Below are 487587 nucleotides of genomic sequence, written 5' to 3'. Positions count from 1 at the left end.
CGCCAATCTTTAGACCACCTGTTAAGTGAGAAGCTAGTGATAAGACTTCCATGTAAGCCCCTTTGAGCTTGAGTGTGCTGTTCCTTGAATCAGAAACTAGCCAGAGAATGACAAAGTGTAATTCTCTACTACTATTGTATTTTGTTAATCTGTTCTTTAAAGTTGGCTCTTTATAAATCATTTCAGTTACAAAATTAGAAACGTTAAAAAATGTATCCTTTACTGTTTGTCTGTAAGACACTGAAAGTAGTCTCTGCAGGGGGACAAGAAATATATAGAAATATAGATCCCTTCTACCTGTGAAGATGCGTTCATGTTGTGGGTGGCTAGACACACACCTGCAGTTGGAGGGGGGGCCCGGGGCGGGGGCTAGGAGAAGACTCCCCCTTTTCTGTTGACCATGGGGCTGTCAATGCTGCCAAATCACTCTCAGATTTCAGAGTTATCAGAGGAAAAATCATTTCAGCTTCTAGAGGGTAAAACTGATTTTCCTCGGCAGTATAGTTTAATAGTAAATTTCATCTTTTCTTGTCCAAGAAGAGAAACCTTTATTTTGAAAGGTTTAAAGTAGAAAGCAATTTATTGATGATATTGGCCATGAGGCCAGAGGAGACACGCACGCACACACAGCCCTGAACCTTGGCAGCTTGCCTCCAAACCCAGCCACCTCAAGAGGCCTGGAGCAGGGCCAAGAAGATGACTGGGATGCAGAACGTGGTGGCCAGGAGGCGACTTCGTTACCATAGGCATACTCATTCTGGGACAGTTAATGACCTCTCCTTAGAGCCAAATAAATTGAACACTTGGGTGAAGGATTGAGTCTTAAAAATAAGCCCTAGCCAGTAGTAAACCTAGTGAGAATGAGGCAAATGGGCTTACAGAAATAGTGTAGTAATTCTAAACGTGTGCCGCCTTCTACTGATTCTAAGCAACACTGAAAAATGAGTGAAAATCAACTTACTATAAAGAAAATCCCTTTCTATTGGTGTGTATCATTTCAAAGTTGACTTATCAGGCTAATTAATTTTCATGTGCTATTTGTTCCCAATCCTTTAAACACTTTACTTAAAAATTGTCTTTTCTCAAGACGCCTGGCTGGCTTAGTCTGTGGAGCATGTGACTTACGATCTTGAGTTTGTAGGTTCAAGCCCCACGTTGGGTGTAGAAATTACCTAAAAATAAAAATCTTTCAAAGGAATTTTCTCTTCCTAAACCACCGTGAATTTGCATTACGTTAAATTAGGGATTCACTCCATTCATTCATTCAACATAAATTTAAGGAGTACTTAACGGTGTGTCAAGCACCATGCTAGGTATCTAGGAAACAGAGGTGAAAAATAGATCATCCTTGTCTTTAGGAGGTGAACAGCCTTCTGAGGCTTCTGGTGTGTAAATCAACAATTGAAATAAGATGGGAGCAGCATTACTACAGAATCTTGGCCAAGGAATGAATTGAGTAACTGAGCTTCCTGACAGAAACATCCCAATCATCATAATGTTAATGATCTGATTTAAGGCTATACTTCTGCACACGCACAAATGTCATGCACATATAATACATGTCATATTTTTATAGCTTTCTGGAAATTGACTTATGGCTTAGGCAGGAACAACAGAAGGCATTCACTTGGGGCTAACTTGCTTGCATTTTAAGAAAGACTCTCCCTGCGTTCTCAGGCATGTTACCCTGAGTGCCACCCTGAGAAAGGCCGATGTTGAAAACAAGCCTGGAAGGCTAAGAGACTCAGAGACCAACCCGAGTCCGTACTAGGAGGGAAGAATGCACCAGAAGCTGTCAGGATGTGACAAGAGGGCATTTATTTTAAGGGTGTGGGGAGAAAAATAAATTAGGCTGCAACTGGATTCTTCAGTCAGGGGCAGGAGTTGAGAGGTGCACTGTTGCTTGTGTGAGGAATTTTTTTAAAGAACACCCAAGTGGAGAACAAGGAGATATAATTTTTCTTGACACGCCAGTGTACAATAAGAACATATATTTAGTAACATTCGCCTCCCTGCACCCTGAGCAGCTGTTCAGCTCCAGCAAATACTCCTCCTTCCAGGCTGGGAAGGGGAAGTGTGCTGCACGAAGTTTCTGGAGTTGCCAGAGAGCCGAGGCCATGGCTCTCTGGAGCTGCCCCCCCCCCCCCCCCCCCCCCGGCCTCCTCCAGGCAGCAAGAGGTCAAACACAGCCTTGGGTTAATTGAGGAGCAAGGAAAGTTGCTCCAAGGGAAGGATCAACTGAAGAGCCCGGTTTAACTTTGGTAGAGAGAGCAAGTCCACTTCAGTTCAGCCAGTCACTCTTGGGTCAGACTCTCAGATACCCTGTGAGATTAAAGTATACTCCTATCACTGTACTTTCTTAAAAGCCGGGATCAGGAAAGAGAATCTCTAAAAATCATCCCTCGTTGCTCCGTGAGACTGTAACCCAGTTGGCAAGGTTTTGGGCTGTTAGGGAAATGTTTTATATCCCTTGGTGGTAAGACTGTGGGAGTGGAAGACAGGATATTATCCACTTCAGGTCAGGCCATCCTTATCCAAGGAGTGACATTGTGGACATCTGGTTTCCTAGGTTCATAGTCAACTTGTTGATGCTTTTATCCCCCCACCCCCCCAGAGCCTGGGGGATACAGGTGGCAGTGAGGAGGGTACAGTTGGCAATGAGGACTGGCCATGATGACTAGAGGCCTTATATAAATGCACTATCAGGGATAGGTATTCATTGGTTTATTCATTCCCTCTCTCCCTCCTTCATCCCTTGCAGTATAGCATACTGGTGTTGCTCAAAGCATGGTCCTGTACTGGCTGCATCATCATCTCTTAAGAGCTTGGTAGAAACACAGATTCTTGGGTCACACCCTATACTACTGTGGTAGGCAATGTCTCGGATGAGGCAAAAGTGATGGGATGTCACTTCCTAGAGGAGGTTATAGAAGGACTTGGCTGCGGTCCTGGATGCGCTCTCACTCCTTCACTTTGAGAGAAGCCAGCTGTCGTGTTGTGAACAACTTTCTGGGGAGGCCTATGTGGCAAGGAACTGATGTCTTAGGCCAACAGCCAGTGAAGACCTGAGGTCCACCAACAGCTCTGTGAGTGAGCATGGAATTGGATCTTCCTCAGTCAAGCCTTGAAACGACAGCAGCCTCTGACATCCTGACTGAAGCCTTGTGAAAGGATTCGAGCCAGAGAACTCAGCTAAGCTGTGCCTGGATTACTGATTCACAGAAACTAGGAGATAATAAACATTTGCGGTTTTAAGCCTCTATTTTGGGTTAATTCGTTATGCAGCAGTAGATACTAACACAACTATTGAATCAGAAACTCTGTAAGTGGGGCCTTGGAATGTGTATTTTGACATGTTCTTCACTTAATTTCCACGTCCAGTAGTTTGAGAAGCACTGCTGTGACTCAGGAGCAACGGCTTTGGTCCCAGCCTGGCTAGGTTCAAATCCTAGCTTGACTACTTCCAGTTCTAAGAGCTCGTGTGGGTTACGTAACCTCTCCGTGCCTCCCATTTCTTCTTGCAAAATGTTGCTACCAATAGCACATATCTTTAGGTAATATAAAGAGGATTAGTTGAGTTAATATATTTAAAGCACTTAGCATATTGCCTGGCAACAGTGAGTACAATAACCTTAGTGAAGATTCATTCATTCAACAACCATGTAAAGGCGTCAAAATTCTAGATGCCATGTCTTATTACAAAGGTAGTAAGACATGGTCTGCTTCTCCTGGGACTATAGTCCTAGAAGGGAGAGAGGCATATAGAAGAATAAACACAATAATGGCTAAAAGATGCTGGGATTGACTGCTGGAACCCAGAAGATGACAGTTCTATCGTTGGTGAAGCCATTAAGGAGAGGCTTAATAAATGGGTTGGTTGGAGGGTTGGGAAAGAATTGAGGGTATGGGCTTCATTCTCCACAATGCCGCGCCTCAGTTTTTCTGAGTCTCCATAACTTCCTTTTTATATGGAAAACTGACAAAGCTGTCATCACAAACAGCTCCCTTTGACAGAAGCTGCTTGAATGCAGGACCCAGGTGTCTTATTCACAGAGGTCCAGCCACCTGGTTCTGTTTTCTGTCCTAGAACGGCAGCCTGGTTCATGTGGCCTTCAGATGTTGGCATCTGCCCTTTGTCTCTCAGAAGGCTTCTCTCCCTGCACTCCCTCCCTCCGTCCCCCCCCCAGTCCTTGCAAGTCCTTCATGTATCTGCTTAAACACCTCCTTGAGGAAGTTCTTCTGGTCACTCTATTTATTTATTTTTTTTAAGATTTTATTTATTTATTTATTCATGAGAGACACACAGAGAGAGGCAGAGACATGGGCAGAGGGAGAAGCAGGCTCCCCATGGGGGGGGGACTCAATCCCAGGACCCCGGGGTCATGACCTGAGCCAAAGCCAGATACTCAATTCAAGCTTCCTCTGATCACTGTTCAAATAACGCCTCCACTTCAGGGCACTTTTCATTTCCCAAGCAGCATGAGAATTTGGCCCTTGCTCAGTCTGTCTGGTTTCCTGCTCCCCATCTTCTCCCTGAGTAGACTTTACCCCGAGGGCTAACACATGGTCTGTTTTCCTCACCGGGTACATGCTGGTGCTCAGCGCCCTCCCTGGGACATAGTAGGCATTCAATAAATATTTATTGAGTGGATAAATGAATGAATGAACATGTCCTTTCCCAGCCACTGGAACACTTCAGCATGATTTGCTGAAATGTCAATCTTAATCATGAAGGACATTAATTCAAATTCTGAGAGACAAAACTGCTGAAAAAACAGAATGTGAAACCAAGTCACTTTTACTCTAAGGGGCTGCTAGGGAATTGGTAAGGGAGGGGGGAGAGGGGAAGGCCATTATCCTATTTAACATTTACTAAGTCCCTCCTCCTAGGTGCTGGGCACTGAATTAACTGTTTTATATGCATTCTTTCATATACATCTGAAGTAGTAATTATCATGGCGGGGGATGGGGTGGGGTGGAGGGTGGGGGGGTGGGCAGATGGGAAAATCGAGACTTTGAGCCCTTAATTAATTTGCCTAGAGTCATAGCCAGTCTGGTGTAGAACCGTGATTGAATCCAGGGGGTCAGACTCCAAAGCTCTTGTGCTCAACTCTTCTACTGTCCTGCGTCCAATGGAATGCAGCTCATTAAGTAAATATTCTGCACAAATAGAAGTCTATACAGTTCAGTGGCTCTAAGACTGACACTATAACACCAGAGCAGGAAGGGCAATATCAGGAAGGTTCTCAAGATCATAGCCAGGAGACAGTATCCATGAGCATGGGAACTGGGCTATGGCCAAGCGGTAGCTCATTCTCAGGGGCCCCTTCCCCCAGCCAGGGGTCCCCCATGTTGTTCGCAAGAAAGGGGGTCAGGACTACAGAGGAGTGTCCCACCACCTCCAATTGATGTAAGTGATCTCACCCTCAGAAACAGGTTTGGTGGTCTCTTCTTAGGTTCCAAGGGATTAGCATTCTCCTTGTCAAAGCAGCATGTAATTTATAGCAATTGGCAGTTCCTGTTGCAAGGAATTCCAAGATCAGACAAGCCAAGGGGGCTGACAGGTCAGATCTGAGCTTAGATGGAGAAGTGGTTGGGGGTGGGGTGGCGGCCAAGAAGTAATGGGGAGAGGAAGTTTTACAAAGCAGTGAGGCCCCTCTGCAATGTGCCTGGAGCAATCTTTGACTGGGGGTTCCCATTAGCGACAAGTCCCCACAGGCCTAAAAGAACAAGAAAGGAACCAGGCTTCTCTAGGCTTAAATGGGACTGCAGTCTGCATTTTCCCCACGTGATAAGGAGTTATTGGGCCAAGAGCTAGGGAAGGCTAACCCTGGCTTAGATCCCCAGTAGGGAAGAATAATTAGAGAAATCGTGAATTATGCTTCTGTGGGCAATTCCCTTCTCAAAGCTTACTTAAAGCCAGAATGTATATTTTTAGTCCGCTTTTGTGACATTTAAATATTCAGATTTTTCAGAGAGACAAAGCTTACACTGAAATTTACATATAAATATATAAAAATATATTTAAATACTAGTCTTCTTCATACCTTTTTCTTACAGTTCCTGAGCCATCTGCATCTCCATAATGTGATCAGTCTCTGGGAAATGAAAACTACAAGAGTGTGAAGAGACAAAAGTTGAAGTAGAATTGCTGGGAGGTTGGTGGCTTAGGGTGGACCTGAAGTTATGTAGAGTTTATAGTTAGAGAAATGGTTTTGTTTGTTTAGACTGCGAGTTTTCAGGAGTCCCCAGTCGTGCAGGGTTTTGTAGACATATGTATGCATTTCTACTTATTTAGAAAGGTGACAGTCTTCTTGGAGACTTCCCCTTAAGACCTCAAGAATCCAGGGTTTATAGGTATAGAAGGAATTGGATCAGACAAGCTTGGAGTATCCAAGGCACTGTTCAGACCACTACCTCTATAGTTCATCTAATCACCGTGCTGGTACCAAGTTACCCCATATACTACACATGGATCACCAACTTTAAATGATTTTTGACAATCACGAAATGCGCTTCAATCCCTGAAATAGGACTGGACATGATTTAACCTCCCTGCAGTGAGCTGGCAGTTACCTTAAGATCCTACAGGGTCTTACACTTACCATTGTGAGCATCAGTAATTCTTGTTCTGTAGTAACCTAGAAGCACCAGATGATTTAAAAAAAAAAAAAATTCTGCTGACAGGTTGTAAGACAAACTTGATTCTACTGAGTATCAGAAGTTAAAAAAGAAAAAAAAAAAGAGTCAAGGGAGCATTGACAGACGATTACATAATAAAACGCATTACAGTCTAATGGGAAAAATTGGCTCGAATCGTGGGTGACTTCCTGATTTCATCACCTTCCATAGTTGACATTTCCATCTCTCATTTGCTCTCGGTTACTCATCTATAAACGGATCCCCACACGTTAATAGGAACCCACACAAATTTAGCCACTTCTTCCTCCAGTGAATTACACCATGGAGCCGGTTTTCTTGTGATCATTTCTGTCCATGTCTGCTTTTCCGCCTGGACTTTCAGGGTCGGGCAGGGGCTGTGTGGAACATGCATTGCTAAAGGGATCAAAGTCTTTGGAGAAAACAGAAGCTACCAAGACAAGCTGGCAGGGCCGAATGTCTGTGTCTTCCACCAGGGGTCAGTAAAACTTATTATAAGATTCCTAGGATGGCATCCAAACTTCCCTAAGGGCAACATCTTGGTCTCTCATTGTCCCTCAGAAAACATTCACCAACAGGAGGGTGTCCTGTCACTGGGAATAGCAGTTCGCCCCCAGCTGTTAAACACATACAAAAGGCACAGCCAGATATAAATATATATGGCTTGGATTGTATCAAGCACTGCAGTTAACATCATAGAGAGAGACTATCAGTATATCAAGTACTGGAGTTAACATCATAAAGAGAATTCTCAATTTAAATGTGCTGTTTTGATAAATACTAAGGCAAGCTATCTTGCCTAATTAATGATCACAGGCTAATTAATTGTCCAGTGACTAGGGCTTACAAGCTTGACTCTGATTGTCATAGTTTCTGTATCGTGAAAACAGGACTTGAAGCTCTCCTTCCCTTCCTGGTTTGCTATCCTGGCTTTTCATAACAGCGGTTGTTTCTGTGAGGAATAAAGACTTTCAAAAATATGTACTGGATACTTCACCTTGACTCGCTGCTTCCACTTTTACCTTACTGTCAGCTAGAGGGAGCTGTGAAAAATGGAAATCACATCATATAATTTCCCTGCTAAAATCTTCTAAGGCCCACCCACCGCACAGAAAATAAAATCCCAGTACTCACCACCTGCAGGGCTGAGGCATGCTCAATTTCCTGCAACTTCTCTGATCTCGTCTCCTGACCCTTTCCCCTGCACTCGGCACACTCCAGAAACAGTAGCCTTTCTGCTGATGCTCTAACTCAGTGATTCTCAAAGTGTGGTCCCTGGATCTGCAGCATCAGCATCACCTGGGAAGCTGTTGGAAATGCAAATTCTTGGGTCACACCGCAGATCTACTGAATCAGAAACTCTAGGGGTGGGCCCCAGCCATCTGTGTTTTAACCAACCCATCTGGTGATTCTGATGACTGCTGAGGTTTGAAAACCACTTCTAATTTTTCAAACTCACTTCTGCCTCCAGACCTTTGTGCTATCCAGCCCCTTTACCTGGTGCACTCTTCCCAGGGCTCATTCTTTGCCATTGAGACAGCAGCTGAAATGTTAGCTCCTCAGAGAGACTTTCCCTAGTACCTATTCGAAGGGAGCCTCCCTGCCTTTCCTCATCCCACTCTATGCCATAATCCTTTGATTAGAGCTATCTGAAATTGGGGTGCTTGGGTGGCTCAGTCAGTTCAGTGTCTGCCTTTGGCTCAGGTCATGATCTCAGGGTCCTGGGATTGAGTCCCACATTGGGCTCCCTGCTCAGTGAGGAGTCTGCTTCTTCCTCTCCCTCTACCCCACCCCCCTTTGTGCTCTTTCACTTGCATGTTCTCTCTCTCTCAAATAAATAATTCTTTAAAAAAGAACTATCTGAAATTTTCTTGCTTATTTATTTATTTGCTATTTTATTATCTCCCCCATTAGAATGAGAGCAGACACCTTATCTGCTTTTTATACCCTGGATCTCAAGTGTCTAGAAGCGTGCCTTACACATACAAAGTTCTTAATAAAAGTTTCTTAATGTCTATGAGATTTTTTGATCAGGCTGTTTTGTAGAAAGGAGATAAATTAAATTCTCTAAAGGAAGCTGCAGTGTTGTGGCAAAGCCCAGGGATGGAGTCAGAAGATGAAAGTCAAACTCTAAATTCCCCACTCGAGAATCAGCCGACCTTGGGTAAGTCATTTAACTAGATTAGGTGATTTTTGCCTCCTATGGGCATTTAGCAATGTCTAGAGATGTTTTTGGTGTCAACTCAAGATGCAGGTGGGAGTGGGGTGTGCTGCTGGCACCTAATGGGTAGAGGCCAGGGATGTGACTAAACATCGTATAGTGCCCAGGCCAGCCCCCTGCAACACAGAATTATGCTGAGCACAATGTCAACCATGCCAAGGCCAGGGAAGATTGAACTACAACCTATGTAGCACCTTTTTCTTTCCTTCCTTCCTTTCTTTCTTCCTTCTTTCCTTCTTTTTTCTTTCTTTCTTCTTTCTTTCTTTCTTTCTTTCTTTCTTTCTTTCTTTCTTTCTTTCTTTCTTTCTTTCTTTCTTCTTTTTCTTTTTTTTTGTATCAAACCATTTTATTGTGGGGCTTCAGGGTAAAGGTGGAAGGGGACAAGGGCAGGAAGATCCGACGTCTTCGCCCCAGCCGGAACCTCACCAGTCCAGCATCACAGTCCCTGAAAGCTTTCCTTCTTTCTTTCTTTCTTTCTTTCTTTCTTTCTTTCTTTCTTTCTTTCTTTCTTTCTTTCTTTCTTTCTTTCTTTCTTTCTTTCTTTCTTTCTTTCTTTCTTTCTTTCTTTCTTTCTTTCTTTCTTTCTTTCTTTCTTCTTTCTTTCTTTCTTTTTGAGCAAAATGATAGGAATTTATTAAGCAGAGATAGAGAAAGTTCTCAAAAGTGAGAGGGGTTCTGGCAGGATTGCCCACACCTTTCTCACTAGTAAAACAGAGATCATGTTCTCTTTCTAATCCATGGGGTGCTCATGATGCTCAAGGAAAATTCTTCTCACGGAAGTGTTTTACAAATGACAAGGAACTATAGACAAATACCCTCAGTGTCTGGCACTATTTTTTTTTTTTTAAGATTTATTTATTTATTTATTTATTTATTTATTTATTTATTTATTTATTTATTTATGATAGACCTAGAGAGAGAGGCAGAGACACAGGAGGAGTGAGAAGCAGGCTCCATGCCAGGAGCCCGATGCGGGACTCGATCCCAGGACTCCAGAATCGTGCCCTGGGCCAAAGGCAGGTGGTAAACCACTGAGCCACCCAGGGATCCCCTGGCACTATTAATTATACAGAATAGATGCTCAAAAAATATTTGTTCAGTAAATGAATGAATGAATGAATGAATGAATTGCCAGGAGTCCCTTCCCAAGATTGAGCTTTTGTTTTCTCATTTGTGATGGAGGAAAAGGATAGTACCTGTGCTCAGGACCTTGTGAAGATTGCAGAGACAATATGTATTGGTCTACACAGGGCATCTTTGTTGCAGGTGGAAAGGTATCACTAAGTCCTATCCTGTGTTTTCTGGATGGAACTCTCAAAGTCTGGTCATCAGAAATAATAGGCTCCAAGTTTCTCCGAGTTACTGGCACCTCTTTCCTGGTTGAGCATCTCTCCACTCCTGCATGATGCCCCAAATCTTTTTGGCCTGCTTGTCTTTTCCACCTTCTGCAACCAATCAGCATATACCCAGTAGAGTTTCCAGCCTTTTTAGGAGCCAAAAATACTTCCTGTCAGAGACCCCATCACACATCACTAAAACATGAAAATATGCTGACATCAAAAAAAAAAAATAAAGTGTATAACTTTATGAAGATTAGATTGCCTTACCAGTCAACCCAAAATTACATTTTAGATAATTTAAACATTTATGAATTTCAATATTTTAGTTTGTTTCCCCATTTTGGAGTCAATTATTTTCTCTGATAGCAAATATAATTCTAGGCCCCTGAAAAGCATTTGTGTCTTTGGTGCTTCATATGTTGAAAAGGTCTTTGCTTTTTGTTCATTGGTGGGTTTTCCTTCTTCTCTTTTTCTGTTTGCTTACAATAGTCAATGACCATCCCAGAGTCTATAAAGCATTCGGAAACTGCTGTATGTTTGGTGGGTGATAGTTCATGCATTTAATCAGTCAACTTGCAAATGTGATCTCATGTACTTGTATCCATTTTTGTCCAAGAGTGTGATGACCAGATCTCACATTTGCTTTGTGGACTGTGGACTGCAATGGGTTTTCTCATTTGTTCTCATTTGATTCTCACAGTGGTCCAGTGAGCTGATCATGATATATATTACAGCTACTCCTGATTTTACCAAGGAGAATCCAAAGCTTAGGGAAGTGTAGGGACTCATTCAAGGTTATAGAGTAGGTGACAGAGCCAAGATGGGAATCCACATCTCCTGGAGTTTGTGTGTGCCATGTTGTTTTCAGGTCTTTAGTCAGCTGTGGGAAAGAATTATTCATGGAAAAGGAAATTATACAAGACATGAACATTGGGATAGCCTTAGGGGTGTGTGTGTGTGTGTGTGTGTGTGTGTGTGTTATAATAGAACTCTAGCTTTGAACATTCTCTATTTGCTTTACAGACAATGGGATCAAGTTAATTAGTTCAACAAGTACTTATTTAGTGATGGGCACTGCTGTGGGTGCTAGGATTATAGGAGATAACAAAAAGATCACATCTTTGCTTCATAGAGCTCATTTACAACAGATAAATGAAAAATTAACAACCAATCTGTAGTATGGTAGATGTTGATCACTGTTAAGGAAAAAAAAAAAAATAAAGCAGGGTAGAGGGTAGGAAAATGGGGGAGGGATTGCTGTTTTATTTAGGGAGGTCAAAGGTGGCCTCAACAGTAAAGCGAGTAAAGTGACATTTGAAAAGAGACTTAAAAGAAGTGAAGGAGTACATCATGTGGATACTGGGGTCATGCCAGTGGAGAGGAGGATGTGCAAAGGCCTTGAGGCAGCAACATGTTTGGTACATATGAGAAACAGCAAGAAAACCAACCTGGTTGGAGGAGAAAGAGTAGATTGGGATGGAGGGAGAATTATTGACAGGAAATGAGGTGAGAGGCATCATGGGGAGGAGATGGAAGACAGGGAAGATCCTGAAGGATCTTATAGGTCATTGTGAGGGCTTTGGCTCTTATTTTAAGAGAGACACAGAGGCCTTAAGGGCTTTGGCCAGAGGCACGACATCATCTGACATACAATGTTGGAGGATTTACGATGCACTGATTGGCCCTCTGTCAAGTTATCCCTGGTTTATAGTATTTCTATCTTGAACAAGGACTTAGTCCTGCCATGGTGCTTGGAGGAGGGATTTCTTTTCAAGCAGGCTCAAGTGTTGTGGTGAAGTTGAATTTTAGTAATTCATTCATCATTCAAATCAATGTTTGAGCTCCACTCGAGTGCCAGGAGCTCCCCTAGGCTTTGGGTGTTCAAGACACACAGAGCCCCTACTCTCAAGGAGCTTCTCTTACAGTGAAGAACTCCAGACAGTAAACAAGCAAACAAATAAAAGATTTCAGCTAATGAAAAGGGCTAGAAGAAAATAAAACAGAGGGAGATGTAATGATGATGCTCTTATAGGAATTACTTTAGATTTCAGTTGGATTTTGAAATGTGGAACTTAGGCAAAAAATATTACACTTGTGAAACAATTTACAGTTTACAAATTCTAAGAGGCTGGCAAAAAAAAAAAAAGTGTTAATTATTCTGACTTTTTAAATGAGAAGCTAAAGTTCAGTGAGATTAGGCCAACATGCCCAAGGCACTAGTAAATGGCAGATATGGGAACCTGAATCCAAGTGTTCTGTGATTTTCAGTACCAGCCCATTTCTCACAACGGGCACCACTCTGTAATCGACAGTAGGGCCGGGTAACCCTGGGATGTGGAACGAGGGAACGAGCAACGGTTAGGCAGGACAAGAAACATGTGCCAAGGCAGCAAGAGAATGCAAAAGAATAAGGATGGTAGCCGGCTCCCCCTAAGGTCACAGGGGACAACTGATAGGAAGGACCAAAATCCCCACGTGCCCAGCTTCTCATAGGACCCAGATCATCTGCATCCTGATCTCAAGAGAAAGATCCCTGCCTTGGATGGTGGCTCTCAGCAACCCCAGGCTGGGGAAGAGCCCAGGGTCACATGTGGTTTCAATCACCGCATTTATCTGCATCATTGTGATCATATTTGGAAGACGCCTGAAACCTCATTTCTGTCCCAGGCCTCTCCAGATTGTGCAGGGGGTCCAGATCAAATCTGGAAAAGCTACCTCATCTCTGGCAGCCCAGAAATAGGGAGAGGCTTCAGGAGTGTACAGTAACGTCCCACTCATGTCGCCCTCCGCTCCCCCTTTATTAAAACAAATCTGAAACAACAAATGTCTAAAACTTTCCACTGGATCATTTCACCCTGCCTTGTTATAACCATGCCCTCCGTCCACGCCCTGCTGGAGTTTTCTGCAGCCTGGGGGAAGTGGGGAAGTGTCTGTCCCCAGCTCTCCGTCACTCCCATAATAAACAATCACTAAACAGCTCGCTGCCCCAGGCAACTGTTTGTCCGGCTTGGCCAGACCCTGCGGACTTGAGCTAGGGAGGAGGGTGGGAGATGTTCTCTGTAAAGCAGGATTGGGGCTCTGAGGCCAGGGAGCTTGTTCAGGAGCTGGAGTATCTTTGTGGACCTGGAGGACCCCTTTAGAGAGAGGGCAGGTCTTTACCTGAGCTATCTGATGAAGTTCCCTGGAGGGTAGCTGGAGTTTGGGGCTGCCCTGTGGGAGGGCAGTCGCAGGAAGGACCAACCAACCATCTTGCACTAACTGGAAATAAGATCATTTCCTGCCTCAAGTTTGCCTTCTACAGCTGGGACAGTCTGGCAGTTCTACTAGGCATCCATTCCTAAGAGACCGCTCCTTGGAAACCAGCACCCCAGGGACGCCCGGCTGGCTCAGCGGTTGGGCGCTTGCCGTCGGCTCAGGGTGTGATCCCGGGATCCGGGATCCAGTTCCGCGTGGGGCTCCCTGCGAGGAGCCTGCTTCTCCCTCAGGCTGTGTCTCGCATGAATAAATAAATAAATCTAAGAAAAGTAAGGAAGGAAGAGAAGGAAGGAAGGAAGGAAGGAAGGAAGGAAGGAAGGAAGGAAGGAAGGAAGGAAGGAAGGAAAGGAAGGAAAGGAAAGGAAGGAAGGAAGGAAGGAAGGAAGGAAGAAAAGGGAGGAAAAGGAAGGAAGAAAAGGGAGGAAAAGGAAGGAAGGAAGAAAAGGGAGGAGGAAAAGGAAGGAAGAAAAGGAAGGAGGAAAAGGAAGGAAGGAAGAAAAGGAAGGAAGAGAAGGAAGGAAGGAAGGAAGGAAGGAAGAAAAGGAAGGAAGAAAAGGAAGAGAAGGAAGGAAGGGAAGGAAGGAAGAAAAGGGAGGAAAAGGAAGAAAAGGGAGGAGGAAAAGGAAGGAAGAAAAGGAAGGAGGAAAAGGAAGGAAGGAAGAAAAGGAAGGAAGGAGGAAAAGGAAGGAAGAGAAGGAAGAAAAGGAAGGAAGAAAAGGAAGGAAGGAAGAAAAGGAAGGAAGGAAGAAAAGAAACCACCCCACCACTGCTAAAAGGGAAGAACACCACTTTAGGGACTGGGACCAGCTTAGATTAACCTGTTTCTCTCCAGTCATTAGAAAATCTCCCCCCTGAGCCCTGGGTGTTATGCTATATGTTGGCAAATTGAACTCCAATAAAAAGAAAAATTAAAAAAAAAAAGAAAAGAGAATCTCCCCTCCTGCCCCCCCCCCCCCCCCCAGGAGTGGCTGACTTCGGGAGCTTTCTGCACGACAGACGAAGGGGCTGCAGGGAGCCAGGAGAGGGTGTGCGCGTGGCGCGGGAGGATTCGATTCCAGGTCCTCTCCCGGCACAGAGACAGACCCGAGGGATCGCCACTCGATCGTAGTATTTCCTCTTTATCTGGGGATGGGGGGGGGGGGCACTGGGGCGTGTCCTTGGGGGGAGGGCGGAGGAAAAAGAAGAAAAACAAGGCTGCGCTTTGCGGGGGGGAATACGGGACCTGTTTCAAGGCTCGGTGGGAAGCGAGAGCCCTGGTCCTGGGCGGGGCGGGGGCGGGGGCGGGGGCGGCCGGCTCGGGGTGTGCGGTCCGTGGTCCGCGCCGCCCTCCCGGGGAGCCCGCGCACGGCGGCGGCCGCGGAGCCGGGGTTGCCCTGGGAGCCCTCGCCTCTGGCTCCCGGCGCGGCGGCAGGCGGCAGGCGGCAGGCGGCCCGGGCCCGGGTCCGGGTCCGGGTCCCCGCCCGCCCCGGCTCCCCGCGCCCCGCGCCCCGCGCTCCGCCCGCCCGCGCCCCGCGCCCCGCGCCCCCCGCGCCCCCCGCGCCCCCGCGCCGGCGCCTGGGCCCGCGGCCGGGGGTTATGAATGGGCGCAGCGGAAGCACCGCCCCCCCCGGACGTGACGCTCAGCCAATGGCAGCGCGGGCTGCGTGGATGGATGAGGTCAGCGCTGTCGTGTCGGGAATGGAATGTGTAAGTGTAACATTCAGAACCGGGTAACACTCGGCGACCGAACGCGGCGGTCGGCGGCGATCGCGCGGGGGCCTGCGAAGCGCCGCTCGGGGCCGGCTCTGCCCGCGGGGAGGACGCGCCGCCGCCGCCGCCGCCGCCGCCGCCGCCGCCGCCGCCGCCGCCTCCGCCTCCTGCAGCCGGGCCGCCGCCGCCGCCGCGCGTCCCGGGGCCGGCCCCGCGAGCGCAGCAGCAGCCCGAGACCCCGCCGGAGCGCCGGAGCCGCTGCGGGAGCGGGCGGAGAGACATGCAGGGATTCGTGAGGTTACGGCGCCCCAGCTGCAGGAGGCACTAGCGGCCGAAGCCGGGCAGCGGCCGGCGGACTTGGCGCGCCCCGAGCGCTCTGCACGGGAGCGCGGAGGAGGAGGAGCCGGTGAAGTTGCTTTCCCGGGGCTCGTTTTGCAAGCCGCCGAGGGGAGCCCGCGGAGGCGAGGGCGAGGGCGAGGGCGAGGGGACCGCTTCGCCTCGCCATTGATTGGGCATCGGCAGCCTTTTTTTTTTTTTTTTTTTTTCTGCCTTTCTTTCTTTCTTTCTTTCTTTCCCCTTCCCCCCCCCCCCCTTTCTTTTCCTCCGTCTTGTTGCATGCAAGAAAATTACAGCCCGCTGCCCGCCCGGCCGCCCCGGGTGAGGGATCCCCGGCCCCGCTCCCTCGCGTCCATTGTGCAAGCCAAAGATGAGAGACCGAAGGGGAGAAAGTTGAAGAAATCGCCCACATGCGCTGGATCAGTCCACGGCTTGGGGAAAGGCATCCAGAGGAGGTGGGAGCGGAGAGTTTGAAGTCTTCACAGGCGGGAAGATGGCGGACTGGAGCTGAAAGTGTTGATTGGGAAACTTGGCTGATCCTCGCGTTTATTGACGACCCTCTTGACCCAGGCAGGACACATGCAGGCCAAAAAACGCTATTTCATCCTGCTCTCAGCTGGCTCTTGTCTCGCCCTTTTGTTTTACTTCGGAGGCTTGCAGTTTAGGGCATCGAGGAGCCACAGCCGGAGAGAGGAGCTCAGCGGTCGGAATGGCTTGCACCACCCGAGCCCGGATCGCTTCTGGCCCCGCTTCCCGGACGCCCTGCGCCCCTTCGTCCCTGGGGATCAGTTGGAAAACGAGGATTCCAGCGTGCACGCCTCCCCCCGGCAGAAGCGAGACGCCAACTCGAGCATCTACAAAGGCAAGAAGTGCCGCATGGAGTCCTGCTTCGATTTCACCCTTTGCAAGAAAAACGGCTTCAAAGTCTACGTGTACCCGCAGCAAAAAGGGGAGAAAATCGCCGAAAGTTACCAAAACATTCTAGCGGCCATCGAGGGCTCCAGGTTCTACACCTCGGACCCCAGCCAGGCGTGCCTCTTTGTCCTGAGTCTGGATACTTTAGACAGAGACCAGTTGTCACCTCAGTATGTGCACAATCTGAGATCCAAAGTGCAGAGTCTCCACTTGTGGAACAATGGTAGGAATCATTTAATTTTTAATTTATATTCCGGCACCTGGCCTGACTACACCGAGGACGTGGGGTTTGACATCGGCCAGGCGATGCTGGCCAAAGCCAGCATCAGTACTGAAAACTTCCGACCCAACTTTGATGTTTCCATTCCCCTCTTTTCTAAGGATCATCCCAGGACAGGAGGGGAGAGGGGGTTTTTGAAGTTTAACACCATCCCTCCTCTCAGGAAGTATATGCTGGTATTCAAGGGGAAGAGGTACCTGACAGGGATAGGGTCAGACACCAGGAATGCCTTATATCACGTCCATAACGGAGAGGACGTGGTGCTTCTCACCACCTGCAAGCATGGCAAAGACTGGCAAAAGCACAAGGATTCTCGCTGTGACAGAGACAACACCGAGTATGAGAAGTAAGTGGCTCGGCCTTCAGGCCGCTGCTGCCGGTCAGCCCCGGGCCCTGCCCACCTCAGCCAGGTGTGAGGTTGGGGTGGGGTGGGGTGGGGTGGGGTGGGGGTGGGGCACAGGGGCCCTCTGGCCTCTTCCCTCCTGCCCCCGGGGGCCTGGGACCCAGCAGCCTGGCTCAGTCAGGCAGGCGGCTGGGAGCTGGGGGCCGAGAGGTTGAGCTGCTCGGGCCGGCGGAGAAGCCCGGAGCACTTTCCCGGGCCAAGTAGGCGACAGTGTCTCTCTCTTGCTTGGAAACCCTGCAGGGCCATGTGTGTCTGTGAAAGGTGTGGCCTCGATCCAAGTTTGGGAGCTGTGCTTCACCAGCGGGTGCGGCAGGGTGTCTGCGAGGAGGTCCGGGGACCCCCGAGGGGGCTCTGAGTCCACCCACCGCCGCGCGCAGACCTTCCCCCCAAGGTTGATGCTTTCTTTGCCCTTCTCAGGAGCGGGGGTCCTGCTTTCCCGGGAATTCCCCAGGCTCCGATCGTCCGTTCCCGAACGCCTTCAATTTATGTTAGCGGTGCAAGTGCTTTAATTTAAGCTGCTAAACTTTCCTGTGCCTGTCTTCTCCCTACCCTCCGTGGCACTGACTTTTGCGAAGGGAGACCTCAAGCTGATGCGGGCCTGTGATCATTCATTCATTCATTCATTCATTCATTCATTCGTGTACGTGTGTTTGCACGTTTGTATCCTATCTCCTTCCTAGGGAGAAGCTGTTTTTAAAATCTGGGCCTCAGCCCCTCTGGCTGTAAACTCCAGTTGCTAATTTAGATTTTCCTTTCCCTTTTGTCTTTATCATTTGCATGTAAATCGGAGACTGTTACTCTCTGAATGGGCTGGAGATGCCTCCTTACCCTCCGTAGTGAGGCTAGTTTTGTCCAGTTGCTAAGTAACCGAGTCGGATACTTTGTAGCCTCTCTTTCTCTTCCTTTTCCTTCCAGGGACAGTAACCGACTCCCGGGATTTGGGGTCAAAGCCGGCTGCCACAAATCCGCCTTAGCCTGAGCTCGGGCGGGTCGGTTTCCGAGTGGCTGGGGTCGGAGCCCCAGACCCTCAACTTCTGTCTGGCTGTGAAAGAGTTAGTGAGCTCCTACGGTGCATTTCCACGTTACGCCAGTTAAGAAGCAGAGCAGCCTTGTGCTGCCCAGGGAAGGAAGGGGAACCTCGCAGCTGAGTACAAGAGGAACTGGCAGAGGTTGGCAGATTTTGCAATTGATTCATGAAATGCAGAATAGGGGAGACGCTTCGCAAACCTGATTGGCACAGGGAGGGCCGTGGTGGGGAAGGCAGCCCTGAAAATGAAAGGTTTGATTGTTGTCCGTGGATTTCCTCAGACACTCAGGCCTCTGTGGGAGGGACTGGAAGGGAAATTAAAGTCCTCCTGTACTCGATCATAGACACTAGAGCAGCGGGGCTCAGGCGCTCGGCTTCCCCAGCCCCCACACCTCTTGCCTTCCCAGCGCAGGAAGACCCGAGGCTGGGCTCAGTCGTGAATAATCTGTATTTTACTCTTCTTCGGGGGCAGTTAGGTGTGAATGCTGGGTTCATTTGCAGTGGATTAAAATTTTCTCACAAGAGACACAAATTGCGGTCAGTAAATAAACTGCTTTGTTTACACGACATTTACATTGCCCTGTTCCTGTGGGTGCCCGTAGGAAAAAAAAATGCTTATAGCCTTTCAGGAATTTCTTTGTCTGGCTTATGCTGGAGTAACTCGAGATGAAGTCTAACCTTTCCGTGTCTTCTAAAGCAGTCTCACCCGAATTTTGTGGAAGGTTTCCGGTGGTCCTCATTCTCCCAAAGGAGCTGGAGCTGAGTTCTGAGCTTAGGGAATTGGGCAATTATACATCTATTCGGGAAACGCGCCTCCATCCAATAAAACAATCGTCTTTTTTTTTTTTTTTTTTTTTTACCTCCTCCTTCCCCAGATAAATATTTCATCTCTGTATTCTCTGCCGAAGCATTTGCTAGAGCTTGGCAGTGAAAGGAGGAGGAGCTGGTTTCATAGAACCTCTAATTTTTGCCAATTAAATCTAACTAATTTTTGACCTCTTTGGGATGGGGGCCAGGAAATCTGACACCCGTACTCTTGTTTTGGGTGTGTGTTTAAAGACCACAAGGAGTCAGGCCCTCAGGATTGGGGCTCATCTGAAACGTGGCATTTTTGTCAGGAAAGCAAGTTTGCTCTTTCTTCCGAGCAGGGATTTCTTTAGCAGAGTCCCTCCTGGATGTTTTTCACGGTCCCCCTTTGCACACTTTTCAGCTCTAACCTTGTTCAGTAGGACGGGACAGTGCTGTGGAACGTTCATGCCCATTAGCCTGGTCTTCCTGGAGTTTTACCTCCTTCCTCTCATTGGGTTATCAGAACCCTTGATCATGGAGATATAGTGCTTGCAAACATTATTGCTTTTTTGCTGTTGACTTTTGAATTTCGAAACACATGACGATGAAGACTGAGCTCGGAAACACAGTGACAGTGCTCATGCCCAGCGAGTCACCGTGCGCTGTGCTGGAAACCAGCAGCAACCCCTTCACGCCCTGTTGTGTTCTGTAAGTCAGTCTGGCATATGTGAGATGCAGAGCTCCAGCCCACTGCTGATCTCTCTCCAGGGTCTTAGAGAAGGAAGTGATATTGAGGTTAGGTCTATACAAGTCATGTAAGTCTGACTTCTCATACTTGACCCATAGTGTGACTTTTGATTTATTACCTCGGGTGTCAGCTTATCCTTCTGTGGAATGGGTTTGCGGGTACTTCAGGGGCGCTGGACGCTTTCATTTGGAAATGGCTTATAAAGACGCGATCAGTTTTCCTCCACTTGTCTTCTTCATTAGCAGGTGCCTGTGGAACATCTTCAGTTTAATTTGCTGCCACCAGCAGCCTACATAGAAGTTTGCCCTGGACTTCTGAGGTCTGATAATTAGATTGAAAATTTATGGTGTCATGGCCTTGTAAGGATACTGCAGAAGTGTACCAACTTAAAAAAAGAAATAGTTGCTCTTTGTGGAACCTAGCCTTATGTGATGGCGAAGAAATAGTGCTAAGTGGTTGAGGACTTGCAGCTCATCTGCACTTTTGTGAAAATCAGACGTTCATTAATGAAAGTATCAAGGACCTGCACAGAATGAGCTTTTCTCTTGTAACAGCAATATTTTTGAGCCAGACTTCCAGGATTATATTAAAACATCCATTTTCACGACACCCATAATTAATTTTCACCAGTTACATATATTAACAGATGTAGGTGATACTGGCTAAAATAAGTTGCTGCAGTGATTACATGATTTGTAGTGAGGCTTTAGAGAAATTCTGTTTTATTCCTTTGAGCTTCTTATGCACCCTTAGAAAACTATGGTTTTTTTGCATGAACTTCATAGTTCAAATCCCTTCAAAGGGCATTATTGTGAAGCTTCAAATTTGGCTTTCTGAAATGGAAGAAAGAGAAGGAAATGAGAGGTGGCTTCTATCTTTGACCCCTCCAAGGAAAGCAGCGGTGAATATTTTAAGCAGCTCTTCTGGGAATAGGCAGGATTTTGTGCAGGCCTTTTTGCTATCTTTTCCTGTGTTTGCTGAAGCTGTAACTCACAATCTTGGTATTTTTAAGGGTCCTGGAGCTAAGTGATCATTCAGCTTCCAGTATCCTCATTTTACAGATGTGGAAATGGAAGGATAGAATGTCTAAGGGATTTGCTTAAGGTGGAAAAAAAAAAACAAAACTGGTTGTTGGTGGGGGTGGGGGTGGGTGGGTGGGTAGCCAGCCCTTGAATGCAGGCCTTCTGAATTTTCCCCCTTGACATACAGTGTTCCATTTTCAATTACAGATACACTTGAAAGCTTTCCAGCTGCTGGGAGATCCTTACTGATGCTCTTTCTTAGGGGATTTCTCTTGGAAACCTTTGGGGAGCTGATGAAGACCTTGGACAAACTTTGAAGGAAAAAATAATCACCCCTAAACCCCCATACGTGTACCATTTGTCATAGAATTTTAAGAGTTGATACACAGCCGCATCCTTAGACTTTCAAATTCTGGCTCTAGGGCTTACCTTCTGCTAACTAAGGTGTAGGTCCCTGAAGCTGTTTCGCCAAAGTAGAAGGTTTTTGGACCTTTCAATTTGGCCTCAAGGGATTGAGGGAATAGAGTATGAATTCACCGAATGATAAGGTGAATACAGATGTGTTCATAGGAAAAGAAAATGTGCACAAGTAATCATTTTAAATGATTACTTGTTTATTTCTCATCATCCCAAACTATATTAACAGACCCCTGGAGCAAGTTCATGATCCAGCCGTGAACCTTAGGTGAATGTTTTCCTCCTCTAAAATGAAAGGCGGAAATTGTGCTTCTTAGGTTTTTAAAATACGAGTGCCTCTCCCCCCAGAGTTGTATGATAGCACAAAAACATTTCTAAAATAAACCATACAAGCACAGTTTAAAAATAAAGATAGGGAACATTATGCAAAATTATGAAATTGGCAAGGGTGTCTTTTTGCACCAAGGTTCTAGGTCTCTCTGCTACCCTTAACCTCCACCTGAGCTTGTTTTCTGGAGAGGACCTGGGAGCCTCATTTACAAGGAATCCTCCAAATAGAGGTAGGCGTGCTGTGTGTTACCTCTGGGGGACATTTACGAATTGCTTGAGTCCAGTTCAACAACCACCTCGGTTTAGAGTAGAATCTGACCCACACCAGGAGCCTGCAGGATTGTGTCATACAGCGAGTGGCTTGGACAGGCCCTCCTGAGGGAAGGCCACCTTTGGTTCTCCTGAGTGTGCCAGTGACTTTAGCTAGCACAGACTTGCAGAGGGGGCGATTGTTGTCTTTGGCCTGTCCGAGGCCTGTAGCTCTGCCTCCCCAGAACACTGTGAGAAAATGACCTCGAGTATGCTAATATCACACCAAAGGTTGCACTTGATTCATTCTGGCTTCTTGGCTGCTTTGCTCCAACCACGTTGCACGGTGTCCTGCGAGGCCATTTTACAGGTGTGTACACTGAGATCAGCTGTGGGGAGTTGGTTGGTTTACTGAGGCACAGCTTTGTAAGTGGCTGACCCGAGGCCACAGGCCTAAGTGTTTTGGTTCCAGTTCTCTTGTTCTCACCAGGGCCTGCTGCCACCAGAGGGAAGCAGGTCAGGCCAAGTGATCACTGACCTCTGCGGTCTCCTGAGCATGTTCCATGTTCAAATGTGAACAGTGGGCTCACGTTTCCATGAGCTCAGTGATATTGCTTTTATTTAGAAGCTCTTCCACTTGTGACCAAATTCTTTGACTAACCAGGCCCTCCCTCAACACTGGAAGATCTGTTGAGCACCTGTTACTGGAATTCACCTTTATTAGCTCCTTTCAGCCTTTCGACAACAGTGTGAGGTGGGTTAAGTCCCCATTTTACAGATTCAGGTGCGGGCCTAAGAGCTTAAAGGAGCCCAGAGTCGCAAACCTGGTGAATAATAAATAATGGTGTCATAACTGGGGACCTTGGATTCCCACTTTGGTTCTTTTTCCCCTCCACACAATGTTACTGCCTTAAAGAATCTAATGAAGTCTCCACCTGTTCTGATGTTATTTATTAGTGAGTTTAGTGTCATTCAGGTGTTTGTATATCATATCTTTTTTTCCACTCCTTTTTTAAATATGCTTCCCAAGGAAAAAAATTGATCTCACAGTTATATCACCTAGGTGGCTCTTAATTTTGACATTTAAGCATTGAACTCCTTCACCTCTTCCCATCATAACTTTGTCTATGCAGATTCTGCTTTTAAGTCTCTCTCAGAGCTCTCCTAAGAAAAGGAAGGAGGAGGACTGTGTGACCTTTGCCCTCACCCATAGTGTGCAGGGTGTCCCGCTCTGGTTGCAGGTGAACTGCGAGACAGATGAGACAGGAGTGGCTGTTGCCCTGGGGAAGGAGGTGAACAGCATGTTCCGGTAGGAATGGGAGACCCAGTGGAAGTTTCCATTTCTGACAGAATGGCCCAGGTTTCTGGAACACCTCACACCACTGCTCCCAGGTCCTCAAGCTCCCTAAAGAAGAAGAGTGCTTAGAAAATTATAAAAGCTATACAGACAGTGCCTTTGTGGCAAATTGGGGGGAAATAGAGAAGGTATACATGTTAAAAAATAATTTTTTTCTCTAACCTCCTTGATAAGAGCTCCCCATTATAAGGACTAACCACTATGATTGAGCTTCGGTGTCATCGGCCTGTTATACATATATGCCTTTATGATTATATCATTCTATCTCTGTGGATCCAAGTACCTCGTAGAGATATGATAATTATCATTTAATTAATAGTAAGTAAATAATGCATTCAACACATTTTCCTTAAGTGCGTTGTTTGTGCCAGACTCACGGGCATTGGAGCTGGGGCTGCAGTAGTGAACACCACACACTTGACCCCTCTCACCATTCTAGTCTATCGGGTTTGCGGTCAGACTTCAGAGGTATTTTTGCATGTTGCTTTTTTTCTCAACATTACCCAAGAACATTTTCCACTCCTGCTAAATAGGAAAATCCTATTAAAATATTAAACTAGGATTTAAAAAAAATAAAATATTGAAATAGGATTTTAATGGCTACATGGTTTTTTTTTACTAACTCCTAGCTCATACGATAGTTTATTTAAACATTTGCGTTTTAAGAGATTTGTTGTTTATTGTTTTTCATTTCTATTATATAAGAGTTTTTTAGTGTTTTTATCATAAGTAAGTCTGTGATGATTATCACTTGAGTATGGAGCAGTTGTCTTTTTCATGGTCAGGTCTCTTGGAGAACAACACAGAACCCCTCCTTCCCCCCCCACCCTGCACCTACCCAACCCCATCTTTTTGAGAGGAACAGCTATTTTTGAGGTGAGGCTCAGCACCCGTTTGGTGAAGTAGCCATCATTAAAGACTGCTTAGATAAACATTTGTAGGTGTTAATTGGTCCTGCAGGGGGTCTTTGAAGCTCCCACAGCTTCTCTTCCCTTTGAAGTTTTGTTTTTGCCTGAGCCGAGAACCTCCGGGATCCCTTAGCAAGCAGGCCCCCTCTGCCTTGGCTCCTCACTGTGCGACCTTGCCTGGGCCTTGGGACCCGCAGCCTGCCCTGCTGGGTGCCGGCCCTCGGCCAGCGGCTCAGCACAGCCCCGGCTCTGTTCCCTGGGGTTGTTGACTCGTGGCGCACGGGGGTGAGTTGGGGCAAGTCTCTCCCCTGGGCATCCAGTTAAAGTCTGGACTCTAAGTGCCAATGAGACCACTCTTCTAAGTGATTGAAAAACTGAGACTGAGGGACGCCTGGGTGGCGTGATCCAGGGTCCTGGGATCGAGTCCTGCTTGGGGCTCCCTGCAGGGAGCCTGCTTCTCCCTCTGCCTGTGTCTCTGCCTCTCTCTGTGTGTCTCTCGTGAATAAATAAAATCTTAAAAAAAAAAGAAAGACACAAAATGAGACCAAAATCAAAAGCCAACCGACAGTTTATGGTCTTGTTACATTCAGGGCTTGTGTTGCATCTCATTGCTTTCAGCAGTAATGCGAGGCGTGGGGTTACCATCCTTGTTGTGTGTGCCCTCTGGTCTTCTTGGAGAACCTTTAGAAGGCAGCCTGTGAGCCCAGACCGAGGAAGGAAGTGACCCCCACAGATTCCTGGACGGGGTGCCTGACCCCTGCCTCAGTTTCCACACCTGCGAGTGGAGATCCTGACCTGTCCTGGAGGGGTCCTGGAGGGGTGCCGGTGAGGCCGAGGGGATGCACATTCCTTGTAAATGCTAATGCGTTCTGCAGGGTGGTGGTATTATTAAGAACCGGCTTCCTGCCCTTTTCTAATCAACCACAGTGGTTTGCTTAGTTTCATAACATGGCTCTTCTTAACTAAGCCACAGAAATAACTCTGTTCCTCTCTTCCTTGGTGCCTAATCCCCGGGAAATTGTGATTGATGCCCTGGAAGCACAGCTCTTGTGTCCGTGGGCTGTGGAAAGAGCTCCCTGCGGCCCTCCCGCTGGAGCAGGCAGGTGGCCTGGGCAGGAGAGGGTGGTCTCTGGGGCAGTCAGGCACTTCCTTGACCTCATATCCTCCAGGTTCCCTGGCTGGCTGCTCAATGAATGCAGGTGACTTTTTTTTTTTTTTTTCTTTTTTTCTTTTTTTTTTTTTTTTTGCGGTGGACTTGTGTGGTTGAGGGTGACATTTGGAGGCACTTGTCCTATGGAGCTCAGTTCCTCAGTAGCCTCCCTGGGCTCTTTCGGCAGGCCTGAAGTTCCCAAAAAGCAGAAGAGTACCCAGGCCACTTTAAGTCACTGGATTTATTTGAGGGGACGTGGAACAGACGCCGATCTGGAACTGCTCCAGTAGGTTCTCAGAACTCAGCACAATACCTGTCTTCCCATCGGGGCCTTCCTATCTCCCTTGGCTAGCACCACTGCCCCTGTGTGTGTGTGCCAGCTACTGCCCGGGCTTTTCTGGAAACTCTACCCGGGCCCAGGAGGAAGGTGGTCTGATTGGCTTTACTGTTCATCGTTTCTCCTTCTAGGGAGAGCCATTCACATGAGGCCACATCTGGGGTATGGTGGTGATCTCATCAGTTAAAAGACTGCCCTGCCACATTGCCACTCGTGATTTAATTGGCCATCCTTTTGCAAAGAACCAGCCTGAAGTTGTTTCCTGGAACAGGGGACTGTGGTTAGGGGAAGTTGGCTGTGGCAGGCACTGTTGAAGCCATATCCTGTTGGCATGACATATTTGAGCCCAGTTGATGATGATGATAATAGCAGTAGCAGCTAATATTTCTTGAGAGTGGGTACCTGGTAATGGGCAGTATCTTCTTCAGCCTTTATGTTTTTTTGTCTAAAATAACGTATTTTAGATGCAGAGGATCTTTATAAGTGACTTGCCTGAGAGCACAGAGCGGGGTTATGAGCTGGGCCCCTCTCGCTGCTGAACCTCCCTTCTTCCTTACGTGACCTGTCCTGCACAGCTGGAATGGAAGTCATCCACACACTCACGAACCATAGGGTCGTTGACTGAGCATCACTTGGACTTCTCCCCTAGTATTTATTTAATCTTACTGTAGAGGGACAGTTCTGACCAGTTCGGTGATCTCCTTTCCCAGCCCACAGTAGGTTAGAGGCAGTACGTTTTAAAACGAGAGGGATTCTTGCAGACAGATCTAGGAAGAAGGGACAGCTGGCAACCTGAATGTGAGGAAGTAGGCCAGGAAATTATCAAATGTAATGCCCAGAAGAAGTAAAGAAGCACTGCAATTTGAGAACAGCTGGCCCAGGGCCCGGGAGTGTGTCCTAAAGACTCTTGAGGAGTGTGCCTGCAAGCCCCACCACCTAGTGCCGTGCCTGTCACTGAGCAGAGCTCCTGTAAATATTTGATGAACTACATACACCACAGTGCAGTGTTGACCGTGAGCCATCATTTGTGTACACTGTCCTTTGTTAAAGAAAGTAGAGGAACAAGTAATGCATTTTAGAACTTCTTTAACCCTGATGGTTAAAACAAAAATATTACTCCAAAGAGTAAGTTCTCCATTTGAATGCTTGTCTACCAAGCCCAGCCAGTTCTCCAAGGGCCCTAGATACATGGGTCGTCCTCCGAGTTAGCATTGGATTTCTGGTGTTTGTTGCTAACTCAGATTTCTTGGGTTTTATGACACATATCAGTACTTTAAAGTTATGAGAAATGAAAAGTTTCCTGGTATTGCGGTGTGGGCCTGTGACGGTAGCTACTCTTGATTGACTGATACCCAGGATGACTTGGGCTGTGGGCTCAGGTGAGAGAGTGGCCCTGGGCTGGTGCTGGCCAGCTTGCCCCTCCCCAGGTCTCGTACCTAGAGGTTGGAGATTGGGGAAGGAAGGTGCCCTGGAGAGGGGAGGGGCATCAAGTCTGGTGCTTGTCCTGGCGGGCATGTTGGAGCAGAGAACCTCAGCTTGCTTTGCCTCTTCCACCCTCCTAGGGGTGCCCAGGATGGAACCAGTGGGTGGAGGTATAAAATGGATGTCACACTTCCTACATATGGTCTAGCACCTTGTCAGATTGGTGGAAATCATCGTAGCACCACTGACAAATGTCACCGTGCCACCACCCTAGCTGAACCTGGCCTGGAGGCTTCTTGACAGTTCGTTCACGTGATCATCAAGGTACAGGTGTTGCAGTCTGCGTACCTGGCCATCCCCAGCCCCGTGGCAGAGACCACTCCTCCTCCTTCGTCTCCCTACATACCCTCTTCTGTCTTTCTTGGAAAACTATCCCCCTGCTCCATTTTTCTTCTTCAAGAGTTACTTCCTGATGCCTCAGTGTTGGTCAGATCCCCCCAATAATGTGTTCAAATAGAACATCTAATACTTGGCTGCAGCTCTGGTTTTATATTCTTTTAACTCTTTATTTTTCTTTTTTGTTAGTAGATTGTACAGGCCCCATGGCAGGATTAGTGTTGACTTTTCGTTAATTTCCTCAACAGATAGGTACTGAGCACCTACTGTGTGCAGGCAGTGGGGATTCAGCAGTGAACAGAACATCCCTGCCCTCTAGATGCTCACCATCTGTCTGCTGGCCAGAGGCTGATACCTACCAGCGATGGCGTATATTAGAAGGTGCTAGATGCTGCGAAGAAAAGCAGCGCATGGAAAGGGGTAACGGCTGTGGATCTCAGCCTGGGGAGTTTCTGGAAATGGGGCTTGGACCCTACCTGTGGCCAGGCGACTCTCCGGGGTGAAGTTCCAGGTTTTTAAAAAGCTCACCCGGGTTTTGGGGGCACTGTGAGAGTAGGGGTGAGGAAGGGTTTTTGAGTGTTAAATATGGAGGGGAAGGAAAGCCTTGTTGGGAAGGTGATGTTGCGCTCTGTGGCCCTTGTATCTTCGTAGCTGGGCACCAGGCCTGACCCACCCATACCAGGCACTCAGTGTTGGATACATGAAAACAACTTCTATTTACTTAACTAATGGCAATGTTACCACTGCTGACCTTGTATTCAAAGTACCATTTATTCAAAGTACCGATTCTCTAGCTGAAATGCTCTGGTTTACAGCACAGGTCTCCCATGTGTCCTCTGGGTTCATTGGATCATTTGCTGATTCAACCTAGAGGTTTTTTTTTTTTTCTTTTCTAATTTTTAGAAAACAATATTTTAAGTAATCTCTAATGTCCCACGTGGGGCTTGAACTCACGATCTGGAGATTAAGAGTCTCATGCTTGGCCAAATAAGCCAGCCAGGTGTCCCTTTCATTTTCATTTTCTTCCAATAGACTCTGTAACCCCTAGGGTATTTTTTTCTTTAGTTTTTTTAAAAATATTTTTCTTCCTTCCCTCTCCTCTCCTCTCCTCTCCTCTCCTCTCCTCTCCTCTCCTCTCCTCTCCTCTCCTCTCCTCTCCTCTCCTCTCCTCTTTCTTTTCTTTTTTTCCTTTCTTTTCCTTTCTTTCTCTGTTCTGTTGGGTAAGAGTATCAGTGAAACTAAATTTTAGTATGTGTGCTGCCGAAGCAAGCACTCAGTAAAACCAAATTAAAATGAACTGAGGGAGTTTGCTGCATAATATGAACTCAAAAAGTTGATTGCTATAGGAGAAACCATTATGACCTTTCTATTATTTAATTTTAACAGTCTATAGATATTGGGACTTTCTGCCCCTCCTTCCTTGCAATTTTTCTCCCAGCTGGTCGGTGGAATATAACTTTTGGCATGCATTTTTTTGCTCAGGTTACATCCAAATTCTGTTAACCGCTATTGAAGCATTGCCCCAGAGTATGTAATAACATAGTGCTTAATTGAGCTATCAGGCTCCTAATGAATTCATACTGAGATTTATCATTTAATTAAAGAGCAGAGGGGGAAAAAAAGCAAAGGAAAGGTGTATGATTGTTTCTCTCACTGGCCTCCATTTCCTGTGTTTAAAATCTCCTGGTTTGTTTGTGTTAGCTCATCCAGGGGAGAGCGAGTACAAGTGCTCAAGGTATATGGATAAAATGGAGGATGCAGTATTTCACAATTATTTCTAATAGGTTTTAAAAATTGATTCAGATTTGGTGGCAATCATTACGGCACTTGATTAAATATGAATTATGTTATATATTTTTACAAAGCTCTCGATGAGGTCATTCTCCAAAATTATTTCTAGGTCTGTATATATAAGCCAATCTGAAAATCTAATCACGGGGAATCTGATACTGAAATGCTTTTGCTTTACTGAGAGGCAGAGAATAATTTTTTTCTTGAAAACACCATTTCTTATATCCTACGTGCTCCTTTAAAATTCACACTGCGTTAAAAAAGCTACCTTTAAGCAACACCTTTCATGGTAACTGCATTTTTAAGTACGCAAGTATAATGTTGCAAACCTGTAAATGTAGGGCAATCTTTTATTGATTCAAAGAGTCGAAATGTGGAATATTTTCTGTATTTAGGTTGTAGAGTTATATTACATGTTTTTTTTAAATGAACAGTATTTAATGTTAAGATAAAATTTCAGTACCTCAATGTTTAGTATAGTTAAAAGACAGAGTAGTATTTCCCTATACTTACTTTAGATTTAGCCATGTGTAAGAAGTAACCTAAGTGGGATAAAAGAGGCCAACAGGATTAAATATCAGAACAGATTCTTTTTAAAATTGAGGTGTAATTGACATTTAACACTGTATTCATTTTAGGTATATAGCTTAATGATTTGATGTATAGCAATTTTTTTCTTGTGATGAGAATTTTTAGGATCTTTCTTAGCAGCTTTTCAGTATACAATACAGTATCATTAATGACAGTCAAACATGCTATATATTGCATCCTCAGGACGTATTTGTCTTATAACTGGAAGTTTTTGCCTTTAGATTGCCCATTTTGCCCATCCCCCACCCACTGTCTTTGCTGACCACCAATCTGTTCTCTGTATCTATGTTTGGTTTTTTTCTAGATTCCACATATAAGTGAGATCACGTAATATTTGTCTTTCTCTGTCTCACTTCTTTTACTTAGCATAATGCTCCCAAGGTCCTTCTAAGTTGTTGCAAATGGCAGGATTTTCTTCTTTTTTTTTTGAGGCCAAATAATATTCCATTGTATATCCATACCGCATTTTCTGTATCCATTGATGTGTCAGTGGACACATAGGTTGTTTCCATGTCTTGACTCTTGTAAATAAGGTTATCAGAATAAATCCTAAGTTTCTATGAAAGTAAGCTAAGAAACGAGCATCCTTAAATCCACAGTACAAAGCAGATATTCTGTGGGGGATATTGGTGACTGTTTCAGTCTCCTTGAACCTGTTTCCCTCATCTGGTTTTCCTTCACAGAGACATAGGAGGTCATGGCTGATTGCGACTCCTGTGCACGTACGTTTGTCTGTGTGTTTGTCACATGTTTGTCTGAAGACACGAGCTTGGTGTTTAGTCATGGTATCTCAGATAGTTTTGTCTGGAGGGCAGAACAGTAAGATCATGGAAATGACCTTAAAGATTCAGCGTAACTCTTGCATTACATAGATAAGGAAATAGAGATCCAGGGAAGTTGGGCAATTTGCCCAAGGCCATGTAGCCAGTTGTGACAGAATCAAGAATGGAAGATACATTTCTTGACCTCCAGCCAAGTATCACATGCAGATTATTCAAGAAGGCTCTGGAGAGTACTAGTACTAGTAATAGTAATAGTCAACCATTTGACTTCCAAATGGTTGGCTCTGTCACTATGAAACCTTGGGTGACTTTCTTCTCTGCTTCCGTTTTTTCCCTGGTAAAATGGGAATAGTAATAATTCCCACCTCATAGTGTTGTTCCTATGAGGATATGAGTTACATTATACATAATGTGCTCAGAATGGTGCTTGGTACATGGTAAGCGTTCCATCAATAACCGCCGTTAACCATTGTCATTAATCTGATCCATTAAGACACATCAGACTTGTATCATCTCAGACTTAGCATTTGTGTGTCGTTGTTTTCATTTCTTTTATTTGCCCTATTTACAGCTCATTATAATTGCAGTGTGCCATATGATACAGTAGCTTGTCAGTCATAGAGATGCTCAAGGTGGTTTGGCAAGTGCCCAGGATTCCAGCCACCTGTTGTAATTGTTGCCAGCATACAGTAGATTTTCATTTCTGGGAAGGTGTTCAACCAAGAGTCCGACGCATTAATCTGACTTTGTGTCTTTAAAAAAATTCTTTTTCCTTTACCAAAGTATTCTGTTTTCCACCAGTTCTGTGAAGCTGAGCAATCACATGGGTCTTTTTGTCCCTGCCTTTTGAAAATGCATTAAAACAGTGGCAGATGTGCCAGCGAGATCACCTGAAATGACTTTCTGAGATGAACCTGTGTGAGCTGGAGAAGATAAAACTAGTTTTTCTTCTCCAGCAATTCAAGTAGCCAAAGGAGTGATTCCATCATGATGGGGTACTTAGCAAGTCAGGAAGCAATAGCGATGGATAACTTTCTACTTCTCACAATTTGCATGGCTATTAACAATTGATGACTTTTCCTTTAGGATGGCATTACCAGAAGCAGCAGTGCCTATCCTTGATGATAAACTTCTAAGGGCAGTCCAGGTGAATGTTAGGGAGGAAACTGTAGCCTGTGTTTTGAAGATCTGCGAGGGTTCAGACATGGTGTAACTTGCATTTTCATCCTTTCCCCCAGGGGACACAGCTGCAGTGATGCACAAACACATCATAAGAGCACTTCCATAATACCATTTTTGCCACCAAATCCAGATGTGATCTGATTCCTACTGGATTCCACACGGTAGCAGTCCTTGCTATGATTGGAATATGCTATGGGTGAAATCCTGTCCCTCAGAACTTCATCATATCAAAACAAACGAAAAAACAAACGTATTAGAATGGTATTATATTCTTGTCGAAAATCACAGAATCACAGAGAGGTCTCTGACAGCAGCTTTTGAAAAAAGGATTCTGGCGAATGGAATGGTTCACTAAGTATAAGTAAAGCGAAACCTTCCTGCCCTCAACCCCAATTTGATATTGTTTTAGTCCTGGACAAAGAACAGGCATATATTTTATGCACAGTGGTGACCATAGGCCTGTATTTGCATATGGAATAAATATTCAAAAATCCAATTTTTTTTTTCCTGGAAACATTCCTGCGTCAGGTGTTGGATATTATTTTCTGCCAAGAATTGAGGTGCTATTTTAAAAAATGCTACCTTTTTGGTACCCCTTTTCCTTGTCCTGGTGTCATCTTATCTCTTCTCCATAAAATAAAAATTGCCTTTCTTTCTCCCAGTAAACTGACTTGTAGATTCAGGTAGCAGAGAGATTAAAAAAAATAAAAATACTGTATTGTATTTCCAATTAGCTCATTTAATTAGATGAGGTGAATTAATTGGATTTTTTTGACATGTCTCAAAGTCTGAAACACTTGGTTTTAGAATTCCCAGGTACCGTGGCTTGGGCGCTTTGTCACCTCGCGCCTAAGCAGGAACTGGTGTAAGACCTATCATTTGAAGGCTGTCATTTGAGTTCCCCTTGGGGGTATAAAAATGGTCTAGTGATTTTTCAGATAACAGAGCATAAATCAGCAGGCTCTTTGGCCTGCCCTTCAGTCCAGGGCTTTCCCTGGTTATCACCAGCCTCATCAGCAGAAGGCTCGATTAAGCGTTTCTCTGTCCACACAGGGCAGGTGAGAAGATCATTGGAGGGACTCTCGGAAGCTTTTCTCCCCTCACTCTCACTCTCTCACCCTATGTAATTTTAGGGGTCGGGCAGGCAGGCTTTGGGGGTTCTTCTGTCTTGTCATGACAGGGCCTGGAGAAATTCTAGAACTTGGACTGGGGCAGTTTTAAACCTTAGGTCATCCTCCTTTGCAGTATTATTACTTAGTTGTGTTAAAAAAATTTTTTTTAAAGATTTTATTTATTTATTTTTGACAGAAAGAGAGAGTACAAATAGGGGAAGGGCAGAGGGAGAAGGAGAAGCAGACTCCTCACTTTTCAGGGAGCCTGACACGGGGCTCGATCCCAGGACCCTGAGATCATGACCTGAGCTGAAATCTAGAGTTGGCTGCTTAACTGACTGAGCCATGCAGATGCCCCTAATTACTTAATTTTTATCTCTCAAGTTTTATATACCTTATGGGGTAAAGCTGGCTCATTCTCCTCTCTACCCTAGAGTTCACCCCCTACAGCACCAGTTTGCTTGACAGTGCCTAGTAAATGTCATTGTATTTTATTTGATGAGCTTCAAAGACTTTCTTTAAGTCTAGAAATTACTGAACCAAGATGGATGGAAGAAAGACTATATATTCTGGAGTTCTTCATCTTCTTTTAAAATTTTCTTTAGCATTTACTTTTTACAAACACAAATCAAGAGGGCCAGACCAAAAAAAAAAAAAAAGGATCACCTCCATTCTTGATGGAGAAATGCATCCGGTAGGCTCTTTCTCTCTACCATTTATTTGCCTCCAAATAGCTTTTAATCACAAAGTTGGGATATTTCACACTTGATATTCTACTTGGACTCAAATTGGTAAGTCCATTGTAAGTCATAAGTTTGTAGTAGTCAGATATAAATCAGGTCATCATCCTGAATGTCAGCTCCAGGGAAACAGAGATGGTGTGTATTTCTTTTTAATCTGTTTCCCTGGCATCAGCACAGTGCTGATCATGTGGTAGATCCTCAAGAAATACTTGTAAATTGAGTGTCTTTGGATCTTGGTGGCCTGTTAGTGCAGAATAAAAGATCTGGAACTGACTTACTCGAATTCTTTAATTTTGTTTGGAATCAACAACCCACAGGGGATGTCTAGTAGGAAAATATGTTTAGAAGAATGTGTCCTTTCCACCTCCCACCTTGAGTTTCAGTCTAGTAGGAGTGAAATTCAAGATTCACCATCACATAATAATTTGCAGCTTTGAAATAACCCGTGTCTTTGTCATTTTAGCTATGAATAGGTTCCCAATCGTTGTATCCCTAAAAGCCTACTTTACGGAGCTTGAACCACACATTGTATTGTCTAGGATGGGCCTCGTTCTTGGCCAAGTATAGTTGCTGTTGCTTCAAAGCTTGCTGCCTTTGGGGGAGCTGGCTGAGAGAGTGAAGTCATTGCGGAGAATTGTGGTGCATCCAGGCAAATCCACAATGGAAGGACCATCCATCCGTTCATTCCTCAGTGCTTTGACTGCCCCCTGCCAAGGAGGGGACCAACCGTGCTGTTGGGAACAGAGCTGCAGTCCTGCTGTCTCCTGATGAACGAACGGTACACCAGCATGCCATGCTCAGCCAACCACTTGCAGTGCGATCATTTTTCCTGGACTCTAATTCCGTAGCATAAACCTGACCTAGAGGCACAGAAATGCAATTCTGTGGCATCCTCCACCAGGGACATGGCTTCCTACAAGCTGGCTTGAGTTTCCATGGTTCACATCTAGGCCACTTCATTCTTTTTTACAGACCTTCAGTTGACACTTTTCTAAAGAGCAGCACCTGGCATCTCCCACCACCACTCACAACGATGGATTTTTTTTTTACCACTCCTCTCTTCCCTTAGGTACTCTCTGGCTGTTATCAGGGAGCCATCAGAAGCACCTTGTGGCTCTTCTGAGATCCCTCCCCCCAGCCAGAGTCACCCCACCTATGTCGTGCTTCTTCCTTTTTGTTACTTTTATTTTCATAACAAACTCTTCCTCCCTCCTGTGAGGATTTGAGCTCATATGCGTGCCCAAGTGCATGTACAAACACATGTGCGTGTGCACACACACTTTCTTCCTGCCCCTTGGCTTTTCCTTACCCTCCTGCCATTCATGTCAAGCTGTTCTACCCTAAGAATTCTCATCTTGGAAACTCAATTTTACATTTAACTTTGAAGACTGAGCCTCCCCAAGGGTTACAGCATAAACCACTATCTGGTGATGTTTTGGAAAAACAAAACAAAACATTTCTTTTAAAATTCAGATTGCAGGTTGTGGAAGTAATACTTGAGCATTGTTCAAAGTTCAAACATTACAGAAAGTGAAATGTACCTATAATATGTCCCCCATTTGCTACCTTAATATTTATATATATAATTCTCTTTCCTAATTTCTCATTTTAATTACTTGTGTATTAAGCATAATTCCAGGTCCATACATATAGATCTCTCACTTTTATTTATTTATTATTTATTTATTTAATATTTATTTATCTATGATAGTCACACAGAGAGAGAGAGAGAGAGGCAGAGACATAGGCAGAGGGAGAAGCAGGCTCCATGCACCGGGAGCCAGACGTGGGACTCGATCCTGGGTATCCAGGACCATGACCTGGGCCAAAGGTAGGCGCCAAACCGCTGCGCCACCCAGGGATCCCAGATCTCTCACTTTTAACAGCTGAAGATATTCTGTTGGAAAACAGCCCTTTGATTGGATTATAATAGAGTGTAAAATGGATTTGACTACTGATCATAGTCTGTGTTCCTATATATTCACCCCCAATTTTTTGGTCAGAATGAGGGGTAGCCCAAGTTTCTGGTTTTGTTTTTTTTTTTTTAGCAGAATGAGGTTTTTTTTTGGAGGGGTAACTAGTTTAAATGCTTTGATTTCTCAGTTTTCCATACTTGTTTAAAAATCAATTTTAAGGGCTAAAAACAACTTAGGATTTTAATTGCTTTTTTAAACGTAAAAATCATATACAGTGTATTTTTTTCTAGTTAACCAAGAGACCCTAATAGTCTCCTGTAGAGGAAGAATTAGAAGCTGTGCCCCAATCAGGATGACTCTGAGATTCGAATCACAGGGGTGGAAGCTGGGGCATGACCCCTTCAGTAAGCGTGATTGGGAAAAGATTTGTCCATATTCCTTGTGGAAAGGTGGTAGCCGGATACAATTGCAAGCTGTTTCACATTACTTCACATAGTGCTTTCCAAGCATCTGTCCGTGGTCTCTCTTGGCTCTAGTGCGTGCAGGTCAGGACCGGCTGGGCGAGATTGAGTCCAGCATTGGGGCTGAGAGTGGATCTCACTCAGATTTCATCAAAAGCCAACAAGAAAACAAAAGCAAAGAGGGAGAGAAGTAAAAGAAGGACACCACATTTTCCTCATTGGGGGGCTAAAATCCTGGGTGCTGAATTTTCCTTTTCGGATTAGAACTGGGTTGAACAGATAGGATTTATTTCTGAGGTTGTGTGTCCATCGCTGCAAGAATAATCCAGACAGGAAGAAGCTGCCGGATTTTAGTGTGACTAAAACTGTGTCTCCTCCTGCTTTTTTTTTTTTAAGCCTGGCTGTATTCACCAGAGAACAGTCTGACATGTCCTTCTGTAGTGAGTGCTTGCAGATCAACTCTGCCAGAGATCACCATCCAGAAAGAACCATGCCAGAAATCACTTTGCATTTTTCTCATGTAGCAGAAATGAACCTGGTTCATTCCATCTCAACAGCTGTACCCAAAGGGCTCAGGGTGGACCAGACTGATTCATAAAGGAGGGCCAATGTAGGCTCTGGTTCAATATGGATGCTGTGAAGATGGGCAGATTTTTTTTTTTTTCTCACCTCCAGGTTTCATATTTCCATGAACACTGGCCTTCATTTTCCCCCAAACCAGTCTGTGAATGACCTCCTTTGAGTATCCTTGCTGATTTCACTCCAAAGTAATAGGCCTGGGAATGTCCTCTTTCTCAGCTCAGCAGGAGAAGGGGTAGGAGAAGGGGTATTCCACAATTGTGTTCGATGCATTTACTCTCTACCTGCTGGCTTCAAACAGTATTAATTTTTATGTGTTCATTGTGCATTGTGTTTAATTAAAAGCAGTTCTATTCGCAGAGGTACTTGTAGGATTTTTTTCCTCCTGAAATGAATAAAACAAATAGGCATCTGGTATTTGTTTTGTAGAACACAATCCCCATAAAATGAAGAGTAATAAAACATAATTATCTGTAAAGGCTTGTTTTATAAGCCTGAGAATGGGCTTGTTTCTACCAAGTTTTTAAATTCTACTCATATGATAAAGACTCTCTTTAACAACAAAAGCGTCCCGATTACATGTGTGAATTCAACTCATCTTTTATTAAACAAATGTTTTTTTTTCTGTTATAGTGTGCATGATAAGAGTTTGTCATCACATTTCTCCTACACACATTATGTTAAAGGAAGGTTCTGTTTTCTGTTCAATCGGTATAGCTTTAATTCTGATTTTTCCCCATACTTAAATAATTTCGTAGCCCCATATTGAATTTTTTAGGTCTCAGACCACTCTGTGGATTCTAAATCCTTTTGAAAAAGTACACACCAAATTTCTGCATATGTTTTTATAAAGTTTGTAGGTATTCTGATCTTTGGTTAAAGACCTCTGCCAGTGTCTGCTAATTATTTTGAAATGTGTGCTTATAATCTGAAGCTAAGATGTTAGCTTAAGTATATGAGTATCTGATGAGAGAAATCTGGTTTTGTAGCACTAGATTTAATTTCAGGGTTGGGCTACTTTCTAGGAATGGTGGAGTCCTCTCATCTGAGGAAAAAAAGAATCAGAATGTGGGAAATATAAAAATTATTAATTCAGAGGTGGATTTGCTATCAGATTAGATGGCAGTGTCTACATCCCTGGGGGCTCCTGTTCCCAAGACTGTTTTTATTGTTTCTATCCAGCACCAGGCACGAGCCTTGAAGTGGCAAATTCATCCTCTGAGGTTGTGTGTCCATTGCTGCAAGAATAAAAGAAGCAGTAACAAAATCATGCAGCGCAGTATTTCACAATGACAGTTTTATGTGGTTGTGTGATGTTGCAGAGTCTCGTATGTGATATCGACCCTTTTCTTTTGAATCAAAGCACAGAGTTTTACTGGAGAAGGGAGGCTTCAGAAATAACAGAGTCTAACACAAAATTAAGCCCCTACGTAATTATCCCATTTTGTCTAGTATACTAATTGCTTACAGGAAGTGGAAGTACATATATGTAATATTTACATCCAGTTTGAGTAGTGATTTCTAATTTTAGATTTCTCGCCCTTTTTTATATTATCCTTTTGCATTGGAATCACACTGAGACACTCGTATTATTATGAATGCACGCTGAATTAAATAGACATAGCTCCTTGATTTCTCCCTTCATGTTGTCATCTATTGGAGAATGAATAGCTTAAAATAAGAGCATCAATTCCTCATCCAAAGGGAGGCTGCATATTCCAATTCTAGATCAGTAGTCACTTTGTATGCTTTATTTGAAATACCATTTTTGAATATACTTGGCAATTTAAAGTGCCCGATTAAAAAGCACTGTAGAAAGAGGAAGTCTGTGGACGTGCAATTAGTCCTTAGGATTCAAAGCGTTTCCTTAATGTGTGGACAGCCATAATATGAAATCACTGGACACAATAGCTTTGTGCCAGGTGCTTAGAATAGAAGGCATTTTCAGGATGGATTATTTCTGTACCCTTGCTCCTAAAATGGTTTATCTAAAGAGACTCCCAACTCCATAAGAGTACTGGTGGTGTGAAAAAAATTCGGTGGTGTGCTTTCATAAAATTTTAAGCAGTTGATAACTACAGCTAGCCACATAAGTGACAGGTAATCTCTGTTATACAAGAGTGCTTAAGTTCTCGGACTCTATTTTATTTGATTGGCAACCTCCTCCCACCTTTTATTTTATTTTATGTTTTTCAAGAGATGAGGGTTGGGTGCCAGAGAATTTGCCAGATATTGTGCTGTTCCTTGCTAAAAAATGTAGCCTTCCTGGGTAGAGCCAGATGAGCTGTATATTCTGAGATTATTTATAGTGTTTATGATAGAAAGACCAAAAACACTAAGCACTTAATAGCTCTCCTTATTTACAAGTCAGATTCATCTAAGGGGTATTATTCTTTTATTTTTCTGGTGCTTGAAATGTTCCTTTAAAATAGATTATCGGGGAGGATACACGGTGACACAAGATTTGTTGGCTGTGAAAATGCAGAATGGATAAAGCTTACCTTTTTTAATGCTCTGCAACAACCAAAAGAAGGTCCATTTTATTTAAGTGGAAACACTGCTTTTTTGTCTAAGTGAAATCATTCTCTCTCACACACATGTAATATAGGATAGGTGAATGTACGTGAACATTTGGCTCTTATTTCCCAATTATATAATAGATGCATTCCATTAAAGTTTTCAGTAAAGTGGAATGTCTATTAAGTGAATTATTTTTCCCCAGCGACTTCTGTAAAAAATAGCGCTGTCTTCCACTAGGCTGTGAATGTAGTAAGTTCTCACGTTAGACTACCAAGAAAAAATAATAGAAAGGAAAAACCCATTCAATACCATAAGTCTCAAGAAAACACTCAGTTTCTGATGAGGCTTTTAATGACACCAAAATATTGCCTGTGGTGGTTAAGCTAGGGTACATGACTTCAGTAACACAATGGCAGTATGCAGTGGTGTCACAGCCCTGAAAGTGGTACTCCTTTTCCTCACCCTCCTTCCCATTGTTGTCATGGGATAGAGAACAGTCACCAAGCCTTTAGCAAGTAGGCTATTTTAATAGTCTCGGCATCCTTGTCTTCTCGCTGTATAAACTTGACATCCATGTTTTGTTTTGTTAACTGAAATATGTAGGTTGAAAATACTCTTTATAAACATTTTGTCCTAACTCCTCACCAATTTGTTAACAATAGCTTTGCACGAGGAGTGTTAGCCAGGATACTTAATGCTCAACAACTGAAACATCCACGCCCCTTTAGCAATAAAGTCTGCTCCCAGGGCCTTTCGATTGCCAGCTACTGGGAGGCAATATGGGTTTCCCCTGCCTGAGTGCCTGACGTCTATTAAAGCACCAACTGTGTATCAGGGAGGTGCTGTGCACGCCCTCTGTCCTCTCTTGCAAAAGCTCCACGTCTCCCATTTTATGGATTTGGACAGTGGAACTCAGACTTGTTAGATGACTTGCTGGAGTCACTCAAAGAGTAAGAGGCAGAGCTGGCATTTGTCCTCCACTCAGATTGGGCTCTGGAACCTGGGCACTTACCTAATACCATGGGCTCCACCATGGGCTGTGTTTCAGAGTCATCTGGGGACTTTTCAAAACTGATGAGTATAGACTCAGCATCTTGAGGAGCTGGGCCCTGGGCATGTGTCTTGAAGGTCTCACCAGCCACCCTGATGCTCTGTCCGGCATGCCCGACAATGACTGAATCCGGTCACATGTCTGGCTCAGTTTCTTGCTAGGTTGTTGAGCTGCTGAATGGTCTCGTCCTCACCCTCTTCGAGCCTGCACTGCAGTGAGGGAAGTACACGTGCACACACCCAGCCCTGAGCAAGATGCATTGTGACAGGTACTGTGGTAGTGTCTTAGTCTGTTCTGGCTGCTATAACAAAATGCCACAGACCAGTGGCTTCTAAACACCAGAAGTGAGTTTCTCACAGTTGTGGAGGCTGGCCGTCCAGGTTCGGGTGCCAGCACAATTGGGTTCTGGTGAAGGGCTGCTTTTGGGCTGCAGGCTGCTCACTTCTCCCCGTGTCCTCACATAGTAGAAGGGGAAACCTCTTTTATTAAGGCACTGACCCCATTCAGCAAAGTTCTGCTCTCATGCTTTCATCAGCTCCCAGAGGTCCCCACTTCCTAATTCCATCATCTTGGGGCTTAGGTTTCAGCATATGAATGGGGGAGGGGAGGGGGGTGGGGAGTGGGAATTGGACACAAACATTCAGACCATCGCAGGAAACAGAGACTGTGCTCTGTCGTAATTCTCACGAGAGGGCTTACAACAGAAGAGGTAGCATCTAGAACTTCCACGAGTGTGATTTATTCTAGCTCCAAAGAGGTGTTGCATCTTTACTCTGTAAGCTCTACAGTTAATTGCCAAGGGAGCCTTGGTCCGCGTTCTTGTGAAGGTCCCAGTCAGTGATCTTGACTCTCCCCCATTTAGTTTGCCTGGGACAGCTTGGGTGTTAAGACCAGTCATTTGTCTATTTCTTCAATTTCTTCCTCAAACTAATGGGTATATTCCTCAGGGTCCACCTTAATGGGATTGGTAGGTCAGGCATAAAGTTTCAGCTTGGAATAAGCAGGCTTGGTTGTGATGGTGTTCTCTTTCACCCTTTTCTTCTTGAGACCCATTGAGCAAAAGCTAATGCTTGATTCCTGAGTTTAGAAAACCTCTGTTGAGCTGGGCAATGAGGACACCAGTGTGAGCGTGGCATTCCGGAGCCAGTTAAACCTGTCTAGGTTCGGAAGACTGGTGTTGAGGTATCAGCTACGGCATAGGCAGATGAATAGGCAGATGACCTATCTGTCTAATGATACTGGGATTTAGTTCTTGAATTCTTTATGTTCAGAATGTGGATTAAGGCCAGGCTGGCTTTGACACCCAGGATCATTCAACACTTACCGTGACCTTTGGGTGATTGACCACAGTATAAGAGGATGTATCCTTAACGGCTAATAGGAGCAGCAGGGACCTGATGGAGGGTTTTAAATAGCACAGTGTTCTCCATAAGTGCCTTTTAATTGTAGAGAGGACTGTTCTGTAGATTCATTCATTTGTGCATTGAAGAATGTAAGAGTGAGTGAGGGAAACGGAAAGGAGGTTGGGAAGACCAGCAAAGACATCATTGGTGGTAGGGAAAAGGGTGACTTGTGACAAAGTTACCTGAAGTTGGATTTTTAAAAAATGTGGTCGACTCAGTATGTAATGACTTTTAGCCAGAAGTGGTGTTTTGGGTCACATTACCTGCGTTCAGAACTTTTTTGTTGTTGTAGAGAACACTGGCACCCTATGTTTTCTTAAATTGGCCCATCCTTTTCTTGCTAAAAGAAACTGCGGGCATCTGATAAAATATCCTTGTTTTAGGATAGTGGAGCTCACTGGCACTTTATAATGGCTTCATTTCTGGAGAGCTTTATTTGCATGAGTCTGAAAAAGAGCAAATGGATCTTATAGGAAAATAAATGTGGAACTTTCTGAATAATGTTGTCAGAAGGTTTCTAGTTGTAATCTTAAGATGCTCTCTTGGTGTCCAGTTTTGGAAACACATTTTGCCCCCAGGTGCGAGTAATAATGCTTCTTAGGACGATGGCGAGACTTACTACGTGAGAATTATCCTTCATGCGTTGTGTTATGGTGCATGATGTGGATGTTTGGAAATAGACACACCCCTGGACACAGCAGGGCCTTAGTTAAGACATCTACTATTTTTAAGACATTTGGCTATTTTTGGCCTGATGTGTTATCTTAGGGTGAGAAAAACCATCCACTTGCCTTAGTCTGAGGTCATATGCAGCCGTCAGTTCTCTGTAATGGACTGGATGATGTTATGGGTTTAAAATAACTGAAAATTAACATTTCTTGTCTGCACGATAGTGGTTGCAGCCCTCTATCATTTTTATGCTATTAATCACACTCCTTTTACGAGAACTCCAGCCCCCTCCCCCAGAAGTTAAAAGTCGTAATGTAATCCACCTTAAGTAATGCCTGGCTCAGATCCTGTAATATTTTGTTTTGTTCTCAGCTTTTGTGATGGTGTTAAGAGGAAGGCAAGTACTGTAGGGATTGGGTTGAAAGAGGAGAAAATGGAGCAGTTGCAACCCCCCCGGGGACAGGGTAGGAGATTGTTAATACATTAGTGATAGGAGGGCTTCTCCGGCAAATCTGATGGTCCAATTAAATGGAGGATATTAAAAGCATGTCACTGTCAATTCATTAAGTGACAATGGCAATTTCTTTGTGAGCCCCTTTGGTCTTTCTCCTCTTGTGACTCTATTTTCAAGGAGGAAAGCAGGAGCCCAAAGACCAGGAAGGCGGCTAGGGAAGTGCCACAGTTACTTAGATGCCCATTCTGTACCCCCTTCTTTTGGGGGCTGGTTCTCTGATGAAAAGATTTTATAGAAGACGCCCAAGTACCCGTTTGCATTTGTAGGCATTGGGAATGAAAACGGGGCCTCCAGGGGGGACAATCTGGTACCGCGTTCCCATGTCCTCCCAACTTTGTGAGCACGTACTGGGTGGGAGAAATCTGCTTGTGGGTCCCGCAAAGGGAGGCTCATGGAAGATTTTGGATTCGAACCTTTTTATTCTGCAAGAATACTGAATTCACACTTGGCAGTCTTGAGTAAAAGCCTGCAAAAATGTTTCCATTTAGGAAAACAATGTGTTTTAAAGATCACTTGGAATCTGATTGCCTGTGTGGCTTAGTGAGAACTTCAAGGCTTCTGTTGAGTGGTTAAGCGTGTTTGATGTCAAACCGTGTAGTGGGGAGTCTGTCCTGGCATCTCTGTCCCTGTCACTTAACTACATAAGCCTGTACTTCGTCATCAGGAAAATGAGGATTCTAGTAACCCCTTGACCCTCCTTGCTCTGTGGGAGTAAATGAAGTACTCCATGAAAAGCATTTAGCACAGGGCTTGCTTGGCACATGGGACCTGCCCCCAACATATTAACTAATTTTATTATCAATTTAATTTTGGGACCCCCAAACCCCCCCAAACTCCCAAAAAACATAACGATCTTCCTGTCTTTTGAAGGCCAAGACTATGAGGAAGCTGAGGCCCAGAGAAATGACATGTTAATTAGTAGTAGAGCCAGAATTAGGATCTGACTTTTCACTGGAGCGTGATGCTTCCCATAATAGGGGGTTGTTCTGCAACTGCATAGACGGTGTGCCCCCAAGAATTCTGCTTTGTTTTCCTGGGCATCACACAGCTCATTGGGGATCGTATGAACTTTTCCGTTTGGCCACAAGACCTTCTCCACCCCGGCTATTACATATGAGGTCTAATTTTTATATACTTAAAAATGAGTTTTTATATATTTAAGAACCTCCGTTGCCCTAGTTCTTTTGGTGGCAAAAATTTCTGCACTTTTTGCAGGCATTATCATTGTCTGAGTTTTAAAAGAACTACCTTCTGAGAGAAATTCACAGTTTTTGATAATGCCCGAGGACTGCAGAGCACCATTTGAACTACGAGTGATAAAGAAGGGCAAGTGTTTGATTAAAACGAATCTCCTTTAAACACTAATGTTTCAGGCTCCATCCGACCTTCTGCAAGGGAGCTTCGGTGTCTGCTGATGGTCAGGTCCAATTTGTCGGGAGGTGAAAGAAAAGGCAATCATTTTCTTAATTCATTTATTAGCTTCCAGACTTGATATTAGGGAACCTAAAAAATGGCGTTGGATAATAGAAGAAGTCTAAGCGTTTAAAAAATGCCTGATGTGTCTTATACTTGCAGGAAGCAGCTATGTGATCAGATTTAAGTATGGTACGAAGTTCTTATTGATAACAGGCAAGTGGCATTTATCAGCTGAGCTAACTCAGGAAGCGCAGATGATTCGAACTGGTGGAGACACATCCTCCTTACAATTTTCTGCATTGCTGATATGGTTATCTGGGTTCCCTACTAAACAGACAGGGACATTCATATTTCCCTTCAAACACCAAGGTTTGCTTTTTCCCGGGGCCTGGTGTATTGGGGCTGCCATGGGCCTCACCTCTCCTGACTTGGTTGCTCACTCTTCTCTCTTTCAAGACTCAGCTCCAGCACCACCCCTGAGAAAGTTGCTTCTTGCCTTCCTCTGTCCAACCTGGGCCGGGGACCCCGTCTCGTTGAGATTACATAGCATCCAGCTTTTGCCTCTTTTCCTGGCCCTCGTGGTGTTAACATTACAGTTGCATGGTCGTCCTCTGGGTAGTGGTCTCTCTTTCTGGTTACTCTGTGAGCTCTCTGGGGACAAGGACCCCTTTTGTCTTTTGGTGGAGGGCCCAGCAGGGTGCCTGGAGGCAGAAGTGAATGTTCCTTGAATGAATGAATGCATCACTTTCTGCCAAAACGTGGCTTCCCTGAGTTTGTATGCCCTGTAACCTCTTGTAAGTGAAACCATTTCTACATAATTAGCCATTTCTGTTCTTTGCTACCGAAGTAATTTTTTATTTTCCACGCAAATCTTATTGTACCCACTCCCCACTCCTCGCCCCCTACACCCAGTGTGACTCATGCTTTTTCCTTTCCTTAAAAAAAAATGTTTGGAGAGGTGTGAAGTACAAGATGGAATATAATGTGGGCTAAATCCAGGGCTATTCAACTTGACTAGACTCTTAGCCTTCCAGAATGTTGAGAAAGTAATTAGTGGGAAGGAAAGTGTTGGGAGAGATGGCTGCAGTTCTTTGTATGGGAAAGAATGTTTCTCCTTGGTGATGAGGTAGGCATTGTCACCCTTCTGAATAAATCTTAAGCAAAGTACAAAAACACCAGCAGGCGAGACAATGGCTGGCCGCTCTCCCTTTGGGATTGCAGTACCTTGTCTGAGTTAAGTTTAGAATTGGGTTTCCTGTTCAGGTTTTTGACGAGTCATAATGTTGAGTGGCAGGCTAACCTTTGAACTTTCTGTGTTTTTGACATCAAAAGGGATTCTCTGCTGTACCAAAAACGTTTTATGCATGGATTTAATACTCTTTAGGTACAGAGGAAAGAGCCTCAGTGAACTTGTGGAGTGTTGGTGGGAAAACCAGGATCTTTCATTTGCTTAGTTTATTTGGACTGTGGTTGTTTTTTTTGTTTTGTTTTGTTTTGTTTTGTTTTGTGTTAAAATGGCAAGGACTAGATTTCTTTAGTCCTTCAGTATGTTGCTTTTAATACCCTTGAAATTATTTCTCTTATGCAAAATTGAATTTGATGAGAGTTTTGTTTTGTTTTTAGTGACTTGAATATTCCCCTGATTCTCCAAAACATGTAACTGTGTTAATTTTACCCATGAAAAATCTTGCCTATGAAGGGCTTGTTTTTGATAACATTTTTATAGTATATGACACTTTTTATAGTAAAAACATGAATCTGTAAGTGTGTGCTTTTTGTATGACTTCTCTTTTAATGGAATTGAAAAATCTTGACTCATTTGGCAGCAAATTTTTGCTCATAGTAGGTTCTTAATATTCAATGGAATTCCCTATTCCTGGTATTCTCAAAGTCTAATGTGTTGTTTCATTTTAGACTCTGTGAGAGTTGTGGGGGTTTCTTTTTGTTTTTGTTTTTTGTTTTTTGTTTTCCCATGCACACGTAAATATATTATGTTTGGTTACCTTTTCTTATTTTTTTTGGACTAAATACATCCATTACTCAGTGTTTCCCTATTTACACAGAAGAGTGATTTAAATCTTTCCAACATGGCGTTATGTGTGTTGTAACTGGAGGCTGTGACTTGTTCACCTTTATTTCTTTATTCACTTTTCATTTTTAGAAAGATGACTTACATATTTATTATGTAAAATGTCTTTCATAATGACCTTTGGGCCTGAGATTTTTTTTCCCCTAAAATGGTCTTGACCTCAGAAGGCTGATTGTTAAAATTTTAAAATTAAAAATCTAGTCGAATGCCCCTCATTCTTTAACAGACAAATAGTAAGTTATGTAAGGAAAGGGTTGGAAAGGGAAACTGTTGAATCATGTGACATAAGGATATAACAAATTTTGTTTTAAAAAATGGGCAAGACTAAATCATAATGTCTACAGAGGCACACTTCAATGATAAAACTATATAAAAATGCAAAATATTACTATTAAAAGTTGTCTATAAATATGTTGTGATTATAGAATGATCACTTAATTTATAACAGAAGCATTTTGGTATTTGCAAGTGTTCTCCCTAATTTTTTAAAAAACTGCAAATGAACTCAGATTATAGGCTATAGGCACAGGTGTTAATTGTAGCTAATGTGAAAGTACTGAGTTATTAATAAAAATATAAGGAATATTTCCTGAAGTATGGGTCTAGAAGGAATACTAAGTAGAAAGGTGGCTCGTTTTTTTTTTTAACTGTGAAGTAAATTTATTATCATTGTATTCAATATTTATTACCAGAGTCCCTATGTTAATTCTGGTTTTATTGCTTTTCAGAATAATTAAGATCTAAATCATCTGCTGAATTCTGCTTGATTTTCTGACTTCTTTTGCTTTGTTCATTTATCCCACAAATATTATTCGTCACTTTCACTATGCCTTGCCTTGTGCTGAGGCTACAGTGAGTACATACCATAGAGTAACCCTGCTTTTAAGGATCTCCTAGGATAGGCCCTTGAATAGTAGGACTCATTATTTTTTGCTGTAAAAGTTTATTGGGGTCCCTCCTACAATGCCATTACTGCAGTATATGGCTTTTCTTTTTTGGTCAAAATACACATTTTGCCACATTTTGTGGGAATTTATTTGCTAAGGGTGGTCTCTGTTGAATCATCATTCCGGAAGCTTCTGAGCTGGGTCCTAGGGGATTATCCAAAGCCTAGTGGTGGTCTGGAAGGTTTGAGAATGCATGCAGCCAGAAGCTCACTGCTCATTGGTGACCTCCTCCATGTACAGCAGAAGCCTTGGCATTCCTAGTGTACTCCCTTGAAAGACGGTTCATTGCCTCCTAGGAATTCTGGACATTGTGGGAATCATTTGTGTCCATTATTTTTTTTTCAAAACAAAATGTAAAATGCACTTTTTGGAAGAAAAACGAACCTGTATTTCACTGCAACAGCTTGGACTTTTCCATGTGTTGTTTCCCTTAATTGAAAATTCTGTCTGGAAAATGATTTTTATCCTCCTTCCCTTCTCTCTAGTTTGTATTGGAACATTACTTTCTAAACATTTTAACAGAAATGACCCCCTCCCTCCAAGTAAAATCTATGTCAAATCTCTTATTATTTTCATTATTACTCTATTTTTATTTTCCTGTTAATACTTTTAGTTACTGCCTATATGAAGTCAAACAAAAATTACCGTGTAATTTCTGTGTGGTTACACAATTTTATAATCTGAGTATAAGATAAAAATGATTTCAGGAAATAATTGATTTTTCTAAAAGAAGTGTCTCTAGGGGCACCTGGGTGACTCAGTTGGTTAAGCATCTGCCTTTGGCTCCGGTCATGGTTCCAGGATCCTGGGATCAAGCCCCACTTTGGCTTCCCTGCCCAGCAGGGAGTCTACTTCTCCCTCTCCCTCTGCCTCCTCCCCTTGCTCCTTCTCTCTCTCTTTCCCTCTCTTAAATCAATCTTTTTAAAAAAGTATCTCTATCTCCACAAGTTCTATCGAATGTTCATTCAGCAGACACTTTTTTTTATAACAATAGCTCAGGTTTATTGAACATTTGCTCTGTGCGATGTGTGAGGCCTCCTGAGGAATCTTCAAGATGCCCACACTGTTCTTGAGCATGATGCTGAGTAAAACCCTTGATCTTCAGCAGGTCTAAGGTGGAGGGTGCACCATCGGGGAGGGACCAAGCCTGAGCCTCACAAGGGAGGAGTGGGAGGAAGTACACTCGCAGATGCTGAGAGCAAGAGAGATGGAGGCATTCTGAAAACTTCTTAGTGTTTATATTTGCAGTTAAAGCTCATGAAAAGCAGCGAGGCATATCTGTGATATCTACACCCTCAGGAATGACAGTACACAGAGATGATAATGGATAGTGTTCAAAACTCCACAGTTGACACCATTCCCTTTCCTTTGTAGGATGAGAATGTAAAGGGGAAAGTGAAATCTGTTCTGGAAACCTCATCAGAGAGGATAGCTTTTACATTTAAAAGCAGCCAAATTAAATAAATAAATAAATAAATAAATAAATAAATGCAGCCAAATTTGTGTTTTTTGCACTTTGAGATCAGATAATCCTCGTATTTATCAACGGGTGACTTTTCTGTAAAGATTTTTTGGATTTACTTTATGTTTGGTTTCAGGGATATGCACCCCTAAATTATAATACCGAGGACATTTAAATCTTCCCCCAACCAAAAGCATAACCTTGGTTGTATTTATTTTCTCTTTTCAGTATATTAAATGTAAAAGGAAACAGAATAAATCCCCCCTACGGTACAAATAACAGCTCCTTCCAAAGGAACTTATTTCTTTGTTTAAATAATGAGAAACTTGTGTCCTTAGTCACATTATTTAGTATACATTGTCCCCTTATTACAAACATTTCCAGTGCCTCGCAGTGTCCTCCTGACCGGTCCTTAAGATGGATAGATTAGCTTCTCTTCCATTTGTACAGCTGGAGTATGAGATGTGGAGACACCACATAACCAAGATTCCTAAAAGTACGGAGGCTTGGGTCAAGCCAGGCCTTGAGGTTAGAGTTCCCTGCCTCTGTCCTTCAGCTGCAAATGCTACACAGCCTGGTGTCTCAGAGCCCAAGACTTTGGGTGCTCTCCGAAAGATCTTCTTGAAGATACTACTGGAAAGATGTCTCAGATCAAAGATGATTGGATCTCCCATTTTCATCATCAAGATAGATGATCTGTGTCAAGAATTAGGACCCATATTTTCGCATGACTTTAAAACAATAACATCTGTCAAATGTTAACCCTGCCATAATATTTGAGGGGAAAAAGTTTTTATGAGAAAAATGTCCTTTAGGAGTGTGGGGTAATTGACAACCCTCTTTCTGAGTAGTGTTTTATGGTAGTCATTGGAAATGAATAGGATGGGTATCCACACCTACCGAAATGGGTCCAAATAAAACCCGTGGCCAGCTCTGCTCTCCTGGATCCCAGCCTCCTGTGGTCCAGATTTTCATATTCTTCTCAATTTGCCCCAGAGCGTGCTGTGACCCTCATCCATCTTTTTTGCATTTAACAAAGTTGTAAAGGGATTTATATGCTTTCCATTAGCCTTAGCAAAGCTGCTGTCATGAATATTTAATGGTGAGCACAGTTTGTTTTCTTTTTCCTTTCTTTCCCAGCCTGCCCCCCGCCCCTTGGGCAGCGAAGAGAAATGTAAATATCTCAGCCCCACACCCCTGGCTGGTCCCAAAGCCGCGCTGGGCTCTCTCAATTCAAAGCCTTGACCCCGGAAAGCAAGGGTTTTTTGGTTTTTGGTTTTTCTTTTTTCCTTTCTCTGTCCTGTTCCCCCCCACCCCCCTTTTCGGTGCAGGAGTGGTGGCCCCCGGTGCGGGGGCCCGCGGGGGGCCTGTGGCCGAGCCCTGCGCCCCGAGCCGCAGCCCCGCCAGCCCGGGCAGCCCGGGCCGTCCTTTCCTTTGAACTTCACTGGAGCACAATAGCTGCCCTGCAACTTCGCTGGGGCTCCCTCGGAGGCATTCCTGACACTTCACGGGTCGCTGGTCCCTTTCTCTTTGCAACAGCAAAAAGGGTGAATGTCTGGGACCGAAAATGACTTTTGAAGACACTGAAAGATTTACCGTGTCTAGAGCAACCTCTGAACTTTTGTGGGGGTTGTCTCAGAAAAATGCACTTTTCCCATTGGTGGCTTAGATGCCCCCTTCCTCCCTCCGGGCCTCCCCTTCTGCCTGCCTTTACTGTGCAATTTCTCCTCCTCTGTCCCACCTCGCCCCACCTCCCATCCCTGCTCCCCCTTTCTCCTTTCTGTCTGGTCGATGCCTGGGCCCAAGGGGAGGGGAGGGAGGATAGTACAGGTGAGCCTGGGAGGGGCCCTCCTGCCTAATCCTTCACTGAAGGTCTAGCGGTCAAGCCTCCCTCCCCATGGAAGTCAGACTTGTTTGAATGCCTGACCCCCAGGTACCTGCCCTGAAGGATTCTTGGAAAGAGGAACCAAGAAATCCTAACAAAATGTTTAACCCGGTATTTGGATCTAGTAATTGCTCAGTAAGTGTTAGTATATGTTATCATTAATACTATACACATTTACTCCTTTTCCTGAAATTCCTCAGTGTGGTCTTCAAAATTCATATGGGTTCTAAGTCTTCCCCATTTATGAAGTGTAGAGTGGCATATATGTTAGAGCAAGGGAGCTGGGTTCTATTTTTTATGTGTACAAACAGCTTTCTTTTTTTGCGCAGTTAAATACAAAGCTAAGGAGCATGCACTTGGATTTTTCTTTGTTGGCTTCAGACTTTCCCTTTCTCCACATATCCTTGACCTCTCTTTTGCTTCCTTCTATCTATTGGATCAGACTTTAACCTTAGTTCCTTTTGGTGTGATTTTACCCACTAAGCACATTTTATAAAACCTCAAAAGTAATATCTGTTCCTGATCCAGAATGCAAGGTATTGTGTTGGCACTCCTGCCGTCGTCCCCCATCCCTCTCCCACTTCCTCTGCTTAAAACAGTAAAAATGCACTGCATCTCCTCCTACCTTTAATTGCAGACACTATTAAAAGATGTTGTAACATCACAGAAAACACCATGTCCCAAGTGATATCTAATCCTATTAGACTTCCCGGTGAAACTTATTGTAAATCTAGTAGTGAGCCAGGCCTGTGTGTTAAGATTTATTTTGAGATATCAAGCGGTTATTTCTTATAGGAAAGAGTGGGGAAAAAAATGCCGAAGCTTAGGGAAAAATCACCAAACAAATTTTATAGGTGTCTGCGTTAGCCTGCCCTTAGGCTTCTGTGGTTGAATCATTCTGTTTGCCTGCCAGCGAGATACTAGTCGTTAGCCTGATGAGTTCAGTGCTCTAACCAGAGGAACGCACATGGCTGTTGTAGGAACTGAATGGGAATGTGAGTAACATTTATCTCCTGAGAGCCTATTCATCTGCAAATCCATAAAAAACATATGACAGGCCTTGGAAGTGAATGGGTCCCTCTCTCTGAACGAATTATTTTTACTAGATCCTTAAGTGCTTATCTATCTCTGATGAACGCCTACCGCTGTGTGCTTAATTGATGGGAGGGTTGTTTCATTTCTCTTTGGGTTACCTAAAATTAATTAGTTAGCGTGTGGGTAACCTTATCTCACTAATTCGTAGTGTAGTTAGAATCAATGAAAATCTCTGAAAGATTTCTACATGGGCTACTAATTAAGCATCTCTTCCTCTATCCTGTTAGGTAGGCTTAACCACAACCTTTGCATATTTCTACATAACATTTCTTCTTCTTCTTTTTTTTTTTTTTTAGATTTTATTTATTTGAGAGAGCAAAAGAGTGAGAGTGTGCACGCACAAGCAAGGGTGAGGAGGGGGTGAGGAGCCGGGAGAGGGAGAGGAAGAGGAAGAGGAAGAAGGAGACTCCCAACTGGACTCAGGGCTCTGCCCTAGGACCCTGGGATCATGACCTGAGCCAAAAGCAGATGCTTAACCAAATGAGCCACCCAGGTGTCCCTGTGTTAAATTTCTTGGTAATGTATTTGGCCTCAAATTCCAGGTGATGAGATAGCTTTGGATTTTGCCCTTGAAATCTGTCCAGTCACTCTGTCAGCTTCAGGCTTCCCTTGGATTTGGTAAGCATGCCCCCAGTGCCTGCGATGGTTTTGTTGACAGACCAGTAGCAGGAAGGGACCCTTGGACGCATCTCTGTGGACCTGCTTGACTTGAGTTGACTTAGACACATTAGTAGGTCCCTTTGGGTCAGAGTTCCTACTGACAGTGTTTTCCTCTCCATTTCTTTATCGTGCTCTGAGGCTGCCTGGAAAGATCTTGTCAAATGTCTTGCTAAAATCCTGACATACTTGTGAACAGATGTTGGTATGATTAGGCTGCTTGAACAGAAAACACATATAGCCGGATCCGTTTCTCGAATAAACCAATTACTACCTTGATTTTGATCTCATTCCATCATGTTTCCTGTAAGTAAGACTTTCGGTGCAAATATTAATTGATGTTAAGTCAACAAGTGCTGAGGGTCTGGTCACAGGGGAGTAGGAAAGATGGAGAGAAACAGGGGGGCTGTTCCCTGGGGGTAAGCTAGAGCCTTGCTGGGTCAGATAATTATGTAACAATGTAAGGTAATCTATAATTAAATGCTAAGTGACGTGGAGCAGATTATAGATATTATGAAATGGGAAAAATGATTCTTCCATTTCTTATATCTTAAACAGCTTTCAAAATTGTTACAGGCAAATCTCTCCTCTGTTCTGAGGCTGTGCTCTGTCATTGAGACCTCTGTTTCTTGAAGCAGTGACAATTGTTAATATTTTCTGAGTACCTACTATTTGTCAGGGGGCTAGGAATTACACTGGTGTCGACTAATTTGACACTCACCACCTCTGAGGTGGATATGATTTTTTTTCTTCATTTTACAGTTGAGGAAATTAAGGTGGGGTGGCCAGTTCTCCCTCAAAGTCAGCTCCGATTAAATTCCTTCCTTTCTTTGCTGCGGTGAGGGGGGCCAAGGAGAGGCAGGTGTTGCGTTCTGTGAAGAGAGCCTGAATTTTAATCCTGGCTCCTTTTTACCTGCTTACCTCTGTAGGGAGGACGTCGGGCAGGCTGCTTAACCTGCCAGAGCTTCTCAACTGTACAATGGAGCAGGAGCGTTTTAAGGATTTCAGTGCCTCCTATGCAATAGGTGCTCAGTGAGTGGGAAATGTTGTTGATTAAAAGTAATGATAAGAATACCATTATGACTTTCTCCACCAAAGAGACCTGTTAGGATCTTACAGAAAAGGGACAAGTCGGTCTTGACAAGTTTTTAAACACCAGGACCAAGTACAGCATTAGTCCTTTGTAGAACATTTGTGGAAGGGATGGATGGAAAGAGAATAGGACAGGGACCAGGAGAGTTCCTGTAGCAAACAGAAGGACCATCCTTTTCCTGTGGGGTTATTCTCTTCCTTACTTGTTATTTGTTAATCAAAACAATCCATCTCTTAGCCTTACCCTCTACCATTTTGTGATGGTAATGGTCACTTCCGACTTCTTTTCTTTGGAAAACACAGGCAGACAAAACTGTCTCTTTCTGTCATGGAGATCTCAATGGTAAATACCCACTGGATCATTACTCCTGCCTTGTATTCCGGAGAATAGTATAGGATGTTGTGCCATCACAGTGTCAACACAAACAAAGAACTATGTAATTTCCCCCCATATTAATATATTGTCGCGTAGCAGGTACTATTATTAGCAATCTATAAAAATGGCTCCTGAGATCAAGCACAGGCACAATTATTTATTCTTCAATTATTTATTCAGTCCCAAGGAAGGGAATGCTGACAGTCACTGCAAAATCCACTACCTACCAATTTACAATAATTGAATGACGGAATCATTTGCAGACTGAAGTAGCTTTTTATTGACACTATTTTTATTTACTTAAATTCCTACTTTCACAGCTTAACTATGTTTACTACACCCACTTAGACGACCGAAATGAGAGCCTGTTCTTTCATAAAAGCTACTTCAAAACAAATAAATTAGAATTTAGTCTGAAAGGGTCAGATCATAAATGGAGGCTTTAAAACAGTCTCAGGAACATTCAAATCACAGTCTTAATATTTTGTATGGTTTTGTACTTAGATTGGATATTTTATGTAAAGTCTTTTTTCCCTTTTGAGTGCTTGCACCTCTTGAGATCCCTTTTCTAACCAGGCTGCAGAGAAAGTTATGCTAGGCTCCATTTGCAGTAAGTAATTTCAATTCAGTTTATTCAGGGGAGAGTACCAGAAAGTTCCCGCCCTTGTCTCTTTCTTCTGCATTTAACTGTATTGGTAGGTGACGTTCTAGTGATTCCAGTATGTTATTTGCGTGTGATAAAATACAAGTCACAAGAATTTGCACATAACAGTTATTAAAGCATTAAAGTTTGGACTTAACTCCTGAAGTTTCAGAGATTTATTTATATTTATATTGATACTGGAATCCAAAAATTGAATCTTTTCCCAGATGGTGTGGCTTTCTTCAGAGATCAATTTCAGTTTTTCTTAATTCAGTTATTTTCAGTTTTGATTTTTCAAACTTTTGGGTAATCCTCAGTTAATCCCACCACGTGAGATTTCTGAAAGAAAAGGAACTTTCATTTACATTAATTTAAAAAATCCTTGTGCTAGACTCTAATTGATTTGAGGGGATTGACAAACCAAAATCCTATGCGAGAGAAAGCACTTCCAGTGTTTCAGAGGTATTTTTTGAAATAGCCATCATGCTTATTCTATTTGTATGTGTGTGCATGCATTCATTTAATGATACACACAAACATGTATACAGAAATTTTTGATGTGCTCTTAGAATCTTGGGTCTGCCAGAAAAAAATAGTAAAGTAAATAAAATAAAAATTTTTGAAAATATATTCCTAGAGTAAAAGTATATCATCAGTGTTACATTTCTATATAAATCAAGTTTACTGAAATTTAGGGATCCCTGGGTGGCGCAGCGGTTTGGCGCCTGCCTTTGGCCCAGGGCGCGATCCTGGAGACCCGGGATCGAATCCCACGTCGGGCTCCCGGTGCATGGAGCCTGCTTCTCCCTCTGCCTGTGTCTCTGCCTCTCTCTCTCTCTGTGACTATCATAAATAAATAAAAATTAAAAAATTTAAAAAAAAAAAGTTTACTGAAATTTAAAAACAATCCACATTTTTTATTTTTATTTTAAACTTGGACATAACCAAATACATCTACTGTTGACAATAGTCACAATATAAAAGTGATCACATTTTTTGCTTGAAGCCTCATTCTTATGGGTAATATGGGTATTCAGGGATATCGTCTGGTTTGTGAGTTTCCTGTCAGAATTAAATGAGCAAATATAGCACAAACCTTTGTAGTGGGCCTGGATGATAGGTAACCTGTACAGAAGGATCATCATATTATTCCATTACTAGAAGTAGTAGTATTACAATATCAGAGGTATTATTACATTACTAGAAAAATTTATGATCATGAATCATTTTATAGTACTGTGCACGGTACAAAGTGGCAGATTAAAAAACCCTTGCAAATGCCCATGACATTGCTACAAAGTATCTTTCAACCCTTCTTGGGAAGCTGTTTCCTGGAGGTAAAGTTGGTCATACAGATGACCTGTCTTGGTGTTCACTTAATTTCTGCAACACCTCTCAGCCTGTCTTTCTCCACTTACTCCAAATCTGTACTCCTGCCAAATACACACATGGCCATTTGCCAAAACACTTTTTGCTTTATTTTCACCTAGATGGGAGAATTCTATGATTTGTAAGAGGGAGACGATGCTAGGTTTGCAATATTGGCCTCCAGCAGGAGTTCTGAGACAGGCAGCCTAGAGAGGAAGAGGACATGGACTCAGAATAACCAAACAGGAGCAGACATGGCACCTGCTGTAGATCATGTGGGCAGGCAGCTGTTTATGATTGACACCACCAGAGAGCCAGGTATGAGGCTACCCTTTGGTTTTGTGTGAAGAAACCGTAAGCTAAAAATGACAGATTATTGCCTCTCTGTTAAAGTGTTGCAGGTGGGAAGTTGACCTCTGCCACATAATACCAACAAAGACAAGTCCTGGGCAAATAGAAAGATCTAAGTGGCTAATTTTCAGCCTCCTGGGTCCTTTCTCATTGTCTTGGCTTATCTCATGCTACTTGCCTTCTCCAGCTGGTCCAAGCTCTGTTTATCCAAGTGAGACCTGCCATTGACTGAACACATGCTATGAGCTGGGCGCTGTGCTGTGGCGGAGGGCAGGTATTCAGGGGAAGACCTCCTTAGTGGGTTTGGGTTAGCTTGGCCTCCTTCACCTGACCCTGTGTTCCAACATGGCAGCAGTGGAGACTGCAGGGCTTCTGAACAAATCACAACGGCAGCAAAACAACAGGAAAAGTAATAATATAAACAGCTCTTCTAGGAAGTTTGAAACCCATCTCTTGTTCACTGAACATCAGAAATATTTACCCTTGAAGATCATTTTCAAAAATTATTTTGAGTGTTATTTATCAGGCACGTGCGCTTGGGATACTGTGTTCTTGTCACATGTTCAGCCACCTCCAGAGAGGCAGTATTTAATCCAACACAGGTGTCATGCAACATTATCACTTTTAGTGTTTATTTATCTGTAATGTTATTGCATTAGCCAGTCACGTTACCACATTAGCCATGTGGATAAAAAAACCAACCAACGTTGGGCAGCCCCGGTGGCTCAGTGGTTTAGTGCCGCCTTTGGCCTAGGGCATGATCCTGGAGACCTGGGATCGAGTCCCACGTCGGGCTCCCTGCGTGGAGCCTGTTTCTCCCTCTGCCTGTGTCTCTGCCTCTCTCTCTCTGTGTCTCTCATGAATAAATAAATAAAATCTTAAAAAAAAAAAAAACGTGGTTTCTTCAAGACAAGATTTTGGAAGTGTATCTACATTTTTGAGTTCTCTTTCAAGATGCCAAGAAGAGGCTAACCACTTTGTTTTAAGACCTGTTAAGAACTCAGACTTTGGGAGCACCTGGGTGGCTCAATGGTTGTGTATCTGCCTTTGGCTCAGGTCATGATCCCTGGGTCCCAGGATCGAGTCCCGCATCAGACTCCCCATGGGGAGCCTGCTTTTCCCTCTGCCTATCTCTTTCTCTCTCTCTGGTTTCTCATGAATAAATAAATACAATCTTAAAAAAAAAAAAAAAAAGAACTCTGACTTTGGGAGTCCGCCAGACCTGCTGTCCCGACCCCCAAGTCTGGTATATGTAAGTTCTGCAGCCACATGACCTTGGTGCACCAATTTACTGAGCCACAAAATGAGAATAATAGTATCTCCATATAGAGAAGAAATGAGAGTATTTCTTAAGATCTGAAGATGTTGCCCTGAGGGTCTCTCTCAGGTAGTCAGAAATTGTAGTTGCTAGTGTTAGAGCAAATGCTCTGAAACCAGGCATTGGTGGCTACTTCTTATAGATGGTGACATAAGCTCACCTTCCATGGTGTAGAAATAAATGACTTCCTTCCCTTCCATAGCAGTCACGTGGTTGCCCCAGCCTTGCGACACTTACAGCATAGGCCTATGAATCATGGATCAGCACAAATGTCAGCAAGCTAGGAGAGGGTTTAGCAGAAGTAGGCCTGGCTCAAGATAAGGTCCCTGACTTAATATGCAATTTCTAAAAACCAGCCAGCATTTAGCTGGCCTTATCCCTGCTCGGATACAATCTCTGGGTAGTTGCTTTGCAATTTTAGTCATTGGGGAAGGATAACTTCCAATTAGTATTGACCTGACTGCTGCTTTGGGACGAAGCCCCTTCGTAGCCATCTGATTTCCTCAGCTGTGGCGTGCTTCATCCACACCTAAAACTGGACTCAGTTTTGAGCTCTGTTCAAACTGGAAACACAGCACCAGTCAGCCAGTGAACACCGCCGAGCCCACCTCCATCTTGCTAGGTGGCCTTTCCCATGCTTGTGTTACTTCGCACTACTTGTCTCTTCCAGCTGTTGTGTGCTGTGCTTGTCCAAGTAAGAACTGCCACTTAGTGAACACTTGCTAGGAGCCAGACACTCTGACAGGCTAGCTTAGACCTGTTCATGTGACAGCAGTGGCCCAAGAAGGCAGTAAGTGGAAACAGCTGGGCTTCTCACAGTTTAGGCTTGAAAGCCTTGCATTGTCATTTCCGCCACATTGTTTTGGTCAAAGCAGGCCCCTTGACTAAACCCAGAGTCTATGAGGGAGGGAACTGGTCAGTGTCATGCATCTAGGGAGAGGATTGCCACGGGTCCATTGCAGATAACCTACCAGAGACTTAGAGATGGCATCTGTCTTTTTCCCGTTTGGCTTCATCACTTATGAGCAAATGTCTGTCAAATACTGGATAGCAGAGTGTCTTGGTCTTAGGTTTTAAGTGTTTTGTTTTTTTTCTTTAGAAAGTTTAACTCCATCTGCAAGTAATTGATTATCTAGCACATCTATAAAATCTACATTTCAAACAGTTGCGGTGGCTAAGCAAGACGAACTTTTAAGACTGTTCAGGTCAGTAGCCTTATTAGAACTAGCATGTTCTTTAGACTCTTGAGTTTAGTTTCTTCTCATCTCCTTCTCATGAGCTCCCTTTTTTTTTTTTACCAAATGTGACAGCGGAGACCAGGAGCAACTTGAGACCTATGGCCACGGTCAGGCAGGTATTTAGTGACAGAGCAAGGATCTCACCCCTTTCTGCAGCCCCACTGCCCCGTTGCAAGAACTGGGACAAGAAGAGATTTAAAACATGTTCACTCACTACATTTTGTCTTTCAACCCCCCCCCCCCCCCCCCATATATATGCTCATTCTTAAAAACTCATCTTTGGTTGTACTTGGTTTGCAGAATGTGTGATTAGAGCCATCCTTTCTTTAGTGAATTCTCAAGGTGTAAGTTCAAATGCAGAGGGTTTTTTTTCTTCTCCTGTGAATGCTTCAGTAGTATACAACTTTACAACACATATAAGATTCTTTTTTTTTTTTTTTAATTTTTTTTTTAAATTTATTTATGATAGTCACAGAGAGAGAGAGAGAGGCAGAGACATAGGCAGAGGGAGAAGCAGGCTCCATGCACCGGGAGCCCGATGTGGGATTCGATCCTGAGTCTCCAGGATCGCGCCCTGGGCCAAAGGCAGGCGCCAAACCGCTGCGCCACCCAGGGATCCCATACATATAAGATTCTTAGATTCATTTGGTGAAGCCTCTGATTTAAAACCCTGAAGGGTTTTCAGATTTGAAGCTAGAGAAGAAATAGAGAATTGACACATATATTTGGACATAGCTTTGTGAAATTATGGTGTTCCTGGTCTTTCCGGTCTGTTTGTTGCTACCATTTTGTTCCCCACTTGATCTGTCTTTGTGTTTACTTTAGAGAGCTTCTGGAATGTAATCCATTGGCTTCTGGGGAATTGAGTCTTTTCAAAGACTCCATCTGGAGGCATATTTAAAAGCGTATAGTTCCAGTCTCACTAAGTGTATGATGTTCGTCTCTGTGTAAATAACAGTAATGTAAGAACTGATAAGTTATTACTTCAAGTAAACCCTTCAGTCCTCTGAATTAGCTTGTGAGTGCCCAGGTGAGTCCAGTTGCAAACTCAAGGTCAGATCTCACAAGGAATATTGCAGCGTAATTTGTAAGAGGGTTTTTGGTCTGTCATGGTTAAACAGACTCCTCCTCATTCCCACTGAGAAGTAAAGCAATTTGTTTCCAAGGCTCCAGAGAACAAAACATCTGCATGTGGTGGGAATATCTGCAAATTGAGTGAACTCAGTGGTCACATCAGTTGCCATGTTTCAGCTCCGTCCAAACTGTGATCCTGTGATGAGGGCTTCAGCAAAGCTTAAGAAAATGCCTCAGCTGCTTTTGTGAGAGGTAGAAAAATTACTAAGTAGCTGCTTTCGGTGAACATTGCCCGCCTTGTTGAAGTGTACACCTTTCATACAAAAACCTCTAGATGAACTGAAGTGGAAAGTGCGGGTTTGTGATAATTTTGAATGATGTGTGATTGCCTTGATTAGCACTATAGTTACTAAGCAGATATGTGCTTCTTTGTTTTAAAAGGGAACTTGGATTTTTTTTTACTGTAACTGCCAGTTGCTTCATCTCTACCATCTTTAATATGTTCAAAAAAATTTTTTACCCACCTCATCTGTGCTTGTCAGTGATGTCAAGTTTTAAAAGTAACTCAAGCTAAAAAAAAAAAAAAAAAAAAAAAAAGCTATATAGAAGCCATCATCTGTCAGAAAGTTTGCATTTAATTTTTCCTTTTAGGTAGAGAAGAGACATGTTTTTGCTTCTTTTTTCCACATTTGTACCTTTGAGTTTCCAGAGCTTGGCATCCATATTACTTTGACTTTATGAATTCATAATGAGTCTACTAATAGTTAAGAGATGGTCGAGGGTGGAGGAAATGGGTAAGCACTGGAAGAATGTTAAGCAGAATAAATTTGTCCATTCTTATCTTTGACGGTAATCTAGCATGCAGTTCCGTGCTTTCTTTAATCCACATCTAGAACCTCACTTTCTGAAACACTGATCCAGTTTGGCCAATTTCTTGTTTAAAAGCTTTTTATATCTGTCCCTTTGTTGTGGGCAAAACACTCAAGCTCTGAGACATAGTTCTTCCTCAATTGGCCCTAATCATTCTTCCCAGCTCATCCTTATTTCTGTTACTCATGAATGTCTCACATCCCTGCGTTGATAACATGCTAATCCTTCTGCTTTGTATACCTGGAAAACCCCCTCCTTCTACCAGCTGGTAATATTCCCTTGATTTACATGGATCAGTTCTGTCTACAGCTCTGTCTCCCTCAACTGGGCTTATTCACCTTTGGACTTCTAAACTAACAGGGGCTTGACAGGTCGTAGACCTCTGTGTAAATATTGAGCAAATCCGTGAATGAACCTTCATTGTAGGTTAGCAGGCACTGCATGATCCTTTCATAGAATCTGTATCAATCGGGTAATGATTGTTGAGATGCAGAGCTCTTCTTAATGATCCAGAAGCTAGGCAAGAAGTCATTGAATGTGTGATGTCCCTTCAGTTAACCTCTAAAAATGAATGAATGCTACCGGACAAGGATGGCTTTTTTACAAAAAAGTTTTGTTAATGAAGCCCCACCGCTACAAATCATCCCCTCCCCCCACCATTTCTTGTGGAATCTCCTTCCTTATCAAGGTAATAATACCTTGGAGTTTTGAAATTTATGAATCTAATCAAAGCATTTTTTTCACTTTGCTGAGTTACTCAGATTCTTGTCCTGTAAAGTGGGGATAATGTGCTTGCTATTACTTTATCTTATGGGGGACAGGATGGAAATATACATCTCTGGAGGTGAACAACTCTTACTTTATTAGTCTCTATACCAGAAACCAGCCCGGGCTTTTAAAAATCTTGAAATGCTACTTGGCTAACTGGCTAAACATGTAAGTATTTTACCTAGCTTGCCCCCCTTCAGGTGACCTGTGGTTGAATCTTGGGGTTCACGTTGAACAAAATGCTTTTCAGATTTCCCCAGCCACTTAGCTAATCCTGCTTCTCACCCCTGGGTGTGCTGAGCCAGCCACGGGGGACTTTATATTCTTTTCTGTTTGAACATTTGGGTAGAAAGTTTAGTGTATTAAACCTTGTGGGTTATGAAATGGTTTTAGGTGTCTAATGAGCCACACCATGTTTCTACACAGATGAACAGTTTTATGACCACATTTTCTAGCAAATGTATTTGCTGGTTACTGTTGAACCAAACCAAACACAAACAGTCTCCAAACTGCGTCCTTAACAGCCCCCAACGTAAAGACTCTTGATTTATAGCCACTAGAGCGGCTGCCAGAGGCATCCCCTTCCTTGCCTTGGTTGAATGTGCTTTTAATTTTGGTGTGAATTGTCTTTGTTGATAATAATAAAACAATAACGGTAATTTGAGCCTTCATCTAATGTGTGTGCCAGCCCCTCTGCCAAGTGCTTTGCATGCAGCGTTTACTTCTTTCTCCCCACATTGCTCTTCTGATGACTGATTTTAGATAAGAAAACCAGGGCAGGGAGGAGGGAAGTCGCCTACCCCAGGTGCCTGGCCACAATTTGCAGAAACGGACTTTTCGCAATGTTTTTGCATGTCTTTTCTGATGCTCCGGCTTTCTTCTTTCAGCCTTGGGGCATCTGGCCTCAAAGCACTTTCACTTGAGAACAGCCCTTGTGCAGCCGTTTCTGCTTTTCCTTTCGCTATCTCATGATGTAAGGAAAGGGAAAACAATATTGGCCAGTATTTTTAATAATAGAAGGCAGATATGCATATATCTGTATCTTCCCTAAATTGCTCTCCATGGTGGCAAGGAACAGACGTGCTCCACAGGCTCTGACGGTGTGATTTTTACCCAGAGCTGCCGAGCTGGGTGTTGTTACAGCTTGCTCTTGGACATGTTGGCACAGCCCCGTCATTGCTTAAGGTAAGCGCCTCTTCTTCATCACCTCTAATAGAAGAGCTTGCTACACTGTGACCTGGAAAAATGTAGGCATTTTCTAGCAACCCCAAATGTAAATGGCCCTCACTGGCAGGGACTACTGAAAACCACAAGTCACCAGCTGAGAAATGTTCTAAGAGAGAACAGTTGAGGAACTGAGGTACCATGCAAGGCTACATCTATTGAGCCTTGGGGGCCCCTGAGTATGGATTTCCTAAGAATGAATAGAAGTTGGTGGTTGCAACCTTGAATGTTCTTAGGACCTAAGCAGGTAGTGCATGGGGTACACAATGGAAACTGAGATGGTTGCCATGTAGGAAAGTGGGGCCAGGGCAGGAAGGGGGCGGAATTGTCTGGTCTTTCAGGAGAGGTTGGAAATGTGGAATCTTAGGGGAAATTTCCCAATTTTTCAAAAACTGGAACCGATTTGAATGTATGAAAGAGTCTGCGGGCCACACCAAACATGCCTGTGGGCCAGAATCAGCTTTCAGGAACCCAGTTGGTGACCACTGGTTTAATGTGTGTTGATAAATGAATTTATTGGTACTTGGCTAAATGGAATCTAGGAAGATTTATCTCTTGGGTAAGTTCACAGGAAGGAAGTCATTTATTCATCATTACTCAAGAGTTATTCATTCAACTAGCAAAGTATTGGAAACTTAGCTGTTTGGGGTACTTGGGGCACAGTTGAGAGCTGTCCGCCATGATGTGATGGTCAGATTTGGCAAGAAGACCTGCAGGGGTTCGGTGTGGTTCTGGTGTGCAGATGGGTCGTATGTGTGGGACTCTAGAAGCGTGTCTGTTGGTGAGAGGTTTTGGGGGGCTTAGGTCTATTTGCATGAGGTTCCAAGGGATTTTGCAAGTGGACCAGTAGTATACATGGGGGAAGTGGACTGGGATCTTTTCTCTGTATTACCCTATTTATCAGCCAGGTTTCAAAGAAGCAGAGCCATGGTGAATGTTACGAGATTGAGGGATTTATAGAAATTGGCCTTTTCTCAAATATGAGAGGATCTGGGCAAGTGAAAGTCTTGGTGTAGTGGGGTGTGTCAGAGGGTTAGAGAAAGTTCCACCTGGAGGACACCCAGATGGGACCATGAAAGGAAGCACATGAGAGGTGTCTGAAGGCCATTGCCTCTGTGTGTGTGTGTGTGTAGTTCTTGCCTCTGCTATCTATAGCCAAGTGTCTAGTGGTGGGCTGGGACCATTGCTGGTAGGCAGGGCCATTATTGAGAAGACAAGGGAGTGAGAGCGGAGGGAGAGCGGAGGGAGAGCGGAGGGAGACATAGATACATGAGAAGCTTTACAATGGAAAATTTGATGGGTTTTTAACCTCTTATTTTAAAAGCATACTGTATCAGGTAAATACAGTGATCCTCTTTAGAAAGAAATTTCAATTCTAGAAATTCTCACACAAAACAAACCAATCCGAGATGTCTGCTCTTCCCAACTATGTAGTGAGATAATTGACGTCTCTTCCTATGAAGAGATGCTAGGATCAGTAAGAACTCCTGCTCACAAATTTGTCCACCCTCTGCCTGACTCCAGAATTGTTCTCGGAGAGTTCAGTCTTGGTAGTGAAGGGAAACATCATCAGTTTATGGTTGAAGATGGCAGTTTTTGCCAAAGTATGAACTGCTTTTGAGTGATACTTCAACTTTTTATTGAAATATTGGCTCCTGTACTTCTTGACTGGTAGGTAGCATGACTGCTGACAAGAGAAGGTAAATTATTTTCAAACTTCAGAGCATTACTTTGGACGTCCTAGAGCACAGAATCTGGTTTCCCCCCTTATTGCTTTTTGTGGCAACTGAACTCTTTCTTATCACCTACTCCTAATTTGGCAGATGTTTCTTAGTAAGTTTTCCTTGCCACAAAAATGACCAACCTCCATTTTTCCTGCTCATGTTGTATGTTTTTGGTGTGCATTTATGTCTCTGTATGTGTGTGGTGGGGAGAGTTACATGGTGCAGAGGTTTTGAGGGAGATGTCATCGAGGAATATTCTCCTGAAGTAACTAAACATTCTGAGTAGAGATAATCTTTTTTTTTTGAGATAATATTTTTTTAAGGTTTTATTTATTTATTTGAGAGAGATAGGGAGAGCATGTGAGCATGAGTGGGAGAAGGGGCAGAGGGAGAGGGAGAAGCAGACTCCCCACTGAGCAGGGAACCAGATGTAGGACTTGATCCCAGGACCCTGAAATCATGAGCTGAAATCAGAGCCTTAACTGACTGAGCCACCCAGGCACCCCTAGAGATAGCATTTTGCTTACGTGCAGATCATTTTAGATTTTTTTAAGAGAACAGACATTTATTGAATTGAGTGCCAGGCACTGCCCTGGATGGTTGGTCATCGTATGTACTGAGTATGAAGATTGCCTACTAGTCATGTCCAGGTGCAGAACCAAAGAATGGAAACTAAACTTTCGTGAATTCAACACATTACATTAATTAATTTAGCATGTATTTATTGAGCACCTAATATGTGCCTCAGGCATTGGGCTGAGTGCCACGGATATGAGTGGTGAGCAGAAAGAGCCCTGTTAGAGCTTGCAGTGTAGCTGCCGAACAGATAGTAATCAAATGATTATACAAGTAAGTGTATACACTCATCACAATGGTAGATGTCTGAGGGGATCTAAAAGCTGTGATGGGAAGGTGAATTGGGGACCTAGTCACGTGGAAGGTTAGGAAAGGCTGTCAAGAGAAGGCAGGGATTTGAGCAGCAGATGTACTGGGAGGAGAGACTGGCCTTTCCACCATGTCTGCATGAAGCTATCCTGCAGCCCTCTGCATACTGTAATCGGAAAGAAGAGTATCTGAGAGGATGTTCCTGCTCTGCCTCCTGAGTTGTGGGAAACTAAGTCACACCCCCAGGGCTGTTTGGTAACAGCGCATAGCTGGCTCTCGCCCCGAGGAGCCATTCTCCAGGCTCACCCAGTCGCCTCCTGAGCTCCCCAGTGACATCTGCCAAGGCCACTGGGTGCTTCGTTCCCAGCCAGGGTCGGGAACTCACACAACGTTCCCCTCCAGGCTCTCTCCTCTAGAATTCCTTGACACTTTGCCCTGTCCTGCCATTCTTCCGATTACATCAGTGTCTGTGTTGTGTGCCCATCATCTCTTTGTGGGAAGCTTACTGTTCGTCTAGCCCAGACCACCCAGGGCAGGATCCCTTCCTGGCCGTCCTCACAGATGGTCACCTGGGCTTCAATTACAGAGCACCTTTCTTCTCCACCCGGGGCTGGTTACTTGCCTTCCAAACACTCTCCTTTCAGACTTGCCCGCACACGTGCAGGGAGGTGCAAGAGGTGGATGCTAGTGGGCAAGCTGATGGGGGGCGGGGTGGGGTAAGTAAACTAGTGCGCAAGAATTATTTATCACAGTCTTCCTGGAAACTAGGAACCATTTCACCGAATCCATTCATTTCTTTCTCGCTGATGAATGAATAATCAGGTGACTCACAGTGAGCTGCTAGTTAGAAGGTTGCAACATGCCCTCACTAGTTCTGTCCTATGAGACCTGGGGAAAAGCTTATATTTAATGTGTTTTTCAGCACAATGTGTCAATTCTTCTGAGGTTTCTGTTAAAAGCTTTTTTTTTCCCCCCTCAGAGGAGGCATGGTTTAGAAAAAATTTATTAAGAAGCAGTGTATTAGATCGTCTTTTGTTTGCTGTCTGATTTCAAAGTGGTAGTATGATTACTTTTAGGTAAAATCACTATAAATGAATTTGGCAGAAATAATAGGAATTTTTGTTTGAAGGCATAATGAAACTTAGTCATTTTTTGCCATAGGTATTCATATTAGCAGTAATCATATCCCATAGTTATTGATCACTTACCATACACTGGGCAGTGGGTTATGATTGTGTATGGGTTATCATCATCATTTAATCTTTACAACAGCCCTGTGAAGGAGGTTCTGTTATCTTGATTTTACACATAAGGAAAGTGAAGTAAGGTTAAATTATTACTAAGGGAAGAGTCCAAATTACAAGACAAGCCATCTGTCCTGGAAGAACATGCTCCTAGCCATTTCTGCAACATGCACTCAGTAAGAGAGCAAGCTTGATGCTGGGAAAAGGGTTCAAATTTAACACAATTTTATGATCTGGCAAAATTTTTCTTTGGATGTGGCCGAATTTAAGAGAATGGAGACTTGTACGTGAATGGTCATAGCAACTTGTAATATCCCTAAACTGGACACAACACATATGTTCCTCACCATTTGGATGGCTAGACTGTGGCATATCCTTATAATGGAAAAGTATCCAGCAGTAAGAGAGAATGAGCCATTGAAACACTCTAACATGGATGAGTCTCAGAATATTATGTTGAGTGAAAGCCAAAGAAAAAAAAAAGAGTATGTGCTATATGATGCCATTTATGTAAAAATCTGAGAAATACAAATTAATTTACAATGACAAAAAGATTAGCGGTTTCCTGGGTATAGTTGGGGGTAGGTGGGGGTAGTGCCAAGGAGGTGACTGTGAAGAAACTTCTAAGGGTGATGGGTGTATCATTAACTTGATCTTGGAGATGGTTTCATGATCATGTATATATGTCAGACTTACCAAAGTGCACCTTTTAAATATGTGCTGTTTATGGTATGTCAATTATACCTTCATAAAGCTGTTATATATATACAGTAGGGGAAAGCAAGGGAATGATATATTTATGTGTGAGGGTAATAAAAGAGAAATTTGTATGGTAGGAACCTTATTCGCAGAGTGATCTTTGAACCCTGGAGAGGTTGTTACTGTGAGATCAATCTATCAGTGGGTATTTACCGAGCACTCTGCCCAAGGTACTTTGGGAGAATCAGAGGTTTGTTGGAGACACGAGCTTTCCTGTGCCTGGCTGTGGAACCCTGTCAGAAAGACCCTGAGCTTCGTAGTCAGCTGGATGCAGACTTGAATCCTGGCTCTCCCACTTGTCAGTCTGAAGCCTTTGAATTCCCTTAACTTCTCTGAGTTTCAGATTTGTTGTGGGGAAAATGGAGAGAACAGTATCTTTATTTCAGGTTGTCTTGAGGATATAAATATATATCAAATGCTTGGCCAGAGTCTGGAGCACATGGTGGGAATGCAGTGGCAGTGACCACAATTATCAAACGTGTGAGCCAGTGGTGCATTTTAACTGGCAGACTGGAGATACATGTTCTGGGGGAGGAAATACTTGCTGTAGGCTGGTCTTCTCAGGCAAAACTTCACTTGAAATCGCTTTTAGAGCCTGTACAAAAGTTGGATGATGTAGAATGAGCTGAGTACAAGTGAAGGGATAGGACTACATGTCATTTTGAGAGGTGTGTGCAGAGAGGAGGTCAGGTAGAGGAAGAACAAGAAAGCCAACATCAAGATAGTTGGTCTCCTTAATAGTTTTGAGTGCAAATAGTCAGTAGACTTGAAGACAGTGGTGGAGAAAAGGAATGGAGGGAAGATCTTTGTCCTGAGAGGACTTAAGTGATTATTTGTCATTATTGACATTTTGTTCCAGACAGTTCTTTATTGCAGGGGGCTGCCCGGTACATTGTAGAATGTTGAGCAGCATCTCTGGCATCTTCCCATTCGATGACAGCAGCACCCCATCCCCCACCCTATCTAGTCCATCAAAAATATCTCCAGACTGCCCGGTGTCTCCTGGGGGGCCACTGAGGACCACTGCTCTGGTGGTTAAACCAGGCTTCACTGAAAATGATAGTTTCTTTTCCACATTGGAAGGGAGACAGGATTGAAGCTCGTACAATGATGGAATAAACCGTTCTGGTTGTAGGGGTTTAGCAGAAGTAGAGTGGTTTTCAGCATTGATCAGGAGTCAGAACTGATTCACATCCCAGTCCCGCCAATTACAAACATGGCCTTTGGCAGACAACCTATTCGTATGTCAGTTCACTTGTCTGTAAAATGGGGGGGGGGGGAGGGCAGGGGATTATAGTACCTACCAATAGGGTGGTTGTGAGAATAAATACATTGTGGCTGAAACCATTAATTATTTACTTCAGGAAAGCAGCCTACCGTTGGTTCCTTTATTCAGAAGACTTTGAAAGCCCCATCTGGGAAGACAAGGAAGTCTTTCAATCTCTAGCCATCTTCAGTTGATTTTTAAAATGCCATCTCTTGAACAGACATGTTAAAAAATTAGCCTGAAATGAAGGTATTGAAAGATAAGTGTGGAAAATGGTACTTTGTCTGCAAGCGATTCTTCTTCCGTGGACCCACTGAGAGCTCCTTGTGTTATTATGTAAGAGCCAGGTATCCTTGAGCAGAGCAGAAAATGATATATAGGGCATGAAGTGGCTGTCATTGAAGCGAGTGGCTGTCATTGAAGTGAGTGGCTGTGTGCTGTAAAGGAACTTCTCAGAGTAGCCTTGGCCCCAGGGAGGCTCCATCTTCTCGGCACTGGAGGAGGAGCATTCCGGACACAAAAAAGCAGACCACGAAAGGGCCTTCATTCCAATGAGACTTTTCAGGCGCCACTGGAGACCTTGCGTGGTAGCCAGATTGTCTTCTTTGACCATTTCCAACTGAAGCCTTCTGTTGCTTTTACAACACACTCGTTTCCGAGGCCGCTCAGGAAATGCTATTAGGGATGTGTCAGGCTCCAACAAATGAGAATTTCCTCCCCGCCACCCCAGCTACAGCGGTGCAGTGTAGAGCCTGGCAGGATGACGGATGCAGTGGCTTATCAAGGTCAGGAGTGGCAGCTGGCCCCATTGTCCCCCATTCAAAGAAGGATTCCCCAGCTCTGCAACACTCTAGGATTCTCACCCAAATTCCTCAGATTCCACACACACAAAGGAGGTGCCCTAAGGCTGGAGCAATCATCCTGGGGAAGGCAGATTATTTTAAGTCCTGTGTTGCTTTCACTACAGAAAGATGGGCTTCATCTGTCCTAAATAAAGGGTATTATAATACTTGGTTCTTCCCATGGACTTTCTTTCCTCCCCTAATTTCATGAATCTAGACTGCTCTGGAACATCATCTGAAATGTTCCAAAACAAAGTGCAAATCATTTGGTCCCAACCCTTCCTTTGCAGAAGGTGACTGTTAAAAGGGTTTAAAGATTTTTTTTTTTCACTTTAAGGAGCTGAAGCTTGTTCTGTGGCCTCACATATATGATTCTGTGAGTACGATGCTTATACTAGCCCAGGTATCTTTAAAAGTATGGGAAATAAAAATAATAATAATAATAATAATAATAAAATAAAGTATGGAAAATCCTTCTAATAATTTAGATTCATTTGACATGCTTGCTAACTTTATTAGGGCTAGAGCTGATTCAGATGTGAAAAACAATAGAAATTCGAGTAACCCCAAACAAAAAAGCTAGTAAAGCAGACAGTGAAATAAAAGCAAAATGTTTGTCCGTGTCTTGTCAGACCTACTGATTGAGAAAAGAAAGTGCACAGATTTAAAAACTTAGAATGCAAATATCAGGAGGAAATGCTCTGAAGATTTTTTTGGACATTCTTTTCTAAACACTTCAAGCTGATTGAGAGAAGAACCCATCCTATTACCCACGGAACAGTGTCTTGTAGTACCTTAGTCTCTGAATTTTAGGGAGTAGCCTTGGTCACGTTCACTCATAAGTCTCTTTACCATTGCTCAAGATTGGACAATGGTAAGGGTTAGTGGACATGATTCACATATGACTTTGCTGCAGAAAGGCATTGTGAGGGCAATAAGTCTAGTCTGCTTATCCTAAGTCTAGTCTGCTTATTCCCCTCGAGGGAACCAGTGCTGTTTCTGACACTTAGGAACGCTCTCACCCCCAAGCATACATTTACTTTTCGGGATGCATGTGGTGTGTTAACCCCCTTTCTTTTTATTTTTTATTTTATTTTATTTTATTTTATTTTATTTATTTATTTATTTACCCCCTTTCTGAAGCCCAGTGGCCAGGCCATTTCTGCTTTCAGAACGTGGTTACACTTTATGTTGGGAATGCAGAGCAGAAAATAGCAGGCCAGCCATGTGAAGAAGCAAAGCCAGAAGAGACAGTAAATTTTCAGGAGCAATTTAGTGCATGATTGATCTTACTGATACTGCTAGTGTAGTGGTTGTAGCTGACTGGGTTTACCCAACTGGCCAGTACTCTGTGTTTGCAAAAAATCCTGGGAGAAAAGACATTGATTAGATGATAAGTTAACTCCACACTAATGTTAGGAAATCAGCCTGTCATTGCTAACCGGGAAAGATGTTCGAAGTATCATATGTCTTACTAATCTCTGGCCAGGGTTGCCTTCTCTTTAATTTGCGTGTCCAATCATATCATCTCCACTTCTTTGATTTTCAAATGGTTGCATTTAGACTTCTTTTCCCTCCAGAATACCTGAGGGACAATTGCTCCCAGGAAGCAAACTGATGCTTTAGGGTTTTTTTTTGTTTTTAAAAGGACGAGTTTCAAAATTGTATGCTGATGTGTGAACTGTGTTCATTTTAATGAAACATCACTGTATCTGTACATACAGATTATTTTTTCTCTGCTAGTGTCAATGGCAGAGATTTTTTTTTTTTCATATTGTGTGGTGTGATGGAGAAGACACTTGGCCTGTCGTGAAAGGGGAATGAGGTCTTGGGCATTAAGCAACACAGGACACCATCCTCTGATTCTCCCATCTAATTCTTAGGACAGTGTAATCTCCCATCCTCTCCCTCACCCCCAGATTAATCAAGATCTTACCTATGAATGCTGTAGAGCAGGGCTAGCCAACTATGGCCTACGAGCTAAGAATGGCTTTCACATTATTTAATGGTTAAAATAATCCAGAGAAGAAAAATGTTTTGTGATGTGAAAATTATATGAAATTCAAATACCAGCATCCATAAATAAAGTTTTATTAAAACCCAGTCCTGCTCATTCATTTACTGACTCCCCCAGTAGTGGAAGAGTTGAGTCATTACAACAGTGACCTTATAGTCAACAGAGCCAAGAGTGTTTACTCTCTGGCTCTTCACAGAAAAGTCTACCCACTCCTGGCTTGGAAGCAGATGGAAAATTGAGAGCCATCAGCAAGAGGAAGAGCACAGGCTTTAGAGTCAAGTGGTATGGAGCCCATGCCTTGGTTTCCTCAAAATGGCTACAGATTGTTCTACTTCTGAAGGTTTTGGAAGGAATGATGTGAGATAGTGAATGTAATGTAAATGTATACACACACACATACACATACACATATGCGCACACACATGTAGCTGGCTCTTGAACAACATGGGTTTGAAGTGTGTGGATGCACTTACACGGATCTTTTTTTTGGATAAATACAGTCCAATAGTGTCCATGCATTTTCCCTTCCTTGTGATTTTCTTAATAATAGTTTCTTTTCTCTAGCTGACTTGATTGTGAGGATTCCATATGTAGTTTGTATACAAAATATGTGTTAATTGACAGTTTATATGATTGGTAAGGCTTCCAGTTACAGTAGGCTTTAGTAGTTAAGTTTTTGGGGAGTCAAAGTTGTACATGGATTTTCAACTGAGTCGGGTGCACTAACCCCTGTAACGTTCAAGGGTCAACTGTGTGTGTGTGTGTGTGTGTGTGTGTGTGTACGTACACAGTGGAAAAATCTGTAATTATCTATATTATACACACACATACACCCTCACGGGCACTCAATGTATGTGTCTTTCCTCATCAGGGTCACCAATATTTCTTTTTGTTTTTGTTTTTAAAGATTTTATTTATTTATTCATGAGAGACGCACAGGGAGAGGCAGAGACACAGGCAGAGGGAGAAGCAGGCTCCCCGGGGGGAGAGCCCGACGCAGGACTCGATCCCAGGACCCCGGGATCACACCCTGGGCCAAAGGCAGACGCTCAGCCACCGAGCCACCCAGGCGTCCCAGGGTTACCAGTGTTTCCAGTTCGTTTCCTTACCTTCTGTCGCCTGTTCAAACAGAGCTTTAGCAGAAAATACCTTTCCTAAGTAGCTGGAGAGTTAGAAGCTCCTCTTGCCCTCGCAGCCTCTCCTTTTCCTTTATTCGGTGCCTTTCTTTCCTCCACAAAGCTGCCAGCGCTCAGCCCGGGAGAGGGCCGCCAAGTGTCGCTTTGCCTTGAGGTGACCGGGCGTACCGACCTCGCCGGAGGGAGCCTCCAGTCAGTGGCCCTTCAGGCCAGCCGCCTGGGCCTCTGGGGGAGAGTCTCACACGTGACGCCCTGAGCCCGGTGCCCAGGGGTCTCCCGGGGAGGACGGGGGGGCAGGGGGGAGCCCCTGGGGTCACATGCCACCTCCACCCACGGAGCCCCGTGCTTTCCCCTGACACGCTTCCTGTCAGGCCCGCAGGAGGGAAAGCTGCTCGGCGTGAGGGTGAAGCCCCCGTGGCGGATCTTGCTCGGCGTCCTCGGGCCCACAGCCAACAGAGGACTCCCTTCTTTCTGACTTAAGTCACACATATTTTTTTCCTTTTTTTTTTTTTAACTTTCTAAGCTGGCAGCCTCCTAAGAGCAGCATTGAGGCAGACCGAGCCAAGGATGCGGGGCGTCCCGAAAGGAGCGTTTCTTGTCCTCCGGGCCCCCTGTCCTAGGGGCCGCCTCGACCCTGGGGCCCGGGCCCTGCCGACAGCCGGCTCCCGGGGCGCGGGGTGCTGTCTGAATCTGCTGCTCGGCCGGCAAGGTGGGCTCGTTTCTACCATCTGTAGGGAAGAAAGTCTAATCAGAGTGTATCAGACTCATTGGGCTTATTGGCACATGTGGTTAAGTCACTTCGGCAAACTGGGAGTGAGGCCTGCTGCTGCGTGCTCAGGACAGTTTGGGTTTTCATATGAATTGTGCTCAAATTGATGAATGGTGTGTCCATTTGGCCTTTTCCTTCTCTTGCTTGTTGAAGAACAACAGCAAACTTCTCCCTGTCTTTCTCCTCTTTTACCAATTTTTCCCTGTGACCTACCAGCCCCAGTTGGTGGTCTGTGATGTTGGAGTGGGAGAGTCCTTTCCAATCTTTTATAACTTGGGAGTTGTCTGGTGGGGGGAGTGAATAGCAGAGCTGCTTTCGTTCTTGTTATTGGCTTATGATGATAGTCTGGAATTATTTTATAGATTGTGTTTAGCTGCCAGCATGGTGCTTGGGTGTGATTAATTTGTGCAGCTTGCCATTGGATAAATAATATTCATTCCTTGGATCCTTGTTCAGAAGGGATTAGCCAAGTGAACTGGAAAACATGCCTTTGCAGGAGAGCTTTTGCTGTTTGTGATAATCAATGAACAATCTAGTGGCTGATTTAATTCAATTCTTACAGAACTAGCTGACTCATTGGCTCTTAATGCTTCTTAACTTCTTGGGCAGTGTTTTAATCTTCAGTTTCTTACACATCTACCAGTATTACGGTGGACATAGTTCAGAACTTAACATTTCCCCAGGGACTTTGCTCTGCGAATTAAAAAAAAAAAAAAAAAAAACCTTGTGAAATGGGTTTCAAGAAAATTGTTTTTTCTGATGGGTCCGTTTTTTCTGTCTTCTAGTGGAAAAAAAAAATTGCTTCAAAAAGTAAAATAAACAGCTTTTTTTTTTCTTCTTTTTTGGTAAAGGGAGGATTAAAACAAAATAAAACGTAAAGCACATGACACCTGAGAGACCTCTATGGCAGAGAACTCTCAGAGCCCATAACAGGGTTTGGGTTTGGGTCTTGCATCATTTATAGGGCTAAATAATTGATACTGAAGCTTTTGCCCTGTGGGGCGGGCAGCATGTTCCACCAGGAGGCAAGGGTTTCTGTTCAAATTTACAGTACGCTTGATTTATGTATCAGATGAGTGACTACAAAATAGAGGGGGTCGGTTGAGGAAAGCTTTCTTCTTTGTGCCTGCCTTTGCCTTTGAATGGTTTCCTCGTGTGTTTTGTTCATCTGAACACTGCACTGACTTGCCCTGTGTAGAGGAGCTGGCTAGTTGCTTATAATTGTAGTAACATGTCTTTTGGCTACCTGGGAGTGAAGCAGTAAAGGGCCCAGGTACTGATTTTTGGGGTGTGTGGGGGTGCCTCTATGGACCAGACTGTTTCTCTACCTCAATTTCAGCCTAAGCTTAAAGGACGGGTGAATGTAAGGTTGTAAGATTGAATGAACAAACAAACGTACAGGGTGGCTAGGTTAGTTTGAATTTCGGTTTTACACAGCGAATAATCTTTAAATATGGAATATGCCCCTGTATATTACCTGGCAGCTTGAAGGAGGTGTTGGGGCAGTAGGTTTTCTGAGGGCCTTCAGGTTAGATCAGGTGCCCAGAGATAGATCATTGATGAGTGGGATGTAAGAATGGGGAAAATGAGGCAGTTGACTGGCTCAGTTGGAGGAGTGTGTGACTCCTAACCTTGGGGTCGTGAGTTTGAGCCCCATGTTGAGTATAGAGATTACTTAAAATAAAACTTAAAAAAAAATGGGTAAAGTGAGTGCCATTTATTAGGCACTTTTTACATCAAGTCCTACGAAGTGAGTCCTCAGCTTGTGAGATGGGTGTTAAAAACCCTTTATGCCTCTGAGGAGGGTGATAGCTAACATTAATTGAGTGCCTTCAAGAACCTCAATGTATCCCCAATGAGGGCTCAAAATCACCCTGCGAGGTTAAGTACTATTAGGATTCCCACTGGACAAAGAGGATGCTGGACTGAGGGCTCGTGACTAGTCAGGGACTGCTTGCGGTTGAAGGAAGGGGAGGCACAAGGGGTGTCTTGCTCAGGGTCACACAGTGATTAGTGGAGCCGGGATTCCAGTGCCAGGACACTTGGTTCCAACAGTTTTACTTTGGCTGCATGTTGGAATCCCTGGGGCGGGGGGCATTGCATGGGGTGGGGGGCGGGGTGCGGATAGGGGAATGGGGAGAGGACGGTGTATGGGGACACAATCAGAAGCCACAGATACCTGGGCCCACCTCCAGAGCTGGATTTACTTGGTCTAAGACTGGCCTGGCTCTCAGGATTTTTAAAACTTCCCAGGGCAATTTTCATGTGCAGCCAGGGTTGAGACCAGCTGCTCTACCCCATTTTTGGAGTAAAATGAATTACCCTCCTTAGGAAATCTAGTCGTTCTATGTGGCCATTCCTATAGCTCCTGCCCCTCCTCCACAGAAACTCCCCATTCCAAATCTGGCAGCTAATTTTTCATGGTCTTTGTTTCCTCAAAATTATTTTCAGGAAGTCCTGGTGAATATATGTTGGGGTATAAACAAACCACAAAGAAAGACCTCTTGGGGGTATTCTGTTGATGGATTTTTCTGAGCGTTCTTTTCTTTATTTCATGCCCCCCCCCCCCCCCCCCCCCGCCGCTCCCGTTATACTTCCTGGAGGAGGGAATATCCCTTTGTTCTTCATTTAGCTCCAGCTGGGTACCAGGCTGGCTACTTGAGGAGGTTTACAGATTAATAAAACTAGACCACTACCCTCCAGGAGTTTTCAATTTTGGAAGGGACGTATATAAATGTAATTCTAGGTTTAATTTTTGGAAAGTCGCTTCCGAGGAGTACAGAGTAGGAGGGAATTCAGAGGTGGCATAGGCGAGGGGGAAGGGGTGTGCAGAGTGGCCTCTGCTGCCCTCAGCCCTGGTGTGAGTCTTGCTTCGCCCTCTCCGTCTCCACGCTCTCGTGGGGACAGTGGTGGACACGCTGGTCCTCTGATGGGAAGGGGGACTCAGTGCCCATTGCCAAGGCCCCAGGGTGAAGGTGCAGTCCCTGGGAGCTGCCAGTCTCTATGCTGTAAGCTTTCCAGTGGGCCTTAGCTTAGGCTGCCCGGCCAAAGCATGGATCGTGGGTTTCTAAGCTTTGTCCATTGTTCCTTGAATTCATAAGGCCAAGAATTTTCCTTAATTTGGTAGCTGGTGAGGAGTCAGGAAGGTGCCTGGATGGGAAACTGGGCCTACTTCTGGAGGATAACCTATGACCCAGTGGAAACTGGAGTGGGATGGGAGGGGACCCCGAGACTCTAGGTTAGCTTAAAAAAAAAAAAAAAAAAGATTCCTTTTTTTAAAAAAATTATTTAATTATTTTATTTTTATTTTTTATTTTTAAAGATTCTTAAGCCAGAGTGAATAAAGGCCATAACTAGCCTGAACACAGAAATAGGAAGGGGGAAGGCTTTTGGTACAAGGACACAGAAACATATTACATATGGTGAGTGGGGGAGAGGGGGTGACAGCTTTCAGCCTTGATGGTGACATTCACAGACAACACAGGAGGAGATGCTGAGTCTTAAAGGGAAAAGGATGATGAATTAGGATCTGGGCAAGGCTCTGTTGCAACCTTCATCACAGGCCAAGCAGTGCCATATTCCACATTATGGTGTACATGCCATTTTTGCACATTTGGGGATAATATAGCATCTCTTTAACTTATGCTGGTTTAGGAGCTTGAATGAAGAAAGGTCCACACCACGGTTACATCCCATCTGTCCTTCATGTTGAACCTGGGCTTTCTTGCCCTGGTTTGTGTAGGTCCAAGTGTAATACTTTGCATAGCGAATCGATCAATCTTCTATTGCTGTTTGACGGTTGGGGAAGTTTCTTTATTACCAGTCAGTTCTGCAAGCAGTAAATACTTCTGGTATGCCAAGTATACTTATTTCTAAAGGGGAGTTAGAGTAATGAGACATTTACTAATGCCAGGCTCAACTTATAATTCAGAAACAGAAGGCAGATGACTCGGAAAGACTGCTCCCACTCAAGATTTTTAAGGTCATTGGAAAGCTTCCGTTTTTGTTGCAAGCTCTGTACTTTGTGTATGATATGTTGAGCCTTTTAAAAGATTGTTAACACTTAAACATTTTATCTTTGCCAGTATAGCCTGGACCAGGGGGTTGGCAAACTTTTTCTGTAATGTGCCAGACAGCAAATATTTTAGGCTTTGTGGGCCACACGGTCTCTGCGGAGACTACTCAGCTCTGCTGTGGTAACATGAACGCAGTCAGAGACGATATGCAAACAAATGAGGTCTGCTGTGTTTCAATAAAGCTTTGTTTATAAAAACGTGTGGTAGGCTGGCTTTGGCCCTCAGGCTGCAGTTTTCTGACTTCTGGGATAGCATATATGGGCATGAGGGCAGACCTTTTGATCTGATCTGCAGGTTCTTAGCTGTGTGACTAACCCTCCATTGTATCAGCTGTAAAATGGGATCAGTAGAAGAACCAACCTCACAGGGGTTATTACGATATTAAATGAGATCACACGAGTAGGTTTGCCTAGTGGCCAGAACTTAGGAAGGGCACAGAAAAGTTAGCTAAAGGGGGGGATCCCTGGGTGGCACAGCGGTTTGGCGCCTGCCTTTGGCCCAGGGCGCGATCCTGGAGACCCGGGATCGCGTCCCACGTCGGGCTCCCGGTGCATGGAGCCTGCTTCTCCTTCTGCCTGTGTCTCTGCCTCTCTCTCTCTCTCTGTGACTATCATAAATAAAAAATAAAATAAAATAAAATAAAGAAAAGTTAGCTAAAGGGAAAAGAAATCATTTCATTTCAGACCTCATCATACACAACCCTGATGTTTGATTGCAGTCATCGAAGGTAAGATGGAGAGAATGTGAAGCAACGTTTTTTGTTTTTTTCTTTTAAGATTTATTTATTCATGAGAGACACACAGAGAGGCAGAGACACAGGCAGAGGGAGAAGCAGGTTCCTCGCAGGAAGCCCGATGCGGCACTCCATCCCAGGACCCCGGGATCAGTCCTTGAGCAGAAGGCAGACACTCAACTGCTGAACCACCCAAGGCATCCCACGAAGCAAAGTTTTTAAAGGACCATTTAAGACCCCAGCTCTGGACAATAAACATATAAACTAGTTATATTATTGGCTTTTAATAGACCAGAAAAAGTCCATGAGATCATGGAAGCTCCACATGGCCAGTATTGTTTATTCTTTGGATGGTTTTTCTTGGAAATTCTGTGTCATTTTCTTTCTGGGAGTGAGTTAGACTTTGACCTATTTTTTTGGCGTAGGTTCAGGCTTCCCTCCCACCCCCACAACAGCACAGGTGTAAGGAATAATTTCTGGAAGTAAAACTAACAAGCACTTATTGGGTGCCTGCTGTACATTCACACTGAGTGTGGTGTTTTCAGTTATGCTGGGGCTTGCAGTGGAGTCGGAGGAGAAATATGTAATATGTGAGACAGCTGCGCACAATTGTTTATATATTGTTATATCAGCCCTCACCCATTTATATTATGTTAGTATATAAATGAGTGAGGGCTCCTGTGACACGGGGGTGTGTCTAAAGGTGTGGGAGGAGATTCAGCCTGGAAGAAAAGTCAAATCAGATGGTGTTAGCCCCAGTGGACATTTCTTGGAGAAAATCCAGTTGGGGCCCTGTGAGTGCTGCATAGATATCTTTCCTAACAAATAATTCAGCTTTGTTCCTCACAGGCATCCACGTTGAGTTTTGGTGGATAAAGCATCTCCTCATTTTAAAAATGTCACCGAATCACCAATGTGGTGACATAGGGGGTGGAACTTTGCGGTGACAGCCCATGGGGACTGTAATGGCTTTAGACACTTGGTTTTCCTTCACACTTCAAAGAACCCAAAAGTGAGGGTGATTTTATTTATTCAAGAAAACATGCCACACACAACCACTCCTTGCACCTGGAATTCTTGTTGTGGGTGGTCAGGCTGATCTGGTGAGCACAGTGGTGAGAGGATAGGTGAGAAGTCCCCCACAAGGATGGCAACTGCCCAGAACAGACGTTTGGGGCTGTTGGGCTCACTGCCATACACCCAGCATATCGAGACAGAGTGGGCCATAGAGTTGGAGCTCGATATTTTCTGAATAAGTGAGCAAAAGAAATAATTGAGGTCCTTGCCTGTTGTGCTAAATTTGGCGTGGGGCATCCAAGCAGAGTAGTCTAATGACAGAATGGTCATAAAACAAGGGAGAAATATTCCAGAGATGAGAGCTGTGATAAGCATTTGAGTGGCCAGAGGTGAGAGCACTGATGTCCATCGCAGAGTTCAGAAGGGCTTCCATCATGGTATTGTATGAACTTGATCTATTTTTTTCTAAGATTTTCTTTATTTATTCATGAGAGACATACAGAGCGAGGCAGAGACCTAGGCAGAGGGAGAAGAAGGCTCCTTGTAGGGAGCCTGATGGACTCAATCCCCAGACTGGGATCACTCCCTGAGCTGAAGGCAGATATTCAACCCCTGAGCCACCCAGGCATCCCTGAACTTGATCTTTAAAGGATGGGTGCAATGATACCAGGCATACCAGGGCAAGGAGAACAGGGAAGAAGGGCATGCCTAGCAGGGGAATGGCTGGGCAGAGACCTAGTGAAATTAAAAATGGGTTTGAGGAATACCCCCAAGCCCTCTGTGTCTGGAGGGAAAGACTCCAGAGAAGAGTCATTGATGCACATACCTGGAGCCCCATTGCAGCTGACTCCTTGACATTTGTCGATGCAAGGGCCAGAGCTAGATGTCTTGGGGTCCCTCCTTGTGTCCTAAGTACCAAAGACCTTATGGGTATGCCCACCCTTACAGTGGGAAGTATCTTCTTCAGCAGGGCAAACATAGGAGAGAGTAGAGAGGAGGTGCCTCATCCATGCAGTTGGCCAGGTCACCTCATCCAACCCTGGGCTCAGTGGGGTGACAAACGTGATATTCAGCCAATGTAGGCTTCCTCTTTTTTAAAAAAAATCTGTCCTGTGTACTTCTTCCTCCAGCTTGTTGGAAGTGACATTTCCTCCTTTAAATAATAGTTGCCATTTATTGAGGAGCATGATTCATGTGCCAGATACTGTTGGAATGGCTTTATGAGATGGGTACTGTTAGCCTGCTGCTGTTGCTTTGAGGCAGAGACCTTATCTGTTTTGTTCCCTGCTCTACCACTCATGCTTAGAAAATTGCCTGGCACATAGTAGGTGCTGGATTTTGAAAGAATTAGTGAAATGCAGACATAATCGAATCAAGCCCTACTGGTTCCCTGTGGCATTTGAAGACCAGGAATGTATGATTTCAAAGTGTGGATTCTTCACTCTGTACCCTATCACCTCCCTGATACCTACAGGGGGAGATCCTCCCGTATTTTGGACTTGAGGACTCATTTTTAATGTTCCAGTTGTGGAACATCCCACAGAGGTACTTCTGGTCATTCTGTAATTTGTTATAGATAACAAATTTACAATAAATGAGGTGGTGATTAGAAACAGCTTTGTATTTCCTATATTAGCAGCAACGTGTGTGTATACTTGTCCTAATCTCATCGTCTGACAGTGCTTCCTTTGTGCAAGAATTGGGTCCCCTGCAGCCCAACTCCAAAACCGACAGATTGGGGCATGGTGGCTTAGATAAAGCATGAACTCTGGCTCCTGGCATCTGGGTTGGGCCTGAGACTGGCCTGACCCTGGAGCTAGAAATTTAGTGGCTCTGCTGACAGAGCCCCTGAGAACATTTAGCTGGTGCCCCTGATCAAACAAGGAGTCCATTCCCTACACAGACTGTTTCTAAGGCCTGGGTCTCCCATACTGGGAGGAATAGGAAAGCTCTTTGCCCCAGGGAGCTTTAGTCTGCTGGAGGAGATAAAAATGGAAATGGGGCAGACAGTGGCAGGTGAGAAGAGAAGAACATTGGAGACTGTCTCACAATGTTCTCTGTGGTCCTTGGATCTAGATGAACACCACGATTTTCTGTCTTGCTCCAGTTGTAGCATGGGCGTTCCTGAAGGAAACATAAAGGAAACTTCCATTAATAGAGCTGAGGATGGCACTGGTTCAGTAGGCTTGCTCTCCTGCTTATGGAAGCAAAGCCAAAGCAGAGACAAAGGGAAGGAGGAAATGAAGGGGGAAGATGTTTGAACTCAACAGGAACCCAAACAACTATGTCCAGCATCTTCTACGCTTATCTCTCAAGGTAACCAAAAGGTAGCTTCATCAAGATAGTTCTCTGTAACCTTCCATCACTTTGATGACACTTGGGATTCCCATCTCTGGGGAAAAAGACTCTCTCGGGAAGAGAGTTGCTATAGGGGTTAGCGGGAATCTGTAGTTTAAGGACTGGGAATTAGGCCAGATTTTTTTTTTTTTTTTTGAACAATAGAGCAATTTGTTAAAAACAATGTTTAAAAAAAATACATCAAAATCTTGTTCCTCACCATAATGAGAAAGAAGGTAACAGAGGTCAAACATTGGCTGTTTCTACTTCTCATTTGAAATTTTTATGCACCAGAAAGCTTCTTTATTAAACAACAATTTTAACAGTGCAGGACTATATGTTTTGGGGGCTGTTGTGCTTTCATAGGATTTTTGAAATGTAGCCACACTTCAGGGTGAAAATGCTAACATGGACATAGGAGATATGCTTTTGTCTGCCTTCCTAGCTTAGTGGATTTGTTTTGTTTGTGTGTTCATTTATTTTTGGAAAAAACCATCAGCCTGCTCAGTCCCTGATCTTACCAGCCCAATGAAGGCAGACCCTTTCGGACTCTATTGCTCTCACTCATAATTTATATAAACTTTGGTGCCTGTTTGGGTGTTCCAGGAAAACAGTTCATCATCATCTTCAAAAAAAAAATTCTTATTTTTCTGTCATTTTCATTTGGTTTTACCAGATGGCGGTCTTCCCTTTATGCTTCCTGGTTGTTAATGTTGAAACAGAATATAGACTTAACCTTGGAGTAAAAGAAACAATTAACAAATAAATTATCTGGGCCTATGTAGCCCAACATACATTTTTTTTTTTAATGAACTTCTGTTTAGTGGAATTAGACAAGGCCACAAAAGCTGTTGAGTTAGTCATTCATCCCTCCAAATATTTATTGAGCTCAGTGTTCCAGATGGCTAGCTACGGGGGAGTCAACGAGAAACTCAAAATCACTGCCCTAAAGGGGCCTACATTATTCTTCTTGGAGTATGTATGGCGAGAGAAGATAGACACTTTAATAAATTAATGAGATTGTTTGAGAATATTTAGTAAGTTCTGTGAAAGAAGTAAATGGTCCATGTGAAAGGGAAGAGGATAAGGAGGAAACTCATGGTCAGCGTTCAAAGGATCCTTTTCTGAAATGGATGGAGGCAGTGAGTGAGCAGGTTTATTAGGATCTTTTTGGTATAGTTTAATGAGGGATACTGATAAACTGAATATTTGTGTTGTGCCCTGCCCCTCCCCCCCCATTCATGCTGAAACCTAATCCTCAGTGCTATGGTATTTGGAGGTGAAGCCTTTGCAGCGTGCTTAGGTCATGAGGGTGGAGCCCTTATGAATGGGATTCGTGCCCTTATAAAAGAGACCCCCCGGAGAGCTCCCTTGTCCCTTTACAGCCTGTGAGGACCCAGAGAAAACAACATAGAGGAACCACAGAGTGAACCAGATCCTGAACCCTGCCAGAACTTTGGTTTTGGACTCTTCAGGCTCCAGAACTATGGCACATAAATTTTAGTTGTTATAAGCCACCCAATCTATGGCATTCTGTTACAGCAGCCGGGGGGGGGCGGGGGGGGGGGACGAAAGTCAAAGAGTAATGGCTTAAAATGAGACAGCGTTGACTTTAAATCTCAGCTTTACCTTCTTGGATTTCCTCTCAGCAGATAGAAGTCGTTGTCTGCGGGGGCTGGTAAAAGGACCAAAGACAAACAGGGTGTCCCAGGGCACAGTCCATGCTCGGTAAACAGGAAGGGCTGTTATTAGCATTAGCTGTCCTATTTACAGGTCCTCAGTGAATAACAAATTTGGGAGAAAGGGACATGGCTGATGGGAACTGTTTTTAAATTGAAATTAAAACCACTGGATTTAATTGGGCGGTCAGCAAAGGCAAGCCGTGGAGGCTGTGTTGAAACAGAGTCAAACACAGAGAAGGTGGCTGACCTTGGTGACTTCTAAAGTCTCTTCCCTCCTGCTCCGTATGCTGATTCGACCCCTGCCAGGGTATTTTGCAAAGTCCCTGGTGCGCAGCAAGAATGGCACTGTACAAAATGCAGACCACTGTTGACTTCCATTGAGTTTATATTTAATCCATTACGGGGGTAAATAAGCAGCCAATGTAAGTGCTTCTTTTTAGAAGAAAAAAAGTTCTTAGCATGTTCTTTTTTCATATGTTACATGTCTTTTTTTAAAAATAGATTTTTTTTATTTATTCATGAGAGACACACACACACACACACACAGAGAGAGGCAGAGACACAGGCAGAGGGAGAAGCAGGCTCCATGCAGGAAGCCCGAAGTGGGACTCAACCCCGGGTCTCCAGGATCACTCCCTGGGCTGAAGGTGGTGCTAAACCACTGAGCCACCCGGGCTGCCCTGTTTTGTTTTGTTTTAAAGATGTTATTTATTTGTCAGAAAGAGAGAGCACAAGCAGGGAGAGCAGCAGGCAGAGGGAAAAAGCAGGCTCCCTGCTGAGCATGGAGCCCAGTGTGGGTCTCCATCCCAGGACCCCGAGACTATGACCTGAGACGAAGGCAGATGCCTAACACGACTGAGCCACCCAGGTGCCCCCACATTATTACATGTTTTAAATACAGTTAGGATGTCTCTCCCTCTCCTGCTTCAGATACTTTTGGGACCCGGCACTCTCCTGCTTATTCTCCAGGTTATTTTTACTTCTTTTAAAATCTCTTTCTGATACAAGGAGAGATCTAGGATTGTTTCATAGGAGGAAAATTGTAAAACTGACAACTAACTCATCTAAGGATATTTAGCCGATTGGTAATAGAGAAAAGAAGAGATTTTGAATCTTTCAGTTTTCCGTGGATAAATCATATTTGACTTTAATATGAAAACTGGTAGAACCACTCAATATTGTATGTGCACGCTGCCTAGAAGCAGTCAAATCATGAAATACGTGTGTGTATGTGTGTAAGAGAGAATAAACACGAATTTCCCTTTTATGGCTTGTCCAAAGAGGGTAATGCTTTCAAGAATGTTATCACCTGAAAATTGTAAGGTGCATCAGGGCAAACCTCAGTGTCTTTTGATATGTGTGCATTCATGTGTGTAAGCCCGTGCAAGCTCATGTCCCACATCTCTTGCCTTTACATACTGCACACTTGTAACTTTCCAAGGTCAGTGCGGGCTAGTGTATTTGACATAGACATTTTACTCAGGTTATCCTGGAGAAAATTCTGAAGAGTCCTATGCATTAATCATGAAATTAGAAAATGTGACTTGTAAAAGGATGCCAAAATAGGGATTTAAATTTCCTCTCCCTCTTTCCCTCGAGCACGTTTAAGGCCGGTGTTTCCTATCTTGCTCAGACCACAAGGAGCCTGGGGAGCAAAATTTGGTTTGTAAGGTTTTTCCCCTCGAGATGCTGGTTGACTTGGTCTGCTGTGTACCACTGGCCCCTGGTGATTGTCATGGTAAGGCAGATTTGGAACACACAGGAAGATGAGAAAGGGGGAATAAGTTCATTTGGAAGGGTACTGTAGGAATAAGAACAGAGCTGGCAAAGTCTTGTAGGTTCAGAGTGTCGAAGAAAGGGGAGGGGTCCTCAGTGCCTTGGGTGTAGGTGGAGGGGGTGGGAAGATAAAAGCCTATGAAGACTTTGACAGACACTGGATGAAGGGCCTTGTGTTTAAGGCTAAAGCGTTTTAGCTTCATTGTGGGCCCAGTGCCGTGACCTCATTCACTGTGTATATTTCTTGTCCTTATTGACGATCACAAAAGTGATGTTTGTTTATTAAATTGAAGTATTTTAGAACTAAGTTGACCCCTAAAGAGAAATTTTCCCATATTTGTAACCTGTCCAACTCAAATGAAATTACCACCGTAAACTGGTGAGTCAGATGATGAGTGATTGGTGGTGGGTAAGATGGGATGTAGAGGAAACAGAAATCATCCACAATTTCAGCGTCCTAGGTAGGTGGTGAACGAGGCTGTGAATGAAGGCATGAGAGGATGCAGAGCAGAGGAGCAGCTGGGAGACGCTGGCACATCAGGAGCAGAAAAGGTGGAGGGAATCTGAGGGACCGCTCAGGTTTCTGGCTCCAAGTTAACTGGCTGGATAGTGGTGTCATTAAACACACATAGGAGTCTAGAGGAAGGTATATGGTTGGGGACATGTCAACTTTGAAGTGTGTGTGTATGAAGATGTCTGTTAGCCGGCTGGAAATATAGAAGTGCAACCTAGGAGTGAGTTATTTAGAAATATGGATTTGGAAGCCACGGAAACATGGGAAAAAATGAGATATAGAGAAGTGGAAGCAGCAGAAACAATAGTAAAATGGGCCATGACTGCCCAAGTATTTTTGTTTGCAAGGCTTCATGAGATAAGGGCCCACACATAGATTGCGGTCATAGAAGAGAAAAGAACAAGGTATCTGCACAGGTCAAAGAGCTTCTAAAGGCTGTTCCCGGATGAATTCACAAAATGTTAACTTCTCATGCTGGAAATTCCTAAAGGAGCCATCATGTCATTTTTTTTTTTTTTTTAACTTGAGAGGAGTCCAAATACAGAATATTTACAAATTTAGAGAAACATTCAATTTAGATTCCAAGATGTTGTCATTCCCATAGCTCTGTGGTGGGAGAAATCTGTTTCTGAGGATACATTTTTAAATGTCCCACCGAAAAACCGTGACTATGATTAGTTTTGGATTTTCGATATTGGATGTGTGTGTGTATTTGAATTGAGCTCATCGAAGTTGCATTTGAAATCATTCGTCTTCTGGGGTAAATTTTGTTAAAATTATCAAATAAGTATGTAAATTGTTTTTCTAATTTATTTCTCTATTTCAGATTAGGAAGAATTGACAAGGATTATATTTTAGCTTAAAAGGTTTGAACTTAAAACAGGCAAATAAATAAATTTATTTTAAAAATTTAAAATAACTCCTGGCATGGTGAGGATTTCTGTTTCTATTTCTGCTCTTCTGGTGTTGTATGTATGTGCATTTGTGGCGGATTCTAACAGTGAGGGTCTGCAAAGTGGCTTCGGACCTGTCTGCTTCCTAGCACTGCCACTCACCACTCTGGAGGTTACTCAGTGCCTCTGAGCTTCAGCCTCCTGTTTGCATGTGAGGATAGCGACCAGCATTGCGCAGGGTAGTTTGAGGAGTAAGTGACACTCTGGATGAAAAGCTCAAGAACAGTTGAAACCTGCCCCGGGTGGGTATTCAAAAAATGTCCATTGCCTTGCCTCTCTGTCTCTGTCTGTCTCTCTCTCCCCTCTCTCTCCCTCCCTCCCTTCCTTCCTTCCTTCCTTCCTTCCTTCCTTCCTTCCTTCCTTCCTTTATTTATTTATTTATTTATTTTTTAAGAGAGGGAGAGAATCAGAGGGAGGCTCTCCAGCAGACTCCACATCCAGTTGCAGAGCCTGATGAGGGGTTCGATCCCATGACCCTGAGATCATGACCTGAGCTGAAATAATGAATCAGAGGCTTCACCCACTGAGCCACCCAGGCACCCCACTATTCTCTCCTTCCTGAAAAAAAAATCATTCTCTGTTTCTGTTAAGACACTTGTAACACTATTTTAACACGATACTTAAGGTACTGTCAGAAACCATGCTTCCCAATGTGTCTAGTGCACTTTATAATTTCTAATTTGGATTTTTCATTAAATATTTAAAGCTTTTCCATTTCATAAACTCCTCATTTGCTGCTGACACCTGGCAAGGTGGAGATTTCTATTTCTGCTTTTCTGGTAGCAGCTGAGTCCCCACTGTCCAGTAATGAACTGAGCCCCTGTGTCCAAGTACAACACAATGAGTACTGTGTTTTGGCCATTGGAGGAATGATTTCTCCTGCTTCTGAGGCAAGGGTAGACTTGGAGAGACCCCTATTTGAACCGGTAGTCCTACTGAATATCACAGCAGCTCAGAAACATAAACCACATCAGGAAAGTAGCGAGCAAGAATCTTATCCGGTGCTACTCCATTCAGGTATGCTGTAGGTCATCGGGAGCTCTGTTGACTTCGCCTGTGTGCACGAGGCCGAGGCACTGTCACATTAATCTAATGGGTGATCTAATGCCAGTTTGCTTTTCCATCATTGTCGGGGCTGCTGTTGTTTCTGTGTCTAAAAATGTACCCTCAAATAAACAGCCCATAGTCCACAACTCAGAGATGTTATCAGCCTTTATCACTTTTCTCTTTGAGGAGAAGGTAGCCTCGGCTCAGGTTTCAGCAATGTTGTCTTAAGATAGCTGGAAGGAAGTGTTTGAAATGGCACATGTGCTTGTGATTCTGGTAACCAAGGAAACATGCCCCATCCAAAGCTTCCTTAGGGGGAAAAAAATGATAGTACCTTTTGGGGTTTGTCTCAGAATCACCCACAAGATTCCAAAGGAATTTGAAATTAAACTAGGTCACTTTCAGAAACTATGAAGAATTAACAGGGACACCTGGGTGGCTTAGTTGGTTAAGCGTCTGCCTTCGGCTCAGGTCATGATCCCAGGGTCCTGGGATCCAGTCCCACATTGGGCTCCCTGCTCAGCAGGGAATTTTGCTTTTTCCTCTGCCTCTGCCTGCCACTCCCCCTGCCCATGCGTGAGCGCTCTCTCTCTCTCAAATGAATAAATAAAATCTTAAAATAAAAGAATTAACAAAAAGTGTACGAGGAAGCACCTCTTTAAAAATGCGCTGATTGCAAGAGCAACCCAGCACGTATGGATATAATATCCTACCATCTAAATAATCTGAATCTTGTATCCACTGTAATGGATGTTGAATAAATCATATCCAGAGTAAACTTTCCTCTGCCCTTGCCTATTACTTGCATTATTATTATTATTATTATTATTATTATTATTAGTTTGCCTCCAATTCCCAATGGATTGTTAGATTCTTCCCACCCCTTTTGTAACAGTGATTAAAATTATATAGTGATGGTTCAGCTCAACAGCTCCCCAGCTTGCATATGGATTTTGCTAATACATGCATCTTGTGTACAATCATACAAATTGGAGTTGATTTTGAAGATAATCATATACAAAGTTTTCTTTCAATAGATGAGAAACGGAGTCTTTAGAAAGAGTTACTTACAGGCAGAGGCCGTGCCTTGAATTTGAATGTACACATTTTGGTAATGTTCTTGACAGAAAGACCTGGGCATTGGTATAGATGGTGTCATATGATTACCGACACCATTTCAATATTTCTTTATGTTAACAAAAGATTTCTGAGCCCTGGACAGCAGGAAAGAAATACTGAATTCACAAACAGCAAAAGGATGAGGAGGACAGTCTTTCTGAATGCAAGGGTCGCAGTCTCATAGGCCACAGTGGTCAGACAGGCTTTACCGTGATGCAGACTGGTGTAGTGTAAGAGGACAGAGGGTGGGCAGGTATGTGGTGAGTTGCAGTGGGCAGAAATACCTAAAGTCACATAACCTCCGGAAGGACTCTTGACAGCCAGGTGGGTAGCAGCCCCTGCCTTAGACTTTCTTACAGTAAGCTGTAACCTGAAATCGTGCTGCATTTTTCTAAGGAGTATGTTTCACAATTAAAGAGGGTGAAGTGGGGAAAAAGTGCACATAGAATTTTCACTTGAGAGCATATTTTAAACCTGATGCCTGATTATTATTATTTTTTAAAGATTTTATTTATTTATTCATAGACACAGAGAGAGAGAGGCAGAGACACAGACAGAGGGAGAAGCAGGCTCCATGCAGGGAGCCCGATGTGGGACTCGATCCTGGGTCTCCAAGATCACACCCCAGGCTGCAGGCGGCGCCAAACCGCTGTGCCACCGGGGCTGCCCTGATGCCTGATTCTTAATTAAATTATATTCCTGGGATTTCAGCTTAGCTTGAAAGTTACATCCTCACTCTCTGGGAAAGACACCAGAGAGCCTTGATGGGATTTTAGATTACAGATTATTAGAGTCATGAAAATTTACACCGGCCTTGAAACAAATCTGTGTTGTCCCAAAGCACTGATTCTCAGAGTTCAGTGTACACCAGCAGCACCTGGAGGGCTTCTCACTGCAGGCTGCTCGCCCGTCAACCCCAGATTTCTGATTCACTGAGTCTGAGAAAGCCTGAGAATGTGCATTTTCTAACAAGGTCCCGGAAGATGTTGCTGCTGAGGCTGCCATTCCAGAGACTGCACTTTGAGGACCACTGAATTAAAGGAAACCCAATTATTTACTTAATTTAATAGAACAATTCTAATTATTTATTTCGAGCTAACATTTATTGAACACTTGTTATGTGTCAGCATTTGTACAGAAGTATACCATTTTATTTGGCACTTTTTTACCCTTAACCTAGTTGCTTAGCCAGTCACCTAAAGGCCATTGCGTCTCAGCTGGAACATCATAAGCAGTGGTGTGCTGGTAAATATTTAATAATTGACTCAATGCATGAGGAGGAGACCTAATCTTAGTGTTGCTAAGTTTCCGTGGTGTAAATACTCCCATCATGGCCAATTTAAAGCTACCTGGTATCATATCCACCATGTTGTATAAAATTCCTGAAATTTAACCATCATCTGTCTTCATATCACTGAATCATAAGGAAGTATCAAAGATCACGTTGAAATTTAACCTTAAGAAAAGGAAACCCTTGTGGTAGTACACGCGCTGCTGATGGGAATGTAAGGTGCAGCCATTATGGAAAATAGTATGAAGGGTCCTAAAAAGAATGAAAACTAGAAATACCATATGATCCATCAATCCTACTTCTGGGTATATATCCAAAGGAAATGAAATCAGGTTCTCAAAGAGATATCTGCACTCCTGTGTTTATCCAGTCATGTTTCACAATAACCAAGATATAGAAACAACCTCAGTGTCTGTCAGTGGATGAAAGGATAAAGAAAATGTGGTATGTATATACAGTGTATGTACATACATTATATGTATATACAATGGAATATTATTCAGCCATAAGAAAAGAAGGAAATCTTATAATTTGCAGGCACTTGGATGAAACCTGAAGATATTATGCTAAGATTTTACTTACAGAGAAAGACGAATACTGCATCACTTATATATGGAATCTAAAGAAGTCATTGTTTCCCTCTTTTGTGCAGCTTCATTTTTTTCCATACGTTTATCTTTTATGCCACTTCTCATTCCTCTGCTTCTTCCCTCCTTGTGGTCATTATATCCAGTCATTTTCGAATCTCTGTTAAAGAAGTCGTACTCCTAGAAACAGAAAATAGGACTGTGGTTGTCCTGCCCTGGGAGATGGGGATAAGGGGTTGGTCAAAGGATATAAGCTTTCAGTTATAAGATGAGTAAATTCTGGGGATCTCATGTATAGCATGGTGACTATAATTTATAATACTGCATTGCATACTTGGAATTTGCTAAGAGAGTAGATCTTGAGTGTAACCCCCCCCCCCCCCAAAGTATGTGAAGAAAGAAAAACTAATCTAATTTAATCTTGCGAGACAGACTCTTACCATCTCTTTGAGATTCAGGTATGGAGAAGGATGGAAAATAAAATCTTGTTTACACCTGGGGGATCAGATGGAGATGAGTATACTCAAGGCACAGTAGATACTGCATTTCCAAACTCAAAGAATGGCTCCCCACAGAAGTGTTTTATTGGCTCAGAAGCTTTTTAGTTTTGAATTAGTGGCTGACTTTTAGATTTTTCACTTTAAAAAAGACCCTTACATTTCTATCTTTCATTGAGTGAAACATTAGAAGTGTGGCAACTCAAGGCCCAGACTCTTTTTCAACAACTATTGGCTGGAGCTGAGTACCAACCACTTCCTCCTCCACCCATACCTGGTTCCAACTGGACAGGTCCTTTCCAGGTTTTCCCCAGGCCCCCAGCCATGCCTTGTCAGGACCTGCTTCTTTCATTTAGCTAGCTCTACTGACTGGTACCAGCTCCTTTGCTGTCTGCATCATTTGAGGATGCAAATGCAGGGGAATATGCATTCTCTTTTCTGGGTGTGGATTCCAGTGGGGTGGGGGAAGGGAAGCATTTCATCACCTTGGAGGACCTTTAAAAATTTTAACAGTGAAAAGTCAGGTATTTCTATTTGTTCCTTCTTCAGTGTTGTCACTATACCATGCCCTCCCCTCCCCAGCCACCAACTTTACTTGGGGAGCGGGAAAGAAAAAAAGAGGAATTACCCTTTCGAGAAACAGAAGCCAAGATCCAGGGAACCCGCGTATTTCTTCTTCTAAACTGTAGACCTGGGATCTAGATGAGGTTATTCCCGATAAGCGAACGCATGCTCCTTGGTGGTTTAATTACTGTTTATATAGTATAAACACTTTTCAGAATCCTGTTATTTATTTGTCACTCCACTGATTCTTTCCCCATTTTACTGTCAGCATCTTGAGTCTGCCCTGCCCAAGTTGGCTTTTATACCCATAGCTTTTGTTAGTATGGGAAAGCCCAGGTCAAAAGAAAATTCTCACAAAATCTTTTACCTGCCTGAACCGCTCTCTGTGGTTATTTTATTTGAGGGTGGTGCAATGAGGGAGAAGACAGTAGAAGATTCTCAGAGAGAAAACCATGGATTTAAATCTGATCATTATCAGATTGAGAGCTAAATATTTTGGCAACTTTCATGAGGAAATATGCTTGGGAATTTTCTGGATAAATATCATTCTTAAGTTTTGACAGCATGCAGAATTTAGGCCACCCACATTGTATGGGGGCATAGAACTTTTCAGTGAAGTTTAAATGATGTGTTTCAAGAGTTCGGTTGAGCTTGTAATTTAACCTGGGGGAGAGCAAACAAATACTTGTGGGAAAATATTTGTGCTCGGAATCAATAAGGAATGTCCAAGTAAGTTGCCTCCACTCGGAACGCTGGTTTGCAGTTGAGATTTCTGTTGGCTGGCATTCGTTAGTCACAAGCAGAGAAGAGCAAAGATGTGGACTCTTGGTTAGGCACATTGACTTGCTGAGAAACACTGTTACTGGCTACTTAGCTTATCATGTAAAAATCAAGTTTTTTTTTCACAGATGAATGATCAGTAAGATTTGTTAAGCATTTTCTTTGTGCCCCAAGGTACAACACAGGAGTTTAGCACCATCATACTGTCAAGATCCTCACTTCTGAGATGAGGGAGCTAGGGAAACTGAGAGTTGGTTACTCTATTGTGGTTTCATACACATGTGGAGAGGAGCTAGGATTTGGATCTAGCTCAACCTGATTCCACATTTTGAATCACATGTTATGCATGTCATGTTCCTTAAAAGAGGATTTCTTGTAAATTTTATTTTTATGTTCATAAATATTGAATCTGCAAATTCATCTCTATAAGTGTTTTTTTTAAAGATTTTATTTATTTATTCATTCATTCATGAGAGGCACAGAGAGAGAGAGAGAGAGAGAGAGGCAGAGACACAGGCAGAGGGAGAAGCAGGCTCCATGCAGGGAGCCCAACATGGGACTCGATCCCGGGACTCCAGGATCATGCCCTGGGCTAAAGGTGGCGCTAAACTACTGAGCCACTCGGGCTGCCCTCTATAAGTGTTTCTTGTTTTAAACTCCGACATGTAGTTTGTATACTGCTTAGCATATACAAGCTGTCTATCCAAGTAGGCATGAACATATTTCATTTTTTTAAGATTTATTAAAGATCTTTTTTAAAAGACTTATTAATTTACTTGAGAGAGAGAGAGAGCACGAGCATGTGCACAAGGAGGGTTGTTTTGAGAGAGTCTCAAACAGATTCCATGCTGAGCATAGAGCTGGACAGAGTGTGATCCCATGACCCTAAGATCATGACCTGAACTGAAACCAAGAGCCAGTGTTTAACCAACTGCGCCACCCAGGTGCCCTGAACATATTTTAATTTTTAATTTTTAAATTTATTATTGCAGAGTAGTTGACATCAGTGTTACATTTCAGGTGTACAACATAGTGATTTGACAAATTTGTGCATTACTCATTGCTCACCATGATCAGTGTAGTCACCATCTGTCACTGTACACTGTTATTACAGTATTTTTTATTATATTCCCCATGTGATACTTTTCATCTCCATGACTTGTTTTATAACTGAAAGTTTATATCTCTTAATATCCTTTACCTATTTTGCCCATCCTCCCACTCACATCCCCTCTTTCAAAAATGTCTGTTTGTTTTGTTTGTTCATTTTGGTTTTCAGATTCCATATATGGGTGAAATCATATGGTATTTTTCTCTGTCTGCCTTATTTCACTTAGTATCATACCTTCTAATTCCATCCATGTTGTTGAAAATAACAAGACCTTATTCTTTTTTATGGCCAAATAATATTTCCTGGTATATAAACTGCATCTTCTTTATCCATTCATTTGTTGATGGATGCTTTGGGTGCTTCGATATCTTGGTTATTATGAATAGAGCTGCAGTAAACATAGGGGTGTATATCTCTTTTTGAATTAGTGTTTCTGTTTTCTTTGGGTAAGTGCCCAATAATGGAATTACTGGATCATATGGTGTTTCTCTTTTTTTGAGCAACCTCCATAGTGTTTTCCACAGTGGTTACACCCATTTGGATTCCCACCAACAGTGCCTGAGGGTTCTCTTTTCTCTGTATTCTCTGTAAAACTTATTATTTCTCTCTCTTTGGTACTAGATACTTTGTCTTTAATTGTTTTATATGAATACATCATTTATTTACTTTTCTGTTGGTGGACATTTGGGTTGTTTGCAGTGTTTTGCTTTTCCAAGCAGTGTTGCTAAGAACTTTTGCATATCAGCTTCTACCCATCTTCTGAAGCACAATTACAAGATTTCTAGTGTATAACTAGGGGGGAATTAATAATCAGTAAGGTATTAATATCTTCGACATTTATAGGTCATATTCCTTGAAAAGCTGTTGAAGGGATGAAAGGCTTGTATTCAGAGTGCTTCACAAAGCTCAACATCACAGAAGTGTGAAGGATAGAATGCAAGGGAAGACCTTAAGGAAGAAATTCCTCACTGCTGGGCAGTGAAGAAATTCTTAAAACCGGTCCACTGTAAGACAGGGACCCTGAACATGAAGGCCGCACTAGGCGGTGTCAGTGAATATGGGAGAGGAAGAGGTGGATGTTAAGAGACCCTCTAATAGGATAACTAAGACTTAGTAATTTACCATATTATGAAGCAGATGACTTTGAGGCACAATTCATTCATTCAGAAGTATATTATGGGCCAGATTTTCTGCTGGGCTTTGGTGGCAAGTGCACAAAACAGAGACAAACACTCCATCCCTTCATGAAACTGATGCACACAAGGAGAGTAGGACTGGAGGGGGATACAGATCAGTCAAGAGGCAATTATGTCACAGGATTCTCTATGGGATAAGAGATGGCCAAGTTGTTACGGAGCACCTGAGAGGGATGTCTAGCCAGAGGAGTAAAGAAAAAGAAAATTATTCCAGGGATTAAAATACTTGGTACCTTTTAGAAGTCCACGTAGTTCAGTGTGGCTGGACCAGTCTTTTGAAGGATGATAGTCATTTTGACTCTGTGAGGTGGTATCTCAGTGTGGTTTTGATTTACATTTCCCCTTATGATTAGGGATGTTGGGCATCGTTTGATGTGTCTGAACAGATTTTGATTTTTAATGAATATTTATGTACGTATGTATATATGATAATGAGTACATCTTACTGGATAACACATTGCTTTATGCCTTACCTTTCTTTTTATTTTTTTTTTCTTCTTATTGTGGATTTAGCCACCAGCCAGCCATTATATAAAGAAATACATATTTTAATCTCCTCTCTTTCATTTAGTAACGTTGGGAGACACCAGGTTTTCACACACCCACCTAAATAAAGTAGACAGATTTTAATATTCTGTAAAAAAGCACAGCATCTGGTGAATGGAGCATGTTGGAATTTCCATTGAGAAATCTGGCACGCATCAATTTTCTGGTGATATCTGGTGCTCTCCCTACTGACCTGGAAGTGTGTGTTTCTAAAGAATTTCTTTTTCCTTGAGGCCAGATGTGTCCTTGCCCTTTCTCTGACATGGCTCCAGGCCACCAGTGGAGTGTTGTGAGCTCTGGGAAGAGAGCGACTGCTTCAGGGGCCCTAGCAGTGGGGCCTTCGCCATCTGTCCAGTGTCATAGTCTTTCATGGCTTTAGATGTTGTCCTCACCACAAGGGCCTTTGAGGGTTGGGGACACAACTCTCCCTCAGACTCTTCTGTTACAGCTGCATAATTGGTTGTAAAACTTTCACTGGAGGTGAAAACTCATCTTGGCAACCATTAATTCCCAATGTAATTCATTTAAAAACTGCAGCGTTTTTATTAATGGAAAAGTAAGCTCATGCATCAAACAACCTGGCTCATATGTGTTGATAATTGCATATTGTTGATGACCATAAACTCCTGGATTACACCTGTAAAAGGTAATAATTCCCAAGACAACCAGTAAAGGCACTGGGGAGTGAATGCAAATTCAGCCCTTGCCCTTTTGCCATTTGTTTAGCTATGTTTGTTTTTTTTAAATGCGTTATTTATTTGAGAGAGAGGGAGAGTGCACATGAGTGGGGAGGAGAGGCAGAGGGAGAAGCAGGCTCCCTGCTCAGGGAGGTATTAATTCCAGGCTCAGTCCCAGGACCCTGAGATCAGGACATGAGCCGAAGGAAGACACTTAACTAACTGAGCCACCCAGAAGCCCCTGTTCAGCTCCATTCAAATTAGTGGGAACTGATCACTAAATGCTGGTAACATATCGGGAAGTTGGAGAGGAGTACTAAAAAGGGTAACTGGAGATTGAAGACGTTGTGTCCATATAGGGACATGAGATATAGCCACTGATCAGGCAGATGACTTCTTGAGATCATTGCTAAGAGTTCAGAGCGCAGTGGCAAGCGCTTCCCATAAGACTGCAGTTCAGCAGAACCCTTGTATGGTCAAAAAGGAATCTGCTCACCTTTTGGATCCACACATCACATAAGCTGATACTCTGAGCAAGCAAATGAAGGGGATGAGGATCATCAGAAGGAGGGGACTGGGGGCTGGTTCTGTCCCTTAGCTGAATGCCCCTGAGCCACAGCCCGTCAATTTAGTGACCTCAGTGTCTTCCACATGTGTAGAGTGTAGCTGTTGCTTTAGAGGCACTGTGAGCATTTAGTGAGATCATGTATATATGGGAAACTCCTTTGCAAACTTGAAAGTGCTCTTTAAACACGAAGAACCTGGAGACCTGCCCTTTTCTTCATCTCCTGATGAGACAAATGGACCCAGGGGAAGCATCACTGTAAAACTGTTCTCTGTACTGGAGCTTCTTTCAAAACACCAACCCTGAGTAGTGCTTGTAGTTTGTCTCTTTGAAAAAAAAATTTTTTTTTATTTTTTTTATTAAAAAGTCAGTTCATGACTCATTCCCTGGGGCTGGAGGTACCTTTTTTGGTAACCCTGATTCCTGTGGCTGCGCATTGAGTCATTAGTTTGGACAATCTGTTGCCCGAGAAGATCCTGTTCTCTGTGTTCCAAATGAACCCTCTTGGGTTTAAAGACAGCACTGTCCAGAATGTGTGACTAATGGATCATTGAAGGTGTTAGACGTGGCTCAAACAACCCAGTGAATCAGTGAGTAACTGTTGTCTACAGTAGCCAGTGCCAGGTTTGTTCCCAAAGATAAAAGACCCAAGAAATAATTAAGTTGACTATAACAGCATTTGTGGCAGAGCTGGAAATCAAATGAAAATCAGCCTTTTGTCCTCAGGGGATTTTTTTCCCTAGTGGCTTAATATGGGTCATGCTCAAGAGGAGGAAGATGGTGAATATATTGATTATCGCAAGGAGAGAGCTAGAAGTTTGTTTTACCCTTTTGAAAATTTGACAGTTTACATCAAAAGCTTGTAAGTAGAAGGTAGGTTTATGTTTAGTTAAAATAAAAGAAATAAAAGTAGAGGAGCTGAAAGAGAAAGGAGTCTAGAGATTGTTACCTTTTAGATCGTTATCAAGATTATGCCACGGATAATTTACTCTGAGTAAACAAAAGATATTAACCCAAACTTTTCATATTGAGAATCTGATGGATGGGGTGGTGAGTGTTTTCTGTGAACTAGATGCTGGAATTCTCTTAGAGCCAACACAGATCCCAAGAAGATAGTAGGGCTTGGCAATGGCCCCTGCTGTCTTGTGCAGGGGGAAACCTCCCTGTATTTTCATTATAGTGGTGGTGGTGGGTGGTACCTCCTACCATAACCTCTGCATAACAAAAGAGAACCATCCTTTGCCACCTGGCATGTGGCACCCCTTTCCTGCCTGAGCCTTTGTCTCTCATTTTTGCTGTCTGCAAACCCTCCTCCAAAGATTGATGTGCCTGGATGATTTATGGCAGTGATTGTCAGGGATTTTTGAAGCCCATCCAATTTCAAGATTCAGGTTCTCATTTCTTGTCATTTATGGCACATTTGATGAATTCTCACCATCAGCTGACATGTTTCATAATTGTCAAAACTTTGATTGAAGTGGTAGTTCTGGAAAAAAAAAAATATGGAAGGGAAAAAAACCCAACAACAACAAAGCTCCTTCACCACATTTTTCCCCCTGTGCCCAAAAATGCTTTGCCTGAGGTTCCCAGCCCCATCATTTAGCCACTCGGTGACCTGCTGACCTTGCAAACGACTCCTCATTCTCCGTTTACAGTCTTAATCCTACATTGGCTGGGCCTTGTATTTTGCTTGTTGGGGCCTTTTCTAGTCCAGATGGTAAAAGCTGTTGAAAGTGGCACTTGGGGAAAGTTTTGAAGCTTTCTTTAAGAGTCTTTCAAGGTTAAAAAAAAAAAAAAGAGCCTTTCAAGGTACATCTGAGTGGAGCCTGCCTAGATAGTATCAAGCTCTTTCCGTTATCTTAAACGTGATGTGGTTTGTTGTGTTTTTGTTTTTATTCCATAAGCCAACATTCTTTGGCTGGAATGCAGGCTCTCCAGGTCTTCGGCTGCTTTCACAACCTAGAAAACTGTTCCTGCACTTTGGAGTTTTCCCTATGGTGAAGCCAGCAAAGATCAGTCAGGAATGGACCTGGCTCTTTAATATGTAGAGTGATTTGTTGTTGTTAATGCATTTCTTCTAATTTTGCTCACCTCAAATCCTTCCTAATTCAGTGACAAGTTTTGTTGTTTATAGCAACTGACTCCTTTTCCTTCCCCCTCTGTCCCCAGGGTACAGTGACAATGAAGCCTCATTTCTACTTCTAATTTGTAGTTTCTTGGTTTCCTCCCCCAGAAGGAACGAATATCAGTTCTTTTTGTATCCTTCTAGAAATATTTCATGACATGTAAGGATTCACTCACACACTCACCCAGAAACACGAATGCATACAACATCCAAGATAGGATTTGAACTCATAAATCTGGACTTCTGACTCTTCTGTTTAAAACACATTAATAGGGCAGCCCTGATGGCGCAGCGGTTTAGCACCACCTGCAGCCTAGGGCATGTTCCTGGAGACCCTGGATGGAGTCCCACGTGAGTCCCACGTGAGGCTGTCTGCGTGGTGCCTGCTTCTTCCTCTGCCTGTGTCTCTGCCTCTCTCTTTCTCTGTGTGTGTGTCTATGAATGAATGAATGAATGAATGAATGAATAAATAAATAAATAAATAAATAAATAAATAAATAAATCCTTAAAAAAATAAAACACATTAATATCTAGGGCACCTGGGTGGTGGCTCAGTAGGTTAAGTGCCTTGGCTCGGCTTGTGATCCTGGAGTCCTGAGATCCTGGAGTCCTGAGATCGTGCCCCACATCCAGCTTCCTGCTCAGTGAGGAGTCTGCTTCACCCCCTCCCTCTGTCCCTGTGCCCCCCTAACCTGGCTTATGTGCATGTTTTCTCTCTCTCTCTCTCTCTCTCTCTCTCTCAAATAAATAAGTAAAATCTTAAAATGCACACACACATCAACATCTAGCATCTCCTTCCTGCTTTTTGGATAAAAGACCACCTCATTAAGTCCTGCAGTGCTGATGGCTTCTCCAGCCTCATCTAGTGCCTGAGTTCCCTTGCCTGTCCTCTCTTCTGGTTGTTTCTCAAACAGAAGTCTTCCCTGGTTCCTCATACTACCCCACTTACCCTGCTGTGTGCTGCATAGTTTCCTAGACTGTTCGTTTATAGCACTTGTCACAGTTTGTAAATTCTATATTTGTGCGACTATTCTGATAGCACTTCCTCCCTTGTGTTAGACTATAAGTTCCAGGAAGACAGGAACTTTTTCCTTTCCTCTCCTCTCTTTTCCTTTCCTTTCTTACCCTTTTGCCCCTAGAGCCCATGCATTGCCTGTAATATAGCAGGTTCTTCATAGATAATAGTTGAATGATGGATGAGTGAATAAAAAACAAATGGGGAGCTGGATGGATGGATGAATACATGAGGTAGAAGCTTCTTTTGGGTAGGAAGAAAATGCTGTCTTTAGGAAATAGTTGTGCTTCAGTATCCAAACACATTTTTTATCTCTAGGTTCTAGACATTTCTTGTTGTTGTTTTTAACCAATTCCTAAGAAGTCAGCCATCCTGGAAAGGTTGATCATAAAGCACTGTCAAGAAAAACCTTGGCAGTTATATTGGGTATTAACTCACAGTGCTTATTATACTCGCTCACCTTTCTTGATCTATTTTGTTTCAACTGTGGTTTATTTTTCCAAACATGAGTACCCCCTATTTTATTTTGAAATTTCTCCCACATTGTCATCTTTCAGTAAGGCATCTATGATCTAAAAGGGCAAGATTAGAGATAAGAGGAAGGGGAAAGTGAGTGACTGCCAGCGAGACTTACAGTCCGGTGAAGGCAAGATCCACATCAGATCTGTGTTCCCAGCATCTGGTGCAAATTAAGTGCCTACTGCGAGGTGTGGAGCAGAAGCATGACAATGAACAAATATGCAGGAGGAAAAGAAGAAACGGCATTGCTAATTCTGGAGCTGACATTACCATTAATGAGCAGCTCTGTTTCTTTGCTCAAGTCTTGCTCCTAATAAGCTTCTAGAGATGTGGGTTTCTTACTGCCGTGGTCACTTTTTCCTCCAAATTGACCATTGCTTTTTTCCCATTTGTTTTTTTTTTTTTTTTTTTTTCCATCTAACTCTTCTGTGTTCTTCTTTGGTCTCTAAAAAAGAAGGAAAATATAGGGAGAGTTTGGGGCTGGGGGAGGACACTGAATTGGAAGGGTTGAGTCTGGACATGGTGCTCATTCAGTCCTGAAAGCTGAGGACTAGCTGATGATCACCACATTTTCCTTGTAGCCTGGGAGTCAGTTGACATTTCCATCAGCCTGTTTCTTGCATCTAAACTGACCTAGGGAGGAGAGCCTTTCCTGCTTTGAAGCTCCCCCTCTGCTGACAGAGCTTTCTTCTCAGCAGGGGCAGGAGTATTCTTAGCTCTTTCCCTTTATCTTGAGTGGGGCAGCTCCATGCTTAATTGCCAGTGGTCAGGGACATTCCTTCTTAATAAGAATTCTTGACTTTTTTATTATTAGCCCATTGTTTGTATACCAGTAATGTTACTGCATTTGAAGTGCTTGAAAATAGTTTAATCTCTCTTCAGCCAGTGATTTCTGCTTGTTTTCCTGATTCTCTGCAAACTTCCCTTCTCCTCAGCTAATAGGTAGGTCAGCTCTACCCTAATCCGTCCCAAGTAATGAAATTGTTTTGCTCTTTTATGGAACATTTTGAGTACTTGTATAACATTTGATTATCTTCCAGGAAATAATGGGACCTTGCCTTGAAATTTTGTGTGCTTTATGACTTGGTTTATGACACCAGACAGAAGCGACAGACTTAAATCCTCTAGCCACCTGGCCTTCTTTCCTACCCTTCACTTGTTGAGCTTTTGACTTTTGATAAAGTTCTCACACATGCAAATATGCCTGGGTGCCAGGCCTTATGCTGTGTACGTTACAGGGTTTCAAATATTTGACCCTCACTGGTTTCCTCAGACTTTTACCTCCATCAGTGATAGGACACACTTTCTTTTTATCATAAAAAGTAATTGGTTGTTTCTTTTAATCTGCTCAGCTGCATACCAGAAAGTAATAAATCTTTGAAATTATTGAAATAATGAGCAACAATTATAGACATTGCGAGGTTAACCTTGGGAATTAATCCTAAGGGAAATTGAGAATTTATCCTTTTTTATATACCCCATTCCTCTTTTTTTTTGGTTTCTCTTATTATAGATTCATATATATCCACTTCACAGATAACCAAATGGGTTATTGCGCTTAGGTAACATAACCTGTACCTAATATGAAAGCTGTGCCCGAGGTTTCACTGATGGGTCAGTTTACCTGGAATTTTACGAGACGGGAGGCTTACTGAAATTCTTGGTTTTCAGCCAAGTTTCTATTTCACTGCAGGTGGAAAACCTGGATCTGGCTCTACATTCACTAAAATAGGTTGATTGGGGGAACCAAAATGATTGAGAGGATAGCGTGGGTTCCAGAAAGCAAAGAGCAAAAAGAATAGGACTCCAGGGTTGTAGGATGAAGGTGGAAAACATGTAGGATCTGGGCAGATGGAAGGTGGAGCTGTTCACCAAACCCCAGGGTGCTAGCACAAAAGAGCACCTCTCTGAGCTAGAAGGAGGTAGTTTTAGTTCAAATAAAGGGAGATGGAAGGTCTTTGCTTAGAAGATAGCAAACATATCGAGCTCATTATCCCAAGCACCTGTGCAGTCTGGCATGCCAGGGCTGTGTATTTGAAAATGATTGAGATAAAACACAATGATGGCTTCTCGACATCCAGGCAACATCCAGGCGACACTTCTAACCTCTGAGTGCACCATCACATAGCCAGATGATTCTGTTGTACAGATTATGTTTTGATGCCCTTGTCAAACATAAAGTCTGGTGGAAAGTAGGCTTCTGGTCTAGCCCAGAGTGACAATTTTTATGTTCTTAATATTGGCCATCTTCCAGAAGTCTCCATTTTACAGTGCTTATATCTCAGTACCTGAACTTCTGCAGAGAATTTTTATTTGAGTCATAAATTTTTAATGTCAAAACCTTCCTGACAATTATTAGCTAAATGTTTAGTCCAAAAGAGAGATTAAATACATATATCTTATAACTTAGCTACCAAATGACTTAGCCCAGTGAGGATTTTCAGATTAGAAGTAGTTTCATAAGACTTTGGGGAGAGACACCTAAAGATCTCATATTTTAGTGTTCATAGCAAAACCTGTGTAATACATTATCAGCTGCCTGCCAAATGAAAAATACGTTCATAGAAGCAACCCAAAGTGTATAGTTAGGCAGTTCTTACCAATTAAAACTTCCCTCTTTAAAAAAAATTTTTTTTAATAAAAGTTCATATTTGCACAATAAATGATTTATAGAGAAATTTTAATGTGTAAGCTTTCCACCGAGTCTAACTGAAATTAGAAAGCTTTGAAATGAACTCATAAATATTGTGGTAACATACAAAATATACTGGAAGCCGTAAAATGTACAGCAGTTTGTCACTGAAAAGTTAAGCTACATTAAAGGATGTAGATTTGCCTTAACTCTGTCTTCCCCACATGGCTCACTAATAACTTTGTATGATGCTGAACAATCTGCAAAGTACCTTTTATATATATATATATATCGTTTTATTTGATCTGTGTAACCAACCCTGTAAAGTCAGGAGGGTAGGTATTACCATCCTGGTTTTATACCCGAGGGAGCTATGGTCACAAGAGGCTAAGTGACTTGTTGGAGGGTCACCGAGTAGCTAAGTGAGGGCTGAAGAACACACAGACTCCGTGGCTCACAAATCCAGGCCTCTTTCCCTTCAGCCATGCTAACCCATAATATAATACCACTCAATCAGGCGCAGTCCTGAAATAACCTCAGACAGTGCTTAACGCCGAAGGGCATATGCTGTGTTTTAATCAAAGAAGACTATGACAGCAAGGATTAGCTGCGCTGTCCCTGTGTCTAATGCTGGGTAGTTGCATATCTGAAAAAGCTCTATATTTGCATCTTTGGTCAGATAATACACTAAGCATTGTTTTATAGAGGATTACCATAGCATCTGTGGCATGTTCTAGATAACACAATTAAAATAGTTCTTGTTTTATGTGATGCCTTTAAAACCACCTCTAACCTGGTACACATACATCAATAAGTAGATTTGGACTGAAGCGTAGTTCCAATGTTACAAGGAAAGGTGTGTAGAGGAAAGACCACGAGCTGTCTTCGATTCTAGCAAGGGGGGAAATTTGTAAATAGAATCTCTAATGTCAGAGTGAACTCTAAGAGTGTCAGAGTGAACTGTTTGCATTTTATGTTGCTGTAGGAACTGAGACCAGATGGGTCCATTGCATCTGTCGATCATTTCCAAATGAAATTTCATTAAAATTCTCTCCAGACAAGTGTTTTTTATAAGGATTACCAGTGAAACCTGAAATGCAGATTTCAGGTTCCCTTTCTTTTATAAAAACAAAACCAAGGTCCCCCCCTCCAAAAAACAAATTGTTGGAAGAACATTAAAATGATAATGCCAATAAAGGTGGAAGAGAAGCAGAGACTATGAATAATTGGTAAGTAGGACTCACTGAGTGGCCAATGTTGCTGGGAGCACTCTGACACACTGGAATAGGCAGGGTTCTGGACATGAGACTAAAGAACCATTCCTCTTGGCTATTGCTTCTGGTTACTTAACCACCATTTCTTAAAAAGCAGCGGTGGTTGTGGTTAAAAAAAAAAAGCAGAATCTGAAACCTGGATTCCAAATTGCAGGTGGCTTCAAATCTTGACTCTGCCACTTAACCAAAGGAGTAAGTAACTTGGGGCAGTTGTTAAACTTTTGCAACCTATAAAAAGTGATGCTGACAATAATCCACATCAAGTATTTAAAGTAGTTTGTCCCACAGAAATCCCCATTCTGTTCAGATCACCAGGTTAGAATGGTTGGGGATGCTGGATAAAGAGAGAGACAAAGATGCTAGCTACTTTAAGGCGTGTTCGAAGACCATTCCTATGAAGTGTAAGGGATTGCTTTTCTGGGTCCAGGTGAGATGGGATGAATAGTCATGGGAAATGAGTCTTTCCTTCAGTAGAGCCGGAACCCACGATTTACCTGAGGCTCTGCTAACAATTTAATGCTGGATTACTCATTATTAATCATTATTCCTGTTCTGACAAGCAGGTGTCTGATTCACAAGTACACACTGTGAATCTCTCTCTCTCTCTGCACATGCACACACATGCACATGTTTGCATGCACACATACTTCTTTATGGTGTAACAGATCAGAGGACTGCTTAGGGTTATATGAGCTGGAGACTTGAGTCTTCTTCTGTATGAAAGTTTGAGTCTTTCTCCGTGTCCACCTCCTTTTTTGTACTGCTCTGCCTTAACTGTTTCTTAAGCGAAGAGGAAGGGACTCAACTAAAGGGAGAGGAATCAAAGGTTTCAGAAGTGAAGAACTGTGGCCTTCTAAAGCCACTCACATAGTGCCAAGTTATTTTGTGTATATTTCTTTAAGTTCTCTTCCCCCCTCTCTGCCTCTGGAGCTACCGTAGGCACATTGATCACTTTTTACAGCTTTTTCATGATAGGTGCAGTAGTTGCTTTTTTATTGAACCAGAGATTGCAGCATTATAAAACACACTCATTCAGAGGAGTAATGAAGGCCATTTTTAATTGCACTTGGGAAGCGGGGCACTATTATTAAATTATACCTGCATCTGTATTGGAAAGGAGAGAGAGAGAAAACCAGATCATGTTTCTCTCTGGGATTTGAGGTTTCCCAGAGCTGAAGTGAATTCAGGGCTGTAAGACAAAATTTGGAACTTCAGCCTTTTGGGATTGTGAGTCAGCATTTCCCAGGTCCTGTGATTAACCTCACATATGCACGACTCTTGCAAATCTAACAACCAAGAGGTTAGTGATCTAAGGTTATTCACTGGTGGGTAACTGACTGCGTACAAATAGGACACCGCGGCCCACAAGCCTTTTAGTTAAAAATTTTTGATTTAGTTTATCAACTTGATGGCTTAAACAACACAAACCTCTCGGTTCTGGAAGCTAGAGGTCTGAGATCAAGGCGTCAACAGGCTTCCTTCTGTGGGCTGTTCGAGACAATCAGTTCCATGCTTCTCCCATAGCTGGTGGTTTACTTACTGGCAGTCTTTGGTGTATTTGCGCTTATAGAAAGAAGGCCCCAAACTCTGCCTTTATCTTTACATGGTCCCCCCTTTCTCTCTCTCTTTCTCTATCTCTCCAAATTTCCCCTTTTTATAAGGTTACCTTTCATTGGATTAGGGGCCCGTCCTGTTCCAAAATGACCTCATTTTAACTAGTTACATCTGCAATAATCCTATTTCCAAATAAGATCCCATTCCGAGGTACTTGGATTGGAACTTCAAAACATGAATTTGGGAGAGGGTGGCATAATTCAACCCATAGCATACACCTGTAGATTTGTCTCTACTGGCCTGTGTGTGTATCACAATGTTCCGCTGTCGACTGTTGAGAATTTCTAAGAAGTGTGGGAATTAGCTGCAAGAAAAAAAAATTCTGTGCAATGAACAGCACTAATTTCCTTCTTGACATTTCAGGGAAACATTCTGGAAAGTGAAATTGCTCTGAGCCAATGCATGGAAAATCCTGTGCGAGAGCTCATTCCTTTTGTTGCATTCTTCCAGAGATTCTTTTGGCAGCCCTGTGTTCAGTCCAGATGCCTTCCACGTCCGGTGGTTTAGGCATGTGTATACACGATGGTGTGCAGGGTTGTGCGAAGCCAATTACGGTTAGAAACAGTTGCTTAGCCAGCAATTAGGCTCCTTGCAGTCTTGAATTACACTGCTTTGCATTAAGATTGTGCAGATTTGAGTTGCTTTGGTAATTTGCAAAAGCCATTTTGGGGTTATAACTAGAAATATAATCTTGCAATTAGGAGGTTTTCTATCCGATACCTGTTTTGTTCATCAGACTGCAGGCCCATTTTAAGTATTTTTCAAAACCAAGAGCAGGGGTGTTTGCATGCCAACCAGAGGAGTTGAGGATACAGAAACAGAATCCTGAATCTGGGTCTGGTCCTCAACCCCAGATTTTTTGAGGACCCAATTGTGGCTTTACTGTTGTTTACTTTAGCAACCCGACTGTAAACAAGCATCAAGGAACTCTTCTTTTGCCTATAAAACCTGAGATTTGGCAATAGAGAAAACCTTTCAAAAGTGAGATCTGTTATTTAAATATGAAGTAGTATTCTATTATTAAGCCAGGCCACACAAGACTCGCTCTTTAATTAACATACAAAAGAGAGGATAATGCATGAGGAGAATGAGGTAGACTTTACTTAGTGATGTTTTGGAATTTTAAAATTCCTCCTAAGGTGATCAGATTCGGATCCAAGAAAAAAAAAATGGATAGAAGTATTTTAATATCCAGATGACGGACATCTGCTTAGAAATATGATCATACCAGTCCGTCTGGGGTAACGAGAGGCCAAGTGTTGCATTTTTTCCCCTCTTTCAGTGGAAATTTTATGAACATCCCACGCAGACAGAGAAGTTCACAAGTCACAGGACTCAGCTGGATGCTTTTTCACAACATGAACTCCCCTGTGTCGCCAGCACGCAGATCAAGAAGCAGAGCCTCCCGGAGGCTGCTTGTGTCTGTCTTCTGGTCTCTCTTCTGGTCACTAACTCAGAGTTTTGATTGCGTTGAAAATGTGGTTGGTTTTCTACCAGCAGTAAATACTGATGGGTTTTGAGAACAGGCTGCCAGCACGGTGTTGCTTTAGTTGTTGGTTGATTTTGACTGGGAGCCTCTTCGTGCATCTTGCTCACCCTGCTGGAGGTGGGGTTTCGCCCCTCGGAGTTGAGGCCTCTGGCTGGCATGACAGGGAGCCGAAGATGGTGGTGGGGACAGGGCCACCTTCACTGGCTGCGCACCCATGCCAGGATCTCATCCCCACTGCCAAGTGCCATCGTGTTAGTTCAAGGGCTGCAGTCACCAACCACCACAAGCTGGTGGCTTTAAACCACAGAAGTTTGTTCTCTCACAGATCTGGGAGGCTAGAAGCCCAAGATGAAGGTGTTGCCAGGGCCATACTCTCTCCCAAGGCCCCAGACTTTTGCCATGCCTCCTCCAGCTTCCTGTAGCCTCAGTTGTCCCTTGGTTTGTGGCAGGAGAGCTCCCGTCTCTGCTTCCACCCTCACGTGGCTGTCGTCCCTGTGTCTCGGTGTGTGTGTCCCACTTCACAGAGCGTTCGCCTCTGTCTCTTTGCTTCTCTTTGTAAGGACTCCAGTCATATGGGATGGAGGACCTGGCCTGCTCTAGCATGACTTCATCCGCACAAATTCTATTTTCCACAAGCCTTATTTGAAATAAGCTTCCATTCTGAAGTACTGGGCTGTGGCGTCAGCACAGGCTTGGGGGACACAGGTCAAGCCATCACATCTAGTTTTTACTCATTCCTGGTTTAGACGTCACCTTCTCTGGGAAGTCTTATGTGACATTCCTTTCTCCAACCTCTGGCCTTTGGTCACCAGAACTTCCTCACTGTAACACTGTTTTAGCATGGTTCGTCATTGATTCTGTGTTTTTATTCTCTGTTAGACTCAAAGCACTCTGATGTCAGAGATTAGTTAGGGTATTTGAGAAATATATTTTTTTTTTACAATCTTGGAAGTGTTACATTATAGAAGTATGGAGACTTTTATGCATTTTGATGTAACTGAAGATCTTGGTAACAGAGTCACCTTTATCATCTCTCTTCTGTGGAGAAGAAGTGATACTGACCAGCAAAAGTAAAACCCTGGGTGAAACGTTAACTCCTCTCCTGAGTTTTTGTCAGTGTAGACAAATGCAGCTTCTAAATCCTTGGCTGGAGATCATACGGTTGTGGAACAGATGTGGCATCCAGCGCTCTTGAGGACCGTAAGCAGCTTACTGATCCAGCAGTTTAAAGACTGTTTACTGGCCGTGGTAACATTACTTCTGGTTGCCTGTCTTAATTCATTTTAGATTAATCTGTCTTGTAGTTCGAAGGAAAATGAATTGAGTCAGTAACTTCAAGAGTTATGTAAAATCTGTACAGTGCTAAATAATTGAATGGGGTTTTATGTACGGTCTTGAAATTGGAATGTCAATTTGACACAAATGCTCCAAAACAGAGTGTTAGATGAGCTGATCTGTTCCTCATATAAAAGCTTTGAAACTTCCATTCCTGTATCACGCTGGAACTTGCCATTCCCCTACCTCATAGCATAGTTTAGAGTGTATTCATTTTCCTTGAGGATGTTAAATTTAGGAAAGGCGAGTCTGCCAATGTGGCTGCTGGGCCTGGATTTGAGAGTTTGGGGTGATGGTGTCCAAACTTTAGTGTGCTGATAAGTCACCCAGGGAGTTTGTTAGAAGGGACACTTTCTGTGCCCCACTCCAGAAACTCTGATTCAGCAGGACTGTGGTCGAGGCCAGGAAAGTCCTTTGGAACCACTGGTAGTTCCACTATCAACATCCTTGGACCACGTGTAAAAGAAACACTGGTTCACAGACTTAGGGGGTTTGAGGGGGAACAGTATGTGAACTCTTGAGGGGGAACTCGATTGATTTCCATTAAATATATCTACCACAACTAGGTGGACCAAATACCAAATAGTACCTTTTTTTTTTTTATACCTTTGCCAACCAAAAAATAAATAAATTCTGGAGATTTCCCCAGAGATCTGTAGGAGGAAGGCTAGTAGGTTTCACGTTGTAGGGTTATCTCTTCCTAACTTCTGACTCCAAGTCCATTCCCTTCTTTCTAAGTGCCACATTCCATCCTACTATCTCGTGTTCTTTCCTCTCCCCTTCGGGGCTAAAATGAATGGCCTATCTGCTCTGGTCCTCTGTCCGTAGGTAGGTAAATCCTAGCTTAGGTAAGAATGGGATCTGTCTCAAGTCAGTGAATACTGGACCTAGCTCACATTGTCTTTACCCATAGCGTGGGTATTTTCATTTGCTTAATTTTAGAGATAAGAGCAAGAGCCAGAGTCGGGTACTTTCTTAGGGATAATAGAAAGAATCAGGCCACCACTTAGCCACAATAAATTTAGTTAATAATTTGGTTAATGTTAGATTCACTGCCTGATAATAATTACCTTCCAGTTAATGTTAGATTGAGTGCGTGTCCTGTGCCAGGAAGTTTACATACCTCATTCTCACGGGCTGCCCTGTGAGGCAGTCACTGTTAGCCCCATATTAAAGATGTGGAAGCTGATAAGTGATGTGTGTGGCCCCAGGTTTAATGGCAGTGACGTGCAGTCTCAACCAGGTGTCTCTCCCACAACCCTGTTCTTCATTGACCCTTCCACCACCAGTGCTATAAAGCCCGCTAGCCAGGCACAGTCCCATGACCACAGACTGTCCTGTTACATGGCCTGGTAGTAACCTGTGCTCTGGCACCAGAGACCCGCAGCCCAGGAGGGTTTTGTGAGCTCTGCCCCAGCGGCCTAGTGGGGAAAGTGGGACCGTGCATGCAGACTCCCTGCACTTGTACACGTAGGAACAGGGCCACACCAGGAGTGTCCCGTTATGCCTGTGGCAAACTGAGAAGCCACAGTGACTTCTTCAGGAATTAGATGTTGGCCCAGGGGAAATCCCATCAGATGTGTCCTATGTGTGGCGGAAGCTTCCAGCAAGCTTCTTAACTCTTGATGATTGCAGAATTGCTTTGGACTTAAGACTGGCTTCTGGCACACAGTTAAACAAAGCTTCCGTGCTTTTGACGGAGGCTTTTGAAAGCCTAACATCTATGAATTTCTCTTTATTAGTAAATGGTAACGAAGCACTTTCAAGAAAAGAAACGCATTCATGGTAGTAGTTCATGCTGTTGTGAAGAAAAGCATCAAGACGGAGACCAGGACTTGAGATGTGCCCTGGCCTTGGCCTCCTGCTCTGCAGGTGTGAGCATCCCCCTTTGGACCAGGGCCGGCTCCTTCTGATGTTTTCTGGTCTTCTCTGGTCCTTTCCAGTCCTCTGACGGCAGCAAAAGTCCTCCCTCTCGAGCACCATTGAGAAAAGCAGACTCTTTCCATTTCTAAGCAATTAAAAGGCTTCCTTGAAATGGATCAAAGATGCAATTGGGGATTTGTTTTTAAGGTGATATTAACTGTGGGTTGGAGGCCTGGTAGAGGCGAAACCGGCTCCTTGAAAACTCTACCGAAAGCCTTCCGAACCAGGAGAGGGGGGAAGTGCAAAGAATTTTGGAGTCAGACAAACCAGAAATGACCACCTTTCACATCTGTGATTTGGGCTCAGTTATCTTAGCTTCGCAGGACCTCACTTTTCCTAATCTGAGATAACATGGGGAATGCTGACCTCCGAGAGCCCTAACAATTAAGCTGAACATTATATCCAAAATATCAGGCACAGGGACTTGGACCTAGGATTTGCTCAATATGCGTTTCCTTCTCCACATCCTAATACGGTCATGGGAAATGGATATTGGTTTGTAGAAACCTCATTTTATAGGCTTTATTTATTTATGTATTTATTTTTATAGATTTTATTTATTTATTTATTCATGAGAGACACACAGAGAGCGGCAGAGATGTAGGCAGAGGGGGAAGCAGGCTCCCTCTGGGGAGCCCAATGTGGGACTCGATCCTGGGATCATGACCTGAACCAAAGGCAGATACTCAACCGTTGAGCCATCCAGGGGCCCTATAGGTGTAATTAATTAAGAAAATAGCTATTGTGTAATTCCAGGCGTTCACTCGTTGGTGTTTATAGTAGAAATATTTTGTCAAAGCCTACTGTGCACCAGGTACTCCTCAAGCCACTTGGGGATAGACTATTAGTGGGGTGACTCCAGCTTCCATTCTAGGTAGGAAGATGGTTAACAGACGAGTCAGCAGATGGAGTGTCCTTTTGATGGCAGGTATCGTTGTGAGGGAGTGGGATCCGAGGGCTTCCCTGGGGAGATGGCTGCTTCCCCAGGGCTGACGACCAACCGTGGCTGCCGGACACACCTTTCCCTCACGGAGACTTAAGTTTGCTTTTGTGCGTCTCTCTGGCTCTCACTTTCCTCTCCCCTATTCTCTCCTTTACGGCTGCCCTCCTAGCGTCATGTTACCAGACAGGATAGAATGACCCACAGAAAGCTTTCGTGAATGTTGTTCTCCCGTCACAGTATTAACCAGAAACCTTGGCACCACGAGAGCCTACCACCAAAGTAGCTTCTTGCAAAAGGAGAAACTCAAGCCTGAGATGGGATAGAGTGAGAAAACGGGACATGCCAGCTGACAGAGTTCTTGAAACTTTCATGAGGTTCTGGAGACCCATGACAACACTCGGAGGCCCACTCTGTTGCTCGAGAGAATTGATGCCTTGAGCCAAGCTAATGGAAGGCTCCCTGCAAGCTGAGGTGCTCTGTAAATACCTTCCTTGGTGGTCCTGAAAGCTAATAGCCGCACCAACTGCCCTACAGCTTCTCCTTTTAAACAGGTGTGATGGATTTCAGGAGGTTGGTGTAACACATGCAAGTAAAATTGATGCTGTTTTCTCTGTAAAGAGCCACAGTTGGAAGTCTCCCCAGCTGGTGGTCAAAGTGCTGTTTTCTTCTTGTGATTTTGCAGAGATTTGGGGAGAGGGTGAGGTAGAGGTGGGGGTGGGCAGCGAATAAGCCAACAAGCGTGAAAATATACACAGATCCTGCCAACTCTGAGTCCCAGCATCCATCTTTTTGAAGGCAAATAAAGACACGGGGGGTGGGGGGTAAAGGCTGCTCTACTTTGCCATCTCTCTTATACATGCCGTAGTGCCTTGCTGTGGATTTGCCCTCCCTGGTTCTTAGGGAGGATTTGCCCTATCCCTAACTCTTTTTTTTTTTTTTTAAGATTTTATTTATTTATTCATGAGAGACACAGAGCAAGGGGCAGAGGGAGAGAGAGAGAGAGAGAGAGAGAAAGAGAGAGAGAGGCAGAGGGAGAAGCAGGCTCCATGCAGGGAGCCTGATGTGGGACTTGATCCTGGGCCTCCAGGGACCACAACCTGGGCCAAAGGTGGCGCTAAACCGCTGAGCCGCCCGGGCTGACCCTATCCCTGACTCTTGACCGCCTCCTACATCTCCATACGCTTGCCGGCCTCTCCCCGGCTGTTTTGTACTGGATGCTTCCGGGGCAGACAGTAACGGCGGCGTTGTGTGGTGTGCCTGTGGCTCCTTGCAGACATTGGCCAGTATCCGGTCACTGCTTGCTCTAACCTATTCTCTTTCTCCACACCCTTTCCTCAAGCCGCCCCACTGTGGACCAGAGCCATGAATCACCTAAGGCCTCATTCTCCAGTACTGAAAATAGGGACATGCGATCTTGGCCAAGTTTTTGATGTTTCTTCCAGGATTGAGAGGTAATCTGGGAAATGTAGCTTGGCTGCCAAGAATTTGGCATTTATTGCCAGGACGCTTTGGTGGTTCCTCAGAACCGCAGAGGAGGGTATGAGGCTCTGGGAGGTGCGCTAATGTTCCCCAAAGCAGCTCAGAAGCCACTGTCACCAGAAAGGACTTGCAAAGGTTGCTATTGTGCTGTGGCCTTTGGGGCACCTCTATCCCCTGAGACTGAAGCTGCCGGCCACCTCATTTCACATGTTGACTTCCCCAGCCCTGTGGGATTTCCACCTCTAAAACCCCTTTCTACTTCCTTCTACATGTCCTGGCAGTTCTACCACTAGGAATTTATCCTACAGATACGCTTACATAGGTAGGAGATGACCTACCTATGTAGGTGATTAATAATAATCACACCTAACACTTGCTAAGCACTTACCTAGTTTTTAGGAACTAAGGATTTAACAGCTCTGAGAGATAGGACTAATCATGTCTTTCCTTCCAGATAAGGTGATCGGAGGAGGAAGAAGGAGTTAAGTAACTTCACTACTTTTTTTTTTTTTTTAACGACACTTTTGCTTTTAATAATGGGATTGGAAACAACCTATTCAGTGTTTGTCTAATTATTCTTTTTTAAAGATTTTATTTATTTATTTGACAGAGAGCATGCGTGCGTGCATGCGTGCATGCAGAAGGACGGGAGGGGGTAGAGGGAGAGGGACAAGTAGACTCCTCACTGAGCAGGGAGCCCGATGTGGGACTTGATCCTGGGATCCTGGGATCAGGACCTGAGCTGAAGCCAGACGCTTAACTCACTGAGCCACCCAGGTGCCCTGTGTGTGCCTAATTAAATATAAGGTGCTTCATTCATGCCATGGGATACTGTGTAGCCAAAGAAAAATGGTATTAAATATCTTCATGTATTAATATGTAAAAATCTCCGTGCTATAGTAAGTGAAAACAAGTGAGTCTGTGTATAGGATATAATGTGCTATAATTGTCTGTGGGGCTGGTTGGAGGGAAGATGATACATTTTTTTTTTTTTATAATATCCAAGAGACAAATGGTAACGATTATGGTAGGAAGGGATCAGACTGGCAGATGAGAGACATAGGGAAAAGGAAAGTTTTTTTTCACCGTACTTTGATTTTTCTTTTTGAACTTTCTGAATATATTATCTCTCCATGATTACCTAAATAAGTGTAAAATAATAATGATAAAAATCTCTGCAGCACTAACTATTATGGACAAAACATAAATGAACTAGCTGACTTTGTAGTTAAAATTACAACAGCAAAATGATAGGTACCGTAAATGTTTATTGACCCAGGCACTTTCCATACATGATTTAATTCCAACACTCCTTGCATGATATATATTATTAGCACTGTTCACAGACTGAAGACTGAGGCTCATGGGAAACAGACAGGTAAAGGTCCCAGCTCTGTCCAGGAGGCCTGGCTAATTCTGAAGCCCATTGCAGTATGATTATTCCATCTTTGTGGATCCTTTGCATCTATTTGAAAGTGAACCTGGGCAAAGTAAGTTCGACTAATTTGATCAAATTACGAAACCACCTTTTACTAGGTTAATTTGAGGACTCAGTGATGAGTTGGTTATGCTTTAAAATGTCAATTTCACAATATGAGACCCTTGATAATGTTTTTCTAAAATGAATGCTTCTCTATAATTATTTTATTCTTTATTCCTTTGAGATCTTATTTTTAAGGATAAGACTGGGGAAGTCATTTTGTCTGGCTTTCCTTCTCTGGGTTATTTTGGCAAGATTCAGAATCCTGGGAAAAATGATATCCTAAGGGGAGGGAGGTGGCGTGGGGAATGGATGGACTTTCAAGGATTTGTTCCTCTTCGTGAGACTCTTGGCAAATTTTTGTGTGGATTGATTTGCATGGGGACAATTTTTTTGGGTGAGGGGTAGTTTTATTCCAAGTTAACAGATGTTTAGGTTTCCCTGCAGTTGCTTAGGGCAGCTATAACTTCATCATTACCTTCAGAGGGCATAGTGATTCCTATGTGACGTGTCCACAGACATGTTTTCTGTGGCCATCATATGGTTAAAAGAAACATAACTCTTTACCAACTCCAACAATTGGGAAGTTTCACATAAATGGCTGGATTCAGGGCTTAGGTAGAAAAATCGAAAGTCCTGACAGCACTTGATTTGCATTTCTACTTGGCACCAGTCTTCTGGAGCCACATGAGGAGTCGTGTTCTCAAGTTTGCATTGGATCACACTCCATGTGAGTCAAAGGCCAGCTCTAATCTAAATGGCATTGGCTTGGCCTGAGGAGAAAGGGGTTCTAGTTTCTTTTCTCCCTAAAGCAACTCTTATAATGATATGCATCATTTTTTGCTGATGATGGAAATGAGACTCTGAGATATTAAATGACATCAGCCCATGTCACACAGTGAAATAGGTTAGGATAACACGAAACTTTTTTTTTTTTTATAATATGAAACTTAAACTCAGATCATCTGACTTTAACTATTTTCTGTAGTTAACTACGGTTGTCTCCCATTATTTTATTTGACCTTCATGACATTACTAGATATAGGTAATATCTTATACCCATTTTTCAAATGATTGAACCAAAACTTGGCGCAGCTCTGAAAAAGGAAGGTGGCAAACCAAAAGGGCAGCTCTGGCATCCAGTCCCAGGTGTCCTGAATCCAGACATCGTACCCTTTTAGTCGTACCCACAAACTACATAGATCTGTGTGAATTCCAAGGTTCTTTGCAGTTGAGACATTTATGATTCTAACATATTTGATTCCAAACAGAACCAGGAAAGGTGGAGGGAGCCTCATCGTTGATGCTCTTTTAGAACGAATGGGAAGTTCTTGGGGTCAATTAGACAACTTGTAGGAGGCTCATTCCTTGCAAGGCACTAACTGGTCTGGTTGCTGTAGAACATGGCTAAAAAGTAGGAGAGATGTAAAGAGGCATAACAGATTGTTTTCTAGAGCCCTGAAACTTTGGTGGGGTTTAAGTTTTAAACCCTACACCTGGAAGGGTTTAAGTACCTTTATAAAGACTACACTTCAGTAAGCACGTGTTAACGTTATTTAACTGTGTTCTTACTTATAGATGTTGTGCCATATAATATCAGTTAGAGAAGGCTGCTTGATGGAGAGTCCTTATAAGCGCCTGTATAGTGATATTTGAACCACATTAATTAATGCATGTACCAGCCACTAAGTTTGTAAGGTGGAGGTTCTCTGCCAAGAATGAAGAAACATGGGGCCATGTGCTATTTACCTGGATGAGTGAGGTTGCCCATTGAAGAGCTGACACAGGCAGCCTAAAGTCTTCACTTATACATAATGGGGAAGAAAAGGTGTAGAGAGGGGGCCCAGTATTACAAAGCCAGTAGGTATCATGCTGAGGATCCTGGACTCAGAACCATCCTGCCCCGGTGTAAATCCTGGCTCTGTCAGTTACCAGTTGTGTGACCTTAGATCATTCATTTATTTGACTGTTTATTGCCTCCTATTTCTCTTCTGTAAAACCAAGAAAATAAAAACTTCATAGGCCATCGAGTTGTTGTGAAATTCGATGAGTTACATGTGAAAAATACTGAGGGCAGAGCCTGGCACACACTAAATAGTGCATAGGTATCCTGCTGCTGCTGGTTTTTTTTTTTTTTTTAATCATTGTTGATGTACCTGTTTCAGAATTGCTCTGTTGTAGCAGACAGAGTTTGGGATGTAGAGCCAAGAAAGTGGTGGGCACAGACAACCCAAATGGGCCAGTCTGGGGCTTCCTCCCCTAAGCCTTAATGTGAGGACATTAGACTAATCCCCTGTAGTCTCTCTAGCTGCAAACTAGCCTGGGATGCACTCCTGTGACAGGAAGCATTATTAAGTGCTTGATGATCTGTGGGGTTGGGAGAGCCCCTTGCATTCAAACCCCTGGCTGTCAAAAGACAGATAATCTTGAGGGAGGAGCATGAGGTTTGACCTTGAGTTCCAACCCTGCCACCCTCCAGCTCTAGGATCTCATGCAACTCACTTTTATTTCGGGGCTTTGTCTCCCTCACCCCCCATCTAATAGTGGAATAAAAATATCATCTATCAGGACCTGTGTGGGGAATAAATAGATAATGTTTGGTAAATGCCCAGAGAGTGTGGTGGCCTTGTAGATGCTCAGTAAGTGGCAGTGGTTCTGTGTTATTATCAATGAAAAAAATCTGGTCTCAGATCCCGGAAATAAAAAATACTTTACCACAAGTCTTTAGGCAATTTTTTCCCCCTAAAATCATACAGATTGCGTATTACTTAGAGAATGTTGAGTAAAAGAATTGCAGCCAGGCCGAATGGCGGGGGCGAGGTGGTGGTGGTGACTTGCTTAAGATTAAATCAAAAAGAATTTCCTGGGCTTGTGAAATGAGGGAAGTTCACAGTGACAGTGGTGGTTAGGATACAGAGGATCTGAAACCCCATGTGTGAGACCAAGGATAATGATTGCAAGCAGTTGCAAAAGTAATAGAAAGGTTGAGCAATGGACTGAGTTTAGTTGGACATCTACCCTGTGCTCCAGGTCCAGTTTCTTCTTTTTAATGGCTTAAAGATTTGGGCTGTCCACCCTCTTCCTCCCCAGCCAAAAAGAGTTTCATCCCCCCCCCCCCCCCCCGTATTTCATCCACACTCTCTTGCCTGTGTTTGCTGATTCATTAAAAAAATGTTTAGCTTCAGGAGCACCTGGCTGGCTGAATCAGGAGAGCCTGCGACTCTTGATCTCGTTTGTGGGTTCGAGCCCCACATTGGGTATAGAGATTACTTAAAACTAAAATATATATTTTTTTAATTTTTAAAAAACATTTTATTTCTTTATTCATGAGAGACAGGGGGAGAGAGAGAGAGAGAGGCAGAGACACAGGCAGAGGAAGAAGCAGGCTCCATGCAGGAGGAAGCCCAACGTGGGACTCGATCCTGGGACCCCAGGATCATGCCCTGGGCTGAAGGCAGGGGCTAAACCGCTGAGCCACCCAGGGATCCCCAAAACTAAAATATTTAAAAATATAAATATATATTTGGCTTCTACTATGTGCCAGGTCATGGATGTGCAACAGTAAACCACATGCTCACTCACACACACATATATGTACATATATGCGCATACATACAAGTGCAGACACACACGTGAATCCCTTCCTTTATAGAGTTTACTTTCTAGTTGAGGAGGATAGAAAGTTTTTTTTTTTTTTTCAAGAATTCAGTGATACACAAGGTTTATTTTCCTCAGAATTGTTGTAGGTTTCTCCACATTTTTTTCCCCTGTGTTATTTGGGAGGTTGTGTGTTCTACTTCTCTTCTTTGAAGGACTTCTAGTCTATGTAAAGTTCAGAAAACTTCTTCATAGTGTTCCTTCTGGAGCCCTAAAGGATTTCAGGTAGCCATGAATTGCTCCACAATTCATTCAAACTTTTGTTAGCATATTAGAATGTGGTGGTAATCTTGCTTTTCTGTGTGTTATGCTAAAAGCAAAAGTATAGTTAAGCACAGAAAACATGAAAATATACCTGCTTGAAGTCAATAAATATGAAAATGAAGTATATTATTAAGCTATGCTGGAGGTCAATTTCAGGTGTATTCTGCTTTCCTATGGGATTTTTCTTCAGAAAGCTAGTAACTAGTGGGTTGGTATGTTGAGCAATGTTTAAATTGTAATCAAAATAGAGTAAGTCTGTTTTGACCAGAACATGTATGTCTGATTATGGGGAAATAAAATATGCTGACAATGAAATTAAACTTCAGTTTGAGCTTGTAGATATAATCAGCAAAATCTCTGAGCTTACCCTACATCTGGCTGGCCCATAAGGGAGTTTAACTAATGGTTTTCTTTTCCATTTCTTTGTTTTTAGCTTTTTGACTTTGAACTTGAGGAGTCCAAATTCCTATAAATGTTATGTAGAAAGGTCTCAGGGTGCCTGGGAACTAGAAAAATCTCATTCTTTAGTGGCTGGTTGGAACTTTAGAAAACATGCAAACACAGGTTTAGTTGAGTCTCTTTTTAATGTGAAGATAACAGTTAAGAGTGTAAGAAAGGGGATCCCTGGGTGGCTCAGCGGTTTGGCGCCTGCCTTTGGCCCAGGGTGCGATCCTGGAGTACTGGGATTGAGTCCCAAGTCAGGCTCCTGGCATGGAGCCTACTTCTCCCTCTGGCTGTGTCTCGCCTCTCTCTCTCTCTCTCTCTCTCTCTCATGAATAAATAAAAAAAATTTTTTAAAAAAAAGAGTGTAAGAAAAATGTCATTTTTTGAATGGAATTCATGTTAAGGAAAAATGATTTTGAAAATAGTTTATGGACATATTTCCATTGTTAGATTTTACTGCTATAAAGAACGGAGGCCCACCCCCTCAAAGCTTTCCTGTCTTCTCATTTTAGAATATTAGAAAATGACTATTTTTGTCTAAAAATCTCCCAGCAAGAATATCAGTGGTTTTCTTTTTAAAATTCATTTGTTAAAAATCTAATTTCTTTTGGTAAGTTTTCAAGAACATTAGGAAAGTCAACAGTATATTAGTGAATTTCAGTAGGCGCTTTTCTATGAACTTGCTGAGTAGGATTTATCATCTCAGTCATGGTTACTTGAGTGTAGCACCAAATGCACTTCTTCTATTTAGATTTACTTTTCTTTGGTAGCTTTTTTTTTCTCTTCTGAGTGGGGAGGCCTAAGGAGGTCCAGAAGGGCAGAGGGAGAAAGAGAATCCCAAGCAGGTTCTGTGCTCAGCATGGAGCCCGACATGGGGGCAGAGGGGCAGGGGTGCTCGATCTCACAACCCTGAGATCGTAACCTGAGCTGAAATCAGGTAGAATGCTTAACTGACTGAGCCACTCAGGTGCCCCTCTTTGATAGCTTTCTTATTGCAGCGATAACTTCATTAATCTCAAGAGTTGGGGGAAAACTTTGCATTTCAAACCTGATCTTTGAATGATTGGCTTATAAAATATAAACAGTGTAAAAATAATGCAGCATGTTCTATCACTTGTAGTTTTCACTGAATTTTTTCTTACTGTTAATAAATAAAACTTATTTTAAAATATTGCATCTTAATTTTTTTTTTGTACATTTCATAATAACTACTTTTATTGATAGAGTAGAACACATATATTACCTAAAAATAAACCAGTATATAGGGGCTGCATGCTCAATTTTTTTTTTTTTTAAATGAGAGGTGGGTGTATAGTAGGGAATTAAGGAAACTAGTGTATGAAATGATATCCTATTAATGCTAAAGGGTTGATAATACTTAACTGTCGGGTGTGTTATTCACCTGGCAGGGACCTCCCAGGAACAGGCTCATTGTATGTTTTATTGTAGGTATTTTATGAATGACATGCATTTTTATTATCGAGTGAAGAAAACATACAGGATTATGGGGAATGATTTCTCCCTTCTTAATCCATCTTTTCAAATCCCTTTCTCTAGGTATGTTGAACTCCCAGTTTTAATTATGTAGACTGGGAGATTTTGCTATATATGGGTCAGATTACCTTCTTAGAGCACGTAGAACCCTCCCTCCCTCCCTCCCTCCCTTTCTCCCTTCCTCCCTACCTCTTTCCCCCTCCCTTGGTCCCTCCCTTCTCCCCACCTTTAGTGGAAATAATAATGTAACTCCAAGATCCATGATATGATGATTTCCAAGTGCTCTATTTCTAGTTACAGTTCCTAAGGAATTGTAAGAAGGCATTGGGAAGTGGCACTTGGCCTCTGCTTAGCTTTATTCAGATTGGCTCCTTTCCAAGGACCCATAAGATCAATGATGCGTGTAGTGCCAAAGGGCAGCTGCAGGGTCAGGGCATATTTATTGCTTGCTGGGGCATGTTATTGACCAATAAGAAGTTAAACAGTGCCTTCTAACACTGGCTAAGACATTGCTTTGGAGCCAGGAAGACAAGAGATCACCTCAGGCCACTTCCATTTACATGAACAGGTGTGCAAATGGAAACAAGGCTTACAGCTCTAGGCATCCCATGTGTCTGTCAGAATTTCAGCTTATTTGGTCATGGTGGAAAGGTTTGCAGACACGTCTATGATGCTATGTGTTTTTTGACTCAGCCTTCCTCAAGGTTGACAGGGATTGTTCATTTTGAAACCTGTGTAGCTACGCACAAGTTCACTGCAAGGTTTTGCTTGGGTGAGATGTGCTGGTTCATGTTTCCTAATGCTGATCCATCTACCTACCTACCACCTATCATCTTTATACACACAAATCTATTTGTAACTTTATTTCCTTTGAAAGTATAGTTAACATTAAAGGAAGGAGGGATAGGAGAGATTATGATAACATTTGCTGAAATACAAGCACCCTTTGCCTGTGCTTCAACGAATAAAAAATCTCAGAGGTACATTAATCAAGAAAAAGTCAAACCATAATAATATAATAGAAGTATAATGCATATTACACAACAATAACAACGTATAATTATATGTTAAATATAACATGTTATAAAATATAACATTTTATATCATATCTAACATTTTATATTATATTTAACAAATATAAAAATATAACATGTTATATACTTAACATTTATATATTGTTATGATATAATATATGACATAAGAATATATATGTATTTCTTAAATACGTAGTGAAAATCTTCTTTTAGCTTTATGTTGTGTTCTGAAGACCAACTCAAGGTTTATGTTCTGGCTATGAAAAAAATAAATGTTTATGAGATTTTCAAAGAATATTTCTTCTCAAAAAAAAAAGAATATTTCTTCTCTCTTTTTTAAATGGAAAAAAAGTACTATTTGTGAATTATCAATGGAGGAAGGAGAGGGAGCAGGGAAAACATAGGAATCCAGACTCCCAGACCCCAAGGAGTAGAAACTAGTGTTTCTTACCTCATCCCCCGACTCTCAAAGTAAGATAATAATTTCATTTTGGTTCCTGGTATTGAAATAGCATTGAGGATTAGGTTTGTGTAAGCCATGCAATCGTTTACAATTCATGGGTTTTTCTAACCACATCCTTATAGTGGAAATTTTGGACATGTTAAGGCTCTATGTTGTGGGAAGTGGGGAGGATTGGTGAGAGTGGCATTAGGACTGAAAAAAGAGTATCTAATAGCACAGATATATTTTATATTCTATTGTTTAATCACATTTAACAAATATGCAAAGATGATGAATGGTGTGTGTCTGATTTAGGAAGGAGGAGTTCAGGTGGGGACATGAATCTTTGTGACCACCCATACTTTCTGTAATTGTAATCTCTATATGATCAAAGTATAGGAGTTCAATTATGGAACATTTCATATCCATTTAACAAGAGTCATCCTCCTTTAAAATTGCAATTAGATATTGACTTGATTGTTAGTTGGGCATTCTTTGGTCAAATTTTCATTGTTTCACATAACAAGGGGGTGTTTTATGCAGAATCTGGTTGTTTTTCATCTAAAGTTAGGCATTGTATTAGTTATAAATAATTCTGTCAAACGCTAAATTAGAATAGCCAGTTTTTTAAGTGATGGTACTGTTAGCTACTTTTGGTTTCTTCTCTGTGCCAGCCTCTCATCCTTAATTTCTGAGAGGATGAAAAGAAAGTGAATGAGCATTTCCCCAGGGCCTGGTTGGTCCGGAGCATTGTGTTATACAAGACATATGTTCTCTCCTTTCTCAGAACCCTGGGATGTTAGAGATATCCCCTTCGTTTCACAAGTGAGGAAAGGTTGATTTATCTGGACAGCCCACCTAGTTAGGGAGTAGTCAGGCTGGGATTGGAAGGCAGTGTCTGACTTCAGTGCCTAGAATCATTCTGCTGCAGTTTCATGAAAATGGGCCCATTTGGACTCATCCAGGGTTTTACCAGTTAGTTTTTGGTACCAAAGGCCTTCAAGCCTTCACCCGTGTTCGACTCTCTTGTATCTGTGTGATAGGCACAGACCACTTTCATGTTTATGCTTTCTTGTTTGCAAGATCAGCAGGAAACAAACTCCCTCTCTCAAAACATGCAGAATTTACCCATATGCATGAATGACAGTGGGTTCCCTCTTTCAAAGAAGATGCTTTGCAAAATCATAACACTGCCAATCACAGAGGATACTGCAGGGAATGGCTGCATAATCAGCGTGACTTTTCTGGGGACAAGGGGTCATGGGAGCTCTTTGGGGAGCAGAGGTAACCCCAAGCAGAGGTGAAGCAGCTGAAGCTGTAGGGCAAGGGGATAGGAGATATGGAGGGAGTAAACAGCAAGCATCCTGGGCAATGGATGCTCATTAGCTTGCTAAGAGACTTGCTTATTATCTCGTGTTAAGAGATATTTGAGGAGGCCAATTTCAGTAAAATAAAGGGCATGCTTTACCAAGGAGGACATCTCAGGACTTCATGTGGGTGTCATTTGAAGAGCCTTCTGGAAGAGCTCTCCCTTGACAGCGTGTAGATGGCCTGTGGAAGCCTTCATAGGGAAAACCGGCATGGGAGGTCAGATTCTGTGGCACTTGGCAAGAGTCACTGATGAGAGCGTACATTGTGTGGAGTTTCTTAGGAGGAAGGAGGAAGAACCATCGTTACTGATTTTTTTTTTTTTTTTTTCAGTGTAAGTTTGAGGTCTCGAGACCAGAGTCATCTGTGGAGGGCATGAACTCTAGTGTGGGAAAAAACTAGAGAAGTGTGTGAGCTTCTCAGTTCTTCCTGAACAGTTGCTTTGTGACTTTAGATCCTGTGTGATCATGCAGACCACTACGATGTCATGGAAACAGCATCAGGCTGGGATGGCTCTCTTCACAGATGGGCCAGTGTGTACCTCAGGGCTTAAAAAAAAAAAAAAAAAAAAATGTATTCCTGGTTTTGTCATCTGTAAAGTGAGGATGTAAAGTGTCAAAATGCTCACCCAACCCTGAGGTTGTGTAATCTGTTGGGTTTGTCTCTAATAAGAAGAGAGCAGTCCGGACAGTTGATTAATCCAGGAACCATCCAAGCAAACTAGCTCCCTTTGTACGTACTTGCCATATGAGGGGAAAGGGTTTTACAATTTTGTGGCTTCATGTGCATGAAGCTATTAATGGAATAGAAGCTGTGCTTATTAACTTAGGACAAATAATCAGGATAAGCTGAATCTGTGGTCATGCTTTCAGGCAAAGGCCCAAGTAGGCTGTTCCTTATTCCTTGCCTCTACTGAGTGATAGAAAAGGTGTATATCAGGTCAGCCAGTTCAGTTTTTCTCGACCTCTTTGCTAAAGCAGTTTCTGTTTGAGTTCATGGCATTTAACCCCTTGTCTTTCATCCTGCATAAGAGGATTGGCAAACTGTGGCCCAAGCTCTTGACGGAAAAAGTTTGTTAAGCTTGACCTGTGTTAACGATTTTGGCTTGTTCTTACCTGTGCATTTATTGTGAGCAAGTGCTGCAAACCCTCCCTGACCATAGGTGGGGTAGACTATATATATATATCAGTGTGTTCCAATTGGTCATATTGAAAGTTGGGAATCATCCTTCCCGATGTGTTAATAGTGATTTGGAGAAAAACACAAAATGACTACCAAAACACAGAGAAGGCCAATGCCCAACTTCTAGGATCACCACTTAACTCACACAGACAAGCAGAAAGGAACTCTGCCTCTCTCCTAACTACAGAGTTGCGTGGCAGTGGAGGATTTTGAGAGGGAGCATCATGTTCTTCAGAAGGCCTTCCATCTTGCAAGACTGCCACTGTAAGAGGCATTGTGGGTAGGAAAGTGGTGAGGGAACTAACAGCATTTTGGCATCTTATCTCTCAGTGTGTGCAAGGGCAGGATGAGACCATGGAGCAGTGTTCCAGAGTGAAAGAGGTATTCCACTGGCCTGCACTCAGAAAAGCTACCGGTAGAAATTTTAGCTGCTTCTCCTCTAAAATATTGACCCTCAGCCCATTCTGGGTACAGCAGGTAGTGACAGATCCTGAGTGTTCAGCTGTTACAATGAGCCATCTCAACAATGACAGTTGACCGTCTGCCTATTGCTCTTCTCTTCCTTTTTTCCAATCCTGCCTTAAGGAATGTAAGGAGGAATGTAGTTTTGCAAAGGGTCTTGGAAATTGTAATGCAAAAGATTGTTTTTCCAGTTACTAGGACTGTATCACAAATTACTCTGAAATTTACTGGCATAAACAGCCATTTATTATATTGACGGATTCAGTGGGTCAAGCATTACGACGGGGCAGAGCAGAGATGACTTGTCTTTGCGCTGTGATGTATGGGGCCTCAGCTAAAGAGTTCAAAGGCTGGGGTTGGAATCATTTGAAACTGCATTGTCTAATAAAACTTTCTGTGATGATGGAAATATTCTATATCTGCACTATTCAATATGGCAGGCACTAACCACATGTGGCTACTAAGCAATTGAAGTATGAAATATGGCTAGTATAGTTAGGGAACTGAATTTTTACTTTAATTAATTCAGGTTTAAATAACTGCTAGTGACTACCATATTGGACAGTACAAATCTGAAGGCTTCTTCACTTAGCTAAATCCAGATTTGCACTGTCTGATACTAGTTGAGTATTTAATTTGGGCTGTCTCCATTGGAACACCTCTATGCAACCTCTCCATGTGGCCTGCTCCTCCTATTCGTGCAGTGGTGAATTCCCAGGGTGAGCTTCTTGAGAGAAGGAGCTAAGGAACCTAGCAGTAGAGTAGACAATATTCCTTCTACCATATTATATTCATTAAAGAATTTATAAATTCCCATCCAGGTTTAAGAGGAAGAGCAATAGATTCCATTTTTTGATAACAAGAGGGCAAGTGGGAAGGTTCTGGAAGAATATTAGCACTGGAAATACTGCTCTAGTGATTTCTGGAAAATATAATCTGCCCCAGCTGTTCAGGTAACCAGTTCATTCATTCATTTATTCATTCTGCAGACACTAAGTGTCTACTCCGTGGCTGGCATCAAGTTATTTAGGGGATGACGGTTGAAAGAAATGAAACATAAAGTAGAAAGGGTGAGTGGGGAGGGCACACGTAAGTATTTCCAAGGTAGTGTGGTATGTTCCCTGATGATATGTAGAAAGTGGAGAAGAGGTGAGTAGCTCAGATGCATAGGGATCTTTTTGAAGAAGCAGCATGAAAACTGGATCTTAAAGTCAGATTAGACTGGCTGAAGAGTTTACCAGAAAGAGATAAGTAAGTTAGGCAAGGTTGAATGTATTCCAGAGGAGGGAAGGTACAAAGTTAAGCTTTTCCTGGGGATGCCTCAGTTCTACAGTGCTTGTTCAAGAAATAAGACTATACGATTACCCTGCCAACCACATCCTTCATCTTGAGCATGTGTGCCCACCCACACCATGCATATTGAGCACCAGCTGCATACCTAGCAGGTTGCCAATCCAGAAAAATCCATAGCCCAAGGGGATATCATTGATGAATTACAGACAAGTTGCCTGTCAGCAGGAAACATGGATTGGATTAGAGAATCCTCACACCATGCTGGCTTTTCTAAAGAAGGTCTGGCTCTGAGAGAGGAACAAAGATGCCTGAACACACATGGTCAGCATTGAAAACAAATATTGATTGGCCCCTGCTAGGGAGCTGAGCTAGAGTGGGTTAGAGTCCGATGTCAGAAAGTGCTGGGGTGTGGAAAACCATTAACTGTGCTGATTGACCAGAATAAAAGCTCCATCTATTTTTAAGGTCTCAAAAATAAGGATGAAATATTCAAACAAAAGAGTGAAGGGGATGGTGAGACCCCACAGCAGGGCAAAGGCCCTCTCTCCTCGTTGGCCTCTGTTACTCTGGCTTCTGGACTTGGACCACACTTCTCTATCTCCTGTTCTAGCATTTTCTGGACTTCTATTTCTTAACACTGGGTGAAATCCACTTAATTGAACACGAACGTCCAAACAGCTGATGTTCAGTAGTGTTCAGATTTAGGATTCAGACTGTCTGCTGGCTTCTTAATAAACTGGTAGAAAAATGCTCTGACTCTATCTGATTGCATCTGACTGTCAACTGAGTTAGAAATATCTCCTTCACTGCCAGATGTACAAGATACTGTAAAAGGAGCATTTTCTCTAGCAAATTAGACTTGCTAGCTCCATGGATCTAGATTGACTGAAACAGCTTGTTATTCAAGGGATAAGTCTGGATTTGGTTCAGTCATTTCTTTTAAATACAGGACTTCAGAAGTCTGATCTAGAGTCCTTGCAATGAAGATTTTTAGATTCTGCTCCTTTACTTTGAAACCTGTGATTTGTTTGCTCTTCTAGAGCTGTATTCTCAATAGAACTTTCTGCAGTGATGAAAGATTCTAAACATTCAGGATAATCATTAACTGCACGTAGATACAGGGTACTTGAAATGTGGCTAGCGCAACTGAGGTGTTCGGAGTTTAAAATTTTATTTCATTTAGATTTAGTGACACGGCGCTAGCGACTATCTCATTGGGCAACACGGTTCTAGGATCTGTTTTTAGAAATATTTACTCAGGTGACCACTCACTAACATATTTTTAAAGTTTGTTTGTTTTTTGTTTATTTTTAATAATCTCTACACCCACCACGGGGCTTGAACTTATGACTCTGACATCAAGAGTCATGTGTTCTTCCAACTGGCTAACTCTAACTTCTTAGCAGTATCTTAATTCAAGAGTCATTTCTGTCCTGCAGCAGCCATCTCTGGAAGAAGCATGGCTGAGGGTGCCATTGCCAGACTCAGGGTTGGGATGGGGGTGAAATGGGACAGGGTTGAGAAAGGACCACCAGGCCAGCCATGGTACTTGTTTTTCCTATAGCATTCTCTGCAAGATAACCAGGGTACTGCTAGTAGGTTCCTAGCCAAAAAAGTTTGGGGAAGGCCCAGTTAATTGCAATTACGTAGGTTTCCTTTCTGAAGCTTTTCTCAGCCTTCAATATGCCAATATGGCATGTGAAGCTCCAGAGGGAACCAACTATGTCAGTACCAAATGTATTTGATCGGAACAGACCCCTTTTCTCTCGTGCTATTCTATAAAACGTGCTTTGGGAAATACAATTTGAGCAATGACCGCCACAATAGATGATAAAACTTAAGGTGTGTTAGAGTTGATAAATCTGCCCTCCTTTGGATCTCTGCAGAGTTTAAAATCAACTTTTATGTTTTGAGTCGAATCATTCCTTCGCTGTGTTTGCATTGTTGGTCGACTCTTCCGGTCCATAATTACACAGGCTGGCCTGGCTCCATTGCATACCCTGGAAGGCCAGGGACACAAGTGGATTTTTTGTATAGTCTTATCCCTTCAACCCAAGGGCTGAAACAACCAGCATTGGCACAAAACGCCTGAAGGTGTCGGGGAGCAAGGCTGTCCTGTTCCCTCAAAGTCCTTCAGAGGGACTAAGAGGCAAATTGACATGAGAAAGAGTTATAGGAAAAAAATCTAATTTCATATGTACAGGGTATCTACCCAGACAAACACATTCCAATGATAATGACGCAAAATGAGATTCTATCTATCTGTCTGTCTATCTATCATTCTGAATTAAAGGGAAGGGCTTGGGAATGTAATTCACAGGAAGATGAAAAAGAGTAAATGTTTGGTAAACAAATATTTGCTGGTCCACTCAGAAACAATGGGACATAGAGGACTTTGATCAGACAGGCCTTGCTAGGTTCCTTTCTGTCTGCATACTTAGTTAGTTAACGATGCCGATAGCACTTCTCCTGGAGCAGGTCCTCTATCTAAATTCTTTTTAGGCCATTGAGGGGAGAGTACAGAGCTTTTCCTGAATCTGCTGGGTTTTGATTACTTTTTGACTCCAAATCATCTTCACTCCCCAGTAGCCCATCTTGGGATGGCCTGCTTTTGGCCCCTACGTAGGAAAGCGTGGGACTTCGTACCTCTACTACTTCTGTGCCTTTGCTGTTGACTTTCTCAATGGCTGAGTTAGTTCTTGTACTAGAGAGATGCTGGTATCTCCTCCATCTGTAATTACTCGCTCACTCTTTTTTCTTGATCCTCATATAAGCATGTGTATGAATGCATGCTTCCTTCTCCAACTTTTTTTTTTTTTTTAATAACTTGATGAGCCAGCAGAAGACAAACACAGCAGAGCATAGCTCCCTATTCCTTTAATCAAGTGAGTCACTAAAGGTGGGGAAAAGAAAGAAATGCGAAACTGAAAGAGAAATATTTTCCCCTTGTCCTACTCTTTCTTCTTCCTCCCTCCCTTCCCCCCCTTCTTAAAAATTGTTCAAAAAGTTATCTGCAGAAAACATCTGTCTCCCAAAGAATCCATGTAATTTGGTTTCTGAACTCGGCATGTCCCCCTCTGGTTGGAAGGAAGAATTTCTGCCACATGACAGAAGTGAAAGCAGCCAGATGCTGTCTGTGAAGTTGAAATATTGAGCTTGATGAGATGACAATAAAGTGACAAGAAGTGGTATTTTTCTGCTTGACGGTGTCACCGTCGCCGGGTAAGAAAGAATTCCAGAAAGAAGAGACTCAGAGACAGGAGGTCTACAGCTGTCTGTTCCCATGTCCTCGTTACTGCGGGCCCACTGCCATGGAGCTAGAGCCCTCTGTCTTCCCTCTGCCTCCGTACTTATCCGGCTTGTGCTGATTATCTTGTCAGGAGACAAAGGGTCTGCAAAGTAGGTGCCTGTGAGGAGTGTCAACAGCAGCTCTGCGGGGAGCTCCACTCGGAAGGCCTGGGGAGCAAATGCAGGCCTAATGTATGAGGCCTGGAAGCTTCTTCTTTGTTAAGAAGATTCATGGGTCTCTGAGGAGTGGAGTAATCAGGGCAAGGGGAAGATTTGGGGCCAAGTCTTTGTATCCTGTATCCATCTGCTTAAAAAAATTTTTTTATACCTAGTCGTAAAGAGGAGGTCCCATTGAGGCCTATTTGAACAAATATTTGCTCTCCCTAATTATGTACCCAGAGCAGCTCTCCTGAATGTTTAATGCAAACCTTAATATTTACAATAGCATAAGGAAGAGTTTATAATGTGTTTGGAAGGCTTCTGAAGTCGGGGCAGTAATTCTTCTTTGCACTTGTATAAGACTTCTCTTCCTAAGAGACCTCTGCCATATTTACTTTAGCCACTGTTCACAGAAGTGAAGTAGGGAGATGAAACCCCAGAGAAGGGTTAGGCACCCCCCTGGGCAGCTGCATGTTTTATAGGTGGCAAGACACTGGTCTTTGCCCAAAGTTTCCTGCCAGTCACGAACCTTTACTTCTGAGCAAGAATAATAGACAAGCTTGGGGTTGCAGGTGCCTCCGTTATGAATGGTGAGTGTCACATGGCAGGGTCAGACGGGGCTGTTGACCTTGATCGTGGTCTTGTGGCTGTGTTCCTTCCCTGTGACAAGCCTTACCCATCTCTTCTTTTATTCTCAAGATTTAGTGAGTTTGAATAGGATACTGTCTGAAGAACTCCACTGGGGACATGTGGGTCTAGAAGACTGAATTTGAAACCTTCCATCCTGTGTACGGACCTTAGGAAGGTTGTTTAGCTTCCTGGTACCTGTCTTCCCATCTGTGAAGTAGGCACAATAGATGCTCTTTGGTCTGAAGATTAGAAGGAGTTCGAGCCCAGCTCCTGGCCCCAGATGGACCCTTGTGCCGGAATGATGGTTATCATTGCTGTCATCACCTAAAAAGCCTTTTGACACCTGAGGGCCACCTTCATTTTGCAGGTTAAATAAAAAGGGCTTCTGAAGTGACTTCCAAAGTTTTTTTTTTTTTTTTTTTTAAAGATTTTATTTATTTATTCATGAGAGACACAGAGAGAGGAAGAGACACAGGCAGAGGGAGAAGCAGGCTGCCTGCAAGGAGCCCGCTGTGGGACTCGATCCGGGAACTCTGGGATCATGACCTGAGCTGAAGGCAGACACTCAACCACTGAGTCACCCAGGTTTTCCCAAAGTTCTTCCTCCATGTGATTCATGGCGTCCAGCACAACACAAGCTGGATGGTTACTTGGGAGTCCCATCTCCCTGTAAAAGAAGAGATGAAAATAGGACAGGTTCTGCATAATGCAAGTAGGGTGATGAGGCCATGAACTTGCCCACGGCTTTGGAAATCTCTAGGAAATCAGGTTGTGGGCTGCGAAGACAGTCTAAAATGCATCTATTTTTTAGTTATTTTAAGTAGTTCTATGAGACCAAGCTGGTTTTCAGGGGACAGCCCCTGCCCGATCTCTGCATGGCCGCTTGCCTGGCTCTGAGTTGGACTGGCAGGAATTTGTGCAGCTTTGTCCACAGGGTGTGGGTTGGCCTTTGGCATTAGGAGGCAGCAGCTCCTCGCACTGCCCGGTCTGCAGCAGGGAAGAGGCAGATGCTGCTCTGTTGTTCCTGCTGCTGCCCCTGCAGGGCTGTGCTCCTTACAGCACGGGGCAGGGGGTGGGGGCGGCGGGGGGTGGGGAACTGGTGGGGAGCACTTGAGGTTGGGAGGAGGGCAGCTGCCCACCTGCACCGCGGCCCGCGGCCCTCCTCCTGGTGGTCCGTCCTGCCAGGGTCTTCACTGACGGCGGGGGAGTGCTCACCCCGGAAAGCAGCGGTGCTCACCCTGTGGTTTGTGTTCCCGCTGCAGCGGAACCCCGGGAGGAAGTTGTTCAACCTGCAGGCTCTCAGCCTCACCCCCTGACTTCCCCAGTAGTCCTCACTGAGGCTGGACCCCAGAATCTGCATTTTCTGATGAGCTATCTGTGCGAGCCTTGTGCACTCTAAATTTGGGGAACCTCTGCATTCAGGAAATTTGATTTTGTTTTTGCAGTAAGAAGGATCACCAATATTTGTCATCGGTTTATTGTATGACGCTACTTAGTGTTTTGCCTGCCATAACCATGTGAGACAGATCCTAATAGCACACTTGTCTTATCGGTGGGTAAACTGAGGCATAAAGGATTGAAACAGGTTGCTCCAACAGGGATTAAAGAGACAGTACTTGGGACACCTGGGTGGCTCAGTGGTTGAGTGTCTGCCTTCGGCTCAGGTTGTGATCCTGGGGTCCTGGGATCCAGTCCCGCACTGGGCTCCCTGCAGGGAGCCTGCTTCTCCCTCTGCCTATGTCTCTACCTCTCTTGGCGTCTCTCATGAATAAATAAATTTAAAAAAAAATCTTTAAAAAAATAAAGAGCCAGTATTTAAGCCCAGATCCCTGGCCCTGGTCCTCCCCCCTTTCTCTTCCACCTCCCTTAGGTGGGGATATTACATGAATGAATCGTCCCAAGTTTACACTGAGTACAGGGTGATCTCTTGCTAACACATTAATCACAGGATATTTTAAATTTGAGCCTAACTTCTGCTAAAGCCTGGCATGTGGCTGGGGTTTTGACTTGAAGTATGCATCCCGAAGCAATTGCTTTTAAGGAATATTCTCCTTTGTTCACTTTGGCACATCCGACCCTGCTGTGTGCCTGTGCTGCTTGGTGGGCACCAAGATGCTCCCACTGTCCTGGGTGGCCCCAGGAGTGCTATCTATAAGGGGCTGCTCCAGTGTGGGCTCACCCCCCATGCCCCCTCCCCCTCCCAGTTATTCTGCTGCCTGGGAGGCCGTGGGGAGAGACCAAGACTCGGGGGCCACTGAAAGTATTTCTTTTTCTTTTTCGTGATTCCAGGTTAATGTCTGAGAAAAGTTGGCCATCCACATAGGACCAGCCCAAGCAGGTTTGAAGATAAAAATCAATCATTCCATTCATAGTACTTTCTTCAGATTCCTGTTGCTTCCAATTCCAGGGAGGAATTTACTACATAAACGACCTCACACATAACTTAAGGTGGAGAGAGATTTTCAATATGTATGGACCTGAGGTTTACTTGAGAATATTATTTAGGGGTGGGTGGTGGTGGGGAGGTTCTACTAACCACATTGAAAATCCAAAGTCTAATCTTTATTTAACAGTAATTTTAGGGGCACCTGGGTGGCTCAGTCAGTTAAGCATCCGGCTCTTGATTTCGGTTCAGATCATGATTGCAGGGTCGGGAGATTGAGCCCCGCTTCAGGCTCCATGCCCAGGGCTTAAGATTCTCTCTCTCTCTCCCTCTCATTCTGCACCTCTCTACTCAATGCATTCATGCTCTCTCTCTGTTTTTCTTCCTCTCAAATAAGTAAGAATAATTTTAAAATGAGTGGTCTTTCACCCTAAATATTTGCAAGTTAAGTTTGTTTGTGGCAACATGAAGATTTAAGACTAACTGTCCCATTAACCACTTGCCAGATGTCCCCTGTGTCTTGGTATGCATCTTACAAGTTGTTTATAACAAGAACTCTTTAAAAAAAAAAGAAAAAAAGAACTCTTCACATTTTCTGTTGTGTTTTTGGAAAATGAACCTATGATCAATGTACAATTTTCTCTAGGGCTTGTCTCTCATTGTTATTTTGAGTTTTCTCCCTTTGTTTAAAGGGCTGGATATTGAACACACACACTGGAGAGATGTGCCATGTGGAGACTTCATTTCCATTGTGTTCTGGATTAATGGGTTTTGGTCTTATTTTTAGTCTTAAAGTTATTCTCTTTTTTTTTTTTAATTTTTATTTATTTATGATAGTCACAGAGAGAGAGAGAGAGAGAGGCAGAGACACAGGCAGAGGGAGAAGCAGGCTCCATGCACTGGGAGCCTGACGTGGGATTCGATCCCGGGTCTCCAGGATCGCGCCCTGGGTCAAAGGCAGGCGCCAAACCGCTGCGCCACCCAGGGATCCCTTAAAGTTATTCTCTATGAAAGGAAGAGGTAAATAAAGGCATTTTTGAGGTAAGACAAGGATACCAGAAGGTTTGAACTTTGTAGAAGAGGAGTGAGGCCAAAGAGAAAGGCTGGTTTCTAGCTTTCTAAATTTATTTATTTTTTTAAGTTTTTTTATTTATTTATGATAGTCACAGAGAGAGAGAGGCAGAGACACAGGCAGAGGGAGAAGCAGGCTTCATGCACCGGGAGCCTGATGTGGGATTCGATCCCGGGTCTCCAGGATCGCGCCCTGGGCCAAAGGCAGGCGCCAAACCGCTGCGCCACCCAGGGATCCCTCTAGCTTTCTATAAAGAGCAAAAAGAGGAGGCTTTGAGCAAAGCGTGTGTGTGTGTGTGTGTGTGTGTGTGTGGTGTGGTGTGCACACACATGTATACATACCTGTATATCTAATTGTAGGATTCATCTTAGACATCATAGAAAGACCTTGACACCCTTTTATTTCTGGAGTGGATGTAGGATGTTGACTGTGAATTGGTTCCTTTGTATTTTAACTCCGAATACGTAGGGTCACACACATGATAAAATACTTAGTACCTCTCTGAAAGGAATAGCTCAACACTCAGGAGTCACCACTTTCCTTTTTCAACAAGATATGAGTGTAGTAGGCTTCTGTCAAAAAAGCTTTACTCCACCTGGTCCAAATCACTGAAGTGAGGATGCAACATCATATTTTATTGTTTGAGCTGAAGAAGCCTTGGAGGGTGGACACCCAGAGCCGTCCTTTATTCCAGCATTATAGAAAAGTGATCAGTGAGTTGATTGTAACATTTTAGAATTGTTTAAATCATCAAAATGGTAAATTAGCCAAGGAACCAACAGTTGATCTCACCTCACGTTCTCATAAATTTTGACTAAAATAATACAGCTGTAATCAAGGTGGCCACATACCCGTCACTTCATCTATATCTACATATCTATATTTATATCTATAGTTTATAAAGTTAGAAAAAGTAGCTCAAATGAACAGTTTATTTCTTTAAATTTTCAGCTGAAGTATTCCTAATTTTTTAAATAAAGGCTTTATTTATTTATTTGAGAGAGAGAGAGAACACAAATGGGGAGCAGCAGAGGGAGAAGCAGGCAACCCGCTAATTGGGGAGACCCTGAGACCATGACCTGAGCCAAAGGCAAATGCTCAGCCGACTGAGCCACCCAGGCCCCCCCTAATATTTTTCTTCAAATGACCTCTTAATTTATTTCCCATTTTCTCATTTCATCGAAGGCATAGGATCTCTTTGTACTTAGAGCACCCTGAATGTGCAGACTCAAAGGCATCTTTTCTTTGAGCTTTCTACTCCCGCCAGGGAGACTTTCTACTCCCAGGGGTCCCATTCTAAAGCTCTCCATGAATAGGGAAATCCACAAACATTGTGCTGTGTGACAGGAGGTCTCCCTCACTGAGGGCCTGGGTTACAGGTGTTCACGAACGAGATCAGTGCTCACTAGTGGCTTTCTCCCTGGTGCCATGGCCGGGAAGTTAGGAAGAGGGATACATGGCTGGTGCCTTTGAGAGCTGGCAGGTTGAGTGAGCACAGGCTTGGTGAATATTCCATAATTGTGAGACCAACTCCTTGTCCCCCAGAGGTTTGATCTGGTACACGTGGGTTCTTTTTATTAACTCCTTCATTCAGTGCTTCCATGCTCCAGAGTTCCAAAGAGTGGTTAACAAACAGACTTTCTTCCTGAGACAAGCAGGCACCTCCTTGTCTTAAGTAACCATCTTGAGGGCGTCTCTTTGAGATCACAAGTGGGGAGTAAGAGCTTTGCTGACTTGCCCACTCCTAGTGTTCTCAGTGTGTTACAACTTCTCTGGTAGCTTTTCTCCACCTGTTCCAGGCTTTTCTGGTTCTTGGGCATTTTTGAGGTGGTAGGAGTTGAAACAAACTTTTTTTTTTTTCTTTCGATTGCAGAAGAGAGTCACTCAGCCAGTTTTTGATCTGCTCTGTGTGTCCTTCAAAGCCTTACCAATACCCTCTTTCAAATCCTGTCTGGCCTCCCTTCTTGCATCCTGTCAGAATGTTCTTTTGTGTGTTAAGCCAGATGATGGCGTTCATCTGGTTAGAACACCTCAGTGGCTTCTCATCTACAGGATGTAGTTTCCACCACTCAGGCCTTCCTCCCACTGGTGCTGCTCGCCTAGATCATCTACCTCAGTCACCCAGGAGCTTTCAGCTTCCTGTAGACCCTGTTCCAACGGTCCAGCCTCAGGGCTTCCACCTGGACCATTCTTCCCCAAGATATCTACATCTTTCTTCACGCCTTCCCTTTGTGCTCCGTCACCTGGTGGCATTCCTTGATGGCCACATCTAAAAGTATCTGCAGCCCCTGCTGCCACCACCCTGCCTTATTTTTCCTAATTGCCACTTGCTTATTTGTCTTTTCCCCTGGAATAAAGTAGGGTGCCATGAAAGCAGGGAAGTTCTCTGTTTTGTTAATTAATCTCTCCTTAGCACCTGGAATTTGTAGGGGCTCAGGAAGTATTTATTGTGTGGTGAATAGTGTTTTTGTTTTGTTTTCTTTTCCATTTCTCAATTACGTATTCTCTGAAAATTACAATAGGAGGAGGAGCCAGAGAAGACAGAAACCATAAACAAGAAAAAGGCAAGATAGATAAATTCAGAGTATGAAGGACCAGGCAGGATGCATAATCATGATTAAGAAAAGTACCTCTGCTTAAATATTATTGTTAGATCTAAAAACAATAATACATCTCTTTGGGTAGCCCTTTTGCAAAACACACGCACATATATTAAATTGTTGGATGGATTCCCCTAAAAGGCCCTATTAAAATAGTATTATGTTTTTTTTGGTAATGCCTATAATGTTGACCTTGTTTGAAGTAGGACTGCCTCTAGTTTTTTGAGGTCAAGGGAGAATATTGTAACTGCTGGTAGTCATTTAGAATATGCATGTGAAGTCGGGGTTACCATTCCTGAGTCTTGCATGTTGAGTTTATTTTTTTATTATAATACTTAAGGCTGATATTCATTACTCCTTCTCCCTTGCCCTGCCTGCTGTTAACTTATGTGGGAGAAAAAAGAGACGGACCTTATTAGCTACCTTCAAGGAAGCTACAAATCTTGGTGTGATGGGGGTGTCTTAAAGTAAAACTATTTAATATGGGCCTTAATGAAGTGTCAAGAACACTCAGGTCAAGAGCAGGAGACTAATGCTGGATGGGGAGCACATTTATTTTTATTTTATTTTATTTTTTTAAAAGATTTTAGTTATTCATGAGAGACACAGAGAAAGAGGAAGAGAGGCTGAGACACAGGCAGAGGGAGAAGCAGGCTCCATGCAGGAAGCCTGATGCGGGACTCGGTCCCAGGACCCCAGGATCACGCCCTGGGCTGAAGGCAGGGGCTAAACCTCTGAGCCACCCAGGGATCCCCCTGGGGAGCACATTTAAATGTGTTTTTTATCTTGTGAAAATATTAATTTTTTAATAACTGGGGGTAGGCAGGAAACTAAAATGACCCACAAGGTTTCCACACCCTGGTGTCTACACATCTTATCCTAGCTATCTAATCAAATGTTAATGTGGGTGTCACCCTGAAAAGACAATTGCAGACATAATTAAGGCCCTAAATAGTCAGCCTTAAGATAGGAAATTATCTCAAGTGGATCTGACCTAATCAGAGGAGCCTTTAAAAAGGGACTGGACACTTCCTTACGATAAGATGCCAGTAATGAGAGGAGTTCTACCTTAGGGAGCTTCTCCATCTCTGGCTTTGAAGTTTGGGGGTGTGAAGTGTGGGGGATGCGGCAAGACATGCGGGGCAGAGAGTGGCCCCAACGGATGGATGTCCAACAAAGAGATGTGCACCTCAGTCCTGCGACCACAAGGAACTGAATTTCACCACAGCCATATGTGCGTGGAAGAAACCCCAGGCTCTAGATGAGAATGTAAGTCTGACACTTTGTGAGATCCTGAGCAGAGAGAAACCAGTCATGCTGTGCCAGGGCTTCTGACCTACAGAACTATGCATTAATGAATTGGTGTTATTTCAAGCCACCGTGTTTATAGTAATTTATTACAACAGCAATAGAAAACAAATATAGAGGGAGATCTCATTCATGTTAAATCTGAAAAAAAATGAAAACAACCCTAAAATGTACGAAACAAAATGCAGTTTGCTTTCTGCAGGGAAGTACTTCTCTGAGGTACAAATAGCCCGCACGCACAGCCAGTGCAATCGCGCTCATGTCAATCGCCTTGTTCCTGGTTGAATGAAGAGATAAAACGTTTTTGTAATTAGTAGATCAACTGTTTATAAATTAATGGGTAGCCCCAAAGTACTAGTGTAGACCTAAAATAGTTTCTGCCAAGTATTTTATCCACTCTTGGAACAGCTTTATTCATGCATCGTAATTTAGCAGTTCTTCATGGACAGTGAAAGATTACTTTCGGCTCTCCTCCTGCCTGAATACTGTAGTTTCTGAATTAGTAGGGATGAAATTGATTGTCTTGGGGAAGGGGGTGTAAACAAAGCATTTAAAATCCCCAGTGTTGCTGGTCTCGCCTAGAGAGAGCCTCTGGTGACTATCGTGATGTTCACAGGTGTTTTGCCACAGAGGCAAATTTCAAAATGGGTTTGGATAAATGAGGCCCCTCTCCTTAGACTTGGGCGAAGCATCTTTCTGTAAGATGCTGTATCCCTGCAGGCAGAAAAGTCATGCAAATAGTCCTTTCGAAAGGAAGCCACGGATGCGATCGTGGGCTGGCTTTTCATGAATGACAGCACAGTAACAGGAAGGCCACAGCTGCTCACCCGGCCGCACACGCCACACGGGCCTGCCCTCCCAGCAGGAGTGTGTGTTTGTCCCGCCGGCTGGGGACTGTGGTTTGGCCTTTTTGTTTACAAGAGAGAGGACAGCAGCCTCTGTCCTCCGGCTGCCGTAACAACAGGGTTGGAAAACCAGAGCAAAGTTTCCACCCCAGAACTTATTACTCTGGAAAAACCTTGCCCGAACAAACAAACCTTTCTTAATGAAGGGCCGTCTGCATACAAGCACAGCCTCCCCGCCACTCCCCGGGTTAGAACCCAGGGGACAGGAAAAACGTCATGAGAACAGTGGTTCTAAAGCAAACTTTCTGAGTGGGATTTCCATATATTAAGTTGGCAGAGGGCCCAGTGGTGAGAAACCGGAAACCCACTGAAATACAGTTTGTAATGAAGATTTTAGCAGGGGGATTCATTGTGCGTGCTGGTGAAAGAAGCCCCATCTCTGAAGGTCTCCCCAAAGTGAAGTAGGCGCAGGGTGTCTGGCTTGGTTTGGCCTGAAACGTGGGTTGGGGGTTGGGGGGGGAAGGGGACTCACTGTCTCCCAGGAGCCAGGCTGAGGTCCTCCGGGGAGGACTGGTGAAAATATACCACGATCTCTTGTTTCTGGGAGCTTGTGCCCCCTGCCCCCTGAGGGGGGGGGGGATAGAAAATACCAATTATTTTAAATTGGAATTTAGATATCATAATTGCACAGTGTAACCTTATCATTAGAAATTTTGCTGTGAAATGGAAGAGACTCACAGAATGTAGTGCTGTACAATGTGCCGGGGCGGGCCGTGGGGGAGCACAGTGACAGGAAGACGCAGCCATCAGAGAAGGCAGGCCTCTTTAAGGAGGTGGCATTTAAGCAGAGACAGGCCTTCAGGATGAATCAGCCTGGAAGATTTAGGGAAGAATCCTCCAGATGGGGAGAAAACACAGCCGGAGGCTGGCTCAGGGAGGCAGTTGGTATAGTCAGAGAACTCCAAAGTGGCCGATGTGGCTGGGACAGTGAACGCTAGGAGGATGTCGCCAGATGGGGATGGAGAGGGTAAGCTGGGCTTCCTCACACCTGGGCTTCAAGGAGGTCTTGCTCTAGCATCAGAGTGCTGGGGAGCCATTGAAGGTTATACAGCAAGGGAGGGCCCTGCTCTGCTGTGCATTTCGAACCTCTCTACCTATTCCTTATGAAGAAGGGACCGTAGAGGGGAAGCAGGGAGGCAAGAAGCGAGGTGACAGTAGAGGCAGGTGGGGATGCATTGGAGCAATCCTTTGGCAGGAGGCTCAGCAGGACTTGGTGATGGATTGCTTGTGGGAGGTGGGGAGTGGGGGATGAAGGGGCAAAGGGCCAGGATGGTGCCCAGTTCATTTTCTTCCCTTTCGTCTCACCCCTGTCCTATCTATTATCATCTCAGGACAAATAAGAATGGGCTTATGAGATCATTGCTTTGATCAGTCAGTGCCAGATTCCAGTGATCTAGAATTCTGTGCGGAGCTTCTTAAGGCCTCTAGACATTGATGTAGAGCGCTGACCCACTATGAATTAATGACATATCCACACTATCGTAGACAGGCAACCACAGTCACTTAACACCCCGGGACTCTCTTCATTACAGCTTTGTTACCTTGTCCATCGTGTCTACAAGCTTCACATTAAAGACTTTGGTCCCAATGCATCACTGAAAACACCTGCAGTAACCCATGGGACTCTGGGGGAAATATTGGGATGCAGACATGTAATGAAACAATTTAGTTAAGTGGGAATTTACTTTTTCAGCTTTTGTATGTCACTCACTAAAGGTACAGTGGTCCACATAAAGGTTGTTTTGTATGTATGTTTCCCCATGGCACTCTGTTTTATTACAGAGCTTTGGAAAGATGAAAAGAGTCACTTTACTCATTCAAAGGTAGAAATTAGGGGTGGAAATGTGGAATGTTTTGTTGTGGAGATGATGTATTTGCTGTTAACTGTGTGTTGCCTGGTGTAGTTACTAAACTGTGGAGCGGAGCTGCCTTTGTCCTGTTTTTGTGTTATTCCTGTTTTCATTGTCTACCATAATACTCTAGTGTCTTCCATTGTCTAGAGTACATTTTTCTCCCGCTTTTCTTTTTCTTTTTTTTTTTTTTTTTGAGAGAGAGAGAGAGTATGTGCAAGCAGAGGGTGGGGTAAGGGTGGAGGGGGTCAGAGAAGGAGAAAGAATCTTAAGCAGGCTTCATGCCCAGCACAGATCCTGACACGGGGGTCGATCTCATGACCCTAAGATCATGACCTGAGCCAAAATCAATTAAGAACCAGACGCTTAACCAACTGAGCCACCCAGGCACCCCCATTTTACTCTCTTTTGATACTTTTCAGGCATCGGACTCAGTTTTAGAACTTTTGCTATCTGCTTTACCAGGACTGCCCTCCCGCCTTCCCAAATTATCATAAAAATATGCCTTTGGAATTAGCAAGGAAGGCAGAAATAAATGGAGGATGAGGATTGGAGATGAAGTCATCCTGTTTGGTTTTTAACCCATCATAGTAATCTCTTCCTTTTGGGACCAGGGCTTGGGAGAAAAGCATGTCTCTTGGAGTCATTTTCACAGAGTCCATGCTGAGCTGTGCTGGTTCCTAGCAGTGGGACCTAGCTTAAGTAACCATGGAGCTCGCTCTGTTTCCTCATGTGTAACGTGGTAGTAGCACCTGTCCTGCCTCCATCACAGGCTTGGGGTGAAAATCAAGTAGGAGGGAAGAGTCAAACACTGAGTTGGCTTGGTTGATGGTACAGACTCCATCAGCAACCGTGGTGGTTAGTGTCATTTGTCCACTAGTGGCAGGAATGTTAGGTCTTACCCCAAACCAAACCTAGCCTTTGCAAAGTCTGTCTTCTGGGGGTAATCACTACTTTCAAAGAAGCACCAAATGGCCAAAACCAAAAGTGGGAATAAATGTAGCTGCAGCACATTTGAAGGAAGATAAACCTTTCTGGACTGTCATGGGAATGTTTAGTTAATTGTTCATCTAGCTATGTCCTCTCGAGATTACTCCCCACTCCACCCCACCATAGCCTCATATAGAAATATCACCCACACTGGGTTTTTTTTTTTTCCCCTCACTAGTTTAGATAAATTGTGATTTTTTTGGGGGGGGGGGAGGGAGAGTATTTCTGATAAGAAGTACTTTTACGTGGTTGAATGTGACCTCTAGATTCTTTTATATCTCCTAGCATCTGCATTAAAATTCCAAAGGAGTGATCTACTGGCTGAGGAAGCTGACACAGAGAGATGGGAACAAGTCATTAACTCATTACTCAGTTTTTATTTTGTAACCACTTAGAATAAGTCTCTGTGTAAAACAGGAGTGTAACGATGTGGTTTTAGTTAGGGCCAGATGTGGTTGTTTGGAAATAAGTAAGCAAAAGGTTGCCAGACATTCACATTTCATTGCGCTTCCTGCATTGTTGTTGTTTACTAAATCTGGCAACACTACTGCCCTTGAAGCAAGGGATACTCTTTCCATTTATTCCATAGCACCTCCACTTTTCATCAGCAAAGAAGCGCCCACACATCATGGGACCCAGTGGATATTGAGAGGGCATGCATTCCACCACCTTTCTCCAAACAGATAAGGTCCTAGACACCAAGTTAAAGCAACTTCACTCTTAATTATTGGGGTTAGGATTTATTTTCCTTGAAATGAAACTCATCACTCTGCCTATTTCCCCATTTACGCTTCGCTAAATGCCTGGGTTGTGTGTAGTTCCTCCAAAGGAGCTCTCAGTGGGGAAAGAAAACTTAGTGGTAAGTTTGGGGTTTTATGTTTGTGTCCTTTCTTGTAAACCTGCCCAGCCACCGATCTTGGATACTGAGTCCAGAGATGTGCACACAGATCTCATACCCTCTCACCTGATCCTTCTATGACCAAGGCTAGGCTGTAATCAAGAAGACCCAAAAACTCAACTGAAGGACTAACCTGTGCTTCATTTCATGCAAGGATGTCTCTACCTTTTCTACCATCTGTGTCCCTTGCCCCTTTATATGTTCTTTGTATTAGGTTTACAGATTTAAGATGGATTGTGGTCCACACATCACCCTTGCCTCTCCAATTCATTCAAGGGTCCCACATCACCCTTGCCTTTCAAATTCATTAATTCATTCTAACATCATGATTCCTAGGCAATTCCTTTTCCTACAAGTACTTTCTCTTACTGCTTTGCCATACCACCTTGTGTCCCTACTGAAGAGGCACTTGGATGTATGAAAAATCTTAGGATTACAGATCCTTCTAAACCTTGATCCACTGTGTAATAGTGGACTCTCTGAGAGGTCAGTTCCCAAAGATATGCTCACTCTGTCTGGGGATGCAAACACTAGAACCTTAATATCCAGGGCCATCCCCTCCGGGGATCGCACCTGGGATACCAAATCCCTGACATCTTTTTTGCTATCGGCACTCAGCTCATCCAAAAAGTCCCTATTCCTCTCTCCCCCACATCAACTCCCTCTCCACCACCAGCCCTTCTGCTCCTACTGTGCTATTTCAGGATTAAATCTCCCATTTGGGTCGTTAAACAAATGTATACTTTTTAACTTTCATTGAAGTATAAACCTTATGAAATGTTGTGCATGTATGCACCCATGTAATTATCGCCAGGTTCAAGATACAGAACATTCTCAGCACACTGTAACATCCCCCATGCATTCTCTTGATACTTTCTTTTGCATGATTGTAGATGTCATACAAATGGAGCCATACTGTATGTACTTTTTTTGCTCTAACTGCTGTAATTCAGCATTATGTCTGGGAGATTACTCCATGAGGTTGTGTTTATCTTGGTTCATTCTTTGTTCTTGCAGTATTCCATTGTACGACTATGCCACAGTGTGTTTACCCATTCCTGTTATGGATGAACATACCACTTATTTCCAGTTTGGGGCTCGTTACAAATATAGCTTGTATAAACATTCTTCTACATTATCTTTTTGATGGAAACACTTTTTTTTTTTTTTCCTGTTGGTGGTATAGCCGCAAGTGGAATCGCTAAGCAGTAGGTTTTTCATATGAGATTTTTCATGGGAGATGTGGAATCTGATATTTGAGAATTATGCCTCATAGTAACTTTGTGGGGTATATTTTTCTGTGAGTTGGGAAACAGTTCTAATCAAGGTCTGAATACCTTTTGCTTGATACTGTTGGAGAAACTATTTCTCTTAAGTTACCATACCATTCTGAGCCCAATTTCAGGTCTGTTTGTTTTCCGGAAGTCTTAGCCCACTTCTTTTAGCTCACGTTACTATTTTCTGTATTAGCCTCCGTGCTCTTCCAGCATTCAGAGTCTTTTTGAAAAATAATAACATATGGGTCCAGGGTCAACATGTCAGAGTCTTTCATGTAAAATTACTCCTGGGTTGACATTGAACCACAGATGACAAGTTTGCCAAATTATATGAAGCAAAACTAAAACTAAAGTGAGGAGGTTAATTTTTCAAATGGATTTATTTGGGCAACAAGCATTTATGGAGCATTGTATGAAGCTATCACTCTGTCAAGTACCAGAAAATATAGCCATTATTTGTAAGGAGCTGCCAGTTTGTTAGTGGGAGGTGAGGGGGCGTGCAGAAAAGGAAACCAATGTTTTTAAGGTCCTTTACATACTGCCCTGCGTGTTAGAGGGGAGGGCAGGGGTGTGGGAGAGCACACATCAGGGCATCTGTTTCAGACTGGGGACTCAGAGACGGCTTCTTGGAGGAGATTTTGAAGGAAGAGAAGAATTTAGGTCTTTTGGAAGACAGGGTTGGGGGTTGAGGGACTTCTACTCCAGGCAAAGTGTCCAAACAGCATATTTAAAGGAATGGAGGCATGAAATAGTATTAGCCATCCGGTAGCCATTTTTAAAAACAGTTTTCATTCCACTGACAGTGTTATTGCTGTATACATTTCTGAAATACCTCTTTTGGAAAGACTTTCAGAGCTAATTTTCAAGCCACACCAGAAAATCATTCTTGATACTTTATAGCTTTGACCCAAATGGTATGCTCCAGCTGGATACTCACCAGAGTTGTCTCCTAAACGCTTTCGGCTCATTCCAAAGAGATGCAATCTGTCTTCAGAAGGTTTTAAAAACTCACCACTATTAAGAACATTCAAAAGCTTGTGTGTCTCAGGACTCGGGAATCAATTCTAAAATGCCACTTGTGTGCAGAAAGCACTTACCATTGGAATAAGTCTATAACCTCTTCAGTTTGAGGTTCAGTTTCCCAAAGACTTGGCTTTTAACCAAGTTTTATTTTAGAGATTTTTTTTGGGGGGGGGGTTCAAAATGGGATCATTTTATATGGCGAGAGACAGTGGATGTGCCTTATTGTAAGCCCAAGTGCCTTTTGAAGAATTTTATTCTAGTAACATCATAACTAGTTCTAGAATTGGTGAAACTGGCTTGTAACCTGTGGCAACAAGGGTCATCTGAGAGACAGCACTGAGAAGCAAGAGCAAACTCCAGGTGAAGGTCTTCGGTGGTATCAGCCTGATTTAGGCCAACAGTCAGATCCACAAAGCTGTGGAGCAGCAGGAGAAGGATGAGGGAGGATAAAGAGCAGAGAGGAGGGCCCCGGAGCCTGGTGAGTCATAGAAGCTGGCCCAGCTCAGCAGCAGCCACTTAAATGCCTTGCCTCTAGCTGTATATTTTGAGTTGACCTCTCCTTAGTTCATTGGCTCCTATCACATGTAAACAAAAATAAACCCAGAGCTTTCCTACTGTCAGTGTAAGTCTTACCTGTTATTTCCCATGTTTTTAATCAATCTGAGTTATTTTTGAAGATGGGAACTGTTTTATGACCCAGTGAGGTGAAAGGAGATGAGAAGAATGTTAAACTTTTCACCTGACGTAAAGGCTTTATTCAACGAGGGACTAAACATTGGAGCTGGTCTACACTGGTCTCCAAGCTATGTAGAGGCCTATTTGTCACTTATTTGTTTCCACTAATTCAAAAGTTTTACTCGAGTTGTTGTCTTTAACTTGCCTTAAACAAAAACACATACACCATGTACTGCCAAGTAATTAGGTTCCCAAATCAGTCTTTGCTAGCATCTTTCTTTCAGATGTATTTACAGACTTTTTCTATAAGGTGTAAAGGCCACATATTAAACTAGCATAACAACTGTTAATTTGCAAATAGCCAACAACACATTTGGGGATGGAGAGCCTGAAGGCTGCCAGAGTTTTCCTCTGTTCTTCACGCACATTACACATTCTCACGCAGTTTTGGTTAGCATGACCCTGAGGATGAACCAATGAATCTCAGCCAAGACGGTTTCCAGTAGAACAGTTGTAGCTGAAGGGGAGGGACTTACTGGCCATCTCTACTCTCCTGTCATTGCGTCTCCGTCCTTGCATCATGTGTGGCCATCTATATTCATTGTTTCATGAGATTGTCCACCTCAGATCACGGAGGAACACCAGTGCTTAATTTTTTATAAAAATACGATTTTTTTCTGTGGCTCTGCAAGTTCTCCTACCACCACCTCCCTGCAGTTTGTGTCTGAAAATGCTGTTAAGCCTGAAGGCAACTTCAAACTAGGGCCTCTCTTGGTTTTTGGGATCTTTCTTTGGCTTCCGGTGAAATGTATAAAAACTAGTGAAGAAAAGTTATTGATATTTGCCTTTGCATTTGCCACCATAATACGTGTGCATGTGTGTGTTATGTGAACATATGCCTTTTTTCTCCCTTGGAATATAAAGGAGGTGCTTGGAGTATAATGAAGTTGCTCTCCTGACAGCTCTTCACCTTGTCTACCATCTGAATGAGAGTGGTTTCATATTCTCTTCCCACAATTGACCTTTCCCAGGTCTACCAGTTACTTACGAATTTTAGTTGTGTCCAACACCCTTGCCACAAATTTGCTTTTCAAGTGGAAAACAGTAAATATTCCTCTACAATGTTCTATTGCTCTGCAAAATAAACAGGCAGAGGTTATAAAATAATGTGTACTGCACAATGGATTCTTCAGCTGCTCTCCAGAAATCCAGGAGCCTCTTTGAGTGCCAACCTTAATTTAATTTTTTCTGTTGTTCAGGTTGTCATGTGTTATGAATGGCCCTCTTGGTGATCCTGAACATGTTGGCAGAGACCTCAAGAATGTTCTTTTTGGAAAAGAATCAAGATGGGGTAGCATTTGCAGAAAGCCTTAACCCAGATGATCATCAGGCATCTATAATTTACATAACCATTCCTTCAGTGGTTTGGGGGGATAGAGGAGGAATGGTGAGCATTCTTTAGCTCTTCATCACTGACTTTAATTTCAATGGCTTCTTAACTTCCTCACAGTTAAATCATTAATAATCATGAAGAGTCTACAAACTTTGGATTTAATCTTCATTAGTAAGTGAAACTCAAAGAGTAATATGCTTTAGTATATTACTAAATAGTGTAGACTGTTTCTCTATTATCCTTATAACCACCTTTCAGTCTTCAGGTTTCGGTGGTCCCCTTAACTCCAAGAAGTAAGTCCCATGGAATGATTTTGATCAGGGAACATGTGTCAGTAACTATTTTGTGACTTTTAGCTCCAGCTATGTTTTGTGGGTTGGCCAGAGTTTATCACACAACTTCCACTCTGGGAAATCTGCCCATACTTAGGCTCTGGGGGATAGGGGAGAATGGAGTATGATTGTGGAAGGGGTAAAAGAGAGAGATTTTCCTTTGACTTTCTGTAGCGAGTTAAGTGGTTTGGTGTGAAGTAAGTGCAGGTGGCTACAGGCCACTCCCTATCCAAGCAGGACAAATGAAGGTCATTTTGCTCTTTCAGGGAGCTGAAGGCAAGCCTGCCATGGGTGGGAGGGGGGAGGCCACCTGGGGGCTGGGACTGGGGCCAGGAGAGGATGTCACAGGATTTGAAGACCTTCTCTGGATGAAGGATCACAATGGGTAATCCCTCAAGGTTTCATCTTTCCTAGAACCCTGTGAGGTAATTCTTACTGCCTTTATTTTTCCACATGGAAAAACTGAGATAACTCATGATTACACTGTCCAGAAGTAGCAGAAAGTGGCCTAATTAGAACCCTTGTTTTTCAAGGATAATCCACCGTGTGTGCATTCTCTCGCACATGCACTCTCGGTCCATTTCAATCAGATTTGCAAGGAATTTTGGTTTTATCTCAGTCAAGTTTATAATTGCTAAATCAAGATGTGAGCATCCAGATCACCGAGAATTTCAACTAACCCAGTTTCTCAAGTGGGGTTGTGGACTACTTACCTTGAAATCACTGCAGGGAGCTGGGGAGGTAGGGACTCATTGAAAATGCTGGTTCCTGAGCCCTGCCTCAGACCAGCTAGATCAGAAGTCCTGGGGTGGGGCCCAGGTATAAGCACTTGTGCACTAAAATGTGAGAGCCATGCAGTGCAACCATTTTTGTAGAGTCCCCTCCCCACCCCCCACCAAAGGCCTTGGGAATCAGGATAGCTAACCAAGTGTCTGCAAGCTGCCAGTGTATAAATTCTGCCTGAGGAGCATCTGGTTTTATCTCCACCTTTTACACAAAAGGAAGCTGTGGTTTGCAGGGTTTAAGCAACTTGTTAAAATTCTCATGGCTTATTTGTGGTAGAGTGGGGACTAGAACCAGTTTTCCTTTTTTTTTTTGCCCTGAAACTCTCTGCCTCCAGCCTTTTAAAAATCAGCTAATCAAGGAGACTTGGATCCATTTCAGTCCTGTCAGTGACCCTACACTCCACATAAAAGATGAGTCCTGTGAGAACCACCATTCTAATTCACACTCATTTGAATGTTGAAAAAAGTGCATTTCTTCAGAGTTCTCTGTAGGAGGTGGAAAGATTCAATAAGCTAGCTAAAAGGGGTTCCAGCTAACACACACACACACACACACACACACACACACACACACCACCCTACAGCTGGATCTATCACAACATGAAAGAAGGGACTGGCACATGCACCATCTATGCAAGACTTTCGTGAATTCTTCAGTTTTTGGAGATGGTTTCTTAAACTATACATTGAAACAGTTCCATGACGATTAAGCTGGAATGTCACCATGGCCTCAGAAGTAAGAGAATTTGCATCTCTGGGATCCATGTGCATGTTGTAACATAGGCATTTCACTTTTTTTACACCGAGGGTCTTACACTGCGGTTGACATTTTTTAGTTTATAGAACTGAACACATCGATTGCTGTATAGTACTGCAGGAACAACAGGAGGAAGAGACTGCTTGGGAGAACAGTTCAGCTAAGAAACAAATTCCCGTGCACAATTTATTTATTATTTATAATTTCTCATAGAGTGAATAGCATGAAAGATATTTCTTCGGTGGGGGGCCATGGGGAAGACACCAAATCCTGTTTGTTTGTGTTTTCACTCTGGATTCCAAATAATGGGACTTGTCATAGAAAGCTTGGACCCTAGGACGCCTGGGTGACTTAGCGATTGAGCGTCTGCCTTTGATTCAGGGTGTGATCCTGGGGTCCAGGATCGAGTCTGCATCTCCTGCAGGAAGCCTGCTTCTCCCTCTGCCTATGTCTGCCTCTCTCTGTGTCTCTCATGAATAAATAAATAAAATCTTAGAAAGAAAGAAAGAAAGAAAGAAAGAAAGAAAGAAAGAAAGAAAGAAAGAAAGAAAGAAGGAAAGAAAGAAAGAAGGAAAGAAAGAAGGAAAGAAAGAAAGAAGGAAAGAAAGAAAGAAAGAAAGAAAGAAGGAAAGAAAGAAAGAGCGAGCAAGCTTGGACTCTGCCTCCAGGCCTTCAGTAATAAATACAGGTACTTTGTTTTGTTCCGAATTGTTTCATCTCTCTCTCTTTTTTTTTTTTTTTTTAAATTGTTTCATCTCTTAAATCTTAACTTTACATTAGAGGTGGTAAACTCCTTTGGACTTTTTGCATTTCTTGTTTGTTTATACACCATCATAGAACCTATTTTTGCTTAATAAATAGTTTGGGGCACAAAAGGAGGTGCCTATTTGTTTTTTCTTTCAACATGGTATTTTTAAGTGCCTTCTGTGCTTAGTATTATACTCCATCCAGGTTACTGAAGGCAGCTGTATACAACAGGCAGTTTATATTTATTGCTTTGCATAAGGCGGAAGGAATGAGTAAGGTTTAATTAAGAACATGTGCTTGGGGATGAGGCAAGTTTTTTGATCCCCAGCAATGATTCTTATTGCCCCTTGTATGATCTTGGGCAAGTTGCTGAACACCACTTTGCCTTCGTTTTCCATGAGTTAATAGTAACCCGGCGGTGTTATGAAGATTAAGTAGAAGAATGCATGAGTAAGCACTCAATACATGATAAGTGCAATGGCCAGTATTATTATTTTTAGCAAGAACAATAACAATAGCAGTAGGTCCATTTTTGTTTTGCTGTTTAAATATATTTTTTATTAAAGTTTTCTCTATTTAAGTAATCTCTACACTTAATGTGGGTCTTGAACTCACAACCCTGAGATCAAGAGTCACGTGCTCTACTAGCCAGGAGCTCCAAGGGAGTACCCCATTTTTAAGGGGGTGATGGTGCTGAATTATCTAGGTGCTCATTTCTTTTGACTTTTGGCCTTTGGAAGGAACAGCCAGGCTTAATTTCTGGGTTCGTTTTTGTCATGTGTGTATATATGTTTGGTTTGTTCTTTTTTTCCAAAGTTGAGAGTGCTCCGTTTATATCCATATTTTATGGTGTTTCCATTTTAAACATACTCTCCCAAGTTAAACAAGCTGAACTTCTAAGCATGGAAGTCTGAAGATATCTGCTACTCTGAAAGAATTTTTTTGTTGTTTGTTGATTGTTTTTTTCTCAAGTTTTTGGTCTGAGGAAAGGACAGTAATTCCTTGGCTGTGGGCTGAAACAAAAAAATAATAATAGGAGCTAGTAACTGAAGAGAAATGGTGAGTGTGCGAGTGAAGAGTTGGTCATCTCGATGGCTCTCCTTTCTCAGACAGTCAGGTGCATTCTGGGAAAGTTAACTGGATTCAACACACTCACCTTGACAGGGTCACCTTTAAGTGCCAGGCGCAAAACTATAATGAGCTTCCTTTCTCATAATTCCTCTTTTCATGATTTTTCTCAGCTGGATTCTTCAAAGGATTATTTGTAAAGACCTTTATGGTGTGTTATGATTTAATCAGATGTAGCTGGAATTTCCCAAGATGTGTTAATTATGATCGCCACACAAGTGCAACAGAGGAAGCAAAATGTTTTTCATTTGGGCAGGTTGAGGGTTTGTTGAAAATGTACTTAGGGCCATTAGGATCAAATCAAAATATAGTGCATGGTAATTATGCATGAAATAAAAGATTACCTGCTGTTTAAGTAGCCAGTTTCCTGATAATATTGCAATAAAGTCTTGAGAGAAAATTGGTTTCCCAATAGCAGTAGAACACCTTATTTAAGGGACAGAGTGAACTGTATTAGATTGAAAAATGAAAAAGAGATAGGGAAAAGAAAAAGTTTTTTTTCATGCAAATTATCAGTGCATCTTTTCCTCAGTATTAAGGAAAAATTACTGGTTTAGTCTTTCCCTTGATCAAAATGGAGAATGATTTGTTTGCGTTTAGGCAGCAGTGAAGTTGATGTATTGCAGATTTGATTAAATCCAGGAAAGAATATATGTCTCACGTAAGAAAGGAAACGTATATGTTAGCTTTAGCAGGAGAGAGTAAAAGCCTGATTTCAGACCTACCCCAAAGTGGAAGCCTAGCTCCCATGCTTCCTCCTAGCTCCATGAGCTCCTGCCTCCATCTTCCTTAACCTCTGTCCTTCGGTTTCTCTCTTGGCAAAGTGGGGATGTCAGTACAAAGACCCTGCTGTAAAGATTAAATGAGATAAGATATATAAAGCACTTAGAGACATTTATTGTGTAGTAGTGATAAATTACTATGAGATGTTGTTATCATGCCAGCTAGGGCTGTGGCTGATTAAAAGTAGTCTGGAGAGCAAGGGTTTGGAACAGCTTAAACGTTGGAACCCTGGACAGTCAAATACACATAAGGGAGGGCTCCCCTTCTCTGTTGGAATTGGATGCTGCTTTGTGGACCTGTCATGATGAGCATGATACAGACTTTATAACTGTGCTGATGTGAAGAATTTTCCATATCACCCATTGGATAATGATGTGTTTTTTTGTTTTGTTCTTTACCTTTTAAGGAGAATTAAGTTATGAAATAGACCTAGTTGTGGTAATTTGGCTGGCAAAATAGGTGGTTTCTGTGAAGTGTTGTTTTGTTTTGTTTTTGTCACGGACCTGAACTTGATGAAGAAGAAATACTTTTCTTGGTTATTCCTCTAGTGCGAAATTTAGACATTGCCCCTCTGTTCATGATAGGAGGAGTTTCTATTAACCCCACAGGTCTGAACCTCTGTGTGAATAGTTAACACATACTTAGGGTTAAACATTAATTACAAAAAAGTCTTTTTTTTTTTTCCTGTTCAATTGCTGAAAATGTTACTTCTTATTGAGCAGAAGAAAATTTCAAGAAGAAGGAAAGATTCTTATTCCGTATGTATCAGGGAGGTACCCCCTAAGCCCTGAGGTTTGTATATGGTCTTCTCAGTTGCACCATGTCCATTGAAATTATGTAATCTGAGGCTTCTCACTCCCAAATGCCAGCATCATCTTTGGTGGACTCTGGAGCTAATTTCCCCTTGTTTTCTATGCAACCAATGAAAACCAAATGGAGATGCTTAGTGCTGTGCTGCTGGGGGAGTCTTCGAATTGGCAGCACTGATTTGGCTTCAGGTTGTTCATTGATGAGTAGTGATCAGCCCCTGTGATCTTTAATATTCTAATGCTGCTGATAGATGCCCCAGACACCAGACATTTTGTAATTGGATACGAAATCATTCTGTACTTTAAGACAGAAGAAAAACAACATATAAGTTGTTTTATCTTGTTTTATCTTCAAGTTCCCGTGTGTATGCTGGTTATATCTTTCCACGGTCAAGTTAACTCTCAGATACTCCATTATCTCAAGCACAACATGAAAGATACAGAGAGTAAATTATTATGAAATCGGGGCACCTGGGTGGCTTAGTCAGTTAAGTGTCTGCCTTCAGCTCAGGTCATGATCTCAGGGTCCTGGGATCAAGTCCCATGATAGGTCCCCTGCTCAGCGGGGAGCCTGCTTCCCCCTGTCCCGCTGCCCCTACCCCCTGCTCACTCGCTCTCTTTCTCTCTCTCTCACATTCTCTCTCTCTCTCTCAAATAAATAAATACAATCTTTTTTTTTAAAGTAAATTATTATGAATTCATTTATTTTCAACTCTACCTTTTGCTTCATTTGTTTAGCTGACATACAGAATGCTCCACTCCCTCTCCTAGGCATCTGGGATGCAAGAGTGAGTCAGACAACGGTTTCCATTTGTGTGAAATTCACACTTCTCCTGAATGGAAGTTGTTGGGATTCTTCAAGGTGTCCTTTGCCTCTGTGGTTATATGTGGAATGAAGAATTCAACCAGAAGGCAAAATACCCTACAAATCATATTTTGTTAAACAAATCTCCATTGCCCCTCCCCCCCATCACCACCACCACTACCACACTTATACACACACAAACCTTAGTGGGAGGAGGAAGGAAAGACAAGATAAAATATACCGTGCATGGCAGAGTTTGCTGTGATTGTACCAAAGGTCTCTATAACTCCAATCTCAATAATTGGTATTGTGTAGAATCAGCCATTGGCTTGCTTCTTGTTGCCCTCAGCAGATAGTTCCTCACTTTCCTGGTATCAAAAGTTCTATTTTCTCTATAAACTTATGATGATGGCTATTTTTATTTCTTTCTCTTTCACAAGCATTAAGTACCCTACAAGCCAGTATGATAGCTGACCTCAAGAGATCCTTATAAAAACTTTGCAGACAAGAATTGTAAAGCACTTCATTGGAATTCTACTAATTCTGGAGTTTGGATCAACTGAGAGGGTTGTCTAGACGGAAGCTTATCTTTGCTTTACATTGCTATCTTCAAAGATAATGTAAATTAAGAGGATAGGGGAAATATTTAAAGTATATAAGTAAACAAATGATAAAAAGCACTGTAATTCCCCAAAGCAGTTTCTTTGAGAACGCACAATGGTTTTGTACTTAAAATTAATATTCCATATTTTATAGCTTTCACCAGCTTTAATCAGCATAACTATTTAGTCAAAATTATTGAGAGTTTCATCAAATGAACCTGACTCCCCAGGGGTGGGTGGAGGAGGTGGGTTGCCTGTAAAAATCAATTTATATGTGGGGTAAACAGCCACACACATTATGCTCTTGGGAATAAAGCAGTTAGCAGAGGCTAAATTTGATTTGCCATATTTATAGCAGCAACCTAAGCAGTTTCTGCTTTTCCTAGCCTGGATTCCTAGAAAGAAGAGTATTCCACACGGATAATGGCTTTCTGTAGCCACTGTGTAGCCTGCGGTACATTCTTCTACCAGGAGGTGGCGGTTCTTTCAATTTCCGGAGGCTGATCCCCTGACCAAGATTGAGATTACCTGGTAACTGAATGAGGAGAAACGGGGGACCAGAACTGACAAATGAGCGCTCTATAAATGGACAATACTTGAGGCAACTAAAAGAAGGAATTGATTGCCTTGTTAGCTTTTTCCCCTGCATTGATCATGCTAATTACAATCTGAAGTCTCACAAAACAGATATTGAATCACTAATTTATGGAGGATACTGAGTGAAGAATTCATAGCTCACTCAGAGAGTTGGGGGATCTCTAAGACCCCTCTTTTTTTTAAAGACTTATTTATGTATTTATTCATGAGAGTCAGAGAGAGACAGAGACAAGCAGTAGGAGAAGCAGGCTCCCTGCAAGGAGCCTGATGTGGACTTGATCCCAGGAGCCCGGGTTCATGACCTGAGCCAACCTGAGTCAAAGGCAGATGCTCAACCACTGAGTCACTCAGGTGGCCCTGCACCCATTTGTAAGTAGGCTCTACACCCATTGTGGGACTCAAACTCATGACTCTGTGATCAAGTACCACATGTGCTACCAGCTGATCCAGCTGGGCTCTCCTCTAAGACACCTTTCAACTGTGAGATGAGATCTGTAGTTCCGTGCAAGGCAACCACAAGGAAAAGAGTTGTTTACACACTGTGTTTCAAGACCCCAGCAGCTCAGCCGGCCACATAAAGGTCGTGTTCCAGGAACATCTTGTTGTGGAGACCTGCAGTTTCTCTTGGATGCTCTCCTGAGAAAGACCTAGCTTTCAGGTGCAAGGGCAATGCTTATTTTCTGTGAGAATATTTGTCCTCAACCTGAATACAGTTGAATCTTACTTTATATGTAAGTTCTGAAATTAAGTGCTGTAAGTTTCATGTTTGCAAATAGCATCTAACTTGAAGAACTTAAAAGCTTTTAGAAATTCACATGTATACACTCATAAAATGTCAGCTCACCTCATAATAATTCTTTTGGTACATCCAGATTTTTGTATGCTGGGTTTGCTTAAATTCACTATAAATTTTAATTGCAAACCATATTCAAGTCAGTAATTAATGTCAGGGATACCTATTTATCCTCAGGCCTATACGCTAGGATTCCCCCCACCCCACCCCAATTCCATATGCTTCTCCCTTGACATCTGCTTCAAACTCAAGAAGTGCTTTGGACAAGCAAATGCCTTGATATTTCACCAGGGTTAGTTTGCTCAATACCAAAGCAAATGGTATTGAGGTTATTTTTCCACTGAAAAAAAAAAAAAAGTTTGCAATTATTAAGTAGCGTATTGTAGCTCGTTTGGTTTCCTTTTCTTGCAGCCAGAATCACAAGGGTAAGGGCGTAGCATAGACCATCTCAGGCATATTTCACCACTGTGGAATCCTTCCTGGTTATTATTTGAAAAACAAAGGATTCCTTGTAGCCCTTCAGTGCACTAACACTCCATGCTTTGCCCCAGGCTTCTCGTAAGTAGCAGTGTCCCAAATTAAATGTCTAATTTCACCGCTTAAACGTTTGTGGGGGGATCCCTGGGTGGCTCAGCGGTTTAGTGCCTACCTTTGGCCCAGGGTGCGATCCTGGAGTCCCGGGATCGAGTCCCACGTCGGGCTCCCTGCATGGGGCCTGCTTCTCCCTCTGCCTATGTTTCTGCCTCTCTCATGAATAAATAAATAAAATATTTAAAAAAGAATAGATATAAACAATATCAACAAATGTTTAAAGGATACACACCTGAAGATACGGCAGAAAATTTAGTCATGAGAGAATATTGTAAAAAAAAAAAAAAAAAAACTTTATAAAAAAAAAAAAAAACATTTGTCGGCACAGTATCCAGGATGCTCATTATCACTTCCCCAAGATGGCCGCTTTAGGCAGCTGATTTGGTCAAAACCAAATTCTAATTAAACTATTTTAGTTTGGGGGCACCTGGGTGGCTCAGTGGGTTGAGCATTCGACTCTTGATTTTAGCTCAGGTCATGATCCCAGGGGCATGGGATCTAGGCCCACGGCAGGCTCTGCCACTCAGCAGGGACTCCACTTGAGATTCTCTCTCCCTCTCCCCCTGCTTGTGTGTGCTCATTCGCCCTCTCAAATAAATCTTTAAAAAAAAAACAAAAACCCTTTTAGTTTTACACCCCTGTTTCACAATTTTCTCCATTTATCTTGCATGGTGAAATTCCTTGCACAGATTTGATTTATCTGCAATTTATCTTGCACAGATCTAGGTACTTATGTACAAAAGAAGTGAAACTGTTCCCTAGGATCCATTCATTTCCCTGATTTCCTTTTCTGTGTAATCTCAGTGAGTACCTCTAAGAGGAGGTAGTGGTAAATGATTTGTTTTGGGTTTCGGTGAATAGAAACTGGAAGAATCCATTAAGTTTGGAGCTTTTTGTAGGTTGTTGAAGAAAGCAAAGGCATAGTGGGGATAAATTGTGTATGTGGGGGATGCATTTACGTTACTTATACCAAATAGTATCAAGTTTTATCATGGAAAATACAAATTGCATTCAATTTACAGATAAGTCTACATTTTATATTGTATTAGTTATTTATTATGTGTACTCATTGTGCTAAATCTCATGTTCTAGTCACTGTTCATCATAGCCCGGTGAAGTCACATCGAAGCCTTGAGATTCTAAACAACTTAACTATGGTTATAGAGAAAGTAAGTGGCAAAATTGGGCAGCTAGGGCGGAAGTGGGATATGCTGTTAAACATCCAGCCTCCTTCAGTCTGGGCTCCTCACCTCCAACACCAGGTTCCAATGCCTGGTTCCACGTGGCTTGGACAACTGTATCATGAAGAAACATTACAATGCATTCACAGAAGCCTGGGCTCTGGAACCAGACAAACATGGGCTCAGTCTCATTGTTTCCTACTCTCTATGACCTCTAGTGTTCCCATCTGTGAAATGGGGACGATGGATATTTACCATGGAGGGTGACTGGGAGGTTAAGTAAGATGGTTGAAGGTGTGCATGCAGCCAGCCTGTGCATCAGGCAGGCAATGACAATGATGGTGGTGAAGGTGATGAGGATGTGGTAGGTTATATGTCCCCTCCTGACTGGGTAGTGCTCCCACCCCAGTGCTTACAGCTTGAGGGCACTTCTGACACTGAAGGGTGAAACATCTTAGGCTATGGGGAACCTGAGGCAGAGCAGCATGATGGCAGCACCAGTAATAAGGCAGCGAGGCCAGCGAGGGAGGCAGGAGGCCGGCAGGGCAGGCCCTGTGTCCCAGGCTATGAGAATCCTGTGTCTCCTACAGGAAAATGGCCTGTCCCCAGGCTAGCTTTCCCCAGACAATGCAACTCTGCCAGCTAGCCATTCTCAAGCCATTCTCATTCCCTCCCTCCAGGCACCAACCTGTTACAATTTTCCCAGGTGCGATGATGGCAGTTGGAGGAGGTGTCTAACATTAGACCCCAGAGTTCATCCCTGGGGCCCTTGAGCTGATAGACCCTAGCTGATTTTAGCAGGAACCAGAGCCTTTGTTAAAGGGTGGTCCCAGGAAATCGAACAGTGGAGATAAATCCACTCTACTCTGGTTCTCAGCGGCTTCCATGAAGAGACTTCCATGTGGAGTAAAACGCAAATGATTAGTAGAGAAGCTGGAGATGAGAAGTGTGAGACTTATGGATGGAAATGGTGTGTTCAGGGGGGAAAAAAGATCTTTGAATCTATTTTTGACTGAATAATCTAAACTTCAGTAAATCATTTACTTTTGACTGGGTGAATCGAGAAAAGGGTCCAGTTCTACTTGCAGGGAAGAAACCTGGTGCCTATGGGTCACCATTAAATGCTCAATACATATTTGCTAACCAGTGGGTCAGAGATTATTGTTTTGCTCTGCTACAAAAATTTTAGTTTTCCTTGATTATTGTTGCTGTTTTAGTTTGGAAAGCAAATAAGCTGCCAAATAATTATGTTAGAAGTAGCAATCCCAGTAGAAGGAAAGGTGAATTTTTGGTCTAGATTGGACTTAGAGAATATTTTGGTGACACAGGTTTTTGTCTTAGTTTATATATGAATTTAGCATCTCTGTCTCTCCATTCCCAAACAGTGGGGCAGGAGGAGTGGTGATTTGTGCTGACCCAAGTATGAGACACATACTTTTGACGCAGGTTTTGTTCTTCTTTGAATTCAAGTTCTTTTTAGGAGGGTTAGGGCCATCGGTGGAACCTGTCTCTGTAGGTTTCATCTCTCTGGGTCCTGTCCACACCCTGCCACTCTTTCTCACTTGGCCTCAACTTTTGTTCTCTCTTTATGCTTTAACATCTGGATGCTTTCCTGTGAGAATGAAATTCTGTTCACAAAGAACCCTGCACTTGAGAAAAGCCTTGAAGGATTCTTCTGCTTGGCCTTAGTCCCCAGTTCAGTAAGTCTCTAAACCTTTGAAAATAAAGCACACCTATTCAGAAGACTTGTCAGCAGGTACCTTGAGGTGGTATTTGGTTTTGTTATAGGAATTAGAAGCTGTCCTGTTCCCTCCCTTTCCAAAGTAACCAGAGTTCTGCTTTTACTAGTCTCAGTTTTAAAATGAGCTGATTGTAATGGCTCTGAAGATAAGATCAGTTTGATACCTACTGCTGATATTCTACGGAAGCCCCTTTCAACAGAAACATAGTTAAGTATCTTGAGCTGCACAGATACACTTTCAACTTTAAGCTGGAAATGAGCATTTTTGTCTTTTTTAGAGACTAGGCAAAGGGAGAAGGAAAAGAATGAACTTTTTATGCTCCTTCCACCCCAAACCCTCCATTAAAAAATAAAAAGCAAAAGCAAGTGGGGCACCTGGTGGCTCAGTGGGTTAAGCATCTGCTTTCAGCTCAGGTCATGATGCCAGGGTCCTGGGATTGAGTCCCACCGTGGTTGGGCTTCCTGCTCAGCGCGGAGTCTGCTTCTCCCTCTGCCCCTCCCTCTGCTCATGCATATGCCCCCCCCTTCTCTCTCTCTCTCACACATAAGCTGTCTCTCTCTCAAATAAATAAAATCTTTAAAAAAATAAAAGAAAAATAAAAAGCAAGTACAAATATGCCCACATTCCTTAAAAGTCTGCTTTGCACCATTAGAATGTCTTACACATTGGCTCTGAGTGTATAATATGCAGGACAGGGTGTAGTTTTTTAGAAAACCTAACCTAAGGGGACCTTGCGGAGTTTGCATATCTTTAACCACCCCCTTGCACACACACACAGATACACATGGAAAACTGTCTCGGTCAAATCCCTAATCCTTTCAGATGAGATTAGGATCTACAGGTACAATTTTACAATAAGACACAGTCCTGATTAAAACGTTGCATGCGTGGTACCTAGTAAGAACTTGCCTCCTCTACTCTTTCTTTCTTTTCTTGATTTTATTTATTTATTCATGAGAGACACAGGCAGAGGGAGAAGCAGGCTCCATGCAGGAAGCCTGATGACCCCAGGATCACAGCCTGGGCCAAAGGGAGGCACTCAACCGCTGAGCCACCCAGGCGTCCCCCTTAGTCTTTCAATAAAAGTTTGGATTTTCCACTCTACAACTTTGGTTATATTCCATTCCAGAGTCATGGATTGGTAAAAGTGTATCAGATTTCTGATCTCCTGGGCAAGGAAACGGAGGCCCAATGAGTAGCTGTGACTTCTTCGGGGCAAGGCCAGGACCATGCCAGGGCTTTCTGGGTTCCTATCTCAGAGTCTGTCTACTGTTTAAGGCCACGTAGGTAAGATCTGCATCTGATAAAGAGCAGCGGCCTTTCTCTTCTGGGCCGGGGCAGCACAAACTCATTGGCATTCAAGGAATTATTGGCTGTTTATCAGACGCCCTGGCATCTCTTTAGACAATTTAATTTAGTGGCACTGTTTTGCTGGTTGAATAGTTTGCGACTTTGTCAAAAGTAATGGATTTAACCAATTCCCTGCTTTTATCTTGGTGTCTTAGCAGTCTTCGAAGAACATCAGCTCTAATGAGGTGATACAGAATATTCTTAAAACACTTACACGTGGGATTTTCTGCTTTTCGTATTTGCTACGGTTCCTCTGCACCTACAAACCTCTTCCCGTCTGTTTGTGTATAACTCTTTGTGACTGCTAACACACAGTTGTCGCTGAGACACAAAGCAAGGAGAGCCACTCTTCCGGAACTGTCAGATGGTTCAGGTTACACAGGAAATCGTGACTGTGTTGTTACAGCCTGGGAAAAGTGAAACGGCCTGTTTCAAACTTGCCACTTCATGTATCAAGGTAGAAATTGCCTCGGCCACAGGACTGAATTCTGCAGAACACTTTGCATTTCCCGGCTGGCGGTGCCTTCCCCACAGAGGCAGGTATCTTGAACCCGCTTGCCCGTGTATTTATACTCTCCAGACTCTGCTCTTTGCCCGTGGGGAACATAGGCCTTTTGGTCAGGAACCCTAGCCTGGTCTGCTTATTGCTTCACATGGGAGAATCGTAAGCTGAGAAAGCAAAGATAGCTCTTTTCTCTGTTTTTTTTTTTTTTAAGATTTTATTTACTTATTCATGAGAGACACACAGAGAGGCAGAGACATAGGCAGAGGGAGAAGCAGGCTCCCTGTAGGGAGCCCAATGCAGGATTCAATCCCAGGACCCCAGGATCACATGCTGAGCTGAAGGCAGACGCTCAACCACTGAGCCACCCAAGTGCCCCTCTTTTCTCTGTTTTAAAATACTTTCTCGGAATCATTTGTGCCTGCCCCTAGAATGGTAGTTAGGGCCTTCCAGCAGTAGTAAGGAAATACTGTTTTTACTTTCCATTTTGCTATTTTAGAAACCCATACTTGGGACTCCCGGGTGGCTCAGCGGTTGAGTGCCTCCCTTCAGCCCAGGACGTGGTCCTGGAGTCCTGGGATCGAGTCCCACATCAGGCTCCCTGCGTGGAGCCTGCTTCTCCCTCTGCCTGTGACTCTGCCTCTCTCTCTCTCTCTCTCTCTCTCTATCTCTCTCTCTGTGTGTGTCTCTCATGAATAAATAAATAAAATCTTTAAAAAGCAAACAAACAAAACCCATACTTATAACTTCCGGACCTATTTCTACAGTATCATGATTTATTAAAAACCACACTGAAAAGAGAGCCGGGAGGTTCAGATTATCTGTAAACAGTAGATATTTTAAAATCATTTTGCTGTACCTTTTAAATTTGCTGCTTTTGTTGTTATTTAAAGATTCCATCTTCTTTGAATATTGTTCATCAGAATGAGAGGACTGGTAGTGCCCAGGGTACACTTGGGATGGAACATTGTTCTATGGGAGGCTAGGTTGGGTGGTGATATGCTCTTGGGAGCACATTTGTTTTAAATAATTCACAGATGCAAAGAGTTTGCAGAATGCAGATTTAAATTACAGCCCTGCTGGGCACTGGTGGTATTTGAAGTAAGGCTCCAGATTCAGGCCAGCATTTGAACCTCCGTTCCATTCGTTGTTTGTATCATTTAGCAAGGATGTAGGTTAATCTACCTGACAGGGAGCGCAGAGGTGGGTGGGGTGCTCCACAGTTGGTTCATTCCATGGCTCAGGCACATTCGTGGGATTCCAGGTACTTTGTACCTTTCCACTTTGCCAAGTCAGCACTCCAGTTGAGGTAACAAGCTGATTCTTCTCCTCCCCTGAGGGCATGGCAACTTCTAGAAGCAGTGCCTTCCTTGGTCTCCTGTTGGGAGTGGGGAGACCTTTCCTGGAACCCCTTAGCAAACTCCCTCTCCACCTCATCACTGGAGAGCTGAGGAGCAGCACTGTGACAGGCTGAATCAGCTGGAGCTGGGGTTAGCCTTCCCCCAAGCACATAGCCCCAGAAGGTAGTAGATAGGCAATGGGAATTCTTCTAGAAAGAAGAGTCCAGGACTGAAGTGGATGTTGGAGGGATAATCAAGTCGCCTATCACAGCCTCAATTTCTCCAGTGGTAAAATAAGGATAATAATTATACTTAATAGGATCATTGTGAGAATCCAGTGAGGTAGTACATATACAGCACCGGAAAGTGTGCCGGACATGTTAGAAGCATTCAATAAATGGGAGCTGTGATTATTACAATATTGAAGGCCTTATAATCAATCCCCTGGTCTCATAATAAATGTTACGCTAAAAAAAGGGAGAGGAATGAAACAGTTGTGGGAATACTCAGCTCCATGGCTGCGTAACAGACTACAGTCTGGACTAGAATCACAGGCATCATTTGGTCTTGAACATTTGGGGCTCATCATTTGACATATTGAGCCCTAAGTATTTGGGGCTTTCGGGAAGGCATTGTTGGAAGAAGTGTGGCACACTGGATGGACAGGAGCTGCAGGAGCAGGGCACAGCAAGTGAGCGGGAACTCAGGGCAGTGTTTAGGCTGCAAGCTTTGTGGGGGTTCCCAGGACAGGGGGAAAATCCATTTTCAGGATCATGGGAGCAGAATGAGTACTCCTCCCATAATCTGGGGACCCAAGCACAGTAACGCTAACTGGATGGTTTTATGAGGAAAGGTTAAAGCCCCAGTACATACATTTGTGTAGCTTGGCTAAGTGACAGCTGAGGAGCCAGCTGGGTTCGAGCTCAAACTAAGATAATAATCTACAAATCCCTGGAAGGCTTGAGAAACGAAAGAGGGAATTGTTATTTGGGGCACAGTGGGGAAAGTGGGTAAAAAGAAGAAAATCAAATTAATTAAAATGCACACATCCTTGCCAGTATTCAAAGCTATTACACATTGGGTTTTCTAACCATCTTATCCAGTCCTGTACTAAATATGGCTTGTAAATAGATCGGTCGACGAATAACATATTACTAGAAAGTTGATGAACCTCTTTGGTGCACACAGAGTCATCTTCCGTTTCTTCCGCCGATGGAGCACTGAAAGGGGTGGGGGAGTGGAAGGATCCTGAGGCTTCACTGGAAAATATCTTCTCACCAACATTTTTTTGAGAGTTTATTTTGTTTTCCTGCTAAATTATAGTTTCCTTCAAGAAACTATGTCCTCCTCAAATTTTCATCTGTGCTAGCAGAGTACCTGAGATGAAGTCCTTACTCCTTAAATGTTGGCTGAGGAGGCACTGAACAGGTGAACCAATGATCTTTTAAATATGACATGGATATTGTATTCAGATAATATTTTAATATTTTGCTATCATCTGTACTACTAATGTACGTGCTATTTAATAAAGACAATGTGGTGTTGTGTATTTAAAAAGAAAAAAAAAAGAATTCATTGTGACTGACTTGGGGCAGGTCCTAGGATTGTCCAAATGAGCATCAGAAGGATGATCACCAGATGAGCTTCAGAAGCCACTTAGAAGCCATGTTTTGTGTTTTCCAATGCTAATAATTTCTGATAGTGATTTCATTTACCCTTCAGTAAGATCCACACCTTCTCGACCCAGGGGTCAGCAAGCTTTTTTCTTTGATAAGCCAAATAGTAAATATCTCTGGTTTTGTGAGCCATCGGACTCTGTCATAACCATTCACTTGTGCCATTGTAGCGTGAAGATAGCCATAGATGATACCTAAGTGAAAGAGCATGGCTGTGTTCCAGTAAAACCATTTATCAACATTGAAATGTGAATTTCACATAGTTGACGTTTTTAAAAAAATTTTTTTATTTCCAACCATTTAAAAATGTGAAAAATCACTCTTAGTTTTGCAGGCTATAGCCAAGACAGGCAGCAGGCCAGATTGGGCCATGGGCTGTAGTTTGCAGACCCCTGAAGTAGACTGAAGTCATCTACTTAGGACTAGGTGTGCCCTCAGCAGAGGAAGCGGTCTCCATAAAAAAGCCTAATTCAAAAAATCGGAAGTAGACAGAAGAACGGCTTGTATGAAGCCATTTGCACCTACCCCTAGTACTGTCCTAATTCCACTGGTTCTTACTATCTGCCTTTTTCCTTAGGCAGCAGAATACCCCAGTGAGGCCAGAGTCCCGGTTCATTCTTCCCCATAGTCCAAGGGTCTAGTGCTGATGAGGGAATGAGCACAAGAATCAAAGAATCAGATTTGTGTATACAAGAGGTGCTTCTATTAACTGAGTTACCAAGCATGAAATTTCTTTGGAGGAAAAACAAAAACAGGAGATCCACTGCACTGCTGTCAGTTTGCCTGGAGACTTTGCACCTTCATAAATAGGCTTTGTAAGACATCAGGAAGAGTGACCAGGCAAGGGGTGGGGGGGTGGGGGGGTTGTTTCAGCTGGGAAGTATGCAAATCATTTAAAAAAGATTTCCATTCCTACAGACTCAGCGTTGACCAGGTATTTTGGTCCTTCCCCTAAAATGACCTGTCATTAATGATACTCTAAAATGTTACCTCTTCTCCAGCTTTCCACTTGAACAGAGGGACTGATTAACCAGCTCTCAGGGAAGGTTTCCATTAGTAAAAGATCTCAAATACAATTAAATTTTTTTTAACTAGGAACCATCCTTTTGTATGCATTGATATTCTTAGTTCTGACATTGATTTAATTAACCCTTATCTTAATTAGGGCCCAAAAGTTCAATACCACTCTCCCCTATAGACATTGCCCCATTTTGTTTAAAAATAAAGAAATGCATTTTTTTTTCTTTTTACATGTTTGTTTCTCCATGGATAGTGTAGAGAGTCAGTAAAATCCTCCTATTAAACATAGGATAAGGGGGATGTACTCAGTGTAGTTAAAGTTCTGGGCTGGTTTCCACTAAAACAATCAAGATGAATTTGAGTATTATCACAATTCATTTAATGGTCCAATATACAGATTTTTTTTTTTTTAACCTCCTTCAGTGCCCATCTTTTTGACCTGTTTTTTACCCTGAGGTGCTCATTATGGTTCTTTCAGGTCAGGATTATGTAAGCCCCAAAAGGGAAGATTCGGACCTGCCAGTGAAACTGGCCCAAAACAGCTTCCTTCTTCCTTTTGTGATCACTTCCATTTAGCGATCGTGTTGTCCTATTTTGACAAAGTAAAGATTCACTGTGGCAGGAGCTTAAATAGGAATTGGACTCATACCCCATTTCCAGGAAGAAATGGGAACAGCAAGCATTATCTGATGTAATTAAAGTGTGTTGAACCCTGAACAAAGTACCCAGTATAAATCCCCATTTGGCCCTTACAACCAGCAGGCTTAGAATCAGTGATATGAATTACCTGCTGGTTGGAAGGTCTGTGGCCTCTCCAAGGTCATGTTGTAGATTAGATAGCCAGCCTACTGCAGATTTCTAGGTAGTAATTTTAGAAGGGCACTCAAATGCCCCCTAGCCTCCCCTCTCTGAGCCCTAGTTATCTTGTCTACAGAATGGACATAATTTCATTTCCTATGTGGAATTGAGGTTGGGCTTAACAGAAGTGTTTTTAAGTATTTAGCACAGTTTCTCAGATTAGTATGTCCTCAAGAATGAGACTGTTACCTCTTCGCTTTCCTTTTCTGAACAACCCCCGAGAAAGTCTTCATTAGTAAAAGATCTCTTTTTTACCATGTTGAAATCTTTACCATATAACCTAGTTCCTTGGGGACTTTCTATCGTATTACTACTTATGTATGAAAGAGCTGAGTTCTCATTTCAATTCATTTACTTTGTTATGTTTCATAATTAACTCTCGAGGAAGCCGAGAGAGTAACTTTCGGATGTTTAGCCTTTTCTGCCTTGATATTTGTGTCAGATATTGACATTAAAAAATATAGGTATTTTCATTAGGTTTACCTGGAAATTATAAATGTAAGCTATCTCTCCAGTCCATTGTGATTTCTGTCTAATGCTCTCAAATATTTCAAAAGCCGTAAGTGTGTAGGCTTATGATGGATCCATTAACTTCACGTGGATATTTGTTATTCAGTCTAAATGCTCTTCAGCCAGTTCAACTGTCTTTTCTTTTATCCGACTTAATTTTTTCTTCTGAAAATGATCTTAAAGTGTTGACATATTTAAGATAACAAGGATTAGAAAATTGGGAATTTGCAAAATCATCTGGTTCTGAGGGTGAGAATGAGTGTTTGGGATGTTTGTCTCCCAAAGATACATTAACCTATCTCTTAAACTCACTTGACAAAGAATATTAGCATCATTAGACAACATTTAAAATTCAGGCCTATCCGCCCTTCCAGTTCCAAGTTGGAATAGAGTTGTCTTCCACTGGGGAATAATTTGTCTCCATTAATTGAGAACAAATGTGCATGGGTGTTTTAATTACACAGTAAATTAGGGGAATTTAAGATGCAGAATATGCGAAAGCCAAGAATTCAAAACCAACAACTCAAAAACATAAGTAGATAAACAGGGAAAATATCTCCACATACGAGTGCAAGCAGGTCCCAAGATAAAGAAAGAAAAAAAAAAAAAAACAAGATCAAGACAAATTACTAGGGTTTTACTAAAGCTCCTTTCAAGCGGAACGAGTCTGATTTATGATTATAAGCCATTGTTGGCTGTACATGGCAGGTGGAAAAAAACATACTCCTAGGGTTACCCCGCAGTAACTGGCTTCAATAAGTGGCCACGTAATTCAGTGAAGAATAAACATTGAGGATTTCCTATGTGAATTTAAACTTTACAGAGCATTCCCCAAGCAAATATACAACCTACCCCTATGGAACCCTAAGAGTATATGCAAAACTATATGATTATGAGCTGATGCGGGGACAGGGTCTAGAACTTTCCTTAAATTCTCCCTGGAATCCATGATCCTAAAACATAAGAGTCAAAGCTGATGAGCAATATGGCCACTTGTTAACTTTGTCATTTAGATTTTTTTAAAAAGATTTTATTTATTCATGAGAGACACAGAGAGGCAGACACAGGCAAAGGGAGAAGGAGGTGCTCTGCGGGGAGCCCAAGGACGCAGGACTCATCCCAGGACCCACAGGATCACAACCTGAGCCAAAGGAAGATGCTTAACCACTGAGCCACCCAGGTCCCTCTGTCATTTAAATTAACTAAAAGTTACCTTCTTATAAACTTGTAGCCTCTTTTCTTTAGCCAAGCAGAGTTAAATGACTCCTATGCTCCCTGCCCACCCCAACCCTGTTGTGACAGCTAGAATGCTTTCAACCAAATTTGGTACTTTCTAGCAAGACTGGCTACTTTGTTACTGGTTCAGAGCATCTTTCTCTCTCTCTTCTTACCATGTACATATGAAGGTATTTCACTTTATTCATTTTTTAATTGCTCTGGAATATGTGTATTTATTGTAAACTACTATAAATCTTTTCTGGAAGCAGGTGGAATATAAATAACAGGCTTCCCCAAGATTTCAGAGTGCTGATTGATTGATTACAGAGTAAGGAGGGTGGAGGCTGTTTTTCTGTCCCTCTTGATGGTCGAGGGAATACCTACATCCTCTAATTGTCCTACTGATGGCACCTGGGAAAAGTTCTTTCCGAATGAGAGGCCCAGGAAGGGAGGAATGGGGACTTTGGAGAAACGGGGACTTTGGCTGACCTTTGAAGTGCAACTATGATAATTTCTGCCTTCTTAGTACTACTTTAGGCTAATTATTCAAATATGCTTACTTCTACTCTTTTTTTATGCTTTCACTGGGGGCTGTGTTCTTGCTGTTGCTGGTTTATCTTGTGTCCACCAGTAAACTTTGAGCTCCTTACAATGAGGATTATCATGCCTATTTATCAGTTATTCTTTGGGCAGTATTTCCCATAAAGTAGACAATGTGATTTAAGTTAATGATCAGGACACTAATCTCTCACCAATGCAAGTTATCAGCTTTTGACTTTCCTTCATAGGAACCCAACTTTGTCTGCTCTGTGGAGGATGCTAATTTGAGCCCCCTTAGCTTATTTGTGGTTAAAGTGTCATCAACTTTCCCAGAAGTTTTAGAACCTAGTTATGATCTGTCCTTTTCCAAGACATTTTGCTGTGCCAGTGCTTGGGAAATGTTCCCTTTTAGATAGAGATGATCAAGTTTAACTCATAGCAGCTGATCCCTGAAAATTATAAGATGCTGTTGTGTCTTTCCCATGTAAACATTATTTCAAAGAAAAGCATGAATTTAGAAAAATGTCAGGTATAACTTCTGTGTTTGAGCCCTGAACTAAGAGCTAGGTCTTTGAGGCCACTGAAATGCAGAACGTTTTACCCCCTGCAACTGGGATGCAAGTGTATTTACCCACAAAAGTTTCTGCGTGTCCTAGTTTATGTGGATGAAGCACATCTGTGTATAATCATGCCTGCCCTTTCCTCTCCCTCAAATCCTAAGTGGAATTAATAACTTATTATGGTCCCTTTAAACAAGACAGAACAGATCTCCGCTTAAAGCTTAGGAGGTTCCTTTCTAATAGTTCTTGGCTCAAGTAGTCCATGCATTTCTCAAAAATATGTCCTGTAGACGTTATGAAATTGGCCGAAGAGCCCTCTATGGCTCCCTCCGTGAAATGCTGATGAAGCAGTAGTGGAAGAGGGAAGAAACATTTGCAAGGAGGAGCCAGAAGCCAATTCTTTTCTGTTTCCCCATGTAAGTTTCTCCTTCCCCCAAAGAGGTTGGTGGAAACTCCCTCAGGACAGTGCCAGGTGGCATAAGGGCCAGTGGTGAGGTCCACATGGGAGCACGAGAAGTTAATAATTAGGAAGTCGTGGGCCTCCCCGCCCCGGATCAGTGCCTGTTGTTTCCTGAAACTAGCTGCAAGTCCGCTCCTGGTCCTCATGCCAAAGCCCCGTTGTTGACGAAGCTTTTCGTCTGCTTTCTTATGATCCCAATCTACGTGCTGGCTCCTGTGGGTTGTTCATCCCTGGTTGTGTCTCAGCAGGCCTTGGCCTGTCTGTCCTTCTGTGTGATGGGCTCCAGGAACAGGCCCCGGAGGGTGCCAGGATTAAGCACCACACAGCACTTACGTAGAGCTTTCATGCATGCTGAATGCTTTGCGTTCCCCCTTACTGGTTCTCACTCAGAGCACTGATGTCAGGTGAAAAATCATTACTCAAGCTTTAACGCCGAAGGGGAAACTGAGATAGGCAAGTCAGATGTGCCTCACAAACAAGTCCTGGTTACCACGGGCACCCTCAAAATCCCAATCCTCCTTTTTTACATTCCATCCATCTCTTCGAATATAACACAATGTAGGAATCTTATACTGACACGTGTCAAATATTCCGTAACTCTAGAATCTCATGGTAAAGTCGTATCTAAAAGAGGAGAGTGGAGGCCTCCCAGACCCATTAAACTCAGCCCCCTCTATCCCGATGGCCTCCAAGGGGACTCTGTGGAGTGCAGCATGGCAAAACTCCAGGGCCACTCTGTGCTAAAATGGAGTGTCACAGTGCGGGAGCCTTAGGACACGATTGGGGAAAGGTAGGACACGGGGGACTGGGAGCTCTGATGCCAGTTCCCAGCTGTGCTAACGTGCGAATTGTATGCCCTTGGTTTCTTCACCTATTCAAGCCTGTTTCTTCAGCAATAAAGTGGGGACAGTATTATACCCCTGCGCATAGGCCTGATCCATAGAAGTGCTCCATGAGTTAGGGCAATAGTATTTCTGTTGTTATAAAAAATCAATAATTGTACTTTAATTTGGGAGAGTAGGTTTGAAAACAGAAACCATATCAGTAATAAAAATTGCCTGTCCTTGTAATAGGGGTATTCTTAGTCGGCATTCCAATCACAGTATGAGTTTTCCTAATTGAAAAGTCAAGAAGTGGTTCTGTGTCCTAAAACCTATCTTGTGTTTCTGAGTAAAGCCTGTGTTCACAGTTTAGTTGTAGCAGGGCAGATGAATTTTTACTTCTTCACATTCATCACATGGGAGAGAAATACCAAATCAATAGCTCTAAGGAGTAGCAGGAGAACAGTTAAAAAAAAAAGTAACTGAGCCCTGGGTTAACATCCAGCCTCAGGGGAATTATATTCCCTATACCCATTTCCTTTTCTGTGGTTAAAGGTAGAATTGGGGAAAGATCAACAGATAAAAGCCACCACACTCTCTGGATCTCCCTTAGGCCCATTTTACAGAAATATAGAGCATTTCTGAGAAATTGGAACTGAACAACCAGTAGTAGGTAAGGGGACAGTTATCCAGGGAACATAGTGGGGCGGTGGGTGAAGTCGTACACAGCTGCTTGGGAAAGTTTGCCAGGGGTGCCTGCAACCGGGGCAGGGATGACACCAGGAGTCGGGGTATCTCATAGGAGATGGGGATATCGTGCCCGAACACAGCACTGGCCCAAGATCAGGAGGTTATTTCACATAGTAAAACAGAAACAAAATCCACATGTTCATACACATGTAAAAAATGTCAGTGTTAAAAGTGACTCATAATTCCACCCCCAGTATTCCTGTGCATCGTGACCTGTATGCCCACACGCGGGTATGTACACTGCACACATGTGCACATACCTACATACGTACTTTATTTTGTAAGAATACCACTATTGCTTCTTGACATGCTTTTTCTGGGTTCTATTCTTTGCCTCGAGTGTCGCTTAAGTCTCTTCCCCCATGTATGAGGTCCTCACTTTATACAAAATGTTCTGATACCCAACATTAGTACATTTTGACCACTAGTCAGAGCCCTTAGAGATGTTTATTGGGGATCCCCAGCTTTCTTGTCTTTTTTATTGTGACCTTGTCAAAAGTCACCAATCCATGATAGTAGAACTTTCAGAATTATCCTACCAAGGCCTAGAAAAGTGAAATTCTCCTTTTCCTAGTATCCATCTTTTGAGCTTTCTAGAAGATTTTGGGTTAAGAAAACCATTTCAGATTTTACTCCTCTATCTTGCCTCCTGTATCCTCAAAACTAGAAAGACTTCCTGCTTCTATGTTTGTATTGCTCTCTGAATCTAAAACTAACTTTTCTCAGATGGATTAAAAAATGTTTAGGCAATAATCTCCATTAAAATCTTTGAAGGGAAAAAAAAAAGAACTCAAGCTTTATTAAAAAGTGAACCAGCAAGTTCACTATAGGCAGTTTTCCATTCTAGCAAATATTCCTCTATGAACAATTTTTTTCTAAGTGGCCGTGAAGCATTCTTTGGCATAGGTGGACTATAATTTATTTACTGAAGTACTTATTGTTGGTCATTTGGTTGTTTGCCATATGCATTGTTGTAATCAGTACTGTGATGATGATAAACATAGTTTTTTTTTTTTTTTTAACATGTCTCCTTAAGTATATTTCTGTAGGATAAATAGTCAAGTTGCCCTCCACAAAAGACCTCCCAGTTCACTTTCTTGCTAGAAGCTTCTAAGTGGCTCCTTGTTTCTCACCCTTTCTGGTATCAAGTAATTATCTTTAGAGAAGAAAAAAAAAAAATCTTGCCTATTTGTTAGACCAAAAAAGGTTTTTAATTTGTATATTTGGGATTACTGGCCAGCTTGCAAATCTCTTCATTTATGAGATTTTTCAGATTAGTTTTCTTTCTTTCTTTCTTTTCTTTCTTTCTTTCTTTCTTTCTTTCTTTCTTTCTTTCTTTCTTTCTTTCTTTCTTTTCTTTCTTTTCTTTTCTTTTCTCTCTTTCTTTCTTTCTTTCTTTCTTTCTTTCTTTCTTTCTTTCTTTCTTTCTTTCTTTCTTTCTTTCTTTCTTTTCTTTCTTTCTTTCTTTGATGTATTTATTGACCATATGCATTTTTTTTCCTTTTGTGAAGTGCCTGCTGATGCCGTTTGCCTAATTGTCTATTATGATGGCTCTCTTTTTGTTATTTTATAAGAACTGCTTATACATTTAATCTGTTATCTCATTGTTGGTCATAAATCCTAGCAAAATTTTCTCCTAACAAGGAGATGATCTTCGAGGAAAGGGAATATCCTGGGAACTGTAGGATCCTCTGTACGCAGGAGAAAAAGAAAACCCAAGTACTGCAGATTCCTTGTTTGTTCGCAAAATAGGAAGCCGTGCTTTGGAGACTGCTTAGGGATTGGCTGCCATAAAGAAGATATGCTTCTATAAGACTTAGGCATATGTACTCAGCTGATGGACTTGAGGCAAGACAGTCAGTGGCTACTCTATTATCAGACCATTAGGAGCAGCTAGTGATTCTCTACCTCTGCCTTGTAATAGAGATGGAGTAAGCGAAAGCTGTATCTGCAAAGCAGTTACGGTATAGTATTGAGAGATTCGCAGTTTAAATCTGGATGGTTCAGGTCAGAATATCATGTTTACGTTAAAGATTTTATAAAGCCACTTTTAAAATTTGCCTAAATAAATGTTTCCTTAAATACTCCGAAAAGAAGAAAGTCAGTTAGGCTTTTGGTTAAATGGCTTAGAGCTTCTACGTGAGTATTTTCCACAAATACACATTTAAGAGAGCTGCTAGAAAATTAGATATGGACTATCTTGTTTTAGTATAAATGTGTGAATCGATTAGATTGGAAGGTCTGTGTAGTCACTGGAGAGCCTCTAACCCAGTGGCCTCATGTTCCTCTGATCCACGGGCCTGGGGAAACTACATACTTTCCCATGATCGCTTGATTACTTGTGCCGTGCTAGGAGTTAGACCTCTAGGCTGTCTGACTTTTTATCAAATGTAATTCTTGTTATATGAGATTGTTTGGCAGAACTTGGTGGATTTTTGAGATTAGAGGTTTTCTTTTCTTTTCTTTTTTTTTTAGAGAGATGTATTTATTGGGGATGCCTGAGTGGCTCAGCAGTTGAGCATCTGCCTTCAGCTCAGCGCATGATCTTGGGGTCCCAGGATGGAGTCCCGTGTTGGGCTCCCTGCATGGGGCCAGGGTCTCCCTCTTCCTAATGTCTCTGCCTCTCTCTGTGTGTCTCTCATGAATAAATAAATAAAATCTTTAAATATATATGTATATATATATACATATATATTTATTTATTTATTTATTTATTTATTTATTTATTGGAGAGAGAGAGAAAGGGCACAAGCAGAGGGAGAAGGAGAGTCTGAGGCAGACTCCACGCTGAGCATGGAGCCTGATGCCAGGACTCAATCTCACAACCCTGAGAGCATGACCTGAACCAAAATCAAGAGTTGGACACTTAACCTTAAGACTGAGCCACCTAGGTGCCCCAAAATTCGACGTTTTCTTATCATGTCCTCAAACCAGCCTCTATGCTGGGCTCTGGGATATAAAAGACATGGGCTGAGTCTGCTCTGCCCTGTGCCATAATAGACTCCTAGGGGGAAGCCCGAGAAGAGCTGAGGTAAATAAATACTTCAAGAGTACAGGTGATAAGATTATGGTCTGTGCGCAAGGGTACAGAGGGGTCGCAGAAGTGTAGCTCATTGGGGGTAAAGTAATAGGAGTAAACCATGAGCTGAGTTTAAGGGGGTGCGGAATTGAGATTTAATCAATCGATGTGTCCTCCACCTTAACATTAATGAGTTTAGACATTAATGAGTTTGTGAGCTTTGGAGATAGTCCTAAATACATGAACGGTTAGGTCTGACCCCTTGAACACTTCCTCTTTTCTGTGAGCCTCAATTGTCCCATCTGGAAATAGGATGAGAATATGTAGTGAACGTGCAGAAATCGGATTGTGGGACGAGCCCAGGGTCTGGTAGTTAATGGCAAGCAGAAGTGGTGGAGAGTGACAGCGGTGGCGGCAACAACACCGAGTGACACGGCAGGAGAGGGGCGCGGATGCCCCACCTCTTACCTTTCTTACCGTGTCCTACATCGGATGGTTGTGATGTCTACCCTGTGGTTTCACGGCAAAATGACTGGTGGTGGTTTGAAGAGCAGGGACAGTGAGTTTTGTGGTTGGAGCTTTCAGAAGGACCTCTTGTGGGATAACGGAGGATTTAGTACGAGGGTGTGAACTGGGTTGGAACAGAGCCCTTGTGTGGCAGCCCTTTTAGGAGGCCTGCGTGGGGCTGGGCCGGGCAAGGCTCGTTTGCGACCGGCCCTTCCTACGCGGTGTGTGGCTGGCTGGGTCGCTGCTGCAGCAACAAGTGTGCAAAGCTTGTTTGTTGCTGTTTCTCGAGCTGCCCCTTCTGGATCGAGCCCCCCTTCCCAGTCCCATTGCCACAGCCCTAGACCCAGCCTACCTGGAGTTTGCCCAGACCACCAATTTTTTTAAATGACAAGCCTAGGCCAAGGTATTTCTTCCCTCCATAGATCAAAGCAGCCAAGTTGCAGCTTTCAGATTTTGCAAGTTAGAGACCCTGATGGTCTCTCCGCCTCTGAAACTGTCCGGTCGCTTTGCATTGCTTTCATAACAAAATGCCAAGCTTCTTACCATGGAGATTGACAGTGTGCAGTATTCATCAGGTGGCCGGCAGCCTGCCTGCACCCCTTGCCCATGACAGCTTCTCTCTCTTGGTTGCTGTTTCACCTCTTGCTCACTGTCATGGGTAGGGGGCCTTAGAAGCAGGGACTGAGATGAGGATTCTCCTGCAAAGTGATTAGGATTGAGATGTGTTTTTGTTTTTTTGAGAGTTTTCATCTATTTATTTTGAGAGAGAAAGCAGGGGCAGAGGAAGAGAGAGAATCTCAAACAGACTCCATGCTGAGCACTGAGCCAGACGTGGGTCTTGATCTCACTACTCTGAGACCACAATGTGAGCCCAAATCAAGAGTTGGACTCTGACCTGCCTGAGCTCCCCAGGCACTCTTGAGAATAGTATTCTTTATGGAAACCAGTAAAGGCACGAAGGAAACAGGATAGGGCAGGACAAGAAGGGAGGCAAAGATGTGGGTTCAGCTATAATCTGACTGCAGCCTGGGGACCTCTACAGCCTTTACATTCCCACATCAATAAAGTCACTGGCCCCAGGCTGCCCTCTGGGTGGGAGAGGTAAACACCCCAGCATTTCCCCTAGAGGCGATAAGACCAGATACTAGGACAGTTCTCTGAAAACAGTGACAGCCAACATGTGAGACCTCACTGGTCAAATAAAGGGGATCTGGGTAGGATGCCAGCAGCTTCCACTCTACGTACCATTCAAACTCCTACTGATCCATCAAGACCCAGGCGGATTCCACCTGTGTGAAGTTTTCCCCAGCCCCGAAATCCATTCTGAATTAATGATGGTTTGTCCCTGCTTTTGCTCATCAAGCCTTACTGTATGTCACTGTGGATTGGCTTAATGTCTGGCTCCCTGCTAGGCTAATGAATTTCTGGAGGCCATAGCATGTTTTAATTCACCTTTAAATAGATACTCTCCAGACCCCAGGACTGCTCCTATGTAGCTGTTTAGTAAAGATCCTTTGAATTTAAATGAGTTAGAACATTCTTCCAAGTTATATAGTGCTTTGGCTCCAAGGGAATATTCCTCCAAGCCTGTCCAATATGGGGTACATGGGTTTTTTTTTTTCCCAGTAATGCTAGCTCAGCTTGCTGTTCTTGACTCTGCAGAATTCCAGAGCCATTGAGATTATATAGCCCTATCTAAGTTTTCTTTCCGGGCTAGTATGTTCTTCTGCCTGCACCCTTGCATGTCACCCTACTGCAACACCAGGGAGCCCAGGCCGGTAGTTTGCTGTCATCTACTGGCTGCATGGGCTGGGCCCCAAGGGAGATGAGTTGAAACAAGCATCACTTCTTGGATGACACTCTGGCTGCCACTCAGAATCTGGCAGTTGGTAAATCCTGGCTTGTGTCATTGAATGTCATGGCTTACTGGTGAAACTGTGAAAATTGTTCAGAGGACAGTTGAGACCTCCTTGGCATACCCCTTTGGCAGTCCCCATTTCTGGCAATTGAAAAGGGCTACCACTTAGTGGTCTGTTCCAGGACTAGATTCTGAAAGATGCAGTCAGTAGTCAAATGGAAATATTTGTTCACTCATTCACTTACTCAATCTCTTATTCCTTGTTTTCTATTGTGTGCTGAGTGAGGGGAGAAATCAATAAAGTGTGATCCTTGCATTCAAGGAATTTCTTTTTTTTTTTTTTTTCATTCAAGGAATTTCTAATCCAAGAAAGAAGATGGGATTGAGACAGATAGGTACACAACTTGCAATAATCAAAGGAATACTGGGATATGCACCACAAGAAAAGAATCATATAAGACATTGGTTAAGAATTTAGTCTCTGAGGCTGGAGGGCCCTGAGGTCAAATCCCAGCTCTGTTATTTATTAGCTGTGGGACTTTGGGCAAGTAATTTTTCTAGGCTTCACTTTTTTCATTTGTCAAATGGAAATAACAGTAGTATCCACCTCACAGGGTTTGTGAGAATTAAATAAGATTATCTGTGTAAAGTATTTAGCTTGGCACAATTGATAAATGTTAGCTATTATTAAGAATGTTATTGGTGAGCCAACTCTCATGGAGAGGAGGGGTCCACAGAATAGGTGGTGTTTGATTGAAGTCTTGAATTTCCACAGGCGAGAGCCACTTCCAAGGAGAAGAACCACCCTGAAAAAAAAAAGTGAGGGAGTAATTTATTAGGGAATTAGCAAGTGGTCTGGACTATCTGGGATATACTGATGAATGCTTTATGGGTTTCTGTGGGTGCTGAACCTATAAAGATAGGCTGGGATCCAGTTCCTTCCAGGCAGTGAATACCCGATAAATATTTCCTCAATTTCTTTGATCTGTTAACCTTGAATTACTTTTTTTTTTCATTCATATGTTAACATTCATTTGTGTTAAAGAATGCTAGTGGCCATTGGGCCCACATTTGTCTTATTACAAAATGAAAATAGTTATGAGCATACCTCCTTTAACAGGTGGGGATTTTCTGAGTTTGGAGTGCTTCTTAATCTGGATTGTCTGGTGCACCAGCCATAAATCACATTAGGCCAGTAAGCACTCAAAATGTGGCTAATACGACAAGGAAACTGAATTTTAAATTTTATTTAATTCTAATGAAGTTAAACTTTTTTTTTTTTTTTTTTTTTCTAATGAAGTTAAACTTAAGTAGGCCCATGTGGCCAAGGACTACCACCGTCACAGCAAGCACCTCAGTGTAGAAATTATTTAGGGTACCCCACAGAGGGAATGTGCCAACGTGAAGCATTAGATTTGGACTGGTGTGGGATAAGGAAAAGTTTCCTGTAGAAGCTTCGGCTACTATAACTCTAAAAGGGAAGGGCTACAATACAAAGCCCAGCAGTTTATTTTGATCAGTATTGTTTCGGAGAATATTCGGGCAATCTATGACTAGGGTAAGCAGTGCTTCAGTGGAGTGCTTTGAGAAATACCAGGCTGATTAGAGAGCCACAGGAAGCAATTGTCATAATCAGGCCCTGTTAATAAACTGCAGACCACAAGCCAATGTGTGTTCTCCCCCTGCCCCCTCCTCTTCCTCTCTCTCTCTCTCTCTCTCTACCCTCTCCCTCTCCATCCAGGGCTCACTCTGCCCCATAGTGCACAAGAGTTATTTTTCTACCCAGCCTCAGCTTTTAAACAAATGGGAAAATGCTCTGAAACGCATTGAGTAGCATTGAGTACCAGGGAAAACCTTACGGCCTTTATTGTGCGTGAACAGCTAATGAGGAAACCGGTTGACAAGAGTTTGCTTTGTGTCCTGGCTTCTGGCCTCCAGCCAGTTTATTTGCTTGCTGGGACGGCTATATTCAGGCAGGCACAGCCTCGCCGCGGGGAGGGGGCAGTATGAAGAAACCCAGACTTCATAAATCAGCACGATTCAGCAAGATTCCATTTGAATTGAATCTGGGCCAGGGGCATGAGCACCATGGAGCGTCTGCATGGAAGCTGACATTTTAATGATTTGATTAGTTTAGGAAGAATATTTTTATGGGTTGTGTCGTCGATTATATTAAGTACTGAGTGAAGTTGTTGCATTATGATGAACTTCCATTACCTGCCTCGGCTGTGTTCAAGTCGTCTGTGCAATGATTTCAGCCCAAGACCCTAAGGGTAATCTCGTGCAATCCTCTTAAAGAAAGCACTGTTTAATGACTAAAGCTGTTAATCATATTAAATACACACAGCCGCTCTGGAAAAAAAATGCCAAATAAGCATAAAGTTAAAAAAAGGTTGTTTGAATTAGCTAAATGGGGTTTTGGGGGGGATACTGGGGGGGAGTGGATTGTAATGGGGGAAGGGGATGGATGAGGAGATGGAGGAAGACAGTAGGAATGGCTCCAGTAATGGCCCTGCCTACTGATCTCCCATGTGGCAGGCGCTGGGTTGAGCGAGTGTATCAGAACACTTTGGGCCACACTTAAGAGACGGTCCGATTCCAAGCAGTTTAAGAAATTTGGGGCACCTGGGTGGCTTAGTGGTTGAGCGTCTGCCTTCGGCTCAGGGTGTGATCCCAGGGTCCTGGGATCCAGTCCCACGTCAGGCTTCCTGCAAGCGGCCTGCTTCTCCCTCTGCCTGTGTCTCTGCCTCTCTCTGTGTGTCTCTCATGAATAAATAAAATCTTTAAAAAAAATAAAAGTAAGACATTTATTATCTCACCTAAAAAGAATTAAGAAGGTTAGTTCTAAAGTGGCGCTGCTCCATGTTGTGTTCTGTGTGTAAACCAGCAGTGCCTAATGTCAGTGTTCCACGTTGACATCTGTGTGATTCTCTTGGCTTTCTCTATGTGAGTCTCATGTGATAATATTTAAGTTGAGAAGTAAAAATAGCCCCTGCTTCCATACCTCTTGCCTGGTGCAGATGTCATTGACCAGTGAGGGGCCTGGGGTGCGAGAAATCCCACGTGGAGATCCCGCAAAGGTGTCTGAGCCCCAGGGATTTGGAGAGTCGAGACCCACACCCCCTGTTGGAGGCACTGATGGAGAACAGGCTTCAGCCCTCAGCTTGCCAGAAGCCAGGCAGGGAAATTCCAGTCTCAGAGGTTTTTGTTTGAGGAGAACATGAATATGGAGGTCATTCATTACCTTCTCCCAGCACCCACCTGTTCTGGTTTTTTTTTTTTTTTTTTTTTGCACAAGGCTCAGTGGGATTAAGTTGCCAAGTCAGACTGCCATTCTGCTTTTGAGTAAATATGGTGCCCAGTTTTCCAAATAAGGTTTTGTGGCGTGTTGGGCTGAATTGAAAAAGGAACAACCCCACTCTTTCCTTAGCCCTTCTGTTGACCAAGACAAGATTTTATAAAAAGCATCTTCATTCATTCCCCTCTTCCTAGTATTCTCCTGTAAACCAGAAGCAGGGAGCTTAGAACATAGCCCTGAACTGTAGAGGATGGTTTTCCATAAATATCATACCTGTCTTTAAGGTTCACAGTCTAGTGTTTTGACAAGCCAGGCTCTCTTTGTACTGAGTTTCTGTGTTGAGACTAGTACAGAGGTCCAAAAATTAAAAAAAAAAAAAGATTAGGCTATGAGTTATAGAATTACATATTTACATTGGGAAAAAGTCAAGAAAGTAGTTTGAATGGCTCAGGATTGTCAGTGTGATGACGTAACAGGATACCGTGCAGATAACACATCTGAGTTTGAGCAGATGAGTAGAAATGGGCAGCCCGATGGTGGCAATGACCGTGTTGGTCCCCTGCCCACTTCTTTAGCTTCCTTATCACTTCATTGTCACCACAGTCCTGGGAAGTTCGCACATCCTCATTTCAGAGATAAATTGAGGCAGAGAGTTTAGTAAGCAATAGTGGATTTTCAAGCCCAGGTCAGTTTTGATAACGAAACTCCTGTGCTTTCTCCCTGGCGGTGCTCTTCAGGCCGTGTTCTGCTGAATCCTAGAGACTGTCTAGCACAGATGGATGTCTGGGATCGATTCAGCGAGAAGAGACCAGAGTGGCTTTGAGACTCCCAACCTCTGCTCTTAATGGGTTTATATCTTGAATTTTGACATACCCACTTCTGGGGAGGGATAGATTCTGGGCTTTGATAAAGAAAGAAGGAAAGAACCAGGCACCAGGATGTCCTAAGCCACAAATCTTGTTTGAGGTGCCTGGTGGTGTTATGGAGGGAGCCCGAGGCTGGAGGGGTCCTGGCTGTTCTGAGGCCCAGCTGGGCTGGTTCCCTGTGAGGTCATTGCATTCCAGCTTGCTTTCCGTAGGAAGCTGAAAGGAAGGGGCCCTTTGAAGAGATACAGGAGAGCAAAGAAGGCCATCAAGATGAGAAGGAAGAGAAATGGAGTGTGACATTCCTCAGAGGGAATTTCCCCAGAGGCCACTGCCTCCAGAGCTTGCACACTAAAGCTTAATGGGAAATCGCTTTCCGGTCTCTGCTGATGCCCTGGGGGCCTCTTCCCACACCCTGCTGACTCCCCAGAGTCCTCAGTGTCTCCTTACCCGGAAGCCTGCCTGCCTCCCCGTTTTCTCACAGAGCCCGCTATGTCTCACTCTGTCCTCTTCCCGAAGGCAAGTAACAGGCCTTCTCTGTCATTTAGGACATTAAGCTCTGTGGGGAAACAGATGGAAGAGAACAAAACAAGCTCTTCTCAGCCCTGCTCCTCCTCATGTGTGTGTGCGTGGGTGTGGGTGTGTGTGGAGGGGGGTGTTGGTGAAAAATTACGGGTGTGTCCCAGACCAAAAGGGTTGCGAAACATGGTGCCCAGGCTGTGCCTGCTGGAGGAGGCACAGGCTGTTCCAGGGGGGAGGAAGACCTTTGTCCAGAGGACGTTTGGCCAGCAGGGCTGTGGCGAAGGCTCTCAGCCACGGGGCCAGGAAGGGGAGGGGGCAGCTTCAGGTGGGGCCTTGTGATCGTGATCGAGGCCTGCGAGCAAGTCTGGACTTGGTCATTTGAAAACAAAGCGAGCAGAGGAGTGTGATGTGATACACTGAGAATGGGGGGTAGTGGACAGAGTCAAATAGAGGGGCAGCTGCGTCCTCTTTCCATACCTTGTGCCGCACATTTCTGCCCTTCTTCATTTGTTCACTCAACAGGTGGTTATTGATTACTTCTAATGGAAAACGTGGCCCAGGCTCATGGGACACGACTAAGACCCAGAAGGACCCAGTTCTCATGGGGATTACATTCTGGCAGGCAAGAGAATAACCAAACTAGACAATGCTTATAATAAAATCATCCCCAGGTGGCAAAAGCTATGCAGAGAATTAAAATGGGTTTGAGGTAATGCTAGGAAGTGACTGATCTGCTAAGACCAGGAGGCCCGTCTGAGGGGGACTTTGAGGTAAAACATATAGGATCATGCCAGTCTTGTGAAGGTTGAGGAAGAACATATCAGGGAGTGAGAAGAGCCAGTGCAAAGGCCCTGAGGTAGACAAAAGAGTGGCGTGTGCCAGGAACAGCAAGAAGGCCAGTGTGGCTGGAGTTGAGTGAGCAAGGGGAAGAGTGTTGGGAGTTTTCGTTTTATATCCCTGCCGAGTGTCCTTGAGCAAATTAGTCCACCTCTCTATGCTGCTGCGCCCTTGCTGCCAGCTCTGGGCTCCACAAACTGGATCCGGAGTGTCCACACATGTGAACCCAAGTTCTCCTTCACCTTGTGTCATCATTTTGATCATAATCTTTAGAACAGTCATAAAAACATTTTCTGGGACATCTTGATGATCCTAGGTCTGAGCAGAACTGTATGTTTCATAACTGTGTTTGTTTTCATAATTGGCTTGTGCCAAAAGGAAGGCCCAGGAAGTTGGGACATGCTTCGTGCCGGAAGATTATCCCAGAAGTTCGACAAGAAAAAAAGGGGCAGGGCAAGGGAGCCACTCTTGATACTGAGGCGTATTCACGGTACACTCAAGAACCTGAGCCAGGCAGTCCATGCGTGTGTGCGCGGTGAGTGGGATTCCACTCTTACATATCAGCTTGCCATATTTGTTAGAAGCAGGCCTAGCAGCTGTGTGCTGTAGCTTCCCTGTCCCCACTCCCCGGCTCAGTAATTGGATTAGATACCATTTAACACAGCTTTCAATGCCTCGAAACTAGCCTTATCTTCATTCGAACAAAACACCTTTTCAGATTTACCCTAGTGACTGCTCAATAAAATCAGCATGAAAGGATTGCTGCCTTCTCTACATTAAGTTGAAGTCTGATTATCTTGAAAACCTGCAAACAAAACTTTGAAGTTCCTAATAACTTTTTGTTCAATCTGCTTATGTAAAAGACAGTTAAAGCACCAAAAAAACCCCCAAAAAACCAACCAACCAACCAACCAAACAAACAAAAAAAAAACCCTTAAATATGGAGCCCAACCGGAGCTCTATTTTTCTACGCTCAGACTCAATATGGGCCAGCGGGTTTTAGCAAAACAACGGCTTTCAGTGAAAATAATTTAAATTTCCCTGGTTTCTAAAATTTTCTATTTGTGCCTAGAGAGGAACGTTTTGATGAAAATAATTTAAGCAACTGCGTTTACTTAATGCATTCTCCATGTGGGCATTTTCTTCTTTAAATGGGGTCCACGGTTAGTGGGGATCCTTGGGTGGCTCAGCGGTTTAGCGCCTGCCTTCAGTCCAGGGCGTGGTCCTGGAGACCCGGGATTGGGTCCCGGGTCCTGTGTCAGGTTCCCTGCATGGAGCCTGCTTCTCCCTCTGCCTGTGCCCCTCTCTCTCTCTCTCTCTCTGTCTCTCATGAATAAATAAATAAAATCTTAGAGAGAGAGAGAGAGAGATTGATTCACTGCTCCGGTTTACAGACTAGCTGCAGAGCAGTTCAGGTGGTCAAACATCCAGGACCAGGATGGGATGAATGCAAAGCTTTGGGCTTGGACTCTAGTGCCTTGAGGGGTAAGTATAGTTACTGCTGTGATGTCCCAGTAAAGGAATGGATGTGGTCAAGGAATGGGATTTTGTAGCATGCAGCTGTTTTTCACTTGTGTTTCTGGAGTCGGGCCCCTTTGGAAACGTATTTTTGAAAATATCCATCTTCAGCCTCTCCATGCCTCTTAACTTGGTTTCTGAAATACCGATAAACTCTATAGAACAGTCACCTTGGTATCTCACTAATAACCACGCCTCTAAGTGTTTGGTTTTTCCTCTCCCCTTCCGATCCTAACCATGTCCCCTCTGTGGTGCATGTACAGGAAACGTATCTATGTATCTGTCTACTTGGCTGTTGGAGAAAACTTTGTCAACTTGTCATGTTGCTTCTATAAATATAGAAATATATATTTAAAACTCGATAGACATTTTGCCATCACATTCTCTTATTCTCTCCCACATCCTCTAGCCCAGTCCATTTTTAGAAATGATTTTTGGGGGTGGGGGAAAGACCAGATGTGGATATTCAGAGATAAGTCACTCAGTTTTCCAAATGAAGAAGTCTGTGTGGTCTTTGACACCTGGATTGTGTGTGTAACTGTTCTACTCTTTGCGATGTATGGATAAAAGAATTAATTTGCATTTAATTGCCTAAATCTGTCTTCATAGCCTGGGGAGAAATGACGGTTTGTCACTTGGTGTCACTCTTTCCCCCCCCCTTCCCCCTCAATCTCATTTGGTGCTTCATCTCTTCTTCTCAGCGTGTGAGCATCTTAAGAAAAATGTCGGCTGGCCCACTGATGGGGGTGACAGTGAGTGACAGGTATTCTCGTGCTCCTTGATTAATGACAAAGATCGCCCATTTGGCCAGCTCCTCCATGCTCCTATCAAACATGTATTAGGACAAGCATGTTAATGACCATGCAAGCCTTGCAGTTAGGAGTTGCTGGGAGAATCTTCATCTTTGGTGCATTGCTCTAACCTCACCCCTGTGACCCTAATAGGAGCTGTTCCAGGGACTCTGGCATGGTTACTTACCAGAAGAATCTATGGAGTCTACATCTGATTCTTTGTGTGTTGTTTTGGTTTTTTGTTTTTGTTTTTGTTTTTTGGTCATTAGTTCACCGGTTCTTCATACATTCAGTAAATACTAAGCTCTGACTCCCTGTCTGCTAACTGCATTTCTGGCTGGTCTGTGAGCATGACAGCAGGAAGGGCAATGTATACTGCTTGCCATTGTGTCCCCCATGTCTTTCACATCGCATAGCATGAAGTAGGTGCTCATAGTCATCTCTGTGCACCGAGTGACTGGGGAAGTGCTCAGAGAATGTGCTGCTCCCTGTCCCCTATACTTAGAGCCCCTGCCTGCAGATCATCTTTTCTGAGCATGTCCAGTGTCTTTACTACATGTGTGTTTCTTCACCTTCCTTGCATACGTCTCTCTTGAGGTCAGCCTCACACCCACTACTATACAGAACGCTACCTGGTCAGGCTTAACCCATAAACAGACCATACTTATCAAGCACCTACCGTATACCCAGCACTCATCCAGGCATTGCACATATAGGTCTGCACTGATTTCCTCCTCTCAGTGATTGAAGAGGTGTATGCCTCCATTAGTGCCCCAACTGGCAAAGCCAAGGATCAGAAAGGATTCAGACCTAGCTCACGTGACCTAACTGAAATAAAGGAGGCTTAATTAATCAACCAGCAGCTCAGTTATTTCCGTGTTTGTTTTGGCCTTGGGCTTTTGGGTTGTTTTAATGGGAGCGTAACTCAAAGTCTTTGGCCTTTTCATACCCACTTTAATCTGTGTCACAAGCTCCATAAAACATAGTCTCACTTTTACTTTAGTCTTTTAAAAAAAATTCCTACTCTGTAATGCGTTGGCTTAATCTTTGTGTGTCTGAATGTGACTGATGTGCCAAAAGACCCCATGGGCTCTGAGCACACACATCTCCAGTCTTGTCTAGTAGACACTCAGGCACTGCCCGAAGCTTCACATACTCAGGGGCTACCAGGTGGGGAGGGTTGGTATAGTTAATTTCTGTTGGATGTGAGGTCTGAGCCAGTTGCCAGCAGGGTGTCTCAGCGTCCCTCAACTGTCATGTTCTAAATAAATGTTATTGCTGTAATTATCTCATTATTATTTTGTGAACCCTGTTTGATATTTTTCCAGAGGGGCATTCCTTCTTTGAAAAACCAAAACAAACAAATAACAAAAACAAAACAAAACAAAAAAGAAGGTTTTTAAAATCAAGTTTAGGTAAACAAACCATCAGAATTTTTAGATTCTGTGCCTCGTGGGATACAATGGGATACAATTCATTTTATTACTTTTTTTGTTTGCTCATACATACATACATGCACGCATGCGTTCAACCCAATATTTATTTTCTACATAACAGCAATGTGCCAGGCACTGTGCCGAGGTTCTGATTTACAAGAAGGATCCAGCCAGACTCCTACCCTGGCCCATCGGGCTCATCAAATAGAACTTAAAATGATCAAAAGGGCAGTGGCCTTGGTTTTATGCTATCATCCAGGAACTGTTTTCTTCTTTGGTGAGTCACCCAAATGTCCAGGCTCTTCACCTGCCAAGTGTGGCTGTGGGTCGAGATGTTCTCTATCCGCTCCAAGGTCAGAGGGATTTATGATGAGGCATATGCCCACCCAGTAAAGATCAGCAGGCATCAGGCATCGTTCATATCAGGCATGTTCAGTGAGGAAGTTGCCCTGTCAGCTGGAGTGCTAGCCTAAACAAATAACATCGCCTGTTCTGCCTGGGGTAGGGTTTCTCATTTGACCATGGTGGCTAATATGAAAGGAAGCTGTTCATAAACCAGCGAGACTAATGTTTGCAGGTCTTAGCCTGCAAGCAGGACCAACTACATAATTTACAGAGTCTTGCACAAAAGAAAAATGTGGGCCCTTAAGAATGTCAAGACACCACAGAGCATTAAACCCAGCACAGGATTATTCTGAGAGTGCAGGGTTCCTGTGTCCTTGCATTGGCCATACACCCATGAAGCCACCCCTACCAGCACTTGAATCTAATTAAAGACAGAAGGATCTTCCTATTTTGGAAGCAGATTAAATGGGTATGTTATGGCTTTACAATGTGTTATTATTTTTATTCTTGCTAGGGTTATTTTAAATGACACCACCCCCATGCCTGTCTTCTCTTACAAGAATATAAACTCCTTGAGACAGGGTCTGCAGTTTACATAATTTATGATTTCCTCCAGCCAGATGACTGGCATGATGTGTATATTGAATGCAGTGACTGCAGTGTTCATTTGTTGTAAGGAGAAATTGTGATTTTTTTTTCCCCCAGAGACACCACCTCCACACACACACACCCCCCCCCCCCCACCACGGGTTTGAAAAACCTGGTGAAAAGAGTAACATTTAGTTACGTGTTTGTAGGAACTGAGATGGGCTCTTTTTGTGAAGTGCTCTGAAATCAAACCAGACCAGTACAGCGTAAAAGGGAAGAGTCCTATCACAATGAGTTGTTGTTTTTTGAAAAAGAAGAAAAAAAAAAAAACAACCTTTCAACACAACACAAATCAGTATTTCTGTTGCTAGTAGGGACTTTGTGAAAGATGGTAACCCGCTGAGGTAGAGCCGAGAAAATCAGTGAGCAAAATTTACAAGCTTGCCGTGTTCGTAATTCTGCATTTATTCTATGTGATCTTTTAAATAAATGGTTTTCTTATGTAGGGGATAGTTATTACCGCGTATATCCCACATAGCAGAGAACCCAAAAGAGGGCTCACTGAAGGAGCTATAAATTGCACATGTAAACGGCTGGACTTTTGAGTGCTGGTAAAGCCTCTAAGCAGAGATTGATGAAATACATTGTGACATTTGGGGCTTTAGTTGCTAGTTTTCTTTTAGAATTTTTGGCAGGTCTTTAACCAGGAGACATCAGCAGTGCAGTTATTTTCAATAACCTGGACTCTCCAGGAAAATTTAGAAATCCGTCCAAATAGAAGGTAAATAAAGACGTTTATAGGCAAAGGCTTTTCTGGAAAGCATTTTTGTTGGGTGTGGATCTTTACACCAACAGAGTTGGACTGTCCACTCTATTTTCCTTGTTCTTATTTGACCTTCTATTTTGTGGCTTTGGCTTCAGTGACCCTCTCCCCAGTTTCCTAGAAGCAAGTTGTCATTATGGACTAATGCATTTAGGTCCTTTGGATTTACTCAGTGATTTGCAATTAATGATTTTTTATGGACTACATCCCTGCACCTGGCTGTGACGATGTACATTAATGAGTGAGGGAACAGCATATACCAGAAAGTAGGGACCATGTCTGAGGAGTAGTCATTGAAGAGGAGGCTTGATCATGGGTTTTACTTTATCTGTTTCATCTTTTTTAATGATTTTTATTTTTTGAGTAATCTCTATACCCAGTATGGGGCTTGAACTTAGAACCGGGAGATCCAGAGTCACATACTCTATGTGAACCAGCCAGGCACTCTGCCTCGTACCTGGCCTGTCTTGAAAGGAACTCACTTGAGCCCTAATCCCAAGGATTACAGGCCATGAAGTGGTGGTCGTCCATTTGGGGACCAGTAAATCTTTCTTTCTTCTTCTTCCTTTTTTTTTTTTTAAGGTTTTATTTATTTGTTCATGAGACACACACACACACACACACACACACACACACACACACAGGCAGAGACACAGGCAGAGAGAGAAGCAGGCTCCCTGCAAGGCGTCCCGAACAGTAAATCTTTCTAAAATATTGTGACTATAGGGAAAAGAAAGGATAGAGAAATAGAGACGTTCTACCCAAGTGATCTAAAAAACAGTGTCAAAGTCTGCTTGTGACCTGCCCCCCCCCCACCTCCCCCCTACCGACTGAGGTTACAGACCTGTGTTCTTGTGAGAGGCTCCGGGTTCTTCCTTGCCTGAGTGAAAAGAAGGCCCGACTGAGCTGGGAGCTAACTGGCCTGGGTTCTAGGGCAGGCTCTTCATGCACACTTGAGGTAGATCGCTTAACCCTCTGGGCCCTGGATTCCTTAACTTTGAAAGGAAGCAAAGGAAGCAGCTCAAAGAGACTGCATGTGAAATGGCTGTTCCAAGATACTAGCAATAAAAGCAATTACATGTTGTTGTCAAGCAATCTCTCCGCCCAACGTGGGGCTTGAACTCGGGACCCCCAGATCAAGTGTCACATGTCCTACTGACTGAGCCAGCCAGGCGCTCCAGCAATTTCTTGTTTTTATGCCCAAACTACTGATACATTCTCATATACCCAGACTCCTGTGCTCTGCGTAACTGGAGAAGGCTTGGGGAATGCTGTGAGGTCACCGTACCATTTGCTTGCAGGCTTTTTGAGAGCAAGATGCTTCACAGATTTATACTCTGACTCTGGAATATGCTGCCGTGTTTACTCCTGGAATAATAAGTTTTGTTGTTGGTTGTTGCCATTGTTTTCTTTAATTGATCCATTCCTTCTTTCAACACTTTTGTGCCAAAGGCTATATTAAAAGCTGTGGCAAAAAAGACCAATGAGACAGACGCAGCTCTGGTCCAGATGGCCCTTACAGCCTTGTCCTGTCACATGAAGAAAGCCCTAGAATACAGCATGGGTGAGGGGGCGTGACAGGTACTGTAGGCCCCGCTTCTCTGCAGTTTCCATTTCCATGGATTCAGTCACCTGCAGCCAGCGGTGGGCCGGAAGCTGATGATTCTCCTTCTGACGCACCATCAGAAGGTCGGTGGCGGTCTAAGGCTATGTCACATGCCTTCGTCATTCCCCTCCCCTCTCATCATCCCATCACAGAGACATTTCATCATCTCCCCTTGTCACAAGACAAAGTGTGAGTACAGTACAGAAAGACGTTTTGAGAGGGAGACCATTCATTTGACTGTTACGGCAGTATCTTGTTAGAATTGTGTTTATTAGTAATTGTTAACCTCTTACTGTGCTTTATTTATAAATTAAACTTTATCATAGGTATGTAGGTATAGGAAAAACCATATTCCTGAACCCTATACACATCTGTGACTTCAGGTATCCACTGGGGGTCTTGGAATGTATCCCCTGTGGGGGATAAAGTGGGGGTGGGGAGAGCTCCTATATTTATAAATGTTTCAAAAGCATTCTTCTTTTTTTTTTTTTTAATTTTTTATTTATTTATGATAGTCACACACACAGAGAGAGAGGCAGAGACATAGACAGAGGGAGAAGCAGGCTCCATGCACCGGGAGCCTGACGTGGGATTCGATCCCGGATCTCCAGGATCGCGCCCTGGGCCAAAGGCAGGCGCCAAACCGCTGCGCCACCCAGGGATCCCAGCATTCTTCTTTTTAGCCTAAAGATATCTACCATGGAATTGGCGTGGCTTTAATATAGTCCCTAACTAACTGAAGGATTTCAAGTCTATCCCTTGGGATATTTACCCCCATGGAAACATGTCTACATTTATAATAAAAATCATTTAGAAGACAGAAGTAACAGACACATACTTAGGAGTTTTTAGATTATTAGGGGAATAGGTTGTATTTGGGGGGGGGATCCTGTAGTAAACCCATTCCATATAAAAATTATATATATTTCAAGGGCCATTTACTTAAATGCTTTATTAATATAAAATCAACTTTAAATCAGCAGACTCCAACATTGCAGAATAAGGGGATGCTAGGTTTGTCTAATCTTTATCAAACTTGGGTTAGGCTTTGTGTCTTTTCAAACCTTACTCAACCAGATATGTCATCCTACCTGCCTCAACCCCCCCCCCCCCCCCGGCCCCTACCCCCCGGTCCCTACCTTTGCCCTTCTTCTCTCTAAGCCTATTGTGTAGAAGGCAGTGTTTCCTTGGATTTCATACTTACTCTACCTGTTTTGGCCTGTAGTGATAATTGTTTTTCTCTAAAATGCATGATATAGGGCAGTCCGGGTGGCTCAGCGGTTTAGCACCTGCCTTCAGCCCAGGGCTTGATCCTGGAGACCCGGGATCGAGTCCCACGTCAGGCTTCCTGCATGGAGCCTGCTTCTCCCTCTGCCTGTGTCTCTGCCTCTCTCTCTCTCTCTCTGTCTCTCAAGAATAAATAAATAAAATATTTTTTAAAAAATGCATGATATAACCAAGGAGGCCAGTGTGAGGTCAGTAGTGTCCACATGGCACAGTAATTACTGGCAGCTGTTGATTTGGAAAGATGTTGCAAATGTATAAACAGATAACTTGCTTTTAGCTTCGGTTAGCAATACAACCTAAAGGGATTCCACTCATTTAGCATTGCCCCTGTTGGCTTTTATAGCAGCCAAAAATACCTCCCCCTCCACCACTACCCCCCGTCCCCGTGCTACTCTGAAGGGTAGCTGATGACATATAAAGTAAATCCTTTCATTGTGCGTTAGCTATAGATCAGATCAGTCAGTTCCTTGTAAATATTCCAATAGCTCTAGCCCAGTGCCACTCCCAGAGAGAGCATTTAATAAATACGTCACTAATAAAGTAGTAAAAAAGAAAAGAATTGTTTCTAAATCAGGCAGGGTTAGAGTTGGCTTTATAAATCATGTATTCAGTTCCTTAAAATACAGGCTGTGATTCAATAGATTTAAGATAGAGTCTAAAATTCTGCGTTTCCTACCTGCTACCATGTGATGTCAGGTCCTCTGATCTAGAGGCTTCCTTGAGTACAAGCTAGGCAGTGCTAGGACCAGAACCCAACTGTTTTAACTCCCAGTCTGCTAGTCCTTTCCCATATGTCATGGGATGGTGAATGCATGCCTTCTGTTTTCCCTCTTACATAGCCCTTAACCCTGATTGATTGATGAGCTCATTCCTACTGAGCTCCCAAGATGCAGCATCACAATCATTCTCAGTGAGGTGCTCCACGCCCCCAACTACAAGTTGAGTAGAGCTTTGTTCTAGATCGTACTTGGGGGAGGCGGCAAAGACGGTCATCCTATATCCTCTGTTTCTTCTGTAAGTCAGTTAAACATACCGACACTACACAGTCCCATCTAGCATTTGCATTAGAAAATGTTGCCTCCGTCCTATCATGAATCCGGTGAAGGTTCGTTGCAACAAACAATAGAAACTGACTCTGGCCGAATTCACCAGAAAAAGAAATTAGTGAGGAATATTGGACAGTTCACAGCATTGACAGGATGGTGAGAACTGGGTTAGAAATACGGATGAGAACCCTGACTGGGTCCTTCTTAGCAAATCCCAGATACACTGGATCCTGGGCAGTGCCACAGCTGGATCATAAATGTTCCGCCTGACTGGCTGCCTTAAGGCCCATGTCTCACCCTACCTGGGCCAGGAGAGAGGGAAGCTGGCCTTTTCCTGCTTCCATATCAAAAGGCAAACCCTGCCCCCTCCTAAAGCCTCTCACTGTGGAGAATTCATCGGCTGTTGTTAGGAAGTCAGAAAGATAGATGTCCACCATCACTTTTATGCTCATGGAAGGTTACTTAGCAGAAGTTTCTCAATATAACTAAAGTTGGCTACCAGGCAGCTCAAGTAGCACAGCAGCTTGCCCCTCTGTTCTTTCAAATTCTGACTTCTACTGATAGTTTCTTACTACGCTGGCCACCCGTTGGGAAAATACTCTGTATGTGTTAGAGCAAATTGCCAGGTTTCTTTTGCATTAGACCTTGTGAGATAAAATCAGTTGACCTCTTCAAATGGATGGAGGCGTGTCCCTTTCTTCTTTAGGAAAGGAGACCTTTGGGAATTGCGGGAAGGTGTCCTGGGCTAAGTGCTAAGGGCTGTGTAGTTCAGGTAGCCCACGACAGTTTTGAGAAGACATGTCTCCTTTCCAACAGCAGCCGCCTCTGAACCAAAGTGGATTATTTCCTCCAGCAGCAAATCCAATTGGCAATTGAACATTTGCAGTTCTTACAGGGATTTAACTGCAATTTTAAAGCGGCAATTTTTGTAACTGGGGTGAAGAAAAGAAAACAAATCTGAATAAGGCAAGATAATCCTATGCAGAGTTTGAGTGTACAGTCCTATTTCTTCTATCCTGAATGTTTTCCAGGCAGAGGGGGGAAAAATGTTGAATGTTGAATATATGCAAACATTACAATCAAGGATAATTGTTGTGTCTGTATGCTCTGACTCTGATTCTGCTTTTTTTCCTTTTCATCTCCTGTACCCTATAGGAATATGATCACAGACATAGAAATAGAATTTGCATTTATATAAATAATGCCCAAGCTGTTCAGAGGACAGGCTCCTTGTCTAGGGCAAAATACTTAAGAGATGGCATCTTCTGCTTCAGATCTAGGTTTGGCTTAGATCATAGAAATAAGGCGTCTTCTTTGTAGGGCATCAGAGTTTTCTCAGCACTGATCTTCACTCTAACCCTGTGAAGTCGGCTGGTCAGACGTTATTATTCTCATTTTGCCAATGAGGGAATGATGCTCAGAAGAAAGCATCCAGATGAGAGATTTCTAGGTAATGTTTATAACGACGTCCTCCAGTAAAATTGTTACTGTGTCTAAAGTATGAACTGCTTGCTTTTTTTCTCTCTCTGGTGAATGGAATGCCCTTTTATGTTTTGGTCGGGTCTGTGTCTGAGGAGCCTCATGAGACTTAATGAGTAGTATCTTGTAAGGTGCATCAGAATCCTCAGATAAGTAAGACGAACCCCTGTTAGTATTTATTATGAAAGAGCAGAGCATCTTGAGCCGCTGCCTTGTTGTTAATGATGCTGGCCAGAGGAACTGCAGGTGCCTGGGCTTTGCCTGAAGCCTTTACTAGTCATTACTATCAGGAAACGCACCCCTACCGGGATGTTACTTTATATGCTCTAAATGCATTTTTAAAACAGAAAGGAAAAATAGAATCATCTTTTTGATGTAAAATGATAAAGGACAGCCTGTTACTGTGATCCTGTTGTTCTGTGAATTTGGAGACCTGCGTTTGTTCTGAATTTTGCATCTCCTGGTGTCCTAGGGCCGAGAGGTGCCGATGGATCCATGAGATGGGTGGGGTTGTGCTAAATTTTTTAGAGGAGCAAACTGAGAGCCCCTGGGCTCCATTCTGAACCAGCCACTCCTATTATCCCAGGGCAGCCTGGATAAGTTACTTAAGGCCACAGGCCTGTTTCCTTCTCCCTCAAGTAATCCCTAAGATGATAATGCTGACCTACTTCCCCAGGCATTTGGAAAGAGTAACTGGGGAATAGTTGTAAAGGCATTTCGAATGTATAAAGGTACGCCGTAAATGCTAACTGCGATAGCTAATAAAGCAGCAGTCCCTCTTACTTCCCGGGAGAGTTTTCAGGATGTTGATTTTCCCTCGTGTTTTCTTTGCTAAGTGAAAATGCTGCCCATGCTTAGGAGATAATGCACAGAAAACACTCCAGACTAGGATCCAGGAATGTGTTACTAATTGGTAAATAATTTCTCTATTAAAAACCTCACTAAAAAAAAAAAAAAATAATAATAATAATAAAAATCTCACTAATACTGTTAAAAAATGGAATTTAATTTTTCTCTATTCTCTTCTTTCCATTCCTGTCTTCTTTCCCTCCCTCATCACCACCACATCAGCCGTCCATACCACAGACTGATCTTTGCCCCATATGAATCTGAGAAAAAGGAACCAGACTATAAAAACTCTTGACGCGTAGTAAATTAATTTTTTTACAACATTAATAGTTTATAAGATATAAAATTAGCCGACCTTCTAAATATCATAGACTAAGTCATTTTAGATAGTTCACTTAGGGGAAACTGATCCATGGATATTGTTTTCATCCTCTACTCCTACAGTGTGTCTAATGCATAATGTCAGTGATTATTCACATGAACTTAAAACAACAGGAACTTAAAACAACAATTTATAGCTTCTCAGAATCCTGTAGATTGACTGGGTTTTCTTTTCTTTTCTTTTTTTTAAAGATTTTGTTTATTCATCTATTCATGAGAGACACACAGAGAGAGGCAGAGACATTAGGCTGCGGGAGAAGCAGGCTCCCTGCAGGGAGCCCGATGCAGGACTCGATCCCAGGACCCTAGATCACACCCTGAGCTGAAGGCAGATGCCCAACCACTGAGCCACCCAGGGGTCCCTTGACTGGATTTTCTATCCACTCCATGTGGTGTCAGCTGGGGTCACTCTTGCAGCTGCGTTCAGCTGGTGGCTCAGCTGGGGCACCGTGGTTCACCTCCATGCAAACCTCTCTCCAGCAGGAGAACTTGGACTTACTTACAGCAGGTCTGGAGAGCAGATTCCTAGAGAGCAAAAGCAGAAATACTAGGCCGCTTAAGGGCCACACTCAAAATAGTGTCACATCTGCAGCAATTCTGCTGGTTAAAACAAGTCACAAAACCAGCCCAGAATCAGGAAGAGGGCAAACAGATTTCACTGCTAAATGGGAGAAGCAGCATACACATTCAGGGAGGGGAGGAATTGATGGAGGCCGTCAGTGGAGGCGAGCGCATGCATTACACCTGCATGGCATGGTCATCATTATGTACGCTGGACCTGGTTTCCAGGTGCCAGTGATAGATGGAGTTCCTTTGGGGCAGGAACCATAGTATTCTTCATGTAACTCATAGGACCTGGCACTGTGCCACTTGCAGGGCAGAAGCTCACTATTGTTGAATGAAAGAACATGCTGTGAAATGTTAGAAAGTTGAGTATAATATAAATCCTAAGAAGTAACGGTGCTGAGGAATAGGAAATACCAACTGCACATTTAGTGTAGCCATCTCTCTTGTTCTACTCTCATGCTGCTGAAAGCTGCATTACAGGAGTCTTTGAAGCCCAGAAAGGAAGTCATTTGGCAGACAGCAGTGCTAACTGGGGGTTTAAGTGGCATCCCTGGAAAGAACAGAGGACTCCCCACATTAACATTCACTCTGCAGGATCTTTGCTGCCAGCTTCCCAACAGTGGCCTGACCAGGCCTTGGTCATCTGTCTATCTCCAGAAAGGCACAGGACACACGTTAGGTACTTGATAAATGCTAAATTGTTGAGTGAAAAGAAAGGAGGGAGTGGAGGTCCTGTGTACCAGTACTGGCACCAGGGGGAGACTTCCAGAATGGAACGTATGACTGCTTGTCCAGGCACATCCTCATGTCCTGTTACATCTTCTCTACCAGCCGAGACCATTCTACCAGACAGACAGAAGGGACATTGTAGCATACGCTTATGAGAATGTATAACTGTGCTAATCCTGTCGGGTCTGAGGAGAGCTTGCAGGCAATCCCATTAGCTCTGTTAAATGGACATAAGACCATCCATCTCAAAACATCCAGGTGAGGATTTTATGGAAGCATATTAACAATGAAATCTTAAGAGAAGCATAAATGGGTTTTTAGATTTCCCTGTGAATATTAGGATGAAGATTTCTAAAAAGACCATAGCTACTGATGAAAAGATGTCATTTAGGTTGTGGTAGCTTCTGAAAATCCTTTTCTTCCTTTCCTCGTGTTTTCTTCTCATCAATACTATTATATTACTAAGGTTACCATTTCAGTACTGAGCAGAGAGAAGGAATTGATTCGGATAGGTGTTCTGGAATTAGGTGTATTCCTTCTTATTCATGATACTCTGAGATAGCGTTTTTCTTAATCATTATTGTTAATAACATTTGGACAGAAATCTGAATTCTTTGTTAAAAGTGCTAATTTCCTACTTTAATTCTCAGTCACTTTTGACTTTTCTACCTTCTCATGCCATTTTAATTACATACACATTGTCATTCCAAAAAAGGAAGTTTCAGGGCAAGTGAAGGCCTCCATCCTGATAATTCTAAACCTCTTAAAGAAAAAGAAGAAGTCTAGCTGGGTTTCCAAGAAATAGCTGTGCTGTGTGTGTGTGTGTTCACATGTTCACACAGGCCTGTGTGTGTGCATGCGTGCTTATGTTCTGGGCCCTGGGGACTGGTATCAGAATGACTTTGACCTAAAAATGCACTCTAGATTTTAACACACCTCCTGTAGGAGAGAGTAGAAAACATTTGCTACGTGGAAGTATCAGTCCCATTACCACCCAGGTGTCAAAGAAATGAAGCTTTTCTATTACAAGATTGCAGTAAATCACACAAGAGGATGACAGCCTCGTTAACATGGGTAAAGTTACTGTAATTTATGTATAAATAACTTTTCTGTGTCAAGACATAGTATCATTCAGTCCCTCCAGAATAACGTATCTTCCATGAAAGAAGTGAAATGCTAAAAAAAAAAGCAGTTTCTGTCAAAGAAATCCACAGAAGACAATGGTTTCCTGCTATAAATCTGGCTCTCACACAGCCCACAGCGACTCTGCTTTATAGTTTTAGGTTTTTGCATTTAGCATAAATGGAATACTTCAAGTCTTATCTCAAATGGTAATTTGCTATACTGTTGGCTTTGATATATAAATTGGTTAGGAACCAGTTTAGGGCCAGACCAGGTAAAGATCTCCTGGGTGTTCTCTGGAAAAGGGGCCACGTTGAGTGAAGAAACTCTCTACTCTTGATTTTATACCCAGCTCATGGTAATAGTTAAGAGGATCTTCCATGTGGCTTAAGAAGGGAAATTTTTGCCAAGTCCCTGGAATGGTTGAAACATCTAAGAGAGATCCATCATGAGCTGAGTCCCCATAGCTGGAAATGAGCCCAGTCATAGTTACTGAGACATTCCTGTGGTTTGAGGTCAACTCCTGGTGAGGAGACAGGCAAACAAGGGCGACCAGGACCCTTCCGTAGGCAGGGATTTCCTTGGACTGCCCAACACCTTCTAACAGATACTCAGTTCTCCTATCACCAGCTTGAGCTCAATCACTCACATTAGTATCTCCCTGTATTGGGCTGTAATAATCTGGGACCTACCACAATTTTTACATGAGAGCCTGCCCACTGTTGTTACCAACAGAGATACTGGTTTCCAGATATTTATCTAAATTCTGGGAGATTTTTATTAACTTTGGTCTTGACTTCGGTGCAATGTTTAATGATACACATTTCACTAGTTGGGGTCAGGGTCCAGTCTCAGTAGGATAAACTCATTGCACTTTCTTGCCCCACCTTGGCCTCTCCAACCCAGGGCTCTGAGTGTCAACATGGTCTGTGCAGGAAGCTCATAGAACCTTGAGGCCAGGGTTAGCAGGCCTGCATCCTGGCCGTCAAGTCCTTTTGCTTATGCCCCCAGTTTTTGCCTCAGTAAATGAGGCCAATTAAATTAATCATTTTCAAGACCTCTTCTAGCCCTGAAGGACAATTAATTTTTCTAATTATTTTTTTTTTAAGATTTTTATTTACTTATTCATGAGAGACACAGAGAGAGGCAGACATAGGCAGAAGGAGAAGCAGGCTCCCTGCGGTGATCCCAGTGTGGGACTCCATCCCAGGACCCAGGGATCACAACCTGAGCCAAAGGCAGACACTCAACCACTGAGCCACCCAGCCATCCCATTTCCAATTATTTTTTAAACACAAAACTAGTACTTGCTCATTGAAAGAAATTGAAACAAAAAGAATATAGAAGGAATCAAGTGAGAAGTGGAAGTTGCACCCTCTCATTAGGTCCCAAAATATAAAGGGGGAAATCAGCGGACTTGAAAATTCTTGAGGTCCTCTCTAACAATGGCATCGTGTAGCCCCGTCAGGTTTTTTAAGGTATCGTGTAGCATGCTCTGCCACAGGCAGAACCATTCCCAGGGTAGAGATCTTCATCTTGGTCGTTGTCTCTCCATTGCAACTGGTGCCACGAATGGCCAGCGACTGGTGTGTCTCTGTTTCTAACGTCTCGTCTCCAGTCATCTTTGATTCATGTTTAAAAAGGGGTCCTCTTATCTTCTTTCTCTCTCCTCCTCCTCCTTCATACTGCCTTCATAATTCTTCTCCTCTTTCATTTTTCTTTCCTCTTCTGCATTTCTAAAAGGATATCCTAGAAATAACTCATTTGTAGCTCCCTGTGAAAAAAAGAATGTTGGTATTGTAGGCTGTTGGGGTCTTAAAAAAATAAACTTAATTCCATTGGTCCAATCCACAAATATTCACCGAGCGCTCACTCTGGATAAGATGTCAAACTGAGTCCTAGAAAAAGGTGTGATGATGTAGTATTAAGCTCAAATTTGTGGCTGGCCAGCTCAGATGGAAATGAAAACTGAGGGAAGATTCTGGGTGTCCTGGAAGCCAGCACTCTTTGCTGAGTTGAGAAGAGGAGACAGATGTTAAAGATGATGATTCTTACCAGCTCCTCCAAAAGCGTATGGGCGATATAAAACTTGGATCCATCATTTGCCTTCTCCCCAGGCCAATTCCCTGAGAGGGTTTCCCCATTTGCTCTTGGCTCTTGATTTGCTTTCTGTTTGGCTATCGAGTGTTGTTCGCTTTTTTGTTGACCGTCAGTTGCAGACTTTTGCCCCTTGTCTTCATTTATGGTATTTAGTCTCGGCTACTTATTGGGTTGGGAGTGTGAGCATGCCATTCAGACTGAGTGGAATTCATCTCTTGGATTATTGCAGTTGGAGTAATTACATTTCAGTGTCTCTGCTTTCTTCTGATGGTTAGTGGAACATATTTTCCAGCTGCCCCACTGGAAACCAGGAGATAGGAAGCTTTCACCTGCATCTACAGCCTATTCGGGGATCATCTAATCTGTGATCCCCTCCTGCCATTGGTTTGATTACATAACTGGGGAAAATTAATCAGAGAAGAACTTAGGAATTCTAAAGAACTCACTGTGTGCCAGGCTCTGTACTGAGCACAGAGGTACTGCTTGTACCCAAGCTCTGTACTGAGTACAAAGGTACTGCTTGTACCCAGGGACAAGTACTATTATGCCTATTGTAGGGATAAGGAAGATGAAGCTTGGAGGGGACAAATGACTTGCCAGAGCCACTCAGCTAGTGAGTCTTAGGGTCAGAAATCAGCCTTGGGTATTTGACTCCAAAGTCCAAGCTCTCTGTTGCCTCTCAGCATCACCCATCCCCCTAGCCTGACACCTCACAGCTTTACAGCTCGTGGGCATGACTGTGGTTTCACTGCATACCAGTGGCACCGAACAGCAAAGCTATATCTCAGACACACACACACACACACACACACACACAAAGCACTAACTGTATTATTTCCCTAGTCCAGGTTCTTTGCGATCTTGTCACGATCTGGGAGAAAGGGTTCTCCAGGTAGAGTCAAAACAGTAGCATTACTAGACTTCTCTAAGCCTTGATCAGCTCATGGGTAAAATTGAGGACACTGACACCGGACAGGGTCGTGGTGGGGGTTGAAGCTGCATAACGTGTGAAGCAGAGACGGGCTCCCATGTCATTGCTTCTCCCCACAGATTCTTCGTCCTCCCTCCTTCTATTTCCTGATCTCTCTCTTGCTGTCATAATCATTCAGTGCACCTACTGCCAGGCTGTAGTTTCGAGTCATGAGAAAGCAGAACTGGCTGTGTTGACAGCCGTCGTGGGCTCCCAGGGAGAGAGGCGGTCGTGTGTTAGCTGTGGTCAGGCCCCACGCTGGGTGGCCCGGCTTGGCCGGAGCTCTGGAGAGCCAGAGCCTGCAGACAGACAAGTGCATCACAGGAGGAGGTGGCCCGCTAGGGGAACACGCCTGAGCTCTGATCTCTCTCTGCTGGGGGAGTGATTTTCATCTTCATCAGCAGTACATCTTGACCTCCGAAAGCTTGAGTCGTGTGGTCTAACAGGGGCTGGTAGAAATGTTGGTCCTTCTCTGTCTGGCAAGTCTGGCTGAGGCATTTAACCCACTATGGAGACCGCCTCCTAAGAGGCATTGGCATGCAGATTGCACTCATCCCAGGGAAAACCTATTAGGCCCCATCCTGGACATCCCATAAATGAATTCATTCATAAATTTTCTCCAGCAGGAGTTTCCAGGAAAGGACAATGATCTGAGAAATGGTGACAGGGCCTCTAACCAGCTACTGTGATTTTTTTTTCCTTTTGAAATTATTAACAGCATAAAGTTATAGACATAAGAAACAAAAATAGGAAGTTTCTAGGAGATATGCATCACCAGCAATTATATGCCACAAGTCAGCCTTCCCTGTTTTAACTTTTTATTCTTTTAGAAATAATGTTATACTTGCAGAAAAGTTTTGAAAGTGGTATAGAGAGTTCCTTCCTTCCCTTCACCCATCTTTTCCTAAAGTTCACATATTACATAACCGTAGTATAATTATCCAAACTAAGAAATTAGCATTGGTACAATACCATGAATTAAGATACAGACTTTATTTGGATTCAATCTGATTTTTCATGGCTTCTCTTTCTGTTCCAGGATCCAAGCCAGGATCCCACACTGCATTTAGTCCTCATGTCCCCTTCAGCTCCTCCAAGTCTGTGGCTGTCCCCAGTTGTATCTTTCATGACATTGACAGTCATTGATTCATTTTAATGCTCCTTTTCAGTTCTTATCTCCAGTCTGTTTTGTAATCAACATTATTGTGCTGTAGTTTTATTCTTTCCGTTTAGCATCCCAGTGTAAGAAACTTCCAGTGTGTGGCATGTTAAGTGGCTAGAATGTCTATCTGCAGTACATTTTAGGGTTTGGCCAGTGATTCATTTCTTACAGCCTAATAATCACAGAATGAGCAAGCAACAGGACTGGTAGCTTTTTCCAGCCACCCTCCCTGTCTTGTCCGCAAAGAAACTGAGGGTGGTGGAGTGAGGGGACATGCCAGGGATACACACAGATTTTGATGGTTAGTAGGGACTCTAGTCCCAGTTTGTTGGTATGTGGGAACCTTCTTTATCTGTCTGGGCATGATCACAAGCATGGCTCCCATTCCCAAAGCTGGAGATGGGCTCTAAAGATAGGAAGAAGAAAAAAATTTAAAAAAAATAAATAAATAAAGATAGGAAGACATGGCATTGTTCTTGTATTAAAAACCTTCCTTAAGACCTGCAAAGTTTTCCCCCTTGTACTTGGAATTAAATACAGTCCTGTTGTCTACAAGGTTCTCAGAGACTTGGCCATGGCTTGCCTCCTTGCCACATCTGTACTATTTCCTCACCTCCCTCATGAGTTTCTAGCCGCATGGGCTGTTTCTCTTCCTCAGACATTCCAAGCTTATTCTTACCTCCCACCACAGGGCCTTTGCACTTGTCATTCCCTCTACCAGCATAGCTCTCTGCCTTATCTTCACAGGGCTACTTCCATCCTTTTGCCCATTTTGGCCTCTCCAATATTCTAGGATAGTCTCTTCAGATAGGCTTTCCTTGGCCATCCTTTTTAATATGGGGTGCCCCCATATCACTTTCACTGCTGTATCCTGATTTATTTTCTTTCCTTCACCTTTTACTGTTGTAGATGACCTCCAGCTCATTTACTGTCTCTATCCCCCAGTCGAGCAGGAGCTCCATGAAAGTAGGAACCTCTTCATGCTCAAGATTATATCCCTGGGCATCTAAGAAGTAGCTTAGTAAATAAGTTGACCAAGCAAGTACATTTTTTGAGAGCAGGGGTTATAAGAAGAGGAACTCTGCCCTTACCTCTCCTCTGGAGCACTTGAGAAGTCTTTCCTGGGTCCTAGTCAACAAGAATTTATTGGAGGTCTCCGTACCTAGCAGCATAATAGCACTTTTGTTCAAGTTGCCCATCCTTTTTTTTTTTTTTTTTTCTTTCTGTTTAACTTGAAGAGAGAGCAAAAATGATGAGCATTTCAAAGGTATTTAAATTAATGTCAGCACTGCCCTAGGCCTTTGGTGTGTTCTTTTCATGGAGAAGCCTCCCCTTCCCTTAGAGGTGTTTTAGGACACCTCTTTCCCAAACATTTGGAGTAGAATTAGGGTCTTTAAAGGATAATAAAATGCCATGGTTTAAACACATTTCTATTACTTTTGACAGCTCACTTATTACTGCATTGTCATAGGAGTGGCAATCCAGGAGCCTTGAAAGGGCCTTTGCCAGCAGATCAAAAGAACAGAAGTGGGATTCACAGCCTGAAACAAAAGGGCAGTTCTTTTTTTCCTAGGCCCCTACCTCACCCTGGCTACACTTTGTATTGTTACTTCTGTAAGAGCTGGGCAGGCTTTTATTGTTTAATTTCTTTCTTTTTTTAATGACGTTTACTTCGCCAACTCACTTGGCTTGCTTTACTGGGGCTGCTGCAGGTAACCCCAACGCCCTGACTAGAAATGAACAACACACTGGTAATCGCAGCGATTCTACACTAAGAGTAAGACCTCAAGAAATGCCAAATGAGGCCATTCAGATGCAATTAGAAATGTGAGACTAGCCTTTTCACTTCCAAGGTAAAAATTTCATTTTAGCTAATGTTACCCATCCATTTTATGGATGAGGACTCTGGAGTTCCAAGAGATCAGATTATAATAGTAAGCAATGAAACGTGAACTGTCGTCTTTTTTTTTTTTAAGATTTTCTTTTTAAGTAACCTCTGTGCCCAACGTGGGGCTCGAACTCAACAATCCTGAGATCAAGAGTTGTATGCTCCACCGACTGAGCCAGTCAGGTGCCCCCTTTTAAAATTATAAACATCGATGTATTTGATCCTGTTCATGGACCAGCAGGCATTATAATTTGTTTATTTAGTGAGCAGTATGAACAATTAATACGTTCTAAAACAACTTTTTGGGTTTTGCTCCCATTTTGTTTCGTAATTATTTCAACTGCACAAAACCACTGAACTTAGGCTGAGCACGAGCTCCTTGAAAAGAAGGACCAGATAGGGACCCATGTACTGTCTGCTTCCCTTCCTCTCACTGACAAGGCCATTTGTTAGTGGAGGGCAGTAAGTGACTCTTTAGGCCACAGTGTCCTTTCACCTGGCTGGTTCTAAGTTTTGAATCATTGATCCTATTGTAAAATGAATTTCTTAGAGACTGATTTGTATGAGATGTACAGCAATTGTAAGTTTCACTTATCCCCCACCCCCATCCCAGGTTTGGAGCATAGTTCTCTTAGGAGAAAAAAAATACCATTCCCCCTTAATTCTGTATTATTGATAACATTTCTTTGTGTAAAAAGACTTTGTCTATACATGGTATTTAGGCACATTTGTGGATATCAAATAAACACTGCCTAAATTAATGGAAAAGTAATGTTGGCTAAAATGAGCCAAAATTTGTTTCTTTGAAGTTTATATCTTATTTGAGAAAAAGAAATGTAGTTCATCTTGATAGATTGTCCCTTGATGTTACAAATGATGAGGAAGCTGGTGTTTGACTTCTTCCAAAATGTTTTATAACATTCTCTCTTACTATCCAAGTATGTTTCAAAACAAACAAACCCCATATGGAGCTGGTGTGTTTTATAAGCATATAAATACCTGAATTCCCAAACAGGCTGATCAGCGAACTGTATAGATAGCTCTAAAAAGCGAGAACCTCAAAAAAAAAAAAAAAAAAAAAAAAAAAGAGAACTTCCTAACAGTGGATAAATACCTATAGGTTCCTTTGTTTAAAAAATATCAATTTAATCTGGAAGACCAAGTTAAGTGTAGTATGACGGTAAACCTCACAGCACATTTTATTAATTCATACATAATAATGACAGAACTAGTGGCTACTAAAAACAGCAAAGCAAGAAGATATTTCTCATTCCAAGTACCTCATTTTCCATTATTAATAATTAATAGAGCTTTTCATTTTTAAGTGTCAGTCCTGAAAGCACCAGGGTGCTCAGCAGTAAGCGATTACAGAGTGTTATTTTAAGGTAACGGTGTTGCCACTGTCAGAGGATGGGCAGAAAACACACTTGTTATCAGAAAGGGGCATCATCCTGAAGCAGACAGAGGCATTGTGGATTATTCCCCCACCATTTACACAGGACTCTGTTGGTAAGTACCTAGACTAAGCATTTTATAGGGGTTAAACGGCCTCTGAAAAATGGGGTTGAGAGTGGAACAGAATTGCTAATGGTGAAAATTGCTAGACCCTTAGATGGGCTGATGGTCTTAACTGTGAAAATACTGGCAATTCATTGTCACCTGTTTGTGTTTGGGCAAGAATCTGATATTGTTGGTTGACTTGCCAATGTGAAACATTTGCTTTGCTGCGGCAGCCTTGTTTGATCTGAGAATTGTTTGGGACAGAGGAGGAGGATGTTACAAAGGAGTTCTAGAATTCAGGGCTGGTTTTGGGTGGGCTGGTCTGGGCCATCCTGATGCCCAGGGATGAGGGAGATATGTTAAAACAAGCAATCTGTCTTGTCTTGTTTGTTTTCTGCACTTGAAATTCTTCAGATTTTGAATGACAGTTCCGTATCAGCCAAATAACATAGAATGGGTTTGTGGAGTAGGATAAGACCGTTATGTCATGACCTCTGCCTTCTCATCTCCTAGATCTCATACCTGCTAGTGCCACCCACCAGCATTCTCCTTAAAATAGATGTAAAACATACACTGTTCTTTCTCAAGTGTTTTCCCTACGGAATATTTTTCATTCATTAGTTTTTCAGGTGCCCATAGCACACCATCCTTTTGGTGTTTTGGTTTTGAGGTATACCAGTTCTGTGTAAGCAGTTTAACATACAAAATATGGATGTTTTGTACTTGTGGACATGCGTAGGAAATAGTGCACGTGTTAGGGCAGATTTTGGAAATGTGCTCTGAGGTTATAAAATCTTGGAGATATGTCATTTGGGAAGATATTTGTGGGGATAATTAATAAATTTCAACTGATGGCAACTCAGAAAAATTGGTAGTGGCTTTCTGGACTGCTGTGTTGAGAAGGATTCTGAGGGCTCCTGAATTCAATGGGAAATTCAATCTATTACTTACGGGCGTCAATCTTGTCCTGTGTTTCACCATTGTTGGTTTATATATTCTTCTTACATGAGACCTACTGAGCAGTGACTTCATCTAAACTAGTATTTAAAAGGCTTCTGTAGCAGTGTTCCAGGAATTAACTTTTTTTTTTCCAAGAATTAACTTAATGAAAGCTCATTATTTGTCAAGCTCTTTACCATGTGCTACTTACCATGAAGAAAACAAATATGCAAAGTTTAAGGCTGAAGCATTAGGCAAGATAGCAAATGGTGGGGAATGGTCGGACAACAACTGCTGTGGGAATTGGGAAGGCCAGTGTCAGGACAATCATGGAATCAGGGACACCAAGGAATGGCAAAGGGGAAGCCACTCCTACAGGGAGCAATGGTTTTATGTAAGCAGAGACAGCTAGCAAGAAGTACAGTCTTTTTTAGGGTAATGTGAGGACACCAGCCTATTTGAAGAGATTATTTGTGATTGGGAGAAAATGGGAGCCAGGAGCTAGTAGAGGGCCTCAGAAATGAATGGTTTTTATGGACTTCCTGTTGCTATTCTGTTCTAGATTATAGGTCCCTAGAAGGTTAAAAAAAAAAAAATTGGCTATCAGTCACCTTCTTTCATTTAGCAAAGGTTTACTGATCTGCTCACCATGTGCTATGTACCATATAAAGATGGTGGGACTACCTGGTATAGACTCTGACTTTGAGGATTTTTCAGAGTAGAGTAGGAATCACAAAGGAAATTACTACCCATTCATGCCTATATGTCTCTTTAAGAAAGTAATCCTTAGCTCCATTATACAGAAAGGAAAACCAAGGCCCCAAAATGTTAACTTGCCTAGGGTCAGCCAACAGAGATCAGAGTTAGATTTGAATTCTGGCTTCTTTACACAGGAATTTTTACAAGTACACTTGGATCAGGTGGTATATTTATGAGTCTTCTGGATTTAAATTCTCCTTTGTCCTGAGCTAGAGATAGAACGTTCTTGTGGTTCTTTTTGATAGACATTTAAAAGGAAGCATTTTTATTGAAGCATAATATACATACAAAAAGATCCACAAATCATAAGTCAACAACTTGACCAGTTTTCACAAAAGGAACACACCCTTCATAACCACTATCTAGAGGAATGTACTTTGATTTCATTTGGGGTGGAAACCATAGAATGATCCCCCCACCTCCACCCCTCCCCACCCCCATGCTTCTCTCTCTTTCTTTCTTGTCTTCCCCTTTCTTCCTCTTTCTCTCCCGGTCCCCTCTCTCCCACTGCTTCCCCCGCCTCTTGCCACCCAGTTCCTCCAGGCTGAAGTGTGACCCCTTGGGCTACTTGATCACAGAACTTTGTCCCAAGGACTTCCATAAAGCCACCTGAGGGAGTGGAGGGGACAATGCCCTGAGGGGCCCCTTGTCTGGGAATCACTTACTAGAGAATGAATATGAGAAGTAATACGAATCATGAGTACTGATTTAATTCTACTTGAAGCTACATTCTACTTTTATCGTATACCTGGAATATATTAAAGAATATAGTCATTTCACTCTTCACAAGTAGACCCATACAAAGAAACTGAAGTTCAAAGAGCTTAAGTGACTTATGCAAAGTTATATGCTACCTCGTAAATGGGAAATTTCTTTACACTCCTCCGTTTTTCCTTAAAATACACCATCACTGTCTGCTTTTACCTTCACTCTTCGCTAAACATAAGTTTGCATGCTTAAAAATAAAACTGAATTAACAAAGAAGAGCATAGACACCAGGTTTGTTATAGGACTTGCATTTTTTCTTCCCTTTCTTTTTTAGAATAAGAACTTGATTCCAGATAATTGCAGTCCTGGAAATAGGACTACGTCCCATATTTTAAGGAGCTGTTCTCACATTTCCAGATCTCTGTAAGAGTGGGTCTTTGCAGCCTTGTTTACTAGCATTGTTATCTTAAAGCTGTGGCAACTGATTTTCTTAGCAGAACCCGAAGTTCCTAAAGAGATACCAACAAGATAAATCCGATCTCTTTGCCTTCTAGTTAATTAAGAAAACAGATTTTAAGAACTTAAGTTCAAATACTATCCCTTGAGTAACCTAAGAAATATTTTACATGCCACCCCCCCTTTTTTTTAAAGATTTTATTTATTCATGAGAGAGAGGGGGGAGAGAGAGAGAGAGAGAGAGAGAGAGAGAGAGAGAGAGAGAGGCAGAGACACAGGCAGAGGGAGAAGCAGGCTCCATGCAGGGAGCCCAACATGGGACTCGATCCCGGGTCTCCAGGATCACACCCTGGGCTGAAGGCAGTGCTAAATTGCTGAGCCCCCAAGGCTGCCCACGCCCTTTGAATTGATACACATGAAGTACAAAAGAAGGGCATCTGAGAACGTGACTGTTTTGCACCTTCCTTCCACCTTCCATCATTATGACAATCTTACAGATTGAGTTTTGTGGGCTGAGAGTCTCCTTTATTAAAGATCTAGTTCTTTCTTGTGTCTTTGCAAAAACAAGAATACTAACCTGTTGGGACTGAGCCTGTTGTCCTTAGATTCTTGATTGTAGGCACTTGTAGGCACCATTTGATATTTTGATAAAGACTGTCTCAAGTTGTAAGACTAACTTCTCTGGATGAGCAAGAATCTGTGCAAGGAGAAGGAAATGGGAGATTCAGTACAGGTCATCAGAGATTCACAATAATTTTTAACACTGTCCAGGTCCTTTGAGAAATGGCATTTTGATTCATGTTTAGTTGAATCCCTGGTAAATCTACACATTTGTGGAATGTTTTTGTTGTTGTTGTTGTTGTTTTAAGATTTATTAGAGAGAGAGAGAGCGGGTGGGAAGGGCAGAGGGAGAAAGAGTCCTAACAGTCTGCATGCTGAGTGCAGAGGCCAACACAGGGCTCGATCTCTTGACCCTGAGATCACAACTTGAGCCGAACCCAAGAGTCAAACGCTTAACCTACTGTGCCATCCAGGCACCCCAACACATTAGTATTTTTTAAGAGTCAATAACTTGGGTGATCTGACACTTTGGGAAATCTATCTATTTATTTATTTTTAAAAGATTTTATTTATTTATTCATGAGAGAGACACACACACACAGAGGCAGAGACACAGGCAGAGGAAGAAGCAGGCTCCATGCAGGGAGCCCGATGTGGGACTCAATCCCGGGACTCCAGGGTCACACCCTGGGCCGAAGGCAGGTGCTAAACTGCTGAGCCACCCAAGGATCCCCACTTAGGGAAATATATAAAACACTGTAATATATTCATAATAAACATATAGTTTTTAAAGTGGGAAATGAGTATTTTCTTTCCCCCCTATCACTTATCAGGGAGTTTTGGCTCCTCAGTGGAGTGTGTTCTGCTGATATCTAGGGAATCCATGGAACTCAATAAACACCCCTCTCCTTCCCCTGTTCCTTTCCTTAATATCTTCTGGGAGTATTGAAGTTTTGCCTTGACAACTTCCTACTTCCTCTTCTTAAATTGAGTCTTCGAATGTAGCCGAACTTCACAGGCAAATAGGCAAATGCCACAGGGAAAAATACATGGCTTTATGCTTCCTTTGTGCTAGGCAGAGCTGTAGACAAACACAGTGTCACGTGCAGTAAGAGTTAAGTGCACACCCATCTTGGCATGCATGAATGACTGATCGATGACAGTGAAGATTGTGTAGTTCAGTGGTGATGTCCACAGATCCTGGTTTCGCTCTCAGTTGCGGAATAAAAAGAAACTCTTCCCTTTATAAAGTTAAGAGTTCTGATGGGGAAATCAAGGAACACCTTGGTGACTAAAGAAAGAAATTTCTTACACCCGGATTGTTGAACGTATTTGCAATAACCCTCCCATGGCTGACAATGACAGGGATTCTATTTAAGGGTATGTGAGCTAACTCAAGAACCTGAGCTGCTCCTTGGCCTTCATAGAGGAGAAAGGAAAAAATGAGCCAGAGAAGATAGTTAATATACTGTGTCACCACCCTCAGGAGCCTGCTCCCTTCCCGGCTGTGTACAGGGGTACTGGAGGCTGTAGCAGGGCATTGTGTCGTTCTCTTTCTATGTTTTGCCACGCACCTTGTTTGGCTGGGCTGCCCTGTAAGTGCTGGGGAGCTAATTATCAGAACAATGCATGGCCAAGCCCTGTAAATGCTCTGATCTTGCCAACTAGTGCCTTGGAAAATGCTGGACTCAACACTACTGGGTCTCATTTCTGGCAGATGAGGATTATAGCTTCACCAGGGCTTCTTACAGGGTCCTCTGCTGCCATATAGGACTGAGTCTTTGCAGAGTTTACTCAGTGTCTCCTTCAGTAGGAATCAGGAAACTCTTAATGGTTATGACAGGCTTTCAGATCGGACAGATGTGCGTGTGCCTGAACCACAGATGGTCCCGCTCATCGACTCCATGTCCCTGGGCACGTTCATCCTCTGAACTTCATCAGTGAATCCAGGGACGGCATTCCCTACTTCCAAAAGTAACGATGACATGAGGAAAAGTAACTACCAGTAATGGTAGCTCCTGGTTTATTGATACCAGCTTTCCTCTTTCCTCTGCTTTCCCTTACCCCTTGTTCCAGAAGCCATCTAATATCTTACTGCTGAAAGTGAATCCCATAAGGGTGTTGGGATCCCGGGCTCAGAGACAGTAGACTGTGTTGTGGAGGTCGGGTTTCCAGCTAATTCTGGGCTTCTGCTGACTCCAAGCCAAAGGAGTCGAGTTCACCCACCGTGGTGGCTGCGGCTCAGCAAGATGTAACAGTTTTTCCCTATTTGTCAGTAATGGGAGTGAGTCAAAGCAGAGTAGATTTCTGGTCTGGAATTAAACTCATGCTGAAAACTGGCCTCCAACACTGAATTCCATGGCATCGGTGCAGTACCCCAGCCATTCTCTGTCTTGAGCTGGAGTGAGCTCCGTGAGCAGCCCTGCGTAGGTATTCTCTGCCAGATGGTAAGAGTACAGCACAATGGTTTTCAGCTTGCTTTTAAAATAGAGAGGAGGGGGCACCTGGGTGGCTCAGTGGTAGAGTGTCTCCCTTCAGCTCAGGTTGTGATCCTGGGGTCCTGAGATCGAGTCCCACATAGGGCTCCCTGCAGGGAGCCTGCTTCTCCCTCTGCCTATGTCTCTGCCTCTGTGTGTCTCTCATGAATAAATGAATAAAATCTTAAAAAAAAAAAAAATGAGAGCTTCCTCCTGTTTCTGCATACATAGAAAGTATATAGCATTTATAAAATCCCACGTCATTGGAGAGTGACAGTGTCCTGCTGCCTTCGCCAGCATTACTGTTCTGCTTAGCTGAGCACCTCGAGACTGCACTCAACTCACACGTTCACCTCCAGGTAGGTCCTTCATCCTCCTCAAGCTTCCACTGAACATTCGTCTCCAAGCACCCACCACACTGTGTAGAAATGAACTGTTTGTGCGTTGGCTTAGCCTGCAAGACTCAAGCCCGTGAAGGCAAGAATCTTCCTCTAGTCCTTGGGGTAGGCCTTTCTCTCAGCCCAACACCTCATGTGAAGCAGGAGCTTGACCTGTTTTCCTGTGCTTGACCTACACTCCCTAGGACCTGAGAGGGCTCAGTTTCCCTTTGAATTTAGACCGATGCCTATGAGCCAGAGAGTGTGAGGTAAGACATTATAAGATATAGCATTCTTTGCTCAAATTGCCACATGTAGAGAACTATTTTCCTCAGACATATACTTTCCTGATTCTCCAACCCCAAGAGGTGGCATCAACTACAAAACCCCCAACAGCTGATAAGCCTTCATTTTACATTGGTTGCATGTATCTCGCTGCTCCTTCAGAACATGGACCTTCATTGCCTTTGAGACATCATCTTTGGTCTCCCCCATCCCTCTAGATTGGATTAATAGATTTATGTGGCTGTTGAACACAAGCTGTCTCAGAATGCTTGTGTTTTAACCCAGTAGGAACCCAGCTGATCCTTTCAAAAGCAACTTTTAAGAGAAACTGATGTCCTGTGAACACGTTAGCAAGCTGTCATTGTGACTTTGTCAGCGGGCTCATCTTCAGAGCAGCTGCAGACTCATTTTGAGATTGCCTAATTATTTATACACCCAGATTTCTCTCCTTTCCAGTGGTAGGCTGAGGCTGAGGCTGAGCTGGCTCTTAAGTACAGGAAGATATGCTGTGAATGCTTTGTCATTAAAATAGGTCACTTTTCTCTTACGTTTTCCAAAATCTTAAGGCTGCTATTGGAAAATTATATTTCTACCAGTTTCTGAAGTTGTAAAACTGTTCTTTAAAAGACTTGCCTTTCTAGTGTTCACAAATGTGAGACCAGCATGTTCCACTGCGCTTTAAAGTATGTGTATTTGTGTGTGTCTGCATTTAGACAGAAAATGTAAATTTATTTATTTGTTTGTTTGTTTATTTATTTATTTAAGATTTTATTTATTTATTCACGAGAGACACACACACAGAGAGAGAGAGGCAGAGACACAGGCAGAGGGAGAAGCAGGCTCCATGCAGGGAGCCTGACGTGGGATTTGATCCCGGGTCTCCAGGATCACACCCTGGGCTGAAGGCAACGCTAAACCGCTGAGCCACCCAGGCTGCCCAGAAGATGTAAATTTAATCCTAGTAAATGCCTATTCAGAAGACAGTCTTCTCTTCAGTGTAAATGCATATTTATCAGTATGGAATAAATGTATTCAAAAAATAGAGTAAATGGCCTTTTACTTGAATTGCATATATATATTTTTTAATAGCAAGCACTTTATTACCAATCACTTCATTTTCCTCCACCTACAGATTTGTAGGTTAGAGAAAGAAAGCATTTGGGGGCCATTTTTTTGGAATCAAAACAAATCAGGAATCGGCAAAACTATAGTTTCCTGACTATTTACTGACCTGATTGGTATCATTTTCTGAGCTTGGGAGAGCCGTGTTCATTCATTTTTATTTTTCTTCTGTAGACTGAGTTTAGTAGGTAAGGTTGAAACCATCTCCCTAAATAAATTGCTGCAAGATAACAAACAGAATTGGAATCTGTGCTTGCATTTGTCTGGTTTGTTTTGTTTTCTTTTCCTCCCTTATATCCAGCTCTTCCTGGAAAGGCCATTAGTGTGCTTTTTAGGATGTTGACCATTATAACTTACAAAGCTTCATGTGGCCCTCCGCTGTTCACAAATTTTACAGAACTTGCAAAGGTGGTAGTGGGGAAGGGAGTTAGAAGTCATCTTGTCACAGAGGTATACTTTAACAATAGCTGAATCAAAAAGATGTGACTAAAATCACACTTGAAAATGTGAGGAAAAAAAAAAAAAGAAATGTGAGGATACCATGATGCTGTTTAATGGACATTTCTGAGCTACCTCTATCTCATTCGGCATTTCCATGGCCAAAAGGCCCAATCTCATATATCCACCAAACTTGCAAGACTGAAACTAGGAAAAAAGAATGAATGTTTAGAACATCTTCAAAATGGCCATGTCTGAGATCCTACAGGGAGGCATTTCATCTGAAGAACTGGCTCCCCACACGATACCTCTGAGACAGAGAAAATCAACGCAGAGACCCCAGTGTAGGATTAGGGAAGACCCAAAAGCATTCATTCATAGCTAATTTGAAAGTTTGGTTGTAAAAGAGCCTAGATACCTCCAAACCTGGTGTTTCTCTAAAAAATCCATATAGTATGGATTCATGTGAAGATAATAAGTCGTTGTAGAATAAACCCATACTCTGGAGGTGAGGCAAATAAGGAGCCCATTCCTGGATTAGCACCCTGGATAAATGACTTGACTTTTCATCTATAAAATGGGTATTATAATCATAACCAGAACCGCCTAGAAACCATTTCCTATGTGCCAAGCCTTTGCTCAGTGTTATTCTTTCAACCACCTTATGAGGTAGGTTCCTACATTCAAAAAGGAGCAAACATGGAGGCTTGAAAATGCCAGGTGACCAGCCAAGCTGACACTCTTAGAAAGTGGTAGACATGGGAATGAAACCAAGGTGTGCTTTAGATCCAGAGCTCAGGGGTTTTTTGTTTCTCTGTTAGAGAGAGAAGGGGGTGGGGAGGGAGCATAAGCAGGGGCAGTGGGTGGTGCAGAGGGAGAAGGAGAGAGAGACTCTTAAGCAGGCTCCACACCCAGTGTAGAGCCCAATGCAGGGATCAGTCTCATAACCCTGAGATCATGACCCGAGCTGGAATCCAGAGTCAGATGCCTAACTAACTGAGCCACCCAGGTGCCCCTCCAGAGCTCAGGTTTTTAACCAATATGATATGACCTTACAGATTGTCACAAGTGTTTATTGACATAATATTTGAACAGTGCCTATATGCCAGGCATATTGTAGGCTTACAGTAGAGATGAACCTGGAGCTTCCATTCCTTCCAGAAAGCAGTCAGGCCCTTAATTTTACCGCCACACCCCATTATGAGACAATCAGACACTTTTGAAATCACCTCCACTCCAGTGGGCGATGTGCATGGTCTGTGTCCTGCTGGATACAGTTTAATATTCTCATTTATATATGGGAGGGGGGGTCAACAGGCCATACATTCTAGGTGAAAAAGCCACATGCAACTAGTTTTGTCCTGAATGGAGATAACAACTGGCTCTGGTTGAATTATTCCATTTTTAACCAGCTCCTGCTTTGGCATCATAGAAACACAGCCTTATTAGCCTTATAAAGTTGAAAAATAGCATGCAGTTGTACAGCAGAGAAATTCTATGGACATATAGCTGGCAAATTGGGGCACTTGGATTGGGGAGGATGCAGGACGCTGTCCTTAAAGATGATATGGGGACAGGAGCTACTGGGTTGAGGCCAGTGAAGGGAAGTTCAGCACAGAAGTTCACTGTTCTCCCTTGGGGATAAAACCTGTGAAAGTGAACCTTTGTTTAAGGGCAGTGAATTTAGAAGGCAGCTAGTCTGTCCCCTGTTCTCCCTAAATGTAATTAAGAAGACTTTGAAGAAGCAATATTGTGCTAAAGCCTAGATAAGAACCCGCTCTCCGTCTACTTCCCCAAATCCCTAAAGCCTCGTTTTATTTTAATATTGTTCTTTTAGATTCCACTTTGCTGCTGTGTTGAGGGGGGAGCAGGTGGGGAGGGTAGAGAGGAGGGTTCCTGGGGAAGCAGAAACCCTTGTGGAAACCCGTTTTTAATCTGGATGATGGCTTGGTAATGTAAGCAGTGAGTTGGCGGAGGAGCGAAAACTGTAGGATTAATGGTCTTGAGCCTAATTCCCAGATACCTTTTAAAAGGCCAGTTCACCAGCTGGCTTTGTCCTTTCGCTCCACATACGCTCCCTCCCATATCCCCGGTGTTCTTTTTTTAATGTTCTTTTTTTGGCTGATTTTTAACTCTTCTCTAAATCTGAATTTTAGCACCAAAGTGCATGTACGAGAGAGTTCTATGTATATATGATTATTTGCACCAAAGATGCTTAGGAGTTGATATACTAACAAGAAGACTTGGATAATAAAATATGTGAAGCTTATTTGTATTATAAAGTAATCTGTGGGGTTTGGAGATACACATTTTTGAAAAATATAAATTCTTGGGGTGCCTGGGTGGCTCAGTGGTTGAGCATCTGCCTTCGGCTCAGGTCATGATCCCGGGTCCTGGGATCGAATTCCGTGTCGGGCTCCCCACAGGGAGCCTGCTTCTGTCTCTGCCTATGTCTCTGCCTCTCTCTCTCTCTGTCTCTCATAAATAAATAAAATCTTTTTTTTTTAAGATTTTATTTATCCATTCATAGAGACACAGAGACAGAGAGGCAGAGACACAGGCAGAGGGAGAAGCAGGCTCCATGCAGGGAGCCCGACGTGGGACCCGATCCCAGGTCTCCAGGATCACGCCCTGGGCTGCAGACGGCGCCAAACCGCTGCACCACCGGGGCTGCCCCAATAAATAAAATCTTAAAAAAAAAAAAAAAAGAAATATAAACTCTTACTTATTGTGTGCTCATGTGCACATACATTCATGCATATGTGCACACAAACATGATTTTCTACGTTTATGCCTTTGCTGTCTGTATTTTCTGTGTACATAGAAATAAAACCCAACAAATGTCATCAAGTCTGGCAATGTTCCAGAGATAAAATATAAATACATAACCTTCTTCATATTTTAAAATCTTACTACTTTACTCGAGTGCCCATTTATATGTCTTTTAGAAAGCCACACAATCTTTAAGACAGAGAGGCCAGTATAGAAAGTGAACTGCTATGCTTTGGGATGTGTGGTGTGACCTCCTGAAAACACAAGAGTCCAGGTAACGAGCATGCCTTTGAGTGTGAATGGAGGCAGTAGGAAGGGAAAGGACTTACTCCAGCAAACAAGAATGTGATTAGTGTTTCCAGCTTGAAACCTTTGAAGTGGGTCAGCAGGAAAGGAAGGAAAAGCAAAAGCCAGTCAAATGTCAGAGAATAAGAATATTTGTTCTTGCCTGGCTTAGTCTGGTAAGCTTTGAAATACCAGTGCCTATTAGTTTGCTGGGTAAACATTCTCATTATTTTCCATAATTTGCATTATGATTGGGAGGTAATTAACGACATGAACGTTTTCATATAACACTTAGACCTGGATGGGTCTTAATGACTTCCCTTCAGTCTTGCGTGAAGTTGTTTACTGTTTGATTTTTGAGTGCTTGAAACTACTTATGGTTCTGGCTGAGAGTGGACTCTGCTGGGCATGCTGCATTTTACAATATGATTGCACTTGCCTTGCCACTCAGATGGTCTTCATCCTTTCTTTCTGCGCTGGCCTAAAGTCTGGCCCAGGTAGGCGCTCGATAAATGATAGCGGTTCTTACAATATTTGTTAACCAAAACGTGGGAGTCTTTTTATAACTCTTGTCATCATGACTGGTGTTTGTCTGTGGACACCTTGTGATATTTTTGGACTGTAGAGTGCTTTTCCCAAATCACAGATAAACCCCCATGTAGACTCTATTAGTGCTGAGCCCAAGCAAGCCAGGATGTTATCAAATCACTCTCTGTAACTTCACAGCCTTCCTTGGTTTACAACCATTTTCATCATGTCATCTAAGATTTCCCATTGACAGTGGATTAGTTCACCCATCCAGAGGTTTTTGCCAATTTGATACAGCAAGCGCACGAAGCTCACAGATCTTGTGTTCACCAGTTGATGTCTGATCCAATCAGCCTGTTTATATTCAGTTAAATGCACATCTACACATTTCCACGTTTATTTTTAGCTCCTTTATCACTTCCTGTCATTTTTCTCTGCTGCCCTCTCCCCTCCCCAGATGCGGTGCCAGGATTAAACCGGACATTCTGACGAAGGAGGCAGCATCATTGGGGCCCCGTTTCTTACACCATATTTAATTTGCCACCGAGGATCAACCGAGGTGTCTCTAAGTACAAGGGACAGAGGTGGCGGTCTTGGGTAGAGACACAGATACGGTCCATTCTCTGCTTTGAAACAGGGCCCTTGGATGAAGTGGGAAGGATGTAGCATAAGTAATTCATAGTCACTTTAAGTTCAGTGCCAGCAGGGACATGTTTCTTCTGTGTTACTTAAAAAGGAATTCAACGTGGGGGTTGGGGGAGCAAGCACTCTCAGGAACGTAAGTATAGAAAGGGTTGTTGTCTTTGTTCTTTTCTCTCTGGACCAATTCTGTTCATTTTAACAGCATTGTGTGATAAAGGTGGCACCAGGAACCTTGTGCCCGAAACCAGTCACTTCCTTCATCTCATCACCAGCCTCATTCATAACTCCCCAGGGCCACCATGGAGGGAAGTACCCCAAGGGGCATTGTCTGGTCTCAGCAGATGCAACCCGAAGCACAACAAGGGGCCAAGTGTTCCACCCATTCAAAGCGCAGTTAGTTGCATGCAGGGTGAGAGCAGAAGGCACCGGGGATTAGGCTCAGATGTTAGGCACCGCTTGGGGTTTACCGGCCTGCTTGAGTGCAAATATCTCGAATTTATGTGCGATACCCCACAGAGGTCAGCCTGGATGCTTCTTGCCTCACTGCCCAAATTCCATTTTCACCCAGCAATCCTCAGAGGATTCCAGAGACCTTTTGTTTCTTTGTGCCATTCTCCTGGTAAGCTTCCCATATGGCCTTGGCATAGAACAGGTTGATCTAACCCTGTGGTATTAGCAGCACGGCTTTGGCTGTTCTCAGAGACCTTTGGTTCTATCCAAAGGGCTTTTCTGTGTCTCAACCTCTTGAAAGATTAGAAAATACTGATAGTTTTTCCTTTACTTCATTATATTTATATTCTTATTTATTTAGTAGAAAGTTGAGATGGCTTATTATAGCCATTTTTGTTCTGAAACAAATGACCAGCTCGAGAAAAGAGGAAAGGAGAGCATGTCGTCCATCCATCATTCCATTCTTATTTTCAATATACATACACACGTGTATGCACATACACATAAATACACACATCTATTCATATACTCGCGTGTATACATATGCATGTGTGTATAAATGTGGTTATAATGTGTTAGATACTTTTTCAGGAATGTCCAGAAATGAAACAGTGAACACGGTTTTGAACATAGAAGATTGTAATACATTTTGGAATAAATGTCCAAAACCAAGTTCTTAATTTCTCCCTGTTCACCCTCCCAAATGTGCTGTATCTGTAGTCATCCCATCTCAGTGAAAAGCAAGTCCTTTCTCTCTCAGCTGCTCAGGGCAGGGCCTTGGTGTTGTCCTTGACTCCTTCCTTTCTCTCGTAAATCATGTCCAACTCACTGGAACATCCTGTTTATGATAGAATTTAACTGTTTACCATCTCCACGGCTCTCTTCTATGCCCACATTGTGGTCACCACACACCTGACTGTGGCAATAGTCTCTAAGTCCATGCATGCGGCAAAACACCACACATGGGGTCACTTATTAACAATTATTCCTCACAGTTCAGGAAACTGCAAGTCTGAGATCAAGATGCTAGCCTGGTCAGGCAGGAGCCCTCTTGTGGGTCACAGACTTCTCACGGTGTCCTCAGATGGTAGAGGGCTGGGGATCTCTCTGGGGTCTCTTTTATTTATTTATTTTTTAAAAGATTTTATTTATTCATTCATGAGAGACCCAGAGAGGCAGAGACACAGGCAGAGGGAGAAGCAGGCTCCATGCAGGGAGCCCAGTGCAGGACTTGATCCTGGGTCCCCGGGCCCACAACCTGAGCCAAAGGCAGACGCTCAACCACTGGGCCACCCAGGCGTCCTCTCTGGGGTCTCTTTTATAAGAACATTAATTTCATTCATGATCTGATCACCTCCCAAAGACCCCACCTCCTAATACTATCACAGTGGGCATGAAGATGTCGATAAGAGTTTTAGGAGAAAACAAACATTCAGACCATAGCATCTTCCTAATGGCCTTCCATGCTTCTGCTTCTCACCTTTGCCTCACTACAAATTCTTCTCCACACAGCAGTCACCGGAGAATTCTTTTAAAAAATAAGTTGGGGGGTGCCTGGGTGGCTGAGTTTATTAAGCACCCAACTGTTGATTTCAGCTCAGGTCATGATCTCAGGGTGGTGAGATGGAGCCCTGTGTTGGGCTCCATGCTTCGTGGGGAGTCTGCTTGGGATTCCCTGTCTCCTACCCTTACTCCACCCACTCCCTCCCCACCCCCACTCATGTGCACTCTCTTTCTCAAATAAATCTCTAAAATAATAATAATAAGTCGGTTCTCCTGCCTCCTCTGCTCACAATCCTCAGTGGTTTCCCGCCTCCCAGTAGGATCCGTCCCCCTTCCTGTGACCTGCAAGGTGCTGTAGTCTGAAGTCCTCTTCTGACACTTCTCTTCCCCACTGGTCTGCCAGTTGATGTGTATTCTTCAAACAGTAATATTAGTAGTCAGAGTGGTAGTGGGAAAAATTTTCTTACCAGATTTAAGCTGACTCTTGCTGGCTAGAATTCTCACATCAAAAATAGCCGTGTAAGATATTTGCTTTGGGCATTTTCTCACGTGGGTGCATCTGACACCTTGCTGACCAGTCCTGAGACAGCACCTAGCAGTGAGCTATGTAGTTTGAGGTGGCTGGAATCTTTCTTTGGCTGTCCGAAGCTCACAAGATGGTTAAATTAGAAGTAGCAGCCACTGTCAGGGGTCAGCCTCTGCCATCAGCAAACTTGTGCTAAGCAAGCATTTCCTGCTTAGGACAGCCCTGTCAGCCTATGTCCCCAGGTTGGGGAAAGCCCTTCTGAATCTTCTGTGTCTGGAGTAATAAAAAGCAAAATAAACCCTGTGGCATTTGGTGCGGCTACTACCTCCAAGAGTGAGCGCTCGGTGACTTCTTTTGACTTCCTATGAGAAGCATATTTAAATATATTGAATCCAGGGCCATGATGTTGATCACACCCACTCTGTCTTCCTGACTTGGAGCCTTTTTTTTCCTCAAGGGCATTTCCAACAAAGGAGTATAGCTTTCAGATTTGTAAACTGCCACCTTATTATCCTATTAGTCAATTATAGCTGCTGAAGAGCGGGGAAAGTGACAGTCTGGCAGATTACAGCAATTTATTTGCCGTTCTCATAGTCTCGTTCAGCATATCATCAGGCTGTTTAAATTTAATGATAAGACTTTCACATGTGTTTTAGAGCAGTTAAAGTTGTAATCAAAATGTTTAGGAAAACCCCCACTGACCCGCATGAGAGCTGCCTTTACTGTTGCTCGTAATGCCTTGTTGTAATCTTTATTAGCAAAGCTGCCTCTAATTAGGAAAGGCAGCTTACTTTCCACAGAAAGTAGGGCTTTTTGGTGTGCTTGTGCACAAAGCGCAGGAAAGATGGAGGTTGGCCCTTATGGGTAAATAAGCTGCACATGAATATGCTCCGTGTAACTCAGTCCCCCTGAGAAACTTCCTAGAGCCTGTGGGAATGGAACGGGTTGGGCCATGAGGTCAGGGCGGATCTGCAGCATGGCACCGGGAGTTACTTGGAGGAAGGGGAGCAGAGGGCAACAGAGGAAAAATAACTGCCCTCTCCTGGTTGGTTCTCTTTCAAGCTACAGGCAACAGTTTTTGTAGTAGGGGCTACATTGAAACAACAGGAGAATGTCTGCAAAAAAAAACAAAAAAGAATGCTTAGATGGAATCTTTGGATCTTATGCAACTAGATGAGATATTGAAGGCCTTGTTACCTTGAACTTGTTCACACCTTCAGCTAGTGGACAGGAGGAACTGTTACTAACTGAATAATCGGAAGACTCAAAATATACACTGTGAGGTAGAAAAAAAAAACGTGTACAATAGATTTGGCTCAGGGATACTCTGTTCTGTAGCTTGCTATTTGCATATTTTAATCCATAATCACTAGATCATAATTTCCTTAAAAGCTGGGGTTGTTTCTTATGTGATTTCACATCCCCGGAGAGCCCCATAAATCTTTGATGAATCTCAAAGGATGTGTATTTTATCTCCACAATGATATGCAAGTTCCTGAAAGTCAGCAGCCACTTTTAATCCCTAACTCCATGGCTGTACATAGGAAAGGTGCTTTCCTGTTTTCATATTGCTGACATATATTAGATGTGTTCCATCTCCCCTTCTAGCCCCATAAAAAAGTATGTAGAAATTACTGTGCATTCAGTGGCCCTTTATTATAGAAGGAACTCAATACGCCAAAGATATGAAATCATCATTAGGTCAAACTGCATGGGAAAGTTCAAACAACCCCATTGTGCTGCTTGACAGCTGCAGTTTTAATTAGGGTGATAAATAGCTTGGAATGACAGAAAACTCAAGGAAGCAGTGCCTCAAGCAAGATAGATGTTTGACTCTCAATCACCTAAATGTAGACAGCTCGGGGCTGGTAAGCCGGCTCCATAATCATTAGAGACCCAAGCTCCTGTTTTATTTCTCCACTTTATTCACTAAACACACAACTTTCACCTTGCATTCCAAAGTGGTTGCCCCAGCTCCAGCTATCACAATTGCATTCTATCTCCAGGAAAAGAAGGAAAGGGATCCAGAAGGGCCTGTCCCTTAACATTTCCTAGAAATTACACCTTCTACCTCTCTTGGGACTACTGGAGCTAGCTCCAGGCAAGCCACCTTCAAGGCTAGTAATGTGTTTGGATTGACCCAGTGAACATCAACAGATTAGGTTTTTGCCTCAGGGAAGAAGTTTCGTTCTTTAATAGTGGAAAGAATGGGTTTGGGCAGGCTGAAATTTGAATACAGTCTGCATTGCTTTCTAGTTAAGGGAGCAGAAAGTAAGTGCTGATTGACAACAGATGTTGCCAGAATTTAAACAAAATGTGAGATCAGGGGCCTTGGCAGTCAGGGAAGGCAAAGGTAACGAGGTGGGAGTCTTGATAGATAGAGTTTGGATAAGCAGACAAAGAGGGAACCCAGATGCTCCACTAAAAAGGCATACGCCAGCCTCTGGCTTCTTTGGAAACCATGGTTTAAGAGCATGTAGCAAAGACCCAAGAATAGAGAATGGGCTGGTACCTGGAGGTCCAGCAAGTATTCGTTTTTTTCTGGACCATTTACAAGACCCATAACCAACCCATATTGCCCTTCTTATATTGACTATATGTGGTGACAGCCTCCAGAATTTTGCAGAATGAGAAATATATTACTTGATTCAGCATATTTCTCAAGCTGTTAAGCAACCAATTTAGAAGGTCTGGGACTCCTGCTGTTTCCACGTACAAGGATCATGAATCTATATGAATGTAACTATATTATTTAATCTATTATTATATCATCTATTATTTTTATTATCACCATAATCGTGAGACAGTTCATTGCAGGATAAAATGATAACCTCCATATAAATGGCTTGACATGTATTTCTACCAGCTTCATATGTGTCTAGGTACCACAAGTCTGCAGAATTTTTTGCTTGTAATGTGTTCTTAAAAGTAAGTATTCGGGGAAGTGGCATTATGTTTAAAGAGAATAGTCTTATTGTTACCCATTTTTTGGACAATAATCCTTGAAACTGTGGATATTTGATAAAAAGAGAAGTCAGATAAGCAATGAGAAAAAGAAATTGTTGAATGAAAAGAATAAAGAAGAGTTTAGAGACATCCTGAAAACACGCTTCACTTGGTGCTAAGCCCTTAGACTATTTCTGGAAGACTATGGCATAGTCTGCATTAGAGAAAGAATGCGATATATCTGAGTCATATAAATATGCATCATTTCTGAGTGAGCCCCATAGATCTGTCTAATGAATTGATGGCAAGCAGATGTCTTAGAATGTTAAGATACAGCCTGGGAAATACAACAACATTTGTTACACCTCACAAAAGTAGGACAAGGGTGACCACTTTTCATGAAAAGGAAGCTTACTTGGCTGAACTGTAGAACAAAGATGGTGTTATGTCAATGGCGTGCTCTCCACGCCTTACTTCTTTCTTCATTCCTGTTCAACAGATGTGTAGTTGAGGCACAGAGAGATGCATTAACATGCCCAAAGTCACAAATGAGTCAGTTGCAGACCGGTTAAGCTTTCCAAGTAGGGAGATTAATTTTGCCCATTTACGCACCACCTCAGAGCAGGGAAGCTCACCTTCTGAAATGAATTAAGTGAGATAAACAGAATTGGCTCGGTTAACCTGAGCATGCAAAGAGAAGGCAAGGAGCAGAGCCGAGACCTAGGAGTTTCCACGCCGTCTTTCCTGGTGACTGGGAAAACCTCTAGTTTCTAACTCTTGACGTGTTACTTTCCTTTGGAATTTAACATTATTTGTGCTCAGCCAGCATGTAGGTGAATCAGTCACCTGTGCTGAGTAGTGCTGGCTGTTTGGTTTAGTAGATGTTTACTAAGTCAACAACCTAGCTACTTTGTCTTTGAGGGTAGGAATGTTCACACTCCTTTTTGTATGGAGGACACAATAGGTAGCTCTCAAATATTTGTGGAATCTGATTGACTGACAAGTTGCTTGGGTAACATTTCTATCGAGCTCGCTAGTGGGACCTGGGAAGCACCTAACCCAGAAGAACCCCTTGTGAATGCAGTGCAATACAAGGTGGTCCATTCTGTACTACACCCAAGAGGATTTAATTGCTGAAACACGAAAAGAACCTTATTCTGAGACAAGGTCACTTAAGAGGTATAATTTTACATTTAATGTAGTTGCCATTTGTTTTTCGTCTCTGTATTATGTGCCAGGTATCTAACAAATATATCATCTCATTCATGGCTAATAGCAACCTTCTGAGGTGTGTATTATTAGATCCATCATATAAGCACAAAAATGGAGACTCAGAGGTCACACAGTTGAATTTATATGCAGTCACACAATCTTTAGCTGGTATTTAAAACTGTGTCCAGTGGACTCCTAATTCATTCCGCCATTCCCTTGGTATCTCCCACTAGTGGTAGATTAAGGACCAAAAGGCCGGTGTCCTGAAGAAGGCAGTAGAAATTGCATCTTTCAGGGAGATTGTGGAGTTGGGAAGTCCCCAGGTATACATGGGATTAGAGAGAAGTGTGAGGCTGGTTTGGAAAAAAAAAAAAAGTGATTTTTTTTCATATTTTAGTCACTAAAGAGAAGCCCTGAATTTCTTGAATATGTGAATGGCTTTCAAAAACAGAGTCAAGACAGGAAGGAAAGTCTTGATGGTACCAGTTAGTTGGGAAAGAGTCCTGTCAAGAATTCCAGCACTACATTTATGCCAAGAGATGTATTGTTTTCTCTCTTCCTGGAGCATCATCCTTTTAAACCTGTAGGAGACACCGACATGCATCTTCCTAACTGTATGAATTGATAGTCTACATTTGTTTCTTCTGTTTTTCATTTTCAGAAAAAAATATTATGGGGTTCCTTTTCTCCACCAATAGTAATGTCAATATTGCTAGAACAACTTTAGATTATAGATATTAAGAGACACTGAGTTAATATAACAATTTGATTTTACTGTTTAATTCACATGTAAATCTCTAGGCGAGTTCTCATCATTTAATATTTACTTAAAATATTTACTTTTAGACATATACACACCACTTGGTAGGAATGCATTTGAAATGAGTATTGATTTATTTGGTTTGTTCTTTAGTAGATAATGCCATCTGTATCGAAATGAGTTAGAAGGGGGTCATTATATTAGCTCACTCTTCATCCTGAAGAGTATATTGATGCTGTACCTTGACATTTTCTGTACTTTGATAGCATATGGTAGGTGGATGTTATCAAAATAAATAATTACTTGTAGCTGGTTTTTTAGATTCATCTCTAATGGTAGCTCTCAGGGGTAAAAAAAAAAAACACACAAAAAACAAAACGCAAAAAACCCTCAGAAGACCTGTATTAACCGGGAAGCCACTTTTGTGTTGCATTTCAATCCATTTAAGCTAAAGCTGATTAGCACTTTTTGAAAAGTGAATCTCAATCGTTGTGCTAATCAAGGGAAATTGAGCCATGTTGTTACTCTGGAAGGCCAGAGAGAAGAACGGATATAATGTTAAGTTTCTTTTTTATTAATCATGCACATACAGCTTGGTTCCATGCCCACTCCCTTCCCCAACAAAGCCCTCTCCTAAGTGCTTGTTTAATAAAGTAACCCAGCAGGTGAATATTTAGGTGTTAGTGGGGATTCAGGTAGTTTCGTTTTAATGCAACAGGGAGAATAGAAACGAATGTGGGCAGGGGCTATTTCCAGCATGCTGTTAAAGGAAAGTGTGTGGACTGTTATACATTATACATTATTATACAGTTATACATTAAGGACACAATGGTAATACGAAGCAATGATGTGTTTGTGAATTTGGTGCATATGTTTACTGTAATTAGTGGCTGTTCATCCTTGGGTGCTGTTTTAAAATGCAGCTTACAGGATGATTCAGGTACAGTGGGGCCAAGAGATGATTGCAATTGCTTTTGAAAAGAGTTTGTTACTGACCATTCCCAGGAGGGGGGTAGGGCAGGCATGACCTGCCACTCAGGGCCACATGTGGAAGCTCCTGGTTTGGTCAGGGGGTAGAGGGAATAAGGGGAAAACCTGGACAGGGGTCTTTATTGTTGTCTCTGTTGGAATGAAAGGGTGAGACAGAGTAAATAGGTTTAGGATCTGCTAATTTGAATAATTTCAGATTCCGGAACACAGAGGCTACCACTAGTTGTCTAGTACCCCGCCCTGGGGTGATTTGGGCAAGGGAGTAGTGGCATCTATGGGGATAAGAGCCTGATAGTATTCCTAGCAGCAATGTCCACAATAGCCAGACTGTAGAAGGAGCCACAATGTCCTTCAACAGATGAATGGATTAAGAAGATGGGGTGTGTGTGTGTGTGTGTGTGTGTGTGTGTGTGTATATATATATATATATATATATATATTATACATATCATATATGTATATAATGGAATATTACTCAGCCATCAGAAAGGATGAATACCTACCCTTTCATCAACATGGATGGAATGGGGGGGGTGTTATGCTCAGTAAAATAAGTCAGTTGGAGAAAGACAATCATCATATAGTTTTATTCATGCAGAATATAAGAAATAGTGAAAGGGACCAGAAGGGAAAGGAGGGAAACTGAGTGAAGAAAAATTAGAGAGGAAGACAAACCATGAGAGACTCCTAACTCTGGGAAACAAACAAAGGCTTGCAGAAGGGGAGGAGCATGGGGGGATGGGGTGACTGGATGATGGACATTAAGGAGGCCACACAATGAAATGAGCACTGGGTGTTATATGTTGGCAAATTGGATTAAATAAAAAAAAGTGGGGATCCCTGGGTGGCTCAGCGGTTCAGCGCCTGCCTTTTTGGCCTGTGCATGATCCTGAGACCTGGGATTGAGTCCCACATCGGGCTCCCTGCATGGAGCCTGCTTCTCCTTCTGCCTGTGTCTCTGCCTCTCCCCCCCCCCCCCATGAATAAATAAATAAAATCTTTAAAATAAAGTAAAATAAAAGTGAAAATGAAAAAAAAAAAAAAAAGCCTGAGCAAGGAGGTGGTTGAGGGAATTGGCTCTGGACTGGTTACTTTGCATATGAAAGACACTCAACCTATTTCCTATCTCTAGAAATTCGCAGGGTACAAACCCTAGGAAGGAGCAGCCCTTCTAGTGTCTGTAGGACCCCAGATGTCAAAAGCATTAGAGTAAAACAACTTGCTCAATACAGGTGGTATGAAACTGACTGCCCACCTCATATATTTGGCATCAATGATCACATCTAGGAAAATCACTCATCTGCCTCTGCCACCTCCAAGTGGGTGCAAATGCCAACAGCTGGGCCGGTGGAGGTGAGGAGGCGGGGTGGTAAACTTGACTTGTGGCTTATTTCACTCTTCACCAAGCAGTGATAACCAAGGAAATATTTGATAATTCCTTTCTTTCTTAATTTGGGGGACAAGTGGTTGGGTGACTTGGGAATGCTAGACACTTCTGCCTTCCTGCTCTCTAGTATGGAGCAGCTGATGCCAGGGAATTGAGGTGGAGAAGTGAGAGGGACATATGATATTTACTTTTATTCTTTTCATGCCTAAACAGATATAAGGAATTTTCAGAACAGAATCTTGTTTAAAGTGTATGGCCATTTTTTCAGAGTCACTTACTAACCTCTACTTTCATAAACAGAAGTTCCTGTGTCTCTTTGGAGACACAGGGAAAAGACTTACCACCCATTCCAACCTTCTCCAGATCACCAGTGCTACTCAGAGCTGGTTGAGAGGGTTGAAAGCTCAGAGTTGTGAAGGTAGAAACAGATTGGCACCTCCATGGCATGAAAACTTTGTTGCCTTCTAACAGAGAAAGTACTGTGGGTAATCCAAACTTTTAAATTATATATTCAAGACTGACTGCAGGTTATCTGCTAATGCTGTCCCAGTGATGTCTGGCCTAGCTTCCACCTAATCTGTAGTCTCTGAAAAGGCAGCCACATAAAGCCTAGCCCTTCAAAATGCTACTCCAGGTTGCACTCCACTGTACCCATTGCTTAGCTAGGGGACTTTCCTAAGGATTCCTCTGGTTCGGGTTTGTCTAGTTGTATGCTGTGAAGGTAGCAGGGATCTAAGAAAGCCAGAAAGAGAAGTGGTATGGAGAGAAGTGCCTTTGGAAGAGAGCCTGAGTTGACTCAAGAATTAGCTCCAGTCTTTCAGAATTGCCAGTAGGTGTTTCATAGCTGTGATGATTTTGATGAGCTGCTATTGTTACTTTCACTGACAGAGCCATCCAAAGGCTATAAGAATATAAGCTCTATCTGGTGAAGAGTAGTTCCTGAAATTATTTGAAAGTGGGTTGTAATCTCAAGAATTGTAGCACAGAGTCCAGAAAGAAGTTTATAAAAGAAGTAGATGTTGACCAGATGATGCCAAACAAATGGAACCTTAAAAGTTGTTTTGTTTTGTCTTTTCAAATGCTGGGTGCCCAGGGCCACTTTTTAAATGTTCTAGTATTTAGGGCAGCCCCGGTGGCGCAGTGGTTTGGCGCTGCCTGCAGCCTGGGGTGTGATCCTGGAGACCCAGGATCTAGTCCCATGTCGGGCTCCCTGCATGGAGCCTGCTTCTCCCTCTGTCTATGTCTCTGCCTCTCTTTCTCTGTGTCTATGAATAAATAAATAAATAAAATCTTAAAAAAAAATAAATGTTCTAGTATTTAAAAGTCAAATACAAGACCATATCCCTGAATCCTTTTCTTACATGTGATTGAGGACAACCTGCATACCTCTAGGGTAGGCTAAGTGGATTAGAAGCCTTCACTGGAATTTGAGTGTTGCAGCATTTTGTTTTCGTTGCTTTTTTTTCTTTTCTCAATCCTCGATATATCATGGGTTTAGACCTCTCTTTCTTCCAGATTTTTATACCCAGAACACCTAGCACAGTGACAAAGGCAAAGGACTGATTACATGACCCTGCCTTGGAGGAAATGAGTCAGCTTACAGCACCTCTAAAGCTGCAAAGTAATGATCCCTGTCCCCAAAGATTTTCCTGAGGCCAGTTGGTAGAACTGAGTATTGATTGGGGGGGGGGGGAGGATCTTAATAGCAGTGACATTAATAGATGATAGGAAATTAAGATGGGTTGCTAGGCATCTCTCCCCCGTCCAGCAAACAAACACACCCACCACTTGCTACTTAAAATAGTAACAATAAAAATCCAACTCACTTGGTTTTGTCTGGTTACAGTTTCCTTATAGGTTTCAGTCTTGAGGTAAGTGTTAAATAGAAAAAAACAAAACAACAACAACAAAAAAAACACAACCCTATAAGATTTATCACTGTTTGCCTTTCCTAATTGTATTTCTCAAGAGAATAATGTTTGGGGAAGTTACTTTACACCAGGACAATCCTAGGGAACCTCTGGAAGAAGATGTGCATTTTGTTGTATGCAGCCGCAACTCTAGTTTGGGAGGAGCACTGGGCGTGGTTTTGTGGTTTCCTTCTTTTCAGGGCAGCTCATCACTTCAACCACAAAATCACTGCCAACCTTCAAAAGGGGAAAGAAATATTGGCCAACCTACATTTTCTTGCCTTTTTTTAAGGACAAACAGTGACTTTGGTTTTTAGAGACCAACCAGCTTAGTTATCTTTGGAGTTCCTCAGTATAGTGTTTGCAGAAATGTGGCTTCGTTTCCACATTGCTACAAACCAGTCGTCTGCACTAAGGTTGGCCCCTGTCCTGGAACCACAGAAGTGGTTTGCTCTACCAGTTGACTCATGCTGCCTAACTCCTGTGTCACCATAAAGAACCAGCACCTCTCACCAACTCATGCAGTTATAAAACAGTGAACATTGAAAGGGTAGACAGTGCTGGCCAGTCTGTGTTAAAAATCAAGAGTCATTCATTCATTCAACTAGTATTTATGGAGCCCTCCAAATTAGACAGGCATGGCTTGGGGAGCTGTGGACACCGTAATGAATTGGATGAGCAGTTGCAGACTTTTTCCTTCACGTGCCAGATGGTAAATGTTTTAGGCTTTACCATTTCTGTTGCAGTTACGCATTTCTGCTATGTTTTGCACAATAAGAGCCATAGCAGCATACAAATAAGTATTGGCTGTGAATTGTAGTGAAATTTGATTTATAAAAACAGCCAATGCATAGCCCATAGTTTACCACCCCTGAACTAGACCATAATATTTTTGCCCGACATTTGATTTCTACTAGGTGGTTATATTTTATAAGGAATATCTATTCCTAAATACCTCACCTATTTCAACACAAGAAAAATTCAAAACTTGATTCACAAGGTAAAGGATTCCTGGAAAGGTTACAATGTCAATAAAACCAACAAACAAAATGACTCACAAAAGAGTCAAAACAAAGCAATGATATTTTTTAAAATCCTGCTGACTCATTACTAGTTATGATTAAACAATTATGGAATATATTTCCCAGATATTAATCATTCATAAGAAAACTAAGTCATCTGTAGTTTCGGATGAATTGGCCATACCTTCAATGCAATGAAGACAAGAAGAGTTTGCACTCATCATTAACGTCAGAAGTTTAAAGTTTTTGACACTACTCCATCTAAACCCCATAAGTAATACTCTCCAGTTTCAGGCATGTCAAAGCAAATGGTAGATATTCATCCTTTCTGATGGCTGAGTAATATTCCATCGTATATATATTATGCTGAGCAAAATAAGTCAATCGGAGAAGGACAATCATCATATGGTTTCATTCATATGGGGAATATAAGAAATAGTGAAAGGGCTTACAAGGGAAAGGAAGGGAACTGAATGGGAAAATTAGAAAGGAAGACAAACCATGAGAGACTCCTAACTGGGAAACAAACAAAGGGTTGTGGAAAGGGAGACCGGCGGGGGTTGGGGTAACTGGGTGACGGGCACTGAGGAGGGTACTTGATGAGATGAGCACTGGGTGTTATACCATATGTTGGCAAATCGAACTTAAATTTAAAAAAATGAAAAAAAAAACCATAAGTAGCTTAAAGAAACAAGATGTTCACAAATTTGGTAAATTCAGCAAATGGGTTATTCAGCATGCTGTTTGGTGAAATGGCCGTTCATTGATTTGGTAGCTTGGCATGTTGACTTTGGGCCAATCAATCTTTGGCAAGTGAACCTAGAATGGATGAACATAGTTCTAGATACATGTAACTTAAAATGCTCTTTGGATTTATAAATCTATTATGAATACATGCATGCGACCAAACTTGCTAGTAGCATGGTTATTAGTTATTTAGGTTATAAGGTTTATCAAAAAGTCCTATCATGACAAGGAAATGTCATTCGTGAATATGTACAGAAAGTGTTGGCATCTGGAGTTCAAAGGCTGATTGACTTCTGGGCTTCTTATTTTCCCCCTAACATTTTATTTATAAACTTATCATGTCGGGGATCCCTGGGTGGCACAGCGGTTTGGTGCCAGCCTTTTTGCCCAGGGTGCGATCCTGGAGACCCGGGATCGAGTCCCACGTTGGGCTCCCGGTGCATGGAGCCTGCTTCTCCCTCTGCCTATGTCTCTGCCTCTCTCTCTGTGTGTGTGACTATCATAAATAAATAAAAATTAAAAAAAAATAAAAAATAAACTTATGTATAAATTCTCAAACATGTAGAAAAGTTGAAAGAATGGTTGTGAATTTACTTTTTTTTTCAGGGATTTTATTTTTAAGTATTCCTACACCCACCATGGGGCTCACACAACCCCAAGATCAAGAGTCACGTGCTCTACCAACTGAGCCAGCCGGGCATCCCATGCATTTTTAATCTGAAGGGATAGGCTCTCCGTTTCCAAAGTGGCTAAAAGAATTCCAAGTGCAGATCTTTTTTAGGACCAGATCTTTTCATGAGTGACCAGAGACCGGACTGCACAATGTCTGATTCTCCTTTGTGTTTCTTGGGAAAAAAACAAAAATATTCCTTCGCCTTAGGTTGCACTGGCTCACTCTCACTTGCAAAGAGTCTAAAAAACCTTGTGTCTGCTAGGTTTCCTTACGTGTCACAGAATCACCATTGCCAAGCCTTATAGTCACTGAAATCAGCACGGAAAGTTTTAATGCTGGGTTCGGCCCATGTGGCTGAACACTGAAGTTTATTCCTCAGCCCGTTACTAAGAAACCCAAAGGGCCAGGATGGCCTTTGAATTGTTAGGGTACATCTTTCCAGCATTACAATTCCATTTAATTGCTGCAGAATGAAAATTTTAGAGGTTCGTGTTACGCCAGCCCTGTCTCCTTTTACCTGGCCGTGTGAAGTGTCACATGGATCTCAGGAAGAATTTACTAGCTGCAAAGTAAAACGCAGTCTTCCACACTGTAATTTCTGGAGTTCCTTTTCCTTCATGTGGAAAGGAATGATTGAGGGGGGAAAGAAATTGTTTGACATCTCACCACAGAAGGAAAAATTAGTCTCCTCCAACTTCTCCGGGCTCTGTTTTTGTTTCATCCTACATCCTGTGTGCTTCTGGTCTGGTGAGGGATTACGATGTGAAAGGGAGTTATTTCCCTTCAGAAGATTCGGTCACAATTTAATAGTAATCACAAGTTTGGGAAAATTGAAGGGTTGGAAATGTTTTCTACATCTTTTTTGGTAGTTGGCTGCACTTCGATAAGTGCTACAACCTACCCATCATTGATTGTTTTGTTCGCCACTCCTGCCTGCAGGATAATAATATATTCTTGCCCTGTTGACCTCATACTGTGTTACCTGCTTGGGCCAATGAAATGTCACCTGTGCCACTTATGAGAAAAAGCTTTCAGAGCCATTGAATGGCTCTGCCAGTCTCTGTGTTCCTTCTGCCATGAAGGCAGTAATGTCCCGGCCTGGGTCCCATGGTGAAGATTGGAGCATAGCTCACAGCTCACCCACACTAGACATGGTGTAGTAAACCACTGATCAAGATACTGAGGTCATGTGTTACTGCAGGTGCAGAGCTTCACCGAGGCGCACTGGCATGCCACCACCCTTATACTGTAGAGCCTGTTCATACTTCTCTGGTTCTGGAATGGAGTCATGGAAAGATTATAAACCCAGACTTGTGTGATTTGGGGACAATGGGAGGGCTTTGAGCCAATTGCCTTTAGAACAATGGATATTTCCAGGTGCCATGATCAGTGATTTAAAAAATCATCTTTCTCTTTCCCTGATTCTCCTCAAATTTGCCTTGAAAGAGGTTAAAGTGAGTCACAAGCAACTTGGCCATCTTTATGCTAGGGTACCTAATTTCTAGAGGATTCTTTGTATATTTAAGGATGAGAATAAAAGCTCCATGTGGGCAAGAGTTTATTTTCAAGGATGGATCTCAAGTACCTGACATGCAATAGATGCTTATGAAACATTTGGTGAATTAAGGAACTTCATCATTTACTTCCAATGGGGTTCTCTTTTGATTTTAGTGAAGTATGCAATCAGAATAATCACATTCCTTAACTACACCTCTAATGGAAGATCAGATTCTGGTTAATAAGTTAAATATTTCTTTTTCTTTTTTTAAAGATTTTATTTTTATTTATGAGAGAGAGAGAGAGAGAGAGAGGCAGAGACACAGGCAGAGGGAGAAGCAGGCTCCACACAGGGAGCCTGACGTGGGACTTGATCCCGGGTCTCCAGGATCACTCCCTGGGCCAAAGGCAGGCACCAAACCGCTGAGCCACTCAGGGATCCCGAATATTTGTTTTTCTCAGTAAATTAATAGATACCTCAAAGTTAAGTCACCAAGATTATAACCGAGGTATCATCAATGGCTTCAAATATTGCCTATGCCTCATTTTGGTGAAAAAGTTTTTTAAAAAACCAAAAACCTGTTACTTTAAAGGAAAAGTTGATTCTGAATGAGTACCTTTCCAAAATAGGAGATTCTGGTTGACTTTGGTATTCTGATAACTGAGCTGGATCAGAAATGAAATCTATGTCATCAGATTGCATTCATGGCCTTCCTAAGCCATGCCTCCCTTCTGAGGGTGAGGGGCTGGTGTATTTCCGCAGACTTAGAGCACTCGCTCATTGCCTCCGCTTTGTCATCGTTAGGCTGGTTTCTAAGTAGTGTTACTGTAAAATTTCCCACTGAGAAATTTCAACACGAAGAGGTTTTCTGATCTCTTTAAAATAAAATGGTTAAAAATAGACCTTGTGGGAACAGTTTTCCACTTCAAGAACAAAATCCTGCAAAAATGTTTTAATGCAGATTTGGGACCTAATTATTTTTTCTCACCTCAGCTTAGCTGTGGTTGCGCTGCAGTGGGAACAACAAGTCTCAATTTTAGAGAATCTGGCCAGTGAGGCCTTCTACTTCCTGTGGTTTTTGTATTGAGTGGGCCATGACTTGCTTCCCCTTTCCTCCTTGGGGCTTTTCTTGGGGCAGTGGGTCCAACTCTGAAGCCCTACGTCGAGTTCCTCATTGATGCACTGACCTCCCCAGATGAGGCCTGCGAAGGCCTCGCCCCGTCGGCTACACTGGCCTTCGGTTATTGCCAGCGTTGACATGTGCGCTGGGCAAAGTTGAAGGACTAGAAGGAAAACAGCATGCAGAAGAGACTGTAATTAGTCTGCTCAGTCACGGGCGCTGGCTACATCAAGCCTCTGTGGTGGGGTGAGTTTGAGACACCTGCAGGGCCTCTCTGTGTAGAAGAGTAGACTCCTGACTGGCCGTATCATTTTCTTATTTTAGTGTCATCCCCTTAACCACAGCCCAGGAGCTCCGGTGCCTACGAATGCTTGCCTTACAGTTTTCCTTGTGTTATTGCTATGGCTCTACTACCTTAGAACAGTACCCAGGACTTAGTACATGCTCAATAAATAGGGGTTGAATGAAGAATGAATGACAGAAGGATAAATCAATCTAACTACTGGTGATTAGTCCCTGTTCTAGGCTTGTGTTCAGTACTCTGAGGGCTGTTTCCTGACCATATCAGGAAAAGGACTCGCATGGAAAGTTCGGACTATTCAGCTCTTTTGCAGTGAGATGCTTCACCATGACCCCCATTCCTCATCGTCCTCATCAGCAGCAGTTATTTACCCCATACCCTTGCTTCTAAACAGCAAAATCCTTTTTACATCCTTTTTAAAAAATGGCAAGTGATCCCAACTCTGTTTTAGTGACAAGGAGTGGAACACATTTCTCTAAACTTCCATTGGACCCCACACATGGGGCATTTTTCAAAAGCAGTTTTATCAGAATCCATCTTCAGCCTCTGAGTCTAGAGTCTGGTATCTTTTAAAATGAATTTGAATGTTGCTGAAATAAATCGCTCTCTGCGTCTGCCTGTTTCTGTTGCAAAGTTCTCACTTCTCTTGTGCTCTTTTGCATTCTCTCCTCTTGCACAAGTGTATTTCCTCCTTTCTCTGTCCTGATCTTCCTATCCTTTTAAGATTCATTTCAGGTGTCACTTTCTCTGCATCCACCCCCTGTGAATTAGATGCTTCTCAATCTCAATGTACCCTGATACACTGTGAGTACACTTCCAGCACATGGTATTTATCACCCCTTATTGTTGCTGTTTGATTAACAGTTAGATGGTCAAATTCTTAGCTCCTCTGGGTCAAGGCCTGAATATTATTCATCTCTGTATAGTGTGCATCTAGCATAGTACCTGGCACCTATTGGTGTTTGGAATACTTGTTGCATGAATTGAATTGTTTATGTTCTAAAGAAAGCCTCAGTTGGGTGCTTATCATTTTTAGCATCTGTCTTTATGTTAGGCAATTGCCTTCTTCACCGCCTGGGAGGTTTGAATTTAGGGCTTGATTGTACTCGCTGCTGCAGAGCCCACAGCCTCTGTCCACTGCTTGTGTGGGAGGAAGGGCCAGATAGGCATTTGTTGAACTGGAAGCCTGGAATCCTGGGTCCTGATACATGTTTGCTTGGTTTCCTACTGTATTTTTCACTTTTTTTCCCCCTCTTCCCATCAACTCCTCTCCCCTAAAGGTGGGGCTTGACAACTGATTGTTTTGCTCACTTAAATGTCATGGAAGTAGAGCAAATAAAAGAGTGACCCTGACCAGTCACTAAACACAGAACATTGCCTAAAACAGTTTTGCATGTGGAATTAGCAGCCAAGGCTCTGAAATCCCAGCTTTTGCTTTAGAAACAAGAAGCTGGAAAGGACACATATGGAAACTTTTTCCTTCTTCATCCTTTACCTTTAGCTGATCATCCTAGGCAGGTGATTCTCAGCCCAGATATCGAAGCATAGAGACGAGTACCACCATTTCTGTTGACAGTCTCCTTAAATGTCTCATCCACGGAAAACCTGACCAACATCTTAATATTTCCTCCTGAAGCTACAGTTTAAAATCTCTGCCTCTTCAGGTTCTGTATATAGAGGGGAGAATAGCTGCCTAACCCTGTGGTAGGATCTCCTAAAGGACCACTGGAGAGAACACATTCAGGAAATAAAGCCATGTTAGAAGCTGGATAAAGTAATTTCTCAAATGCAGTCAGTCACCTGTATCTGTGATTTGATGCTAAGGAAGATGGAAGAGAAATGTATTTACTAGTTGCTGTGATCATTAGTATTGGAATCCATTGGGATGAGAGACCTTTTGAGGTTCATGTTGTCAGTGAAGTGTTGCCTACATTTTTATGGACACATGAGTAAGAGTTAGGAGATTAGTTGGTGCAAATGTATGGTAGCTCATTTAACTCGTGACCCAGGATAATTGGAGGAAGGGGATAGGGTTTTTACTTTAAAGAGATGGAAAAATCATCAAACTTGTCGATATATATCCACTCACAGTTATGCATTATGAAATAGCCTACCAAAACTATTTTGCACTTCTGTGTTCATTTCTTTTAGAAATTAATGATGATTGAAAATCTGGGAATTATTCACAGAATAAATTGGACCAACTCATATCCAGATTTACTCAGCCACTGATTAACACACAAATTAATGCTGAGGTTAACAAGGGTGAAGAGGACTGAAGTGTCTGGAGCAAAGGAAGATACCTGGGAAGTTCATCCAGGCCATTGGTAACCTTACATTTTCTCCTACCTGTTGTTTCAAGAGGGAGGGAGACTGGTTTAGGGTGTTGTGCTGTCTTGGCATTCTAAACAAACAAAGCCGAAATGCAAACCAGAAATACCAAATGAATCCCTTGCAAATATTGATGAACTATTATCCATATATGGATCTCAAAAATCACTCTGATCCTATGGGGATGCACATCTATAGATACCTTGTTGGTTCTCTTTTTACAAGTGAGAGAGAGAGGTCAGTGTTGGTCGTAACTGTGCTTGCTCATTTTCCCTAGTTTCTTAACCTTTCCCAGTTTCAGTAGAAATGATAATTATCTTCAAAAAGAGTTCTGTGTTCAGAGATAGATTTCTCTTTTAGGGAGCTATTTTGAACTCACCAACCCATGTGTTTACCGTAACAATTCTAAAACCTTCTTTCTTTAACTTTTCCCTAGTCCTGGTACAAAATGCATAATCTATTATATAAAATTCCATCTTGGCTTCCTCAACCTTAAACTGGCTATTTCCTTTTAGTTTTTTCACTAAGTGCTTGACTTTAAGGGCTTAGAAATCTTAGAAACTGAGTGAATAGAAGTACGTATATCACAGAAATTAGATACCAAATTGCACAATTTATCTTTTGAATAAAATACCAATAACTAAAAAAAGTCAACTCTTTTTTTTTTTTTTTTTTTTTTACTTAATGCTACATAATTAGTAGCTATCCAAACATCTGATGGTAAACATATTAAAACCCACACTCAGTATTTTTAGGTAACAAAATGTGCATTGAGATACTCTTCATTTTGTAAATTAGTTAATCCCCATAACATTTGATAGTGTTATTCTCCATTCTTATCTGTAGCTATACAGTCATTGAGCTGAATAAAATGTTGCAATGTAGCAATTAAGAACATCCTATCTTTTTTTTTTTTTTCTCTTTAATCCACAAGTTCAGTAAATTACAACTTGATTGTCTGAGTAAACAATGTTGCCTGCTGTGGTTGCTTTGTGGTAGAACAGAGTTCTGCATGCAAATTAACAACAGTTAGTAATTCCCAGTATGACAGAGCATACTTTTTTTAATACCTTAAATTTCCCTTCTCCCATCCCAGGAAAACCGATTCAGACAATCACATGGTGATATGATCCTTTTTCTTGGCCACAGGCAACCACGCCCACCCCAGCACCACCCTGGGGGATACTGTGGAAACATTGTTAGGAAACATGCTTGAGTGTGCTCTATCTCCCCTCTGCTCTCTCAACTGCATTTAGCAGTGCTTCACCAAAGCATACACAACTTAATCAGGATGGAGGAAGTGCCAGCTTGTTTTCTCATTAGGTGCTAGAAATTTTTATGGACCAGAGTATGCATAGTCATTCTTGCATGGGGTAACCTGTGGTATTTCAGTGAGGTCCTGCTCTTGTGTACTGCATATGGTTCACTGTCAGATAATTTAACACCCAAGAAAATCTTCCTTGAATAAATTAGAATATATTTGCAAATTAATTGGTTAATTAGATTTTAGACATCTCTGGGGGACTGAGCTGAAGCAGATGTGTGCAAAAGCCCCTCACGGAGCAGGGGATGAGGGCTTCTTGCTGAGCTTTCTGAAGGATGAGTTCTCCTATCACCTGATCCTATTGTTGGTGCCAGAGTATTCCAATATATGCATTTATGCATAAAGCAGTAAACTACAATTCTGCCGTGGAGTTCATTGTTATAGGGACATGCTCAGAAGATACTATACTCTTCAACGACTGTACTGTAAGAGAAAGTATTAGTAGAGTTGATTTCTTTCTCTCTTTCTTTCTTTCTTTCTTTTTTTTTTTTTTTTTTGAGTTGGTTCTTGATTATGTCAGGAAACCATATGGGGATCCAGTTACAACTAAGGAAGGGCATCTTAGAGGATGCTTTTAAATAATTCTGTAAGACACAGGCAATGCATATGAAAATACCATTAAAAAACAAAAGCTTGAGCTCAGGCCTGGGAGTTGGAAATCAGCTAGTATTTGTCCTTTAACTTCATTTTTCCTCTCTATTAGTTTACTATGGAATGGAAACTCAGTTGGCATTCCTGGGAGCACTGTTTATAATATGTGATTTTTCTAACAGAATCATTAAAGTAAATTTCATTTCATTTCTTATTTGTTTTTCTCTTGAAGCATTTATGGTGCACCTATTGGGTGCTGAGAGGGATGCTGGGCACAAAGTAGAATGACACAGTCCTTACTTCCAATAGGCTCCCAATCTCTTGATGGAATGGTAAAAGTGGCTTATATTTTCTGGCACTTGGAGGGGGAAGAGGCAATCACTCTGGAGCAAGTTGCATAAGAGGGGGGAAAATGTATAGGTAAAGATTGTTTATAAATGAGCCACAGGTCCACAATTAGGAACTCAATGTTAGCAGAGCCACTTATGGGAACTAATTTAGACTATATACTCTAGACTACTACAGACTTGGGCAGTGTACTAGAAATTGGCAACAAATGATATATCCAAGATATAAACATCAACATTGGGCCTTTCCTTCCTCTTTCTATTTGGTACTCGCTTGTTCCATTGACTGTCAGCTCCCAGAGGACACCTTTGTGTCACCTGTGCCTAGGAAGGTCCCTAGCAAAGAACAGACTGTCAGCAAATGTTGAATATGAACAGATGCCCAGACATATAGCGATTCTCAGATGTTTGAATAAAGGAGACTCACATCTGAAAAATCATAGGGGAAAATTAGGAGTTGAGGATGGATTTTTAATGGGATGGCACATCCCATTTTTATCAAGATTTGAGAGATACATCATATTGTCATAGTTAATTGCTTCAATTTCAGTTTTGCTTATGTGTTAAGAAAAATGAGTCATCACAGAAATAATTTACAAATAATTGGGTCATCTTTAAACAAAGTTTTCCATTTCCTAAATCTGATTTTTATTTTATTTTTTTTAAGGTAAGAAGCATAGCCTTAAAAAAACACCAAAAGGGAGGCACCTGGGTCATTCAGTCAGTTAAATGTCTGATTCTTGGTTTCAGCTCAGGTCATGATCTCAGGGTTGTGAGATTAAGTGTCATCTCAGGCTCTGTGCTCAGAGATGAGTCTGCTTGGGATTCTCTGCCTCTCTCTTCCTCTGCCTCTCCCCATCAATAAATAAATAAATATCTTTAAAAACACAAAAATTATATTCTCATTTGAAATTAGTCATGCTTTAATTTGAGGCCATTGCTTCTTGTAATGGGTGTAATAATGTCACCTCATACTGTTTTCTTGCATTGTCTCCCTCGGTAACTAGTTTTTTCCCCTAAATCTTAGAAAATTAATTCATAGTCTAAAGTACTACTGTATATATATTTTTAATTTAAAAAAATTAGAATAATTTATATACCCAAATTGGGGCTTGAACTCATGACCCTGAGATCAAGAGTTGCATGCTCCACTGACTGAGGTAGCCATGCACCCCAAAAGTAGTTACATTTGATTCTGTTTTCTCAGAGTTGTATTATTTTTTTCTTTGAAGATTTTTATTTATTTGAGAGAGTGAAAGAGAGAGAGGCAATGATCAGGGAAAGAGGGAGAAACAGACTCCCCACCGAGCATGGAGCTTAATGTGGGGCTTGATCCTGTGGGGCTTTGACCTAAGCCGAAGGTAATGCTCAACTGGCTGAGCCACCTAGGGACCCCTCAGAGCTATATTATTAACAGCACTATTCACCTAGCATACTCTTCTTTCTTTCTTTCTTCTTAAAAAATTTTTATTTATTCATGAGAGACACAGATAGAGGCAGAAGTAGAAGCAGGCCACCTGATGCAGGACTTGATTCCAGGACCCTGGGGTCCTGATCTGAGCCAAAGGTAGACGCTCAACCATTGAGCCACCTTGGTGCCTGCATAACATTTCAAGCAGAAACATCTCAACATTCATATTATGTGTGTGTGTGTGTGTGTGTTTATATTTTAAATATGAGGGACAATAAATATTTATGGTAAAAGAATTTAAATTCCATTTTTCCTTTTCCAAACACAATCCATTAAAATGTAGTTTAATCAAATAAGATTATTTTAAAATCAGAAACCTATATGCTGGCGGTTTTTATATTTAACAGTATGATAGGAATACCATAAAATGAAATATTGTATTGAGAATGGACTTTGTTCCTGCTTTAGCCATCCTTCAGTAAGAGCCAGTATGGCCAGAAAAAAAGGAAATTTACTGAGATGTTTTATTTTAGTTTCCAGGCATGGTTTATGAGGGAAAGAGGTAGAGGTTTTGGAAGATTTCAGAATTTTCTGGTAATTGAATTCACTTGAGACCAGAACATTCCCATGTATCCTGTACTCTGGAATGAAAATTACCCTTTAGCCAATCCTGAATGAGTTGAAGAGATAAACTGGAATTTATGGACAAGATGGAATTTCTTTTTTTTTCCCCCTTTTTATTCTTTTTTTAATTTTTATTTATTTATGATAGTCACACAGAGAGAGAGAGAGAGGCAGAGACACAGGCAGAGGGAGAAGCAGGCTCCATGCACCGGGAGCCCGACGTGGGATTCGATCCCGGGTCTCCAGGATCGCGCCCTGGGCCAAAGGCAGGCGCCAAACCGCTGCACCACCCAGGGATCCCAAGATGGAATTTCTTTACCTATTGGAATTTCCATTAGAATACCATGGATTGGCAAATTGGCTTTCTTTCATTCAGTTCTTCCCCATTCTGGATGTGGAGGCAGGCATGTGATAGCATTCTGGATGTGGAAACAGGTGTGGACAGATTAGTTGAGGGTCACAGAGCAGACCAGAAGACCTGCACTTGAGGAGAAGAAGCCTTACCCCCTGGAGTGGGGCAGACGCAGGGTGGGAATCTACTGGTGCTGGCAGCAAGTCCAGCCCACCAAGCAGAACATAGACAGCAGGGAATGTGAAGTTGTGCAAAAAGTGAGATTTTTGGCAGGCACTTGGCACTGGGGAGGTCCTGAGAGCCCCAGGGCAGGTGAGCGGAGGACGTCTAGGAGCAGACGTATGGAGAGAACGCTTGGCTTCTTTCCATCAGCTTTAACGTGGTCTGACATCGGTATCAGGCCCTACTTCCTGGGCTAGGATTTTGGCAGGACTCCAGAGTTTGTTCTGAGACATGTTTTCATTGTAACATACCTCTTGATAATGAGGATGTGTGGAAGGATATATGTATAGTTTCTTCCTACACTATTGCAGATGCTACCAAGGACCAGACTGGGGGAAGCTGCCATGTTGGTGTAAAGGATTCCTAGCACCATACCTGGAGAGCCGTGCCCTGGGGAATGTGGTTTGGTGCTGGTGGCTTATCCTTAGATCGCATAAGGTTGTTCACCCTGGTGGAAGTTTTCATTTCCCTGAACCAGAAGTGTGGGCAAAGATGCTGTTGGCTAGTGGTGGGTGGTTTCTAGAGCGAATTTCTTGACTATAAAGTATGGACTTGGAGTCTGGAGCAAGGAGGGAAAGTCCAGTTGAGTCTCAACTCCAGAAGTTGAGACAAATAATTAAAAAGAGCTAATGGCATTGGTTGTGTGCTGAATCCCTCACTTGAACCCAGGTTTCTCAGGCCTCCTCTCTCAGAGAAAGGACTGGCTCTAGAACCATGGATTGAATTAAGTTGCAAATTTGGTGATCATGTGTTTCACTGTGGGATTTTATCCCCTACAAGGATAGGGGACAAGCCAACTTACATGCTAGAGCATACAAATTAATTATTACAGGTCTGGTGGATGGTAGGTATAGTTATGTTCAGAAGAACATACAGCCTCCCAATTAGCAGGAGAGCTTTTTATTTTATTTTATTTTATTTTATTTTATTATTTATTTATTTATTTATTTATTTATTTATTTATTTATTTATTATTTTAAAAAGATTTTATTTATTTATTCATGAGAGACACACAGAGAGAGGCAGGCTCCATGCAGGGAGCCTGATGCGGGACTCAATCCTGGGTCTCTAGGATCACACCCTGGGCCTAAGGCAGGTGCTAAACTGCTGAGCCACCCAGGGATCCCCCAGAGAGCTTTTTAAAAAATAAAAGCTGGGAAAGGAAAGGATATGGTTAGACAAAGGAGATAAGTTTGAAGGAATCAAAGTCTCTCTGATGACTGTTCCATCCAGCCTTTTTTACCTTGAAGCCTCCAATCCAGCCAGGGTATTGGTAACTGAAAATCATTATTTTATGACCATTTGCTGTTTGGTGAGGTGTTTGGAATAGCTAGCTAATCCCATTCCAGTTCATAACGGGCAGGTAGCCAATTCATACAAAACACCTTGACAATCCATACTAATTGGTTTGTCTCCATGGAGCAGCCAAAATTGAATTGCCTGTAGAGATGGATGTTTCCTTCCACCCACCCCCCTTCTTTCAACTCTCCTCCTTTCCCTGACCAGCACCCCCACCACACCACACACACATACACACACACACACACACGCATACATACAAAATCTGCTAGAGTGATTTTGCATTTAAATAGCATCATTTTTCCACCCATCTTCCTGGGCTATAAATTTCCCCAAGCTTTCTTTCTAAAAGAGGGAGTGGATTAGAGGTAAGAGAAGCAAACTGAATGTCCTTGGGCCATTTTCAGGGTCATTTGTATTGTCGGAGTTGGTTTCGTTGCCAAGGGTGGTAGAAGAGAAGTTATCTGTGAACAAAGCAGAATGCACTCTATGTTTTGGATGGCCAGGGAAACAAATTCCCAGACAAAGATTCATACAGCCTGGAAATAGTTTCAGAGAGATCTACCAGCCCACAAAAACTACCAGTCCACAGAATCATCTCCAAGGATGGCTAATCATGTAGTATTGAGAGATTCCCCCAAAAGTGTAGGCATGTAGGTTTATATAACTTTGATAGCTGGATCCTGAATAAATAATCATCCTTTACACTTGAAAGTTGGCTATATCAAGCACTGATTGCCTCTGGGCTCATTTGATTCCCCGGGCATTTCCGAGGGGCAGGCGGGATTGATAGCATACTCACCATTTTGTTAAATGATCTGTTCAGTTAGCTAGCCGGGAGAACAGGGGTACGTTGTACCAGGTAAGTTAGAGCTATGGAGCTGGGCTGAATCCTGGGGCTGCTCCTTGCAAACTGTGTGACCTTGGGCAACCACTTAACCTCCCTGTATTTTCAGTTTTGAGTTTTTTTTTTTTTTAATCAGCCATTCTTGAGTTATAGGGTCTCCGCTTAATTGAAAATTATATCTTATAATTAAATAACATCTTTTTAATAATCTTCAGTTTTAAATGGCTTAACTTTTTTATACATTTGGATTTTACGTAAAGATGGAAAACCTTCCTGTAAGGAGAAGCTGTAATACTTTCTTCCTTTATTAATGGGATATTGCCCACACCTTTCTCCCCCCTCCAACTGAGGGTAAATTAAAGCAGTATAACTCAGTGCAAACATTTGTCAGCCCAAATGCATTTCTAGATATTCGCTGTGTACAGATAACTGGTTATTTACACAATTTATACTGTGAGTGCCATCATCTCTAGGTAGGATGAATATCTATCGAATACCTGCTCCTAGTAAGCCTTGCTGTGAGTTTTGACAGTCAGAAGTACATAACCTTACCCATAATTATCTCTGTCTGTGGAGTGTGGCAGATAGGGAACAGTGGGTATGAAACACTCCAGTCCCCTAGGGTCCAAGAGAGATGAAGCAGGAAGTTTTTATAAAGTATAAGACAAAAGGAAGTCATTTCAAAGTAAGCCCACTTGATACTTTTCTCTAATCGGAAGGCCCACTTACATCTGAATGCAAGATGACCTGATAGGCTTGCCCTGTCGAGGAGATTTGATTTGAGCCTCCAGGCCTCCATGAAAAGTCAAATAGGAGGTGAAATTTATAAGGAATTCTAACAAAATCAACACATGTTTGCGAGGGGTTCACAGCACCTCTCAAACACTCCTTCTGGCCTGCAGATGTTCTTTGGGTTTCTGTCATAGTAATTCGTCTCTTATGCAGATGAATGAATACTAGAGGCATAAAATCCATAAACCCCAGCTTCTGCATTTTTTTTTTTTTAAGGTATGTATCTTGGGAGAGAAAGGAATAAGGGAGGAAATCTCTAGACTTCCCTAAAGAAAACCAGCAAGCCTTGGTAACCAAGCTCTGGGGTTTCTTATCATCCATTTGCATAAATCACTACATAATGTCAAGGATACTTATAATTTAGGGTGAAAGAAAAGTGGGTAGACGTGTTCCTTGGTCTGGGTAAGAATGGATTTTTTTTTTTTTTTTTTGGTAATTTCAGATTTTTGTGTTTTTTGCAGTTGGTTTAGAACCTGTACCTAAAAACTTTATTTTATTTTATTTTAAATGGTCACTCAGACATAAAATAGTTCTTTTAGTTTTAGTTTAGTTTTAGTTTTAGTTTAGCTTCTTTTTTTAATGGTTAAGAGAGTAAATTTTACTTAATTATTTCCAACATTATTGAGTTGTTATTGATATTTAATGTATGTAAGTTTAAGGTGTGCACCATGATGATTTAATACAAGTATGCATTGTAAAATGATTACCACAATAAACTTAGTTAACACTGCCATTTCCTCACATAGATACCATTTTGTGTTTGTGTATGGTTTTAACATTTAAGATCTACTTTCTTGGGGCACCTGGTTGAGCATCCAATTCTTGATTTCAGCTCAGGTCACGATCCCAGGGTTGTGAGATCGAGCCTGCATTGGGCTTCTTGCTCAGCAGCGACTCTACTTGAGATTCTCTCTTTCTCCCCTTGCTCCTCCCCTCCATACTTTGTCTCTCAATAAATAAATCTTAAAAAGATCTGCTTTCTTAACAGCTTTCAAAATATAATTCAAAACTCTTACTTATAGCCACCATACTGTTTCCTAGGGTCCCAGAACGTATTCATTTTGTAGCTGGAAGCTTGTACCCTATGACCAACATACTCCCATTACCTTCACCCCCTAATCTCTGGTAACCACCACTTTTTTCTGTTTCTGTGAATTTGGCTTTAAAAGATTATACATATGTGATACCATATACTGTTTGTCTTATACCTAAGAACTTTTAAAAAACACGTTGCTGTAATCCATTTTTCAGGATTATTCCTCACCCTTTTGAGAGGATGGGGTAGGTATGGAGTTGTCTTGCTGTTATGTCAGTGTAGGAAAATGCTATGCAACTTGTTGCTTCCTTAAGAGGTTGGAATACATTGCAGCAGACCCAGACTGACCTGTGGTAGAAACTTTCCCCAACACGTAAAAGAACTTCATCTTTGCATCCAGGTAGTGAAGGCCAACAGTGATTGATGCTGACTTGGCTCTCTGCTCCATATGTGCATATATGAAATACCACCAGGCTTCACGGGGTCGCCTAAAGGACTACGTGAGATCTGCTCGCTGCAGCCTTCTTCCTCAGCCTGCGTGGCTGACATGTCTGAAGTGTGATTTGAGGGTCTGCAGGAGCAAAGAGCCAGGATCTGGAGCCATCTGGAGCCTGGGAGAGTAAGCACAGGGTGAACATCTGTTTGAGACTTCGTGGAGATATGTAGCGCGTTGATTTACAGTCCTTTGGGGAGCCTGTGTACAGAACCCAGACTCATGGGGAAGCTGGCGTCTGGCAAGAGTCGGAGTACACAATTGTGCTTGATTATCAGGACATTTGATAAGTCTGTCTCGTCTTGTACTCAGTGCCAAATTGTAGATTTCTTATTTGGGGGCCGCATCGGTCCTCTGTGCCACCAAAAACAAAACGAAGATGCAAAGGGGAAAAAAAAAAAAAAAAACCCAGACTCATGCATCAGAATGTACACAGCAATATTGAAATAAAATGATGTTTCCCACAGTCTTTAGAATGTAGAAGTTAAGAGCATGCACCTTGGAGTCAGACCACGGGGCTTCCAATGCAGGCAGTTCACATGGATCTGTGTGACTGTGGGCAAGTCACTTAGCCTCTCTGTGCCCTAGTTTCCTCACTTGTAAAAAGGGGATTATAATAATAGCATGTGCCTTTTAGGGTTATTTTGAGAAGTCGATGAAGTTTATAGATGTAAGGAATTTAAAATAAACCTGAAGGGATCCCTAAGCGGCTCAGCAGGTTTAGTGCCTGCCTTCAGCCCGGAGCATGATCCTGGACTCCCAGGATCGAGTCCCACATCAGGCTCCCTACATGGAGCCTGCTTCTCCCTCTGCCTGTGTCTCTGCCTCTCTCGCTCTCTCTCTGTGTCTCTCATGAATAAATAAAATCTTTAAAAAAAAATAAATAAATAAAATAAAGCTGAAAAATAAAGCTCTATATAATTTTTTTCCCTGGAGGGCATGAGTGTGCATCAGAGTCTGGGACACCCACTGCCTTGTCAGACAAATGCCTGCCACCACCTCCGCCACCACCACCCAGACTGGCTTGGTTTCTTTCAACCTTGTTCCTTGAGCGTGTCGGGAATGTTCAAAAGTGGAGCTCTGTACAAATCCTCCCACTTGCTGAACTGTTCTTTCCACACACCGTTTAGGATGAGGGCTTCTCTCTAGCCTTGGTTTCAGTGTTGCTTCTTCAGAAAGGGCTTCCCTGATCAACTTCCATGTCCCTTCCAACCCATAACTGCTTTGATGCCCACCTGGTCTTTAGCATCTTTAGGATTTGTAGCTACCTGTCACCCACATGTGCGTTTTTAACAGGGTTTGTATCCCACAGTAGATGACGGAGCACACCCCATTTCTGTTGGAGTCCCCATTATAGATTTAGCATCCAACCCAGTGTAGTGCCAACATATCATAGGCACTCAGAAGATATTAGTCCAAAGTTAAAATAAGTAAGTGACGGAGTAACCGATGTGTTTTATAGAATATATGCACAGTGGTGTGTGCAGAGCATTTCTCCCTTCTGAGCTAGCCAATTCTCATTCCCCCCAGTCCGACCAGTCTTTACCCTGTTTTATGTACATTGTACTAGGAGTGAAAGAGAAGTCCAGGAAATAATCACGTCCTCTTCTAAAGATGAGGTCTGCCCCCCCCCCCCCCCCCCCCCATATAGTATATCGTTTTTTACTATTTGAGAGCTAAGGAAGAGGAAGCAGGGCCTGTTCTTTCTCACCAGCTGAGTTCAGTAGGGACACTTGCATGTGGCTGTGCCCCATCTACTGGTTGAATCAGGTGGCTGCATTCTTCGTGGATGGCATTACCCTGTGCAGTTAATGCTGGCCATCCAAGTCTTTAAAAGCCACCGGGACGGTGCTGGAGTTTCGGCCACACGTTCTTATCCTGCTGGCAACAGAATTAACAGTAAAGCATGGTTTGCTTCTGGAGCACATGTCCTGGCATCCCTAGGGCCTAGATTTTCATCAGAGTCGCACACCTTCTGTTGTGTGGGTTTTGCAAGTCTGAAGTCAGAGTTTCATGCTTGTGTCCACAGGCTGAAATCTGTTGTTTAACATCAGTATCCCTGCGTGTAGCATGGTGACCAGATTTGCAGCGTTTACGGAATGCCGTCTCTGCAGGAGAGCTCCAGGAGATAGGGTCATCACACATTTTTCAGTCTTCACGAGTTCACGAGCGAAAAGTTTCAGAGAGAAAACAGACTCTCCTCTTCCTGCACACGCACGCAAATAAGGACTTAAAATTGTTTATAAGACTTAATAAGTAAATTGGAAAAGGGTGAATTTGCCAGTTTGCTTAAAGAAACATAATTATTTTAAAATGACAAACCAGTCCCTTTGTCAATAAATGTTTTATGTCGTAGCTTGCGTGCCTGGGTACTGTGTGTAAATTATGAATTAGCTTATAAGTAGGCGCAGCAAAGGATGCCCGGCAGGTCTGCGGGCCGAAGGCTAAGTGGGTAGCATTTCTGACACTCCACTGCTGTTGTGTTGGGGACGCAGCTATGTGAACATGAACTCAGGTGGGTACTTTGTAGCTTTTTATAACTTGTGCTGCCTTACAAGGATTTAGCTAATATCCATCTAAGAGTATCTCACCTCACACCACAGCCTCCAGATTTCCACATCAAAGTAGCAAAAACGTAAAGCCAGCTTCATTTTAAGTTTTAAGGACACTCTAAATTATAGGGTCTTTTCCTTCTTTTAAAGATTATTAAATAGTTGTTAACTTATTCTTCCTCACTATTATTCTGTAGTCTCCTCTGAGTCCCCAAAGGGGAAGGTGTGGAATGGCAGATGGGTTTTGTGCCTGTGTGTTTCATCACTGAGTGATTTAGCATGGAAGGATTTTACAGTGTCAAGTAAACTGAACAGACCAATAGCTTACCTTGGTTTTTCTCGGTTCGGGATGATGTCAGACCCCCTGAGAGAGTACCTACCACCCTATCAGAGCAGGGATGTGAAAGAGAGAGAGGAAACCAGACAACAAATGCATTAACTTATCCAGAAGGCAGCAATCAGGAAAAACTTAGAAATAAGCCATTTTAATGTCAGCGTACATGTTAGGTCTGTATAGTATGGTTTGGTACTACTTTATTTGAATTACCTGTTGGAACAAGTGTCAAAATAGTTTCAGTGCTAATGCTTTGAAGGATCTCATCTGTGCCTCTTTCTTCTCAAGACATCAAATACTGCCAGCACAAAACACCGCTGAAGGTACAGCAGGTTCTCATACTCCAGATTTGGACAGACCATATTTGAATTCTAATTGCCTTTATATACTGGGTATATAATTTGGGGCAGATTATTGAACCTCTGACAGCCTCCGTGTTCAGTTATAAAATGGGGCTAATCATACTAACTTCAGATTGTGATACACCGTGCAGAGCAACGAGCACAGTGCTTTGTATAGCCGTGTGCTACCAATTGCAGCAGTTGCCCTGTGCTTAGCGTTATTGTTATTTCTGCGTGTGAATTTTATTTATTTATTTATTTATTTATTTATTTATTTATTTATTTATTTGATTTTTTTACTGGGAGCCTTTCGCTGGACTCTTATCATAAGCTTTCTTTTTCTAGGCAGGATTCTGACTTAAAGAATGGAAAATTTATTTTGTGATGTTGAAATACGGATATAGATTTTGCCCCAACCTTTTCTTCCGGTTTTTTCCCTAAGGGATTAGCAGCCTTAATGACCCAGTAGTGGCAGTGCGGTTTGCTCTGGTCTGACCTCACAATACGATCTTTATTTTACTGTGTCGGAGGTTCTTCGGGAGGTCCCATAATCCCTAAATGAGTCTAGGAGGCAGATGCATGAAAGCCATGTCCTTGTTGGGCGAAGCCCAGTTGTAGCTTTTATTTTTTTGTTCCCGGCTCCAATCCAAGCTAATGCTTTAATAACTGAAATTCCCTCTTTCACCCCCTCACCTTAAGGACTATTAAACCAGCAGGAAGGACACATCCCAGTGGCAGGGAGATGCCTTCATAGGGCCTCTCCCGGCCGCGGGCCCTGGGCCAGGCCCCACAGAGCCAGCACTCGAGGACGGGCCAAAGCCAGACCCCAGGGCCTGCTCCCGAGTGTGCCCGCCCAGCGGGAGCCCTGGCTTCTTTTTCCTCTCGACCCACTTCCACTGCACTGTGAGGCTGCCTCTCTCTGCCATTATGTCATCTCTGCCTCTTCTCTCATGATTTCCTTCACCCTAGAGATGTTCAACGTGAGGGCAAAATACAGGCATTCAAGCTGCTCGTAGCATTTAGGGAGTTGGGGAATTTGGCTTTTAATTACTGTGAAAATATGATTATTTAGGGACTCGGCACAATCTCTACAGAGCTTGTAGAATTTTGTGGCAACAGGAAAAGGGGCTCATAAATACGTGCTAAAATAAGGTGAGTTGGCAGGTCCTGGGGGAGGGGGGGGAGAACAGGTACAGTGAATGGAGTAGTCCGAAGTAGCTCTCACAAGCTCTCATCAGGATGGCAAGGCTCTTTCCTGCCGCAGCTTTCAGGCCTGTAACATGGGTTCAGACCCGCTGCCCAGTGCTACTGCTTATCAGGTGTGTAGAATCTAGAACATTCCATGCAGTTGACAAAAGTGCTTATCCGTCCAGACAGGCAGGCTTTCAACACACTCATGCTTCTGGGGAGCAAGAAGCCCATACCATTGATTTCTACAAATATTCCAAGAGTTTTGACTTGTTGAGATGGCTAGTTGTACATAGTGTGCGTATTTCACGTGCCCAAATGGATTTTATTTTATTTATTTATTTATTTATTTTTCCCAAACGGATTTTAAATTTCTCCATGGTCTTTGCACCCAGGCCATCTTGGGTTGCTGTCAACACCCAGTGCTTCCTCTTAGCCCCAGGCCTGCTTGACCCTTCAATCTCGACTCAGTCCCCTCATCCTGACAAGGTCACTGTCTTCTGTGTACTCTTGGAGTACCATTAGTCTCTCCTTTGAACTCTCATTAAAAATTATTTAGTATCAGTCTCCCCAACAAGCCTGGAAATTCTATAAAGTAAAGAAATGTAATGATGACGATGATGAATTTTTGTTCACCATGTATTCCTTGCTCCTAGTGATGGTATGCCTGGTTCCTATGGAGGTTCACAAAAAGTTATTATTACATTTTTTTAGAGTAGGGAAGAGAGAGAGAGAATCTCAGGCAGGCTCCATGCCCAGGCTCATTCTCACCACCCTGAGATCATGACCTGAGCTGAAATCATGATTTGGATGCTCAACCGACTGAGCCACCCAGGAGCCCCCACAATAAGTGTTATTGGTAGGTGGGTGGATAGGTGCATAAGTGATTGCACGAATGAGATGCCAGGGTCTCCTACAGTGTTTACTTTATGTCTCTTCCATCCTGTTCATACGGCCTTAGGGACCTGCACACATAGGAAGGGTTCCACACAGTTTTCCAGGTAACTAAAAAATGTGTTGTGGGTCTTGGTACCAAAGCCCTGTGGTGAATAGGGAATGTGAAATTATATAAATTCTTACAAAGAGGACTTGAGGTTTCTATATTCTAAAAGTGGTCCTATCTGGGATAAAATAGAGCACATGCACAGCCATTTGTTTCTTACCTGCTCTGTCTACCCCCCAGGATCTGGGAGTGATACTTCAGATTGGAGGTGACCCCAGGAAGTACAATTTCTCTAATTCAGAGCCAGATAAAAGAGCTGGTGCAGTGCCAGGCCTGTCTCCAGCCAGAAGACCGGGAATCAGTCCAGGAGATGCCAGAGCGGTTCTCATGATGACCCTCAAGACAGAGCTCACTTAGGTCGTCCATGGGACATCTCTTAAGAAGCATTCTAGAAGTGAGGCATTGTGCTACTACACAATAAGTTGGACCCTACAGTCAGAATGTCTGAGTTCAAATCCCACCTGCCTGCTTATTAAATGAATGTAGACAATTTAGATATAATCCTCAATTCTTTCTCCTATAGAGTAGGAGACATAATATTACCTACCCTGCCGGGTTGTTGGAAGATCAAATGGCCAAATATAATGTGCCTCGCAAAAGATTGGGCATGCAATAAGCTCACAGGAAGTGTTAGTTCTAATTGCTACCATCATTTTTATCAAAAACAAGAGTTTCCCTTGCAATTTCCAAGCTGGTCCCTGTGAATGCTTGTCCATCCTACCCCTTCAAGTCTACATGAGGACCCACATTTTCCCTGCCTGCCCTGCCTACATGTGTTGGGCTCGTATTTTACTAGGAGGACCCAAGCACATTGTCCAGGAATGGTACTGCATTTTTGCCTTACAATACCTTAACCATTACTATAAAGGCCACCTTGAACCATTGAAAATCCATACTGTACACCAATTTGTGGGGTGTGTACATTCAACACACAGGCATTAAATTAAATAGTGTGTGTGCCCCACCAGATCGCCCTGCTTTCTTAAATCATTTAAGCACACTTAATCTAATGGAATGTATTATGACTTCGGCAGCTTTTGAATAAAAGTAGGAGAAAAAAAATTTTAAACGTGGCTCCAACTAAAAACCCCCATACGGTTATTTAAGGCAGCTTCAGCACTTGCACAGAAACTGGGCTCTGTTGAAGAAATAGCCACTCCTCTTACGGAATGATTTTTTTCTTTTTTCCTTTTAAAAAATTCCTTCTTTTAGTTTTAGATTTTGGATGAGATTGGGACTCCAAATCTATTTTCAAGCCATCTCTTTCTTCTGCTGCTTGCTCAGAACTCACCTTTTTATCTTGCTTCTGCCCCTGGTGGTGGTATCTTGGGCAAGTTACTTGACCTCTCCTGGCTTTGCTGTTTTCATCTGGGATGTTGGGAGTGGACGATCTTTGTGGTGCCTTCCAGCTGTTAACTTCTTCTTTTTTTTTTTTTTTTTTGATTTCATGATTTTTCTCTCTCTTGTTATTATAGAAAGCACAAGTGTTGTGCCGTAAGCATGAGATAGGAAAGTATTCATTGATCAAGTTGAAAAACCTCCACGTTCCACATTCCAGGACTCTGAGTTTGGGCTCAGAGAGTTACAGTTGTTTTCAGGCAGTTGTTTGTGCTAAGAGTGGTTTGGGTTTCATTCCTGTTTTTCTGTGGACCTTATTGGACATGTGGCCATTTGATCTTGATAGAGAATACTCTGTCTTGACGTACACCAATGCCCTTACCCTTGGCCTGTTTTGGGAGCCCACAGGCAGGACCTCAAGGCTGCCCAAGTCACTGCTAATGAACCAAACTGCCTAAAATGCTCCAGTGGTTGCCTTTTGGCACTTGGCAGGAAAATCCTTTTCATGTTAGTTTCAAGGTTGTCAGATATCATTATCTCCAAGTATTAAAATTTTCAAAGAAAGGAGGCAGTGTGTTTGATTTATAGAATAATTATCTAGCTTTAGCTCTCCACTTGGCTTTGGCAGTGGTTTTGCAAGCACTCGAAAATTAAATCCATTTTTTATGGCGCTACAAGGTATTATCTCACAGCAAATGATAATTAAACACCTGTGAAATCAATTAGCCCTTTAAGCAGGAAAAAAAAGTTTTCCAATTATGTTTTCACACCTCCAAAACTTTTATAATTCCAAAACCAACACTCGTGGAGACGGATGTGGTCGATGGGTGTTGTGGGGTTAACTTTACATAAAGATGGTTCCTAAATGTTGCTTTGCCTTAACCCCGAGGAAGGCGGTTGGTGGCACCAGCCCCAACCAGAGAGGACGCAGTCGCCTTTGGAGCTGACTCTCAGCAGCTGTCTATCTGACACACAGCCGAGCTGTCAGCTCCTCTACAAAGGAAGTTACTCACTTTGTGTTTTGATGCCAAGTTTTACTTGACGGTTTATTTAAAAGCCAAGATACCTTGGTGGAAACCAAGCAACACGACGTTCCATGTGACATAACTGCTCTCTCTTTAAGGGCCCTGTAGCCAAGAGTTCTGAGCCATCTTCATTACAGATTCATACCCTGAAAGCAGACCGATTGGCTAATAGCTGAGAATGAACACAGTGGAGCCCTGGGGATCGTGGCTGGCTGTCCAGACCTTTCCAGGATTGTGTGTGTTTCATCATTGGCTTTGGTAACAAATTAGCTATTCCAGATGCTTCTTTTGGAAAATGGTCTGCACTTCTGAAGCATTGGATGGGTTTAGGGTAGAGGCCATAATAATTTGGAACTCAAAAAAGAGGACGAGAAACAAAACAATGCCAAGCCTTTGACATCCTCTACATCATGGCCTCCTCATAAACAAAGACCATTCCAAGAAAGTGCTTGCCTTGTGTTCCCTGGTACTCCCAGGCACTTTTTGTTTACATAAGGTTCTCAGGGGCACTTTAGTTTTACATGAAGTTCTCATGTACTCTGTCCTATTAGATCCTCGGTAGACCTTGTTAGGTAAGTTAGACTAGTATGAGTGGTCCATGGTATAAACAAGAATGGATTTAGAACAAAAGCTTGCTTAAAATCAAACAGCTAAAGACAAAGTCAAGACCAGAAGCTATAGTTTCTCATGTTTGTTCATGCAGGTTTCATCCTATCACTCTGCATAAACCTCTCTTAAAGGTATCCTTTAAAAAAAACTTTTTTTTTTCTCCAAAGACATTTTTAATGAGATTTTGCTTTCATAGCAGATGGCATTTAGAGCAGTTGATGAATCTTAACATTAACCAGAGAAATGAGGCTGGTATTGCACATACACACACACATAAAAAAAGACAGAAGAGAATTTCTCTGTGTTCTTCTGTGCTCTTTTGGAACGTTGTCCTAAGAGTTATCCTTGCACACGTGGCCAGCAACTTGGACACTTTGTGACCTCGTAGGTATTCCCTGAGCAATGAGAGGAGATCTGGTATTCATTCAACAATACTTATTTCTTAAGACTACCATGGCCCAGGCACATGGGCTCGCTTTGGCAGCACATATACCATGGTCCAGGCACAGGTCTAGGTGCTGAGGTCATAGTGGCGAATAAGAGCAGGTAAGCTCCTTTTCTCATGGTATATATATGATATCGAGGGAGAACGAGAGTGAGCTGGGAACACAGGCTGACGGGTGAATTCAGACGTGCTAAATCCTAGGACAGAGAGGAGACAGGGACAATGGGACAGTGCGTGCTGAGAACACAGGCTGGTCTGGGAAGGCCTCTCCAAGGAGGGCCTGTTTCTCTGAATGCTGATTTGCATCTTGGGGCAGATGGGGAGAGAATACTCAAGGCAGAGGGCAGAGCAAGTTCAAGCCCAGGAGATGGACTTGATGGTGAGGGGCAATCTGACCTGTGGACACAGGCCAGTTCTCATGGAATCCTGTTGGCCAGGGCAAGGGGTGTGAATATTATTCTAAGGCGCTGCAAGGAGCCGCTGGCGGTGGGGAGGGGGGGTTCAGCCTTGGAGTTAACATTTTCGGGGTATCTTTGGTTGCTCTGTGGAAAATGGATTGAACCTATAAGATTGATCTTATTCAGACCTGAAACTAATATGAACCAGAATGTGCTTCTTGTTACTCTGTTCTCGGGAAGACCCAAAGGAGTAGAATTAAGGAGATCTAAGAAAGAGGGGCGTGGGGAGACTGGGGTTCCAGTGTAATTACAAAAACCGTTGGGTGTTTGCATCTTTAGTTACCCTGTGTTCAGTGTGCTACCTGGCACGCAGGAGCTGCTTGGAATCCATTCGTCCAGTGAGCAAATACCAGAGCACGATGGCATCTTACGAGCCACCTGGTCTACCCCTCCCCTATTGGGACTTAACTTTTCTCTGTCCCACAGGCCCTTCTGAAAATGAGGCCACCTAGGAGGTGGCTAGGTCCTTAGCTGCTTCTGCAGGGGAACTGGGCTGAGCAGAGCCAGCTGGAGGAGAAGGAAGGGGGGACACTGAGCCTCAGACTCTCTCCCCCAGGGCATTGTTGTTCTTCTGAAGGAAATGGCAGAGTCTGGATTTATGGGCCTTTCTCATCTCCAGTGACCAAACCCTCACAAGAGGCTGAATCTGCTAAATAAACAATATCTGCTAAATAAACAATATGTGCCATCAGGTCGCTAACCATAACACAGATTTGTATGTCACACAGACACATTTGCACCTGTACATTGATATATTCATGTACCCAGAGGGGAAAGAATAAACTTTTCGTAGTCAGCTAGCCTCACACAGCTGCCATATTATGTTGGTGTCCTCATAATTTCTGGAGGATGCAGATCTTCACCTCCGCAGACTTCTGAGGCCTCATTTGCTGATTCAGCGCCAAGGGCCCAGAAGTGAGCTGGCCCTGACTGTCCAAGTCAGGAGGTAGGCCTCGGGAATGGCAAAAATAGGAGCAAGGTTAGGAAGGTGAGGTTAGCCGAGCCAGCTGTCATTTCATTAACTGTAATTGGATTCTCAAGGTATTTTATTAATCATTTAAGTGCAAGGACCAGACGAAAGGCTTATGCGCTGACAAAGAATGCAGGGCATGTCCTCTTCACCACTGGGCAGCCACTCTGCAGTACCTGCCCTGGTGATGAGAGCAGCCCAGCAGGAATTCCAGACATCCTCCTAATCCCAGGGCTGGCCAAGTCTGGCCAGGCGGGAAGGAATGTCTTGGCTCAAGAAGGGAAGTGGTCAGAGCCCTGGGTTGGGCCCAGTTTTCTTTGGGGGCTGGGGAGTCACCACCTTTGGACCAAGCAGTGTTTATCCTTATGAAGCCAGGAGGAGGTTGTACCGTTTGGTTTTTTTCTTTTTTTTTTTTTTTCTTGGTTTTTTGTTTTTTTCCTTCTTCAGCTCAGACGTGAAGGCAGGCCAGAAGAGGGTTCACTTTGAGTAGTACTGCCCATACGTTTGACTCGATGTGCAAATAATGCTATTTATCAGGGCCGGTAAAACAAATTTCCCACTCTCACCAGTGTGCAGAAAGAAAATGAAATTTTTAACACGTTGCCAGCCCTTTAGAAATAAAGACAGAGGGCCCCTGGGTTGCTCAGTGGTTGAGCATCTGCCTTTGGCTCAGGTCATGATCCCAGGGTCTTGGGGTCAAGTCCTGCATCGGGCTCCCCGCAGGGAGCCTGGTTCTCCCTCTGCCTATATCTCTGCCTCTGTGTGTCTCTCATGAATAAATAAATAAAATCTTAAAAAGAGAGAAAAGAAGGCATAGAAAATGTACAAAAGGGGCAGCCCGGGTGGCTCAGCGGTTTAGCACTGCCTTCAGCCCAGGGCGTGATCCTGTAGACAGGGAATCGAGTCCCATGTCAGGCTCCCTGCATGGGGCCTGCTACTCCCTCTGCCTGTGTCTCTGCCTCTCTCTCGCTCTGTGTCTCTCATGAACGAATGAATGAATTAATTAATTTAAAACATCTTAAAAAAATAAAAAATCTCTTTAAAAAAACAAAAAAAAAAGAAAATATACAAGAGGAAGACAAAAATAAAGCCCCTGCACACCTAACGGATGCTGAGCATCTGAGCATTTGCCATCCATTTACTATTTTTCGAGTGGCTGCTATAAACCAGGCCCTGGTGGGGGGGCGGGGGTGGGGGCTAGTTCAACAGAAAATAGGACCAGGGCCCTGTCTCCTGGAGCCCAGGGAAAGAAAACAAGAAAATGGGTGACTTAATACAGCATGAGCAATAGACAGGTCAGCCCGGGGGCGCTGTGTGAGCAGCAAGGGGGTCTCTGGCCAAGACTCGGGGCTCTGTGAGGCTTCCTCCAGGAGCGCAGGAAGGGCAGGGGAAGGAAGGGGGGGTGTGCTGAGACGTGCCCCTGCCACTGCCTGCTGCCCAGCCTCGGCCTGTCCCTGAGGGGGGGCTGCCCTTCAGGGCAGACGCTCCAGGCTGGTGCTGTCGGCCCCACTCCCCTTGGCCAGGCTCCTGGGCGCAGAGCCTGGTGAGAGCTAATGGTAAGATAATGACCTCGGGCTTCCCACTTGCCCTCGGGCCTGTCACAGACATTTAGCTCCTGCAGCCCAGACCTTGGTGTACCTCCAGCAGACCCGTTTCTCCACACGAGGTCATTGTTGCTGCTGGGTTTTTTCCCCTCCCTCCCTCTTCTGTCCCCCTGTACCCAGGTGACGCTTTATGCAGCATTTCCAGAAATGCTTTCTTTCTAACCAGAGAGTTGTTGAGACCCACGGGTCCTGGAGTTGCATTTGTCTTGGGGCGATCTGAAATTTGGTGTTGCTGAGCATAGAAGCTGGTGCTCCCATCACCTCCATCAGACAGCATCTGAGATCACCGGGCACAGTGTGGTAGAGGTCTTTCATTTTCACCTCCGCTGCTGTCACCGTGTCACTCCTTCCTTCTCAGCAGCTCTGGGAGGCAAGAGAGTATATTGTGGATTCTGTTCAATGTGATCTCTTGTATAAGCCTCGTAAAACCTTTGTTGCTCTACTTCACCTGTAAAATGGGGCGTTTCACATATTGTTGTACGGATAAAGTGCAATAATGAGGACAGGGTGTTGCCCTGCCTGCAGGAAACGTGTGATCAGTGTATGTGTGTGTGGAGGGGGTGGGGTGGGGGGGTAGAGGTATCATTATTAAAATTGTTACCTTTAGAGGCACCTGGGTGGCTCAGTCGATTAAGCCGGGTGCTCTTGATTTCAGCTCAAGTCACAATCCGAGGGTCATGGTATCAAGCCCCATTTCAGCTTCTGTGCGCAGTGCTTAGTGCAGAGTCGGCTTGGGATTCTCTCTCCCTCTCCTTTTTCACCTCTCCCGCCTCTCTCTCTCTCTCTCTCTCAAATAAGTAAATCTTTTTTTTTTTTTTAATAATTTTATTTATTTATGATAGTCACAGAGACAGACAGAGACAGAGAAGCAGAGACATAGGCAGAGGGAGAAGCAGGCTCCATGCACCGGGAGCCCGACGTGGGATTCGATCCCGGGTCTCCAGGATCGCACCCTGGGCCAAAGGCAGGCGCTAAACCGCTGCGCCACCCAGGGATCCCCTCAAATAAGTAAATCTTTAAAAAAATAATTGTTACCTCCAATGGCTGTCATATTTTATCACTTGCTTTTACATATTAGCCATTGAGCTGCTATTTAACTGAGGGGGAACCAAGTGGCTGCTATTTAACTGAGAAGGCCACCAAGTGGCCTTTTACCCGTGTTGAGGGAAGAGGTGCACCTGGCGCATGCTGTTTTCATTAGTTTATGTCGGTGGTGATGGCCATGCAGTCGAAGTTTAAAGTTCTGAGTTGTCCGTAGATGTTTTGGGTAGAGACAGGGTGGGGGAATTTTGACACAAAATGAGGTTATGATCCAGTGTATTCAGACAGCGTGTTTGCTTCCAAGTGTCTCTTGACTCTCTTCTTCCCTGTGGGAAGCTGGCATAACCACGGTGTGGCTGTGAGGTTTAAGTGAGATCATGTGTGTGCAAGAGTCCACGCTTCCATGGGGTCTCATGCCCCTAGCTAGAGCCCTGCAAAATGTTCCCTCCCTCCCTTCCCTACGTTGAAATCGATTACAAATGGACAATAAAAAGGGCATGATTTTCTGTGGATAGCCAAGAAATGTGAAAGGATGAATGTAGATACCCGTCCCTCATTGTAGCCAACCATCGCTCTCTGCCCGGGACCCACGGTTGCATTCTGAGGAGCATTATAAAAAAAATAAATTCCTAAGCTGTGGCATGACCAGGTGCCCCTGAGGTTCTAGCAGCAGGCAGTGCTCAAGCAAGACTTGCCAGCATGAGAAATCACACCATCTCCAAATAGCGAGTGCCTTCCGACCCCGGCCACTAAGCATCCCTGAGGCTGTAGGTGATGTGGTCCACTAGGTTCAGCACCACACCTGAGTGTAACTCATGGCACTTACCCAATGCTGGAGCTCATTCATGTGCACAAAAGTTACGTGAGTAGCTGGTGAGGAAACTGAGGCTTCGTGGGTCCCCTGAGTTCTCAAAGACCACAGGGGCCTGTACTTCTCTGTGTGTATGCTCACAGGGCATCAAAGAGCCATACTGTGGTGGCCGGCTGGACCCATTTTCTAAATAAAAGATATGTTTCTCAGTTCACATTTATGCCTTGGGTTATTACATGTTAGGGACTTTGGATTTTCTCAAAAACAATTGAAATTTTATGTGTTCAATCTGTAAAGGCCAAGAAAGCGTCTACAGCAACATGATTAATAAAAAACAGCACCATCTTGGACTGAACTGCTGGTGTGACGTGATGCAGAGTTTTGAGTAGAGGAGACCGGGTCTTCTTGGTGGTAGCCATCTGTTACTAGTGCTCAAAACTAGGTGAACTGCTTAGGACTTTGCTCCATAAGAAATGTATTTTCAGGGCTGCCTGGCTGGCTCAGTCGGTGGAGCGCGCAACTCTTGAACTTGCGGGTTGTGAGTTTGGGTGCTACATTGGGTGTAGGGATTACTTAAAAATAAAATCTTGAAAGAAAGAAATGTACTTTTAGTCTCTGCATTTATGTGAGCTGACCAAGGAGGCAGCGTGACGTGGTGGGTGGCAGATACTCTTACAACCAGAAAGTCTGGAGTTGGTGCCCTAATGGCTCTGTTGCTGTGACCTGCATCGTTAGCAAGGTTATCAGACTGAGCTAAGCACTCCCCTGTGAAGTTGTGTTCTATCAAATCCTAAGAATCCCATTGGGAACGTGTCATTCCTCTGCTAGGCCCTTCGGTGACTCGCAACCACTGCAGTGGATCATATCTGAGCTCCAGGAGACACCACACACAGCTGTTCCATTGGGACCCCACCTTTACCAGCAGTTTCATTCCCTCCTCTCCTCCCAACCCCTCCCCAACTGTGGTCGGTTCTCTCATCCTGATATCTGTTCTTGCCATGCGGTTTTTACCCCCCAAAATGCCCACTGCCTCCTTTCAGCCTCGCCATGCTGATCCTCCCTCTTCCATTAATAATTAGCTCATTTTCCCTTCGTCCTGGAGGCACTCGTGCTCCTCAAGTCTCCCCACCAAAGCCAGGTTGTCACTCTTGTTTTTCTCTGCGTCGTTATGCACCTTGCGCCTCCATCCTATTGCTAAATAACAATCATTGATCATCATATTCCCTCACCGAATAACAATAATGCATCTGCCTTTCACTGGACCATCAGTTCCTTGAGTAGTGCTTGACGGCAGGCATTCAACTAATTAATGTTTGTTGATCGAATAAAAGAAAGCACAGAGGAGATGCTGAGGAAGTTATTTTATTTCCCTTCTCCCCGTGTACTTGGTGGAACTACAGCATCATAAATTGTTTTTGTTTTCTTTCTTTTTCTCTTAAGGGATGTGATTCAAACCTGGGTGTAAGCAGAGAAGATTAAGTACTTATGAGGAGGCAGACTGGAGGGAACAGATAGCGTAGATGTTTGCTTACTTCACAAATAAATACTTGAGACAAACTGTAGCAACATGGGGAGACTAGAATTGTCTGGCTACAGGGATGAGAGGCTGGATCACTTGCTTCTTGCCTACCGTCTTTGATTAGCAAAAAGCAGGCTCTTGTGGCAATTGTGCATGCTACGGAGGAATTGTGGGAAGCGCAGGAGGACCAGTTGGCACCCTGCACCAGCAGCATCCTTGTCTCCATAGCTTTTGATAATAAGGCAGAATCCTTTCAATTAGAAGCTGCTGTTCTATTGTGATTCCCAGCTTCTGTTTGCATTCTGTTTTAAAGGGTCTGTCCTGCATTTCTCTCCGGCTCGGTCTTGGCGGATCTGTACTTTCTTTATTTCATTGTTACTTTAAAAATAAAATAGTTCTATTCCTCTCATCCTGAGGTCATTTACCACAGTAACTTGCAGGTGCACCTCACGTGGCAGTTTATAGGGTCTGGACATGATCTCCTTTGGCCTTCACAACTTTGAAGCACAGAGAACTCCGTTTGCACAGGACCTCATACAAAGCGGTAGATCCAGAACCCAAATTCCTCAAGCAGGGTCTTCTAACTGTTCAAGTGGGCTCTGTTTTCCATTATATTCTGAGCCATAAATGATAATAGCTACCATTTATGGGCTGTTTATGATATATGCCTGTGTTTGAGTTAAATGGTATCATCTGAGCCTCATGGTAGAAGTATCTCCACTTTGCCAACGAGGAGGCTAAGATTTAGACAAATAACTTCCCCAAGATCACTCAGCTTGTAAATAGCAAAGGTGAAATTTGAACCCAGGTTTGGCTATGTCTAAATCTGCTTATTCACTAAGCTTTGTATTCCTGACCTTTTAACTCACTTTTTTTTTTTTTTTTTTTGAGCTCTTAGTGTAAAATTTAGGATGCATCCTAATTACCTGGAAGGCTTGTTAAAACAGAATTCTGGGCCCTTCCCCTGGAGTTTCTACCTCAGTGGGTCTTGGCGAGGCCAAGAATTCCCAGTTCTACCAAGTTCCCAGGTGGTGCAGGTGATGCTCCCGGCTGGGAGAACATGTTTGAAGAACCCCTGCACTTGCCACACTGCACCCCCCCTCAGGTGCACTAAATTGCTGCCAGCAAAAATGTGTTTCATATGGAGGGGAAGGACTTCAATTATGCATTATTACATGGCCCATTTTAAATGGGGTGTATCCCATCCATTATTCAGTACAACTTTAAGGAGAAAATTATTATGGCCATAGAGTGGTTCCTGGTTTCTAGGTTAAATTCAGGTCGTGTCGTTTTATTGCATTTTCCTTTGCAGTCATTTATGAAAACTGTTCTAACTTCTATGTCACCACGTACAAATGGGGAGTTTAATACCCATCTGAAAAGGGTAACAAAACCATTTATTAATTAAAGCTGAACGTTCTCTGAAATGAGGTACATGCCTTATCTGCTTACCTTCTTGCTTAGGATATCGTGTGTTACTTTTTTTTTTTTTTTAAGATTTTATTTATTTATTCATGAGAGGCACAGAGAGAGAGAAAGGCAGAGACACAGGCAGAGGGAGAAGCAGGCTCTATGCTGGGAACCCAATGTGGGACTCGATCCTGAGTCTCCAAGATTACACACTGGGCAGAAGGCAGCGCTAAACCGCTGAGCCACCCAGGCTGCCCTACTTTTTGTTTTAAAGAAGTTTATCATTTTGATGTGATATACATTTTCTAAACTTAATTGGGGAGAGAGAATTAGTCCCTTTAAGAAGGCTATCTCTCCCTCACTCCACCCATCCTCTCCTTATCTTTCTTCCCCCGTCTCTAACCCCTGGTAACCGCTAATCTGTTACCTATCCCTACAATTGTTATTTCATGAATGCTATATAAATATTAGCAAAATGCTGTATATATCCTTTTGAGATCGACTTTTTCACTTAACATAATTTCCTTGAGGATGTTGTGTGTATCAAGAGTTCATTTCGTTTTATTGCTGAGAACTATTCTAGGCTATAGATGTGCCACAGTTTGTTGAATCATTCACCCATTGAAGGACATTTGGATAGTTTCCCATTTGGGGCTATTAAGGATAAAACTGCTGTGAACGTTCATGGACAAGTTTCTATGTGAAAATAAGTTTTCATTTTCTCTGGGATAAATGCCCAAGAGTGCAATTGTTGGGTCATATGCTAATCCCATTTTTAGTTTTAAACAAAACTGCCAAACTTTTCTCCAGTGTGACTGTACCCGTTTTACCTCCCTACCAGCAATATGTGAGGGTTCCAGTTTCTCTGCAGCCTTGTCAGCACCTGTTCTCCTGATGGTAGCCATCCTCGTGGGTGATTTGCATTTCCTTAATGGCTCATGATGTTGAGTATCTTTTTACGTGCTTGGCACTTCGTATATTTCCTTTGGAACAACATTTAGTCAATCCGTGGTATGTTTTCAAATTGGATTATTTGTCTCTTGATTGTTGAATGTTAGAATTCCTTACATATTTTGGATACAAGCCTCTTATTCGAAGATTTGCAATTCTTTTTTTTCTAAGGGTTGTCTTTTCACTTTCTTGACGGGAACTGGGAGGAGAGGGAGCCCAGTCTTCTTGACTGAACTTGCCTGAGATAGAGCTTCTAGAAGGCGGAGTTGGGAGGGGTTGGTAATGGAGCAGGTCATGGCTCAAATGCCACAGACGCTCACTGTTCTTGCCAAGATCTGGTAGGTTTTCTTGAACAAATGTTTTTCCATTTGTCATTATATCCTTAGGACAGTTTCCAGAAACTTTAAGTGAATGTTTTTATAATTTTTACCAGCTAAATTGTTGTTATGCTAGGGAGAGTGTCTCCAGAGTTCCTAGTGCCTCACTGTGCAAGGCTAGCCTTCGCGAACATACTTTATGATGCAGTTACCCTCAGCAGATTATAGCCTCAGTTCTCATCTGCATTTCTGGATTATCAGAGGATTCTCTGGTAGGTCTAACAACTAAAGTGGGATCCTCTCCACACAACATCTGCAGGACTAGAACAGGGCCTGGAACATTGTGTTTCTTGAGAAAATGACTGAAAAAAAAAAAAAAAGAATGAGTTTAAGCATTTAGAAGGAAGTAGAGGTGGGGTGTGTGAACATGGCAAAATGGAGAGGAGGGTCCATTGAAGGGCTGAGTAGAAGGGTGCCAAACACACGTGTGGCCCACCTATAAAGACTGTCCTCCTTGCAGGGCATCATTATCCTTCATTTGGAACACACTCACAAATCGCAGGTTCCATCACTAGAGCCCAGAGGAGGAGCTGGTTCGTGGGCTGAGTGAGCATGGTTAGAATTCTGAAAATTACTGTTGTAAGTTTTGTGTGTACATGTTCTCTATGTGTCTTTGTGTGTTTGTAGGAACAACACACACATTAAACATGCATTGTAGACACGTGAGCGGATAGCTACTTCTACACATATACACACTTATTTATACAAGGGTTATGGAAACATAGGAGCAGTGGGATATTCTGAAAGGACATTCTTCTTTCTTACCTAAAAGTAGCATAAAGTCATAAGGGGATGTTCAAACAATCTCTCATCACTTTGCTGATGAGGAAACTGAGTCCTGGAGAGCTCATATGTTTTCTTCGTAATGTCACAGCTACCTAGCAGCAAGAATGTTCGTCCCAAGTCTCCCATCACCTGTTGCGTGAATGAACACAAGCTTCAGTCACGCGAGCTTTATCCTCTACGTCAGCAAATACTGCTCCTGTACCACCACCACTTAAAAATCAACACCCTAGAATAACTGTCATTTGAATTTTTGCTCTAACTTTTCTGCCTTCCCTCTACCTCCACTCCTTCCCTAAAGTAAATTCTGCAACTGGCAACTTTGAAACTTGTTACAATCCAGAGCATTAATAGGGTTTTACATTTTTAGCAGCTTAATGATGAGGAGTAGGACCTTCTGTGCTCATCCCTCAGGGGTTTCTATTCTGGGCATTTATTAAACTTTGCTGTAGTCTGAAGTGTGTTTGACCTTTTTACATTAAAACAATTTGAGTTAAAACTTTATAGGTATATTTGTGTGTGTGTGTGTGTGTGTGTGTGTGTGCACATATTTCCCTCTTTGTTCATTAGGTAGCGATCCCAACATTTTTAACAGTTGAATTTGAAGATACTTATCAATTATTTCTCTCTGTTTGGTGAGCAAAGAAGCAGCCATTACCATCATAATTTAATATTTCTGACTTAGTCAAATATGAGCCCTCTTAAAAATCTTTTCTCCTTTCAAGTCTATTTTGCAGTTTAATTAATCCAGCAAAGGTTTTTATTTTACTCTCAGTGGAGATAATCTTAATCCATTCACGGTGACCTTTTCTTGTGCAAATTAGTTGTACAAGCTTGTTTAAGCAAATGGTCCTTTGCATGATGTCTCTTCTTAATGACGGGTTTATAATTGAAAATTGGCTTACTCCCATATGCCTAGTTTGTGTGAGAATATAAAAATAGATGTGGACTTTAAAAATATAAATGTATATATCAGTACCCCAAAACGAGGAGGGAAGAATCCGATGCCTTGAGGCTATGATTAAATTAGACTATTAGAGTCAGAAAATGCTGGTGACATATGCTTCTGTCAAAGTCACACCTGTCTGCCGAGCACTGGAAGCTCTTAAAAAATGAGAGTGATTTCAAAAAAAAAAAAAAAATAAGAGTGATTTCATCTTAGCTCTGAGAATCGGGGCTCGCACAGGACACGAGCCATTTCTGGCTTCCCAAGTTTGCTTCAACTCCTAATGAACCTGAAACTGCGTGTTTAGGAATGTGTTTGTGGACATCACTTTTAAAGTGATAGCCCTCAACAAAATGAAATGCTCGTTGCTTTTCCTGCACTTCACCAGCAGGAAGAGACAGCTGATCCTCATGTTATATTTTGCCTTTTTTTTTCCCAAGTGCAAAAACCCTGTAATACCATCAAGTGGCATTTGACTCAAAGCAACAAGCCTCTCTTGTGCACCCCAGTTTTCTGCACCCCCTATGTTTTTTTTCTCCTATTATACTTACTTCTCCATTTCTTAGGCCCGCTCCTCCTGTCTCATTTGTCTTTCCCTTAAAGTCATGTCAGCCATTCTTAGAAGTATTTGTCTGGCGTAGCTGAATATTCTTGGTTAAATGTAAGAACTCCAGCTCGAAGGAGAAAGTAAATGTTTTGTGCTTGTAATGGAGGTTTCCTGAGTAGGTTTTAATAGCATGGGGGTGGGGAACAAGGACAGTCTTAGTTTTGCTGAATGACACGGCATTAAACAAGAACTTCTCACTGTGATTTTTTTTTTTAAACTTATGGGAACTAGACATTTCATCAAGGCACAAAAATCTGATTTTTGGAAGCAAAACCTGGGCAAGCCAAATTGTTACTGGGACCAGCAGACTTGTCTTTTATGTACTGCTTGCAAAAGACCCTAATTACTTTGTCCCCCATGAAAGTTCACGTTTGTTCTCCTTCGTGCAACCTGCCCCCCACTACCCACCTCCCCCAAGGGAAAGTGAGAACTGCCCGCCCAGCCCAGCGTATTTCCTGATTTGCTCTGGGTAATTTCATGCAGGTGTGCACCCACAGGTGTTCATTTACTTCCCCCACTCCTAATGGGTCTTCGTTTGCTGATTGCTCCTCCTCTCCTTCTAGGTATGATTATCGGGAAATGCTGCACAATGCCACTTTCTGTCTGGTTCCTCGTGGTCGCAGGCTTGGGTCCTTCAGGTTTCTGGAGGCTCTGCAGGTAAGAGACTGAAACCTCCGCGGATGAGGGCTGAGGGCTGAAGTCAGATGGGGCGAGTTTAACCTGGGATCTAAACAGAATGCATAGTTGGCCTTGAACACCTGAAATCTGTTATCCCAAGAAAGTCTGCAACACTTTCTATAAGGGGGGAAGGGGTAGATGGGAAGAGGTTTACTCCCTATCTTTGGGCCTGAGAAGATTAAACAGTTTCACCACCAGGGAGGATGGGTTCTTCAGGGATATGTTTGCAAACGGGGGGGCGGGGGGGGGAGTGGGGGTGGTGTAGATCTGACTGGCCAGCAGTGGCCTGGCTGGGCTCCTTGCAGAGACACTGCCCCGCTCCTGGAAGCCAGTCTCAAGAGCATGAGCTTAGGAACATGGCTTATCGGTGGTGCTCCCCAGATCGTCTTTTCTGCCCACCCCACTCAGTTGATGCCTCTAAATTCTGACAGTGAGGCCCAGGGAGCGGCATCCTCACTTTGGCCCACCTGTTCCGGGGCTGTGCAGCTCTGGGGCTGCCTCACCTGCTGAGACACTTGTGCACGTCGTCTGCACTTGGGAGTTGCAGTCAGCCTTCCGTGATCTTGAGAGAGCACACTCCCGGCTGAGACTGTGCTCCTCCACTCCTGCCCTCTGGCTTCTCTGTTCTCTCCCCTTCTGTGTTCTGCCCTCCAACAGAAGCGCTTCCTCCTCCTGAAGGTCCTTCCCAGTGTGCTCTGTGAAGCACATGGTCACTAATGTTCTTGTCGCCTCTTTGGGATGCCCCATGAAGCCAACTGTTCTCCGCTTTGGATGATGAGTTATTTGGAACCAGAACTGGGTCCTTAGCCCAGCATTTCTTGGCTGATAGATCACTGTGCAGGCAGCACATTGGGGCGACTGGTTTGGCCCCCTCCACAGTGAGTGGAGCAAGGTTCTGGAGGAGGTGTTTGCTTTGCAAGGGAAAGGTGAGCACCCTGTGGTAGTGCAGTCCACAGAAGGCTTCATCAGGAATGCCAGGCCCCATTCTGCTCTTTGTTGCTCCTAACAGTGGGGTAAACCACTCCACAAGCAGACCTGTGGCAGTTGCATTGACAAAACGGTTTATATTCAAGGTTGGTTTTATGCTAGGATGTTGTTGGTGGACGATTTTGTTACATCAATAAAACTTCTCGAACGAGGCCAGTCGTCTCTGTGGAAGTAAGGTCAGCCAAACCATGTACTAGAATAGAAATGGGGTTTTAGCATTCGAGGGCAAGACTTGCAAGCATTAAAATCTCGGCTGGATATGCACAGCCTTCACGTGACTTGGTGGCTCATCCAGGCCGCCTCCCCTTCGGGCCTAAGCGGTTCAGGATCCGTGCAGTGACCCAAGTAAGAAACGCCAGTAACTGAACTTGTAGTGATGTCGCCTCCAGTTGGAAGGCTCCCCCTGCCACTTCCCCACATTCACGAAGCCCCCTTCTTCACCCAGGCCGCCTGTGTCCCTGTGATGCTCAGCAACGGATGGGAGTTGCCATTCTCTGAAGTGATTAATTGGAACCAAGCTGCCGTCATAGGCGATGAGAGATTGTTATTACAGGTAAGGAAGGGGCTCCGGCCTTCAGCACATCAGCGGATTATTGCGGCCCCTCATCCACAATTTCAAAGAAGATGAATCCAAAAGGTCAGCTCTATAAAAGAAATCTTATCAGGAGAAAATTGCCTGTGTCATGGCGAATATGAAGTCATTTAATATGACATTGTTCACTTTCCCACACAAAATCCACCCGGGCCTGGGGAATATATTTGGAAAAGAAGTGGCAGGTAAAGGACATGAACTTTGATGGTCAGAAGAAGCGTGTATCCCTCCTCTTCCAGATCCAGAATTTTTAGAAATTATACCAGAGAGTGTTTGTACCATCCTGCCACTTCGTATTCCTTTCCTCTATTTCTGTAATTGCCTTCAGATTAATTTTCAGAAAGAGGGAGGTCTCTAGGGTTGATTCTTATAATTAGTGTTATCATTGCTCAAATGATCCAGTCTGGGAGCCTGAGCAGTGTTCTCTTTAACGTGTATATTCAAAAGAGCAGCCTCTAATAAAAATGATTTTTTAAATGTATCTTTTGCCATTTGGATCTCTTTATTTTATTTTATTGTGGCAAGAACACTTAGCATGAGATTCACGTTCTTATTTTTAAATGTAGGATACATTATTTTGACCGTGGGTTCACTGTATTAGACCTCTCTGGAGCTTATTTCATCTTGTTTAACTGAAACTTTATGCACACTGGTTTAGTAACTCCTCATTTCTTTCCCACCCCCAACCCTGGCAACTCTCATTCTACTCTTTAATTCTGTGAATTTGACTATTTTAGATACCTCATGTGGAGGTGGAATCATGCAGTATTTGGCTTTCTGTGACTGGTTTATGTCACTTAGCCTAATGTCCTCAAGGTTCATCCATGTTGTCCTAATTGTAGAAGTCACACTTAATATGATTAAAATGACCATATTACCCAAATTGATCTATAGATTCAATGCAATCTCTATCAAAATCCTAATGGATTTTTTTACAGAAATAGAAAAATAATTCTAAAATTCATATAGAACCAGAAAAGACCCCAAATAACCAAGTCAGTCTTGAGAAAGACCAAAGCTGGAGGCATTAAGTTTCCTGAATTCAGAATATATTACAAAGCTACAGTCATCAAAATGATATTGTACTGGCACAGAAACAGACAGACCAATAGAACAAAATAGAAAGCCCAAAAATAAATCTACCCACATATGGTCAACTAATTTTCAACAAGGATGCCTAAGAAAAGTTTGAACTCAAGAGCTGCCTGCAGAGAGGAATATGATACTCCCAGAGAAATCCAAGGGCAGCAAGGGTTCCGTTTTTCTTTCTTTTCTTTTCTTTCTTTTCTTTTCTTTTCTTTTCTTTTCTTTTCTTTTCTTTTCTTTTCTTTTCTTTTTTCTTCTCTTCTCTTCTCTTCTCTTCTCTTCTCTTTTCTTCTTTCTTTCTTTCTTCTTCTTCCTCCTTTTTTCTTTTTTTTTTTTTTTTTTTAAGAGAGAGTATGCACAAGAAGGTGGGGTGGGGCAAGGAGCAGAGGGAGAAGGAGAGGCAGAGCGATACTCTTAAGCAGGCTCTACATCCAGCTCAGAGCCCAATGCAGGGCTTAAGATTATGACCCTAAGATCATGACCTGAGCCACCTAGGCATCCCAACTAAGGATTTCTGAAGCCCTTTTGTGCAGTAATGTTTTAGGTTCCACGTAAATTGCCCTACTCCTTTCTCTGAAATTATAGAGTATTTTAATGTTTTCCTTTGATGGCATTATATACTTTATCTTGAACTACCACAAATGTTGTAGAATGATTTTTATTTTTAATGTCCTGGCTTTTTTTTTTTTTTTAATACCAAAAATTGAGCTTTTAACTCTGTTGTTGATTCTGCTTCTACTGCCAGACAGTCCGCTAGCTGGCTGACGAAGTAACCCAGTTCTCTTCCTAAAGTAACAGGTGAGGGCTGTGACTTAGGCAAGCCAAGCTGAACACAGCCCCTAGAACATTCCTACTCTCTGGTACTCAGGTACGTGATCTCCACCTGGGACCTTCAAAACAAAAGAGGAATAAATGACCTAGCAAAATCCTCCCGGGGCCGAATGGTGTATATCAAAAACATTCACTCATGAAAGGCCAGACAAAAGTGATATGAGTAGTTCGTTTCCATGTTGCCTTTTTCCTTCCTTTTATAATTTTTTTTTAAATGCATGATCATCCAAAGAAACTTGGGAAATAAAAGGAATAAAAACCATCAGCCATAATTTCTCCAAGGCTCCTATGAATCTGACATGAAAAACTTAGGAGTTTGTCTTGGAGAGGAGAGCATTCTGGGATCTTAATTGTGGTTGTCCAGTTTCTACCATTTCACCAAAGCTGGTATGGATTTCACCTAATGAAGCAGTTTGTTTGGCTTGACTCTGAAGATACTGTTTTCCATTCTGCCCCCACTCGAACTTGCTGGTGGTTTCCCCTTTCCTGAGCACTCCATCTCTGCACAGCTGCCTCCATATTGAACAGCGACTGCACTGTCGTTGACGATCGTTGTAGAGAGCTGGCGCTGAGCCCAAATGTCTGCTCTGGGAGATGTTGTTGTTATGTTACAATTTTTCGTTTCCTGTTTTAGAACAGCTCGGATGTTTTTATTTGCATATATTCTTGTCATTATGTCACCAAGAGAGCTGCGTGTTGCTTTCCTAGATCTATTTTGGTAGATTCCATTAGTTTTGTTACCATACATGACCTTTTGTTAAGACTTCATTGAGTTCTGCAATGCTGAACAATCCAGCCAAATTGGAATTAATTTATCACTCTTGCGTACCTGTCTCTCAGGACAAGCAGATTAATAACCAATAGCCAAATGCCATGAAAACCTGGAACTCTGTCTTTTCAGTCAGTTGGAATTCTCTTCCAGAGCACTTTGCAAAGAGCTATCACATATATTGTACATACAAACAGGCAGCGTATAGCTCACTCGATGTCCTAACATCAGTTTGTGGCTTATTTAATAGAGGGGGAATGTATTGGTAGGTTAATATGTGATATTGCTTTAGGGCGCCTGAGTGACTCAGTCGTTTGGGCATCGGACCCTTGGTTTCACCTCAGGCCATGATCTCAGGGTTCTGGAATTGAGCCCTGGTTCAGCAAGAAATCTGCTCGAGATTCTTTTCTCCTTCTGCCCCTTTCCCTATGCTCTCTCTGTGTCCCTCTTTGTCTCTCTCTCTAAAATAAATAAATAAAATCCTTTTAAAAATAGATGTGACATTCCCTTTATTCGTTCATAACCATAGCCTACTTAGTTTTCTGGAGATTATGTAGTCACATTTTTCTAATGGACTGGTTTCTCGTGATCATGGCAAAATAGTGAAGTCAACTGATATGACTCTTAGGATATGCCATTGACATTTAAAAGAGGACATGATTATGAAAACTGAGCTGGGTAACTTCTTTCTAGTCTCTTTTGGCAATCTAGGTAATTTTCTCAGTAAATAAAAATAAATTGCCCTTGACTTATCAAGGATCCATGATGTGGATAGTTGCTCTGCCTTCTCCAAGGATATTTTACTTCCATTTGACCTTGAGTTCTAATTCTGGATTAACAAAGCCTGCTGGTGCTTTCCCTTTACTTGTTGCTTTCATCCTTCTTCAGTGTGAGGCATCCAGATACACACTTTGGGGCACAGATTTAGTGTCTGCTGTAGGATGTTGCAAAAGCAAGTGAGCTTGTCCTTTTGTTCTTACTGTGAGCAATTTCATTGCTCCTCTGAAAAATAGTCTTGAGTCCAAAAATGTGTTGCCACCTCCTTCCCTTCCAGGGGAAATTCAGATCTAGCCTTAGTCACAATGCCATGAGTAACTTTTCTTATTAAAGCAGCTAACAGAGCATTCCTACCTCAGCCCAGGCCCCCATGTCTATCTACTTAGTTATGCATTAGCAAAGCAAGCATGCAGAAAGAGGTGAGCACAAGAGGGCAGTTTGCTAATCACAAGGAATCTCCTCTAAGAGTATAGACTCCATAAATGAAATAGACCTTGAACTATACATGAAGATAGGGAGCAAGCCCAGCAAATTCAGCAGAAACCCAAAGTACGTGTCAGAGCTCCAGATCCAAACAAGTTCACGTACAAACATTAAGAAGTTGGTCCAACTTTGAGTATCATCACCCTTATGTCAATAATAATAATAATGGTACTAATAATTTGCTATGTTAAGCTTCCCATGTTCTCACTATTGTGTTAAGCAAGCACTTATTTGATCTCCTTTACAACCTTCTCATGTTAGTACTGTATCCCAAAGGTTATAAATGAAGAGGTAACTCAAAGAGAGATCAAGTAACTTGTCCAAGAAAGCACAGTTAGTAAATGGTAGAACTGCGAATCCCACCTTGGTCCAATTTCTGTGTCCCTGTGCTTAACCATTAAGCTATATTGATGGTAAAAATAATCATATCCCTATGGTAACTTCAGTTGGCCATGTTTAATTCAACTCTTGTTTCTTTTTTTTTTTTAAGATTTTATTTATTTATTTGAGAGCAAGAGAGAGAGCACAAGCTGGGGGAGAGAGTCAGAGAAGGAGGCTCCTGGCTGAGCAGGGAGCCCCAATGTGGGGCTCAGTCCCAGGACCCCGGGATCATGACCTGTGTTGAAGGCAGATGCCTAACCAACTGAGCCACCCAGGCGCCCTCAACTCTTATTTCTTGAAAAACTACTATATAAAAGCCATTCTTACAACCTTAAAACATGTAGCAGATCTCTCCTTTAAAATCATGTAGCCTGTTAGAGAACAGCGATGGTTGGATGTGTATGCTGTTTGACAGATTGTGCTAGATTAGCATTAGTGCTGGAGCCAAAAAAAGAGGTCAGGGAGCAGAAGAGCTCTCAGGGTAAGGTCACAGATGTGTGCATATGGAAATGACTATCCAGCTACAGATTAAATGGAGAGGCTCAGAGACATTTCCTCTAGAAACCCCTTTGTAGATCACTTGGAGTCCCTGGCATTGCATGTCTTGGAAGTGTCTGGGGCAAGTCTTTCAGCCTTTCACCAAAACTGACAGCTCCCTTCTGTGTAGAATGTACTTGTCCATGTGTAAGCTTGAGGATTTGTGGGACCCTAAGCAACTGATAAGCTGTTACCAAATCTTAGAGGGGACTTTAACTTCCATCCATTAAAGGTCATTAAGGCTGATCCCCAGTAAGTACTGCTTGTACCTGACACCTCTTAAGGGCATTTCAGATTTTTAGCCGATCCCGTACACTAAAACCTGAATGCTAAGAAATTTATAAAAGCCTAACCCAGGTGGGTTATTTCGATCAAATGGCATCTCATTGTTTTACAGTTATAGTTATTATGTGTTCACCTTGTGTTACAGATTCCTTCTACAATCAGGTCTATTCATCAGGATAAAATCCTAGCACTTAGACAGCAGACACAATTCTTGTGGGAGGCTTATTTTTCTTCAGTTGAGAAGATTGTATTAACTACACTAGAGGTAAGTGAGACCACTTGGCTCTTAGTCTTGAATAATGGTCCTTTATACACTTTTATTGGCCTTCTCTTCTGTATTTCGTGTGGTATAATTGGCCAAATGGGACAACACCAAATTTTTTATACCCGGATTTATCAGTTAACCCTATTTTACCTGCTCTGCTGTGCCCAAGCAGATCCCTCCATTCCTAACAAAACCCCACAGAGGAAAACTGACATGAGGAGGAATTACAGTCCTTGACACACAGATCAGCTCTGTCTTCCATCATTTCAGCGATATGTGGTTAATGACTGTCCTCCTGTCCTTCACACTCAGTGGCATCCTCTGAAGATGTGTTTCTGGAGCCCATTTAGAAATCAGGCAGTGACTAAGTAGGGGAAAATCTTCTACCATTCTAGAAATATGAACAATTTACTGGGTACCAGTGGCTTTGGGGTACAACAAAATCAGTTCTCAAGACGTGCAGCCCAACCAGCATCAGTGTTGCAAGGATGTGTTAAGAAGAAAATCAGGATCAGGATTACTCTATCTGGTGTGGAAAGTGTTAAGCTTTATGAAAGCAGAAAATCTTCTAGGCATATGGGTGCCCCTTGTATGTAGCTTTTTTTTTTTAAGGCAGGAGGGAAAAAGGAGAGGGAAGCATGGAGATGATTAAAACCTTTGCAAGTAGAACAGATAGTGATGGCCTGAGGCCACACCACAGTAGCACAAAGAGCTAAGATGAGAGTTGGAAAACTGCATACTCATGAATTACGGACTCGCAAGGAGAGCAGAGGTCCTCTGATGAGGCACGGCGTTGAGGTAGTTCTGTGTTCTCATAACGCAGCCAGGGGCATTTGCAGCCTCTCTTTGGAGTATTTGCTTTGGAAAAGTATTTACTGCTCCAAAAACTAATGTAATTTGCACCAAACACTGAGGAGTCTGAGTAATACCAAGAAAACTGAAAATCACCCTGTTTTGTCCACACCACTGTTCTCTTGCCATCCTGGGTATCAGAGCCTGTGCTGGTTGTGCCCTGGACACAGTGGGAGCATTTCCCTACCCCACAGCGAACTGGGACTGCTGCTCTGGTCACAGTATCTTCTCAGGAGTGTACTTTTTTTTTCTTCAGCCTGAAACTAGGTGAAAGGGGTTTTTAAGGAGCCAGGCTCACCCCATGAAGGAGACAAGGTCAGAATGGCTTCCTTCTTGCAAGCAAGCTTCTTATTCCTTAAATTCGATTGCATTTTTCTCATCTGTTCATAGGAGTAGATTTGAATATGTAATAGATTTTACTCTTCTGTCTTCCATCCAAGACCCTTCCTAGGCCCTTCTTAAAGAAAGCTGAATGTCATTTTTTTTTCCCTTTGTGGAATGAGTGCTTTCTATGAAAAAAGTGCATGTTCATTTTAGAAAATAATGGAAAATACTTAAAGTATAAAAATACAATCATCTACCCATACAAAATGACTATTGACATATATATACACACACACACACACACACACAAACACATATATATTCATTTTTTATAGGCAAATTTATACACATGTAATTTTCAATTTAAAGAGGAGTCTTTCAGGGGCATCTAGCTGGCTGGATCAGTAGAACATGCAACTCTTAAGCTCGGGGTTGTTTTAAGCCCCCCATTGGGCATGGAGCCTACTTACTTAAATAAGTAAATAAATGTCTTTCTAAACTTAGTTTATAGTATGTTTTTCTCATTTTAATGTATTGTTAACATTTTCTCATGTTCTTAGATTTGTCTACAATTATTTTAATGACTATATAATATTCCATTCATGATATCACTTAATTTCTTTCATTATCCTTACCTTGAAGACATTACTGTTGTTTTTGTTTTTTCATTAGTATACATATTATTGAAACAAATAGCTTCAGCACCAAATTGTTATTTATGCAGGTTCAAGATTACTTCCTTAGGATTAATACCTTGAATTCAAAGTCCTCATTCAAAGAATATGATAAATGCTAAGATTTCTAATACATTGTCAATTTTCCTGCCATAGAATGGAACTAATTTATATTCCCTACAGCATATATGAGAGGACTTGTTTTGATTATTTTTGGTATTTTTCACTTTCACCAATATTAGACATTATATCTTTCAAAATGATGTCATTATTTTCTTAATTTGTATTTCTTCAGTTATTAGTAAGAATGAATTTTTCTTATTTCTTAGCAACTCACAAAGAAAGAAATAGAAATGGCCATGATGTTGTTCCACTTTTCCTCATAATTTTTTTTTTTATTAAACATTTTATTTATTATTTGAGAGCAAGCAAAAGTGAGAGAACACAAGCAAGGGGAGGGGCAGAGGAGAGGGAGAAGCAGGCTCCCCACCGAGCAGGGAGCCTGATGCCAGGCCCAATCCCCGGACCCTGGGATCATGACTGGAGCCAAAGGCAAGTTCTTAACCAACTGAGCCACCCAGGCACCCCTCTCATAAATTTTTAAGAGCTTATTATATTAAAAATATTAACACTTTGACCCTTTTGTCACAAATATTTCCCCCAACTTGCGGTATCCCTTTTTTGTTTATAATGAGGTGATCTTTTCCTCTATGGCTTTTGCATTTGCTACTGTTCAGAAAGGACCTTTTGATCCATAATTTAATTTACACACACACACACTCCTTTATATTTTTCTAGTACTTTCACAGTTAACTTTTTGCATTTAGCTGCTTAATCCAATTTACTTTTATATATATATATGATCTGTGTTGAAAGCCTGTTTTTTCCTTTTTTAAACAGATTGTTGTGTAGTTTGTCCCAACATACTAAGTTTTCTTGCCTCAGTGTTGTCACACTCCACATTTATGCACCTTTGGGTCTGTTTCTGGCCTTTTGATTCTGCCATAATAGTTGTCTACTCTAAAACACAAAGGCCACGTATTTTCATTTTTCCTGCCTTTTGCCCTCCTTTGGTGGACCTCCATTTATTTAACTAACATACTATTGTTGACTATTAATGTTGTTTCTAGTTGTGTATTTTGTATAGATCTAGGTGCAAATATCTTTATCCAGGCAATGGGATTCTACATGTATCTTGGGCTGCATCTCTATATCTTTAGGATGGAGTCCTTACAGTGGGATCATTACTAAGCCAGAGTCTAGGTGCATGATATGCGTTGCCAAATTACTCTGCAAGAAGGTTACATCAGTCTGGACTCTCATAAACCGTCTGGGAGGAGACCTCCTCTAGTGGTAGTCTTGTTAGCCTTAAGGATCATAATTAAAACACATACATACACAACCATGCAAATTTGTCAGGTGAATGATGGTATCTCATTAATTACATTTCTTTTGAGTTTGGTTTGTTGCATAGAACTGGTCTCTTGCCTATTCAATTAGCAGTGCTCAGTTATCCTGTAAGAACAGTTGGATGTGTTATATTCATCAGAATAGAATCTCAAGTCAAGCTGTTGTCATCTCTGTGCTGGAAAGGCCTTCTTCCCCTTGGATTTAAGCCATGTAGTTCTTTAGCGACACGGTTGTTTTGAAAACACTATGAACCATATACTTCATTCAAATTTATAGCAACTATCAAATCTCCTTATATAGTTCCAAGATCAGATGGTAACGGTTTGACCCCTCAACCAAATTGCATGAAAGATACCATCCAGTTTCCCTTTTTAATTCAGAACTCAGATTACCCCAGAATTCAGTGTAAATGGAAAAGCAGAGAACATAGCAGAAAATGCCATCCGCCTACACAAATAAAGCCAACGTGTTTATGAGAACAATTTAAGTATCACATATCAAAAATGCCTACTTGGCTTAAAACCTAAAAGTCATTCTTTGCTGGAGCTTCTGAGTTATGAGGATAATTCAGCATTACCCTTAGATAATATAGATTTGAGGATCCTTTGCTCTCAGGATGTTCTATATCCAGATTCTAAAACTCTGGGTCTTTCTTGCTTGCTATATACTCTAGGTCATGGGAAGAGGATGACTCGGTCTTTGGAGACTTTGAGCCTTAGTGTTGTAGGTGATGCTTGAAAGCAGGATACCTTTTCTCTGATGCGAGACTCAAGTTGTTATTGTTAGTACATTCCATTGTACTGCTCTCTGTACTTGGGATTTGGCTAGCATTTCCAGTCCGATAGAAGTTTCCTAATTCAGCATCTTGGAATTAAGGAGCTAGTGAATCAGAGCTAAGCTCTTTGGAGCTCACTTTTTGTGTGTGTATGCAAATTGAGAAGTAATGATGGGGACAATGATAAAATACTGCAGACAGTGTTCCTTCATAGATTCCATTATTTGTCAGAGTATTACACAGCAATAACCTGACACTCATGATTGAACCATAGGAGCTCAGTGAGAATCAAGGTGAGTGAAAGAAAAGTGCACAAGATTGTAATAATGTATGAAAAAAACTAATGGTAGCTCGGAAGGCACATTTTTAATGGAGTTTTATGAAGTATGTTCCAATTTTTCTCTCCGGTTACCTAACAATGCACATTCAAACCATGGTATTGCTGATGCTGTATAGTGAAATATTAAAATCACTGAGATAATGAAAATAGAATGTTTGGCTCAGAGTGAGGTGGCATATGGTGGCACTGCGTGTGTGAGGTAACCTTGTATTGGTCAAAAGACCAAGTCAGGGCCACACAGAATGGCAGTAACCTGTAACCAATAGTCCATTATTCATAAAACAGATGGCACATAAAAAGAAAAGTAAGGAGCCTGTCATTCTTCCCTTTGAATTCCTGTTAATGAGAAATATTATCCTATCAAGGGTGCCGTCCATAATGAAAAGGCTTTGTACTATGTACATATACGTGTCAGTATATATGTTTGTGATGATTTTCTTTATAGCCGAAGAAGTGTCCAACTTCTAAACGGATGTCTTCTTCCACAGCAATAGTGAGTTCTAGTACTCCGAAAGGATCCTGGGAGCTGTCCAGTCTAGCGATAGGAACAGCTGTTGGCTGTTCCATCACAGGATAGCAATGGAAATTAGGAGAGGGACAGAACAACGCTTCTCTTTGGTGAAATGAGATCACCTTTGGGTGATCCCAAACTCTTTAAGACTTTTGGGAAGGCCAGCTGTTACACACCTTTTAGAAAATGTTTGTCAATGCAAACACTTAAAAGTGTTTATACCCTTTGACAAACTACTCAAGAATCAATTCTAGATGGAGAAAAATTTAATTCATGAGAAAAATGACACTGTTGTTAAGCATTTAGGGTAAGTAATCCATGAATACTATTAATTCTATGGAAAGATATCTATAATCTATAATATCTGTGATCTTACAGCAGTGTCAAAATGGGCAGTCCACACCTAGAAAATAAATTCAGGAATGAGATTTTTTTTTTTTTAAGGTAAAAAAAGTCAAGTCTTAAATATAAAAACTTCGGCGGCTATTCCTCACACATTCTGAGAGGTTATTATAATTTATGTGATATTTTATCGTTTTATTACAAATGAGAAAAGTGAGACATAAAAGTGGCAAATTGCTTGACCCAGGTTAAATTAAGTATTTGCTATTGCTCTTGTACCTTTGCTTATATCTTCCCATCAAGATTGATTTGAAGAGAATATGACATGCTCATTGGTATCTCAGAAGAATACTGTAGCCTGTTGTATCCTTGAATTCGAAACAAGAACAATGTTGTGATACTGAACCAGAAAGAGTATGACGAGAAGCATGCTGCCGAGAGACCCACAGTGGATAGTGACCCATTTTGTGGCATCCCTTAGATATATGCCATTTGTATATGTGTCAGATTTATGATACTGTCTACTTTCAATTCACTCTGTGTTTTGATATCCAAATTCATTTAAGTGACCACATGCTAGAAAGTACATAAATTTGCAGATCAGAAAAAGAGGATCTAAATGAAAAACTGTAAGGAAAAAAAGACAGTAGATTTGGAAGATATAAATAATATAAAACTAGGATAAATGGCATATAAAGTGAAATTGCTAGCCATTTGAAAACCCTTCACAACCATAAGAAGTTTCTCATAATTAATACCTTGTCAACAACATTTTAACACATCTCTGTTGTACCACAGAAAGTAAATGTTCATATTTTAGCTAGGTTCTTTAACTCTCCACCAAATTGCAAACTTCTACCTACCCATATAATACTAGCCGTTTTGATCTGGAGGAAAGAGAAAAATGCAGAAATCATTGAGCTAAAGTGTTTGAGTTCTTCCAAATTACCTCCTTGCTCCTTTCTTCTCTCTCATTAAGAAATATAAACATGATAAGGTTTGCAAAAAATAAATGTAGCTCACTTTATTACTTATCTGTCACTATGTGGGATGAGACGATTGTGTTAATAACCTTAACAAATGATAAAGCTCCATTGAAAATAGTCTTTACTTAAAGTCACATCGCATTAAATGGGGGCCTGGAAAATAATGATTTAGGTCTTAAATCTCTTGAGAGACATGGCAGGCTCTTTCTTTTTTTTAAGTACAGAAAAAAATTGCTGCAAACATGAAATCCTGTACCAAGTTAATTATTTGCCAAATCATATCTTAATGAGTGGATGGAATAATTACAAGAGTTTGAAAGTCACAGAGAGAAATCTGTAAAGTGGACTAATCACGTTCATCTGACAAATGATTCAGGATGGGAGAATGTTTGACTCTAAATGTGGAATTTAATGATCTGCGAGGTCCCAAAGTCCAAAGGAACTAATGAACTAGTGTGGCTATTAGTCTTCATATGCCATGTTTTTTTGTCCTATTATGTGGGATGTTTTGAGCAATTGTTAACTCACTGCTTTTTGAGATAAAATGTAGAAAAACTTCCCCTAACCAGTACCCCAAAGTCCTACAATTGACTTTGAAAGGAAAACGAAATATGACAGATAAATCTGCCTCCTCGATTAAAGGAATGGATGAGAACTTCAACAGCTTCTAGAATGTACCCTGCCTTCTGTACCCTCCCAAGGCAGTCTCCCCATGGACTTCTACGTGGACCAAGAACAGATCTTCCTGGCATCAGTCTAGAACCACAGCTAAATGCTCTGCCATCAAGGAAACTGTTTCATGCACTCAGCTTCGAAATGAGAACATACTTATTATTATAGAAAGACAAAGTCTTTCTATTATTATAGAAAGACATATTATTATAGAAAGACAAGACATACTTATTATTATAGAAAGACAAGATAGAACTTATGGTAAAACCAAAATTTAATTAGAAAATTTGATTAGCCATAATTCATCTCTTTCTCTCTCACACTCTCTTCTACTGCTTTGTCACTCTGCCTGTGTCCTGGACACTTTTATCGGAGAATTTGGAGATAGAGTCACTTCTTTGAGGGTCATCATTCCTCAAACTGGGATTGAACATGCTCCTTTATCAAATCCCATCAAGGTCTCATCCTCACCACAGGCTGTGTTTTTATTTTCTAGATTATTCAGGACAGAATATTCAAGCACATATCACGTAACAGTTTAATATGGAACAAACATCCTGGAGGATTGTTCGTACTACCACAGTATTCATCTTATCTGGGAGACTTTCCTTACTACTATGCTAATTTAGGTAAGTGACCTCTTTCCAGGGTGCTGCCCCTTGTTTACCCTCTAGTTCTTGTCCAGATTGAAAGTCCCTTGATTTTTCCATTCTATAGAAGGGTCTTCCGACCAGCCTGCCCGGAGATGGCTTTCTAGAGCCCTATCGTAAATGGTGTATCAGGGTCAAGAACGATAAATCCGGCAGATCACTGCAAAATGCAGGAAAACTCCTTCTTGTCTGAGCAGCTGGACCTCACATATAGTAGACTCATTCCTTTTTGAGAAATAGGCTCCTCAAATTATGGATCATTTTGAATATGACAGTGTCTTTGCTATAATTTTAAATCTCCTCATATATAAAATGGAACCAGGAGCGCTCTTCCTATTTTTTCCCCCACGATCTCAACTTCTCTATCTCCTACCAAAGAAAAGCTGAATTAATAAAAAGGAAAGAGAAAGATTTGAGAATGTCTGACAAAGACTGATCTGTTTACTCATTTAGCGTTTAGTGTGCTCCTCATGTGTGCTCCATTAATGCCATGCTGGGCGGTAGAAATAAAAAAGTCAGATTTACAGTCTGTGCTCTCAAGCAGCTTTTAGTCCAATCATAATGGGGGAATGGGAATGGACAGAGGAACAAAGCTCTCCAAAAGGCTACTGTTATTGCTGTAGACACTTGTGTCCTTGGAGCCCACTTGTGATAGTGTTAGTAACATCTTTGACATTCCCCCTCATTCTCGGGTCCAAATTGGAGGAGCTCTGGGATAGTAATGCATCTTTCAAGTTGATTTGGGAAAAAGACTTTAGATTTTCCACCCTGTTCTGATATTCTCCATACCAATCTCACCGTTTTTTGAGTTTTGCATGTTTAATTTGAAACTGATAAAAAGAAACTTAGAGTCATGAAGTATCAACCAGTTAATCCAAACCAAACATATTATGGGGACTGTATTAAAATCAGTGGTCCACATAGGGTAATATATTTAGAATTGGGTAATTTTCAGAAGAAGGCCATATTTGATAAAAATTTCTACGTGTTTCTTGCAGAGCATGGAGATCTTCATGTGGAGTGAGCACATGAGAAGTGTGTACATGATGCTTCCTAAACTAGGAAATATACAGGAAAAATGTAAAAGCAGTGACTTGATCTCACTGTGAGAAAGGAAACCCCCACCCCTATTTCTTCTCTGGCAAAGTTTTGAATGTGTATCTAGATAGTGGGGCAAGTCTGCTTCTAACATGCAATTAAAGTACCAATTGGATGATATAATTTGCTCTACAAAACCCTCACAGAATCCTTTAGTATATGTTGTCTAATTCTTACCTTTATTGTATCGACATCAAAGTCTAGCTTGAATGTCACTGCACACTCTTGTTTGCATTGAAGCTACCAAAATGCGAAATTCGCGAGTCTAAACTAGTGAAGTTTTTAAAAGGTTTTAAACGCATCTCCAGTTTCTTAGCGAGCTCTTCCAGAAAAAACTCCTTCCAGAGGGTGGAGAAGCCATCTCGCTTCTTTCTCTTTGGTGGCTATGCTTGTTTTACATATTTGTGACACCTTTCCACCTAGTGCTTTGGAGCACGTAGTTGACAGAGGTCTGGGTCACATATTTTTTCCCTCAGCCTATGTCAGCACCACACGAAAAGAGCTTCTTGGGAGTGTAGAGGCTTCTGCTCCAAAATGATGGTGATGGTGATGGTGATGGTGATGGTGATGGCGAGGGATAGCCACGAACACATATCAAGCACTTCCTGTTTGCTGGGTCCTGTTCTAACTGCTTTGTATGCATTCAGTCCTTTAATTCTGGTCTCCTAACAAAAACAACCCCATAGGTTTGATGCTCTGACTCTCAGCTGCATTTCACAGCTGTGGAAACGCCAAGGGGAAGATCCCACCACCACTGGGTGGTAGCACAGGGATTCAAACTGAGACCGGGAGGCTCTGGAGGCAGTTCTTTAACCCTTTACCACTTGCTGGTCATCATTGGAAATAGTATTAATCAGGCCAAAACCAAACAAACAACCCTTAACTACATTATCAAGAATAAGAGCTATTCAAATACCCAGGGCGGGGAGAGCACATTTCCTTAAATCCCCACAGTAACATGTAAGTGTAGAGTAGAGCCTTCCTGGAGTAGAGAGTGGTGAGAGGTGGGGTGTGTGTTCAGCCTCTGGGCCCCTAAAAAGCAGACATGGACAGGAGATCACAGGTGCGCCCCCAGGAGAGGAATAGGTCATCAGAGGAAGAAACCTGCAGGTGGACATGGAACTGGAAATTACACGGTCTCAGGCAGCAGCTACCTAACAGCTTTTCACCTTGTTTTTGTTCTGTCAGGACATAAGAGGCAAAGGAAAAATATGCGAGTAGGGAACATTAGCTTCAGGGCGAGGCAATGGAGCGAGGAGGAATGATTTTCTAAGTGTTGTTTTCCAGTGTTTCATTGAGCTCCTCTCCCGTTTCTATTGCAGGTTTAAAGCCCCCTTCCAAATTCACGGCAGTCATCCATGCGGTGACCCCCCTGGTCTCTCAGTCCCAGCCAGTGTTAAAGCTTCTCGTGGCTGCAGCCAAATCCCAGTACTGCGCCCAGGTGAGTGAGGGGCCGACAGCAGCACCTGCCTCCTCCAGCTCGGGGGACCAGAGCCTGCGCCTCTGCATGCTCCATGCTCTACTCCCTGGGACTCACCTAACGTCATGCCCTGTTACCCCCCTTTCATTTGTCATGCCTTGTTACTTTCTTTTTCATCAACTTAGAGGTTCTTGGAAGTGCAGTCGAGCACAGATAAGGGATGGGTTACAAAGAGATTCTTCGATGGGCTAAAGTTAAAACATAGATACCAACACATTCTTTAAAGAACACATAAGCGCATCATTTTGTTTTTAGACATCAGAGTAATAAAGCAACAGCAGAAAGGCCGTGGGAGGCCCCAGAAAGCTAAGTTTCAACAGAAGAAACAGACTTGGTGGTGTCAGGAGGTGTTTGTCCACTTTTCTTTCACAGCAACCATGACTTAATGATAAAATCGATAAAATCGGGAACAGAAGGTTCTATCAGTGATAACAAAATTTTCCACATCAGTGTCACTCTGTCCACATTGGTTTTTTTTCTGACTTGTAAATCAGGTTGTGTAAGAAGGTTTACAAACGAGAAAGGAATTAAATCGTGTTGAAGTATGCCTTTCTGAACAGAACACATTTATTGGAAATACTAAAGTCACATGAAATCTGCAGCCATTCCGGAGAATCCAAATCACAAGCTCACCATGCTAGTTCCATCTTGAATTCGCTTCTTTCTCCCACACTGCCTGGAGTAGCACTGCTTCCTAGCCAGTGTTCTGATGCTCACTGCCCATTTTTTTAAAAATATTTTATTTATTTATTCATGAGAGATACAGAGAGAGAGAGGCAGAGACATAGGCAGAGGGAGAAGCAAGGCTCCTCACAGGGAGCCCAATGCAAGACTCGATCCCAGGACCCTGGGATCACAACCTGAGCCAAAGGCAGATACTCAACCACTGAGCCACCCAGGTGCTCCTCACTACCCATTTTTATTTACTTTGTTCACTGGTGTTATCTCACTCATCATATGATATCAGAATTTAGGAGACCACTTTATTAAGATTCAGCAACCCAGCAATTTACATCTTTCTCCCTGGCTTTCTCCTACCCCCTTGATGCTATTTTTTGCAGGTTATACCTTTTCTCCTCTCTTTCTAGTTGTTGAGGTGACCAGGTCCTGGAGATTGTGTGGGAGGGGGACTCTCTTTAAAATTCAAGTCTGATGTCTGCCTCTGCCTTATGTAGGCTTCTGTGTCCTCCCTCTCGTCCTGTCTCTGAGAAGAAACTGGGGTGGAGGCCTATCTACAGCCAGCCTTACCAAGCCATCTAATGACCCCCTGTCCCTTTCAGATCATAGTTCTATGGAATTGTGACAAGCCCCTACCAGCCAAACACCGCTGGCCTGCCACAGCTGTGCCTGTCATTGTCATTGAAGGAGAAAGCAAGGTAAGGTGGGAAGGGGTCCTGAGTGGAACCACCATGGAGTCCTTGTTTCTCTAGGGGCACTGTGGGCATTGGCCCTCGACGTCTTCTTCCTGCCCTGGGGAGCTTCTGGCCTTGGACTTTTTTCTAAAATTTTCCCTGTTGCTGAATATCCTCAGCCTGGACAGCCTTGGGTTCTCAAACTGGGGAATTGTGGGTCCTAATACCACTTCTTTAGGAGATTTGTGACCATGCATATACTTTCCTTATCTGACCATCGCTTTCCTCGTCTACAAAATGGAAGTAATAATACATATTCCTAAATTGCTATTAGGATTAAACGAATTTAGAGCCTGGCAGTAGTGATCCTTGTATAAACGATGAGGATCAAGACAAAGCTGCTGATGGCAGCAATGCATGAGGTTTGCTTAGCTGGTTCATCTGGATCAGTTGTATCTTTCAGAATAGTGGCTCATCCTCATATTTATCTTCAAAAGGACATTTGCACTTTAATTTCGTTTGGGTGTCTTCATCAGAGACTCACACATGTGCCTAGCTGGCCCCTTGCTTCCATTCTCCAATTCATCTTGCCTAGAAGTGAATGATCTTTTAATCATCTCTCAGCCTTAAGGGACTCTATTTGCTAATGATTGAAATTAACATTTGAGGCCGTGTGTAATCTGGCCTTGGCCAGCCTCGCCAGTCTTCTCTCTCATTACTTACCTCCCTGGACCCTGTTCTCTCACCAAATTTGATCATTCACAGTTATCTAAGTTGAACTGTGTCCCCTCCGGCCTATGATTCTTGTTTTTCCCTTTTGCTGTAAGTCTTGACCATCCCTTCTCAATTTTTTTTATCTCTGTTATCAAACTTCCCATGCACTCTTTAAGCTCCCGCTCCCAAACTACCTCCTCTTTGGAGTTTCTTCTGCTCTTGGCAGCCAGAGGTGAGTTCTTTTTTCTCTCGCTTCTGCTTGTTGCTTTCTTGTAGATCATATCCATTGTGAAGAAATTATTTGCTACTAAATGGAACAGATTGGTGGAGCACATCATCTAAGAGACATCCTTTGTCTGTCCCCAAGGAGGCAGGTCTTGAGACATTGTCTCACGCTAAGTAAAACATCTTCGAGCCAAAATAAAAAATATCAATTAGGTCTAAACATTTGAAACCATCATTTGGCTTGCTAAAAGTGGCAGTTTCATGTAGTTCAACATGATGCAGTGAGAATTATAACTGTTACTTGGGCAAGATGATCAGTGCATTATCCATTCGTTTCCAACATATGAGTGCCCACTCTGTGCTGGGTACCATGCAGTATGTAGGAACACAGTGTGGAATATGACAAATAAAGTCCCCAGCATTCACAGGGTTGGAGTCAAGCAACATGGTATCCAAGAGCTGCCTCATAAGCATTTAACGAGCAATGGTGGGAATTAGAAAATCACCTGCCTCTCCGCATGGGTCTTCCTTACCCTTATGAAATCCATCTCACCATAGATGTGGTTTCAAAAAAGGGATGGCATACAAAAATCTCCTGCCTACAATCCCATATGTCTGTCTCCCAATGCCAATGCCCGAGGTCCCGAACAGTGCTCAGATGGATGCTGTCAACATGGGTGACTAGATCTCCTTCTGGTATATAAGTCTTCCTTTGAATATGTCAGGATGTTCAAACAGGATCTAATCAGACTGACCAGGAGCCATTCTGACTCCTATGGTTAGTTTTGTATTTTTACACACAAATTCATTGATTGATATTTTTATTTGCACTCTGTGATTTGTCCTTGTTTCCTTATATATAAGATGGTGGCTCGATCAGATGTAGCTTATAAGATATTTCACATTCTCCCAGCCATATCAATTGCTTCTCAGCCTTTTGGCTAAGACTAAGTGTCATACATTCTCCCAGTCTATTTGTGTCTACACTTCTGGCCATTTGTTGAGTCCTGGCCTCCCCCCTTGGCCACTGGTTCCAGGGGGCCATTCCTCTACCCTCACGCTTGCTGCCCTGGGATTACAGCACCTACTAAAGCATTTGCACTTAATTAGTATTACGTCAGGCTCCGTATTCTGGGAACCTAGGCCAAGACTTGGGCCCATTTTGAGGATTCAGTGAGATAGTGCATTACAGGTGTTTAGCCCTGGGCCTGTGGCACACAAAGGGTGCAGTAAGTGTTAGCTACTCTTCTGGGAGGCATTGGGATGTTATGGTTTGTATTATGGGCTCTAAAGTGAGTTATTTGGGTCTGTGTGCCTCAATTCCTTCTTCAGTTAATGGAAACAATCATAATACCTAACTTTTATTTCTAAAAGATCAAATGGTCCAATACTAGACTTGTTAAAAGCACTCGGAAGTGTGGGTGCACATGGTGGCTTCACTGTGCTTTGTACAATTACTTGGGGATATTTCTTATCTTCTCCATGAGACAATAAACTTCTGGAGTCTTGGTCATTTCCTATCCATGTTTGCTAATTTCAGAAGCGATTGGGCTGGTATACAGTTGCTAAACATTTCTTACGTGAACTAATAAGCAAAACCCATTCCACTCAAGATTGACTTTGCAAGATACCAGTTCCTTTCATGCTAAACTGTTCAACTTATGGAATGTGGCTGAGGCAAGGTATTTGGAAGACAGCATCTAGTTTCTACACAACAATTTGAAGTGACTGGATTATGGACTCTTAACCTCTGTTGATGAAGCAGGTGCAGAAAAAGGAATGGATCCTTTTATAAAACTAGTGGTTGGGCACATAATGGGGAAGAAGTCCTAGGTCCTGCTCATTCCCCATTTTACATTTCCGTCTCTAGGCTTGAGTTTAGAGTTGAGGTGTTTTCTGCTTCAGCTACAAAATTCTGTTTTGAGTATAAAGGCCTTGTTGTCTGTGCAGCTCTCCCCTCTAGACTTAACAAGAGAAGGGTCAGGGCATCACTAAGCTGGCAGCTAATGGTTTCTGTGTTAGTCGGTGGACATGTAAACAGTATCAGGAGAATTGCTTCAGGCTGAGATTTCTGAGCACCGTGTATATGGGGTTGCTGATCGCTTTATATTTTATTTTATTTTGGAAACCCGAGAAAGGAAAAGAAAACTTGACCCAGTTGACAGATGTGTAAGAGCAGACCCTGGAGCCATTTATGCTGTAGATCCATCCCTTGAGCTCCCAGAGATGGAAAATACTGGGCACTTCCCATCCTTTATGTCAGAAGCCCTCCAGTAGCTTCACGGGCATGGAAACTGAATCTCATAGATAAGCTGGCTTCCTGTTATAAATACAGGCTTGAGCTTCTTGGGGGTGGGGGTCCTCAGACTTGTAGAAAACATACCCTTGGCAGCCAGGGTAAGGGGCCTCCCTTTTCCCTTTGTCTTCTATGTCCAACTGCTGCATTCCCTGACTTTTATGCCTTGAGAGTTGATGGCAAATGTCTTTTCCCTTGACTTCCAAGTGTGAGGTTAGAGAGGATGTCGTAACTGTTGATAGAACTTCCAGAGGGAGGTGGAGAATATGAGATTGCCCCCAATTCACTTTTGAAGTCCTTTTCAAGGCTGAGACAGGCATAGCACGGTGACTGAGGTGCTTTACAGAATCTCACCCTAGGGGAGGAAATGCCGATGGGTGCATCTTGAGCAAGACACCTACCTAACCTCTCTATGCCTTAGCTCTCTCAGCTATAAAATGGGATTATTATAAAGCAGAGACTCAATGAAGTATATAAAGAACTTGGAACATTTCTGGCACATAGTAAATGTTTTTACAATGTTAGTTATTCTTATCATTCTCATGGTTAGTTATTCTGTAGTACATTCAACAAAGAGGTTTAAGATATGACTGTCACAGAGAAGTCTCTCTAGTCTTTTTTTTTTTTTTTTTTTAAGATTTATTATTTATTTGAGAGACAAAGAGTACCACCAGCAGGAGGGGCAGGGGGAGAGAGAGAGAATCCACAGCAGATTCTGCACTGAGCACAGACAGAGCCTGAGGCAGGGCTCTATCTCAAGACCCTGAGATCATGACTGTTGGTCCAAAACCAAGATTTGGATGCTTGGCCAACTCAGCCACCCAGGCACCCTGGAGTCTCTCTAGTCTTAATTTTTCTAGCTGGTCCCTCACCCCAGGCATACCTGCACACACCTCACTATGCCTTATCCTGGAGTTGCCCAAACTTTATTCATATGCTACCTTCACAATTTGCCTAAATCCATAGGCCACATGTATTATTGTTTATTTAATATTTGTCTATAAGTCAGCTTTTTGTTTCAGTGAGATTTTTCAGTAACTTTATTACTACCTGTTACTGCTGTAGCTGTTATTGCTGATATATCTGTGTGTATTTTTTGCCAATCTATGTAACATCAGTAAAGAGTAGAATTTTTAAATGTTTTCCACACGCCTCCCAAAATGACATGGCCTTCCAGTGGTGTGTGCCCCACACTTGGAATCACAGCTCCATCCATCCATCCACTCTTTCCAGGCCTCAGAGAGCTGGTTCTCTCCTCTGTGCCTTCACATCCTCTGAGCCCTGTTTCTGCCTCACTTCTGCTTATACCTGGTAAATTCCTACCCATCAAGTCCTGCTTCAATGTCAATTCTCTGAGGCCTTCACCTGCCCTCCCAAGCAGCAGCTTGCTGCACCCTCTGTTCTCCTGGCCTTGCCCATGGCCAGCTAGGACTGATCATCTGCATCTTGATGTCTGTTGGACTGTGGACTCCTGCGAGACAAGAGAAGATGTCTTATTGACCTTTGTACTCCCTTTGACTAGCAAGGTGTCTGTACACAGTAGGTGTCCACTAACTGTAGAACAAGACTCTGTGCTGATAGGAGATGGAAGTCTTCAGTGTTGAGGGATGACATGGTGGTAGACCATTCTTTTTGAAAGTGAGGATGGGGAAGTTTTCCTGCAAACAAGACTCTAAATTTACCTCTCTTTTCCTTCATTCTTTCCTTCCTGCCTGCTCTCTGCCCCCTCCCAGGTCATGAGCAGCCGTTTCCTGCCCTATGACAACATCATCACAGACGCGGTGCTTAGCCTAGATGAGGACACTGTGCTTTCAACCACAGAGGTAAGCGCCCTCCCCAGAGGAGTGGGCAGTGGGCTCTCCAGGCAGTTGCCCCCAACCCCAAGGGGCCAGGGCTTCTTTTGCCCTTGCCTCGGCCAACTCAAAAACCTTATTCAAAACTTCCTGCAGCTTCTGTTCTAATCAACCAGTGCCTATTAGCACCTTGCCACTGCCTGGCACCCTACTGAGGGCATTTCCCCTTTGTTTTCTCTGCTAATTGGCTCCTCATTTGCATGGTAGTGCTTCACCTCTCCCCTCCTGCCTGCCCTCCTTTTGTTTTTAAACAGCACAGCTGTGGGCAGGTGTGCAGAACTCTGAAGAGTAGGGGGCCACCTATTTCACATCATCTTGAGACCACAGAGTCCAGAGTCCAGAGTGAACAGCCCATCCTTCCCTAGTGATCCTAATGCCTGTGTGGGTGGGTGTTGCCTTTGTCAGGGAACACTATTCTGGGTTCTGAAGGCAGCTTCTGTGTCTCGGTTTAAAGTGCTCATTTTCTTTCACCCACACAAGAGCAAACGGTTTCACTTTAAGACTGAGACGGGAGATCCTTGCTATTTCAGATGTTCAGGTATTTGTGCCAAAAATAAGATTGCACAAAGAACGTGTGAGGAGGAGAGAGAGGAGAGATAGATACGATAGAAAACCAATTTTTACAACTCGAATGAGTATTGATCTCAGAAACTTTACTTGAAACCATCGAAGGGACCAAAGATAGTTCTATAAAAATGTCGTATATCGGAAATGCATTATTAATGGTAGCTGCTAAAAAGCATGGAGACCGAGCTCTTATACCTTTCCCTTTCTTTTTCCCCTCGTATTCATAATCATTTTCTTTTCGATTTAAACATCGACACTCATCAGCATGCACTTTCCTGGACACCAGCCCGATTCTAATGGCCTGCTGCCTGCGTAGCCAGCGCTTGGTGTTAACCTAGGCTAGCAGTCCCACTGTCTCGTTCTCGAAATTCACGGATGCTTCCAATTTCCATCAGATGGAATTGAACAGACATTATGTGCAGCCTAAACCACCCCAGGACAAAATGCCCTGGGCCTCACCTTGGTAAAATGCTTTCTCCATAGCCCAGGCTCTATAAATACTCAGTGAATGAATGATTGAAGGGATGCATGCTGAGGAGATTAAAGTGTGAACACACAGCCGATTGTGTCATGTGCAAGTCGGCAGGAGGAAGGGGCTGGGGGTGGGGGAGATATGTTTAATGTTCAAAGGGAACGACAGCTATGGAATACAGGGTAGGGGACACTCCAGCTTACACGTTTCTGCTGCTTCCTGCGAGGGAAGCTGGCATCCTCGGAGCACATTCATTCAGCAAGTATTTATTGAGGGATCTCTTTGTTCTGGTCTCCATGCCGGGGACTTTGATTACACAGTTCCTGCCTGTAGCCATCAGAGTCAGGGCAGCAAATGGAATCCAAGTCCGGTGATTCCAGGAAAGGGATTTCAGTTGACTTGGGTGGGTGGGGTTAAAGACACTGGGGTATCTGGAGAGTGGCAAGACCAGGAAGCAGCTCCCACTCCTAAGTCTTAAGAAAATAGTGTTTCAGAGTCTTTAAGATGTGGAACCTGGGAGAGGAAGAGGAAGCCAACTCTACAGGAGCTATGATCATGGAGGCATGTGACAACTGCCTGAAATTCTCGTGCCAAACCTCAGAGAGAGCCAGGAAAAAATACTCCGACCTCTCTTTCTCTCTGTCCCATGTCCATTTCCTGTGGGGGACGCCCACTGACCTAACCTGGTCACCACCAGCCTGTAAGGAAGCCCAGGCTGTGCCATCCATGGGGCTCCATCATGCCAGGGCACAGAGCTTGGCAAGAAGAGTGGAGAGTGGACCTTGGAGGGCAAACGCAGGGAAAGCAGCACATGGACACCAGCGTGTCATCAACACAACCATGGCATATATTTAAGTCATTATCCCGTGACCTCAAGTACTCATGCATCTCACATCTTCCACTGGGCAGCAAGAGGGCACTCAACAGTTGGTTGTTTTGTTTTGTTTTGTTTTGTTTTTCCTGTCCCATGGTCAAATATCTTTGAGCATCTGTGATGTTTCCATGGGCTGGTGAATTTCTTTCTCAAAGACCAGCAATTCCAGACGCTCCGTGCATGCTGGGAGGAATGTGTGCCCTACATGAAGTAATTAGAAGTCTGTGGATGGAAAATGATATATAAATTTAAGAGTCTGGTGGTCTGGTTTACTTTTGCCTGCTGATCTTGGAGTGATCCTGTCACCTGACATGGTCAAGGACAAAGGACTTCTCTTTTTTAAAGTGAATAGATGTTCGTTTTATTTCCTCTCTCAGGAGTCTCCGCTCGTTTAAATGCCTCTCCATAGTAGTCAGGATAGATTTTTAAGCAGCATTCTGTAAAGGGTATTAGATATAGGTGGTTTACAGTTATTTACATTTATCTGAGTTGCTGCAAATTCTCAAAAGAAAACAGATGTTGGTTTTTAAGAGAAAAGGCCTCATAAGCTGACCTTTACCTCCTTTGATGTGCTAATGATCTTCTTGAAAGCAGAACTATCACAAGAATCATAGTTTTATCTGAATTTACTTTTGAGCTCCTTTGAAATGACTTGAAACAGCTTTGAGATAGTAAGAAATTCATGTGATGAAAAAACCCCATCGGGTTCTATAGTAGTTGCCAGGGCGTGTGTTTCCTTTTCAAAGAATAATGGAAAACCCCAAAGAGCGCTGACAGCCAGGCTGATTCTTTGACGACGGGCTGCATAATATATTGGCCCATCAGTTGGCACCATTAGTATTGAGCGCCAGTGATGGCATGCCGGTTATCACAACCCGATTTCAATCTTCTGGCAAATACCGTCTGCTCCCCTGCTGCTGTCTTCGCGATCCCCTGTGTCCCAACAAGCTTTCTTAACATATTTTCCAACACCCTATTTTTTTTCTGGATGTTTTCATTTGGGAGGAACAAGCTATATTCTTGAGGCTCTTTTATCTTGAGTTAGGGCATGAAACTAGAGTTTCATTACAATTTGGATTTATGACTATTCACAAAAATAGTGACTTCTATGCCCAAAGGGTTCAGAGATAAAAACGACCCTCACAGATCACTCAGGCCAGTGCTCCCAAAGGATGGAGTGTGTGTACCTCAGTTTTGCATACTTCATGGCAAGCATATTTCAACAATTGTATTTACTGTTTGTCAGAAAACAGTATAGCCAGCAACCAAACCAGGGTTTCTCTGGCAGGTTTACCTAGGATGAGGCCGAGGGGGGAGTGGAGGGAGAGAATGAATGCCTGGGGCATTTTAAAGAAAAATAGGAAAGAAGTAATTGTATGGTGTGGGGATGTGGCAAGAAGGGAATGATGTTGTACATGTGGTGAAAGCTTGTGAACTACTGATCCAGGCTGATTTGCTTTGTTCTTTTAATTGAGATAACATTTGTAACATGAAATTAACCATTTTAAAGTGAATAATTGAATGGCATTTACTACATTCACAATGCCAGGCAGCCACCAGTTCTATCTTACTCAAAACCATTTTCATTGCCCAAAAAAGAGACCTCAAATCTACTAATCAGTCACTCCCTAGATTTTAGAACCACAGATCTGTTTTGTGGATTCACCGTTTCTGGGAATTTCTACAATATGTGGCCTCTTGTGGGTGGCTTCTTTCACTCAGCATGCTGTTTGCAGCGTTCATCCATAGTCTAAGTATTTCATTCCTTTGAAGAGCTGAGTAACATTCCACCATATGGAGATACCATGGTTGGTTTATGTATTTATTCATCAGTTGATAGAACCTGGGTTGTTTTCAACCACTGTTGGCTGTTGCAAATAGTTATTGCTTTTCGACCTCTAGGAGGTGGGAACTGGACTTGGCACCATCACTCAGTTCCCAGCCACCATCACAGCGCTGCTACTGGAAATATTTGTGGAATAAATGGAATTTCCATTTGCATTGCTTATGAAGAAGAGATAAGAAAGGTTGTAGGGTGAATGTATAACCTGTATAAGAGTTAAATTGTTCTCAGTGCTATAGCAACAGAACTAAAAGAAGGCTATGGTAACAGTACTTACCAAATTTGAAACCAGAAGGCTGGGTTTGCATCTTGACTCTGCCACTTACTAGCTCAGGAAAATTACTTGCACCTCCATGTACCTTAGCTTCCCTCTCTGCAAATTGGAAACTGTAAAATGACGTACTTCTCAGGGTTCTTGGAAGATTACATGAGTTCAAATGTGTAAGTACTATAACCAGAGCATTACATGACTATGAGCATTATATGATCGTTTGCTGTTACTGTTTTAATTTTTTTACTTCCTATGTATTTATTTATCATTCATCAAACAATCCTAGCAAGTCAGAAATTCACTCACACATTTTAAAACAGACGATTTGCTAATTATAAATGTCAGTTTTTAACAGGTTGAGAAGTACCTGCTTTGGGTTACTATTAGCACTGGAAAGTCACTTCCCTGCATTTTCTTTAAAATAATCACATGGCTTCACTTGGCCTCTTCCCTACTCTTAGTGATTTTTCATTGTGGATGCTTTTTCTAGATTTCCTTTATGCTGAGCATCTTCAAACCTGAGAGGCCTGACTTACATTTCTCTCTGATACCCGCTCTGAAATCCTGTTAGAACTTGTGTGGTTTTTAAACATTTAAACATCTTTTCTCTCACTCTTAATACGCTGCTTTTCTTTTAGTCACTTTGGCTTTGCCATATTGCTAGTCGTGATGCATGCTGTATATTCATCCTCTGGATGTATATAGGAAATCTCCCGTTTATAAAACAAGCATTTGTGCCTTGCATGAATCAGTGGTCACATGCACCGTGGAGGGAGGAGGGGGAGGAAAAAGCAACTGCTTTTGTGACTTGTGTTTTTGCTTGAACAAACTGGATCCTAAAGACACATCGACAATTTCTTCTTTCGTTTCTGCACTAATCTGAAGTTTCAACAGAAAACATTAACATGTGCATAATTATGGGGCAAAATGTCAAGCAGTCGGTTTAATTTGCTGATGAATACATGGAATTAATGTTTCGCAACAGTCCTGGGATTTCGCGTTATGAATTAGCAGGGGGAAGGTAATGTTTTGTTGACATTTGTTAACACTGTTGATTGCTTGTTTGGCTTGTGTTCCGCCTGCAGGTGGATTTTGCCTTCACAGTGTGGCAGAGCTTCCCCGAGAGGATTGTGGGGTACCCTGCACGCAGCCATTTCTGGGATAACTCTAAGGAGCGGTGGGGGTACACGTCCAAGTGGACAAACGACTACTCCATGGTGTTGACAGGAGCTGCTATTTACCACAAGTGAGGAATTTAGATATCTTGCATATCGATTTTTATATGACTCCTTATATATTAGCTTCCGGCTGTTGCATAATCAGAAACTTGTGCCAAATCTTGTTAACAACATTAACAAAAATCAGTCTGCATCGCTGTTTACCTTCCAGCAGTGCGGCCAACATGTGTCGTTGAAGCCAGTAAAACCCTTTGGTTTACTGCATTTCCAGAACTAAGGGTAGAGTAACATCTTCAGTTTGTCTGAAACTGGAGGACAGACTCACATATATCGAGTAACAGAACATTTCAAATAACAGCAACAAAAGTAAATACTGAAGTATGCACCCCGAGGCATCATCTATGTGCTTGCGATTTACCCTAGAGTAAAAAAATAAGAATGAAAAATAAAAATCTTGCCTACGTGGGTTTTCTATTCTAACAAGGGGAGGACACCGTATTCATAATAATTCTCTAATAGGTTAAGGGAGTGAGTCATATAGCAAAAAGGCAAAGAGGAGCTGGTCAAGGATCATGAAGGTAGAGGGGGACGGACGTTCAAGGGTGGCTAGTGATCCTCATTGAACAGATGAGATCAGAGCAGAGACTTAAGAGAAGGAGAGGAAATCATCCAAGAGGATTTTTGTATGAAGACTGCTCTGGTGAAGGGAACAGCTCAGCCAGAATGATGGCTAGATGCCCCAAGCCAGAGTGTTGGAGGAATATCAGGAAGACCAATGTGCTGAGAGTGGAATGAGTGGAAAGCAGGAGAGAAAGAGGTTACAGGGGCCCAGATGCAGGACCTTGCTCTCCGTCATGAGGACTTCACTCGCCTCTGAGTGACATGGGATTCAGCATAGGGCTTTGAACAGAGTGGAGACATCTTTTTATATTTTAGGCATCCACACTGGGTGCTGTGTTGAGAATAAACTATATGGGGGCCAGGGTAGAAGCAGGACCTATTAGGAGGTGATTGGCATCTAGGCAAGAGATGATGGAGCCTAGGAGCCAGAAGTGGTAAGTAGTGATCAGATTATAGGCATATTTTGAAGATCTCTAGCATAATGTCTTAACAGATTAGATACAGAGTTGGATAATGGTGTTTGTTTGTTTGTTTGTTTTGATCCCAGGAACTGGAAAGATAGGCCATCAAGAGATGGGGAAAGCTCTTATAGATGGATTAGGTATTAGGGAAAATACAGGAGTTCAGTCTTGGGCATGTTAAGACATCCAAAAGGATATGTTGGAAAAACAGCAGGGACAGAGATATACAGTTGGGGGTTGTTTGAATAGATGTGGTCCCTTAAAGCCAGGGCACTTAGGTAAGATTGCCAAATTAGTGAGTGTAGATAGTTAATGTTACTGACTCAGTCATAAATAAAATCCCCATTCTTCTGCCTTAGTAAGGTGAACACACTAATTGTAACCTAGTCTTTTTTAAGTAAAGAATAGAGAATCTTTCTGTCATGGGGGTAGAGTTGGAAGTACACAAGGTATAAGCATTTAGGTTGGCTGAATCTTGATCTTAAGACCCTACCTCTTTAAAGTTCATTGTTCCCTTCCCTGCCACTACCACTCAGTGAATCTGATTTATTCAAGTTATTTTTCTTATAAATACATGCTAATATGTCTCTCTTAATAGAATAGTAGAGTGAGAAGTAATCCAACTTAACTATGGGTCCTCCATAATGATTAGCCACCAGATTACTTAAGAGTTTGCTTTAACAGTGTCAAAATAATATGGTTTATAGACCACGAAAATGGAATAGTATATTGTTGGATTCAGAATTATAGAATAGTATTGAATACAATTCTGATTAAACTAGTAATTAAAATTGTAAAGCAGTTTGTAAGGATATGTGGATTATGTGTAAGTAACTTCTCTTATCATCCAATTACTCAGTTTCTAACCAACCACCCTCATATTAAAGTCATGCTGCCCGAGCAATATCTGCATCATTGTGTATCTCTGGGACCTTATTTCCTTATCTGTAAAGCAGGGATAATAATAATACCTCTATCATAGGCTCCTTATGAGGATTGTATGGCGATGCCTTGTAAAACACTTGAGAACATTATCTGGCACATAGTATCATTGAAGTGATGGCTATTGTCATGATCATCTATATGTTTAGAGATTCAAACAGTAAGTACAGGTTTCCTGTCAAAGAAGACCATCTCTGATTATATAATGATGGGCACCTATGAAACTTGTCTGGCTTTTACAGATATTATCACTACCTGTACACCCATTACCTGCCAGCCAGCCTGAAGAACATGGTGGACCAACTGGCCAACTGTGAGGACATTCTCATGAATTTCCTGGTGTCTGCTGTGACAAAATTGCCTCCAATCAAAGTCACCCAGAAGAAGCAGTATAAGGAGACAATGATGGGGCAGGTAAGAATAGAACTCTCCTTCTCTGCTTTGCTCGCTGGTTGTTTAGCCTGAGGTAATGAGACTCACTGTTCCTCTAGGAAGGATAATGAGGAAATTTTTAAAAATCTCTAAAAGCCCCAGAAGAGTATATGGTTGGCACATGGATGATTGGGAAGACGAGTCAGGGGTATCTTTATATCAAGAATGTAAAAGCTCTCATATAACCTACAAGGTGGCATGAGAAACATGTACCTTCTCCAGAGTTAAAGACCTACAAAGAATTTATGTAAGTTTATTGTAGGTACTTTATTTAATGAATAGCTAATAATATTGTCTTCAACACACCCTTCTGGTGATTTCTCTTGAGTTGGGTGAGCACCTTGGTTACAGACCAGAAATCACGATCCTTGATCTTCCCCTAGAACACAAGTCAGTTACCTTCTGAAACTCAGTTGGTTCATCTCTAAAATGGAAAGGATAAAAATCAACCTCACAGGGTTGAGATAACATGTATGAAAACTAGGGACACCTGGGTGGCTCAGTGGTTGAGCCTCTGCCTTCAGCTCAGGGCATGATCCTGGGAACCTGGATCCAGTCCCACATCAGGCTCCGAGCAGGGAGCCTGCTTCTCCTTCTGCCTGTGTCTCTGCCTCTCTCTCTCTCTCTCTCTGTCTCTCTCTCTGTCTCTCATGAATAAATAAATAAAATCTTTAAAAAATTTTTTTAAATGTATGAAAACTTTTATGAAAGTAAAATATTGTTGAGTCATATAAGTTTAGTACTAAAGATAGTTACAAGGAAATATAATCCAACTTTCTCTTTTTATAAGTAAGAAAACTAGGACCCAGAGAATTTAAACATATTGCCACAAGTCACCTACTACTAGAGATAGAATTGGGAGTTGAATCCCAGGCTGTTCCTCCCACTACTGGTTATTTTACACCTCTGGGTCCAGTATCAGGCTGATCTGGCTAAGCTGAAACTCATCCACTTTTATTCATCTTGGACAGAGCCCAATACTATATAGAAGAAATCAAAAACCTGTAGACCGTTTAGGTCCAGTCAGGTTAAATCATGGAGAATCCAACAGCATTTGAGTCAACCTGGAAGAATGTACTTGAGGGTTCTATCAGTTGAGTTGTTTGGGTTTTCCATGTACCTTGTCCCAGTCATTACTGAAAATCATATACAGATCTAGCTTTTGCAAAGGAAAACTTAACCAGACCTCATGTTAACATGGTTGATGGATTTTCCATCACTAAATTTAGTAAAAGCAAAAACCTTACAGGATCTTAAGTGTATAAAATTTCATAAAAAAATAAAATAAAATTTCATAATTCAGTATTTACAAACATGTACAGATTGTCAGGCACTAATCTAGATACTGGTTATGACCGAACTGCTGTCCTTAATGAGCAATGAGTCTTGTGGCAAATTTTATTTCCCTCTAACTACTAAAAGAACACGCAAGGGGATTTGCAAGAACTTTTCATCTTTAAGGCTAGCAGACTAGTCACATTCAAGCCAGATATATTGAGTGGCTACTGTACGCCCAGGCATTTTTATCAATGTCATTCAAGGACGTAACATTCCTTTAGTATTGTTTGCTCAGAAACTTCTGTGAACTTCCCTGAGGTTACACACTCATTAGAAGTAGAACTCTAATAACACATGGTTCCATAGGAGTTCATTTTCTATTCTTTTCATAGATTTGCCTAATTCTACCAAATCAGTATTTCAAGTGATTTTACACATATTTTGGGACAAATATAAAGCCTTAGATAGAACTTGATGTGTCTAGTTAGATATGTACTGTATGTGGCCCCTCCTGCCCCCCGCTTCCTGTCATACACATTAGTTTATTGAATGTGTGACTGGTAATATAAATGGATATCATGTACTAGTAAGATTATGTTTTTATTATGCAGGAAATATATCTTATCTAGTATGTTGTTTGACCCAAAATAAATGTTAAAATCTACAGGCAAAAATGATACTTTGATTCAACTGGATTCTTTTTTTTTTTTTTTTTTTTTTTTCCCATTTGTAAGAGAAAATAAGAATAAATTTAAGCTCTGGACAGTAGTTCTGGGGATAGGGAGTCTGGCCCCACACCCATTTGGGACCAAAATAAGTGTGCTCCGATAGGAACTCAGCTGGTCAGCTTAGTCAGAAACTTCTCTGACTTGCCAAGTAGAGTTCTCCTAGTGTAAATGGTAAAGGATAGAACCTGAGCTCAGCCCCTTTTCAGCCTTGAACAAGCTTCCTCATCTGTGCAGTGGGGATGTGATTACCCCGATGGGTAGGTGACTTAACCGTGTTGTTGTGAGGAGGCCCAAATAAGCTGCATGGAAACACTTTACAAGTAGTGTTTTGTTTGTTATTCTGCTGCTCAAAGGTAACTTGACATTTGTATTTACCTTCAGTGGTTCCTTTCAAGCATGTTGACACTTGTGGTTTTTAAGTGACTCTGAGTGATTCTCACAGTAAAATGTACCTTCCTATGAAACCATTTTCTTTTTCTTTTTTTTTTTCTGAAACCATTTTCTAACAATGCATGAGAATAAAAACCATTGAGCATACATTCATGCATACATATATCATTGTCCAGATGCCTATTTGTAAATGAGGCTGGGGTTTTTTTCCCCTCACCATCGGGTAGCCCCCTCTTTCTTTGTTTTATAAAAATGGAATTTTTAAAAAAGATTTTATTTATGTATTCATGAGAGCCAGAGAGAGAGAGAGAGAGAGGCAGAGATACAGTCAGAGGGAGAAGTAGGCTCCATGCAGGGAGCCCGACGTGGGACTCAATCCCAGGTCTCCAGGATCATGCCCTGGGCTGAAGGCAAGCGCTAAACTGCTGAGCCCCCAGGCTGCCCCAAAATGGAATTTTTAGAGACATTATGCTTATCTAAATTTCAGTACTTCCAGCTTTCTTTTAAATCAGTGTCCTCTACATGATCTAAAAATATTTAATCAGCCTTAGGCAAACACAGCTAAAGATGTAGCCATCTTTTCTGCTTCTCAGAACCAACCAAGTAAACCAGAGAGTTTTAGAATACTATCTTTGAAACCGTAAGCGCATGGTTAGACATCATATTTGATCACACGGACAAAGATAAATTTTATGTTTACAGACCATAGTAGTTGAGGCTCAACTGGTGAATCATTCCCAGACTAGAGGATCAGTCAACGTGGAGCTTTGTTTGTATGTTGTGAACGTCAAGGAACATGGCATGTCTTAGGAAGACCTTCTGGCAAGGTTGACCTGCAGCTAGTGCTTGCATCTTCCCCAGGCAGATTGCGAGGGTTGGGGGTGCATCCAGACCCCAAGCTCTGCCGCTTGCCCTTGAACCTGACTTTGGTTTTCTGCAGCGTTCCCATCTTACCTTGCACTTCTCTCATTGTCTTCTTGGTTTGTCTCCCTTTTCCCCAGACTTCTCGGGCTTCCCGCTGGGCTGACCCTGACCACTTTGCCCAGCGACAGAGCTGCATGAATACGTTTGCCAGCTGGTTTGGCTACATGCCGCTGATCCACTCGCAGATGAGGCTCGACCCTGTCCTCTTTAAAGACCAGGTCTCTATTCTGAGGAAGAAATACCGAGACATTGAGCGACTTTGAGGAATCCAGCCAAGTGGGGGAGGGGAAGCGAGAAGGGACGGGGTCAAGCTGCTCTCTCTTCCCAGTGCAGATCTGCTCAGCAGCAGAGCCAGATTGTGCCAAGTATCCAAATAATCTTAGATGAACAGAATGACAAAAAGAAAAAAGAAAAAAAAAGGCCAATGAAAACTCGACTCCTGGCTCCTGGGACTGCTCCAAACTCACCTCACTGGCTTCTATGTCCCAAGACTAGGTTGTGTACAGTTTAATTATGGAACATTAAATAATTATTTTTGAAATGATTGCTATGCAGGTTTAAACTTTTTTAATGATCAAAACTATTAAAAACCAGAGTTCTTTCTTTAATCAAAATTGTGTTGGTTGTGAATATTTCAAAGCTGCTACTCTTCTTCCCACAAACATCATTGTCCTTGGTCATGCAGGGTTTCCTGCGGTTACAAGTGCTCAAACTTCATGGAAGACACAAGAAGTCACTGCACCCAATGTCGAGAAATAACATCAAGCATAAGTTAAGACAAGTTCATTATTCCACTTTGCCAATACAAATTGTTTTCCACTTGGAATTTGCAGATCCACTTGAACGTCTATCTCTAATATGTTGCTGCATGAGAGAAAGTATTATGACCTCCAGGTAGACAGTTGTAACAGAAAACCTTATGTCTCAGATATAGAGATGTGATCATCTTTTGCACTGGGGGTAGGGGTTGGCGGGGAGTTAATACCAAGAAAACACTAGTATAATTAAGAATGTTCAGTGTACACAAGGACCCATCCAGACAATCCACCAGCATATTAGCGAGATGGATATACTGACCCACAGCAGTAACCCAAGGCTCTTCAGGGATTGTGGGCTAGATTATGCATTTCACCATTGACACACAGCTGCTGAGAGCTGGGGAATGGCTTTGGTTTAGAGATGGGCGAACAGTGTGTCGGTGGTGGACCAGGAGTCACGAGATGAGCTCTTTATGTTTGCAAAAACCTCGAGTTTCAGAGGCTTCTCTGCTGAGAAGGTAGTACTCACGTATAAAGTGTCCCCGTGGAACACGAGCCTTGCTGAGAAGTCACTGAGGTTGACCTCACCACTGGGATCCTGATACCACTTGTGGGCAGACCTTGTTTTGAGCAAGAACTTGGCAAAAAAAATAATCAGAAACAAATGTGCATACTGCTTTCTGTCACTGTAATTTTTAAATTGGTAAAGAAGCTGAGTTGTGCTTCTTGTTAGAACATTTCTCTGCACATGCTGCTTTTAGTTTCTGGTTATTGTAAAACTGCAAGTACAAACAAAATGTGTATATGTGTGTATATACACACACACACCACACACACACGTCCCTTAACTCCCTTGTAAAAGATGAAGATTTCTGGTATTAAATGCCTTCTTCTACTTGGAAGAGGCAAGAGAGAATAGAGGGGAAGGTTCGTGGGTCCTACAACCTCTTATTCTGAATAAACAAGAAGAAGCACTTTAGATTTTTTCCCCATAAACTCTCATAGAGCTCATAAATGTATTCTAGCGTTGGCTGAGAAGACAATTCCATCACAGAATTATGTTCAAATCACTCCAAGTGCCTGGCTTAGGTCAGTGGGAGCCATAAATCCGGGAGACTTGAACTCATCTTGCTTTGTAGATGTCCTGAAGGGAGAGAGGGCTGGTGACAGAGCAAGGAAGAAGGGCCTTGTGGACAGGGGAGAAACTGGATGTTTGCAGAGGCCCAGAGAGGTGGCTGTGCTGCCTGGAGATGGAGTGAGGGCTGCCTGTGCGTGCAGATACTGCCTTGTGAGTGGCATGTGGGCAAGGAAGTTCAGCGAAAGGGGGGCTTTCTCTGCAGCCTCAGATCTCAGAACAGTTCTCGAAGGTTCTCTGTCCTCCAGTTTGACCCAGTGTTAGCCCATTCTCAAACATGTGACATTTTCTCCTAAGAGGATGTGTTTCTCTTATGTGTGTGTTGAAAAATAATTTTTAAGTCCATGATACTTGCACTTTCTCTGATACAGCTTCCTCTGAAATACCCAGTATAATAGATTCTGTGCCATTTGAGCTGCAGCTCCCAGCGACTTCCAGGGTTAGCAAGGAATCCTTCGTCACCTGGTCTTTGCAGATTCGTATTTAAATGAATGTTTTTAGGACTGCCAAATTATTCTTGTCTCTTCCTCCTTTGCAGAAATGTGAATGCAATGTTTTGTTCAACGACCCCCGAGCCAACTTGAAACTCGTGTTGTCACTTGGCTTGCAGAACCGTGTCCCTAATTGTACCAGTCACATGAATAGATTCAGGGAACCACTGTGCCAGATTTACCTGTCACAAAGCTCACAGGGTATATTCTCCACAAACTGTATGTGTTACATGAAAGAAAAAAAAAGACAGTAATTATAAATGAGAACAGGATCTGACACACTCAGCCCCTTTAAATCTCCATGGTTTCATTTCATGTCATTGTCTGAGCAAATCTCTTTGGGATGCCAGCTAGTGTGTTCTTTTCCCATTTGGAGCATACAGCTGGGAATTGAACAATGCTTAGCAAATCAGTGAGGCCCAATAGTAAGATGTAATTTTAATTCACTTAGGCAAGAGTTATATTTCATTGCAGCAAGTTGACAAATCGTAACCATCTCTGTAGGGTGTCAGGAGTTATCTCTCAGTCAAGTTTAATGATAACCAGGTGTCCCTAAGTGGGCCAACATGGATTGGGAAGAAGCCAAGGCCAGCGAATGCATTGCCAACCCTGTAATGAATTACATGCAGAAACTCCATTGAGGACTCCACCACTGACAATTTCTATACAACATCTTTTCCAGCTCCACATTAGGACATATGATCTTAATAATTTTTTTAAGCTGGTTTATGTGTTTATATGAAAAGGTTTATAAGTATCAAATCAAGTTTGCATATACATGGAATCGACCACCACCTTCGTTGAAAACGAATAACCCAACACAAGCTGTAGACAAAAACCCATGAAATAATCCTTGTAGTCATATCACAGAAGATCATGTAGCTGCGTGGGCCCATCTGAACATAGCACACTTCCCAAAGGATGCTTCAGAGGAAAGTGAATAAATGTCTCCTACCTGGAATCTTACGTGCATTACAGTTTAATTTCTTATTACAAATGGTGCTCAGAGAAGGACCGAGCTCGGTTGCTTCTTTCAATTTTTCTTTCGGAGTGATTTTTGTTTTTCATTTCCAGTAGGCGATATTAGCCTTTACTTTAGCGGTTCTGGATACCTGGTCACTTGAAGGACTGTTAGGCTGGTGGCCTTTCAAAAAGGTTACTCAACTTTAATTGTGGGTGAGATGAATGACTATGAATAGATCTGTATACTGCCTTTTTTTTTTTTTTTTTTTGTCTTTTCAAAGTGAGCTCTTAAGAACTAATGAAATTTTAATCAAACCTGTTTGAAGGCCAGGAGTGGGGAAAAGACAGCTGTGCCCGTGAGAATCTAAGTAAGACCCTTGCTGGACAGGCTGAATTAAGGATGCAAGAGCCAAAGCAGACTTCCAGACCTGAAGGTATCCTACACTCCTTCCCTCCGGTCTCTGAGAGCTCCAGTTTTTAAAAGGACCAGTTATTGCCGTGAACTCCTCAATAAAAATGTCCCTGCCTTCTAATAGTTAATATAATTGACATGCGGTGGTGCAGCAGAACTGGAATTGCTGAATTCATCTGCCTAGTTTCCATTTTCAGATGGCTTTGTCATTCTTGGCCAGATTTAAGCAAGAAAGTTTTACTGCCGGCCTCATTTTCTCAGGCATGCTTGAGGGCGACAAAGTTGTTTTGACTTTTCAGTGAATAAGCGTTACTATCAGGCGGTGCTACACCTGTCTCCCTGTCTCAGAACTTCAGCATGCAGACATTAGATTATTTTTTCGACTCTGGGTCTACTTTTTAGAAATGGGTTCCAGCATCCTTCAGAACACAGCCTCTTCCATCAAGTCGGTAACCCTGTCCGGATGCTGAGCATGGATAGAAAAGCTGTTATTTGCAATACAATCTCAACAACGAAGATGACTCCTGAAAACTTTTTTTTTTTTTTACTCCTTTTCCAGAAATCAAAGAATTTTATCATCATGGTTTTTACTTAGCAGGGACTGCCTGTAGTTGTCAAGTCCCACCGTGTTCCATATTGGGAGCCTAGATGAACTCCCCAAAGTCAGGACCTCCAACGCCCAGTTAAGTAGAAGAGGAAGTGTGGATCATCCTCCAGAACAAGAGGCAAGTAGCAACCATCGAGAAAGCCCTCCGATGAGCATGGTCTCACACTTGTTTAAAATCAATCAAACTAGTCTTCCAATCACTCTACTTTTGTAATAATTTGCCTCTTAGGCTTCAAAGGCCCTTTGATTTCCACAATAGTTCTCTGTACTCCTACAGGGCGAGGTCTTTTTCTTTTCTGTTGTAAGATTACTAAGTGGGGACCATGCAAATGACCTGGTTACCATGTAATGAGCCTTGTATGTTTACTTTGAGAGAAAAATACATGTGGGATATGGTGAGGGGTAGAGGAAGTGCACTGAAAACTGAAACTATTTTAGGCGGCAAATTGTAAAGCAAAAAAAAAGCAAAGAAAGTATACCGTATTTTGTATCCGATGTACACTTGGGATGGTTTTCTAAGATATTGCCACTGTCTTTGTAGTTTCCCCACAGGTCTCCTCTGGAGTGTTTACCCCATGTGTGATAGACTATTAATTACTTAGTGCAATGAAGCCCTGAAGAGTGTTGGAGAGAGCGTGTGCGAGAAAATACAAAGCCATAGATCTTGATTTACTTCACTGACCTGTGTAACTTTATGTCTGGGTTTTGCCATCCGAGATAGATTGTTTTATAGCAAGTGTCACCAAAGACTTTTTCCTTCCAATTTATAGAAGAAGAAAAAAAGATAAAATATTAATAAACGACATGACTTTTCATCGGCGCGGTGCTCATTCCATCTTTTCTGTTGATGACTGGAAGGTGTCAGTTCTCGGGGAGGGGGGGGATTCTTGCGGGGAGCTTCTGGGGGAGGCAGGCTGCACCCACGTGGGCTGGGGGCAGGTCCCACTCTCCCCGCCTGGATGCAGCCCAGAGCCCCGCCTGGCGGGGAGCACGGTGCTGCCAGCAACCCAGCCATCTTCCAGGCCAGATGCAGCTGGTGCTGTTGGAAGCAGGCCAGGGTGAATGGTGGGGACATGGCCAGTTCCCAGCGTTCCTCCACACAGACACTGGGACAGCGTGGCAGGGCCAGGCCCAGAGCATCTGGAGCCTGACAGCTGTGGCCATTACTCCCTTTGGTTTCAACTACTGTGTAGAGCTCATGAATTACTGGCTGGCGAAGCATTTATTAGACTGGCATTTCTCAAAAGAATGTATAAATGGTTCCAGGTGTGAGTGCAGCTCCATGCATCAGGACCACTGTAATCAGGTTTGTCCAGTAATGATCCTTCTTTCAATCCCCCCTTCCCTCCTTTCTTTCTAGTGGCATCTCCTTCTCATCTCTCTTAGGCTCCTTCCACCCTCTTTCTTAGGGCATTTTTAGAGGAAAAAAAAAAACATCTGCCACCGATGTCACATATTTGCAGGGGAGCATATGCCAAATTGCATTTGGAGATGTTGATTTGTTTTTGGCTATCAATCAAGTTTTACATTTTGTGTTCAGTTTGTCCATCTGTAAAATGGTGACTTCAGAATATCTATTTACTAATATTTTCTGAAACACTACTGTAGACTCAGCCCCAAGCTAGGTGCATCGGAGAGAATTTAAAAAAAAAAAAAATCTACTCCCTGTCCTCAAGCAAGGTGGGGAGAAGTCAGGGTCGGGTTGGACAAGGCAAGTCCAAGGCAAGTCATCAGAGGAGTCTCAGCAAGGAATTTGCCAGGTCCTGGGTTCCACACTGGAACATGGTCCTGATGGTGCTACTTGTCAAATCTGGCCCTGCAACGTGACTGATGATAGAATCCCAAGTATGAGAGCACATTAGAAGACTCACCGGAGAAGCAGCTGTAATTCAGTCCAACCCTACCTCACAGATAGGCAACGAATGCCATAGCATGCAAAAATACCTCGAGCAAACCTACTTAATAAATAAACAACGGTGTTGCTTTAGAATTTGAGCATTTCCACATCTACTCACAGGCGACAACTAAAAGTTATTGGTGGACACTTGAGTCCCTCCATACCGGCCACCCTTAACATGATGCAGTCTTTCCGATTTGCAGGAACGCAGAGTAGGCTATGTTGCCTACTATCTGAAGCTCAGGTATGCTTTGGAGGATAGAGTGGAGGTGCTGGTCTACCAGGGTGGATCCAATGTTCGTGTTTGCTTTTGACCTCACTCAGATGAACTGCTCAGGTGCGCTGATTAAAGTCACAGTCTTTGGAACACGACCACCTGGGTTTGAATCTCGATTCTGCTCTTAATAGTCCTGTGACCTTATGGAAATTTCCTCTCCTCTCTATGTCTCATTTCCTCAGAAATGTACTAGTCTGTCCCTCATAGGGTTCTCACAATGATGAAATAAATGAATAAATAACATGTTCTTCAAATAGCATTCAGTATATAAGAGAAGTATGTAAGTCTTACCTATTATTAGTAAATATTTTGCCAAAGTGGTTTGTTTTAATAATCTTTTCCTTAACCTGTTCAGTATATAAGAGAAGTATGTAAGTCTTACCTATTATTAGTAAATATTTTGCCAAAGTGGTTTGTTTTAATAATCTTTTCCTTAACCTGTTAAAAAGGAAACATTCTAAGTTTAATGTTCAGGATATTAATACTGACCCAGATTAAACTGGACCTTTCAAGTGTCCCAGGCATCTCGTTTCCAACTTCAATAATATTTTAATGTCTGTCAACATGAAATCATCCTAGCATCCATGAACAAGCAATCCATCAGCAGAAATTACATAAAGTCAAGTTTTTATTTTCTGGATGAACTTCTTTGGGGGAATAGTATGGTTTCTTTTTTAAAAAATTCTCATTTAACAGAATATAGTTAAGGTGCCTCAGGACTAAAATGAAGTTTAGATGCCAATTATTAGTGTTTCTTTTCTGGTGGCTTCAATTACATGAAGAAAGAGAACATGTTCTTGCCAATATGTAAATGATTTGCCAAGTTTGAATTTCTTTTACAACCTATACTGCAAATAACCTGGTTTCCTTGGCTAACTCTACTTGTAAATCAAACCTAAAATGTGTCTTTAATCAGAGAGGATCAGTTATCCCATCTCAGAGTAGAGAAAAAACGGTTAAGCTATGAAGAGGGAGATTTGGAGGCTATTTGCACTGCTCCCCAAAGACGCATATATACACGTTATTTTATAGCACGCTTTTTAAAAACTTAATATATAGCAAACATATTTCCACGTCATTACATCATCTTTAACCATCAAACTGTAATGAATGCATAGTACTCCATTGTATTGCTCTTCTATATTTTCTTTACTCAATCCCTAACTGTTGGAAATTTAGGTGTTTTAAAATTTCTCACGTTACAAATATTGTAGTCAACATTCGATCAATGTGAGCCATGCTATGATAAATATTCCTAAAGAAAAATCTTTGTTCACATCCATGACCAGTTTCTTAGGATGAGTCATAGACATAAAACCGGCAGGTCAAATATTAGAAATAATTTAAAGATTTAAAAAAAAAAAGATTTTTGCTACATATTCACAGGACATTTCAATGTATTGTAATTCCTACTGAAAGGAAAAGCGAATTAACCTGATAAAAAGCTACCTGAAAAATCTCATAACTGTACTTTGGCAGCCATAATGTTTTTAAAAATTGGGGTCCATGAGGGCAAAATTAACAAAAGGTCATCTTCAGTGGTTAAAAAAAAAAAAAGATATCATTCCTCTGGAGGGACTAATTTACTGGTATGAGCCCTCTTGTTGGATGTTGGGAAGTTTTTTCTAGGTAACATGTCCCTTATGTATCATCTTCGGGTTGCAATAGAGAGTAAAAGTGAAGCTTCCTTCTCAAATATTTTCCTCTTCCTTCTGGTAAGATCCATATCAATTAAGTTTTAATAAAAGCATTTTCAACATCATCCTCCACCGCAGCTAGTGCCTCTCATTTACCAGTAGCAGCCTGTTTTTCCTCTTTCCCTCTGAAGACTCATGACTTTAATGATGCTGTCCTCCACTCAACCCCACTCCTCCTGACTCCAGGGAAGGATGTATGTACCTGTCAAGTCGTTGAGACCCAATTCTAGATCATCTGTTGGTACCTTAAAGGGAGGTACCATCTTTCCTTTAGCATTATTATGTGCATAACACAACACAGTAAGCTCTACAACTAACAGGATAACAAGGCCAAAAGTGCTGGAGAGTAGAAATTTCGCATGTCTTAGGGGAGACTTTATGGAAGATGTGTGAGATTTTAAGAAATAAATAACCATTTAACTATTAGACAAGGTGGGAAAAACACCGTTTATAAAGGGTGTTCTTATGAACTCAAACACCCTCCTCAGAAGTGTGTACAGAGAGGAAACAGTGAGAACCTAGATCTGTGTGAAAGGCATCATCATCATCACACAAAGACACAGTTGGTTCAGTATGATATGGCTCAGGATGACTGTGTGGCTAATGGCAACTGCTTTCAGCAAAGCTAAAGTAAGTAGGTGGTAATAATAATAATAATAATAATAATAATAATAATAATAACTTCAATGAATCCCTTTCTCTTTTCTCCTAATGCAAAATTTTCAGTGCAAAATACTGAAACTGTGGATCATATCTGATTCTACTGCACTCACCAAAGTAAGCAGAGGGTAGCAGGAAGCATGGCACTGGAGACTTTTGAAATGGGAAAATTGACTTCCACTTCTGGTTGGGATGTAGAAAGTTGCAGGAGATTGTCACATTCATGCTTACAATGAATGCTAAATTCAATAAGTTGCAATATCGTGGTAATTTAAATCCTGGCAGAGAGCCGCAGATGCAAAGAAATTTAAGTGAGCTAAATCTTAGGAAGAGATGATCCATTCCTGAGAGAAGAGCATCCTATGGCTGCTTTCATGCTAGCAACACCAGATTGTTATCTCATCAGAGAGCAGGTTAAGGAGAAACCAGGTAAACTGCTAATGGACTTTAAGCAGTCATGGCAGGCTGGCATGAGGGACTCAATTCCTAGGTGAGCCAGTCACAGATTGATCCACACCTACCTGCCATTTCTTCCCATGACAGCCTTATGAATTGTATGCAGCAGGAAACTGAATGCAGGACAGGAGAACTCAGAGAAATCCCCTTGAGACACCCTGGGTCTTCACTGGCTGGAGGACCATACCGACCAATATCTGAGAAAAATAGAAAATCCTTTCCATCCCGACATGTAGAGAATCATCATACTGTAAGTCAGTGGCCCACTAAAGATCAGGAGAAGAGCAGGAAAGCTAAGATCACCCAAAAGCACACAGGAGAGACTCCTTCAAGATTCACTGGACTTCTACTTGAGTGTGTGGCCATGACCAACCAAAGGCTGGGGGCAGGGCAAGAAAGTTAAAAAAAATCCCCCTGAGGTTTATGGGACCCTCACCAAGGGCAAAGCAGAAACTCCTCAAATTTTGAAAGCAAGGCATGAAAGTTGGGAAGGTCCATTCAAGGTACACAGGGCCTCTATCAAATGCAAGTTAATGGCTTACTGGGGCCTGGGGACAGGGCAAGAGAGCAGAGATAAATGCCCAGAAGTACATAGAACTATCTCTCTGGCCAGAATGTGAAGAAAAGGGAACCCTTGTACACTGTTAGAGCAAATGCAAATTGCCATAGTGACTATGGAAAACAGTATGGAGGGTCCTCAAAATATTAGAAATAAAACTACTATATGATTTGGCAATCCCATTTATGAGTATATACCTGAAGGAAATGATATCACTTTCTGGAAGAGATTTCTACACCCTCATGTTCACTTAGCATAATTTACAAGAACCAAGATAGAGAAATAATATAAGTGACCATCAATGCATGAATGGATAAAGAAAATGTAATAATAAAAAAAAGAAAATGTAATATACACACATATAAAATATAATGTTACATACAATATTTTGTATATAATATATATTAATATAGGTAATTATTATATGACATTATTCAGCCTTAAAAAAATAAAGAAATCATGGATGGACTTTGAAAACATTGTACTAAGTGAAATAAGTCACCATAGAAAGACACTGTATGTTCTCACCTATATGTAGAGTCTAAAAAAAACATACTCGTAGGATTAGAGAATAGAATGGTGGTATTAGGGGTTGGGGGTTATGGGATAGGGAAATGAATGAAGATAATCAAAGGTAAAAACTTCCAGTTATTAAATGAGTAAATTCTGGGGATATAATGTACAGCATGATGACTATAGTTGACACTATTATACTGTATATTTGAAAGTTGTTAATAGAGATCTTAAAACTTCTCACTACACACAAACGAATGTAATTATGTGAGATGATAACTAAATTTTTTGTGGCAATAATTTTGCAATATATGTATATATCAAATCACTACATTGTACTTACAATTACATTACGTTACATCATACACCTTAAACTTACACAATGTTATATGTCAATTATATCTCAATGAAGCTGGGAAAAAAATAAGTTCAACAAGTCAACATCAATGGCTTTTAAGGAAAGATTGGAAATGATCTTGACCTTGGCCTTAGAGTAAGCAAAAATCTCTAAGGATTAAAAAGAAAACTATCAACTCTAAAGGTAAAAAAAAAAAAAAAAAAAAAAAGATCTCCATTAAAATAAAAAGTTTCTGTTTATCCAAAGACACCAGTAAGAGAATATTTTTATGAAGTTTGAAATAGGCAAAACTAATATGTGGTGATACAAACAAGAACAGTGGTTGCTTCTGGATTGGAGTAGGGATGAGAATAACTAGAAGGCAGTGAGGGAACAGCTTAGGGTGATGGATATCGTTCTATATTGTGAAACAGGAGTTGATTATATCAGTGTGTATAATTTCCAAAACCAGAATTGTACACATAGTATCTGTGCATTTTATTGTATGTTATTTATATACCTCAATTTTTAAAAAAATGTTGAGAATATGTAAACTCACTAGCAATAAAGTAAATGCAGTTTTGAAAAAACAATTAAAATAGGGTGTGAAGCCTCCAACCGTGGCTAATGGGGGCCTCAAATATTGGCCAATGAGAATACAAAGTTGTGCCTTTCCTAAAATCAGAGTGGGTGCACCATAGTAAGACATTTGGCATTTAGGAATGTAGGTTTTAGGCTACTATGAGATGGTAGAGCAATTGTTTTTCCACAGTTTTGGTGTCAGATTCCTTTGAAATTCAATCAGAGCTATGATCTCTGGCCCAGAGAAATGCATAAGCTACACACACACAATATTTGACATACTATAAAAGAGCTCCCTGAACTCCCTAAAGGCTATCCATTGGCTCCTATGATTCCAGTGACACCAGGATAAGAAAGCTTCCCTAAATCCTCAAAGCCTTAGAAAGTTACTGCACACACACACACACACACACACACACACACACACACACAAACCTACCTTTTACTAAATAAGACAGTCATGTTTCTTAAGTGCTCTTTCCTAACCAGGTTACAATTTTGTGAGGATATTTCATCCTCCAGTTTATGACATTTGCATTAAACGTAACATGTCAAACCCCAGCAAACCTTGTGCTGCCATTTGCTATTCAAACTGATGGGAGCACCCAAGGTTAATGAAAAACATCAGTTACCTGTGGTCCTAAAATGGAGTTGAATTCATTGGCCTGAGGATTCTTGCTTAGAAAATGAACCTAACTCTAAATGCGAGTTACTCTGAGTCAAAGGATCAACCAGCGAGAAGATATTACCAAGACATAGAACCACTTAGTAAAAACAAATGCCTGCAAGGCCGTGGTATGTAAAACTGCTCCTGGAGATGGGAGAAGAGGCCAGGGCTATGGGTTGGTAGACATTTTGCATTTTTGACAGACGTGGAAAATTATCTTTGACTAGCTCATTTGTTTTTCCTCATGATCCCAAATGCTTGGACTAGCTCTGATTTCGACTATTTATGAATGGATATTACCTGACCCAGTTTTTCCAGTAAATGGGTATGATATTCCACCCCCTTCCTTAGGTGAGGAAGAGAACATTCAGATTTTTAGGGTATCATATCTACAACCTGTTTTCAACTTTTTTGAAGAAAAAATCTCTTAAGCCAAGCATATCTCAGAAGCATTTCATGCTAGTTTCTTCTTTTCACTCCCTAACTCCTTATTTATAGCTTCTAGATATTGGCAGGAACAAATTCCTACAGCTATTTTTTGCATAACATTGTCTAAATACTTTATTTTGAGGCCCCTTTTTTTCCATCAACTCATAGTGTCTGCAAAAATAAAGCCTTAAGCTGCTTAAAGGCAACGACTCTGCAATATATCACTGAATCTTTAATTATAAAACAACTGTCCTCATGTTATTTAGGTGAATACCCCAGGCATTGTACATGGATGCTAAAAATTACTCCCAAGATGACCATCCAAAGGCTAGGTACCCTTAGATCGTCAGGTCACAGATCATAGAGGAGAATCACCCCCACTACGTTGCTCTAGGTGGGTTGTGGCTATTACATGAAAACTGGGATTACCTTATTCAGTTATGCTTATTCTATTGTAACCTTCCAGAGTAATACTATATTCTTATGTGAAGTTAGGCCCTCACTTGAGGAGTGAGGTCATTCATGATATGAATGAATAAAAACACAAAGGAAATGAAAGCATGTGGGTGAGTCCTGGGGAGGCATGAGTTAACGGCCTACCCCTCTTGGTCCTGACCAATGGTTCCTGAATTTATCTGGCTATCAGCTCTACCAAAGGAGATTTACAAATATACATAAAGGTCTGAGCGCATGTCCAGAGTCTATTCAATAAGCCTGGGGTGAGTTCTATCATCTAAATATTTTAAAATATGACCAGAAATGTCTTTTCTTTCTGAAATGTACATATTTATTTGAGAGAGAGAGAGAGAGGGAGAGAGGACAGAGGGAGAGAGAGAGAGAGAGAGAGAGAGAGAGAAATCCTCAAGCAGACTCCCCACTGAGTATGGAGCTCAACATGGGGTATGATCCCAGGACCCTGGGATCATGACCTGAGCCAAATTCAAGAGTTGGACAATCAACCAACTAAACCACTGGGAGACACCCCATATCCAGACATTTTGGATACACAGTCACATTTACTATTACTTCCTACACCAGAGTCCATAATCCTTTTGTTACTCTAATGAAAGCTATGGGCCAATTTTGTAAAAAAGTGCATATGCACTAAAAAAAAAAAAAAATGTGGAGTGGTTCATCTAAATAACACATCTGATCACATCTCTCTGTTGCCCACAAGCACTCAAGAATTCTCTTATTGCCTAGGATTTTCAGATTCTCAAACTATTTTACATGGTTTTGTAGGTCTCCAATAATCTCACTACTGAAGCTTCTTGTGTCCTACTAAGTTTCCTTTTCCTGATTGTTTGTTTTTAGCCTTGTGGCCTTTGCTCATGTTGTCCCTGCTGCCTGGGATCCTATTCTATCTAATTTTTCATTGATCCTCTAAGAGTAAACTCAGCCAATTCTTCCTCTTGAACTTTCAATCCATTCTCCCTGGTCCCCTTTCCAAATGGTCCCTTCACCTGTTCTACCATAGCATCTTGTGCATTATTTCTTTCATAGCACATACCACACTATGCTGGAGTTTTCTGCTTAGGTGCCTATCTATCACAGATGGGGAGATAAGTGAGGGCAAAGAAGATATCTTGGTCATTTGGTGTACTGCTAAATAGATAGTTGGGATTTGAGTTCTTTTTTTTTTTAAAGATTTTATTTATTTATTCATGAGAGACACAGAGAGATAGAGAGAGAGGCAGAGACACAGGCAGAGGGAGAAGCAGGCTCCATGCAGGGAGCCCAACGTGGGACTCAATCCTAGGTCTCCAGGATCACACCCTGGGCTGAAGGCAGCACTAAACCACTGAGCCACCTGGGCTGCCCGGGATTTGAGTTCTTAATTGGATCTGGGACTGCTCGTGACACTTATTATCTTTTTCTACACTTTATCCCTTCTGCTTCCTGGGCCTCATCCTTCTGCCCTACAGAATCCCACACTTTCAAGTCTAACCTGATATATTAGCTGCTCAAGTACACTGGAGTGTGTATGCAATTCTCTCAGTGGGCTCTTCTGGGCTGGGGCTCAAGCTTCAGTGAAGCCTGAGTATAGTTCTAATTTCTTAATTTGGCTCAATTGCTTTCCTGCTGCAAAACCTAAAGAGGATAATGATTTCCTGAGCCAAACGGTTAGGACAAATGGCCTGGAGGGCTGGACTCAAAGAAAGCAGCCTCCAGGGCCATCTGGTTCAAACTTTAAACATTGCTTCAGTTGGATAGTCAACTGACTTCTTAACAGAATACATGGAATCCAGAAGACAATGGAAGAAATCTTTATGTTTCTGAAAGAAAACAATGCCAACATAGAATGTTTCACCCTGAAAAAATACCCTTCACAATTGGCAATGAAATAAAGACATTTCCACACCAACAAAAAGAAAACTGATTTCCAGCAGGCCTGCATGAAATAAGTTGAGTATTCTTAAAAAGAAGACTCCATTTGCAAACCTAAAATGCATAAATTAATGAAAGAATATGTTCAATTCAGACAATACTATTTCATGTACACTTTAAGGGAAGATTCTATTATGTGTCCATCTTTGCCTCCAAACACAATCTTTGAATTCAGGAACACTGTTCTTCACCTTTACTCATTCCATTCAGGGCTAACCCTTTTTCTTTCAACACGCCAGGCAAATTTCTGCTTCAGGGCATTTGCATTTTCTGTTCCTTCTACCTTGAGTGTTCTTCCTCCAAGATGTTTTCATGGTTGGCTCTCTCACTTCTTTCAGATTTTCACTTGTTACCTTTCTGACTACTATATCTAAAATGTCAATCCCCTCATGCAGACTTCCTAAACCCTTCCGATTCTCTTTCTTCTTTAGAACCCACCACTATATAATGTATACAAATTTTTCTTAATGTTATCATTTCTTCACTCTAATGAAGTATAAATTCTAAGGAGGTGTTTTTATCACTTCTGTATATCCATTATTGCATCCCTAGTGTCCACAGTAATAGCAGTCTACTCAATAAATACTTGTTGAATTAATGAATGAGTTGAATACAGTGGGAATGCTATGGCTTATATTTGAAAAAAAAAAGTGTAAATGTAATAGGAAGATAACACCTTCTGGATTTTCAGAAGATAGTGAGGTCACAACTGGTTGGTGAAACCTCCAAGGCCTTGGTACTGGAGCTGGATCTTAAAGGATGGAAAGATGGTGGATGGAGATGGGAATTTGTGGGATTTCAGGTACAGGTGGATTCTTGAGTAGGAGCTGGAGAGCAAATGTGGAGGATCATGAGAAGGTCTGTGTGAATAAATATACACAGAGTAGGATTAGGTGAGGCTGGGATGTCAGGACACAGAGGTTCTCAAGTTCTAAGACAGGGGTTGGAGTCTACTGTCATAGGAAAAGAGGACTCACTGAAGTTTTCCAAGCAGGGACAACAGAATTGAAGCTGTGCTTTATGGATATCAATTCACTCTATCAGTAGAATGGTTTGGACAGCAAAGAGATGGCAGGTGGATAGACCAGTGATGAGGCTATTTTAATAATCCAAGCAAGAGTTAATGAGGGTTTGAATTAGGGTGACAGCAAACAGAATAGAGAGGAAGAGGTAGAAAAAAGAGGAGTTGAGGAGGTGGAACTGACAGGTCTTGACAGCTGATTAGGAATGGTGGGCGACAGAGAAGGACTCCTTCATCCTCACTGTGCGGCTTCAAGCTTGAGTGACTGACAGAAGATGAAAGCATTAACAGAGTAAAAGAATTGAGAGGGGGAAACAACTTGAGGATGGAGCTGGGATTTAAGTTTTTGACCGAATTGGGACTGCTCATGGCACCTTTATCTTTTTCTACACTCTACCCCTCCTGCTTCCTGGGCCACATCTTCTGCCCTATGGAATCCCACACTTTCAAGTCCAACCTGATGTGTTCGTTGCTCAAGTGCAGTGGAGTGTGTGTGGAGTTCTCTCAGTGGGCTCTTCTGGGCTGGGTCTCAAGCTTCAGTGAAGCCTGAGTATGGTTCTAATTTCTTCATTTGGCTCAATTGCTTTCCTGCTGCAAAATCTAAAGAGGATAATGATTCCCTGAGCCAAAGGATCAGGACCAATTGCCTGGAGGGCTGGGCTCGAAGAAAGCAGCCTCCAGTGCCAAGGCATCTGCAGGAAGGAGTTAGAGCTTCCCCAGCGTGCCCCCACGTCACCCCCAGGGATACTCAGCAGCTGAAAGCACAAGGTTGGCAATCATGATAGTTTCCTCCTGAGATGCTTGTCAATAACTTACTGAGCTTTTGTTAAGAGTAATGTATCTACTTTAATGAGAAACAAAATAGTTTGTAATGAAATAGTGGCTTCTAGCATTCCTGGAATAGCCCCAGCTATATTTAATGTATAAAAAGGAGGGACAAGGGAGGAGATTTTTTAAAAGATTTTATTTTTTTGAGAGAGAGAGAGAGCGAGAGAACTCACGAGTGGGAGGTAGGGGCAAGGGCAGAGGGAGAGGCACAAGCAGGCTCCCCATTAAGCCCAACTGGCCAATCCCAGGACCCGGAGATAATAACCTGAGCCAAAGTCAGACACTTACCTGAGCCACCCAGGTGCCTTGAGGGGATGGTTTTTATACAGAAAGACCCTACTTGATGTTAGTAACTTATTCTTGAAAGTTCTAGGAAAGCCAGAATTCCTATATTTATTGTAGCCTTAAAAAAAAAAAAGATTTTATTTATTTATTCATGAGAGACAGAGGGAGAAGCAGGCTCCATGCAGGGAGCCTGACATGGGACTCGATCCCAAGACTCCAGGACCATGCCCCAGGCTGAAGGCAGGTGCCAAACTGCTGAGCCACCCAGGGGTCCCCCTATTGTAGACATTTTTAATTACTTATAAGAATCTCACTATTTGAAGAAACTAGCCTACACTTGTGTAAGGCAAAAGTTGTTTAACAGTGTGGCTAACCATTTTCTCACTTTCTTGGCTTGTAGGTTTTAAAGTTTCTTCATGCAAGAAATAGTGAGGTAGATAGGAAAGAGCCTGGGCACTGTGTATGAGCAAGACCTGGTTCATGTTCTAGTTGGACCACCATAGTGGGTATGGTTGATTGCCTATTTCACATACTTTGTCTTCCCCCTTAAGAAAGTAGCACTTTTGTGATTCAGGAATATGACCGATTGGCTCTAGATAGTTCTATCTCACTTTGACAATGATTGGTTCATGAATGGACTTAGGAACCAAAATTATGACTCTGAGAAATGAAGAGAGGCCTGCTGGGGAATGCTAAGAAAACTCTTGCTCACTCTTCAAGGACATCTTCTTAAAGTGGCTTGTACTACTAATTGTGAAGTAGGAGCCACCATCCTATGGTAAGAAAGGAACTGCCTTTAGGATGACCCTGAACTATGAATGTCTGGCAGAAGGAACGTGAATCCTTGTGCACACTTTGGAGCTTCCAGTTGGAATAACCCTAAATTATATACCATTTCTGGACTTGCAGGTTTGTGAGCCAGTAAATTTCCTAACCGTTTACAGCTGTTTGAATCCTCACTACTATTATTTGCTGCTGAAAGCAGCTTAATTGATTACAGCCAGTAACTAGTTTGGGATTTAGGCAAGTTGCTTCCCCATGTAAGTCTCAGAATTCATACCCAGAAAAAGGAAAAAGAAAAGGAATAGAGAGTTTTGGGAAAGATGTCAACAATCCATCTGTTGAGTCGTGGTGCTTGGGACCATCAAAGTTCACTTTTCTCATGTTGCATTTCCTTTGAAAGCCATGGATTCTTACAATAAGTTGCAAGGTTTCTAGCTGGACAAGACTCAATTGCATGACAACATAATTGGCATCTTTTGCTTCAGCGATGAGAAACAGCATCTTCTTTTTCTGTTCTTAATTCCTAAATGGCTCTGGTCCTGACTTCTTCTATGGGTGTTAGACAAAATTGTTGCTGGACTCCTGTTGCCTTTGCCTCAGTGACCTTTCATGCGAAGGATCTTCTGAGCCTCATGGAGGACAAAGAGTTGGGAGTCCACTTAGCTTCCAGACCTGCTCGTGTGACAAGTTTCTGTGTAGTCACAATATATATGTGGCTGGATGTGGTCCAAGACCCACTTTCATCAAAACCTGGGTGTCAACTGCTCCAGTTGGAGCAGCTGCTCCGTTTATTCTTATATTCGTTCATCAAATAATTACTGAACACCTACTGTGTAACAGACACTTCTCTAGGTCTTGGGATTGTATTAGTTTGTTAGGGCTGCCATAACAAAATACCACAGACTGGGTGGCTTAAACAACAGAACTTTATTTTCTCACGGTTCTGCAGGCAAGAACACTGAGACCAAGATACCAATTGGCAGGACCAGTTTCTTCTGAGGCCATTCTCTTTACCTTATCAATGGCCATCTTCCCTTTCTGTCATCATATGGTCTTCCCTCTGTGTGGGCACATGTCTGTGTCCAAATTCCCTATTCTTAGAAGGACACCAGTTATACTGGATTAAGGCCTACTGTAAATAACTTATTTTGGGGTACCTGGATGTCTCAGTCATAGGAGCACATGACTCTTGATCTTGGGTTGGTGAGTTCGAGCCCCACATTGGGTGTAAAGATGACTTAAAAATAAAATCATAAGGGAAAAAAAATCCTCTTTAAAGACTTTGTCTCCAAATATATTGACATTCTGAGATACTGGGGTTTAGGGCTTCAACATATTGATTTTAGTGGAACACAATTCAGGCCACAACAGTTGGGATATAGCTGGGTACAAAAATGACACTTCCTGAGAGGCAGCTTCCTTTGAGTGTGAGCAGTTTGCCCATGATGCTCTCTTGGTTTGTTCTCTGGGCTACCTCTCCGTGAAGTGATAGACTGCAGGTTGGCAAACAGGACAGCAAAGGAGCTCTTCTAGATGGGGTCTGGATCCCTCCTCTTCTTTGCAGGGAACTCTGATCCTTTACAAATATATGCCATTACTCACTGACAGTACATCCTATTACTGTTTTTGCTGATTCTATGCAAAGTGATAAATTTAGCCTAAGTCTTTCTGAGTTGTAGGTAAAACGCATTTAGAATTACAGATGAAGAAATAGCAAGCTGTCTGCAAAAATGTATTCAGTGGCAGGATGACTATAATCCATGGAGATAATGTTCACCTGTAGCTATAACACAGTTACAGATCGCCCTCATTAAGCATTTGTTCTATTACGGGCTTTATGCTGAATTGGTTATGTGTGCCACCTCGTTAATCCACAAACAATGCCTTGATATCAACATTCCCATTTTTTAGATGGGAAAAATTGACACCTAGAGAAGTTAAATTATTTAGCACAGACTTGGGCCCTGGTCTACCTGGCCCCAGTGCCTGTGCTATTACCCACCAAGCATTACTGCTAAGGCAAGGTGGCATTGATTTTTTTTTTTTTTTTTAGGGAAGTATGGGGTGGGTGGGTAGGAAGTGATATAGCTAGTGATGGTTTGCTGAACTTTATATAACCAGAGCTGGAAGGTACTGATGAGATCATCCAATCCTTCCTCAAAGGTATGTACCTTGAGTGTATTAAAAAGTTGGAATGAGGGGCACCTAGGTAGCTCAGTGGTTGAGCACCTGCCTTCGGCTTCGGTTGTGATCCGGGATCCTAGGATCAAGTTCCGCATCAAGCTCCTTGCAGGGAGCCTGCTTCTCCCTCTGCCTATGTCTCTGCCTCTCTCTCTGTGTCTTTCATGAATAAATAAATAAAATCTTTTTTTTAAAAAGTTAGAAGTATATAATTCTGGTTTTCTGATTCCAAATCTAGCATTCTTTAGTCTATCCCCTTGAGGTCCCTCTGATTCTTCATCTACCATATAATAATAACAACACAAAACCATATTGTTATTTTTAAAGTGCCTTTCTGTTCTCATAATGATTTCACCTACTTAAAATTAAAACAAAACAAAGCAAAACAATAGGCTTTAATTGGCTAAGCAGGAAATGCCCTGGGCTCTTCCAGGCAAAGAGAAATTTAACCATGCTGAAGGGAAATGTCTCAGCAGTCATGTTTCTCAATAATAATTTGGGGTTGTTTTTATTCTGGATCCCGGTTGTGAAGATTGACTAGAAGGAGCAGACCGTAACTCTTGGTCATTGTGCTGAGGCAAAGAACAACTTTTCAGAATCAGGAACACACAGGACTCAGTGTAAAGAGCAGAAGTGCAGCCTGGAGAAAGCAAAAAAGATGAGGCATTCCCAGAGTAAAGCAAAAGATGAATATATGCTTATTGGGATCCCTGGGTGGAGCAGCGGTTTGGCGCCTGCCTTTGGCCCAGGGCGCGATCCTGGAGACCCGGGATCGAATCCCAAGTCGGGCTCCCGGTGCATGGAGTCTGCTTCTCCCTCTGCCTGTGTCTCTGCCTCTCTCTCTCTTTCTCTGTGTGTGACTATCATAAATAAATAAAAATTAAAAAAAAAAAGAATATATGCTTATGATTCCTCGGTAGCAAACAACAGAATCCTATGCTGGTTAAAATAGAGCGGAGGAGAAAAAGGACAAGAAGTGTATTACCCTAACCTAAGGTATGTTATGGGATGGAAAGGAAGGTTGAAGAAATCAGGCTTAGGACAGAGAAGAAGCAGGCAACTCCAGATTGTCTCAAAAACTAGAATGAATGTATAGAAACTGTATCTTCTGCCATAGTTCATTTCATTCCAGAATTAAAATCCTGGAAGAGGAAGTACAATTAGCCAAGCCTAGGTTATATGCCTGCTGTTGACTAGACGGTGTGGTTAACAAATATACCTACAGAGATAGCCTCCAAGGGCAGGCACCTGCATTTACCATCTTTCCCTCTGAGAATACAACATGATCTCAGGACCCTTTATGCTCTTTAAAATTACTGGGGACCCCATAGGGCTTTGGCTTATGTAGATATCGTATTAGAAATTAAACCTGATAAGGGCGCCTGGGTGGCTCAGTTGGTTAAGTGTCTGCCTTTGACTCAGGTCATGATCCCAGGCTCCCTGCTCAGCAGGGAGTCTGCTTCTCCTTGCCCCCTACCCTCCCACTTCCCCCCTGCTCGTGCTCTTTCATGCTTTCTCCCTCACTCTCTAATAAATCATTTTTTTAATAATAAATTTATTTTTTATTGGTGTTCAATTTGCCAACATATAGAATAACACCCAGTGTTCATCCTGTCAAGTGCCCCCCTCAGTGCCCGTCACCCATTCACCCCCACCCCCCCTCCTCCCCTTCCACCACCCTTAGTTCGTTTCCCAGAGTTAGGAGTCTTTATGTTCTGTCTCCCTTTCTGATATTTCCTACCCATAAATCAAATCTTTAAAAAAAAAAAGAAATAAAAACATAAATCTTAAAATATTTACTAACTCATTTAAAAATAATAAACCCATTTCGTTTTTAATGTAGATGGAATATTTTAAAAATAAAAATTGCCTGGGTGGCTCAGTCGGTTAAACGTCTGTCTGCCTTTGGCTGGGGTCATGATCCTGGGGTCCTGGGATGGAGCTCCACATGGAGCTCCCTGCTCATGGGGAGCCTGCTTCTCCCTCTCCCTCTGCCTGCCACTCCCCTTGCTTGTGCTCACTCACTCGCTCTGTCTGTCAGATAAATAAATAAAATCTAAAAAAGTAAAAATAAAAATAAAATAGCTGTATTTTCTAAAGCCAGAAACAGTAGTAGAAAGAATAGTTTAGTCTTACATTTTTGCAAATTTATGTCTGGCTTAATAGAAGACGGCTAGATTCTCGTATATGCTGTTGCACTCCCTCTGTTGTGATATTTTATTCTGCTTAAAGTGTCTGAAAAAAAGCGATCTTCACACAGATGTGTAGGAGGAAGAGTGTTTTAATAGATTTTCATATAATTGTGGAGATTCTTCTTTGATATTATACCAAAACTCAACAAATAGTAGCTTCTTAAAAAATCTGAAACCTTGTTAATAAATTTTCTTGCTCAGATACTTGCCACTCATGATTTTGTATCATCATGCATTGGTCATTTGGAAAATATTGGTTCACTGAGTTATACAAATCTTCCAGATATTGACACACTTTATTTAAAATATACAAAGTCATGGTGATTAGTATCACCACCAATCTCATGAGAAAACTATTTAAGCATTGGGACACTGTCAAACCCTGGTGGCAGATACTGAGCTTTCTAATATTTTCTAGTTTTTACATGAAATCTTTAATGTTATTGGTAGCAGAAATACTGTCAGCTGTTTTCCTTGAAGTGACAGGCTCACTTCATTCATTTTTTGAGAAAATGTCTGCCCAATCAGTACTTGGGTCTGCATAACCATAGTTTGTCTATAAGTTATCCTTTTGAACCAAAATGGAATTCCATGGGGGAAAAAAACAAACCCAGTTAATCCAGCTCCCACTCAAGCAATTGCACAAATGCCTTTCCTTAAGACAATGATCATAATTTTGCATGCTGTATGCCCCATTTCACCATAAAGAATATTAAAATGACATGTACCCAGGGATTGAGGCTTATTAAGTTAACAATTCTTACCGCAACATCAATGATATTTTAAAATGAAAGTGGCTTCAAAAAAGTTGTTAGCATGCAATGGTGAAGAAAGCAATACAATGGCTGTTGGTGCTGTTGGTGGGCGCTGCCTGAATGTGTGCAGACGTACCAGTGGTTTGATTCATTGCTTTTTTTTGCCATTTTTTGTTTGGAAATAATTTTGAACTTTACAATTTTTGATAATAAAGGTAACACAAAGGACATCCGTATATTCTTGATTTTGATTCATTATTTTTTTTAAGATTTTATTTACTTATTTATTCATGAGAGACACGGAAGGGCAGAGACATAGGCAGAGGGAGAAGCAGGCTTCCTGCAGGGAGCCTGATGTGGGACTCGATCCCAGGACCCCGGGATCACAACTGAAGCCGAAGGCAGATGCTCAACCATTGAGCCATCCAGGTACCTTGGTTCACTATTTTTAACATTTTTTTTCTATTTGCTTTATTATTTTCCTTTTCCCCATGCCCACTCGTTTTGTTTTTGTTTTTGTTTTGCCGAATCATTTGAGTTACATACATAGTCATATTTACCCCTAAATATTTCAGTTTGTATTTCCTAAGAAAAAGGGTGTTCTCTTCCATAAACATAGCACAGTTGTGAACTATATAAACTTACATTAACAAAACAATTTTTATTGCACATATTTCAGTTTTGTCAGTTGACCTAATGACATTATATGTACCAGATCCAGTGTGGAATCAGTTCAATGTAGTTGAATTTAGTTCCGTTGTCTCCTCAGCCTCTTTTAACCTGGAATATATTTCCATAGCCTTTTTTTTTTTTTCCGTTTAAGACAATGTTTTTGAGATATAAAAGCCACATTTCTTCATGCCTTCATGGGAAAAATTTTTAAAAAGAAACCCAAACGAAAACATTCCTTCTCTTGTGTTTGCCTAATGTTTCATTGGGATTAGATGTGTACTATGTGTTCCAGGCCAGAGTCCTACAGAAGTATCTTTCTCAGGAACCACATCTGGAGGCCCGCCATTGCCATATGTCTTTCATTGGTAATGTTGATAATGTTAATTGTGATCACCAGTCAAGGTGTGGTCCAAGCTCTTCACTGCATAATTACTATGTTTTATCTTTCTTCTTTACCACAGTAAGTAGTCTGTGGGGAGACACTTGAAGACCATGCAGATACTCTACTTCTCATCCAAATTCCCTCTAGATTTGGCATTTATTGATGATCCTTGCCTGTGTTATGACGGTTACAAAATGATGCTCTGACTCAGCGCTCCCTCCACATTTCCCAATTGGCCACAGCATTCTACTGTAAGCAAGAGCCCTCTTGTCTCCCCCTCTTTTGTATGTATATATGTGTGTGTGTGTGTGTGTGTGTGTGTGTGTGTCTATTTCTCTGTTCATTCATCCATCTATCGTCTGCCTTTTATTGATATGAACTCATGAATCCTTATTTTTTCATTTGTTTATAATACATTCCTGTACTTAATTGTCTTGGTGCTAAAATTAACCCAGATCTGGCCAAAGGGATCCTTCCAAGCTGGTTCCTGTGTCTCTGTGACATGTCCCAATCACTTTTTCTTTTGTGAGTCCTTTCTTGCTTTCTGGCCTATCTTCTGCCCACTGTCTAGTCCCTAGCTCAGCTATTTCTTCAAGGAGGCCTGATTTCTTTCAGCTCCCATTACTTTTGCATCATTAGTGAAGATGTCAAGTGAAAGGGGCAAGTAGAGTCGTCATGTTATTATGAAAATAGTTTTGACCTCTTGGACATTCTGAAAGTGTCTCAGGCTCCCAGCAGTCTGTGGACGCTTTGAGAATTACGGCTGAATATAAATTATGCTTAAGTTAACCAAATGATGAGGTATTCATAATTTGTCTTGTATAATGTGGGTTAAATTCGTTTTGTTGAGGAGCTGAAGATCTCCTTTTAGTAGCTGTGAGATTTTGGTCACTTAGCTTCTCTGAGCTTTATTTTTATCATCTGGAATTAGAGATAAGATTACTTGCCAGGACTGCCAAGGATTAAATGAGATAGCTCACTAAATGCTTAGGTGCAGAGCCTAATATAGAGTGAATGTTTAATAAACTATACCCCCCCCCCTTTTAAGTTTATTTACTCTTCTTAGTAATCTCTTCACCCAACATGGGGCTCTAACTCATGACCTGAGATTGAGAACGACATGCTCTTCTGACTGAGCCAGCCGGGTGCCCCTATACTACGTCTTTGTGGCAGATGATGGGTCTCTTAATTCACATGTCTTTAGGTAGAGGAATGGTACTCAGAGAGAGGCATGCAAGGAACCTCAGCTGTAGCTAAACCTCATCTGGTTGATGTGCTCCTGAACTTCAAGCACATGCTGCAATGACATGAGATTTGATGGCATTGGGGAAAGGGATCATATATTTTGGATGTGAAAAAGCAGTAGAATGTGGTCAAAGAGCAAACTGGCATAATACAGTTTCTGAAATTCCATGAAAAGATTTTTCATCCCACATGCCTTTTTTTTTTTTTTTAGAATGTAGCAGTGTCACTCCTTGCATTGAGACGTGAGTTCTCTGTTCCCTTGTTCCCTCCCCTTGAATCCGAGCAGGCCTATGTCTATGGCAGAAATCATGCTATAAGACATTCAACACTAGGTCATAAAAATTGATGCGGTTTCCACTAGGATCTCTTGGAACCCTGCCCCATGCTGTGAAGAACCTCCGACTACAGGAAGGGGCCACACATACATATTCTGGCAGAAAGCCTCAGACAAGGCCTCCAGTGACGGCACCTGACATGTGAGCAGGAAAGCCACGATGACCCAGGCCCAGGTACTGACAGACTGCAGCCACCTGAGCAACTCTGAGCAAGGAGCACCTGCTGAGTGTGGCTAGCCCTTAGAACCGTGGGACATAATAATATACTGATGATGTTGCAGTAAGCTGCTATGTTTTGGGATGCTTGTTGTACACAGGTGGGCAAGGCTAGAAACTACCGCAAACATGGGCCATGAAGTAGGTGATAGGTGAGAGGAGTGGACACTTGGACCCACTTGGCCACAAGCAAAGAAGAAGCCACTAGAAGAAGCTCGATAGAGAAAGACTTCAGAGACTTATAGGCTGTGGCTGTCCTTGAACCAAACCCTAAAGTGAGGAGGGGGTACTTTATGGCATTGATATTACACTCTCAGTGCCACTTGGGCAGCTGTAGATGCCTTCCCATTCTTCCCTTCCTTTTCTTTTCCTCTCCTCCCCTTTCCCTTACCTTCTTCTCCTATCCTGATGCGTCTTCCTTCCTTTAGAGCAGTTTGGGACAAAGTGAAAGTATAGGGACGCCTGGATGGCTCAGCAGTTGAGCGTCTGCCTTCAGCTCAGGGCATGATCCCGGGGTCCTGGGATCGAGTCCCATGTCGGGCTCCCTGCGTGGAACCTGCTTATTCCTCTGCCTGTGTCTCTGCCTCTCTCTCTGTGCCTCTCATGAATAAGCAAATAACATCTTTTTTAAAAAGTGAAAGAAGAGAACTTTGAGGTTAAGCAGACCTGGGTTTGAACCCCCTTCATTACTTGACTTTGGGCAAGTGTTTCCCTTCTCCCAGCTTCACTCCCTGCATCTGTAAATTGGAAGGAACATCACACACATAGAGTCGCTGAGATGGTTTGTGGACGTTGAAAGCACTCAGTGCATTGCTAGGCACACAGAAGAGCCACAACCCACAATCTGTGTTTGCTTCCCTCTCTCTGACCCCCAGCCAGTTTTCTCCTCTGCCCACTGCAAAGCTCCTTGGCCTCTGTCTGTAGGTTATCCCATTTCACAGATGCTGTTTTGTTTCCACTTGTGGTTTGCTCTGCCAATGCCTCCAGCAGACCTACAAATTCCAGATGCTGAGAGAAAAGCCCTTGATTCAGGCTGAATGCAGGGACGATATTCGCTCAAATGCAGATGGCACATTAGGTACCTGTGGGAGCTTGTGTACTGGATTGGAAACAGACACAAACAAAATTTCCTGGCAAAAATGGGCTCCCAGTATCGGGCAGGCGGGAAGAAGCAGAGGCTAATGGGGGGTGCAGGGTTGCTCTTCTGAAGCCGGAATCTTACCACCAGGCCCATGTACAAGTAGAAGAGGGAGTGACCCATCTGAAGGACATGAGAGGGAGACGATATCTTGGAGAATAGAGCTGCAGTCCACAGGGTGCTTGATCGCCTACCTCGGTGTCAGATGGTTGTGTGGGTTAAATGGGCCTGAGCCGGCGGTGAGTGCACCAAGTCAGTGGGAGTTTTGAGGACAGATCAAATGCACCCCTGGAAGGCCTGTGGACTTTGGAGCCAAATATGGGCAGAGGCTGAGCCCAATGATATGATAGGACGCTGTGTACATGCAGACGTTCCTAAAGACCAAAAAATAGTCAAAACAGGCAACTGTGTTCATTGAGACTTTGTAATAACCACAAGGTAGGTTGTTACACAACTCCGGGCAAGGGAGCAGGCGCTGTTTTTGTCCAAGGATCCTCTCTGACAGATAGATACTTGCATTTCTACGCCACTCTTTCCCTGTCGACACTGCTCTCTATTTTCAAAACCTAAGTCCAAGTGCTCATATGGACTCACAGTCGGCTAGTGCTGAAGAGATCCTTTGAGATCACCTAGTTCTACACTGCCATTTGCTGGCTAAGGTTACTAAAGCCCAGAGAGGTCTGATGAATTCCCCAAGGTCACACAGCTAGCCAAAAGCTAGGCTGTTTGACTCCCAGACCAGGGCTTTTCCCCACTCCTTTTCCTTCCTATCTTCTCAAAAATTACAGATTCTGTACTTCTTTATCAACCACTACTCATGAAAAATATTCCTCAGGTGTCACCGTCTACATTTCTGCTCTAAGTGAGGTCACTTCCCCCTTTGGGGAGGGTCCTACTAATCTGAAGGACAGATAATAGTTTAAATACATGTTATAGTTCAGCAACTAGTTCAATGTTGTTTATATATTCATTCAACAAGCGTTTGTGAATTACTATGTGCCAGTTTACTGTGTTAATCAACATGCTTTCAGTAATGAGCAAACAAACAAACAAAAAAATGCCCCACACAACTACAGAGACCAGAGAGACTGAACATATACATATACAGTAGAGAAAGGCCTGGCATTTGTAGTTGTCCATACATTTAATGCATTGTTGGGGAATAAGAAGAATATGCTCTATGAGGGCTGGGAAGTGGTTATTTTTGCTTGAAATTAGTCAGATCTTATAATGTCTTATTTGGCTCACGAAAACTGTAGAAGAATCAGAAAAAAAAAGATTATTACAGAGACTTTTAAACTGACTCTCATACTTCTATAAGGACAAAAATAAATGAGAATGAGGTGTTTAAAGTAGAATTTAGAAACCTAAAGAAGACTTGAAACTAACTTGAGGATGTGAACTAGCCATGCTCTGTCTTCATAGAGAACTTTACAGAAGAAAATGAGCTTCGGGTACAGTGGAAGAGATTGTGGTGGGACCTAAGTAAGAAATATTTCTTAACATCAAGATGAGAAATCCAGGCTCTGGGATTTGAGAAGACCCTGTAAGGGAGGGGAAAGCTTTTCTTATTGTTCACTTCTCTCCTTCCAACTTCTTGGTCAGAAACTGTTATGGCTGGATCTTCTCATTCTTCTCCCCATGCTTTAGGCAGACCCACGAGATCCCTGAGTTCTTACTCTGCCCCTCTGGGCCTGTCCATAGGCATGGAGTCCCTGAGACTTCCCACAATGAGAGCTGGCCCTCCATGTCTTGGTGCCGTAAGTCTGTCTGATGGTTGCCCCTGACTGTGTTCCTCTGCACAGGAATTTAGGATCTTATACTCAAAATGTGGTTCTGGGTTCCACAGGATCAGTACCACCCAAGGCCTATTGAATCACAATCTATGGTTTAATACAATCCTCAGTGATGTCTATGCATATAAAGTCTTGAGAAGCTTTGCTCTAGAATCCTGGCCCCCAAGCCAGCCAGACTCAGCTTCAAAGCTTGGTTCTGCGACTGTCTGACTCTGTGAGCTCAGTTCTGTGAGCTCTGTCAACCTACTCTGACACTCAATGTCCTCATCTGTGAAATGAGTACAATAGTTCTTACTTCTCAGGCTTTCAGAAAGGCTCTTTCTGACCTCCTTACTTTATGTGCATCCTTCCGATTATATTTACCTCAGTACTTTATTATTTTTTTTACATGAAAGCAATTATTACAAAAATTGCAATTATTACTTGAAATTACTGGTATCTATATGGTTTTGAATGTCATTTCCATGAAGATAGGAATCATGCTATCTTGTTTCTTCTGGTCTCACACAGTACCTGGCCCTAAAGAGTGGCCCAAGACTTGTTGAATAACTGAATATCACTAAGATTAAATTAGATAATGCAAGAGAAACATTCATGCAACACTGACTTGGAAGAAATTCTCCCTAATGGTAGCAAATGATAAAACTGGCTGTGTAATTTCGGGGGGGGGGGGGGTCGAATGCCAAATGAAAATGCAGGGCCCCATGTTAAAAAGTTATTAAGGATTTCAAGGTCGAGACGGCAGAGCACTAAACTAAGCACAAGGCTTTTGTCAGAGCTGAGTGCTTTGCAGTTGAGTAGGCCGCACACCCAGGAAGCTGGCCCTGGGTATTCATGGTCTTGCGATTATTGTGGTGATTCTGTGGGAGACTTTGCCACCACCCCAAGGATGGGATGCCTTGCCTTTCTCCCTGAGATGTGACGTCCTGGCCAAGAGTCGCACAGGCTCACGTGGCCTTCCTCCACTCAGCTTTTCCCTCATTCACCTCCTCAGACAAGGAGGCCGGGAGAGAACTTGAAACTTGAGTGAGGACAAAATGCACCCCGTCGGGTTGGCCAGCCTCTCAGTATTCCTAGCAGCAAAATGCTGATTTATACCTGATTGGTAATCGTGGCAGTCACCGGATCAGCGAAAGTTCTGCAAGTGTGCGCTAAACAGAATTTTAAACGAGTTCCCATAATGCACGTACACATAATGTATGGCTTTTAATTTACTTGATAATGTAAAAATACAGTCTGAGATGAGGAAGGAGGCAGACGGAGTCACTCAATTCTAATGTAACAACTTTTCTTTATGAGAGCCTGAAAATAAGGGCAGGGCTCAGAATATAAAACAGTCCTGAGGAACTGAAGCTAAAAACAGGAGAGCTGAGTTCCCTAGAAAACAGCCCGCCTGGCCAGGCTCCAGGATTAGCCAAACTGGGGGGATGTGGTTACTCAAAGCAAAAGTGAGGTGTTTCCAGGGGCCCCGGCCCTGCTGGGCTGAGCATGACATTCTTGCTGGACTAAGGGTGTTCTTTCAGAGGCCTCGTGCTGTTAGTTGGCAACTAGGAAAACTCCTCCACCTCCTGCCCATCTCACAGACGCTGTAGAGACAGAAGAATGCCACTCTCGTGAAAGGGTTGTGTTTCACATTATGGCTTGCACAAATAAGGTTTTGTGCTCCCTAGATGAGGGAGGGCACCATTCTGGAAAGTCAAAAAACCTGGTTTCTGACACAAATTTGTCTCATGAACTGCCCATCACCTGATCTGCGCTTTGTTGCTGCACAGATAGAGCTGGTCAAGGCGGTCACTATCTGGCTGTGTCAGCTTGGGCAGGTTTCTTATGCTCTGAGCCTCAGGATTCTGTCTGTAAAATGGGCTGGACTCGTTCCCGGGGAGTATTAGCATACCTGATATGTGGCAAGCCCTCAACAAGTCTCTCTTGGTTTTGCTTTTCTGTTGATTGGGATAATAGTATTTTAGAAAACTCCAAAGCGCTCTCTTGCCATAGGATGTTCCTGGGTGCTGAATTCAAGCTGGGGAAGTGGAATTGGCCCTACAGCTCCTCTCAGATCTTCCACTGGCCTCAAATTTCCAGTTATGTTCTGAGTCTGCTGCTACAGAGTCTTTTGTTCAGTTACTTGTTACCTATTCTTCCCAAGGTGTTAACTTGTAGCCACAGTGGTAGCTCTTTTATTGGGGTTTGTATCTGAGTTGAAAGACCTCACAGGTGCCTCGCCCTACTGGGTGTACCTTCAAAACGTACACCTTAGGCACCACACAAGACCAGTGTATCTTAAATACATTATTTGGCTGGAAATGCAAATATATCTTAACAGTTTGGCTCAGGCTTAATGATTGTTCTGTATTGATAATGACCCCATTTCTGCCACCTATTATTTTATGGTGCATAATTCTCAGCATTACACATAAGTGATTGACACAGAATCATGGTGGTTGCACGGCTCATGATTTCTCCAGCAGCCAAGTGTGTGATTCCCTAGCTCTTTTAGCTGTAGAAATGGGACAGATGGACAGTGATACAGAACACGCTGATGATGATCTAGCCAGGTCCATTCCTGCCCTTTCCAAGGTTTGAGTATGTGAATCAGTATGCCTTCTCCCACCCTTAAAACCTTGAGCAGTTTGAGTTGGTTCCTGCCACTTATAAACAGAAGTCCTCATTGTATAATCTGATACAAACATTTATAAGGATAACCAACAAAAAGTCGTTTCTCTTGGAGTTATGGTAACAGACATGATATTACAGAGGCAATAGGGCGAGGAGGTACAGTGATTACACAGAGGCTGGTGGATACAAATGACTCTCGCAAGAATGTTGGTGGAGAGAGGAAAGAAAGAGTTCAGGCAATAGTATGTGCGATATTGTGATAGAATAAGAAATATATATTTGGTCATCCTCCCTGGTTCCTGGCACAGAACTTCTAAAACCCTCAGAATTTCCTGTGTAATAGGGATGAGAGGGGTTTCTAACTATTCACAGTAAGCCTTTTTTCCACCTTACCTGAGTTTATGCTAATGAAGTAATTCTCAGTGGGTCCTTTGATAGTTTCTGACTGGGAGCTGGTTGCCAGAGAAACCAACAGAGTCATTAGAGGGTTAGAACATCCAGCCTCACCCCCTCTGGAGGATGGAGAGGGGCTGGAGCTTGACTTAATCCCCAATGACCATTGATTGAATCAACCATACCTATGTAATGGAACCTCTATATAAGCACCAAATGCAGGGGCTCTGAGAGTTTCTGGGTTGGTGAACTCAGCCACATGCCAGGAGAGTGGCACACCCCAAACTCCAGGGGAACAGAAGCCCCTGCTCTCAAGACCCTTCTGAACTTTGCCCTATGTACCTTTTCATCTGGCTGTTCACGTGTGTCATTTACATTATGTTTTATAACAAACTAGTACTAGTAAATAAAATGTTTCCCTGAGTTCTAGGAGCTGTTCTAGCAATTTATTGAGCCTGAGGAGGGGGTCATGGCACCCCCAACTTCCTTCTTCAAACTGGTCAGAAAGAAGTACAGGAGGCCTGGACTGGCATTTGAAGTACGAGTAGTCTTGTGGTCTGTGCCTCTAACTTGTATGGTCTGACATCAACATCCAGGTAGTTAGTGTCAGGACTGAATTGAATTGTTGGACACCCAGTAGGTATCTGGAGAGTTAAAGAATTGGTTATTGTTGTAGAAAAAACCTACATGTTTGGTGTCAGAAATGTTCTGGTGCTGTAAAAACAGTAAATCTTATTAGTAGGGTAGCAGACTCAAGGGATGGTACGTTTTTCAAGCTAGAGGACAGCTTTAACTGCCTGAATTATCTCACCTCTCTTTAAGACAGGAAGGGAATAGCCAATGGAGCACTATTCTAGGAGAAATGCAGAATACTATGCCAGAAGAGGTAGTTACATTGGTCAAGAGGGAGACACATCTACTTTGAGAGCACAGTAGAGGAAGAGGTGAAAATAGAGAAACTCTGAAAGGTGAAGTCAAGGAAGCTCATGCTGGGATAGCCACAATTTTCTCAGTGCCAGAGAAAGTTTGTGGGATTAAATTGCTGTTTGGGCAGGGGTGGGTGGATTCCCCTCTGGGGCTGGTTCTATGCTCGCCCTCTGGAACACCCTAAGAGTCAAAGAAAGGAAAGAAAGGGTGGTAACAGCAACAGGCCTAGGGAATGCAAGGCCTTTGGGATTGATGTCTATCTTGTAATTCATGGTTTGGCATTGACTTATATCTCAAACTCCCTCCCATGGCGAGGACATCTGTTGAAGCTATGGAGATGGCTGTTGCTTATAGCTATGGACAGAAGACAGGTTCTATCAGAGAGAGGAAACCAATGGGCTGTCTGCCCACATAATCTTCTTATATCTCCCCGTCAACTGCTAGAATAGTCCCAAGAGGAAATTTTCTGATATCCTAGTCTCACTGGGATTGTGCCGAGCGATTATCCTGCATTGTCTTGGCTCTTTATGATTCTCTGGTCCCTGAGACAGTAGATTCCTATGAAGACTTTCAGAAGCTTCCATTGTCTTAGCACCTCTCATCTGCCTTAAGAATATTCTAGGCCATACCCACTGTTTGCCAACTTAGCTTTTTGTTTTATTTTGGCCTCCATATATCTAGTTGAGTCTATATAAATGTAGAGGTTAAGGGGTCTGATTGTTAAGTTAGGTGGACCTGCTTTTGAATCTCATTGCTACTTCTGATGACCTCACATGACCAAAGGTATTTAGCACTTTATTATTCTATTATTCACTGGTGAAAAGAGTTACTAAAATATCTACTTAGTGTGTTATGTATATGCAATGAGATAACATATATAAAGTTCTTAGAATATAGCCAGCACATAGCAGATATTCACATAGCTAAATTTAATTAGATGGTTAGAGAGAATCCGGGGTTCCTTATTCCTTCTTATAGAATAAGGTTTTTTTGGGGGGGGGGGTAGTGGTGGTGGTGGTTGTTTGGTTGTTTTGTTTTTAATGTTCCAAAATTCCAATGTACTTGGACATTTCTTTATACAGTTAACCAGGGAGGTCACTTTAAAGCATCCATTACTACCTTTATTTTAAATTCAGTGACTTGTTGAAAGGTAAATCACTAGGTCTCTCTGGTCAGTAAGTTTTATCATCTGCAAAATCTAATCCATTGGTGGTAACCACCTGGGATATGGTCATGAGGATTTTCTCTACCAAATTGAAAGGAATGGTGTGATTGATTAGTGATGTCTGCCATAGATATGATTAAGGGTAGTGACTTCACCTATTCCTTGTATGTGTTTACTCTCCATGAACTCTGAGGTCATAGGTCACAGGTGCAAGCTATAGGCCACGGAGTGTTACATAACTTCCAGAATTACCAATGTTCAAGGTGAAGGTATTGGTTAATTTGAAGAAGCTAGAGAAGCAGCTGTCATTAAACTCAAGGTCATGGAACAGTGGTTAGCAATAATGAGAAAGAAATGCCGCATTCTGCAGTCTTGTACTTGGGGAATGACAGTGCAGTGTGCATGTGTAAATCTAGAGCCTCCAGAATTGACAGGTTTAAGACTGTGTCTGCACGATCTCAGGAAACTGTTTGTAAAGTAAAAACAACAAAAAAAAATGTCAATCAACTGGTTGCTGAAGTCAGGAATTACCTGCTTCTCATCTGTTCTTCCCGTAGCAACATCTACTTGAGTCCCACCTACAGCTTAGCTGGTTGCACCCTATATCTTAAGCCTAATCCTTCCTGCTGTCAACAGGGATTTTAAGAACTCTAGTAGACTTGTAGGTAAGCTAGTGCCACCCACCTTGGTATCTAAGCCCATTCTGTTCTGAGTCTAGTCATATTGCCTTGAGCCCTCCAAGGTTGGGATCCACCTTTCTGATGTCCTTGAATATAGCCTGTTGTCTTCCTGAAGTGATTTTTCTCTCTGGATTCTACATACTCAGGATGTCTTGTTACCTCTTACTTTCAAAGGTCAAAGCGCTTCTTGGATTACAGCCTTTATCTTATGAACAAGGCTTTTCACTTCCACAGAGTCAGAATGGACAATGGAGATAATGTGCACTTTGAAATCAGCTAGCCCTAGGTTCATTTCAGTTTGACTTTTTCTTAACTATGTGACTTTGGACATCTGGGTCATTTCTCTCATCTGTAAAATGGAGATGTTAATAAATATAGCAAGACATTATATCTTAGGAGAAAATAGACAAGTGTTGGAGGACCTCACATGCAGTAGATGCTAACACATGAACAACAGCAAGAAAATAACACGAATGATAGTTCTTATTTATTGAGAACTTAGCAGCTATGAGGCATTGAACCAAATGCTTTACTTATCCTTCTTCCCATAATGAAATTAATATTATGATCCACATTGCATAGACAAAGAACCTGAGGTTTAGCCAGGTCAGGGGCTTACCCAGTATTACTCAGCAAATAAAGGGCACAGCCTGGATTTGAGCCATGATCTGTTTGTCCAACTCTAAAGCTTGACCTCCTTCTATCACACTTTACAGTCAACAAATAATACAAGCATCTTTCACTCATTTGGATGATTTTTTTCCCTGTTCTCTGAAGCTAGGTTTGTCCCATGCATTTACTAGACCCCTCTAGACATAAATTATTGCAATTTTCCTCTTCCCATTTCTCCTGTTCCCATGGAACATTTTATGACTGGCCATGTCACAAGTTATGACATCCTCCAGTCTATTATACCAAACAAATTTGAGTTTTAAAATATTGAATCGGTTTTAGATACAGCCATGGGAGTAATTTAAAAATCTGGGCTCCCAACCAACAAAGTAATTTCCCTTTATTAATGGGAAAATAAACATCTCCTGTAAAGAATGTTTTCTTCCTTCCATGGCCCTTGTCCTCAGAAATACAAGGCTGGGTAAGCATCAGTCATGCCTGAGGATATCATGTGAAACTAGGTGAGCAGATTGTAGACTCAGAGCAAATCTTAGGTGTGTGTCTAATTGATCCTGCCCATTGAATATGCATCCTGCTCCCTCAGTTCCTACTGAATATTAGCTCAGTCTTCTCATTCAAGATCAGACTGGAGTCCTGGTGGGGGGCGGGGGGACCTCTTTTTGGGATGTTTATGGCAAGCCAATGAATTGCAAGGAAGTTATTAAAATTTGGTCCCTTGAGGTAGCAATGACCATCAGGGTGATCTGGCAACAAAAAAGAGGAAAAACTGTAATTTATTGATCCAAATATTGTTCCAGGTATTTTGTATACATTTTCTTAGTTAATTATCCAATAATCCTGTAAGAGAGTCATTAGTATTTCCATTTTTGCAACACTGTGGCTCAGAGAAATTAAATAACCTGTTTTAGAGTAAATAATTACTAAATAATGGCACAACACAACACATTTTTATTATAAAGGCACATCTTTTGAACCCAAGGTTCAAATAGTGAATAATGAGTGTTAACTCTCAAAACTGGTGTCAGAATTTCTCATTGACTCAATACCTATTATATTAGATGCATAATTAGAATCTACCCAAAACCAATGTGAGTTTACAGCCAGAGCCTGAAATTGAGAGATGCCGTTCAGCTATTTGCATACAAATAGACTACAATTATTATGAAGTATAGTCCATTATAGAATTTGGTTTAGCTTGCATTTTAGCTGAAACCATAAAGTCAGCTAGGAAAGAGTTAGCTTTATCAATTACATTTTTGTGAACCCAGTTTTGTTTTTTAAGATTTCTAAATTGATACGTTCAAGGAAAAAATACCCATGGGCTAAAATTATGTAATCAGCCTTGTGGGAAATGAGATTGAAGTTTTTGAAAGTCTGAATCTCTTTCTAAGGAATATGCCCCAAATCTCAACTAGTGTGTTACTTTTGGCTCTGATCTCCATATTGGATCAGCACTTGACTGTCCACTTATGAGACAAACTTTAGATAGCATGATCTTCCTGGGGTATCAGAAGATTCTTGGGCTTTGGACTCATAGTTCTGGCTTTTTCTCTTTTTATTTTTGGACAAAAATGGAGTCATTCTGTTCAATGGCTACCATAAGAGATGAAGTATAAGATTTAGTTAGACCAACATGTTGGTTCTGAGAACCAACTAAATCATTACTTACCTGTTTGTCCATGAGCAATCACTTTCACCCATCTATATTCTATAACCTCCTTATCCAAACAATAAGGATTACATAGATATCTCCAAGAGGTGCTGTAAGAATTAAATAAGATAGGGGCTCCTGGGTGGCTCAGTCAGTTAAGCACCTGACTCTTGGTTTTGGCTCAAGTCATGGTTGCAGGGTCCTGAGATGGAGCCCCATGTCGTGCTCTGCACTCAGCATGGAATCTTCTTGGGATTCTTTCCCCTCCTTTTCTGCCTCCTCCTCTACTCCTTCCCCCACTCACACTCTCTCTTTCTCTCTCAAATAAATAAATAAAATCTTTTTTAAAAGAATCAAATAAGATAACAAATGTAAAATCTTTAGCACAGTTCATGGTACATAGTAAGTCACCCTAAACATAAATCATTATAATTGTTATAGAATTATTTTTAATGTGCATAACCTAATAAACTCGGTGACCCATATGGTCCAATCACAGGAATGGTATGTCACATTCAAGGAAACAATCTAACAACTAAAGGCAGTTAAAAGCAATGGAAATCTATTTGCATTTCTTGGAGAACATCAAAGAGAATCCCATTACTAAGCCACCTTGGCACTTTGCAACATGGCTTTTCTTTTTTTCTTCCAATTCCCTTACATGCTGTAGCTGCTCCAGTGTGTCTTTCTTATAAAACTCATCTCCAAAAAACTCTTCCTTGGTAACAGGCTACAACGTTTTTTGATCTTTCTTCTCCTTTACCCCTCTTTCCACCACATTATTATGTGGGTTGACTTAGCTTCTTCCCTCAGTAAGCAAAAATCCTTCCTTAGTAGGACTGGGAAGGAGTGGGAACTGAGCAGGCAATGCAGGATTATTTTTATTGGACTGGAGGTGGAGTGGGGGTGGCTGTGAGCTCTCAAAGACTAATAACTTTAGTTCCATCACATAAATATAATCTCCAGAGCAAGGGAAGTTCTGGCTTCTAAGCTGCTCACCCTACACCTGAAGCCATACTTCATAAGGAAAGTTGATACATTTGACTACATGGAGAGAGAGAGAGAGAGAGAGAGAGAGAGAGAGAGAAAGAGAGAGAGAGAGAAAGAGAGAGCTCGACAAGAAAATCCTATGTCAATGAAGTATCATTCCATAAGAGAAGTAATTGGAGGACCTGGCAAAGGGAAACTCAGGGATGATATGACAGCTGCCTTTTAGATTTCCATAAATGGCAAAACTGGAAACAAGAGTATTTAGAGAGTGGACTGTTCTGTGTAATGAAGAATGTTCATATGGTCAAAACTGTTGGAAGGTAAAATGAGCTTCCCTGAGAGGCAATGAATTATTTCTCATCATAGATATTGAAAATAGGACTGACAAATTGTAAATAGTGTAGAACATCTGAGAACAGTTGCAGGAACCACAGAGGTCTCTTCTTATGCTGAAATTTTAGAATTCTATTAATCAGAATGGAGTTCAATACATACTTCCAATGTCAGCACGTGGTAGCTCCTAATCTGAAGTCCCATTCACTTATGGCAATGGAAGAGTATATATTTTGGTGGGATTCTGTGTTCTAGTACCTTCTCCAGTCCTCTCCTTTCTTCCCTTTATTTTAGTAGCATAGTTCTCATCCTTATCCCAGTCTTTGTCTAACTTCTGTGAAGTGGTTGGTGTGATTTCAAACATCATTGCTCTCTTCCTGCCAATCTAGAGGATCAGAGGGAGCATGGCTCCAGCAGAACAATATTATGGTATGGATCATGTAATGACTACTTGTCTGAACCTTAGGAGTTTTGGGCTCTTGGCTAGGCTCTGACACTAAATTCTTGTCACATCCCTGGGTTCCCATCTCTTTATCTTTTTTTAAAAGATTTTATTTATTTATTCATAAGACACACAGAGAAAGAGGCAGAGACATAGGCAGAGGGAGAAGCAGGCTCCCTGTTGGGAGCCTGATGCGGGACTCTATCCTAGGACTCCAGGATCATGCTCTGAGCTAAAGACAGATGCTCAACAACTGAGCCACCCAGACACCCCTCTATTTCCTTATCTTTAAATGAAGTATGATAAAGCTACTAAGGTTTGCATGTATCTTTCAACTCATGATAGTATGGGCCCATACCCCACCCCTGCTAATACTTGGAGAAAGCTGGAATTAATATGGGGATCTGAACCTCAACTAAACAAAGCTTCCATACTATGGCTCCTCTTAACCACAACCATAGCAAGACTAATTTTATTTCTGAAAATCTGGTTTGGAATTCTCCAATGTTATAGGAACACAATGAATGTAAAATAAATTAGATGTCTCTTCAGGGGGTATCTGCTTTTTAAACTGACAGCAAACATTTCTTTCTGTAAAGAAAGGTGGCTGAAAGTGTAGTTTCAACCATCTAATGATATCAAAGAGAGAAAAATATTTTTTCCATGCACATAATTACCAAGATCTATGCACACTGGGTAATGTGTTCTGATTTTCTATAATTCTGCTGCCAGTTGCATCTTCAGAGATCAAAAATAGCCTTTAAAAGAGAAACTTTCAGTCTGATTCCAGGAGCAGGAATCAAGCTCAAAAAACATGTTTTAGTACCTTAGCTCTTAATTCTAGGAAGGTGTGCTGCTTTCCCTCATTTAAGATGTCTGGAGTAATGACAAAAATTGATGAAGACATAAGAATTAAGCCAAGTTCTGTAGTGATAGGTTGGGGATATTGCCAATTTCTCAGTGTTTTACCATCATTCGCTGACTGTCCTTCAAAAACTAATTGAAGTTGGTGAAGCTACCTCTCTTACGTTTTTGCCAACCCCTTCTTCTGATTATCTTTATTTCTGGAAGATCCTTCTATTATACTTAACTAAGCCTAGTAAATTGCAATGCTAAATGGTTCCACATTTGCCAACATTAGGCTATGAGTTCCTTGAGGGTTGATCATATCTCAATGATCTTCATATGTTCTATCAGAATGTATATGTACATTCTAATTGAATTTAAGTGAAAAAAAAAGAATGTATATGGATGCAAGTAACAGAAAAAACTCAAGCTAATGTAAATAATAAGGCGATGTATGAGATTACATAACTGGAAACTGAGACACAGAGCAGTGTTATAAACTGAGTTAATCTGGTAGTTTTGATCCCATTTCCCTATAGTTCTTTTGGCCCTTGCTTTTCTATCTTCAAACTGGTGGCAAGATGTGAGCAGCAATAAAGGACTTTACATCCATACAAGGCCATAACCAGAGGGAAAGGAATGTGTTTTCCTGTGATAGTTTCTGCAGACCAAGAAAAAGCTTTCCTAGAAGCCCCAGCCAACTCTTCTTAATCTCAATGACTATGTAGGAATAAATCAAGGCCAAGATGAATGAGTGTGTCAAGACTGGTTTAGGTGAATCAGTTTCCCTAACCACATGGCTGTTATCCAGGGATGACTGCAGGGAAGAATGGAGGACTGTAGGGAAGAAGGCCACAGTGCTCTCCCCCATATCCAATGCCTAGCACAGGAAGTGACACTTAGATGACACTCAAAAGGTTTTTGTGAAATGAATCAGTGAATGACCATGACCCATTACCTGATATGTTCTTTTCAGCAATACTGTGTTTATAATCAGCACCCTTGATGATATACTTTCTATTGTTCTTTGATAATTTCATGTGTGTTAATCTTAACAGATATTAACTCCTAAAGGCAGAACCCATGGCAAATAAGTGTTAGTTGATTGAATGAATAATGCTTTCTTGGTGTCCTTTGCAGTGTGGAGACCAGGAATGGACATGTAATACATGTATTGGGTTTTTTGTGAATTTTACTTTCTAGTAAAGAGCAAGGCATGTGTTTCTTTGCTAGGTAACCAATTAAAAAGAGGAAAAATACTTTTTATGTTTAATTTAACTAAGGCTCTGTGAAGCTAAGTTTAAATAATCTGCAGCCAACAAGATATTAATCGCTAGATCAGAAAATCCTAGCACCTACTATATAATGCTTCGTTTTTCATTAGACACGATGTGTCTGCATAACTGATATAAGGGCTCTTTTCTCGGTCTGCAGGAATGAACGTGGCATGGGTTTTCATGTGTAAAGTACCTGGAAGTTATATAAGCAGCAGTGAGAGGATGAGCTGTGCTAGGTTGACAAAAGTGCCCACATGCCATAGAAGTGGTAGAAAAACGTCTTGCAACTGCTAACATTTACCAAGCAATTCTATGGTGCCAGGCATTATTTTAATTGCTTTTTGTATAAGCCACTTTATCTTCTCAATAATCCCAGGGTGTAGGTGCTATCATGAGCACCATTTGCAGTTGAGAAAGTTAAGGTTTAGAGAACTCAAATAGCTTTTCCAACGTCATACTGTTAATAAATGGTGGTGTCAAGATTCAGGTAGACTGTCTTTAGAGTCTGTGCTCTTCTCTGCTCCTGAAGAATGTCTCAAATTCAAGGCTAAATATAAGGAGCAAGGAAAGGTCATCTATAAGAAGAAAGATTAGAAGGTTAAAATGAGGAAAAATAGTTCAGAAAGCTAGAAATGAGATGAATTAAAGCAAATGGTTCAGGACTCAGTTGTCAGTAAAAACATTGAATGAAGGCCTTCTTGTAGATGAAGCCAAGTGTATGGTATGTTGGGAGAGTGAGTTCTAATGGTTTAAATATTTCAAGAACTGGATGGTTCTCATATAACTTATGATCTAGCTTAGAAGATAAGAATTATATATGGAAAATGTTAGTAAATTATGTAAGAATGTAGATACTTGAGGGCAACTGAATGGGCATTGTAGGTTGTGGAGAGATTATATGAGAGGTCTCTGTCTCTACTGTCATCATTCTGTGTTTAATATGAATTAGATTCATGGGCAAAAACTGGGCATTGTTCTCCCTGGAATCAGAAGTTCCAAGTGCCGGGGGGCATCTTTCCCTGCAGTCTGTGGAACTATTTTTATGAGCAGTACTTTGAGAAAGCAGGAGCAGAACAGCTCTGGCTTGCCTGAATGAAGCATGTCCAGTGGTGCTGTATCATGGAAGCCTTCTCAGCTTGACACTGCTTGTTGGATGCTGTTCATGTGGGCCTTCTGCGAGCAGGCTCGTTTCCTTTACTGTATTTGGCTAAGACAGCACTCCTGTGGGTGGCTTCAGTATTAAGTTTGGAACAGAGGAAGTATTCTAACACATGCCAAGAAATGAATTTTATTTTTAAAAGCTGCTTTTTACAGAATTGAATATATCTGTGACCCTCCCTGGTTACAGCAGACCCACACATGGGAATTGGTGTAGGGTGGGTGACTTGGGTATCTTTTAGTAACAGGTACGTACTCAAGGACTATTCTCAAGGGATACCACTTCCTTTTGAGAGCCCTTACAAGCTCTCAGGCTCTGTCTTATGGCTCTTCTTCCTGTCTGTTTCTACCACTGTATTTTAACATCATGACAAGCTTTGTGACTGAGGTATATTGTTTTGCTTTATGAAAGAGAAGGTGTATTCTGTTGGTTCATACTCGAGTGTCCTGTTCTTCTATCTGAGCACCCAGATGGAATAATTCAAACATAAATCTGGGAAGTGAGATTGATGGAGCAAATCAGGACCTCCAACAGCTTGCCCTGTGGCCTTGGGAAAAGCATTAACTTATTCTCTGCTTCAGGTAGTCCCTGGTAAGCCAGAAATGACGGTGTTCCCTAGAAGATCTGATGAGAGAAGTGATGGAGCACAGGAAACACCAGAGAAGTCTGCATGAAAGAAGACTGAGAAATACCAGTAGCTCCATTATCCTGTTATCCCACCAAGCCTCAGTCTTCTCCCTTAATTTTTTTTTAGCTGCAACAATGCCCTGATTTCAGGTGGATGAGTGCACTGGTGACTTGGTGGCCAATGAGTAGGAATTCCAGATCTCAGGAATTCAAAGGCAAAACTGACCCATTGACTTCAAGAGGAAAACATATATTTGCTTCCTCAACTGTAGCATGGGGATTCTGATCTACTCTTGTGAAGGCTGTAGGCCAGATCGACGTGCTAGTGTTGGTGTGGCATTAGGGAAATATGACAAGCTCTTATTGCTTATGGGTGGTCTACCTTCCCCTTCCTCAGCTCTGGCTCCTGGGATGGGAGGCATCTCTTTCCAACTAAAGGGTGGACTGCCAAGCCGACTGCTTAGAAGGACTTTGGAAGCATTACAGAGTAGTATCTTCATCAGACACCTGCCAGGACAAGCTTTGCTCAGGATTGCTATCCGGTTGGCTGTGTCTTCCTTTGAAATGTGCTTTTAGTTAAGTGATTGATGTATTTGATTTTTGACTTAGCTTAATGTTGGGTATTAACTCAATGCTCAGTCTTGTCAGCTGTTAGTCTGTGCTCTGGTGAGAGGATTGAAGCGGCTTTGGAGGGAGGTCCTCATGGTAAAGACTGCAGCTCAGGACTTTAAACATCCATTTTAGATGTCTGTCCTTACCCAGCTACTCGAAATGGGAGGGGTGTGAGGTGTAAGGAGAGGCACCTCTGCTTCTTCCCTTGAAGGCTTAAATCATTCAAAAGTCTCAAGTGATTTCAAGGATACTTTAAATTGATATAAAAATTACCACATACACAAAATACCACAAAAAGGTAGAGCCTAAGAGAGCAGCATGCTTAGAGTCTAAAAATCATACTTATCAACTGAAGGCAAAAGGATATGTGTAGTTTTTATTATTATTTGTCTATATATGTACTTACCGATTGAGATCTATCCTCCAGGAAGGAAACCATAAGGGGCTTTCATACCAACACATGGTACATTCTTTTTTTTTTTAATTAATTTTTTTGTATATTTTTTATTGGAGTTTGATTTGCCAACATATAGTATAACAACCAGGGCTCATCCCGTCAAGTGCCCCCCTCAGTGCCTGTCACCCAGTCACCCCATCCCCCCGTCTGCCACCCCTTCCACCACCCCTTGTTCGTTTTCCAGAGTTAGGAGTTTCTCATGTTCTGTCTCCCTCTCTGATATTTCCCACTTATTTTCTCTCCTTTACCCTTTAACCCCTTTCACTATTTTTTATATTCCCTGAATGAATGAAACCACATAATGTTTGTCTTTCTCCGATTGACTTACTTCACTCAGCATAATACCGTCTAGTTCCATCCATGTTGAAGCAAATGGTGGATATTTGTTTCTAATGGCTGAGTAATATTCCATTGTATACATAGACCACAGCTTCTTTATCCATTTATCTTTCGATGGACACCAAGGCTCCCTCCACAGTTTGCTCTTGTGGACATTGCGGCTATAAACATGGAGGTGCAGGTGTCTCAGCTTTTCACTGCATCTGCATCTTTGGGGTAAATCCCCAGCAGTGCAATTGCTGGGTCATAGGGTAGTTCTATTTTTAACTCTTTGAGGACTCTTCACACAGTTTTCCAGAGTGGCTGCACCAGTTCACATTCCTACCAACAGGGCAAGAGGGTTCCCCTTTCTCCACCTCCTCTCCAACATTTGTGGTTTCCTGCCTTGTTAATTTTCCCCATTCTCACTGGTGTGAGGTGGTATCTCATTGTGGTTTTGATTTGTGCTTCCCTGATGACCAGTGATGCAGAGCATTTTCTCACGTGCATGTTGGCCATGTCTATGTCTTCCTTTGTGAGATTTCTGTTCATGTCTTTTGCCCATTTCATGATTGGATTGTTTGTCTCTTTGCTGTTGAGTTTAACAAGTTCTTTATAGATCTTGGATGCTAGCCCTTTATCTGATACGTCATTTGCAAATATCTTCTCCCATTCTGTAGGTTGTCTTTTAGTTTTGTTGACTGTATCCTTTGCTGTGCAAAAGCTTCTTATCTTGATGAAGTCCCAATAGTTCATTTTTGCTTTTGTTTCCCTTGCCTTCATAGATGTATCTTGTAAGAAGTTGCTGTGACCAAGTTCAAAAAAGATGTTGCCTGTGTTCTCCTCTAGGATTTTGATGGAATCTTGTCTCACATTTAGATCTTTCATCTATTTTGAGTTTATCTTTCTGTATGCTGTAAGAGAATGGTCTAGTTTCATTCTTCTGCATGTGGCTGTCCAATTTTCCCAGCACATTTATTGAAGATACTGTCCTTTTTCCAGTGGATAGTCTTTCCTGCTTTGTTAAATGTTAGTTGACCATAGAGTTGAGGGCCATTTCTGGGTTTTCTATTCTGTTCCATTGATCTATGTGCCTGTTTTCGTGCCAGTACCACATTGTCTTGATGATCACAGCTTTGTAGTACAACCTGAGATCCGACATTGTGATGCCCCCAGCTCTGGTTTTCTTCTTCAATATTCCCCTGGATATTCGGGGTCTTTTCTGATTCCACACAAAATTTAAGATTATTTGTTCCAACTCTCTGAAGAAAGTCCATGGTATTTTGATAGGGATTGCATTGAATGTGTAAATTGCTCTGGGTAGCATTGACATTTTCACAGTATTAATTCTTCCAATCCATGAGCATGGAATATTTTTCCATCTCTTTGTGTCTTCCTCAATTTCTTTCAGAAGTGTTCTGTAGTTTTTAGGGTATAGATCCTTTACCTCTTTGGTTAGGTTTATTCCTAGGTATCTTATGCTTTTGGGTGCAATAGTAAATGGGATTGATTCCTTAATTTTTCTTTCTTCAGTCTCATTGTTAGTGTATAGAAATGCCACTGATTTCTGGGCATTGATTTTGTGTCCTGCCACACTGCCGAATTGCTGTATGAGTTCTAGCAATCTTGGGGTAGAGTCTTTTGGGTTTTCTATGTACAGTATCATGTCATCTGCGAAGAGGAAGAGTTTGATGACTTCTTCACACGGCACATTCTTGACATATCGTGTGATTTAGTCTGGTTCACCAAGAGCGAATACTGGCACCTAAGGCCCAAGCCTCACTGAGTAAGGACCCTTCCTTTTCCTGGCTCTGTCTCCTGTGAACATAAAGGACTACGGCTATGCAGGATAGGATGGTGTTTACCATCATGATTCCTGTTCTCTAAAGGGACTGTAGTGGCTGGAGACAAATCAGAGGCACAAATTCCTCTGAAGTACATTGTGTTGAAGAGAATAATTTTCTTTATCTTTCTCTCCCAAAAGAGAAGTTGTCTGATGTTTGGCATCTACAACTGAAAAAAAAAAATGGTTAGGAAGTTGGGAGGCCAATTGCTAGAGACTATGGAAAGGTTAGTAGAATCCCCTTATGACTGCTGGTAAAGAAATGCAAGGCCCAAGCCATAGGCATAACATTTCAATGAAGCAATATAAATAAGCTCTAGAGATCTGTTGTACAACATTTTTGCTCTAGTCAACCATAATGGCTTACACTTAGATTCTCATGTCAAATATTCTTCCCATAATAAAATACCATCTAAAATTAATAAATGCATAAAGACAAAGGGAAAGAAAAGGGAATGCAAGGCCCACATTATGGAGGTAGGTCAGGGTTTCCTTCCTGTATAGAGGCAGTGTATCCTAAGTGGATGCGTTGGTAGTTGGAGGTAGAGGACTGATGGAATCCTAATTCTACCACTTACTGGCTGGAACCGCTTGGGCAAGTGACTTCATTTCTCAAAGTCTCCATTTCCTCATCTGTTATATGGAGTTATTTCTTTTCTCATAGAGCTATCATCTGAACAAAATGATATTCCATATAAGCATACCTCAGAGACATTGTGGATTTAGCTCCAGACCATTGCAATAAAATGAATATTGCAATGAAGTGAGCCAAATGAATTTTTTGGTTTCCTAGCATACATAAAAGTTATGTTTATACTATACTATAGCTTGTTAAGTATGCAGTAGAATTATGTCTAAAAAAAACAGTGTACATACCTTAATTAAAAATACTTTATTGCTAAAAAATGCTAACCATCAGCTAAGCCTTTCATTGAGTCATAATCACTGATCATAGATCATCATAACAAACATAATAATAATGAGAAAGTTTGGAATATTTCAAGAATTACCAAAATGGGACATAGAGACATGAAGTGAGCAAATGCTGTTGGAAATATGGTGCCACAGTGTTACCACAAACCTTCATTTGGTAAAAAAAAAATGCAATTATCTGTGCAGTGCAATAAAGTGCAGTAAAATAAAAGGAGGTATGCCAGTGTGTCTGTCTATATATAGTCCTTAACACAATCCCTGGCACTTAGAAAGAGCTAAATAAATGATGCCTTTTCAGTTGTGATCAAAGGATAGCATTTTGGGGGAACAGCAGGGCATGAGGCAGTCTTCTGACAAATTCTCAGCTTATGTCAGAGGCAGACTTTTCTTCTTGATGGTTCAGAATGGTGGATGTTGAACTGGAAAAGCAGAGTTCACTCACATCCTTGTTTGGTGCTGTGCTCCAGTCACTATTTTGATTATCTAAAGCTATATAACAAAGTACTCCCAAATGGTAGCTTTAAATGGCAACATTTATTTATTTATTCATGATTCTGCAATTTGAATGGGATTTAGCAGAACCAGCTCATCTCTGCTCCATGTAGCACTGGCTCATCTGTAGAGCGTCAACAGGAACTGGAGGAACTTCACTCACTGTGGTTCACTCAGCTGAGATGGCTAGTGAGTTGATGCTGGCTGTTGATGGAGAGATTAGCTGGGACTCTGAGTGGGGGACCTTAATTCTCCTCCATGTGGTTAATTTGAGCTTCTCCAACACGGTGGTAGGGATTTGAGAGGGTGTGTCTCCAAAGCAAGCATTCCAAGAGACAAGCCTCTTTTAACATCATGCTTACTAATGTCCCATTGGCCAAAGGCAGTCCTTTGGCCATGCCCAGATCAATGGGGGGAGTAGAGAGGGTCGGGAAAGTAGGGAATGACACAAGTCATGGATGCTGGTATGCATGGTTTGTTAGTGGCCACCAAAGTGAGGTTTATGAAAAAAAGTGAGAAGTGAGAATTTTTCAGCAAAATTCTGTGAGTTCAGAGCAGATTCTCTATCTACTAGCTTCTATTCTTCATTATAATAGATTCCTATGAATTATTCTTTGAATCAATGCACACAATCTTCAAATAGCCCTGGAAGGTGCCAAGCAGTCTTTGTTAATGTGCTGCTTCCCTCACCCTCCATTTCCCAAAATATAAACACTTTAGATTAATGTGCAAGGAGACCAGGGCTGGGCGGATCAATGATTTAGGTCTAATATGTGCAGTTTCTTGAGCCTGAGGTGAGCCATCTAAAAATGTCCTCAGATCGGCTCACGTCCCTCTGTTCACCCTGCATGAACAACTTTTTAAAAATTTTATTGACAAGGAATGAATTCTCTGAAACCAGGGGCAGAACCATTGTATTTTAATGATAGGTGCACATTACCTGAATAAATGAATAAAAGGCTTTATTTGCAAGAGGAGAAAAATCCATTTAGTGATTGAAACAATTTGCTCTTTTATAGCTTCTAATATTAATTAGCCTCCCCTTTTATCTACCCCTTTAAAAAGAGCATGTTTTAATTGTTGCCTTTTCCATATCCCTTGTTTTATGTCTGCAGTTTCCAAATTGATACAGGGCCTGCTAGTAAGATCTTAAAAATAGACTTGCATTACTTTTGAGAAAGACAATTTTCAATTAATTATAAATGATTTCATTTCAAAACTCAGAAACCTACTGTGAAGCCTGAACCTAATACTTATCTTCTCTAATTGCATGAAGGAGAAGGTAGAAATAAATGTGGTTGAATATGTAATTGGCATGCTCGTATTAAGGTTATTGTCTTAGCCCATTTAGGCTTCCCAGAGAATGTACAGCAATCTCTGCTCCCACCAAAAGCTTTTGAATTCTTTGGCATCAAATGGGTTTAGGGTGGAAGCTTGCAGATGACAAGTGGGGCACCCACAGGCTCACCAAAGGAGGGGAGGACAGAGCCGCTCTTCCTGGAGTCCTCTCCGGATGTCTGCATAGATCAAGTTGTACTTGTAAATGTTCCATGATGCTGACCTCTTCAAGAACTAGAAGCAGGACCCCAACAGTCCCACACAATCACAATTTTGTTGCTTTCTCTCCCTCCTTCTTCCTCATCTTCCTTCTTTGTCCTAGACCTGCCTCAGCACATACAATCTCATAGGATGGCGTCAGCCATGATTAAGCCCTTACGAAGTGCTTGGCACTGGACAATGCTGTTGACTTGCAATATCTCCCAACCCTCAGGAGTAGATGTTGTTAATCTTCTATTGTAAATGAGGAAACCAAGGTGTAGAAAGTTTAAGTGATTTGACTAAAGGCACTGTGCTTGGCCCTGAGCTTCATTCTAAAGTTCATTTTTCAATTATGACTTTATTGCTGTCCATGGAGGTAAGGAGAATGTTACGAGGACACGTGAGGCTAATTTCCCTGCGGGTGACTTCTCCAGGGAAAGACATGCTTTGGAGGCAATAAAGGTTTTGAGAGCCTGGGCTTGTGGGCAGCAGATGCCAGATCCATCTTTGACAGTCCGTGTGACCTTGGGCAATTTATATAAATAAATAAATAAATAAATAAATAAATAAATAAATAAATAAATAAATAAGGTTTTTTTTTTTTTATTGGAGTTCAGTTTGCCAACATATAGCATAACACCCAGTGCTCATCCCATCAAGTGCCCCCCCTTAGTGCCTGTCACCCAGTCACCCCCACCCCCCGCCCACCTCCCTTTCCACCACCCCTTGTTCCTTTCCCAGAGTTAGGAGTCTCTCATGTTCTGTATCCCTGATATTTCCTACTCATTTTTCTCCTTTCCCCTTTCTTCCCTTTCACTATTTTTTTATATTCTGACCTTGGCCAATTGATTACACTTTAGTGAACCTCAGTTTTCTTATGTACAGAATGAAAATAAGAATACTAGCCTTGGAGAGGAACACAGTATCATGGTTAAGATTATGGTTTATTTGGCAATAAAAAAAAATGAAGTACTAACACATGCTACCACCTGGATGAACCTTGAAAACATGATGTTGAGTGAAAGAAACCAGTCATAAAAGACCATATATTTTATGATCTGGTTTATATTGAAAGTCCAGATGAGGTGAATCTATAGAGAGAAGTAGATTAGTGGTTGCCTAGAGCTGAGAGATGAAAATGCAGGGTATGGGTTTTCTTTTGGGGATGATAAAGATGTTCTAAATTTGCTTGTGGTGATGGTTGCGAACTCTGTGAATATACTAAAAACCGTTGAATTGTACACTTTTAAATGGTTAAATGGTATGGTATATGAATTATATGTCAATAAAGCTGCCTAAAAAAAAAAAATAAAAGAATGTGGATTGGAGACAGAATCCTTGTCTGTGTTCCTATCAGAACTCCCCTAGTCAAATACCCGTGTGCCAGTGGCCCCAGTAAATAATCTTTGCCTCCACCTCCTCACTAGTAAGATTGGGATCACAGCAACTGCTCCATGGGGCTGTGGAGAGGACTTAATGCATTAAAATATATAAAGAGCATGGAACAGTGCCTGACATCCATAAATTCTTAATAAATATCTTTATTACTGTTACTATTCTTTTTTGTTGTTATTGTTCTTACTATTCTTATCATTACTGAATAAGTGAAGCATCTGGCTTATGAGAAATGCCGAATAAGCGGCAGCTACTGCTAATAGCAATGGGGATTATTAGGAGTTCACTATTTAAGGGAATTACCTGGCTTTCCAGAATACTGAGATGGGTCTGCTTTTGAAAAGGCAGGCATAACGAACCTAAAACACTCTGCTCATCCTGCCCGAGAGACGGAGTTTCGGGTTCTAGTGCTTCTCTCTCTAGGTTCCACACCCTGGATCACGTCATGAGAAACTCGGTGTCTCACAGTCATCAGCAGGAAAGTCCCAGGGTGACCTCTTCTTCTCAGCCCCACCAAGGCTTTGTGGAGGGTGCGGCCTCCCACTCCTGGGATGGGTGGGAGGGTGCTCCTGCTGCCCCTGAAACTCCCTCAGGAAAGAGATGCTGAAGCTGCCTTCCAGCTTCTCAAAATTTGAATTCCTCAGTGCTGACTTGCACACACACTTCCAATCTGTTCCTTTTCTCTGGCTTTGCTTCAGGAAAACTTTAAGCCAACATTTTGCCCAAGAATGATAATCAACTCAGTTCAGGCTACACATAGCACTTATCCCTTCTGTTTCCTTCAGATGAACTGTACTGTTTTATTCTTAAATGGTTAGCATTGTTTCTCAAATCCTATCAGAAGCAGCCGGTGCTAGAAACCCTCCCTTAATGAAAACATATGCAAACTTAACTAAGTAATACTTGTAACTTGAAAAGATGTGAGGCTATTTTTTTTAATGACTACCATGAAGTTCATCTAGAACCTATATAGATCACTCAAAACCAAATAAATTTGAAGGATGAAGTAAAAAGAAGATCAGATTCATGAACCCAGTTTCTCTATGTTCATAAAACTTTTGGGAGATTTGCATATCAGAGTCGAGGGAGGAAGTGGATATCCTTAGATACTTAGGAGCAGAAAGATCGGGAACCACTAGAAGACCATGCCTTTGGCAACGCTCATCACTTACTTCATTATCTGCCAGTTGAGCGCCGCACGCATGATTGACAGAGCTGGACCTTTTACTGGACTGCATTTTCTTCTTTTTAAAGGGGTGAGTTTGTGTGAAAGCCTCCATTCCTCACATGGTGGCTATGAATCATCACTGGAGCCGGATCCGTCATGGAACGCCAAGAGCCTAATACAGGCTGATGTGTTGTCTTGGCCAAGAAATCTGGGAAAGCGGCATTGTGATAAAGTTGCTTCTTATTTGACTGCCTTTCTTTTAAAATAGAAACTTCTGTTACTCACAGGAAGGTGCCAGAGGCTGTTTGCGTCTCCTTTTTCTGTGCAAAAGTGCTTGATTTTTAAGCAGCCTATTTTTATCATCCTTTCCCACACTTAGCAGGACTTCATATTGTTTGGAGGACATTGGAGTAACGGTTTCTGAACTTGAACATTAGTGGTAGGCTATGAGGCTGAGGGCAAGGGGATGGACCGTGTGGTTTGCTGGGTTTTTATTCTATTTGGGAACTGGAGAAGAAAGTCACATTTACAGTGAGAATTCAAGTAGCTGAATATAAAACAACTACTGCATTAGATTTCCCCTGAAAATGCATTCATTTCAAACAGTTTTATTGAGTGCTTACTAAGGGCTTGGTGCTATGCTAGGTAAGGTCTTGGGAAACTAAAAATAATTAGACATGGACTCTGAGCTCCAATGAGGAGCTAATGAGGAGGTTGTAAAGGAGATGAGCAAGTAATCAATAATGGCAATGAACTTGTTATAGTTCCCATGCTAGCATTATACATAAGTCATGGTTGGGGTACAAAGGAAAGGGTGGTCATTTGTTCCTGGGAGGTGTCAGGGAAGTCTTCATGTTGGAAGTGACACTTCAGAGCTTTAACAAAGAATAGATGTTCACCTCATGGATTGAGTGGGGGGCAATTTTACTCCAATGATTCATCCTAAAATGACATCAGGGAATTTGTGTAAGGCACAAGGATTCTCCACAATAAACAGTAGCAAATACATTGCTTGACTTCATCGGATCTCTGCAGTATCTATGGATGGGAATCAAAGAGAATAGGATTTGGTTTGTACATGGTAACAAGATAGGACTGTGGCACTATCAGCATTTGAGGTGGGATAATTTGTTTGTTATGGAGGGGCTACCCTGTGCACTATAGGATATTCATCAGCAACCCTGGCCTCTACCCCCTATATACCAGTAGCACCTCACCTCCATGAGTTGTCACAACTTGAAATGTCTCCAGAGATTGCCAAAGGTCCCCTGAGGGACAAAATTACCCCCAATTGAGAAACAATGGCTAGAAAGACAGGTGGAACAATTCTGGGCCTGAAAAATGGTAAAGTAGTTAATAGAACTTTAGAAATATTAGACACTTGCAGAACTACATAAGGTTGCCTGAGAGAATTGTTGGTTATTATTATATAAATAACTCCCTGGAGTTACTTACCTGGGGAGCAACGTAGAGTTGATGATACATTAACACTCGCGATTCAAACATCTGAAAATCATCAGTAAATGACTTTCCATTTGGAACTCATAATTGAAACCAATGCTGGTTTCTTCAGTCTATGGAGTCAATACACAGAGTAGATGTCTTCCAGTCAGCAGCTAAACCAGCTTTGCATTGCATTCCATACCAACCTCTCTGAAAGATACCAGTCTTTCTTTGTGAGATGACCCCAGAGTGTCACCAAATACATTTGACTTCTAAGCCAGACCGTCACAAACATACTCACCAGTTTTGTCCAAATTCATCTGGCCATTTTTGCATGATTTGGTAAGATACATGCAGAGAGCACTTGCACTTTATTATACAAATGTGTTAAGGTCTATTCAAAGCATTGAGATAGAGGCTCTTTGTTAGAGCCCCACCATTATGAAGCATACAACTATGAGGGACACATAGTCCCTCTTATGCAAAAGCTCAGGGAACAAAGATTAGAATTCATAGTTATCTTAAGTTAGTTAACATCTCTGTGTCTCAATTTTTTCCTTTGTAAAATGGGGTAGTATAAATACATACCTTCTTACAGTGTTTGTGAGAACTGAAAAGAAGTCAACCAAGTGAGCCATCAGCACAGTGCTTGGCCTTCAGCAGGTACTTTGTACATGTTAACTGCAATTTATTATCATCAATATTTTAAATGCTATCACAATATGCCTGCAGGATTTGAGAGCATGGAGACAGGATCCTTAATTGAGAATTGGCAATGGTAGTCAGGAGAGGCTCTAATTAGTGGGAGACATCCAGTAGGAGTTCTGAAAGAGGAGAAATTATAAGCTTGGCAGAGTGAGAGGGACAGAGAGGGGTTTTTAACTCTGCTGTTCTTTCTACTAAATGACCTTCCTCAGATACCTGCACGACTTCCTCCAGTAGAATTTTTCTCATTGAGGGCTTCCATCCACATTCTATTTAAAATTGAACCTCTCATTCTTTTACATCCTATCCTATCTTCCCTCTTGCTCTATTTTTCTTCTTGGCAATGTCACCATCTGACATCTTACTGATTTTGTTTATCATCTGCTCATAGGTAGGCTCCATGAAGACAGAATTTTCTTATGTTTATACAGCTACATAACCACCATCTAGATTCTAGAACAGTGACTGGCACAGAGCTGGAGTTCAATAAATATTTGTTAAATAAATGAATTCCAGGCATGTGGGCAGAAGCATGGAAGTGAAAGAGAACATCTGTTTAGGAAAATGACAGTAATTTGATATGGCTTAAATGTAGACTGTATGCTTTGAAGAAATAAGGAATTAGGCTGGAGAAGTAAGTAGGAACTTGATCACAGAAGGCCTTCTTTGATCTTAGCCTTTGTCCTGAGGAACTATTAGGTTTTAAGGGACTAGTCATATTCTCATTCTGTTAAGCTCACTCTAGCATGGGTGTGAGGAATGCAAAGGAGAGGAAATGAGTTAAGGACAATGAGAGCAGTCACTTGACTCTTAACTGTTAAGGTCTAAAGGGATGAGGTCCTCAACTAGACACAGATGATATGGATGAGGAGATGTCTTTGAAATGAGGAGGTTGAAGTGTAGAAATGTAATGATCAGTATAATGATCGATCAGTGGTGAAGTATAATGATCAATGGTAAAGGGACAGCAAAGAACCTAAGATTACTTCAAGATTTCAGATCTGGGCATTTAGACAACCAAAAAGCAGGTACCTGCCCAAGACTTAGTCTGATGCTCTAGTCTAAGACTAAGACTTCAGATCTGGAGTGAGGCATGCAAAGACAATACATCTCTAGAATGTCGTAAGACCTTGGTCAGCAATAATGCCCTGCAGAAAAGCAGAGGTAGCCGCCCTGATGCCATGTTTCTGATTGTTTCCCTTTGCCCTCTTATTGCTCATTTGCCTTCTGGCTCTGCCTTTGCCTAGAATTTGATACAAGTAGTCTGTTAGGGAGTTGATCCCTGAAAACATTGGTAGAAGAATGTAAACACCAAACAGAAGGGAAAGAAGACAAGAAAGAGTGTTCTATTGAGCACATTACCACTGTGAGGAACTGGCTCAATTCCACAGGGACTTCTGGGAGATCCTGTAGAGATAGCAATTCTGAAAATACGGTCCTAATGCCAGCAGTGCCAGCATTATCTATGAACATGTTGGAAACGGAAGTTCACAGGCTCCACTCTGACCAATAAGTTAGAATTCCTGGGGATGGAACTCATTAAACTATTTTAACAAATGCTCCAGGTGATTCTTATGCATAGTCAGCTTTTAGAACCACAGATTCAGCGCCCATGAACAGCAAAATATTGGGTATGGCTTCTTATTAATACATTCTTTGGGCCATTAAAGAAAAAAGAGTATTTGGGGTGGATGTTTATACCATAACCTTGAGTGAATTGGTTTGGCATTTTAGGTATATAATAATTCTGTGCAATGAAGAGCTTTCCACAATTATTCCCAAATTTGGCTCACAAAGTAATGTTTTCAGAGCACTGTGGGAAACTTTGAATTTGGCCTTATTCTATTTTTTCCCTCACTGAGGCCCTACTTCACCAGCTGTCACTTATTTCTTCTCACCCTGAGACCTCTTTTCCTTGTACTTGACCTGTGGTGAGTTGGGCACCATTTATAAGAATCATGGGAAAAAAAAGGAAACAAGAAGAGGTGCATATTAAAGTTGGCCTACTTGAAACAAGCTGAGTGACAAAGACCCACTGGCTGTTAATGTGAAGTTTTAAGTACACTTGGTTAGATTTCAAAAAACTTTATAGTCTCAGAGGTCTTAAAATGAAGATGCAGATTGTTGCCTAAATTCCAACCTAGGGACTGGTATGGGAAGATTGCTGTTTGGTATTTGGCTCTTCCTTTTGTGATCTACTTGCCGAATTTCTGTACAACCTCTGCAAGGTAGGGTTTAGTAGCAGAGCTGCTCTCTGGTTCCTCACACAGAGATTTCACTTGGTTAACAGGGCTAGTGAGAACATTAACACTGCAGATTTGCAGATGACACTGGTGTGGAGAAAACCTAATGCCCAGAAGTAAATAACACACATCCAAGAGAGTATTTCTCTACTCTCACTTACAGGGCTTCTTAAATCCCAAAGTGCTATACTTTTACAGATAAATTTCAGAATCAGGAAAGGGAGGAGATGCCAACTACTGGAATGGCCTAGAAAAGTTATAGGCATCTTCTCTTCCCCCATATCCTAATCCTATCATTTTAATTGAAAGAAAATCTGTCCATTATTCTTTGAGCGCTCAAAGCCAAACTCTCCCCAGTGACAGTTAACATTAGTTAATTCTGTTGGTAACTGGATCTCACTCTTTCAATCTCTTCTCTTTTTCATTTTCACTCTCCCTGGGGGATCTCCTCACTCACAGGGCTTTAAATACCATCTATATGTTGACAAATTCTAAATTTATATCTTCATTTCAGTCATCTTTTTTTGTGCTGCAGACTTGGATATCCGACTGACTGCTGACAGCTTCTGCAGACATCTCATAAAACCCAACTTGTCTAGAAGGAAGCTCTTGATCCTTCTTTGGAGTCCTGAAGGGCCTTCTTCTACAGTTTCTCATTTTAAAAACTTGCACTTGTTTCCATGCAGTTGCTCAAGCCAGAAATTTGGAAATCATCGTTGTCAGTTTCCTTTCCTTCCTCCTTTGTAATCCCAGTTACTTAAGGTTTTTGATTCTGCCTTCTAAAGTGTATCTTGAGTCCATCTACTTTTCTCCATCTCCACTACCCCCACAATGGGCCAAGCAGTGGCTTCTGGATTGGTCTCTCAGCAGCATCTCTGAAATCCATTCATTACGTGGCTGCCAGGTACTCTTTAAAGTCACAAAATTGATCAAGTACCCTCTCCTGCTTAAAATCCTTCAGTGATTTCCCATTGCTTTTAAGATCAAGTTCTAAAAATTGGGAAGACCCTTTGTGATACAGCTCTCAGCTTCTTCCTCTCTTCTCTGTCACTCAAATTCTTTTTTTAAGGTCTTTATCTTCCCTACTCTCAATCTGGTTAATTCAGAGCTCACTCCAAATGCTACTTTTCTGAAGGAGGCCTTCCATCATTCCCTGACCAGGTTAAAATTGTCTTGCTCATGATCTATTGTTTACTCAACTTTTCTTTCACAGCATGTATCAAAAGTGTTGTTATATATAATCCATATAGTTATTTATTTACTATCTATTGCCCAGGCCAGGATAGTTCACAAGGACAGAGACCATATCTCTTTTGTTTACAGCTGAATCGCTAGGACATTTCACAGAGCCAGACACTGAGTACACAAGTGTCTGGTGAATAAGTGAATGAATTATATAGGCACAGTTAAATTTCAGGATGCAAATGGTGGCAAGAGAACTGGGATGTCCAAGAAGACTCAGGAGAGAGAACTGGGATGGTAAGCCTGCAAAAGATATTGGAGATGGAGAAGCTAAGACCCTTCCCTCTTCTATTCTGCATACCAAAGTATAGCAAAGAGACAATAAGGATCACTAGTCATATAGGACCCAAGTGTCTACTTAATAATGCTGAGCAAGAATAGTCTTTTCCTATAATTCAGAGTTCCTAGTAACCTTGCTGGAGAAGCTTACCAACCTAAAATCTTGGGCTTACTTCACACGTCCAGTCACTGGTACAAAATGGAAGTGGAGATGGAGGAAGAGGTGGAGTTGGAGGTAGGGTTGGAGATGGAGATGGAGATGGAGATAAGGGTAAAGATAAAGAGATAAGGATAGAGAAAGAAAGAGTGATCCTGTGGAGGCCCTTCTCACACTGAGACAAGAAACAGAAAAGATCCATTCTGCATTTAAGCCCAAATGTCCAAGTAAGCAAGAGGCCACTTTGAGGGGCTCCATGAATGGCAAATGACTAATTAGTTGGACTAATCTCTCCTAAGGAGAAAGTAAACCAGTCACTGGTGGAATAAAAGAGTTAAGTGCTTGTTCTCATATGGTCCCCATTATCAGTAAGAAGCAAAAGTTCTTCTAGTGAGGATAAAATGTAAGGTTTCTCACCTTATGGCCAGGAGGTTGAATGCTATGAGCACCTATGGAGAGAATCCTAAGAATTTTCTCCTTTAATCTATTGGTATGGTGATTTCCCTTATATTATTAGATAGTTATTATCTTCTTTTTCAAAAAATTTTTTAAAGATTTTATTTATTTATTTATGAGAGACACACACACACAGAGAGAGAGAGAGAGAGGCAGAGACACAGTCAGAGGGAGGAGCAGACTCCATGCAGGGAGCCTGACGTGGGACTGGATCCTGGATCTCCAGGATCAGGCCCTGGGCTGAAGGCGGTTCTAAACTGCTGAGCCACTGGCACTGCCTGATAGTTATTATCTTCTTATGAATTTATATCTCCCAGCAGTTCGAGCTTTTGGAGGAAAGACTACCTTTTCATTGTTGTAACTCCTAGGTATATGCAGATTTGGGTGCATTTTATAATCAATAATATCTGTTAAATGAATATGCATATAAAAGAAAAATGGTCAGGATCTGAAGATGAGGAGGTGGTATTTGTATTATTCCATGTTTTAGGAGGCTCCCTGTCTTTGCTGGTACTTATGTAGTTCCCATACTGTTCTGAATCACTACAGTTAGTCCTTGATCATTATAATTCTGCAATCCTACAAATAATCCATAAGTATATATTTTCATACCTTCTCCCCCCCCCCCCGCCAAATAATCCAGGGAGAGACAACAGGCAATCATGATTCTAGACATGCACTGTCCACATAGATTTGCAGAACCATTCTAAGCTTACAAAAAAAAAAATCTCTGGGGCTTGTTGCATTATTTACAAATAATGAACCAAAGTGACTAACCTCTTTGTGTGTGTCTGAATAAGAATATATTTTTCATTTTTTTAACCAAGGTTTTGTGTGTGAGAGTGCAAGGAGACACTTTGAAATTAGAATAACTAGTACTTTGCTTTTAATAAGGACCCAGAAATAATGAGATCATAGAACCAGCATGAACTTGATGCTACACAGCTAATTTAGTCCAAGAATTTCTATGCACACATAACAAGACAAAGGGCTTATGCTCTACTAAGGTCTCTCTCTCTCTCGCTCTAATGAAGAATTTACCAAAACACAGGGATGTATGACACAGCTGCTCATGTTTTAGACTAAGAACTATGTCTTTCTCTTTGCAGTGTAATCAGTGAGATGTATCAGTCCCCAAGACCTGATCAACCAATGTCAAAGCAGGAGTGAAAATATATATGTTTTCCACAGAACACTTCTTAAAGCCAACAAGAGACTATTCAGAGACTTGAGACCAAACATCATAACTGTAAGATTTCTAATAGGGAAGCTTACTTGTTATGAGGGTCACATCCATATGTTTGGAAAGTGGAGAATTTTTGCACGTAGAGCAAAGAGAGAAAAAAATTATATTAAGTTACTCAAAGAAGAGTTCTCAGTTTTATGGACTTACTGAAGATTGCCTTTAGATATTTTATTAGATATTTGAAATTTTTATTTGTTAGATATTATCTAATTATAGATACTTAGATATCTTAGAAATTAAAACAGGATTGGGAGGAGACTTGTGACATAGAGAACTATTTGACCCTAGATTCTGTACTTTTGTGTATACTTCATCCCCTGAGTGATGAAGGTCTCAGATGAGCCTAGAAAAAATTCAGGGTATTTGAGTATATTTATGAAGTGGTGGGAGCAATTGTCTTCAGCTATTTATCTGAGATGATTTATATGAAGCTAGGAGGGATTCTTTTAAAAAGAGATGGATGCCTTGGTCCATAAAAGGAAAGAGGATTAGGGGACATGAGGAAAATATCCGAGTATCTGAACCCAGACCCAGGGCTTCATATTGGTGCCCTATAGTGGTGTGGACAGTGGGTGAACAAGGGCTACTTACTGCTAGAAGTCAGAGGTCCCATTTCAACCAGTGAGATTTAAGAAGAAAATGGTCCTGTTTAGAGAAATCTGGGATAATGATATGATGGTGACTGTGAAAAAGAAGTTATCTCCCTACTTTTGAAGGACACTACTTTGACATTATAAAGATTTGCTATGGATCACAAGGAATTAACATTTGGTATGGACATCACTGTTAACATGACCCTGGAACACCTGTTTAAGTTGAAGGAAGGAAGAACTTAGTAGAGACCTGATAGTCTTGGAACTCTATAGTAAATGAATGGTCTACAGTCAAAACTCCATCCTGGGACCAAGACTATATAGACTACGGTCCACACTTAACATGTCACTATGAACATACTTTTTTATTTTTATTTTTATTTATGATAGTCACACACACACACAGAGAGAGAGAGAGAGAGAGAGAGGCAGAGACATAGGCAGAGGGAGAAGCAGGCTCCATGCACCAGGAGCCCGACGTGGGATTCGATCCCGGGTCTCCAGGATCGCGCCCTGGGCCAAAGGCAGGCGCCAAACCGCTGCGCCACCCAGGGATCCCAACATACTTTCATGGAAATTCTTTGTCTCTTGAAACACCAGTGCTAAGGTTGGAAAATACCATAATCAATGCAATTTAAGACGACCATTGCTGGTGATACTGGAGGGAAAACATTAATCATCTGAGCTGAACAAGTGTTCTACACAGATTAACAGTATGTCACAATATTGAGAAGGACCTCAGTGTTCTTCAGCCCTGCTCCTCCTTTACCATCTTCTCCAAACAAGAGGATATTGATGTGAATATTAAAAAGGAGGTCAGTTAATGGACCACAGTGCTGGGCACACAGCCTCATTCTTCTTTAGGATTCCTGCTAACACGCAATACTCCTGAGAGAAGTAATCTATCTAGTCATTAATACTGAAGATATAGAATGACATGAAAAAAATGACTTAGGGAAATGGAACACTTGATGAAGAAGAAAAATGCAGAAAGAGAAAGGATAGTGTAGATCACAAATTTCATTGACAATACAAGTTGGCGTAGGGTAAGCTTTGCTCACAACAATCCTGTTTTCAGTGTACTATACCCACCTTTGTTATTTCACCTCAAAATGCAGTTTTGCCCTCTCTGACCTCATGAATTCAGAGTAAAAGTGTCCCTGCAAAACTTGAAAACAATATATTACACACAACGTGGATTTCACAACATGATTAGTTGAGGGTTTGTGCTGGCCATTACATAGGATTTTTCATCCAAAAATGACAAGGTGCTTTATACCCAGCCTATATTCTTCTCTATTTTTCCAGTTAATGGAAAAAAAGGTAGAGAAATAGCTGGTTGGTTAAAAAACAGAGCCAGAGCCAGAAATAGAACCTAGAAGTCTTCTTTTTTTCTTCACACTCTTTCTAAAATTATGGAACTGTTTCCTTCCTTCTCCTTGTCCCATTGCTCTTCCCACTTGTGACTGTTGTTCACACCAGTGCTTCACGGAAATGACTTCCCTGGAAGTAAAAAAGACAGAATTGTGAAAGCAAAGTCCTAAATTTTCAACAGACTATATTCTTGGAATGCCAGAGTAGGCTATTTCTTGTCATCTAGACAGATGTTCAGAACTCATTATGAATGTGTTACCAAGGTTATACTGATACCTAAGTCAGTTATCACTGGACCTTGTTTCCTTTTGTTAAAATTTGGTGTTATGACCTGGAGAATTGGAGGTAAAGTTACATTTGTGGTAGGATTTTATTAGGATTAAGTGGGATGAGTTACATAAAGTGCTTTAGGTATTTTTTATTTTATGGCTGTAGACTAAAGGAAAAAAAGGTACCACACTGCAAACTTCAACTTAACACAATTGAAATAACCTCAGTCTCATAAATATTTCCTATGTAACTAAAGAAATGCCATCTATTCCTGGGACAAGAAGCTGATATTAGCCCAGTTGTATCAAGTTTTGATTCTATGTTAGTAATTACAAGAATCACTATGGAGAGAAACAATATACCAATAACAGTGTTGATACCATCTTTATCAGATGTTTCTTTAACACTGTGTCTCAGAGCATGGATTCTAGAACCAAAACCGCCTTGGATCAAATCCTGCCTCTGGCCCTTTCTGGCTATGTGGTCTTGGCAAATTTCTAAATCTCTCCGTGTTGCAGCTCCTTCATAATAATACCTATTTCATAGAGTTTTTGTAGCAATTTAAAACACTTAATTCATGTAAGACATTCGGAGTTATACCGGGCTTGGTGGTAAGTACTCATTTACTATTACCTCATATTCTTATTTGTGGTAGTTTGAGCAGCTAGGATGTACTCTTCTCTAGAGGATTTGGTTGGCTATCCATCACAGCCTCACAGGAGGAACAATCTTGCTGGGTCACTGTGTTCTAGAATCTAGTTCCCCATTTGCATGTTCAGACTCACAGTTATATAAATGCACTGAAACTTAAAAATCTGAAGGCAAAGGGTGCTTGCGTGTCTTGGTTAAGCCTCTGACTCTTGATTTCAGCTCAGGACATGAGCTCGGGATCCTGGGATCAAGCCCTGCCTTGGGCTCTATGCTCACTGGGGAGTCTACTTGGGATTCTTTGCCCCGCCCCTCCCCCTGTGCTATTTCTCGCTCAAATAAATAAATAAATCTTTAAGAAAAATCTGAAGGCCAATTTATTAATTTGTCACAATAAATATAACTATTTTGTATTGTAGTGGTTAGAAGTATGGACTCTAGAGATAGTTCTAACCTTGATTTTGTTCAGACATAGTTACCCATTGCAGAGTGAGTTAATTATTCAAGCTGTGCTTGTTTCCTCTCCTGTAAGATTAAGATAACATGAGTACCACCTTTTAAGGAATAGAATGACGATTATATACTATAATTCATGTAAAGAACTTAGTAGATGGGGAAGAAACTATTTGGATCTTTCAGTTTGTAGGTTCTCTTTTCTGAGCACTCAGGGAGACATTTCTTAGCTTCCCTTGCAGTTAGATGTGAACATGCGCCTGAGTTCTGGCCATGTGAATGTGGACGCACATGATGTGCATCAGTTGCAGCCCAGCTTAACAAACCTGCTCTGTGCTACTTTGCTCTCTTCTTCCACCCACCAATAGAATTAAGGTGGAGGACAACAGAGCCAATAATATGAGGCCTGGGTTTCTGACTCAACACTTGAATTAAAGCCTCCCTGCTCTTTCTCACCCAAGACTCATACTTGACAATAAGTGAGGTTGAAATTTTTTAATTTTTATAGGATTACTCCACTGAGATTCAGGGTTTTTGAAATAGTACTTTTAACCTATCCTGAGTAATATAGACTGTAGCTAATCAAAATGATTAACAAATGTTAGCTAATAACCATTGCCAGCAATCATACCACAATGCTCAAGGTCCCATTCTCTCCCTATATGGGAAAGAAAATAAGGCTTCTTCATATTTCTCAAAACATTTATGAGCAAGGGCATCAGAGGAAAAGAGTGTTTGGACCCAAAAGCAATTTTATCAGGGCAGCAGTGATATAGGCAAACTCGACTTGTCCTCAATAATGAACTCCTTTCTACTGACCATGATACTTCTGCTTCTGATTCAGTCGACAAAGATAGGTAAATGTTGATACATTTACTCCCTTTAGAATAGTCATTTATAGATGGCATGTCCATCAGCCCAGTTGTGCTTGCACATCCTTTCTTCCAATAGGGTTCAATGTAGTTGATGAGAAAAAAGCTCTGACCGTGTTACCAAGAACCAATTTTTTTCTAAGTTGGTTTGAGATATGCTCATAGAACTTGTACTTCCTTGACACTATTCTTTAGTGAGCTTGATTGGAATTAATCTAAGAACTGTTTGGTCAACATTGACAGATGTCTTAGATCATATTTTAGGCATCGATTTTAGTTATCTTCAGAGTAACCTCATTTTTAAGTTTTTAGAGTTAACTTCATTTTTGTCCATACTATTGCCTAACTATGTTGAATTTCATTTGTGCCCTTCAAGCTTTCACTGAGGCCACTTGACATCACTGGATATTCTTTTACATCTCAGTATTCCTAGGTATCTGCTCCTGGGCTTATTTGGGGTTAATGCTTTCAGAACCTTGACTATCTCCATGTGGTAGCTAGCATGATTTATTGGCTCAACACAGTGGAAACAATGGATTCCTAGAGATTTACCATCTGGACTGCAGCATCAGATGAGATAGAGAAAGCACTCTAAAAGAGGAAACATGATAAACTTATGCCCTCTCATTACTGTAATTCTGTACAATTCAATAATTACATATTAAACATCTATGAGGTGCCAAGAAGTAAGAGTATAATTATGAATAAGTTGATGTTTTGTCTGGGGGAACCCATAGACTTGTGGTACAAAAAAGGCTTACTATTATTATGTTATTATGGTTATTATATGACTTATTTTCAGTAGCTAACTTATTTTTCTTTGCTTAAAGAATGCCTAAGTAATGTACAACTTTTGTATCTTTTAACTGAGGTACAGTTCATATACACTAAAGTACACAAATCTTAGGTATGATGCTCATATATAATTTATATAATTTTTACAATGTACACATTCATGAACTATCATTCAGGTGAAAGTATAGAACATTCCCAGCACCCCAGAAGGCTGGCTTATTGATGCCTCATACTAACCAAGACACACCATCCAAAAGGGAACTTCTGATGTTATAGATTAGTTTTGCGGCTTTGAATTTCATAGAAATGGACTTATATGAATCTTCTCATGTCTACGTTCTTTGGCTTAATATTATCTCTAAGATTCATGCAATTGAGTATGGCCATAGAGTCAACCTGGGATATCTTTGCTAATTCTAGTTTAGGGATTTTATGATTGAGTACAGTGAACGTTCTCATACAGGCATTTCTTGTCCATAAACACACCTTTTGGAAGGCTGTATGCATAGAATTAGACTTGCTGGATCATATGTACACATAGGTTCACTTTAATAGATACTGGCAAGCAGTTTTCCAAAGTGTATCAATATTTCCTCTAGCAGTATTTGAGAATTCTAGTTGTTTTCTGTCCTCACCAAAACATGGTTTTGTTAGCTCTTGAATTTTAGTCATCCTCATGCAGGTGATGTTATCTTAGTGTGGCTTTCATTTTCAATCCCTTGATGACTAATACATTTATTTGTTTGTTGACATTTATATATTCTCTTATGCTAACTGACTTTTAGTGATTTTGCCTTTTAAAAAGTTGGATTATTTGGGTTTTTTCTTATTATTTGTAGGAATTCTTTATGGATTTTGTAGGAATTTGGACTATGAGTATTTTTTGTAAGATTTATGTATTATATTACCCTTATAATGTCTGTAGGAACTGTAGCGGTGACTCTCTTTTTTTCCCTAATACTGTCTTCTCTCTATATATTGATCAGTATTGTTTGGGGCTTATACATTTTGTTAATCTTTAAGAAAACATTTTCTTTGCTTTGGTTGGTTTTCTCAATTGCCTTTCTCTTTTCTATTTAATTGATGTCTACTTTTGCTGTTTTACTTACCTTTTTCTACTTCAGGTTTAATTTTTCTCCATTTATAGCTTCTTTATATGAAAACTTAGAGCATTGGTTTTAAGCCTCTTTTTCTTTTTCTAATATATGCATTGTTGTATCACATACTTTAACATGTAGTATTCTCATTGCCATTTAGTTCAAAATAATTTCTTATTTTCCTCATGACTTTTCTTTGGCTTTGCATATGATTGCAGGTTTGCTTATTTCTCCTTTTAGTTCTGTCAGCATTGCTTTATATATCTGGAAGCTGTGTTAATTGTATAAAAATTTTAGAATGCTGTATCTTTCTATTGAGTTGTTCCTTTTATTATTATAAAACGCTCTTTTTTTTTTTTTTTCTTGCCTTGAAGTCTACTTTACCTGATAGGAATGTAGCATAACTTCTTTTGATTAGGTTTGCATTGTATAGCTTTTATTATTCTTTTACTTTCACATTTTTTTCTGGAATTTTATATAAGTTATGTTTCTTACATACAACACAGGTTGTTGGTTAATCTAGTTTGACAATATATGCCTTTTAATTTGATTTCTAAAAACCACTTACATTTAATGTAATTCTGGTACAGGTTTTATGCTTAGTATCTTACTTATTTTTTATTACACCTGGGGTTTTTTGTTGTTGTTGTTTATTTCTTTTTCTTGTCTTTTAGATTAATCAAGTATATATTTTGTAATAGATTCCATAAGATATTAATCTTGTTACCTTAAGCAGTTATTACTTATTTTTATAGTAAAAGTTGTTACCAGAATTCTTCTGAAAAGTTTGGGGTCAGGATAGGTTCAGAATTAGTTTCTACTAGCAAAGGACTCTACTAAATGCTTGATGAAAGGGGACATGAAGGAGAATGAGGGGAAGGAGGGGTAGAACAGGAACTAGTGTGATAGCAGAAAGCCAAGAACTCTGATATAGTTGCTGAGTGGACTAAGGAGATCCCCTGGCCCTGAGGCTTCCACCTAGCCTATTTCCAGGATATTGCCAGAGGGTCTTAGTCTCCTAGTAAGAAAGAATTTAAGAAGAGACTAGACATAGTGATTGAGCCGTAGAAGTGAGAAAGTTTATTAAAGTGAGAGTATACTCTTGAGATGTTACAGCAAGTGAACTCCAGAAAGAGCTACATGTCCCAGGGTTTGGGTTTCTAGCTTTTATTGACAATTCTTAACTAGGGAGTGAAATGTTTGCTATTTGGAGAAAGGGATTTCTTGGGAGCCAGATTGTATACCTTTTCTCCCTTACTTGGTCAGGGTTCTAACCTTTTTTTGTCTTGGGCCTATCTAGTTTGATCCAGCTTCTTGTGGCTTTAATTTGGAGTGCTGCCAAGACTGGTCTCTACCTTTGCAGATAGTTCACCCTGATTCTCCCTCCCTTTTGCTGGCCTCCTATAAGCACTCTGTTAAAACCTAATCAACTGATTACTCTAACAAAATCCTTTCTTCTTGAAATTGCTCATTGCCAGATCTTTTGTAAATGATACAGAAATACCAAAGTGCTTGCTAAATATATATTTTTTCACAGGATTATTTATTTATTTATTAAATGATTGTTCATTCAACTGACTATGCATCTTAGGTACCCAGCTAGTTTTTATCTTTATAGTTTTTCAGTTTACAACATTTGTCTCAAGCTCATCATAAGGCTGATTCATCTTCAACTCTTCAACATCTTCAATTCTCAGTTCAAATATCACTTCCACAGATAGTGCATGCCTGACCACTCTATCCTAATTTGTCATTGTCCACCGCATCAAGTAAATTTCATATCATCACAACCTGAAATCATCTCATTTATTAATTTATTTTGTATCCCCTCTCCTAAGATGTAAGTTTCATAACAGCTCTGCTGTTATGTTTTTCTTCATCTCTATATCCCAATTTCCTCACATATAGTGGGTATTCAATAAATAATTGTTGGATACATGAGGGCTTGGAGTAGGATGTGACCCTTCATCCTCAATACTCTATACCTACTTCCTTGTGGTCTCTTCATTGTGAGGTTTTGATGGTAGTTGGTGCTGGGATTCTGGAGGAAATTGCTCTGCATAGATCATATAAAGAATTTGAGGAACTGTTTTGCTTATAAGAGAGAGGTAGAGAAAGCAGAGGAGGAGGAAAGGGTTGGAGTAAAGAAGATAGAGAAAGATAAAGCTTGAGAGAGAGCAAATCAAGAGATGCAAAACCTTGAGAATTAGCAGAAATATTGAGAGAGTACTTCCTATGGTCGTGAAATGGGGAATTCAAGGTAATTTTGTCTAGCTGTCATGGTTAGGGAGATAATTAATCTTTGATACATAAAGAATTGTGCCATAATAGAGATATGCTGAAGTGTGAAGGAAATGGTTAAGAAAAGATTAAGACTATACATTAGATGTGGGAAGGGGCTTTTCTCTAAAGTCTTTTCATATTGTACATAACAACTAAGATAAAGTAATTGTGAATGAAGAGTGTTTCAAGAAGAGAAAACAATATGTATAAAAGCATAGTGGTATGAATCAGTCTTCACATTAAATATAATAATTCAACCGAACTTTACTGAGTGCCCACTAACTGCCAGGCTCTAGTCCAACAGGAAACTGCAGGGGTGCAGATAGTCTGGCAGCAGCATAGGGTAAAAATTCAGACTATAGGCTCTGGAGTCTGACACGCTTGAATGCACATCTTGTCTCCTCTACTTGTGAATTGTGCAAATGTGGGTAAGTTATTCACTTCTCTGTGCCTTGGTTTCCTCACCCATCAATACTTGTGAGTATTCATAAGAAAATGTATGAGCACTTTGCCCAATGTTCTGTATGTGATCAGATGCCAGCCACCAGTACTTCTTCAACATTTTTAATGTGGTATAAATGAGTACATATTACTTGTGTGAGTGTACAAGATAATAAACTTGTAAATGCTGAGAGATCTTTTTTTGTGAATCATTATGGGGAAAATAAGCTTTTTCAAACTCCTCCTGGGAGTAAGGGTGGGGATTCTTGATCTCATTCCATTGGTTACAGGAGAGTTTTCACACAGAGACAGCACACATTTGCCTCTCTCCAGAGGGGTGGGGATTGTTGCTGTGTGGATACATCTGCATCACAGCTTTTTGGGTAAAGTGGTCACTCCCTACTGGTTTGTTATCATGCTAAATGTGTCTCCTCCCTTCCTTTCTGGATATTTTGCAGCTGTTCCTGGAAGGAGACCCAGTTGAAAGGGGTTGTTACTGACCAGGAACAGCTGGGATCTTTTAATGATCTGTCAGCAGCTCCTAGCAAAGTTCCAGCACCCTGAGGTAATGGTGGGGATGGGGAAATCATTGTTAGGAGGAACTGATTATGCAACAAGCTGAAAGCCCCTTTGAAATCAGGTGACATAGCTATTGAGATGCTAGCACTGGAGAAGGACCTGGGGAAGGCTGATGAGGGAAGTTCCTCTCAGGGGATGACCTGAGGCAAACAAATTAGATCCTGTGGGAGAGTCCAGTATAGGCAGTGGGGGAGAAATCCTGGGGCCAGGAAATTACAGGCTCATAATTAGCTGGTCAGAGCAATCAATAGTCATGTCGATTGTCATTTGCTTGCAAATTGCACACCTGGTATCCCTTAGAAAATCTTGGCCACTAGACTTACATTACCGGCTTCTGAAGGTTAGAACAGTAATTACTTTGTGTACCATCAGTCATCGCAATATCAGCCCAAACAAAGATCCTTGCTATCTGGATTCCAAAACAGAGTACAAAGGACCCAGCAAGTTAGTTTGGATATGCTAGAGGCAGAGGGGTACTTCCTTTTGCTTTGTTTGATGGTCCCATTTGTTTGGTTTTCAGAAAGACTGACGAATAGCTAAGAGATATCAGACATGGAGGTTTAGTCCTTGAGGGGAGTTGTTCTTTAAAAAATTTCCCAAGATCCGAGATTACCACACTAAGTTTTCAGCAAGCCCCACTCACCTTTTATGTTGTTGTTGGAAGGGACAAAAACCCAGCTCAAATTAATAAATGAGAAAGTTTTTGTGTTAGTGGAAATTTAAGCCAAAGGAGATTTTGTTTATTGGTAAATTCCAGAGGATGACTAGCCTTGGGCATGGCTCAATCCAGAGTCTCATGATGGCTTCAGGACTCAGTATTTCTCTATTGTCATCTCTTAGCTTTACGTTTTCCTGTCTTGTTCATTATGTGGGAGGTTTCCCTTAAAAGATGGCAGAGAGAGCTAAGCCTTTATTCTACTAGCTGCACAAATGCAACCTAAAGGGGGAACTTCTTTCCCACAGGTTTCAGTGTAAGAGTGCTAAGGGATGCTTATCAGCTGAATTGCACTATGTCCATCTTGGAATGGATCCTGGTTCCTCTTCCTAGCAAAGCCTGAATCGCAGGTGAGTATGTCCTTGAAAGGGGTAATAGGGTCATTTCCATATGAACCACATGAATGGAAGTGGGACTATGGTGGTTCCCTCGTGGCAAATTGGGGTGCAGTAAACAGAATGTTAATGAATGTGTGCTAGGAAGGTAAAAATTACAGATATTCTACTTCATACCTAGACTGGGTTTCAGGTCTGTGTTGTTCTTCTAATCACAAATCCCCCAACAGTGGTCTAGTTCAATTCAATAAACATTCAGCAAGTACTTATGTGTCAAGATTCATGAGAGGCTCTGGAAAAGCAAAGATAAATGAAACTTTTGCTGTTAGAGATCTCAGTTTGGTGACTAAGATGATACTAGTAAGGGAGGTTCTGTAGTGGTGGGATGGACAAAGTTCCATGAAAATTCTGAGAAGGAAGGCACCTGAGTGGCTCAGTGGTTGAGTGTCTGCCTTTGGCTCAGGTTGTGATCCTGGGGTCCTGGGATCAAGTCCTGTATCAGGCTTCCCGTAGGGAACGTGCTTCTCCCTCTACCTGTGTCTCTGCCTCTTTCTCTCTCTGTGTCTCTCATGAATAGATAAATAAAATCTTAAAAAAAAATACAGAGAAGGGAGTACTTAACATTGATTGAGGGGCAGCAAGGTGCTAAGAAGACCCCCTTAGAGGTCATTCAAGACTTTGAGTCTTGAAGTTTGATGAGGATTTTTTTGAAGGAGCTGAAAGCAAGTATTCCTAGCAGAGACGCTGGCATATGCAAAGGTACAGAGGTGCATCATATGGTTAAACATGGATGAGCAGGGAAATAGCACTTGTTGGTTGTAACAAAAGTCCATGTGAAATTATAAATTCCCAAATTTGAGCAGGGGCATATAGTAGGCAGATTCTAAGATGATACCTAATGATTAATACCCTTGTATAATCTCTCCTTTTTGAGTGTGGACAGAATCTATGAATATGATGACCTGTTACTCAGTGATTAGGTCATGTTATATAGCACAGTTGACTTTAAAAAAGGCTTAGTGGGCCTGGCCTAAGCACATGAACCCTTTAGGAGCAGAAAGTTTTTACCAGCTAGTAGCAAAAGCTAAAAATGGATGTGCTCACATGGGAAAGACCTGAGGGTGGCCTCTGGCAGCTGAGAGCAATCTCCAGTTGACAGCCAGCAAGAAAACAGGGACCTTTTTTTCCTACAACCACAGGCAATAGATTCTACCTACAACCAGAAATGAACTCAAGGTAGTTTCTTTCCCAGAGCCTTCAGAAAATAGCTCAGCCTAGGTAGCACCTGGATTTTGGCCTTGCAAGACCTTCAGCAGAGAACTCAGTTGAGTTTGCTCAGTTTTTTAAAATAGAATTGTGAGTTAATAAGTGGGCGTTATTCTTAAGTTTAAATTATTTGTTCTGCATCAATAGAAAACGAATAAGGGAAAGAATAATGCAGAGTTCATCATTAGATTGTACCTATTTCATTCTAAGACTCTCTCAGAGGTATAAGCTCCTCAGGGCTGGGGTTGTGTCTGTTTTATTTACCAATGGATAGCCAGCACCTATCACTCTGTCCAGTACATAGAAGACAGAAAAACAAGAATCAGTTGAATGAATGGATACATGAATAATTAACTCTAATTACTATTAGATGAAGGCTTCACTTTGTACATCCTCCAGATGCTAGTGAGCATATAGCCTGTCTGTGTGTGCACCATCCTGCCTGCAAGCCTAAATTCCCCAAATGACCCAGCTCACAGCAGCTATGTGCCCATTGTTTCAGTCAACAACTTATTTTGGAATACCAGTCCTACTCATAGTATTGTGCTGGGCTTTCTGCAGGTAGAACTCAGAAGCAAAAAGACCTGCATCCTTTCAAGAAGATCACTGACTTACTGGGGAGTCAAAATCATTGAAGAGAATATAATTAGAGGTGGTGTTAGGGGAAGGAAAGCAAGGGATTTGTAGAAGTCCTGGGTTGAGGAGTTGGCTCCGCTGCTTACCAGCTATGTGACCTCAAGTTATTACATTCTCCTTCTGGGCTTCAGTTTCCTCATCTCTCAGGGCACAACAGTAATATTTATCTCTCATAGCTGTTGTGACACTCATACAAAATGCTTGAGAAAGTGGTTTGCAAACTGTGAAGTTATTACTCCATGTTAGTAATAAAAGATCACAGGAATGTTAAAGATACCCTGGGACATGCTAGAGAGAAACCAGAGGAAGGCACTGACTTCAGGGAACACTCAGGCAAACCAAAGAATTCCAGTAAGTTTTGTGCAAAGTGTGGTGGCTTAGGTTGAGATTTCAAAGAGGTCATGGGTGTGGTTCTGTAGGAGGATGCTAGGGCATGGAAAGAGGTGGGGTGACTCTGGGGCAGAGTTATATCCAGAATTCATTTTCTAAATCACTCAATGCACAAGCTTGAAAGGTTCTTCTCCTGCTGGGAGCCAACTGTGTTCAACAAGTGCTATAAAATTTGGCAGACTATGAACCCAGAGACCTTGAGATTCTTATATTGTTTGAGGATTCCATTTTTTTTTTTTTTTCACAGTGGCTGGAGCAATCCAATACCTTCTGAAGAGTTTGGAAAACAACTCTGATCACAGTATAAAAGCAGATTGCTGCATTGGATTACCAAATATTTTCTTGATAGACTGATGGGGCCAGTCAACAGGATCAACTTGAATTTCTTTCCTGCCAGAAAGGAATGCCTAGAAGCAGAGCCCCCTTGTGTGTGTGGCATCACCAGGGGCTTACTCCAGTTACCTCAGGCCTTAGGTTTGAGGTAGTCAGAGGAAAAGCATATTCCTCAGTCTTGCGGTACGTACTCTTGGGGTACCTGCTTTCTGTTTGGTAAACTACTAACTGTACTTTGACACTACAGGGGGGTATACAAGGGGGAGATACTGAAGAAATGTTTTAAGGTGACTGCAGGATAATAACAGTGGCAAGAAGATAGCAAGAATAAATTCAGAATGATGTGGATCCCAGGCAAAAGCTTTGGGCAGACTGAATTTAGTAAGAGGCATCAGCTCCAGGATGGTGATGGACCATCTGTTGGTTTGTCTGTTTTATATCCCTTCCCTCTTCTTCTGGTAATATAACCTTTTGCTTTGCTGGGTCTTTGGTAAGACTTAACTAGCTGTCTCTTCTACCCACAACGGTGGCCATATGACTTAGAATGTTCAGGAAAATACTCGAAACTTCTAGGCATAGTGACTCAAGAATGGACACATGTTCCCAGGCTGGACCCATCAACTGAAACACTCTCTGATGCCCTTTTGACATAGATATTAGGGAATGTATTGTTTGTCATGCTGCTAGGGTTGCTAGGCTAGGTCTTGAGCTACTAGAAACCATCATGAATAGACACTATAGAGAGAAGCACATCTAAGACAAGGAGAGAAATAGAGACCTGATGACTTATTTTGAACCTCTAGGTCTAGAACTATCTGAAGTCACTTATATGACTTCCCTGTCATATGAGACTAAAATTTCTGTTTTCAATAAGTCAGTTTATCAAGCATCTATCTACTCCTTGCAACTGAAAATGTTTTTGTGTTTAAAGATTTTATTTATTTATTCATGGGAGACACAGAGAGAGAGGCAGAGACATAGGCAGAGGGAGAAGCAGGCTCCCTGGGGGGAGCCCGCTGTAGGACTCAGTCCCAGGACCCCAGGATCACAACCTGAGCCAAAGGCAGATGCTTAGTGGTTGAGCATCCACTGAGCCACCCAGGTACCTGCAATTGGAAATGTTTTAAATGATATAATTACCAAACCCAAAGATAAAAAAGCTTCCTACCTTAGCATTACGCACATTAACTCATTAGCCTAGAGTCATGCAGGCATTAAGATCGACATCATTCTAAATGTTAGCAGACTACCAAAATACATTTATTCATCTATTAATAAGTAGTACTGAGGTATATGCATGAATCAGGTGCTATGGATGTAGAAGTTATTATTGTATATTTCTTTTCTTTTTGAGGATATCACAATTTAAGACAATATATAAACAAATCACTAAAGTCCACATATATTTTCAAGTTCATAGCATGATGCTCTGGTTAAAGATTACTTCTGAAATCAGATAAAGATACAAAAATGTGATTAATATGTCCAAAACATAGTTGTAGCTGCTAATGAATTTACTGTCAAAGTAAGGAGGGAGGGCTTTCAATGAAACAAAAGGAAAATCCAGAGGCTAGAAAATTGTGTGGATTTGAGATCCAGGGGTAGTGGGGCTATAGTGGTATAGCCACCATGGAGCTCAGGCAAGGCAGAGATCCAGAAGTGCTACCCACTCCCTGTGAAAGGCTTCATAAACAAGGTTGACCTGGGAAGAGTCTTTCAAGACTAGGTTGGATTCTGATTGGTTGCCCAACATGCAGCTGGGGACTTCAAATCGGTAGGGAAGCAAGCCAGTGAGGAGACAAGCAGGCAGCACCAGTCAAGCAGATCAGCCTTACCTGGTGCCTGGGAGCATTTCAGGGTAGGGTGAAAAATGCCTGAGGTGAGGATTTGTCATTAACAAGACTGGGATATTCACAGATCTCCGGATATGTCTGTATGAGATCAGATGTACTTTCATCTGCAATAACAGAGACTGAAGATATCTGTGATTTAAACAAGAGAGATGTTTATTTCTCTCTCATCATTTGGGGGCAAACATGGTTTCTCCAGGGTTCAGGGACTTAGGCTAATATTGTCTTGATATCAGCTTTCCAGAGGGTAGTGCCCTTGCCCTTTGTCCAAGATGGCTCACCTTTATGTCTGAGTCTTACACAGAGAGTGGGAAACAGAAAGGAGAGGAAACACATCCTTTCTCTATAAAGGAAGGACCTAGATAAACGTTTATATTCCATTGGATAACTCAGTCACATGGCCATAGCTAGTGACAAGAGGGGCTGGGAAGTGTAGTTTTCTTCTGAGCAGCCCGTGTGTTGAAACCCAGGGATTGTAGCTTTGAGGAAAAGAGAAAGATAAACTGTAGGGTACAACCAGTCTCTGTTATGCTCTCCTTTCCAGGAAGCCATTGAAGAAACACATGCACTGAGATTCTTGACAAGGAAGCACTAATCTACTTTCTTTCTTCCAGTCCCTGGAGAGATTGGGGAAAATGGAAGAAGACAAAATACTTGTTCAACACTGTTCTAGGAACTTTCTGCAGCACATTAATCTTGACCACCATTCTAAAATCATCATCATCTGTGCTTTATTTATTTATTTATTTATTTATCCCTTGCAGGGGTGTGGTAGAGGGAGAGGGACAGAGAGAGAGAATCTTAAGCAGGCTCCATACCCAGCACAGAGCCTAATGGGGTCTTGATTACAAGACCCTGAGATCAGGACCTGGTCCAAAATCAAGAGTCAGATGCTTAGCTGACTGAGCCACCCAGGAACCCATATTTTCTTTTACATATAAGGAAATCAAAATTGGGAAGCAATGGAATTTGTATTCAGGTCTAACTTCAAAAGCCCAAAATATTTCCATTGTACAGACATTATTTCCTACTACTGCTGGCTACAATATTTTTGTGTGTGGGTTTGATTACATTAGTCACTCACTAATTAATTAATCAACTTCAACAAAAGTTTTTAAGCACCCAGGATATGCCAAGTTCAAGTTTGTGACTCCTTAGAACTCACATTCTAATTGGGAAAATATTCATCCATTGAAACAAACAAATGCTTATTGTATGCTTATTATGACTAAGACTGGTGTTACACAGACAAATATGCACATTGCTTGGCAATAGTAATACTTAATAAATATTGAATTAGTTAAAGACAGAACCCTCAGGGACCTCACAGTCCATTTGTTCAGTTTCAGAACAAATGTGAATTTGGGAAAGGATGCTCTGAACATCATTGTCTTGGCTGCAGCTGAAAACCAAAAGGCCATCTTTGGATGTGCTGGATGTAGAAGAACCATTGGGGCCAGGCCTGTCTTCTCAGTATCTCTCATGTATATTCTCTTTCTCTGAGCTCCCTATGAGTAGGATCTGTGCTAAAAACCAAGGACATGCAGAGCCCAGGCAGGAAATAGCACCTGAGCTTGGAACCAACAACTAGTGAATGAGTTCATTTCTTGGGCCTTAGGGCTTGCCTTTTGTACTAAAAAACCTGGTCACGATCTCAGGGTGACTAAGGGCAACATAGAGGAAAAAAGACAAGAACCCCTTATATACATTTGCACAAATCATTCCTGGGTTTGATACTGAACACGAGGCATTCTTGAATCAGATGGTCCCAACATGGGGGGAAATGTTGTTGAGTACTTCTGTTTATTACTCTTTGTTTTCCATCCACTACCTGTCTCCCTCCAGGGTACCTTGAACCACATACATGAGACTTATCTATGCTAGAGGCAAGGATAGTGATGGTTTGTGATGGAGATTTCTTAAAGGAAGATATGAATTTTAATGCCTGGATGGGTGCCCAAATGGAAAATAAAGTATGAAAAGGAGAAGAAAGTATTGAAATAGAATGCCTCTAGAATGGAACATGAAGTGGGAGAGTGTGTGGGATTCTCATTATTCCAGGCACCTCTATGGGGCTGCTGGCTTTTTTTTGCGAGTTGGTCACCATCTCTACTCCTATTCGATGGTTGGGCTGTTGACAGTTGGCAAGAGAATTTCTGTTTCTGAAAGAGGAAAATTGGGGGATGATAGCAATTTGTGTTGAACTTGAGGCCATCTAGGACCCCATCTTCTAATGAGATTGTGTTTTGAGTTGGAGGAATGGCTACAGATTATTTCTTTAAGGACAGAGACATGTAGCCACAATGTGGGTGCACACCCAAGTGTGGGTGCACATAGTGGTATCAAGCTTGGGATATACATAGAAGGATGGAAAAAATTTTAAATCAAATAAGTAAAGCAATCAATCCAGATATTTACACCTGAAATCATTGTTAAGATTAATTTAGTAACCTCAGAAAGTTACACATTGATTCTTGTGAAGGAACCACTAAAGAAAATTTTCAGAATTTCTTTCTCATTTTTAAAAAAGATTTTATTTATTTATTTATTTATTTATTTATTTATTTATTTATTTACTTATGAAAGAGAGTGTGTGCGGAGCAAGTGGCAGATGGAGAGAGAGAATCTCAAGCAGACTCCCCGCTCAGCATGGAGCTCACTCAGGGCTCCATCTCAAGACCCTGAGGTCATGACCTGAGCTGAAATCGAGTATTGGACACTTAACCAACTGAACCACTCAGATGTCCCTTTTCTCACTTTTTTTAATGCCTTCATCCCCATGGCCTATGCCCTTCAATAAAGTAATTTATTAATAATAAATTTTAAATTTATTTAAAGTAAACGTATTTAAAAATACATTTGCATATTAGAAACAGTGTTAAGAAAATTAGAAAAAAAGAAATGTAGTTGGTATGTTGGCATGGAAAAATTACACTCTTTTAAATAATAAAATGACCAATTGTAGGAAATTGAGAAAATTGTAATAAATACGAAGAAGATCATAACAATTTTCCTATAATCTCAGTACTCAATGAAAAATACTTTTAGCATCTTTTAGGTTTAAATTTTTTTTTAATTGAAGTATAGTTGACATCTTTCAGGTTTCTTAATGCACACATATGTGGCAGGTTTGATGACTTGTTCTCAAGTTAGTTGAAAGAGGACAAAAATGTAATTAATTCCCCCACTTCTCCCATTTCATCCCTTCCATTTTTATCCTCTTCTCTCAACACACACACACACACACACACACACACACACACACACACACATACTTCTGAGAAGAAAGGTATAAAAACCACTCTTCCCTTGGTATTCTAAGGTGTAAGCTCATCTGCGTGTGGGTTTGTATGTAGGTTTGAGTGTGAGTGTGCATGTGAACATGGATTGGGTTTGAGGGATATGTCTCAGGGGTCACTGAAGAAATAATCAACCAGGGCCTTAGTTTGGAAGATAAGGCTTATCATGGAATTAAGGCAGAATTGTCCTATATGGAGAAGACAATACAATGGAGCTTGAGTGGTCCTAGAAAAGAGCTGAAGTCCCTAAGAGAGATAGAGAGGAGAGCACAGGTTCCTTCAGGGTTAGAAATCTGTTCACCTTCCACCCAGCAACCCCGCAGTGGTAAAGTCTCTATGGTCTATCTCTGGAGACAAAACACTGATCATCACTGTTTTGAGATCATCAGTACAAGCCTCCCACAGCCAATCAAAGACAAGTCCAGTGCTATCAGCACCCTCTCTTCTTCCATCTCCAAAACTGCAGCCCTTGTCGATATCAAGGGGCTAGTTGAGGAGTTGTGGTTGGACAGAGGCACTGACCATGGTCTAAAGATGGGCACCTCTTCCATTTTTTTGGTACCACATAAGCCCTGAGAGAGTAGGAAGATCCAGAGGAAGGGGTATGTGTGTGTATGTGTGTGTATAAGGGTGGGCAACAGTCCCTGACACAGTTCTTCCTTACAGCCAGGCAGGATGGGACTCTAAGCCAGATTTCATTCCATTTAGAGAAATAAGGAAATGTGATAGTTCTTGCACCTGTATGGAAGGAGAAAATTCATGCCTGATATAGATGTGTTTTTAAAACACAGTAAGAATGGAATCACACTGTATAATGTATCATGATCATTCCATGCTGTTAAATATTCTTTTGGAATATACTTTAAAATAGCTGCATAGTAACTCACTGTGTAGCCAAAGTAGAATTTGTCCACTTCCCTGTAACTATTTTTGTGGTTTCCACTAGTCTTTTAAACATTTCTGACATTGAGAAACTTTTCTTATATATCTGTACTCATATCTCTTATTTCATTAGGATAGTTGCTCAAGGAATTCCTCGGTCAAGGATTTTACAGAATTCTGAAGTTTTTGGACTCCCGACACATATCGATAAACTGCCACAGAGAGGGAGCATCAACTTACTCTTCTCCAGTAGGATAGGAAATGGCCCATTTCCTGGCACTCTATTTAATCATGGGAAGTAACATTTCTCAAATGTTGGCAGTTGAATTGATGACAAATTATATTGCTATATTTTAACACCATTTTTTAAAATTAAAAGGGCAATTATTTCTGCTAATCACTCACCTTTAGTTTTAGACTTTTAACTAATTTGTAGATCCTCCTTAATAGAGGTTTGCCCTGTGGACACATTGTGTTGTCATAGGATGTATTGCTTGCCTTCTAGTAGGATGGCTCCATGTGGATGCAAAGTCAGGGAGTGGGAGGGCCCTGAGGAATAGCCCTGGGTTTGGCAGCTACTTCCCAGCCATGATTCTCCATCACCAAAGAGAAGGCTTGCACCTTGGGGGGCAGCTAGCTATCTTTGTGACAACTACTTGCAAACCATATATACCTGGAGGGGTTACTTCACTTCTCTAGCTCCCTATGTTCTCATCCATTAGATGAGAAGATAATCATATCTTCTTCAGTTGGTTGTTGGAGGACTACATAATGCACAGAGAACAGTGGTGACACAGAGTAAGATTTCAGGAAGTGTCAGCTGTTATTATAAATATCAAAGTATTTTAGGATTCCTATGTTGGGATAATCTTTTTAAAATCGCAGGCATTGTCTACTTCACTCATCTATACACATATGAATGACATGTTTTTCCTAATAAAGTTTTAGTTTTTAAAGAAATGTACACTATAAAAATATTGAAAGTTTGAAATGGAGAAAAAGAGAAAAAGAAATCCTAAAATTGAGATTCTTTTCTGTATTCTTTCTAGTTTTTCATGTGTTTACATAGTCATTATGTATAATTATGTATAATAGTGATTATGCATATGTAATTTTATACCCTAACATATGCATTTATATTAACTTTATATTGATAGTTGGTTTTTATATTTGTCCTTTTTGGTGTCTCTATACTGTTCCCTTGAGTGGCTGTCCTGTAGTTGCTAATGTAATTCCTTTAGTATTGAGCACTTGAAAGTATTTCTAATTTTTGTTGTCATAAATACCATGATTATAAACATTGTCTTTCATATGTTTTCTATATTTTGACTTATTCTTCAGAGTTTAAGAAAAGAAATGCTTTGCCAAATTGTATTTACCAACTGACAATGCCACCAACAAACTAAAAATACATTTTACTGAACTCCAAGTAGCAAGGCTTTCTAGCTTTTGCTTATGCATATTATGGAAACTTGCAGAAAGCAATCTCATTGCCTTTTGATTTGCATTTCTTTCATGACTTGTGATAAACAATTTTCTTTTTTACTTACTAGAGCTAGTTATTCTTCCTCTTTTGTGATTTTTTTTTAGAACCATTATGATAGCTTCTTGAATTGACTTATCTTAAAACTAGTTATTTCCTCTACCTCAGCACACTGTTAAATTGTCACCAATGGTTATCAAATACCCACCTGTGCACAGAACTATCCAGGTACTTGATGTGAGTATAATAATGAGGGGGAGCTGGAATGGACAACAAGAAGCAGAGGACTGGTAGAGAGACAGGGTGTAGTCAGTAGAGAAGATGCAGCCCAAAAAGAGGACAAAATGAGGCTGAACATCTCCTCAGGTATTTATTGGCATTTGATTTATTTTTTGTGAATTGTCCATTTAAATCTTTTATCCATTTTCTTATTTTTTGTCTTGAATGCTCTTTGTATATATATTCAAGTTTTCCTTTATTTATTTATTTTTTAAGTAATCTCTATGACCAGTGTGGCGCTCGAACTCATGACCCCGAGTTCAAAATTTGTATGCTATACCGACTGAACCAGTCAGCCAGCCATCCTTCTTTATATATTTTGATTATGTTTTGGAATGTTTCATTGTATATGTGTGTGAGAAAGACAAAGATATCTATATATCTCTATGTAGACTGGATTAGCTTTCTAGGGCTCCCATGATTAAATACCACAGTCTGGGCAGATTGAGCAACAGAAATGTATTTTTTTTATAGTTCTAGAGGCCCAAAGTCCAAGATCAAGATATCTGTAGGTTTGTTTTCCCTGACGCCTCTCTCTCTCTCTCTCTCTGGCTAATAGATGACCTCTGTGAATAACAGGAAAAAACCCCCCGTATTTTGGCTTCTGGTTCCTGACACAGAGCTCCTTACCCCCTTTGTAATTTCCCAAGTAATAAGAGCTCTAGGAGCATCTTTTGTTCTAACATTTGGTCTTTGATCCTGGTTCCTCATACAAGTCCCCATATCCCTTGGAATTTCCTGGGTGATAAGAATATCTTCTGTTATAATGAAATGACTCTTGATGGTTTCCAGATAGTTTCAGGATGAAGGCTGATCACCAGGAAGATCAAATCATGATTAGAAACTTGGAAACTTCAGGTCTACTCCCATCCTCTGAGAAGGGAAGAGGTGCTGGAGACTGACTTACTGATTGATTATATCTACATGATGAAGGCTCCATAAATATTCCAAAATTATTACAGAATTTGAAGAGCTTTCAGGTTGGTGAGCACATCTATGCACCAGGAGGATGCAGGACCCCAACTCCACGGGGACAGAAGCCCCTGTACTTGGGACTCTTTAAATATTGCCTTGTATATCTCTTCAGCTGACTGTTCATCTGTATCTTTTTTTTTAAAGATTTTATTTATTTATTTGAGAGAGAGAGAGAGACAGAGAGAGAGAAAGAGACACACAGATAGTGACAGAGATATCCAGAGGAACACAAGCAGGGAGGAGAAGGTGAAGCAGGTTCCCTGATGAGCAAGGAGCCTGACTTGAGGCTTGATCCCAGGACCCTGGGATCATGACCTGAGCCCAAGGCAGATGCTTAACCAGCTGAGCCACCCAGGCACCCAATCTGTATCTTTTAACATATCTTTTACTATATAATAAAACCTTAAACGTAAATTTTTTTCTGAGTTCTGTGAGCTGTTCTAGCAAACAACTGAATTAGAGGACAGTGTAGTAGGAACCTCTAATTGTAGCCACATTGGATAGAAGTTGTGGGCAAATTGGTGACCAACTACTTGCAATCTGAAGTCAAGGGTAGTCTTAAGGGACTGAGCTCTTCACCTCTGGGGTCTGCTCTAACACTGGTTAGTAGAATTGAATTGAATTGCAGGTTGAATTGAATTGAATTGGCTGATGTGGGGAAAAAAAAACAAAACCCTACACATCTGGTGTCAGAAGTATTTTGTGTGTGAGTAAAGGAGAAATGCAGAGTTTTTCCTAGATGGTTGCCTTCTCACTGTGTCTTCAGATGGTCCTCCCTGTGTGCAAGGGCGCCCCTCGTATCTCTCTGTGTGTCCAATTCCTTTTTATAAGGAGATGAGTCAGATTGGATTAGAGCCCACTCTAACCTAATCACTTCTCTTAAAACCTTATCTTCAAATACAGTCACATTCTTAGATACTGGACATTAGGACTTCAATATATAAATTTTGGGGGCACAGAGTTATACCTATAAGACATATGTATATATGTTTATACATGTATTAAATATCTTTTCAAATTTATTCACAAAACCTTTCCACATACATTTTAATTTTTTTATATCAAGTATCATAGTTGAGGTACCTAGAAACAGAGGCTGAAATGGGAGATTGGTCTACAAATTATTTGTTAGAGAAATAATCCCAGGAGAAAACTGTAAGTGAAGGTAAGGAATGAGGATGGGTATGGGGAAGAAGCAAGGATATAGTTTTGGATTAGGTCTAACCTCAGCTTCAAGAAGGTGAAGAAAGAATTTCACAGCAACTTTGCCTTAAATTGACAATGGGCAGTTCTCCAGAGAATCTATTGTAGCAGTACCTGCAGAATCTGGTCTATGGCACTCCCAAGAGAAAAAAGATCCCAGGGGACCTGGACCAGGTACCAATAGCATCTATAACACATCTTTTGCTTCATTCTTCCTAACACTTGGCTCATAGGTAGAAGAATGGTCTCCAACTTTAGCTTATATTTTCTTCTAATATCTTTATGGTCTAAAAAAGTCTACCTGGAATTAATTTTTTAATCTGATGTGAGGTAGAGATATAAAATGATCTTTTCACAATGATTAATGTGTTTTTTAACATCAGTCACTGAAATAGACCATCGGGGCCTACTAGGGCCAGAAAAAAACTGGAAATTGCTATTTGGTACCAACCTGGGTATAGAAGTTGAAAGCACAGGTTCTGGTGAAGCTCTTATTTCTGGCTCCCTTACTAGTTCTCTTTGGTTTAGGAACAAGTGTTCATACCAGCTCTACCCCTAGAATGAGCAAGAAATAAAGAGAGAAGTGATGAAATTTGGTTGTAAGGAAGGGGGTTCATGCCTAGCTTTGACTTTCAGGTCAAGCAGAGAGTTCCAACCACCATGTCTGTGCTGAGAGGGAGTGTCTGATCTCTGGCTTTCTGGAATTGAGACTCTGAAAATATGGAAGACTAAGCCTCTCTCACTAAGCTTGTGCTCATAATGTTTCTCTTCCTCCTAAGGAGCACCTGGCTTGAGTATTTCCAGATGGACTTCCAGACTCCCTGTACCCTGGAGATGTTCTTGCCCTAGTGATTGTCACCACTGTATTTTCTTCCTTAAGGAAAGCTCTCTGCCTTGGCTCCTTGTGCATTTTCTTCCCTGGTGAGTGCCAAAAAGACACATTCATCCATCTTTTTTGTAATGTCTAACTCCCCTGACAAGTGACCTTCCTTCCAATCTTGGCAAACCCTGCTGAGTCCTTAGTTGGCCTCTTAGTCTGTTTATAGTAGAAAGAGAGTTGTTCTATTATTTATCTTAACTTCTCTTAAAATCTTCATTTCATTCTTGACTTCACTTTTCTTATCATTTTGGTGCACACCCTTCACCTCCAGTAAACTTCTCTTTCCTCCTCAGCAAGGATACCTGATGTGTATATTTTTATAACTCCTGTGGCTTTTTCTTATCTCTGATTATTTCATGTTAAATTAGCTCAGTCTGGCTGGGGGCACTCACACACATGATTGCTTTAGTGGTACAGCGACCTTGTTGGAAAGGTCTCCTAGTATTGCTGATGAACTATCTGAAAAATGCTGACTTCAGCTTAGTGTGTAACCATGTCAGGGATCGGAGTGGGACATATCCCTGACTTCAGTCCTATAATTTGCTTGCTCAGTTGAGTCTCTCAGAAGCTAATGTCACAGGGCATAAGTCCTACTAACAATAGTAAAGAAGGAAAAAGGGTTACTTTCATGGTAAATTATGGCATATGACCATTAAGCAGTAAAGTGGTCAGAGGTTGATGAATTTCCAAATTAAAGCTCAGGTTTCTTTGAATCAGCCTACAAATGTCTTTGTCAAGGTCATAGGTAAGGGACAAGACAACGTCAATGATCTTCAGGTCTAACTGTGCATCCCAAATACCAGTGGAGCGTGTATGGGGGAGAAGACAGGCATCCTTCCTTAAGCTGCCCGTCATGCAGCTCTAGCAAGTTAGAAATGTTTGGAGATGAGATCAATATAGCCTGTTTGATCCAGTCTCTGACAACTTAGATCTGTTTCACTCATTCATTCGTCATTTATTTATCCATCTTTATGTAACGGGTCCAGGCTAGCCCTGAGCCAAAATTGCAAAGTCAGTAATGCCTCCTGTGCCTCTCACCTCCTCTTTAGTCAAGGTGCTCTGCTTCTTTCTTCCATCCTCAGGTGCTAAGGGCCACCATATTTGCTCTCTCTCTTACTAAATGACCCCCTCTCTTTCCTCCTAAGCATTGCGTTGCTTTTCTTAACTCTTGCTATTTCTCCACAACATACCTTTCCGTGGTTTTATTCTCACAGAGCTCTGATGAGTGACTAGCTGGACTATCTGGTTAACCATTCATCTAAGATGAACTACAGACTTAACTAAACTGTGAATGACCTATATGGGAACTTACAACATCAGGAGAGCTGTTTGGAGAAGCTTTTTAGAGAGTGCCAGCATGGCAGACAAGGGAGTTGATGAAGAGTATACAAGATTCTAAACACTTTCAAAGCATAATTTTTTAAGAGTTGAAAAAAAGGAGTTTCATACAAAATACCATGGATTTATGTCAAAATTTATTCAGTTCATTAATGAGGGAGCCAACAATATGACAAAACTAATTCAAGGAAAAATAGAGGGACTAGATATTTATAGGCAACAAACAAAGATGGTTAGAATAAGATTGATAGGCTAGAAATAGGTTGCTGGATAAGACACAAAACTACCTAGTGTCCTATAAGGCAATATAAACATAACCTCAGGCATTATCTGTACTGCTGGATAGAGATCGTTTGCATGTAGACTGGATAAAAATGTACAAGTAGTAAAAGTGCTGAGCTCTAATCAATAGCAAGGGAAAGGTCAAATGGAGGTATATTCCCATGGGTAGTTAAATGATTTTTTGATAGCCTGTGAAACAATATTGTAGCATGACACTGGAAAGGACATACTTTCTTTTTTTCAAGTGTCAGAAAATGGATGTTTTATATCCATATATGTGTATTTTTGTGTGTGTTTATAGGTGTATACTATGAACTGTATATATGATATTTATCCAAACTATATATAATATATTCATACATATCTATATAAAATATACACAGTCCATGTTTGTGTATATATATATATACACATATATATACTTATATTTCTGTATTTTATGTTCTTTTATAGATATATACATAAAACTTCCCTAACTTCCTTTTTTTTAAAGATTTATTTATTTATTAGAGAGAAAGAGTGTTCATGAATGGGGGTAGGGGTAGAGGGAGAAAATCTCAAGCAAACTTCTCACTGAATGCAGGGCCCTACATAGGGCTTGATCTCACCACCCTGAGATCATGACCTGAGCCTAAACCAAGAGTCAGACACTGAACCAACTGAGCCACCTGAGTGTCCCAAACCTCCCTAACTTCTAAAGCAGCAATACTGCAGCTTGGTAGTCCACTGCTACTGGTACCTGGATATCACCTTAAAGAGATTCTGCTTTAAGTGGTTTGGGATTAACATGGGCATAGAATTTTCCAAAGTCTGCCCTGATAATGACCTTTATCCCTTTTCCTAGGGGAGAATTTCTGTAAATGGGTAGACAGGTTGTTTTTGTTTGTTTGTTTGTTTTTTAAGTCAAGGGGAAGGAATCCTGCACCATCTTTCTGGATTCTTCAGGTTTCATGCATCCAGATTCTCCTTGGTCTCGTTATTCTTCATTAAAAAAGCAGAACATCCAAACAGCTCCTAAACTGGCTGGCTAAAATAGCAGAACTCCAAATCCATGTAGAATTAGTATTTTCTGTCAGGAATATGGTAGCCTATTAAGATGGAGTAGCCAGTCTGCAAAGGGCGCGTAGAGGTGCAAGCCTCTGTAACTAGGAGAAATCTTGCATGTGCTGCTGGTGGCAGAAAGGGCAGAATATTAAACATTGGATTTCTCAGGCACGGTCTTTGCACAGATGGCTCCACTCTCTGCTGTGTCTTTTATGAAGAGCTGCTGTTGGCTCTCTTCTTGGGAGACTTGTGGCTTCCTTGAACTTTTTATCCTGTAATTTATCGGCTAAGGATGCTATTTTCACCTCCCTACTGTACTTTCCCCTTTTCCATCCTGTTCTTCAATTCTTTAGTAGGTGATCACCTCAGTTTTCTTCAAGGTCTTTTATCTTCTGACCTGGCTTCCAGTGCTCCTGGGACTTTTCTTGGGAGGTGAGATGGGAGGAGAGTGTCAAAGAAGAGAATGAGATGCTCTGGAAAGTACTGGGAGTGCAGTCCAAGCAGGAGACTGTTATGCATTGAATGCTTCCCTCAAAATTTTTATGTTGAGGTCCTAATTTTCAATATTTCAGTATTTGACTTTATTTGCAAAAAGAGTCATTGTAGATGTAATTAGTTGAGATGAGGTCATTAGTGTGGACTTTAACCCAATATAACTGATGTCCTTATAAAAAGGAGAATTTGGACACAGAGATGGACAAACACACAGAACTCCACATGAAGATGAAGGCTGAGGTTAGGGTGATGCTTCTACAAGCCAGGGAATACCAACAATTGTCAGCAAACCACCAGAAGCTAGGAGAGAGGCCCAGAATAGATTCTCTTTCTTCTCAGAAGGAGTCAACCATCCTACCAACACCTTGATTTTGGACTTCTAGCCACTAGAACTGTGAGACTATCTATTGGTCAAGCCACTCAGTTTGTATACTTTGTAATGGCAGCCCTAAGAGACTAATACTGGGACCTGAAGAGGAGGGACCATGCTTCCTCTTGGGTCTATCCCTCAGGCACTAGAGCAGTTTTCTCTCAACAGATTTCTTAGAGATGGAAGCTGCACAGAGCTGCCTCATGGCCAGAGGAGGCCAATCCCAGGGGGCCTGCAGGCTCCTTTTTCAACAGAGCAACTCTGTATCTTGTGTTTTTATACCCTGAGCCTCCGTATTAAATTTCATTTGCAAAAATAATTCATCTGCCAATAAAGTTAGAAACCCCAGCAGGTACTCTAACAATGAGGACCTCTTGCTCCAACATTTTGTGATCTTTCCAAATGTTCTCATTCGAAGTGTTTTCTTAGTCTGTGCTGTCCTACAATAAGTCTTATGAACAACTGTTTTTAAGGCTGAACTACAGACATACTTCTGAAAATGTGGAGTCAGGAAAGGGGAGGTACCCAGACACTGAGATTACAGGCCTATTTTTCCATGCTCCAGAAGGCCAGGTTTCCACCAGGCCCTTCCAGAGAGTGAGGCCTGTGAGCAGCATAGTGTTGTGAGGAATGGTTCCCTGTGGCAAGAGGAGAAGGATAATGGTGAGGGGCTTCACTATGGAGATGAGTCATCCCAACCCCACGTTGGTTTCTTAGTTGCTTGGGAGTTTGCCTCACCCTGCTAGTCTAGGCTCATGCCTCCCACCTTTGCTATCATCTGGTGACACTGCACTCCTCCCTCCAGAAGCAGGGGATCATTTGTTCCAACACGTGGTGGGTGCTTAGGGCCACCTCCACTGGGGGCTGCTTTGGGCTTTGAAGCATACTCTGACCTTCCCGCTGGCCTCTCAGAAACCTTAACTCTTCTCATCACTCCTATGCTCCAACTACTCTATCCACTTAGGGAGCAGTTTGCCAAGCCTTAAAGTTCAAGGGCACTTTTGTAACTACACCTGTTACCAGGGGAGTAGGCGCTAAACGGGTGAGAAGTAATGAGATAAAAATTAGCACTTGTGCCATGCATGATCCTATGTGTTCTTGCAACAACCTTATTAGGTAGGCACAATTATCCTCAACTAACAGATAATAAAATCGAGACTCAGAGAGGTTAAGTAAGTTGCTTAATGTTGCATGGTCAATAAATAGCAGACTAGGAATCCAACCCGGGCAGCCTGGCTCCAGAGCCCCATTCTGAAGTACCATGTTATACCACCCTTAATGAATATCCACAGTTAGAAGGCTAAGTTACAAGCCCAGGAGACTGTAGATTTGGATGGGTTTCTGAGGTCTAAGGACCTCTGTCTCTGCCATGGTAAGGTGGTTCTACATCTTTAAAGAAGATGATAAATATCCAATACGTTTTATTGCCATTTCTAGATCTGATTTCCTTCGGAACATAGGGGCCTTTGTCAAGAGTTTCCTAAAAATGAATACAAACAGAAGATTATTTCCTATACATAGTGCATATCTTTAGTGTCATAGTGGTTATATGGTCCTTCCTTTCCAGATTGTAGGATTGAACTACTTTGCTGGAATGATAGTCTTTTTCCACTTGCAGGGTTGGCTATCCTAGTCCTCCTTTGGAAAGAGGTTTTCGGTGTGATTTCCATGGCAGGATCCAGGCTTGACCTACATGCTGGGAGCCCAGGTCACGCTTGATGGATGGGCACAGCTGCCTGGCTAATTGGTGTGTGGGTCCTTCCTGCTTCCCTGCCAAGCCACCAGGCCGGAGCTTAGGCTTTATTGAATGCCATTCTTTGCTTGTCCCTGTGTTGGTGGAGAGCACAATTTCCCGCTTCGACATGAGGTACTGTGAGCTCCCGTCCAGCCAGGCTGTGTGTTGGTGAAGTAATTGGAGCTGGAGCCTCTGCTGGACTCCCACTGCCAGGCTGACCAGGAGGTTAAAAGACACAACTGCTAATAGGCATTGAAAGCAGTGGTGTCTCCCTGGAGGCATGAGAAGCTCACACAGGAAATCGATATGGCAGAGATTATCCTGTGTCTACCGTTGTCCCTTTTCACCAAGACTAGATAATGGGAGGGATGTCCCCAGGGTGCATGATTAATTTTACATGGAGAGTTGGAGGTGAGACCAGAGAAGGCAATGGCCCCTCTTTCAAAGTGCCTTTTGCTGTGGACTTTTGATTATAGAACTATTGACCAGCCTATTCTTCCTCTCAGGAGATCTTCTCTTAAAAAAATATCCTACATGGAAATTCAATATACGAAACAGAGAGGAGCAGATGTAGCAGGAGCCACTGATGCCTTGTTCCATGTTGCACTGGCCTGGCTTGAGTTCACCAGCCATGACAGACAGATTGTGTCCCTGTTTCTCTGCCCACAGGTTTTCTTCTGTTGCCTCTGCAGAGGTTCCCTCAGCCAACCTGTAGGGGTGTGTGGAATTAAGGCATTGGAGACCCCCTCGGGGCCTCCCTCAACCAATGGGGTTCCAAACAGTTCCAAAATACTCTGGTTTCCTGCCGCTCAGTGGGAAATATTTGTGAGTTCCACATTAATCTTCAGAGGGTCTTCACAATCTTTGCTGTCCTCAGAGAAAATCTACTCATTGATACATACTTTGGGGCTCTTTTTCCCTCTCCCGGTTCACTGTATCTGCACCTGTGCTTCCTAAGATCCTCTTTTAATATTACTGCCTGTGCCTTAATCCTTTCCTCAGAGTCTGAATTTGGAGGTACCAAATCAAGAGAGTGAGACTTGCTCTAGAATACAAAGGGTGGATGAGATCACTTGGCCTTCTCATATCTCATATCCCTTCCTCACGCCCTTTACTCCACCCTCCTCGGGCAGTTGGTCCCTGAAACTCCCTTGGAGCTCCAGGTATCCTACTCAAGAGCTATCTATCTCCTCTTTAAACTGTGGTGCAATTTAGACTCTAGCATACCCTGTGGTCAAGGATAGACTTTATCTGGGACTATACCCTTGTTATGTTTCTGCTCTTTCCTTATCCTTCACCTCACTTATCTATTTTCCTAGAGAGCAATCCCTCAGAAATCACATGCACCAGAATCTGGTCTCAGGTTTTGCCTCTGGGCAGCCCAAACCAAAAGTCTTCATGAACTAAACAGTAGGGACTCTTTATAAAATACTCTTCCGTAGGCTCAAACGCCTGGGAAATTCTTTTTTTTTTTTTTTTTAAACGCCTGGGAAATTCTTATAGGCAATGTCCTCCATCACTTGCTTCCAATCTTCTTTAGACTGAATTTCCCACGTTTCTTTTTTGCTGCCCTTTCCTGAATTTTCTCCTCCCCTATTCTTTTGGATCAACAGCCCTGGTGGACCATAAAATTTTGCTGCTACACTGTGTTACAAATTTTAGTATCTATTTTAAGATACTGATATTGGCCTGTGGTTTCCTTTTCTTGAAATGTCTTTGTCTAGTTTTGGTGTCAGAATAATGCTGTCCTCATAGGATGAGTTGATAAACAGTGTAGAATAGGTTTAAATTATTCTTTAAATATTTGGTAGAATTCACCAATAAAGCCATTGGGACCTAGAATTTCCTTTTATCTCTTTTTATTTCTCTTTTTTCCCCTTATAATTCATGAGTGAGTTCCGCTCACTCTCCACTCTGTCTAGGTTAGGCCTTAAGATATGAAATTTTCTTTGCCCCTGGATGCCAGAAGCTATAACAGAGATATTCCCTTTCCACTCCCACAGTGCTCCATGAATGAGTCCTACTCAAATACTCCATAGAGCAAATAATAGTAAGCATATAGAACTTTCTGCTTTGGATCCCTAAGCCCCTCTCACTGTTGCTGCCTTGAGGCTTCCAGAGCCATACTTGAAGATGACAATGGAGTATTAATGCTGCCTGTGCTAATCCGTACCTGCCAGCTCTGGGCACTCTGTGTGCAGCCACAGCTGAGGTTTAAGACCTCAGGTTTAAGACCCAGGCCCAGGAAACCCGGGGCTATCAGCACTCCTGCTCAGTAAAGAAATTCAGCAGATAATATACCACCGTGTTCTTCTCCAATGTCAGGAAATACTAAAACCTAGTTCTCCATTTGTATTTCATTCTTGGTCTTAGTGGAGAAGACAGTGAGATGATGGTAATGCCCCCGGCTGTTTGAAGACAATCTGCTATTTTGAGGAGAAGTGTAAAATTCTTGGCTATCTCTTCAGGTACAAGGAATATTTTCATTTACCTTAGTCTAAGACCTACTACTGGAATATCAGTATTTCTTGCCCAAGGTGAAACACTTCCTAGGGTGTCTACAGGGCCAATATCTTGTTTAGACACAGTACATCTGCCTTCCATTCCTATCTTTTTTTCCCTTCCCAGCATCCAGGCTCCCTTCCAATATAGAATGCTGCTAGGCCTTCTATAGCCATGAGGTAATGCTCTGGGACTTATTTTCCACGTTTATAAACTGATAGTGTTAAAATATATAGATTCCAAAGTCCTTTGCTGTGCTAGCATTCTGTATTTCCAAGATTGACTTGCATGCCCCTTACATTTTTATCTATTCAAAGAGGAAGGTTTTCCATTCCCTCTTGGTGACTGAGAGTCTTGTTATTTCCTTAACTGATAAACAGACTCCGCAGACACGCAGCAAGTATATAAACATCAAACAAATATATGTTTCTAATGAATTATTTACAATGTGTATAAGCATTAGTGCAAGTGGTTTTGTTGAAATGGAATTATAAGTCAAAAATCAGTGCTAGATGAAGGGAGAGGAATCTTTCTTCATTTCTAGTTAGTTAAGAGAAAAAAAATTGATCGTAATAGTGGAGGCTTTTAGGACTTTTGCATAGAGAGAGGAGGTGGCCTAAAGCCATTTTGGCAAAGAGAAAATCTCCAGTTGTAGGACACAAAATTAAAGAAAAATTAAGATGGGCAAAAGGAGTGGTGAATTTGTTTGGATGACTGAGCTCTGGGTATGCCCCGAGCAAAGTAAAAGCCACAGGACTTCCTACTCTAGCCCATGCTGTGTTTGTCATGATGCCCAAGGGTATGATGCACTTCATAAAGGAAGAGAGCAGAAAACATTATGAAAATAATAATACCAATGAACATAAGTATAGACATACTTATTGAGTGCTTACCATATGCTAGGTTTTGGGCTAAGTGCTTTAGGTATATGGCCTTGTTTAATCATCCCAACATGTGGATGCAAAAGGTAACATCATGGTTTCCCCTTTACCTATGAAGATAGTGGGGTGTATAGTTTTTAGTGATCTGTCTGGGGCCATGCTGGAGCTAGAGTTCAAATTAAAGTTTGTTTAACTGTAATATACTCTACTGATTCTGATGCACTAAAATAAATTCTTAAATAAATAAGTAATATCTAGAACAAACTTAACCTGGAGGATATGAATTGACTCTCTGATTGGGGTGACCTTAGTTCATAACCTAGAAATTTTCCCTTTTCTGAACATGGACTATTTAGACCCTGAAGACTTTCTAGATATACAAACAATTTTCTCAGAAATGGACTGTTTCCTCACTGAAAATTATAACCAGGATAACTTCATCACTGGTAGCCAAACATTCTGAATTGCCATGAGTATAAAGAAATATTGATGTGATTTTCAGAAAAAGAAATGTTATCTATTCTTTTTTTTTAAGATTTTATTTATTTATTCATGAGAGATATGGAAAGAGGCAGAGACATAGACAGAGGGAGAAGCAGGCTCCCTGCATGGAGCCTGATATGGGACTCCATCCCAGGACCCCAGGATCGCACCCTGAGCTGAAGGCAGATGCTCAACCATTGAGCCACTCTGGCATCCCAAAATGTTATCTCTTCTTATATATTTTTCCTCCTTCCCTCCTTTCCTTTTCCTTTCCGTTTTTCCCCTTCCTTGCCAATCTGAATAAAGCCTGACGTTGCCTTTCAGATTCCAAAACAAGTCTTGCCTTCCAGATGAAATAACACCTGCAAGGTTTTATACTGTGAGATGATATTAGAAGGGCAATTTCAAACAACCAAATTCAATATAATTTCTTATGAAATCATTATCAACAATCAGGCTTTTTTTTTTTTTTTAATCTACTGGACATTGCGCTTAGCATATACATGATCTCATAATAGCTTTTGGAATTAAGTGCTGTTATTATCATAAGTTTAAATGAAATGATATTATTATCTTCATTCTAAAAACAATAGAAGAGGGGTGCCCAGGTGGCTCATTGGTTAAGCATCTGCTCTTTGGCTCAGGTCCTGATCCTGGGACCTAGCTCCACTTTGGGCTCCCTGCTCAGGGAGGAGCCTGCTTCTCCTTCTTTCTCTGCCTCTCCACCTGCTCCTGCTCTCCCTCATGCATACACTTGTTCTCCCTTGAAGAAATAAATAAAATCTTAAAGAAAAAAAAGATATAGGATAAGTCACTCGGTCACAGTTACACAGCTAGTAAGTAGTGGAGGCAGGATTGAACTTAAGCTGCCTGATTCTAAGGAATGTGCATTTATCATAACATCATATTACATGTCACTAGAGGAAAAGCCAGTCCTGCCGAGTCCACAGGTGACATAAATAATGGTTAACTATTAGACATCTATCCATCTCTTTGTGCATTCTTGCATCTACTCAGCCATCCCAAAAGTATCTGTTATGTACAAAGAGTTTACTGTCTTTCTTAACAAGCAGGGAAACCAACTGCTTGGAGTTTTACATCCTCCTTACTCTTCTGTAATGTTTCTAAAAAGGATAGAACTAGGGGGAAGACTGGGCTGAGAGAGAAAAGTGGAGAGCCTTGTTTCTCCAAGTAATGAAGATAGTATATGGCACAAAGAAGCAAAAGATTAAGAGGTTGGGCGGGGCATTACAAGTGGAGTCAGAATGATGCATCTCTTATTCTCTGCTTCTTGGCACTTTCCTTTAACAGAGACAGGACACATGGTGTGACTCACTCTGTTTGTCCCACTTTCTTCCTGCAGTAGTAGGCTCACCAGATTTTCCCTTCAAACCCTTGCTTCTATGGACTCCTCTCTCTCTGCAGCAAAATCAACAGCATTCCATACTTACTATGTGCCAAGCACTGAGAAATAGAGTCCCTTCCCTTAAGTAGGGTTCAGTAAATGATGATTTTCTCATGTTTATAGGGCCATGCTTTCCAAATGCTGCTCTGACAACTGGGTTCATCAGAATCACCCAGAGAGATTTGCAGCCATCACTTTATCTTTTTTGAGTCTTGCAGCAAAGTGATGAGAGGCAGACTCTGCAAGCCTAACTGCCTGGGTTCATTTCCCAGCAGCAGTACATGGCATTCATTAAGTTACTTAGCCTTTCTGGGTTTCAGTTTTCTCATCATAAAGGATGACAATCATAGTTCCTAATTCATACAGTTATGATGAGGATTAAGAGAGTTAATATCATACATAAAACACTTAGAAGCTAAATGTCTGCCAAATAGTAAGTGCCACAAATTATCAGCTATTATTGTTACTTAAAGTATAAATCATGAAACTTTGCTCAGATGGACTGGATAAGAACTTTTGGACTTGGGGCCTAGGATATATTTTTTTTCTTCCTTTGGTGATTCTATCTCTAGGTCTTGTTTTAGACCAACTGATGTGGAGTGTCCAGTGAAACATTCTTAAATACAAGTCTGTGTCTTGTCCTAGGTCTCTTTTTTTCTTTGTAACCAGTTGCCTTTACTCCTTTAGGTCTTGTTGGTATTTCATTTTTTTCTAAACATTTTTTTTCTTGTCTGGTTTCTATTGAGGCCCCCTCTGAAGATCTAATGTTGATCAGGAACCACTACTCAGAAACTAGGGGCTGATTAGGTCCTTTTCTTATGTGTGATCCATCTTCTTTGGTTGTTATTCACAGTTTGTTTGGACCTATGAAATTATAAATCCCTTGCTATAGACCCACACCTATGGGGTTGCCCACAGTCAGAGTTCAATAAATATCAAGTTTGGTAATGACTGAGACACATAGTTCATGTAGATATTCTGATTGTACCTGCTACAAACCTTTGCAAGGGCTCCATTCAATTGATAGAAGTACTTTTCTTGATATCAGCCTTGATAAATAAGCATTCTACTTTTAAAAGTCTTAAAAACAATCAATGGGAAAAAATTACATAGTGAATAAAATGTCATGTATTTTCTTTTACTTTTACATATCTAGGACTTATTGTTTGTGTGGCATTAACCACAGCTAAATAAGACTCACAGAATCAGGAGACAATTCTAAGAAAGGTGAATAAAATAAACATGCTTGCAGATAATGACATTCTTAATAACTTCAACAGGAGGGACAATGACTTTAGAAGATACAGGTTGGCTTCCTGGTCAACGATGATCCTCCTAAGGCTATAGAATATTTGTTCCTTTCCTGCTCCAACCACTGATTCTAGAGGGGATTGCTGTCCTGATTTGTCTAAGGTATGGGCACAAGACCTGTGTTGGGTGCTTTGGCTAGCTTATAAACAATAGATAACTGTTTCCTCACCCTTCTAGAGGCTGGAGGTCCAAGATCAGAGTGCCAGCATGGCTAGCTTCTGGTGAGAGCCCTGTGCCAGATTGCAGGTGGCTAACTTCTCGTGTCCTCAAATGGCAGAGAAAAAAATGGTAAGATAGCCCTCTGGGGTACTTTGATTAGGGCAGTAATCACATTTATGAGGGTACCACCCTCATGACCTATCATTACCTCCCCCAAAGCTCTAGTTCCTAATACTATCACACAGGGGGTTAGGATTTCAAAATAAATTTGGGGCACACAAATTGAGACCATTATACTGGTTGAATAGAGGCTTCCCCTGGAAGTTTCTGAATTGTAACTGTAGATAAGGATCATCTAGATCTGCCATGGCCATGACTAGCCTCACACAGTTGGTAGCTTAGAGAAAAAATCCAGCAGGCAGAGAGATGCACTGATGGGAGGTACTAAAAGGAAAATAAGTATGGAGTCATAGCACCATGGAGACCCTGGTTTAGTTCTTATAGCCTTACTCCAACCCCACCCTCTCTGCAGTATAGTATGAGAAGTCATTGCTTTCTCCCTTTTCCTTGTGTTATTATGAATTGGTTTCATTTAACATGACATTTAATGTCATGGAGTTCTGACTTGTAGAGTGGAATAAGTTTAGAGTTGAGACCCTATAAAGCTTATTCTTCTATTAATATAGTTGTATCAATGTTCATTTTGGGAGCCCAAACAGTGTCACACTGTTGGTTCACAGCAAAGTAGAGGTTAACTAACATCCCTAGACATTTTTCAGATAAACTACTGTCTAATTATATTTCTGCCTTTCTGCAATGGTCAGTTAATTCTTTTGAATAAATTTAAGATTTTATCTTTGTCTTTCTTAAGTTCCAGCTTGGTGGTTATAATCCCATATTCTAATTTATGTAAAGTTTGAAAGTTGCTTTTTGTCATCTAACATGTTATCTCTCCCTTCTGAGTTTATGACATCTGCAAATTTGATATATGTGTGTTTTATATCTTCATACATGTGTACAAGTTATACATGTTTAAACATGTCAAAAAAATTTGAGTGTTTTTGACTTCTTTGCAATTTTCCTTCTAGGCATTAATCCTCTCACAGATGCTTAAGAAGGCATGTTGAAGGCTGTCCTTTGTAAAATTGTTCTAGAGAAAAATGAGAATAACCACAATATCCCATAATTAATAGAGAAATAAACATGTAATATATTTATACAATGAGCTACATTACTATAATTAAAAGAAGTGAATTACAGGGCTAAGTATGAACACTGTTCTTAAACCATACTGATGACAAAGAACATGTGTGGAATGACCTGCATAATGCAACATGATATTATCACAAAATGTTATGTAACAAAATGTTAAAAATGGTCAATTCTACACAATAGGAACATCGGTAATTATTATTGCTATAGACTGAATATTTGTCCCCCCAAATCTGTATGTTAAATCCTAATTCCCAGTTGGATGGGATTGGAAGCAGGGCTTTTGGGAAGTGTTGGGTCCTGAGGGTGCAGCCCTCAAAAATGGGATTAGTGCCCTTGTAAGAGAGATCCCAGAGAGCGCCCTTACTTCTTTCTGCCATGTGAGGTTAAGCAAGAAAACAGCCCTCAGTGAATGAGGAAGCAGGCTCTCACTAGATACAGAATCTGCTAGCACCTAGATCTCAGACTTTCATTCTCCAGTATTGTGAGAAATGAATGTTGTTGTTTAAGCCACCCAGTCTATGGTATTTTGTTATAGTAGTCTGAATGGACTAAAGCAATTATATTATACTGTGATTTATTATATTTTTTAAAAAAATCTTTGGCACTTCTCACAGTAGCATCCATGAACATGATTGACCTACTTAATACATTTATCAAGAAAGCAAGTGAATAGGACTAGTTTATTAGTCTTCTTGGGCATTAAAGAAAATTACCTTTACCAAGGTCCCTTGCAGTTGAATCTGGATCATGTGACTGGATTCTGGCCAATGAAATGTAGATCTGGCCATGAAACTTCCTGCATGATCCTTTATGTTCTTTCTTTCCTTTCATAGTGACAATGGAGACCAAGGAAGGAGTTACCACTCAAAAGATAGCCATCCAGGGCACCTGTCCCACCTACATCAGACTATGATGTGAATGACTAATAAATCTCAGTTGTGTTAAGTCATTGAGAACCAGGAGATTATTTAGTGCTGCTTATCCTTTGATGTACCAGCTCTTTTACAAAGATTTATTCCTTGAGATAGTATTATCAGACAGTAAAGGAAAATAAAACAGATAATGTTATGCTATCTTAAATCAGCTTTTAACATTTTTTACCCTTTTCACTTTCCATTATAATCTATAGACACATTTAAGGAGAGTTGTAATTAACTTGTTGCAAAATAATTTTGAATAATTATTCTCTAAGGATAAGATTTCTGAAGAAATCTTTTTCCTTTCTTTTGAGAGTTATTTTAGGATACATTCTTGAGGTACAGACATATTTAATTTTTTCCAAAGTAATTATATCAATTTTCAATACCATCAGCAATTTTCCTGCAGTATTATGGCATTAGCTTTTAGTAATTTTATTTTTTTAATAAAACTTGTTGCACCTTTCTGTATATAAAAATATTACAATCTGCTGTGGGAACTTCAGATACTATAGGAAAGTTTGAGGAACAAAGTAAAAATCATCCATATTGCTACTGTCTGGTACCTATTGATGACATTTTATGTGGAGCCCTCGGGTTGTATGTGCATGAACACACACACTTGAGCACACACACAAAAATGTTACATATAAATATTCCCTATATAACCTACCTTAGCAATATATTATGGGTGTTTTTTATGCTAACACATACAGATCTCTGTTGTTTTAAATATGAGCTGATCTTTTCAGAAATCACTAGCCAATGTGGTTATTTGAATTCAGTTAAGATCAATTAAAATTATATTATATTAAATTAAATTAGAAATTCAGTTTCCTCCATCCCACCAGCCCTATGTCAAATAATAGCCACATGTGAGTAGTGACTACTGTACTGCACAACACGGATGTAGAACATTTCCATTAATGCTGGACAGTCTGTTGCACAGCACTGTGATTCATTTGTAAAGGTTTGCATTGGTTTATCGGACAAATCATCTATTCCTGATAATAGGTTATCCCCTGCTCATTTTTTCTCTATTCTAAACAATACTGCAAGGAATATTTTTGTAGTGATCTTCAGGTAGATCCATGATCACTTTCTAAACTTTGAGGTGAAGACTAACTCCAACATAACGGCACATATCAGTCTCAGCTCTGACCCAGCTCTTGCTACACTCAGTTCTTGATTTTCTTTCTTTGATTTTGCTACCTCATTGTTAATCACATCTGGATTCTGCATTAGTCCTTTGAGCCTGCTAGAATCAAAATATAGTAAAAGAGTGCTTAAATAACAAACATTTACTTTTCAGCGTTCTGGAGACTGGGAAGTCCAAGATCAAGGCATAGTAGATTCTGTGTCTGGTGACAGCCTTCTTCTTGGTTCATGAGGGCTGTCTTCTTGCTCTAACCTTACATGGCAGAAAGGGGAGGATCTCTTTTGTCAGGGCACCAATCTCATTCATGAGGGCAGAGCCTAATCACCTCCCAAAGAACCCATCTCCAAATGCCATCACACTGGGGCTTAGGATTTCAACATAAATTTTGGGAGGACACAAACATTTAGTCTATAAGCAGATACCTTGTCCTCTCATGTTTTAACTGTTGTTTCAATAGGCTTTTTAAATCTTTATGGTCTCTATTTGTATTAAAAAATTCTTTTTACCTTTCTTTTTAGTCTTTTTTAGAGGCAAACTTTCACAAAACATTCTCCTCATTTACCTTATACTTCTGTACAAGTCAGTTTAGGCTAGATTGTGCTACAGTAACAACAACAAAAAAAACCCCTCAACTTCTTAGTGGCTCAGAACAATAAGATTTTTATTTTTCACTCATACTATAGCAATTGGCTGGGGTTCACTTCTATGAGAAGGAGAAAGAGCTTGGCAAATTCATACACTGTGTTTTTTTTTTTTAAAGATTTTATTTATTTATTTGAGAGAGAGAAAGCGAACATGAGCAGGGGGAGAGGCAGAGGTGAAGCAAACTCTCCACTGAGCAGGAAGCCGAATGCAAGGCTTGATCCCAGGACCCCGGAATCATGACCTGAGCTAAAGACAGACCCTTAACTGACTGAGTGGCCCAGGCACCTCTCACTTGCTAACTCTTAAAGTTGCCTTCCAGAGGGATAGACTTGACTTCCACTCACACTTGAATGATCAAAACAAGTCATACACCTCACCTAACTCTAAAGAAGAGGGAAGTTCACATACCTGAAAGGGCAATTGGAACACTTGTAGAAAGCAATAAGGATGCATCCAATATTTATTTTGTAAAGGCATAATAATTTAGTAAGGATAATAATGCCTAATGGGTACCATGTGCCAAACATTTGGGAAGTATTTTACATTCATATCTCATTTAATCTTTATGATCTTAATTTTTTCACAATGATTACCCTTATTTTATAGATGAGGCATAGAAAGGTTAAGCATCAAGGTTGCCTAGCTACTAAATGGTAGAACTGGGATTCCAATTCTAGAAACTGCATGCTTAAATACTTCCTATATTACTTTGTGTTGTTTTTTAGGTTCATACTGGTGGTTTTCTCCTTTCTCATCTTTGTATGGGGGATATTTTATCCAGATAAAATATCTTTCTAGATAATGCATAGGTAAGCTTCCTTCTATGGTTTTTTTTGGGTGCAACATGGCTTTTCCCCGTGGAAAGTAAGTAGAGGGCTGGATGAAGCAACATCATATGAACAGGTCAGTCTGTATTACCTAAGAAAGGCGCCAGGAGCCATCAACATTGAAAACTTGAGTATTTTGCATAAATGTTCTCTGTTGAAACTGCTGCAGAAGCCATGGCTTCACTGAACTGTGGGAGTATCCAGTCCCTTGGAGAGGGTCTTTCCAGTCATGTATCAAGCTTTAGGCTTAGGGCAAAGGAACACTATTAAAAATAACTTCGTTAAGAGAAAAACCCTCTGGCCCGTGGGCTTTCTGCTAGATGTGGCTGTAACTTTATACTCCCAAACTGCTGCCTTTCCTTGTTATTCATATTTGATTAATTCTTATCTCTCCCATGGTATGCTTTTGCTTTTAGAACTTACCCCTTCAAATCAGGAGAATTTCCCCCTTCAAGTCCATATTCACCTTACTAGTACCATTATGATTTTCCAAATATGAGCAAATGACCAGGGGTGGCATGACGATTTCTCTGCCTTTTCTTGCCAGCGGGTCTATGTATATCCCTAGTTATGGAGAAATTGACTCTAAGCATGGCTATCTTCCATCTGTTCTGAACCTGCTCGAGGGCCTTGCCCTAATTCCCCATCCCCTTCCTTTCTATAGCTGCCTTTGAGAAAAGGTAGTTCCTTCTTTTCACTGTTGATACCGAAGCTGGCAGGAATTCCTCACTTTGTGGTTCATATGTTGTTGGCACCATTCCCTGGGTCGCAGAGGGTCACTTTGTGTTCACCCCCATCTCTTTCCTCTTTGGTCATTTCAGTGATTTCCCTGGTGGGGAGGTGGGAGTGGAGATTGTATTTATGTTGTCATCTTTCCTGTGAGTCTGGTTTTTATTTTTTTTCAAACATTTTTTTAAACTTAGCAGATGTTAAAAAGTTGCTTAAATTTGCATTTCTTGATTACAAGTTAGTTTGAACATTTTCCCAGACATTTGTTTCCTATTTGTATTTTCTCTTGTGTAAATTTTGTTTGTTTGATACTTGATCATTTAGCTATTGCAGTCCTATGGGTAGTTTCTAAAAATATATGTTGCATTTTGAGTCCATTAAGGAATCATTCCTTTCTATCACTGTTGATGCAAATATTTTCTTTTTAACTATGTTTCTTTTGCATTGTATATACATTTTATAATGGCTTTCTGTCATGTTATCACTCTCTAGAATTACTTTCTTCCCTAATCTCTTTACTGAGTTAGTGGCTGACTCTTCTCCCCAGAATGTGGGTTCCTTGAAGGCAGGGACCCTGTCTGCCCTATGTCTGTATGCTGTGTACTGGTTCACCTATACACTGACTTCCCAGTACTTAAAAGAGTGCCCGGCACACAGTAGTTGCTTAATAAATGTTTATTATATAAAAATATGTTTTATTGCTTCAAATCCTCCAAAATGACCGTATCTTCTAAATGGTATAAATGTTTGTTTTTTACCAGATTGCTTGATTAAATGAAAGCACTTAAGATTCTTTAATTTTACTGGCATACATCTACATTGTTTTCGCTCAGACTATTATCTTAACCCCGTATATTATTTGACATTTCTTTCTTTCTTTTTTTGTACTATTTTTAAATCACATATTAAATTATTGTGTTCCATGAATTAAATTTCCTAATTTTGAAACATTACCATGTGAGTTTTATTATTATTGCTTAAAATAAGATTTAAAACAGATTTCATGGGTTTAATTTTCCCTCATAGTTTTTCTTTTAAAAATATTCCTTAATAATTGTACTCATATTCTTTCAAGTTAATTTTAGAATCATTTGGAGGTCATTACTGATGGGTCCTCATAATTGCTACCATCTTTTCTAAATGCCTACAAACTAAATAATTGTTAATTTGGTTATGGATTGGCATCAAACTTCTTAGTTTGTCATTCCTAGTATCCAGCTTTCCTGCCTTCTAAACCTCTGAATAGTCACTGGGTATTGTATGTAAGTGATGAATCGCTGAATTCTACTCCAGAAATCAATATTGTACTGTACGTTAACTAAATAAAATTTAAATAAAAATAAATAAATAAAACTCAGAATAGTATTTTCCCATCTCTGAACTTCGGAAGTCTCTTCCATTTTTCTTGATTACTTGAAGGTTAATAACGGTAGCTATGAGATTGCACCTGCGAGTTTTGTTGGTGTCCTAGAGTGCAATTCTGTATGGATTGTTGATTAAAACTTATTAAATGAATGAAGGGATTTTTATATGGTCTTCATTGATGTCTTAAGTTGCAATTTCCACCCCATATACATTCCACCCTTCTACTTTAACAACTTTAATCATAGTTAAATCAGAAAACAAACTCCTCTTTTAGATAACCTATATAGTCTTCCACTCATTTTCCATATTCTTTCTTTTTTAAGATTTTATTTATTTTGAGAGAGAGAGAGAGAGCACAAGAGCAAATGAGTGTGTGTGGGGGAGGGGAGCACAGGAGAGGAGAGAGACTTTCCAGCAAACTCCTTGCTGAGTGCAGAGCCTGACACAGGGCTCAATTTTTTCACAACTCTTAGATAATGACCTGAAAGAAAGCCAAAAGACGAACCTTTAACTGACTGAGCCACCCAGGCACACTTCCATATTCTCTCAATAAAAATAAAAGCACTTATGTTCCAGGTTCAGTTCTAGGCTTGTGGATTTTTTTCACTTAGTGCTAAAACAATGGTCATTGTTCTTGCTTTGTGTATCATAAAAGCCAAGGTTTTCTTTTTTTTCCGTAGTCCTAAAAATAACTAGAAGGAGGGAGAAAAAGGGGGAAAAAAAAACCACTGGAGTTTTCTAGCCTTCATATTTCTAATCAGAACTGTTGAATTTTTAGAGACACATTTGAATTATTTTCCCCAGCTTTGTCATTTGTTCCACATTCATCTAAAGTGGGTAGCAATTTGTGGGCTCAGGGATCCTTGTCAGACTTGCTGCCACATCTTGGATATACGTTTCAAGACCACAAAGCTATGCGATTGTTTTTTCAGGTCTGAGCCCCAGTGGAAGGAACTGACCAGCCACCTTGATGAGTCACTTCCCTTTGGGGAACTAGTTGTGTTCTTCCCCGAAATCTGAACCTTTAAATTCTTCGTAGCAGTCAGTACAGGGTAATCCTACTTCATCTGGAGGTTTACAGTTAATCTCCAAGAGGAGACTCAGTGTGCTTTCTCCACTTATTCTTCCTTCAGTCTTAGTATCCTTCTCCCCTGACTTGTACCATTCACTTCTGTAATCAGTACCGGTGGGTACACTTTACTGCTTTCTCTTTGCATTCTTTTATCATCCGTTTGAAGAAGTTATCATCCTCTTTTATAAAGGTAATTGGGAGGATATCTCTCAGCTCTTTCATTCGTATTCTTTTCTAACAGGTTGCATAAACAGCAAATGCACTTCAGCCTTTGGCATACACTTTGAAGTTCCTTAAAACAGTTCCTTTGGTATTCATAATTTTGATGATTGGATTAACAAACTCACCCTTCACCCTCCATGCCCTCTCCCCCAGGAGCTTTTTCTGTAAAGTTTGTATATAGAATGTAGAAGACTCAAGTTGTTATGGAGATTATAAAGTTGAGAGATACAAATGTGGACTGAACTTCTTATATATATAGGAGTCCATAAAAAAAGTTAGAAGTTTAAACTGCATAAAAATGGTACCACCTAAGGGAAAGGCAAATTGAATCATTCAATTTGTTTAATCTGTTCTCCCTAGATAGTGCTTGGCTGGACACCACCAATATTGGCCTTGATGATTTCCTTTTTTGTTTGTTTTCATAATTGACCAACTTTCTCCCTCTTTAACACCAACATTTACACAATCTCAAAGCTATGATAATGCATTCAAAGATGTTACCTCAAAGTTCTATTGGCCTGAAAGCCATCCTGCCTCTGTCAAGGGTCTCTACATAGATATGTTCTGACCAATAGTTCTTATTTTGCAATTTGACATTCAGAATGCAATCTATTTTTGCTGTTGCTAAGAGTCGCCTAATTGTGACTTCCCAAATTTGTGTAATTCTAACTTAAGTTTGCCTTCTTTTCTCTAGACAGAAAGGACATAAATTTAATTTGAAGTTAAAAGAATCTTCTATTAAAAGGACCATTGTCCAACAGTGGACAATGGACTGGAAACATCCAAGCATTGTTTGGTGACTATCAGAAATGGTATAAATGTTATTCTAGCAGTTAAGGGGAAGTTGATCCCATTTTCCAAAGATCCCTTAAACCTTAGACTCTTAAAACTAGCAGAGAAGTCATCAGAAGATAAATCTAAGAGTTGATATAGGCCAATGGCACACCGTCTCTGAAATGAAGATGAAAATGTCAGGAACAAAAGATCTTAAAGGCTATTGTTCTCACCATGTGAAGGGGGGAAAACATAGCTTTATGAGACTCCTGGCTCAATAATCCTGCAGAAAAATCAGGTCATGCTGCACTTTAAAAACTCTTAGATAACCTTTCTGGCCTGTCAAAATTAGTGGAGAAAATTTTAATGATACTCAGATCTATTGATGTTTTATGCACTGAACTTTCTTGGAGAAATCAGGGGACAACATACCATTATAAAGTTTAGCTTTACTTCTCTCTTACATAAGTTTTGATCACATATCTTTTTTTTTCTTTCTTTTTTTTTTTTTGGAAATAAAAATGCTTTATAAAATGTCATCCTTGAGAGTTTTGGTCGATGTTTTCAGGGTCTGTCATTTTGGTTAGCCATTAGATGGCTCTGTGTCATTTATGTCAATATATGAGAGTAATTGACCAAGAAATTTCATTGACTGATAACGTTGATCATTCATACACAAGTGTCTAGATGTTTCTGCAGTAACGTTTTTTAGAGGAACAATCTCCTTAACTTGCCACTTTCCGCCCCTGAGAAAAGTAAGTTGTTTCTGAAGAATTATATGACCTTTGACCTCACCGCAGGAGGGAAATGAAGAGTGACCTCTCTGTGGGTAACCACGAAGTTGTCCTTTGGTTATGAACTCATCCAGAGTTGACTTGCCAATGTTTGTGTAATAGTTACACAGAACCTCGAACACTGTGGGTGCATTGAGAGGTATCTGGGAAATGTAATGTACTTTAAATTACCAAGAAGTAATTTGATCTGAATAAGGCAACTCCAAAGAGAGCTCATTATGTTTCACCAAAATGCAATTGCAAACTGTAATTGGATTTCTTTTTAAGATGAACAGCAAACCCAGGGAAGTGGTGCATTTATCATTTTTGTCAATCCCTTTCTAGAACTTGAGCACTAGGGGCGATGGCATAGTGTCACCCCTTCAGGAACAGAGAGTATCCTCTAACTCAGATAGGGTAGGCAGATATTGCTGTTACTCTTCTCTTGTACACAATAGCCATTAATGGGTTTTAAGCGGAGGAGGCATTATTCAGTGGACATTTTTAGAAGGTTAATCTGAGAGCAATGTTTAGAGAAGACTGGGGGTCAGAAAAGAAATTAGAGGAAGATAGGAAATGAGACTGTTGTACTAGTCCAAACCTATAATATTAGGGCTTTGGACGTGGGTGGTGGTGGTGGGATTGGAATGAGAAATGTGAGTATGAGTAATAAGTCCATGTCACTGTGTCCACAGCATTTAATTACTCGTTGCATATTGGGGATGGTGTATAATGGAAATAACCCTCGTCTAAGTATTAGGAAAAAAGGTTTTCAGGGCAAGGTTGAGGCTAAGTTTTCTATTTTATGAAATAAAGGAATTGAACTAGATGAACTCCAATTGCTTTCTGGGCCTAACATTTTGAGATATGGGTTTTAAGGCATTATAAATTTGCCCTCCCTCCATGTAGGGAGGCTTAGCATTGGAAATATACAGTTGCTATTTGGTATCTCCCTATTTGGTGTCTTACTATCACCCAAGTACCCCAAATAGATCCGTGCTAATAAAGGCCCTCAGTTTGAAAACCATATCAACCTTTCTGATCCTTCTCCAGCATCAAAGATTGTCTGTCTTAGATGTACTTATGTTGGTAGACTGTCTCCCAAACTAACTTATAGCCTATAATGGCTAATACATTTTTTTCCCTCAGAGATAATGTTTTATCTTTGTATAGTCAGCCCAATTTTCAGAAGTATATTTTGTTTAGACTTTTCAGGAACACTGTGAGGCATATAAACATTGGGGGTATCAGTAGGCCCATTCTACAGATGAAGAAACTGAGACTCAGGACAATTAATTAGGCTGTACAAGATCACACACCTAATAAGTGGTGAAGATAGAATGGGATGTATATTTTCTTACTCCAAACCCATTACATCTTCCACTCCATGTGCATATTCGTGGATATTTTAAATCCCTGGGCCAGAATATGGAAGTATTTTTGGGCCAGGGGGATTTGAAACCATTGAAAGATCACCATTTGGCCTGCTTTCCTACTTCCAAATATAGTCCCTGCAACCATCTCATTTTGAATAGTTCTGACAATATACTACCTAGTAATCCATAGCAATAATGATCATAATCACACTTTCTCCCTGACCATCCCAAAGAACGTTTAGTGTATTAATGTTGTTAATTAATCTTCATGACATCCTGGCAAATGAAGCAGATTGCAAGTAGGATGTCCCACTTGGCTGACTGGGAAGCTGAGGTAGAAAGCAAGGTTACAGAGCTGCCTCAAGGTGAGAATAAATCAGCAGAGCCGGTGAGCCAAGAATAGCCTTTTCACAGCTGAAGCTTAAAAGTCTGTTGGGAAGGGGCTCTTGCTATTCTTCTTAGAAGATTACTGTTCAGACACCAGAAGAAAAAAAATGTCACTTTAAAGCCGAGCTTTTCTTTGCTTAGTTATTTTTCAGTGCTTTTGAATTCACTATTTCTCTTCTGTGGGGTTCCCACCCTTTTGCAACTGAGGTGACTCAATCTTTCTTCTGGGAGAATATGCCTAATTGTCCTGTGGATGACAATTTCCCTTACCCCTGTAGTGTCACCTCCCCTTTATCTTCTCTCTGGGTTTTAATGGTTTTTCTGAAATTTGTTCATTAGTTTTTGCTTCCTCTACTCAGGAACCTAGAACGGAGTCCTGTCTTTACAGCCTACAATTCTCCATTGTGGGGAAGAGGAGTTGTTTTCAGTGCTGTATTTCAATATTTTATTTTCATCAGAGAGAAGACGGAATGACTTCATCTGTGTTAAAAATGATGATTGTGTCCATAATCACGTGCCCAGTCCAAGCTCTGTGTGGTTTCTGTGGTTACTGCGGCACTGGAAGAGTGGCCTGTATAGCAATGACTGATTGCCCTGTGGTGAGGCTAAGGAGGAGAGTGTTGTTTCTCTGTGGCAAGGAGTCCAGTTTCACTGGGGGAAAGGGAATGGGATTCCTGTAGGCTGACAGGAAGACCATGGTAATCTGTGGGAATAGGAACAATTACGTTGCTCTCTTGTTGGGAAATGTGTTCGTCTTTAACCTTGAGCCTGACCAAAGAATCCTTTATGATTTACTTTGACACTGTATTTAAATCCCCCACAATAATTAGCTATCTTTCAAACATCACCAGGAAATGGGTTATCAAAACAATATTACTATTTTTTTTGGTAAAACTATCTTTAAAAGCCTAAGCCACTTAGTTCAGCAAAGATAAAGAATGTCAAACAAAACCCACACCAGAACATCACCAAAATGTTTGCTGGCCCTTTTCTCAAAATCACTGTATGTGACATTTTCTGGAAAGTTTCATGTGATCCAGATGAGTAGTATAGGATGGGAAAGAGCCCAAGTAATCTTTTTATGAAGGTCTTGCTCAATACGTACCTTGTGTGACTTGAGACAAGTGAAATGTTAGAAGAGGAAATTAACATGCTGACAGAGTTCTGGCAGTTTCAGGGGCAGGGATAGCAAATAAATGCTATATGTGTTGTCACCTGCCATCTCCAAGTTCATGGCAGACATCACTAATGGATCATATGACTCTTCCCTACTGAGCCTGTTCTCAATTCATGGTCTTTTTCCCCATGGCTAAACATAGCCACAATCGAATGATAGGACTATTATAATCCCTGTTTTAGGCAACCAGACTTGCCCTATTTTCCTACAGAATAAAGCCAAAAAAGCAGGGTGAAGGGAGTGGTCAGGGCAAGTTGGTGTTAATATAGTTTAGGTATTTTCCAAGAGATCTGGGCTAATCTGATATCTGGAGCTATGGTGGAATTATCTCCAAATTCAGGACACTTAATACTGCATCATTAACAAAAGAAAGGCAATTAAAAATATCAATGTTTTACCTTTAGAATTAAAATTTGATAATGCAAAGAGTTTGGGGAAGGTTTGGGGAAATGTAATCTCATTTACCTTGGGATAGTAGAAATTGGATATACTAGAATTTTGGAAGTCACTTTAGGAAAGTCCAAAACAAAAACTAAACGCACATATCACTTGTCCCAGTAATCCCACCTAGAGATCTGTTTCCACAAATATTTAAAGATACGTATTTTAAGAGTATCACAGCATTGATTGCAAAAATAAAAATAAATGTACAATCTATATTTGTCTCACTAGAATATGATGCAGATAAAATGGTAGATGGCATTGTTTCTTTATAATCATTCAATTCGTTTTCATCCTGGCTATGCCTCATTGCTCCATTGGCTTCATGCTTGGCCATATAACATGTCTTGCCTATGAGATGTGAGTGAGTATATTTGCCACATTCTAAAATGTGATTGCCTAGCTTGGCTGAAACCCTTTTCTCCAAATCTTTATCACATGAGCTTAATGTTACATAGTGGCTACTTTATCAGCTTAGATTACAAAATGAGAGAGTAAGTTGAACAGAGCTTATTGGGGAAGAGGCAGATGAGCCCAGCTAAGTCAAGTGATGCCCTTAGAATTATAGCTGATCTGTAACTATCATGTAGCATGAGTAATGAATAAATATTTGTTGTAAGCCACTGAGGTTTTGAGGATGTTTGTTATATAGCACTGCCACAACAAAACCTAACTGATACATCTAACTTGGAAAAAATGTCAGGGATAAGCTAAGTGAAAAAAGTGTATAACCTAACAGCATAACCAATATGATTGACATTCAGAAAAATCTATCTATCTATCTATCTTTATCCATCCATCCATCCATCCATCCATCCATCCATCCATCCATCTTTGCCTGTATATGTATAGAAAAATACCTGAAAAGATGTATAGAGAATTATCAACAGTAGTTACTTCTGAAATGGTTGAAGGCAGAAGGGAAAGAGAGATGAAGCATTTAATATTTAATTTGTTATCTTAACTGCTTGAGTTTCTCGTCAAAATGGGTTACTTTTAGAAATAAAAATATTAAGGAAGATTTTCCTTTTTAGCCTTTGCTATTTTGGGTATTTGTTCTAATTTTGATTATTGATTTTATTATGTCATTATACCTTTATTATGCCATTATACTGTACTGTGAGTTCTGGTGTGGAAAAAAAATCCACAAGAAATGTCAAGGCTCTGATAAAGAAAACAAAACCAAGTTCTATATTCATTACTTAGAGACATAGCTTGAAGTCTAACCTGAGATTAGTCCCAAACGCTGAGAAATTAGGTGGAGAAGAGTGAAGGGCTTCTGGCAGTGACGAGTTGCTGCCTGGGTTTGTGTTCCCAAGTCACCAGGACAAAGACAAACACAGGAAATCTGAAAACAGATTGGCAAGTGATTTCTCTCTTCTTCCTCTCCCTCTCTCTCACCAGATTTGACTCTTTTCTCTGTGCAAAACAACGAATCATAATCATAGTGTGTTTAAGATTTTTTTTCTAATTTAAAAAATAACAAAAAAGCCTAACCCCAGACAAAACTGAGAAGTAATCCTTTCCCTAATCTATCCCAGACCAAGAAAACTCATCTTTCCTTTGTCTTATTCCTTTGTGATTCATATACTGGAAAAACAAAGATCTCTTTTCCCTTGAGGCCATTGTTCCTACAGTTTCCTCTCCATAGAATATCCCTCCCTCACCTCTTCTTTTACCTCAGTAATTCCTGGTAATCTTCAGAGCTCAGATGTTACCTCACCCTGAAGGCTGCTCCGCCCCCAAGGCTAGGTAGCTGCCTTCCTGTGTGTCCCAGTATCACAGCATACAAAGAGAGTGTGGAGCTATCATGTTCTCCTGTAAATGCCCATTTTCCTGTCTTCCTTGTGCATTGAGCTTTCTAAGATTGGGCACCGTGGTTTATTTATCTCAATATCCCTAATAACTCATCCTGTGCTTGGATTGCGACAGGTGCCCAATAAATATTTGAATATTTATTCAATTAACAAAGTGTGATGGTTTGATAATCTGTATTCAGATGTTAATGTCTAACGTTTTAGGAATTTTTGCCTTTTAATAAAAATGGGCAGGAATTTTGGATTCTTCTATTAATAGGCTCTTAGAGCACTTGTTTTTTTTTTTTTTTTTTTTTTCCCAGAGCGCCTTCTGACTCTTAGAGTGACCAAATATCTTGATTTGGCTGAGACTGAAGGGTTTCCTGGGATATGGGAATTTCAGTGCTAATATAGGAATAGTTGTGGGAAAATTTGATGGCTGGTCACTCTCCTTTTCAATGAATCACATAAGAACCACCAGTTCTTCTTATACAGAGATCAAGGCCAACTGTACCATCCTCCTCTCACTGGAGCTCAGAAAGACCACCACAATTAATATGTTACTACCAGTATTGCTATTTCTCCTACCGCCTCAGGGGATAATTTCATCTTCATTTATAACACATAAAAGAATGCAGATTGAAATCTTCCATTCCTTTCTGCTGTGCCCACAAAAGGTTATCAATCAATGCAAAGAGCATATTAAGAAAATAGTGTAAGAGCTTAGAGGGCAGGGTTTCTGGCTGTTTTTATAGTGCCAGGAACAGTGCTGAACCAATGCTGCCTTCTTAACTTTCTCATGCCAGCAGTGGTGATGAGAGAAAGAAGGGTTTCAAGGCTGCTAGTCATGTTCCAAGTTACCACAAATCATGCAGTCTGGCTAAGAGTCAAGGATCCTTAAGCAAACATACCCCAAATAGTCTTTCAAGGAATGTTGATGTGCTCTGGCTAAACAGACAAGCTCTTGTCTCTGTCAAGCCTGCAGGTTTCTACCAGAAGTCAAACTGCCTTCCCTGTAATGGGAAAAGGTTGGCTAAGGCCAGCTGGTGGGCACAGCTGTGACTTACAGGGATTTCCAAATCCAGACTCCAGCAGGAAATCAGTTTTCTGGCTGGCAGCTGTGCTCCAGCTGTGATGGAGCACAAAGGGCTCTCTCGGAAGACAGCTGAGACCGAACCAGATCCCTGCTCCCAACTGCTCAGTCTTCTCCAGAACATTGAAGTTTTCTCTGGAAGCATCAGATTACATGAAACAGGGACATTCTCCAAACTGTGGCTTGACGAAGCTTTGACCTCTCCACAGTTTTTGTTTCTTCTCTGTGCTTTCCTCTGAGCTTGCTTTTGGGGCCAGTTAGAAGCTTGGGTGAGATGGGGCAAAGAGAGCATTAATTTGAAAAGAGCAATGGTTTATTACCATTTATTCAGTCAACAAATATCTACTGGGCACCTATTCACAGCTGTGTTATTCTCAGTGTCAGTGGGCCCATAATAAACAGTTACATCTGTGACTTTCCTCATTTCTTCTGTCCACTAGATGAGGCCCTTAGAGCACGTTGGGTATGAACACCAGGGCAATGTGTTTCTAGGTAGAAGCACTATCTACCAAAGAAATGTCTTCAAAATATTTTCTGGCAAGATAACATGTTGACAGGATAATTGTTAAAACTGATAATAAAATGTTAGAAGTATCAGTTTATAGGTAAGACAGTGAAATACAGGGAGAAGGAGGCAGAGAGAAAGACATCAAAGATTGTGTAGTCCAATCCTTCTTCCTTCCCCTATCCTTATCTTAGGCTTGCTCTCCTGATGTTATTACCTACCTAAGCCTCTTATTCTGGGGATGTTCTTGATGCCTGCCTTTGTTGGCTTCTCCTGTGGCTCTGGGTAGAGCTGACCCATTAGAATGGGAGAGGTAACCTTCAGTGGTGAGATGGCAAGCAGTATCTGTCCCCACAGAAAGAAAAGAAGGAATGTCTCCTGTCTTAGCTACTATTGCAGAGCTAATAGTAGCTACCCTAAAACTTAGTGGAATAACACAATTATTCTGTTTTGCTCACAGATTCTATGGGCCAAGAATTAGGACAGTACAAAGCAGGGGTGGTTCATTTCTGCTCCATTATGTCTGGCACCTCAGCTAGAAAAACCTGAAGACTAGAAGTGATGTGATAAATGGAGGCTGCAATCATCTGGAAGCATCTTTACTTTTACCTTTATTTTTTTAGAAGATTTTATTTATTTATTTGAGAGAGAGAGAGAAGTAACAAGAGTGGGGGGAAGGATAGAAGGAGAGGGAGAGAGAATATCTCTCAAGCAAACTCCATACCGAGAGTGGAGTCCAACAGCGCTCCATCCCATGACCCTGAGATCATGACCTGAGTCGAAATCAAGAGTCAGACACTCAACTGACTGAGCCAGCACCCCTAATTTTATCTTTAAAGGTTGACGCTGGCTGTCAGCTGAGACCTCAGCTGAGCTATAGGCTGGAGCACCTCCATGTGGTTTCATCTCTCTATAGTCTCTCTGAGTAGACTAATTGGCTTCTTTACAGCATTGCAACTATTTTTCCAAGAGCAAGTTTTCCAAGACAGTAAGAGGGCATGGCATTCTGATACATCCTCCTGTCCTATTCTATTGGTTGAGGCAATAACAAAATTCTATCCAAGTTCAACACAGAGGAGACATAGATCCCATCACTTGATGAGGGTAATGTTAAGATGACATTGTAAGATAAGCATGTGGGATGGTAGATATTGCTGTGGTCATCTTTCTAAAATACCATCTGCCACATCTTTCTAAGTTAAAAGTTTGAGAAAAGAGGTTAGAATTTAGGTAAGGCTGGGGAACTGGAAGAAATTAATTTTTTTTCTTTGGAATTCTTCTGACTTTCTGAATATGCTCTGCTGATTAAGCCTCCACACCTCTACCCTTGCAGTTCACTCTGCCATGTATGTACTTTCCCATCTTCTTTGTTAGGCATTCTTTGATTTGATGTCCCACACATAATTCTGTTGGCACTTCATTGCTAAAATCTCTTCTGATGAATCAAGATAGAATTAACCACACACTTCCCTATTCTCCAAATAATAACTAAAATGTAATGAGCACTTTACTATGTACCAGGCACAGTTCCAAGTAATTTACATGTTTTAAATATTTTATTCTTCCCAGCAAGCCCATAAGGTAAAGAACATTATTATTACTCATATTTTACAAGATGAAGAAACTGAGGCACAGGAAGATTAACTAATTTGGCTAAGGACATGCAGCTTAAAAATGATGCAACCAGGATTTAAGGCAGAGCCAGACATTAAGCCAGACCCACTGTGAGGGACAACTGGGAGAAAGACTTCAAAATGATGTTCGTAGAAAATATTTACTAAGTTATTTACTCAAAGAGAGGAGGTAGGAGGTGAAGCCAAATTCCTGAAACCTTCATCAACTCAGTCCTTTCAGTGATTTTAGGCACTCTCCCCAATAGTATACAATGAATCAAAGACCCGATTAAGATCAGATGTCAAAGTACTAACCGGAAAATTTTCTAGCAATGCAAACCTACTTGTAGAAGAGGAGCATAAAAGAAGACTGAGAACACACAATTTAAAATCATTATTTTTGAAATATCTCTGTGAAGTCTGGGAAGGGTTAAGAATATGATCATCTCTTTTCCTTTTCTCCCCATGGAAGAAAAGTAGAATTTTAAATAGCTCCTCTTCCCCTGCTTGGCAGTATTCTGACTTCGGAGGATGCTTCTAATTGCTCAGAAGCACAACCTTCTCTCCTTGAGAATCCTGGCAAATGATGTAGGCATTTTACTGTTTCTTTGCAGCTTTCCTTGCCCTCCTTACCTTTCTTCCATCCGACACACATCTGTGCAGTCACTAAGCATGAGTGAGGGTTTATTTGACCTCATATTCCAGGCACACTTTTTTTTTTTTTTTAGAAGTTTCTAAAGTGAAAGGGGCAAAGGATGTTTCAATGTCGTTGGGTCATTTTAATTTTTCTTGAATGGAAATAATTAACTGTCGTCTGATTACATGGGTGGTTAGCATCGAATATGCATATGTCTGATTCATTTGGAGAGAATTACCAGTCAAGATGCCAGAGATTGCAGAAGCTCCAGGGAGGGGAAAACTCAAACTTCTCAGATGCAGAGACTTCATCCAAAAGTAATCCTGGACTTTTATTTCCTGTAAGAGGCTTTCCAAAGCCTGCATTCTCATTTTTCTGTTGCTACTACTGCCATAGACCTGAATTTCCCCTCCAAAGTCTAAGTAAGGTTATAGGAAGCCATGAATCCTTTCTAACTTTGTAAATTGAACACTTGATCTCTGTCAGAGGTCTACAAAGTGATCTGGTACCCAAGATGCAGGTTAAAATGCTTACCTGACTATTGGAAGGGGTCCTTGAGAGGACTTGAGGGACATTTGACCTGTGATCTGAATTGGGATCATTGGAGGCTCAATAGTGCCTCCTTGGTCCTTGGAATGGATGTTCTGCTCATTGTTCCCACAGTAGGAGCTCTTCCAAGGTTGTAGTCTTGGGAGAGTAAGGTGTTGTTGAGACCATCTGGATGGTATACGAACTGAACCCAGTTAAGTTAACCTGTCTATAAACTTTTAAGATTCTGGTGGGGAGGATTGGAGATCTACCCATCTTGTGGATGCCCAAGGCAAGCTTAGTATGTAAGTTTCTCCATGTACAGGGGCCAGTTTATGAACCAACATTCCATGTGACCAATTTCTTCTCCTTGCCCCTATGCCCAAGGTTCTCAGCAGCCTGCCTTATAATTTATCTTTTTATAGCCTTATTTCCTATTATTTGCCTGTGATTGGATGGTGGGAGTTTGTAGAAATAATGCTGGGAACCAACTGTGGGGGTTTGAAATGGAATATATCAGAATTTAAGACTTAACAGAATTTTCAACAAATATTTCCTGAGGGGATGGAAAAACTTCAAAAGTACTCTTTATTGACCAGCATGTTTCTCTTGATGAGTCTCAATTCAACATGGCTTCTTAGCCATTTTTGTGCACCTCTTTTTTGGTGTTTATGAAATGATTGATTGGACATTTGTTCTTCGGGCTAAATATCATCGACATAGTTTTGTTTTCTGTCTTTTTTTCTATTCTTTTGAATCGCAAGTAGAATTTCAGATATATCATGTTGGCTTGGCCTGTGGCTACCTCCTGCTCAAGTCAATCCAAAGATGTGCTTTTAGAGAAGGGATATGTGGCACATAAATTGCTGTGCTCTGCTCCTGAGCCATCAAACATTCTTTGTTAACATTCTCATTTTCCATTAAATGAGCTATTGTTGCTACAAGTCAGTGGTTCCACTACAGAATTTGTAGCACAATAAACAAAGTGTAAAATGTATGTAATGAGGACTGCCTCTAATTTCCCTTAATTGCACATTGAATTACAGCCAGCATGACCCTGACACCAACATTACTTCCTCAATACATAGCCTTGATGTACAGCAAATTTTTCTTCCATGACAGGTTTATTTCTTTGTTGAAGAACTATTTAAGAGGTATTTCATTGTATGTTGCAAAGATGTAATTGGGCTCTGGCTGGTTTATTCACTTAATAGGTGTGGTAATAATTATATGTCACTTTTTAGTATATGGGCTCCTCATTCCTTTCCAGGTTGATTGCTTTATCTAGGAGGCATCTAATGGAGTTGCTCTAAAATAATATCTGTGGGAAGATGAACTGCAGATTTATTTCTCTCTGTAAGCTCAGGGCTTTGGTGTGTTCAGAAAAAAATGGCAGCTTTATATCAAATAAGGCTGAAAAGAAGGTAGTGGAATGTGTATATAAGATTACTTTTACTTAATATTTAAAGTATATTTTTCTTGAATGGCAGGGAAAATCTCTAGACATATTGATTTCTTACCAGCCAACTATTGGACACAAAAGGGATGATGTGCATTGGAATTAAGGTCCAAGAGAAACATTCATGTGATAGGTATTCATCATATTATGTAATCCAAAACTAATTTTTATTTGATTTTTTGCACCTCCAACATTAGTCCTAACTGCTTATCCACTTTAAATATTGTTTTTCTTATTCAATTTTTGCTTCTCCATTTGTTTTTTTAACTGATTATTGAGTCTAAGGTATATTTATCATACAATTTAGAAATATCAACTTAAGTATCGAGGATGGGTAGAACTGAGAATAAGAAAGATGCAATAGTTTGGAAGGAATAATTGATTCTTGGCATAGCACAGTAGGATCCAATGAGTGAACCTCTAACAGCAATCTGATCTGAGGGGTCATTGGCTTGGGTGATAACAAGGTGGCATTGCTTGGACCAGCAGCAGGTTGGGTATAGCTACAATGACATTGGTGATGACAGAAGCATGGTTTTCTGTGGCCACCAATGGTGGCTGCTTCAGTAAATTTGTTCCGTATATATATCTTGAGTGGTGGTGGCAGCAGCAGCAGTAACTGTCATCAGAATGAAGCAGTTGCCCTGGTGCCTTGAGTGGATACCAGTGGCAATTGAAGCTGAAGATCTCACCATAGCAGTCAAAGAGAGTGGAGAGGGAAAGAATTGAAACACTGTGGTTTGCAATCAAACTAGTGCTCCAAGAATAATACTTACTGGGAATTATCTGTGTCTGAGCCTTGGTTATGGGGTGGAGAAGTTAATTTTCCATTCAAGCTAATAGAAGCAAAGTCAGAGAGTAATTGTACATGTTGTGTAAGACTGTGGTATTAAATACAATACTAGGTATAAAGCACATAAAACAATGCCTGACACACAGTAAAAAAAAATAACAAATTTTATTAATATAATATGATAATGATATTATTATTACTATTCCCTCTTGTTAAGAACTTATTAAGCCCAGAGGCTGGACTAAGATCTTTACTTATCTATGATGGACAGAATTTTTTATCACTCAACTTTAGTTTATATATTGGTATGAACTGAATTATGTCCTTCCTAAATCTATATGTTGAATCTCTAAACCCCAGTAGGACTGTATTTGGAGATGGGGCCCTAAGGAGGTAATTAATGATAAATGAGGTCATCAGGATGGAGCTCTAATTTGATAGGACTGATGTCTTTTTTTAAAAATTAATTAATTAATTATTAATTAATTTGAGAGAATGCGCACGAGCAGGGGAAGGGACAAAGGGAGAGTGACAAGCAGGCTTCCTGCTGAGTGGGGAAACCGAAGCAGGGCTTGATCCCAGGGTCCTGGAATCATGACTTGAGCCAAAGGCAAATGCTTAGCCGATTGAGCCACCCAGGCACCTAGGACTACTATCTTTGTAAGAAGAGGAAGAGACACCAGTGTGAGCGCAGAGAAAGGGCCATGTGAGGCCACAGGGACAAGGTGCTATCTGTAAGCCAGGGAGAGAGGTCTCACCAGAAACCAATCCCATGGGAATCACGATCTTTGTTTTCTAGCCTCTGGAACTGTGAGAAGATAAATTTCTGTTGTTTAAGCCACCTAGTCATGGTATTCTGTTATGAAAGCCAATTTAATACTTACAGATTTAATACATACATTGAAAACAAATATAAAACCAAACCTTCCCCCCAAATCCTTTATTTTCCATAGTTCCATTTATTTTCTATGACTTGACTTTTTGTTGTCCTACCCTATTGATGAACAGAACAGTTAGTCTTGTCAAAGATTTCTTGGCTTTCTGGTGTATAACCAATTGTTTGTTCAGGTAGTACCCCTACCCCTTGCCTTCCCAAGATGGTGCTTGGGAGTAGAGGAACACTTGCTTCTTCTTGAGGTTTTGTGGCACGAGGTCATTCTGGTCTTCTCCTGAAAAGGAGTTTGTACTGCATCCATTGCTGAAGTATTTGCAAAGTGTAACTAGTTTGCGTCACATTTAAAGGCCTGCTGATTTCCTCCATGGTTGACTTGGGCTTCACCTTAGCTGTCTCTGGGGTTACTGGACCTTTGGAGCTGGTTGTGACTCCTGTTGCATTGCTTGGGCTCCCGGGAACTTCAAATCCTCCACAGACCTTGGGACTGAAGTGGGAGCAGGGCTGAGGGTAGAGGGTAGAAGAATGCTCTTTGGAGCGCTTCTATCTAGCACTTTCCTAGGTCATTTCTACTCTATTAGACACCGTGTCTGCATTTCTGCCACCCAGGTCATCTGTAAAAGGCATAAGCTCTGGAGAGGTAAGGAATAAGCACCCTACTTTGAAATCCCTGACTCTAACTAGAGGCTTTTAGATCCCTCCCCCAACCCCCTCAAAAGTGACAGGGAAAAAATTTACTTAGGTATGCTCCCCAATTTCTCCTCTTTTCCCACTACTATGTTCTGTCTCCTCATTTTCCACTTTAACTCCAGTGACAGAAACTGCCCTTCAGTCTCATGCTCCCCTTCCCCAACTCAAGGCTTATGTTAAAACTGTGTGCTCTGGTCTTTCTAGCTTTGGCTTCTTATATATAAAGCTCACTTTTTGGAGTTCAAAGAACACACGTCATCGAAATCTTGGATCTGAAAATTAAAGATACTTGTCTTTAGCCTATTGTCCTACTATGAACAACAACAAATCTATCTTTTAAAACTCAAAGCCAAGCAATGATTTATTTGATCTACGATATTCTACTTTCCTCTGAAACACTGACTGCCTCAAGGGAGACACGGAAGTAAACAATAATTAAAGGTTTAAAGGAAAGGCAATGCATTGATTAAATATTTTTAAACATACTCTTCCTGCTATACTCTCAGTAAATCTTTCTACACTCAACACTTTACCTCAAATATCTTTAGTCTTATCTTGGTATCTTCCTCCTTTCAAACAAACTGGGAGCTATGATCTGATCTGTCTACATTCTGTTTTCAACTCTCTTCTCTTTTCTCAAAAGAATTCAAAGACAGCAGGCAGAGCTTTTTGGGGGAGTAGAGATAAGCTTTGGAATGACCTTGAATGAGTAAAGGATGTTAAGAAGTTTTTTGGGTTAAAATCTAGACGAAGAAAGGATGTCACTCTGATCTTAATCCTCATCATTTCCTAGACTGACTGACCACTTTGTCTCTGGTCTCAGAAAGGCAAAGAGCCAGCACTCGCTGAACAGAGGCCACCAGAGAGGCTTCAGGTTTCAGGTTATGACCTCAAGCTTACTTCTTTGTAATCCCTGTTATGGGTTGTCTTTCCAGCCCGACTTTGGAATCTGGTTTCTTTCTCTAAAACATAGCCTATCCAAATCACTGAACTAATGATGTGACTTGTAGTTGCTATAATTATCCTTCCCTTTCCAGGAAAGGTTTTGGTTCTTTCAGAGATTTTGATTTCAAAAAATGGACTTTGAAGTTGCTTCCCATGCTTCTTTTCTTCTTTCATTTGATTATTTCTCTCTCACCAGTAGGCAGAGAGAGCAGAGCCTCATGTCTAGAGTTTGTGATTAGCCTAGAGTCCCTACTTCACTGTCTGGGGGAAAGACTGGGGAGATTGACCTGCTTCTAGAAAAATCCTATTATTGGATGTATTCAGTGTCCAATGTGGTAGAGTAGAGGAGCAATAATCATATTGGGAGGTAGCCTCCCAGCGTCTTATGTGTTCTAGTATGGTGTATATGTGGTCATTGAGAGTTCACCAGACTCCCAAGGCAGCTATAGAATTAAAGAAAAAACTGATGGACAGGAAGAGGTCTGGCATAAGGAGAGGGAAGCTGAGGAAGGCAAGGGTCTTTTGATCAGAAGCATTGGCTGGGAGTACCAGCAAGATATCACAAAAATCAGGTAGGACCAGCTCTACTTGAATAGATGCCAACTTAGGCTTGATGGGCTGAACTTTAGCAGGATAGAAGAGAAAGGAAAGAGGCCAGCCACCAAAGGCTAAGCAGAATGAGATGCCTCTCAAGTGCAAGCCAGCAAGACAGAAACCAGGACATTATATAACACTCTTCTCCACAAACTTCCTCAGGTAGAAAGAAGGTGAGGTGCAACAGGAGAAACTTTAGAAAGAATGATTCTTACCCCAAAGCATCTTAGGTTTGAATGGGATAAAAATGGAGAAAGTCATACTTTAAGTTGGCTTCATAAAAAGCACTGAATAAGAATGGATTATATAAAAAAAAGAATGGACTGTACTAGAATGTGATAAAATATATTTTCTGCTATAGGCAGACTGGAAATTTATACTTTAAGTTGAATTCACTTATTTAAAAAAAAAGACTTTTTTCCCCTCAAATCTGAATTTTTATACTCACGATGCTTATTTGATATTTTAATCAATCCTATAAGGAAATTGGGCTCAGAAAGATGAAATACTTTGCTTAAGGTCACAGTTAGCAATTGCTAGAGCAAAGATCTAATTTATCTGGTATCAAGGTCTGTGTTTCTAACCACTATGCCTAAACCTCAGAGTTATATGGTTATTATTTTTATCCCTGTATTGTTTTTAATACATAGGAAAGCATGTCCTGAAAAATAAGATTTATAACTACATTCCATTGCAAATGTTTTTTATTTGCATTTGTCTTTTGTTCTCTTTCACTTCTTTCACCTCTCTGACGTTGTCCATTTTATTAGACCTCCATTTTGTTCCTCTCTTACCATTCTAGGGGACCCCCATGGTTGAAAATTGGTTTCTCTGGGGGACTTCTTTACCTACAGAAGCTATGTGGCCTTCAGGATATAAACATACCATATCATATGGAGGTACCTAGCCTGGCATCTTCCCACTAAAATAGATTTTTTAAAATGTCAGATGGAACTAAAACATTTAAGACATATGGTGCATTAACTAAATGTTTAAACATTTGCCTTTAGCTGCGTGAACGTGTCATTGACGAGATGAGCTCAGTGAGCTATGTTGAAAATCTTTGGCTGAATCACTGTCCGGTATAGAGTTCTATTTCTTGAATCTATTTAATATAAACCATTCCCAGATGCTTACAACAGATACCAAATATGTATTATAATTTCACTGCTGAATGCAAATGGATGTAAAAATGGAAGATCCAAATGAGAAAATGTATCTGTAATCTTCATCATTAACTTTTATTTGAAATAGGCTCTGTAGGAGAAGGGTGCAAAGAAGAGTATCATTAGAGCATCCCTACATGAAACATGGAAAATTCTACTATTTTCCAGAAAAATCTCAATACTTTAATGCATGGTCAGCAAATAGGCAAGTGTGGGAGTGCTCCCCTTGTTCCTTGTCCATAGCAGACATTGTTAATCAATTACAACACTTAATTTTCCTGCTGAGCCTGCACTTGGCCTGAGAATTTTTCTCCACCCAGCACTCCAGGCAACCACTGCCAATTGATCCAAGTCAGAACTTAAAAAGAAACCTATTTGCAATCTCCAGACACAGAACAATGATAGAGCAGTGGGGTATTTTTATATCTGATATGTCTAACAGATGTGATAATTGGAAGTATTAGGTCAATTTACTATTGGGATATTATTGGAAGTTTTTCCTTAAATTTAAAGTATGGCTTTGGAGATTCTTGGGTTCTAGAAGAACTCTACTAGAATCTGTATTGGCCTCTATCTACTTGGATAAAGTGCCAATGTTTTGTCTTCCAGGCAGACTGGTTCCTTATACACCTTCTTCCTTCATACTCTGAGTTTCACAAACTCAATGAAAATACTGAGGATCCACCCAGCAATTGCACTGCTGGGGATTTACCCCAAAGATACAGATGCAATGAAACACCGGGACACCTGCACCCCGATGTTTATAGCAGCAATGTCCACAATAGCCAAACTGTGGAAGGAGCCTCGGTGTCCATCGAAAGATGAGTAGATAAAGAAGATGTGGTTTATGTATACAATGGAATATTCCTCAGCCATTAGAAACTACAAATACCCACCATTTGCTTCGACGTGGATGGAACTGGAGGGTATTATGCTGAGTGAAATAAGTCAATCGGAGAAGGACAAACATTATATGGTCTCATTCATTTGGGGAATATAAAAAATAGTGAAAGGGAATAAAGGGGAAAGGAGAAAAAAATGTGTGGGAAATATCAGAAAGGGAGACAGAACATGAGAGACTCCTAACTCTGGGAAACAAACTAGGTGTGGTGGAAGGGGAGGTGGGCGGGGGGTGGGGGTGACTGGGTGGTGGGCACTGAAGTGGGCACTTGACAGGATGAGCACTGAGTGTTATTCTGTATGCTGACAAATTGAACACCAATAAAAAATAAATTTATTAAAAAAAGAAAATACTGAGGATACTATAGACCCATTTGAAATGGAATTAGTCAGAAAATACCAGAAGCCTTAAAACTAAGAAAATCACTTAAATTATGGATACTGCATACAACTTCCTGGAGTAAAGGGGTATGTGTTGTGTGTGTGTGTGTGTGTTGGTGGTAGAAGGACTCGTATGTAAGATATGATCTTATATGCATTCATATTTTCTGCATAGACTGTACATAATAACAGCCACTATTTATGTACCTGATGACCAAAGGACATGTAACATAATTTAATCTTCATGACATCCCACTGAATTACAACATGCCCATTTCATAGATGATGAACCTGAGGCTTATAATGCTAGGAAACTTATCTAAGATCACATCTAAGTGCATGTCTGCAAAGTCTTGATGGAAACCGATGGCAGATTCTAAAAGATAATTGAAGACAGTTCAATGAAAGAAAAGATTTACACACGTGAGGGTAGGATTATGGGAACCAGTAAATGATTGCTCCAAGGTCTCTAAATATAAGAGAATCCTTTCCCATCTTCAACACAGTGTTATTGAAACCGCAAAAAACAGGTGTATGAGAGAGATCCTAAGATGTGAGCTGTCTCCTTAAGGCGAGGATGTCCTTTACTACCCAGACCAACCATATTTTGGCTGGTTGGGAGGAATAGGGCAAAGGGGAGAGATTGTGCCTCCCAAAGACCAGATCTAACTGGAAGTCAGAAGGTGAAGAAGCCAAGATATACAGCCCATAGAGGTTAGCACAAAGCAAGAATGCATCTGAGGGGGCAATGAAAATAATGAGCTTGATGGTGGAGTGGCAATTAAACCCAGTATTGCTCTGAACCTATTCTCACAATGCTATTTTATATTCCATCCCTTGCCTGGGGTTTAGGGGTTCTGGAAGTAAAAGCCAGTGCTTGCTTCCACTCCAGAGGAGGGAGGAATAGACCTTAAACTTCCTGACTATATCATGGTAGTACGCACTGTCCTTGGCCCACAGCAAGTACTCAATGAATACTATTTGTTATTATTATTTCTTCCTCTTCCTTTGTCCAATTCTCCATTTTTACACCTTGTTTCTTGACTAAAATTATGGTACTTGGTGCAAAGGACATTGACTTATAATTTCCAATATTTCTAGTATTTCCAATACTTTATTTATAAGATATGAGGTGCATGGGTATTTGTTTCCAATTTCTAGGAGAGGAAAATGAACTTCACTAATTTAAAAGCTAGTATTTTTCTAATACTTGAAGCTTCCTCTAGCAAATGGGCAGCAGTAAACTCTTACCATATGTAAGAAAAAAGATAACAATTTAAAAAGATGGTAACAATTTTAATAATTGTTAAATTTGTGTAAGATTTATCAAGGAACAGATTATTTAAGCTGCGAACCATGCAAGGTTCTGGGACCATCACTTGCTCCATATGCCTTTATTTTACTCCCAATCTCTCCCTCTCTCCCTGCTCCTCCTCCTCTGTCCCTCTTGCTCAGTCTCTCTCTCCCATGTTTTCCCCCTTATCCCTTCTCACTCTTTTTTCCATTATCTCCTACTTTTCTTCTTCCCATGTATCTTCTTCTTCTTCCCATCTCCTTTCCCCATCTATATTTTTCTTCTTTTCCTTCTGCTCCTCCTCTCTCAAGAGTGTTGGAGATATCCATCTTCATACTCTATGATTGCAAGCTCGAAATGCAACCTGCCTGGATTCAGGTTGTTATTTTTGTCATTATCAGAGATGTGACTTTGTGTAAGTTAGTTAATCTCTTTGAGTCTCAAGTTCCTCATATGCAAAGTAGGAATCAAAATACTCATTGAGTTGATGGAAAAATTAATAATGAATGCAGAGGACCTACCACCACAATTACTGTGTCCCCCTCTTCTTTTTTTCCAACTTTTCCTTCCACCTTACCTCTTTCTTCCAAAGCTGTGATCCTCAGCATCAAAATGCTTTTTGACTTGCAAACTAATAAGAAGGTGGAGGACTGGTGAATTCCACAACTCGGGTTCCAGAAGAAATATTCAGTAAAGCAGCAAGCAGCATTGGAAGTATAATAAGGAATACAACTGAAAAGTTTGTTGTTCAAGTGTATTTTGAAAATTTTTGGGTTTCTGGTTTGAGATAAGTCACTGTCCTCATTGTATTCAATATATATTATGAGATATAAGCAGCAGCCTCCAGGAATAGTGGGTATTACTGGAGAGGCACCCTTTTGGATGTGAGCTGCAAAGACTCATGGGTTGACAAAAGACTTGCGTAATCTTTCAGTATTTAACTATTCCTGGAATGGCTCAAAGAAGGAGCTATGTGAGAAGTGAACTTGTAGATAAATAACTCTGGCACAGAGCTCCGCACCATCTGCAGACATTGCAGAAATGAGCAGGGGAAGCCAACGAGCTGTGAGTGACAGAGATTAATCTTCAAAGTCACAAAGGCATGTAGCTCTGTTTGGAATTCAGGCAACACTGGAGAGCGTCACAGCCCCAGAACATTTCTTTGAGGCAATGAAGACATTTATCAGCCATAACTCTCAGGTGACTGCATGTCCTGGAATCCTTGATACCATCGAATCAAAAAGAACTCAGAAGAAAGATACTTCCCTTTAAAAGTAGGAGAGGCAGCAAGAAGATTATGTTCAATTCTTTACTTAAAACAGCTCACCAACATTCCTGAGATGAAGCTGACCTACCACATCCAGAGGGCTGGGAAGGAAACGAGGAGGTCACCACACCTCACAGACATGCTTCTTTTGGGTGACATATGGACTCCCTCTTTGGGATAAGTTAGACTAAAATTGTTAGACTAAAAGAGGATGCTTCAAAATTAAAATTATCCTTTTTGAAACATTTGTTTATTGATCAACATATTTGTTTTTATAGAACACATTTGTATTTATAGAATAGTTCTATGGAAAAGACCATTTTCAAAAATAAAATTCTTTCTAAAACATAACATATCCATTTATATTTAAGCCAAATAAAAAGCCTTGGTTATTACCTTGGTTATTATGTTTTGGTTTTACATTGACTATTATGTGAATATATGAAACATTAAAAATAATGTAAACAGAATAATTATGCTTGATTTACTTTACATATATTAATCAATTTCTGGGTATTATTTGTTTCTAATGCCTTTTTTTCTGGTACTTTCAAAAATGTATTTCTTCAAATGATCTCATTAAAAATTTTTTTCAACAAAATTGCCTGTAGTCTTCTTCTAAGTGTAATTTATGGCTAATAAATTTGAAATTATTAGCATATTTAATTGACTTGTCTATGGACCATAATGTTTTTGTTAAGAAAATTCCCTTAGATACAGAAGAACCTGGTGAGCTAAGAGAAAATATTGCTTATGGCGTATATTCTCAACTTCATTTTTAAAATCAAAATGTGTAAATATGTCATCCCAAATGTTTTCAGACATATACTCTTTTTGCCTACATTTAGAATATATTTCTTTGAGAAATATTTTAATCAACATTCTTTGGTTAAGATGCCTTTATGAATCTTTTGAATGTTTCTCTGGACTCTGATGCTGCAAAATCATGGGCATCCTTACTTTCATTTGGTTCCACATACAGAATATAAATGTATTCAATTAACAATAAAAGTCCCATCCAGAGTCTCATCACAAATTAAGATATTAAGATATAAGTAAATGAATTTCAAATTTAAAATATTTCAAATTGAAATTTTTTCAAATTTAAATATTATACACAGTGTGAGGGTTCATCTTTTTGTTCAGTTCCTTCTTTGATCATAAGTTCAGTGTAAGTTTCATCAAATTGTTACTTACAGGAAGACCCACACAAAATAACTACTAGCCTTTGAAATAAATAAAAGCCCATGTCTTTTCAGTAGATTTGTACCCTAAGTTTTCAGGTGGTCACGAATATCATCATGGCCCCCATGTTAGATGCTAAACACCAGAAAACATTTCATGTAAGCTATGCATTCATAAAGTTTCTTAAGAACTAGAAACTCAGTACTTAAATTTTTACTAAACATGCACTCTTCCCTCCTAGAAGTCATTGCTGCTGAAAAGACTTATTAAAAAAATTTTAAGAAGTTACTAAACAATACTCTAAATAAAAGTTATCCATTTTGAGCATATAAGTGATAAAATCACTGTAGTAACAGCTATGTTGTACACATTCTATGGAAGGACTCTGTCTTTTTTCCCATACATTTTACAAATACCTAACTTAAGATTCCCTAAGGTTCCCTGCCTCTGTGACCTGGTGCCCTGGTGGCCTCAAGCTTTTTGCAGTCTGCAGCATTGGCCAAGGCACCAATTGCACATGTGTTACCTTTGCTTGGAAGGGGCAGCAGTGTCAAACACTCCTTCCCAGCCCCTTGTGTACAAGATCACTTGGTTTCCTTCAAAGGGAAGTATTATCACATTGCATCTAGAAAGGGTCAAGAAAAGAAAAAAAGGTCATCTCTGGTTGTTTTGCAAATATAAATTCTGAACTCTCTTTTATGGCATGCATGTTTCACACATAGACCAGATGAAACTGGCAGAAGCGGGAGGTAAAAGTAAAATCCTAGCAAACCTGGCATTTTTAAACACAACTATTAATAATAATGCTTTTATAAAAACAAAAAAATCTGAGACACATGCTAAGCCAGATGGAATGTCAGGATACTAGACATAAATAGAGACTGTTGGAGGCAAACCTGATATATGCTTTCCCTACTTGGCAGTTAAGAGCCCAATCTTCAGGCCATCCTGGACCAAATTCTGACTGTATTTATTAATAGCCACATGATCATAGGTAAATATCAACCCTTAGCCTTCTCATTTGCAAAATGAGGGCAAAACTGTCTGCCTTAGCAGGCTGTTGTTGTAAGGAGAAAAATGTATGAAAAGTGCCTAGAGCAAGGACCAGGTACACAAAACAACAGCTCACAATATGAGACAGAGCCATTATTATTACCATGCTTCTCTTACCAATGATTTACTAGGCACCAATGCCATGAGATGATTGCTATTCAGGCTAGTTTTCTGGTTAAAAATGAAACAGGATCATTAAAAATGAGGGCAAACAGAAAAGGGAAGAAAAGTACGTAGGTGGTAATATGGAGTAATAGCCCTGTAGTATTGGTAAGGTGTTTTCAGTTTGTGCCATTAGCTCTTCAACACAGGAGAAGCATGATTTATTAAGCATTTCCTCTAAGTCCCATCCTGGAACATGTCTTTTACTCTTCTTTGTAATGGGGCTATAATAGTATTTTTTTTTTTTTTATTGGAGTTCGATTTGCCAACATATAGCATAACACCCAGTGCTCATCCCGTCAAGTGCCCCCCTCAGTGCCCATCACCCAATCATCCCATCCCCCTGCCCACCTCCCTTTCCACCACCCCTTGTTCATTTCCCAGAGTTCGGTGTCTCTTATGTTGTGTCACCCTCACTGATATTTTCACTCATTTTCTCTCCTTTCCCCTTTATTCCCTTTCACTATTTTTTTTTTTTTTATTATAGTAGTATTCTTACTGGTGCATTCCTTGTAACTGCCACATGGGGACAGTATCATCATCATTTCCATTTTACAGATGAGCAGACTGAGGCTTCAAGACATTAGAGAGCAAGAGTTCACAAGGAATGTCATCAGAAATAAAATGCATGCTCCTAAGTCCATACTTTTTACCTCTGACTACATTACTTTTCAGAAATTAAAAATGTCCCTAGTTTATCCACATTTGGAATGTCCAACCTGTGAGTCTGCTCATCAACACTAAGTAAATGTTCTTAAGTAACAGTAAGTAAGTTTCTTTTTATGAAAAGATAAGGTGGTCCTTTCTTATTAACAACCGGAAACAGTTAGAAATCCATAAAAGCCCATTAGGGATGGTTCATCTCTAAGTTTACTTTAACATTATTCTGATTCCATTTGTAATTTTTACCTATTGGCAATAGCAAGTTCCACAACGTCTTAGCCATGAAGCATAGAAGTAGCCCATGCCACAGTAGCACATAACCTCTAGATTTCACTAGCTTAAGGTAACAAGGGATTATTTCTTGGTCATGCTACCTGTCTATTGCAAATTAGCAGGCGTTGACTCCTCAAGGTTGTAACCCAAGGAATCAGACCCACAAGATAGTCATTGCCAGTTACTAGCCAGATGGAAGAGAGGTCTCGAGGGTCTCACATTACATGGTCTAGCTCGCAAGTCATTTTTTCTTACATCCCCAGATAATTCATTGGGCAAAGCTAGCTCCATGCCCCCATCCAAACGTGAGAGGGTCAGGAAATACAATTCTATGTGTATGGAAAGGGAGAAATGAAAATAATTGGCAAACAGCAATAATCACTGCTCCACATAAAGTCATTACAAATGTTGTAATTTATTATTCTCTCTTCTTATAAAATGCCCTATTTCCAGCTTTAGGAGGTTCCCTCTACCTAATACATCCTGTTACCAAATAAACAAATCCTTGTTCAGATATTTTAATAAAATTTCCACTTTGTTTCCAATGGAAGAACACGAGGTTTGAGAAACACTTCTGTCTTTTCTAAAAAGTTCTTTTAAAATATGACATCAAGTCCTAGCTAACGGGAATTCCTTAAGGAAATGTGTCATTTTCTTGTCTCGAAGTCAGTGAGCTCAAAGAAAAATAAGGGTAGGGCTGAAAGGATGTGGAATAAAAGACCCAGTTAATGCCTAAAAGACGCCAAATTGGAAAGTGTTACTGTTCCTTGTATCATCTATCACTGCAAATGGCTCAGCAGGAAAAAGACTATCTCAAGCTGGCAGTCTTGCCATAGAAATAGATCATTTCAATAAGGGTGGTAGAACTGTGAAGCTCAACATGGCCTGTGACGTACCATTGACTAGTTCAGAACTGAAGAAAGAGAAGAATTGAGTGAATGAAAATTCAATCAAGTCCTAATCAAAGAATAGTTCAATAACTGGGAAATATTCTTGCATTGGATTTTTTTTTTGGGGGGGGAATTCCTAAATATTAATCAGCAGTAAATTACTTTGAGGTTATCCATTCAGCTTTTAAAAATGGATTGGCCTTTTCATAGAAATCTGTATTCAATGGGAAAGATGGAATTTAATGTCCTTGGCTTAGATTTACTTCATAGAAGTGAGCAATCTTTCTTGGCTGCCTTCTTAGCAAATCATAAAGAATGAGAGTGCAGCAGACATTCAAGTGCATGGGGCTGCAGACATGCAACGTTGAGACTGGGAATAAACCAAGCTTTTAGGGCATTCAGTGCCATTCACAAAAAATTCTTGATTGTGTCATTATTAAAACAAGTAGGAGAATTCAATTCAACAAATGGTTTTTAATACTACTGATCTATCTAAAAGAATTCTGCATACTTCAATGAAATATATGAGATGAAAGGTACCATTGCTGTTGGAATGGCACCATACTTGAAATTGCAAGGACAACATGGGTCAGCAAGAGCAGGCAATGAAAAGTGATAAAATAATAAACTGATGGATTGAAGTTATTGATCAAGAAGGTTTATGTCGCAGAGTAAATGTAAGTCCAAAGCAAGTATTGGTGAAAAATCAATGATTCATTTTGATGTCTTGCTAGGTCAAAGCACATTTTAACTATGTGCAGAACAGAGAAAACGTTTCAACCTGCTTTTAAAACTGTGTGATTCTAATTTCTGATTAGAATTAGTCAGCTGACCAACCAACAAGGTTCCCTATGTGATGTTAAGTAAGTCAGCATTCTTAGGTATCATTTGGGATCATTCAAGACATGGACATAATTGCATGCTGGTTAGCAGCTCATAGTTACCAGATGAGAAACTGACAGTAGCATCAGATGCTTTGAATGAAATATTTTGATGAAAAAAATATAAGGTTCATCTGAAAATACCTTATAAAATTAACAAGCCCCCAAATTATTATTGTTAATGTAACAAATGTACATCAAATGTAAAAATATCTTTTAAAAAATACTGTATTAATTTTAATGGCACATCAAATGTAAAAATATCTTTTAAAAATTACTGTATTGGTTGAAAACATACATAATTCCAGCTAGCTGATGTAATTATCTCAATAACTGACAAAATGTACTTTAAGGAAATAAGGATTACTAGAGCTAAAGATGACCACTAAATAATGATAAAATATTCAATTTGCCAGGATGATGTCATAATTCTCAACTTGTATGCACTTACCAGCCTCAAATATATACAACAAAAACGAATAAGACTACAAGGAAAAAGTGACTATTTCACTATCCGAAGTGGGACTATGGGGCTCTGGGGACCCAATTTGTCTCTCAATTGGTAGATAAAGCACATAAGAAAATCAGTAAGAGTGTTGAAGATTTGAATGGAACCTGATAGACATTTGTAGAGCACTGTATCCAAAACAATTGCAGAATACATACTATTTCCAAGCAAACAAAATATGACATTTTACCATAACTAAGCCACAAACAGATCAGTCTGAACAGATTTCAAAAGATGGATATCTGCGGCAAAGGCTAGCTAGATGTTTACTCCCCGTGCTTCTTCTTCCAGAGTCTACATTTTCTCCTTGTATCTAGATGAGATTCATTACAATGAAAGGAAAGTAGGAAAAAAATAAAAAAAAAAATAAAGAAATGGAAAATAGGTGAATGTGGTTATGGCCTCTGCTATACATCCTACATGATCTCTACATACTTTCTCTTTACTCATCCATGAGACTGTAACAGGGCAAAGTTATTTGATGGATGTTGCCTGGACTCTGAAGTTGTTGCCTGAAGAGCCACTTTGGGAAGTCCACTGACCAGTTGCTTTGTATTGAGGAATAAACTTCTGTGTGTCAAGGCACTGAGATTCTAGAACAGCTCATCATATCAAGTAGCTGAGTAAAACAGAATTGTGCAGGGCAGCCCAGGTGGCTCAGTGGTTTAGCGCCGCCTGCAGCCCAGGGTGTGATTCTGGAGACTAGGGATGGAGTCCCACTTCAGGCTCCCTGCATGGAGCCTGCTTCTCCCTCTGCCTATGTCTCTGCCTCTCATGAATAAATAAATAAAATCTGAAAAAAAACAGAACTGTTACAAACTACATTCTCTGACAAATTGCTGTAGGTTAAGAACCTAGAACGAATAGTAATGGGGAAGAAAAGCATTATCCTTTGAAGTTTAAAAATGTGTTCTTAAACAATTCGAGTGAGGGAGTAATGATGGAAATTAGAATGTACTAAAAACTGTATAATAACCACTAAGTATTAAGATGTGTACGTACTAGCTTAAACAGTATTTATAGGAAAATATATAGTGTTAAATGTTAACGTTAAAATATGGAGGGCTCAAAAATAATTGGCTAGATTTCTAACTTAAGGAATTAGAAAAATAACAGCAGAATAAAGATCAGAGCATGAATTAATAAACGAGAAAGCAAACACATAAAAGAGAGGATCGGTAAGCTAAAGCTGGATTTTTTGAAATGAAATATAGTTCACACACCATAAAGTTCACCATTTTAAAGTGCACAATTCACTAAAGTGTTCTGTACTGGAGTCACAAATATCTGCGCCCATTATGCTAGCTAATTTTGTAACATTTTCATCACCCCTAAAAGAAACCCTGTAGCTATTGGCAATCACTCCACATTTCTTCTTCCCCTCAGCCCAGGGCAACCACTAATCTACTTTCCTTCACTAAGTTTGCCTATTCTAGACATTTCATATAAATGGGATCATATAATATGTGTGGCCTTTTGAGATTGGTATCTTTCATTTTGCATAATGCTTTCAATGCTTTCCATAATGTTTTCAATGCCTTTTTAAAAAAAAATCTCTTTTTTAGCATGTATCAGATCTTCATTTTTCTTAAGGTCAAAGAATATTCCACTGTATGGATATATCACACTTGTTTATCCATTCATCAGTTGGCTATTTAGGTTGTTTCAACCTTCTGGCTACAAAGAATAATGCTTTCATGAACATTCAGATGCAAGTTGTTGCATGAACATATGTTTATACCTATATATATCCAAGGGTGTATATGGGTATAAAGGGTGTATATGTTTATACTTACATATCCCCAATTATCTTGGGTATATACCTAGGAGTAGAATTGCTGGGTCTTATGGTAATTCTATGTTTAACTTTTTTGAGGAACTGCCAAACTCTTTCTCAAAGCAGCTGTACCATTTTCCATTCCCATTAGCAGAGTCTGAGGGTTCCAATTTCTTCATATCGACGCCAACACCTGTTACTTCCTATCTTTTTTATTATAGCCATTGTGAGTGTGAAGTGGTGTCTCGTGGTTTTTCTCCAGTGACTAATTATGTTGAGCATCTTTTTCATATTCTTCTTGGCCCATTTGTGTATTTTTTTTGTGAAAATGCTTATTCATATTTTAATTGGGTTATTTGTCTTTTTAATTATTGAGTTGTAAGAGTTCTTTATATATTCTGGATACTAGGCCTATAAGGATATACTATTTAAAAATAATTCCTCCCATTCTAGCTTAATTGATGGTATCATTGGCAGCACAAAAATTTTAATTTTCAAGCCCATTTTTTTTAAATTAAAAAAAATTTTTTTTAGTGAGCATGCTATTTATGGCTGTCTGTGTGCCAAGCACTGATGGCCAGGGCCTTGTCTTGCCTCAAAAAGCTGCTGATCTTGGCCCCAACACCCTTAACCCAGATGTAATATATAGACCCTGGCTGAAGGCCCACACACGCAGCCGGAGAAACTGAGAAAGACTGGCCACCATTTCCCCAGCTGAGCAAATAGCAAAAGTACAAAAGGAAAGACATTGAGGGAAAAAAAGAGAAGAACCATTACAAAAGGGGAAATGAGCATTCCCAAGATCAAAGTGTTCTATATACTTAAAGTCAAGTATTAAGTAAAAATATTGCATTTTAAAAACATTAAGGAAAAGGGTACAAACTTCAAGATGGGCTTGGTGGGAGGCCCCTCAGCTGGAAGATCCACCTAACCCAGACTCTCTACCAAGGCCCCAATTTATGTATTTTTAATTTAGTTGCTTGTATTTTGGTGCCATATCTAAGAACCATTGCCTAATCCAAAATCTCGAAGATTTATATCTTGTTTTTCTCTAAGAGTTGCATGGTGTCAGCCTTTAATATTTAGGTATTTTTCATTTTCAGTTAATTTTTGTGAATGCTATAGATGACAGTGGTCCAGCTTCATTCTCTTGCAAATGGAACTCCACTTGTTTTTGCATTATTTGGTGAAAAGACCGTGCTCCCTCATTGATTGGTCTTGGCACCTTTGTTGAAAAGAAATTGACCATAAATATGAACATAGGTCAGTTTCTGGACTGCGGGTTCTATTGTGTTGATCTATTTGTCTACTCTTATACAGGCATCACACAGTCTTGATTACTATAGCTTTGTAGTAAGTTCTGAGATGGGAAGTGAGAGTCCTCTAACTTTATTGTGTTTTTACAAGACTGTTTTGCCTTTGCTGAGTCATTTTCATTTCCATATGAATTTCAGGGTAAGTTTGTTAATTTTTGCAAAAAAAAAAAAAGAGTAGTTGATATTTTGGTAGGAAAAGAGAAGAAGAAAGAGGAGAGGGAGAGAAAGAGACAAATTTCAGAATGGTTGTTAGGGATGGGGAAGAAGGAAAATACTGGGGATGGCTACTCCGAGCACTAATGGGGCTATAATGCTGAATATCTCAAAGCTTTGGTGAGCATATGAGTATTTTATTATTTCTCTCTCAGAGGAATGTGTATATTTTTATTCACTCTTGAATATATTTTATTGTAAAATATGTTCAGCCAGCCATGAGACTATATTGTGTTATTCCCATGTTATGTTTACAGAGAATATGGTTTAGGCATCAGGATAGGCTATAGTCATTCTGGATTTTTACAAGTGTCACAGAGAAAAAGGGATGTTTGCAATGAGCACAGAAAGGACTTTTGCAGTTGTTTTCTCATAGCTAAATGAGATGATGTTTTAAAAATTTAGCTTTGAGGAAAGAAGGGCATGCTAAAGGAAATGCCCAGTGAATTATTGCGGTAGGATTAGAATCTGAGCAGACCTTCCCAAGAGGATTTGGTCTTAGGTAATATGTATAAGGCTGTGTCACTCTACAAGTGCCTGTGCAGGTGCAAAATAACCAAAGCTTGGTGTTAGCACGTTATGGTTAGATTGCTGACTCCACTTTCCAGACATCTACAGATAAATGGTGTGGACATATTACAGGTTTAGAGAATGTTTTCAGAAGCAATCAAAACATTATAGACTGAGTCTAGACATATTTGCAGTGTGGCCAAGAGAGCCTGTACTTTCACATCCTGGGCAAATCAAAAACCCAATGCTGAGAAAATTGATGTCATAAGGAAGATGATTTCCTAAAGTGACTTTTGCAGGGTGAAAATAATGGAGATAAATGAAAATTTCAGAATAAATATCTAAATGGGTCAGATACATTTAAATTAATATAAGGTGCCTTTGCATTTTGTTTCTGAGGACCAGTCTACCCAAATTCCTTCAACTGTCACAATCAAAGTAAAGAGACCCTTTGGCTGAAATAGTTTGTCTTAGGCACAGCTTAAGAAATATCCGTGAATTACTGGACATGCAAGGTACAAAAAAAAAAAAAAGAACTATAGTTGAGCTTCAGCACAGAGCTGGAAATTTTGCTTACAACTTAGACCTAAAACTATGATCTCTGAGAGAATTGGGAATCAGGAAAAGACAGTAACTAAAATGGAGGTTGGTTTCCAATGTGTGCCACAAATTCAACAAGAGGTCTTTAAATTTATTTATAGCAATGCCTAGGGCAAGTCAGTTAGATTTACTGAAGGGAAAGTTTGGCACAAATAATGCTAAATGACAGAAATTTTAAGAATCATATTGTATTAACAGTTAAAGGTGGATTTCTCGAGGTTTCTGGGGGAAGGCACAGCATAGCCAAATCACGAGAACTTTTTATGTGCTCAGCCCTATATTAAATAGTGTGCCAAACCATAGGAACAATAAGATAAGTTTCTTGCCCTCACGTACTTTATAATCTAGTTAAGGACACACCAGCAGGGTGAAATAAGGAGATAAAAATATGAGACAGAATAAGGGAGTTGCTCTTATGGAAGTCTCTCAGCAACATTCCTCTCCAGGTCCTTGTAAAGAACCATGCGGCTGGAGCATCTGCTGCTATACTGCTCGGAAAGCCCTCATTTATTCTTACTGATTCCTAATTGTGCCCCCCTGCGAGCTTTATGCAAAAATGGGAACGACTCCTTCCAAGGCATTCTTGTGCAGCTTTCTACAAATTAAAAACAAGAATTTAAAGGAATGAAAAATTGTTCCAAGCAAAAGCATTGAAAACTAGTAAAAAGAAAGCCAGTAGTGAGAAAGGATATATAAAGGCTTTCTTATACCTGACTCTGATAGCAGAACAGGCCGAGGACATTTAGCAAAGGAGCAAACAAACCTTCCTCTCCTATGCTTCCCTCTGTGATGTTGCCCTGTGCAATGGCTAGTAGCCACGTGCCAACTTTGTCATTAAGAATTTTTTTTTATTAAGAATGTTAATAGCATTTGTATGCATTAACTTCAGCTGGAAATTGTGTAGTACGTTCGAGAAATCTTTCCATCTAAATTAGTTCGATAAAACTTTTTGTCATGAGAAGCGAATCGTTCTCAGTTATCAGGACAAATCACGGTGGACCACCTCATTACCCAACCATCCTGATAAATGAGGCTTTACTCTATGTTGCTGAGTCTGCCATTGTGTGGTGTAGAACATATTTTTTATATTATAAAAAATATGATTTTTGCAATGTTACAACTTCAGAGTGGTTCCTAAGACAGCAAATTAGTCAAATTTCAGGGAGAGTAACAGAATGAGATTCTAGATCAAATGACTCACTAAATAGAAAAGGCTCAAATGAAAATAAGTATACGTTTCATGTAGGTCTTCTGTTTTAATATTTGAATGTGGGGCTTTTCCAATGTTCTGGGATAGTGCACAGTGCCTGGACAAGGCCATGGCAACGAGTATCATTACCCACGCATATTTGTATTATAAAAGGAAAACTATGCATCTAGAGTTTTAATCAGAACAGAATTTAAGGGGTGTTTACCATGATGGCAACACTTATTTTGAAAAAAAAAAAAGAAGATGGAGAGAATAGCAACCCAGGCTTAAGCAACAGCAAATTTTTCTTTTATTGATTATCCATTTATTTTGTAGAATTTCAACAGTGAAAGAGACCTGAGAAGCCATAAAATCAATCCCTCAAATTGAAGTTGGGAAAAAAACAAATCATCTCTTGCACCTCCCCTGATTGGTAGTAATTAACTTGGGAGCATCTCAGTTACTCTTCCATTAAGCAGTTCTCCTAGGGATCGAACTTATTACAGTTTATTTATTGGATTCATCCTAAGCACTGAAGGTGCTTTTGAAGGATATGATGCAAATTGTTAGCATCATTTCACATTTATTGGATTATAGAATCACATAACTTAGAGCAGACACTAGACGTAATGAGAAGAACAAGACGTTATTCCCATTTTGTAACAAGGATAACCAAGGCAGGTGGTAGGGGAAAGACTCATCCACAGTAGGAAAGAAAATTTTCAGAGGAGACTAGAACCCAGCTAGTTTATCCTCAGTAGATCCTTCTTTTCATTTGTACATTAGCTGAGTTTGCTGGAAAAAAATATATCTCAGGAAGAAACAAAATGTATGGAGGAAAAGAAGACTTAATTCTGAGCCTCTTAGAATGGTAGTTGAGATACTTAAGCATAAATACCTGCACGGGTGGCGGTTAAACACCTGTATTTACTTCACTATCATTCTGTTTCCATTTGTCAGTCTCTACAAATTGAGATCAGTCACTAACCAATGAGGCAAGGAAGGGACAGGAAAGGGAAATAGTAAATATAGATTATCCTTTTTTCTTAAGATTTTATTTATTTATTTGAGAGACCCCAAGAGAACATGGGGGGGGGGGCGCGGTGTCAGGGACAGAGGGAGAAGCAGGCTCTCTGCTGAGCAGGGAGCCCAATTCAGGGCCTGATCCAAGGACCCTGGGATCATGACCTGAGCATGCTTAATCGACTGACCACCCAACCACCCCCAGATTCTGTCTCATACATGTGTAAACAGATGGATAGGATAGACTTTTTTCAAATGTGGAAGCTCAAAGTTCTGTGCCTAGTTTATTTCAAAAAACATTCTGGTTGTGTCAGTAGACCTAGAGCCAGTGGGTTTGTTTAAAATCCTCCTTTTTGATTGAAATGAATAAAAAGGATCCGAGACCATGGGGCGGGGGGGAATTTTGGCTTTCTAGTTGCAAACCTCCCCGCTGATTTTGAGCTCACCATGCAGTTTCCATGGTCGTGGCTGCCCGCTACTCTGTTCCAACCCAAACTCTACCGTGATTTTGCCTGTGGGTCTCTGGCAGAAGCAGGTTGCTTAGAAGCCTGGGTTGCTGGGAGGAAGGGACATGTGTCTTTCTTTAGGCTGGGCCCTGCCAATCTCTATGAAGGGAGCCATCATAGAAGGTCTATAAATAGGATTCTAATCTGCTCTTCTTCCTTGGAACTGCCAACTTGGTTTGGAGTTTTGTATTTTAGAATTTTCTGACAATGTACTAAGTCTTTTGGCCTCCTGTACCCCACCTCCAAAATCTTGTTTTTATTCTTTTCCTTTATTCAAATAAAGGCATTTCTCCTGAAGGAGAAAAGAAAGTGGAAATAGGAAATGATAAATCCTGGAGGTTGATTAATGTAATAAAAACAAAAATGATTATTTTTGATTCATGGCTTCTGAAAATATACGTGATGGTTCTTCATCACAAGGAAAAAGATGAACAAAGAGAAAGAGAAAATCTTTGTTATTTTATTGATCTGCCTTAATTGTATTCTTTCATCTCAGAAATAAGCTTGCCCAGCCTGTACATGCTGACTGGCTGGATGCTTCTGGATCCCTATGATTCCTATTGCTTTTGCCATTCCCCAGCCCTTGTTAAAGGCAGCCAGTTATAATACAAACAGAATCGCACAAAACATCTAAAGATCTTTTGATTTCTAAATGGATGAGAATTTGTTTCTGAACAGAAAGGAACATTTTTTTTTTCCCAACAAAATCTGATCATTTCAGGATAAAACATATGAGAGGTCAATATTGCATTCCTAGTGACAGCCCTGAATGGGGTGAACTAGCAAAAGGATCCAATGACAAATTAAAAACAAGAGTCATAATGTTTACTGTGTGAAAGCACAGAAAGAATGATAAACATACCGGTCATGACTACATATATTCTGAGTATGATTAGTATCATAAAAGACTGATGTGTATTTGCTTTGGGGTCATGATTGGAGGAGAAACTAGTGAATATCTGGGGACTCAAGATGACTTCATGGACTAAAAAGTTTTAGAGAAAGGTATAAAGAAGACCTAATGAGAAAACAGAATTGAGTGGTTCCACATGTGGAGGTGTTGGGGGTGGGGTGAGTGTGTCTTTGGGGGAAACCAAGTTGTCTGACTGTGAGATACAAGAAGAAGTGAAAACCAGGGGCATGAGCCAAAGCAAGCAGAGCCTGATTGTGGAGGTCTGAAACATTTGCTCTTGAGTTGGTGGGCAATGGTTTTAAGCATGAATGTTCATAGGTTTGGGGTTTAAGAAAATTAGAGTGTGGACTATAGGGAGACTGGAAGGGAAATGGAATTAGCAATCAGGAGGATTTTGTAAGAGCTTAAGTGAGAAATCACGACTATCTAGGCTAAAGGAAAAGCCCAGATTTCATTGGCTGCATCTTCATGAAGCCAACATATCTAGTGATTGAATAAATAAGCCATGGATCTCTTAGAAAATATAATAGAAATCTCTGGAAACCCAGCAGTAAAGAATAACATTTGTGTGTATTCATAAAATGTTGTTTATAATTTCAGGGCTTTACAGATCCCTGAGAGCCAGGGACCATTTAGGAACCCGTGGACTGCAGGTTAAGCTCCTGTGAGTCTGACCAATTTGATTGGCATTTAAACAATGAATCAGTCAGTCATATAACAAAAATGGTTTACCCTTTGGACGTTATGTAGACCAGTATTTCCCAGTACAGAGTTTGTGGTCAAACAATTTTGGAGATTTCTACATATTCTTTTATCCTCTGGAAGATTAATATTATTTATCTTCTTATTAAATGTTCTGCAGTAAAGAACACTGGCTTAACTGTTCACTTCAGTACTTCCAACCATTGACCTAATGGTTGTCAGAGCCTGTGCCTGCGGTCTTCACCCAGGAGTGACTGGTACATGCTCTCACAGTTTTTATTTATTTATTTGCATTTTTAAAAATTTATATTTTGTGACAGTTTTATTGAGATATCATTCACATGCCATATCAATTCTCATTTAGAGTGTATAGTTCAATGGATTTTGGTTTGTGTACTAAATATATGCAAACCATCACTACAGTCAATTTTAGAAAATTTTTATTCACCATAAAGAGAAACCCTGTACCCTTTAGCTGTCACTGTCCTATCCCCAACCTCTTCCATGCCCTAAGCAACTGCTAATCTACTCTCAGCCTCTATAAACTATGTTTTTCTGAACAAGCCACATAAATGGAATCATGTAATATGTAACCTTTTGCATCTGGCTTTTTGTATGTAGCATGATGTTTTCAAGGTTTGTTCATGTGGGTTAGGGTGTATCAGTACTTTTTAATGGCTGAGTAATATTACATTATATGGAAACACCACTTTTCATTTGTCCATTCATCCAGTGATGGACATTTGGGTTATTTTCACCTTTTGACTATTATAAATACTGTTGCCATTAAGATTCATGTATAAGTTTTTGTTTGCACACCTGTTTTAATTCTCTTAGGTATATTATATCTAGGAGTAGAATTGCAGGCCCTATGTTGCATATGATTTCAATCATACGTGGATTCTGAGAAAACAAATGAATACACAAATAAATAGAAAACAGAACCAGGCCTATCAATATAGAGAATTAAAATGATGGTTGCCAGAGAGGAGGAAGAGGGAGGGGGTGGGCAAAATGGGTGAAGAGGACTGGGAGATACAGGCTTCCAGTTATGCAATGAATTAAGTCATGGGAATGAAAGGCACCACACAGGGAATACAGTCTGTGATATTGTAATAGCATTGTATGGTGGCAGAGGGTAGCTACACTTGTGGTGAGCACAGCATAACCTATAGACTTGTGGGATCACTAAGGTGTACACCTGAAACTAATGTAACATCACATGTCAGCTATGTTCAAATAAAAACAAATGAACACAATATTTAGATATAAATGAGACTTAGGCTGCAAGGACATGAAGTCCTTCTGGACCTACCTTCCCCTCTTCCAGCCTGCCTTACTGAGAACCAGGAGATAGATGTTCTGGTCTTTACCAACTAGCTGTGTGATCTTGGAGATATCACGTACCTCATAATTCATATCTCTAAAATAGGGTGTGTACTGTGCAGATCTGTGTTCTCGATCAGTGGTAATCAAACCTGAGCACTCATTAAGGTCATCATTAGCGTCAGGAAACACAGATTGTTGAGCCCCGCCTCAGAGTTTCTGATTCAAAAGCTCTGGCTGGGACCTGAGAATCTGCATTAACAGTGGAGTTCCCAGATGGTGCCAGTGCTGACAGTCCATGGACCCAACTTTGAGAACTACTGCTCTAGCATCTTTGTGATCCCATGAACTCAGACTCTTTGTCATTTAAGTCATCTCCTCTCCAGAGCTGGTGACTCACTGCCTGGCTCCTCCTGTTTTGTGTCTGAAGCCTCACATATTCTCAATGCATTATCCTGTGTAATGGTTACCATTGGTATTTTCTGAGGAGGACTACTGCAGCCATCATAAATTAAAAAAAATGTTTTTTATTTCACATGTGTAGATGGCATTAATGAATTGGGTTGCCATGCTGCTAACATCCTATAAGTACAGATTTTTCTTTTTAGTATACTACATATTTGATGAACCCAGAAAACATATGGATGGGTTTGGTCATACAAAGGACCTATTTATATGACATTTGTTAGGGGAACAGAATTGCTCTTTTTAATGTGTATGTTAATGTGGGTGCTGCTCCAGTGCAGAGGAGACTGTATTCAAAATGTATGGGAACACCTTCTGCAGAGCCAGTGCTAAGATGATGACATGGATGAAGTTTGACTTTGGAGTCTCTTCACTCTATGTTTACTCAGTTAATAAATACTTACTCACTGTTGGCATATAAGGCATTAAGCTAGATGCTTTAGGGGATACAAAAATAGATAGATCAACTCCTTGTCCATGATGGAATTTATAACCTAGTGTAAGACAGAAGGTGTGTACCTCCATGGAGACAGCGAGTGGGGCTGCTGCATTATCATCTGGGCTCAAATAACTGCAAAGTTATGTGACCTCAGACAATTTATGTAACCCCTTTGGGCATCAGCTTCATAATGGTATATAGATTAAATAATAGCCCTAAGACCAACTATGTCTTCATTGTGAAAACCCAGAGAAAATGTTTTCCACCATGCCAGAGTATAGTATGTGTTCAATAAATGTAGCAGTTTTTAACACTATCATCATTAAAGTAGAACATGATACATAGATGGATAATTTTTGAGCATCTTTATGTGTTGGCTACTGGACTAAGTTTTTGATATATTATCTCATCAGTCCTTACAACCACCCTTCTGAAACCGATAGTATAATTTTCTTCATTTGGTAGATGAGAAGCAGGACTCAATTTGCCCAAGGTACCACAGCTTGTGAATGTATTTGCACAATAGCATTCTGGTACCAGGGCTCATATTCTCAAGCATTACATAGATTTCTCCTTAATTAATGCTCCAGTAGAGATAACCAAGGCATTTGGAGGGGTCAGAGGTAGGAGCAAAAACTTCTCCCTAGAAGGAACTACTAATATGGTAAAGGCTTTGACCTGGTAATCCATCCATACTCAATGGTTAGGAGGCTTTTGGCTCCACACATTTTCATCTGCCCTTTTCTTGTTCAACATGCTTATTTATTCAGGAAAGATTTACCCAACATTTATTTCCTCCAGGCATTGTGGTAGGTGCTGGTGACACAACTTAGCACAGTATCCATGATTTGGTGTCCATGCTCGCTGGAGGAGGAGATGGTGATCCAACACACACTTAATGAGTAATGGTGCAGGAGGAATTTTGGATGCTGTTTAATTCAGGATCTACAGACTGAAGGCTTACTCTGTGCCAGGCTGTGGTACAGTTCAGCAGGGACACAAGGTGACTGAGACCTAGTTCTGTTCAGTAGTTAGACTTTCCTCAGGAAGTACTTTCTGTTCTTTGTTGTATGTTTCTTGGCTCCATATGTTCCTTGCTGTACTTGAGATGTCTCTGGTCTAGAACCCATTCATTCCATTATTTGTGATCTCTTAATTTTTAAATAAACTAATGTGATAGGATAATATTTTGAAATTATTTTCCTACTCCACCCCTCCTCCAACATTTATCTTTTATCTTTCTCTTCTGCCCAACTCCATTCATGCAGTTGAAGCTTTGTCCACATATTGCCTAAATAAATGGCTATTACAGAAAATTGAAGGGAAAAGTCAGTCTTTCTGGCTGTAGTTTGTAAAAGCCTATGCCATCAAAGGAAAGGATAGGACTCTTGGCATAACCCACCCCAGTTAGAAAAGGCTTCCTGGGCAGGGAATGCATCTAGCAAGGTTGGGAAATGCCCGGAATTATATTTCTAACACCTTGAGGGTTGCTGAAGGAGAGGTAGGTGGGGGGATGGGGTAAATGAATGATGGGCATTAAGGAGGGAACTTGTAATTAACACTGGATATTATATGCAAGGGATTAATCACTTAATTCTACCCCAGAAACGAATACTACACAATATGTTAACTAAAGTGAACTTAAATGAAATCTTGAAAAAAAAAGTTCAGTTAAATTGTAAAGAAAAAAAATTGTAAAGAAAAAAAGGTTAATACTTCTTGCTCAATTGTGTTGGTAGATGATATTGGAATTTGTTGCACTGATTCATGTTAAGGCTTATGATCCTTTCTAGATAATTTTGGATTTCAACAGTGACTTTTGATACCATATGCACCCATTCAACACATATATACAGAGCATCTACTAAGTACCAGCTAAGTGATAGAGGCTAGTATTACAGTGTGGAGCAAGAATAGACACAGCTCTTGCTGAATAATCTTTACCTTCAGGCGGAAAGTAATTAATGAAATGGTTGTGAAATTACAAATGTGGGAATTGCCACTGAGGAAAAAGGTATGTGGAGCATATAGCAAGGGGATCTGACCTCATCTGGGGGGATCTGAGAGGTCTCTCTGAGAAGTGACATTTGAATTGGGACCTGAAAATGAGCAGGAGCCAACTACATAAAGAGGAGTAGAGAGAGAGAGCCAGCATTCCAGGCAGACAGAATCAGGATTTTAGGCCCTTTATGTGGCAGCAGAGCCACTAGAAAAAAAATCTTGGTTGCAGGGAGGGGAGAGAATTTTGATCACAGAATGAGAGCAGCCACTGACAATAAGGGTTTTCTTGAGTGTGAAGGCGTTTTGTGTGTGTGAGTGCTGATTGTGTGTGTGTGTCTCCCATTCTCTTTGTATGTGTTTCCCGAGGCCTCAGAGCCCAGGTTGTTCAAGGCTAAATGGTTCATCTTTCCTGAAATCTGCTCCTACTCCTGAGCATCCTATCCTGACAGATGATGGCTCTGTCTTTGCATTTTGTGTAAGCAAAGAGCCCTCAACCTCATCCTTTCCTCATTCTTCTTTCTCATCCCCTATGTCCAATCAATCTTCAATTTCCATCAATATCTGTCTCATCAGTATCTCTCACATCTAATGCACTGCACTTCATTCTCACCTCCATGCCTCAGGTTGTGGTCCCCCCCCACCCCCGTGCATACCAAGCTACTTTAAATTCCTTTAAGAAGCTGCACTTTCCCCTCTCTTTCCCTACTTTGTACCTATCTTTCCCTCTGTCCAGAATTATCCTCTTGCCTATATCCTCAACTACAGTACTCCTCTTCATACCATAGGTTGCTTCTCTTTTGAGAAACTCTCTCTGATCACCAGCCACAGGTGTTATGAAGATGAGTTGGCTTTTCCTCCTTTGTGTTCACTCTAAATTATTTTGTGTTTATTCCCATCAATTACCTGTTTACTCATATGTCTAGACCTGGGTTACCCAATCTAGTGGCCATCACCACCTCTAGTAGCTACCAAGCACTTGAAATGTGGCCAGGGTGAACTGGGATGTGCTGTTAAGTATAAAATACCTTATTTCAGTGAAATAGTATAAAAGGGCAAATTACTTAATTAGTCATTTTAAAATACTGGTTACATGTGGAAGTAGTATTTTGTAAATATCAAGTCAAATTATATATATTATTAAAATTAAATTCATCTGTTGCTTTTTATTCCCTAGAATGTGCCTACCAGAAAACTTGAAAGGGTTTTTATGGCTCATTTATGGCTCACATTTGATAAGTAGGTATGTACTTGGGTAGTAGTCACATACAACATTTAAAGTGGGAACTTACTTTAAAAAACCAGAATAGGGCAGCCTGGTGGCTCAGTGGTTTAGTGCCGCCTTCAGCCCAGGGCATGATCCTGGAGACCCGGAATCGAGTCCCACGTCAGGCTCCCTGCATGGAGCCTGCTTCTCTCTCTGCCTGTGTCTCTGCCTCTCTCTCTCTGTGTTTCTCATGAATAAATAGATAAAATCTTTAAAAAAAAATAAAAACCCAGAATACATGGTCTCTATTTCTGTCATCATGGAATAATCTTGATTTTGGAGTAGACATTTTAATTATGCCTGAAATGGGATGGAGTGCTATGTAAGTTATCTCACAGCTTGAGTCTTTGGGTTAAGGGTTTAGGTCATAACAACCTTTGCTGTCCCATGTGACTGGTCATCCCGATAAGGAGCTGTGTGCTCTATGGGTTTGTAGAATGGAATCTGGAGACTAGGGGCTGTGGTGATGGGGGCTAAGGACCAATGAAGAAGAGGCTCCTGAGAAGGCAATATTCCTGTCCTTTTCCAAGAGATCCTGAACTTATGGAAGGGATTCCTAGATCTAATTTTCCTGTAGGCTCTTTTCATACAGTCTTTCCACAGGCAATTTTTGCCTAGAAATTTAAAGCAGTGATTCACACGGAAATCTGAATTTGGTTTGTGTGCATGGGAATTAATTCTTATATCTTAAAAAAGGGGCTGAGAATGAATGTTGGAAGAGAATTAAATACATCTTCACACTTTGATCCAAATATATGCCTGTCATTTGCTCTCTGCTCACAAATCTGCAGCTGTTAGAAGACACAAAATCATTTTCTTTTGCTTCTCTCTGTCAAATTGTTGATGAAAATTATTTCACAAAATTGAAACAGCCAGAGTTACCATAGATGAGAATCAAATTCAGGTCTTGGTTATGAACATTATCTCATCTCATAAGAACCAGTCATTTAAAAAAAATCGTAACATGTCTCAGTGTTGAGTTGGATCTTTTCTTTTTTAGTAATTAAAGTTGTAAAAGCAACTCAATATATTCATTAGAGCAGGTATATTCCACAGGGCTTTTCTGAAGGGAGGCAGAGAGTTTTCTTTTATTAGAGCAGATTTGGGAAGCAAGCGAGAGAAGAAAAAGAGTAATATTCATTAGTAACATATGTGATCAATATAGAAAAAGAAAATTAAATATTTGATGATTTTTATGTTAGCTAGTTCAGGAAAATGAGGGATTATAAAGTTGATAAGATCACAGAACTGCCTCTTTCACCCACTCACCCACCCACTCATCATTCAATCCACCAACAGTCACTTATTTAATTTATTAAGTTACATTTATTAAATTAGTGTTTGTCCAGCTCTGTAGTAGATGTTATGGGAGATGCAAGGGGAATGAAAAAATAGTACTGTGAATCTAAGAGGAATTTTCTGGGTGTGAAGATACTTTAAAGAGGAGGTTACTGTAATTCAACACTCTTATTTAGAAAGAAGAAGAAGAAAAAAAAAACGGTTGTTAGGTCATTTGCATAATGTAGTACTCCAGGAATTTTATGGTGGGCCATAGGACCCTAGTTTCTAGTCCAATAAGTTTTCTTTTTTTTAAATTTATTTTAATTTTTTTATTTATTATTATTTTTTTAAATAAGTTTTCTTCTAATACCAGTTGGGTACGTCAGACATATCTATCCACCTAAAAAGTGAGTAAATAAATAATTCTAAGTCATCATGTAAACAAGTGTAGGGTCATCAGGCTTGCCTGATTTGGGGGACTTTGAAGAATATTCATAAATGAGCCAAATACAAGGAAGATGGAAGGGTAGAGGTGAATGTGGAGCTGGATTTAAAGGAAAGCCATTGTTTAGGGTCGTACATGGTAGAGAGAAGATACTCTAGATGTAACTAACAAAAGAGAAAAATGCAAAGGAAAGGGAACCACACAGAAGAGAAAGGAAAGAGACAATTAGGTTAGATAAGTATCAACAGAAGTGTGGCGGTGACCCTGAGTGGAGCAGAGGGCCTCAGTGGGGAGCAGGTGGGAGGAGGTTGGGTCAGTGAGGTGACAGCCATTGGTGTAAGAAGGCTGAATGACTGCTGGGGAAATTTTTGTCTATTAGTAAGAGACTAAAGTGTAAGCCAGGTTTTTGGAAGATTTATACAATGCAATCCCACTCTAGAGAAAGACAAAATATTCCTCAAGGACCCAGCAAGGAACCCAAAAGGAAAGAAAATCATTCTGGCAAATTAAATAAGTATGGCAGTAAGTGTATCATGTTTCCTTTTTCATATCTTTATATTGCACACCACTTCCTGATGTCTGATCAAAATTTACTAGTTTGGTGGGAAAATCTAAATGAGACTAGTTGAAAAAAAAAACCCTGAAAACTAATAATATTAAGGATATGCACACACTTATTTTCAGAAATAGTCCATTTCTACTCCACTGGGGTTTAGATTTTTTTTTTAAGGTTTTGATATACTGCTCAAATTATTGCTTATGTAGGATGAAATGCATCCTTAAACACTATGCTGTCACAGTAATACCTACAAATCACTCAGAATACCATCACTGGCAGATAGTAAATATTTTATATCTTATTGAAAAATAATATTTTCCTTATAAAGTATTGGAACCATATTCCTTTTATACTGTTCCCAAAAGTCTCCCTTGAGAGGCTTAAAAAATAATCTGCCTAAAGCTCCATCATACAAATTTGCCAGTGAATTTTCAGGGCAGGAGTTTTTGGTTTGGGTTTTAAATTCCATGGATTTGGTGAACCAAATTCTGTTCTATAACATCACTGTGTATTGCCTTTGCATGTGCATGTGGAATTAGTATGGGAAAAGAACCTATAGTGTTCTCCTTTTTAATTTCTGGTTTCTTATAATGTAAGTGGGAAATTTATATCTACATAAATAATGCCAGCCTGAGGCTATTTCTCCAGTTCCAATTTTATGAGTGTGCAAAAGATGGCCAATAATTGTGACCAGGCCCTTTCAATAGCACAACAGTCTCCGCCTTTATTTGTATAATGAACTTGCCTTTCAGGGAAGTGGGATCATATGAACAGAGCCAGTATAGTATATGGACATTCATTGTTGTTACTGAGAAAGTGAGGCAGCGGGTCGTAAGCAGGGAAGCGATTTACATTTATCTGAAGATGTGTCATGGGGAATTGGCTACCTTAACACTTTCTTTTTTTAAAATATTTTTATTTATTTATTCATGAAAGAGAGAGAGAGAGAGAGAGAGATGTAGAGACACAGGTAGAGGGAGAAGCAGGCTCCATGGCCAGAGCCCGACATGGGACTCGATCCCAGGACTCCAGGATCACGCCCTGGGTCAAAGGCAGGCGCCAAACCGCTGAGCCACCCCGGGATCCCCTATCTTATTAACACTTTCTTAAACATTCATTGTTCCTTGTTCTTTTTCAAGGACATGATAATCTCATGAGGGAAACAGACACGAACAAATAACTTGTACGGGGAGGGAAGTGCTATAAAGTGGACTAAACAAAGCACCATGAACATGTGGGATTTGTCCCTTTTCCCAAGTTGATAGAAAATGTTGACTGCTCATTTTAGTTTTTGAGGCACACTCTTCTGAAAATAGACGAGTGTATTCTGCTCATTCTTGTCATCTTCAAATTTGGGCAGGACATTCTGAATAGAGGATTTTATGATGGCAAGAAGATATTTTTGTAGCCAAGGCTGCGTGAAAGTGGGCACTCAGACTTTGTTGGTAGTAGGGTGTATCAGAGGACATCCGTAGATTCTCTCTGGGAGCATTTTGGTAACATGCTTCATGAAGGCTTTGTGCATCTTAATTACTACTCAGTCCCTAACGCCTACAGTTCAACTTGCATAAATTAATAAATTAATAAATACCAAAATCTTTAAAATTTTGCATATGCCTTGATGCACACATTTTAATGATGAAAAAGTAGAAATTATATGAACCTATTTTAAGATTTAGCTATAAGAGTATACATTATATTGTTACTTGTAATTCTAAAAGCGCAGAACAACTCATTTAGGTTTACCAGAATGGGATAGAGTAAAAATTGCATAACATCCCTACTATGGGTTATTAGGCAGCTTTAAATGATAACATTGCAGAAAAATATATAAATGGAATCAAAAGATGCATGAGACTGTTATGTAAGTAGGTCATAAAACAGTACATAGAGTCTTAATCCATGGTCATAAAATGATAAAATAAGAATTTTTAAAAGGATATCAGAGAAAGGAGTTTATGAGAGGCTTAGGCATTGCCTCTAACAACAACAACAACAACAACAACCCCCTAGAATTATGGTGGCTTAAAATAATAACTGCATAGCTATATAGCTATTGTGAACCACTAGGGAAGCTCTGGGTGTCATGGTTGCTCGGGCTCCCAAATGAAGCAAGCATCAAAACTAATGCTGATCACTGTGCCATATGGAAAAGAGCTCTGGAAACTTTCATACTAGGAATTAAATATTCGCACCTGGAGGTAAAAGATGATAATTCTGCTCACAACTGAATGGCCAAGTCTAGTCAAATGTCCCACCCACCCAAGAACAAGAATTATGATCTTCCCATGTAATTGGAGATGAAAGAATTAGAAATACTCAGTAAGCAGCATTTAAGATATCGCTCATGGTCATCGATATTCAGCTCTCTCCATCTGCCCTGGGGAGACAACTCAAAAGTCCTATTCAGCCAGAACATCAGTCTCCAAGCCCATGATTTCTGGGTGAGGCCTGATGATCTGGATGTGTTTTTTTTTTTTTTTTTAATCTCCAAACCAACTGGAAGAAAACAGATGATCTCTTTCCCCCTACTAGTCCAGAATAGTAGAGTAGGGGCCGAGTATCTACAATATTCCCATTTGGAAAGGGGAGGTTGCTAATTCATATCAATTCTGAAATCTAACTGCAAGTCCCCATCTGTTGGGGGTAAGAATGCTTCCTGACTAGGTTCTGATTGGGCCCCTGGGAAGGAGCTTTCCAGTCCATTGTTCTCCATGGCCCCTGACTCTCCACTTTATGGGCTTTTCCTTTTCTGTTATTTGGCTTGGCTACTTCTGGAAAATGAATTGTAGAATGTGCCCTCCTTCAAGGTCGAGAAGCTTTCTTAGCCTTCAACTTGATGATAGAAGCTCAGAAGCCCAACAGTTGTTAAGGTTTCTGTCTTTAGACTACACAAAACTGTCACAAACGTTTTTAGAAGGCACATCGTTTCTTTGGCTGCACAACTTTCTCAAGAATTTAATCAGCTGCTTTTTATAGTTGATTCTGGTCAGTTCCTCATGCCACTAGCCACATACACAATTCTTTACTGAGACACTCCTGTTTCATCTTAACTGCACGTATATTGAGCCCACCAGGCTTTATTGGAAGAGCCACAACTTCAGTCTTTTTTTATTTGGGCTATTTTGTCCAAATGAAAGACTAGCTAAGTGCCATCTTAACTCATTCAGAAGTTTAACACTGGGTGTGAAACCATACCCTTGATTTATTCTTTGACATGGATGTGTTCTGATCTTTCAGGTTTTTACCACTCGAGGAGTGCTGAGAAACAGTGGTCTTCTCCAATCCTGCAAATCTCCAGTTTTCTTAACCATCTCTCTTTACCTTCCATAGTTGCTTATAAATTGGTTAATTCTGTTCTTAGCCCATTGTTTTTGTTGTAGTATCTTGTCAGATGCAGCCAAGAGCAATCAATACCTGATAGGAAAGTTCTCTTTCTAAATCACTTCCTGTAAAGCTACAAGTTCAAAAAGTATATTACCTTTTAAGTTATCACAGGTAACAATTTTACAAAACAGGTCATCTAGGACCAGATTATGATCTTTGCAGCTGCAATCAAAGATTCCTTGCTACCTACCAGCTGAGCAGTGAGCTGATGCCATGCACTTTAGGTTTTTGATACATTATGACTACAATTCTAGGTACTTATTTTTGTATAGACTAGATGGGAATGCTCTCTAGTCCTTAGTTTTGTAGGTTCCTTAAATTTGATTGTCATCTAAATAATTTTGTCCCAGGCAACTGGAATATATACTCAAACTCGTAAGAGGTTATGGATAAAAGTGCTGATTTAATTTAAAATTGAAAGTCTGCTTAAGTGTTCTCTGGCCAGAACATGTTATTCTCTAAGCCAAGAGATTCCAGAAACTAGTATAGCTCTCAATCATAAGTGGATATCATTGTGGGATATTTCATTCAATCTCTGTAGAAGCTTACCCTCTCTCATGTCACTACTGAGTTCAGATGTTCATTGACTGGGACACTTTCTCTTGGACTAGGCACTCTCCTTATAGCTTACATTCTGAGGGGCAGAGAGAGACAAGAAATGCTGAACACAAAATATCACTTATCACATCATGTAAGTGCTTTTGCACTAATAAAACTGGGTGATGGGATGTAGTGGAACTCAGAGGAAGGAATGGAGAAAGACCTTCTAGTTGTAATGGCCAGTGAAAGTCATTCTGAGGAGGGGACATCAGAGCTGAGGCTCAAAAGAGGAAAAGAGGTAATCATAGAAGATCTGAGGAAAGAACATCCTATGCAGAGGAATAGCAGTTTCAAAGGCCAGTGACATACATGAAGGAGCTCAGTGTTCTGGAAGGATAGGAAGAAGGCGAGGGAAGCAGGAGAATGGTGAGGAGAGAGGTATGTGGTCGTGTCTGAGAGATTGGCAAGGGATGTATCATGGGCAGCTTTATTGGTGATGTGGAGGAGTTTGTGTTTTACTCTAAGCCCAATGGAACCATTGGAAGCTTTTAAGCAGTAGATCAATTTGACCTGTTTTATTCTTAAAAAAAGATCATTCTGGCTGGCTGCTGTGTGGAGAATGAACTCTGGCAGAGGAAGAGTAGAAACAGCCCATTGCAGCCCAGGTGTGACATATTGGTTGCTGGGATTAGTGCTGTAGCAATGGAGATGATGATAAGTGGTGGGATCTTGAAAGTATTTTGGAGATAAGAGTTGGCAAGATTTGCTGATACATTGTTTGGGAGGAATGAGAAAAGGTTTTTTGGCCCAAGAAACTTGGTGGTGGTGATACCATCAACTGTGATATGGAAGACAGCTGGGGGTAAATCAAGAATTTTATTTTGGACATACTAAATTTGAGATGTCTATTAGACAGCTAAGAGGTGATGTCAAGTAGGCAGTTGGATATATAAATCTACAGCCCAGGGGAGTGTTAAGAGCTGGAGATAGAGATTTATGAGTCATCAGTACAAAAGTGTTATTTTAAGCCATGGAAGAGGATGAGATCACCTAGAGAAGGAATTTGGAGAGAAAAGAGGGTGGACAACAGAGTTAAGGGTTAGCAGAGGAGGAGGAACCAGAAATGGATATTAAGAAGGAGCAAGGTTGAGATTGGGGGGAAATCAAGAGTGATAAAGATACTTCAGTAAGGTAAAAGTCAAATGCTGAAATTTGATTGATGCCCTAATTCTGTTTCCTGCTTTATATTTCTCCTGAGCACCTACAATACCATACTCTTCTCCCTAGCATTTGATCCTATTTGATCCTACTGGAAAGGATGTTATTTACAGAATAGTCATTGTTTATGTTACTATTCCCTTTTGGTCAGTTATATTAAGGGATGGATAAAGTGGCATCTTGATGGATCAGGAGGGTCTTGGGTCCACCTTGACATTGACAAGAACTCACTTGAGAATGTGGGAAGGATTAGGAAACCTCAGAATTTGTTCTCTGGGAATGACAATACCCAGAGCTTTGTTATGGTGGTTGTTCATATAATATACACAAAGTAATAAGCTCAGTGCATGGAAGAAGATAAGTAGATCACAATAGCTTTTCCTATTTTTCCTCAATGCTAATCGGCTCACTATGGAAATGGATCACTATCAAGTAAACCTGGGAAGATGAGTTGGTTAATTGTTTGGAACTATGTTGGAGAGATGATGTCTACCTACTATTGCTATTAGGATAGAAGCCAAACAGTCAGCTTATAAACAATGCCCCCCTGGTTCCTTAATCCTCACTATCAAAACTCATCCTTTTCAGAGTCAGGATGTGTAAAATTCAGATGAGTGATGTTTTAAAAGATGGAGAATCGGTGATAGAAATATACCTCTGTGCTTCTCTGCGGAGAATTATCCAGGCTGGGCCCTGAGACTGGTGAATCAGGCTGGCAGGGAACAGATAGGGTGGGGAACAGGGGCCTCTGTAGAGCTAAGAGAGGGTCATGAACTCTGTTAAAATAAGCAGGCATTTCCCCACCTTTGGGCAGCTCACAAGCCTACCTTATCCTCTGAAGCACAAGAGAGTGGGTCAGGGATATAATTGAGCAAGTGTCTCAGATTCATTTTCCAGAAAATGAGGCCGTTAGCCTTAGCTGCTCTCTGAGAGGTTTTTGTTAAACATAACAATTCTTCTGAAAATGTTACAGTTCCCCTTATAGTCCCTCTGTGCCAGCCACTTTCATCTGTGGAGGCGGTTGGGTGGCAGTGGCTGCCCTGGAGTAGGGCAGGGAATCCATGCCAATGGAGATATGTTAGCCCCTTCCTCCAGGCTAACACCTCCCAGTCTCTTTGAGGGCATCTCATCTCGAGTTTGGAAATGATACTCCGTCCCTACCCTTCAATTCTGTTTTTTAGTTCGACTTAACCTGTTAAATTAATTTTCCCCTGAGGGAGTTACTGCTTTGGCCTAATTATCAGAAAGATAGCGCACCTGCTGTGGAGCAAGACTCAAGTTTGAATCTTGAGTCCAGCATTTAAGATCTCCGTGATCTTGATGAAATTGGTAAATCTCCCTAATCCTGTTTCCTCATATAAAATGGGACTATTGTATAATATATTATGTAGATTGATAAATTAATCCACACAAAAGATTTCCTTAGCATTATTATTAACTTGAATGGGTGGCCCTTGAAAAATGCTGGGGGTCAGGGGTGCCACCCACCCTGCACAGTCGAAAATCTGCATATAACTTTTGATTCCCCAACACTTAATTACTAATCACCTACTGTGGATTGGAAGACTTACGCATAACAAAAACAGTCGATTAACACATATTTTGTATCTTATATGTATTATATACTGTATTCTTACAATGAAGTCGGCTAAATGAAATGTTAAGAAAATCAGAAGAAAGATAAAAGATACATTTACAGTATTGTGTCATATCTATTGAAAAAATCCACATATAAGTGAACCTGCATAATTCAAACCCATGTTATTCAGGTGTTTATACTATTTAGTCTTTAATAATGTTGATGGACTATTTAATCCATATTATGCAAGAGCACTCATTTTAAGAGACTTCTTCATGCTGTTATTTTCACTAGTGGTACTTTACATGTCATTGGTGGTTTAAACATTTTATTCTATCCCCCATGATGCTTAAAAAAAAAAGGAAATATCATGTTGAGAGGATCTAGGAAACTAGCTTTACGATATAGTAGAGAATAATGGCACCTCCTCCAGTTTTATATTTATGAGAATGTCTAACCCATCAAACAAAATGTCAACATAGAGCTGGAGTCATTTGGTTGAGTATGTTTATCTTTAGGGTCTTTTCAGCTACATATAGTGGAAAACCTTGACAGAAACTGGCTTAAATAGTAGAAAAATATAAAGCTAAAAGCCCAGAGGTGGGGTAGCTCAGCTATATCCTGAAGGATTCATTGCTTACACATTGATACCATGCCATCTTCAAAGGTTTGTCCTTGCCTTCAGACTTGTCCCTCTCTGGTCACAAAATGGCTAGTAGAGTCCTGGGCATCACCTCCAGGTATGGTGGTGTCTAGAGAAAGAAGGGCCATTTTTCCTTATGTCTTTCTCTAATAGGATCCCACTGATAACTATAAGAAATTGTTAGCATTGACAGCCTTCCTTAGGCATGTAAATGGTCTCAAGAGTTCAGCATAAAATAATTCAACAATTTGCCAGCATAGCACACTAGACTTCTCTCTTCCTTGTCCCTACCTTTTCCCATATGGGCAGTTGCACATTTTAAAGTCTGTTATTTGGAGATTCTCACTCCTAGTTGGTTTTTAATCAATTTGAGTTATCTGCCACAAGCAACAGAAAATAACTCTGACTGATTTAGGCAAGACATATATCTATTTAAAATGTAGTAAATAGTTTCAGAATGATCTTGAATTTTCTTTTGCTATAAAGGACATTATTGGGAAACTAGGCAAATTCTGAATAAAGTCTGCAGATTGATCAGGTAATAGTAGTGTGTCCATATTAATATGATGATTTTGAAAATTTCTCTGTGATTATGTAAGATAATTTTATAAGTAGATACAAAAGACATTTTTTGGGGTAAGATATGTCTATAATTTACTGTTAAGCAGTTGAGTAGAATTACAGAGAGAGAAGAAAGCAGTGCAGAATTATAATATTGAGGAAACTGGCTGAAGGGTGTTCCGAAATTCCTTGAACTGCTCTTGTAACTTTTGTATAAATTAGAAATTATATCCAATTAAAAAATTTTTAATGATGTAAAGAGATGCAGGGTTAGGGTTTCAGTGCTTTATCAGTTCCAACAACTTGCTTTAGTAAATCCCTAAAGACAATGAAGAAGATACTTAGTGATAAGCTCAAGAATAGCCTAGATTGCAAGAAATCTAGGCCGAAAGGCTCCAGAATTGGCATCAATGCTCCAAATCACACCCTGGAGCTGGACTCCTGCCATAAAACTGCCACCTCCGTGATGTGCTGGATAGACATTGCCCTTTGCATGGCTGCTGTGGCTAGCAGCGGCACAGTTGCCACTGCTGCTCCCAGATGATTAGTCTTTTGATACCACCACCACTGCCACGGATTGTCCTTAGGACCCCAGCTTTTTAACTTTGCCATGTTAAATTCAAAGTCCCTGGTGCAAGAGTCAGAGTGATGGAGCTCACGTCGTGGGCTTGCACCTAGGTGCAGGCTGGTAAAGTGAGTATGGAGAATCTGCAGTCTCCCATGAGTCTCGAAAGTTCTACTTTGCCAGGAAGTGAGGGATTCCCCAAGGAGGAATGCGTTTCAACCCAGGAGAAGGACAGATGTCCGTTGCATGCTGATGTTTATAGTTCCCTCCCTTGAGATGTCAAAATACACTCTGGGGTTGTCTTGTTGAAGGTGGGAGCAAAGGAAAATCTCTTCCTCTCAACTTGGAGCGAGTGAAGTATTCACAGATGTCGGGTCCTAACTCACACGTACTCTCACGCAGCAGGGGCTGATATGGAAGAAATTAGCCTTGATGTGATTCAACCACTTTCTGACATTGCACAGAAAAGTGGAGCCCTTTATTGTCAGCCAGAGTGGTTTTATTCTAAATATTCTTTATTCCGGATATTGGTATCTTTTTTTTTTTTCACTCTATTTCACACTTTAAAGTTTCCCCCGTTTTATATTTCTTTTTGTATAAGTGATTGAGTTATTTCACATGAGGTTGACTATTCTGCTTCAGAAAATACTCAGTTCGTGTCTCTCAAGAAGAAAACCCAGCCCTCAGCTCTGGTCTGATACCTAGTGCATGACTGGGACTCAACCTACTTTTGTTTCTTCCTCAAACTTTGTCTTATTAGGTAATAGAAATATAATTATATAACATATAATATTGAGGTCTTATTGTGGCCTAGTGGTGTGTTGAGTGCTATTTGTGCATTAAACATTAAAATTATTATTTTTCACTCTTTATATCTTATTAGAAAAGAAAGGCCCATGCTCCAGTTAAGAAAAAAAAAACAGCTTAAAAGCATCATATTTTTTATAAATGTTCCCCATAAAAAATGATTAGAGCAAAGTAGAAGGATATGAGAAATTGTACTCTAAAAGCATTTGACATCTGGTTGGAATTGTTCTGTTATTTGATTGTCAAAAGTTTCTTCGGAGGGGCTGAGGGAGTTTTACCATTTCATTTGGCAGTCAGATAAGAGATGAATTTAACTGGCCTTCAGTTGTGCTGACCTGTTCCTGAGAGAGGGGGGGAACTGAGAGGAAGGAGGTGGGGAGGAGGAAGAAGCCTTTACTTACACTTGAGGGATGATTCAGGGGGACAGCCTGAATTATGGGACTTATTGGCAGCAAGTAAGCATTGACTGAGTGGATTACTGCAAAATGCCTTAGCTGGGGACGGCTTTGAAAACCACTCATCAATTACAGATGGTACCTGGTATCGTAGCACGGGTACCCTCGAGGGCTTTTGTCCAGGAAATTTGAAGAAACCTGTTATCTCTGACCTCCTCTAACCACCTCTTCCTTCACGGGTGACCTTTCTTACCTGGAGACCTCAACTGTTTATCACAAACCTGCCTCTCTACAGTGTGTATCAATTATTAAACAATGCCCAATGCAGGCCAGTGATTTTAAATAGTCTCAGAAATTATAAAGACCATCATTTGTCTTTGTTAACCTACTGAGTGATTCTTTGTCTCCAGTCATAGTGAAGGGATCAGATTTGGGATTTCTAGATACCAGAATTACATTAGGGTTAATTAAGCAAAACTCCAGCTTTTCCTCAGAGTTATACTCTGGCTACAGATGTTGCTTATTTGAGGCTCGAAGTAAGATGAAATGTTCTAACACAGTTAAACATGGTAGGCAAGTGAGCCCATCTAAGGACAGTAGGTTACAGCTGTCCCTACTTGGATCCATGTAGTTGCCCATGATAAGTTGGGTTCATGGATACCTGGAAGGTCCATGGAAAGTCTTCAGGGTATTTGTGAGTCTATTCCAAGCGTAAGCAACATTTTTTTGTGTATTTTCTTATGTGCATTTATTTTTCTGAGGAACCCCTATACTTTCCACTGGATTCTCAAAGGTATCCAGGTCCTGGAAAATTTTGGAAATACTGCTCCATAGCGAATAGCACAAATCTGTCTAAATCCAGGATGTCTCTAGCCTTAGGCAAAGCTAGGTGAAAGGAAAGAATAGAGTTAGCTTCTTGGAGTGCCCTCTATAAGGAATGCTAAATCATTACTGGAATGAACTGAAAAAGAAATGCAAATTCATCTCACTCCTGGACATTGCCCTTGAGTGAAATTAAAAACTGATACTTTTCAGACTTTTGAGCATTTTTGGGAAGCACCCATGTAGTCATAGCCGAAACTCTGGAATTAAATAATATACATAATCCCAAGTATCCTGGAGACCTAAATGGTGATTCCTTCAAGGGGAACTACAGTGGAGCGACCACAAAGAATAATAATAAAAACTTGTTTTTATTTCCATCTCACATAAAAATGAAAGCATATCCATGCCATATCGTATTTCTCCTGGTTTCCACTGCAAATCCTCATTCCTTTATCCCACAGCTGTTACAAAGCCTTTCACACCATACCCCTCTGCCCCATATTCTCTATCCCAGGCCCGGCTACTGGTTTTCCTCTCTGGTCTTCTCCTCAACACCTTACTCTATATTGTGTAGGTCATCTTGGTTGCTGGTTGCTTTGGCTTGGACCTTTATCCTTATCTTTTCTTTCTGGGCCTGCCTTCCACCTATATTTCCTCCTGGGCATCACAAATCCAGTACTCAGTGTGGGAAAGACTCCCTTTGGGAGCAGGAGAGATGGGAAACCAACAAACACACACTCCTCAAGCTGGTTCTGGTTGCACATGGCAGAGTGCTGATTACAAAAAACAAGCAATTTATTTCATTACTTGATTTTTAAAGCCATCTAATATGCCTCCCAGGTGGTTTTCTGATTTGGAAAACCGCAAGAGAAAATGGCACTGTTTAATGCTTTCCAGAATTCTTGTTTTAGAATTCTGCTTCAAATTGTGGAAATGAATTTGTAAGTGAATCTGATTCTGGATGAAGTTTTCCTTAATAGCTAATCTGTTTCCTTCTATCCCCACGCAGAGTTGATGGGCCTGTACACATCTCTCTACCTGTGCCAGATGTCATGCCAGATCCTGGTGCAATGGAGATGAAAAGACCCATTTCGGCTCTCAAGGACTGGCTGTCAGATAAACAGGCGATTGCAGTATGTGAAGATAAATACACCCACGGGGGTGTGTATATTGGGCAACGGGAACCCGTCGTAGGAAGCATCTACATTTGTCTACAGGAGGGGAGCCTTAAGCTAACTCCTGGAAAGCGGATAAGCATTAGGCTAATGTGAGAGGCACATAGTGCACAAAAAAATGAAAGCACAAGAGGGCATGGAAAGACATGAAAAGTGGAGCTGGAAGAAAAAAATTGAAACAAAAGGTGGCTAGTCAGGTAATTTTAGTCTTCACAGTAAGGGAGCTTTGTTTTCCTCCTGGGGAATTCGGGAACTTTGAGTCACTCTTCTGTAGCCACCACTGCAGTGGTTCTCACTGTGGCTTGGGAGCTGACTGGGTGAGTTCAGAGATCAGACTACAGGGTTCTTTTCTTCTTGCTGGCATTGTGCCACTGGATGGTTTACCTGGCATCTCTGTGTATCACTTTCCTCATCTCCAAAAGGAGGATGATACTGTCTCCTCATGGTTGCAGTAAAGATTTAATTAATCCACATAAGACATTTAGAATTGTACCTGGCATAGGTATTAGAATCCAAAAAACATGAATTGTTATGTCCCTTTCTTTTCATGCATCAATAAATGGAATGTTCCGCAACATTCCAAAGTTTGATCAACCAACAAGGTTGACCCTGGGAGTAGAGAGGTGGGAGTAGATGCCTCTTTCTATGTTGCAAGAACAGTGTCAGCTACTCTCTCTTCTGAGGTGTTTCCCCTATGTGGGATAGTCACCATACCCACTTATTAAGCCATAATATATCTGAAGATAGTTGATAATTAAACCATTATTAAGCACTAGCATCTGGGTGTTATCTGATGAAGCTATTGAAGCTGGGAGCATAGACTGGTGAATTTGTGAATGAGTCACAAATCTGGTAAGTCAAAAGCACAAATGAAAAATGAAGGAATACAAATTAAAATTTGTCTATAGCATAATATATAATTTAAACCCTGTTCACAACATAAATATAGTGTTTAATTGTTTATAAAATACTTAAATATGTTATCTCATTGGATAGTTAAAGCTAGCCCAAGAGGTGTAAGTAGAGCATCTTTTACTATTAAGAATACATTCAAAATAAGGAAGCCAAGGCATAGATGAAGACAAATGTGGCAACTTTTGTTCTATTGCCTCTTCCCACCCCATCCTTCTTGTCTAGCTCTGCAATGTTTTTATTGAGAAGAGGAGAAATGTCTAAAATCCAGTTTGGGGAGTTGTATGACTTCTAGTGGAGCCCTTGCTATTATTTATCAAAAAGTTATAGTCCCTGGTAGTATCCTTCACTGGCAGTATCAGCTGCCTAAGGCAGGGAACTTACTTGGGGTATATGCATTATTCATATTTACAGGCTTGCCTGTTATAACAAGACTTTAGAGTTGCTACCTCATGTTTATAGACACATAGCAACAACAAGGGACAAAGAAATGGACTTGGAATTTATCCCGTGGATATTTTTATAACTGGTGCTGTGTAGAGTCACCATGGAGTGACTCAAGAAGCTTATAGACACGTTGAGGGAGGTGTGAACTGCAAATATAAAAGGTTAAATAAAAATAAAATGAAGTTTTGAAATGAATACATGAAAATATCCTTAGGTGCCATGATTCTGTAGGTACTATTGAATAAGTGGAAATAAGCATCTGATAGCATCTCATGATCTCAATTTCCACTTAAAAATGTGTACCCTTAAACTCATGAGCCTACCAATATGTCATGATTCAGAAAGATCCTTTTAGAATAAGAATGTGGAGAGAAAAGAAATTAAAGAGGAACCCAGATGGAGACAACAGAGCCCAAGTTCCCTGAGTTCAGGGACAACGCCTAAATTATTTGTTGAATCCCCAGGACTTAATGTAATGTTTTAGTAGATGCTCAATAAATATTTGCACAGTTAATGAATGAACGGATGCAGGGGGGGAGTGTTGGAGACTAGCATAGGACCACAAATGTGTACTATAATGTGCAGCAAGGTGGGTGCAGTTTCCTTTCACCTTTAGCACATACTCAATGTTCTATAAATGTGGAAGGAAAGCAGGAAAGAAATGAGAGAGGGAATTAATATCATAGGATCACAAGACCAGAAAGAAATTTGTGAGGTCATTGGTTCTTCCCTTATGCCTCCAGGAAAACTCTGAGTACAGAGCAAAACAAAACAACCAAACCAAACACCAACCAACCAACCAACCAACCAGCCAACCTCAAAGAGGTGATATTTGTTAACTAGCCTAACACAAAGAAGCAAAGGGTGGAGTTTGAGAGAGGTTTTAAATTGAAGTTAAGTTTGGATCCTGGCTTTGCCATTTCTCCTTCTGTAACCTTGTACAAGTTGCTGTACTAGTTGGACCTCAGTTTTCTTACCTCTTCAAGGGTGAGAAATTTTAATCTTTCTAGAATTTTTATCAAAATGAGACAGTGTATTAAAATGTGTTTAATAGTGCAATAAATGTTTGTAAAAGAAATTTCCTCAAATATGTTGAACTGCTAAATGTTAATAGGTCTGCTAAGGAAAGATTTTTCTCTGGAATCTCTTAGAAGGAGAAATGCCAACTCAAGTCACAAGTATCTTAAAATTTTATTTATGGAAGAACCTAGTGCTTTGGGTCGTGGCATGTCTCAGAGGATTTGGCATACTAGACAGAGTACTTTAAAAATAATAGACCATGGTAGTGTAAATTATTTGGCAACAGGCTGTCATCTTCTACCACAAAAATTCTTCAATATTTAATTAAATATTCCAACAACATAAAATTCAAAGCATGTCAAGGACATTAATTGAGGGTATAGACTAGCTAGCTGTTGGAGAGCTTTGGCTGTCAACTCCAAAGCCAGACTTTCTCTCCTGGTTCAGATTACTGGGAAGGCTTTGAAGCAATGGACTCAGCTGCTATAATGGATGCCTATGGTTGCAGTAGAAAGTGTACATATCAGTGTCTATTTCGATGTGCTGTCCCTGTCTGAGTTTGGAGAGTCAGAAATGGAAAGAAATGAGAAGCCTGTCAGAGCTAACAGCCCAGGAGTCTCTCGGGATATGTGTGAAGGGTGGCCTTCAAATCTGCAGGGGTTACAGCTGTGCCCAGAGATATGTAAAGTTTTAAAAACATTAAATAAATGCAATCAGTCCTTTTACTTTCTTATACTTTGCACAGTGCCAACTCTGGGCTCAGGGACAAATCTGCTGACAAGTGATTAATATCAGGGAGAACCACCCAAATCCAGAGACATACATAATTCTGCCTCCGTCTCTTGTTAGTTGACAGTCACTTGGATAAGACAGGCCAACCGGGTCAAGTGTGGTCACAGCAAAAGTTGAGTTCCAGTTTATCCTTGCCACCAGTGCTCTGTCATTAAGGGATCCAAGAGGGAAGGGAGATTTGTTTTACCAGACACTGTCTTTGTGAGCGAAGAATGGCAATTTCTTCCTCTCTCCCTTTTAGAGCAATTTGGTCAAATCATGCAAGGAAATAGCCAGCCACCTTTACCCCAGGTCTCCCTTCACCTACTCTGACCTTAAGTTATCCCAGTACCTAACTAAATTTTTTTTTTAAAGAAACAGGAAAAAATTACAACCAGCAAGTTTCTTTATGATCATGCAGTCACTCATCCATACCTTATTTTGTAGGTGAGAAAGTTGAGGACTTGGGACATGTAATGTAATCACATAACTGGCTTATAATGAGAACCCAATCTAGACCTCAAACTTCTGACACCCAGGACAAGGTATTTTCTAGTACTCATAGCTTGAGAAGCAGGATGCTCTGCAGATGGCTGAAAATAGCAGAAAACAAGAAAACTAGGAAAAGCCTACAAAGAGAAAGTCTGAGCAAAAGACATTTGCAGATTGGGTACAATTCTAAGAAAGCAAAAGAATTTGATATGCATATGAATAAAGGAGTATGGTAATGTTTAAATGTTAAAATTAAAGAGTCTGTTAAGGAGTGAGCACTGATGGCCCTCTAAAGGGATGAACAAATGAATGATTGAATGAACCAAAGGTGATTTTGTCTTGATATTTCTTGTCCTGGAATATCTAGCACTGAACTAGTCAGCTATGTAAGAGAGAGGGAGGACAGTGAAAATCTGTTGAGCCTCCATCTTCATGGGCTTGATCCACTAGAGAACAGACACACGTACCATTATGGGGAACCACTGAGCTGGAGCCAAAGCTTCTGGTCTAGCTGCTTAGGGCTTCTTTAATGTGAAGGGGGAAAAAAATCAATGGAACTGAAGAGAAAATGGAAATTTCACTTTATGCTTATGAAGAATTACAAAAGATTTGACTGTAGGAGAATAGCTCTGAATTTCCTGGGAATGGCTGAACAATTGGAGCATCTCAGGCTCTCTGATTGTCCCTGAAACCTATTTAATCAAACAGCCAACTGGTCATTCATTCTGTTAGTGGGTCAGTTCAGTCCAAATAGTTAATTGGTAGGATATAATGAATATAGCCATTTTGTCTCCTCATCTATATATTCTGGGCAATGCCAACTACTCTTATTGGATAAATAGTCCTTTGAGGTTATGATGTTGGGATGTACTGACTCATGTGATAAATCTAGAGAGTGACTTTTTTGGATGAAGTGGTAAAATTTGGCAGCAATGAAATACTGAATAAGGAAGACCACTAGACTAGGTAGGCTCCAGATTACACAAATCATGGAAAAGTGTATTTTAAAATAGTGTCTAAGATTGCAGGCTTTACATGTGGACTGTGTAGTTTAAATCATGCCACTATCCTTTTTTGGGTCTTTGGACAAGTTACTTAAACCTTTGCTGTGTCATTTTCTTCATCTATAAAATGTAGGAATCCAAATTCCTTTCTCTTCAGAATATTGTGAAGATTAAATTAGGAAATATTTATGAAGGGCTTAGAAAGGGATGTAACAGTATACAAGTTCACCCAGGGGCACCTGGGTGACTCAGATGGGTAAGTGTCTACTTTTGGCTCAGGTTATGATCTCAGGGTCCTGGGATCAAGCCCCACGTTGGGCTTCCTGGTCTGTGGGAAGTCTGCTCCTCCCTCTCCCTCTGCCCCCTACTTGTGCTCTCTCTCTACCGCAAATAAGTAAATAAAATCTTTAAAAAAAAACCTAATAAATTAATTTAAATATTTTAAAAATCTAGATACTTTAAAATATAAATATTTTATTTTATTTATTTATTTTTTTTAAATATAAATATTTTAAACACATATATAGCAACATAACTGTGATGTAATATTATTAATGGTAGTAATAATATTACTTGAGGCAGTGATGAAGGGAATACTAGCAAGAAATCTTTTAGGTTTCTTAATATCCCTAGGTTACCAAGTAACAATCAGCTGGTAACTTGGTAGCATAGAGCTTTTGTCTTGGAGTTTAAAGGGAAGGTCGTCGGCTCATTGGTTCAATGGGCACAGTGGAACAGCTACATGTATCATTGAGCTTCTTAAGCTCAGAGATTAAAAAATATGGATAAAATATGGTTCCTGTCATTAAAGGCTAAATAGAATAATAGGGGAGAACAACATAGAATAACATAAACCACTAGTTCTCCTCCAAGGAATAAGAGCCGTATTCTTTTCTCAGAGAAACCCACCTTTGGCTCGTTAACTGCAGCTAGTTAGCCCTCCACCCCCTTCATCTCTATCCTCCGTCCTCACTCTCTCTACCTAGCATCGGCATCCATATTATATATTCTAACCCTTCATGTTCTATCTTTTGTAGCCTTCATCATCATGTAATTTTATAAATTGTTTTTGCAGCTTTCCATCCCACTTGACAATAACTTCTTGAAACCCAAGACCATGTCTGCCCTTCTTACGGCTAACTCCCCAATGCTTAGTATGACACCAGCCACAAAAATGCTTTATAACCATTTGTAGGAAGAACGAAAGTGGATCCCTGTCTGGCAGAGCTGGGGAGAGGTACACAGAAGAGGAACTAGGCTTTGAAGGGTACAGAGGGTACAGAGGTACATTTCCATGGAGGAAATGAATGTTTGGCCATTCAAAACCAACTGCACACTCCTACATAACTAAGCTGCTTGACTTGTTCCAACTACTCAGACCCATAGTTGAGCTGAAATATTGTAATTATTTTGACATTTTGGAGAAATATTTGCTAAGCAAGATAAACGACTGCTATATCTGGGTCAGGACATCTCAGTTCATGTTCTGTTTCTGCTAACTAGGAGCTCTGCACGTGTCACTTAACTCACGTGAGCCTCAGCGTCCACATCTGTATAATGGAAGTAGCAATGTTCATTCTCACTGAGCTGTGGTGAGCATTGAGCTAGTATATAAGGGGGAAACCTTTTGTAAACGGAAAGCATATATGAGACCTCCTGATTAGTATACTTGGCCATAAGTGTATTTGCAAAAGTAAGAACCACAATGATACGATTAAACGTGTGGTCATAAAAGGAGGTCCCATAGAAATCTCCAGAAGTGGCAGATCAATGTGTTTTACAAATCCAGGTTCTCCCTTAAAGGGAACCAGCACACCAACAAGATAGGAGCTTATCAGCTTTCCTTCCCTCTGAATCTGGGCCAGGTCCATTGCCTGAATTTTATGTTAAATAATAAAAGCACAGGCATTAAATGTGTTGCCATGAATCTACAACCTATACAGGGTAAGGTATTATGGCACAGCGGTCCCCAAGCAATGTGTGTTTTAAAAATATGCTTAAAACTGCAAGTGCTTTGTGTGGCTGCTTCGCAAAATCACTAGAGCTGAAGTATTTGTATTTTAATGTTTATCTCCAAACTGGCCTGCTGTTTTCAAATTGCCCAGGAAACGAAATGTTGAAAATGGAAGGAAACCAGCACAAGCTAGATTTAGAAATGCAGTGTTAGTAAAGCAAGCTGTGGGGTTCTGATACCTTAAGAGCACCATAAAATGCTCATAATTAAATAACTGTTTTTCTTAACACAGCTATTCCTATTTCTCCCCCCAGCCACTTATGTAAAAGCATTTAATGTTCATTCTTTCATTACCAACCAGAGACTCTTGTAAAGAGGTAACTGGTCCCAGAAATTGTTAAAAATATTTTAATAATGGTGTCCTTTACAAAGGGGAAAAGTGTATTAGGAAACAAAATCAGGCCCTAGATACTTCCTGTGGTTATTTTTATTGGCAGTTGGCTCACAAATGATTTATATGGAGGAGAATCATGCCATGGAGTTGCTACCTGAACAACAGTGGTAAAAGCAATAACAAAATGCATTCTGATTATTGGTGTTGCAGACACAATGGCAGAACACGAGGCTACCAGCAGCTGAAGAAAGAGAGACAGGTTTGCTGGGAAACCATAAGATGGGGCAGCCAGGCTTCCAAATAATTAATGGAAGGAAGGAAGGGGATGGAACCAAAAACCAGCTATGGTTTAAAGTGCTCCTACCATGGATCAGCATAATTTATACAATATTTTGAAAGCCTCACACCAACCGTACAACAAATAGCTTAGGTAACTACCTCAAGGTTGCACAGGGAGAGGGAGCAGAGCAGATGTCTCATATCTGTGCAGCTCTCAATCTTGTTTGTTCTCTACTAGTCGGTCAATGAGATCAAGGTAGCAGGTTAGGGTACGAATGAAGTGGGGAAAGTGTTCTGAGATTGGCAAAATCCAAGATAAGGGGAAAAGCTGTTCAGTGGTATTTCCCCAAAATATGGTCCTGGGTCATCTGCCTCAAGCATGTCAAAAGCTTGTAAAAGATGAAAAATCCCCGGTCTTTCCACTTTAGACTATGGAATCAGAATCCCTAGTGTGGACTCAAGGATATAACATTATTCATTTTTTCCCCCCAGAAATCTAATGTGATTCTTATGCACACTTAGGAACCAACCATGACCATCAATATGTCTTAATTTGTTCTCTAGGCTTAACTTAATGGGAGCATTCTCCAAGGAAATACCTCTCAGAGCACTGTTGGTTAGTGAAACACATTCTGAGAAATGCTGGTTCATATTTCATCTGTTGTGTGAGAAGAGGAGCCTTAGGAACATGGGTTTGAAGTTACTGTAAATTTAGTTGCTGTGGTATGATGGTCATGTCTAAGAGGCATTCAAGAAGTGTTCATGTTCCTGTACCCAATAGGAACTTTTTTCAGTTTACATTTTAATTAGGAAGTAATTTTCCCACGAGTAATGTATTAGTTATCTATTGCTGGGTAACAAATCACTACACAACTCAATGGCTTACTACAAAAAAATAGAGGCATATGAAGGAAACGCAGAATGACAAAGCTAGCCTCAAAGTGTCAGGTATTATATGATATAAATTATAGAACATTCTTGACAAAACAATTACAGAAATGAGGAAGAGATCAGTGGTTTCCAGGGGTTCAGGATGGTGTGTGGTATGGATATGATTATAATAGGGTAGTGTGAAGGAGATCTTTGTGGTGATGGAGGAGTTCTGTATCTTGATTGCTATGGTGGTTATATGAATCTACACAGTGGTTGAGATGGCTTAGAATTCTACACACATATGCTACCTGGTTTTGGTTTTGGTTTTGATTTTGTGCTGTAATTTTTGTTAAGATATAATCATTGGGGGAGACTGCCCTGAAGTATACATGAGATCTCTCTGTACAATTCCCGCAATTTCCTGTGAATCTATGATTTATTTCAAAATAAAAACATTAAACAAACAAAAACTCTGTAAACAGTTGTTATCTCCTAGTCCCCTTTGGTCAGAAATGCAGTGGTGGGTATGTCTGACTCAAGGTCTTTTATGAAGTTTCCATGAAGCTGTTGGTTTGAGCTGAGGAATTATCTAAAGGCTGCATGGGAGGATAATCTTCTAAGATCATTCATGTGATTCTTGGCAAGATTCAGTTCCTCATGGATTGTGAACTCAGGACCTCAGTCCCTTACTCATTGCTGGCTAGAGTTCTCCCTCAGTTGCTTGCCACTGGGGTCTCTCCCTAAATCAGTTTACAACATTCCAGCTGGACTTTCTTAAAGCAAGTGAGAGAGAATGGGTGAGCCCTATTGCAACCATAGTCTTTTAAGAGTCTAAACTTGGAGATAACATCTCATTCTTTTTGTCATATTCTTTTCACTAGAAGTGAGTAAAAAAACCCAGCTGACACACATGGGGAAGGAGTTATATGAGGAACATTAGGAACTGGAACCATCTTAGAGGTTGTCTGCCATCATGGCCTTTAAAAAATATCCTCTTTTTTGAAACAATATGAGGAAATGATAGCATACACAGTGACCATGTTGGAGGAAGTCTGATATAGCTGTGGCATTGAGTAGCCATTCTGAGGCTAATAACTGAGGCAGCCATCTGGTATTTCTTAGCCTATTAAAAGAAGCAAAACTCCACAGCAATAGCAATGTCAAAGACTGTGCTGAGAGGGACATCAGTAAACTCATAGGCAAATTCATAAGCAAATATCAAAGATTTCTTGCAAATAGTAGTAAAGACCCTGATACGAAGAGTAAATATTATAGATATTTATTTCAAGATATACCTGATTATGCCTTTGAAGTTTGGGAAGGCTAGAACCAGGGTGAGGATCACCATCAAGCAGTGTATCTCCATGCTTATTTTTCTGGGATTCTATTCACAAGGACTGGCCTAAACAGAGGGCATGCTAGTTGCCTACTTGTCTACATTCATCAGGTGAGAAACTTCTAAAGCCTTATAGTCTTAGAGACAAGATCTTCTACCCTGGGTCCCACTGAGACATAAATCATCGTTTAGTGTGGCCAGAATTGAACTTGGGATAAGAATTGGAGTAAGGTTGTCCTGCTGCTGGTAGCCTAGATGGGCCCTTGGTAGTTATGTGCTGTATCCATGGCTTGCTGGTGGAATATTTGGGCTCCCTTCTGATAGTCTAGACTTGCAGTCTAGACCATGTCTACCCCATGGTCAGGGTTCTGTCCCTTTATCCTACAAAATGATAGATAACAGAGTGACAGACTCAGCTAGCTGTTAGTTAAATTAATTCTAAACAGCCTGCTCTGTAGTATTGAGCATTAAGGAATGGCTAGAGAATTTTCTCTAGAAATGAGTGTTGCCAGAAGGAGTAGAAATGGTATAGTGATCATAGTGGGGCTTAGTGAATCTTCTTTTCACTCATTAAGTGCTGAATGCCAATGGTGAAAGGGACTTGCTGGCCAAGGGAGCCGAGATTATGGTGGTGGTGATGATAAATGGGTGCTTGAATGTGCATGTGTGTGCATGTGATGATGTGTATATCTTATGTCAGCCATGTCTACCATCCCAGGTGGTAATAGTTGGGACTATAACCTTTTTTGTTCATCATTATACTTTGGCATATGTTAGCCACTGAATGCACTCTTAAGAGTTTCATATAATTTCTCTTCTTTTAAAATGCAAGGGCTAAAGAGTCGGGGCCAGGTAGATTACTGACAGCTGAGCTGTCTTAGTGTACTTGGCAACGAAATATATAGAAGTTACAAAACCAAATGAAAGACTCGGGGAACCATGAAAAAGGAGGCTGGGTGTACATTATCTGGGTATTTTCTGAGGCGAAATGCAGGAGAGGGAGAAATGCAGGGTGCAAGCCTTAACTTCCCATGATGGCAGACATAAGTGTGATGGTACATGTAAAGGCACAGGCTGGAGAAAACGAAGTGACAGTTTAGCTAAATCAGACTGTTCTCAAGTTGTAGAAACTTATTTCGTATCAAACTGTGTTGAGACAGAGGTGTTGAGAATAGTAGAGCTACCTTCTAATGTTGACAGTTGTGAATTGTGTTTATCGACCCATTAACAACTATTACGATCAGTGGCACAAACAATGTAATGTATCGCCAAAGCTTGAGAGCATAAATAGTTAACCTGTAGTACTGTGTTTCTAGAATGGTATGTGTTAGAAACACCTGCTGCGGAGATCTGTCTCAGGATGAGGTGGTGAACTAGCTGCTTAGCGTCGCCACTGATAGACGGCTATGTGTTTCAGAGAAGAAGTGGGAATCAACTTCCCTAGAGGCCCTTCCTATAAGGGACTCTTTGAATGTCTCTGGAGGTGTGAAGGGGTATGACACTTATTTCACACCGGCAGAGAGAGCTAGTGCTCACTGGTGGCTTTGTTTTTTCCTTTCTTCTTGGCCACAGTACTAAATAGTACCAGACTTTTCCATTTAGGTGGGGCCCCATGCCATAGTTTGAGCAGAAGGGAGAGACTGGCGCATAAAATCTTCCATGCACGATCCTCCGTCTGTGATGTGAATGAGAAACATAGTGTTGCTGTGCTAAGCCATGGAGATTTGAGGATATTTGTGACAGCAGTTAGCCTTCCCTGACTAATACAGCCATTGTTCCACACGACAAGGTCTGAAATCAAGTATTTTTCCAAAATATCTGATGGTACTGAAGACGTGCTTCATGGCCTAGAACACAGGAACACGCTGCAGGATGGCTCCCTGCATGTGTTTACAAACAGAAAGCAGTTTAACAGAAGGGGGTGAAAAGAGACAGTTCACACTTGAACACTGTCAAGTAACCCATGGTTTCATTTGGGTGTGCATGTGTGTGTCTGTGTTCATGTGGTGCCAAAATAGTTTAGTTTGATAAATACGTATGTGTTTCATGGTCTTTGGTTCCAGGCTAGTCTGTCACACTAAATAAGTGTGAGAGATACTATCTCTCCTCAAAATGTCCTTTCATCATTTCATACTCTGTTCTTATGAAAGATACAAAGTTGTAGTGAGCCTACAATTGAGGGTGAGTAGGAATGCTGGTGATAGACAAGCCCCTCATTTCAATGTAAATGGGTCGGTGATAAGACAAAGGGAATTAGAGACACTTAGGGAGCACCAGTGGGAGCAGACCTAGCTCATCTTGCACGTAGGGGGAGGGCGACTGTCAGCACGTCTTAGCAATGGATGTTCTTGACAAGTGGTAATAAGAACCACAGGAATTTAGAGGTTAGCGTCCTGGTCACATTCCCTGGAAGCTGTGCTTGAGATGGGGGTTCTTGTGCAGGGGAGGCTGTTCTCTGAAACCTGTAAGGGAGTGAGAGAAGCAAAATAAGACAGTGGAAGAAGCTAAGCAAGCTGTGGGTTCATGGGGGATGTCTAGCATCATCTTTATCTCCATGAGAGCTCTGAAGGAGGAATGGTGTCACACGTGTATTCCACCTTGAGGCATCTGTCAGTCACTTGCTGTGGACCACTGCCTGAGGTGAGGTGTAGAACTTCCCAGACATCCCTCTTCAAGGTGGTTCCCATAGACCAATGGCAATTTTCCAGCGAAGGTTATAGCCAGGGATTATCCATAGCCACTGTCATAGTTTCTGGGAGATGGGTCCACTGGCTTTATAAAGATGATATGAATGGGGCCTCTATCATATATTGGGTCCCCCACTTGTATTACTCAGATCCCCTTATTTTCTCACATTATGCTTACTCCATTCATGCAGCACTACTCGAAGATTCTGATTGAGCATAATTTCTAGGGAAACTTCTAAGAGTAGGGGTTAGTGAAGATAACATCCCAAGGTCATGATTGGTACACGTCATCCCTCCTCTACCACCCTTTCTCCTCTCCCTCTCCACCTGGCACCTCTGCTGGTCAGTATGGCTTGCTTGGTGGTGTGATCCAGATCTTCATCCCCTTGGTTGGTGGTGGTGGTGGTGGTGGTGGTGGTGGTGGTGGTGGTGGTGTTGGTGTGTCTAAGTCCCTAGTTCCCATGCTTTTATCTAGCTGTGGTTGCTGTCCTTGCCTATTTACAACTAAACTGAACATGGTAGTATCAAGAGGTGCCCGGTTCATCCTCTACGTTTTAAACATCTTCTTATCTATTCTTATTATATAGCAATAACTTTAACTTTTCGTGATGAACAGGGTCAGTTACCTCTGTACACATGGCAAATCTTTTTTTATTCCTGCTGTTCTCCTGGTACAAGGAGTCCAAAAGGATTGGGCAAGAGCAATAGTTCTAAGTTGAATGATACTCTAACTGTGTCCCTGATGGAAACATCCTCTTCTTATGAATCAGGACCTCCATAAACCCACACAAACTAAACTTACAGGGATGAGAAACACAAATTCATAATCAGGTCACTGACAGTGATGGAGAATGGGACCATTCTTACTTTATCCCTTGGTTCCTGGACCCATGTGCATTCCACTGGTTGAGTACACAACATCGCACTGCTCTCTGTGCTTCCCCTGGGAGTTGATATTGGTTTTTAATTATTATCTTGGCTGAGATGTCTCTGCCGATTGCTAAATATGTTCATTCTGATTAAACATTTGAGAACTAAGCAAATAGCAGTAGGTGGTCGTTCTGTGTTTCCAGTGGACCTACTGTGAACTTGCCCTGCACCAGGAATTCACTTATTCTTATTCTTAGTTCCTCCTTGAAACCCTACCCTGCCATGTGGGCCACGATGGCATTTTGGACCTCTAGTTACCAGTATCAATTTGAACCCAACATCCAACAATTGTTAAGAGATCTAGCTATTTCCTGCTCCCCAGTATATTGTTACACAAGGAAATAGTTATAGGTCACTTTGTGGAAGAACTGTATACACTTGCTGTGGTATTATAGTGTTCTTTTCTACTTCAATACATGGAGTCTGGGTTTTAAGAACTGATTCAACTCTGGAAACTAGGCAAAGAATTGTGATTTTTCCTTTGGGGCAGTTGACCTCAGTCTTCTACTTAGTCATCCTTAATTTATTTTGATCATCTGTAGTAAGCAGTATTCTTATGTATTGTCTATCTATTTTGCTCTTAATAACACTATGTTATTTTAGCCATATCTGTAGATATCTGTGGTTCAGGGACTCCTGGCAGCAATTCCAACCTGCATGCCAATTAAGGTAATTATGCCCACCTTCCTTCTGATGGTGAAGTGCTGCCACCTGGCTTCTGTTGTTCTGGACCCTTATCATCTCCATTGCTACCAGGGAGCCCAGTTCGGTAACATGGCCAACTGTCAATCCTATACTCCCTAGAGGACAGACACTAATGAGCTTGTCAACTGTGCTGCTATCCCCATCATGAGGGCCTTGGAAAAACAAATTACTCTCTGAGCCCTGCAGAGGACCATAAGCAGCTGATGGATTCCTGGTCATGCAGAGTAGATCCATTCTTGCATGCTCACTTCCCTGAGCTTTTCAACACTTTATGCTTTGCTACTGAAATTTTGGCATCTCTTCTGCATTTGATATGGCCATTACTCTTTCCAAGCTACTGAGGGCCATCCATGCACCATATCAAGAGCAATGCTCAGGCTCTTACCAAGACGTTGAGTCCTGTGTCATGAGAGGTATTCCTGTATTGATTCATCTACCTAAATCTGCATGTTCTCTCTTCATGAAACAGCTACGTAATTCTACAGTTCTTGTAATTACTATTTCCTCAATGCCTCTGAACACCAGGGATGTTACACAGAAGCCAGTGCATGCCCTTCTACCTAAATTACAACCCAATTCATCCTAGGTGAAAAATGCAAGTATGCAGCTACACATGCCAAGGACTTTCAGTAATCTCTCTACCTCTGAGGATTGGGCTTTCATTATCATCTAGAGCTGAAAATGGGATTCTTGTGCAATTAATTACTAAGGGAGTATTCTCAGGAGAAACTTATAAAGAAGTGAGGGTGCACTATATGATAGGAGACAAAGCTAAGCAAAGATGAGGGTTTAGCTAATAAAGTCTAGTGTAATTCTGTTCCCATAGGGAGCTATGATGACTGACAACACAGAATAGTTCCACCTTCAGGCCAAGGGACCATACTTTTGTATCCTTGAATCATTCTGTCATTGCCTATTTGGCCACTTCCAGGGAGGGGTTATAGAACTTCCCAGACATCTACAGTTGAGGTAGCTCTTGTCTGCTGAGGACACTTTCCAGGGAATGGTGCTGCTATGTGCCCTTAGAAGTTCATACTCACAAATGCTGGAGGATGGGTGCACCAGCCTTTCAAAGGGATCTGGGCAAGGTGCCACTGAATCTGTTATAGTGAGAGGTCTCTGCAGGCTGAATGGTAAAGGAAGCTACCATAAATATGGAGAGCCTTGAGCTCTGTCTGAGAATAGTACTATGACCATGAGCCTTGATGTGCTAGTTAGTTTGGTGATGCATTAATTCATTCATGCATTCACTCAACAAATATGTATTGCATGCCTATATGTGGCAGATGCAACCCTTCTCGGCACTGGATATACAGCAGTGATAGAGGTAGATATGGTCCCTGATCTCAAAGGGACTTACATCCTAGTAAGTGAGGGAAATAATTCCACCACTGTTATAACAGAGTTTCACTTTGTGTGTCTGAACAATCAGCAGTTAAATTATATACACTCAGAAAGAAAAAGAATTAACAAATTCAATGGGGTGGGCTCTTTTGCCCAGCACCAACTCAATGAATGTGTACTCTGAACTTAGCAGGAGATGGAAGATGTAAAATAACTGTTATCTCAGTCAGAGCTTAGCCTAACAGAACCTGATGGCTATGTTGGGTATTATTCTACTGATACTAGTTTTTTTTTTTCAGTTAATTTTTTAAGGTTAGCTTAACCGCTTAACTACTGTTTCTAAAAAAATGAGAACATAGACTGTAAATGGAGGGGCACCCATTCCTGAAAACTTCTAAGTAGGTCTAATGCATGTGGCTGAATGTAAAATTTAAGCTGGGTCTAGATGTCTATAGTCTAGTCTACCTAATTTTCATAGGTGCCAGCCAGCCCCAGAGCAATATTGCACTGACCTGCATTTTTCTTTAAGTGCAGCCTATGTGGGGAGCAATTTGAGCTCTGGAGTGGGCAGACTTTGGGTAGGGGAAATGATAGTTTCTTTTAGAGACAGCATTTAGGTTTGTTCAAGCCCAGAGTGATTTGCTGATTCTGGGTCTTTGGACTCTTTTCCACTGGAGAGAGAGAGCTCAGTCTTTATATTGATTTGGTATAGCAAGTTTGAGTCGGATGATGTGCAGCAATGGCAGTATTGAGTTGTTGAGTTGTATTTGTGGCTTGCCTAGAAATGAAAGCTTTTTATTCGATTATTGTGAGGATGGGTAATGAAAGCAAGTAGTCATCGAAGTTATTGATGGCTTTGTGTTTGGAATCAGTAACTAGGGAACACAAGGGCTGGTTGATTCGCTAGATTTAGCCATAAAGTACGAATGAGAATTAGTTGGTGAAGTGCTTGTTAATAGATCATCATAATGCGTTCTTTCCCTGTCTATTGGAGAAAATTTCAGTCTTTGAAAAGAAATTTAGCAAGATCAATATTCTGTTTGAAGCATATTAAAAAAAAAAATCTACCAGGGTCAGAGAAACTATGGAGTTACATGACATCTACTGACGGTGGGGAGTATCACAATTCAGGCTGTGCTGAGAGATTATCTCCCCCACCTATAAATATTTGTAACAAATACCTGCATGTGGATATACTGTGGCTCTGGCCTATGAAACTAGAAACCTAGTGCAGAAGTTCCCTAGTCAGCTTTTTTTCTTGCCGGGGATTGGGTGAGAAGTGGTCAGGCCCAGGAGCTAGTGTTCGATTTAACTTCTTTCAGATTGAAGGATGATGCCAGCAGCTTGCTTCTAGCCCTGCCAGAGAGCAACCTACATGAGATTTGTGGGCTGTATTGTACACAAGAGCAAAACACATCACTGTCGTTCTACCAGAGGGGTGCTGCTCACTCTCACAGGCAGAAATCTAGCATAACTCATAGAATTCTGGACTCTGTATCTAGGCAGAGAAAATTAGATTCCCAGCCTAGGAAAAGGATTAAGATTCCTGCTATGTCAAGTTATCTATTGTCACGATAATGCTGCATAAAAACAAGCATGAACCTCAGTGGCATGTTAAGAAACATTTAGTTTTGCTCATGCATCTATGGCTCAGTGAGGTGATATTGCCAATCTGGGTCAAGTTTGGGTGACCTCAGCTAGGCTCACTCATGTATTTGTGGTCAGTTAGCAGGGTGTCTGGGGACTGTGTGTCTCTAGTGGCCTCAGTTTTACTCCCACATGACCTTTCATCCTCTAGTAGACTAATCCAAGATTGTTTGCCAGGTGAGGCAAAGTCTAAGAGAGCAAGGGGAAGCACTCAAGGCCCTTGAGGCCTGGACTTGGAACGGGCAGGCCTTTACCTTCTCTGAATTCTTTTGGCTGAAGTAAATTACAAAGGCATCCAGAGTCAAGGGATTGTAAAAAGCTTCAAAACCCCATGTAGAAGGTATGGATTCAGGGAGGGATGAAGACCTGGAGCCATTTTTGCAATCAATTTACCATACCCAATTATGCAGAAAAATTTTAGGTAAAAGGATAATTTATTTCTAAGAGGTTCATGATAAGCCAGTCAAAATCAGACTAGCCCTATATAAGAGCAATTAGTACTTCGGCTTCTTTTTTATTTTTTTTAATATCTTATTTATTCATGACACACACACACACACACACACACACACACACACACACACACAGAGGCAGAGACACAGGCAGAGGGAGAAGCAGGCTCCATGCAGGAAGCCCAATGTGGGACTCAATCCCTGGTCTCCAGGATCAAGCCCTGGGCCGAAGGTGGCGCTAAACCACTGAGCCACCTGGGCTGCCCAAGAGCAATTAGTACTTCTTTCAGTCCTTCCTGAATTAGATTTGTAGCCTGGCCACTCTCTGACATAGTTTGTCTTTAGTATCTCCGTCACTTGCCTTTGATCTGTCCTTCAGACACTTTTCACTTTTCAAATCTGCTTTTCAATAGTGTTTAGGAAAGAAGCTTATAAATTATTTCCCACTGGGTAAAAATGACTAAGAGCAAAATGCACTGAGTCTCATTGGCCTTTTCATGGAATGAACCAAAAGGAAGACAGTGCCAGGTGTAGAGGTTAGGCATTGGACAGTAAATTGATGCTGTGCAGGACGTGTTCTCCTGGAACTGTCTCTCTGGAAAAACAGAGTTCTTCTGTCAGAGATCTGGGTTCTGACAGAGTTAAAGTAGAACCTATATGCTCAGTAGATGCATAGGTTCTGGAATTTACTTGACCTCTCTGAGCCACTGTACCTTCATCAATAGAACAGGAATGATATATACTTCAAGACTTACTGTAGGATTCAATTAGGTAACATAATGGACTCTTTGCTGTGCCTGGCAAAGAGTAGACTCACAGCAAAGTTCATTCCCCCATCACTCCATCCTAAATGACCCTCTACCTCCGGCTCAGTGTAAAGGTTGACTCTGTGGTTCTAGCTAAGAGTCATTGCCAGGGTAAAAGAGAGCAGCACATCTATGTTAGCTATGTGTCTGATGGCACACACTGTGTTCATTGGTCAATGAGGATATGAAAATATCTCTGGGATGGTCCTTGCCAGTGAGGTGTTTGTAATTTGGTATTGCTTAGAAGTGACACTGAGAACTCGAGCCTCCTGCCAGAAAGTTCAACATCCAATCTCTATTAAATGACTTTTCCACGAGCTTCACTAAGAATCTGATTGACTAAGAACAAATTACTCCATGGAGAGAACTGGCTTAATCCATTTGTGGGTTCAGCAGTGGGCAGGGCTGTAGAGCTGGAAGAGGAGGTTTGTTGGATAATCATGATTTTATAAGATAAAACTCCTAACAAGATCCTAGTAGGTCAGGTCATTGAAATAATAGTTCTCTTCCTCTTTCCTATAGTAGCTTCAACTGAGACTCAGGAACATCAACTTTCATCTCAAAATAATTAATCAAAAGTTAAAATGGCCCAATCATCAAACAACTAAGTTAAAAGGTTCTTTGAGGGCATCAACTTTTATTTTTTTTCTGTGCATCTTTAAAGCCTGCTTCACATATACATTTAAAAAAAGATGTATTGTTCTAAAGGATAGCATGAGAAAGATGTTTCATAGTGATGGAATAATTCTGTATCTTTATTGTAGTTTTTATACAACGTGTACATGTGATAAAATTGCATAGAGCTATATACATAGATATTTAAATGAAAGCATGCAAAATAGGTACAATTTGAATAAATCCCATAGATTCTACTAATGCCAGTTTCCTGGCTTTGGTATTGTATCATAGTTCTGTAAGTTGTTACCCCTGGGTGAAGGGTACTCTGAACTATTTCTGAAACTTCCTGTGAGTCTATAATTAATTCATATTGAGAAGTATTTTTTTAAGCATGTATTAATATAATCTATGGGCTTTTATAGTAACTTCTACTGTTTTTTAGGGTAACGTAACTTACTGCTTGCATATCTTTCCCTTGTGAGGACCAGTACCGAGTCTTGCTTGCTGTTGTTGCTCCAGGTCTAGCTTGGCATATAGCAAATAGTTACCAAATTGTTGAATGTGCATTTGAATGAATGAATGAATGAATGAATGAGTGAATCTCCATTTATTATTAATCTAAGGCTTGACCTATTAAGGCCAATTAACTAAAATTTGTTTAGGTTACTTGTGTGCATTCATACAGTTGGTAGTGGTTGGAGGGTTTTCTGACTCTATTACTCTATGCTGTTCAGGAAACAACTACATTAGTTACACAACGTCTAATGCCTTTATATTAAACTTGAATGAGTGTCCATCTTGACTGTTCTTCATGGGATTATTTGAGATTAAAGTGAAACAAATAAAGCCTTACTCATGCTGTAGATTTTCTCTTCCCCTAGAATTGTCTGTGTTTATCTACATATAGCAGCAGGACAAGATGAGCTGGTACAGGGCGAACACCACAGCAGAAAAGCTTGCCCTGAGGCTCTACCACCTGCTACTGCTCATGCAAGGTCATTGTAATAATATTTCCCATTTTGCTTTCCATCCAAAAAACCCTCTGCAGCCATTAACTAATTACTTTTTGATCAGAGTCAATAGCTGTCCAGTGTGTTGCCTTTAAATATTTAACTATGTTCAGAAAAGAACAACAAAATCCCCAAATTGGCACGCACATGACATTATCCGATGGCAGATAGCACTTTCCATTTTCCTCTAACCAGGATTATGTTGCTTTGGAGAGCAAAGCCCTGATAGGACAGGAGATGCTCTAGGAAGCAGAGAAAGATTGCCCTGCAATCATCCAACTCCCTGTTTAAAACCCTTAGTGGTTTCCCTTTGCTCTTAAAGTATAAATTTATTGCCAAAGCTCACAAGGTCATAAATTACCTGGCCTTTGCTTCCAACACCAGGTTTTTCCTGTGCCAACCTCCCAGTTGTTTTCCATACTCTGGTAACATTGGTCTTTTCCAGCTCTCACATTCACCTTCTTCCTAATCCCCATCTGAACCCTTATCCTTTGAGGTTCTTCTGATTTTTCCTTTCATCTTACCATCTTCTCAGACTTCATATTCCCAGTTGGAATGGTAAGTTTTCAGGAAAGATTTCACACATCCTCTTAAGCTACTAAATCAGCCACCTGCAGAGAAGTTAAAATGCTTGCCCAGTGTATGGGTAAATAAACATGGTGGAATAATGCTCAGCACTAGAAAGAAGTGAGCTATGGAGTCATGAAAGGATGGAAGAAAATTAAATTTATATTATCAAGCAAAAGAAACCAATTTGAAAATACTGCATACTGTATGATGAGATTGTATGACATTCTGGGAAAGGCAAAGCTATGGAAACAGAAAAAAGATCAGTGATTGCCAGGATTTGGTGGTGGGGGGAGGGGTAAATAGGCAGAGCACATGGGATTTTTAAGATGGTGAAAATGCTTTGTATGATACCATAATGATGGAAACATGGCATTATGCATTTTTCAAATGCAGAGAATGTATAACACCAAGGGTGAACTGTAAACTATGGACTTTGGGTAATTACGATGTGTTGATACAGGTTCATCAATTGTAACAAAGTTACCACACTAGTGGAGTATGTTGACAATGGAGGATGCTTTGCCCACATGGGAGCAGAGATATATGGGAAGTCTCTGAATTTCCCTTCAATTTTGCTGTGAACCTAAAACTACTCCAAAAAAAATATATTTTATTAGAAAAAACTGATCAATTGATTGCTCCAGAGGCTGGGGGAGGTGGGAGGAATTAGGACTACCTCTTAAAGGTCATGGGGTTTCCTTTGGGGGTGTTGAGAAGATTCTGGATATAGAGGTGATTATTGTGCAACATTGTGAATATACACTTTATACACTTCAAAATGGTTAATTTTATGTTCATGTTATGTAAATTTTACCTCAATAAATAATAATAAATCCTTCCCCAGAATCTTTTCTAAGAAGAATGGCCCATGAAACTAATAGGCTGCCCCATGCTATGGTACATACGGAGATGAAGTTAACCTAACATATTTTTAAAATTTTATTTTATTTTCTTAGGTTAAAATTTTTTTAACTTGATATTTTAGGGGAAGATTAAGAAAAATGCAGACTAGCATTATAAGCAAATTCTCTGTGGTTTCAGAGCTCCTGACCTATTTCTTAAAGAACATGATAAGTGGGCTGCTCAGCATTCTCAGAATTTTCTATTCAGTAAAAGAGATAATCTTAGGTGTAGGAAAATAATATTTTAACATGAGTCTTAATAGTTACTTTCATTTTGAATGAGAAAATATGAAGCATGCCAATTTTAATTAAAACATTTTAAGTATAGGGATCCCTGGGTGGCTCAGCAGTTTGGTGCCTGCCTTTGGCCCAGGGCAGGGTCCTGGAGTCCCAGGATCGAGTCCTGTGTGGGGCTCCCTGCATGGAGCCTGCTTCTCCCTCTGCCTGTGTCTCTGCCTCTCTCTTTCTCTCTCTAGATCTATCATGAATAAATAAATAAATAAATAAATAAATATTTAAAAAAACATTTTAAGTATAACTCACATATATTAGTTTCAGGTGTACAACAAGTGATTTGACATTTATATACATTATGAAATGCTCACCACAACAAGTGTGGTTACCATCTATCACAATACAGAGTTACTAGAATATTACTGGCTATCTTCTGTATGCTGGACTTTTTCTCTCTGTGACTTAATACTGGAAGTTTGTACCTCTTAATCCCTTTCACCACCCCCTTCTTGCAATGATCAGTTTGTCCTCTGTATTTATGAGTCTTTTTATTTTTTTTGTTCATTTTTTTCGATTCCACATGTATATAAAATCATACAGTATTTGTCTTTGTCTGATTTATTTTACTTAGCATAATATTCTCTAGGTCCATCAATGTTGTCACAAACAGCAACATTTCATTCTTTTTGTAGCTGAATAATATTCCATTGTATTTATATAGACTACATCTTTATCCATTCATCTAATGGGGGATATATGTGGGGTTTTTTTTTCTGTAAATTGTCTGTTGTGAATAATGCAGCAATAAATATATGGGTACATGTATCTTTTTGGATTTGTGTTTTTATTTTCTCTGGGCAAATACCAAGTAGTAGAGTTACTGGATTGTATGATAATTCTATTTTTAATTTTTTGAGGAACCTTCATATTGTTTTCTGTAGTGACTGCACGGATTTACATCCCCACCAACAGTGCATGACTGTTCTCTTTCTTCCACATCCTTGCCAACCCTTGGTATTTCTTGTCTTTTTGATACTAGCTACCCTGACAGGTATGAGGTGACATCTTATTGTAATTTTAATTTGCATTCCCCTAATGATTAGTGATGTTGAACATCTGAGTGATGTGTCTCTTGGCCATCTGTATGTCTTCTTTGGAGAAATGTTCCTGCCCATTTTTAAATCAGATAGGGGTTTTCTTTGGTGTTGAGTTGTATGAGCTTATATATTTTAGATTTTAAACCCTTATTGGAAATATGATTTGCAAATCTCTTCTCCCATTCAGTAGGTTGTCATTTCATGTTGTTGATAGTTTTGTTCACTGTGAAAAAGCCTTTTAGTTTGATGTAGTCCTAATTGTTTATTTTTGCTTTTGTTGCTTGAGGAGACAGATCCAAAAAAATATTGCTAAGATTGATGTCCAAGAGTTTGCTGGCTATGTTCTTTTAGGAGTATTATGGTTTCAGGTCTAAAATTTAGATTTTTAATCTCTTCTGAGTTTGTTTTTGTATATGGTGTAAGAAAGCAGTCCAGTTTCATTCTCTAGCATGTAGCTAGGTGTCCAGTTTTCCCAACACCATTTATTGAAAAGACTGTCTTATATTCTTGCCTCCTTTGTCATAGGTTAATTGCCCATATAAGCATGGGTTTATTTCTGGGCTCTCTATTCTGTTCCATTAATTTTAATTTTTCTTGAATTGGCACTTAAATAAAAAAGATTGTTCACTAAATCCTGCAACCTTATGTACTAGTGTCTTCCTGATGGCACTTGCCTTCTTTGCAGCTTCACTTTGCATTTTGGAAATCTTTCACTGAGTTCTAACAGGGGTCACCTGTGTCACCTGAAGACTTTTTCTTTTTAAAAAAAGTTCTGGAAAAAAAAAAAAAAGTTCTGGCAGCCTTGGTGGCTCAGTGGTTTAGCGCCACCTTTGGCCCCGGGTGTGATCCTGGAGACCTGGGATCGAGTCCCATGTCAGGTTCCCTGCATGGAGCCTGCTTCTCCCTCTGCCTGTGTCTCTGCCTCTCTCTCTCTCTCTCTCTCTTTCTCTGTGTGTGTCTGTCATGACTAAATAAGTAAAATCTTAAAAAAATTTTTTTAAAAAGTTCTATGCATTTTGGGGGACCTGGGTAGCTCAGTTGGATAAGTGTCTGACTGTTGATTTTGGCTCAGGCATGATCTCAGGGTTCTGAGCTAGAGCCCTGCACGGGGCTCAAAGCTCAGCATGGAATGTGCTAGAAATTCTTTCTGCCCCTCCCCCTGCTCTCTCTCTCTCTCTCTCAAGTGAATAAATAAATAATCTTTAAAAAAGAATACAATTTCTATGCATTTAATCTTCCTTCCAAGGTCTCAACAATCTACTGCTCCAACAGAGGATTTTTACAAGAGTAGTTTCTTTCTCATATTTATGCTGCTTTCATTTCCGAATGCTTCATATCAACTGGAAAAAAATAGAAATAGAATCAGGGAAAGAAGATTATTAATATTCTTATTAATAATTAATAATATTGACATATATGGATGTCTTAATCTGCTCAGGCTGACATGACAAAATACCATAGACAGGGTGGCTTAAACAGTAGACATTTATTTTCTTACAGTTCTGGAGGCTAGAAGCCCAAAATTAGGGTACCAGCATGACTGGGTTCTGGTAAGGTCTCTTCCTGGCTCACTTCTTGCTGTGCTCTCAAATGGCCTTTCCTCAGTGCATGTACATATTCCTCTTTTTATAAGAAGAAGAAAAGATCTCTCTCTTTTACTCTTATAAGACCACCAGTCCCATCAAATAAGGACTCTACCTGTATGACCTCATTAACCTTATTTACCTCCTAAAAGCCGTATCTCCAAACACAATCACGTTGGGAGTTATGGCTCCAACATATGAACTTGATGGGGGGATACAATTCAGTCTATACAATGAATAAGTATTTAAAGTTTCCCACCAAATTCTCATTACATTTTTATGTAATTTTATTTCATTAAACATACATTCTTTCATTTGATTAATGATTGATGTTAATCCAATTCAGATTTGAAATACTAAGAAGACATAAAAGTGACTTTTCAAGGTCACATGGACAAGAAATGGCAAAGCAAGGACTCACACTCAGATTTTCTGATTTTTACCCAGAGCTTTTCCACTATAGTTATGTTTCCCAATCTTATTTGACCACGGAACCATTTTTTCCTTGAATATCAATTAATACCTTTAGGAAAACACTCAAGATGATCTATGTCTAATCCCACAGCTGTGGAACTTGTGGGGAGAACCTGAACAAGAACTCCTCCAGGAAAATGAACACTTGAGAATCACTGATCTCTCGAGGACCATCTCTGTCTTTATAAGAAATTGGCAAATCTGTTTTTACAGTCTCATGTTGCATATTAGTATTGGCATCATTAGTAGGAAGGTGTGACTTGAGACCCTTTGTTCAAAATCATCTTCTTTTTACTCAGCCATGCTACCACACATCCCACCAGTTAAGAAGATTCTACTCTCCAAACCAAAATAAAACAAAACAAAACCAAAAACATTCCACCCTATTCTAGAACTTTCTACACAAGTATCCCTACTTGAATCCCCAGTTTGTCAACAGAACCCTGGAACTGCTCCTGAAATGTCACTGCTTCCCATCATCACTTTCCTTTTTGAACAAGGCTTCTGACTGTCTTCTCTTATGGATCCCATCCTTTCCTTCCAACTTTAATTCTCAGCACATCCAGTGCACATCCTGTGTTACATACCTTTGTTCAGGTCAGAAAGCTCCCTCTGAAGTGTGCTTGGGATTTCATTGATGACTAAACCTCCCTCCTTTTTCAGGGACATCTTCCCCAATTCAGCAGCTTTTGCTATCCCTCCTCCTCTGCCACCTGCATTGCTCAGTGCTCTAGAACAGCCTTTGGTCCTTTCAGTGGGTGTTGGTTGACCAACACATCCCACCCTACAGTCAAGAGGAGATCACAGGCAACACTCATCTGATAGTGGCATTGAATCCAGTTTTTCTTTTTCTTTTTTTTTTTTCTGCTGGTAGGTGTATAAATCTAATTTACCTATTCACCAAGTTATTGAGCACAGTTATGTCCCCACTTTGCCTTTCAGTTGGGATAAAATAAAAATAAAATATGGTCCTTGTGCTCACAGAAGCTGAGCGCCTAGGGAGAAATGTATAGGCTACTAATTTACAATTCACTATGCTGCAGAATTAGAGCTCTTCTGTGCAGATGAGTGTTGTTGATGGCACAAGCCAGTAGCTATTTTATCATTTACCAAATGTGTAACAGGCAACTGCTTTATGCCAGGCATTTCATTAGTCTGTAAGAACACAGGGACAAGTAGAACAAGGGCCTTTTTTTTTTTTTTTTGAGGCTCATATGGGTTTTGTTACATGGCACAAGTGGCACATGAATCTATGAATGCCCGTGTCCTAATCTCGAGGCTTGGATTATGAATGTGAAAGGAATAAATTCACTGGAGTTTGCTGATCTTGTTCAAGGATGCAGTGGCAGCTAGGTAAGATGCAGTGGAACACAGCTGTTAAGGTCAAAGGCTCACCAGTCAGTCTGGGTACCAGGCCTGGTTGTGATCTTCACAGCTGTGTGATTCAGACATGCTATCTTTCTGTGCCTCAATATCTTTATCTGTGAAACGGAGATAGTAATAATATCTACCTCATATGATTGTTGTGAATGGTCAATGAATTAATTTATTATCAGGTCCTTAGAACAATGCCTGGCCTGAAACAAGTCTTCAGTTAGTGGTAGCTATTGCTATTAGTATCATAGGCTTGTGCCCGGCTTCCCATTACTGAAAAGCTCTTCAGTGGAGTAGGGAGAGACGCCCGTGCCAACAGTGTGACTAGGGCTTTATCCACTGGTATTCACTAATAGCTCTTCCTTTCCCTATCCCAACACTAATGTTAGGAAATGGGCTGTTAAATTTTTGCACTGGTTTGAATATTGGTTTTTTTTCCAAAACGTTTGAGGACCCTGGATTCTAGTTGGGTTTTGTTGGCTTCTTCTATATCCTTAAACTCTTTAGAGTTAACCTTTATCAGACCCAATTTCCTCAAAATGAAGAGAAGACCACTAACCTCCCTGTTTCAAGTTCCCTGACCAGCCTCTGCTGCTTCTCTCTAGAAAGGCAGAGGTGCATGGAGACTTCAGTTGGCCCCAGTATGGGTGACATTCCAGGCTCCAAGTGTGGGTCTGGCTCATGCTCATTTGCTTTGTTTCAGTTCCTTGACCTGGAGATTTAAAAAATGTAGTAAAAACCTACTTTCAAATAAAAGTTATTTCTTTGTGAATAATGGATTACACCTTATGCATTAAATATTACTTTACTGAATAGTTAAATTAAATATTATGACTGGTTATAAACATAGGGCTACAGTGTAGTCCTGGTTTGGGTTGCCAGTGCTTCCTTATGAGTTCAAGGTCTCAATCCAGTTCCTGGGACCTCTTGATCTTGAGTTACTTATCTTTTCATTGCTCCATATGCATATTATAGGATGCTTCTCACCTCCCACTAGATTTGCCCAGTAAACAGGTTTTGTTCTCGTAATCTGTCCCCAGATGTTCACAGATGCCTGTGCTCTGGTTCCTCTTCTGCCATTGCCCTCTCTGAGTCATCCACTTCTCCAGCCACTGCACACTCTCTGCATTACCTCACATGACTTAGCTTTGCCTTTCTGCTGTGGTGCTGTGTGCTCTTCATTTTCTTCTGTTCCATTTTGTGATGTTGGCTTGACCCCATGGCACAGCACTTATTCTTCAACCTTCCCTGAGGTCCTATTTGGCATGAAGACTATCTCTTTGCTATTTATTTGTCCCCCAAGAACAAGGCTTCACTGCCCGATTGCACCCTAGTAGGCAGGCCCCTCATCATAGATGACTTCTGTTTACTGTATCCTTTGTTTTAATGGGATACACTCATTCTTTGGGATGGAATGAACTGGATTACCAGAAAAGGGCCCCCAAGATAGTTCCTGCCAAACCAAAGCAAATACTTTCTCTCAGATACCCATGAAAGTCCTTAAAATAACTCCCTACAAAAGATTGATAGGAATCAAAGTATCCAGTCAAGCCAAGTACAACAATAGCATAAAACCCTCTATCTCTATACATAAAATCCTTTCTTATCTACTTGGTATGGTTTATAAACACATTTTGGACAAAGAAAGGAATATGTGGGTATAGTTGTTTTGTCCATAGGGATTCATAGTTTTATAATAATTGAGCAGTTTTTGTGATGAGCACCATGTGTTGTATGGAAGTGTTGAATCTCTATATTGCACACCTGAAACTAATATTGTAGTGTATGTTAACTAACTAGAGTTTAAATAAAAACTCAAAAAAGTTGAGTCATTTTATCTTATTTTTTATTAAGATACAAAAGCTTGCACATATTTAATACATATATATAATTTGATGAGTTTGGTCATATATTCATACGAGTACTTGGGAAAAGAGGGAGAAACAGAGAAGTAGAGGATATATTTGAAAAGAAAAATGTAAGCATCCTTCATTTGATTTGTCTCTCAGAAAGAGAATTTCTCCACTTTGGAGAAAGTATCCAGTGTCCCAACTTTCTATTCTTTTAAATAAGAAAAAAATCTGTTTGTACTCCATATCGACCTAAGACTAGTAAAAAAGAACAACTGAATTGTAATAGTGGCTAACAATGTGTTGAGTACTTATTATGTACTTAGCAGTGTCACTGGCCTCCCCTTCTTCTGCAAGTTTAAATTTTACTTGAAGGGGAGGTGGGCAGGGGGTGGGGGTTACTGGGTGCCGGACACTGACGTGAGCACTTGACGGGATGAGCACTGGGTGTTATTCTATATGTTGGCAAATTGAACACCAATAAAAAGTAAATTTATAAAAAATGAATTTTATTTGAAAGACTGATGTCACTCTAGCTATGAGCTGAATTCCTCTCATGTGACTTGGGTAGTCAGCAAAACTTGTAGGTACTAACTCTGCAGAAATCTGATAGGTGCCAGCAGGCAACCTGTCTGTTCTGAACAAGCTTTGCTTGTTCAAAGTTGGGAAGGGGCTTCCTGGGCTGGCCTATGTTATTCTGTTTCCCTTGTCATTGACTTGAGGTGAAGTTCCGTGAAATTCAGTGTTGTGATATGAAAAGCAGAACCAGAGGCCCAAGTTCCCAAAGTCATGGCTGCCAAACACACTATCCCCAAGATGTTAAATCAAGAGAAAGTGACTACATGATCAGGAGAGACTTCTCTTGGTGGGTCCTCGGACAGACCATAATCCAGAGGCAGCTGAAGGCAGTTATTTTGGATTTGATGCAAATGTGAATCACAGTCTGTCAGGCAGTTTCTGATGGTGATTGACATATTTACTGTTGACAATATAAGGTGAATCTTGCAGTCCTCTTAGATATGTGGCTCTTTGCCTCTAGACAACATACAGGGTGAGAATGGAATGTGGAATTTTGTTCCAGATGCACATCTGCCGGGGAATTCTTAAAAAAACCCTCTTGAGAATTCCCCAGGCTTCTCTTGACTGACAGCTAGCACAGAAGTCTTGTCATCTAAACATGTAAATCTTCTGGCAACTAGCACATGTGTTGTTTATAGAAGGGGTTTAAGATCTCAAGTGTTATGGTTCTTCATAGCTGTTGGTTCCTTGTACCATCAGTTTGTACATTTGGGTTCTTCAGTGACCAGTGGATACTATCTTCCCAGAGCTGGTAATTAGAAGTCATATTCCTGAAATCATGGTAACAGGGGTTCATCTGGAGGGTTTTTTTTCTTACTTTGGCCAGGTCCAGTGTTCTGGCCAATCTAGAAGTATTCAGTATTGCATTGCTCAGGACAAGTAGCTTGCAGAATGTTAATAGGTGCAAATATCCCCATAAAACTATGTAGTGAAATAAGTCGGGGCCACTCTCCTGCCCATAATGCCTCACTCTTGGAGTTTCATGATATATAATACAAATTCTAAGATGCTCTGGGACCAGGATACTTATATAATTTCAACCACATCTCCCCAAGTAATTGATTGTGGAACACTTCCCAAAAGCATCTATTTGTATCCTGAACACCTATCAACATTGTGTAGGACGCATTTTGGAAAATACATAAGAAAAAGGCTCCCATTCCCTGCAACACGGCTTCCCAAATGTGAGCAAGCAACTCTAATTGTAGAAAGAGAGAACGATGTGGGGTTGCCTGGAAAACGCAGGCCAGGGGCCTATGAGCTGGTGAGGGAATAGCTAGTGATTTAGAGGCTGTGCACTTCCTCAGCAAGGCTCAGCCCAGCCTCTTCCTGCCCATGGTATTTTCTTGGGTGACCCCATCCCAGAGTCACTTCTATTTCCTGCTTATACCACTCATTGGCTGAGTGACTACACTGTCCTGAGTCCCAGCATCATGCTTAGTAAGTATTTGAAACCACCTTGAAAAACACAAAATCCAGCCCTTATGCTTTGAGTGATAGAGAACCAGACTAGATATTCAGTTCCTTTTCTACATGCATAGATCACTTCGTGACATTTTAGCCCATATATGGAATTACTGGGTAAAGGGGTATGAATTTTGTGAAGGATTTTGATACCTATTATCCAAATTACCTTTCAAATTTTTTTTTTTTTTTTTTTTTTTTACCAATTTATTCTTCCACTGGCTGAGGATGAAAGTGACTTTCTTGGTGGACAGAATGTCACCTCATCTATTATATGGTTGTTATTATATTTAACTCATCATATGATTATTAGTTCCTGAGAATAGAAAGGAACAGGTTCCCAACAGACACTAGAGACTGACGCCATCCAATCCCTGGGTAACTGTGGGGATTTCAGAGCAATGGGGCTGCTTGGCGATGGCAGACTGTCAGCAGCAGCATCCAGGTGCTT

At 41.5% G+C, this 487587-nt stretch overlaps 1 protein-coding gene across 1 annotated transcript; it reads left to right on the top strand.

The window, feature by feature from the left end:
• Nucleotides 1-15693: 15693 nt before the first annotated feature.
• On the top strand, nucleotides 15694-299611 carry EXT1 (exostosin glycosyltransferase 1). Its single transcript, XM_072774302.1, has 11 exons — nucleotides 15694-17042; nucleotides 264355-264448; nucleotides 265902-266009; nucleotides 271343-271462; nucleotides 278845-278977; nucleotides 281419-281537; nucleotides 282857-282952; nucleotides 287897-287986; nucleotides 293129-293289; nucleotides 295488-295659; nucleotides 299075-299611. The coding sequence occupies exons 1-11, from the start codon at nucleotides 16081-16083 to the stop codon at nucleotides 299258-299260; spliced, it is 2241 nt and encodes a 746-aa protein (XP_072630403.1). The 5' UTR covers nucleotides 15694-16080; the 3' UTR covers nucleotides 299261-299611.
• The last annotated feature ends 187976 nt before the right edge of the window (nucleotides 299612-487587 follow it).

The sequence above is a fragment of the Canis lupus genome, chromosome 14 (assembly GCF_048164855.1).
Source record: "Canis lupus baileyi chromosome 14, mCanLup2.hap1, whole genome shotgun sequence".
NCBI classification, from domain to species: domain Eukaryota; kingdom Metazoa; phylum Chordata; class Mammalia; order Carnivora; family Canidae; genus Canis; species Canis lupus.
This window is presented reverse-complemented; position numbering and strand designations above follow the sequence as displayed.

Excerpts from the sequence above, each read along its gene's own strand:
- EXT1 (XM_072774302.1), top strand. The coding sequence starts at position 16,081 with ATGCAGGCCAAAAAACGCTATTTCATCCTGCTCTCAGCTGGCTCTTGT. Across the intron at positions 264,449-265,901 it reads GGTTTCTGGAGGCTCTGCAG|GCCGCCTGTGTCCCTGTGAT; the intron begins GTAAGAGACTGA and ends TTCTTCACCCAG. Across the intron at positions 287,987-293,128 it reads CTGTGCTTTCAACCACAGAG|GTGGATTTTGCCTTCACAGT; the intron begins GTAAGCGCCCTC and ends TTCCGCCTGCAG.